This window comes from Aphelocoma coerulescens, chromosome 2 (assembly GCF_041296385.1).
Source record: "Aphelocoma coerulescens isolate FSJ_1873_10779 chromosome 2, UR_Acoe_1.0, whole genome shotgun sequence".
Taxonomy (NCBI): domain Eukaryota; kingdom Metazoa; phylum Chordata; class Aves; order Passeriformes; family Corvidae; genus Aphelocoma; species Aphelocoma coerulescens.
The window spans coordinates 89,228,810-89,731,343 of NC_091015.1; the positions used below are offsets into that span (position 1 = coordinate 89,228,810).

The 502,534-nt window shown below is 40.8% G+C and overlaps 5 protein-coding genes across 6 annotated transcripts; 4 read left to right on the top strand and 1 right to left on the bottom strand.

Moving 5' to 3' along the window:
• Positions 1-15,183: 15,183 nt before the first annotated feature.
• Positions 15,184-66,317, bottom strand: BASP1 (brain abundant membrane attached signal protein 1). The gene is given in 3 exon segments (XM_069005895.1): positions 15,184-16,784; positions 65,834-65,854; positions 65,856-66,317. Coding segments are annotated over 3 exon segments (1,041 nt in total). The 5' UTR covers positions 66,135-66,317; the 3' UTR covers positions 15,184-16,043.
• Positions 66,318-156,731: 90,414 nt separating this feature from the next.
• MYO10 (myosin X) lies at positions 156,732-319,973 on the top strand. Its single transcript, XM_069008309.1, has 41 exons — positions 156,732-157,050; positions 190,290-190,388; positions 229,560-229,718; positions 246,499-246,686; positions 253,612-253,746; positions 254,757-254,881; positions 255,782-255,795; positions 255,920-256,004; positions 256,671-256,774; positions 258,826-258,955; positions 259,888-260,006; positions 260,722-260,868; positions 261,046-261,146; positions 261,369-261,435; positions 262,542-262,634; positions 263,375-263,443; positions 263,622-263,704; positions 265,188-265,296; positions 268,057-268,137; positions 289,771-289,895; positions 290,042-290,156; positions 293,179-293,285; positions 294,238-294,447; positions 294,748-294,787; positions 295,212-296,114; positions 297,353-297,476; positions 298,674-298,917; positions 301,174-301,269; positions 304,613-304,706; positions 305,480-305,535; positions 307,062-307,204; positions 307,652-307,846; positions 308,932-309,089; positions 310,392-310,515; positions 311,912-312,209; positions 312,932-313,139; positions 313,720-313,856; positions 314,672-314,792; positions 317,251-317,703; positions 318,067-318,258; positions 318,540-319,973. The coding sequence occupies exons 1-41, from the start codon at positions 157,030-157,032 to the stop codon at positions 318,648-318,650; spliced, it is 6,183 nt and encodes a 2,060-aa protein (XP_068864410.1). The 5' UTR covers positions 156,732-157,029; the 3' UTR covers positions 318,651-319,973.
• A 13,010-nt stretch (positions 319,974-332,983) lies between these two features.
• On the top strand, positions 332,984-397,395 carry RETREG1 (reticulophagy regulator 1). Of its 2 annotated transcripts, XM_069008310.1 has the most exons (9): positions 332,984-333,270; positions 347,059-347,165; positions 348,906-348,936; positions 383,904-384,030; positions 385,831-385,915; positions 387,094-387,231; positions 389,036-389,100; positions 390,283-390,409; positions 393,195-397,395. In XM_069008310.1, exons 1-9 carry the CDS (start codon positions 333,041-333,043, stop codon positions 393,704-393,706), a joined length of 1,422 nt encoding a protein of 473 aa, XP_068864411.1. In that variant the 5' UTR covers positions 332,984-333,040; the 3' UTR covers positions 393,707-397,395. The 2 variants fall into 2 exon arrangements, with proteins under 2 accessions (XP_068864411.1, XP_068864413.1); XM_069008312.1 differs by lacking the exons at positions 332,984-333,270; positions 347,059-347,165; positions 348,906-348,936 and adding an exon at positions 373,954-374,166.
• A 547-nt stretch (positions 397,396-397,942) lies between these two features.
• Positions 397,943-405,989, top strand: ZNF622 (zinc finger protein 622). The gene is made up of 8 exons (XM_069008313.1): positions 397,943-398,009; positions 398,289-398,496; positions 400,174-400,782; positions 402,207-402,470; positions 403,180-403,342; positions 404,130-404,242; positions 405,029-405,172; positions 405,763-405,989. Exons 3-8 carry the CDS (start codon positions 400,176-400,178, stop codon positions 405,888-405,890), a joined length of 1,419 nt encoding a protein of 472 aa, XP_068864414.1. The 5' UTR covers positions 397,943-398,009; positions 398,289-398,496; positions 400,174-400,175; the 3' UTR covers positions 405,891-405,989.
• Positions 405,990-449,657: 43,668 nt separating this feature from the next.
• Positions 449,658-481,380, top strand: MARCHF11 (membrane associated ring-CH-type finger 11). The gene is made up of 4 exons (XM_069005896.1): positions 449,658-449,927; positions 450,909-451,064; positions 473,684-473,876; positions 480,958-481,380. The coding sequence occupies exons 1-4, from the start codon at positions 449,658-449,660 to the stop codon at positions 481,278-481,280; spliced, it is 942 nt and encodes a 313-aa protein (XP_068861997.1). The 3' UTR covers positions 481,281-481,380.
• Positions 481,381-502,534: the final 21,154 nt, after the last annotated feature.

Consider the following 502,534-nt stretch of genomic DNA (forward strand, 5'->3'; position numbering starts at 1 on the left):
AATGCACTCTGGTCAAAACTGAGGTATTTGAGAAACATTCCTTTCATCCTATGGGAACAATAAAAGTAAATAATTTCAGGTCTAATATATGATATGCAGCTTTAGAATTTTGAGGTTACCTTAGTATTTTTATACTAATACCATATCACATTGCAAATACGATATACATGCATAAACATGTATAGATTATTGTGCATAATCACAATCTTTGAATGGTTTAAATAGTTAACAAAATATTTTTCTTTTTCAGAATTACAACTTTAAGAAGTTTATATTCTGTTGGAAATTTTAAAATAGAAATATTTTCAGTTCAAATTAAAATCAAATTTCTGACTGTTCAATTTTCCATAGAAGAAAAGTTTGTTTTTTTCTGTTGATATCTTCTAGAGCATTTCAGATGATATAGGCTTCTGTATTTACTTCTCACTGTAGCCTTTTACTAGTAAACATGGAAATCCACTATTGAACATCTTCCTTTATTAAAAATACTTCTTCGTTATGTATACAACCAGTACCAGAACACAGAACTCAGCTTGCACAAATGAACCTTCCAAGAGCACAATGCATCAGACATTAATCTTAAATGGGGGCTCACCGTTAATCATAGTGTAGCTCAGACGTGGAGATTTATACTAGGACTATTCTGTTAATTAGTGAGCACAAGTACACGTGGCACTTTCACCTTGGCTTGCCTGTTGGAAGCAACTTAGAAGCACTAATAAATTCCTTCTAAAATAGCCTCTCAAATAAATGTACTTTGTATACAATGTGACAAGCTAAGCTAAATTCAGCAGAGGAGAGCTCTGGTTTCTGGGAACTGTGTTAGTTTTGTAGCAGCTTCATTAAATATAAAAATTGAGGCTAAAATCTTAAGAAGTCTTAAGAGCAATGAATGTCTGAAGTCTAATAAGCTATACTGGTCCAATGCAGCTGCAGAACCAGTCAGTTGAATGTAAAAGTGAATAACAAGAATCTAATAAAAAGAAGCCTCTGCTTTATTAAGATAATACATGCAATTTCTTTTTTGTGGTCCCTGAATTTTCAAAGAGCTTCTTTACTTTCTTGCTATCTTCTCACTGAAGCTGTTGGAAGGGTGCTTGATGGTGCAGACAGGGAGCCTGCCTTCAAGGAGCCCTCAAATACATTGAGTCATAGGTTATACATGCTAGAGGGATCGGGAAAAAAAAATTAAAAACTCAAATTTATCACTTGCACTGCCTTTGCAGAACACATGGCTATGGCAACCAGTATTAGCTGCTAGAGCAGTCCTGGCTTGGTACAAACCTTGGCAGCCAAACGCTGCTTCCTTTGAAGCACCTTGACTTACTAGAGTGCATTCTGTTCTTACCCCACCACTCTCACAGGGGAAGGAGTCAAATATTTATTAGTTATTTGTATGAGAAGTCTTTCCTACATGTTTAGAAATGCAGATGTGAAGGACTGTGTTTATTTTGTGTGACAACTGAGTTATGAAATGCTTTCCACACCTGGAATGCTACATTAACTGAGTAGCAGATGAAAGAAAAGAAAGAAAAGAAAGAAAAGAAAGAAAAGAAAGAAAAGAAAGAAAAGAAAAGAAAGAAAAGAAGAAAGAAAGAAAAGAAAGAAAGAAAGAAAGAAAGAAAGAAAGAAAGAAAGAAAGAAAGAAAGAAAGAAAGAAAGAAAGAAGAAAGAAAGAAAGAAAGAAGAAGAAAGAAAGAAAGAAAGAAAGAAAGAAAGAAAGAAAGAAAGAAAGAAAGAAAGAAAGAAAGAAAGAAAGAAAGAAAGAAAGAAAGAAAGAAAGAAAGAAAGAAAGAAAGAAAGAAGAAGAAAGAAAGAAAGAAAGAAAGAGAAAGAAGAAAGAGAGAAAGAGAAGAAGAAGAGAAGGAAGAAAGGAAGAAAGGAAGAAAGGAAGAAGAAAGGAAGAAAGAGAAGAGAGAAAGAGAGAAGAAAGAGAGAAGAGAGAAGAGAGAAAGAGAGAAAGAGAGAAAGAGAGAAAGAGAGAAGAGAAGAGAGAGAAAGAGAGAAAGAGAGAAAGAGAGAAAGAAGAAAGAGAGAAAGAAAGAAAGAAGAAAGAAAGAAAGAAGAAAGAAAGAAAGAAAGAAAGAAAGAAAGAAAGAAAGAAAGAAAGAAAGAAAGAAAGAAAGAAAGAAAGAAAGAAAGAAAGAAGAAAGAAAGAAAGAAAGAAAGAAAGAAAGAAAGAAAGAAAGAAAGAAAGAAAGAAAGAAAGAAAGAAAGAAAGAAAGAAGAAGAAAGAAAGAAAGAAAGAAAGAAAGAAAGAAAGAAAGAAAGAAAGAAAGAAAGAAAGAAAGAAAGAAAGAAAGAAGAAGAAAGAAAGAAAGAAAGAAAGAAAGAAAGAAAGAAAGAAAGAAAGAAAGAAAGAAAGAAAGAAAGAAAGAAAGAAAGAAAGAAAGAAAGAAAGAAAGAAGAAGAGAGAAGAAAGAAAGGAAGGAAGGAAGGAAGGAAGGAGAAAATCTCTATTTACACTGTATGTGAAAGGTGACTGAATTTTTTTCAAGGGAATTTAAGTCTCTCTCTCTGTGCCTGGGGAGTCACTGTACTGGCTTTGGATTGGCCTTTCACCATAACAGTGATTCAAAGTGTGTTTTTCCTGTAAAGAGAAAAATTAAAATCATTGCCAGTCATCTCCTTCAAACATTTTTCCTCCTCCATCTTCTCTGCCTGCCTGTTATTTATAGCAGTGACTCTTGCAAGTTGAAGAAAAAATCAGAGAAAATGGTAATTTGAAAAATCAGCAGTTGATACTACTTTGAATTTGTCCTCTCCCACACTAAAATCAGGGGTGGTGTAATTAATTCTTGCAGCATTTTGCACAAGCCAATGCTGGTTTTGCAAAGACCTTGTTCTGCAAGGACCTTGTTCTTCAATCATTACTAGTCAAAGCAAAATTTCCCTCAGCTTCATTCAGAACAAGATTAGGATACACATTGTCTTTTCTTTCTTTGTCTTTTAACATGTGAAGCAGTCCTTGCTAGGATAAACATAGATAAAGTAAAGAGGTTATTGGAACAAAAAAGTACAGTGACTTCTTTAACTCAATAACAAAAATTACATTCAAAGTAGTTAAAAAACAACCAACCAACCAAACAAAAAAACAAAACCAAAACCAAAGAGAAATAAGAAAGCCTTTAAAGCAAATAAATCTGATCACTGCTGTAGACACAGGGAAAGTGGGATGCTGGTACATAAGAGAAAAAATGTCGATAATTTTTTTAGAGTATATTTGATAGATTCTTTAGAAGAAACAATGGTCAGGAGAGCTACAGAGTAAAGCAAAACTCCACAACAGAGACTCTATACTTACAATATGTCAGTAGTGTCCACCTGCAGAGAATCATAGAACTATTGCAAAGGGAAAAGTGCCAAAAACTGCTGAGTCTGTAAGTAAAGAGAGAAAATGAATAGGAGAGAGCGGAGGAAGCCTCCACCCTTTGCGCTTTCCTGACCTCTTAAGTTTAGCTAGTGCTTTTAAATCCTCTCACTGACTGTTTCCCTGGTGCTTCTCTGGCAACTTACCCCTCTCATAGACTAGTTAAACCAAGAGACAGTAATTTATACTTCTATAATTCACATAATGACTCTTCATCGTCCCAGGATAATCCGAAACATTTTCTTTCTTAGTGGAGCATTAGCTTGTGTTGTACAGATACCTACATAAAGGCAGCTTACCAAAATACCCAGCTGGAACAGCATTGTACACAGAGGTTTAATAACTCTCTATACTTTTGGATAATTTAATAGAGCTGGTATTATTACAAATACATGAAAATATAAGCTGTTCAGCTTTGCATCTCACCAGCATTATTTCTCCCCCTGTTTTCTCAGCAGCTATACCAGTGATATAGCAGAGCAGCCCCATCACCGTTTTTCCCCTCAGATTTTCCTGACAGTGCTTGGTCAGACTAGAATGCTTGGCTGCAAGTCCCCTGGACTCTGAGAGGAAAGGGAAGTGGGAGGAAAAGTGGGCTACGTGATTAACTAGCACGTGCCTGATTCCAGCAGTTAATAAGGAAAAGCACAGATATCTTCTCCAGGACAAGGCTGCGTTGTTTTCGGTTTGGCTTTCCAAAATCAAAATGAGTTAGGCTGTCATTCTGTAATGCATGCTACTTCTTTACCTGCTGCCTTACTGCTTAGGCACTTGAAGCCCAAACTAGGTGTGACTGTTTTACACTGATTTCAAGCTTTGTTTTAGAGTGAGACCATTTTTTAAACTTTCTGCATTATTTTCCTCTTCATTAAGAGTAGAGAATACATTTCAGAACATTTCAGAATGCTTCAGGCTCTAAAATCTTAAAAATAGAGCTGATCTCCTAAAAATAATATGTATTAGTCAAGAAATTGCTAACTGCTGCACAATAAGAAATCAATAATAATAAAAATATTTTCTCTCCCTGACATCCACTGCCTGCTTCAAGCCTCTAGCACCTCTAGGGAGCTGTTCTGGTTATACTCTTAGGCAGTTGCTTTAAAACTAAGCAAATTGAGGGTACAAAGTTTTGAAAAATTGCTTTGTCTTTGTCCCAAGGTAGAAAAATATGTCATTAAATATAAAGTCATGATAGAGCAGGGATATCTGTGACTGTCTGGGTTACCAGCCATAACATGTGGCTATACTTCACTGTATGAAATGACTGGGCCCACTGCAGCAGCTATAAGTAATGGGTGTATACTCACTGCCATTTTTCTTCCACAGGGAAATCAATATATCAAATATAGCTCGTAGTCCGTGCGTGGAAAACGCCGAAGTACCTGTTCTATAATCCCATTCATTTAATGAATAGAAGTAGCATCACTTCTGAACAGTTAGTACAGATAATGAGCGTTATGAGCCATTGCAATCATTGTAATACCAAATACTTTACACATAGGAGAAATTTGGAATACTTCCCTAAAAGAAAATTATGAGAACTAGAAGTACTGAAATTTTCCAGAGGGGGAAAAAAAAATAATTAAACCACAGTGCTATTTCATCTCTCTTAGATCTTTGTTAACCACATCAGGAAGAGAAAAAGGAGCTGTCTTCTCTTCATTAACCATGTTTAGCTTTGATACAATGGCGCAAGGAACATGGCTCTCCCCTTAGTTATTCAGTAACTTCTCACGACGATTCCAATTGTACACTCTGTAAGAAACTCATGTTTCTTATTTGTAAAAGATAACGCTGTTCAATAAAGATTAGGGACTTCCTGGGAGTATTATAAATAGGGACAGGCAAGTATGAAAGCACTTCATGCCTGCCTGTATCTGCAAAGTGATAAAACAGTGGAGAAAACCTACACGGTAACAGGGTAAGCCATCCACTGTTTCAGATACCAGGTGAGAGGAATCTTTGGGAACCACCCATGTATAAACAGTCCAGATTTGGTGGAAGGGCATGGCTGATTATTCAGCAATTCCAGTTTTTCTTATGGAAAAGATGGATCTTGCTTACATGCAGGTGTGCCTGTTGAACAATTTTAATTTTTTTTATTTCATTCTAATAGCTTTAATGATTATTTTAACAGCATAATTTTCCTGACTAAAATAATGGGAAGTTGAATGTGTAGTCTTGTCCCTAAACTCCCTGAAATTTGGAAGAATTTTGACAAACTAAGGTGGGAGGGGTGGGGGACACATGAAATCTATGGTGGTTTCCAAAAATCCTGATATAAGCCCCAGAAGTTTCTGCAGGTACTTTGCTCTGAAGCTTTGGTGTTGATGGATGCCAGAAGTCAAGACAAAGTTCAGAGGGAGAAGAACCCATGGAGTCTTCAACTGGAAAGAGTTTGAAAGAATCCTCAAAATTGTTAGCTCCTGTGTTTTAAATGGACCTAATTATTCTGACGCATATGGCTGAGTCACTTATGAGCAGCTTCTTGTGCCCAAATGTGGCTGTGTGGAGATGCAGGAGGGCTCAAGAGAGTCTGACCTAGCTTCAGTTTCTAATCTTGTTGCACTCTCCCCACAACAAAAATGAAAGGCTTAGAAAATAATTTTCTCTTAAGGATAAAAAGAGGGAATTTAAAATTTTGTGGTTTCCTCTGTGCCTATCCCAGCTCCGAATTAACTCAGTACTGGTATATCTATGCACAGGCCAGCACAAAAGAAAAAGCACAGAACAGCAATGATTGCTCAGCAGTCAGCACTGTACATGAGGCAGGGATTTTCCAGGTCTTTTTTATCCAGTTCATCACTACAATTTGATGTTCCAATTCTGCCAAATCAGCAGAAGTACTTCTTGAAAGAAAGCCTCACCCAGTTCTGCACAGGCAGCACTCTAAGAGTTCGCTGGGTTACTGGCACTTTTCATCAGAGATCCACTGTGAATTGCACTTTTAAATAAAGCACACAAAGATTAGAAAATTCTCACTCGTGCTGGACATATTCATATGCCCAAGGGGATTTATAACAACTGATGATTTTGCCCAGTAGAAATAGCAATATGGTCCTTGCCTATAGCAGGCTGAGACATGAAGTGAAGAATGTGTGAGGAAGCTTGTGAACAAAACACATGCTGTTGTTTCTCATTTGTGGAGTGATTGATGTACACAGAAGAAAAGTAAACAGTTTTGCCTATTGATGGCCTGGTGGACAAAAGAATGGCTGGAATGAAACCATGTAAGAGGAGGAGGGGAAAGTGAAGTAAAATTGAGAAATATTTAATTGCAGGCACTCAGACAACACTTCAAAAGTCCATGTAAAAGTACCTTGTACTGCCCTTAGTCCTGCTGAAGGCAATGAGGAATGAATTATTATTCCATGAAAGCAGATATAGTCTAACTCTTATTCAGATGAAGGAAAACAGTTGTTACTGGGACAACCTTTGGTAATCACAGAACCATAGAAAACTTGAAAGACTTTGACTTTCAAAGCCTTTTAGGGCTTTCCATTCCCCTGCCCTAAGGGAGAAGCAACCATATCCATGTAAATCCTGTCAAAGAGTTCTTGCCATCCTTAAGCTCCCTCAAGGCAGTTCCATGGCCTCCCCAGATAATTTACTGTCCTCCAAGCCAAGCCCCTTCAGCAGGAGACTGGTGCAGCTACGTCCCAGGTGGAAGGAAGAGCAGCTGGAGGGCAGACAGAGTCAAGGAGTCCTGGTGAGCTGAACTTGGGCAGATCTTCTCACCCTCGTGGTCAGTCCAGGCCTGGCAGCACACAAAACTGCCAGAGAAGCTGCTCATAAAATGACCTCACTGGGCTAACAGGACCATTATTTTTTAAGAAAAATACTAAAACACCATGAATCTGCCTGTATCTTCCTAGTGATAAAGCAGCGGAGAAAATCTACATGGTAACAGGGAAAAGCATGTGGTGGTTTCAGGTACCAGGTGAGCTGGTACATTTTTGTTTTGTACATGGTTCAAAGGGCAAGGTTGCACATGAACCCTTTTCAGAAGCACAGGAGCTCTCTGGAAGGCACATGGTATGTATCATGTTCCTTTTAAATGGGTGCTTTGGCTACTTTAGGAAAATCTGGCCTGTCAACTAAAGCATGTACTGGGGACAATAAAGAGATCCTGAAGAGGAAGGTTAGCCTGAAAGAGGAAGTAAATATCAACATGAGAGAGCTGGAGTGAAAGGAAGATTAAGAGTAGTGTGTGACTTTCTCTGTGCCTTCTCATGCAGGAAAACCCCTCTACTTTCTTTTTGCATGGTGTGGTTAACCTGCAGCCCATGCTATCTAGACCAGACTGCTAGCTTGTGTCTTGTCTCCCCATCCATTTAAAGAATTGCTCTGAAAATCATTGTCTTTGCCTTTCACACAGTCTGCAAACTTCTGCTGACATCCCCCAGCCACTGACTCCTTCCCAAAAGATTCTCTGACCTTGTAATGTCTTTTCAGTCAGCTTCTCTTATCTACACATACCCTGTCACTGACTTGCAACAGATAGATTGATTCTCACTTGCAATGCCATCAAACTAATTCTAGGATTTTAAAACTGGACAGCAAGGTATAAAATCAATGGAAACAGCCATTCACATAAAAGTTGCTCCCTTCAAAAATCCATATCTATGGTGAAGCATTATGACTAAAATTGACTGCAATTGGATCTGATTAATAGTAGCATTGGATATGACAGTATCTCATTATACTGTAACTAAAACAGGAAATTCACTGAAAATTAGCTCTGATCACTGTTGCCACAGCTTCCATCCCAACCTCTCATCTTTATTAGAAACATTGCATGTATTCAGGGTGTTAGTGAGAAACTTGAACTTCACTGACATCATAGTTCATTTCTTTTTACACTCCTATATCCTGCTGTAGAAAGGTTTTATGGTTTTTACGATGCTGAAAAATTTCATGGAGTACACCAAAATGTATTTTATTGCATTTGTAATCTAAAATCAGTCTCAGGAATATAAATATCACACAAGAAACCTCTTTAAAGACATTTCAAATGTGATCTCTTCTATAAATATGATTGCAACAGTGGAAGTGCCTTTCTGGCAAACTAGATGCTCCTCTGATCATTACCAGTTTTGCTTTTGCCTAAAAGTGATATTTATTCTTGCAGTAGCTACATTTCTGTACTCAGCTTCCTCCTCTGCAGTACTATATGTGGTCCCATTCCTAAGGTGCTGCTCTTCTCAGGAAACAGCCTGCATCTTTGTCAACTTAGTTCAACCATGAAGTTAAACACCAGTTTTATGTTTATGCCAGCTCACAGGCTTTCAAACTCTTCCACTCTCTGCTTATCTTGATCAAGGAACTGAATAGCTTTTTTCCAAGTTTTCAGACTTTCAGATGAGAGAAACACCCTCCAGCCCAGGACACTAGAATATATCAGCCACGTTTACTTTTTGAGCATTTGGAAGAGAGGAAACAACACACATAAAAACCCTCTGACATCTTTTCCTTGTCCCTGCCATTGGTACAGACACACCAAAGCCAGAGGTAATGAGCTCAGATGGAACCCAGTAGCACAGAGCTAGTCTGAATGTTGAAGGTTCATCTGATAGTTTGGGTCATCATCTATTTAGATCTCCATTATTGTAGGCATCTTGGTCCTGGCAGATTAAACACGAAAAATTGATATAAAATTGGGTCAGGCTTAGCTAGAAAAAGTGTCAATGCAGTGAAAAGTCTGGTCCAACATGTGTGTGATTCAGCTAAGGTAGAACACCAAGATACAGTGAAAGGCAAAATGCAGGCCCAAGATAAGTGCAGCATGACACACCAGTTTAACACTTACCAGGAAGTACAAACCACTTCTTCCTGTTAGCATTAATTTTTATTTTCATTTAGCTTCCATGTGCATGTGTAGAAATGTGCTAAACCTTATGGTGTCTCCTATGTCTTCCAGAAACACCCTGAATCATTCATAAAAACTGACTACATAAAGTCTTGAATAAATCCTTTAAATGTGCCATTTCAAAACTTGTATTACTTTCCCAATTAGTATTCACACACCGCTTCAATTGAAATCCAAATCTGTCTGTTATTAGCTTATCACTTAGGTTAACAGTTTAATTCACTCATATCAGACCATTCAATGCTACCTAATATAATGTGACATTCTGTTGCTAATCCTTTTTTTTTAGTCTGTATTTAGTAACTGAAATAAAATGATTTTCATAGAGTTCAGTGGACCTAAATCAATAATTTTGCCAGCTGATGATCTGCCCTCCTATGTTCCAGGTTTTCTCAGCCTGCAATGTGTGGCCAGACACCATTAGTTTGTCCATTTACCCTCCATCAACAGTTATACTGTAGAAGTACGATTTTATGAATATGCCCTTGAAAAACTGGCTATCAGAACACTATTTAATATTTATGCTAAATAAAATGGTGGAACAGATTTCTAGGTAGCTTTAGAGCTTCTTTTACTGGGAAACGTTATTCAAGGTTTAATGGGAGTGAAATTTTCTTTTGCAATGTAGTCATGATATTCTGTTGTGTGCCTTTTGAAAAAGAAATGCTAACTTGGGAATGATGTCTTTTATTTAAAAATAAAAAAATGAAGTGTAGCTGACAAAGTTCAGATAATTGGACAGAGCAGCAGAGCTTAAACCAACAATGTATTCAGCATACTGACATGTGATATCTTTTGAAATGTCCATAGGGTCTTTTAGCTTACAGTGAGACATTGCAGAATCCTGGACTGTTGCAGAATAAAGGCTTTGCTTTTTCAGATATGTGCCAATTTCCAGTAACTTAATTATTTTTTCATCTTCTCCTTTCCACCAGATCAATGAATATTCTACTTGGTAAATGTAGAAGGCTTTTCCACCTCAGCCCAGAATCCTGCAAGTAATGCCAGAACTCTATAAAAAAATTCGAAGCCAGAAAAATGTGGTTAGTGGAGCATCAGTCTGTCGTTACTGCATGCTATTCTCATTAAGACATAATAAGCCCAACACTGGTAGAAAGCCAATAAAACGAGGATGGGGAAAATGGGTGCTAAAAATGAGAGCCACTGGAATAGATAGAACAAAAGACCAGCAGCTGGTTTCCTGTCACACAGGGTACCTTCTTAGGGGTCTCTGTAGTCTGTGTAGTGATTAAAACATGTGCTATTCAGCTTTAAGGCTTGAAGTACTAACTGTAAAGTTTTGAAGACCATTTTGTGGCTAGGAAAAAGTCTTGCTGCTATGAGGTTTGCCCCATACCCAAAGTGAAAAGACCAACTAAGGGCACACTTGTTTCACACCGGTTTTCTGAAGAGGATGGAACTGAATAAAGTTTAAAAAATTAATTATATTACTTTCTATCTCCTAATGTGAGCAGCTCTATTTCTGTCCTCGAATTAAGCCCAGTACAATTTGTTTAATTCTCAAGAGAGACTGAATGTCAGACTTTACCAAATGTTAATCTAAAATTACTGGCCAGCTGAACCAGCAGTGATGTTTAGCAGGCTATGCATTTTGCAGCAACCTGATGACATTACAAAAAACAGACTGATGGGACTTGTAGGAAGATTTCGCTGTAACCTCAGCAGGAATATCCTGTAAAGCCTTTGAATTTTTGCTTAGTAAGTGAAACAAATGTGTAACTCCAACAAATCTGCATCTCACTTGACTGAACAGTCTCAAAAAAATCATCTTGATCTAGCCAAGACACCAGGAAATTCAGTCAGCCTCCTGATGCAATAGGAGGCTCAAAGAGATGTCAGATTTACATAGTGGAGGGAAGACAAGCTAGAGACAATACACTTAAACAGCCATGAGAGTAAGAGCTGGAATTAATATTTATTGCCTAGACAAGCAAATATGTTAAAAGAGAAACAAGTATTCTGACAAGTTGGAAAGACTTGATAGCCCTGTGGTGGCCAATTAACATACAATAGTGTTGTCTCCAGGAAACAAAAGGATTGTGTCATATGTGTCCTAACTCCTGTGGCCATGTTTCAAAACATCCACTCCTTTCCTCTCTTCCCCAACAACAACAACAACAGAAAGCAAAAAAACCTCCTTCTGCTTACCTAACTCTATAGCCAGATCTTGACCCCAATATGATAAATGCAGCAAGCAAAGCTCTCTCAGTCCTGGAGAAGACCCTTTCACATCAGTGAAGGAAACCACAGGTACACTGCTGTTCATTTTGCTTGCTGTGTTCTTCCGATGGCTGGAGTGCCATGGTTTCTAAATCTGACCACTTAACAGCTGATATGGATTCATGTTGCATGAATTATGGTGGGGAGGTTAAATATAAAAGAGGATGTAAAAATTTTATACATATAAATAAGTAATTGAAAGAAAGTCAACCAAATCGCAGTCAAGTGTCAAGAGTTTAGTGCAGAAAAAAAATCCCTCAATAAAACCAGCAAACCACGTGATTACTATCTCAAAAATCTTGAAAAAGAGCTTTAAAGACTATGAATTATGTGCAACAACACACAATGAAAGCATAGCAGAAGATGTACTGAAGAAATGTATTGTAGCAAAATGCTTTATTGCAGCAGTGGCAACAAACCTGAGGCATTTCTTTGAGACACTCCCCTGTTTGGTTAAATAAGGATAAATTCACAGAAACGTGATGTAGTGATAAGAAGCTGCTGAAGGGAGACTAATGGCTTGATTCACCCACTGATTCAATAAACTTGCACCAAGCTGGATGGAGTTCATGCTGATCTGGAAAAGGCAATGGTCAGGTGAGACAGAGACCAGACAGACCTAGTTCAGTGCTGAGACAAAGGAAGCACCAGCAAAAATTCAGAAGTCACTGACTTTACAGTACTGGCAGCCACACGGACATGTGCCTGGAAGTGCTGTCACGTAGGACACCAACACATCCTGTAATGTTTTATTGTACTATTTCTTCAAGGAGGTGTCTATCCTGTACAGACACAGAAATTAAGTGTACAGAACCAAGGACAAGTGGTAGGCATTGCTTCTAGGAAGCCATTTCATTATGAATAATTTAACATAACTTTAGGGCTTTTTCCACCTCCAAAATTCATTATAAATATAGTAGCAGGAACACTTCAACCACAGTTAAAAAAAAAAAAAAAGAAAAAGGAAAAAGAAAAGAAAAAAGAAAAGGTAAAGTTGCTGTATATTTAACAGCATCTGAGCTCCTCTTTGCTGTTCAAGTGCAAGCAAAGTATGAGCAAAGTCAATGGCACTGACCTTCCTATTGTTGAAGAGAAAGCAACAGATTCTTGACAGTCTCCAGGGCAAAACAAGGGAGACCTTGCAAACATGTCTCTGTGGGGGCTCTAAACAATAGCAAAGGTTCTTTCCCAGGGTTGTATTTCTCTATTCCTTTGGCACACTTTCACAAAAGGGTTGGGTCCTTTGAGGTTATCTGCAATGTGCTGTGCTTATGCTCAGAGCATTAACATGCCTGTTAGTTCTGTACTGTCAGCATACTTTTACTGTCATTAAAGAATGATTATAACTCAGAAAAAAAGAGTACCTTGGAAGTGAGACACTGGACTGAAGAAAAGCAGGCCTCTAGGCACTTACCTCTTCTCATGGCACTTCAGGCAAGCAACATGCATCACATTCATATTAACCATACACGCTTAGTTCCTGAGCTCTTTGAACAGAGATTATTTCTTTCCCTGAGTATGTAGCTATAGAAGAGCAGCATTTTGGAGCAGTGGCCTTGGCCAGAATGCCTTTTAACCAGCAGTTATACACTAAGAATTTTAGCAACTATGAAAAAACTTTTGTGCAGGCCTCTCTATTAATAAAAATATTTAAAACATCATATGGCAACTTTCCTTTTTTATTTTTTGAGAATACTGGACACTTTTAAGTGCACTGATCTTTGGCTGTGATGCCTCTCAGTTTTCCAAACACAAGTGCATATTTCTTTGACCATGTTATTGATTTCCAGCCTTGTGGGGCACAACATATCTTGGCAGCATTGACACTGTTGGGACGAAACTGGCATCAGCAAGCAGGTTGTGAGAACCTCAGCATGTGTGTTAAGAGTTTGTTGTCCACAGCTGCAGAGGCTGCTGGGTTTGGATACAGCTGTGGAACACAGGGGTATTTCTAATTACCTCAAAGAATTAAAGTAAGACTGCATTCAGCATCTTACCAACTTTGAGTATGCCAAATGAAAAATGCTCAGGGGAAAAAAAAAGGCATGTTTTGATTGTCAAACTACTTCAGTAATAAAGATTAGATGCTACTTTGAACATTATACTGAAAGTGAATCGGTGTGATATTGTTAGTAGGCAAATTCTCATACCATCCCAGTAAACAAGTTACATACCTATTTTCCACTGGCAGCAACTTCCAGCCCAAAGGAGAACATAGGTTTAGTCCCATCAGCTTCAGGGTGATTCAGTGCCACATCACCACAAAGTACCACAGGATTCCTGCACTCCTCCCTTCTATCCCGGACTCATCTCATGCAAATTCATGCTGTGGTTGTGGACAGAGGTTCTCCCTTTCCAGGACACATCTATACTGGGAAACCAGGGCAGAGGGCTGTTACAGGTGTTCAGGAAAGCTGCAAACTTGGCTGTGCAAGGATGCTGTAAATTGTGACACCTAGAGATGCAAAAAGCTTGGTGAATTACTGCAAAAGTGTTATCTGCCTAACCCTGCACAGTGCTTCGGCTGTGCAATATAAAAAATCCTGCCTTGTTTTTAAGCCAGAGTGTTTAGCTGACTTTTCTCTCTGCAAAAAATCCTCTTTGTTTTAACGTGTTATGCATGAAATTGACTCCATCACATTAAGGATGCAAAATCTTGATGGTGGTGCAAGATGCCTGGAGGTGAATGACCTGATCTAAACCCAACAGAATTACCCCTGCCTGTTCCAGTCAGCTTCTCCCGGGTGCACAGCTGCATAAGAGTATTGCCAGCATGGTATAGGAAGCTTCTATTTCTGAAAAAAAATAGGATTACTATTATGCAAGTCTGTAGAGTGAATCATCCTCACTGCATGGAGAGAAAGTATGTGAAATAATTTATACCATTTTAAAACACCATTTTCCTTATTTACTAAATACAAGCCTGCTCATCCCTTTGGTATGTGTACCAGCTGTGTTTCTATTTACCACTGCCCACTTCTATCAGGACTTCTGCTCTGCCTAAAAGTTTACTAATGGGCAGGCTAAATATGCTGCTTTAACCAGTTTTGTGAATCCTGGGCTCTGCACTGAAATCATTGTCCATATCCAGCAATGACACCACTCAGCAGAAACTGCAATTACTCAGCAGTTCTGTTGAATAAAAATGAGGCAAATAGGCAAAAGTAGTGAAAAATGTTAATGCTGGGCTAAACTCTGCTCAGCTACACAAGTTTATCCATATTTGAAATACACAGGACTGGCCTTTTGTGGCAGCTGTGGTTCATCTCCTACACAATAGTAATGGGGAAAAGAACAAAGTGTGTCAGCATTAGAAATATTTTAATAGGACTAGGATTAAATTTAATTGCCTCATTTTAAAAGATCAGTTTATCAAATCTACTGCTTAAGTCCCAGTTAGAACCCAGTCAGCATGCCTGTGGCTCTTTAAAATAGCAAGAGAGCATTGTTTTTTTCACATGTTAATACAGGAAAAGCCATTTCTACTTTGCCTGGGATAAAACATATAGGAGATGCGCTGTTCGTTGGCCACTTCTTCCAACCTCACCTGGGAACACTTCTGGCTGTTGGATAGTGACTATTTATAGGAAAGTAAACAGCCCCAGACATTATACTTCTTCTCTAAGTGTATGAACTCCTTTGCCTAGTTCTCAAGTGGTATAAGTAAAGATTTAATCAGTCTTTACACTTATATATTTTTTAAATTATTTAACTTTTATTACTGTTGCACCATTTATACAATTACATATAATTTCAATGCATCCATTGTACATTTTGTTTTTTCATTTGTTTTCCAATGAGTGTGTGTTGGTGTCTGTGACACAGAATGGAAGAGAAACTGGAACTGCAATGAACGCAGACTTTTTCATTTCCACTGACCAATAAACAGAACTACAGGTGCACCCAACCACGGACATGCATTAACTCGTCATGAGAAATCTAGGTAGGCTAAGTAGGATGAGAATGCTTTTTACTCCCAAAAAATATTTGGAGAGGAAGAATTGGAGGATTGGCATTGAGAAATATGTGGACAGCTAAGTGGGTTTTGTCTGAAAGTTGGCATTCATCCACTGCATAAAAAAAATATCAAAATAAGAAAGGCTGTAAATAAAAAAAAAACACAGAAAATACTGCTTTCATAAAGATCTGATTGCCTTGGCACAAACCTAGTGGGCAGAATCAAACGCATCACTCCCAAACCCCATTACAGAACAAAAAGATTTTGATACACTGGTGGAGTACATTTACAGCAGTTCAGATACAAAATATGTGCTGTACTTTCAGACATCCATTTATTTAATTTTTTTTTTAATCCAGGACTTGTGTCAAGTTGGCAGAAAGTATATTAGATATTTCCCCACAAAAATACTATTTGGATTCTCCCCCCTCCCTCCCTCCCAACTTGATGGGACATCCTTTTCATTTTTTCTCCTTTTTTTTTTTTCTCCTTCTTTTCTGGGCAATACATATTTGCTATTTCAGATCTGAAACGAGTTAGTATAGCTGAAAAAATAAAAAAAAGACACAGGTTGTTTAAGTGGTTGTTTCAACAGGCTGTCCAATTTAATCTTGCACTGCTATGGTTTGATCCGAATTAGTCGCTGGAACTTCAGAAGGTTTCGCTTCCTCTGGAGGGGCTGCAGGGTCCGAGGCCTTAGCAGTCGAACTAGGTGCTGCTGTTGCCGCGGGCTCCTTGGAAGAAGGCGCAGCCTCGTTGCTGCTAGGTTTTGAGTCTGAAGCTGGGGCCACTTCACTTTTAGTTTCTTGGGCTGCAGGTGCTGCGGGAGCCTCAGTCTTTTTGGCTTCCCCTTCCTCTTTGCTCTTGTCATCTGCTTTACTGGGAGCTGTGGCTTCTGAAGGCTGGGAAGCTTTTGCATCGGTGCTAGGCTCAGAGGGTTTGGGTGCTTCGCTACTGGCAGCGGGAGCAGAGGCAGCAGTCGGCTCCTCTTGCTTGGCTGCCTGCTCGGTATTCTTCTGTGGCTCTACTTTTGCATCAACAACAGCCTCCGACTTCTCAGGTTCTGTTTTCTGGGTTTCTTCCTGGGTCACTGTTTTCTCCTTCTCCCCTTCTTTTTCTTCCGTCTTATTGGCAGCGACCTGAGTATCCTTTTCTCCCTTCTCCTCCTTGTTGTTCTCCTTCACTTCTGCAGTCTCTGTGGTTTTCTGGGCATCCTCAGCCTCCTTTGGAGTCTCCTCTTCCTCAGTTGCTGCTCCTTCAGCCTTCTTGTCTTTGTCTTTAGCTTTTTCATCATTGACACTGTATCCCTTCTTCTTCTTGCTCAGTTTGCCTCCCATGTTGGAGTTCTGTAACAGAAAAGAGAAAGAGTTGATTATCCAAAGCCCAGCATTCATCACTGAGAGAATCAAATTGAGATCAACTGAAGTGTAAAGGAAAAATTTATTCTAGCTCCTGAAAAGGAGACCACATGAGGTTTGATAAGATGTTCTTAGCTGAATTACCAATTCTGCAGAGCACCACTGCCACTGATCTTACATCCTGCTCAGCCCTGCAGACTTTCAGTCAGCAAACCCCCTTCTGCCACATCCCTTATGAGCAGTCCTCTGAGCAGCTCTAACCCCTGTTATAGTTCAGCAGGGAGGAAGGGGACGGAGTAGCAAGAAGTAGCAAGATGATGGAGCACTTACATGCAACCACAATCTCTTGTGGCCTGAGAAAGAGTGGAAGTAGAAAAAAACCCACAGGTTTGGGAATATTCAGGTTTGGGAATGAACTGAATTTGACTGCCAATCTTGGCATCCACCACCGGTTAACACAAAGTCCACTATCACTTTAGCAAAGGTTCTGAACCACCTTGTCACTAAGGTCTGGAGAAACCAAAGCAAGCCTTGAGTAAGTGAGAAGGCTAATGCAGAAGACTGCGTCGACTCCCCACATCTCACTGCCTGTTACCCCACAGCCAGTTTCGCTTGTATATACAGCCTTTGGAGAGGGCTGATGGTACCCAGAGGCCAGGAGCATGTGCTTCCCTCACCCAGAGGGATGTGGGCACCCACATCCAGCTGCCCCAGAAGCAGGAACAGCTCCCATGCACAGAGTCCCACCCAGCTTTGCAGCTTCCACAGGGACTGCCCACCCAAAGCCCGACAGGAACTCATCAGGATGGGAAACACGGACCCTGAAGCACAGCAAGACTGTGACCACTCCATAAGACAAAAGAAACAAATACAGGTACTTCTGACCACAAGCTTACATGTGCATGTGACATGATACAACAAAAAATGGGAGAAGAAGGGGGCATATTTGTGGCCTCTGCTCCTGGTTTCCAAGCATGACAAGCAATCAGGTACACTGTTCAGTTATTTAAAAGAAGCTGAGCACATGTGTAACCATATCAGTATTTACATAGCCTTTATGTGGGAGTCTTAACTAAGACTATACAAAATCTTTCATAGTACTTCAAAGCAACTTTGTCTACAAAAACAGGAGATACAGACATATTGGGTCATTAATGAAAACAAAACCCTCTATGAATGGAGAAAAAAATTACAATTCTGGTATAAAAGCAAATATTTAATTCATGCTTAATGAAAGGTTAACAAAAAATATTTCTGTGTTTCCTACTATTTGAAAATAGAAGAAGGTGACTTTTTTCAAAGAACTGTCAAACAAATGTTTAATGTAAGGACTTCTCCAAGGGAGATGAATCATTCTAATTTTCTGTTTTGCACAGGTAGATTTAATTATAGGTTGTATATTTTTCACACACTTACTAAAGCTGTGAATACAAATCAGTAAAAATTCATAGGATTGTTCATAGCAGTCTGAATATAAAGTAATATTACATACAACTAAGAACTAGCTGCCTCTCAGTAGATTTTCTGCTATCACAGATACAAGCCCCAGGCAGAGCCCAACAACCAGATATCCACACGTCTTGGGCAAAAATGAGATATTATGGTCAGCAGAGATCTTTCTGACTTCAGCTTTCAAAAAGAGTAATTTGCAGTCATTTCAAAAACAGTAATTTGCAAATACTGTTGAAACGTTATCACACAGCCCTGTAAAATGGTAATGTGATGTTAGTGAAACACTGCTTTGTTGTCTGAAATTTTACAGGAACAGCAATAAAAGGATTAACTTCCACAGTCACAGTTGAGCAATCTAATCTCTACCTTCATGACAGAGTTATCAGGTTTTTAGGTATTTAAGGCAGGCTATGGACATGAGTTTGTTATCTGACAAATGTATAGTCTTCCTGATTACTCCATAAATATTTCCCTGATTACTGTTTATGTACAGCTACAACCAAATACTTTGAAAGGGCTTTTGCAAGTCAGCAGGATTGGAGATTTATACTGAAGCCTTGTGCATATCCCAGTTTGTAATCCCTAATTAAGCCTTTATTTCCCAGCAAAGCATAAAGTACTGTGAGCCTAATTTCCTTTGTTGCATATTCTGTATTTTTCAAGATTTTGCTATTTCAAGCATAGTAGTAACTCACTACAGTTTATATTTCCTTCCACAACAATCTTTTGACCTCAGATATAGTCGGATACAGAATGTCTATGCCAAAGGACCTTTAAAAAGGAGAGAAGCATGCATATGATAAATGTGCTCCCAAACTAAGAAAAGAAACATGCTCTGTCTTTGCTTGGAGGTACACTGTGAAATCTCTGTGTCTCAGTTTGCATCACAGCCAGCTGGCTCAAGATATGGGAGCAGAAGATGGGGAAGAGGTTGGAGACTATCATTATAGTCTATTAGCAAATATTTACATTTACAAAGGGACTGCCATCTTCCAGCAGAGTTTCAACTACTTTATAACAGAATAAATTCACTCTTTGTGACACTGAATCTCATATCTCCCTGTTAAAAAGCTGCCTAAATCATTGCAATAGCAGCTGTGCCAGGCTATGATGCAAAAGCAGAGCAATCATCAGGGTCATCGCCCAGGTAACAATGCTACCATGTCCCTTTCCCCATATCTGATTTACAAACATTCCTCCTCTCCCCAGACTTCTGATAACACATCTGGGCTCCCCTGTCACCTTTTCCAGGAACAGCCCCATAAGCTCCACAGCTTTAAACAGATGCTGGTCTCATTCCTGTCCCAGCCTGAAGCACACTTCTGAACCATCCAGTGCAGAGTCCCAGGGTGGGGGAGGCACAAAGCAGGCCTTAAAAAGTATATTAAAATTACAACCAGCTATACCCATGAGAAGACCACCATGTGGACCACTACACCTAAACATCTCTGTGACTGTGCTGGATATTGCTGCAAGGCTAATCCTGCCTGGTACCAAACGAAAGTAGGTGCCAGTGAAATGTCTCCCAAGTGAAGCAAAGTGCAAAAAAGTCATTGAGATGTGAATTCATACAGTGTTAAATCCACTCTGTGTTACTGCCTACATGTTAACACTTGAAAGGGCACAGACCTCTTTCCCACCCCCCACCAAAAGACTAAATTATGAAGAAAAAAAAAAGGGGATGCACTCTCTGTCCCAGGGAGACTGGGGGTCCTGGATTCATTGCTCAGCCTCTTCCACTACCCTGCCTCTTCCTAACCCCATAATCATTGCATTCACCTTGTGAATTGACAGACCCAGGACCAAAATTTGCCTACAACTATTAACCATTACTTACAGACTAAGCCCCAGTATATCTTCAGTTATTTGAACTTCCATTGACAGGTACAGGTTTTGAGCTAGCTTCAGCAGCTGCCAAGTGAGCATAATGCTCTTTGTAGCAAGCATGTCCCAAAGGAAGATCCTCAATAATTTTGGTGCTGAGCACCATTCCTATAAAATGGCACAGCATTTGATGGCTGTGCTTTCTTACTGCTGGAAGGAAAAGGGTCTAGAGACAGACAGTCCAGAAGCCAATTTTATATAAGAAGATGAAATATATCAGTAATTTTCAGGGAACTTCGGTGAACAAGTTTGCAGACCAATACTTCAGAAGAGCAAAGTAAAATATAACACTTGGGAGCTACTTTATCTGCTTCCCAGGCCACTCAGTATTCTTTGTATTGCTCTTCTTGTAGAAAAAGAAACAGATCCAGAGGTCGCTGTGACTGACTGTAGAAGAGCTACTCCTTGCAACAGGAGCAAGGGCTTCTTCAGTTTCTAGAGTCAGTTATATGCTTTGCTCATCCTGAAGTTTCCATTCTCCTGCAGGAAGCAGGAACAGATCAAGAGAGCTTGCATAGTTATCTTTCTTACTGCATAGTAGAAATAACTTTCGGAGTGGATTATTTGGATTAAAAAATATCATATGTTCGGGTCACTCGGAGAATGTTAAGCATTTTGAAATTTGCATATTTGTGATAATCAGGACTTAAAGATTCAAGGTCCATAAGACCATAATGCAAGAGGAAGAAGAACTCACAGAACATTTCAAATTTTCGATCTGAAGACTCATAGACATGAGTGCCTGGAACATGGGCAGCATACATCTGTACAGTTTGTAAAAATAATTATTATTTGGATGTTCTATACTTCAAATTGTACTTCGATATTGAAAAAATCCCTAGAATTAGTCTCTTACTATCTCTTTTGTCAGTAAAGATTTGTCTGCCTAATTAGTTTTCTTATGTGCTTGTAAACTTTTAAACACTTATTTTAGCATAGGCTTTCACATGCCATTACAGAGTCTGACTATTTCAAGAATGGACTTGCTATCACCCTCCCTCCCAGTACTGCGAGCAGGGCAACAGGAAAGGACAAACACACAGCTAGCACCTGTATGTTACCTCAGCCTGATTGCCAAAGCTAAACTCCCAAAGCTCCTGTTCGACTGCATGCAAAGCAGTCCATCTCCAGAAAAACCAGTTCAGGAAGACAATAGGTACCTTCTGGAATTCCACTGCCTCCAGCGCAGGGTAGGCACGTGTGGTGGGTCAGGCCAAAATAGCCCTTGCACAAGCCTGTTCCCAGGCATGAGTTATCTCACATTGCCTGCAGACAACTGCTGTAAAATGCACATCCCTTGCAAGGCAGGGTTTCAACACTCCAAATCAAATGAAATACAGATCCCAGAAACTGCCCCACCCCCCAGGTGCTGAAAAGAAATAGAAAGATCTTGGAGAAACCATTACATCTCTGTGCCTCATTGATTCACCCTACCCCTTCACTAAAAATAAATTTTTAAAAACGCAAAAAGTTTTTATTAAGGGACACATAGGGGAACTGAAAGAAACAAGGGGTATGCAAAGACAGTTTTTGAAAGATTTTCTGAAACTTTTCTGAAAGGAAAACACCCAAAACTTACTACTTCTCAAAATATGCAATAGAATTTCATGCTCTCCATTACACCTACATGTACACACCTGCATGCACTCAGAGACATTCCTATCCTCACCAGGTCAATCAGTTTTCCTGCTTAATGTTAGAAAATGTCTGTTAGCATACCCTTAGATAGAATTAGACTTCCTAGCCTTGCCTTTTAGCAACAAAGCCATGTTTTTCTGTTCTCTCTCCATTATCCTCACATGTCTTCCTTTTCATCTGATTTTACTTGGAATTAACAGAACAGAAATGCTAGGTCTTGTTCAGGTTCAAGCCTCTTCAAACCTCAGTATCAGTGACCTCTTCTCCTTTTCTTTTCTTTTTTCTTTTCTTTTCTTTTCTTTTCTTTTCTTTTCTTTTCTTTTCTTTTCTTTTCTTTTCTTTTCTTTTCTTTTCTTTTCTTTTCTTTTCTTTTCTTTTCTTTTTTTTCTTTTCTTTTCTTTTCTTTTCTTTTCTTTTCTTTTCTTTTCTTTTCTTTTCTTTTCTTTTCTTTTCTTTTCTTTCCTTTTCTTTCCTTTTCTTTCCTTTTCTTTCCTTTTCTTTCCTTTTCTTTCCTTTTCTTTCCTTTTCTTTCCTTTTCTTTCCTTTTCTTTCCTTTTCTTTCCTTTTCTTTCCTTTTCTTTCCTTTTCTTTCCTTTTCTTTCCTTTTCTTTCCTTTTCTTTTCTTTTCTTTTCTTTTCTTTTCTTTTCTTTTCTTTTCTTTTCTTTTCTTTTCTTTTCTTTTCTTTTCTTTTCTTTTCTTTTCTTTTCTTTTCTTTTCTTTTCTTTTCTTTTCTTTTCTTTTCTTTTCTTTTCTTTTCTTTTCTTTTCTTTTCTTTTCTTTTCTTTTCTTTTTTCTCTCTTCTCCCTTCCCTTCCCTTCTCCCTTCTCCCTTCTCCCTTCTCCCTTCTCCCTTCTCCCTTCTCCCTTCCCTTCTCCCTTCTCCCTTCTCCCTTCTCCCTTCTCCCTTCTCCCTTCTCCCTTCTCCCTTCTCCCTTCTCCCTTCTCCCTTCCCTTCCCTTCCCTTCCCTTCCCTTCCCTTCCCTTCCCTTCCCTTCCCTTCCCTTCCCTTCCCTTCCCTTCCCTTCCCTTCCCTTCCCTTCCCTTCCCTTCCCTTCCCTTCCCTTCCCTTCCCTTCCCTTCCCTTCCCTTCCCTTCCCTTCTCTTTCTCCTAAATCTTTTCCCCTTAGCAGCTTCCTTCCCTTCCCTACCCCATCCTCTTTTTCTGCACTTCAGAGCAGTGATGGGAACCAGCTCTTCCACAGTCAGGCAGGCTGGCATGAGGGAGGCAGGAGGAAACACACCCTTGGCCACCTCTCCCTTCTGAGGAAATGCTGGGCTGTCTCAAAGCTGTGCCAGGAGAGGCCAAGCACATCGTGGAAATCTGCACCTGCAGGGCAGAGAGCGTCACCTGCACACCTGCACAGACCCCAGAGCAGCAAGGTGCTCGGACATGAGCTGTGCACAACAAAATATGACCTGGCTGTTCCTTAGCACTATACAATTTTGTGTGTTTAGTGCTGTGAGAGACACAATAACAAACTGGGAACATCTCAGCTTGGCACCTGTACTGTTTTCTTCAGGGACCACCAAGAATCTTGAATCTCTCCCTCAGCATGTGCACAGTCCTGTGGCTACTGCACCTCCTTTCCTTCTTCCAAAGTCTTGTGAATCTCAATATTTAGAAAAAGGGTATAGAGTAAAAGAACAGTGAATGCTTAAAACACAGAAATTGTCCTCACTTGATTTCCTAACCTTGATCTTTAAAAGAAGCCAATTCCAGTTTGGGGACCCACCTGTTTTCTTTTAAAACCCAGACAATAAAGGAATTCTAGGAAGTAATATTGCCAAGTTTAGGTGTTTAATTCTCAGCCAGATTTCAGTTCTACTTTTCTCTGGTGAGAAGTGGAATATATTTAATACAAATTTCTTTTTTTTAAAAAAAGGAGAACTTCAATTTTTATATTATGCTTAAATTTCTCAGGGGCATGTACACCACACAAAAATGGGAAGCATGATTTTTAATATAAGCCATTTTTTATTAATATATCTAAATTATTATTGTTGATATTAGACTTCAATTATGAGAGCTATATTAATTTAAGCACACAGCAGGCTGATATAAAATTATCTCTGTCTAAGATCTTGTCCATGAAAAACTGCTTCATTTGAGAAGCATAACTGCTAATAATACAGCAAGTTATCAGAAAAGTTAACAATCACCTGGCAATTTTTTTGAGAGCAAATTAAAAAGTTGTACCTGAGATATTGCTAAGATTTATGTGAAATACTTGAGCTCAGAGGTGTGTATTAATTAATCAATTAGGAACCAAATTTTCCAAGAACAGATGAAGGGTGATTGTCAGCAGTTTAATAACAGGTAAAGGTTTTGTCAGAATTATCAATTCATAGAGCATCAACCTGAAACCACAAGTACTTCACACATATAATCCATTTTTGCACCCATATGTAAAAAAGGTAGCTAGCTAGGCAGAATTCCTGAATAAAAGTAAAATTTGTCCATTATTTGATCAAAGAGTGATGAAGATTTTATGGGTTACATTGAAAGCTGCTGTTGGAGACTCTGGACTTGCATCCTTCTGACTTGGAGGACTCTACAGATGAAGAACCTGGATGCATAACAGTGACTGAAGGTCCACTACTCAGCCTGACTATAGGCAGAGACCTGCACTACCTTTGCTGTAGGAGGGTCTGCAGAAACAGGTACATGACAGCACTGCCTTATGCAGTCTGTGTGTGTGTCACCCCATGTGAAAGCCACTTGAATGAAGTACTGACCCGTGTGCTGCAGAGACACTCTGTAGAAGCATGTTCCAAATGTAATGCACCTCATTCCTACAACACACAAGTAGCCTCTCTGGCTACAGAGCCATCTTGCAGAAAATATAAGCTGAACACAGGTCATTACTGCCTTCCTGAGTCAATGAGCAGCATTGAAGAAATGCTCTGCTGTGTGCGAATTCCCTACTCACCCCAAGCAGGGCTGTGCTTTGTAGGCAGAGATAACATCTTTCATTAGACCACCTAATGGGGATGGAGATAACAGCACCTCTGTCCTTAGACAGTTGCCTACAGCTAACACATTTTTGTGTTAGCTTTCTTCATTATTTTCTTACTGCTGGTTTCAAATCAGAATTGTAGTGTTTTGCCACATGTGGGGTTTTTCTTCAACCTAACACAGTGCTACTTTGCCCAGCAGTGCAGATACATCTGTGAGCATGTTCAGTTTCATCCCTGGCAGGAAATTCAAAGCTGTTTTGCATTGTGTATAACAAAAACAAGTCATATTAAAAACTGAGCAAAACAAAAGCAGCATAAAATATATTATTTTTACAGTGCAGTGTATGTATTGCTCAGCTTTGCATTCAGTTCATCTGATGCTCTGATTGCTTAAATGAAAAATGCTGCCATCAATTTCTATTTATTTGCCTCATCTGCTCCATTCTGTTTACCAGTCTTCTTAGAGACTCAAGACGCAGCTCACATTCAAAGCATTTCTCCTGTATTCAGATTAACTGCATATGTTCTTTTTGTGGAATACTAAAAGCAGCTTGCAGACATGCTCGTGCAGGCACACACATGCAGCCAAAAGTCAGCCTGCCCCAGAGTGAGATCTTAATCACACCATTGTTAGGCACATGGCTGGAAGAGGAAACACTGCTGTAAACACCTGCTTTGCAGAGACTAACATTACAAGAACACCTTTTGTAGAAAAAGCTTGCAGGCTTCAAATAACCTGAAAGACTAAGCCAAAACATATAAGCATATGCCTTCTCCTTCTTGTTTCTAAATTGTCACATCATTTTGGGGTTTGTGCATGTCTCCTCAACAACCAGTTTAATAACTATTTCATACTAGCCAGAGTTTTCTAACCTGTATCCTAGAATTAAGTTCCTAAGTAGGAAATGATGCAAATTTCAGAGGTGGTTATTACCCACATCTTTGAGGCTGTTTAGGTCCCAGGACATGCACCACTGAGGGAGAGGTGAGATTCCACACATATTATTCCAATTATGGCCAGCCACTTTTTGCCTCCCTCAAATACTTAAGACACCACCACCATGTCTAATTACAAAAACACACAAGGTGATAAAACCCTAGGTAATGGGATTATTTCCTTTCAAATTGTATTTTGCTTGAATTCTGTCTCTCCAGTGCAATCCCTGCCATGGATCTCAACACCACAAATATGTTCATGGCTTGTAAGCCCATGAATGGTTCCTCCTTTGGGTGCATCCAAAGGCTACATTAAAAATGTAACAGTCAGAAGCTAGCAAGCAATGAAAACATTCTCCTCCTCCACACTACAGTCCTGCAGAAGAGGAGCGGTGGGAAGACCTCATTCCTGGAGGGACTGCACACTGGAAAAGGGAATCAAGCTTAACACTTATAGCCTGTATTTCTCCAGCCTCCTCCTGAACAAAGAACAAACAGTACAGAGAACATGAAGATAGCTGAAACTCATGCTTTCTATACTAAAAAAAGAAATTAGCATATGGTCCTCATTTACATGTTTTCTTCAATATTAAAAGTTCTTGGCTGCTGTTTGTATAAATAGTAAACTTACCTGTCATTTCATATAATAGGCATGGAGAGCCACATTCACATTTGGAATGAGGCATTTGGGTATTTAACTAGGGAACTGTCACTGGAGACAGTTGTTTATGGGGATCTATATTTACTTTTTAATTGTCTAACATTCTACATTCAAAACCACCTCCATTACTTTAATGCACATTTAAATGGTCGAACTAGTTGTAATCAAACTTGAAAGATTCCTTAGAATATAAATTACAGTATGCTATAAGAAAGAGATGCATTAGTTTTGAAATCTAGGAACTACCAGTTTTGCTTTGAAAACGGATTCTCCAAATCATTGCTAAACTCTTCCTGATTTTTGTTTTCCATCTCATGGTGTTGCTTGTTGAAAACAGCAATGGCTCTAAAAGAGCATTTTACACTCTGGCTTACATTCTTACGTTCTGGCTGTAAGAAAGCATCCTATACCTAGGAACAGAACTTTTAACACACAGCTCAGACCTAGGATAGGTCATGGCAATCTTTAGACTATGTAATTTCCTTCTTCTGTTTGCATGACACCCTCACCAAAAGGAATGAAACCCCATCTACAATTATAAACCAAATCCTGTTCTCAGTTTCATTTTTCATTTTTAAGTACAAGGCACATGGACTGCAACACACCATTTCTGACTGCAGCACATGACTCCACAATTGCACCACTGAAAGGAGGAAAACAGGGAGCCAAGACCAGTCACCATCGACTTAAGGCAGCACTTGCTGCTGCTGTGCATATTGTGGTGTTCGTGAGAGCACTGCAAGCTGCTCCTTCCAAAATACACAGTACTTAATTTACCCAGCAAAACAAATTTAAAAAAAAAAAAAAGGCAATTTAAATGAAGTATTTGTTGTTGTCTCCTTTATTCCATAAAATAAGTATTTTAAGATATAGTATCTAGTTAAAAAATTCTCTATCTGCTTCTACATGTTTTGGTTCTATATTAAGCAGGAATAGCTTTCCTCTGTTTTTCCTCAAAAGGAAATGACTGCACAACTACTTGATGCTCCTGGATGTACCACATTTTTGGGTTTAGACATTAGAAGAGGTTGGCTGATTTTGAAAGAACACTGACAGCTCTTTTCTCCCAAAGAACATGCATCTACTTCAGTCACTTGTGATGTGCCCACCCTCCCGACAGCCTCAGCCCTGAACACAGCAACAACATTCCTCACAAGTTAAGGCATATGCAAGAGTCACAGGATAAAGCCAATTTCATCCTGCAGCTAATACACAATTGTTAATGACAGTTAAATTAGTAATTGAAACATTATTCCAAAAATACCTGTACGTCTAACATGGCATTAGAAAGCTGAGCATGCTTACGTCCTTAGGATAGTGTTACACATCATGCCTCTGGTGGAATTTAACCTCCTGCAAGCAATCAGCACAAAGCCTACTCACCACCTCAGCAGCAGTTAGAGGGTATTTTACACCAGCTCCCTGAAGAGCTGCTGCATTTCTCCTTGGAATAATAACTTCTGACTTTCAGTCCTGTGCACAAAGTTTCATTTTAAACAAAAAATGTTGTACTGAAGTCAAAGTATTCAAGTCAAGTCATGACTTGTGTAACATCAAAACTACCTATAATTAAACCTGTGAGACTTTGGGCTGAATTACAAGTATTTCTCACGTTGCTAAGAAAAAATTCTTCCTCGTGATCACAGTATCAGTGTCAGCAGCTTATCAGCTCTCAGCTTCTCACAGCTCTGTTGTAATAATGTCTTCTAGTAAAAACGTGCTCAAAATAAATCAGGGAAATGGAAGACTGAATGCTCAACACCTTGGAAAACTTTCTATGTTTGTGTGCCTGAGCACTTATTTTTGCCATATACGTCTTCTACCAGACTGCAGCTTGCTCTATTATATTAAGTTTTTCACTTCGGTCTTTCTCACTTCCTGGTTCTCACACTAGCACAATATGTGCGTGTTTGGTTTTTTTTTTAAACCAGCATACATTAAGACAAAAGAAAATCTCATATTCCAGACTTTCTTTTTTGATTTTATTTAGAATGCATGTCTAATACTGCATTTTGACTTTTTTCCTTTCCGCCCTCCTTTTTTAAACAAAACATTACATTGAAACTGGTTTGCCAGTTTCACCTTAGACACTGGGGGAAAAAATAACATGGAATAGGTACTCAAAAATCACTGAAAGAAAAGAGCATTAACCAGCTAATTTTTATTTGTATCCTATCTCTCTCCATCGTTTCCATCACTACTCATTTGCACCCCTCTAATGGCTGTTCAAAATACCAAGACACCTTAGGCAATCTTTTATTAAGACTTGCAGTATTCTCCAAAGCTTGAGAAACGAGAGCTGTATTTCTTTATGCAGCTGGAGAACCCTAGGTCAATGAAGCCTTTTACACTCCTTCGGTGCCACATGATGGTAATAAGGTAACATGTATTCTGAGGGTGCCAGAGGGTTGAAAGAACCACAGATTGTGTTTTGATTTCAGTAGTGCAAGACAACAGTAGGAACTGCAGAACAAAACTAACATCTGTTAGAGAGTTTCACCTCCTGATCCAACAGGATAATGGTCAGCTTTAAAAAATTTTTGTTTGAAAACATAAAGTGTTTCTAATCATCCCAAAGTAAGAGCTGTGCCAGGCAGTAAGATGTACCATGTCACGTTTTAAGCCATTAGATGTCAACTTGGATTTGAAACTGCCAGGCCTAGGGTGATTGCCTAAATTTCTTTCTGAAATCTTCACTGACTGTACTTTCTCTTTTCTTTTTGCTTGTTTTCGTTTGGGTTATATTGGGATGTCTGATCAGCTCTGCTAGAGGGAAGGTTACGTAAGACTGGAGGCTAACAAGTCCATTTGGCAAGATATGAAGTGAGCAGCTAGTGCAATCCATGAATTGCACTATGAGATTTATGTTCAAACCAGGAAAGGCAGAAATCCAATTTAATAATTACTCAGCCAGAATCATTCCAAGCTAGCAGCTACCCAAAAAGGAGAAGAACAAACATTGCAGCTAGAAAGCTAGAAAAAAGGAAAGCTAGAAATCAGGAAAGATGATCAGATGCATACCTCCTCAATAAAATAGCTTGGTTTACTTTTCCATTTAAGTATCAGTAGGAAATCTGTCCATAAGAGCTATGAAATTTAAACTCACTAAATGAAAGCAAAAATAACTTTGATGGATGGCTGTGGAAATGGATGTAGTCCCCTTTCCACCCCTCACCTGAGCACTAACTTGCATTTTATGTCAATAAATTTAGTTAATACCTAATATGGCCACAATTCAATTTTAGCAGTTCAGAACCCATACCAATTGTCTTTGATGATATAGCTCTTAGACAGACTTCCATCAAGGCTGAATGCATGCCAATTTGCAGTTTTGGTCACCTCATACCATATAACAGAAAAAAGCCTACTTTCCAATGCCCATGTGCTATTTATAGAGAACTCTTCCAGTCATTCCTTCATTTTAAGAAGCTTTCAGCCCAGGGCTATGTGAAAAATTATTTATTCTAACCAAAGAAGGTAAGCAGACATCAATATAAAGTATAACTGAGCTATTTCAGGATTTATATGAGAGAAGTCTATCAAAGAAATGGGGACTTAAGAAATATGGAAAATTGGTTTTCATTTTTCAAGACAGAGCTATAAATAAAAAGAAAAATACCACTAGAAAGGTTCTGCTAGCTCTTTCAGCACTAATATATTTTAGTAATAGTCCATGTTTCAAACCAGCACTGGGGTTCCATTTCGCTGTCCCCCATATTAGCACATACATGGAACCCATCTGTGCCCCAGGAAGCCCATGTTGTAGGAGTAAGAGGATATAAATGCATTTTAATTCTATTAACAGAACACAGCTGCTACAACTCCCAACAGTGACTGGCTTTTCCAGACGCTTTTTTTGTAATCAGTTCTCCTGGCTGGTGAGGTAGCAATGGTCAGACTGGCCAACACTTCAATTTGGGTTTTTTTCCCTTTCTCCTCTAGCAGGTGAGCTGGTGGGACAGGGCCCCTGTGTTCCCCTGTGAGATGTCATCAAGAAATGTGAACTGAGTGCCTCTGCCCTGCTGCCTCAGCTCTGGCTCGCAGAGTTTGGCAATTCATTTGCTTGGACGCTGGGGAGAGGGAGCTGCACTTCATAAACTTTAAGATGCTGGCTGTCAGGAGCCAGGAGGCATTTAGCTGTGCAGAAATCATGTTCACAGTTCTGCTCACTGCAGTTTTCTGGGTAATCCCCCCATACGCACAAGCTGAGCACTAAATTCACACATCCCAAACAAGGAGGTTGGGTTGAAATATGATTCAAGTGCATAAAAGTCTCATACCCATATTTGGAAATATTACTTTCAAAGGTCTCATGCTATCTCAGAAAATGCTAAGTGAGCCAGTTTCAAGAAATACATCACAAGAAACACCTAACTATTTCAAGAATATTTGCAGCCCCAAATATATTTATTTAAGTCTCCTACATACCACAACCTCTTACTTTCTGTATTTCTTTTATTTTTAATCACAGGTAACTGGTAAGCAATATCACAGGTAAGCTTATTCTATGATTTACACATAAACCAGAATAAAATCTTTTTTTCTAGAAATAGCCAATTTCCCTGTCCACTCTCAGCTCAGCAATTCTTTACTATAAGTGGACAAATCTTCTATTTATTATTTATTAGATTTGCAACATAGTGATTAAAAAAAAAGTTTTCAAATTCTATTCTGTGTGAAAATATGGGTCTAAAAAGTGGGATTCTTTTATGTTGTTTGCCAACGACTGCAAACTTTGCTCGTGTCACACACTTCTCACAGAATCTGACACAAGCCACTTTATTCCAAAACAGGAGTCAGATACAGAAGGAATTATTCTCCTTACTCAGGACAACTTAGATAACTAATACAAAACTACAACCACACCATCACATTTTCCCTAAAATCACAACACGCTCATTTGGAGTAGGAGGGATGTGATTCTCAAAGCGAAACAGCCATCGTAGAGCAGTGAGACAATATTATTTAGTTTAAGCCTCTGGGACCTGTCATAGAACAAAAGTGTGCCACAGTAAAAATGACAGATGAGATCTTTCCTTTCAAGGCAGACAAAAATCACTGCACTAAAACTGCAGCACATCACAAAATCATGAGACTACCTCTCTCTCTATTTTTAGGGATCCACAGCAGCCTAGGGTCGGAGAAGGCAAGAGCCCAAAACCTACTGAATCTTTTTCCAGTTGCTGTTGTGTGGAAGGCCGTCTAATTTGCAGACCAACTTCCTCATTTGCAAAATGGGATAATATCACTTTTCATCCTCAGAAAAGTTCTGCCTGATGCCAACAGGTCGTATAAAGGCTTGGAGATATCGCTCCTTGTTTTAAAAGCAAGCACATCCCGTATGACTCCTTCACCCCAATTCTCTATTAGAGAAGGCTGTATTTCTGCACATTGGCACAGTATTGAATTGCTCTCTCTGAAGTTTCCCACTGTACACCACACATGAAAACAGCACAATAAGCAAGTCACTCATGGTGATTTTACAGTACTGTGTCAATACTGCAACAGGCAATTGTAAAGCATCTCTGAACAATTTCAGGTATTGCTGAAAAATCCCTCTGGAACCAAGCTCCTTCACATTTATGTCTCTAGGCTGAGAACATCTGTACATGGACATTTTGATTTATGGTTCCAAATATGCACATTTCACTCAGTTTCGGTTGACTTGCTGAGAAGGATTTTTTCTCAAGCTAAGAAAGCTCAGGTGTATCCAGCTGGATGAAGATGAAGCTACTGCTTGGCAGCCATCTTAGCATTTTACTGAAGACAGATGTAAGAAAACAATGTCATTTTTTCTTAAACAGAAAACTTTGAATCCTTAAAAAACAAACAACTTTTTAACCTGCTTTTGTCAGGTTTCTGGGTGTTGGACACATTCTGGTCACTGCTCTATTTACTCTATGTTTATCAATTAGAGGTATGTCTCTGTTAAAATGACATCCCTTTTAGGAGTGATTATTCAAATTTGAACAGACACAAGAGGAAGTTCTAAACTGGTTCACTAACTTTCCAAGACCTTTTTAAAGATTACACAAGTTTGAAAATTCTGAGTTATATTTGTCACATTCTGCAGAAGCTTCCTTTCCTACCTACAGAGCTGAGCTGTAGCGATTACATTATTACAGTCATATAAAGTAATGAAAATTGGAAGTGTCTTCTTTAAAGTGTGATTAAGCATCAAGTAGACATAGCAACACGGCACTGCTGGAGATGATATTCAACAGAGCAGGATATGAAAGGATCATCTGAAAGAAATGGCAGGAATTAGGGATTTGAAGGGTGACAAATTTAGGTACATTCCCCTCAATCACGCCATTTTCGAACTGTCTACTCAAACTAATTTCTATTCTGGAATTTCAGAAGTCTTGGTAAGTAAATTAAGATCAGCAGTACAAATTTGACCAGGTCAGTGTCAGGGGAATGAAGAACAACACCAGTTTTCAGTACCTGCACTGAGGGACAAACAGCTACAAAGGCTGCAGGCCAGGCTCAGAGTCACAGACCGAATTTGTAAACTGCTAACTTTGTACATTTTTATTTCATTGTGGTTTTTTTGATTATGAGTAGATTATGTGGCACTGAGGGACATGGTTTAGTGCTGAACTTTGCAATGCTGGGTTAAGGGTTGGACTCAATGATCTTAGAGGTGTGTTCCAGCCTAAATGTTTCTATGGTTCCATATTTCTGCAGGTTATGTCAGAACATTTACATTACATAAACACAAGTCTTTTGAAAACATACTCTCCATGTAAAAAGTTCAAAAGTTACAGAGGAAGAAAGGAAAGTTTAGGAGGCTTTTTTTCCTTTAAAACTAAAAGAAAACTACTTTCATTGTCAGAGACCAGACAGGAAAAAAATTTATGTGTGCCAAAAAACATTAGAGATTCTAGCCTGAGAAAGAAGAGAGATTAAAGTAAATAAATAATATGGGATCATAACCATATGACACTCGGCTTCAAATTTACTCAGTTTCTATGAACTCTTGTATTTGTAAGTTGCCAGCTCATAATTTATCATAAACTCAAAGCATTTGGATTTTTTTAAAAGCATCAGCTCTAGTACTGATTACAAAAATAATCTAGATTTCATTTCTAATCTTTGATTAAGGAAAAGTCTCAAAAGAGTCCTAAACCAGAAGGCAATTTTTGTCTCATGATTTCTTACATCATTCATTTTAAATGTTTATGCCTGGGAATACTGCATGTTTGCAAGGAGACAAAGCTAAGTGAAACATTCATTTTAAAATGGATGTCAACTTATTTCAATCTTTCATACCTGTTAGGCTGGAATTCAGATAAGTTCAAGAAACACAAGAGTCCTTCAAATTTATTTTTAAATTTGTGTGAGTGTTCTTAGCATGTTCTGACAAGTTAACCCTACATATTCAGAAGCCAAGATATGCAGCACCATTTGAAATAAACCTAATAAAGGACTGTATAACAAGGCCACAGAAAAGACAGAAGAATTCTGGATGGAAAGTAGAGAACTGGGTCTCTAGTGACTAGTATGTCAGGAGTACAGAGATGGCAGTCTGTCAAAGCACAGGTAGAGAAAGGAAGTATCTCTGACATTTCTTCCTTTTCAAACCTACACATAAAATCTAAAATTGTCCTAAAAAAATTAAATTAACTTTATAAAGTCATGAACAATTTTGTCATCTACAAGCTAGATACAGTGAATGAGTGTAAGACAATCGCTGTAAGACAATCTGTATGCTATTAACTCTCCAGCTACTGAGTGTTCTGACATAAGTTCCTTTGCTTGTTTGCACATAACTGATATTTTTATTTTTGATGCTCTTTAGTGCTTTTCCAGCTGGAAAAAATCATTGGGTTTTATTTATATTATTTATAGAATTCAATTAATCCACAAATGAAAACACGGGAATTTTAACTGGCTTCCTATTAGACCATTTCAACTGTTTTGCCTGGATATTTTTGACCATCTTTTTTTGTAACTCATTCCTATTTTTAGAAACTGGAAAATAACTATTTGCTATCAGACAAGATTAAAAGAGGAGTTCTAAAACTTGTTCAGAGTAATGTGGTAATTCCGATACAAATCAGTGTACAATTTCACTCTTGCTGAAGAGATGGGGGTTTCCTCACTTAAGTTCCAGATTTTATTTTCATGAGTTACATTTTCAAAATTTAGTTGAGTGCTCTTGAGAGTTTTTCTTTATGATCTTTTAGATAGATAATAGTGCAAAGCAAGAATTCAGTCTTTACAAAATACCATCATCATTAAGAATAATTTTACAGTTTGACTCAATGGCAAAATAATGCTTAGAAATGCCAAACAAAAGTAATCTGCAAGGACTGTAATTCAGTACTCAAATGGGTATTAAAAAAATAAGTTTTATATCTAGGAAGGTGGAATTTAGCTGGGATCTTTGATCACATCTCCAGCATTTACCAGTACAATTCTCTTTCAGTAAAAAAAACAGTAAGAGACAGAAAGACTCCAGCACTGTTTGCTTGTTCTATGATGGAAGTTAGAAGCTGGAGCAAAGAATACTGAACCAGAGGCTCTGAAGCCAGTTGACTTTGTTGAACCTCACATTCAACATTTTTTTTCAAAAATCAAGTGTTTTATATGCATCCCAACTGTATGATATCTACAGTTACTCAAATGCAATGCTCCGTTGCCAGAAATAGGCTCATACTAGCAAGCAGCAGCTGGAAAACATTAGTCTCAATGGTAAATCTGGGTGGATATCAGTATCTGCAAGCTAATAACCAGAGAAAAGAAATATTGCAGCTATACACGACCACCTGCCTATACAGATTGAAAGCAATTAACTCTCTTCTCAGCTGATCATCACCCTCCTCAGATCACTGTAAGGACTTTCAGACAGTGTCTAGTGTTTGCAAGCTACAACACCATTTCTCCACTGCAAATTGCTGCGATTTTCAGCCTCCCCTTGACTAGCACCTCACCACAATGCTGAGGAGCAGAATGCACCACACGGCCTATGAAGGTTCATCACATGGGATTAAACATGTGGAACAAAAGACTTAATGCTCCGCTGCAAAAACATTTAACAATTAATTAAATATTTAACTGCAGAAGGATGAAATTAAAAGCCTGAGTTTCCATTAGCCCTGTGTAACTCTACCTTGGACTTATGTCTAAGAAAATATAAAGCCCTGTTGTCCCTCATGTGACATGATCAAGCACTTTACAGCTCTGTTAATAAGTAGACAGGAGAAGAGAGCAACAGGAGAACAACTTTGTGCACATACCCATTCTTTGTGTTAAAAAAAGAGAGACATTAGAGCATGATTGCAATTAAATTTGCCAGGAAACAAAGTCTACAGTTTGTGAAGAGGGAATAAGATCTGAGAAAAGAGTGTTCTTTCCCCTTCCCCTTTCCTGTACTGGAAAAGTACAGGGAAAAAAAAATAAAGAAAAAAGAGTAAATGTTACCCCTCTCTATTCCCATTCAGATGTGGGGACTTCATTGAGCTCCTCAGTCTGCGCTTATTTTGAATCCATGGTTACCCATAGAAAATGGGAATGCACCACTGAAATGTTTATTTTCCCTTTAACACCTCACATGGAAATCTTGCAGCTCTCAAAGGGTCCATGCTCCACTGCTGGTCTTGCTAAGGTTTGAGAGACAACCAGCACTCCAGAGCACGGTGCAGATTTACAGGCACGATGGGATAAATAAGCAATCACAGCCTGAAACAATGATATCTACGTGAAGACACTTCCACAGAATTATTGTATTAACACCTCCAAGCCATACTTTTGTTCTTGGAGCATGACATTGCTGGGAGGTTTCTGTAGCACTAAGGAGACAGATTTCTTTCAGATGTTAGCATAAATTTGGTACTATATATTCATGGAGGTTACTATTCCTGTCCACCGAAATCCTCCTAAAGTTTCAACTCTACTTTAAATGCAAAAAGAAAATTAAATATACACTACCCTACCACATTTCTCCTCCTGAGGAGACACAGGGCTTTGTATCTCATCTGTATTTGGTATCATGGGGTCACACTGCATAAGAGACCTAGAAGTGTGAACAACCTATACTTGGATAAAGCATTCCACAGAAATGGGTTATAACAATTGTTAAATAGTCCTTTCATTCCAGGCTGTGTTTTAACTCTTTGCTACAGCAGTGTTTTAGATCTCAAAATTATTGAGGCATTAGGGCACTAATCTGGACATTACAAGCTCCTATGTAGAATCTGCAAGTTAAAGGTACAGAGGAAAATTAAACCCCAGATTTAAACTAAGACTACTAGACAGAACATGAGGTACTGAGGCATGAGTTATTATTGTAATTCAGAAAAGTAAGTTACTCAATGCTATTGTCCATGCTGAGCATGGTCTAATAGGAAATGTTAGCCAGTAGCAAACAATGTCAGGAAAAGGTTACTAAACTGGTCCTTATGCTTTTCTGATCATTCAAATGTTGTGTAAGAATTTGACAAATGGCAGACATCCCTTCAGCCCCCAGGATTAACAGTCATTTTAGGATGCCACTGATTATTTTTGAGGTCACTCTGTGTAAATGTTAAAGAGTGAAATTGCTTTTACATCCAATATAGTTTGCAAAAGAAGGAGAAAGGACAAAAGGATGACCCTTTCCCCTCAGAACATTTCTGAAGAAAGGATGTCTTTTATCTACTTTTAAGTGGATATTGGAAAATGGCAGGTTTTTTCCCTCTCACTGTCTTTCCTCTGATTTTTTACCACGTTCCTCACTGCAGAAATATCCATCAAATTATTCTAGCATGCAAGATAGTGTGGGCCATCACACAGAGAAGGCAAGATGTCTTCTGTTCTAACCAAAAACCCAAATCAACTTGTATACAGGGTCACTATGGTTCATATCAGTCTCTATTACCATGAGAGAGGACCTCAACTCCAAGCTGTCCTATGCATGTTCAGCACAGGATGTGCCCCATTTTCCTTTTCCTGGTGCCATTTAGCATCATCTTATTGCTTCTTCTGCACTGGCACGTAACAAAAGACCCCATGAAAGAAGCTGGAATTGCCAGAAGTAAAACATACACTTTTACTCTGAGAGGGAGTGGAGGAGAAGAAAAGAGAGAATAGAAAGCTGGACAAAAGGATATATAAGAAACCTATCCTTCGCATGTCCAAAAAGAGCAAGAATGCTAACACAAGATGAGCCTTCATCTGTTTTTCCATGGGGTCTTTCCAAACAAAAAGTACTCCCCACCCATAACTGGAAGGTAGATACACCAGCTGTTGTACACCGGTGTAAGAGGACATCCTGGACTAGGTAAGAAAGGTACAGCATTAGCAAAACACCAAAACAAAAAAGTAAACCAGCAAAAAATGAAAGCTCTCTCAGACCAGTAGCAGCAACTCCAGCAATGGATCTCAGCACCTGTTTGAACACAAGGCTGGCTTGCCCAAGTGCCTGGTGTCACTGGAGGAGTGGCACAGTTTGAATGAACAAGGCTAGGCCCAGCAAGGCATCAAGTGAAATCTAACAGCAAAGTGTACAGAGAAAAGTGCTCTATGTAACACATTCTTGGTAAACAGCTGTGCAGTGCACTTGGGTTGAGATGTAGGACTGACCCAGGAACCTAAGCAATCTACCTTTTCCACAGAATTCAGCAAAAAAGGGGCATAAAACTGTTAAATGGGTTGACAAAATCCTCATTTCCAATTTGATCCAGAACAGACAGAAAATAGTAGGGTTACTTAGCAACATAATTCTTTAATTTTTTATTTTAAGAGAGCTGAAATTAGAGGCAATAATCTACATCTCTAAAAGTACTTTTAAATTTTTTTACATTGCTATAGTTGTATAAAATTCATTTATATGCTGGAAGTGATTTCTGTGCATGTCTTCTGCGACAAGCAGGTATAATAAACATGTCTTCTGTTCTTCACCATCACCTTATGCTGCATGTCACATTTTGGTCTGCACAGTACCTTTAGTATAAGTACCCTCCCCTGTAACTTACAATGCCCCTTCACTTTTATAAAACACCGCTGTCAAGAACTTTGGTAACAAAGAAATTCTGAAACTGTCTCACTCTCAAGCATCTTCCTGTCCATTACACTGCTTACAATGTCAGAGGGGTATTCTGTGGAAAAAGAGTTCCACAGGACTTAAGAGTATAGCTGCCGCTATCTATTGACACAGGACACTTTATAATGAGAATGTAGTAAGAGACAGAGTTCAAGAATTGTGCACCCAGTCCAGCTGGAGAACATACAAACATCTTACAACTGTCTCATTTAATGAGTTCAGGGAAAGGGCATTGCTAAAAATGAAAAACAAATGTCTTGATTTACAGATCTACAGAGCATTTGCTGCAGTACATTAAACAGCAACAGAAGTTGTTTTTAATTCAGCCTCTTTCTCTGAGAAGCACATAATGACACCGCAGCACTGCTGCTAAGGAAGAGCCCAGGAACAACAATGTACAGGGTAAGCCATTCATGCTACATGTACTTAAAGCCCATACCAGCAGAAGGTGATGATGGCAGAATGGTTATGTACAAAATACTGATGCAGTTACTAAAATCAGGACCTTCAGTGCTTGCCCTCCCTTTCTGACTACTGTCTGTCAGGCAGCCAGGAGATGCTCTCAGTGACCACCAAGCTGCTCGATACACTGTATATCACCTAGTTTAAGGGACTCAAATTCATGCATATAAGCAATAGGATAGAAGATCAGAGATTTCCCATTCATATTTTCACAGTAGGGACATACAAATCAGAATATTGATTTTACCATTTACCAGCAATAACCAACTGGTCCATAGAAATCATACTGGTTGTTGAATAAAGGCCATTTGCTGTCTGCAGTGTGCACATACCTCTGTGACAGAGCTCTGTGTCAGGGCAATTGCTTCTGAACAGCTACTCCACTCTTCCCAAAGATGCCTAAGCAACTTCCCACACGTTTTATTTCTCTGTTACTGCAAAAGGCCATGCAGAGCAGGGTACATAGCCCAGATCCCACTTGGATGAACGTGAAGCACTGTCAAATGCATCTGCCATGGTGAAACCAGGTCAATATGTCCGCAGTTAATTTAAAAGTGAGCTGCTTGGATTTGGGATTTTGGGATGGAGGCAGCAGCTCACTTCTAGGCACAGCATTAGTTAACTTTCTGCAGCTAAGCAGACAATCAGAAAAAGACTCACAGGATTATAAGGATCATGTATCCATGGTGATTTTAATAAGAAATCTTACTTGCAGTAGAATAGATAGAAGCAAGAAACAGAATCAGGCTTCACGGATGATTTATTTTAGTTCATCTCCTAGGAAGTAGAATGTTACTGGTTTGATATGAAGCCAAAAATTGTAAGCCTGGATCAAGTTCCTGAGGTTCAAACTCAACTGTATTCTGCTCTCAAAAACCAGGACACTGTGGCTGTCTTTATCTTGAATATACCAGTTCTCTTTGGTAAATTGCTTATACTGTACTAAGCCAAGTTTTGACAGAGTCATGCTGTGAACATTAATTTCATCAACATAAGTATCTTACTTTAACTGTGCTGTTTCTTTTCCTGTAGCCTTCTGACAGAGCAATATTTATGGTACTTCTGCTCCTTCCCAAGGCCACCAACATTTAAGAGAGCTCAGGTAAAGTAGCCTAATATAGATATACCTAATTTTGTCAATTCTTCAGCCAGGACAGAGCAGGAATTTTGCTGGATATGTCAGGATGCTGTGTAGAAAAAAAAAAAAAGCACTGAACAGTTGTGACTTCCATTTGTATTTTTATTTAAATTACAGTATTATAACTCCTTGCAGCTGATTGCTACATTTTCTGAGACACAGTAAGTCCATTGCTACTGTATATTTTGACAAGCTTGTCTATCTTTAAATGCTCACCAACACCACATTCCCTGAGATCCAGCGGTACCAGAACATTTAGGCTCGCAATACCCATGGGATTCTGTGACTGAACTGTCCAACTGCAGGTGTGTCCTGAGCAGTGAAGCTATTTGTGATGTTATTCTATGCCCATTTGCTTTCCCCTGTTGTCTACAGCTATATTATACTCAGTGTCCTCGCTCAGTCAACAAAGCAGTATTTGATAGAAAGACTTGTAACACAGAGAGAAGAGACCTGTTTGCATTGAGACTGACTCTGTAGGAGGGAGATGCCACAGTTAGAATTTTAGGCTTGAATGAGCTAATACCGGAATGGAAATTATGTTAAGGCTTCTGAGAAAAGGACTCTGACAAATGGCAAGCCAGCAATGAAATGTTTGCATTCCTTTTGCAAGGTCCAATAGCTCTGTTCCCATAGCTACTGTATGTTGAGATGGATGATGTAGCTACAGAAACAGAGCCAACATCCATGTTCACTGTAAAATTCCTAAGTCATTACTTAATCGTTCTTTTACCTCCCTGCAAACTTCTAAAAGAGGAAAAAAATAGGATTATCTTGTTCTTTGAATGAATTAAAACTTTGCTAAAAATATTAGAATTAAAAGATCCACTGCAGACAAGTGGTGCTAGAACATGCTTCCCTGACAAAAATTGCCTCATCTCATGATTCCCCTCTCCCTGACTGAAGACCATTGCGTTTTTTCTAAAAGAGAACTATCTCTACCTTCCTCTATGGTTGATGTTTGTCAGTCTGCAGCTCCTCCAGGTTCCACTACATTCAAGTGCAGCACACAGTCATTTATAAGCCAATCCTTCCATTTGGTATATTTGGTTGTTTCTTATCTCCCACCACCCACTACAATTATGAAGATAAACTTCTACTCAGAAAATCTTCACTTTTTCATAGCAATTATTTGCCTCCATTTAACAGTGCTAGGTCCTGACATAATAAAAAGGGAAATATTACATCAAGCACAGAAAGTGTTGTTTAAAGCCGTCTTTTAATCTTCAGCATGTTGTTTGCCATGTGATTGCCAACTGGATAAGATTTGGCAAGCCAAGGGCATATTTTGTTATGTGTATGTACAACTAAACAGAAAGTAGTTTAAAGTTTAACCCAGTATAATGATTGCTGCTTCAACACTCCAAGCCTCACCAAAAACAAGGAGTTTCACCTAGAGGGATTTATATTGGGCCCTTAAGTGGAATAGACAGCACAAATCTTGATTTCCTAAGGATCCCACAAAAAATATGCCTTGTCATTGCAAAATACCAATGTGAAAATACCAGCAAGAGCCAGCAACCTGAGCCCTACTTAATTTTGTTTCAAAGTCCTATTTAAAACTGGTTTTTTTCTAAGATACATAATCTTAGTCAAGTGGTCAGTCTTTACTGGAACTCTAAAAGGATGAAGCAACACTTAAGCCCTGATATAGCATAAATTAATCTGTAACTGTTGACTAGAAGAGCACTAAAGCAGTTTTATGTTAAAGCCAAACTTAGAATATTATCAATAAAAAAAAAAAAGCCATCCTCACTGCCAGAAATAATCTCACAAGAGTCCATAAGGCAGCAGACTCTCAGTGTAAATATTTAAACTTTTAATAACAAGATGTTTAGGCAAGCTCATAAATCCATGTGTGGCATAACTACCCAACATCTGCACTGACATTACTAATTTTGGTTTGTGTAGACAGAAGGAAGGCTCAGGTAAATACTGCAGAGCATTTTATTCCATACCCTGTCTTTCTGTCAGGTCAGAATTGTTAAGCCTTGCAGAGACACTCTGTTAATGTCAGAATAACTTTTTTTCTGTCTGAAAAAGTACAGCACAGCATGTATGCAAAGTTATTCCTTCAGCAGGTGTTATTAGTCAACAGTTTTCCATAAAAAGATAAGTGAAAAAATAATACAAACACAGCACAAATTTCAGCATTTTCAGGGCTGAAGATGACCATGCAGGTTCTGAGAAATGACCATTTTGTAGATGAGGCTGGTGTGCTTTTTCCCTCCTCCCCACCATTACAACATATCTTTCCCACAGCCTGGGGCACAGCTTCTGAAAGAGGAAAGTTTCACAACAGACGCCGGCATACCACACACCGGCCCGGGACTGCAGAAATGGTGCAGGAAGTGAAACTACTGCAAGTTCACAAGTTTGCTTATATACAGCTGAATATAGATACCATCTAGCTGAAAGAAAAGAAAAGAAAAGTAGAGTTGATTGGGTTCATGCAATGCAATGAGAGACAGAAAAACTCAGAGCAAAGAATTTATGATTTATAGGGTTTTAAATCACGTCACAGGTAGCCAAACTGGTTGATATTCCATGTGTTTTATATTCTGTAAAGTGAATTTACAAATATTTTATTTTTCCTTTTTCTTTTTTTTCTTTTTCCCCCTAACAAACTCTATGAGCTTTGGGCAATCTAACAAAATGAGAACCTTGTAGGTCACCAGGTCATCACTAACCCTGGTGTTGTAATACCTTTGAAGTACTGCAGCAAAACTCATTTAAACATCTAAGGCCAGCTATCAGGTTGCACTGGCAGAGTTCTCAATATCTACAAATTTAGGATGATTGTAGGCTCTGAACTAATTAACAGCAGAACTGGAGGCAGGCTGCTCCATACAGGATCTGCATACAAGCAGGCACTCAGGCATGATTGGAATTTCAATCAGAACCAGAAAAGGCTTCCTAAGGCACAGAAATGTTTGCCACCACCCTGAAAGTAACAGTTCTGAGGCCAAAAGGGAAGAGTAGGAGATTATCAACATTTTCTTTCAACATTTGAGATTCTACCTGTGTACCAGGGTAATGTGAAACATGTCTGGTACAAGCCTAAGCAAGGAGAAAAGAGGATTCAGAGGGCATTCTGCTCCTTCCAGACCTAAAACACAAACAGGTTTTCACCTCAATTTTAACAACAGATTCTCTAAGGATGCATGATCTGGACAACCAGGACTTCTTTAAGCTGTGTCTATTGTATGAAACCAACAACTGCACAGTATAAAGAACTGGGTCTACCTCATCTGTATTTGACTTTCTTTATTGCATTAAAAAGAATTTGACACAAAGAATCCCCATATGACAGAATGCAAGCCATGGTTCCAGAGAAAGCTGTTTCCTTCCTGCACACCAGCCACTGCAAAGGGATAGGCAGGAACTCCAAATGAATATAACCTTTTCAATATAGTGACAAACCCTGTAAAAGTGAAGTGCAAAGCTGCAAAATGATTTTCTGAGGGATTGCCCTGGACATGCTAAAAGAAAGGAGTGCCACTTCTTTCTGAAGGAGAGATGGAAATAACTTCACTAAACTGGATTTCAATGCCAGAACGTCAGTATGGAGACTAACAATAAGGAATAAATTGTAAACTGTCAGTATCCTCAAAACTCAACACTACCAAGATATTAGTTTTGTGTAATATAAAATAAATTTAGAAAAACAAATCCTCCAAATTAAGAGAACTTTAAGTGGCACTGTCTCATAGAGGCACCAGTCTTATTATTAAAAGCAGTTGTGCTGTTTATTCCACTGTACACAATAAAAATGACTGATCCAGGATTACATTTCTTCTGTTCTTCATTAAATTTATTCCTTACATTTATTCCTTTATTTACACACTGATTCCTGGTATAGTTTGAAGGTGTCCCACCTATCTGAATTACTTATTCTGGTGTGTTCAGTATTAAGCAGGGCTTTCCCACAAGAGTGCAGTGGACTTTTATTGCAGCAACAGAGACTCAGCACAATGATCTGAATGAAAAAGGAAGGAACACCTCACAGACACAGTCAAACCTGTGACTTCCATCCTGCATTTATTTTAAGAAATGCAGTAACTTATTCTAGCCCACCTGTGGTAGGAAAACTCTCCAGTGCCACAGCATTATTCGATAAATATTTTCACAGCTTCTCAAGCAAGCAACTGTCATCCTCTGATCAGTGTGCCAAAAGTGAACCTTACATAAATGGAAATGAAGACTCAAGTATAAACAGCAGGTGATCTGCACTCATCCAGTAAAACTAACGAGAAAATTAATCAGTATTCTGGTGAGGAATCTACAAGTGAGAGAGGCAGTATGGAAGGGCATCCTAGAGACCATCCCAGTAGCTCTAAAAGAGTTTGTGATTTTAAGTGATTCAGCCTTCATGTGTCTTCAATAAAGAAAAGTAAAATTTAAGAAGTACAATAGGGATGTGGACAATATTTAATCAGCTTTATTTTAAAGGAATCAGCCATGTTGTCACGACAAAAAAAAACTTTATTCAGACATCTCCATTTCATATATTCTTCTTTCTGTGTGCACCAACAGATTAGAATAGAAAATCTTTAAAGAGTCAAATGGATGCAAATAGAAGCTGTTTACAGTGAGTGGTCTGAAGTGACAGCAGGAAAACTCATTATTACTCAGTGTTGACAGTGGTAGCCATGAGGTGTTCCAGGAATGGAAAGGAAAAGAATTAGGATTTGCTGATATGGGTGAAGTCAGTCATGTATGAGAAAGTATTCCAAAAGGCAAGATGCAAAAGTGATAGCTGAAATTGTTCAATAGAGAGTGAAAAACATCCTAAGAAATGACAGTGGGAAAAGTTCATAACAGATCTAGAAGCTGTCATGAGATGGCTGGTCTGATATACTTTCTATGCTTAATCAGTATTTGCAAGGTAAAAACTAGAGAGCTTCATGCAGCAGAGCAGGGCTGAGCAAATTCAGGTCTCCCCACAGGCATGTGAAACTCTGTTATGCAAGTTCTTTCCATTTTACATGCCTCAGTTATTCACTACTTCCAACATACCAAGCACACAGGAAATTTTCTCTGTATCCAAACGAATGTAGTTGCCAGCTAAAATTAATTATTTTCTCCAGCAAAGGAAGTAATCCAGAGATAGAGACTTCTGCTTTGAGGTATACATTTGCACCTCCCACTTGTTGGGGGAGGTTGTGGGGGTGTAAACTATCACAGAATTTCTTAACCCATGAGAGGATTTCAGCTCAGTGCGACTGAAGATGTGGCTGATGGTCAAGGAGCTAAAGCAGCTCCTTCCTCACGGATGTGCTGCACTTGGGCATTAAGCGTGTGCCTCCTGGGCTCCACCCATTCCTATAACCCACAATGGAAAAGCTGATGCCATAAAATTTAAGACATGTAAGAGAGGATTTAAAATAAACCATAAGTAAGGATGGACTATTATTTTTTGAGATGCTGCAAATACACAAAGAATCACTGCCAGCTGGCAGGCTGGTGACCATACAGCCTGCCAGGATAAACTATCCTGTGCCCTGGCGCAAGGCTTTGGCAAGCTTTGCAGTGTCTATTGGAAGTATATTTCCCAGGAGCCTTGGCAGCAGCAGGCAGTCTCTCACCTCATCTGTGTCCAGGCAGGAGTGAACACAGGGAGAGGGGATGAAGGAGAACAGATGAGCACAGAGGGAAGGCCATGGTCAGTCAGGGCTCTGGGACTACTTCGCAGCATGTGGGAAGACAAGAAGAACTTGGACGGGAACTGACCGCAAGAAAAGCCCTAAGATCCAAAGACATGCAGGATTTGGGAGAAGGTTGAGGAAATGGCACAAGAGGGATTCTTAATGGTAGAGATTCCTGTGCCAACAGTTCACCAGAGAGGCTTCAGCACAATAAACCAACATACTTGAAAGAAGCTGTTGCTGTGATAAGGAATAGGACAATTGTGAAAAATTGAAAGGGCAATGACCACAGAGCAGACACACAGAAGCCCCAGACGGGAAAATCACCCTGGTACAGACGAGAAGAGATGAAGTTCTGGCCTGAGAGCCCCTGGGTGAGAGCAGTCTTACCTACCTTGTTTTAGTTTGGAAACTGGGGGCTGAAGAGGCTCAAGGGGAAAGAAGATAAAAGAGGGAGTAAACTGTTCAAAGTAGCGAGGCAGTTCTTGAGTCACACAAACAAATTTTCATCTGTGTTCCAAACTCCATAGAGAACAAGAATAAGTGCTTGTGACTGCTTGCTGCCTGGCAAACATTCGGGAGGTCCTGGAAACAGCTAGACTGGGTCTGGTACTGAACAGGAGTTAAAACCACAGAGTTTTGTACTATTGAACTTCTCTCTACCAAGCCTTTCTCATCTGTGTTTTCTTTCTTTCCCATTATCTGAGCTAATGAAGAATTGTCTATTATACTGGTCCAGTCCCAAAGTAGTTGCCTAAGAGGAACAGAGGTGAAACAATCTCCAGTACTTCAAAAAAACACATATATTGGCAGACAGCAATGGATTAAATACAAGCACAGGGTTCATCTGTTTTTCCATTCACTCTAGTATTTAATTCTATTAAAGTTATTTTAAATACAAAGCTATCACTCACTGCCATAGCGGGATATTTTTTGAAGTAATTCCAGAATATTTTCACTGTACTGGTTTTTTGCTTTTTTTCACTTTAATGGGAAAGCCACACACACACACACACACAAATACACATACACATGTCTCAGTTTTAAGAAAACATTTCCATTCTTTTATGCCCTCAAGGACTTGGCAAACAGGCAGATTTTTCAAGCAGAGGAATGGCCAGGCAGCAGCTTTTAGGTTTATGGACACAAAGGCCAATGACATAAGGCACATACACTCTGTATCACAACTGCCTGCTACTGAATTTTCACAGTGGGTCAGTGACTTGATTACATAAATAGTGGAAATAAGAGATCAAACAATTCCCAACACAGCCAATCTATTAATAAAATAAAGTTTTGTTGTGTATGAAAAATCAGGAATGGGCAAAAGATAATCTAGGAAGGTTCTGGGCTTAAAAGACAGCACAAAACCCAGATTTGAAGTTTCTGGCTCCAGTAAAGTTGGCTTAAATCAATTTTCATTATCTACAACTTTTTGAAATATGCCCAGCTTCACTGAACACCTGATATTTAGTATGGTATCTGGCCATACAAAGAGGAAAGGCAGTAACTTAGAAAACGTGTTTCTAACTCACACTTCTCATTTTTACTGTGCTTCAAAGAAATCCTCACATCATTTTCATTGCTGTCATATCTGAGTTATGATAAACATTTCCAGGAACAGCCAGCTAATTATCTTCAGTGGGTAATTAGGAGCACTGACGAACGTGACTTTCTACATCAATGGTAGATGCCAAGGCTTCTAATTTAGGCATTTAAGTTTGCTTCTTAAGATACTTGGCAAGAACTGCAACACTATACTTTCAATATTTGTAAAACCTACAGAACAGAGCAAAATCTTTTATGCAACAGTGATGTGTTTCAGAGCACTGCTAAGCCTTTGGTGCAAGGACCTTCACAGATGATGAGTCAAGGTTTCAAATACCCTCTGATCCAGGCATGTAACTGTAACTGAGTCCAAATAGATGTTAACCACACTAAGTTACAATCCCTTACCAAGGCCCAAGACACACTGAAGGGATAAAAAGAAGCAACAAAAAGGTAGGAGTTAAAACATCTTCTATAACAGTTAGTTGAATATCTGAATCAGATGGTTTGTAATGATTTATTGCTTAGCCTTGGTAATTCAACAAAAGTTGGGGTTTCATTTGCGGTCTAGGAAACAAAATTTCAGGTGTAAATATGTAGCTGTCTTGAGAGGTAATAACATGACACAGTTTTCCTGGAAGCATGGTAAGGGAATTGTAAATTGCCACCACACTGTCAGAGGGAATCCTTAGATAGTACCTGTGAGATACCCTGTGCAGTCTTGAAGTGCTCCACAATCGTTGAGGTAGCAGCCAGATGAAAAACAAAACATACTCTGATCTTTGCTTTATTCTTCATGTGCATGATATCCTTCTTTAGGCTACTTTATGTGTTGTTCTGTGCAAAAATTTGGGCTATTTGTCTGAAACAGAAATACTCTGTAGAGCAAAAAAATGTTTAATTTTTAATTTTCTTTTAAGATGATGTGAGGAAATTATTTCTGAAGCAGTACAAGTTACATGTACAGTTGGAATGGAAAATAGAAACATTGTTCCAAGAGAAAGAGGAAACAGCCTCAAAATACTTAATGAATTTTCCACGCATTGCTCCATCTGACCAGTTGCATTACTCACACCATATAACATGCACTGCACCATCTCACCTCCCAAAACTGGGCATATTTTAGGCAAAAGAAAATCAAACATGTAAAGTTAAGAAATGGCAAGCCCCTGAAAACAGGTGATGAATGAGTCTTATCAATCACGCTTGCAGCAGTGCTAAATTTGGAGAAGATCTTGCTCTTAGCTTAAACAGACGTTAGTGAGTGATTTGTCTTTGACATTCAACATTATTTTATTATTTCACTGCTGGAGTACTTCACAGGAGAAATATCTGTACAAAAATTGTACTTGTTAGCTAGGACAACGCACACAAGCCAGTGGTTGAGGCCAACAACACCCCTGAAGCAATGCTTCAGCGCTAGACTGCAGAAATAGTAGAGCAACCCAAATGAACCCAGAATTTCAAGGGAGCACTCTTTATATCCCTCTAATTGGGTGGACACATCAATCCTTGTTAGAGCACCTCAGTGATTCATTTGTTGTTTACTGAGGCATGTGCTGGAAGAGTCCACTGGCATGCCTTTAAGGGTCACAGAGAAGCTTCCTCCATTGAAATTAAAAATCTAGTTGTCTTTAGCAGATTTTTAATAAACAGGATTTCCATTTGACCCACATTAGAAACTTGCTTTGTTGAGATTTAGAAAGAAATGTTTGTCCTTGCAAAAGAGCAGAGGAAGCTGTTAATATTCAGATTAGATTTTTGCAGTGATTATGTATTGTTAGCACTTGAGTTTCAGATCAAAATTCATATAGTTTCTTCCCTGTCTCAAGCAGTTCTTCTCAAGAACCCACCTTTCTTCCTCTCAGCTTTTATAGCCACTGAAGTCTTTTTTAACAAACAGCTTTTCAATCAGACATGCTAAGGCAGGTAAGGAGTTGGAGTGCTCCAAGGCCTCATCAGGCACAGGCTCGTACAAGACCATGCCAATCATGCTGCCTGGCTTTAACACCAGCTACACCAGGTGGTGGTAGTCATGTGGCTACCCAAAGCACAGCATGAACTAACTTCTTGTAACTAATGTTTGCATCCTGCTTGCATGGTTTCTGCAGATTGCTGGGCTCTGTGCTGTCATGCAGCTCTAGCCTGTACCTTGAGCTAACTCAAAACTACTGGTGCATCACAGAGACATCCCAGAAGCACCAGCAGTTTAGATGTACAAAACCATTCACAGGCAGAAGGAGAAGGAAGCAGGTTTTGATGCAGCAGCACAGTTGTGCAGCTTGCCCAGCAGGACCAGTGAGTAAGCTCTCAGGCACAGTTCCTCACACCCCCAGTGCTGGGAAGCTTTGAAGCCAAGTGGCATCGCCCAGGGGTGGTCAGGTCAGAAAGCTTTGTGAGAACACAACTTCAAGCCAAAAACTGCTTTTTTTCAGTCTGTTCTCCTTGACGGATTTCAGTATTTATATCAGGGATGATATGCTAGCTATACCCTTGTTATCTAAGTTACATCACATTTTATAGAAGCTTCATTCTTTCACTCAATGTGAGTTTGCTTTACAGAAGCAAAACCACTAGAGAACAGGGGTCAGTGTCCTGCTCCCTTTAGCAGAGGGAACACTGGTTTGCTTTAACCTGCGTTTATGCTGATTATCAGTGCTAAAGGAATGACACTGGATCCATTAACACCTGTAGGATTAATTCAGTCCCTGTAGTGCCATTCATTTGTAGAAGTGTGCAAACATAAGGCATCAGAATGTCCATCATTACTGTCATCTCCCATGTCACCATTTGGTAATTACTCAGCTTCCTAAGACTGAAGAGGGCCTGTTAGATTTTACAAGCATTTCTGAAGAGCTGCATGTACAAAAAAAAGTTTTATAATGAAAGATAAAACTGATATGATTAGCACTGATTTTTTTAATATGTTGCTTTTATTCAATTTAATTCAAATGAAAAGAATGGAACTTACTCCAGGTAAAGCAATACTGAAATTGGTACTGAAACATGCAGTTGGAAGGCAGAACCATGGGGCACAGAGCAGTATAACATATTGTGTCCACACTAGTGGAAGGAATAGGGCAAAATGCATGTGAAATTCTACAGGAGGTGGTTAAAATTCACAGAAGGATAAAATTAGCTCCCACAGAGCTTCCTCATGAATGTGGCTATGGCGCTGCTGTAAACAGAGCCAACTCCTGCACTTCTAAAGCTACCGAATGCATGATGGACAGACTCCCACTTTTATGGCTGCAATATAAACAAGTAGAAAGCTGTAGATCTGATGGATGAGGATGGTCCAACTATTCTCCATTTCCAGATAAAATCAGAAAATAAATTTACTTGCAATTGGTTTCTCAAAAATCCCATCAATAGGCCTTTCTTTTTACTGCATTGCCTCAGGACATGGTAAAAAAGACTTCTCTGGGAGTTTCAGTAGGCAGGAAGTATCCAGTGAGTTACTGCATGAAAAGACAATATGATTGCTGGGCTCACCTCATAAAACACAGCTTTACAGAAGAATAGCACACTTACCTTTCTGTCCTGAGAAACTGTCTCATTTTTGGCTAAGAGTGCTAACTTCCCCTCCCTTGAGCAAGTGGTACGGTTTTCCTGCAGCCAAATGGCTGACACAGTAGACATAAATACAAAACCCCTGTACAAAATGAAGTGCAGATTTACAGCTGTTTCATAAATACGCTAAGTGAGAAATCATAAATTATGCTGAGCAGCTTTCCACAGGATAAGACATTTCAGAAAAAGTGCGAAGTTCCTGTTTACGATAAAAAGGATTTCTTAAACAGCACTGGTGTAGCAATTTGTTATGTGCAACACATTTTGATTGCTGCTTTACTGAACTAATTCTATCAAGGAGTACAGCCTGTAGTCTGAACGATCTGTTTTGTAGTGGGAATCAAGAATTACAGATGAAACCATCAAGCTAAAATACCCTTTATCTTTTGAAGCAAACTATAAGTGACTCTTATATTAAAAAAAAAAAAAAAGAAACAAAAATCCCACAACTCCTTTGAAGAGATCATAAATATATATTAGTAATTTAAACATAGGCCCCTTGATTAAAACTGGTGGAAATCCCCCCAAATTCCCTCTAACCAGCATTAAGCAAACACTAAGAAACTTGAAAGTATGAACCCGTTTCCAGTTCAACATAATAGTTTTATAATAGCAACCTACTCACTATTTTAATTATTCAAATCAAAAGGCAACATAAAATAAGAGTTTAGTGAGCCTTCTGCAACTCTGTTGCAGTTCCATGATCACAATATCCCTTGAGAGGTCTGGCTCCTGGCCAAGACACTGAAGAGTCTGATGGTCAGAGGCATCCCTTTACTCACCATACCAATTTACTCACACCTGACTTTTACACATTGATCTTCACTCAGATGTAAACAAAAGGACTGCATGATAAACCATAAGGGTTATAGCTTGCTTTAACAGGAAATTACTTTACAAGACAAAAAAAAAAGAAAATAAATAAAATAAATAAATAAATAAATAAATAAATAAGGAAAGCTTAAGATTTGAGACAGTCTTCATTTACATAAAATAGATGTGGATGTAAGAGATGCAGACGGTCATTAAAGGTCACAGTCTGAGTTAACTCAGTTCTGCTCTCCCACACTGGAATTCCCTTGCTAGACATTCAGTGGTCTTTGGGCATGTTTAGCCTTTCGTGACTGAAGTAATTCACTTACTGTATTTTAAAACCAATGCATTTTATTAGAAGACTTCACAATTGGATTTAAAGTGCAATTATTTTTAAATTTCATAATGTGAAGTTTCCATATTCTAGTCATAAGATGAATCATCTTACAAACATGGGTTTAGATGAATAACATGCTTAGATGAAAAACATTAAAAATCTTTAAAAATCTTGGAATGAAGGTGTGTATAGGTGATAGAGCTAAGACAAATGAAATAGCTTGCTGTCAAGTGGGACAGCCACTGCCAGCTCCTCTTCCCTTGCAGCTGGTCTGGCTCTTAGCTGAGCCTTGTGTGAGGTGATTCAGTCCACTGAGCTGTGAGGAAAGGAGCCCAGCCAGAAGAAAAACAAAACAAGCAGGGGAAAGCATGAAGCCAGCCCACCCTATGGAGCTGCTGATTCAGCTCAGCTGTCCTACCTGCACCCTTGAGGTGGAAGTATCTGACGACATAGATGGGATAAGTTCTCAAATGAGGAAAGAAAACACACACATTGTCATGTAAATTTTAAATGTTCACACTATGTTTTTTGTCTCTAATGTAAAGTAGTGGGACCAGCTCTGTGGGTAAAATTCACGCCAGGCAGTTAATTGGCAGCTGGGGACTTGAACATCTTCCCAGTAACTCCTACAAATAAAATACTGCAAAACAGCATAAAGAGTACATATTTAATTATGAATTCAAACAAATACATTTTCTTTATACTAGAACTACATGGTAAAAACCTGTACAGTCCCCCAAAAGACTGGTATTTATGGCATTTTTATATAAGCTTTCACTGGTGGACAGGCAAAAAATTTGGCCGCCCTTTGCTTAAAGAGGGTCACTTTTTCTATAAAAGAGCATGTTCCAATTCTTCCCTGCCCATTTTAGACTTGAGCCTGAGCTTTCAACACCTCAGTGAGAGCTCAGAGCAGAGACATTCTCTAGCCAGTTGGTAGTTTGTATAGCACGGAGTAGCCAGCTCCATCAGTAGAGGCTGAGCCTGACCCAACCAAACAAGATAATGGTCCGCTGAATGTGTTTTATAGGAGACGAGACTAACACCCCAGTTGAAGTCAGCCAGAGCAAAGGTTTGCATCTTGACTGTCCATGTTATATATGTTTTTCTTTAATTAACACTAATTAGTCCATAGGCTTTGTGAAATATTGCATGGTTTAGGTCTTAAACCTAGAAACTCTTATGAATTGTACTGTTTATTAAGTGGCTAGTTACCTTAAAGTAGAAAATGGAAATGTTTTTACTATCATGGAATGGTTTGAGTTGGAAGAGACCTTAAAGATTATCTAGTTCCAAATCCCCAGCTATGGGCAAGGACACCTTCCACTAGACAAAGTTGCTCAAAGCCTCAACCAACCTGGCCTCAAATATTTACAGGGCTGGGGCATCCACTGCTTTTCTGGGCAGCCTGTTCCAGTGCCTCACTACCCTCACAGCAAAGAATATCTTCCTAATATCTAATCTAAACCAACCCTTTTAGTTTAAAGCCATTCCCCCTTGTCCTATTCCTACAAGCCCTTGTAAAAAGCCCCCTCTCCTGCTTTCTTGTAGGCCACTTCAGGTACTGGAATATGCTCTAAGGTGTCCCCATAGCCTTCTCTTCTCCAGGCTGAACAACCCCAACTCTCTCATCTTGTCCTTACAGGAGAGGGTGTTGCAGATAGGAGTCTCAAAAACATACTCTAATCCTGAAATACGAACTTGAGTGTTGATTTTAAAATTCGTGTTTATTTCTCTTGGCCTGTCTGTTCAGTAGAAAAGGTTTCTGTAAAAGTGACTAATTGTCAGCCATGTCTGACTGATACCTGTGAGATATTTCTCTATGACAAATCAGACCAGCTCTGAGTTTAAGCATCGGCATGCACATAATACTTAAGGACAAAAACTATTTTCTAAGATTTATCAGTCTGTAAATGAAGTTGCAACACATCATTTTTAGCCCTTCATCTTGCTTACCTGTTGCTTGCACTGCAGAGCTCCGTATGGCAGCTGATGAAAGAGGCTTGGTTGAATTACTTGTGAAAAGTTTTTACCAAAACCAGATTGACCACCAAAACACAGCTGAAGGCAGCTCTGAGCAGGATGCTGACTCAAACCCAGGACAAGCAGTGAAACCCCCACCACTACTCTAACCCACAGCCCTCATTCAATAGATCCCACGCAAAGATCTCCTGCAGAGAAGAGGGCCCTGCCTGTGTGCATACACTACTACACACTCCCTACCCACCCCAGTACATGCTACTGCATGGTAGTACACACTTGCAGAACCCAGTGTATCTAGGGCACATCCTTTTCTTCACTGCCATAATTACTAGGTGTGCTCTTTCTCATGTACAGGCCCAGGAACTGAAAAGTAAAAAATCCCATTTTGCACTACTTTGTGCCAGTTTATATGAGCTTATCAATATTAACAGGACTTAATGACAGGGATTTTGCTTTCAACCAAAATAATCCTAACCTAAGGCATATCGTTTTCTGACCTATCTTCTCAATGTGAAAACTGCACTGCTGCACACACTTACCTTACACAGATTAAAGAGATAATGCTTCTTCCTCTTCAGGCAGTAAAAAACTCGCCTTCAACATCGATACTATTCAAATTAACCTACCACTGGTTTCTCAAAAAAGCAAGGAGAAACACAGGAAGAAAAGCATACAGATGACAGAACACTGGGATTTAATGTTCTGGTAAAGGCTTTTGTATTATGATTGCAACCACAAGCAGAGTTTTATATATTTATATATATATATATACCTGAACAGCAATCCCAATCATTGCTGCCCACTCAACCATCCAAATTACAGCGAAATTCTAGTGGCTCACAGCTCTGACTTTATTAGTGCAACTCAAGTAAATTCAAACCTGATACTCACTGATCAACATGAATAAAACCAGAATCAAGCCCACCTCTCTATTTCTGCTGATAAACATGCCTCCCTCTTGGAAAGGATCACTTTAAAAAGTGCCAACACACTGCTGTGCACAACTTGACATCCATACGTTTCTGAATAATCTAACAATTAGCTGCTAAATGAAGGTGAGCATTCCCTCATCTCTAATGATACCAAGATATGGGCAACTAGCCAAGAATCTGGTACATTAAACAGAAAAACACAGGCAAAATCTGCAAGTGCTTCTTGAGAGCACAACACTATTTCCAGTAAGCACATATGGAAACTAAATACCTCTTAGGTTGCCCTCAGGTAGGAAAACATTGATTGATTGATTGATTGATTGATTGATTGATTGATTTCAAACGCATAGTCCAAAGTAGCATGGATAGCCCCTGGTATTGAACCAGGAATTTCAATGGCCCACCTGCACACAAAAGATAGATTGCACAAAGACATTTGTTGAGCTAAACATTATGTTTATTCAAAGCCATTTATGAATACACCAAGGATTTCTTTAGAAATTAGCCTAATTTATATCACCTTCCAAGCTATTGTTATTATACCATTAAGTTTCAGCCACCCGTGTGTTAAAAACGTGAGTAAAGCCTTCTCCACTCATCTGTGGAACAACCCAGCAAACGTTTCTGCAGCCTATAGACTAAGTAACAAAAGATATCCTAGTGTCATATCAATAAGAAGCACAAAACTGTTCTCAGATGCAGTCACAAAATTTCATTCTGGCTTGAAGAGTAAAATTTTCAAACATACACACATGATTACTTATCACTGTCTTAAAATAAAACTTAGGAACTGAAAAGCCTCAATGATTTTTGTAAGCTTTACTCTCCTTCTTGCACACCAGCCCCAATGTGAAGAGTAGCCTCAAACTTACAGCCCATTTAAAGAATTCCATCAAAATTACTATGAGAAATCTCCATTTAACAACCTATGCTATTCAGCATCAATAAATTGAATAGCCTCTTGCCAGCTCTAGAAAAGCCTTGTGTATTTATTTCTAGCATACACCATGTCTATAAAACATCTTAGCAGTGGGTTCATCTTTGGATCTCAGTATTAACAGAGCTCAGACACACTGCAAATAAATCAGTACACAATAAATCAGGAAGGATTTTGTTTCAACTAAACTTACTTCTCTGCATTCAAGAACTAGCTCACTCCAAATGTTCCCCATGTCCCTGATCACACAAACCACAAGACTGAAAGATACCTCAAGAGAAGTTGAGATATTTCCTCCTCTTGCCCCAAGGCAAAATGAATCACATTTAAGTAATCTCTCAGTGGTTATTTCTTACCTAGTTTTAAAATAATCATTTGCTTATTTACACTGCACAAAACCAATGTGTTCATTTCTCCCTTTCATAGGTCCTGTTTGATCACTCTTACTGTTTACATGTGCATCCACTTGAATGGTAGCTCTCTTTTATGTGGCATATGACCCATGCAAGTAGTATCTTCAACTGTTCAAAGCACAATATATAAAAGGGAATTCGATGTCCACTTTAGCATAGTTAAAAGGCAATTTATTCTATTCTGCTTCTAAACACTTAACTATGGAATGGACCTCTGTTATCCTTGTTTTCCCCTTCTCGTCAACAAGATCTTCTTTATGGTAATTCTGACCACATATTCCCAACAACTACCACATACTGTCTTTATTAGAAATGATTCCACAGACAAAGAATTTTTACTATGATTTATTCATTAAAAATTATTTAAATTATTTTAACTCAGCTTACTGACCACCTGTCATCTGTTACAGAGCAAAGAGTAACTATTTTCCTCATACAGTCCAAAGTTATCCACCTGAACAACAGTGGAAATCCCATTGCTTGTGTACAACTCAGTTACTTGCTAGTCCTTAGTGACAGAACACAGAAAGATGACTCCTTGTTTCCATGAAAGGCTTTAATGTGATTGTAAGCTGCGAGGTGTATTGCTAACATAAAAAATATTCCACTGTGTTAGTTAAGATGAACTCTCTGTATTTTTTATTTCATATGAAGGTATTCCTGGCTGTGACTCTGTAACTTTGAAATACAGTCTCTTAGGAACTGTGGGCAGATTTAACCACAAATAGCTAAATGTGCCTAGCTACATGAAGTTATATTTAACTATCTCCCTAGCTAATTAGATCAGGGAACCAAGATCATATGGCTAGGTTAATTAAGATAAAACAGGGCATTTGTAATAATTAAATTAGCTATTTGGTCTTCTTTCCAGAGAAGGGAGTCAATGAACATCACTAGTGCAGCAGAGGATGGACTGACACTTCCAACCGCAGATGCAAACTCACCAAAGCCACTTGTTTTGCAAGACAGCCCAGAAGGCTCTCTTGGACAGTCTGATTTTATTTGTTTGCTTTAAGAAGACCAGAGGAGCTCCTTCCCAGGAGGAATCCCTAAGACTGCTCAGAGGTGAGGTTTCCAGAGACAGCAGGGTGAGACAGGCAAGAGATTCAAGCCAGGAACCTGAAGCTTAGAAAAAAAAACCTTAAAATGCTGAGGACCAGGCAGCAGACCCACAGCCAAATTCCAAGGGTGTTGAAAAGGAAGTTCAGGACTAGGGAGGACCGTGGTTTTCCATTCCAATGCACAAAACTTCTGCGTTCTTGAAACAAACATTAGTATTCAGAACTTGAAAGGGCTTGTGGGGGGAGGTCAGGCTGTGAACAAACCTCATATTTATCAATTATTTTGGTTCTATCAGCACTGTAAGTTTTCTCTCTGTAAGGAGTCAATTAACTGAGATGACTAGCTGTAATTCTAATGAAAATAATGTCCTTTGAGGGGTTTTTTTGGGAGCACAATGTACAGCAGAGGGTCTAAATCAATACCCTTCAATTCCCTCCCCCCCTACCTGGGGACCCTCTACAGCAACCAAAGGCTATTTGGTGTCTTCACTCTGTAGCTACAAACTTGTCCTTCAGAATAAAAGGCATATAAATCTGTCATCATGAACTCACTTGGCCTGAACACGGTCCTCACCTTGATGGCATCATACTCCATGTCCACAGCGATCATGTTGTCATCTCCATCATTTATGGATGTTATGCTTTAGTTAGACACAATTAAAATCTAGAGCAATTAGAAGTGGATCTAAAGAAGGGTTCTCTATAAAAGAAACTCAGGCCAGTATGACTATGACAGCTACTGGCCTTTATGTAATATGCAACCCAGCACAGCCACAGCTTGACAGACAAGCTTTGTCTTTTATAATAGCAAATGTTTCCCCTAAAACTGTGTTCTGGATGGTTTTTCAACTCACTAATGCAGTTTAATTATGAGCTTGCAGCAATTTAATTTTCTACAGGAATCAAACAAATCTAGTTCTTCTTGAAAATAAGACTGACAATTCAAGCTATCACAGAAGGTTTGGGTTTGCTGGTGGATTTTTTTCATTTAGGCAAGAGCCACTTTTGCTTAAAACTAAAACAATGTGTAAAAAGGAAAAATTCTCTCCACTTTCAGTCAGCAGATGAAATCACATTAATATTTCTTCAACTGGTAAGAAGTTTAAAACTGTTGAATGCTTTCAGCTGGCAGAGCTCCAAGCTTTCTATATTGTTACAGGATTTGCATGAAACTTTGTTTAAGACCAAGTTCTCATGTTGATATGATCTCACTTCAGTGAACACCTAGATTTGGGAGCCATATGCATGCAAACCATTGGGGTCTAGTAGCATTAGTTATAGAGTTTAAAATTAAAGTTTTACAAGAAGTGGTTCTGTACTCGGTACCTCCACTCATTACATATGAATGCCAGCATGCAATCAAGCTGATGCCATAGATCTTCCTGTGTTCTGCATGTCTGCTAATGCACACGTGCATGTTACTGTGTGATTATCAAGGTGTTCCCTGACATAGGCTATGTTAGTTCATGGCTGAAAATATGGACTTCTAGAAAGGTCAAGTAAGAGAAATGGCAACATAGCTACTATGATAATTTAATTTAAATACAGATAAGTGAGCTACAGGAACATGGCAAGGAAGGGTACAGAGCCAAAGCTAGATGAAAAATTAGTTTGAAAACAACAAATTTTTTTTAATGGGACACATTTACATATATGGACCAAGAAAATATGGTATATCTAAACAGGTTAGAATACAGTTTCTAACAAGAAGCATTTGAAATAGTTTCTTCAGCCAGGAGAAAATGTGCCAAAGAACTTTTTTTTTTTTTAAGTAGAAAGGAAATAAAAGCTGCTGAGATAAATATTTCTATTCTCAGCCTGTAAATTTACTGTCATTGTTCCACAGAAAACTCCTGGACAGACTTTTTTTCTGAACCACAAATCTGTCAGTGCAGAATTTCCTTCATTCTCTATCACCTCTGTGTTTTAGATGAGGCACTCGGATGTTCCTCACAGGGTCAATGGCTGTGGGAGAGCATGCAACGCCAGCTCATTTCCCTCAACACCATACTCCCTATATCTCAGAACAGACAAGGCAAGTATTTAAAGACACAATATTCACCCTGCTTCAAGCACTTATCATCTGTTAACTGATATGTTTGCTCTTCTCCATAATGTCTTGGTACCAGTGACGTTCCAAGAGATGTTTGCAGGAACACCTGTAGGTGATTTGCAGTCCAGTTTGAACCCTTGGTAACAGAAGGTACCTCAGCACTGAAGGCCACTTTCAATACATTGTGCCCTAGTAGATTGTCACTACAGTGTGTTGTTCAGTCAGGAATGAGACACCATAAGGAGTGCCACATTCCTATTGCTAGCAGCACCAATAATTTCTTCATGAATCTGTCAGTCACTGACTCATCCACAGAAGAGGATGACAGCTGAACTTTCAGTGACCTGATAGTCATTTTAGTGCTTATAAAAAAATACTGTAATATTAGTTTTCTTGAGCTCTGTTGAGGCTTCTACTCACTGTTACACGAACAGGAAAAGAGTGCACTCCGGTGAACTATCATATTTCAGCACACATGGCAGCTCTGACTTTGCTTGGCTCTAAAAGTATTATTCATTAAGGTAATGTCATCCCTTCAAGACGACTGGATGGAAAGCATGGGCCACTATGCAGAAAGCCAAATGTTCCTCTAGATAACACTAGGGAAACTAGCACTGAATAAATCATTAAAATGCACAATACTGGTGGAACATCAGATGGCTACAAGCAGCTTAGAAGGTTTCTGCTGATACCTCTTCACCGTAGGATGGCTTTTTTCCAGATGAAGATCTCCGAGGGTAGGAAATGAGAAAAGGGAACAGCATACAGGAGCAGAGAATGGATAAATCCCTCTTACTAAAATTCTTTCCTGTGAGTAATACCAGATCCTTCAGAAAAAAAATATTTTCCAGGACAACTTGTCACTCTCCTTGAACTCTCACATCCTACATGGAGGATGCTATCAAAAAGCTCTTAGCTGTGATTGCTGGAGTTACGTAGAGCATGTGTGGACTGCAAACACAGAAAGGGTTTCCACATTTCCACATTTGCTTTATTCTGCTAACTTAAGCATTTGAATTACAGGCCTAGGGGCTATTCTGAGCACTCAGGTACCCCACAGATGTCTCACATGCTCCTAGTGAAAGCTCCAAGTGAAATAAAGTTAAAAACCAACAGTACTCTCCTACATCTCAAACAAAGTGTGGAATGGAAGAGCCTGGAAAATCTAGCATGATTTTGAATTTTATGCTCTGGAGAAATTCTGTCTCCCTTGCTTCACATGGCTTGTAGATCTGAAAAGAAAAGCAATAGCCAACACACATCTTTCACCCTCTCCAGTGACCCCAGCAATTCCCAGTGCAGATGATATATTCACTGGTGCAGGGTTTACATGCAGGGCTGAGTGATGCTGCTGGAGGAAAATGAGCCCCACTCCCTCAGCACATCTGGTAAGGAAACATGTTTGTTACAGCAGGTAGCACAGCTCCCCATTTACCTCAGTTTTTCCAGTGACAGCAAGAAACTCAGAAGAACTGTTTTCACCATGCCAGACCTCACTGAATTTGCCTCCTCCCACCAGCTCAGCACAATTAGCAGCAGAAGTCAATCATGCACTTACCAGCACTGGCCAAAATACAGCAACTTTGCATTACTGGAAACTTTGTGTGTGAAAGGGAAATGTAAAAATAATCTGAACACCTCATCTAGTAGTGACAGGTTTCACCCTGTCCTTTTCCAGACTCTTAGTTTTATACCACCTCTAGCCTGTTTTTGTTTTTGTTTTCGTTCTCCGCTAATGAAGCGCTTCACTGCCTTGAGGAAGGATGATTACAGGAAGCTGATGTAGCAATTCTCTGGCTCCAGTCTATCTCGGACAAACACGTACCAAAGCATTTCTCATGGTGTAACTCTTCCATGTTGCTTATGTTTGCAGTTGGGTTTTCACTGTTTTCTACATCCCGATTTGTGCACGTTTTGCATGTGTTTTTCTAAGGTAGGAAGATGAGAGAAACCTGCATCAGTTCTATCATTGTTGGTCCATTCTCTGTTTTTTCTAACTTAGCTCTATTTCTTCTCCATAGTTCAGCAATCATCTTAAATTTGTCTAGCAGATGCACATCTACGGGATCTCGCTATGTGACCATCTACTTCATCCTAAAATAGTTAATCACGTCAAGACCTAATTTTGAATACAAGTCCCTCCATCACCGACCAATCACACAAGGAAAACAGTAACAGCAGAAAATAAGTTCAAAAACTATAACCAGGCTCTGTCCTTCTGCAGGGGTTATATGTTCTACATCCCACTGAGTATTTAAAGACTATTGAAACAGGAGATAGCCAGCAGCCCCCTGATTTTACTACTTGTACAGAACTAGCTTGCATTTGTCATGCAAAGTCATGATGACATAGATTTCTGTCATTAAAATTAATCCTTGAGAAATTTTGTCATTATAACTACTAGGTTTTTGCCTGAAGGAAAAGGTTATGCTTCAACACTGCATTCACATCCTCTTCATGCCAAGGCATCAGTAGTATTACAATCACCATCATGACATTATCCATCAAGTAGCAAAAGGTAGGTAGGTGGCTAAGGCCCAGACTTATTACAGATTTGGTGTTGTATCCTCTGTAAGGACAGTAAGTCTCTAATCAAAATGAAGCTCCTGCCATCAGTCCTACGGTTTACATGAAGTACCAGGTCATGCTGCTCTGAACAACTGCTAGGGCAGTGCACATGAAATAAAATCTTTTGAAAAGAAGTTCAAATTCCTAAAGGTTAAAAAATAAAATCCCTGGATCAGCAGATCATAATCATATGTGGCACCACTTACCAGGCTAAAATCTAAACTATGCAACATGTGACTAAAAAGCATGTGGCTTTCCCAACAGTACCGCACTGGTGGGGTGTTTGGCAGTCTACACCCAACAAGTCAGGCAACTATACAGACTACTTCATTCTTATTCTGCAGAAGACAATAGCAAACACATCAAAAGAGATCAGTGTATGATATATATCCTGAGACAGAAGGTTTTTATTAATAAAACTGTTTCCTCAGAGTTAAATTTCATTAACTGTACTTAAGAGGGAATTACTACACATCTTGCTCCCAGGCAAAACCTGACCATTCCACATGTGTTACAAATCAGTATCTCTTTACATTTACTGGTGTGCAAAAGAAAGTCAAAGGATTTATTTTCATATTCTGGCAAGTCAGGAATCTTTCATGTTTGAGGAATCACATTGCTCTCAATCTATTTTTATTTTAAACTTATGAATTTTCATACCAAATAACCAATAGATACATTTTTATATTAACCACATTTCTCCATCTTGAAATAAGAAGCTTAGGTGGCATCACGCTTTTAGGGAAGAGAACTGTGAGGCACAAGATATTGTAAGGAAGACTTCAAAGTCCTTTCCATTCTGCATGAGGTTTCCCCCCTTCTTCCCCCTGCATATTTTTTTAATCTCGAAAGCATTTCCTACTAATGCATGAAACCCCCATTATGCTGCATATGGTTTCTATTACCAAGTCTATAATGCTTTCAGGAATTTCTTTGATTTCTCTAGTTGTTACCTCATTCTTTTCATTCCTGATTGACACAGAAGCAGCAACCCAAGTCATTACTAAGTATCTTTCTTTAGTTATAAATCGGTCTCTGTACTTCTGTAGCGTACCTCAAAATGGCCTGCCTTTACTACCCTTGTATGAATGAAGGTAAGGCCTTGAATGTTGGTTGATTATTATACTCTTCATTAGATATTTGAAGAGTATCCACTTTTCTTACTTGAAGAACTCCAATTTGAACCATTAAATTTATATTGCATCCCATGGACACTATGCTTACACCTACTCACCTAAATCAAGACCTGGGATTTGTGCACAAATCTGTACAAATGACTGCAGAATACTCTTCATACAGATCACACACAAAAAAAAAAAAAAAAAAAAAAAACACAAAAAACAAACAAAATTCTTGTTTTCAAAATAAGTGCAAGATCAGCTGTTCATGGCAGATCTCCAAATAATTACTAGCTCAATGGTAGCCGAGTGTCTGAAAATGTAGCCACAGAATTCTCCCAAGATTTCATGGGCAGGCCTGCTTCTACCCTGCAACCCGCTTTTGTCCCTCAGTGCATGTCATCGGGCCATGGGTGGGTGCCGGCACAAGGTAAGAGTTTAGCATTGTTCAGACAGAAGCCGTTGTGTACACAGGAGGTTCTGCTGAAGGACTTCATGGTTCACTGCATGGGGCAAAGCTACCAGTGGAACACAGCACAAACAGAAGAAGCTTCACTTGGAAAATACCATTTATTCCACAGAGTTAATTTTGAAAGATCAAACCACAAATACTTAAGGACTAGAGACAGATCTAGATATGGTTCAGAAATTATGGAGGGTGCATACGCTGTAGTCTCAGGGTAAGGGTATGCTCCAAAGGTATGCCACTTTCTGAAATAAATCAACCTTGTAGCACCATGTTGCTTCAGAGGGCGTTGCATTTCACATGCAAAGAAGCATGAAAGCAGTAGCGGGGGGAGAGAAAAAAATTTCACCTGATCATTGCTTCAAGCAATAACTTGAACAGTGATTTTACCGGTTTTACCCTTTTAATGTTAATTTTAACTGGATATGATATACTCAGAGATTCAAATCAACAGAAGAAACTGCTGCATGATTGCATTTTGGCAGCTACATACAATTTCCCTGTATTACACAATCAGCTATTTCATACATGAAATATACAAGAATAGACAGAGCCACCATGGATTTCCCAACGTTTTGTGTTTATTCTGCCCACAGATCAGAGTTGGTGCTCCCTGGCTAAACTGAAACAGCCAGACAAAAAGAAAATACTCACTGCATACAATCCAGTAGCAAGGGAGATCACAAAACAAAGCTTCTCCCTCACGTGAAGTTCTGTGAGACAATGAGTAGACAGCAAGTGCAAAAATCTCTGGCCATGTCCTTGCTTCTTCTTTTTCCCTCACCCCTAAAGGTTGCCCAAAATTCTCAGAAACACCGTGAATACAAAAGGATTGTGCGGGACAAGGTATCTCCCCTGGAGAGAGCAGTAGCAGCAGATGCCGCATCCTCCCTCAGTATGGCACTCCCACCCCACATTCTCCCTTCTTAATGGGGAACATCTACACAGGGAAAAAACCCTCAGTGTTTGAAGCCTGGCCACCAGTCTAGGTGGTGCCTGGCAAGCATCTGGCAAGCAGAGAGGGGACATTTAGACAGACTTTAGGGTTCTGATGGCTTCTTCAGAAGAGACCTTAATTGGAAACACTGGAAATACCAAGTAATTGCTATGCAAGGGGCCTTGGGGTGTATGTTTTCTAGTGAATGTTCATCACCCTCGAGGGGAAGCAACAAAATCCACTGCCATCGCCTGTTTAGGAGCCCGCTGGCAATATTCTTTTGTCAGCTTTAACTCCAGCCTGACTAACACACCAGTTGTCTTCTCTTCAGAAACTGCCATTAGCTTACAAAATTATCCATTTCAAACAGGCTTTAGCATGCTCCCTCTAAAGAGAAATATATACCCGAATTTTGGACAAGAGTCGGGAAAGAAAAGTAGCGAAGAAGGAACCGGCACCAATGCCAGCATCGAGACGCAACAATTCGAACAAAAGAGATTTCAAGATGTCGCACCAACACGCACGCACACAATCTTCCTCTTGATAGATTGCTTCCCCTCGACAGAGGGAGATGCTCCAGGATACCGCCCGCCCGGGCACGCAGAGCACGCGTGTTTCTCCCAGACGGAACCCGGCAGGGAGCACGTCCCTGCGGCGTGGCTGCTCCGCGGGGCTCCTACTGCGGCACGTACGCCGCACCCGCTTCGCCCTCTTTGCTCAAAGGGGCCCACGAACGACCCCGCGCTGCTGCAGAGGGACCCCCTGCCCCCCATCCCCGGTCCCCCCGAGGCCGCTCAGAGGAGCGGGGCCGGGGGAGCTCTGGGGACATCCGCGGCCGCTCGCCTGCCGCCGACCGAAACCCGCTGCGGGCGGGGAGGGGGCGGGCAGCAGGGCCGGCCTTTTCCCCTTCCTAAATGCCAAATATTGTCTCGGTGAGGTGAGGGGGGGACACGGGCGGGGGGGCACGGGTCCGCTCCGCCATCGCGCACAGTAGCAGGCGGCAAAGCTAAGCCGGGCGCAGCGCGGGGCAGGAAGGGTGCCGGGGTACTGCTGGGCCACCCCGATGAAACACGCCGGGGCTGGCGGAGGGCGGGCGGGGGGAAGCGCCCGGGGGTCGCTGCGCAGCGCGGAGCCTTTGTTCCGCCGCCGGCCCCATCCCCGCCGCCGCCTCCGCGCATGCGCCGGGCACAGACAAAGGCGCGGGCAGGGCGGCGGGGCTCCCTGCATCCCCCTCCGCTCCGCATCCCCCTCCGCTCCGCATCCGCCCTTTGCTCCGCATCCCCCTCCGCTCCGCATCCGCCCTTTGCTCCGCATCCCCCTCCACTCCTCATCCCCCTCCGCTCCGCATCCGCCCTTTGCTCCGCATCCCATTCCACTCCGCAACCCCCCGTCACCCCGCATCCCCCCTTTGCTCTGCATCCTCCCTCCACTCCGCATCCTCCCGCAGTCTCGCATCCCCCCCTCTGCTCCGCATCCCCCCGCGCGGCGCCCACTCGGCGTGGCAGGAGGGCGGGGGTGTCCCGGGGGTGTGCGTGTGTCCGCCCCCCCTTCTCCCGCGTGAGCCGCCACGCCCAGCTGAGGCGCGGGGAAAGCGCCCTGCGGGAGCCGCGTTTGAAAGACACGCGTGTGCGTGGGGGAGAGGCGACACGGCGGGTCGAGAGGGGAAAGAAAAAAAAAAGGTCGAGGAGAGGCGTAGCTTGCTTTGGTGGGGGGAAAACGGAAAGCCGGAGGGTTGATGGGGACCTGTGAGAAGCGGGGGACGGCAGTCGGTGAATATTCATAGCATAGGCGCATCGGGGCGTAGCGCGGCGGGCGGCAGCGGCGGTCCCTCTCGTGTTTGACGGCGGGTCCGTAGCCCCTGCTCGGGCAGGCGAGCCCCCCGAGCCCCGGCGTGTGCTGCCCCGCCTGGAGCGGCGCTTCAAACCCGCCGGCGCGTCCACGCGCACGCGTGACCGCGGAGGCAGCACCGCTCCCGCGCCGGGGACAATCGCGTTGTCGCCGGCCACAGTGGGCACGCGCCGCTTCCCCGCGCCTCGCCCGCCCCGACGCCCCCCCCGCCCCGCCGAGCCCCCCGCCCAGCCGCCCTGCCATCTTCCTGGCGCCGTGCGTGCTCTTCTCCCAGCGCTTCCTTTCATGGAGAGCTTGGGGCATCTTCCTTTTTTTTTTCTTTTTTTGTTCTTTTTTTTTTTCTTTTTTAAAAAATTATTATTGTTATTTAAGCAGACTCTCTTTGGAAACAGCCTAAAAGCACCGAAAAGAAATTGTGCATAAACCGCTATTATTCCCACCACACCCACCGCTACCCCCACCCTTCCCCAAGAGAGCCTTCCCGGGCATTTAAATCTCACAGAATCGCCTTCGGTCTGTTGTGTGCCTCGATCCCGCTCCCAGGTGGTCCCCTCTCGAGGAATAGAGCTCCTCGCAGTGATTTCCCTAAAATGTGCCCGGGCAGGCGCCTCCCGGGCTGCTCCTCTCTCTCTGCTCTTACCGATTCACACGCACATCTCCTCTCCCCACAATCGAGACACAACGGAAAGGGGGGAAATTACAGAAATGGCAAAGCTCTCGCGGGCGGCTGTGTTAATGGCATAAGTGAGACACACCGCGTCTTACCTTTATATGTTTTTCCTCTGTCCCTGTCGGTGTGTTTGTGTGCTGGGGTGTCACAAAGAGAGTCCCAGGTAGCCCAGAGCCCCCTCGCCTCGCTCGGAGCGCGGTGGCTCTCGCCCGCTCGCTCGCCGGGACTGAAGTGCCTAGTGCCTGCTGGAGCACTGCCGCCGCTACCGCGGCTGCTGCCTCTGCATTTCTCACTCTCTCCCCCTCCCTCTTTCCCTCCCTCCCCCCTTCCCTGTGACAGTCTGTGGGCAGTTCAAAAGCCACACGCACTTATTTATTTATTTTCCGGGCTCGCGGGGCGGGGGATGCGCTGCGCGGCGCTCGCGCTTAGGGGGCGCACGGACCCCAGGTTTAAATATCAGCCGTGCAGGCGGCGGGGGGGCTGGATCGCGGGTCCGCTAACGCACCTTGCAGCATTACCCCCCCCACAAACCCCTCAAAAAAAGGGAAGGGAGCGGCCAACCTCCCTGCCCCGAGGAGAGCGGACACGGCGCGGGGCCGCACGCTGAGGCGCGGGGCTCTCCGCCACCCTCCGCGCCCGAACCGCGGCGGGTGCGGCTGTGCACCATGGGGCGGAGGGTCCGTCCCTGGCGGAGATGGGATGCTGCGCGGCGGAGGGAGCGGGCAAGCCTGCCTACACCTGCAGCCCTCTCGGGGAGCGGGAAAGCCGCTTGCACGGCGGAGAGGGGCGGCACGGGCGGAAGAGCCTAAAAATTCCCGGGCGTGGATGCTGTTGGCACGCTTAAGGAGACGGTCTGCCCGTTAAACACAAAAGGCAACAAAATAGAGGAAAGCAACACATTTCTCAGGAGAATGGATCTCCCCCGGGCGCTCCTGCAGGTGAAGAGCTGGCCTGAACGTCGCTGGGGCTTCAGGACTGGTATCCCTCCAGCTCTCCCCCTGTTCCAAAGCATCCCTGGGGCCGCCACAGCACAACCGAGGGTGCTGCCCGCACTTTCCCACCGCCCTCTTTTTAAAAGCTGGCTGCGGCGCGGGCCGGGTGCGCCCTGCTCGTCGCTCCGCGCCCGCTCCACGCTGCAAGAGCCCGGCTGCGGCGGGCGATGCGCGGGGCTGGGGCGCCCTCTGCTCCCGAGAGGCGGCCGGGCAGGGGCGACCGGGCTGGCCCGGGCCGGGCTCTGGCTCCGCCGGGTGACCGGCTCCGGGGCCCTGCAGCCCGGGCAGGCCGGTGAGCGGAGCCGCTGGGAGCGGACCGCGGTGGCGGCACGTCTTGGGGGAACCTCTGGCTCAGGGGCGCGATCCGGCTACGCCGGGGCTTCAAAGCCAGCAGCACCATCTTTCAGCGAGAACAATGGAAGCTATTTCCTATTTATCTGGGAACAAGGACTGAGTGAGAGACGCATAGTAGGCTCGTGATAAGGTTAAGTCCGGTTTGCATTTTCGATGGATATGGAGCGAAAAGAGAGCAGGGCATGTGGAGAGGGAAGGCGCGGCGGCCAGGGTGTTCTTCTGAGGGCCGTGATGTGCGGTGTGATGTGCGGTGAGAGGAGTCACGCTTCCCGGACATTTCCCATGAAGGAAAACTATCGGGCAATAAAATGCATTTGAGTTTATGTTTCACACACCGCACCCTGCAACCTGTAGCTGTGCCGATCATCCACCCAGCCGCTGCCGGGGCGGGGAGCTGGTCCGAGACGCCAGAGGAGAGGCTCGGGGACGACAGGAGAGCGAGGCGGGAGCCCCCGTTGTCCCCCCCGCGGTCACACAAAAGCCCCGGGCGTGAAGGAAGGAAGGGAGGGAAGGAGGAGCACGGGTTCACCGGGCAGGAATAATGCCCTGTATTTTCGTGAAAGCGTTCGCAAGCCAGTCTTTTCCTCATATTTTTATTTTACAGGGTTTTATTTTCCTAGTTCTCCTTAGTATCTCCTCGTTTTCCCGGTGGTTTAACCCTCGCTCTGCAGCCGCCGGGGCGCAGAGCTCTCCATGCCACACCTGCCCCGATGCAGCATCCCACCCTCTTGAGGCGCGGTGCGGGGCTGGCTGCGCCCTGCCGCAGCTGGGGGAGGGGAGGGAAGGAGGGAGGGAGGGCAGGAGGGACCCCTTTCCCCCGCTCCCCCAGCCGCGATATCTCTGCGCTCACGATAACAGGCTTGGAGGGGCGGCTGCATCGTACGGGTGAGGCAGGCAGCAGTCAGCGTCACATTGGGTAATCGAGGAAAAAGAGGAATGGGAGGGGGGCACGCCCTGACACGTCCTCGGCCGTCGGAGAAGAGGAAAGCTGCTCCCCACGAGGGCGAGGCGCGTCCCGCCCCTGCGCTGCCTCCGCGTAGCCCGGGGGAGCAGGGGTCCGCCTGCGCCCTTTCCCGGGAGCATCCCTGTCGCGGGAGCAGTAACGCCGGCGCTTGCCCGGCGGTGGCCTGCTGCAAGGTCAAGGGAGAAAACCCCTCTCCTCAGTTTTATTTCTGAGCCAGGAGTATTTGTGAGGCAGGGCTGGAGAGAAGTGAGAGGCAAGGTGGGTCCAACATTTATCCATGGAGTAAGACAGAGGCGGGCAGAACACAGCAGCACATCCGCAGAATGGCTCAGTGAGGGACTGAGGGCTTGGGCTGGGCTGAAATCAGCCCTGGACCATGGGTAGGGCTCAGGGGGAGCCCCAGGTTAGGCTGGGCAGGGACAACAAATGCCCATGTGGCCATGACATTCAGACTGTCGAGACTGTCTTGTAAGATTGCTCAACCACTACAGAATTAGTGTGAAGTAATATTAGAGGGAAAGAAAGAGGCTGTTATTTAACCTTGTGTTTAAATGTGGGCTTAGGCAATGAATGCTCACCTGCACGAAATCGAGCACTATCAGACTGTGTAGCTGAATTAAAAGTTACAGAGGGTTCACAATATATCTCAGAAATAAAATTCCTGAGTGTGTTCTGAGTCATTTGCTTGGAAAAGCCTGTACAACCAAAAACGGCACAGAAATAGTCATTGCTACTGTCACTTTGTGAGGGGTTTTGATCCTTTTACTGTTTTCAGCAGCTAGAGGGCTGAGATGGTAACCACAGTTTATTCTTTTAAATACACCTACATGCTAAATTATGTATCTCAGAGCAGCCAAGTTCAAAATTTGTCAAATGCTCACTTCAGTTACTCAGCTGCATCAAGGTATGATACATACCTGAATGCCTTATTTAATAAAAGTGATACTTTTAGGCAAATGGGTATTCTAAGCAGCCTTTGAATATCTTTGTCTTAACTAAGGGTGTGCAAGGTATCCTCACCTTTTTCTTCTGAAATGAGAAAACGGTATCTGGAAGAAGAAAAAGTGCAGAACATAGACACCTGCAAAAAGATGAGCAACCGGGTGTGTTGTGGAAACACAGGCAGGTCTAGGCCCTTTTGTACAATTAACAGCTGCTTTTCTGAAATCCGCACTGTTACTGTGCTTTGACAAATGCACAAGCTACCTTCGTCTTCTTAGCCAGCTCCTCCTGTCACCTCTTGCCACTTACCATATCTCAGTGTTCTTCCCTCCAGCTTCAACACTTCAGGCCCAGCCTTGTTCAGCCCTCTCTGTCTTCCAGGTGTCACTCGCTGTCATATTTCCATCTTCTCCAGAAGGAAACTAATCCAATCTTACATACACTTTGCTCATCTTTAATTTTTACTGTTAGTTCTTCTGATTAATAAGTCTTTGCTTTCTGATTATATTAGGTCTGACAAGAGCCACAAGCCACGACTCGCAGCCCAGCATTTCCACAACACAAGCCCAAAGTACTCACAAGGCCAATTCCCCTCTCCTTCCACCACTCTGCCTGTATCTCTGTCACCCACAATTCCATTTTTGTGTCCGATTTCTGTTTGAACTTTTTCCTCAGAAGACCCTAGGATCAGTAAGGAGTACCTATGCTGGGGTAGCAGCGACCCTTTCCATTTTATTCCATAGGAAGAGAGAGATGACCAGCAAACAAGAATAAAAGATCAAGTTAAAACCCTCACCTGTGCCCCTCTTTCAGCCTTGCAAATGAAAGACCGCCTTACTCGCACTTAGCATCACAACAGAACAGAAGCAAATCCAGGCTCCTCACAGCTCAGGGCTTCCCAAACCTGCCAGCTACGGCTGCAGCTGCAGGAACAGCCCGGCCCCCACGGCCTCCAGCTGCCGCCCTGTGCTCCCCTATTCCCGAGTTTACACCACAAGAGGGAGCATTCTGTTCAGTTTATTGGCAAAACCTGGTTTTCCCGGTATCCAGGCGAGAAATAACCTCAGTTTCCCGTATGTAGCGATTTTCCCAAGCCCGTTTACCCCATAAGCACTTTCGTAATAATGGGGGTTTTTTTCTTTCTCCATGCTATGCAAATTTTAAGCATTTCGTAAGATTATTGTTCATATAAAGTAAATTTTATAAAGAATATCTAAACTGTAATTACAGTTTAATTTCTTGTTGATCTCTTGGTTATAGATTCATTTATTCTGGGGCAAATGCAAGATGCCAGTGTAAGACATATCTGAAACTTTCTATTTGCAGTGGGTATAATTCTCCTCACTTATATAAATACCAGCTACATAAATTTCAAAAAATGACTGCAATGGCATAGGCAGACATAAGGTATTATTTTATTTGCAGGCAAAGCGCATAAAATAAAGAGCTTTGATCAAATCCCAAAATAACAACTTCGATAAGTCACTACTGGAACACCTCAATCCAAATTTAAGTCCTGACATGGAGACAGATGCAAGCCTCTGATAACAGTTTAAATCTGGACAACCCAAAGTCATATGGTACTAGGAATATCTGAGTCTAGTTTTACTAGACTGGTTCTTTTTATAGCAGAAGAAGTGGTGCTTCATGCCAATAGGCAGGTAGGGATATGTGGGTTGTGAACCCTGCTTTACCCCAACGTTCCTGGCTTCAGCTCAATCTCTAACACAAAGCATGTGTGCCTCCCAGGAGGTCCTGCACTAGCCATCGATTTTAAAAGGCTTCCCTACTCCCCTGAAGTCTGCATGCAAGTTTTTCCAAAGATGGATATATTTGTTGTTCTGACAGTACAATTATCTGGGTTATTTCTGTCTCTTACACCAGTTACCCTAAAGTGTTAGAGTTACTTATGTACAAAAGAAGAAAATGTGCTCAAATACCATAAGCTTCCCTTATGATTTATGCATGCCAGGCTTCTCCATGACCATCTATAGGTTAGATCTCGGACTCTTTGCTCCATTTTCACTGGCAAGTTCCATTGAAGCAACAGCTGAATAAGGTATTCACTGTTCAGCATTTATGGCCACAAAAATGTCTTTCAGTTAACAGCTGGAGTGACCATATCAACATCTTGATAGTGAGCAGAATTGGCTTCTCTTGCAGTATTTTATTCTGTTCTCATTCAGCTACAAGAATGTCAGTAATGCAGGATCAAATGCACACCTGACTGGATGATCAAACTGATGTGACAGCTACCTAGGATGTACCTCCTAAAAGGCCACAGAAGTGAGTACAAAGAAGAGTGTCTAATGCCCTCAGAGAAGAAAAACATAATTCTTTGCTCCAGTGCTTGGTGTTCTGATCTCTGCAATGAAGGATGCTTATATACTTTACTTATTGTACTAAAAAATTATTCTGTCTGAAACACAAGTTTTTGGATTCCTACCTTGAGAGAGAGCTTCTGGTTGTGAACCCCTGAGGTTCACAACCCTGAGGGCACTGTTAGCCCTGACTGCCCCTGCTAAGTCTCCCCTGGGATTTCCCCCACCCCTGCCCATGACCCAGTGCCCCATTCCACCTCAGCCCAAGCCATCAGTCCCTGTCCCAGCTACACCACCCTTGTCCTTGATCCCATCCCTGTCTCTGACTCAGTCTTCTGACTGAAATTTCTGGATGGACCCTGGATCTGGTTTATCTCCTTATCTTGCCCCTCCCTCAGCTCCTGGCTCCTCCTCCCTTGTGGATTAGCCCTGTGCTTGCTGCTCTGCAATATTCTGTTTGTCACAGGGGCCTGCTCACACCTCAGTTAGCTGTGTAAAGACAGCACAACGTGCAGTTCCTTGGGGTAATTCCAGCTTAAGCCATTTGGTTTACCTGGCACACAGCTCAGCTTTTGGATTCAAGCTGGGTCACATGGGGCCACTTGAGGCTCACCTACATCTGTACCTTCGAAAACACAGTCTTAAAACTCTCCTAACAGTGCCAGTGTTACTCCAGAGTCAAAGCAGAGAAAGGACAAGATGGACAAATTTTTCTGACAGGGGTAAATATTCCTGAGACCTAGCTGTTGTTGCCACTATTGACACTACTCCCATCCTGGAATCTGGCTGTGGGAAAGCCTGGGGACTCATTGTAGGAGATAAATTTATAGGATCATGCTTTTCTTTCTACTGTCTTTCTACTGTTTATAAACATACTTTTGTATACCTTGCCTGTCCTTTCCCACCCTCTCACAATGAAGGGTATCTCTAGATCAGGAACTGACTGAAATGAGGTGTTCTGAGGATCTATGGTGATTGAAGTGGGCTTGGAAAAGAGTTTAAATCTGCATAAATGACATCAGCCCTAGTCCTATACCTATACAGCCACCTTTCTCAGTCCCCTTTATTCCTTCAGCTTGGAGGCACTAGATTTAAAACTGTTTCTTTACTGCACTGTTTGTGCTGAGAGCGAGCTGCAAATGACCTGTGAAGAGTCAAATTAAACAAATACAGTTGAGGAGACTAAAGCTAAAAATACTTGTAAATGCTGAGATTGAAGTGGCTCCCCCAGAAAAAGAGTCAGATTGTACTTATGCCTCAAACCCATTATTCCTCAACTAACAACATGTCTGTAGAGCTGTCGAGAACACTCCTATGTGCAAAAACACTCCGCTGCTTCCAATCAAGAGCCAGTTCTGGAGATTTATCTGAAATCAAAATGTTAGCAGTAGATGGTCACACAAAAGACCCAGTGCTTCAGACTACCAAAGCAAGTGTGAGCAGCCCCATGGTAAGTTATGCACCTCACAGCTAGAGGATCTGTCTTTTCATGCCAGAGATGGGTAGATTCTTGGAGCATGGGCCATACATTCAGCCACAGGAGTCTCCATGTTGGAGCAAGACAGGCTGTCTGCTTCCTGAATGCTTCTTTGAAATGCTACACTACACTGATATTTTTATTTTCACATTTTTACGTGCCAAGTTTAGTTATAAGAGAGGATGGGTGAAAGTACTTGAGCTTTAAATAAGCCTTGTGCTGTGCACTACCAGCTGTTTGTAGCTGAATGACAGAGGGTCTGTAGCCAGGCTGTACCTTTTGCCTTTATTGGGTGAATCTTGTGGATGCTACAAATGAAAGAACATATGGGGATTCCTGACATATGGTAGGATCAAGGTTGTCACAGTACATAAATCTAACGCTTACTTACACACACAAAATGGTTCAAGCTTTACTGAAAAACTTCTGAAGGAAAAAGATAAAGGCCAGTGGGATCTGTGGAGATGCAGAAGCTGATAACTGACTGTACTGAGCACAGCAATATCAGACATTGCCTGCTTCATCAGCCACAGTTCATTGACCAGTGTAACTGGACAACTTCATGTAGTAGAAGCAGATGCTGCTTTTGCTTCCCCAGCAGCTCCTATTTGTTTAGGGCCTGATAACAGCCTTGGTGACAGGCACGGCTGCTGTTGCCACCACACTGCCATTCTGTCCTTCACTGAAGATCAGTTAAGTTCAGTAACAACCATTCAGACCATGCAAACAGCATCTCCAGCTTCTATTTAGTGAGTTAAAAAGCTGATAACTTTCCAATGGAACAAGGAGGGCATCATCTTTTCTCATCAAAATCTCTAGAAGAGGCCTCACTGCTGGTAGGTTTGACACAAAAGTCAGACAACAAGCCACCTGTTGGAATGGAAAATTTTAACTTTCTGCAAGTATTTTCCAAGTGTTGTTCCTGGAACACCATCATTTCCAAGATGATAAAAGTCCCAAGTGCCTTCCAGAAGAGCTGTGACCAGCAGTCTGTGTTGTGACCTTCCAGTCTAGACTTCCTCAACATAGGATTTTTGTGAAGATGAATATGGTTTTGCTTCTGGTCAGTCAAGTTCACAGATGCCGGCTTGTATTGACCCCATCTGCTCTTTGGTCTCAAGCAAACTAGTGTGTTTTAATTCATCAGTCAGGATAGCAAGGCTAGTCCCACACCTGGAGGTAAGTGCCAGTTTAGTAAATGTGTTCTGGGTTCCATGAGCTCCATAATCCTGAGGCTGAGCTGTTAATAAGAAAAGGTTACTGGTCAAATCATTTAAAGGGATTTTGCTCCAAATATGGTAGCCACTGCATTAGCAGGAAGTCTTTCAGGCAGCTATTTGTTTGAACTGAGAAAGTGAACTAGGAAATGAGAGAACAAAACAGTGGCCAGTGAACAATGAATTATTTAGAGATTAAGAGATGTTTTAGCTCTTCTTTGTACTCTCCCTCTCCATCCTCTCCCCTTCCTTCCCTTACAAACCAGCACTTTGGCTCCTTGGCAGAGGCAGGGGTTTATACCATTTTTCACCAATGCAAAGGGAATGTAAGGGAGCTTCATGAACTCGTAAGTAAAATCGAGTCAAAATTGATTGAAAATCAGGTCACAGTAATCTTGCTTTTCAGTCTTCCATCTGCACAGTCTGTCCTGTTGCAGTGTGGGGCCATTTTTCCCGGTCATACACACCTGTGTGCAGCAGGTCCTAACCAAGGCCAGTCGAGCAGGAAGGCCATGATGCTGGCTAGGCTGCTCTACAGTGTGAGGATCATAAAAGCCTAAGCATGGGTTGTGGTGATACGATGTTTTTTATTGTGTTTTTATATGTTCTTTGTATATTCTTTGCACCCCAATGATTCATCCCTACCTTCCCTACTTCTTTTCCCAGTTGGTTTGCCCCAGACCTAAGCCGCTCCCCCGGTGCTCCCAATATTGGTTATCCCCACCCCTTGTTCTGGCTCTTTCCCTATCAATCACCCAAACCCCTCCTGTTGGTCCCAAAAGTTCAGTGTCCATCACCTGAGCCCTCCCTAATTACCCTTATGTGGTCTCCGTCAATCCCCCGCAACCCTGCCCCCTCGGATACCTCCCCTAAACCTCGACGCCCCATTGGGGCATGTGACCCCTTTCCCTCCACCCCTCGAGGCTATTGGCCCACGTGGATGTCCATCCCTGTCCACATCCCTCCCCTAAAGATCCCTATTGGTCCCCTGTTAAGCCATCCCCATGGTAATGTCTCCTCTTATAAGGTGTTGCCCAGAGCTGCTTGGGGCTTGTCGTCTGTGGATACCTTCCAATGAAGTTGGATTACTTCCCGTGGCAAGCTTCCCTGCTACTTTTTATCTCTCCCTTCCTCGAGGGCTGCTGACTGCTGCAGTGCCTGGAGCCTTCGCTCCCCTGGGTGGAGCAGAGGCTTCAGAGGAGCAGCCTTAAAGCTCCGTGCCTCCGGCTGCTCCCCTCTCCTGCCACACACCGCTGGAGCTAGCCTGGGCAGTGGGCAGCAGCAGTCACTGCGACAGTGGGTGATACGCCTGTAGTGGGAATAAAAGATCCTAAGAGGCAGCAAGGACAGATTTAGGGGGCTGTATCCCTCTGCTGTATTGGTAGCTAAAGGCGGTGATGTTGGCTCAGTCACCTCCTGCGCTTGTGCCAGCATAGCTAGGTGACTGAAAGTATGCACCAGGGAGGAAATGCTGTTGCCCAAACTGCACCTAGAGCAGATGATTTCCTCCTTGCAGAAGAGAAGAAGGGTATTGGAGGGGTTATCAGATCAGTTCAGGAAGAAGCTAACCTACACACAATTTTTGGTATGAAAGCTGCCAATACTAAGAATAAAAATGCTTACTGTTACACATAGAAAGAAAAGCTGACCAAGGCATTTTGGGCCAGTCATATTCTGAGAGAATACTGGTTTTCCAGAACAGATGTAACAAGCTTACTTTTGAGGATTTCATGGTGAATTTGCAGTGATGTGTAAGGAATGTGTAGGCATGTGCATGGTCTGAAGCTCCAATCTTGTTCAGTCTACAATCTACATCTGGTTTTCTTGTTCTGCCACTTCAACTCAATGTCTGTTTCTTTTTTTGCTGTAGTTGGTCACATAACTTAAAACAAATCCTCTTGCCTTCTTTCTTTACATATTATTTTCTTAAAATCCTGTTTTTAAGAAAAAGTATGTTCTGGCCTGACTAATCAAGCCTCTGAGCACAGATGAAATTCAGTATTAGAGGACAAAATATAAGCTTTTCCCTGTTGCTTTCTCAACTGCTTTCTTCTATCTATAGAAGCAAATACTTGCTAGCTTTTTCTATAGCATTTTGGACATTTTGACATTATTTGCAAAAATTATCAGTTAGAGAGTAGGCCTTTCTCATGGAGGAGCAAGCCTGTAGCCAGCAATTTATTTTACAGCCATGAAGCAGTTTAGTCACAAGAGCCGCAAGATGCCCCAACCAGAGAAAGAAATAGGAAGCTTGAAGGAAGGCTGTCTTCTCCTCCTGTTCCCTGTAACCACTGACATTTGTAAAGTTGCTTTCAGCTCAAAATGCAAAGGCACTTGAAGCTGGTACAGCTCATTCCCAATACCATGCAATGAATGGGAGATGTTGAAGGTTTGCCTCCACTTTCAGCCTTCTGCTGAAGACAGAACAAGATTTACTTTGGTTACTCAGTAAATAGCAGGAATGTTGAGTTCACTACAAGGTAGTTGGCCAGTAAGGATTCATGGGAAGAATATACTGCAAGCTCCTGCACTGTTATGATACAAAGGCTGAACCAGACCATTTTTACCACAGTATGCTAAAGTTAATATTGTAATATTGTAAACAAAAATTACAGCAGTTTGACTACAGGTTGGTTTCCATTTGATTGCTTAATTATCAGTTTCTCGATTTATGTGCAATCCAATTTTGTTGATTACTGAGACCTTTCAAAATAAAGTGCCTGAATATAATATATCCTCTTCTCTCAACAAACAACTCTAAAAAATATCTGCTTTGCGATAAAGGTGGGGGAAAAGCCATAAACTGAAATTAATTCCTTACCAAGAAGTTTTCCCTGATGATCTGAATTGTATATCATTTCCCAATACACAGCACAGAAGCAAAATAAACTCCTTGAAATGCCAGATTTCAAGACTACAGACACATCACAGCATATTACAAGAGCTGTTTTGAGGAGTTATATAGTTCAGTTTTCTGCTTAAATCAGGGCAGTCATTCATTAGGCCTGTCATGGCTTCATCTGGAAAGTCTTGAAAATCTCTAAAGTTCAAGACTCTACAGCATCTCTTATAGCTTCTTCCAGTGCTGCATTACCATCTTGGTGAATAATGTTTTCCTAAAATCTTCTTTGAACCTCCCAAGTCACAAAATGTGTCCCTTATTCTTGTCTGGTTTGTGCTTGCTACTCTAAAAAGAAGTCTGACTTTGTTGTCTTCATAACTTCACTTTGTGTAGTCATAGACTGTTCCATCTCCCTGTTGTCTCTTCCTTACAGGACTAAACAAGCCCAACTCCTTAAGTTTTACTTCACAGATTATGTGTTCTGTGTCCCTGGCCCCCTCGGTAACTTTCTGCAAGACCATCTCCCTCTTGAAGTGTGTCCCAGAGCCAGATACATTAGTCCAACTGTGCCCTCCCAAGCAGCAGCTTAAAGCAAGGAATAACCCCCATTGATCTGCTAGCCATGCTCCCCTAAGATAATCCTTAGCCATTTGCTTTATTCATGATGGGAGCACACAAGGGCAATATGTTGTTGTCACATGTTCGGCCTGGCATCCACTGTCACACCAAGTAACGCCTGTAACCCCCGGTTTTTCCAGTGAGGCTGCTGTACTTCCAGGCAGTTCCCTGCTAGTACTGATACATTGTGTTATTCTGCCTCAGGTGTACTTGTAGTTACTGAGTCCCATTTTCTCAGGTCACTGTGAACCTGTGAAGAGCTATAAAGTTCTGCCATTTGAATAGCTGACCCCCTAATTTAGCATCATCCACAAATTTGTGGGGGGTGTGTGCATCATCAAGGCTGTGGATGAAACGCTGGATAATGTGGGTTGTCGTGTTACCCTCTGAACAACTGCATTAGTTAGCATTCAGACCTCAAGCTATTGATTTCTATCCTTTGAGCCCAAATTTCTACTCAAGTCCAAAGTTCTTGAGCTGCTAGGTGACACTTGGGATACTGTAGGAGGTGATGTCAAGTGCTTTACTAAAGTCAGATATATTGTACCCATCACTCTCCCCCTGCCTTCATAGTCAGTCATTTTGCCAGAGAAGGTAATTGGCTAGTAAAGGATGATTTGCTCTTTGGAACTGTTGACTAGCCCTCTGTCCTGGGTTGCAGTGTATTCTATTACCATCCTCATGAGCTGTGGAAATCAGGTGGGGCAGTGTTTCCTTGCCTCCTCCCCCCAGACTCTCTTTCTGTTAATGGCCCATCATTGTCCTGCTGCATGACTCAGAGATAACTCCCTCCGGACTATCTTCTCTTAATGAGCCTAATCAACACTTGGCCTCATGACTCATTATCCCATTGTGAGATGCTCCACACAGAGGGAGGAACCAAGCATCCCATCGTGGATATAATCTGAGACTCTGAACACCAGAGACAGCCCTTCCACTGGATTTCCAGAGGACAGGAGCTATAGAGCCACCACTGGACTTTCTGAGGAAGAGCAGACCCTTTTTCTACAGGATCACCACTTCAGAGGATTGCAGCCACCATTCTACCAGACTGCTACCACTACCCTGCCTAACAGGGACTCAGGCTGTATCTTGACTGTCAGTTTGAACCAGTGTTTTCTTTTATTTTTTCCTTTTCTTTGATTTCCCTATTAAATTGTTATTCTGACTTGGTGCCTCCCACTGTTTTGTTTTCAAACTAGTACACCCTCATTACCTTCTTGTCCTTTGGTTTGGAAATGTCCAGAGGACACAGTCCTCAGCTACCTCTCCTGATGGTCATTATTTTCCATGGAGAGAGGCACCACAATCACATCATCTGTCTCTGTCAGCAGCCACCTCTTTCCATGAACTGAATATTTCCTCTAATGTGTTGTGCCTCCCTACTCACCACATCTTTTCAAATATATGGAGTACACACAGGGCTCTGGTAACAGGTTTTGTCTGTCAAGCAAGAAGAATTTTATTACTTCAGTACTTCAGTCATTTTCATGTTTGTCACTAGACCATCTCCTCATTCATCTACTGATGTACCTTTTCTTTGAGCTTCCTTTCCCAGGTAATGTTCCTGTAACATTTCGTGTTGCCCTTTCTGCCCATGGCTCCAGACATACCTTCTGTTTTGACCATCCTGATTTTGTCTCTATGACATTTGTCCTAATGCATTGCTCAGCAATATTGTTACACACTTATTTCATTGCCTTTCTTTGTTCCTGCTTCTTGCGCGCTCCTCCTGTGTTTTAGTTCATTGAGAAACTCCTGACTTAGCCAAACAGGCCTTCTGCCAGAATTCCCAGTCTTCCTGTCCAACAGGATGGTTTGTTCCTGAGCTCTCAAGAAGTTTTCTTTAAAAATTAGCCAGCTTTCCTGGGCATCTTTCCCCTTCATGGCTGCTTCCCAGGGCACTCTGCCTAGCAATTCCCTAAAAATAAGCCCCAGTCTGCTCTCCTGAGATACAAAATCCTAACCCTGCTGCTTTCCTTCCCAGCTCTCCTTCAGATCCTGAGCTCAATCATCCTGTGGCTACTGCAGCCCAAGCTGCCAACCATGACTGCATTTTCCACTAGCTCTAAACAGTCTGTGAGCAATAGGTCTGGTACGGCTCAACCTGTGGTTGAGCCTCTAACGTTTGTGTGTTGTGAAATTATCACCAATGGAATTTAGGGTTTTCCTGGAATGTTGCCGTGTTGTTGGCATCTAGAGGGTCGGAAAACATGAGGATGAGAGCATAAACCCAAGAAACCTTTACTAGTCATTTTAGGAAGATTCATCTGCTATGTCCTCTTGGTCAGGTAGTTCTGACGGACTCAGCGTGCCCTCCTCCTGGGCTCCTGACATAGGGTCATGCTCAAGTGAGCGTGTCCTCCAGCTTTATGCTGAAACACTGGACAGTTTGACTCTAAATAAGCCTCCCTTCTCTTCTTCCTTGCTTGTCCCCTCTTTTCCCCTGCTCATCCTTCCAACAAGGTATGACTTTACTCCTGCCTGATCATGGCCTTCAGTTACTACTGTTCGGCAGTGATTTATGCTATACAAATGGGGAATACAGGATCCCCATTCAGGTTGTCTAGCCTTCAAGTGTGTTTCTACCTAGCTTATTGTTTACTTTCACAAGTTATGAAAAACCTGCTGTGTTATATGTTTTGTATTTTGGAGTGAATAGAAGTCTAGGACCTGTCCCTCTTACCCTTCTGCTATCTGGGGTAGATGAAGTTGTGATCCAAAAGGGGACAACACAGTTCTTCCCCGTGACATGTCTCACAAGCACAGACAAGATGTGAAATGAGTCACCAGACAAGCCCCAGCACCCAGATTCAGTTTTCTACCCACACCTGCATTTGCACCCTTGAAAATGCAAGAATGGTTAAAATAACAATGACTTTGCTTACACTGTGATACTACAGTTATGCCGCACATAAGAACATTCAGGCTGAGGAAGAAAGAGAACATTGCTCTCAACTTCAAAGTAGTCAGCACATTCCTTTAACTCAGGAAACTCTCATAAAAATGTAAATATATCCTATTTCCTATTGTATTCAGTAGTGCCTATATACATACAGTGATACAGTTCACAGCAATCTTTTATAGAGCTCCAGCCAAGCTAAATGCTTTTGAAATGCTAATGAACACAGTGAAACAATTCTTCGTAACCCAAAACACTGCCATGTACTCAATAAAAGGAAAGCATCCTTAGGGGCTGTCTGTCCCCCTTCACATGGGAAACACTGTACAGGTTTGGTCTGTAGAATTTTGGGTGAGAATCCAGAGCCACCTTCAAATACTCGTGGATTTTTTTATATGCCTGATTATTTATAAAGCAGCTATTTTTAACTGTGCTTCAGCTACAAATAAGGAGAATTATACTTGCAGTCCATGTAATAAGTTGTAAGTAAGACTGTATGTGGGTGGTGTATGCCTCTTGAATTTGTGATGCCAAACAAATTTCCTTATCAATGGACATAGGAATGCAGCATCCTAATAGGAAAGGTACAAATATATGTGTGAATAAGGAGATACCCCCTGAAGCATTAAGAATCACTAATGTCAATGAAAAGGCATTTCAGATTACTTTGGATTTGTTGTCTCAATCTTAGGGCGAATGCCAGTTGTGAAGAGTTAATGTTTTATGCCTTTGCTATTTGCTGACAAGACAAAGAGCTTTCTGGACTCCAGGTTAGAGGACAGTGTTGACAGTACCACTGTTGCTGTTCTATACGAAACAAGGTATGGTAAATAAAATGTTTGCAAACAGAAATGAAAAAATCTAAACTTCTTCACCCCCTTCCCTTCACAGCTTTGAACCTATCGGGCAGTTTTATCCAACAGTGACAACAGAGATCTCACATGAAAAGCTTGCATATGTGCATTTCTGGAGGGACTCCAGTTTTGCTCCACTTTAGGGAAAGGTTTTAATGTCAACTTGCACCTCAAGAACATCAGAAAGCCTCCTGAATGCCTTGGGTTTAGGAAAAAGTTTGGACACGGCTTTAGACAGAGAATTGAGTCAGGAGGGAAAAGTTATTAAAGGCACATTTAAAAACGTTTCTCTTAAGGCACATGTACATAGCAAGTCAGCATCTCATAAACGAGACCAGATGTGCTGTGCAGATGTTGGATGGTCTGATTTTACTGCACACGTGCTTTGCAGTTGCTGTGTGCACATGCAGCACAACGTGTGTGTGTGTGTGGTAGACACTGGACATCAGCCACAGGGATCTGGAAAACAATCTTCCACTTGTTACAGTAACTTCAATTGCTCACAGAGTTCCTTGTTGCCTTGCACAAAGATGTTTCTCTTGATACTTTAAATCTAGCAAGGCCAGCAGGAGGATCACTTCCTCCTAATGCTGTGAAGCTCCATAGTGCATAATTCTCATAGCTTCCCAATTGGCTCCTGCCTTTTAGAAGGGATCACAGAGCACCACAAACTTGTAACTTGTGTGCTACAAATATCACCCACTGCTGTCAAAGGAGTACAAGGCAATGTAGTTCTAAGTTCAGGATAGTGGGTGGTCTTCCTAGACTCTTGGCTTTCTGCAGTGTGTGAACCCTCTCCAGTAGTGTCTTAAGCAAAATTAATTATTTGTCATGTGTCTGGTCTCTGCTTTGAAAAATCAGGCATAGCTTTCAGACTGCCTCCCTGGGAACAAGGGAGCACGCTTTGGTGCACTAGGGTGTTCTGCTCCATTAGATACTGGAGATCTACCCAGTTGACTTAATGTTGGTGACAAGTACCCTTGGAGAGAGTAGATCAGCACCATTCTATGCAGCAGGCATTTCTAGAAGTGGAATTATCAGAAAGCTTCATGCTTCTGCACATTTACCAATCCAAAAATCAAGCAGAATCCCCTTAAGGCCAGTTTTGATCAGAGGGGAAAGACTCATTTCAACTATTTACAATTTGAATGAACTTTTGAAGGAGTGGAATGTTTAATTTACCCTTCAGTTCTACAGAAACAGCAGATTTAATTAAAATCAGACTGTTGGAGCAAGAAATGGGCCATTTTTTAACAGTTAAAATTATTCAGTCTTTCCTAAAATGATTGCTGGCACTGCTATTGGAAGTGCATTTTATGTTACAGGAACATGGTGTTCATAGTCAGTCCCCTCAACATCATTATAATTTAAACCCAATTAATAGCCCCCAGAACTAAACAAGATCTGAGCAAGGTCATAATAGTACTTTCATTAATAGTACATGAGTCTATTTGAGAAGTACAAAATATTTGAGATTTCTCAATTGTATTTAAAAATTGGAACATAGAGTGTTATTTTTGTTGACACTTGTTGCACTTCTAGAGAACAAATAGGCTGGAAGGATACTAACAGGAAACTCTGTTCACAAGATAAGCAGATGCTAATCCCCAAAGCTTCAAAAGTTCATAAGAGCCAAAAAAAATTTCTTTCTGTGCCTGATTTAATGAATAGTCAGCATTCCACAACAGCCAAAGGAAATGCTTTGGGGACAGTTTTTACAGAGGCAATCAAATCTTGTGTTTGTGTGAAGAAGGACAGAGCTTGCTGTTTGTTTGTGAAATAAGTTTCAAAGGTTATGCTTTCACCACAAAAATCTTGAAGTGTTGTTATTCCAAAATGTTTGAGAACCAGCCTATTCTGTAACTTACGTTTAGTTTCTGAAAACAGTCTTAGTGGAGAACATGTCATTGTTTTCATATTGGAAACCCTCATGATTTTAATGCACTTTTCTTGAAAAGTGTTTTGGTCTGGCTTATAATCATTCACAAAGCAGATAACAGAGAACTGCTTCAGTCTTTTGGTCTTCTGCTTGTAGCCCACAGATGCTACAGCTTTCAAGTAAACCCATAAAGGAAAGGCTAAAAAAGTGCATGAGTAATAAATTGCATGATCCATTAGTAAGGTCTTAAAATGGGTAAGGTCTTCAGCACATTTCTCAGGGCTGTGTAGTAAGACACATCTTCAGCTGATGTAGATCACATAACCTCATTTATTGCTGCTCTGCTTATTTTTGTCAGTCAAAGTTTCAGACCTCTTGAGTCACTGTTAACTCTGGGAAAATTCCATGTTTCTTTGGAAATATTTGCTCTTGGAAAAGTGGTGTTGGATTTTTATACATAAAACATGTTCAAGGACTGTCCTTGATAGCAAAGTGATAAATTTAACTTTAGACAGTATGATTTCGTATGAAATAATGAAATAAAGATGAAATGCAGCAAGTCAATGCAGGCCCTGTATGATCTATTTGTAGATGGGTGGTGACATTTTAGAACCCTGAATTCCTTCCAATGGAAAAAACATGCTGCAAGGAGCTTGGCATTCATGAAATCTTAATCCAAAAGGTAGTAAGCCATGCTCACTGCAGGGAGATTGACATAATAACTTCAAACCTTTCACAAGCCCAATGACAGAAAACATGGTAGGCCTTCAGTCAAATTGCTCTTCAGTTCTTTTCAACATATAAGAAGATAAATTATAACATTTGTGTTCTGCTAAAATTTAGTAATCTGACAATGGGGTCTGGCAGCCTAGACGATAAAAAAATATGTACATAATGCAGCATTGATTGCTTTCACAAACACTATCATTGATAAACTGAGAATTTTCTCAAGGCTTATGGAATGAGGGAGCAGAGCACACACAGCTGCTCTGCCCATGTTGCATTCAAGCTGCTTCTGGGCCATGGCCATTCCAAATTGACAGGCACTTAAGTATTCAGCTGGCTTGGACCAGAATGGATCCAGTAGGTCCAGCCATTTTCTCTGAAAGTAAGCAATAGATATTTTGAACCAAACCACTACACTTCCCTATCAGTAATGCAGCCTCAGAAGGTGCAGGTGTAACTCATTTTGGAAATGGCACTGTGAAAAGGGAATAAGAAATTTTTCAGGACCATCTTGCTTTCAACATGACAAATTATACTTTTTTTTCCTCTGTATGTAACATTTTGTTTTCTTAATAATGCCCAAAGTGCACAGAAGTAGAAACAAGTTGAGACATTCATAAACATTTATTCCTGTCTGCATATTTGAAAATGTACTTTCTGTGGAAAAAGTTGAATATTTAGTTTTTTATTTTCTTCTTCTCTGTTGCTTTTTTTCTTTTTCTTAAATATAAAATGTTTTTTTCAAAACAGAAATAGATGTTTCAGTTTTGTTTGAGCTTGAAAGCTTGAATTTTATTAGAAGGGAGGATGTTCTTTGAATTTTGTTATGTTTATGTGCATATGCATTTCATTATAGTGTATTTATATAGAAAAGCTTATATAAAATTTCACTAATTAAAATACACTGCATTGCTACAGAAATACATTTAAATGTCTAATCTACAGGAAACTTGAATTTCACCTGAATCACATTTTAAATTAGTCATCTATATTTTTGAATAAGCACTCTTCAAGACTGAACCACTGCACTAGATCATACCTCACCGAGCTTGGAGAGAAATGACACCTTTTGCTTCATGCCTTTTTTCCCGACCTGGGATTTTGTGCTGCTTTCACTGCTTTCCTCAGAGTCAGTACTTGGGTAAACTGAAGTTCCTGCCTTCCTGTTGCTAAAAGCAGCCCTCTGGGTTTAGCTGAATGCTAACACACGGCACCTTCTTACAGCACGCTCACTGGATTTAGTCAGTAGGTGCTTGAGCTCTTATTTATAATGTCCTTTTCATTTGTGTCACTACATAAAACATGCTGAGGGGTTTTGTCTGTATTAGTGGAAAAGATGAATTTCCCAAAGGTTCCTGTGGAAGTGATAAGACTCCCACTTTGTTCAATGGGAAAATTCGGTCTGGCCTCTCTCTGGGACCCAAACACAAAGCTGAGCATATCACACTTAGCCGAGGTTCTGTCTGAGGCTGCCTGTCAGTGCTGTTCTAGAAAATGCTCAAATTCAGCTTTCCAAGCTGTCCTTCAAATTCATCCAAACAACTGCCAAGAAGCTTTTTAAAGCAATGGCAAGTCTGAGATTTCCTGAGACAGAAGGGGAAGGCAGCTGGTTTTAGTCATCAGAGATCATTTGAATGTGACCAGGTTTTGCCTGCTAGGTATAGAGAGACAAACCATCACAGGAACAAGGAGCAGCAGCTTTCACAGAGGCATTAGTGCTTGCTTTGCTGTCACTAGGCACAGTTACCTGTGTTCACGCCAACCTTCTTCACACAGGGAATCCAGAATATTTTGAAGTGGCATGCTTCAAGCCTATGCTGAAATACTCAGAAAATAGTTGGCTTTCCCTCCCACTTGGTCATTCCTTCTCAAAAATCCGTATGGCATTTTGTAGGGTAAATTTTCACTTCAGTATGGCATCATCCATGTCACTGCTCCATGGACAGTCACTGAGCTAACCCACGGCATGCCACATCCTCAACCCTTGTTTCTCAGCAGATTTGGTAAATACAGTTATCTAGAGCATACCACTTCCTCCAGCTCATTAATAAACTTTCTGCATATAAACTTTCTGCATCCACTTGTTAAGTCAACCATGTCAAAAGATTTGTTTTTCTCCTTCCCTCCTCCTAAGTGATTGGTTGCACACAAGCAAATGCTGTCTGATGTTTTGATGTTTCAGGCTGCTTTCATTTGCGACTTTGAAAACTCCTTCCTATGTTACCTATACAAATATGTGGTGTCCATTCATGTGGAATTAGAAGAGGACAGCAGTTGTAGCTGTGAGGCTCTTTATGATGTAGTTAGAAATCCAGCTGCTCTCCTGCCTCCCTAACCCTTTTCCCATCGCTCATAATTCAAATTCCTTTTGGCTTCAATTTTCCACACTCAGCCTCAGCCCAAAAGTGATTACATTGGACATCTGAGTAAAATCTGTTGAGATATTTTTGAATGATTCAAGTGTGAAAAACCTCTTGCAAACACTCTGACCAAATATAAATAGAGGGAAAATTTAGAGCCTTTTTTTAATAACTTGTAGAGGTCACTAAAGAAAGTTTCTCTAGCCTTTTCAGAAGGGGAAGTTTAGAATGGGAAATTTTGTCACCTTGTGTACAAAGCAGCAGCAGCTTCCTAACCCAGCCTCTTACCTCTTACTTCTCCCCAGTTCTACAGCTACACACCAGCACTGTACCCATGAGTGCATATGGGCCTACAAGTAAAGGGCTTCATTCTGTCTGTGCTGTCTGTGCTGACAGCAGCATGATTTAGGTTTCCTCTCTGCTTGATGGAAGTTTACCACTGGGCTAAAAAGGGAAACCCAAAGCAACATACTGCTTTCTGTTCCAACTGAACTTTGTTCATCCAAACAAAGTGTCTGAAGGGAACACAGGGCAAGGACACTACCTGGCAAAGCCTCCCTCCCAAGAACTATTTAGAGCTGTACCCCTGGAGATCAAGAGGAGATGCTTGATGTCTAAAGACAGGCAAAAGTCATATGTATCTTAAACACAAGAAAAGCCAAAAAGTCAACCCAAAGAACTACAGGCTAATCTGTCCCGCTTTGATGGTCTCTGGGGGGATAATTAAGCATGGATTTTCTAAGTGTAAATTAGGCCTGGCCCACCTGATTGCCTGCTGTGATGAGAATCTCCATTTCTGGACGAAGGCAGAGCACTGCATGTCATTTATCTTGATTTCACCAAGGCTTTCAGCACAGTCTTGCGTAATATTGTTGTATCCAAGTTAGAATGTTATGGTTTGGATGAACGGACAATCATCCATCTTATCCATCCAACTTATTCATGAGGCTCATAAGTGGGTCATATTTTATCTGGAAGCCAGTAACAAATGGAGTACTCTGGGTCTTTTCTGGCAACCTGTCCTGCTTAACATCTTTATCAATAGCCTGACTGCACTTTCAGTCCAGAAATAACACCAAATTTGGGGGCAATTGTTGATACATTCAGGGTCTAGAATTTAGGGGTGTAATCCATAGGAACCTAGACAGGTTGGAGGAGTGGGACAGGAGGAACCAGCTGAATTTGTCAAGGACCAATACCAAGTGCTGCCCCTGGACAGGAAAGACATCCTGGTGCAAGGACACAGGGTGATGCCTGCCTGACTGGGAGCAGCTCTACAAGAAAGGACCTGGGGCCTTGGCCGGCACAAGCTGGGTCTAAGCCAGCAGTGCGCCCTGGCTGCGTGGACAGCCAGCTTCCCCCTTGGCTGTGCCAATGGCCAGGACATCGAGGGGAGGGTTTGTTCTTCTCTTCTCAGCATGGCTTAGAGCACAGCTCAAATACTGCACCCACTCTTGGCTTCCCAATACAAGAGCAACATGAACAAACTGGAGCAAGTTCAGCCGAGGACCCCAAGCTGCCCAGTCTTGCCTTGTGCAGGAAACTGAGGGTCCAGGGCTTGTTCAGCCTGGAGAAGAGATAGCTTTGGGGAAAAACCAGCAGTAGCCTGCCTGTATCTGCAAGGAGAGTATCAAGCAAGCTCTTCAAAGCAGAGTGTGAGAGGATACGAGCAATGAGTGTCATCTGAAACAAGAGATGTTCAGGATGAAAAAAGGAAAAAAGAACAGGACAAAGGATGGAAAAAATTTTTTTTTCACTCTGAAGACAGTCAAGCACTGAAACAGGTTGCCCAGAGAGGCTATACTGTCTCTGTTCATCCTTGGAGAATTTCAGGACCACACTGAATAAAGCCTTGTACAATTTGGTCTGATCTCACAGATGACCCTGCTTGTAACAGAAGATGGAAATATAGATCTCCTGAGATCCTCCCAGCCTGAATTATCCTATGATCCTGTGTTGCATTAAAGAGTAAATGTAGTCTGTTCTCCTAAATCTGATGGTACAAATCTATTCTGCAGCCTGAGGGTACCAGTACTGTGGCCAATGTTGTGTCAGGAGGCAGAGAAAGAAACCATGAGGACACACTGTCTGCACTGTGGCATGTGCTGAACACCTGCCTTTGTCTGTAGTCCCTCCTACAATCTCAATGCAGGACTTGCAGCATTTTTCAATTTTATGTATGAAAATCATTAAAGAAAACTATTTTGTAATCTGCTAGCAAGCCCTGTTAATTCCATGTGTAGGAGTAAGATCCAGCTACTTGGAACTCGGGGTATACATGTTGATGTTTGTTTCAAGAAGAGTAATTTAAGTCAGAACTGCTTATTTCTAAGACCTCTTCCCCTCAAGATCGGGAGGCCCAAAGAAGATTAATCAAATTCTGTGATACCACTCTCCCTTTTTTCCTGAAGTCAGCAGTAACTATGTTAGTCTAAGAATCAAAATGGGACTTCTAGGATATGAAACATTAAGTATCATACAACATGAGGGCCGCTATTATTCTTATTTGAATAAAACAAATTTTAATATGTGAGAAAATGATCATTTTCCAGACTCATTCAGAAGCTCAGTTAAGTAATTGGGTTTTCCCATCCACTGCCAGCTGGTACTGAATAAATGTGCAGTAGTGGAAGTAAGGCTGGTAGGTTTGAGTCATATTTCAGTCATGACAATAGGTCAGCTTGTGTTGGAGAAGCAGTGGAAAGGTGAATTCCCAGACATAAAAAGTGGAAACAGATAATGAAAGAGTGTAATAATGAAGGGTTTTGAGAGAGTAAAAGGAAACCAAAGTTGCTGGAGGAGTGAGTGAATGTCATATCAGAGACAGTCGGAACCTAATGTGGATGAATGTCTGGAAACAGCAATGTAAGATGGAAAAGCTGTGATCACAAGGTAGCAGGACAAGATCTTTTCCAAGAACTTGAGTCCAAAACTGGAAACTAACTAAGAATTTAGGTGGCTAACCAGGAAGACTAAGTATTTTAGTATTTAAAAATAGTGTTGGATCAATAATGTCACCTTCAAAATGAGGTTTGCAAAACATCATTTCAGCAAGCAGTATATTTGCAAATAGAAGTAACAAAACTTTTGATGTAACACACTCAGCAGAAAGTCATATACATAAAGCATGCAGTAAGTTTTAGTTTCATGCAGTCCAAAACATTACTGCCTCATAATGGTGGTATGTGATGTAATGATTATGAGGTATTAGTCTCACCCACTTTTCCATAACTCAGAAGATCACAGGACAATTAATGGAGTGATAAAATCTCTGTGGCTGGGATAGCAGTTTGTTTTATCTTAGTTCTTTTTGAGTTATCCCATATTTAAACATAAGACTTTTTTATTATAAAAACAAAAAAAGTGAAAAAATTATCTGAATGTACCAGTAAGTGAAATATATGCTTCATTTCTGCATCTGACTATTAAAAGAGGCTTACTCTTAAATGAACTTGCTTTGTCCTTTAGGTCCTCCTCATTATCAGTAGTCATGGTGTATTAACAATTAACACAAAGATATTACAAAATAGTACAACTGTGAGAGCAAAACCCTAACAGGTAATATTATCTTGTTTTGGACTGTGTTCTAGCCAGACCTGTTTAAATACTTTTCAAAAAGGAATTTTGGCTTGGGAAGTGGGACCTACATGCATGATTTGAAGTCTGAAAACCATGACTAGGAATGAGAAGAGTAGATTCAGTCTGTTCAGTGAATTTAAGTCTACAGAACTTTATCACTGTCCTGTGATATATAAATGAACTCCAGAGTAACAGGACTTGCAAACAAAATTGCAAGAAGAGTAATTGGATATATTTTGCTTAGTGTCAGAATACATAGTGATCATTTTCTGATGTTGTTCTTGACCCTGTTTTTGTTATGTTTTCTTCAGTTTTTTAGCAGTGGAATGAGGTTGAGCAAGGAAAAGCTGAACAGAAAATCAGTTTCACCCGAAATTAGCAAAAAACAGTCACTCAACTTGTCAATACATTAGCTTCAGGTACCCCAAAAGGGAACAGGAAGGGAATGAATGCTGCAGAGCTTCTGTACTTTATTGCTTATCTTCATTTAAAGAATTTACTTATCACTCACATAAATGTGATATTAAAAGAAAGATGTTTTCTCCTGGGCGTAAAGCCTTAAGGCATCTTACTGGCAAGCAGAACTAGAACTAAGCATATATTTTTGAAAGAAATATGGCAAGAATTTGGGAAAAAAAAAATAAAAGGAAAGATCTTGTGGATATTACTGGAAATCATGACACTCTATCTAATTCATGTTAAGGCTAATACAGTAGGTATTGATAGATCCAGTGCATAAAAAGGTGTGATTGATGAACGGAATACCTTGTACAAATATTGTAAGGGGGAGGATGACAGTTCATCTCATCTGGATGGATGCAGCATTCCCCAAAAGCTGAAGTATTCCTCTTTAAATTGCTTATGTCCCTTAGCTGTCCCTGCTTTTTTCTGCGTGGCGAAGTTGGTTTTGTCTCTAACACAGAAAGCTGAACTGCCTTGTTCACTAGGAAGGAAAAGTAGCTCTCAGTTCTGACTGAGAAGGGTGGCCTACAGTATAGTCTATGCAGAAAGTGGCTTCAGACAAGGATTTGAGTTTTCAGTTGCCCACAGGTTCTTCAGGAAAGTGATCTGTCAGTGTTTGAGACGCACAGTGATCTAACACAGTGCATTAGCAAGGTCGTTGGGATTGAGCTCATCTTATTCCTGTGCTCCTGACATCCTCTTACACCAGTTTGTTTCCAGATGCAGAGACAGAAGCACAGAGATGCTCAGCCAGGTAAATGTGGAGTTGTCTTAAAGCTAAAGCCATTTTATATGTGAAGGAGTAGGTATCTACGTCCTTATTCACATGTTGATTTACATGAGCAGTTTCTTCAAGTACAGACAAAAATAATGTAAACTTGACAGCAAGTAAGTATATAATTTTGAAGGCCATCAAATGAAAGGATAATTTATACTGAATAAGTGTTTTCCTAGAAAATATGTTTACTTGTCTAGAAGTGTTGTGGGTGCCAAAAACTCATATTTAAAAGACAGATTACTTTGCAGGAAAGAGGAAGGACTGTGCAGGCCATGCACTTCCCTTAAGCTATTACAATGATTGACTCAAATGGTTTGTTAGTTTAAGAGACTTCTAGCAGGAACTGGAGCATGCTGTATACTGTTTATGTTTTAAGAAAACATGGACTATGTTGATTTACAGCTCTCTAGGTTTCTTCTTTAAGCAAAAATACAGACTGCAGATGAATTCCTCAGAAGGAAAAGAAAAAAAAAAGAAACACAAAATAAAAGAACCCAGAAAAAATTCATCATTCTAGAGTTCGAGAACTTTATACTCAAGCAAGTAGCAGCATTCAGTTTCCTAGTTTCACCATCTGCTTTTCAATTTCACTCCCTATGTGCAAAGCTAAAAGTTTTAGAAGGGCAGAGGGTCACCATTACTTCAAATAATTGGTATTTTAAATATGTCAGAAATACCATGAGGGCTGGCAGGAAGCCATTAGCTACAGACAAGGAAGCAAAATTTGTCTTCTCAGATTTATAATGAAAAGTCTCTGCATTACACTAAATCCCCACAAAGGAAGAATCTTTAGAGATCAGTTCAGTTCCTCAGAGTCTCACATTTTCATCAGACTATTCCTCTGCCTTGTGTATTTTAAAGAGCTGCTTGTGCAAAATAATTCATAACATAGAGGAACAGAGCTCACACTGCATGAACTCTGGTTTCATGCTTCTGAGAACATGAACTTAAATCCCTGGTTTCAAATGGCAATTGCATTGGGTTTTCATTTTGTTTTTTCTTTAAATTGTGTTAATCTTGTCATTCTCCCAGTTAGTAGCACAAAAATTTCTTTAGGTTCATGAGCACAAAGGCTTCAATTTTGTTTCATTGTTAAGATACAATCTTAAAACCTTTAGCGACTGTATCAGAGTGTGACTAAGCCTCTGAAGTCGAATATGCCACACCAAGATACTTTTCCACAAAGAGCTTAGAATTCAAAGGGAAATCAAGCTAAGCCTTTCAACATGCAGTGCAGCCCAAGAGAGTCCAGTTAAGGAGAGACATGCACAAGCAACCCAACAGCAGGTCTTGGTTAACAAACATATTTCTTCCCGTAGGCACTTCTGAGTGACATCTAGTATAGCTTGACTGAAGGAAATAGGAACTCCTGCACCCATTTAGTTTGAAGTGAAAATTCTGCACACATGAATGAGACTCATACCCTCTCCACCAAGTCACAAGTCAACATCTCTTTTGTTTTACTCTGGGGAGATCCCATCAAGTCCAGTTGAAGGAAGGGAGAAAATTTAGTAGCACAAACTTTTTAAAATTCAACATGACTTCTACTAGTCATTTTTCATTCACTGCTTGTTTCATGAAAATGGTACTTATTAGGTAAAATTTCATTTACCCCACACAATTAATTTGAACTAATAATGCTTGGACAGTTCTTAGAAATGTGATATTAGTGTTGGCAGAGTTTTCTCTATTGTCTGCCATGTTCTCTAAAATTATGCCAAGCCACAAGCTAGGTCATCACTGCTTAATATAGAGTCAAGAAAAGCTAGCTAGCAATAGTATGCTTTTGGCAATTTTGGAGTTGCTATTTTAAAGCTCCTTTGCCTGGAGCTATCTAGTCTCAAGGGTTGCAAAAGGAATCCTAGACTTTCCAACATAGCATCCCAGACAAGGATGTATCCTGACTTTTCAGTAATTGAAAATAGCCATAGGATTAGACCACCATTTGATACTGTGTTTGGATAAGACCCTCAGTTTAGATGTTATTCATATGAGATGTTTATTTTAAAGTGAGGCATATTTAGGGGTTTAGTAGCTCAAGCCAGATTCCACGTCAACTTTCTCCATGCTATACATAGCCACCATCTGGCACAACTGCACCAGCACAATCCCCAAGGTTCCAAAGGGCAGCTCTCTGTGACACCAGCAGAGCTTAGCACAGTTCCAGGCAGGTGCAAGTTCAACTAGAGCTGCAGCTCAGCCTCTGCAGGACTAGCACTAGAGCAGATCAGAGGTTGCCAGTACCTGGCGTGTGACATTGAGGCTTGCATCAGATGAAGCTCAGATATTTGTTCTCTGTTCACCTGAATTTGTCTAATTATGGACTGAAAAGCTTCAAATGGGCTACCATCTTACTAAAATGAGCCTGCTGGGCCTTTTTTCTAACATCACAGTGCTGAGCCAGCTTACTCATGAGCCGAGACTTGCCCATTAGGTCTCTGGAGAAACAGTCTGGTGTGTATGAGAACTGTATTACAAGAATCCAGATAAGGAGAACAAACTTCATGTAGATAAAATATTTCCTGGTGGGCAACTTAATCTGTATTCATTTTTTTTCACTACTGACATCTCAGATTGATTCAGTGTATCGGCTAAACCCTTTAGGTGAGGTTGTTGATACTTCAAAAGCTCAGACCTTCAGTTCTTATTATCTTTAGACCACTCTTGAATACATCCAGCTGCAGCTCTGACGTGATACCAAATATCTTATGTAACCACTAAAGATTAACTGTATATGCAAAATACACAGCAGTCTGTGCAAATATGCTTGAACTATCATTATATTTCTTTGCAGAAGCTATGATGAACTGCCCTTAAAAAGTATGCATAAACTGTTTCTATTTCACACAGGGGAGCAACTTCTAGCCAAACCCCACAGAACAACGACTTAATTGGGCTATTAGGTAGTCACCCCACATGACCATATTTACCACTTTCTTTCTCTGTTTGCAAGGATAACTAATTAGAAGCATCTCATCCAAACATATTAGGAAAGAGCTGAACACGACACCTGCTGTGCATAGTTTGTGTGCTGCATACACAAACAGCACAGAATTGCACCCTGGAGAAAGCCAACGTGTGGCTGATGAGTGACTCTGCCGCTGCAAGGCAACAAAGCTTTTGGCATTTCACATGTACTGAGGAAAGTGAAGGTTAAGGGTTTTGAAATTATTTTATGCTAAAAGCTAAAACAGTAGCTTTCTTTTTGATTTGTGTTCTGCTCTGCATTGTGATACAAAACTGAAACGAAGGAATTAGAGTGGTAATCCTGTGTGATATCCTTAGAGAAATATTTCTGAGGGGCCAGGCTTCTGCCAGGGCAGAAAATGGTGTAAGAGCTCTGCAGGGTTATACCAAAGGTATGGCCAGCCTGACAGCTAATATCTGGAAAAGAGTGTGGCAGCACACTCATGTGGTGATACATTCCCAGAATACTTTTCCATCCCCCAGCAATTTGCAGTTTGTTGGCTTCCAGTGGCAGGTGTTGCAGGCTTTGTATGTGATGACCTTCAATGGGTACTCTTCTGTGAATGCTTGGCTGCTTTCTGAATGTATGTACACCAGCAGTGTCCACACCACCCCTTGGCAAGGGATTTCTTGCAACCATTTAGCTTTACATTGGAGGAGGAGATACTTTATTTTCCTTTTATTTGAAGCCTTCCTACTTCTAATCTGGCATGCCGACCAATTCTTCTCTTGGGAGAACAGTCAAACAGCCAATACAACCTCATCATCTCCAGGCCACTCATGATTTTTAGGACTCAGTCTCTCTCCAGTTATCCCTTTTCCAAACTGAAGAGTCCTGGTCTTAGTGGGGAAGATCTTCCACACATTGATAGCTTTCTTTAGACCTCTTCTAGTTTTGTTTCATCCTTTTTGAGTTGAAGGAGAAGAAGAGCACACCATGTCTATAAGGGGGCTGTGCCATGGAAGTATTCAGGGACACACTGATACAGTGTGCCTTCTACATCTTTGCTAGTAACTCTCAGCATCATCCTTGCTTTCTGGTCACTATTAAGGTATCCACACATTAATAAGTAATTCTTATTTGTGAGTTATAATAGTTTGTTCAGAATCCATCAGCTAGTATTTAAATTTGGAGTGTGTATTTTTATGAACTCCACTTAATACTGAACTATAGTTGAATTTCAACCCTCATTTGAAATTCCAGTCACTCAGTCCAATAAGGGCTACGTGCAATTCATTCTTCCTATCCTCTAAAAACTGGCACAATTGGTGAATTTTCTCACCTTGCTGCTCGTGCCCTTCAAATTTCTTTATGATTGTGCTGAACAGCCTATCTCATCACATCAGCCTTAACACATTTCACCATAATGTGCTGCTGATGTCCCTCTCCATAACTACAACCAACCTTTTTCTCCTATCCTTTATATTAACTATTTAATTATCTATGGAGTTATCTTCCTTGTATGCAAAGGCTGCCTGCTTTCCTTAAGAGCTTTCTGGAATTCCAGGAAGACTAAATCAGACTGCACCTCCAAAAGTTACAAGAGATTTCTGAGATGTGACTTCCTTTACAAAAACATTGATCCTCTGAAGTGTGTCATTCATGCACGTGTTGGTTATATAAAGTAGCTCTGCAGCCACATCCAACTCACTGATCAAGTTTCCTGAACCTCCCCTGGAATTTCTTTTTGCGAAAGCATCAAGGAAGTTTATCCAGATTATTTTAACAGATTAGGAAGAATCTCCATGCTAGCACAAATATGAAGATATTTATAGGTTTCTTGTTGAAATCATTTACAGATTGTATCAGGAAAGTCATACACTAGCATGCAAAATCTTCTGCATTATGCTTCATTAACTCAGAGCAGTAGTATAAGCAGAAGGGGAGAATTAAGAAAAATCTGATGGAAAGGGGATAAAAGACTCTTAGAGCCCAATCTCGGGTTCAAGGGGGCCTATCTTTATCTATAGCAGTGATTACAGACACACATGTAGTGTAGATATGTGTGTTCCTCCAGAATCAGTGTATTCAAAAAGAGTATATCAGCTGGAGATGATAACTCCTATGTTACCTCACTTTCTCACTGTGAGAAAAAAAATCATTTATGCTTGAGCCACATGGGTATTCTGTGATGCCCCAAGAGGGGATGCAAGGCACCAGAAAGTAGGAACTGAATGATAAAGCAGATATGTTTCATCTCATATTGCAAGTTTAATATTAGAAAACAAAGTATTTAGGACATATTTTCAGAGGTCACAAGATTCCACCACTCTTGATCAAGTGGTATTTCAGATGCTGCCAGTACCCTGTGAATTGGGTTTTGTTAACATTTGCAAAAATGCTGACCACTGTAAGGTCTTTTCTGGGCACTGTGTTTTGAAAACAGAATTATTGAGTCTCTACACTTTTCTTAAAGCGCAGTGATTTGGACATTCTCCTTATTACTTAAATATTTCAATTAGGGTATTATTACTTGTTGTCACTGACAACAACTGGAAATAACTGCAACATAAAATGACACTTCATGTTATCTCAGACTTAGTGCAAACCCATGAAGTGTATTACAATAAGAAAAGAGAGTCATACATTTTGAAATTTGCATTCATCAGAATACTGCTGCAAAAGATGAATGTCAAGTGACTTCAGTGCTGCAGGGGTAGTTGATCAATGGGGCATAACTACATAAACTGTGGTGTGTAACTAATGTGTAACTAACTTTTACCTTCCAGTAGGGATTACAGTGGGAAATGGAAGCTTTAATATTGGCAAGTTCTTTCTATACTCCTCTGATACGTTGGAACAATGAATATATGCCATGGCTCTTCTGGGAATTAATATGGTTAAGGACAAATGCCAAATGTAAAACAACTCCAGGCAATCTAAAGGTATCACCTCACCATTACTGTTACCCACCCGCTTCTTAAGCTCCTGACTGAAACAAACATATTCATCATGTGCATATTCATCTTGCAAATTGCAGTGAAAATGTCAGTAACAAGAAGAAAAATAATTCTTCAGTAGCAGTGATTTTCTAAAACAGGTTTAAAATCTTCCTGAAAAATCTGAAAGCATCTGTGTAGTTACTGCCAAAGAGGACTGGATGATAAACACACAGGGTTTACCGTGCATGTATGCAAAAGCTTCTCTTACTTTGTGTGTGGGCACAGTTCAACTAATTCTGACAAAGCACCTCTTTGGACAAGCAAATGGAAAACAAATCCATCAAATTCCATTAAGTAAAAAGACACGTCTTCCTTCTCAGTGATCCTCTGAGCCACAAAATGCTGGAGGCTGGGAGACCATTTAGAAGATGTGTCATTACATAATGGTCCCACTGTTGTATTTCCCCTGTGTCTGCTGTGGGTTATTGGTTTTCCCATAAACACAGGAGAGAGTCTCCCCAAAATACTAAAGGAGGGTAGAGAAACACCAAAAGGGAGAGGTAGAGGCAGCAAGCTCAGGAAAAACACAAGTGAACTCACAGAAGATGAGTGTTAAAAGGATGGGGTAAAAGATTAAAGAATCAGAAATGCAAAATAGCCAGAGAGGGTGCTTAGCTGGGGTCTCCAACAGTGCCCATTGCTCCATAAAATGTGTAAGGAAGTAGTGGATTCTGCTCAGGGACACAACAGAACAAGGGAACAGAAATAGGATCTACAGTTGCTGAGATCTCCCCTTGTCATGCTGCTTTTTATGACTGCAGTGGGTGGTCAGTTCAGTCTGGACAAGGAGAGCACGAATAGGGATGTCAGGTGCCAAAATCGAGGGGGACAAGTGCAGCCAGAACCTCAGCAACAGGGTTTGCACTCAAAGGAAAGACTACAGCTGAGGCACTCGACAGACTCAGTATACTCCCCTTTCCTAATTGGAGGCACAGCCGTTCCCATCACTCTACAGTTGAGTTTTCAGCTCCTCTGATCTGTAGGAAAACCTACCTCAAATTTATGTCATTATTCTAGCACCCCAAATCACAAATCCAACAATGAGAAAGCTTTGGGTTATAACCTTGAAAAAAATTGTTCTAGCTAATGTTCTTTACTATGTAGTGAACTTTCCAGTCACAGAAAAAAGAAGGAAGCTCTTCTGAAAGCTTGGTTACAGCACATTAAGAAATGCAGAGGGTATATTACTGGTGTGTAAGATGTGACATTTGGGATATTTATGTCAGCTGTGAAGCTATCTTAAGGTTTCTGTGGCTAGGCACCCACTTAAAATAATTTAAATTAAAATTCTTCCTGTAATGGTACTCCTGTGTCTCTCAGGAATGGTGACAGTTGTTTCATTACTATTTTTAGGGCACATCTGGACATCTTGATCAAAAAATTGAAATGCTGGGTACTATTTTATTCCAATTCTTTGTTATTGAATGTGACTATAACACCACAAGACCCAAATACTTTTTACTATACTAGAGAGCTTTCTCTTTCTTATTTGAAAGTGGCAATACTACCATAATTTATTTTTAGAAACAAGACTGCATTTGTTTAATTTTTGTGTGTTTAGCCTCCTTTGTTCTGCCAACGTCTCCACTGTTCTTCCCCTTTTTGGTAAGTATGTGTCTGCATTTACACAGCAACACTGTAAGAAACAATAAAAAGTTGCATCTTGGGAACTGCCATATATGGATGATATTTTAGCTCTGCCCTTGGATGCAAATGATAGAATTAACTGCTTCTTCAGCATGTGGCTGAGAAATGCTTTCAGATAGTTGGTGGCTGAATATCAGTCTTAATTTAGGCCACTGCATTTTAATTTAACATAACCTTTCTGATCAGCTGGAAAGAACAGTTAAAATAATATTGCCTCTCCAACATTACCAAAGGTATCAGTGTCAGGAAATTACATCAAATTGAGAGGAATTAAAATTAAAACTGAATCTGAGTAGCTGCAAACATTGCAAATGCTGAGCATTCAGAATCCAAATTCGGCATCATCACTTACGTTTGACCTGGAACGTATGAGTTGGCATAAATGTGTTGGAGAACCACATCAATTTGAAAATCACCTCTCCTATTTCTCCTTTTGCCCAATCAAGACCTAGTGCCCGTTCCCTCTGCCTTCAAATGGGAATCCTGATGTCCATGTTACCGCAGCTGTGGCGTGTCTCTCACTTGGAAGCCTGGCCCCTGCAGTCCCTATATCCAGGGTGCAGAGGAGCAGATGTGTGAGATGGGAGCTGGACAGGCATTAGACCATATGATCATTCTCAGCCAGTGGCTCATATGAGCTCACTTTCCTTCTCTGCATGAATAGAGTGCTTTGTTTGTGCTGCAGAATCAAAGGCTACATGCAGGCAGTTCCCATGGTATAGTGGGGCTGCAGAAACTTGGCAGGAGGAGAATCCAGTGCCAAATACGCTGTGTGGCTCCAACCAGCCTGCACCCTGGTCTGCATCCTACAAGCACCCACTATTGCAGACCAGGAAAACTAGTGAGAATTTTCTTTCAAAGCAAAAGACCATGGAAAGGAGCCCAAATTTACCTGTCTGCTCTGTGAGAACCTAATCAGCAGGAAAAAAAACAAACTGGAAAGGAGCCCAGCATCCCAAGACAGCCAGCCTTCCTTCTCCAGGCTCTGCCATCCCACTGCTCTCCTCTGTCAGCCATATTGTCCTGCCTTCACATCTATCTTTTGTCTCCTAGGGTCACCACCATTTCTCTTCTCTAAGGCAGGGAATTAAAATCTCTCTTTCTGGCCAGTGTCTGACACGTGCTGCTGTTGCCAAGAGGGAGAAGCCCTTTTCAAACACTGCTCCTTCTTTTCTCTGTGCAAACACAGGACTTAATTGATTTTGCAAACAGTTCAGTCTGCTTTTCTGAGGGTTATAGCAAACTGTAAAGTTTGCACTTTGCACTAAAACTTAGCGGGGGAAAAAAGTAAAAAATTGATCATTCTCAGGCCTTGAAGAGTTTCCACACTGGATGGCAAGAGCTGCCTGTGCTGACAGGAGCAAGCACTGCCAACTGTGTGTGTTGAAAGATGAGGAGTTGTCCCAAGCCAAAGAGCAGGGATTGCTTCTCTTCCCAAGGATGTACTTGTGTGTCAGTAAGTAGCAGCTTCTGTTAAAAGAAAACATATTACCAAAGTACATGATCCTAGCTGGGAGTAGGGACTGTTACCAATCATCCCTAAGAGCATAAACATTGCAAAGTGTTAGATATGAGCTGCCATATGTGGGTAGGACAAGACCATACAGTCTGAAATCATGGACCCATATTTAATGCAGAAGCTTGGGAGTTTTTAGGCTAATGAAATTTTTATAGCAATCCCTTGACAGAGGCTTTGGAGTCTGACTTTCTAAAGATGGAGACACTGTCAGTCATTTTTCAATTCAGAAATTAAAGGCAGGGTACATATTATTTTGAGAGCAGCTTGGATAGCCTAACCCAACCCCCTAGTTCGTTTTTCTGCTTCTCAGCTCCAAATAGAGTTGTATTTCACTGCTGACTTCCACTTGGCTGCATGATGATTCCCACCCAGACTTGGATCCTCTGAGAAGAAGTGCCTAATACCTGTCTTTAAATGAGAAATCAATAAAAAACTTTTGTTGCGCAGAGCTTGCATGGATTATCTTAATCAGGTAAATTCAAAGTTTATAAGCCTTGAGAGGAATTAGAGAATCTTTTATACATATATTTTATTCTGTTTTAGCGAATGTCTTAATACTTTGGATTGCAGATAGGTTTCTTGGTTTTTCTTCTGGATTATTTCATTAAAACTAAGTAAGCAGAGAAGGACAGCTTAATGCAAGTTTTCAGTACTAGAGGGCACTGAAGAAATGACATAAACTGCTTCCCTTTGATGAAAGCTTTAACATATGGCTGAAGTTTAAAGACATAAGAGGCATTAGTGTTTACATTCTTTTCTTTTCTTTCTATAGTTGTCCCTAGTTGGGAATATTAGCTGATGATACATTGAAGTGAAAACAAGCTAGGTTTACAGAAGACCTGTCCCTTGCCCCTCATAACATGTCTTCTCCATCATACATGTCTAGTGTATTTACAAAGTAGATAGTTTTAACAACAAGGCAAACCTTTGTCCAGAAGGCTTATAGCCAGGTTCCCCATCCTTTCCTTTTTAATTTGAATCTGTATTTATTTGTGTATTAGAGACAACAGGATACTGCATCATTACCTTCCCTGAAAGCAGCTTCCATTATTTTTTGGAAGCAGCCATAATTGCTACATCTCAGTAAACTGCTGCAACCAGCTCCTAATTGCCATTCTTTAAAAATAAATATCACATACAATGTCTTTTTAACTTTTAAAGTTGACATAGCCACTGGACTTAACACCACACTATCTGTGTGAGGTTATGAAAATACGGTTAAGGAGATTTGGGTCTGTAAATCTCGGGCTTTTTTTTGTTTAAACTAGCAATGTACCATGCCCATTTTATGAATGGCAAAAAATGGAAATTAACATTGACCACACCAGTATGTTGTTCTTTCCAGCATGGTGCACATTCTGTTCTGACTTTTGGAGGTCCCATCACAAATACTCCTGTACTGCATCAGTGATAGATCCCTACTTCCTCCAAACTTTATATCTTCACATAGGTGAAAAAGAAAAGACACATTATATAGCATTTTCTTGGAATATATGCATAGAGAACCATTTCTTGGCAAATATTCCTAATAGGACCATAATTATAATCCCCAAAGGTTAATGCCAAAATCAGTTATTAATTATATAAAGATCAAAATATAGAAATATTACATTTTTTAAATTAATTCTACTCCAGTATATTGTACCATGGTAACACAATCTATTTTTTAGTGCCCTCCTACTGGGGATGTAATAATTAGTACTCAGCTTGTCATTTTTTAAAGTTGACAAGTCCATGATAGTCAGTGCGTGAGAATTACTAGAAACTAATTAAAATTACATCAAATTGCCTACTGTAGATGGATTCACTGTTTACTTGAAGAGGTAAGAGTTTGATGTCATGCCTGTGGCTGAAACCTCAGTGGCAACTCTTAGGACAAGCAGTGACTAAATAAGCATTTGAGATGGGCACAAGTCCCTGCTAATGTACACGTGGGTTTGGCTGGGTGGGCCAGACCTGGTCTGCAGAAATGTTTGTGCTACAACTGCAAAATCTTAAAATTGGGCACTCTGCTATTCATGTTTGAAACCAGAGATGGATAACATATTTCCTGTGCCCAAACAGGGTTAAAACCTGCAGGGTGAGTGAGTCTAGGTCAGTTTATAAAATACAGAAGAAGAGTCAAAGCTATAATTCCCCCTTCCCTCCACTACTTGGCACAGCTGAGCACTAACAGTTCTGTCACAGCTCATATGGTACTTTTGCAGAGGACTTTACTCTTCCATTCTTAAATCCCAGAAGTCACACATAGCACCACCAAGAACCTCCTCCTGCAGGAGGTGAAGAATTGGTGAAGAATTACTATTGAGCATGACTGAAGAGCAGCATATAATATACAGCTTAGCAAGAGGGATAGTCACACAAAAGCTTAAGAGAAGAGCTTGGCTTTACTGGGGTGCCCAGAGGCAGCAGTTTTACTGAATGTGTATTTGGATGTTGCTGGTTGTCACTGCTGCTCTCTGCCCAGTAAGGCTGTGTTCATGTCCAGATCTCACTTACCTTTCCAAGGGCCAGCTGGCTGAGACCTGGCAACTGAGTGCTCAGCAGGAACCTCTGGAAATCAGGTCTGTTTTCTCTTACACCAGTGCAGCACGAGGAATATCCTTTTTTTCCTCCGGGGTGTAAGCAAAGAACATCTAATTTAATTTTGTTTGATTGCTTTTTAGCTTATAGTTCTACATGGAATCACAGAACCGTAGAATATGCTGAGTTGGAAGGGACCCTCAGGATCACTGAGTCCAACTCTTGACCCTGTGCAGGGCAACCCAAGAATCACAGCATGTGCCTGAAGGTGTTGTCCAAACATATCTTGGACTCAGACAGGCTTGATGCTGTGAACACTTCCCCGGTGAGCCTGTTCCAGTGCCCAAACACCCACTGGATGAAAAGTCTTTTCCTGATATCCAAACTAAACCTCCCCTGAGTCCTGTCACTGGTCACCACAGAGAAGAAATCAGTGTCTGCCCCTCCCCTTCCCCTCATGAGGAAGTAGTTGACTGCAGAGAGGTCTCCCCTCAGTCTCCTCTTCTCTAGGCTGAACAGACCAAGTGACCTCAGCTGCTCCTCATATGGCTTCCCCTCAAAGCCCTTCACCATCCTCGTTGCCCTCCTTTGGATGCTCTCTAGTATCTTTTTATATATATTTTTATAATATATATATTTAGATATTATTTTTATTTTATATATCTCCATATATGTTTTTTTATATTGTGTCACCCAAAACTGCACACAAGACTCAAGGTGAGGCTGCGCCAGTGCAGAGCAGAGCGGGACAATCCCCTCCCTTGCCTGGCTGCTGATGCTGTGCCTGATGCACCCCAGGACAGGGTTGGCCCTCCTGGCTGCCAGGGCACTGCTGACTCAGATTCAGCCACAGACCAGGACCCCCAGGTCCCTTTCCACAGTGCTGCTCTCCATCAGCATTACCCAGTCTATACACTCAATGAGGCTGTCCCCATCCCAGTTGCAGAATCCATCACTTTTCCTCTCTTTAACTTCATATGATTGGTGGTTGCCCATCTCTCTAATTTGTTGAGGTCTCTCTGCAGGGCCTTTCTTCCCCTGAGGGAATCAACAGATCCTCCCAATTCAGTGTCATTGGTAAACTTACTTAGTGTCCCTTCAAGCCCTGTTTCTAAGTGGTTGAAAATGTAGAAGAGAACTGGGCCAAGAACAGAGCCCTGTGGAACCCCACTAGCAAACGGATGCCAGCTGATATCACCCCATTCACTATAACCCTTTGTGCCTGATCCATGATCCAGTTGCTCACCCATCACATGATGTGGTGTTTATCCAGCTGTGTGCTGGACATTTGGTCCAGAAGGATACTGTGAGAGACAGTATCAAAAGCTTTGCTGAAGTCCCAAAAGATTACATCTACTGGCTTCCCTTGATCAGCTAGGTGGGTTACCCTATTGTAAAAGGAAATTTTCTCCCTACAGTGGCCTCCATACTATTAGTCTTCAGAAATCTACTTTTCTGCATCTATAGCACATAGATAATTGAGGGAAAACACCCTCAAGATATGCAAATATCTAACAAAAGTGACCAGGGAATTCTTAAAACTAAAATATTCCCTTTTCAAGTTGAACAAAATGTTTTCTTCAATCTGAAATCACTCTTTTGGAAGAATTCTTGCAACTTCCAGATCTATCAAAGATGTTGCCCCCGAGCACCACAATGAAAAATCCACTGCTCAGAGCAAGATTAAGTAGCTGAAATGGAAGATACACTGAACCACTGTGATAATAAACCAAAATGTCTTGTCTTCCTTCTACCCCAGGAACTATTAATATCATAAATTAGGAATTCCTCTGAAATGATGAGAGAAGTGATTAAACTGACAGTGAATTCGAAAGTATACCTGAACAGCCAGCATGCAAGCAGAATAGATGCAAAAATAGCCATAGGTAGCTCTAGTTTACATTTTCTTACTTTGCTTCTATGTACTTATCTTTTGGTCTGACTGCACCAGCACGCACATGAAATGAGTTCCTAGCCACTGAAATGGAAGCTAAGTGGAACACTAAACACCTGTTTTCATCACTGCTCATCCACACAGAGAGGAGATGAATATTTTCCTAGAGAATGAAATAAAGCAATAAAGTAGAGCAAATCCCCAGAGCTCAGCATCATTTGCCACATCATAAATAACAGCATCGTTACAGATGATCCTGTTGTTAAAGGTGTAAAGACTCTGCATGACATTGTAGCCATAAGAAAACCAAATTTGGGTGCACCAAAATGAACAAAGTGAGATGGAGAAATGGATTTCTTCTCCTTTTTTGAGCAAGTCCCCCATCTGCTTGCTTTTCTGCTTCCAGATCAGGAGAGATTCCCTGCCCTTTTCCTGCCAATTTAGCTGCTGCAGGGAAGCCTGCAGTGTTGTCCTGTTGCCTGTCTATCCCATGTGTGTTGCTCCAGAGAATGAGGGGCCACAGGAGATCAGGAGGCCCACAAAAGTTCCTATGGCATAAGTTCTCCAAGCAGTCCCTACCTCACCAAACAGCAATTTTAATTGCTTTGTACCATTCATCCATCATCCACAGCACATGGAATGTATCATACTTTTCTTGATGAGCAAGACTGGCACTAAGGTAGGTGAGCAGGCTTTACTGGAGGCCCTGGGGTAAGCTCAGCTGGTTAGACCACAGTGCTTATAATGCTGAGGTTGTGGGTTTGATCCCCATTCATTTAAAGGTTGGACTTGATGATCTCTATGGTCCCTTCCAACTCAGAATATTCTGTGATTCTGTGACATCAGAGTAGGTGGGACTTAGTTTATCTTAATACAGACTGTGAAAATAGCTACTGACCATAAATGCAATAGTGGAGATAAAAGAATGTATAAACTGTTTAGTCTGAGAAAATGTGTGAGCTGGGGACTTCCAAGGTCTCTGAGGATGCAACTGTCAGGAAAAAAATTGCCAAACAACTTCAGTTCAAAGGTAGAATAACTTCTGCTTAACAGGATGACTCCTTACTGAGACTCAGGGGAGGCACAGCTGCCTCCCTTTGTACATCCCTGGGAGATGTTACACAGTGGAGTGCTGTGAACAGCAGCTGCACATAGCTAAAGGCTGATGGACTTGTTTACATGGAATGGAAAGGTGATGTTGAAATCAAGTTCAAATTTAAAAAAAAGTTTTAAAGTAATGAAGTATTGTGTTGGCCCTCACATTCGGGATGCCTCAGGTGCTAGACTTGAAGTTCAGGGAGCAGCATAAGAGTTCTGTTTTCCTGCCCACACTTAGTGGTTAGAAAGAAGAGTAAAAAGGTAAGTTTCACTGGAAATTTCTACACTGTGTTTACCCTGTTACCTGGTCTCATGCAGTGGAATAGGAGACGTCTGATTTTCACCTGCTGTTCTGGTGGAAAGTGAGGTCATCCCACAACGTCTGATACCTTTATTAATATGTTGGGAATATGTGCTCCAGCCATAACATTCCTCCAAAAAAATATACAAGTTTCACAGGTATGAATAGAGCCAAACAATGGAAGGACCATTTCTTAGCCATGCTTGTGTGGAAAGAAAGTCATAGGAGAAGTGTAGACAAGCATTATTCCTCTAGTTATCATAAAAGTAAGTTGTGTTTGAGAGAGAATTTGACCTCATTCCAGTACATGGAAACTGGGGAGTTCAAGCAGGTCATAAATTGAATGTTTTGAGTACCTACTGTAGCTCTTGCAAGGGGAAGAAAGCAACATATTTTTCAGTAGCATTTTGTGTTGAATAAGTCCTAGTGTTTGTCCATCAGTTCCTTTGGGTAATTGAGTTGGGCAAGGAATAGCCAATGACCCTGAACTGATTGTTAGCCTGAAATTTGCACTGGGAAATGATGGGAAATGTTTGGAGACATACTGCCCAGAACTGAACAGCTTTAAGGTTACGCCAGGAAAGCCAGCCTTCTAGTATATATTCATTCATGAAGATTTATGTACAGAAACAGGTTCCAAAGCCTTTAATGAAAGGGATGAAAATATTTTACTCTTTAGTTAATAAGTCTCAAACCCTCAGACATATAAAAGATATCCTTAGGCAGAATCAGGTCAGTGCTATGGCCCCAAAGGCACTACCAGTCCTGAATGTCCCTGCCCAGCCTCTCCTGTGGTTACAGCCACACTACCCATAGCTCAGGACCTCATCTTAACCCTTCCTGAGGCACACAGACCTTGTTTGAGCTATGCCAGAGGAGTCCTGGTTTCCAGCCCTGCTTCATGGATGGAAGACCTATGCTGCAGCCTCATGTCCACCCCTGACTGTGTCTTTGTCCCTTTTTGCTCTCAAATGAACCTCCTGGATGGACCCTGAGTTGGCTCATCTGTTGCTTTGCTTGTGGCTGGCAATGGACCCTGACACCAGCCTGATGTGTTCAGACCCTGTGAGGCAGGCATCGAGCAGCCCCACTTTCACTGCTTCCTGGCATTCTTGGATCATGTTTTGAGATTAAACAGCTCTGAGTTTGTACAGAGCAGCCCTTCAGCAATGTAATAACAGCAAGATGTACGAGTGAGCTTCACAGCACTAAGAGCTTTTTTTGCTAAACAGAAAATTACCTACCTTTTCAAAGCACTCTGTTGTGTTCTTTCATAAACAAATTCCTCATTTGAAGGCTTTTTCATAAGTCTTTCATTTTTAGTTACTTATTCCTGACTATGGGATTTTCCCAGTAAATTTATGCACATGCAACAATAACATCCAAAGGTTGTATATCCCACCCTGTCACAACAAAATCATTCTGGATTAAGCTGTCTCTGTTCAACCCATACTTGACACTTCCTACTGTTGCTGGACCAAGCAAATAGCTGAGGTGTTCATGTGTGCAGTTCAGATGCATTGTTCCATTTTTTCCTGTCTCTTGAAACTCGGTATTAAAATTCTCAGGCATGGCTTCTTAACAGAATAAATTTTTCCTATCAAGTTTTCAGGCAAGGATAAGGGAGAGACATTAATAATTCAAAGATTTCTGCTTTCAGAGTTTCAAAAGCCAGGTGTGTTGTCTCATATTTTCCAAAAGGTCAAAGGCATGTTTTTACTGCCAGTGAAAGATTTCATATTTGGGTGTTATGACTGCACTTTACAGCAAGTGAGCAATAAAAATCTGACAGTCAATGCATGATTAGAAAGTTTGTGTCAACTTGAATGGTCCTCCTGCAGATGATTATTTCAGCTGTATATACTAATTATGTGGCCAAGGGAACTTTTTCTCCCAATTGTGAAACAGCTCAGGGAGAAGAGCAGCCTCAGGCTGACCTTTAGCAGTGTTTTCCAAGGACTTCTGCTACAAGAAAAAATATTCCAATACATTTTCAGAGTATCTCTAAGGAAACATAGGTGGGCTTTTGTAGTATGATGGGAGTGTGCAGAACAAGAACCAGGGTTTGGTCTGCTGGTTTTTGTCCTACAAATTTATCTACCTCTAGCAACCATCCAAAAGACAGCCAACTAACTGAAAATTGTTTTTTCTATGGAGACACAGAATATTAGTTTAAAAAAAAATAAAAATGGAATTATTTCTTGCAATCTGTAGCATTTTCTCCATAGCACTAAATTACTGCAAATTGATCACATGCTCAATTTTTTAAAAGAGACGATGCAATTCAAAGATAAAATAATCTTTAATGTGGTATAACCATGATAGCCCATGCACCTAAACATGTAACCTCAGCTCAAAGCCATGAATTTTGGATAATAACGTGGCAGAGAACACAAAAATCTCTGCAGCCGTGGTTGCAGCTGGGTATTAAAAAAACCCCAATAAATTCTCTGCTTAGCAAAAACAGCGAAGAAAGTAAATCCCGACTGTAGGGTTGGGGTAGCTATAGGATGCTGACAAACTGTGGGAGTCAAGATCATTAAAAGTTGGTCTGTTGACTTTATCCAAGTCTAATTATGTTAGAAATCTTGAAAGATTTGGGTTTCTTGAAAGATATTCAGTAATATGTGATTTTTGGCTTGGGAGGAAATACCATGAGAACAGTCTTTTCATGGATATTTAAGTAGAAAACTTTGGTTGGAGCCAACCACACAGAACATGATGAGGTGTTTTCCAAAAGGCAATTGGAAAAGTTTAAAAACTTCAAACATTTTAGGCAGAAAAGTAGTGATGAAATGTAAGCATCAGGGAAAATTCAAACTGGTTTGTATATTACCAAAGGAAGTTTGCTCTCCTCTTAAGGGGATGGCAAGGTTCCTGTTGTCTTTGTTGTGCTTTGAATTGTATCTTTAACATTAGCATGGTTCCAGTACAGTTGTTTATTATTAATACTTTCAGTGAAAATTTTGAGGAAAAATATATTCAGCCCCTGCTTTTCTTCCATAACCCTTTTACATCTTCATCTCCACCTCATGCTTACTTTCTCTAGAGCTGTCTTGAGCATTTGATCACTCACTCATGAGCACAGACATATCCTTAAAGTCATTACCAGGCTTAGCTGCACAACTCTGCCAGAAAATGTCATGGATCTACATCCTAGCTTAGAATGACAGTTTTTGAAGGGAACTGGTAATTCTTTGTAGGGTGGGGATGTGTTGATGACATGTCACGGTGAAGTTTCCCCTGAGCTTCTAGCAAGGCCTCAGATGGACTGCCTTTTCTACTATTATTCTTGTGTGTTAGAAATCTGCTGCTTTATATATGTGATGGGCAAAAAAAGTATTGCTTCCCAGATCTTACTGCTGATCAAAAGTATGAAGTGGCTAAACTAGGTCAACAGAAATAATGGTGCATGGAGGTTCCATCTTTTAGACAGCAGTCCATTTGGCTGAGAGAGCTGAGAATGCAAAACCATAGAACTCTAGGTACAGTTTGCAAATTGTCTTGCAAATAAAGTTATTTTCAGACGAACACTTCTTGTCTCTGTCACAACATACATACATGATAATCTCTGAAAAATGTTATTTGTTATTTTGGCTAAATGAGGGTAACTGTACTTCAGAGTTGTTTGAAATTTTCTTGGAATAAATATCTACCCAGAAAATACTGTAATCTATATAAATTCACTTTATTTTGTTGAACTTTATGCTGTTGAACTAAGGACCATCATTTGCTTCTGTCAGATTATATACATACTCACACCAAGATCTGCTCTTCTGGGTTTCCTTATTCACTAAGGAGAAGACAGTACTTTTAACAGCAAGATGAGATATATTTCCATCCAACCTATTCAGTATAGAAAAAAGAGCATAAAATAGAAATTACATCAAAACTGAATCCCTGGGAAAACTTTTCTGGTTTAGAACAGTATTACAGAGCATCAGCCATGATCAGTTGTTTAAAGCACTGGGGAGATGGTATGTGTGCTTTCATATGGCCAAATAGTTTTCAGCTCCTTTTGTTATCTACTGATACCAGATAATTTTAGATTTTGGCTTATTGTATGAAAATGTTTTATGTTTCAAAGTGCTTGGGGGAAGGAGAGCTCTTTTTTTTTTTTTTTTCTTTTGGCTTATCTTCAGGAGTCTTTCTGTAGTTGTGGAAATCAGATAAAGGTAGGTATTGAAACCAAAAGATTGCCAGCATGACAAGTCGCAAAGTATCATCCTGTGCTTTCTGTCATTCTCTTGCCTCAGGCCTGCCATGACTGCTCAACTCAACAGTGATAATGTATTTCCTCACCTCTTCAAAGGGTGTCCTGTTTGATTCCCTGAGAGACTAAGCCACAGGTCCTTACACTGTCTTCAGACACTAGTGGTCCTATTCACCCTCCAAGTCTTTGAAATATTCCAATCAAATTTACCACAGATGAAAACATCTACAATAATTACTTTAAGCTTCATAAAAAAGAGTGACTTAAGAGTTTCTACTTGGATAACTACTACAATTTCTCTTTTATTATTTCCTTACTAGGTATCAGGAACCCCATCCAGAAGAAATGCTTAGAGCTGAGAGAACTAGGAGCTCTCCTGTAGGAAATCAGACTCCATTAGTACTCACTGCCCCACTGATCCCTAAGGTGCTCTGCAACAGCTAGCAGTGGATTTCCTCTTGGTTTTCTGGGTCATATATATCTCATTACTCCCATAAGGCAAGAAAACAAAGAAACAAGCAGGGGGCAATACCCATTCACTTCTTGAGTAAGATCAGAGCTAGCAAGGAACAAGCAATACAGCTGAGGGGAGTTTCTCATCCTGCCCAGGAGAACCACAGTCATCATTCTGTGCCCTCTTAAATCTATACATAATGTGTAAAAAGGTCTGGATTTTCATAAATTTACCACTTACTTCAAAATAACATGAGCAAAAAGGTGAATTGTACACTCTTCAAGAGTGTAAAATGTTTTTCCTCTCACCAAAACTATTTTCATTTTGTGAGAGGTTACTGGATATGTTAATTCACATAGCCACAGAATTGTCAGGGCAGAAGACTCTGTCTTAACCTTTTCCTTCTTTTTTTTTTTTTTCCAAAGTATGCAAGATTTCTAATTTTGGCTTTAGCAGAATAGCTTCCCCTAATGGCTTTGACACAATCCTAACACAAAAATAGTTTTCATCACTGTGCAGTCCAATATAAACAGCCCTAGAAAACACCTTCCAGATTTCCAGCAGCTACTTGATATCCTCTTTGGATAACTGTTTGGCTGCAGTAGGGGTAAAGGGAACCTATGAATCTATCACTTACTTGTTTGGATTTTGCAATTGTACCTTCATCACTTCAAGTTATATTAGTCCTACTGCAGATGAGGTTAATGGTCTAAACACTACTTAAGCAAGCATGCTTTCCACTCTGCTCCTTTCTTCTAGTGCTATGCAATTTTTACCTAGGGTATCCTAGATTTTTCTTTTAGCTCTCTTAAATTAACTAACCCTTCACTGATGTTATAATCCCAGGGTAAGCATAGATCCAAGCATTCTTGATCTGAGTGGGAATTCATATCCAATTTTTGGTTTTGAACCAAACCAAAATCTTAGACAATTATCCAATTCTCAGGAATAAAGTTAAAATTGGCTAGGCATCAAGCTCACAGATCATTAGACTGCTTTGTATAAGCTTTGTATATGTTACATTGTAAATAGTTATTTTTTTCTTTTTTTCCATCTATTTCCATTCTCATGATGCTTTTTGCAGTGTTGTAGCCGTAATGGCAGTTAATAAAAGGGAAATAAATATTAGTAAGAGAATCTGAAGTAAGTTCCATAGCTCTTAAATCAAATTAACTTCTGTAGTCATGAACTAATCACTTGCCTTTTTCTTTTGTATGATTCAAGCTGGAACTTGTGATTTAAGTTTTCTGTAATTTAGCTTTTTTTTGGTACAAAGCCTTTAGAAAGATATAAAATTAGCACATAATAAAATGAAGTGCTGAATTTATGCCATTGAGAAAAAGATCCATAACACACTCATACATCTCATGTCTTATGCTGAAGAGAAAAAAAAAACCAACTATTCATGTCTAATATTGCTTGTCCATTATTCTTTCCCTGTAAAAAATGAATGCTAAATACCATTATTTCATATAGTTGCGTTAGAGGATTTGGACAAAGATGTTGGAGCTGTAACTATCCTTGGAGGCAAATTATGTTTTAACACAAAACCAGCTAGAAGTCATCACAGGTAAAAATGGTGATGTCTAATCTGGAAATTAGTTGTAATCTGGAAGAAGAGGATGGGCTTTTAATACATACTTTCTCTTGGGTGCTATGTCAAGAAATGCTGATCACCCTTTAGATCATAGGTCTGAAAGCTTATTAGCAAAATATTTCATAGCAGATTTGGTGTTAGCACTGGGAGGGAGAACAAAAGAGATTTAGAAAACTCAGTCAATGTGGAGTTATACTGGGGAAATAAGTCACCTCCAGAACAGCAGTTGGACCAGTGGCTGAGACAGAAACTGCTACCCAGCTCCCATTACACTTGATGTCAGGTTGCTGTAAGGTATGTTTAAATTCAAGAATCTGTCACCTGTCCTCAATTTAACAACTAACATTTCACCTGCTGAGATATTAAGAACAGTCTTTGGTGTTTTTAATTGTCGTATCATTCCCAGCTAGCTAGGCATGCTGTCAGTGACTCCTAGCCTTTCTGTAATATAAAGCGCTTTTTTTCTCCAATATGCACTAGGGAATGGTGGGAGAACAACCATCAAAATGTCAGTGTCTGGTTCTGGGGATATCAGAGAGAAATTTTTTTGACTACCCTAGAACTGGCAGTTGTGCAAACCTGATGATCACAGTTTTATCTGATGGCCAGCAGACACAAGCACTGTCCTACAAAAACTTGAACTAACAAGAAACTTATATTAACACAGGTTCCAATCCTACATTTGAAAGTGTGACTTGTCACGAACTTTGGAAAATAAAGGAATGTAACTACAAGTTACTAAGCTCCACAAGATGAGGCTTCATTTTCACTGGTGCTCTATTATATTCAGAATATTCCTGTTAAAGATGGCTGTATTTTAACCTTGGATGAACATTTATTTGTACCAGGAAGTCAAGCATGCTGCACTCTAAGGAGATCATGTAAGTCCAATATTGTGGACTAGAAGACAGTCTCAGAGTGTCAGAATCTAGATGAATTCGGTTTTTTAACATCTGCATTTTTGTGTGTTTCAGGGAAAATGGTCAACGATGAGATGTGGCAAGGTCTTAATTCTAGATGTCCAGTTTCATGCTGCCAAAACCACAATGCAGAGGGCTCTTCTGTTTTGATGTGGCAGGTGACGTTAATAGGGAGGTGTTAGGCAAAATTGCCAACTGTTGGCAAGTATATCCATGTAGGTTTGAATAAGGTGTATTAAAAAAAAATATAAGAATTACAAAATTTTCAATTTTGGTAATAACATATGTATTGACTTTGATAATCTCACATAGTAGCCCAAAAGAAAAAATTGTCATTCTTGACCTCATTAGTACAGGCAGCAGCCAAACATGGGCTCCAGTTCTTCCAGCGTTTTTTCTTCCTCATACACTGAGATACACTCATCCTCCCAGAAATGCTTTGTTCCTGTGCTTCTGTGACTTAGAAATTTTTTCAGTGGAAAACAGGTCCTGTTCAATCGCATATGTTTTTTGGTCTAAATTATGTTCTTTTGTGTCACAGACCAACACAAATGTTTATGGCCAGAATCATTGGCACTGCTACAAGTCCCTCAGTAGTATTTGGATGGCAAAATCAGTGACACCAAGTGCCATACTGCAGGCCCTGGGCAGCCTGTCAATCACTGTAAGACAAACAAGTTAAAATATTGGAGCTCTGCCAAACACAGTGCTTCAATAAGAATCTCAAATTCCTATGTTCTGGCATGGCAATCACAGCAGTCACTCTCAAACTGTACAAGTCAAAAAAAAAAGTAGTGGAAAGGAATCTTCATCTAAGCTTTAAAGTATAGCACAAGGCAATTTAAGAGTGATCAACTACCATTTATACTGCACTGCTATACTGTGGCGAAACTTAGAAAGAAGCTGTGGAAGACTTGCTACTGTCTGTTTTGCAAGGACTAAGCTGGAACTAGGCTGGGATGTAAGTCACAACATTGTCACCCCCGAGCGAGCTTGCCCACATGAACTTGCCCATCAATAAAGACAGTTCAACCACTTGTTTTCTCTTTCAGCAAATAAAGAAAGTAATAAAGTAGATCTGGGCTGTGGAAGCTCACAGAGTCTCTGTTGCATCATTTGCCAGTTCCTATTGCAGAAATATACAATCATAGAAGAATTGGTTGAGGTCAACACCTGGATGTCAGTCAGTCCATCCTTCTGTTTAAAAAAACACCATTAATTCCTAGTTCATTATATCTATCACCAGGTATCATTGACTTTAAGCAACAGTAGAGCAATGGGTTTGCTTAGTTGAATATTGAAAAGCAGAAAAGTCCACCCTCTCTCTACCTAGCTGCTTTCAGTGTTGCACTGCCCTGCTGGTGAAGGAATTCATCCTAATGTCCCATCTGAAAACTCAAAGTCACAACTCATGTCCCTTGCCCCTTTTAGGTTCTCTGCTACTGTCATGAGAAGTCTGTGTTATCCCTGTAATACCTGTAATATCAAATTTGTGGACAACACTAAGCTGGGTCAGAGTGTTTATCTGCTGGATGGTAGCAAGGCCCTGCACAGGGCCTGGACAGGCTGGATAATGGGCCAAGGCCAACAGCATGACGTTCAGCAAGGCAAAGTGGCAAGTCCTGCATTTTGGTCACAACAACCCCATGCAATGATACAGGCTGGGGATGGAATGGCTGGAAAGCTGCCCTATTGAAAAAGACCTGGGGGTGCTGATTGACAGCAGCTGAACATGATCCAGCTGTGCCCAGGTGGCCAAGAAGGCCAATGGCATCCTGGCCTGTATCAGCAATAGTGGGGCCAGCAGGACCAGGGCAGTGACCATCCCCCTGTATTTGGCACTGGTGATGGCACACCTTTAGTCCTGTGTCCAGTTCTGGGCCCCTCAATTCAGGAAGGTCATTGATGTGCTGGAGCATGTCCAGAGAAGGGCAACAGAGCTCGTGAAGGGTTTGGAGCACAGGTCCTGTGAGGAGCAGAGATTGTTTAGCCTTGAGAAGAGGATTCTATGGGGAGACCTTATAACTCTCTGCAACTCCCTGAAAGGAGGTTGTAGCCAGGTGAGGTTTGGCATCTTCTCCCAAGCAACAAGCAACAGGAGGAAAGGACATAGTCTTAAGATGCACCAGGGGAATTTTAAGTTGGACATCAGGAAAAAATTCTTCACAAAAGTGTGATTAGATATTGGAATGGGCTTCCCAGAGAGGAGATGGAGTCCCTGGAGGTGTTTAAGGAAAGACTGGATGTGTCACTTAATGCCATGGTCTAGTTGATACGGTGGTGTTAGGTCATAGGTTGGATTCAATAATCTCAGAGGTCTTTTCCAACCTCATTGATTCTGTAGTTCTGTGATTCTCTGATCTCTTTGTGTAGTCAGTCTGCTACTCAATCTCCCTTTAGCCCTTCCTTTGCCACACAGAAGAAAGAAGTACAACTCCCTCAGGTTTTCCTTAAAGCTCATGCGATTTATGTCCCTGGCCATCTTTGACAGACACTTCATAGTTCCCAAAAGTGTACACAGTAGACCAGCTATGCCCTGTTCCTCCAGCAGCATATTAAGCACAGAATAAGCTCCCTTTATCTGCTATGTTACCCCTAAGCTCTTAGTGGTTTGCTTTGCTCATGACGGGAGCACATGGTTGGCAGATGTTCAGCCTGGCATCAACTTTACTGATTGTTTAAAGAGAAGTGTTATATCTGAATGCTTAGAGTTGATCCTAAGCTCTGCTCCTGGTTAGCAATGTAAAATACCTCTCCTGAAGGGACTGGACCCTAAGTGAATAATGCTAAGAGAAGAAGGTGACATATAATACTCACCAGATGGCTTCTTCCCACACTGTGTTTTTTAGAGGAGGGCTGTCCTGTGCTGCTTTCTTAAAAGCTGATCTACTTTAGCTGCTCAGAAAACAGCTGTGGTAGTTCTTAAGAACTGTTTACTGATTGAAACCATGTAATATTATTAGAAACATTTATAAGTTATTGAAAACATAACAATGCTGAATGATCTAGCCTCTTCATGGAACAGCTGATATGCTGGTACCATTATCTGAGATGTTTTACAGCTGTAAATTGTGATTAAAAGAGCGGGGGAAAATGAGCACAACAGTGGGAACTGTTCCAAGGGCGGTGATAAAGATCTCATTCCTTGTCTGGAATTGCCCTTTAAGCCCTAGACTCTTAATCAGCAGCAAAAGGAAGTAAAAGCTTCCTTCCCTACTAGACCTGATTTCAACAAAGATGTGAGAGTGTCTTTCACAAAATGCTCCCGTCACAATCTGTGTAAGAGCTGCTTTAAAAATAAAAATTAAAATAGCTTGGTCTTTTGCTTCCTTCAGTTGTTAGACTAAATAATAAGAGACCAGCACCCTTTCTGATGGTCACTTTCATGAATACAAAGCTGCCCCTGTTCCACTGAGATAAAGCATTTCAGCAGTGTGTGTTCTGCTTCGCCAGATACAGTTTATCTTGTTTAGATGATAACATTTATGTAAGTAATCTACATCCAAAAAGTGAAATATAACCATCTTTATAGGAAAAAAAGGTATCTAAAGTTTGCTGGGAGATTATTGTATTCTTCAAATCGTCCCATCAGAAGAAAATTTTTCCAATTCCAGATCTGACAGGGAATTAGGACTGTTGTCGTAAAGTGTATTTCATACCATGTCATGTAAAGAGCATAAATTTCTGTCTTACTAGGTCAGGGCAGGGAAGGAACATGGCACAGACTGAAAAGCAGAGGCACATCTGTACCTCATTACTATGAAAGAGCCTCTGGCCTTTCCAATGCTAACATAGCCCAAAGACACTGAAACCTAATGGAATAATGGTGACTAGGCCTGAAGGATGATGAACCCATATGGAAACAGGTTTCATGAAAGGAGCAAAGGAAGACTGACAGGAACTGGGGTCAGAAATAGCAGCAAAAGGTAGTCAGCTGCTGAGGAAGAATACACTCCATGTTTTGAGTGTGTGGCTTGGCAGGTTGCTTGAATACTCTCCTTTTATTGAACAGAGAAATGGAAAATTTGATAAATGTTTGTATTTAAGTGCCTAAAGAGCATCCACATGTCAATATTGAAGGGAATTTTTATTCCAGACATGGATAAGAATTTGGGTACTTTCGGAAAGTCCCATTAACCAGTTCTGTAAATCCTTAAGTGACAAGTGTCGTAGTAAACCACTGGAGAAAGTCTTCCATTGTATACCCCAAGAGGAAAGCTGTTGTGTTTTATACAGGATAATCATTACTCCAAATATAATGAGTCAGGCTGTAGATCTGTCATGGAGAGCTTTGAACTCATAGCAAAAAGCCATAATTCATAGCAGCTACAGTTTGGAATATTTACTTAGGATTGCACGTGGCCTTGCCTTTACGGAGAATAGGAAATGTCACTAAATTTACTTAGTCAAACTGACTGTATTGTAATAAGTGCTGCTCCCACACTTCTTTTCCTTTTTCCCACCAGTCTCTCAGCTCAGAACTAGAGCCCTGAATCTGCCTTTCCATAGAGGAAAAACATCTTTTCCCTTTGTTTGCCTATCCTTGTTACTTTTATGACCTCTGGCAGCTTCTGAAAACTGCCCCATAGAAGACAAAAGAGCTATAGTTTCTGGTGTATGACTGATGAAGTAGGCATGTAGGCATGTGTGTAAGAGCTGGGGAATGGAGCTGTAACATACTCCAAGTGCTTCTATCTGGGGCACAGTTGAATATTATGCTAAATTAGGTTTGCAGACAAGTACCTCAGACCAGTCTGTGAAACCTCTTTTCCTGTTCAGGTTTACTAGCTTTGATGTTCTTATCTGCAGTACTTTCAAAATGCAAAGGCCACCCAGAGAAGTTCAGCCTCTGAAGTTGTGTGAATTTAAACCAGTATAAATACCTACTTTTTATTTGAACAGTTCCTGTGGTCTTCAGTATAGTTATTTTGATCTTGCAAATATTGGTGAAATTTGCAGATTTGTTTGCACAGTCTGCATTTTTGCTCCTGACAAGTTGTCTTAGTTTACAGCTGATATTCATGTTAAGTGCTGATGAAAACACTTTATTTAAATATTAATTGGAGAGAGTCCAAAAAATACTTTTCAACTAAAAAAAAGTTGACAGTTTAAAATCCTGACCCAATTAAAACTTTCAAATTAAGCATGTTGGTCAGTGTAATATGTTAATTTTCCCTGCCATGTTGTGTAAGATGCTTTAAGCAGGCTGTGCTGTTCAGCCTAGGCAGAGTGTAGACAGAGTATGCCCAACTCCAAGGAAACCTCCCCCATCTGTTTGTGGGGATTTTTTTTTTTGCCCTGCAGTTTTAAGCCAACTCCCAAATGACAGAAATGGGACATTTGACAGGCATTAGGAGTTTGTATGGAAAGAACAGAGAAATAATGAGTGAGTGGGACTGTTTCAGCTGAAAACTAGAAGGTGCAGGGTTTACAGGTGGCTGTGGGATATCCTTTGTTAGCTGGTCTAGCAAATTGGATCAATAGTGTTTTGGTGAGTACAGGAACAGGGCTGACAGTGATGCTTCCTTACACAAGGGTAGTGTTTTTGCTGCAGGTTTTAATCTGAGTTAGATGCATGAATACAGATGTCACTAGGAAAGAATTTGAAATGTTCAGGTTGCCAGAGGTTGTGAAAGAAATTAACAAGGGGTGATAATGTGATTGGTCACATGTTTGTTCTCAAAGTATTTTTTCCCAAGAAAGCTTTAGCCTGGGTCATTAATGCTGCACAGGGTGGAGGGTGCCCATGATGATTTTGACTACCCAATGTTCAATATCATGCAGTGCTCAATTCAGAGTAATAATCATGAATTATGGAGTTTCTTATCATGTATCCAATTACCATTCATTAGCTTCGGATTTGGGAAGAGGTTTATATGAAAATAGAAGCATATAAAAGAGAATGTGTGTCTCCAGGGTGCCACAGTTTGTCCTTGCCTTTTGAAACTTTCAGAAAAAAGTATGAAATTACTACTTTGTCTACAGAAGCTGATGCATTGCACAGCCACCACTGGGTAAAGGCAGAGCCAGGCTGCAGATATGGAAATGAAGGGGAGGGTTAGCTCCTAGATTTAATTTTTAATGATTGGATTCCAAGCTAAATTTAGAGGACCTTCTTTATTACAGGCTCTTCTGACACTGTCAAAGGGTCAGTTAACTGCTACAGACAGCTTGGTAGCAAGGGTTTTATCTAAGCTCCTGTTTACCAAATGCTTGTATTTGTCAAATGCAATTGAGATTGAGCTTCCTTGGGGTATTTGCCTAAGGAGAAGTGGATTTTGAGCACCAACTTAAATACTGAAGTTGTTTCTGTGACCAGTACCACAGAAAAAGACATAGTTCTGTTGATAGAAATTAAGTAAATTGGAGAAGATTAAGGGGACAAGAATAAAGAGGATAGTATGGGGTATCAACAGGGATCAGAGGGGGGAGAGAGGATAGTAAAGAAAAGGACAAGGAGTGGTGAGGATGTGGACAGACAGAAACAGAAAAGGTCTACAGAAGCAGGATAAAAGAAAAGATTCACCTATCTGAAAAGGCTCAGCAAAAGCCACATGTGATTTGCCTGAGCAGAGAGGAGCAGTCTGCTGTGATTACTGTTGCCTCAAATGATAGAGCTCTGTGCCATGATATTAAAAATCCAGCTCTGTTGATAGGCATTGCTAGAATTGTCTTTTATAAGATCTGGAAAAGGGCTTGAAAATTACTGCCTGTGAAAAATATTAAGACTGTAAAATCAAACTCTTGTCAACCACGCCAGAAATAGTTACCCGTACTGTTTAAGTTGATTGTCTGTAACTTGCATTATCATACTTTCTAAATAGAGAATAGTATGAATTTTTCTCCCCTCAGAGTCTTCGTGGTTTTGGCTTACATTAATTATGTCACCTTTCATGACTCTCAGGGGTTTGTTCAATATATTGAGAAGTGTTAATAGTACGTTTTGGAGGCACTGCAAGTATTTTTAGAAGACTACTGATTTCTTATACTGTAACACAAATATGAGCCAAATTTCTTTACTGAATAATGTCTTGAATTGAACCAAGAAGATGTTATCTGTTTGAAATAAACTGGAATTTCTGTGTTTTTCTGAGAGGATTCAGCTTTAAAAAAGGCAAGTCATTCATAAAAAAAGTAAATGTATCTCATGATAATGACTCTTTCAAAAGTTAATTTGGTGTTTTCAAACTACCATGTTCTGCGTATCAAAAGACCTAGAGAGCTTGTAGGGATTTAGTAAAGTACCAGCTTAAAAACGAGCTAAAGAATGCTTAATGTCTCCGCTTTCTCACTGATTAATGTGTATTTTTAGTGGCTCCTCGTCTTCTAACTAATTAAAACAATGTATTAAAGCTGTGTATGGTTGACATACACCAAATAACACATGTAACATATTAAAGCTAATAAAAGGGGAATTGCTGATTAACAGTTTATAAATGACAAAAGGACACTGCTCTCAGTTATATAAATTATTCTTTAACTTGAAGGCTGCTAATGTTGCTAATATAGCCCATTGTTGAATGCCTGCTACGAAGTTTTTAGTACCTCTGAGTTTCATTATTATTACAAAATCCTTGAGTAGTTCTTAATCACGTTGCCAATTTTTAAGCAGCTTTGAGACACCAATAAAAATTACTCCTTTTAAACCCAGTAAGTCCTGATGTGTAGTTCTTAACCTATCCCTTCTTAGACACAAGCAGTGTTTAATGTTTGATGGGTGTGCATGCAAGTTCTGAATTCAGCATCGCTACCGAGAATGGTTTGATCCCCCACCATCAGTCTCACCCCCCACCATCACTACCCCAGAGGTACACAACTTCAAAAAAGGGTAAATATGTGAAAGTTAGGTATTTGTTAAATTGAACCTAAAGTGAGTAAATCCTTGCAGGCTGCAAGAAGGTTAGTGCAGGACTGCATACTGGAAACCCAGCAATGCACCACCTGTTAAGAAGGCTTGAATAAGGGTGAAAAGGAAGTAAGCATGTCTAATCAAAACAATAACCAGATTATTAGAATAAGAAGACATCTTTCAAAAAGATGGAATTGTATCCAAAAAAGAAAAGACAAAGGATTTTAAACCCTGGCAGATTAATTGTATAAATGCAATAGTGCATGTCAAAATGGAGCTCAAGGAACAATGAGCTAAAAGGATCAAATGAATATTAAATTTTTGTGCAGACATGTGAAGAGCAGGAAGCACACTAGAGAGGCTGCAGAGCCAAATGGTGCTCATGGAATTGAAGGAGCACTGAGAGGGCAAGAACACTGCTGAGAAGCCAAATACATTCTTTGCTTCAGTTTTCATTGTGAACTAAATTGGAGATCCATGTTAGATCCCTTTGGAGAGACAAGATGTTCCTCAGAGAGTACGTCTGACACTTAAGTGGCTGAAAGGTCATGGAAACGCTGGCAATGGAAATACTAACTAATGATGGACAGTGGTTATCCATGGGCTTTAGAGAAGTCAAGGATGAAATTGTTGAATTGATAATGGTAATGTGTAGCCAGTTCATTTAAAACTATTTTGGTACATGACGACTGGAACAATGGCAGATATTATACCAGTCTTTAAACCAGGTACCAGGAAGAAGGAAGGAAACTACACATCTGTAGCACAAGATTTAAACCAAACAAGTTAGCAAAACTCTGAGAAATAATTTACTAGATGGATGCGTGAACATATGTGATTTGTGTGGGAAGATGGCTGGGTCATAATAATTAGTCAAGTCAGTTTCCCTCAAAAGCTCTTGGGAATCCAAAGAGCCATGGTGTAAGACATGGTTCAGCTATGAGATGGAATGCAAGAGATGAAGGAAAATATTAATTACACCCTTTCAGAAAAGTCAGAAAAGTCTGTGGGGGTCCATGCTCAAATCCATGCTACCTAAGTGACAGGGGAGGAAGAAGACAAGGAAGACATTGAGTAGGAAGTGAAAGGATTTACAGAGGATTTGTGTTCTTTCGGATAGTAAGGATAAGGAAGAAGAATAGTAGAACTTTTTGAAACTAGTGACTGGACAACAGAATGTTAGATGAAATTCAATGCAGGTAAAAGTAAGGTGGAAAAATTCCTTTTTGTATGGATAATGGATTCTGCACTGACCAGTGACATTCAGGAGTGAAGCCTTTGGATTATGAACAGCAATTCAATGGAAAATGTCAATTCAATGTCTATTCAATAGAGTTCAAAAAAAGGTAAAATTAAAGTTAGGCATGATTTAGAAAGGAACAAAGGGCCAATAAATAGCACTATTTTGCATGCATAAATGCATTGTTCACCCTCAGCATTAATACCGCATGCAGTTCCGCTTCTCTTATCATAAAAAAACAACAATAACAACAGCAACAAACAACCAAAAAAAACCCCAACATGAAATCATAGAACATGCTGAGTTGGAAGGGACCCATCAGGATAATTAAGTCCAACTCCTGTCCCTCTGCAGGACACCACAAGAATCCCACTGTGTGTCCAAGAGCATCGTACAAATGCTTCTTGAACTCTGTCAGGCTTGGTGTCGTGACTTTTCTGGGGAACCTGTTCCAGTGCCAAACCACCCTCTGGGTGAAAAACCTCTTCCTAATATGTAACCTAATCCTCCCTTGACTTAGCTTCATGCTTTTTCCTCAAGTCTGTCACTGGTCATGAGAGTGAAGAAATCGGTGCCTGCTCCTCCTCTTCCCCACAGGAAGTTGCAGACAGCAATGAGATGCCCCCTCAGTCTCCTCCAGGCTCAACAGACCAAGTGACCTCAGTCATTCCTCATATGGCTTCCCCTTAAGGCCCTTCACCACCTCCATTGCCCTCCTTAAGATGCAGTCTTAAGAGCTCAATATCTTTTTTATATTGTGGTGCTCAAAACCTTATACTGTAGTCAGGGTAGGCTGCCAAAAAAAAAAAAAAAGGTTGACTAAAACCGGAAAATCTTATCCAAGAAGACAAACAAGGATGACTGAATACATGCCATAGCCAGTGTAGGATTTCCCAATTTGGAAAATAAAGTGTTTATAAGGCAATGTGATAGAGGTTTCCAGAATCATGCATTGTGCAGACATAATGGTAAAGATGACAAGCTCGCTGTCTCTTGCAGTCTACAACAGGCTTCTAGTAGGAACTGAATGCAAAGGAAATTGAAGAAGACGGGTTTTGGCACAGTAGGTGGCAGACTTGAAGAACTCCTTTACAAAAAATGTTGTGGATATTTAAAATTTGTGTGAGTTGAAAAGGACAGCCACTCGGAAAAAAGATCAGTTTAGGATTTTTAAATGGACAAATCATGTCAGGCCTAGACTGTGTCGATCTGAAAATATGTGGTGGTTAGGATAATATTTGTGATAAGTCTTGTGCCCTATACTTACTCTTCATTGGCATCTGTTCATTGCCATTGTTGAAGAGAGGTTATGAAAAAGGACATCTGGTCTGTATTGGATTCTCAATGAACATGCCTCACTGTAGGCTTTCCACTGGGATTATTCTAGGGGGATAAAATATATCATTGTGATAAACCTCACTTGTTGGGAGACTTGAATGAATGACCTGTGCTGAAACAAATTTAATCTGTGGTTTATGAAGGATAGTCTTAAAATTAGAGAATCATTCAGGCAACATGAGTTATTGGGGTCAAGGCTGCCTAGGGTTTGAAAGAGTTAGATGTGCTTAGTACTCCAAAATATAAATGGTACTCATTATTTAACCCTTGCACACTGCCTACTGTTGCCAAAACAACCATCATTCTCCAACCACAGGTGAAATTGGATCAACTACATGGTGACAGACAGCTTTATTTGATTCAGGATTTGATTGAGAACATAAGGAGAAGCAACACTGATTCGTATGTCCATCTAATATCTTGCCTATGACAGAGGCCAATAGTGAAAGAAGATAATAAAGCATAAGGGATACCTTCCTTAAATATCTAGGTCTGCCCTTAGGCAAGTTCCTCTATGGAAACTGCTGCATGTGTATTCCCTTCTCTACACCTCTTTCAGTTCTCCTGCATATATTTTGAACAATAATGGATCTATATGAAGTATTTTAACTGTATGGGTACATTTAGCAAGAGTATTTAAACATAGGATTTTATATAGTGGCATGATATCTTCTGCCTTGTTTGCCATTCCTTACTTAGAATTTCCTAATATGTGGTTGGTTTTGTGCTTGTTATTGGACACAGAGTCAAAGTTTTCAGGGAAGTATAACCCCTACATCATGTTACTGCATGGAAACATTGATTTCAGATCCTGTAGTAATGGGTATATAAATTTAGGATTGCTCTAAATTTATCTGAATTTCATCTGCTATTTTGCGACCTAGTAAACCTCCTAACATCTTTCAGCTAGACATTTGTCTTCATTGTCCTCAACAAATTACCTCATAATGCGATTTTCTTGTCTTATCCTTTGTGTGTCCCTTCACAGTGACCTGCAATGAAAGGTACCTCCAAAGAGAATACATGTTTAGAGTCCTGCTTTATTTAATTTAGCCCCGGCTTTGCTGTTAATCCCATGCTTTTATAGTGGACTCTGTCAAAGGTATTTCTTCTTTGGACATTATGCTATGAAACAATAAGCACACATGTAATGTAAAACAATGCCATTTATCATTGGTTTCATGCAATGCTTTTCTGCAGCAGACCAGAAAATGCTCTGAAATAGTTTATTTGTGGGAACTCAAGGGCTATGTTACTTAGAGTTATTAAGATTGTGACTGCTGTATTAAGGAAGGAAAAGCTTCAATGGAAGCCTGTGGCATTTTCTACAAAGGGTAAATACATTTTATAACAGCATTGTTGGGCAAATCCCTTCAGGATCACAACACAATCAAAACTAACTGGGTGCTGCTCGATACTGTGTTTCTCACTGCACGATAACATGCCATTGTAGTGAACTATGAGAAGAAAACAGTATTTAATGTGTTTGTGACTCTCCTCCATAGACTTTTATGGTAAATGGCATTTGACACCATCAGAGGAAAATAAGTGTTGGTGCAAAGCAGAATCAAATGGGAATCAGAAGCTAAGACAGTATACAGTTGAAACACTGTCCCATATGGTTGGCATATTAGCCACAGCCTCAAGGCAGCCCAAATTTATTGAAACGAGCACTGATACAATCCCCTACAGCCCCCTCATTGACAATATTGATTAGGTGACTTCTTGGTGAAAAGATTGTAGGGCATGAAACACCAACCTGGTAAAAAAGTTCAAAATTTATTCTCTTTTTACAATGGACTTTTTACTGGCACACCAAACTGGAATAAGTTTGTGTAGGAAGGGGACTGGCAACATGTGGCTGGAGAAGGGGACACCCATAGCAGCTGACATCTCTAAGTTCTCTCCATATATACACTTTCTTTTCTCAACATATTCTTGACATATACTTCATGACTGCAGAAGTATTTTCACTTAGGTACTTCTCTTCCTTCTGCCACTAATTTGAAATCAGCAGGACATAATTTCTTATTTTGTGAATAGATAACAGCACGAAGTCTACTAAATTCATTTTTCTGACAAAGGAGTTTTTCAAATTTGCATGTTAACAAGGGGAAAATACTGTACTTTTCCAATTGTAAATGTTAAAGAACTTCATAAGCCTTGATGTATTTACCTTTTTGCTACTTACTTTTTGTAAGCAATATATAATATGAATTTTAGAGAATAGTAATTCCCAGCAGCCTAGCAGTCCCATTTTGATGGGTTTGCATTGCAGAGGTATCACTTGCAAGTAACAGGAGAGAAATTTCACTTGTGAAACTGCATTCTCAGATCAGTGATGATGTATAAGAAAGAAAAGGACAGGTCTACCTTGGTTAAAAGCCCAGTTTAACTGTAGCCAGAGCTGAAACACAATGCCATCTGTTTGTTTCACTCTTCCTGTTGTTGAACTTTTTGAATTTGTCATAAATACCTGCAAAAAGCATAGGCAAAAATTAATTTAGATGATTCATTATATGGTCACACTGTTTAGCCTCTTTTTTTCCAGAGCTATAGAATTTTGCTTCTCTGTACCTGCTGCCTGGGCTTACATCCTGAGATCATAGGCATTGTGAAATTGTAAAATGGAAGTTTTTCATTAAAGGTGACTGTTTAACTGTTGTGTCATGAGCATTTAAGTAACCCAGGAATAAGATTTGTGTATTAGCTGTGCTGTGAGAAGTTCTGATAGCAAGTAAAGACTGGCTTCTTTCATCAATCCATGGAAGATAAATGTAATCCCTCTTAAAAAAATAATTATTGGCTTGACATAAAAAAGAAAAACTAAAGTAAGTATAGTTTCACAATATAAATATAGTTTCACAGTGAGGGAATTGGAATTTCTATTTATCTTCTGCTTCTGCCAATGGTTTTTGGTATCACATGGGATGAATGGCTCACCGTATAGAGAAGCTATGCATGATTGTGAGACAATGATAGAATAGAGAATAGTAAAATGGTTTGGGTTGGACAGGGCCCTAAAGATCATTTAGTTCCAACCCCACCACCATGGACCTGCACATCTTCTGCTATACCAAATTGCTCAAAGCCTCATCCAGCCTGGATAGTCTTAGTCTCACGTGTTTCTTTACCCTCATTCTTTTCACTTATTGCTCCGTTTTCCCTCTCCTTTGGGTTAGTCTTCAAGTCTTGCTTTGAAAAGTATCTCTTGTTCCTTATCCTTGTCCTCATGCTCTCCATACCCCAAGCAACACTGCCCCAGCCTCCCAGTGTGGCTTCAGCAGCACTCCCTCAGGACTGCCCACCATGCTTTCACCCACAGGAGGAAGTTCCTATGTTGAACTCATTTGTTAAGTACTGGAATGTACTTGCTGGTGAACAAAACATACCTGAGGCAAGCTGTGTTTCACTGACCTGTCTAAAATAAGTTTTCCATAAAGAGCAGAGTCATTTCTAAAGGAGTCCCATGTTCCCTATATCTCACTGATAACAGTGTCCTGGTTTTCTGGACAGAGATCCCTAGAGTGCACCAGGTAGGATGCACTGTGGCCAGCCTGGAGCTACAAAGCTGCTCTCCTGCTTGAAGCTGTCCAGCTGGCAGGAGGGTCAGCCTCAGCTTCTCTCCCTGGGGACTCTATTTTCAATCAGTTGAAAGGCTTGAGGAAAGAAAACATTTATAGAAATCTGTCCACAGATACTGTTTTGAAATGTTATTTTTTAAAAGGGGTACGTTTTCCCTCTTAAAACTCACACACATAAAAGTAAAATTGCTTATTAAAAAAATGTATTTTGGTTCTCTTTTGCCATGTGAGAGTGAATAAGTCTTGGGACTTACTACCTATATCATTCTAGAAGAAATTAAAGATTTTAATTTTCTTCCTATAAAGGATGGTTGATTTCCTACATCATAGGAATGGTGCTAATTACATGGTTTGCAGTGGGGGTGCCACTGTACCAGACATTTTGAACAGAGCCCTTTTTCAGAACTGCTGCCCATCTGATAGGTGCAAAATGAAATGAGGGAAATTATCTCTCCCCCAAGGAGTCTGTGTAGCCTCCTGACTTGGTATCTGAAAATTTCTCATTTGCCATATGTAGTTTTATAGAGGTGAATGTAAGGAATGGGAAGGGACTCAAACAGGTCTGTGTGGATTAAACCTGGTAAGCAAGACAGGACTTTGCCTAGCCAGGATTTACTGTCTTCTGTATTCTCTGTTCAGCAGAGGCCACGCAACTTCCTCACCAAGCAATTTCCATCCAGCATGGTAATTTATGTAAACTGTAACATATTATAAAACATTGCATTCTGAAAGGAAAACAATGTCTCTGTGTAAACATTATGAACAGCCAAACTTACTCTAAAGTTTGTATCTAATTTGTGGTGTGAGCTTAGCCTCTGTGAACTTCATCTCTGAATCTTGGAACTTCTTTCTTTCATGAGCTCGCTAACAAATCTTCACCACAGCATTTGTGACTCTTAACCTTGCTGTAAATAAGCAAACACAGAGCTCATCATTTTATCCCTCTGGCCTCTACTTGTTTGTTTGACCCCTCTTTTTTCATCCTTAGCAGCTTCTTCCAGATCTTATGACTTTTGTGTCATTATTCTTAATTTAGCTCATAAACTCCAATCAGGAATCTTTTTTACCTGTTGCCATGTATTAACACTGCTGTCTAAAATTAGAATAAATTGTGTTGCATAATCCAACAATAATTCTAATACTAGGGTTCTGTTATTAGCCTAAATAAAAATTCTGAGTGGTTTTTCCAAGCTTGCCACAACAGTTTAGGCTTTTTGTTTAGCAGTCGTCTTCTCTGATTTTTAGTCCTGAAGTGCAGGTCTTTTCTATGAACTTTCATAATGCTAAATTAAATATGTATATGAACTTTGTCTCCAAACCTGAAGTCAATGAGGTCGAGGAAGACATTTATTTACATAATACCCAGGAAGTAAAAGAAGAAGCAGTGCTTTCCTATAGTTGTGCTTCTGTCTGACTTGGTCCTTTCCAAAACTGATAAATCATATCTGCTCAAGTTTCGTATTGGAACTACTGATGATGGCAAATTTTTCAGTCTTTCCAGTGAAGCCTTTAGAGGTCAAAGTACATCATCACCTGAGTGTGAGGGAAGTGTGTTCTTAACCATGTATTTTGTAAAATGGTAAAATTGTGTGAAGTTTCTATAAACTGTAATTTGTGCTTGCAGTAGGAAGTTAAGGTTAAAATTACTGATTAGAGCACTTGTTTTACTAAAACTGACAAGAAGTATTTTAGATATGGTAATTTCGACAATGTTAACAGCAGAATATAATCCAGCATTTTTTTCACCTAGTTACTAGATACAGATCCTATAAATCATTTACCAGCTGTTGATAGCATAGGTGAGTTCTTTTTGATAGGAAAGTTAACTCAAATGTCATTAATATCAGAGAATTATTGGGAAGCCACTAACTTCAGATGCTGAGCATGTACCTACATCTAGGTCTATAAAAGTTTATGAGAGTTTTTTCCTCCAGTCCTGTTCTTGTAGTGTTCTTACTCAAATTTTGAATGATAGAAGGAAAAGTACACATCATTTCTGCCTTCTTAGGGCTCCTTTGTGACAGGCTGTCTGTGTTGAAACCAATTCTGTGGAGCCAGTATGATGTAGACCTGACTGAACCACCTATAAACTGGTTGGTATGGCATGTGCATAGCACAGCAGTGTAGAACTGCACTAGGCAGAAAACACATTAAATGTTCCATTACTTGGATAGCTTTACAAGTGCATGTTTCAACACAGGTCAAATCTTATAGTTCCTCTTGACCAGGCTAGCATAGAAGGTTGCAGCAGTATTCCCAGTGAAGATGGGAATCTTCTTCGATTATTGAGTTGAGCAATTCCAAGTCTAAAACTTTTGTGTGTTAAGCGTACTGGTACTGAACACAGGACTAATGTCATCCTCAGGCACTGAAGTATGGTGCAAGGAGCCAGAAAAAACTTGGGCAGACTGGTGTATCCACACAATGCAGTGAAGCATTGTGGAAGCAACGTAACTCCTCTGGAATGGCACTGACAGGAAGAAAAGCAGACCTGCCTCTTGAACATGAAGCCCCTTGGACTTCAAGCATGGAAGTGCTCTGACCCATAAGCACTGCTTCCTTTTTTGGAGACTACTTCTAGGATACACATGCCCTACTCCATCACGCACTTGCACGCCCTAGGAGAGCTTCTGTACAAAATTCCAGTGCCCTCAGTCCATGCCTTGCATTAGCTTAAAGGCATAAAAATCACAAATATAAATTTCTTGCAGATCCTTGTCAAGTATAATAGAAGAACATCTCAACAGACATTTCCCATTTCCCATAGTAAAGGAAATCGGATACAATATGAACCTCTTATCTACCTTCTGCAAAACTTCATTATAAATACTTTTTGTCATGTTGCCCTAATAGTCTTAAATAGTATTAACATTCATTCCTTGAAGTGTTTTTCAGCCTTCCAGTTGTGTAGCATTCTTTTTGAGAGAGGATGACCACGTGAGGCTGCACCCCCAGTTTAAGGAGAGCTGTGTCTCTCTGGCTCTATTTGCCCTGTCCCTTGTCTATCTGACTGCTCTGCCAATAGCTTTTTATCACTGGTCTGTCATCACGGGCTGTCATCATGGTGTCCTTGAAGTACAAGTAGCAGCCAGCTCCCTTTCCTGAAATGATTTACAAAGCTGCAGGCAGGAGTCCAGCTGTGGAAGCTGCATGGGATAGGGACCAGGGCAGTCTCCTGCCCTGCAGGACAGAGATAGCTGAGTTTCAGCTTGAACATTAGAGAGGGAAAACTCTTGTTTCTCAAAACTAGCTCAGGCAGTGGTTTCTGGAGGAAGGGGGGCTGTGGCAGCATCAGGGAGCAAAGTATGCCCTATGAAGTGCTTGAATGACTATTCTTGTGTATCTTGCCCTTGCAGAACCCATAAGGCAGGTGTGACTAGTGTAAACTTTGCCTACCAGTCAGTGCTAAAATTAATTTCTCAGCATGTTGTCCATTCACTTACTGATGCCATCCCAAATTTTCTCACATCTCTTTTCATGACTTTCACGTTACTTGAAAAATGCTGCTATCCTTTCCTTGTTTTCTCCTCTCTGCTTTCACAGTGATACTAAGCACTGGAACAGACTGCCCAGGGAAATTGTGGAGTCACCGTCCCTGAAGGCATTTAAAAGATGTGTAGATGTGGCACTTGGGCACATGGTTTAGTGGTGGGCTTGGCAGTGCTGGGTTAACAGTTGCGCTGGCTGATCTTAAAGGTCTTTTCCAACCTAAATGATTCTATGATTCATGACAGACCTCTATTGCAAAATGGCCACATACAGGAGTCAGAAACAGGGCCAGGCTACAAAAGAGGGCTTTAGAAATATTGGCCAGACATGCAGAGGTAGGGTTAAGAAAGCCAAAGCTCAGCTTGAACTAGCAAGGCCATCAAGGGCAAGACAAAGAGCTTCAGCCTCTGCATGAGCAAAAAAAGGCCAAACAAGGAGATGTGGGCTCACTGCTAAGCAGAGTTCTTGATTTCATGGCTGCAAACATGGAAATTTACTAATTGCTTCTATATCCTGAATTATAAAAACAAATCTTAACCCATTAAATCTCAATAATATACAGAGATGAAGAAGTCCTTTAGGACTGGATAGCTGTATGTTCACTTGCTGGCATTCAGCACACATGTTTTTAGCACATGACTCTTTCCTGACTGGAACTTAAATTCTTAAGGTCACACAGCTTATAGTACTAACATTTGGTTAATCCTGTTTTATTATCAAGGATAGGCAAAGTAATAGGTGTTTTTTAAAGACAACACTAGAAATGAAAGAATATAATATGTTTTCAAATTAAGTATTGCATGTCTTTGTTGCTACAGAAAAAACACTTGAAAAAACTTTTAAAAAAAAGTGACAAGTAGGAGGCTAAAAGAAAAAAGAGTCCAAATTATTACTCAATTCTTGAAAGGTCAGCTCATCACCTGGATTTTGAGGATCAAATGAATATTTTTGATTAATACTTTGAATTGCCTGATACAAAGCTGGATTATATCAATGGACAAGCTCTCATTAGTTGTTGCAACATCTGCTGCCAAAGGAAAATTACAAAGTAAAAGTATCTTTGCTAGGGCACCATTAAGAACTGTTCTGTTGAAATGTTTTCTGATTCCCTTTTGGTATTGGGCAACATGTCATGTTTGTGGTTATGACTTCAACATAATGAAATATAAAATATCTGCATATATGGCAACAAACAGCATAATTTCTTTCTTCATAATGAAGTAGAACTGACAGTTATTGTGAGATGTATGGAAGCTTTAGTTCCTTTTAAATACAAAATAACTGTTTAATGGCACCGTGTCCCAAGGCAAGGTCAGACGTGAATTCAACAGTATTACAGGGAGTGGAAGATAGACCACTGGACCCCCAGTTCTGCATCATAAATACAGTAATCCCTTCTGGGTTGCTTAAAAAAAAGTAGGAGAGTGCTTTGACATTTATAAAGTTGATGTTAGAAGAGTTGATGATCTAAAAAAAGTTATCAGTGATTTATTGCCACAATTCTGTGAAGCGATGAATTCATAATGTGTTGGTTAATGAGAAAGACAGACTTAACCATCCTCTCATCTCCAGCCAGTGTTGCAGGAGGTTAACATCCCCCACCCTTTGATGGTTTACAGCAGCAGTTCATGCAGAATTGGGTGACTAACAGCATGGAGCAGATCCAGACTCAATGGACATGATGCTTATTTCCTTCAGCCACCGCAGCTCTTTGCCAGTACACTTCAATTATGATTTACATCATCACTGCAAGTCCTGCCTTTCATGTTTCCTGAATAAAAACAGTCATTGTTTGACACGTGTACAAAGGGCTGGAAACAAGGCCCCTAATATTATTTTTGATACTGTTCTGTTGAGAATGAGAGTAGCCTTGTTTATTCAGTAAGAGATTTGATTTTAAAAACAAGACTGGAACCTTTCTTCTGACTCACCTGTTTTGTGCTGTGTATCTCCCATCTTAAGTGTTTCCTTTGAGTTCCCTTTACAAATACCATCTGTTCTAAATAAAAAATAAGTCAGGATGCTGTGTTTATATTCAAGTTCTTGAGTGCATGTAGATACTACCATATGGTTTTATTTAATTTCTAAAAGGAAATTCCTTCAAGGTCCACCTGTGCAACAGCTGAATAGGAAACCTGCAGAGCTATTACACTTCCCAAATAAGTTACTTCCTGCCCAGATTTCTACATAGAAGTCTTCCAAACCTGCTGAGAGGGTGTGCTTTTGACCAGTTGCTGATTTTCCACTGTCTCCCAGCTTATCCACTTAAAAAACAAAAACAAAAACAAACAAGCCAAAACCAAACCCCAAAACATAAATGTTGTCATAAGTACTGGTAGATGTTCATGAAGGAGGAAGTTCTTCAGACTGGGACCTTCTTTTCATGGCATCATTGGCTAGGACAGCAGGATTGTACCTGACATCAGAGCTCCTGGACATTACTCCTATACAAATGCAGTAGTGGGCGAAGAAAACCAGTATCAAACGTATAGTTTAAACATTCCCTGAACAGTTTCTTCTGCAGATGCAGAAGAGAACTTATAAAGGGTTAGAACCAATTTATAGTAATCTCTGCACAGGAAAAGGTTTTAAGCTAACTTTATGTTTTCCCAGGTTCAGAGGCCTGGGAGCCAGATGAGCTTTTGGTGCAACTCCATGTAGCCACAGGGCTAGATGGGTGGGAATGTTTTACCTATACCACACTAATTTGTGTGTTAAAAACTGTTTCAAATCCACCAAGATGATGAAGGAAGTTGTCTCAGAACAGCTAATCTTTCTGGGTGATCCTCTAGTTACTCAGGGTAACTCCTTGCTCTGGTGCCTGCATTTATACTGAAATAAGTTACCCCTCGCAGGGTGACTGTTCTTGGAAAGAGTAGAATTGGGCAGGATATTTCCATTTCTCTCTTTGAAGCTTTTCTGTGTTAATCATTAAATATTTTGGCAAGCCCAGCCATGAGGACTGTAACTTGTGTTCGTGGAAACTGAGGTTCCTTGCTCCACAGAACATTATGAAATCCATGAGAAGTGGGCCATTCCAACAGCAGAGACAGGGAAATCTGCTTGGCGTTCACCTGTAGTCTGGTGTCTGTGTTGTGGAGCTGAATCAGAGCAAGGAGTAATTTAAACCTTAGCCTGGCTTATTTGCTATTTTAATGTATATAAGTGGGATCAGGAGTCTCCCCAAATGAAATTTCCATTGATATTAACACATTCCCACAACCTTTTCTTATTCATTGGTATTTTCTGTCAGTTTGGTCAGAGAATTCCCCATCATCTTTACTGGATGTTGACTATGGTGTGGTATAAAAATAGCCAAAGATTCACAGGACCAGCTGAGATTAAGAAGAGCTTGAGGGAATGAGATGTGCTAGTCCTGGACCTGCTGACAGGGAGAACTAGCAGAGGATCACACTGGTAGCTTTCCATCTCTTACAGTATCCCTTTCCTATAAGGTGAACTCAGCACAAGGAAACACAGGAAATACAGTAGCATAAACTTAAGAGAAGGATATGATGGTATGGAGATCAGAAAATGATAGTGTGATAACAGCTTGGTTTATGTGAAAAGTAATTGCAGGACAGCTATGTTCAGAATAATTTCACTTATGCCAACAGATAATAAAATATCTAGAAAGTCACTGCCAAAGAGAACTGATAAATAGAGAGGTTTTTCCAGAGGGAGAAGTCAGAGCTATTTTAATTGTTAATGTATTCAGAATGCATATCAGTGATGTTTATTTACATTATCAGAATATTTTGTGTGGCTCAGGATAGTTTTACATTATTAATAACACATTAAAAGAAGAGATACCTTCCTAGACATTGCTGATCTGTATCTTGACCTGCTACTGCCTTCAAATCTTGTTTGAAAAACAGACTCTGAATTTACATAAGAAAATCTTTCCTATTTTATAGAATGGGTTTGCTACTTGTTTTGTTTAATTATGTTCTAGTTTTTGAGTGAAGTTTCTGTTCACTCAGTTACTAAACTTACACGTGCAGCACTGCTGTAAATCTCTATTAGTATAAATCTCTCACGATACATCATTTTGTATTATTTTTTATCTGATGTGCATATTTGAAAATTTTACTTATCTTTTAAAAAAATATATTGTTATGACAGCTTAAATTTTGGGAGAGGGGTTCACTGAACTCACGAAACATTTGTGGTTTTTCGTTTTATTTATTGTTCATCTGTTCACTATTTACAAAAGACAATTTTTTTTTTTTTGTGAATGGCAAAATATTGGTGGGTGATGTATATACTCTCCTTCATATGGTATCACAATCCAGACACCTTTCCAAGTATTAGAAACTATAGCCATTTTACAGGTCTTACTGGAATATTAAGTCTCTCATTTCATAATCCCATTAATTAGATAATTTTAACAGGGCAGGCTGAATACCTAATCCCAATAGAATTTTTCTCTGACTAAGGCATGAGTCCAGGATGTCTGGGTTGCATGTCCCTTTTTGCCAAATTACTCAGCCTCTTTGTGTGTCACTGTTTCCTTAAAGTGGAAATAGCATATGGAGTATTTAAGCACATTTAATATTAGAAAGGGCCTTGAGATGCTTGCATAAAAGATGCCATAGAAAATTATAAACATTAGACTCCATAGGTTCTTATCCATGAGGACTTTATTTCCAAAACTGATATAAAGTTGCAGTTAACTGTGCATATGAAAGGGTTTCAGTATGTTCTAGAAACTGAAATTAAAAATTCTAAATCTTCTCGAACATATTGGCTTTAGCCAAGCTTATGCCAAATTTGGTTTTGGATTAAAAGGGTTTTGAATTAAAATTATTTTGAATTAAAGGGATTTTTTTTCCCAGATATATGGCTAGAGATGTAGAGATAAGTGAACTGATGTCAGGCACTGGGATGTCCATGTAAATTAGCCCAGACAAAGAGCCCCAGGGATGAGCTCACACAGTTTCCCACAGCTCAGAGTACATTCTTGCAGTGTGCACAGGCAGGTATTTGGTGAGCTGCTCACAGAGGTGATCTCGCTGGGTCACCACTGACATTTAATTCCTGTTATTGCCAGTGGGGCTTTTGGAAATGGGGATGAGTGCTGGCTCTTTCAGTTCCTGCCTTCAAGCCATTGTGTTACACTTAATTTAAAATCCTAGCTGATTTTAGGGGGGATTAGTATCAAAGCTGTTCTGAAAAATGCTGAGATATGTACATCATACCACTGAAAATCACCTTATTTTTACAAGCAGTACTCCAGTATGTTAGTTGTAAACCAATAAAAGTGCCTTATATTACCATTAAGCTTTAATTTAAATTTGGACAATTCTTTAGGGAATAGAAGAGGTATGAAAACAACAATAAGAACTGTAACACCAAGGATAATGGAGACTAAAAAAGGTTGATGACTTCAACTGCTGACCTAGAGAAGAAGCTCAGATCAAGAAACTGAAAGAGCAGGGGAGATGGAAGCCCTATCAAAACCATTTATCAAAATACATTAATGATATAATGCATAAAATATCTAAATTATTGCTACAGTTTTATTTCCCCACGGGCCAAATCCCATTGCTGTTTTCACAATAAAGAAAGAAAAAAAATGTGGTTTTACCTGAATGGGAATAGTAGGATTACTGCATTCTCATGGGGAAATTAGAAGAATGCAGAAACACAAATGCTGGTTATGCATATGGATGTAAATTTGATGGTGAGTATAACTCACTTTCCCATGTTCTTCTTTGCCATTTGGTATCTGGTGAATATTATTCAAGCCCTTATAGCCCTAGAAAAATGTGGGCAGAATTATTAATTGTCAGGAAATAATTTCTCATGGTTTTGAATTGATCTATTTCCAAGCTGGTCAAATCCAAAGTTGGTACCTAATATAAATGTAGATTATCCCCCCCAAACCATCTTTTTTTTCTAGTCTTTTTTATTAACATTATGCACTATAAATAATTCAGACCATTTGCAAGAACATGAAGTGAATTTTGACCTCCCAAGAGTCAATTTAAATTTGCTCCTGGCATGAATAAGAAAACAATTAAATTAATAGCAAGAAAATCACATTCCCTAACTTCAAGTGGGATCTGGACTTTATTATCCCACACAGCAGATGAGCTGCCTTAACCACCAAACTGTTCATTCTTCTGGCATGTCTTCCTCATTTCCAACAATACTTTATTCTGGACTGAAAATACAATTAAATACCTTACACTTTTTCCTTTAGTGAATATTTTAGAAAAAACAATTTGTCCAAACACAATTTTTAAAGCCTCTTGCACGTTTCTAATCTGCTGAATAGAACTATTGAAGTGAATCTCTATTTTAAACCTTTTGGTTGCAACATGCCTGGCTTATGCCCTTGTCCCAAATGCGCGTTTCCTTTCACATTCACTGCTGCTCACCAGTGCCTGGGAGAAAAGCTGGGGGCGTGGAGTAAAAGATGCACAACTTCCCCCGACTTCATTCTGCTCCTGGACGTGGATTGAGTCAGCTGCATCCAACTATCTGCATCTTCCTGAGCAGACCTCAGAAGTAGGGTAGCTGAGGTTTTGGGTGACTTTGGGTACAATCTGATGGTTGCTTGATTTTTTGTGTTTAATGCCAGTTCTCTAGCACTTCTTTGCACTTCGCAAGAAGTGCCAGAAGTACCAGCAGGGGAGCCAAGCCTGAGGAGAAAAGGTGAGCATCTGCAACAGCCCCACTCCTGACACTGTAGGGCAGGAGAAACACTACAAGCAGTGCCAGACCCACCCTGGGGAAACTTGACCAGAGGCTTTTTCCACTCCCTTCCCATCTATGAGCCCCTCATATCATCCCCTCAAGTCAACCCATAGCATAATAGCAAAGGAGAAAAAGTAAAAGCAGAGAGTTGAGAAAGACCTCCATCCTCCCTGTGTTACTGGAAAACTTAGAAACCAACACAGCAAAACCAACACTGCAGCCCCTGTTCCATTGTTTTTATTACATGGATAGAATATCTTTGGACTGGACTGATGTTTTCAGCTGATTTTAAACTCCACACAGAAATTCTTATTTCAAAGCAGCAAGATTTTATGTGCCCTTGGGTACAAAAGCCTTTGGCTCCTGTTGAAATGGAAGAAAAACTAGGAAATAGGGATTGTCATAAATACTTCTCAAATTCTGATTAATAACCTGATTTTCATTTTGAGGCCAGCATGCTACATTTTAAGGAGATCTGTTGCAAGGGATAAGAGACACCAGAAGAAACAAGAGGGATTATTAACAGATGCCCGTGATCTGCTTGCCTTGTTCTTCAGAGGAATTTTCCAGGTGTTGCAGTAGCTGCACATCAGCTTGCAAGGTTCTTAAATTAATTTCATGCTGATTTATTACTACTTCATCTTTTCATGTTTGCTTATTACTGTTGTTTGTGTACTTTTATATTTTCTTTCTACAGAGGATACCCTAGACTCATTTTTCAAATGCAATCCTTTTGCTTGCTTCAACAGTAACAGATCACTTGCCTTTTGAGATAAACACTAATTTCTGCTTTAGAACTTTGGTCCATCTATAACTGAAAAATAGTGAATCTGACACTAGAGCCCTTGTATTCACAAATAAATAATAGGGTGTTTTATTACTCAGCCAGTATCCAGTAAATGCTGCAATTTAAGCAATATGGGTAGTCTGTTTTTAACTCTACTATCTCTACTTCTGTAATTTCATGTGGAAGTATTTATAGTGGATAAATTAATAGCCAATTGGATCTCTCCTACTTAATATTTCATAAATTTTAATGCAGATATTTCTCAATTGTTCTAGAAGCTCTTCTTAGTCTGATTACTAGCTCCACTAGCTAGACAGAAGAGGATTATTATTTATGGTTTTAGTACAGGGGGAAACCCCAGTTGCCAATCTCCTCAACACAAAATCCTAGCATAGCTAATCCAGTGGGGGTGGGGATAACAATCTTACTGCATTTCCAGCTGGGATATCTCTATAAAATTGCAAAATCAGCAACTGTGTTTGTTATAAACAGCCACTATATAAACAGTGTAACAGTTACTGTTCCTCGTTTGCCTTCACATTTGTGAGAGTTCCAGGGAAAGCTTTGCCCAAAAGGGACTTTATGAGAAATTTGATCTTTCAAAATGTTTTATATTGAAAAATATTTTACGGTGTATTGAAAAATAATTTTTTAATATAATGATATTTTTTCCCACTTATGTAAACAAACATTTGTTTGAAAAATAAATTTGATGGCTAGGAAACCTTGAGAAACAGAGCTTGGTAGTGCTCCAAATTGAACTTCTAGCAACATATCTGCTTTTAGAGGTACTGAAGAATTAGATAAACTCTCACCAATATCCTAGAAGTATCATTTCTATGCAAGATGGACTTTTCATGCAGTTTTTTGTACTTCCTTTCCCTTAGTTTTCCCCACTTGTCATACAAGAGAAAACAGAATACATAGAAACTACAGGGGTTTTGTCTGAGCTGAAAGATCCACACATTTCCATGTGGGCTTTACTACTGGTTTTTTGTTATTTTTCCAGCACAGACCATCTAGATATCTTAAACTTGGTGGTTGCTGGTGCTGCTCTAAACATCTGGCAGAGAACTCTGCCGAAGGAGAATTGTTACCGTGTGATGACAAAATTAAAGACTGCACAAATGGAGAAAATTAAGGTTGCCGGGGTTACCTTAAGGCATTTCCTGTCTGCTCCGTGCTTCACCGTGCAGGATCATTGTTTGCTCATTTTGATATGGCATCTGTATGTAAGTAAGCTCCAGGACTTTAAAATTGCAAACAGAACTATGTCCTAAAGTGAAAGGTCCCAAAGATAATTCTCCTGCTCTTTTTCCATGCAACAGTTCCCCAGCTGTTCTCAGCACGGGTGAGGGGCCGGTGCTGCAGAAAACAGCTGCCTGGGGAAACTTGCTCTGTTAAGAAGATTGAAAAAAGGATTAGGGCCTGTTGGTGAAGGAAGTTGCTTTTCTCTGCCTTTCATTGTTTAGGATGAGCTGAAGGAATAGAGGATCTGCTAAAATGTTAGGTCTTATGCTTTTGTCAGAGATACCTTTTCATATAAGGCAATCTTTCCTTTGAGGATCCAGCTATGAAAATGAATGCAGGGACACGGCATTGAAGGCCTAATCCTTCCACAAGTTTACAAAGTCCCACGGGAGTCAAGTGTGCCTGGAAGTGGGCCAGTAGACCTTTTTAGTGAGTTGCCCAAGGTCAAGAGGAAAATCACTGACAAACTCACATGCAGAATTCAGGTGTACATATCCCACATCAGGTAGGCATGTTTCATTTTACTGATGTGGATACACTATTAGGGTTAGGCAGTTCAAAAAGCACAGCAGGTCTCTGATCTTGATAAAAATGGATGCATTATGCTCAATTAGGCATGTTGTAAATTATATTAGAACAATGTATAACATTGAACACAGGCATAAAACCCTGCAGTTTCATAGAAAACTGAAGATTTTAACTGCACACAATTAACAACTTAAATACCTTTCAATACAAATTTTTATCATGACCTGAAGATCACTTTCGCTATTCATGTATATTTTTAAACATCTTTACAATGTTTGAAGTCAGTAAGTGAGAAGAAGGCTTAAAGATTATTTTCCCAACGTGCACATTTTAAAATGTTACCATAATTTGCATTTAGCAGAGTGTCCTGGCACACTGGCCACTCAAATGGATTTTGTCTTGTCTGTGCCAGTGCATGATCCTTTTTTATAGATGCAGTTTGCACATTTTTTTCTCAATTTCTTTCTCTTGAAGAAATAGGATTAGTATTGTATTAGTACTAAAGAAAAAACAAAGTCCCTTTAACAACAACCATTTTGGTAGAAGCTGTATTACTGCATTATCTGATTTGATTTTAGGTGGTTTCTTTAATAATGAGTTAGTCTAGGTTTTGTATATCAGACATCAACAACATCCTTTTAAAGAATCTGAATCTTCAAAATCTCTGAATCTTAAAAAAAACCCAACATTTTTCCTTGTTGCAAATGCTCAACAAAAATTGGACCATGATTCATTTTTACATTTTCTATTGACATAAATGGTATTGTTCATGTGTTTACCACCAAATCTGAAAAATCAAAGATTAAAAATTGATATGGCTTTTTTGGTATTGATTTATTCTCCCCTGACCAATTACACTTCAAAGGAACTAATACACTGAAATTAGGTTGTACTCTCCTGCCAGTTTATGTTCTTTCTCCTAAGAAATCATCTGCAGATAAGGTGGTGGTGAAAAGGTGCTCTGTCAGTATGGGGAAATTATCTGAGCTTTGTTAATCCACTTTGACCAAGGCGCTACATCCAACAAGCCATTTGTTTTATGGATGTTTATAGTCTCAATAAGTGTTTACTATGAAAGGTTAAAATCAGGTCGATCTAGCCTCCATTTTAAAATGGAAGCCTGCAGGTTTTTTAAATACTTTTCCACATCAGACTTCAAAATGGGGTCCCAGATCTTCTGGTCTGCAGAGACTTTCCCCACTGCCTAATTACTGCTAATGACACCAAAACATAGCAGTGCCATGAGCATTATTTCACTCTGAAATCCTGGACTTGCAAGCACAGACTTTGATGATGTGCAGTGTCCCTGCACTAATTGCAAGTGAATTTCAAGAACAATTTTAATTCGGTCCTTGGCTATGATCATACACAGCTGTCATATTTCTGCACCTGTACAATCTGCTTTCTAGTGCCAAATTCTGCAAGTCCTGGCTTTTTGCAGCTCTGAATTCCGGGTTTTATTTGCTAGCTATTAGGCTTCTTTAACCCTTGCTAGCTGTTAGATGTACTTAACCTTTTCAATATCACCTGATCTGCAATGTTTCCAGAAAGCTACAACACCTTAAACTGTGAGCACTGGAGAAGACAAGGTAAGGTGTAGCTCTTCGAGGTGTAAATTATGTAAACCATATCTTTTTATCTTTTAACATTTCAATAAAGCGTGGGCAGGTGTTAGGTGACATGACTGAGTCCCAGTGACAAGGGCTTGGTGGTGCACTGTGCTTTGAAACCATTTGGTGGCTGGCAGTGTGTGTCCTGGAGCCCTGGTGACTCGCTGGCCCTTGGCTGCACCTACCAGTGGACTGGCTGGGGACATGGAAGAGGTTCTTCCTCTGGTTTCCAGGTCCCCTGACTCTACATAAATAAAAAAGGTAGTACATGAAATATCTTTTTCTTTCACTGTTAGAACTGGAATGAACCACATGTCTGTGTTTGTCAAACACAAGCGACTGAGTCGTGCACAGACTGGATGTGAATGTCACAGCCATAACGCAGGTGAACCTGCCAGACTGATACATCCTCACAGAGGTAAAATTCCCTTCTGTACTGTGCCACACATTACAAACTGGGCAGGAAAATGCAAATTGGATCATCAAAAGACCTGCATTTAAGAATGACTTGGCTTGCCTGCTCCTTTAAAGAAGGTGGAAATCCTTACACCCTGGGATGTGCTGACCAAGGTGGGACAGACTGACAGTGTGTTCCAGGCATCTATGTCAATATAAGTACGAGGACAGGGGTTATACCACACCCCAGGTACACCATTTCTCCACCAGGAGGGTAGCATAGACACTTTCACTGATGGATTAAGCTCATTCACTGGCCTGTAGACTTGTGTGCATCATGAATTGTCCCATATTTGCTTCTGCTGACTTTTCTGCAGAGGGCAATCCAGTGTTAATGCAAAGTAGAATAGACAGAGATTAGGACTCATGAGCCTTAAAATTGCAGCTGAGACAATGACTGTAGCTGCCACACAAAGCAACATGGCAATGGATATGAGGAGTCACAAAAACGAGGGAATAATGAAGCAGGAGGAGTTGAGAGAATGGAATCTAGGCAAGGAGGTGTATATGCATCAGTATCTCCTCACTTAGAGTTTGTATGTAAAAATGCAAATAAGATGAAGTTACAGATCTGTATTTCCATTGGAATTTTAGTGAATCAGGCTTCTCTCCTTGGTTTATGACATTACCTGAAGCTTTTGATAGAACTGCAACCTGATAATTCACAGCTGGTTGTAATTCATGCGTTATATAAATCTGTCAAGGGCTTTCAATGATACCACAAATGATGATACCATAAATTTAAAATGTAAGGTAAAAATCTTTATATTGCTTATAATTGGACAAGGTACTGGCATCCATTAATTTTAATAATAGATGAGGAACATGAAAATTTGTATTTAGATGTAAGATGCACATATAAACATCCACGCCCAGTGTATTCCTTTGATGGTGAGTACCTTTTACAAAGATCATTTGTGCTAGAAAAGACAATCTTCAACTTCTTTTTCAGATCTGTATCTGTTCATTTCATTGCACATATTGTTGCTCTTCGTCTGTGCACCATGAGATTCTAAACCATGACATATGTATTCCAGCAAACTAGAAAATTTATATACAACAAACATAAAGCTAGCTGTCATCTAGCAATAAGGAAAAGCAGTAAATATCTGACCTGGGAATGGGTCAGTGGGTATTTCATTGTCCTCGAGACAGATCAATAATAGCTTGTTTGCTGTATCTCTTGTCATCATCCCTGGAGTCGATGGTGTGCTTTATTGACCTTAATAACTACTATAATAAATCCAGTAGAAATGAAAAAACTCTTCTCTGTAATGAAAATCTGATAGCTTATCTGTCAAGCTGTCCTATGCAAAGAGCTATGTCCATTCTGCCCCATCCCCCAGGACATTGCCATTAGATATGTAGCAAGATTATGAACTACCATGGAATTTTACATGAGGTTCATCTTGCAACTTCTCTATACAATGGTATTTCTCCCAATCTCAGTTTTATCTTTGATACATTGAATCCTGTTTCTTTCTGTCTTTTATTCTTATGACTGTTTTAAATGAAGGGATTTATCATCCAGGAAAAGGAGGGTAAGTGAAAGAAAACTAGGCCCATAATGTACATCATCACCTTTCTGTTTAAGTTAAAATAGATTATTAAAAAAGTTGTATTCAGAGACCAAATCCCCCACTCTCATTGCATAACTTTCAGCCCAGGAAGCAGCTCTGAAGTGCAGATTTTCCATCACTGCATAACTAAAGTTCTTAAAACTATTGATTTTGAAAGATCTTTTATAACATAGTTTACCTTCAGACTTATTCAGTCTCCAAGCCATTAGGTATAAGTGTGGTGGTACCAGTTTTGAGATGTGAATGTTTAAGGGCTGTTTCAGAATTTCTGTATTGGCAGTATTTTCTTCATTTAGCTCTAGTTCTGCAGAAACAGAAGCTTTGCTGGTTTTATGTAAAGTCTTTACCTGCAGACTTTAGAGATCTGATGGTGTTCGACTGTCACTAATTGGATGACCTACTCATGCCTGCAGATCTCGCTCTAATTGCCATCCCTGTGGACTGTGATGTTCCTGACCAAGCATAGCTTTAGCACAGCTAAAGAGATACCAGCTGTTTCAAAAGCTACCTATGTGCTTATGTGCTGCTATCAGGAATATTCAGTACTGGTGCTGACCCTTCGTGGCAGGCTTCCAGGCAGAATCAGGACATATTTAGAAGCTGAATTGCACCTGGTTAAGTGAAAAAGATTCATAAATACTTTTATTTTGAAAGATTTCAAAAGCTGAAAACTGCCAGCAGTTAAGAAAACGTTTGCTGATTTTTAATTGTCCACTGCAAAGCATCCAAGTTTGAGTGAGGGCAATTAGACATAATGTGCCCTTTTTGGCTGCTGTTTTGCCATGGTGAGCATAAAGACCAACCACAAAGGATGTCATGAGATTACTGTACCGGGAGCACTGATGCCGTTCTGTCAGCATTTCAAATTTTGCTTGTGAGAAACATATAGATAAGTCTAAAGCTGAGGTCAAAGCAATTTGACAATAAACTTCTACAAAATGAAGACAATATTCTCTTTGTTGGCCTGTTTCTCAAGATGGGAATGCTTCAGTCTCCATTCTGTTTCCTGCTGGCATTATTTTTTGGAATCTCAATTGTGCCTTTGTGAATTTTTTAGGAATAGTGTAAGACGGGAAGAAGAAAATCTCATGAATGGATCTGATGTCTTTTGGACAAAAGATGCTGGGGGAGGACTACAGAGCAAGAAGTGGTCACTGTGAGTGTCCTGATCATGCCACCCATTTTATAGTCTGGGTAATTTAAGGTCACTCAGAAAAAAAATCTCCCACTCCCCCAATACTAAAAAGAAACCCATTTTGACTGACAGCTTTAAAGCAGTAGAGATATCTTAATTAGAAAATACTCTTGATCTGTATGAACTGGGAAGCCTCACATCAAATTTGTGCTCTTACAGACCGACCCAATCCCTTGCTGTGCCAACACTGCATCATGCTTTGCAGTGGCACTGCACTGCCACATGGCACAGGTGAGGGGCAGCTCTCAGAGCTCAGACAAGTGCAGAAGAACACCAGAATACCCACAGGACCCCAGGATGTAGCACAGAGCCTTCCTCTTCAAGGGTTACACTCTGCAGCACAGAGGTCTGGCATGGCTTAGCCACAGGTGGAACACTTACAGATTTGCCCTGTCCATGCAGCAGCATGTGCCAACTGCAGCTGCAGATTGAGGCCTGAGCAGCATTTACTCAACTGAAACTGGAGCTACCTTCTCACTGCATCACTGTTCAGAATGTAGTCCAACCACTTGAATGTTATTTGTCAGTAAATCCCAGCACATTTCCAATAGACCATGGGAGTAACTTGCAATTAGATAAAAATAACATTGGGTGTATTTCATAAGCATTGTTATCGACTGTAAATGTTTAAAACATGAAGGATTTTAAAATTAGCATTTAAAATAGCTCACACATCACTTCAGGTTCCCAGGTTTTGTTGCTGAACAGTATTTGTGTGTTTTAAGGACCACCTTACAAAGAGTACTGTCCCTTGGTGCAGTTCAGTGATGACTGAAGCACAAGCTTGTCTTCACACAGCTGAGACACCGTGGCAAACCTGACATGTAGTTTGAAGGGAGTCTGTGAACTGCTGACTGCTGCCACTTATGCACAGGACTCCCTGCCTTAGCCAGAGCTCCAGGCAGTTCCAAAAGCCCACTCACATGGCAATAATTTGGAAACAAAAGGTACCTAGTAGCAACAGAAACAAACAGGCAGAGGTGAATAGTGAGGAATGAGAACAAAACCCTAGGAGGGCTTCAGCAGGTTCCTAGCTTTGTGAGCATCCTGAAGGCATCTTTTCACTGCATGCATAACTAACTTGCTCAGCAGAACCCTGCCCAGATTTTTCAAACTGTGTTAGCACTTTACATCTAAGTACGGAAATCTTGTTGATTTTAAAGTTTCCTCAGCTTGGGCGCTTCTAAAAAACATAGACTACTAAAAATAATTAACTGTAAAATCATAAATACATTTTCTGTAGGAATAGTTATGGATTGCTATCTTGCTGACTTGTTAGGTCAAGTGTTGGGAAAACATACAATGACAATTCTGCAATTCTGACTGAAATACACTGACAATGAGAATCCTTTATCATCTTACCACTGGGAAGGTCCATTTCTTACATGCCATGTGTTTAGTGAAGCATGACAGCAAAATAGCTGCTCCCTTCAACAGTGGCAGCACCAGAGAGTAGAGGCATTACAATGATTATGACTGCTAGAAGGTCCTGGTAAACAGCTAGTACAGTGGGAGAAGAAGGTGACTTTCTGTATGATGTTTGAATTATTTCTCTCTTTTCCCTAAAAGCAGATGCTTTTCACAGCAGTAATCCTGACACTTGAGTAATAGGAACAGTTGAATTTCTAATCAGGCTAAAACACCCAAGTATAAACACAGTGCTGAGTCAGAGATGTGCAGCCCTTTAATCTATCTCTTCCTGGGAGCAACAGAAAAACAACTGGAAGTGTGTTAGAGTTGTGCAAAGAGAAGGCACGGGAATTTCCATCAGAGAGAGGCTCTGAAGGCAGACTAAATAGATGAGAAGAAATCACCCTGGCTGGGTCCTTAGGTCTCTTCCTCAGACTACAGTTGTGGTCTGTCTGTGTCCATAGCTGGCAAAGCCCTCCTTGCCAGGACATGGTGAATGGATGACTTGCAAAACCAAGCCCTGTTCTGACTGAGTGAGAAAAGAATGGTATTCAAAGGCTGATGAAATCCTGATTGTTCCCTGTTAGAAAACCTCACCAGTAGCTGGGTAACCTCACAAGAAGATAACTTGTTCCCTTTTAGAGAGCCTTACTTGAGTGCTTTGCTGCCTGTATTTCTTGATATTGAAGCACATGACAATTGTATCTGGAAGCTTCCTTACAATAAGAAAAGGGAAGAGCTTCCATAGTTTTAGGATGAGTGGCTCAGGATGGGTCCCAAGCCACAAGCACTTCCGTCATCCAGTGAGTCAGTATCCTCTGAGGATGACATTAATAAAAAGCAAAACATACAACCCTAATTTAGCACACATTTTGTTCTTAATAAAACTCATCTCCATCTTTTGATGTTTATCTTTTAATGCTGACTTTTTCCCTGAGAAGGAATTCACCTATTTTTCTGAAGATAAGGGGAAATCTTCTCCCAATGCTTCTAGGCAAAAGTTGATTCACTAAATGCACCTACAAAGTTGATCTACCTGTCTCTTTCAACTAGTAAAGCTTATTCAGGTCAGTCAGTAGCAAAGGATGCCCTGAATTCAACCAGGGATTTTTATTTTTAGTCAGGACAAAATATTCTTCAGATTTGTTGCCACCAAGAAATTTGGTCTAGGTCAGAATTTAAAGATTCTCTCTCCAGCCTAGACAGAGACCTGCTGCCAGATTAGTCTTCAGTAGATGAACATTGGCTGCATAGTTTTACCTGTGCACACAGCAAGGGCGTGATTTCCTGCAGTTTTTACACTGACAACTGTGACTGGGAGGAATGGCACTATTCTGCTCACCCTCCAGATGATTTCTCTCCATCTGACTTGATTCTGCTGGGATTGTCCCACAAATACATCGGTCTTGGCTTCCTCCCTGAAGAGATTTACACTTGCTTTTGAAGTCTTTAAACTTGAAGGCGAATTTGTGCTAGATGCAGAAGGGATTAGCTGTGTTGCAGGGCTCCTAAAAGGGTTTAGAATGCTTTTGAGCAAAAAAAAAAACTCTAGCAAAGATTCAGTAGTTTTCCAATGGAAAAAATTGCCAGCATAACTGAAGGGCAGATCCCACACACACCACACTGTTGTACTCAAACTTCTGCCCACAAATACAAAAAGAAAAAATATTTCCAGTTGTGGAATTCTGAACCAGTTGGGGGGGAGGGGTAGGGGGAAGAAAAGGGTTCATTGGTCAATATATTCCACTGTATCTTATTTGCAGCAACTGGGCAGAAAAGGCAAAAGGGAATCAAGTTCTGGTAGTGTACACACACAGGTGTTTTCTGTCTCAAGAAAGAATTTGCAAAGATTCAAATGCAAGTTATTTCCCAGTTTCCGGTTGAAAGCCCATTGGAATTAGAAGGCTTGCTACTGTCAGTTTGTTGAAAAATACCATGTCTGCTACCATGTTTGTTACTCAAATGTTAACAACGGTATTTATGGAATTGTTTTCTACTTCATTTTCTGTTTACAGCTTGCTGCTGCATCCTGTGCAAATCCTGTAATTCACTGACTAAGAAAAGAATGAGCATTGCTACAGTTTTATGGGTGTTAGGGGACTGGTATACGGTAAAACAGTTGGGATAAGAATCAAGGGAAACAGAAGATGAAGTCTCATATATCCTTTAACAAGCCTGGTACTAAACATCACTACCATGTCTTTCCAGTCCACTAATTGTCATATGTGGCAAGTAAACAGAAACACCAAGTACTGCTACAGGCAGACTGCATGCCAAAAACGTAGCTAGTACCGGGCTTGCTCACCCCCAACTTCCTCTAACATCTCATGCTGGAGTGCTTAGTGCCTGTGTACACAAAACAAAGGTTTTCCTATTTCTAAATAGGGACCTAAACTACCTCAGCAGCCTTTGATTCTATTCTTGGACAACAAACTGATGTAAGCCAGGAACTTTGCTTTTGCTTATAACAAAGAAATGGCATGTTTATTCACTTGAAAGCGTTCAGTAAATAGGCAAAGCTATATAGTTATAGTTTGACTGAGACCTAAACACATCCTAAAATTATGCACAATAATATACTAAAGCAAAACAAGTGTATTTGGGCAACAATTTAAGCTACCAAAATTGAACTTACCACATTAGAGCAATACCAGAGAAGGTTTTGAGGTAATTTCAGACAAGATTCATTAAGCTGTAAATGTGATTATGAAAAGATACAATCATCACATTTCATTTTTGTATTACTAAATACTGTTTTTAACAAACTTCTAAAGAACATTCTCCTCTATAATGTGTAGGTTCTCAGTATTCTGAGTGTCTCTCTAAGACTGCGTGGTTGTCATTTAAGCCCTCACAGACTTTGTGGGAAACTCTGTCTCCTTTGAAATGAATATTTAGCTCTCCTGTGCTACGATGGGATTTCTTGATTTCAAACACAGGAAGGAATCTAGGGGCAAAGGGGAAGAATATTTCTTACCATAGCAGATGCAGGGAAAGAAACTTCTAACAGAAGAGCACTGACAGAAAGTATCAGTTATCCCTCAGGCTGATAAAGCCATAAATATGCAAAACAGATAAGCTTTCTCTGAAGCACAAGAGACTGCGAAGGTCGTTCCTCCTGGCTCTTTGAAGCTGTGACCTGGTCCGAGAAACAAATGCTAGCAGCAATGCAAAGCACCCTTGTTCTTGTAGTTCTCCACTTTGCAACAATATTTCTTTGCAAGGTATTTATATGAACCTGCTCAGGTAATTGATCAGAACCAAAACTTTTTTCTGGAAAGTTTTTGTTTTAAGAAAACAGACACAAAACCAGAACTCAAACCAAAAGAAAAGTTTGGATCAGTTGTTCCATCCCCCATTTGCTGCACTGACACATAGAGATAAAACAGCTATGCTACACAAGCAAGGAGTGCAGGAAAATATGAGCACATCTGTAGAGTGAAATACCACGCTGGGGGCCCATTGCCCATCCTAGGTGCACTTCAGAGGCTGCACTTCAGACAAGCACTAATCTGGTCCTCTGTCCTGATCCTTATTTACCAAGATTGTTTCCAAAGCATATCTTTTAGCTTGATTTTCCACAGAGGGCATGCAGTTTGCATACTCTGGGACTGCTCCCCAACACGAATCCAAGCATGAGAAGTGGGAGATACCTGGAAAATAATTTGTAAGGTGCCAAGCTACAGCACTGAGGTAGGCTTACCCTTCACACGCCACAGCTGAGGAAACAATAAATGGTGGGGAGAGAGCATGGGCATGGTTTAAACTGGCCTGACACCACAAGTGGGAAGGCAGCCTTTGATTTATATTTGCTGGCTGAACAGTGGCAATTGCTTAAGGTATGACTGGCCCTTACTGGGCTTTGATGCCCTTTTACTGAAAATTTTTCCTTCCACAGCATTGCCAGTGGTAAGGAAAGTGTGGGTGTTGCTTGTTTGCCTCAGCAGAACGAGGATGACCTAGTTTAAACTGCTAGGGGAAGTGTTTTGAACTAACCTGGCTTACACGGCACTGAAGCAGCGAAAGGTGCCCTCGTGGGCTCCCCTCTGGGCCCTGCTCCGTGGGTGGTGACCTTCTGAGAGATGCTGAGAGGTCTGCACAGGTCTGACTACCTGATAAATGAACATGCCATAAACTGTGACTTCAGGGTGTGCAACTACAAGTTGCCTTCATACACGTGTCTTCATACAGGCTTCCTGGGTGAAGGCAAGGAAAATGTGTTCACAATCTGATTGAGAAGAAGATGAGAAAAGCTTTCATTTATTTTTATGTTTTTTCTTATGTTTTACTACTGTCTTTATCCCTCAACTGATTCTAAGCTTTTTGATAGCTTTTGTCTGTCATTTCACTGTTTTTCTTCCAGTGGGTCTCTTCATGTGATAAACCAATGCTCTTGTACCGTACAACTCTCTCTTTGTTGGCAACTTCTGTAAAAACTATACTCCAAGCTGATAAACAGAATTGAAATAAATAGGTTGCAAGTAAGATTATAAGAGAAGACTAGCTGGATTAAAAGATGCTGGTGACAACTAAGTGCAGCAGCAATCTTAAATGAAATGAAGGGTCAATGAAGCTCAGACCACCAGGATGTGACAGAAGCTGCACAGGGGATAGGCTGCCACCATGAGCAGTGGTGCTGCCTGAGGGACCCAGAAGGAAGCAGGTCACTTCGTGATACGAAGGATGGAGGGAAGAGGCAGACAAAGGGTTGTAAGCAATGAGGAGAAAGGCTCTGCTAAGGGGCTGAGTAGAATTCAGGAAACAGGTAAAAACATGGAGAGTTAGACAGCTGTCTGTCTTCCTATGTGTGCTGCCAGATGTTGAATGAGGAGGTGGCTCTGTGTCATTGGGGAAAAAAGTCTGGACTCTGTGAAATCATATGTTGAAATCTCGTTATAGAGAACATCTTCTTATGTGGAAAATAAAACTTAGAATGTCCCAGGGGGAGGTTCTGGTCAGAAACTGAGTACAAAAGCACAAACTTGATGGCCTTCGCCAGACACCAAGCTGGCAGTGAAAAATGCGCTGTCGTGTGACAATCCGCTCCATGGTAAGAGTTTTGGATCTGTATATCCCAAACAAGAAATAGGCATCCTTCAAAACTGGTGTGGTAGAAAATTGTGGTCTTTGCCAGCAGTCTGCCTGTACACTGTCACCCATTACAGAAACATTTGTCAACGCCCAACATCTTGTCTACCAAAAGTTAGTTAGCTAAAACCTGACAGGAGCTCACAAGTGCAATAGCAGTCTCACGGTGGGGGTAAAACTCCCCTTTTGGAGTAAGTTTAAAGAAACATAAATTCTCATCAGAAATGTAGACCATAAGCAAGCCCACTCTAAAAATGATGTGTGCTGTCAACAAAGACACCAAGGGGAAAAGTCTGAGAGCAGAATTTACAGATAACACTGGATGAAACGAGGCCTTGAGCCGTGAACAAAGAAACACACTGCCTCATTTTGGTGAGTAGAGAATGTTAATTTAGGCTCCTTTTAATCAATAAGATTGAATTAACTGAATATATCATTTAATTCTCTGACTGAAATCAATCCACATGCCTTACAGAAAGGATTACAGAAAGCACTGTGGGTAAGGCAGACAACCTACCTCAGTGCCATCAGCAGGGAAAAGAAAACTCCTCCAGACGGTGAAAAAAACTTTTGTGCAATAAACCTGTCAGACATGCAAAAGCTAAAATCACTCAGTTCCATGATACCACTGTGGAAAAATGGCAACTAAAAATAAGATAAGCTAAGAAGGAGCAAAGCATCAGCCTTTCCAAAAAATCATTGAGTATAATGCTTTTAGCATAAAGTTGCCCACCACAGATCTTGTGGTAAGGTTGGGGCAACAGAACAAGTTTTTCTAATTGAAAAGATAGCAGGATTTGTGAAATGCATAGAAACATGACCAGGGACAATCAGACGCAGTGAAGACAAGGACTTGCTACCACCCAACTTGTTTGGTTTCAAACACATTTACTGTTAAAACCCTGAGGGCACTACCAGTCCTGAGCATCTCTGCCCACTCCCAAGGGCTCCCCCTACTTCCCCATGGGCTTGTGCCTTTGGCTGGGGTGGTGGGATGGACCCTGGATGCCAGGCTCTGCCATCACCCACCCAGGATGCCCCCAACACTCCCAGCCCTCGTGTTGCCCTGACAGTTTTGGTAGATGAAAATTGGGAGAAAAATTACTTTTAAAAAGGGGCATCTAGAATTTGACCGAGTGTGCTCAAAGTCCTGAATGAGTTAATGGTTTGTTGGGATGCAATCATGTCTACGAACTTTGTAATATAGGCAATAAATCTTTTAAAAAGGCCCTACAAATCTGGTCTGTGGAAATTCCCTGTGAAGAAACACAGCTCAGGTGAAGCATATGATTTATAGATAAATGGGCTTTAGTCAGTAAGTTGGTTTTGCCTCCAGAGCAGAAATGGAAATCTGCATGCAATGGGATAGAGTTGTTGACAGAAACAGGAGTAATTTAAATCTGTTTTAAGAGTCCAGAGTTTTACAAAAGTTCCAGCTGCTCAGAATACTTTGGGATCTAAGAAAGGAAGAGATGTCTGTTTTAGTCAGACATTTTGGTCAGATAGGGACTTTAGCAACTACTGGGGGAGGGAAGAAAGGTCAGAAAAAGTGGGTGAAGACGAGTCCTGGCCCATGTAATGCAGCGAATATAGCTGAGGGATACTAAAATAGCCTCAGACCAGCTGAGAGCAAAGGCAACCTAGCAAATGCCAAAGCTGTGCTGCATGGAGTGAAAGAGGCTGGGGGAAAGGGGCCCAAGGACCAGCCACCTCACCACCGACCACCCACATGAAGGGGTAAGATCTTCACAGCCTGTGAGTTGTCTCATCAGAGAGGTGGAACCGAGCTTTTGGTCCATTCCTGGTCCTCACCCGAGCTGAAAGCTGAGCCAGCATGCATGTGAGCAGCTTCAAAAGGAAGTAATTTACCTTAGGCGCACAATCAGTGAAGGAATTTCTACTGATTAAAAAAAATTGGAGCTGTTCAGAACTGGCCAAGTCTCCAGATGTTCATGGAGCTTTGTACATTGTGTCTGTGGGGTTTTCCAAATTCCAAAACAATTGCATAAAATGAGTAAGAGACTAGTTTGGGGTCATTTTCAGAGTGGGAAAAGGAAACACCATGTTTCAAACCCCCTTTCCTATGAAACACAGATGCTAGTCCCTACAAACTGTGAGCAGAACTGACAGAAGAAGACATAGAAGGAGAAAAGGAAGAAACTTGTTGGAGTGACTGTTCCCCTCTGCTCCCAAAACCCCTTTTCCTAGATCCTTCCTGCAGCTTTTCAGTTGTTCTAAATCTTAACAAAGTCTTAGGAGTTTTACAACTCTTTTGCAATGCTTCCCCACCACAAGAGAATACCCATTCTTTCTGCAATGTATTTTTAGGCTGCATAAAACTGGTCCTATTCTATTGGTAATGTTTTCTTGTAATTTACTGAGATTCTCATTTTAAAAAACATAGGCTGCTTTTATTGGATGGTTGATTCCAAGTTTTCATGAATTCCTATTTCAGTTGTGTTTCACAGACCTGAGTACAATGCAGTAGCCAGACATGCGCGCTACATTCCAATAACATGGTGTCAAACAAAGTATTCAATCAGAAGTCAAAATAATTTAACAAATATCTCCAATCTGACTCAGCCCTCGCCAAACTAGGGATTGTATGAGAGGGGAAGCTTTTTGGCACAGTGATCGTGGAAAAAAAACTGTTTCCCTGGAGTAACTTTGGAAGTGCAGTAGTATGGAATAGCGTTACAGAGTTTCCACACTGGAATTTATACCTTACAATCTGCAGCAGAGTAATGATTTTGGCTAACTTCTGTGTAAGCTGGAACTGTGTAGACAGGTGCATTCAGGTGAAATCCTTTGCAAATCTTGAGTTTCAGAGCAACTGCAGGAAGGTATAACCTGTTTACCTGGGAGTAGAGATTAGGGCAGTGACAAGAGAAGTGATCCCCCGGCAGCCCCCAGGATGCTGCAGGGCGTCCAGCAGGATGTCTCCCAGCTGGGCTTGGCAAGCTGCCGTCCAAGGGACTCCGGTCTATGCTACAAGCAAGCTGGGAAGTGTTTCTGCTTTTCCTGCCAGAAGCCACGGTTGCTGGCCATGGCAAGGTGAGCTGCAGAGAGATGCTGGTCTCTGGCAGCTGGCCATGTCCAAGGCGGTTGCTCTCTGCCTGAAAACTTCCCGCCACCTTGTTTCTGTGTGATGGGACAGGCAGCCACAGCCCCCATGTAGGCTCTAGCAGGTACCTGTTTGGCAGAAAGTCCCTCTTGCGCTGGTTTGTCCCAGTGCTAACCTGGATGGCAGATCAGTTTTCATGGATGTCACTGTGTGATTCTCCAAGACCAGCACAACCTGATTTTGGACATGACCAAACATATTTTACCTGCTCACCTCCTAATTCAGATAATTTTTTTTTTTTTTTGATGCAAAGGTGAAACTAGAAAGTTTTTCCTTGTGTAGTGTATGTATTCTTAAACTTGCTTTTTTTTAGTGGTCTTTGTGCTCTACGTGTTGGCTGTGACACCTTAAAAATGAGAGTTGCACACTCATGATTATTTCTGCTATCAAGGGCTTGTTATCCCATATCTCTGCTCACGTGCTCAAGGTCCCAAACCAGTATCAGGGTGCTGCCTGCAACTGAAAGGATGAATACTGTATTCTCTTTCTTTATGGCTGTGACATTTTTTTTTTTGGTACATTTCTTTCTGCAATGTGAAGGACATAGGCCAATATCCGTAAGATTTGATTCTCCTTTGCTGCGTTTCTTGTGCTGTTAGCTCCTACAGGGTCAGCACAAAACTATGAACAAGAAGTCTCCAAAACCTGAACACTTTAAATCTGCTTTGCAAGAAGGTAAGGAAGTGAAAAACTATATATAGGAGGGCTATTTTCATTTGCAGTGATGTCTCAGTGAGTGGCTGTTGCAAGATGTGTTTAGCAAAGGAACACGGATACGGCTGAGGAGAGCTGGTACACAAGTTTGCTACACGTTTACCTAAGGGCTGCCTGCAGCGGAACCCTGCAGGTTCGCGTTCTTTAACCACCTCGGGCAGCACCTCTCGCCGGCTGGCGGAGCTTTGCACGGCTGTGTGATGCCGAGCACGGGAGTGGAGCCGCCCCCACACCGGGGCGAGCCTCCGCTCCCCCTCCAGCGCCCGCGCTCCTTTCACTCCGCATTCCAAGGCGCGTTTCCGCGCCCCGAGCAGCCAGACACGCGTCCCCAGGACCCCCGTGGGCGACGCACCGCGGGCAGCAGTAGGACGGGACGGGACGGGACGGGACGGGACGGGACGGGACGGGACGGGACGGGACGGGACGAGCGGAGAGCCCGTGGGGCGCTGCCCGCGCTCCGGCCAGGGCCGGGCGGGGCGGGGCGGGGGCGAGGCTGAGCGCGGCGCAGGGAGCGGCGCGGCCCCGGCTCCGCCTCTGCTCCTGCCCCGCCTGGACGGGACGGGGCGGCCTTGGGCAGGAGCGTGCGGCGGCGGGAGCTTTCCTTGTCCTCCTCCTCCTCCGCGTCACCCTCGCTGCCGGCTCCCCGCGGCGGCTATGCGCTGCCGGGACCGCCCGGCCGAGCGGCGCTGAGGGGGCGGGCGGACGGACAAAGGCTGCGAGCTGGTGCCGGCGCTGGGGCGCGATGGAGCGGCGCGGTGGCTGAGGCGGCTCGGTGGGGCGAGCAGAGCCGAGCCGGGCCGGGCCGGGCCGGACGAGAGCGGCACATGGTGCGCGGCTGGTGCCCGGCGCTGCGCACCCGCGGGCGGGCCGAGGGGCCACCATGGACAACTTCTTGGCGGAGGTGAGCGCGGGCCGGTGGGATCCTCCTCCTTCTCCTCCAACGTGGGGTTGCTTTTGTCGGGCAGGATACCGGCAGCAAAGCGGCGGGAGGCTCGCGGAAAGTGTTCGTTCCCTCGAGTGGTTCGGCTTGCAGGGCGTTCGCAGGAGCAGCACCGGGGGAGTGGGAGGGAGGGAGCTGCGCCCCCCAAATTCCTGGCCTCTGTGGCCGTGACCGGGACGGAACTCGTGGCCGCCGAGCTGGAGCGGTGCTGCCGCGGGCTGTCCGCAGCTGGGTGGGTGCTCGGCGCTGAAATGGGCTCATTAGAGCGGCGGGGGATGGAGGCTCCGGTGCCGCGGCTCTGCCCCCCAGCCCCGCGCCCACCGGCGGCACCTCCCCCGCGGCGGGGACCCTGCGGGACGCGGGCAGCGGCGGGCGCCGGTGCGGACCCTGCCCCGCTTCCTGCTGCCGGCGGCGGGGCAGCCTCTGAAACCGTGCTGAGGTGGGAGTGGGGGTCCTTCCTTGGGGGTTCCGTGCCTGAAAGCCGGGGAGCGCGCTTTGTCCGCCTTGCACGGGCATGAGAGGCTTCAAAACGATGGAGGCTTCAGAGGCAGGGCTGCCGTTGGGCACTCTTTTTGAAAGGTTTGTTTATTAAGTTCATGTTATGAAGTACAGACGAAATCTTTTTGTACAGAATGCAGAGGAGGGGGGCTGAAGTCTTTAAAGTCGTTTGAGCTTTACCGTGGTTTTGTGAATCTTGACAACTTCAGTATGCCGAGTGAGGAAACCAAATCAAAGGTGCTTTGCTACTGACTCAGGGTATTTGATTAAACTCAGAAGCTGGGTCCTCTTCTGGTCCAAGCTAGCTGAATTTTGCACAACAATACTTTACTGGAACAGTTTAGCCCGCCTGGTGTCGACACAACGTTATGAACATACGGTGTGAAGGATCAATGGCACGTGTGTGTTGTGCCTGTAGTTTGCTGGCAAAGCCCGTGACTGGGTTGTGACTTCTGGTGACTGCCTGCACACTTGCTTTAATTGCACCTCTTGCCGAAGCAGTTGCACTGTCAGGGTTGTAAATACAGGCCAGACATCTGTTTTACAGGGCTGTGATTAAACTGCAAAACTGTCCTTTGCCCTCATGAAACAACGTCCCTCATGTTCTTGGTGCTGCTGTTGATGCTTCCACAAGAAAAATAGGTGATCTGTTTACCGAAATAGTAATTAGTCAAATAAAAGAAGGTCATACACTTTATTGCTTGTTGGCTTTTCATTTGTCAGACAACAAAAGTTCTGTCAAGTGCAATAAGAAGGAAGAAATGCAGGATTAGTTTTGATGAAGTCTGAGTTAAGTAGTAATACTGCCTTTTTTTTTTTTTTCCCCTTTAGAGGATGTAGTCCTCACCTCTCAAAAGCTCATAAGCCATGAGCAATATGGTAGTATTAACCTAGCCTTGCAAAATTAGTTTGAAGAGTCATTCTCCCCAACACAAAGTACTGTAGTGTGCCCTACATACAGGTGAAGAAGAGTTTTCATGGTTTTGACTCCCCTATTAGGCAGAATTACTTGCTCCAGGGAAAATACAAATAAATTTTGCCAGTCTGTGTTAGCATTTCAGCATGTATTTATGTTAATCTGTGGTTGCTTCATCTGGACTTTGATCTTTCTTAAGAACTTTGACTCCCTTTCAACATGTTGATATTACTTTAAAAGATCAGTAAATATAGCACCTTGACTTTAATCTGCATCCAAAGTCCCACCCACAAGTATAAACATTTTCCTTCCCTCACTCTGGAGCAGAGCACATGTAAATGGCAATCAGGGAGCTTGAGGCACAATAGCAGAAATGCACTGAGTCTGACCCAGCTACCACAGAAGAATGTCTGTTGAAGGCACTGGATTGAGCCACTAGGTAATTTAATTTGTGCGAGGCAGACATCCTGCAGCTGCTCTTTACAAAAATATTTGCTGACTTATCTAGGGAATTACTGTTCTCGTTAAAATAAGTTATAGTGTGTGGAAGAAGGAGGAAGCTGGATGAAAGGCACAGGTGAAAAGCCCAATCTGCTCTGCTCTTCTTTGTCAGAGACGTAAGCCTGCTGATGTGATTATATTGTGGGAGAAAAGCTGATAGTGGGAAGGGTATCTGCTGGCACTTCACAGGGGTTGTTCATCAGCATTACCAAGCAGCTCCTGTTTGCTGCACTGGAGGCAGAAGTGTCTTCAGTCTGGCTGTTACAGAAAATACTGTACAACTTAAGAGTTAATAGGAAAAAAACCCAACCCTGCATTACTATTTTTCCATAGCTAGATGGTAAATGTAACGTTCTCTCGGTATAGGGTGATGCTTACTGGAACAAAACGAGGCAACTGAGTGAGACACCTCCGGAGGCAGGAGGTGCATTGAAAGGGAGGGACTGCTGCTGGGACTTGCTGCCTTAAGTGAGATGTGGGATAACGCCATGCTCCTGCCAATCACCTGACTCTGCCATCATCTGTGACTTAGCAGCTCTTTGGCTTCTCCATCCTGCTGCCCAGTTTCCTTTCTTTACTATTTCTTAGTATTTTTAGCTCTCATTCTTAAAGGACAACAAGTGGTTGTACTTGTCTCCACGGAAGCCATGATTTCCATCCCTGTCCCAACTTTCTAGCTCAACCAATTAAAAAAACCCCATGGCTTTAAGTAAATAATTAGGCAAGAAGAGTTTGCCCCATAACTTACTCCCCAGTATGCTTTAATTGCTGCAAGGTACTAACATAATAACAAAGTTGCATTCTAAATACAGAGGAAAAGTGTTTTCTGAGGCTTTTTTAAAGGCTATTGATTGGTCTATGCTACCGTACAGTCTTTGGAGGAAGGATGGAGGTTAAAAAATTTTAATTTTTTTTGATATATTTATGTAGTCATATTTACTTATCTATAGTAATAAAACCTGTAGAAATCCTGTATGGATCTGTGCAATAGAGCCATTTGGCTGTGTTTCTTAAAACAGCCTGAAAAAATTGTTCCCATATGTTTTACCGACAGCCACGGTGCTCTCAAGGGAGCAGGCTCCTGTGGTAGCTGAGGTCAGACTTTTTTCCAGTGAGAATGCATCCCTGCAGAAAGGGGATGTATGCTGTAAGGGAAGGAAGAAAGTAATTTCCAGATGAGGCAGAAGACAAGGAAACTTATCACAAAAAAAGGCAGGAGAGTGGAGCTCAAACTGCCTCTTCAGCATGTGAAGTTCCCAAGCAGTGCTTATCAGGGCAGCAGAGGAAGAGGATGCAGAAGTCAGGTTTGTCTTCTTCCTCTTACACGGTAGTCACTTTGTCCAATGCGTACAGGGTGTTGCACTGAACCATGGTTGCTGTCCTTGTCACAGAAGTGTGGCATTTGCTGACCCAACAGAGGTCAGAAAGGGCTTGAGGTTGGGAGGAGCTTCTGTAGGTCATGTCCAAACCTGCCCTCCGAGCTGGTGCTCAGCTCCTGGGGAACTTGCAGCACAGTGTGCACAGTGGTGGCTGCAGGGATTGTTTGGATTTAGCTGTTGCCAACCTTAAAGGATTCCCCCCACCCTTGCAATTGTGGAAATTGAGAAGGGAGGAGAACTGTGTGTCCTGCCTTCTGTGTAGCATGTCTGGGTAAATGATGTTGAAAGAATTCATTATAAAAGCATCACCATCATAGAGGTCCTGCTCATGTTTCTCCAACACTGCACAGGAGTTTATTTGGAACTGCAGGGTACCCTCCCTGTGCCCTTTGAGGCACAGCAGATACTCTGTGTCTACCCTGGTTTTATTTGCAGCAGTACCACTGGTACCTCGAGTTCAGAATGGTTTCCTTCATTTGTGCTCTCCACAGCTGCACATAATTGCCTGTGTACTATGTTTTAAGGAGAGGGCTCCCAGCATGTATTCTGGGGGAGCAAGTGTTGAACCTCCCTCTGTGGGAAGGATATGGGACAGAAATTTAGCTCCAGGAAGCTGTCAGAGGAGGTATCTGCTTGAACCTGGAAGCTCTTAATTCAGTTATGCAGCTTGCAGCAAACTTTTCCTTGGTGCTCCCTTGTTGCAGTGTTTGGCAGATCACAACCTCACAGGACTGAGTCCTTTGAGGAATTCATCATCTCCTGCAAACAAGTGGCCTTGGCACCACCAGGGTTATTTGCCTAAAGAGAAAACCTGGTTATGCAAATAAATACGAGCATCAATATACATGGCTTCTGGCTGTGCTGTGCAGCTCAGCGGATGGGTTTGGGACGACCTTGGAAGTCTCCCAAGTTTTAGTTTACAAGTGTTTTGACGATAACACAAGCATGGGTTTGATGTTCCAGCTTTTGGTATTGGTGTAAGCTGTGTAGCTTACACCAGCAAAGTTGTCTTTTAGGCTGGTAGGGCAAAACCATCATCCCGTGAGTGATGGCATAAAGGTGTATCTGGAGACCTTCTGACTGCCAAAGCCATGCCAAGCAGAAACTGTGCCTCTTTTGGCTGTTGACATTGGCTGCGTTCTCTGAAGTTTCTGAGCTGTGACTTCTCATATTTAGGTTTTTTGAAAGCTGATGATTGTTTTGTCTACAGTTAGGTTAATTAGAGAGCACTGTGTTTTGAATAGGTGATGTTTCAAGGGGACTTAGGACTACCTATCAAGTCAGAAAGACAAAGTTTTTTTCAGGTTTATTTCTCCAAGCTGGAAATCACATTCAGCTCATCAGTATCATGTAATGGTCACTGCCCACCACAGATACTTCACATGTGCCTTTCATAAGACAAATTTGTGCAACTGAAGCATTGTCGTCGCTGGGCTAGAGCCTAGCAACCCTGCTGGCACTGCACATATTGTAAAATGACACAAGAATTCTCTTAAAGCTGCAAAATACGTAAGTTTTGAAGTTGGCAGTGGAGGCTCTACATTCTGCAGGTCTGCTTGTGGTTTTTTTGGTATGTTCAGTCAGACTCCAACCAAAGAAAAGCTGTGAAACCCACTATTACAGAAGACTTGGCTGCTTCTGAGTCTGGGATTTTTTTTACCTTCTGGTGGCACCTCACTGAAACGTTACCTTTTTCTTTTTTTGGTCTTTTCCCTAATTGTATGTTTGTGTTAGCACTTCGTGTGTAAGCTATTTTGCTCTAACAAGATATTCTTCTTTATATGTGTTTTCATTTGGTGAGCACTGTGTATGGGTGATATTGGTGGTTGTGAACCTCTTCAGGTTTTTTTTGTTTCAGAGCTGTCATGCAGCCTGCTGGCTGGTAAAAGGGAATAATGTTTGAAAGCGTGGCTAGTCCCAACTTATTTTTGATGCCAAGTGGGACGGGCTTTTATCAGAAATGTTCCTCATTTTTTTCCATGATAATGTGATGGCAGGAGTGGACCACTTTGGAGGAGAGAGAGAAGCAAAAAGGAAGGGTAGCTTTAGCTTTCAGTGTTGTGTGGGGAGTTTAATGTGCTGGTCCAATGAGTAACCTGAGAAACCTTGCAACCTTTCAGTGCTCTTGTTGCCCCATTGTGCCTCAAAAGATAGAAGGAAAAGTTTAGGGCCCCATATAAATAATTACACATGGTTGTACCACATTTGGCTTCTGTGGTGGTTTCAGTGAATCTTGGGTTTCAGCATGGTAAGACCAATATAGTCTCATGAATCTGTTTTTTGACTTTAGAAAATAGCTGAAGGAAAACTGGTAGGTCCCTGGCTCTGTGTGCTGGTGCATACGTGTATCTCTATATATACAGTGTCACTGTGCTAACCAACCCCTAGCAAGTGAATAATGTGCCTCCCTTTTTTTTTTCTTTCAGTATGAATTGTTAATATTGGTATTACTTTTAAAAAAATTCTAGCAAGACAAATGCCTTTTTCTGTCTCTTGTATGGGTGCAGACCCAGTGGAAGGTGCAGCAGCCTCCAAGAGCAGGAGCAGCAGCTCCACCCCTGGAGCATCCGGCATGTTGACTGCAGTGCTGTCGCAGTTCTGAAGGGAAGCGTGTCCTCTGGGTAGTTCGATCTCACCAACCTTTTTGGCTGCAGGGCCAGTGTTTTTCCTTAGTGAATCACCGTCTCCAGATGTGGTCAGAGACAGGAACATAGTTTTGGGTGGAGTGTGGGTAGAAGGGCAGGAGGTAAAAGTCACTCTGAATTAAGACTTCTGCTGAAGGGACAAAAAAAAAAGAATTATCAGCCTTAAGTCACTAATTGTAACAACTTTACAAGTTTGGATATGACCTCAAAACTTGCTAGATTGAATATGACTTCAGGCTTATATCTGAGGGTCATGGCTTAGGCGTTCTCATTTCTCTTGGTTTTTCCTGCTGTTTATCATTATGCAACATTTTAAACCATTAGTGAGACATAAATGAGGATGATTTGGTGTTGGGACCACAGCTAATGGCAAATTACTGGGTTTTAGGTATTATGGTTCCAATTTTGCATGGTGGTTTTTGTTTTTTTTTTTCCTCTAATTATTTAGGATTATCTAAGATGTCCTATGTCTGAAGTATGAGCATTATCCATTGGCCATATTTACTGTAATGCAACTTTGTTCTGGACAGCCCCTTGATAAAAAAGGTTAAGTGGATTATCCTTTTCTTAAGAAGTCTGTTAAGTAGCTCAAACACTCCATTCTTGAAAAGTTCAAGGCAGAACTTTTCAAAGTTTGGATTCAGAATGGGAACTGATACTGACTATGCTCCAGATCTGCCTTTTGGAGTAAACTACATCCATGCCAAAGAAGAAACTACAGCTTTGCTACATGGAAAAGATGAGCATTATATTGGGAAAATATACTGGGAAAGATTCATTAGGAGAGAAGGAATTAGTAAAGATTGCTTGTATTTCTAAATGTTCCTGTAACAAGAAAGGAGATGTTGGGAGAGAATATACTGTCTACTCCTAGGCCAAGCTGGTGATTAATAATGTGATCTCAGGTAGGTCCAAATGCCATTTATGCTTGTTCCTGCTATCCTCAGCCAGGACAGCCAGCGTAGGGGTGTCTGGCAGCTTTTCTGGAAGGTCTTGTTCCGTGGGCATTGTGACTGGATGGACACTCTCCCACTGCAGACCAGTGACTGACTGGGGAAGGCTGCTGAGCTGATCCAGCTGTAAACACGTCATGCCCATGCTGGTTTTACTCATTAATGTAAATACTTGCTCTGTATTTAGCTGCTGTTTTCCTTTCGGCCAGGTGACCTTTTTTCAGTTCAGCCTGTGAAAGCCTTCTTATTTGGTGGAAAGTTTAGGGAGTTGGGGTTTCTTTTTTATCGAAATTGCAAACATAAGTGATGTTGGAGTAACTTAATAATATATGGGGTTTTTTTGTCGAATCGGTTACTTAGGAACAGACACAATTTTGGTTCACATTGGAAGCATGGCAGAAATTGGGGTGTGTTCGGTTTTGCCAGCCAAAGTTAACATTTCTGTTTTCTGTAGGCTCTTTTGTAGAGGGGTTTAACACACAATTTCTATATGAGATCTTGTAGTTAGAGTGTGTAGTTGTGCTTAGGTATTTTCACCAAGGGGTAGCCACCGTCAGTAACTGGAAAAAAAAAACCACAAGGCACACTTCAGCCTTTTTAAGGCTTTGAGGAACATTGTATCAAACAAGCTCGTACCCTGGTGTATGGAAGGAAGTCTTCAAAAGTGAAAGGTGCTCGTCACTTGTATGGTTTGCTAAACCTGCACTGAAATTTCAGATGCAATACACATGAAGCTGGATTTCTTATGCGTCTCAATGACCCTGTCCCCAGGGGCTAAAAGTAAACATGTTGGAGCAGGGCCTAAATATGGGAGTCAGTGTAACACCTTTTACTCCTTCTAGGATTAATGGCATTCTGAAGGAAAACTTTCTAGAGGACAGACTTTACTCCTGTACAATCCAGTGTCCTGCCAGACTTCAGAGCTGAACAGGGTTCCTGTATTTGTATGTTAATACATTATAGCAGGCACATACATTGTTTCAGGAGGGCATTTTGCCTGGTTTATGGTATCAGACTTTCTTTTCTTTGAGAGTGTGTTGTCATCATCTTGCAGCAAGCCTTGCTAGACTTCTGAGTTAATATTAAGCTGAGGTGAATGTTCAAGAAATCAATATTGTTTCTAATCCATCTCTTAGATGGATTAAATGTTTCTATGACATTTTTGGGAGTTTGGTTTTGTGGGATGAGGGAATGAGGGAAGGAGGAAGAAAGAGAGTGTAGCTCAGCAGCAGACTTCAGGGACCAAGCTGTGCCATCACATGGGATCCTGGCTGATGGCATGCACAGGGTGGAGGGCTGTGTTAGAGGACTCAGGAAGTAAAAGACGAACTGCCCTTTGATGTGTTAGTGTTGCCCTTTCCTATATATTCTTGGGAAACTATTCATAATCCTTTATTATAGGTCAGTGATACAAGAGTGTGTTAATACAAGTCTGTTTCGTTTTGGAGAATGCCCTTAAGGGAGTTGCTGTAAGGACACCTTAGCAGAGGAAAATGTTTGCTTTGTTGCTTTTTCCACTGGGGGAGGGCAAAACTATATTCCCACTCTGAGCAGGTTTACCTAAGGGCATTTTATCATGGCACACCTGGCTCTATACTGGGGTTGTCACTAAAAGTATTGAGGGTCTTCTGGGTTGTGTTCTCTGTTCTTAACTTCTTGTCATGGTAATGCTGGTAGAGTGGCACCCTGCTACCCGAGTCTGCTATCATGGTCTCAAAGTCAGGATTGATTGTGGTGCTTGTAGCATAACCTCAGGTAGAGACCTGAGGCTCAATGGTTGCTGAGTGCCAGCTGTCAGCTGGAATTACAAAGCAGGGTATTACTGAACGTTGTCATCAAAGTTAACACCTCAAATCCCTTGGCCCTCTTTCTCTCACAGACTTTCAGAAGGCTTTAGAAAACTCGTTTTGATGAACTTTCCAGCATCTCGAGGAAACATTTCTGTAGTTCTTGAAATGATTTTCAACTGTGAAAGTGGAGCTATTGGCAAAGCCTTGTGTGGTTTTGGTGTTGTGTGCTGTATGTGTCTGTTGATCTTGCTGAGAGAAGTGCAGGATTTCTCTGAAAGGTTCTCACGCCTTCTCTTTTGCTTTCAGCCAAACTGGCCCTGCTTTTGGGGACAGTAGATAAGAGAAGTTTTTTCCTTGTTTTGAAAAAGTATTGATGTTTATCACATTATCGGAAATGGATTATTTGTTTCTACTTTAGTTGCTGTTGTTTAGAGTGACATTAAAATGTTTTCTCAGATTAAGTTAAATATATTTGTTAAGAGAATGGGATTGTTTTTCTTATGAAGTTGTTTATCTTGAGGAGAAGTCAAATCCTTTTGTTTAATGTACGCATCTGGTTACAGAGCCAGTGGCCATCATTTCTATTTGACCATTTTAGTGGACCAAACCCAGCTTTGTGTCTTGGTTAGGTTATATTTTTATTTGCTTCAGAAAGGAGCCAAGTTGGCAGGACACGAGTCACATCAGGAGTCACACTGGAGTTCATGTCAGGACAAGGAGTAGATGCTCATTCTGTAGGTCAGACTTCTTTCTCTGTTGGTCATTTTCTTGGATCTCTTCCCCTTATTAAGTATAGACTGGGTTTGTGATTAGGTTTATCCCCTCATTACAGCTTTCTGGTGATGGGTATGATGAATAGGTTTGTTTGGTGTGTCCAATCAATTAGTATATTCCCCAGAAGAAAATAAGAGCAACGTTTGCAGCAGGGCTTTGAAGGGTGGCATTTCCTGCTGCCTTTCAGACCGTGTACCAGGAGGAGTGTCCCATGAAGTGAGCTCTTTGTTCTAAAAACTCCACTTGGATTCTACTGTGTGATACTTGATAAGCTATTTAAAGGAATAAAAATACACAGCAAATCTATGCTAGAAAATGTAATTTGTGCAGCAGCCCCTTTTTTTCCTCCTTGCAATAACATTTCTAACAATGTGTGCACCAAATCTGAGAGGTTTTAACAGATGATACATGGGATTTTGGCATAAGGTTTCACAGCACTTAAGGCAAAAGGCTGTTTCTGTTTTCTGTTTTAGGAGTCTCTACTCCAAATTTCTGTTTCTATTTGTTTCTATTTCTGTTTTTCCCATAATTTTGCTCTGGTGATCTAGTACCTTAAATGACTAGGACTCTGGTGCAGTAGTTAACACCCCAAGTTTCTTTTGTACAGAAGCCCATGAATAAACTTAATTGCAATGTGATGAAATAGTTGTATTAAACTTTTACTGTGTAGTTGCACCTCTGTCAGTAGGATGCCTTTGTACCATGTAGTTAAGGTGGAGATGCCGTCAGTTCCTGGTGGAGGACAGAAAGTGGTATGGAAATCTGTGCATTTTCTTATGAGCATCCAGTGGTCCTTTGCTGGTGGCTTGTTCTTAGCAGTCCTTACTGAGTGCAAAAGGAAAACATTGAATCATGGAATCCTTTTCCTTCAGACAGGGATTCAGCAGTTACTGTATTCCAAGTGCTTCTGGACTCAGGCAAATAAAGGCTGTAATTCTGAATTTTGATTTCTTGAACTAGTGTGTCACTTGCAGAAACACTTCTTTATATTGCTTGGAAACCTTTGATTTGAGAAGTGCACAGTCGCTTTATGCGATGAGAAAGGCCATAAAAGCTTTGCTGTTTTCCTGGGTTTGTTTTTTTTTTTTTTCTTTTCCTGCTGGAAGGCATCAGAGGTTTTGGTAGGCAGTATGAGCTGTGACTGTCCAAGAGCACAGGGATGTGCCTCCCGCTCTGCATGTAGACCTTAGGCAAGAAGAGTGGCTGCACATGAATCAGTGGCTAAATTGAAAGGACAAGAAAGGCTTAAGGCAGCAAAGGCCCAGACACCTTCAGCAACAGATCATGGGTCATGCTGCTGCAGGGATGGCCCCAGGGAGTCCTGGGGAGTTGGAGGAGAGGAGCTAGCATCAGGCTCTGAGCAGGAGCAGATGCTTTAGCAGGATGGCTCCTCCAAGGGGGCTCCTTGTTGGATACAATGTCTGATAGCTGTTGCTTTAAAATGCATGAATTAAGCTTTTTTTGCTTTGTAGTTAGTTTAAAATTTGTAGAATAATCTTCTGTTGCTGTCTTCTAACCAGCTGGAGTTTTCCTAACTGTAGGTTTTGAGTGTGTATTTGCTCGTTGGGTCTTTGGTATTATAGAATCATAGAATATCTTAAGTTGGAAGAGGCCCACAAGAATCACTGAAGTCCAACTCCTGGCCCTGCACAGGACAGGCCAAGAATCACACCATGTGCCTGACAGCATTGTCCAAATGCTTCTTGAACTCTGTCAGGCTTGGTGCTGTGACCACTTTCCTGAGGAGCCTGTTGCAGTGTCCAACCACCCTCTGGGTGAAGAGCATTTTCCTTATCCAACCTAAACCTTCCCTGACACAACTTCATGTCATTCCCTCAGCTTCTGTCACTGGTCACCAGAGAGAAGAGATCAGTGTCTGCCCCTCTGCTTCCCCTCAGAAGGAAGTTGTAGACAGTGATGAGGTCTCCTCTTACTCTGCTCTTCTCCAGGCTGAACAGAGCAAGTTACCTCAGCCGCTCCTTGTATGGCTTCCTCCCCAGATTCTTCACTATATTTGTGGCCCTCCTTTGGATGCTCCCTAATGGCTTATACCTTTCTTACATTGTGGCACCCAAAACTGCCCCCAGCACTCGAGGTGAGGCTGCCCCAGTGCAGAGCAGAGCGGGACAATCCCCTCCCTTGTCCAGCTGGCGATGCTGTGCCTGATGCCCCCCAGGACACACTTGAGTCTCCTGGCTGCCAGGACACTGCTGACTCAGATTCAACTTGCCATTCATTGACCAAGACTCTCAGGTCCCTTTCCACAGTGCTGCTCTCCAGCCTCTTGCTTCCAAGCCTGCATATGCATGCAGGGCTCCCCCATCCCAGGTGCAGAATCCAGCACTTTCCCTTGTTGAACTTCATATGATTAATGATTGCCCAGCCCTCTGATTTGTCTAGGTCTCTCTGCAGGGCCTCTCTTCCTTTGAGGGAGTCCTTCCATTACAAAATTTTTCTAAAATTTTGGAAAGTCTTGCATTTTATAGTGGTCTTTTAAAATATCTTTTTTTAAGTGGTATTGAGCAATGATGTGCTTCTGGATAGTGTGGTGTAGGCATATTGGAGGAATCTGGATTTTTCCTCAAGAAAGCTGCAATAAAATATCTTTCAAAAAATAGGACTTTGGCATTTATTAGTAGTGCTTCATGGGTGGCAAAAATTATTTTAGTAAAATTTGCCCTTTGTGGTTTTATTGACACTGAAGTTCCTACTTTTTGTTACCGTGTGATCATCTTTTCCACCCATTTTGTTCCAGACACTCTACTGGAGGAACTAACAGTCAGCAAGCGGCTCTTTCTCTCCAGAAGTCCAGTTGTGGTACTAGCACTTGTTTTTTCAGGAAAGAGATGGATTTTTATCAGATCTTTGTAACTGTTAGGGAAAAATTTCAAGAGATCTCTGTCACCTGGCAGATGCTTTGCTGCTGAGGCTGCTGAAGGTAGTCTGTACTTGAGACCATTGGGATGTTTGCTCTTTACATCTTCACTTGTGGAAGGGTCTGAGACCACTGGGAAGGTCCTTGTATGTACTTTGAAAAAGAAAAGGTTGTGTCAGTAAGCTCAAAGGGTGACTGTATAAGGTGCTGGTTCCTTTGTGGGTGTGTATATTTATTTAGCTGGTGATATTTTATTGTACTCCAGCTGCAGTGCTGTGCTGTTCCTTCCTTTCCCTATGTACCAATGAAGAGGAAAGGTGTGGGGGAAGAGAATACCTTGTATTGTTTGCTGGTGTAGATCTAAAACAGGATATTTGTGCCTTCTGTTAATCTGTTGTTCCTTGCTAATGCTGATGTTACTTACCATTCTTGCATATTGCATGTGTTTTTTCCATTTCTTAAATTGAAGTAAATGATTTGGTGCAGCTGCTGTCTGCACAGGAGGAAATATATGGCAATGAATTGCTTTGAGGTTATTTAGAAGCAAAAAAATGTGATTGGTTTGTGTATCTTCTCCCTCTTTCTGACCTTTGCAGCTGGAATTAACTGAAGCAGTAAAAAAAAAAAAAAATTGCTGTTTGTTTGTTTATTTTTCCCAGTGACCTGGGAAGTTTTTTCACAGCTCAAAAGCCATACTGAGCAAGAATAACAGAAATGACTGAACTGCTGAAAGATTAAATTCCCTGATGGAAAGGTGGTTTGTTAAGGAGAAAAAATAAGGTCAAAAGTAGTAGCCATTAGTGGCTATAAATAAAGTTACTCATTTAGGCCCTCAGATGGCTAAAAGAGAGAGGTTGTTCCAGTTTTTCATCTTTACCATGTGGTAAAAAGTTAAGGTATGTCATGCCCTGCCATTATTTAGATGGCTTTAAAAATAGCTCCACTTGTGCTGTTTTCTGCTCAAAGGAAAGTTTTCAAGCATACTTGCGTAAGTGACGACAGCTGTTTGGCCTCAGTCTGAAATAAATACATGAGTTTATGAATCATTTCACTTTTTAGTAAGTTGTGTTCCCTGCAGTGTCTATTCTGTCAGTACATTTACTGTTCTGATAAAACTCTGAATTTAGTTTTTAACTAAATGGTCATGTGAGCAGTATGGAAATGGTGTAGGGAGTAGCTAATGGGTACCCGTGGGTCAACTGGCCTTGTCTTTTGCAAAATAAAACCTGGTTTGCAACCTCGTGAAGGAGCAGGCTGATTTTCTTCCTTGGGGACAACAGCCATGGAAGTGAGGAGGATGCCACAAACCAGCCTGAAGTAGCAATGCACTGAGACTGCCCTGGGGACCCTGGCAGACTCTTGAAGATTCCAAGGGCTCCCTGCTGAGCTTGGGTGAGACTTCAGACAGAAGGCTGTTTTTTCTAGGCTCCAGATGTTGGGCTTAACCTTGTTCAGAAGTGCACCAAGTACAGTCTGGGTCTTTCTGTGTCTTGTTGCACTGTGTACGGTGCTGATCCCACAAATTACATTTTTAGTGTAAAAGTCTTTGTTTAAAAAGCAGCTCCCTTGTACACTTAGCTGTGTTTTGGCCCAATTAAGTGAAGGATTTGGGGGCTTGCCTGAACAGCCAAGTAATAATTAACCTCTCTTTGACTTAGTGGTGCAGAACTAGAATGTTCATCTTCAGACCTAGGTTTCTTCTGCCTTGGTGTTGGCTGACTGAGCAGTGGCACGTGTCATGTCCTCTTTCCCCTTTAATGGTAAGTGTGTTTGTGGGCATGTTACATTTTTCAGGCTTCTTTGGAAAGTAATAATAAAGATGCAATGCTCTTGGGCTTATCCTGAGTCCAAAGCTTAGCACTGAGTGTCCTACTTGTTGTGGCTCCTAGCTCCCTGTGTGCATTTTGCCCAGCAGCTCTTCTGAGGCTGAGGGGACTGTTATTAAGGTCTCTCCTGAGCCATGGGGGGATGCAGGTGAGTAGCCTGTTCCCAGTCTGTGAGTTTTGCTTCTCTTATCAGCAGATGTCGGCAGTTCCCAAACAAGCAGCTGCAATAGTGGATTCTGACTGGGCAGGAGCGGGAAGTTGCTGGCTAAGCAAAGGCTTGTGGGTGGGTAGGTTTAAAGGCATAGAGGAGTTCTAGGGTTTTGGTGATCTGTAGCTAAGCTATGTGATCATGTCTAAAGGTTACAAACCCAAAACAAGCAGTGGGAGTTAGTGTTGAGGCTTGGGTTTCTAAAATTTGGCGCCTTGACCTGCACAGTACTGGATTGTGTAATTTTTTCCATGGAAATTTAGCACCTGATGTTGCTCTACTTAAAATAAGTAAAGACATGGTAATCCCAGGATGAATATGGGAGACAGTTCCACCTGAGTAAGAGTAGGGTCATAATGTGTTTAAAATCAAGCATTTTCTGAAATGCCTCCTGGTTTTCATTTCTAGCTGGGTGCAAGTGGCTTCATACACGTCACAGTCCAAGCTTGCTGGAGTTAATGAACATTTAGGGAAAGATGTCCCTAACTGTGACAGGGAAGGTTGAGCTAGATAATCTTTAAAGGTCCCTTCCAACATAAACCTGTCTGTGACTCCGTGAACACTGTATCTGTTGGAACTCAGGAAACTCCCAAAAATCCACTTAACAGTAACCAGGAAAAAATGATTAAAATCCATGAGGTAACTACTGCTGGTCTTGGTACAAGTTATATTCAAGTAGCAGGGACCATGGTCCGAGCACAGCTTTGCAAATCTGCTGCCTCACTCGCTGCAGTGCACACTGTGGGGCCCCTGTGCATTGCTGCCATAGCTCCCAGGTGGGCAGCAGTGGGTGGTGTGGCCTCTGCAACCATGTCCATCCTGTCAGGGATGAGGGCAGGAAGCCTCTGCCACAATCATGTCTTTGTGCTCTGCACACAGACATGGCTTTGTTAGCAGGTGACTTGTCTAACTTACCGCTGCTTTTTAACCCATCTCAGGATCATTGTTGCATTGATTTGTACATTGACTGTAGAGCTGCTTTTATTGCAGACATGTCCTTGGAAAGACAGAAATCAGTTTTTTATTTCTACTTTATTTCTTTTAATGAAGCTGCCAAGCTGTCTTCTAACTGATACAGGGCATGGCATCTACTGATGGAAAAACATTTACTTGTGGTGCCTTTTGTAGGGAAGATGTTCAAAACTGACCTACAGGACCCAGAGGAGATTTTCTGGCTTTTTAGGAAACTGTCCAAAAGAGTACAAATACTGCTACCATACTGGCACAGAGAAGACCGAGTTCAATTATGTTTCCTTTAATTTATTGGAGAGGGAGCAGAGTAGTGTATGAAGTTGGGAGTAAAGGAGAGGGTGCCATGTAGTTCGTACCTCTACCAATGAAATAGAATTGCCTCAGGGCTGGATAGGAGTAATTACACATCAGCCTTTGTCCTTCAGGGACCAGATGGTACCATGAGAGCTGCTGTTAGGAGTAAAAATCCCAAGCTGGAAACATGGTATAGAAAATAGACTTAAAAAAGAATTGGACATTGCTCTTTCCTCCAAATGAGCAGGAAGAAGTTGCATGTGACATTATACATTACTGTGTAAAGCAGTAACTGTGTTTTACAGGGCAAGCAGTGTTCCACACCTGTGGTGCAGCACGGTCTGTGCTACTCATGCAGCTGCCTCGGGAGCAGCAGGTGTGGATGTGTGTGCACTCAGGATGATCCATCACCAGCCCATGCTCAGTCTTGAGTATTTGAGAATCAACTTGCTGGGGAAAACTCCTGCTGGGAGCTTTTTTTTCGCAAGAGAAGAACCACTGAATGATTCACATCTTCTATTTTTGTAAACGTGTCCATAAATCATTTTTAGACAAAAAGTTTTATCTGAGGGAAAGACTTCTACAGCGTATTAGGCTAAAAATCCCCAAACAAGCTTCTTCCAAATTGTCTGAAGTTGTGTGTTACCTCTGGAAGTTGGATATGTTTGAGGTGGGTCTTAATGTGATCTGGAGGAATGAAAATGGAGCATGTATCTCTTCATACTTCTAGCTATGGACCTAGATCCTGTAGTTATCCTGTACAAATGGGATCTTGCTTATGTGAACATGAGGTGTGGATTTAACTCCTACGAGAAAAGAACATCATAAAACCATATGTATATCTGAAAATATACACAGAGATTCTGAAGGTCACATTTATGCATAAACAAATACTCTCGTGTCTGTCTGAAGATGAAAGGGAGCTGAAAATGTGAGCAAAACAATGTTGTGTCGGTGCTCTCTTCAAAAGACACATGTTCAGTGATAAAGATGCTGCCAGAATTGAGCTGTGCTCATCTTACTAGTAAGCAGCTAGAATTATGATGAAATTATATTGATTTCTTCAAAATGAAGACAAGTTGGTACTTGGAACAACAGTGAAATTGTAGGAAGAGTGACTTGTGAGCAAGGGGGGGGAGGTGACATCATGTGAATGCTGTCGTGGGATTTGAGTGATTTAAACTGCGTTGCTGCACGTGCCAAAGTCCTGCGGCCCTCGACAAAAGCTTTTGTCGTGGTTGTCCAGTCACTACAGCATTTTCCATTTCCAATATGTTTTTTGCCTTTCACTGGGTGGAGAGGTGTAGTGTATAAATCAGGCTCTTGCCCTCCCTGGGAGTTTGCACCCATGCAAATAAAACCAGATCTACCGCCTGTGCTAAGCAGGGGGCCAAGTTCTGGGTGACTGGCTTGGAGGAGGAGCAGGCACATAGTCCCTGCGGCTTGCAGTATTTTCCACTGCGCACATGAGAATGGCATGGAGCTCCGAGCACTCAAAATTAATTTCCTTAGAGGTGAGGAAATCACTGTTCCTGTCTGCAGAATGAAGTATTTCATATGCTGCATCTCAGGTTAGAGGTAGTATGTGCGGTAAGCGGAAAGTTATTGCTCCACTTTGAGATGATGATTTATGACTTCTTTGAAAAGAAGATTGGTTCTGTTTAAGGCCAAGTCTCTTTGACCAGCCAAGTAAAAGCTTGGAGGAAGCTAATACTGAGCTGGCAGTGGAGGAATGGAATGCATTGCTACTGCAACATTTATTTGGAATAAAGCCTAAGCGGCTTTTGGTGTTTCCTATTTCATAGAGTTCAGGAGTGCTTGAGCCACCAGCTTCAGCAGAACTGTCTTGTGAGGTTGGGTTTTTTGGTAATCATGAGCAAGATGCTTCTCAGTTGTTTTGCAGCTGAGATTAGTGGTAACAGACTGTTGTGTTTATTTTTTGAAGAGTAAAAATAAAATTTTGGCTAAAGCAGTATGAATAATTAGTAACATGCTTGAAAATACTCACGTTTTTTTGAAATTACATTTCTGAGAGTAATTCAGTAGGGATGAGTGCCCCTCCAGGTGACCAAATTGGAGCATTTTTCCCAGAGGAGGTCTGGGCTGAAGAAGCAATCATTCATTCTTGGGTGTATGTCACATTCACATCAGCTGAAATAAAGCATGTGCTCTTTCTGACCAAGGAGGTTTTCCTGAATTCTTTTCTGTTCTATGCTAATTAGCCAAAAATGCTTTTCTTTGCACAATTCCATGCTTCAGCATTTGTGGGAAAGTTGGTTTTTTTAGTAGTGTTTAGGTCACTTTACCTTAGAGTTATTAAAAAATCCCAACAAAACAAGACAAAAACCCACCACCCAAAGAGAACAAATAGCTGGTTGTTTTTTTTGTTCACAGCATAGTAATATGAGGAGTGACTTTATTATTAGCATGAAAAGTAGTAAAAGATAGTGCTTGTGTATAGGCAGAGGAAGGCATTTATATTTGTTTTAGACTTGCATTCTTTTGTGCCATAAAAATCTGATTATGAGTATGTACAACTAAATACATTTTTATAGCACTGTGTAAAGCAGTCATGGAAAATTCCCAGTTTGAGCTTCTGCAGGCATACGATGAAGCTCATTTGCTTAGAGTTTTGTTTGGGTTATTTCTTCTGCTTTTAGGGTTTGGGGTTATTTTTGGTTTGGTTTTTGGTTTTCGTTTGTTTTTTTTGTTGTTGTGTGTTGTTTTTTTTCTTTTGGTGGATTTTTTTGCTTTGGCTTTGGGTTTTTTGTTTGGTTTTTTTTAAATTTTAAACTTTATTTTATTTTTATGTTAGAAAAAGCACCTCTCTGGGCAGGGAAGAATCAGTAATACTGCATTTTGAGTGCTGCACTTACTCTTTAATTTAGGCACACTGATAATTTGACTTGAAATTATTGTGCAGTCAGCTTCTTTATAGATAATTTAAAGCATCATCTTTGTGATGGAAAGCTTGCAAAGTCCTCCCAGGTCTCACAGACTTGGGGAACTGCACCATGCTGTGAGAAGCAGATATTTATTGAATTGTCTAGGCTGATGCTTACAGAGAAGTTGGTTGATGTAATTCATTGCAAAGTAAAATGAATTGCCACGTAAAGGTTTGTGCTGCTGAGTAGACACACTTTCAGAGGTAACTAAAGAGAAAAGTCATGGTTCCCTGAGATTTAGGGCCAATGAGGATTGCTCATGAGAGCCTGCTGTCCGGTGTGTTGACTCATAGCTTCCAGCGTACCTTTTGGGTGGCAGGGTGAGAGGGGAAGCTGGGAGAGGTAGAGCAAGGATATGTAAATCTACTGGACCAGTTACCTTGTAGGAGAAAATGATGCTTTTGTCAGACTGAAAGTTGCTCTGTGATCTGTGTGTGTTTTCTGTCTGTTGCCTGATAGAGGTATCTCTCTACAGCTACCCATGAGGAGGTGGTAGCTGGGTAGGGTTGGTCTCTCCTCACAAGTAACAAATTATGGGACAAGAGGACAGAGCCTCAAGTTGCATGTGGGAAGGTCTAGATTGGAAATTAGCAAAAACTTCTTCACCAAGAGTGTTGTCAAGCTTTGGGTCAGGATGCCAAGGGAGGTGATGGAATCACCATCCCTGGAGGTATTTAAAATATGTGTAGACGTGACACTTAGGGATGTGCTTGAGTGATCAATGATCTCAGAGGTCTTTCCCAAGGTAAATGATTCTGTAATTTTATGTTAGTCTGTGGGTAGTCTGAGGTATTGGATAATGTATATTGAAATACAACTACTTCTTGAAGACAAGATGTCTAGAGTGGAAAGAGAAGCTTGCTCTTGGCTATGTTCTTGCTAGCTCTTGCCAGCAGCTCGATCCCGTGCCTGTTGGTACATGCTGGGCTCACCAGAAAGATACTTCTGCTTCATATGCAAATGTGTCACACCCCCTACATCTCTGCTTTCGTTTCGTTACTTTCACCAGCCTTAAAGACTGCTGAATTTCAGTTTTGAATATCAAAGAGTCATAGAATTTTCTGGGATGGAATGGACCTCAAAAATCATTTAATTCCCACCATCCTCTGCATGTGCCATTCCCTTCCCCAGGCAGGGACACCTTTCACTAGAGCAGGTTGCTTGGAGTCCCATCCAACCCATCCTTGAACACCTCCAGGCAGGGGGCATCCACAGGTTCTCCGGACAACCTCACAGTAAAGAATTCCTTCCTTATATTTAATGTAAACATGCCCTCTCAGTTTAAAGCCATTCCTCCTTGTGCTTACACTACATGCTCTTTTAAAAAGTCTTTTTCCATCTTTCTTGTAGGCCCCCTTTGTGTACTGGAAGACCATAGAAAGGTCTTCCTGGAGCCTTCTCTTCTCCAGCCTAAACAACCCCAACTCTCTGTCTTCATAGGAGAGTTGCTCCATACCCCCAGTCATCTTCATGGCCGTTCTTTGTCTCATATATCTCTGTCTCAAAGCAGCTGTGTTCTTGCCAGCCCTTCCTCTGGTCTTGCATCAGTTTTTCTAATCTGGGGAAGCACAGCTTTCCACAGCTGGCACTTGCAGACTATTCCAGGCTGGGCAAAATGGGACTGTCAGTCACAGCTGGCAGGTGTTTGTGTGAAGGGAGTGGGATCTCCTCCCTGCTTGAGTTTGGTGTCTTGACCCAAGTAGGTCACATCTGTTAGTAAAGGGTGCGATCTTATTTCAGGCCTGATCCTGGAGAAATGGGGGGAGAAAATTCTTCCTCTCTGTTGCAGCAATCCTTCACTGCTTGCTTGAGCTAATCCCCTTGGCTAATGGGAAGAGCTTAGCTGCAAAGGGTTCCCACCTTGATGTATGAATGGTGCATCTTTAGGAGATTACAGTGTATAGTCAAAATCATTTGGCTAAGGAGGTCCTTTGCCTGCGGACAGGCATGTAGCTGTTCAGCCCTGGGTTTTTTATGCTTTTGAGTGCTGGATGTAGTAAACTAGAAGAGAGTCTGGACCCAGATGCATTTCCTTACTCCTGGTTATCTCTGAGATAAATGCCTATTTTGTCAGGGGGTAATGCTTTAAATCACTTCTGTTTGGTTAAGCTCTTTTAATTGCTTTGTGGTTTAGTTTTGGATTAAATCTTCTGCAACCTGCTGCACAGGAAAACACACATGTGAGCAAAAAAAATTACAGAAGCAACTTCTCTGTTTCTGCTTCTCCTGCTCCTGACACAAGCACTAGGTTGAGGTAGTAATTTTTCCTTTAGACAATTACCAGCTTTTGTAAACATGCATTGAAGAAAGAAAGAAAAAAAAACCATTCAAATACCAGAGTCATACAGTAGATGTCTGTCCCTGTCATGGAAACAAGGATGCAGAATGGGAATGCGTCAGATCTCTAGGTGTGCCTGCAAATGAGGAAACGTGCCGCACCTTTCTGTTGAAAGGTGGGGTGTACAGTTCAAGCTTCTTTGGAAAGGTGCTGCAAGCCATGAGGAAAGGTGTGTCACTGCACATCCAAGGAACCTGTGAGCTGCTTTGTATGACCTGCCTTGGGGGTTTGTCTATGGATGAGACAGAACAATAGGCAATTACAGGGTTCTGTCCAGCGTGTGATGTGCAAGTGTCTATGACAGGAGGAAAGAAGGTTTGCTCATATAAAATACATGCTCTGTTTCTGTGTTTCCTACTAAAGGTGTTCCCTTCTGACAGTTCAGTAGTGAATGAGCTTCAAAGGAGTAATTTTTTTTTTAATTACTATGTAGGAAAAATGCCAGTAAAAGCAATAATGACTTGCCATAGTGACTCTGCTGACTTGCCCTGTAGATGTTTCATTTTATAGTTGCAGAAGGGCAGAAGAGTCTAAACAGATACCCTAATAAGGGTAGTATTACTGCAAGGAAATGTATCTGGTCAGGGAGAAGTGGAGTAAGCAAAAAAGCAGGAGATTGCTTTTCAGAGGGTTGTGACCTTGAGCGGCTGACTATAATGAATGCAGTGTTCCAGGCTGCCTTTTTACCTTGCAACTGCTGCATACCATTGGTATTCATCAGCAGTGACCAGGCTCTGCAGTGGGAAGCTTTGCAAAGCATCATCTTGTTTCTGAGAGAAGTTTAAAGTTGATAAAATGCGGAAGTGTTCAAAGTGCATGCAGGAAATGCTGCCTTTTATCTGAACTTCATGAATTTCTAACTTTACCCACTATATGAACTTTATTGCTAAATTTTCCTTCAATATGGATCCCAAACTCTCTTTTATACTAAGTTGCACCTTCTGCTTGTATTACAGTGGTGTGAAATGCCACCTGTGCAGCCTGCTTTGGTATCACATTGCCTCTGGGAAAGTGGAGATTAGCCCTGATTGACAGTCTTCTACTCAATACTGTGCAACAGCTGAGAAAGAGACTGGGCTGGTATTAAATTTCTCTTCCACTACTGCCACCTAATTTTCCTTTTCCTGTGTGTTGGTGAAGTGAATTAGGTGTTTTTAACTGCCTGTTGCAATTTATTTTTGTTTAAAAACACATGACCATAGGTTTGAGAAGTAATTCATAAGAAGCTATTTCATATTTACTCACATCTTTGTGTTTGTTTTAGGGTCAGTAGGGTAGATCCTATTTATAAACTACTTAGAAATAAGGAATTTTGAATTGAGTAGCAAGTTATTTAAGGTTATAGGCTTGTGTCTTTTGCAATTTGACACGTTCTCTTCATATTTCAAGAGAAAATTGAAATACATTGAAAGACAACAGTAATCAAATCTTACGTGTTTTACATCTCTGTTCGTGGCTGGGTTCTAAAATTTGTTGGGAGTCTTTTTTTGGGTTCCTGACCTGGGAAGGAAGGGAAGGAGGTAATCATTGGAGAAGGAGGAGATGGGAAGAGCTAGCAGTTCTCCTGTCTGCTCCAGGCCCAACAGAAGTGTCCACCAAAGTCTCAAGGGAGTGTTTCCTCCCAGGCATCCCAAAATGCTGATCAGGATAGGCAGGAGAAAACAAAAGATGATTTAGGTAAGTGGAAGAAAGGACACTCTTCAGGACTGTAGGTAGGTGCAATAATTTCAGAGAGTCCTCTTAGCATCTTTTTTCCAGATGCTGGAAGTGTGAATTAATTCTAAAATAAATGGAAAGTGGAATAAACTTTCTTTTGCATATGTGTGTAGACTTGTGTGTCTCCTCACAGGTGTGCTGGGGAGTCTAAGTGAGGGTCACCCTTCAACTCGTTTCCCCCCACTCCCTCTCTTCTAAAAACAGATAAAATCTATTTAAACAGTGTTTCCCAGATTACTCTTTTACTGAGGTACCTAGTTCTGTTCTGTTGACAAAAGCTTCCATAACTCTCCAGCAAACAATCTTGCCCTTTTCTGTGTAGAAATACAATACCCATTAGTTAGTGTGTTGTGAACGCTTTCATAAACTGCTGGGATTTCATTGAAACACCGTTGCCTGCTTGCTTTTGGTTTTTAAGATGTGCATTTCATTGCTACATGCAAGGCAGTGAGCTCCAGAAAGTCAGAGGGAAAGAGGCATCAGATATTACGCACCATAAAAAGTGCACACGTCCGTGTGAGTTACAAAACCTTTCCCACAGTGAGGCTGGTCACCCATGTTCTGTGTGAGGAGCCAGGCCGAGCTCAGGCAGCGCTCAGCACGCACGGCAATGCACCTCTGCATCCCCCGTGAGCGTGCGCTGCGCTCGCCAGCCTTTCTGCCTCGGGTGCATGGGAATAAGCCAGTGCTCTGCCCTCTAATGATAGTGTGCCATTATGTTTGGCTTAATTGGTTGTGTTTTCATCAGGTGATCTCCAGGCAGGCAATTTGGAGTTCCTCAGTGATTATTGTGGTTTGCAGTGTACAAATTAGTGTGGGAAGTTGCTAACATTAGCCTTCCAGCTTAGGACTTTGGTGGCAGTGTTGGCTCTTTCAGTGTTCATCTGGAGCGTGAAAGGCAAGCAGGGAGAGCACAGAGAACACTGTGTTGCCTGCCGTTCACTGGGACATCCATGCCCTGACAAAGGTGTCATCCTATTTTCCAAACCTGCTTCTAGAAGTCAGGCAGCACAGTGGGCTTCAGATGTAGAGGAGTGTGATTCCCCTCCTGCTTACCTGCTGGATTTTTAGCTTTTTAATTTATTTAATTTTTAAGGATGATTAGGTCCTGGGAATGTGGTCCTGGTTCCCCACCACCTCAAGTTGTTTCATGTCCCATGTTGGACCCGTTCTGTATGATGCTGCAAGCCTGATAATGTCTACCCAAGGCTTGATAATGTCTGCCCAAGCTTCCCAAATGAGCCTCAGTAGTGCTGCTACCCACTTTCTGCAGGCCAGAAACCCACATTTTCCTGGCTAGGTGTAGACATGACATGTTTAATCTTCAGCAAGCTTCCCTGGGCTGCTGATCGTGCCTTTGAGCTGTGGTGCGCTGCCTTGTGCCTGCCCTGAGGGACCACACGTGTGTGGGGCAGGCTGCTGCGCTGCCCAAGTGTCTCACCTGTTGTTGTGAAGAGGTGCTTGTCCTGAATCCTGCCCCTGGTTTGTAGCAGGGTGTATAAACAGGATGGAGCAGGAAGCTGCTCGGTGAGTCGCTGTGGCTCGTGGGAATGGAGGACCTGAGCTCCGACTGCTGAGGTCTGAGCAGCCCAAACCTCTCAACTGCCTGCGGTCAAAGTGAAGCTGGGATTTGTTCCGCAGGGAGGGGTCAGAGCGGTCACATGGGCTTCAGAAAGGCAAGGCTGAAATGCTTGTTGAAAAGGCTACTGTACAGGTCCAACAGCACATCCTAATTTACCAACTGTGTTTTTCATCTGTTTCTCCTGGTTTCTGTACTCTATTGGGTATTAACCATAGTAAGTCCTTGTTCTACAGATGTTTGCCTATATTCAGGGTCCTATTGACATCTGAAGGACATCACAGGTGGGCAAAGTTAACAAAGGGTTCTTGTTTTTGTAGGGCAAACTCCATATAGATTGCCAAAATTTGATTTAAAAAAAACCAAAAAAAACCAAACAACAACAACAAAATAAACTCAACAACAACAACAAAACAAAAAACCCTACCAAACAAAAAAAAAAAAAACAAACAAAACCCCACCCAAACTGAAGCATGAACTACCAATGTAAAGAAATAATTCAGTGTAAATACATACTTTTAATACTTGTCTCCCTGTGGCAAGAGATATGTAGTGATCATATTGTGAAAGCAAAGCTGCCAAGTGAAATGAAGCATACTGAATCATCAATTGTAAATTCAATGTAGGGGATCAATACAACTTTGCAAAAAAACTTACGACCTGACATTTAAGATTCTCCCGTTTTCAATAATCAGTGTTTCTATTAATAAAAGAATGAAAGAACTGTGGTCCATTATTCTCTTTTCTCACTCCTTTTCACACTTACTTTCTTAGTCTTGGAATAAAGTTTTGCTAAGTCTTATCACACCAAAGTGTGAACTGTGTCTCTCCAAAATTCCTGAGTTTTAATTTCAAGCAAATATGGAGCTTGGAAGAAGAGAGCGGGGAAAATACCCGAACCCACTTACAAAGAATGTGGGCTGGGTGGGTCAGTTTGCTTTTGTCTTATGGCTCAGATCTTACAGCTGTTTTTTGCAACAGTTGAGTCTGGAAATACTTTCCTTGCTTGCCCATCCCTACTTCAACCCACAAAAATTATTCATGTGTAAACTGATATTTTTGAGTTACAGGGAGACATAAACAAACTACAAAAAATCCCTCTAATGTTTTCAGACCTGTAAAAGGATCATGAAAACTGTCAATATGGAATATAAAACTAAAGTGGAACCTTTTGTGCTTCTATGACAGTAAATTGAAAGCTGTGGTATTATTCTTGGGAATAATTTTTAAGTATGCTTGTTACTTTACACAGTCTGCTGTTTAATATGGATTAGCTTTTTCACACCAGAATCCCACTTGAGTAAAGGTATACTTTCCTGGAATTGGCTGCTTCTCTGGCATGAGAAAAGAAAAAGGGAACACTGAGCTTCCTAGAAGCCAGGAATAGTCCTTGCCTTGCTAAATGCAATTCCTCCTGCTTGCTTTTAGGTGCAACACTGGTGTTGTATCAGTGATGCTTCTTGATGCAAGAAGCCTTTGATAAATACTACCAGAATAAAATCAGATAATTGACAAAGAGTGTTCAAAGGTAGAAAATGTATATTGATCAGAAACTTCATCTGCTTTGCAAATTCAAATCAGGCTGAATCACAATACCGCCCTCCTAGACAAGGGCATGCCCATGCTTGTGTAGCACAACGAGCATCTGTGCAAGAGCTAGTACTACTCTATAGTTGTTTCGTACTGGATCTTCTTCTAAAATTTCCATATCCAGGTACATAGAGAACAGTGTTAGGAACTGAACAGTGCTTGACCAATGAACCTAATGAAAATCCTAATGTCTCATGAAGGTAAATGGTAAATGCTTCTCTTCAGAACAAATGTGCCAAAACGATTTTTTTTCTTTTTCCACTTAATCAGCTTTGAAGTACTCAGTTAGGATGTTCCTCCTGGACAAAATGTTTTGAAATCAGGCTGAACATGTACGTTTGGAAGCAGAAGCTTGCATTTTGCAGACAAGGCTCTACTTGGGCTTTACAGACAGTCAATGAGAAACATCTCTCAAGTTCAGTCTCAAACTAAACTTTGTTTCAGAGTGGTTGGTCTCTCCCATGCCCTGTGGCTGGTACTTGTGAGTCGCCTTGCCTGGCCTTTGCTCTGTGTCCAGACAGGAGGGGTGAGAGGAAGGTGGAAAAAATTGCTTGGGTGTTTTACAAAACTTGTGAAAAGTGGTTTTGAGACGGTTAGCAACCTGTGGCAGATGACAATGTGGTACCTGGGAGATTTTAAGGGCAAAGTTTCTGAGGAAGAGTGAAGCTGTGTGGCTGAGCCCCAACAAAGAGGGTAGTGAAGAAATTTCTACCATTGCTTTGCCTCATCGCTCTTTGAAACCCCATACCCAGGAGGGCAGCTTAAGCAGGGAAGAAGAGAGTGATAGCATGCATGACTTCTCACATATGTGGACTTAAAAATCCTTCTTCCCCTTGATGTGAGTTTATAAGCATGTCATTAGCATAAGAAAAACATTGCCAAGCTGGCAACTTTTGGACTGAGGACTGCCAGGCACAACCAGGCATGGTGGATGAGCTACAGGCATTTTGGCAGACTCTTCTCCTTTTCCCTGAGTCACTGGTAGAGCTGCACAGCTGTGTAAGAGCTGACTAGATGATGTGGCAAAGAGTGTGTAAGCAGAAGCTAGTGGTGATTGAAATTGGCTTGTTTGGGCAGTCGTGCTGGGACAACTACTCCTGCATTGCTGTAGGCTTTGGTGAGCAGTTCTTAGCGGAGAGTCTCTCTTCCCCTGCTGCTTTCCTGCGCGCTGCCCTTCCTCAGTGCTGTGTTCCTTAAAATACCTGTTGGAATTCTTGTGTTTGGCTTTGTTGTTGGTTTTTTTTTGTTGCTGTTGTTTTGTTCATGTGTTTTTGCATTTGTGGTCATGACTGCAATTAATTAAAAGATGACTCTGAAAAAAATGTTTCTAAAAAAAATATGAGTGCTTGACAAAACCATGCTGTCAACAAAGATGGAACTGCAACTCCTATTGAAATCTGTGGAGGCAGAGTTAGAGCTGGTTTGATTCTCAGGATAAATGTTAAGGGGTTTTTGAGTGTATTGTATATTCCTCTTCAAGAACTCAAATAAGGAGAGAGAATGATGTGCTACTTTTAAGATGAACATGAATACGCCAGGATGTCTGTCATTTGCCTGCCCACTCCTACCCCCTGCCCTGATGCAGATCCTGAGGGAAAGGTATACAGTGGCCCCAAGCTCTTTTCACCATGTGCTCCCTATATCTCACTGATGTCATCAGTAGCTGTCTCCTCTTACTTCTCACCTACATGTTGTCTTTTTGAATTACTTATCTTCCTTACTGAGTTTTAACAGATTAAAATCCTGCCTCCTCCTTCCAAGCTAAAGTGGAGCAAGGAGAGCGGTGGAGGCAGTGCTTTAAGCCAAGAAAGTCTGTGATACTCGATGATGATGATGTAAAGTGGGACCTGAAACTGTAGATCCAGTAGATAGAGAAAAGTTGCTGTATGTGTTTCCTTGCTTCCTCATTTTTGCAGTTCTATTCATGGTCAGTTGCCAAGTAATACTTAGAGCAATGATTTTTAATTTCAGAATTAATCAGAATGCCATTGTTTTGACTGCACAGAAAGTGTTATTTCTTCACCTACATTTGCAGGCATGAGAAGACGCTGTTGTCTGCTAGCAGCCTAACTTGACCACAACCAATAATGGCAATAGGCTTTCCAAACTCCTGCACTGTCATGTTTCTGCAGCCATGATGCCAGGGTATGGGTTAGGCAATCTTGAAAGTGAAAAAAGGTATTTTGCTAAACTTGTCAAAACAGGTTTGCTGAATCTCTCATGAAAGTCCTAACTCAGACTGTCGCAATCCTAGTAACTCTTCCAAAAAGACTTGATGGTATCTTCTTGTTGGGTTTGCTTTTGAGTGCGTGGTAAAGTTCCTGCTTCCTAACCTTGCAGAAATCTGTTGGCCTCAAGAACTGGCAACCGCATCTTCAGAGCTCTAGCAGAGAAGTGCAGTTGCTTTTTGATGGAATTGCCTTTTGGCTTTTGAGTGAGGTCTATTAGTGATGGGTGTCTTCACACTCAACAGCAGCAGAAGATGAAGAGGAACATGCTTATCACCTGTGTATATTGAGGGTAGTGTCTGTGTGCTGTTTGTGTTGGGCATAACTGGAAGATAAAAATTTTGGTGCTATTGTTTATGGTTTTGTTGTTTTTTTTTTTTTAATTTATATAAAAAATACTATCTTATATGAAGCAGTGGTCTTATAAGAGGTGCTAGTGCCTTCAAAGGGCTGCGGAAGGTACAAATTTATTCTGGCTCCCTTTCAAGTCAGTAATAATATATATTTTAATCCAGTTTCTTGTTTTTAAAGTAGTATACCATCACTACGTCTGTGCTATCTTCAGTTACTGAAACACAAGGAGATGGAGCCTGTTCAAGGTTAATCGGCAGCTGTTGCACAGACTGCAGGAGCAGGAGCGCTGGTGCTTTGATCTGACATGGGGGATTGACAGATAACAGAAACATCTCATTTTCAAGGACATTTTGTTCTGTAGGAAACTAACCCCCCAGAACTGGCCTTATATCCCATGGAAACATCTTCATGGCTTTGTTCTGCTTTAAAACAGGAAAGCAAAACAGTATTGTTCAAGAGGCAGAACCAAATTTGTTGAGAGGAAGGTGTTAGTATTTTACCCCGAGTGTTTTCTGAGGAAATTGTGAATACTACTGTAAGGGTTTGAAAAGTAATTTTACCCCATTAGGCTGGATTAAGTATACGCCTTGATATATGCAGATAATCAGTTCATGAAGTTGAGTTTAAGGAACTGAAATTTAGATTGCATTTTCAAATAAACTTACAAAGTTGTGCTTTCTCTCACTATGTACAGGGTTCAACTAGTCCTTCACTGTGACTCTGTCCATCCCTTCCCACCCTATCATCCCTGAATAAACACTGCTGATTCTGACTGTTGGCAGGGAGGGATAGCCTGGCTGTTGAGAAGTGGAGCCTGTTGGTGGCACTGCCTTGGAGCAATTTCTGGAGTGTTCATTTATTTCCCTTTTGTACTTCACAGACCTTTATAGTAGTTCCCATACTCAGCCACCACTGATGACCAGCTCTTCTTGAAGCCTTTTGTTGACGGAAAGCAGCACCAGGGAAGCCAGGCAGTGCAAAGGAGGGCATCTAGACCTACATTCTGAATTAAAGAGCAATACACCAGACAAATGGCCATTACTGCTTGTTTCCCTGGACTTAGATACGGAAGAACAGGTCTGGTTTTCTGCTCAAGAGGCTGAATGGTTCATATAGGAACTGAAGTCAATGAGGGATATTCAGCTTCCAATGAACTTTCCACTGAGTAGTCTGGCCAGGCACTTAATATGTTAAGGTTTTTGGGTACCTAAATTTAAGAGTTTTCAGTAGCCAAGGTCAACAGGGAAGGGTGAGTTTTCAGAACAATAACTGACTATTAATATGAAACTAGCAAAGTTGTGGTCTTTTTCTTGATGACTTCTTTCTTTTTGTGGCCCCTCCTTAATAATCATTGGTTTGTGACTTAGGAAAGAGAAGGAATGAAGATGAATGTGGTTTTGGTTATCTTTTGCATTAAAAAGCTATGTCCTGCTTGACCTAGTTAAAAACATATCTTCCTGTCTCTCAGACTTTGTATCCGGAGCCAAGCTGCTGAGGTGCATAAACAAAAGGTTCTCTAAATACATATTGACTATTGTTCCTTTTTGCTTTGCCAAGCCTTAATAGTGATGTGCTTTTTGAATGCAGATGCAGCATAACCTACATTCATGGCTCTTAATTTAAAGCAGTTTTAACTGTTTTGAATCAACTGCATTGATGTGTCGACTGGATTTCACATTATAAGGTGTGAATGAATAGCATTTGCACTGAGATGAGAACACAGTTGTTACGCAGTATCTGCTTTTTCATATGTAGACATATATATGATATATATGTATATAAAATGTAATTAATGTGCAGTTATTTTATTCAGCATACAAAATCTAACTTGTTAGTTTTGTAAAGAATGCTACACCATTTTACTTAATTGAGGTAAAGTTCTTCATTAATTTTGTGATTTTCAGCATACATATCCAACAGAAAGTAAAAAAATAATGGATTTTTGTCATCTCCAAGAACAGAATAATGAGGAAGACAGGAAATAGTGTTTTCATTTTCAGCAGCAAAATCTGTGAGGTAGGAGGACCCAGGACTTCTCCAGGTGGTCTTGCAGCTGTGAGATCTGCAAAGCTATTTCCTTTCAGTTTTGCAGTCAGGAGAAATTTATTTGCTACGGGAATGATGGCATATGGCTGTTCTTCTACAAACACTATTCCAAGTATTTTTACAGCCTTACTTCATGGAAATAAAAAAACACTGGGCTGTAGTTAGTGCTCCATGGCTTTCTTTGCCCTCTTACCACAGAAGGCTGGCTTGTCCAGGAGCTTGGGAGTAACCCAAGACACCAGGCTTCTCCGTGAGAAAGAGGTTGAGGTCAATGTAGCCACCATGTGCATTGAGAGGGGTCCTTCCTCAGGTGGATCCTGTATGCCAAGTCTTGTCCATAAATTAAGCACTGGTGAAGATTTTGTCATTGGTGCATGGCTAATGCATCGCAGAGGGATGGCAGCTGGATCAGTGGCTGGAGCTCACACAGTTGGCAAGGTATCTCTTGCCGAGAGCTTTGTGTTTTGCCCCCACCCAGAGGGAAAGGCCCATGGACAGACACTTCATTGTAGAGCTACCTTGCCAGGGAACATATTGTATTTGCATTCCAGATGCCTCTGGCTTTGTGAACTGCATTGTTCTAGCCTCCTTTGAATAGGAGCTATTGACCCCTAACAATGTACATTTGTTTAAATCAACCCCTTTCCCTGCTTTAAAAATCTTATTATACAGCACTATTCCAATCAAGTGAAGGCTTCTGTGCAGGCCCCTTCTTTTCCCCTTCATAGCCAGAAAAAAAATTTGTAGCGTTAATTATTTAATTCCAAGATGGAAAACATTCTCCTCCTTCTGAGAGGCTATTTTCAATGCTGAGGTTTTGGCAAATTTTGTTGCGGCTTAATGTTTATAAGCTTTTCATTGCTCTTGAAAGCATAAACTTCACATTACTCGAGCTTCTGAGATGCTGGCAAATAATGAACCAGTTGAGTAACAGGGGTTTGGTTGTCCTGAAGCACTTGAAGTACTTGACTGCGTTTTGACAGATAGGTTTTTTTTACTGTTTATGTCTGTATTTAGGTGGATTGGGCTCCTGTAGAAGGAGACAGGTGGTGGAGACTGACCAGTACAGACCCTTAATGCCCAGCAGCAGTCTGGCGAAAGTATTTCTCTGTGTGGGGGAAGGCTGGCACCAAATTCCCTTTGCTACTTCAAGTGATGGTAGCACATGCATCCACCCCTCAAGCCATCAGGTCTCCAGAGTTTGATGGTGACAGTAACCACCATGATTAAATCCCTTGCAATTTGTGAACCAAACTATGACTCTTTGCTGTGCCTTGCTTCTGTGGGATTATTAGGTTGAGGCAGAAAAGACCAGTGAAGTAAAAATTTTCTGGGAGCTGGGCAACCTTGTAGTTGTGAAAAGATGCAGTGGGAAAAAAATAAAGATGAATGCTCTTGCCTCGTCCTCAGTGTCCAGGTGAGCTCTTCCCATTTAGAGAAACCAAACAGCAAGAGTTTTTAAATTCTCCATGAGTACTATTTTGTCTCAGTGCTGGGCTATTGTCCCATCACAGAAAGAAGAATAATGTTTATTCAACATTATCTAAAGCATATATAACTTGTAATGGGCTGAAGTCCATGGTAAGCTCACAGGCCACTCACCTTAAATATGCAACAGAATAAAAATCTGTATTTCTCTTGGTTATTAATCAGGACTGCACCCCCTCCATCTTAGAAAGAGTCTTTGTCTGGTTTCTCTGTGTGGAAATTCAGGCAAGGACAGCCTTTGGATGCTAGCATTCAAAATTATTTTAATTGTTTTTTTTTTTTTCTGTGATTGCACACCCAAACCTTATGATTGTCAGGGTATATCCCAGCACTTTCCTACCAGCTCTTTACTTTTTCTTTAGGAGGATATTTGACTGTTCTGGTGGTGAAAAAATCTCTGTTGAATGTCACTCTAAAATACTGTTGCTCTGATATGGAGCCAGATGTCTGAAGAGAGCAGGAGTATAATTTGGGTTGGAAGTTAGGCCATGGGTCGCTGCTGCTCAGTGTTTTCATGACAGCTAAAGTCTTCTCCTATGCAGGAGCAACTCGGTGGCTCTCACTCAGGATGGCTTTTCCTGCAGCTGCAGCATCAGCTGTGGTCCTCCTCCCTTGTTTTCAGTGCTGGATACTTCTGTTTTCTTAATGCTGCATCTACCAGCCAGGTGGTAGATGCATCATAAAGCTCTACCTGCTCTACTAGACTGACTTAGGTGTCTGACTCCAATGCCTTCATAGCTGATATCAGTTCTTTATAACCTTGCTTGCTACTAGTTGCTTTTTTTATTTTAATCCTCTGCATTGTTGTCCAGTCAAGAGAGGAGAACCATATAAAGGGCAAAGTAATTTAGAAAAAAGGTGAAAGATAGAAGTGCTGGGAGTGTCTGACTGAGGTTGAAAATAAACAGGTAGGGAGCCAGCTGGCTTTGGGGCGTATCTTTTAAACTGTGTGTAAATTCAAACACCGCTCTATAATTTTACTTGTGCTAACATGAGGCACATGACTCTGAGAATCAGAGCATTGGCTCCAGCTGCTCTTGCCAGCATTTAGGAACTTGTTAAAAAAAAAAGGCACTTCTGTGTAGTTCTCCTGTGTTTACTGATCGAGTAGGCACCAACAAATACTTGCTAAGAGATTATTTTATTTTCTTTCATTTGTTTATTTGGATTTCGCTTTCGCTTTCTCTCCTATTACTTGTAAGTATTTCCAGAGAAAAATAGTGAGTGAAATTCTTTTTTCGGTTTTTCTGTTATGCCATCTATAACTCTGTTTCTCTTATTGCAGGGGTCTCGGGTCTGGCTGCGAGAAAATAATCAGCATTATCCCAGCACTGTTCATTCCTGTGCGGAAGGAGTTGTCGTATTCAGGACAGACTATGGTCAGGTATGGGCATTGCTCCTCTGTGTTTTGTCTTTTGCACAGCTCTGTAAAAAATAAGTTTTCACAGAATCACAGAATGGATTAGGTTGGAAGGGACCACATGGGTCATCTGGTCCAACCTCCCTGCTCAAGTAAGGTCATCCTAGAACATGTGGCACAGGATTGTGTCCAGATGGTTCTTGAATATCTCCAGTGAGGGAGACTCCACAACCTCTCTGGGCAATCTGGTCCAGTGCATGGTCACCCTCTCAGTAAAGAAGTTTTTGCTTGTGTTTAGGTGGAACTTCCTGTGCATCAATTTCTGCTGGTAGCCTCTTTTCCTGTTGCTTGGCACCACCAAGCAGAGGCTGGCTCCATCCTCTTGACATCCTCCCTTCAGATATTTATACAGATTAATGAGGTCATCTCATAGTTGCATCTTCTTGAGGCTGAATAGGCCCAGCTTCCTCAGCCTTTCTTAAGGCTCAGAATAAGAGAGATTCTCCAGACTCTTGACCAACTTCTGCTGGACCTGCTCCAGAAGCTCCGTGTCTCTCTTGTACTGTGGACTCCAGAACTGCACACAATATTTCAGATGTGGCCTCACCAGGGCTGAGCAGAGGGGCAGGATCACTTCCCTTGACCTGCTGGCAGTGCTCTTCTTTATGTATCCCAAGATACCATTGGCCTTCTTGGCTTACTGTTGGCTCATAGACAGCTTGTTGTCCACCAGGATCCCCAGTTCTTTCTGTGCAGGACCCTGCACTTGCCTTTGTTGAATTTCAGTAGATTCTTCTCTGCCCAGCTCTCCAACCTGTCCAGGTCCCTCTGAAAGGCTGCACAATCTGAAGTATCAGCCTCTCCTCCCAGCATTGTGTCAGCAGTGAACTTGCTGAGAAGGGACTCTATCCCCTCATCCAAGCCATTGGTGAACAAATTAAATAACACTGGGCCCAGTATAGAACCCTGGGGGACACCACAAGTGACAGACCTCCAACCAGACTCTGTACCACTGATCACAACCCTCTGGGATCTGCCACTCAGCCAGTTCTGAATTCATTCCACTGTCCACTCACCCAACTTACACTTCTTGAGTTTGCCTATGAGGATTTCCTTAGAGACCGTGTCAAAAGCCTTGCTGACGTCAAGGTAGAAAATATCCACTGCTCTCCCTTCATCCATCCAGGTAGTTGTTTCTGCACAGAAGGCAATCAGCCTGGTCAAACATGAGTTACTTTTAGTGAGCCCATGCTGACTACTCCTGATCACCTTCTTGTCTCCCATGTGGGTAGAGATGGCCTACAGAATGAGACACTCCATCAGCTTTCCAGGGATTGAGGTGAGGCTGCCTGGCTGGTAGTTTCCTGTGTCTTCCTTCTTGTTCTTTTTGAAGACTGGAGTGAATTTTGCTTTCTTCCAGCCTTCAGGTGCCTCTCCTGATCTCCATGACCTTCCAAAAGGGATCATGAGCAGCCTTGCTGTGGTGTTCACCAGCTCTCTCAGCAGTCCGTGGATGCATCCTGTCAGGGCCCATGGACTTGTGGATGTCAAGTAGGCCTAAGTGTCCCCTGACATTCATTTGCCCTGGTCTCCTGAGATCCCTGAGGGCTGGTGTTGTCAGTGAAGATTGATGCAAAGAAGGCATTCAGCAACTCTGGCTTCTCTGTGTCCTCTGTTACCAGGATCCCCCCTCCATTTAGTAACAGTCCCACGTTATCCTTTGTTTTCCTCTTGTTATTGATGTTTTTGAAGAAGCCCTTTTAATTGTCTTTTCCATGCTTGGCCAGATTTAATTCTAGATGGGCCTTGCCCTTTTAGTCTCACTTCTATTTAACCTGACCACCTCACTAAACTCACTCCAAGGGGCCTGACCTTACTTTCATCTGCTGTGCACTTCTTGCTTATTCTTGAGCAATGGCAGTTCTTTATTCATTCACAGAGGTTTCTTGTGCCTTTGGCCTGACTTGTTTCTCAGTGGGATGCATTGTTCTTGAGCCTGAAGGAAGTGAGCCTTGATTATTGACTAACTCCCCTGGATCCCTCTTCCCTGCAAGGCCTGCTCCCATGGAATCCTTCCAAGAATATCTCTAAAGAGGCCAAAGTTAGCTGATCTGAAGTCCATGGTCATAATCTTCTTCACTGCTCTACTACCTCTTTGTTCTATACTGAACCCTACAATCTCATGATCACTACAGCCAAGGCTGCACCCAACCTTCATCTCCAATAAGGCCTTCCTTGTTGGTTACTGTAAGGTCAAGCAGCACGACATTCCTTGTGGGATCCTCCACTGTCTGTGACCAGAACTTGTCATCAGTGATTCCCAGGAACCTCCTGGCCTGTTTGTGCTTTGCTGTGTAGCTTTCCAGCAGATGTCAGGATGCACAAGCCAGGGCCTGTGACTTTGAGGCTGCTTTAGTTGCCTGTAGGAGGCCTCACCCACTTCATCCTCCTGGTCAGGCAGCCTGGAGCAAGCACCTACAGAATGTCACCCTTCCTAGTCTCCCCTTTTGTCCTGACCCATGAGCTCTTGACTTGCTCATCATCCACCCTGAGACAGAGCTTGATACATTCCAAGTGTTGCCTCACAGAGAGAGCAACTCCACCACTGTGCCTTCCTGGGCTGTTTCTCCTGAACAGCACGTAGCCCTTCATGGCAACATTCCACTATGGGAACTATCCCACCAGATCTTCATAATCACCATGAGACTGAAGTCTCACTAAGAAGGCTGAGTCCCATCTGTGCCAGTGTGCCTGGCACTGCATTGGCCATTCTGTTGCCAAAACCCCCAAAATTATGACAGTGACACCAGCTGTGGGAGCAATGTATTTTCTCCTTGCGTGGAGGGCATAGTGTGACACTAAAAGGCTTGTGAATAAAACAGTCATTTTGTATGACCTGAATGTGCAACTTGGTTTTAATAGTTCTTTCTGTTGCCTCTCTGGTCAGTTGCTGTGATTGTGTCTGACAAAGCTGAAGTAATGCTGTTGAGTGTGAGAGCCTTGTTCCACATAGGTCGGTGATTAAGTAGTTTACTAGAGGAAGGTGGCCCCTCCAAGGTTATATTCCCTTACAGTAACAGAAAGTGGGGGCTGGCACATGGCCAAAAAAATAAAAGCATGTTTTTCAGAGACAGGGTACCCTTGCTTTCTTTACATGCCTTTCTCCAGGCAGGAAAGGAACCAGACAGAATTGTAGAGTGGCTTTTGATGGGGAAGGTGTAACGTAGTCATGATTAAATTGCTGCTGTGCTGGCAGTGAGGGATGAAAATAATGGAGTGACCACATCAGTGAACAAGGGAAGGGCTGCGCATGTCATCTGTCTGGACTTCTCTAAAGCATTTGACACGGTCTCCCACAACATCCTTCTCTCTAAATTGGAGAGATGAATTTGATGGATGAACTGTTTGGTGAATGAGGAATTGGTTGGATGGTTGCATTCAGACAGTAGTGTTCAAGAGCTCAATTGGCGATAAGGATGTCCTTCGGGGTTCTGGACTGGAACGAGAACTGTTTAGTGCCTTCATCAATGGCATTAGCAGTGGGATACAGCATGGCCTCAGCAAGTTTGCAGATGACACCAAGCTGAATGATGCAGCTGACAAGCCTGAAGGATGGAATGCCATCCAGAGGGACCTGGACAAGCTTGAGAAGTAGGCACATGCATATACTTCATGAAGTTCAATGAGGTCAAGTACAAGGTCCATGGGTTGGGGCAACCCCTGGTATCCACACAGACTGAGAACAGCTGAGAGGGATTTCAGGGTGCTGGTGGATGAGAAGCTGGACATGAGCTGGCAATGTGTGGACAGCCCAGGAAACCATCTGTATCCTGGGTTGCATCAAAAGCAGCATGACCAGTAGGTCAGGGTAGGGAATTCTGCCCCTCTGCTCCACTCTCATGAGACCTCACCTGGAGTGCTGTATTCAGCTCTGAGACCCCGAGCACAGAAAGGTCATTGACCTGTTGGAGCCATGGAGAAAAGCCATGGAAATGATCAAAGGGATGGAACATATCTCTTATGAGGTCAGGCTGAGAGACTTGAGGTTGTTCAGCCTGGAGGAGAGAAGGCTCCAGGGAGACGTTATAGCACCTTGCAGTACCAAAAGGGGGCTTACAAGAAAGCTGGGGACAAACCTTTTGCAGGGCCTGTTGCAGTAGGACAAGGGGTAGTGATTTTAAACTAAAAGAGGGTAGATCTCTTAGAGGAGATTAAGAAAGAAATTCTTTATTTTAAGGATGGTGAGGCACTGGAACAGATTGCCCAGAGAAGTTGTGTGTACCTCATCCCTGAAAATCTTCAAGGTCAGGTTGAATGGGATTTTGAGCAACCTGGTCTAGTGGAAGGTACCCCCCCTTGCGGCAGGGGTGTTTGGCTAGATGACCTTTACAGGTCTCTTCCAATCCAAGGCATTCTATGACTGTATCATCCTTTTCTCTTGCACCAAGTTGTTGGTGACCCAGGCACACATGGTGTGGGGGAAGACACCCACAAAATTAGGCTGAGAAGAACAACTACCACTGGGTACAAAGCCTCCTCTCAGAGAAACAAGAAAGCCACCTATGTGCTGGTGTGTTTTCTGTGGGTTGCATATTAAATTGTGCCTTTAAGGTTCTCAGAATTGGGGAGTTGCATATTTTGACTTTTCTTACTGAAATTTGAGGTCCAGTTAAGTGGAAAGGCTGAGACTGTCTCCTCTGTCAGCTTTTTCAAGCTAAAAAAAGAAGGCTCCATCACATTAAAGCATCACCACTATATTTGAACTGCAGTGTAGAAAGGCTGCTCTGTGTGTTGTTACGCTAACATCCTCCAGGAAATGTCTAGCATTGGGCTTTTCATCTTAAACACAAGCCCTCTCCAGCTCCTAGTAGGAGTGACCCACATGCTTACATGGGAGACTAACTGTAATTTTCACAGGATTTTGTAACTGGATGGGTAGCCGTAAAGAGTTTTAGAAGTGTTTTGAGCTGCAAAATCCTTACACTTAAGGGAATTCCAGATGCCACTGTAAAAGGGACAATTTGCTTTGGTGCCCTAGAAAAGAATGGCAGAGCTAGTGCTAGCATCCACCAGCAGATAAGTTGCTTGTTAATGGTGTTCTGTGTGTGTATTGTGTGTGATGTTACTGCCTTTCCGTGGTGTACATAATGTGAGCTGAAACTTCAGGTGATGTGGAAAAAGTCTCAAGTCTTTACCGTGATGTCATCTGATTGATTAAATTTGCTTAGAAAACCCTGGTGTTATAAACATCACTGGGAAAAAAGTTACCTCCTTTGTTTTGGTGTACATGTGTTAAAACCAGGCAGTGCGAAATGGGAAGGATGTAGGGATCAACCTTCAGACCTGTGATGTGGCATTCCACCTCCTCAGTGGGTCTGAGCTGGCAGCTACACAGCCAAAGGCATAGTAGAAATTCACTGCATTTGATAACTTTAATAATTTTCAGGGCTTATAGTTTCAGGAATGGACTTTGTGTGTAAAAGGACTGTGCCAGCTGACATTGATCAGATAATATATTTTCTCCCACTGCTTTTCCTGATGTTCTTTTAGACCATCCTGCCCTTGCTGTTTGGTTACCTATGGGCTGCAGAAGGTTGCAAGCTGGTGAAATGTAACTGAGATAATGTTTGACTATTACCTGTGACTGTTTGGCAATCCCCACAATGCTGGATATCACTTTGAAGAACGAGAGAGGGGAAGCAAGGGGTGAGGTTGCAGAAATATGGGGCCGATGATGCTTTTTGAAGCATGTTGGTGTATTGATTCCCACATCATTTTGACAGCTGGAGCTCGTGTTTAAGTTTAATGACAAACTGATGAAAGCATTGGGACCTTATCAAAGCACAGCGTTGTTACTCATCTTCTCTGATTCCGTAGCTTCTACTAGACTTCGCAGTTCTCACCTTTCCACTGAGCACTCTGCATGTCTTCTGAAGATGTGATTGGCAGGGCAGTGGGACTGGGAAGGTGTGTTTCTGGAGTTGGTTTCGGATTTTACTTTTATGCGTTTGGACTTCAGGTCTTTGCCAATGTCAGTTTGCAGAATAACTAAAATTTCATAGCACAATACATTACTTCTTAGTTTCTTCTTTCTGTTCTATTGTGAGTGGCAGAAATTAATTTGCCACAAAAACCTGTTGCAGCATGCAGTTGTATGCTGAAGGGCTGATTGTAGGGAATCCTACCCAGTGTGAAGGTAGGATTATATAATGATATTTTAACAAGCTGCATGGAAATTTCTTGATTATCACATGGTGATGTAATTCCTCCTCGAGTGTTCTTGTATTTATTGTCTGTTACAGTTAAACAGTTCATTGGCTAATTATCATTACAGACATCTGTGATACTTTCTTCTGCTGTTGTCATTGTCTGTGTGAGATGGTTATAAAACTAGCTGGTTTGGTGGTCTGTGGGGAATATCTGATACATGAGATATGGTTTACTAAAATGGGGAATATCAGGTTGTAAGTTTGGATTTCTCTGAGCAAATAGCTATGAAAAATTCTTAGCTCTTTATGAAAAGAAGAAAAATGTGGCACTGTATGGGGGTAGATGAAAGCCTCATTAAATACAAGGAGGGGAAGAGTACTTCAGGCCTGTGTTCCAGCACCCTGGCCCACGATAAAGTAGTGGGAGATGAAAGGTGTGACCTCTGTCTTAGCACACGTTCATGATGCTGGGCTGTAGCTGGCTCTGGAGTAGCTCCTCAAAGCTTCCTGCAGGCTGGCCTTCAAAACAGAGAGTCTGCAGTGACTGGAAAAGGTACGACATGCAGACAATTCTTATTGTAAAATATGTTTCCCTTTATAAGCACAAACCTAGTGCTTTCCAGAAGAGAAGATGCTGTACTCATTTGCTAGTTGGTGGGTGAGATGCCTGTTTTGTTTGGTTTTTTGTTCCATTGGTGTGCAGAGAGCTGGTGAAGGGCTCTGTCCCAGATGTTTTGGAAACACCATGTCTATGGCTATACTGTATTAATATAGTATATTCATACTTAGTATGAATATATGAAGTATGTCAATGAAATCTGTGAACACTTAGAATTATAAAAGTAGGTCCTAATCTTTCCTTGTGTGTTTAGATACATATTCATGTATAAGATGGCATTACAGTTACTGTAATGTCATTTTTGTTTTCATGTTTGAGGATATTTTTGCTACATCTCTTTTTAGGGTTAAAATGATTTCTTCCTTAAAGGTTTTGTTTACAGTAAAGCAGGCATTTCCTCAGTGTCTTAATGTATTTTTAATGAAGTTGTGTGAGCTTATAAAGTACTCAAGTGAATGTTTAAATAAAATCCTAAAAGCCCTGCTGTCATTCTATGCTTTGTTTGAAATTACTTACTTGGGTATGTTTAGTAATCAATGGTTCCATTGAGAAAAAACTGCTTTCCAGTTTCTCTGCTTTTTCTTTTTTTTTTCTGAATACTGTGAACTTTATTTCAGATCAAAAGAGGACTGCATTGTGCTCTTGACTTGTACGGACACACATGAAAACTGTCTGCAGTGAAAGCATAGATAGCAAATACAAAAAGCTTGGGGGGAGTGAAATCTTTCAGAAGAGCTGTGTTGTGTTGCATGGCATTGATTTCAGGAACATTTTTCTAGTCTTCTAAGTAGGACTCTACTTTCTCTTCCATTTGTACATCCAGGTATATATAAAAGTAATGCCAATAAATATATAGTCAGCCTGTCTGTGTCCCTCTTTTTTTTTTTTTTTTTTTTTTTTAATGCAGTCATGGCTGTTGATGTAAGTAGCACTATGTTTAAGCCTTTGAGAATTGAGGACTTCCAGAACAGCAACTAAGAACACACATTTTTAATAACATCCATTCCCTTGCAAGGAAAGAATTGTATATATGTAAGACATAATGTATGTGTGTGTGTGTGTGTAGGGGAAATCTTATCTGAACAAACTCATCCAGGGAGAAGTAAAAGTTGAATCAATTGCTGCAAACTGTCCTCAGTCTGACACTAAAATTTCAGGATACTTAATTGCATACCTACTTAGCTGACTGAGAGAAACTTTTACATCAAATGTTATAAATAGAAGCAGCTGAGTGATAATATCCAAAAAATGTGGGCTCTTTAAAACACAGATGTCATATTTCACCAGTAAAGACTTTTGTCAGTTAAACCAGCTTTCTGTGAATTTTCTTCACAGAGAAGTCCTTCACAGCATGGTGTTATGTCAGCAAACAGAGTAGAGCTTGGTATCCTTAGCTTCAAATCAGAGGCACCTGTAAATGGTTTGGGCAGTAACAAAAGTATTTTTTCCTGTGTGTTTAACTTATTGTGGCCCTCCTGCGGCATTTCTGCATCTCAGGAATTGGAAGGCTACAGATGTTCCCTGTTAAACACAGCTCAAGCATGTTTTCCATGGAGGTTTTCACTTTTTTTTTTTTTTTTTTTTTCTTTCTGGTTTGAAGGCTGGGAGAGTTTCTCATCATGACCTCATTCAGGAGTTGTAGACCTGGGCTTTGTTTGAGGTTTGGGGTTTGTTCTTTCTGTTTTGGTTAGTTTATTGGGGGGGGGGGGGGGGCAGGCATTCCTTTTGTTTGATTCTTGAGTTACCTATAGGATTATGTTGAAGTTACTGTGTGGCTATACCAGGAGAGCTCATGTTTTCCTCACTTTCAGTTTAAAATTAAAAAGAAAGCCCCAAACCTGCAGGTAATGGCTAAGCATTTCTCATAAGAACTCTTTTCTTCGCCTTGTGTCCTTTCTCACCCTCACTTGGGACTCTCTTGTGCTAGCCTTTGCTGTTGTGAGGAGCCCTTTTAAACAAGAGTCTTCCGTTCATATTCACAGGGCATGAATAACACCACTGAAGTTACTTGGCTTAAGTTACTGAAGTCAGTAGGACTGTTTATCAGTAAATGCTGTGTTTGGCTGCATCCATAGTTCATAGGATCAGGCATCAGAGAAGTAAATCCTTCTGGACAAGGATTTTCTTAGCTAGCATTGAAAAGCGTCATGCTTGCTTCTAGCTCTTCCACGTGAAGACCCGAAAATATTTCCAAGCAATGTTTTTTTAGACATTTCCCTGAATTCAATATCTATTACCCTTCAAATGCACATTTACAAGGGAGCATTTTAAAGAAGCCCTTTGTGAGCTCCCTTGTATGTGCAGCCTCTTAAGAAAATACACAAATATATGCAGTGGGCTTTGGTCTTGGCTGCTCTTAGCATTAAATGAATCCATCTCTTTTTGCAAACTTTATTTATGAAGATGTCCATGCTTTTTAATTTAATGGTGCATATGAAGGGTAGTGACTGCTGATTCCGGACATTGGGTAGCTCGTGTGTGTTTTGGGCAGCAGATCCCCTGCCTTTGGGGCTCAGGGTCAATGCCAAATTCAGCAGCTTTACAGCAGGAAATCAGATTCCATCTGTCTAAACACTGTAAAGTTCATTTTATTCTCCAGTTAGTTATATTTGACTTACTTGTAATAATTCTACTGATTAGCATACTTTAAAAAGCTTGGTGCTGTGCCTATTTGTCTGTTGATTTCTTGGGGGTTTTTTTGGTGCTTTGGGTCTTTTTTATTGTTGTTGTTTTTAAGGGATATGTGCAGGAGTTTTGGGTTTGGTGGATAGTGTGGGGTTAGGAGGGCCAGAAGTCAGCCAGAGCGCCTTTTAGTACTCAGGATTTATCTTCTGTGGAGAAGTGTTTACATCTTTATGTTGGATGTCAAAGTTCAGCGACTCTCGCTGCAAGCATCTGTTGGCGTGCCTGTAAACAGAGTTCGTGACAGATGTGAGCCAGCAGCTTCCTCCAGGAGCATCCACAGGGAGTCTGGCCTCCCCGTCTTGCACAGCTGCCCTTGGCGTTCCCAGGGGCCTTTTGCCTGTGGGGCATCTCCTAGAAGGAGCTGCAAGGAGGGGTGGCTGTGCCCCACTTGCCTGTGCTTTTTCCATCCCGTGCTCTTTGGAGAAGGGTGCCAGTGAAGCAAGCAATGCTGCAGAGGCTGCACGTGCCCTGCAAGCCCATGTGTCCCACAGGCCCAGTGAGCTGTGTCACCCCAGCCCTCCTGGGAAGCGTTTAATGGAGTGTAACTGCAATGCACAAAAGCCTCCCCGTGCCTGGTAAGGATTTAATGCAACTGCAGCAAACGTTTTCCTTAATGGAAATGCTGCTTCTAAACCCCAAGCGTTACTTGTCAGTGCCGCGTTTGAGCACTGGTTCAAGTGGAAGCACTCACAAATTGAACAAGTGTTTTGGGTTTTTGCCATGTGTGCCATCTTCTTGCACTTTTTAAGTACTTGCTATTCAGAATAATCATTATTTTCTCTTGAATTCTCCAACACGGAAATATTAAAAAGGTATTTAATTGTGCTAAAGGAAGCAATATCTGTATCAGAGAACTTTTTTCTGCCCCTAATTCAGGAGCTAATTTAGCTTGTCTTTTTATCGCTGTATATCAAGGGTGCTATTTTTACATGACTACGATTCTTTGAATATTTGTTAAAGGGTAATAGGGAAAAGCCTTGTTTTGTGTGCTTTTCCCTGAACTATGTATCTATTACATAAAAAAATACAGAGCAAGTTATGAATTACTTCTTGGACATGTTGCACATGTTCTGTCCTTACTTTTTTCCTGTTACTTGCCTTTCTGCCAAAACCACTATCAGTTTGATTGATTTCAGGAAGGGGAAAGTTTTAATCCTGAAGTGAGATATTTTAAAAGAAAGGTTGAATTGTAAAAAAACCACCAAAGCAAAATAAAACAAAAACCTAAAAGCAAAACCCAAAAACCCATCCCAACTGCCAGGCCAAGGTGATTGTATTATCCCTGCATAATGAACTTTCTGGCTATCAATGCATGGCCAGTTTTTGACTGAAGCCAGGGAGTTTGCAAGTGAGCAGTCAGGAGATTTCTAATGCACAAATGGTGGGGGCAGGAGGGCTGAGCAATGACCATAAATAACTCCTTTAATGTTGGATTTTCAAGGGTTTTGTTCTGTGCTGCCTAAACATAATGGTAGTGTTTGCTCTAGCTTTACTGAAATTAATTTGTTTGGCATTAGTGTGGCCGTTGTTAAGTGTTTTCCTAACAATATAAATTAAATCTGTATGAACAAAAGCATTTATCTGTGAGCAGAGTTGTTTTATGCTCTTTATAAGACCTGACTGAAAGCAGTCAGCATCTGAGACACTGACAAAGAGGTACTTTCTGCATCCCCCCTTGGTTTGCTGCGGCCACGTAATGGGTTGTGGCTACATAAACAGTTGAGATGTCAGTCTTCTCTCTTGCTTTCTGCAAAGAAAATCCAAACCATCTGTCTTTTTTGGTGCCTTTATTATGCTTGTACTAAAGATAGCAAAACTGCTTTGTTTTAAGATTAAAGCAGATGTACACAGGCTGCCATATTAATTTCTTTTGTAAGGGAACACAGTTCAGCTGTTCACAAAACATGGGAAGGAATTTAGGCAGCATCGTGCCAAAAAAACAACGACAACAATGAATCTGTAGCTCTGTGGTGAACAAGCTTGTCACTTCAGTTGTTCCCCTGTTCCTAAATTCCCTTGGATGTGAGGCTGGTCTCATTGTTCAGCATTGTTGGTGTTTTTAGTGACATATGGTTTAGGTTAAGCACAATTATATGCTGGGATACTTTGCTCTGCAACAGGGCACTGCTCAGTTTTGCTCTGGTGAGGCTTTGTACCTTACAGTGCAGATAAATGGTGGATGGACACAGAGATTTTTACTTGGAGAGGATGAGTTGAGCAAAATACAAGTGGCCTAGAGTGCCCTATTTTTTATTATATCAATCTTTTAATTTTAATACTATTTTTTTTTAAATTAAGAAGTCAAATGACTGGATAATTCTGGACAGGATTTTGCACAATGAGGGCTTCTGGGAAAATGCTAGTGCATGTGTAAGCACCATTTTAAAAAGTATTGGGAGTAGTAAGCAGAGGCCACTCACTCTCTACTTTACAGTCAGCCACCTGGGAGCCACTGTTTGGCAGAGCCATGTCCCATCCCCACCCCACTTCTCTGTCAGGGACTGAGGACTGCACGGAAGGGTGTGAGCTGTGAAAAACCTATTAAAGTCATTCGAATAGTTTAAAAAGTGTAGCCATTGGGCAGGTGTGTGGGGTACTGCATTAGGTGTGCTGGTGATCTCAGCCCGTGGCAGGCATGGTGATGTGGCGTGGTGAATCTGTAGGAAAGGAGACTGTCCACTGGTGTCAGTCCTGGTGGCTCCTTTGGGGAAGGCTGCAGTGCCTCTGGCTGCATAGTGCTGGTTCTGCAGATGGAAAGCTCATTTGATCTTTGCCCTATCCTGTGGTTACTCAAGTAGTTCCTGAAATCTATGTTGCCTCTGTGTACCAGAGAAATACAGAAACAAAGGGGGATCTTCTGCAGCTCCAGGTACCCTTCACTATACAAGTTAACTTTAAACAAACTACATCTGGGCATCCAGAGTGGTGTGTCAGTGCCAGATCACTTTCAAGGCTTGATATCTGAAATAGTGTTTGAAAGATGCAGAGCTTCAGGTTCTTTTAGCAGGTAGCACAGGAGCTTCCCATTGGAATAAGATGTATCATTGCACCTTTGGGAGCCTCATGACATTTGTATTCTTGGAACATTTCAAAGTGACTTGTTTGAAAATGTCAAGTGTTCTCATGAGAACACTATCAGAGCAAGATTTCCCCTAAAGCATTTCTGCAGTGTGATAATAAACTCTTTCAATGTTAGCTGCAAAAGGAACTTCAAGCGCTCTTTCATAGTGGTGCTTTTATTTATGCTAAACCAGGGGAAGAAAATGTTAGTGTAGGTCATGTGCCTCCTCCTCATCCAGCAGTCTTTATTTTGTAAAACAAGCCAGGTCCTGTTTAGCATACACATGGTGAAGCTGAGAGACGATTTAAGGAGATTTATCTACCCAAGCTGACTTAACCAAGGACAATCACAAAATGTACATGGAGAAAACCCCTCTGTGTTGCAAAGTCATACCCTGGAGAGTTCAGAAATGCTGCTGGGCCTCTTTTTGCACTGTAGAAAAAGCAGTGTGCTGCCCCCCTGCAGGTGGGTGGTTGTGGCACACCCTGGAAAGGAGAGGGACCTGTATCAGGGGGAACAGTATAAGTCGTCTGTAAGTAGCTTCTGGATGTTCTGGAGTTACAAGGATGTGTACATATGAGAAGTAAAGGGTGCTTCCTCAAAGTGCCCTAGGAATCTTCCTTGTTCATTTTTTTGTTTGTTTGAGGGGTATTTTTTGTGCCTTCTTCCTGCCCTTTGTTCTGTCTTCCATGCATGGGCTCCTTTGCTTTTACTTGTTTGGTCTCTGCAAGCTTCTGCTTCAGACTCAGTTCCCATTTATCCTTCACCCTGCTCATTCATCCATGCAGCCTTGCTCCCTGCTTTTCTCTCTGACACACGAGTACACGTGTGCATGTCGGGGCACAGGGCGGGCAGTAGTTCCTGGGGGCTGGGAGCAGGGGGTCTCTCCGGGTGGATCATGGCCAGGCCCTCTGCACTGCCCAGTCAGGAGCAGGGCAGTGGGGGGACCTCACTGTAAACCCAGCAAACTTCAACAAAGCACAAAGCCTCACACAGCCTCCTTCAGCTCACAAGGAGCACAAGGGTCAGGTGACCTTCTCGTCCTCCGTTCGCAGGCTTTGGTCAGGGATAGCATGAGTGGTGACATGTTGGAGTTGCCAAGGGAAGCTCCAGGAGGTCTTGCTCAGCAGCATCTAGAGCATGCCAAGGGCAGGAGGCCTTTCCCAAGGTTTTTGGCTGCTAAATGTCTGAGGCTCTACTGAAGGCTTGCTGTGCGATTTTTCTCCAGTGAACTTTGTAGAGCTGATGACTTTAACAGGAAAGATAAAATCTTGCCTCTTGGAAACAGTTGTTCCCTTTTTAAATTAATATTGCCTCTCCAAAGAATGGCTTGGTAGAATGTTCATGTATCAAATCACCAGAGTTATTGTAGGCCTGAATGACTCAAAAGTACTGTTTTGCCTATGGTGATAAAATAAGCTACTTTCAAAAAATATGCATTTACTAGTAAGATGTGTACCTGCCAGTGAATGCTTTGTCCAAAGCTTTCCACATGTAGCAGAACTGGGAAACTGATTTGGGAAGGGAGCAATCTTAATAGGTAGAAGTAGCATAAGCCTATAATAAAAATAATTACTTGTATGTTACTACTGATTATTTCTCTCTTGAAAGTGTGTTTTTTCACTAGCATCAGCAAGGAGTTCTAATTGGAAGTAAATAATAAAATGCATTCCATTATTAATGCTCCTTTCAGGCAGGCATTTAATATACATTGTAATCTGATGGTCAGACTTCATTGGCATTATCAGTGCGTCATTACTGGGTTAAATGCAATTACAGAGAGTTTCTGTCGCCACAAGATTTGCCCAGGAAATGTAAAGTTCTGACAAGGATACTTCAAGGTCTGCTAGGCATTTGAGATATGTTAATGTTTTTCACATGTCCTCAGTGGGGGGGAAGAGAGGGCAGTATTACTGCGTGATCAGGAAAGCAACAGGAGCATGACAAAGGCTCGGTAAGTCCAGCACACGAGCATGTACTTCTAGGAAGAATGTGATCACTGCACCGAGTTTGTACATGAACAAAACCCTTGATGTGGGTATGGGCTGCAGCCAGCAAAGACTGCAGAAGGTGAAGGGGAGGCCAAGAAGCAGAAGGCTGCTAGGGATCCATGTTTTCTTAAGCAGTACCCTTGGTTTTCTTCTGGGTTGTTTTTCTGGGCATTTTTAAAAATGCTTGCCCTACATTCCCTGTGTGTGACTGTGTTAACAGATCAGACCAGACGCTGCTGTGAATATTCAATTACTCTAAATTGGTTGCTGATCTCTGTTAATCCTGCTTGCATGCTGACAGTGTACATATCAAATGCATTTGTTCACATTTCTGAAATGAGCAGGGCTGTTGCAATGCAGTGCAGTAACTTAATGCCCCTAGGAGGCTGATACAGCTCTTCTGTAAAGTATTGTCGTGTACATATGTTGTATAGATGATGAAATGGGGAAACGTGTGTGTAGGTGCTCACGCAGATATATGTGTACTGTTTCTTAAAAACACTGGACTGAAAATGTGTTTACTCTGCGTCACATGCAGGTCCATATCTGTAGAAGAAACAGTGGACAACAGTAGCCTACAGAAGTTTTCTAAGTAAGGCTTGATTTTTCAGTTATAGCGTCATGCTGATGCTAGATTAAAGCAAAACCCGAGGCCTTGGCTAAAGAAAACACAGTCAGGTACACTAATATGCAACTTGCAGTATTGATAAGCTCCACAGATGCACTTTGAAAAGTCCTTGAACATCGCTACTTAAGTCAGTGCTGTTTGAATATGAAATCCTTAAATCTGACTTTCCACAAGCTGAACAAACAGCTTACTGTACCTTATGTCCTTAGAGCAGATTAGGCAGCTTGAAGTCCACAAAGATTCAGACACCACAGAGATTAAGAGTTGCGGAAGCTGCTCTCAAGTCATGCATTTTTTGCATAACTTTTAACCTGTGCACAACGTGATGTACTTAACAGTTTTAGTGTGGATGTTGTGCAAATACTAAGCATATTATCACATGTGGTTCAAGGTTGCAGTTACAAGCAGTGCTTCTTCTATTTATGTATGAAAATGGAAAGAAATATCTTATTAAAAGCGGGTGATTGAACAGCAAACCAGGGACAACCATTGCCACACTTATGCTTGTAAAACTCATCTTTGAAGTGATAGCAATGGGAAACAGTAGACACTTCTCTTTTGTCAAGAAATTTCTAAAAGGACAGACTAATTTTTATAATGGAAGACAAAATTAATTTATAAGGAAGCTGTTGGAACCTGGTTCCAGGTTTTCTCAACACTGGTAAGTGGTATCTTAAGCTGTTAGCAGTCATGAATTAATGGTGCCAGATTTTGCCATGTGGAAGGGAGTCCAGTCAGTCTCTTTCCCTTACATAGCCCAGGTGAAGTGTTACTCTGAAAACATTGTCCTGTCACCTCCATAGTAGCTCAAGTGTGGAGGGATGTAAAGTAGCAGGTCCTGCATTTGCAGCAGGACACAACGGAAGCAGGTGAGTTGCTGGCTGAGGGGACCCTTCTCCTCCCAATCTTATCATTAACTTTTCTTCTTGGTAGGCATAAGGGGCAATTGAACACAAGTTGTATAGGGAGAAGTAGCTACCCTCTGTATTTTTAGACTTACTTACTGCTCCAAAATACACTTGCTTTTTGGAAGAGTCTGTGAGATGATGGAAAAGTGGAAAAAAAATCTGGATGCTAAGTTAGTAGTTTCATCTATTCCTGTAATTAAGCTCTGAGCACTTGTAGCTTTGTTGAATCTCTGTTTTATCTGAAGCTAATTTAGTTCCCAATCTGGCAGGAACTGTCTCCTTAATGTCAGTTTTTTCCTTACTCTCCTTGGCACAGTCCATGCTTTCCAGAGACCAGCGTGTAATTTCTGTCTGGTGAAGGCACCCTACTATCCTGATGTAGTTCTTGAATTATACAGCTACCAGCATGCACATCCCTAGGGTGAGTAACAGCTCTTTGCAGTTACATGTGTAAATATTTACATCCATTTCCCTCCCACTTGGTAAAGCACTCCATTTTTGTACAGTACAAAGTGCTTTGTATACAGAAAAAAACACATTGTTTAGTTGGTCGGGTTTGTTTTGAGGGGGCGTTATGTTTATTTAACAGCAGGCCATACGAGTTGCAGCATGCATTTTGTGGGGTAGTCCTGCTTTCATCCAGTTTCACAGCTGGGCTCGCAGATTTATGACGATGTGATGGACTTCTTCAAGGTCAGACACTGAATCAGTGGTTGGGTAGAACCTCGGGTCCTGCTGACTCCAGCACTTTGTTTAAAAGTTCCAGCACACAGCTCTGGCTTTGCAAATTAATGCAGCAAATAAACCAAACTTATCCTTAGCTCTGTAGTTAATTTCAATAAACAAATTTTGTGGTGGCTCTTATGCTTATTTAAAATGAGCTTGATTTGTACTGATAGGCTCAGACCTGTCCTTGCAGTAGAGGGGAATTCTGGAAATTATTGTGGTGATTTTTTTTCACTCGTTTGAAAGGTTTGAGTGCTTAAACCCACAAATTTAATACAAGTAAATGTGTGCATCAGCTCCTGCTGTTTTATCTTTGTTGCAGAGCAGTAACACGTGAAGATTCTCATCCATTTGTTACACCACTGTACCAAGTAAGGCATAAAAGCAAAAAGGACAAACTCATGGTGCCAGAACAATTGGAACACTCATGAAAGGTTTAGGCTGGCTTCTCACCGTGTTGCAGTCAGGTAGGGTGAGCTGCAGCAGTGAGGATGGCTGGGGCTTCTGCAGCCAGCCCAGGCAGCATCTGTACTTGTAAGGGCCAAGTGCCTCCCTGGCATTTTGCTTTACAGGAACATGCAGCATGGCCATACATGTCATCAGAGGGGCTGGCTCTTGCTCCCCTGGACTTGCAGGTGAGAGATTCCTTAGGTTCAGAGCTCTCTCCAGGTTTTTTGTGCTTGTGATTTTAACTGTTTCCAGCATTTATATAGATGGCAGGTTGCGGCTGTTGCCTTCAGCCTAGGGCACCACAGGATGCTGGGTGACTGAGGTGAGTTTGGGAATACTATTTGCTAATTTCCAGTTATAAAACTTAAGAAGCGATCTGCATTTCTGTTAGACAAAAGAATTACGAGTTTACCACAGGAAAAACAGTTAGTGTCTGTGTCAGCACAGGATTGCCAACAGCAGAGCATCTTGCTACGTTGTTCTGACATGTCTGCCGAGTTTGGAGTCACCCAGAGAGGACTTCCATGACTTGTCAGCATCAATTCTGACTTCTTCCTTTATGCTACTTCATCTGAATTCACGCCTGGCTATCCATACCTGAATGTGCAAGGCCTCATGAATAAATGGAAAATGTAGTAATGAAATGAAATTATTTTTTAACTGGTTTTGTTTGGATTTTTTTTTTTTTTTTTTTACTTTCTCAGTAAGCTGTATTTTGAACAGGCATGTGGTTTAATTTAATTTTCTCATCAAAATGTGCTGTTGCCAACTTCAGGTCTTAAAACTTTTCTTTTGTTATGTATTGACTGCAGTATTCCTGGAGCACTTCTTTGTGATTTTATTTCTTGTCTTCTACGTATGGATGCAAATGGATATATTCAATTCAGTTCTTTTATGATAACTGGGTTTTAATTTGAATTCCTCTTATCACTTGTGTCTGCATACAAAAGTTGGAGCATGTCAGGAAAGTAAGGTACATTCTCACTATCTGTCAGATGCAAGGCAAAAATAAAATCTCCAGCTTTATGCATTTAGTAGTGAATTAATAGAGATCTTATCATTTGTTAGAGATGTATGTTACTAACCTCAGCTAAAAACTTGATGTGTGGTAGGAAATCAAGCTAATACTCGCTCCATCCATTAAAAGGAGCAAGCACAGCAAGAGGCCAGGATAATGAGATGAGTATAAAGGGAGCAATGAATTTTACTATAGTTTTGAAGGCTCATTATTGAACAACAGGTTTGTGAAGAGGCTTGGAAGAAAAGACAGCTCTTGCTGTTGGAGTACAAATTGAGTTTGAACTTTCTTTTAAAAGATCTTGAGTCCGTTACAAGTGTATTGAACTACATGGTAGTGGTAAGTGTCTGAGTTTTGGTCTCTGAACTCATGGAAAACAGTTTCTGGGCATATAAATTTAGTATTAAAAGGCCTGTTATTCACTTTTTGGTTTGTATTTGAAAATAGGTCTGTGGGTCTAAAAGAAAAACAAACCCAAGCCATCCCCAAACTGCTCTGTTTTTCTATTTTGTTTGAGAAGAATTGCAACTTTTTTTATTGTAAATAGTCTGAAACAGGTCTGTAACCATGGGAACATAAGCATTTTTCATAATAGGAAATACTAACGAATGCACCCCATTACACTTTTCAGCTCCTGGTAGGTTTAGCAGCCATATGTGTAGCAGTTCTCTGGGCAGTACCTGCACTGATTGTCACGTGTGTGTGTGTGTTGGGTTTAGCCAGAGATCCTCTTGCCATCCCTGCAGGGTGGATGCAGCCTGAGGTTGGCGAGGTGAGCATGCAGCGGGGTGAAAGCTGTCTATCTGATGTGAGCTCAGTGTGTGGTCGCTGGAGTAACCAGTATCTGCACTCCTGGCAGCCTCTTCCCACTGGAATTAAACATTTGCTGGTTGCTGATGTGAATGCATTTCTTTGCCCAGTGATCTAGCAGGAGTGGTTGCCTGAGCTTGTCTCAGCAGTGTTCTCTTCTGAAACCTTTAGACAAAAGTGGTAGCGTCTTACTAACATTTAAAACTCCTTTGTATTTCCAGAGCGTGTCCTGTGCCCTTCCTACGTGGCATATTTTGTGCCTCGACAGCTTGAATTGTGGAATCTCTGTTTCCTGTGGTCAGTATCCCATTCAGAGCATCTGCCTGTAGTGTTGTGCTCCAAGGGCATGTCTCTCCACTGGTTCAAAATATCTTTCAGAGATCACTGAGTTGACAAGGCTTTGCATGCTGACTCACATTTTGCACCATTGTTTAGAAATGAGATTATCTTTCACCCCTCCTTTTCTTCCCAGTACTTCCATCTTTCACTTTCTAGGAAGTGGGCAAAATAAAAATCTCTGTGTGGGCAACTGCTACCACTGTAACTTCAACTGGTGTAGCAGAGTGGTTTCACTGCAGTGGTGCAGTTGTATGAGAGGAAGGACATGCATGCAGTTAAGTGCTGATTTTCTGGGGACAAAGTTGTTCTCAGTTTCTTCGTAACTGGGCAGAAAAATTTCCTTTACAGCCAAGGACCCCAGGCCAGTCAGCATGGTTTGTGTCTCAAATGCACATGGAAAAGGGTCAAGTGATTTCAGAAACAGCTGATATAACTCTGTTGGAAGGGGTTTGAATTCAAGTTGCTGGCACTATAGTAGAAGGAAAGACCTTTGGACTCCTGGAGCCCACAGCACCAAGGGAATAATTTTTTGAGTTTTATTGCTTTTGTGTGTGTTTTAATTGGATTGAACTGTGCCCCAAGGGGCCTGGAAAAACATTTTGGCAGATGTGCTAGCACTTCCCTGACTGTGTGGACAGTCTGCTAGCCCTGGAACTAGTAACCCCATGAGCAAATGAAAATTCACTGAAAAAGCACCATCAGTGTAATCATGGCAAGGTCAAGGGCCTTGGCTGGGAAAACCTTCTATCTGTGATTCACAGGATGCATCAGCAGGATCTGGTGTAGACCTGTCTTAATGGGAGAAGCCTCTGGTGATGAGAAGTGAATTTGTGTGGAGACCAGCAGTTGCTTGCTCTCAGTCAGCAGCCCCACATATCTGGGTGCTTGAGTTACTGAGCAGGAGCAGACGGAGGGGATCAAAATGAGTGCTGTTTCAACTTCATTATTGACTTAATCCCTTTGATGAGTTGTGTGCCTGGCATGTGCTCTCTTTGGCTTGTCCTCTCCAGAAGTGCATCCTGGTAGTCCAGGTTAAACCTTGCCTCACCAACAGGCTTCCTCTGCCAGTACCTGGGCTGCAAGTACTGCTTCTCTGCCCAGGAACATGAAGCAGTCTTTATGGACAGTCTCGTGGTAGGGTGGAGATGCTGTCTTTTTATGCAACATCTGATAAGGGGACCTATTTTGGTCTTGGTCAGATCAGTTAAATCAAACCCTATAAAAAATGATAATTGAAGGCAGGTGCTCTAATTTAGATTGTGGTGGGAACCTGTATAGCTTGCTTTTAGGGATGCTAAATTTCTTCCCAGCAGCTGTTGAATATCTGATGTTAAGATTTTGTGCTTAGGCACCTGAGTTTGAGCCTTCTTTCCCTTTTATGACCCATTTCCTTCTCTGAAAATTTCAGCTACAAAGAAACTCCATTTTGGTGCTTTGGAAACTCACATTTATGCCTGTGTGCTTTTTGCAAGTCGTCATTCTCCAGGTATGCTCTCCTGTGGGGTGTTTTTTCTTCCCACAGCATATTTTTGCAGAGAAGCACAAGACTGTGTATTTTCTGTTCAATCTGCAAAGCATGCAAGGCCTTGTAAAGTATCAGCAAATTTGTTGGGTTGACTAGGCTTTTTCAGATGAGTGACGCCCATAATTGAGAACTTCCAATTTAGCTGTAGTTTTATATTCTTTATAATACAGGGATGTTGTAAGCATAACTTAATTTTTAAATTTTAAGTTAAGATTAATTTAAGATTAATTTTTAAACCATACTGGAAAAAAACATAAGATTTTCTTTTACCTACCTATCTTGGACTAAATGAAGCATTGGGTGATTCCTCACTGATGCCTCTGTGGATAAAACTCACTGTTGGAGGTCTTTGTGGGCTTTGCCTTGTTAGCTGTGTCTTGTTTGTCAGAGTGTATGCTAACAAAAAAGTGTATGAAGATACTAGTGTAAAGATTTCTACTTGAAGCCATGGTAACACAGAATGACAAATAATGGATCTTTATTGGGATCGTTGTTAACAGTTATAGTTCTCTGAAGGAAGGGTAATTGTATAACTCAGTGGACTCTTCTAGGAAATAATCTCTTTTACATATTAAATACTTTCTATACATTTGTGTTACAGGGTAAGAAGACTACTTTTACAGCTGGTGATGCTGTGTGTTTTGCCAATGAAGGAGCTTGCAATACAAATGTTAAGGGATTTTTTTTGTAGGATCACACATTTTTCATGTTTTGCAGTTGACTTAGAATCATTAAGTCACTAGTTATGTGTCACCTGGTGGTGAGTGAGCTCCATATTGCATGACCGATTTGTCATAGAATGATGAAATGGCTTGGGTTGGAAGGGACCTTAAAGATCCTGTAGTTCCATTTTCCAGGCCATGGCAAGGAACACCTTCCACTAGACCAGGTTGCTCAGGGCCCCAACCAATCTGGTCTTGAACACTTGCAGGGATGGGGCATCCACAGCTTCTCTGGACAACCTGTCACTTCAGCTTACTTTTTTTTATAATCAGTGGAGATGATAGCTGGGACAGCAACTCTGAAATCACTGATTGCTATGGCTTTCCTATTAGTGGGACACATGACCATCTCTTGAGTGGGCTCAGTTCCCTACCTTTAGGAGTGTTTGTGGCAATAAAATGACTCCAAATAAAATGCTTGTTGGCGATGTTTGTGTGTAGAAGTCCTACTAAAGGAATGCAGTTCTTTCCCCTTCACTTCTGTGTTCTAACTGTGGCAAGCATAAACAGTTACTCAAAGGCCCAAGTCTGGCCTTCAATTCAGAGCAGTTAACTTTTGACAAGGTATAATGTGTTTTTTGGAGTCCACCTGTGCTGCACATGGTGGTGCAATAGGAACCCTGCTGTGTCCGCAGATGCACTTTGCTCATTTGCCGCTTTATGAAACATCTTTCTTCATTGCTGAGGATGAGTTTCCATGATTGCCTTGGTATTAAGCAGAACTACAACCACACTTGAGCTTGGGTTTTAGGTAGTACCTCTGTCCCACCTTCAAGGAACTGCCCAGATGTGTCCGTTCTATGGTCTTTACTATCCACACCACTGAGAGTGGATTTCCCTGCATGATGTAAAATGTGATGGTACCTGATTGAAGCCATGAGCTTCATGGCTCTTGCACGAGGGCATTTGAAGTTGGGTATCACAGAACATCACTAAACTCAGGCTTTAAAGATCAGTTGAGCAGGAGTTGGGAGCCATTAATCTTGCACAAGAAGTGCCTGTAGAGAAGTTTTCTTACTAGTTTAAGTTAATATTGTGAATAGCAAAAAGCAATGTCCAAATGAATGGTAGTAAATGCAAGATACTTTAGGGGGAAGGAAAGAGATTTGCAGCATTTCAGGGCTCAGACTCTGCCAAATAGAAACCGAATTTAGGTATTTCTGGTTTTTTCTTTGTTACACAGCTGCTCAGATCAAAAGATCATGATGGTTTCTTTACGTTCATGGTCTTTGGCTGTAGGATTGAAACATGCTCTTGTTTTTAGAAACTTCTGATTTAATCTGCCAGGCTGATGCTATTAGCAAAAAAATCGTGGCATTGTCGGAGCAGGAGAGAGCTTATGTGTGGAACTAAATCACTGGATTTTGCTAGTTAGCATAAGTCCAGGACTCACTTCTGAAGCATACACAGGGGAAATGGAACAGGCGAGAAAAATAATGAAATAATAGAATAATTTTGTTTGGAAAGGACCACTAAGATCATTGAGTCCAGCTGTTAACCCAGCACTGCCATTGCTTGAATCCTGTTAGGTCAGTACTCTCAGGGTGAGGTGACATTAGCTCAGACCCTGGGTAGCTAAATTAAATGGTTCATTAAGGCATCCCTTGTCTTCTGATCTGATGCTGTTTGCTCTGTAGGAGGATTTTTCAGTGTTATAGCTTGTATTCTGTACTGCAGTAGGTTCTGGCAAATATATTCACCAGCTTGTAAGTTACATGGATAAAACCACTCAGACCAACTCTGCATTTTTTTTTTTCTTCTACATCCCTTGTAGCAGAACTTGCTTTCTTTCTATTGAGAAAGAGGAAAACAAACTAGAAAATGAGAAAAATTAAAGTCCTTGCTCATTTTGCCTTCCACCAGAAATCATAATGAGCAACTTAAGGAACTATGCAGACTATTGGAAATTTATGGTGAATAATTCTAGCATTTAGAGGAATAGGGACCGGGATGTAAAAAGCCAGGCAACCCATACAATCCCCAGTGTCCTTCAGTGCAGGGCATTAGGACTCACACCTGCCTGGGTTTATCTGCCATCAGGTCAGCTCTGTCCTGGGTGGACGTGCAGCTTCATTCCCTGTTCTCCAAGCCTGTTTCATGTTCAGGCCTATGCCCTGAAAGTGTCTGCTACAAAAAGAACTGTTTGGTGTCCTAACAGGGAGATTGCACCCTCAACAAGATTGTGTATTTATAAGCTGAACCTGTCTTGGGAGGTGAGAGGAGTCAAATCTTTCGGGGAAGAGAACATTGAAAAGACAGCCTTTTGTAGCTAGCAGGGGGATTTCCTGCATTGATTTCTAAAGCTGAATTCTAAGATGTGTATTTATCAGAAAACACAGTAAAATATATTTCTTTGGGTAGCTGAGAGGAGCCTGGGAAGGTAAGTAGAGGGAACACTATTCACTACTACATGAGATTGCCACGTCCATGTATCTCTCTCACAACCTTTCCTCCAATGCAAGCAATCAGAAAAGTTGGTCCAGTTTTAATCTGTTTCTTCTAATTGGTTTTCACTAACATGTTAAGGTAATCTCACAGTATTTCATGTTCTGGCTAACCCCCATTTTAAAGAATATAAACTGGAGCTTTTACAGCTTCATGTGCTTGAGGTTTGTCAAAGTAAATTCAAAAACAAACAGCATTATCCTTACAAAGACAGAAAAACACTGGTGTGTTTTTATTTGCAGCAGCAGTTTGGGTTTTTCTTTCCAGAGCTATAAACATTATGGTTATGTGTAAAGCTACCAAGTAATTCTCTGAATATAAGACATCTTTGTTGTCTGTCTCCATCATTCTGACACAACTACTGAAGTAGTGCTGTCCTTATTTGGGGTGGAAAAAATAGTGCTGTGAATTACTCTTTGCTGGTATCATGGGAACCAGTTGTAATTGGGCTTCTCCAACATACACATACATGCTCTCTGGTATGTGATACAACTGTGGTTTTCAAATAGGCACAGGCAAGCTACAGAAAATAAAATTGCACACACACCTTTTAATAAGCAGAGCCACCTTCATGTGTGTTCAGTTTGCCCTTTTGCTTCTTCCAGGGCTGGAGTTTTGTAGTTCAAATGCAAACCAGCCAGTTTATATGCAGATTTTATGGGAGTAACATATAGAACAGTCTCTCAAACTTTTACAGCCAAGAGCGAACTTCTTTCCCTTATCTGTATATGGTGCATGTTCTCACGTAAAGCAATAGCTGTGTCATGCAATAAGACTTATGACATGGCTTTGAAAAGTATTGCATCTCTTGACCACTCTATCTGCCCCTATCTGTGCATTCATGCCCTGCAGTGACCAGTTGGTGCTCCTGTCTCCTCAGCCCGTTCTAGCAGTGCTACTTACTTGTCCTTTTCTTCAAAGAAGCCTACCACAGGAGTGTGACAAGACAACCTATATTCAAATCTTCTATCATTCCTTTTTTAAGAAAAATGTAAGATTTTGTATTTAACATCCACAGGCTTTTCACAAGTGCAATGAAAGGAGATTCTTACCTGCACAATAACAAAAAATGAACAGTATTATATGGAATATTATCTCTAAGGATGTAAGAAAGGGGAACTTGTAGAGGCTCTTAGGACAGACAAAAGAAAAGTTTTTTTAAGCTGTTCTGTGAATTCTTAGGCTCCTGGGCCTGGTATATTTGTTCACAGTCCTTGTAATAGTACCAAGCAAAAGAATATAATATTGCTTTTTCCCCAAACTAGACATATTAAAATTTAGTAGTGTTTTCATATTCATACTTAAAAAATCTCCAAGAGGTCTTTGTACCAGACACTGTAAAACTTTATAGCAAAGATGTAGGGTTTTTTTCCTAAAAAGGTTTCAGTCAAAGAAAGAGCTCACTCTGGCATTCCTAACAATATATGCTTTGTTTGAGTAATAGTCAAATTTACTAGTATGCATTTGAGAGAGCCTAAATAATTAGTACCTATGCAATCAGACTGAGTAATGCTCCTGCAGCGGTGCAGGAGTGTACTGTGCAACTTCAGTGTAAGTTAGAAGGTGACTGTGCTGCTTGTGAATAAGCAATTTCTCTTTTTCACAGTCTAAACTTAAAGATTTTGAGCTTGAGAATAAATACGCATTCATGCCCTTTCCCTTACTGCACCTTTTCAAAACAAGATACAGTAGGGTTTATTTTTTTTTTTTTAATGAATGTGTTGCCTTTTTTTTTTCTTTTCACTCCACTGCTTTTATTTCTCTTAACTGTGGTTTCATGATGATTGAACCATTGTGAAATATTCAGCTTGTTTTGTTGATCTTAAATCAGAGCAGTTGTTGGGCAGGGGAGGCCTGGAAAACTTCAGTCGTGCAGTGTTTCCCTCTAAAAAGTAAATGAAAATATCATAAATGACCTGTCAGGGGCATTCTGGCCCCTCTGACTCAGTGAAGGCTGGCATGTGGCTGCAGGAGCCCTCCAGCTCCAGCTGCACATGGGTCTGAGGGATCTCGGTTGACAGGGGCCAGTTGGACTCTCGGGGTGTGGATCTGGGTTTCACATTTGTAATGAAAAGGGCTTAACTGCCTTGGCTGCTATCTTAAGATACGTGCAGCTTGGTTTCGTGCTTGTTCAAACCTGTTTTCTTCCTGGCAGCAGGCTCTCATGTTGCTGCAGCTAACAGTGCTAGGAAGGTGGGGGGATGGAGAGCCAGTCCCCATTACGCGGTTTGGGAAGTTTCAGAGTTCCTTGCTGAGCGCTGTTGGGGCTCTCCAAGACAGTTCAGCCTAACACGTTGGTGGGCACCTTGTTGTGAGGATAACATGCAGGTATGAGAGCCCTGAGAGTCTTGAAGCTTTAAGTTTTGCTGTGTGGCACAGCTAGCAAAGGGCCTGGGTAGCTTTTTAGGAGGAATTCCTGGTTCAAGAGAGCGAAACAAGGCCTTAGTGCAACATGCTGGCTGACCAGTAGCAGTGCTGACTGACCCACAGCTCTTCTCCAGGAGCTGTCAGTGGTCATCTGCTGGAGACTGCTGCTGTTGTCTAAGCACGCTGGTCCTGGAGAAAAGTAAGATTCCAAGGGCAGAATATGCTCTGTAGAGCTGTAAAATAAGATGGCTTTGTGCATTTTTGAAAATAATGTTTATGGTGATTTTTGATGCTGCAATCTCCTTGATTAGTTAACCTATCAGAATATATTATTAAGAAAAGCCCAAGTTTTTGCTTACTGCATAGAAATTCAGAATTATTCCAGCTTCTTTCTCCTTTCTCCCACCTTTCACCTGTCAGTTACTATTTTTGCCAAGTCGCCTGAGCAGCGGTAGGAGCAGAGGGACCCCCTGCCCTCTGCAGTGACCCGTGGTTGTCTGCTGGTAGGGAGGCAAGGTCCCTTGCTCCTTCCCTCTGCAGACACAGAGTCCTTTGTCATAGTCCTGCTAGCAGGGCATGCGAAAGCAATGCCTCTCGGGAGGGATTATTGCATATTATTATTGCAGACTTGGGCAGCCAACCTGCAGTAATCATGCACTGGCAGGTTCCTGTCCAGCATGTGGAAGCTGGGATGTCTATTTTTTTAATTCTGGACTGAAGCTGACAATCTGGTGTGCAGCCATCCCCCTGTCTTCTGGGAGAAACAGGAGTGTGAGGCACCCCGAGTTGGTGCAGGATGTCCTGGGAAGAGCAGCATAGCCCTGCTTAGCCACAGAAACAGCACTGTGGACCAGGTTGTTGAGGTTCAGTGTCTCAGCCTCTGAGAAGAGGGGTTCACCGGGGTGCAGAGCTGAAGCTGATCTTCTCTGTATCTGCGGTAAAGCCAGTAAATCCATGCCTGCTGCATGAAGCTTTCTGTTGTGGCCTTTTACCCCTTTTGGCCCTGCTTTGGATTGTGGTGAGCTTCATTACTGGGCCCAGGGAGATCAACAAGGAAGCTGAGGGAATGATGAATCCCTTCCTAGACCCAGGCTAGTTCTGCACATGGACTGTCACATGCCGCTGGACCACACGTCCTGGGATCCTTGTTAACACACACTGGTAGGAGGAAACTACTCATGCTGTGTGAAGCCAGCTGAGATTCAGTTCCAGCCTAGACTATGAAATAGGGCTAAAGCCTCTTCTGTCCCAAGAAAGTGCTGCTCCGTCCAATGGTTATAAATGGCACTGGCTAATTCTGAGTGTGGATAAACCACCTGCACTTATTTTTTTTTTAATTTGACCGTGCTTCCATGCTAGCAAAAAATAATCTGTTGATGTTTAGGGTGCCTTCTCAGGCAGGGGAAACTATGCTGTTTCAACAACTATGCTGTTGTGGGACCCAACACTAACTTTGGTAGGTTAAAAGGCAGCTTTGGACACCTGCTGAGAGCTGGTCTGTTGCTGCCTACAGAGTAATTACAATTAACTCTGCGTGTCAGAACCAGGCACATAAGTAAGAATTGGTCACCTCCTCCCACGGTTGTCTAAGGTCACCTTCCAGTTATCTTAGGTCAGACCTGGAAAAAATCCCAGCTGCTGTTCAGCTGAATTAATGGCTGTAGTGACAGAGGGAGTGGCCTTACTGTTTCTCCTCAGATAGCATTTCCTGAAAGCCTGATGAATTGTTTTCAGATCAGCACGCATGGTAAAAGTTAACTTTGAAATGGCATAGGCCTGTTGACTAGGCTGCTGTAGAAACTGTACTGTGTGCTTAGGTTTGGGGGAAATGCCCAGTGTTTCATGTTCACCTGCCCATAATTCTGCTTTGGGCATTCTCCATTGTGTGTGATGGGTCATCATGTCCATATTTGTTTTCATGGGTAGACGTCCTTAGGAGCTTACTGTATTCAGGGCTTCAGTTCCTCCCTTTTCCACATCTTGCCCTCTCTCTGCTCCCCAAAGTGTGAGTTACCATTGTACACCTGCAAGTTTTGGGGGAAGGCAAGTTGAGTAGACAGTTGCATCGTTTAAAGGACCGCTTTGAGCCGTAGATAAGATATGCCCTTGGCTGTCTTCCTAGCAGTGTACAGTAAACCTCTCACCGCAGGCAACCTGCAGGAACAGCAGGCTTAATGCTGGCTTAATGAAAAGCCCCTCTGATCCTTTAAAGATGAGAAAAGAGTGAGTGAGGGCTGATGTTCAAGCTGGGGTTGTACCAGTTCCTATTTTCTGGGCTTGAGCAACAGTAAGTAGTGCCAGGGGTGTGGGTGGGAGTGTGGTGTGCCAGTAAAGGGGAGGGGTTGGATTGTCATTACAAGGCAATTAGGGATACAGTAGAAATGCCATTTTGTAATATTGTAGAAAAAAAGATTAAAAGTTAACTTTAATAAGAAATATAAAAGGGCTTTTGCTGTCTTCTAAAACAAATAATGCTTCAATTTGGACCTAGGCTTTCACAAGTGGGAATTACATGAAGGTTAGGTCAGATATTAGGGGTAGAATCTTCACACAGAGGGTGGTTGGGCACTTGAACAGGCTTCCCAGGGAAATGGTCATGGCACCAAGCCTGACACAGTTCAAGGAGCATCTGGACAATGCTGTTAGTCACATGGTTTAGTTTTAGGTAGTTCTGCAAGGAACAGGGAGCTCGATTCCATGATCCCTAAGGGTCCGTCTCAGCTTGAAATAGTCTGTGATCTCTGCAAACTGATACAGAGCTTTGTACTGTCTCTCATTTAGCTTTTTTATTCTTGTAACATAAAGGTAAAAAAACCTTAAAACTAATTATTTTTTTAAACAAGCAAGTATGAGAGTAGACCCTTATCTACACTTCACTGGAGTGGGTTCAAAAAAACTTGAAAATTAATCCTTCAAAGATAATTTCAAGCTCCCCCAGTTCACTCTCATGTCAATCTCTTGCCTATTCTGTTTCTCTGAAAACATGTCAATACATAAAGATCCCAAAGGTGTTTCTTTAAATTACAGCAGGAAGGTCCTACAGGAGCAGGCACATTGCTCTTGTGAACAAAGGGTTGTTTGATTAAAAAGCTGAATACAATCAAATATTGTTGCTGTGAGGCATACAGTACTTACACTAGCAAAAATCAAGCCAAGTTTTGGAGAAATTAAAAAAAATAACCAAGGGAAACATAAATTGAGAAGTCTATAGTTAGAAGTTGTCAGGAGATCTGAAAAGTGAGATTGTGTGTTTATGAACTTCTTTATGCATATGCAAGTTGCCATGTCTTTAATTCACAGTACAGCTTTAAAAATAGTCAGTGCAGAGGGTTTTTTTGCCCTCAGCACTGGATTCATGACTAATGCCTGCCAGTATCCTATATTATTCTATTGCCCCAATATATTTAGGGCGTCTCACAGAACATTTACACTCCTGTTTCAAGTACAAGCATTAATTTGTTGTTTGACAACCCTTTTGTGTTACCTGTGACATTTGGTACTCCCTTGGGTGTGGGCAGAACAGCTAGGGAACCACTTGACTGACAGACAGACTGAGGTGCTCCTCTGTTGGTGTTTCAGGGACTGGACACTTTAAATTCCAAATGAAATGCTTATGTGGGTTGGAAAGCAAGTTCTTACCTTGCTAGCTGGGACAAGGTGGTTCCAAAGGGACAGATCTCCCTATGGGGAGGTGGTGGGCAGGAGAGGGCACCAGGAGGGAAACTGGGACCATCATGGCAAGGGGAAGAGGTGTGGGGGAGGGAGGAGAAATGACTGGAAATAGGGGAGATTTTGCAAGAGGAATGCAGAGGTGGAGTTGGTGGTGGAAAGCCCTGGAGGAGAAGCATGCTTTGCTCTGTTTCCAGAGGTGTAAGACCTGCAGGAGAAGGTGTGAGCGAATTGGGTCTGGGAGGTTACTGCTTGAGCCTCTGTGGGGTGATGTCTTTCAGGATGGAGGTGGTTGAGGGCTGTAAGACCTTGCAGTCCTGCCTGGTGCATTGCTGTGGGAGCACACTGGGTCATGCTGCCAGTAGCCAAGTGCTGTCTGAGCTGGCTCTTCTCCAGCCTGGCTCCTGGCCAGGTCAGTTGTCTCACGGCTGGCGTGAGGGTGGCCCTGGCGCTGGAGCCTGCTGGGGTGCTCCTGCAGGTCTGCCAGCTCTTGACACCCAGCCAGTACCGAGTGAGTGAGCCACGAGCTGGAGCACAACCTCTGGTGTCTGGCTGCATCTAACCAGAGCTGAGGCATTGGTTGCTCCCTGGTAGGAGGGGTGAAGGAAACCTAAGCCCTAAATTGTCTCAATACATGGAAATTTGCTGTGAAGACCATCCATTTCCATGCAAAACCCTTTCTTCTGGGGCTGTTTGCTTTTTATTCCCTCCCAGCCCTCTGCAGCAGCAGCCTTGTAGGGGAAGCACCCCAGCCCAGTGGCTATGGTCCTCCTGTGTGGGGGCACCAGCTTGCGCTGGATTGATGCCAGAACCTTTCATCCATTACAGCTCATGTTGTGGCAGAGCCTCCTTGTTTTGGCAATAATACAGTGGTGACAAGTGCCACAAACTTTCCTACCAGGCAACTGTGCCTGGCAGCAGCTCCCTAGGTATCTCCTGGTCCCCTTGTGCATGACTTCATGCAGGACAATTCCTACAGAGTTTGGGCACCACTGGCACCCGCAGGCGGTGGGGGCTACACCGGCAGCCCAGGCAGGGTCAGTTCGTGCTAAGTATTGGGGTGAGAGGAATGTAGAGGGATGAGGCCAAAAGGCTCTCAATGGCATTGCTCACATTTTGTTTGGAATCCTGGAGAGCATCACTGGAGTATCATTTTCTCTAGCGAGCCTTTGTTTGGGACAAGGCTTGCTCTACAGGGATGGTCCTTCAGAGCTCCCATAGAAACATTGCCTCTGATTTCACTGCTGCAGAGTTGCACACAGGCTGCTCCTATTCTAGTCTTGGAGACAGCCCAGTCAGCTATCTGCAGGGCTCTTTCCTTTTTTTTTTTTTTGTTTTTAGAAAAAAAGACCTATTGAGATTAATTGCTTTGTGTCTCAAAAAAGCTGGTATAATTTGTAGGCTGCTTATTGACCGTAGTTGTTCCACTTCTTGATAGTGGGGCATATTATTCAAATTTGGCTTTGTTCATTCAATTGCAAGTAGTCATTGTTTACTTCTATGAATCACGAAATAAATACAAATTGGAAACTGAGAGTTTCACTTGAGTTGTAAGTAACACTGAGAGGAAAGTTAATGCTTTCAGTGCCTGGCATTATCCATAGACACGCTTTTCCATTGTGTGGAAAATGATGGATAAGGGGTGAGAGTTTTTAGTGTTCTGGTCTTCCTCCTGAGGAGACCATCAGTTTTCACCCTCTTGTCCTTTGAGCTTGTTAAGGTGATGTGCAGTGAAAGCAAAAGGAGTTACTGCCATTACATCTGTTTACTGGGTTCTCCTTACAGTAATACTGATTTGGGAGTGCCTTTGGTGGGGTGTTCTGAAACAGATGGAGGATTGGGAACATGGGCCTAGACCTTCTGTTTCTCTGCTACAAGACAGGATCTGCTCCCTGTCTCATCTTGCAGTGATGTGTGGGTCAGAGCCTCCTCCCTGGGTTGCTGTGTGGCCAGAGCTGCTCAGACCTCGCTGCTGACTGGCTGCACGTCAGGGAGCTGAAGACACGTGCTGAGGTACGTGTGCTGTGTCCTGCCCTTGGACTGCTTCACTTGGTCCAGCATTCTGGGAAAGCAGCTGCAATTCTCCCACTTCCTTGTCCACAGACAGAAAGGAGCACTTCTGCATGGTGAAGAAGATGCTGCTGACATGTGAGGAGTGTTGCACATTTTCTGTAGTACTGCAGTTGCAGTATTTCTAGGTGGGCTTCTTAAACTTCGAGCTTTGGGATATCTGCAGGTGCTGTAAGTTAGACAATGTCACTTAGAAAGAAAGTTTAATTAAAGATGCACCTTTTTGTTTTTTTCTTGTAAGAATTACAGGGACTGCCTAGAGGCTTATCTTACAGTAGTATGATCTTGGTAAAACGGATGTGTTTAGTTCTAATTAAATTTCTTAATTGTCTGTGTAGGGAAGCCCAATTGAAGGGTCATAAGTGCTGAACCTGTAATTAGAAGCTTGTTTGTACTTGATAACAGAGCTTGTCTATGAGTGAAAATGGTTTAGAGAATGGAGTAAACTTGAAATACCTCTTGTGGAATGGGCATTAGGTGGGAAGTGTTGATCAGACAAGATTGTTGACAGTGGTCAGCACGTAGGGGAACAACAAAGAGGCACAATTGAGTGGGTTGCTGAGCTCTGCTGTGGCACTGATCAGGGCTGTCATCCTGGCAGCATGCTTCCCCACACTGTGGAGCCTGGGAGCAAAAAGGGATATTCTGCATGGGTGTGAGAACCTGAAAGTTGTAGTAGGAAAGACATTCGGGGAGGTGCTGCAAACCATTGGTGGTGCTGTCGCTGCTGGAGGCTGGGGAGAGGGTGAGGAAGGCTTCAGGACAGGCTCCCAGCACTTGATCCTGGGAGCAGCTACTGACACAGATGTCCCAGGCCCCGATGAGTCTGAGAAGTGATATGAAATGGAGACTGAGAGGAAGGGTTTGGAAGGGGGTTGATTGATAGGAGGAAGAACGAAGACTGAAAACGGCAGGAACCAAAGTGAGCAGAGGGTAAGGATAAAGTGTAGGATTACCACAATTTACAGGCTGTGTGCTACTCAACTGATTGGGTAGGTACAGTCATGTGCAGAGTGGGCATTTACAGATTTTCCATTAGAGATGCAGATTAACATCTAACAGGTAAGGGGGGCCAGGCAGTGCAATAGTTCCCAACATAAAAGGGGGAGAATTTTACAAAACAGGTGGGAAATAGGCTGATTCTCAGTTAATGTGTGTATGGGATAGTTGCTTGAGGAAAAGGCCAGTTAGTCACAGATAGCAGATTGGTAATATTTTTTCCTGACATAAATACTTTACATAAAATTATTTCATTTTCTTTCATAGTTTCATAGGTAAGAAACTTCATTGTGGAGTTTTCTGGTTACTTTGATAGAGATTAAATTACATTACATCAAAGCAAGCCTTGGGCCCTGGTACATCTTGTGGCCTGAAAGATTATTTTGGAACAATGCAGTGAGTGTCTAAGGTCAACTGTTACAGAAAAATAGTAAATTATTGGACAAAAACATTATTTGGGTCACCCTCTTGTCATGATTAACTGTAGAATTTTAAAATGTCGATAGTTCTTCTGCTTTACATTTGATCTTAAATTACTTCAGATTTTATCAAGAGAGCATCCTTCTCCTGTATTTTAAGTATCTAATTAGACAGTAGTTCTCTCCAGGAAAAAAAAAGAGTAAAATACTACGTTTTTATTTTTGTTTTTAATCTCTGGGTCCTTGGGCTTGTCATGATTTATTTTGCTCCCTGGAACACCGCATTCCACAGCTTGTAATGGCCTCCTTTTTCTGCTTGGACTCATCTATAAAGACATTTTGTAAGATTTATTGCATTCTTTTAACTTCTAAACATGAGGGAAACACAAATAATGATCCTCAGTTCAGACCAACAGCAGAGAATAAAAAAAAGAATTGATATTTTAAAGTGGGTGTTTGTCTGTACAGTCCTGTATGTTTTGCTGGGCTATGCTCATCTCTGCTGTGGGGTAGGTGACAAGAAGCAAAAAGATGCCTGAGAAAACAAAGAGCACTGATGTCGTGAACATATGGGCCAAGTCCTCTGGAGCTGCTCTTGAATCACGGATTTTCGTGGCCATCACAGTAACCACTGCGATTAACCCTGTGAAGAGTTCGCGTAGGGCAGTCCATGGGACAGCAACAGGAAGGCTGTGGGCTTTACTTTTTGGGTCAATTAGTTTTGCTTTCTGGTTCTTGTGGGCTGCCCAGATGCTGTAGCAGTTGGTTTACTAATATCATAGGAATTATTGAAAAAATTGTGGTTGTTTGGCTGTGTATTTTTAGTTTGTAAACCTGTCTCTCAGATGACTTCTGTACGATAGATCTTGTCTTTGCTTTCCCTGTCCTACTGAATTTAATGTTTTCCATATTTTACGTTTTCCCTCTGGTTATATGGATTTGAGCAACTTAAATTGAGTGTGTGACAAGACTTTAATATTTCTGGTTCATGTGTTTGCATATCAGGATTATCTTCTGTAAGACCCTGCACCTATACTACACCTAGGATTGATAAAAGCATTTTCTTGTGCAGAAACGGGCAGCAGAGGGAGCTTGGTTGCTTTGTGTCTGTTACCCCTACCAAGAAACCCTCTTGATTTATTGGAACACTGGCAACAGGGACATGCTAAGCTGCATAACCATTCCCAAGCAGGCAGTACTTGGCATCCTGAAGTCAGGCAGTAGCACGTTCAGCATGTGCTACTAATGGCAAAGCTATGGCAGGTGACCGACCGGCACGGTTGCTGCCCACGTGGTGGGTAATGGGTCAACTGTGTAGAAGGGGCTGTTTCAAAATGCTTGCAGTATGTGAACCCTTCAGTAGATGACCTTGCACATTTTCAGAGAGCAGTTTCAATAGTGATCTAGCTCTCATCAGGGCTTCCAAGGTGCATATGAGCCTACTTCTGCCTTTAAATAAAAATCTCACAGAAATCTCAGTAAAACAACAAGGGTTGTAATTGAAATACCGACTTGTTGATCAGGAAACCTTTGGAGTACCTTCTGCCTTCCTCCCATCCAATGTGGGTCATCAGCACCAGACTGAAACCCCATCTCCATGTGAAAAACACCCTGAGAGATTCAGTTTGTGTATGGGCTCCATGCAGGCTGGAAATCCTGAGTGCAACTTGTAGCTTTTGCAAGAAGTGGGGATTGTGTGGGTTTTTTGATGTACATAAGCACTTAATTCAGCATTCTCTTAAACTCATTTGACTCAGCTGTTGTGAAATGCCTTGATGCCATTTAATTAACTGATCCGAGCAGGGATTTTTTAAATTTGGCATCGTGTCACAAAATGGCACCATAAGAGAGAAAGCATGTGTACTCCTGTTGTTGAGAGCCTATTTTGGCATACTTTGCTCATGTTAATAAATTGTATTACAAATTACATCTTTTGTTAAAACATAATTTCCATTAGATCTTGAGCTTGGGGTATTTATTTTGTGCAGAAAGTTAATTTTATATTGTTTTGTGGTATTTCCCTTAAATGGAAGGCTTGAAAGACAACTTTTTTTTCCCTCATGTGCCAGATTAATTGTGCAAGAGTTGTCCCCTGGCTTTCTAGGCCGCTTCCTCATTTGAGTCTCTTTTTGGCATGTTCATCACATCACTAGTAAGCCATGGTAGGGACAGCAGAGCAGTTTTGAAGGGTTCTCCTTTCCCAGTGAAATGCACTTGACTGTTGTTAGGCTCAGTTTGCTGTTTTGTCCTATATTTCTTGAGCTTGTTCTTTTTGTTCTTGTTCTTTGAGTTGGTCCATCCTATCTCAACCTCAAATTTTCATTTCCATAATAACATTGAGAGTTCTTATTTTGCTTGCTGTCTCTTTAAGGTTTAATTTAGAGTTTTCCATGCATTCAGCATGTTTGTTATCTTGAACCATTTATATCTAGAAAGGAAAGAAGTTTCTGCTGAATTCTCATTTAGGCTTGTCTTAAATCTTGTTCTAGTTTCCTGCATATTTCACTTGACCTTCCAGAAATGCTGGGAGGGGTCCTTGAGGATGGATGTTCCTGCACTCTGCCAACAGGGTCCTCTTGAAGTTCAGAAGCCAACTTGGTCGTCTTCCTGTTCTTCATGCTGACCCTGCAGAATGGCTCTGGGTTCCTATTTCCTGAGGATATCAAGTGCTGTAATATTTCATAACATGATCTTCTAGTTAGTAATGGTAAAGTTCAAGGTAGTTTTTCCACGTCCTTATCCTAATAAAGGCCTGATTCAAGATGAAATAAAACAAAGCAGGCCTTTCAGAGCTTGAGCAACAGGGCTCTAAAAGAAGCTGTTTTAAGGAGATGAGGTCTATACATGTGATCCCTCTCTCATGACTTTGATCTTGTTAGATGATTTTGATCAAGTTTTGTGGAGGGTTTAAGAAATATAAGGGATGCATGGTTCTGGCAAAAATTAAAAATAAAGGAAAAGTAGCTACCCAGTGTTGAAGAAAAGGTCCTCCTTCTTTCTAATTTGGGTGACAGCCATTATTAGAAGTTGGTGTGTCTTCTAGCTGAGTGATGCACAGTCCTGTCTCTGAGTCAGCTCACAGAACAATTTCCTCACCCAAACAAGAAGGCAGTGTGTGGGAGAGATGGAAGTATGTGAACAACTAGGCTGAAGAAGAGAAAATAATGAGTTTGAGCGGGAAGGATGAATCTGCAGAGACCATCTTCAGTAGTGCTGCCACGTGTAACTCATTTGTCGTGTTGTTTTTCTTGGTGTTTGTGAATTCTTTACATTAATAAATGTGCTGAGTGATGTATGGAGTGGTCTGCCTACCCTACTACCTGTGCATCACTTATCAAAGAATAGACATCACAAGTGATGTTTTGCTTCCTTTCCATGTTCACATGAGATGTACTCACGGATATGTGTCATCCCCTTTTGGTTTCCTAATTTTCTCACTGAGTTTGTTTTTCTGTATCCAGGATGATACATAACCTCTGTTAAGTTGTCTGCTTTTCTAACATTTGCTCTCCTTAAATCCCTTTTATTTCCAAATCCTTCAACTTGTGGTATTTTTGTTCTACAGTAGGACCTTTCCATTATGGTTCTTCTGACTAGGAACTGCAGTTTATAATTTTGAGATGTAATTATCTCTAATTCCACTTACACTTTGTGTGGTTAGTCTTGGGACTGGTAACACAGTTTTCAGCCCCAAAAGTTATGCAATGAGTTGATACTCTTCACATCTGTTCTGTCTATTAGATGTCTGGACCACATGTTCCTACAAGTGGCTGCTTTCTCCCTCTTGGCAGGATCCCTCTGCCCTCTACAAATCCTTGTCCTGTCATCTTTATGGTTCTCTACTGCAAAATAAGTCTCTGATCTCTCCATGTCTTTTTCCCTCAGCCAGGGATTATGCTTAGGATGCTCTGAATCTATTGGAACTTCCTGATGGTTTGCTCACATACCCTGTTGATGTCTGGGATGCCTCCCATCTCCTTTCAGAAGTTTCTTCCTCAGATCTCCTTTCTTCCTCAGCCTTCCTTCAGTATGCTTTGTGCTGGTGCAAATGACATCTCTAATGGTCTGATGTCCTGTGCCAGCATTTGTTATGCGTAGAGTACTATTATAATGAAGAAATATCTTCAGGCAGTACTCCTCTGTCAGCTGTTAGGGTATCCAAGTACAGAGCTCTGGTGTTCAGTCTGATCTGCCTTCAGCCTCTTGCTTCTTCAGCCTCTCTTTCTCACTTGTCTCAGCAGGACAGACAACATCACTGTTTTTCTGGATGGCCTCCTAGGATGACACTTGTTCAGTCTTTTATTGCCAGGAACATACATAAGGTTTTATGCTGAAAAACCTCTGAGGGGTTTCCTCCTGCTGTGCAGAGGTGGCCCCTTAGGCAGGGCTGCACAGCATGACCCCCAGCCTGCAGCAGCATTCCCACAGTGCTTGCTGGTGCTTGGCTGACAGTTATGGCTCTGCTTCCGTCTGCTTCATAAATATTATTTTAAAGGATTTTGGAAGGGTTTGCGTTTTTCCTAAATGTTCCACGTTAGTACTTCCACAAAGTATTTGCATTAATTCCACACTTTGACTTTTTAACACTGAAATGACGCCATTAGCAGGGACAACTGTTGCCTGAGGAGCATTGGCTATGAGATGTGGGCATGTGTCTATAAGGATGAGGTGCCAAGATGTAAATTTGCAGGAAATAGGATGCTGAATTCAAAATCAATTGCTTTATAGTCTTTCTTGGTGTTATTAGTATTCATAAAAGCTCAACTGGATTGAGGATGTGTACATCTTCTTAGCACATTTGTGATAGTTTTACAGAAGATATGTAGAAGTGTTTTCCAACCAAGTATTTAAATGGTGTCTTTTTTAGAGTTTTTATTGTTTGTTAAGAACTGGCTTCAGAAATTAGTCCCAAAAGTCAATTAAGAAATCTGTTGGCTTATTGATTTCTAAATATCTGCTGCACACAGAACTTAGAATGCAACTTGCATTAGGAGTAATGACTGTTTCCTGACTGGAGAATTGAATGGAAACATTTAAGTGGATTTCAGATCAAGCATATGAACACTTGCAGCCTATTAGAGCATTAATTTTAATTTGCTGTTTTGCACGGTCAAACCTTTCCTCCCAGAATAATTTGAATGTAAGTGGGTTTTACTGTAAGAGGTGTTTTTTTGTTTGTCTGGTTTGGTATTTTTGGGAATGGTTATTGCTTGGTTTGTTTTTCTCTTGATAAAGTCCAGCAGTAGTCCAGTGTGAAACAAGGTTTCATTTGCCCTTGAACAGGAAAAGTCCTTACAGTCCTCAAGTGCACTGTCAGTATGTGCTAGTTTCTTATGACCCATGTAGGTGTTTGGGGCTTCAGACAGTGTCAGAGAAGCTTTAGAGGAAGGTATCCCTGCCAGGCTATTGTATTTTGCAAGTCTGCACACTGATAAGTTGGATAGGGGATATGAATGGGTATGAAAGCTCCATTCTCAGACAGGAGTTCTTGAATGTGTGCTCTGATCAATATTGGTTTTGTTTCCTCTCTTTCAGGTATTCACTTACAAACAGAGCACGATCACACACCAAAAAGTAACACCTATGCATCAAACAAGCACAGAGAGCGTGGAAGACATGGCAGCACTCATAGATCTCCATGAAGGCTCCATTATGCACAACTTATTCCAGCGATATCAGCAAGATAAAATCTATGTAAGTTTTTTCTAAAATTAAGAAAAATATCCAGAGGGAATGTTTTTGTATGTGTAAGTGCTGTGTGTGTTTTGCTGTTCTGTGCTATCTCCTCTCCAAATGCTTTCCAGTTCCTTGTGTATCCACATAGAGCTGAAGCAGACCTCATGTAGTGACTTCTCACGCACAGTGATGGAAGGAGAAAGTAGCTCAGGCTGGACATGGAATCCCTTGGAAATCTTGAGAAACTGGCATGCTACATACACGTCTACGCTTTCCGTGACAGGGTTGTGTAAAGGACTTTTGTTTTCCTCTTCTTCTTTAGACTCTCTGCCCCAGCAACATGTGCTGTGTATGTCACCAGAGAGGATGTGGTGGAACTTAGTCTGTCACTGCCGTTTGAGATCATGTTAGGCCAAGAACCAGTTCTGATCAGCTTCCCCTCTTGTGTTGTAGTAGAAAGATTATTATGAAAGAAGCATACGATTGTCAAGCTGAGCATTTGTGCTGTTAAATACAGACAGTTGGAGTTGGGGGTCTATGAGAACAGATAGCTGTTTATCAGTTTCCAAAACTAGGAATTAGTCCACACAGAATTCCTTGTCTTAACTCTGTAATGAAGACTTCTATGATTAGATTTACCTGCTCCTTCAATGTTTTCATTAATCTTGAACTAACTAGATACAAGTCTTTCCTGAGTCTGGAACTGCACTAAACATGAGAAAGGTACAAGGAATATTAGCAGCTGCTACAGATTGCAAAATAGCACTTTTCTGTGAATCAATGGTTGGTCATTTTGATTTGTCTTTTTTTACTAATAATTGCAGAACACTATTTTTGTTTCATCATTATGTCTGGGCCCTTGATTTGACCATATACATGCTTTATTTCAAGCTTCTTCTACTGAGTTTGGCTTCTTATTTTTAAATATAAACATATCTAAGTGAAAAATTAAACTTTCCCCATATTTAAGATTTGATAAAAATCAAAAAAGAGCACAAGGAAATAATACTCCTTTGTACATTACCCTAAAAGTGGCTTTTTAAAAGTGGTAAAAGCACAGGGAATCCTCAATACTGAGGCAGTTCTCTTTGCATAGGTCTTTATATATATTTTTTTTCTCAAAACAAATGAACTGTTTTACATTTCAGAAAAATCAGCAAACAAACAAAAAAATAGCATAAATGAACAATCCAGCATGTGCAAGGAAAAAAACATGTACTTGATAAAAGTTTAGTTTTCTACCGGTGTTGTTAGATGAGTACATGGTACTCAGTGTGAGTCAAAAGAAAAAAAAATGATTTCATGATGTGCATTCACATAGAGGTCACGCCCCCTTTTTGAAAAGCATGAGGGTGATTCTTTTGATGAGGCATAGAACAGCTTGGTTCTGAAGAGGCATGTCCTAGCTTCTTTCTTAGCTTGTCAAGGCAAGTTTAGGGAGTTCTGATCCTTGGTGCTTCGTGTGATGTACGTTTTTCTAGACAAACAGGTTTGTGTGCTGTTAATGATGACAGATCTTCAGTTGCTACTGAGTATGCATTGTCCCTTCAGTGTTGCTAATTTAACTGCTTAATCGTTTGAATCCACCTGAAAAATTATGGAAAAGGTGGTTGGAAAAAAAGCTGTGTTTTGAAATGCTTGTGAAAGCCTCTCTGTTGCCCTGTATGTGTAACCAGGACCTGACTGAAGAAGCATCTTCTTCATCCTCGTTGGTACCCCACTCCTACTGCATCAATAGTAGTGTTTTAGCAGGAAAGGGCTTCAGGAACAAAAATCTCCCAAAAAGCTGATTGAATGTCTTGAATAATTTTATGAAAGTTCATAAATATAGGAGCATGTATTTTAAAGGGGATGTTGTCATTGCAAAATGAGCTCTGTCATTTTAAGCCAAAATTTCTTCACTGTGTTGAGCAATTGAATGGTATTTTAATGTTAAAAAAGAAGAAAAGACCGAAGGTGCATTGTTTACCTTTGTTGAAGGTAACTTTGCAGCTGATTATTCAAACTTGCTTGATCATTTTGCTTTGGGACCAGACTAGTTCTAGTACAGGACAGTAGAAGCCATTGAAATTTATGCCAAGATCAACCAAAATTTTCCACATTATACATTTGCCTTCTCCCTTGACCAGGAATTGCTTCATTATTGTAGTTCACACATTGTGTCTTGTATCTGCATCATCACCTTGGTGTACCTGGTGCATTAGGGATAAATTGGGAAGGCATGTGTCACTCTCCACTGCGGGCTCAGGGGCTGATCATCCCATTGAAAGACTTCTTGCCATCCCCCAATACAAACCACCATACAATTGCTGTGTTGTCACTTTTAGCTTACAGATCCCTTTTTACCTCAGTTCTGTGCACCTCCTTGTCCATATCCTGAGTAGGGGGAAGAGATATGAGAAGGTTTATGCTGTCATTTTTTGAGTTCTATGCTTGTAGTATTACAAATGTATTAGTGTGGTTCTTGAGCATGGTAGCCTTTTGTCAGTGGCATTGAGACCAGGAAGCACCTTTTTACCTTAATAAAGAATACACTTAGTTGGGGGTTTAAGTTTTGGGGCTTGCTTGTTCACACACATAAAAATTATATCAAGTGCAATGTACTTAATTGTAGTGTAAAGCAGATATAATTTCAAAAGAAGTTGAACAGAAGAAACAATTAAAGGGAAATTTAAAGTTACTTTCTCAGAAAGACAATTATTTATGCAGATCTTCCACTATTAATTTGTGTGTTTTTCTGTATTTGAAGATCTGTTTCTCCAGCAATAAGCATTTAAATAAATATATGCAGATGTTTGAGCTCAGTTTAATCTTCCGTTACTTATTGACATTTTTGTCTCACATACTCATGCCCGTGCTCCTAAACTTTTTACTACTTCCTAATTCATACTACAACGTTACTTGCTATGGATGCCAAGTTTTGTCAAACGTGTCAGTGACTTTATTTGCTGCTGCCAACAACTGCAGCTATAAAGGGTCTGTAGAGGATTTTCTATATTGCTTGATATCTCTTGGGGAGGGAAGGATATTGATTTAGATTACAGGTTATGTTTGTAGTGGGAATGATGCCTGGCTCTGAACATAATGAGTTGAGGCTCTCAGCTGAATCTGTGCTGTTTGCAAGAAGGTGAATGACAAAACGTTTTTCTTGTCTATATGCAACCATCTTTTTGTATCAGTGTCAAGTCTGTTGACATCTGCTTGTGATACTTTTTGTCTGAAGTCCCATAAAATAGTGTGTGCTTTCCCTTTTTGGCCTGTGAGAAGCATAGGATATGCAAGTCCTTTTCTGATTCTTCCAGGCAGGCTACTGTCTGGTATTTTTTTCAGTCTTTGTGCTTAATACTGCATTTATCTGAAAGTTTGGTTCCAGGCTATCACAACTTTTGTTGTCCAGAAAAGGACAAAACTTAGGATGACAGTGATCATGTGGTGCATGGGCTTTCATTGTTACTTCGTCTCCTATTTTGTTCCTATTGGGAACAACAGTGGGTGATTCAGCTGTGGACATCAGCATGCAAGTTTTCATTCTCATCTTTGAATGCTCTGGTTAGCTTGCATGCTAGACTGGTATGTGGCAAAATATGGAAAGATAAACACTAGTGCTAAAAATGGAAGGTGCCTGCATTTGGAAACAGAGCCTTTTGGGAAGGCATTTGGGGGATTTGGTCACCCCTGAAGCAAGGCCATCACAGGGCACGTGGTGTGGAGAGGGGAAGTGCTGCAGCAGTCACTCTTGTTGACGTTAAAAGGCAAATTGTTCCCAAGCTGTTGATTCTGGTTTACTTTTAGTTAAGTACACACTGCAGAGCAGACTGGCTTAGCCTTGGAGAGAATGCCATAAACCACACAGCATGGATTGTGCTGTGATTTGCACAAATTATGGTGTTTGGGCTGGCTCTGGGATGAGCTGCAGTTGTCTTGTCTCTGGCCAGTGGTTGGTTACTGATGCAGGTAATCAAATTTCCAAGGGCAGAGCAGAGGATGAGAGAGCAGCTTCTGCTGAGGTGAGAGGCAGGTTGGAAATAACTGCAGTATATATTGTGCAGGTCAGTGCAGAGGCTTTCAGTGTCGTATCTGCCCTCATTTGCATGAGTTCAAGCAATAAACAAGTTTCAAAGCACTTTTCATTAGACTTTTCCTTTTGAATTAAGAAATGCTAGGTAGGCACATTCCCCTTTGAAGCGATGATGATTTGACATGTGCCTGTCTTGTTTAGGTGGAGGATGTGCACCATGCCCAGAGCAGCATTCTGCTTGGGCTGCAGGGTGGCGGTCCCTCGCCACCCTCCCCTGATGGGGGGAGAGTGACCTCCAAGTTGTCCAGCAGTTGGGTGTGGTGGCCAGGAAGGGTGAGGGACAACACAACCTATTTTTGCTCACTCTCAAATTAGGACTGCAGCTTGCCCACTGATAATTATAACCATCTGTTATGCTTGTGTGCATATGTATGAAAAGTTCTGTACCAGCCACGTCGACATACACTGCTGTACCAGCCACATCCACATCAGAGGGAGGATGATGGTAATTAGGAGCTCAGTTTTCATGGCTGGCTTCCCTTCAGCTGAAGCAACAAACATATAATAACTTGAATGAAAAAGCAACATTTATCTGTTTTTTAAAAAGGTGTTAAACTGGAAAAGTTGTCCCTTCCCTGAGAAGGTTGTTGCAGAGCTCCTAGCCACTTCATTGTACAGAATGCTCAGTTCTATCGGTTCTTAAAAGGTATTTTCAGTTATTCATGCATTGATTTTTAAATCTATTAGTGTTTATTTACTTAAGCAGCGTGTTCAGTTGTAGTTTTTTAAGCTTGCAGTAATTAGATAATTTATCTCCCTCGAAGTCATGAGGGCTCCCAGAGGCAACTAGTTGATGTTTGTGCAGTATTAATCAATAATCACCAGAGGGGTTTTTTCAAATTCTGTTTGCAGACACAGACACTTTAGTATCTAGGTCAGTTGCTCTCTGTGACTTGTTTTTCTAGGTTTTTGCCTATTTGGTTTTTTTTCTGAGCACAGTAAAACTCCTTTTGGATCCAGTGCAGTTGCTCTGTACCATGTTGAGATGGTCAGCAGGAAGTGGATGTTGCTGCAGGTTACAGTGAAAAAATAGCGGGGCACACTAAAGTCCTGGTTGATTAAATGCAGACAGACATAATTCATACACTTTGGTAGTATTCCTGCTCAGGTGTCCTCTAACATTGACACAAGTTGTAGGTGAAGGCAGAGAAACAAAGGAAGATCAGTAGAAGCTAATAGAATCATAGAATCACTGATGTTGGAAAGGACCTCCAATGTCTTCAAGGCTAACCTTTGACTGAATACTGCTTCCATAAATATCACTAAGCCATAGTCCCAAAGTGTTTACTAATAAAGTCAAAACCTCATGACTGGTTTCTTAAATGAAAAAAGTTGGACACTGTGTAGAAACTGAACCTAAAAAGAATGTATAACATGGACCCCTACAATGTCCTGGACAGCTCAACAGCCTTGGTCTTCAGCTTGTCATGTGCCTTGTTATAAATTAATGTGGGCCATGGACTTAAAAAACCCCAGACAATGGTACACAGAAACTGTGTCAGTAATTAGTACCATAAAACATGTATATAAATGTAGTACACATCCATTTAAACTAAGCCCTTAGTTATTACACTAGCCCCTAGAACCACATTTATCCTGGTCTCATCTGCAATCCAACTGTGGTTGCATGGTTCCTCTCCAGAGGCATCCAGTGCTGTAGAGCAGTCCCAGGTTTGCAGGATCTGCTCTGTGGTCACTGAGGAAACTGCTGTTTATTTAATTGCTCCACTTTTACAGTAAAGAAATCTTAAAAGTGTGCTGATGAATCACAGTGGTTTTCACACCTTCCCGTGCTACTGGGCAGATGGGGAAAATTCTTGCCACCAGCTCTTTCCATGGAAGTGTGGAGAGCAGAGAGCACTGTTGCTAAGAATGCATGACAAATATCTATACATAGCTACTTACCTCCATAATTAGAATGTTATGCTTGCACACATCAGATAATGTTTTCAAAATGCAGTTCAAAGTGAGTTCCTGTCTCCAAGCATTAATTACAGCTTCCATTTCACATCTGTTACTAGAGAGCAGCAGACAAAGATCTATAAAAACACAGCAGGCTTTTAATTGGAAATCTAGTGAAATTTATTTCTGGTGATTGTTATTTCTAAAGGTTGGTCAGTTATATAGATCAACAATTGTCTACCAAAGGAAAATTATCATTGTTTTTTATTTGGTTTTCTTTTTTTTAAATATGCGTTAGTGGAAAAACATAGCTGTAATGACATGAGAAGTAAACAAATGCCATCAGTTGGTTAACCAACCTTGCTTCTGACTTCCTCCATACTGCATGACTTGTGGAACTGCTAATAGTTATAATAACAACAACAATAAAGAGTGCTTGTCTGAACTTCGTCCTCACAACTGAAAATACTGGGGTTTTAAAGGTGCATGTTTTCAGATCTTAGGAAGTATTTCAGCCTGGGGTGTTGTGATCAATGTGATACCATTAGAAGGGGAGCTTCTCAGAAAGGTGTGTGTTGCTGAATGCACTATGATGCATGCCACAGCTACACAAACACTTTGCAGTGTGTGCAGTGGCTGCTACATGTGCGCAACCCCTACACAAACACATTTATATTACGGGTTGTAGCACATTAGGTGTTCTTGGTAACCTGCTGGGTGTACACACTGCAGTGAGGATCCTACCTGCTAGCATCTGTGGGCTGCTTTAGTGAGATGGAGAGGGTGAAGAGGTCAAAGTTTTATTAAAACATGAAAGCTTGCTCTTTCTATTCTGCTCTGTACCAGTATTTTTTTTCCTCGGTTGGTTGTGGAATAAATAATAGATGCACTGACAACAGGGTCAATTCCTGTTGACTTCCATGAGTTTTCTATTTGTAATACAAAAGATCTAAGCTATATTTAATGGTAACTTCATATCAAAAGCTGTGAAGTAAAAATCCTATCATCATGTGCAGATTTTGTCATTGGTGATGGTATATATTGCTAATGTCTTCCCAGGTTTGAAGGCTACTATTCATGTTGTTTTCTCCACACCTGTATTGCATGTCACTTCTAACTCTATGAGCTGAAAACAGAAAGCAGACCAACATGCAAAATCTTAAGAAAAATTATCAGTCATTTGCACAAATGCCACCAGCAGCTTAGTGCTGTTCAGTCAGAGCTTTTGCAAACGGTGCTGAATGCTTCTGCATGCACCACTGCCTCACTTGGAGGTAAGCTTTGGCTCCTTTCTGCAAGGTCTATTGTTCCCAGTCCAGCAAAATCATTGAAAGGAGGGCAGGAATTTGGGCTCCAAAACTTAGGGCATTTACCTGACACCAGCATACGTTTCCTTTACATGAGTTAGGCTTTGACTGTAAAGTGAACTGAGCAAAATTTACTGTTTGTACTGCACTGTCCAACTGTCTTATATACATATTCCAGCAGTTTAATACTAGAAAGGCTACAAACAACCCATTTAAGTTGGGAATTAATTAACTTACTTTCATTGCTATTGTTCATCTGTGTAAGTGGACTATTCATAGCCACGCTGTTATTTTTATTTGAAAAGAGGTGGTCCCTTTCTCACAAGCAGTTTCAGCTTTTTCCCTTTGATGTTTGTCCGTCTCTCCTTTCACAAGCAAGTGGAATCCAAAAGTCCCATTTAGCAGATTTTTGACAGTTAATTCCATTTGCCATCTTAGTCCTGATTTCTCAACTGACGGCTGTCTGGCAGCAGTTCAGCGCCATCCAAGTAAGTACCTGGCACAGACTTAGATTTCAGTTATGCTGGCTTTTGAGTTCTCTTTTCATGCTCTGTTAAAGAGTAATTCCTGCTCTTCCTGCTTTCCTCCTAAAAAAAGCCCTTTCTATAGAAAAGGTCTTCAAACATTAAAGAGACAAAGAAGTTATGGAAATCTGGATATCAGTATGTAAAACACTTGCAGGCAGAATTAAATGGATCTGCGAAGCTTTAGATAAAAACATTTCTCCAATGTTCTAGAGAGACTGCTCTTTGGTTCATGGTTTTACCAGCATTTTTGTTTTCCTTTGTGTGCATTTTCTCTGAAAAGCCCCTTCATCTCTCCAGTATGAATCCATAGGAAGGAAGAAGACCATTTTTTTTCTTTTCCTTGCTGGAGGGTAAATTAGACCTTCAGACAGTTTTGAAAGACTCATTTGAGCATTGTGCAATAACAAAGCAGGAGGAAGAACTAGTGTGTGGCCACAGGCCATTTGAAATGAAATGATGAGCCATGGGGTCTCTGCTCTTTGTGGGGCCTTTTTTGATTTGAGCTAGAGCTCGCCTGGTTAAAATTGTGCGCACAGATTGCTACAGTCTGATGTGCACACTTACTTTCACATGCTGTATTGCAGCCCATGAAAATAACAAAAATCAATGTCTCGTTCTGATCAATCATGTTTGTGTTCAGGAGGTCACCGCCTCTATCTGCTTGGCAATGGTGAAGAGGGAAATTCTTCCGTAGTTGTATATATGAAAACTGCACAAAAGATCATTATTCTGACCCAGTAGATAGGACCTGCTGCATGGTAGAGATTGCATTGTATTAGTCAGCGAAAAAGTGCAGTAAAAACAAGGAGACTCGGTGCTTTTTATACGGGAGAAAAACTGCCAGAAACCTGTCAATATCTTGAAGAAGGAAAAATGTCTATCTGACATTAGTATTACTATCTGCTGTGTTGGTTTTTACCTTTGGCTGTAACAGTGCTCTTTTATCAACTTTTCTTTATATTGGTTTCATAATTCCCAACTGGATTGGTTTTTGTGTGGATTCAGGATAACATTTGTAAGGTTCCCTTGAGTAATCCTCATCCAAATGGAACAATCTGTTCAGTAGGAGAAAATGAAGAGAAAAATAAGATGAGATTAAGCTGTGGGTGTATCTCTTAACCAGTGGAGAGTTCTTCACCATCTCTGAACCTTCTGTGGAGTTAAGCAGAAAGGTGTCTGCCTCCATGCAGTTTTGGGTATTTGCATTGGCAGCTATGGTGACCAAAACCCAGTTTTTAACCCTTAAGAAATAGACCTAGACAGTTTCATTTAGCTTCCTAGGACAAGGACTCAATGAATGTGCCAGATTGAAGCTGTTGGGAGTGGAAGGAATCTCTTAGTTTAGAAGTTAAGGTAGCTGGGTTACAAAGTACAAGTTTTTCATGAAGAGGTAGCATAGCCTTCGCCCTTGGAGTGGCTTGGGAACAGGATGGTGTTGCCTAATGCTGTTGCACCAAGGGAAGCTTTAAGGTCACATTAGCTGGGTTGAAGGGTCAACATAAAAGACAAAGCTGCATCTAAGAGGGTGTCCTGTTGCCCAACAGTTGCCTGTAATCATCTGAAATCACATGTTTTAAAATAATCCAAAACTATTCCAAAATCTTCTTGAGAACTGTGCAAGTGGAAATAAGCATAAAGCCTGGCTTTGAAAAGACCTTGGTCTGTTATGCCTTGCTCAGCACAGAAGGCAAAAAGGCCAGCAGGAAGGTGGTTGGTAGGAGAGGCTGCTGCGGTTTCCATCGTGGACTGGAGGACATGAAAAAGTGCGGCTGAGCAGTGTGAACATGCCTGAGAAGACTTTTCAAAAGAAAATACACTTTTCAAAAGCATTGACAAGGAGAACATGTAGTAGGTGGATCTTGGCTGTAGGTAGCTGCCTGTTGACACTTGATCCTCTTAGTGAAATTCCATGCCATGTTCTGGTTCCCTTCTAAAGGTCCTCTCCTATGGGTGCTAACTCTTGTATTTGTAGTGTGGCCAGTGTGTTTACAAACAGCTCATCAATCATACAGCTGACCTTAAGATGAAAAAAGGACACTTTAAGGGTCATAATGTTGAGTGCATTGACAAGGGACACAGAGATGGAGAAAAGCAAAGCTAACGTAAATTTGTGTGGTTGGAAGCTCACCATGAGTCACCAGACATGGTGAGGACTGCAGGAGCCCAAGCGTGTAAAGATGATTATAGAGTATGGCATTTCCATCTTAGAAATGGCTTGACTGATTGAAAACATTTAAAATATGTAGTTTTAAAAAACATTGAAAATTGTAGTTTAGTGCTTCACTTTGATTATGGTTTTTAAGAAAGAAGCTTGGCTTCAGACATGAGACAACTGGATTCTGTCCCACTGAAATTAGCATGGGACTAGCTGAAGGACGGGGTATACTTACCACAGTGAGGATAAATCGAGGACCTACCATGAATGAGGGCATTAATTACCATCCTCTTTATGGCATACTGTCGCCCCTTCTGCCTCCCCTAAAAAGCACACCAAAATGTGGCCCAGTCATCTTTCTCCTTTTTCTGCTGATGTGTATGTGGTAGATGTTTGGCTGTCTTTGCCTCAGGATAAACTCAGCCTTGATTACCATTAATCCCTTCACCTAAGAGAGCTGGGAACCACGAAGGCCATACCTGCAGTGTGGAGCAAACCCTTCTGTTCCCAGGTTTTTCATCCTGACGCTGTAAAATTTGGTGTTGAAAATGTAACGAAGCTTGATGGCTATTTTGTAGTCTTTTAAAAGTTGCCTGCCACTGCACGTTCTGTGAAAACACTGGTTTTGTTATTTGGTAATGTTACTGTAGCCGTGATGATTTAAAGGTAAGTGAGACGCAGAGGTTGTGTGGAATGGTGATAAAAATCTTTTCCCATGCCTTGTGTAAAAGTTACATAGAAGTATCTTTGAGGTGAGCTGGTTGTACTGCAGTTTTATTTGAAGTTTCCTATATATTAAGGGTAAGCCCAGAAAGTAATACTTGTGGAATAAATTGGCAGGTTGATACCAATACCCCCTTTTTTAAACAATACTTTTACTTTTCAGACACAGAATCAGTTCCTTAAGAGACTCCAGGAGAATCAGGAGTTTTTCAAAAATTATCCAGAAACATATTTTTTGAGGCATCTGTAACCATGCTTTTCTTTCTGTAATAACATAGATTTTTCATCTAAAGCAGAAAGGCTTGAAAGTGCTCTTAAGAGAGTTGGACAAAGTCCTCTTTCTCAATGTTAATGTATATATCTGTAACAAAACATCTTAATTTCTGTATTTTATCTATTCCATCATTTCTGGTTCCAAGTTATGAAGAATATTTTGATTTCTGTTGGCAGTAAAGAAACACAATGATAAAAAGAAATAGAGTAAGGCAGTCTTCTTATGCCTGTTTTAATAGTGCAAGCAGTTTTGGTTTTGGTTATCATTGTGGATCAAAGATTTAGTTCAGGAGCAGCACATAATGCCCTTTAACAGGGTCCTTCAGTCTGCTTCTGCCTTGTCTCTCCTACTCTCCCTGCAGCATGAAATATGGAAAGCCTAAAAAAGTGTGTGTCCTTCCCTGCTTCCCTCTTTTTATTTATTTATTTATGAAAGAAGGAAGACTGGGATGTCTCAGATGCTGGAAGTCTGTGAACTACAGAGAGGGACACCTTGATGTAGAAGGTGAAAGGTCATGAGAAAAGCAGTGTAGAATAGGTTTAATGACCTTACATGGGAAAAGCGAGCTTGGGTAAAATACAGATGTCATAAAGGATCCTCAGAAACAGGAAAGTTATTGTGGAGAAGTTTTGATATGAAAGGGAAGAAGTAGAAGGTGGATGGTTGCTGGATATGGAGCAAACCTGAAAGGATATACCCCAAAATTCTAAAAAGTGTCTGTGAAGGAGAAAAGATGAAAAGCAGGGTGACCCTGGTGTATTTATTTATTTATAGGACTAATGAATTGGTCTTCCATTAGGGCAGTTTTCTTTTTTATTGCTTTTTCATTATAGAGAGTCTGAAAAGAAATTTGAGGAGGAAATTTCTTACTCTACTTCTTTTCTTTTTTTCTGAAAGCCTTTTGTACATGGGAAAGAAAGACATTTCAAATTTTATTTTGTTCATCCATTGCAAACTTGTTTCTTGTAATTTTAAGCTAACTTAAAAAAGTGTATTTTGATCAATAAAACTTTTTACATAATTTAGATTTGTTTGGCATAAAACTAAAGTAAATTTATTGTGTCTTCATTAAAAAAAAAAAAAAAACAAACACCCTCTCGTGTTAGACAGGACTACACTGACCATGTTAAGTTTTGCTAGAGTATTTCTGTGGGTATCAGCAGTCTTTGTGAGCTCTTGAACCTTGTTAAAGAACAAATTGTTTTTCAGTGTTTGAAGAACTGTGGGATGATTTCAAGACACAGGCTCAAAGCTAATCGCTATCAGAAGGCAACAAGTGAAACAGAAAACATTCAAAGAACTGATGAAAAATCGCTTCCTTTCTGAAGTACATCTTTCATTTTGTCTTGCCTTACTGAATGTCTAGCTGAGAAGATAGGATTTGAACTTCTAGTTTTGAAAGTCCTTGTAGAGGATCAGCAAACCATTGTTTTTCCTTTCTGCTGACGGGGGAGCAGGACTGTCTGTGGCTTGTGAGCGAAAGTGTTTTAGGAGATGAATTAACAATGTAAAATTTCAGTAAAAATTTGAAAGTGTAAAAGGAACCCAACCTTTAATATGGCAGTCAAAGTGCTGCATTGGGATTCAGGCTGAGTAACTCAACTTTCATTTATTCTTTGGCTTAAATAAATATATTCGTGGTGATCTGATAACAAGTTGTTGCTGGTTTAGTCTGTACCAAAGTAGTTCAAGAGTTTGTGTGTGGTTCTGTCTGAAGTGTTGACTCAGTCATGTAACAGGGAATAGTAAACTGCCCTGTTCAATGCCATGGATTTAACGGGTCAGGCTTGTAACAGGAGTTCTCACAGTATATCACTGTAAAAGCTCTCCAACGATTTCAACTGGAAATCTTCAGAACTCCTGTGTCCACTTGCCAGTGCTCTGGCAGCATTTCTCATATTCATAATTGCTTTGGAATGCTTTCATTAAAATAAGTAATTATTGACTTCCAGAATCAGATTAGAAACTGCAAAAAACAAAAAGAAAATTTAGGTTACTGTCTTATAAGCAAAGTGGAAGTGTCATTCTTATGTGAAAATACCTTTTCTGAAATTTCACCTGCTTTGTGATGTTGCCATAATATAGTAATTTAGAGATTCTGCTTCTGACTGTTAACCCATGTAATGTGCCATATGATGATGTCTGGTGCAGAAGTAGCATTCAGGAGACAACACACGTCCACTGAGCAGTCCTGCATTTTTTGTGTATTTTTACACTGGTTTAATCTGCTGCTAAGGTGCTTGCGTTTGCCAAACCTGAAGGTCTGCCCTACAAGAAAGGGGTTGTGTCGTGTGGCTGCTCAGAGTCCCCAAGGGAAAAGCAAGTGGAGGAGCCTACAAGAAAGATTGAGAGGGACTTTTTACAGAGGCATGTAGTGACAGGATGAGGGGGAATGGCTTCAAACTGAAAGAGAGTATGTTTAGGTTAGATATTAGGAAGAAATTCTTCACTGTGAGGGTGGGGAGACACTGGAACTGTTTACCTAGAGAAGTTGTGGATGTCTCATCCCCGGAAGTGTTAAAGGCCATGTTGGATGGGGCATTGAGCAGCCTGTTCTAGTGGAAGGTGTCCCTGCCCACGACGGGGGTGTTGGAACTAGATGATCTTTGCTGTCCTTCCAACCCAGGCCATTCTGTGATTCTATGAAATTGGGAGGTGGCAGCATTCTTCTTCATGGGAGTACATGTGCCCTTCTCCCCTCCCCCAAGTCCCTAACTTTGGGGCTCTTAGAGGTGCCAGGGTAGAGTCTAGGATCTACTGCTTATAAAATATTGCTACTTGTAAGGCCCTGTGTTAGGTATTGGATGGGATAAGTAGTAAGCCTGGAAGTGATGTAAGAAATTATTCTTGCAGCAGCAGATCTTGCTGCAGTTGAGTATCCCAGAGGCAATTTACAAAGACTTCTGGAAGATTTGTCTTTTAATGAGAACTTTTAAAATAATTGGAATAGTTTTTAATAACAGTGCTGCTTCAGCCCATTGATACTTTGCTGAACTACCATGGGTAAAGGCAGAACTTTTGCTTGGGCCAGCTAACTCCTTAGTCCATGCAGATACCTGTTCGTGGGTGCTCCTGGGTTGGACTGTGACACCCGGTAGGTGATAAATGTGATACACTGTGTCGGTGAAGAATATACTTTTTTTGTGATACTGCCTTGGGATGAGGAGGTTGTTTTCTGAAGTCCTGAGTTTGTTCTCTCTTGTGCCATTATAATTTGGTGGCAGTGTGTGCATGCATTTAACTTGTCCTGCAAAGAGGTAGTACATACTCAAAGCACCAGAAAACTGGAACCACAATGCTGCACCTTTGTTAGTAGAGGTTGTGGTGGTTCACATTTTTGTTGAAAGAAAAAGACAGAGAGAAGGAATTTTTAAAATAGTGGCATGTCCTAAGCATTATTCCATGAGGTGATTTAGAAATTGTTTTCACCAGTATCATTTCTGCTGTTCACCAGGTTTCTTTTATTGCCTTAACACACCGCCTGTTTCTCTATTATACCTTACTGAATTACAAGGCAATGAAGGCAGCTCTCTTTATTTAATAAACTTTTATTATTCACAGTAATGACTCATGTTCTGGAAGTCTTTCTGTCACTTTAAAAAAATTGTGCTTAAGTCATGTGAAAGACTGCCCATTGTAAATGAATGCATGATGAAGTGGGCTGCTGTCACCTCTTCTGGTATTTACTATTTAGAAGAGGAGAAGCAGGAAAAGTCACCACGTGTAGCCCATGGTGATGCAGTTTTGCCAGTGCTTTATCATGGAGATACTGTTCTGTCAGGTGTTAATCATGCAGAAACTATAGAGTGGTTATTTAGTTGTGAAATTAGATGGTATCATATTTCATGGGGTTTTTTTAATTTACGCCTTTGTCATGGCATCTGTTGTGTGTGCCTCAAGTTACTCTTTTCAGACGACTTTAGCCAGATTTTGATAAGGTAAAGAGGAAGATCTGTAGCAGTCTGTTTTATTGGTCATACTTGCACTGTAGTCATGTAATTAAAAAAAAGAAGCCTTTTAAAATTTTGCCTGTGCAAGCTGTGCTGAAATATGTATCAAACAGAGGAAGTTTTCAGAGCTTTCCTTGTTACTTATTACTTATTTAAGAACCCAAGAGGGGATGATCCCAGGGAATTAACCTGTTGTCTCAGTGCTGTAATTGCCCTGCGATACGATCTTATGTTGAAATGGTATCTCTCCTGTAGATGAAATCTTCTGAGCTGTTGCACAGCATGAGGGGGGGGGTGGTGCTATAAAAGACACAGATTGAAAGCTCACCACTCTGTAAAAGGTACTGGAGTTGCAGTGAGGAGGGATATTCCCCTTACTGCTAATAAAATCGTCATGATTTCAAGGACACCACTGCAGTTCCCTTAGCAAAAGCTCTAAGCTGCAATTTGTGTCGGGCCTGATGGAAGGTGAACAGGTGGATAATGGGGACTGGAATAGCAGGATAACAGTGAGACAGGAGAGCTGATACACAGCGATAATTGCATGCTAATTAAGGAGAAAAAGAGGGAGGCAGGTAGATGCGGGCTGTAAATGCTGCAAAACAGACTGATAGAGGGGAAAGGAAAGTCTGGGGGAACTGATGGTCCCTGTGTCTTAGTGAATGCCCTGTGGTGGCCTGTACAGAGAAGAGAGAGGCTGCAGGAGGAGCATGTGGGGCTGCCTTTCTCCGGTGTGCAAGATGCTGCTCCCCTTATCCATCCCTCTCTGGTTAGGGTGCTGTGGAGATGAAGAGAGCCCCAGTCCTGCTGTCAGTTTCACAGCTGGTTTCTGTCGGCGACTAGAGGGTTGACTGCTGGTGAGGCATCTCTCTGTGCATGGGGGCTGTGTTACTGGGCTGGAGGCTGCACAGCCTGGCTCTTCACCAGTCCAGAGCAGGGCTGTTGAAGCCAGGTGTTAGCTTCCCTCCTGTAACTGCAGAAAGGGCGTTTAACAAACTGAAATTGGTATCGCAGCAGTAACACTGCACACGCCATACGATATATCAGTTAATTTCACATGCCCCAGAAACTCTGGAGATAGCATGCTTAATGTTATCTCCTACCTCACTTAATCTGATTTTATTTGAAAAATACATTGAAGTGGATAGAGGGTGAGAGAGAAATTGAACACATTGTGAACAGACTGTTGGAAATGATCAGGTTACCACAGCCTAATGAGTTAAGGCAATGGGAGAGGGCATAAGCTTCTACCTGGGTGGTTTGAACCAATGTGCTCTCTAATTGCAGTGGGATAGAAATTAATGACTTGCCAGCTGCTGTTCTGCATCAAACTAATAATAAAAAAGTTGCTGAAACCCACTGGTTTTGGAGCATCTGCCGGTTCACACGCTTTTCTTGGAGCCTGCTATTCTAAACATAATGGTCCCAGTGTCTACCATAATGCCTGATACTTCTATTTTAAAAGTGAGTAGCAGAGAAGGACTTGGATACTCTACATGGAAATGCAGACTTTTCTACCATTACTTCGGGCACAGTCAGGTTTTTAGTTAGTTCAGCAGTCCCATGAGAAGCAGCTGTAAGCCAGCACTGACAGGCATTACCGTGCAGCTGTAAGCAGCATTAAGGCAGGGATTTGTACAGTCAATAAGCTCAGTGTTATAGGTGGGGTAAGCCTGAGAACATGACAGAGGTGGGAACAGCTTTCACCCTTTTGTTGCTTTTCTCGGAAAGGAAGAAATCGGGGAAAATTGCTGGCCACCTTTATCCGAAGGATTGTTACGGTTTTGCAAATGCGTATTTTTTTGTCTATCATTTGAGAAGAGTGTTGATCTGTTCCACCCCACATGTGATAACAGCTCTGGGGGGTGCTGTGTGCTTGCAGACCTACATTGGTTCGATAGTTGCCTCCGTGAACCCCTACAAGAGCATCCCGGGCCTGTACGACTGCGCCGCCATGGAGCGATACAGCAGGCACCACATGGGAGAGATTGCACCTCACCTCTTCGCCGTGGCCAACGAGTGCTACCGCTGCCTCTGGAAGCGCCACGACAACCAGTGTATCCTCATCAGGTGAGTGGTGGCTGCTGCTGCTTTGGGTACCCCTCATGGTGAGCCTTTCAAGGCGATTTGGGAGCATGGCTATGGGCCACATGGGGAGAACTCCAAAAGATAGCAGGCTCTTAAAACAGCACAGTTTCAAGAGAGTTCTGAGCTGGCTCTGTATCATTCTGTGGACCTCTAACAAAACGTTGTTTTTTCTTACACATCTTCCAATTTCACTTAGTGGAAAAAATCTATTGTAATTTTGCGCATTTTTTGGTCTTCCCACATCAAATGTTACTTTAAGTGTTTTTCCACCATTTAAACATCTCTATGCAGCTCAGTAGTTTGTCACCACTAGACCCTGATTCCTGTATGGAGAGGAAAAGAAAAACGTAACCCACCAGCCTTGAGAAATGCAGTAAATAAGAATAGCAAAATAGAAACCCCTCCACATTTCAGCCACTTATTTCTGCCTGATTAATCTTCCTTGCTTAATCTTGTTGTGCTTTAATTTAATGGTGATTTAATAGCTTCCCGTTTGAACCACTGTTTCACTGGTATTCGGGATCTGGCTGTGGCTGAGTGTGCGTTAGGGAGCAGTTGGCATTTCAATAGCTTTTCACTGCCTTCAGCTCCTCCTTCCTTCTGGCTCCAGAAGAGCTGAAAACGCAGCCAGCTCTTTTCCCATTCCCTAGCCTGCCAGCTCAGCTGCGTTGGCTCACACACAGGCAGGGAGACCAAAGCCTTGCCTGCCAGATCAGGAGGAGCAGCTTGCTGGTGATGGCACCAGTGACCGGCCTCTGGGCAGGGGGTGATGCTCAGGGGGGTGAGAGAGCTTCTGTTTCTGCTTCCTATCCTCTCTTGCCTTCACAACATTTCTGTGATTAGGCCTACTTGGCATCACCTTCCTGCACTATGAGGTTACATGTGTAGAGCTCTTCAAGCACAAGTCGACATGATTTTGGCTGTCTCCCGACCTCCCTAGGAGTGGTGGCTGTAGGACTGACACACATGGGGCAGACGGTGGGACAGAGAGGGGATGAGGCAGAGTGAGAGCAGCACCTTTTCCCATAGGCAGTTTCTACTGACATTTCAGCTTATAGGCCAGGTTGCAAGGCTTCCTGGATAAGAGGGGGATTTGGTGCATGTAGTTCAGCACCCAAGCCATTGTCAGAAATGTGGATTAGCTGCAACACAGCCAGGCCTGCATGCAACTTTCTGCAGGCTCTCCAGTCTCAGTGCCCACCTGCCCTTGCCACTAGGCAGATTCTGCCTGGCAGTGAGACAAAGCTGAAGAGTGTGTTTTTTCAGCTTTCTTTATTTCTCATTATTTAATACATAGTTCTATACATATAAAGATGGGTCCAGGTAAGAGTCCAAGCAAAATGAAATGCCCAGAGATCTTTTTCATGTGACAATAGCTAGCCTGGAGTCATGGTTTTGTGTTTTATTGCCAGACAGTTACTTGTGAACAGCCTGTGTACACAAATTTAGGGAACCAAAACAATTTCTGGTGGCCATTGGTATTTTTGCCATTCTGTATGAGCCTCAGTATTTTACCTTTCATTCCAGTTCCTCACAAGCTGCCAAGAGGAAAGCAGGTTATGTCCTAAAATGGACATAAGCCGAATGTGATGTTCCAAGGGAGTCTTCAGCAGTCTCTGCTCTGTAAACCATGTGCTTTGGTACAGATAAGCCATAATATGGAGAAGTTTTGTATTAGGAATCCCTTTTAAAATTGTTTACTGTGGTCATGGATTGAAACACTGATTTGTATAAGTTCTGTGTTTCAGATAAGTGGCACACAACCTTAGAAGGGTATCTTGATACTGCAGAAATTGAGGAAATGTACAATTTTAATTAAAAAAAGTCAAATCTGCTTTCCTAAAGGACTATTATCTGTTCTGTCTGTGAAGGACTCAGAATAGGATTTTTTTTAATTACTGAAGGTTTCCCTGGCCCTTCATATGGTTTAGGAAAGTCCCTGTGGTCACATACGTAGTTTAGGGCATAGAAAGTGGAGGTTTAACAGTGTGCTTGGTAAGTTCAGCATCCTGGTCATTCCTGCCTCTTTTACTGGCTTAGAATTAGACACTGCAACAAGTCACTGTACTGTCACTGTAATTTCCTTGGTTACTACTGGCATTTAAAAAAGAAAATAGCCAAGTGGAGCTCTTTAGTGTCTGAATTCAGACAAACATTCTGGTCTTGCATTTAATGTAAGAGATGATAAAGAGGAAAATTCTGTTGCATCGCGAAAACACAGTAGTTAAAACGAGGGAATTATTCGGGTAGGTCTCACGTTCTGATTGGCAGTTTGAGCTGCTCCTGACCTTGGGATCTCAGCACTCCGCAGCAACGGAGTAAACAGCCCCACAGAGGACGGCGCTTGGAATGCTTTCTGATGATCCTCTGGACTTGAAGTGCCCCCTGCTGGACCCCAGAATTAGCTGTGGTTTGGAGCTGCTTTCTTCAGGCTTTGGGTTCAAAAACCTGTGAAAAAGCTTCTAGTGTTTTGAAATATTAATATTGGGATATTTTTCTGACTGGGGTAGGGTGAGAGGGTGAATTTCAGAACACGAATTAAAAACTGTCATCATAAAGACTCAGAATATGATATAAATGTGAGACCATTTTTCTCTAGTATTACCACCCAGGTCAGAGGTGAAAAGGAAGGAAATACAGAAGAGATGATAATAAGCAGAATCACCCAAAGATGCTTATTTATTGGTTTGTGTAACATGTACAATTTCTGTAATTTTAATTCAGGATAATGCTGCATAAAAAGGACTTAGCAGCCTAAAATGTCAACAAAACGGCACACTGAAGAAGCTGTACACAACTGGTGCATTAGAATATATACACAGTTGTGAAATGGTGTTTTAACTCTCCCAGGCTAAAAAACTAGAGTTTTTCTATAGAAAAAAAACATCTGCATCAATGAATTCTCAGTTTCATGTTGGTCTGAACCCTTATCACAGGGTCCAGGTTTTTTTAAAACAGGAAAAGAAAAAAGCCCACCACCATGTTAAAAAAATCCTCTGATTTTTCAGCTGAGTGCCTCAGGAACATGAAGGAAGCCCATCTTATTTGAGCAATAGCCAAACAGCTTGTCCTGATGTAGGAAAGGGGCTGGGCTCCCCCATGATTAGCTGAAGTTCATAAGTTGGGACCAAGTTCAAACCTCCATTTCTTTATTACACAAAGAGTAAAATATCTTTAGGTTTGTTTTTTTAAGGTGGTTTAGTCTGTGCAGAAGCAAACACATGCTCTTCTCTCAGATAAAATAGCAGCTGATCCACTTCAGAGCACTCCCAAAGAAGTGTAAAGCAGTTGAGGGAGCAGCAACAGTTGCTTTGTATGACATTCAAGTCAGTGCTGTGAGTGGGAAATCACTGTCTGATACCAATTTGTTCTCTCTGTTATCATCTGATGGCCTGAAAGTTTTTGTTGTTGTTTTTCAGCTTGAAAATCAATGTGAACCAAACTCTTTATTTGGGACCCAGACCTGTGATGGATGTGATGTCCTGACACACCAAAGTTCAGATGTGCATTTGACAAACTGTATTTGCTGTTTGGCTATTGCTCAAATAAGGCAGACTTCCTTCACGAAGGGCCTATTTTATCTGTGTGTGTCTGTCTTGGGGTTTTAAAGCCCCAAAAACCTCACTTGATGAGACTTTTAAAAGGACTTACAGTTGTTCACGTACTCAGATGCATGGGAAAAATACTGACAAGATATTCTCAAGAGGTCAAAACAATAAAAAACTTTACTGGCAACTGCAGAAAGTCAGAGAACTTTTGCAAAAGTTTAGAGCAGGATTCCATCAACATAAAACAGTTGTCAAAGCATTAACTTAGCCCATTAACTTAGCAAACTCTAAGCTCATCCAATTTTAAGTTGCACAAAACTCCAAGAAGAGGGAATTAGAGGAAGAAAGAGAAAGAGAGAAAGGCAGAAAAGATACAGAAAAGAACAAGTATAGCTACCACTCCTGCTTCCAGCAGTGTTCAGCTGATAGGAATTCCAAGAGGAGGTGGGGTCAAGACATGTGCTGGCCTCCTGTCTCAGTTCAAGTACACTTTGGCCTTCCTGGGACCTTCCCCCAGGTGGGGCTTCTGGTTGTTTGGCCACTCAGGAGCTGGGTTAGGGGTTCCAGAGGTGGACATGGACCAGTGCCTTTGGTGTGCCAGTGATTAGCAACCACTAAAGACAGTTCTGTCTCTTACCCAGACAGAACAGGGAAATGGTTTAGTGCTATGTCCTTCAGAATGAGGAGTCTCTCTCAGTGACCCCTTTTTACGCTGTGGCAGTCATGAGTCCAGGCTGCTGTGCCCTTAGCACGATGCCCTGCATAAAACAAGTCATGGAGAAAGTCTAAACATCTTCTAAGTGGGGGCCTTTGGGGCTGCTGTCAGACTTGATATGTTCACAATCCTGAATGTAGTGATGTGGAACAAGCTGGGTACTTTAACTCATGGGCTGGAAAGGTTGCACTAAAAAATTCACCCTTTTACTGACCTTGTAGGTGAAAGCTTTCTAAGGACCCCGCATAACTGTAAAAGTGGATAGAATGGAGTGGTTACTACTAAATGAGTAGAGAACAGTAGAGAGCATTGACTAAATCCTTTGGATGGATCCAGACTTTGTGTAACTGAAGGTGGTTCAGAGGAAAATTTAAAAAGCAATCAGAAGTATAACATGGGAAATGGCTAACAGAGACAGGCACCTTGAATTTGGGGCACTATCCATCAAGTCATGCACAGCAGAAAGAGCACCAGGATGAATTGTTGGTTTCCCCTTCCAACATGAGAACTTAGAGGTATCACATGAAGCTAATAGGAGGTGAATCTGAAAAAACAAGACTTGTTCCTTTGCTTTTTAAGGGAGTATGGCTAGAAACTCATAGAAGATAAATCCATTCAGGATTACGAGACACATAAAAAACAGGTTCAGATCAGGAAGCCTCGGAGCAGGGAATAACTGGAAGCTGGAAGAACACAGAAGAGAAGTATCAAATGTCTTCCATGGCATCTCCAATTAGCAGCTGTGAGAATAGGACACTGGGCAGCTTCAGAACCAAACCAGTTCTGAGTCCCTCCTGTTCCAAGAAAAAATCAAGAGCATGTAATTGTGTGTAATGCCAACTGTACCAGAGAGAGGTGCAGGAGATATTTTTCCACTGGCTTTGTGTATCTCACTTGTTTTATGGCTCTCAGGTACAGTGGGGTAACTTTCAGCTTCCATAGAACTACACATTCTCCAAAGCAAGGGACTGTGGGTGGGGGCAGAGGAAAGATGGTGTTAATGAAAGAGGTGATGTCCTCTTAGGTGTCACCCTGTGCCTGCTGTTGAGCTATAGATGTGGCTCAGAGGGAGAGAGAATTTAGGCAGGAAGAGGTGCGTATCACTGGATGATGTATTGCACTAGACAAGAATAATGCAAGGGTTTGTGAAACTCTCTCAAAACTACTAGCAGAAATGTTTTTTATGGTGAGTATTAAATGCAAGAATATTAAATATTTGCTTCTGGGGCAGAGGAGATGAGTGAGGGCCTGCAAAGAGAAAAGGAAGGAATACTGAAAAGGCCAGACGTCAAGGGTAAAATTACATTAAAAATGCTACAGAATTTTTTTTATGTGGTTTAAATATAATGGATGAATCACACTTGCTGGAACATACTGGCGGTAATGAAGATGTCTCATTATGTTTCCTGAGTGTCTCTTCCCTAATTTTATTGTTGACATTCATTTGCAGGAAAATGTCATGCTGTTTTCTTGGGTGATACCTTTGTTCTTTGTTTTTTACTAGACAGCATCATTATACTTTGGTATAACCTAAAATCAGTGGGGTCATTACTCAGCAATGGCACAACATAGAACTGTCAAATTGTCTAAGTTTGCTCCGTTGTGCTCCATCAAAGTCAGTGACAAAATTTCCACTTGCTACAATGGAAAACGTGAAGTAAGACCAAAATATACCCTCTCTCTTTGGGAATAAACTGAAATTATGTACAGCTTAATTAAGAACTAGGCCACAGCTTAGGATACAGTGCTATGTCTCAAGATGAAGAGTGAGAAAACTAGACAAACTTTACCCACAAATTGTATTTCTTAATGGCTCATAGTGTGTGTTTAGGCTACATAATTGAAGAGAAAGGATATTGGGGAAATGAGCCAAATTTATACTTTCCCTTTTTAGAGAGTTGGTTTTGAAGAGAAACTGAGTTTATTGCCTTCTGTTTGTACCAGCAGGGTTGCTTATTAACAGTTTGTTTTAAGAATGTCAATTTAGCATTATCAAATTTCTTTGTTCTCCTGTGGGTGGTGATGAGAGGTTTTACATCTCTGATGGTAATGAGAGGTGAAAATTGTATATTTTGAACTCACATGAATCTGGTTTGTTTCAATAGGTATATAGAAAGTTTGTTTAAAGAGTATGTAGTTCTCTAAGAATTTCAGTATTAATTATGCAAGTAGCCTTTATGTGTTAGAATGTGCATTGGTGTCCTTAACTTCCTCCTCCTCGCAGCAGGGCTCCTTCATTAGCTAGATTGCTGCAACGTATCCTAAACTTTCCCATCTTAATTTGTAGTTTGGTCTTTATCTCTGACCACTGCCATGCCGTTGTTGTGACTTCAACATGACGGTGGGAAGTGTTGGATAATTGTTTGCATTCAGAGAGCTCTTTGTTGCCTCCTAGGTGTGTGTACATTTGCAGTCAGTGCCTCGAAATGCTGTCTGAGCAGTGGTATGAAGCCTAAGGACAGCTTGTGTTTTTCCCTGGATGTCATATTCAGGAAATTAACAGGGTGTTCTGTCTCCATCTGACCATCACTTCTAATCACCCCGGTCTTCCTGACCTCCAGTAATGTAGAGTGTGGCTGGCCAGCCAGAGGGCTTCTTCACTGGCTACTGGGACTGTGCAAACCATTTCCTCCTCTTCTTTCAGTGGCGAAAGTGGTGCTGGTAAGACGGAGAGCACTAAGCTGATTCTCAAGTTCTTGTCTGCAATGAGCCAGCATTCACTGGAGCTGTCCTCCAGAGAGAAGACCTCCTGCGTGGAGCAAGCTATTCTTGAGAGCAGGTACTGGATCTTTCAGTACACGGGTATTTTTTTCAGAAGACATGAGCCTTGACATTGAAATAAGGGCTTGAAGTGTAATCAAATATGTGTGTGTGTGTATTTACTGAACAATAAAATGAATACTGGAGAGAGGGAAATATTCCATTAAACAAAATTACCTGGCTCTTCTAGAGAGTTGTGAGCATGGTGGTATCTCTTAGTGAAGCAAAAATATGCAGAGTTTTGAAATGGATGAAGCTTTAATGGTGGCTTTCATTTTTGTGTAGAGCTGAATTCAGATAATCAGAGTGAGGGAAATGGGTGATGGGAGGGAGAAACCTTTGGTTCAGTTTGTGTAGCCTGAGGATGCGTTAGAACAAGATACAGCACGGTGAGGATGAAGTGCTCAAGCGGTAAAAGCATGCTGAGGAGAGGGAGGATAAGGAGAACTGATAACACAGATGAGTAAATGCATCAGATAAATTGGACACAATCTACGCAAGCAAAAAAGAAATCTTGGTGTTCACATGAAATGACACGGTTCTAAACTATTTAAAAACAAAGGCAATTTAAGATGCTATTACTTTTGTTTATCGTGCTTCATCTCTGCTGTACGTGCTGTATCTTGATGTAGTTATTTTTTTTAATTGCCTTAGGACAAGGACTCCTTACATCTGTCTAGCAGTTTGCATGTGCTGAGATTTCTTATTTCTGTCATTTGAGTACTGCAGTGAGAATTGCGTGTATCTTTTGAGCGATTGCAAAAGAAGCAGCAAGTAGCAGTAACTACTCTGCAGCTGCAGAGTAGTTCAGCATGATTTATCTTCCTGTTGCATGAATACTTGCATCTTCTGATGGGAAGCTGAGATGCCCATTGCTAATAAATGGAGGGTAATGCTGGGATGTAGGCTGCTGCTGAGGAGAGTGTCAGAGGGGAGCTTGTCAGAGTGCTGTTCCTTTCCCCAGCCCCATGTGAAGCTGTTGGCATGCTGGTCACATGTTAACACTCCTGTCGTTTTTTATTTTCACAGTCCAATTATGGAAGCTTTTGGCAATGCGAAGACTGTTTACAACAACAACTCAAGTCGCTTTGGGAAGTTTATTCAGCTGAACATCTGTCAGAAAGGAAACATTCAGGGAGGAAGAATTATGGATTGTATCCTCGTTTAGTGATTTCATGCCTGTTTGTGGGAAGCCCCCATGTACCTCCTTGATGGAGGACTGAGGGAGAACTGTCTTGCCTTTGTCCTTTCACCCCTTCCTGAAATATATGCAGTTAAACTGAGCTGATGTAGGTGGGAAGGGGAGGCAGCAACACCAAATTCACACATGCACACGTGCTTTTGTGGCAGCGTGGGGTGTATGTACTCTTGGAGGACCAGCATTTTGTATTGCTACTGCTAGCATGGCATGGCTCATGTGCATGTTCCCATTTAGTGAGCTAAAACAGCCTGAGTCCTTGGGAGTAACTTCAGTTGTCAGCCATTTCCCTCATTACTGTATCCAAAGATAAGCTGCTTAGTTCTCTGGAAAAGTACTTGAAGGAGCAGAGCTGCTCAGTTTCTGCAGTGTGAGTCTGGGTGGGTTAAATCCTCGGACTTGTCCTGCATTTAGCAAAATCAGACTATGAGCCAGCTCTACTAGAGCACCAGAGCAGTGGGGATGAGGAATATTCCAAGGGGATCCTACCTGCTTTTTTAAACTTAAGCTGCTTTTGCAGTGGGACAGATTTAGTTCTTGAAGTTGTTTCCAACCTTTAGGGAAAGGAAAAAGCAAAAGAAAACAGATGTCATTTAAAATGCAGAATCTGCCAAGTCCAGTTTTGATGCTATGGAAGAGAAGGTGTTGATACATTGATATTAGAACTGCTACAATATTGCCATTGTTGCTACTTTATTTATCTTGTTGTAGGTGTATTGTATGAAGCATGCTTAGCATGTTGTGAGAAAACAATGATAGTCTTCCTATTATCTCAAATGAAAGAAGCAAGATTATAAAAAACTTCTGCATTAATTGCTTTTTATTCCTTGACTGAAGCTGTTCTTGCTGGCTCCAGATTTATTGGAAAAAGTAAGATCACATTTGCTTTTGCTTAGTTAATTGTGTTTGATTTAATGTTTTCTCTGAAACTGTGGATAAAAAATTTGTCCTTAAAAATGATCACTTAAGTGGAAACTATTTTTTACTTTGACAGAATCGTGTAGTAAGACAAAACCCCGGGGAAAGAAATTATCATATATTCTATGCTCTGCTGGCAGGGATGGAAGAGAGAGAGAAAGGTGAGTGGCAAAGCACAAGTCACACAGCTGTAGTGGTTTTCTGCTAGCAGTCAGCAGTGGTGACAGCAGTGGAGAATTTAACTGCAGAAACCCACTAACCCAAGCAGAGAAATAGGTTATTTATTCAGATGGGATTCAGTGAATGTGAATTTGAGCTCAGTTTGATAAAGGAACCTACTTAGCTGAAGAATGTCACTGAGCTGATGGTAGTTTTTTCTCCCAGCTTCTGCTGTGGCCTTGGGAAAATTACTTGGGGACAAACATGCCTCATTCTGTTCAAACTGAATATTTTTGCTGGTACTAAATAACTCCACAGCAACAAAGATAAATAATTCTGGTTGTTCTAGTCCTTTCTCATAAAGAATAAATCCACTGAACAAAAGAAATGACATTTGTTTATGTGCAAAATCGCCTAAAGCTGTCTCAGCATCTCCCTGTGGGCCTGCTGTCTTTGCATGCTAAAAAGTAGAGTTAACTCTATTATGCAGCTAAATAAAATCCAGCAAAATAACCCCCCCATCTGATTTTAATATAAAACTTTGTCTTGTGCATTATTATAATTTCTGAGCAAATGAATTGTGACCTGTTTAACTCTGACACAGTAGTTTGTGGAGTACTTTTGTTTTGGTATTTCTTTTCACTCACCCTGCTTTCTCTCCTCATTAGATGCTTTTTACTTGTCTGTACCTGAGAACTACCACTACCTGAACCAGTCTGGATGTATAGCGGATAAGACAATCAGCGACAAAGATTCTTTCAAGGAAGTCATTGTGAGTTGCTTCCCTAGTTCTTTTGCTTTAAAAATGCTGGAAGTTCAGGTGTGTGGAGTCCATTGACAGCAGGGTACAAAGGCTTCCTGTGCCTTCCTACATGTGCAGCTGTTTCATTGAGGCATTAGTCTTACAGGGACTTACATTTTCTCAAAATGCTTCAATCTCATTTTGAGCATGCCTTTACCTTTCCTCCAGTATTTCATTTAATCTGTTGTTTCAAAGTGTGCTGTAATTTAGCAAAATGCTTACATTTTGAAATGAAAATAGTATCTGTTGGGAAGTCAGTAAGACTTTTACATGCATTTGCCTTTCCCGGCATTGTTTTATGGTACAGATTTTTTTTTTTTTTAAATTTTTTTTCTCACTGTTTTTCAATCTGAAAGCTTTGCCCAAATCATGTGGCATCTACTGGGTGGAGTCTGCAGTGCAGTGCACAGGGAGTGAAGCACCTGTGACTCTAAGTTGCAGCTGGGAAATCCAATTGTATGGAGTAACTTACACAACAGAGTTATGAAAACATAAGCACAGATTAAAAACCGAGTCCTGATGGAATCGCTCTGAATATCTTTATATCTTACATCCACAGCAATTAGTCTATACTGATCACATTAATTGGGTATTGTAGCACTGAGGTGATGTGTGTTAGATTTTAAAAATCAGGTCAAATGCTTGGTTTTATGCCCTTCACCAAACTGTTTTTTTTAGCTATGGTAGTCTTTTTGCTAAATTGACAAATCAATGTGTAGTGGATGCAGCAGGTTTTTTTAGAGCAAAAATCTCTCATCTTGTGTGGCGGAAGGAAGTGTTGGAAAAGTTGGTAACCTGTCTATATTGTAGTCACATGCTGAAGTTAATTAGCAGGACATTTAATTTGTGCTAATCATCCCAGGGTAGGCAGGGCATGAAATCAGCTGGGCAGGTGACGTTTGCCTGCTGCCTGCAGCAGGGGCTGCCAGGCTGCACTCCCAGAGCAGGAGGTGGGCAGAAACCCCTGCAGCTCACCCTCACCTGTCTTTCCCTGTTGTAGTCATCTCCTCTGCCTGCTTTTATTGCAATCTAAGTCTTGGAAATGTTACTTAAGGGAAACTTTTTTTTGTCGGAGACAGGGAGGAACAGCACAGTGAGCAGGGAGATGAACTCGTAATGCTGCTGCCCTTTTGTTGTTTGAGGTCTTCTTTACAAATTAAACCTTCAACCATTATCACTACTCTGCTTTGAATTGTGGGATGAGTCTGAGGCTTTTCCATTTGTAGTGGATGATTTATGAAAGATAAAATGTGTCCTCTGTCAAACACCTGCATTGACTATACCATAATGAGTCTGACTGTAAGAGTACAAAACTGTGATCTGGTCTCATACAGGCTCGAGCATGTGACACCCAAATTTGGAAAGTTTGGTCATTTCAAGAGGCATCCAATTACCCCTTCTGTGTCAAAGGAAAGCACGTGTTCCTCTTGTTTTAGTACTTCTTTTAGTGTTTTATTATTTGCTCTTCTCCTCATTTATGTAGTGGAGCCTTGATTGTTGCCATACTGTTTATTCATAAATTCAGCACTTTTTATATAGATACCTTTCCTCCTCAGTTTTACTGGAAGTTGTCAGACCACATTGGAAAGGTGCATGTTTGGGCACAAAAATGATCAAATCTTACATGCTGCTGTGTTTCCTCCCCCATGCCTTGTTACCTACAAGGCCAGTAGGCAAATTTTGGTAAAAACATGCAGGAGGTAATCAATTAATAATTCAAATTAGAGTAATTGCATCTGATGCACAGCTCAGTAGGTCGTTCCAATATTTATATGATTTTAAAGATGAATTTGAAAGCAAATTACAACATCATTACAGCATCAAAATGAAATTTCTTAAAAGCAGAGCGATACTTACATGTTCCAAGATGTCCCAGTGATGCCTTCGAGTGTATCCAATTTGGGATGAAACCAAAGGAATGGACTTGAGCCAGCTTTCTTTTAGTCCTGACTTGCTTTTCCAAGGCCTCCTATTTTTGAGTCTGTGTACATGTTATTGAAGAAGCTCACATGTCATTCCAGACTGCAATGGAAGTGATGGAGTTCAGCAGGGAGGAAGTACGAGAAGTTCTGAGGCTGTTGGCTGGCATTTTGCATCTGGGAAACATTGAGTTCATCACTGCTGGCGGGGCACAAGTGTCCTTTAAAACAGGTGAGAAGGCTGTGCATCCAAATCTGAAGGTTTCTTGGGGTTCTGAAAGCCTTATTCGTTGTTAGTATATCTGAACACAGCAAGGACAGGCAGTGAAAGGGTTTTACTGCTTTTTAACATCTGTAAATGTCGATTAAAATGTTACTTTGGGAGGATGGGGTTTGACAAATAAGGCACAGTAGTCTGCTGCTGGATACTGGATCTTCATTTGGGAAGACCTTGAGCACATTTATTCCATTAACAGTAATGAAATGCTATTTGAATTTAATTCCTTCTTTGAAATATTCTCAAGTTGATAAAACTTAAGTGCTCAAATACCCTAACCAAGACCTCCACTGAAAGTATCTTTTTTTAAAGCTTTCAATATTTCAGTTACATATCTGAAAGAATGTATGTCTAAATGTATGTCTAAAGATGGAGCTGGTGGGCATTTAAAATGTTTGTTTAAATATGGCATTAGAAAGTAGCATTCTGTACTACTTTATATACTACATTATAGCAAAACTGAAAATTAAAGTATGCATGGAAGAAAAATTTCATTGGTTTATCTTCATCATCCCAAGCCAAGTGGAAACACATTCATGTGGACAAAGAGTCAATTACTGTTTGTGTTTGGAAAAATGTGTTAGGGCAAGTAGTGAATTCTTTGAATTATTGACATGTAACATTAGGGGAAAAATAAATATTTGTGACTTACCTGTGATGTATTTCTACTGCTAATTTTCCTCAGATGTACATATTTATGCCTTTTCATGAGCAGCAAAACAGTATCCTAGAATTTCTAGTTGTGTTTTCATCTCTAAACCCTGTCATTTCAGGAGCATCTAAAATGGTGGTGGTAGTAGTAGTAATAATAATGGTAGAAAACAAAACTGGTTTCATAACTTTATACATTGAAGGACATATTTGTATTTTGCTTTCTCCTTTTCCAGCCCTGGGTAGATCTGCTGAGTTACTGGGGTTGGACTCCACACAGCTAACAGAAGCATTGACACAGAGGTCAATGATACTCAGGGGAGAAGAAATCCTAACACCTCTTAGTATACAACAGGTAAAGGCATCTCAGTTTTGACATGTTTTTAGAGTCTTTGAAAGATGTCTCAGTCTTCAAGTCCAGAGATGTCATTGATCACTCAAGAACAGAAGCTTAGCTCAGGCATCAGAGTTGTAATCAAAAGCACTACAAGAGTTTTTTTGGGAAGGGTATAATCTCTCTAGATCCCATCTATTATTCTGGCCAGGGCTTGTAGCTTGTCTCCTGTTACTTTTATGAAGCCTGATTACTTACCATTTTTTTCAAATTCTAAACATGTAGGCTGATATTCTTTTCATTTTGGAGACTTGTGTCAGGGGGGTGTTTTTTCAAAATTTTCAGGAGAAATATTTTTATAATTTACAAGGGAATTAGAAATAGGTATGCATAACATTATGCTTCCCTCTGGAAAAGGGTGAGTTAAGGTATTATTTCCTACACTTCTCCTTCCTTCCTCTGCAACTTAAGTTTATAATTTCCTAGTTTTTTGAATGCTTTAGCCTTGAAATGTAATTTTAAAGCCACATAGGTGTACAGCTGTTTTGAGCTAAACTGTTAAATCTCAAATCATGATGCCTTGTAAGTGTTAGTATAATTGCTGTCAAGCTACGTAGGAATAGGAAGCTTCTTGCATTATACATTGCTTTGTGCTGTGCTAAGGACACTGACCAGCAGAGTCTGGTCATTTCTCAGTCACGGGGTGGTTGATGTGTTGTGTATTTCTTTAATGCAGGCAATAGACAGCAGAGATTCTATGGCTATGGCACTTTATTCTCAGTGTTTTGCTTGGGTCATTAAGAAAATCAATAGCAGAATCAGGAGCAAGGAAGACTTCAAGACTATTGGAATTTTGGACATATTTGGATTTGAAAACTTTGAGGTAGGTTTCAAAAGCTTATTCAAATGGCTTGTCTGATATTTATGCTTTATTGCTTTACATGTTTTTATCCTCTTCTCTGGAACTTGATTGTTAAACATGTTATGGCAACCCATTCCCTTGTTTGCAAATTAAAATACTTGAAGTGTATGCATTTTTGAAAATTTCTTGTCTCTTTAGGTAAACCGTTTTGAGCAGTTCAATATTAACTATGCAAATGAGAAGCTTCAGGAGTATTTCAACAAACACATCTTTTCCTTGGAGCAACTGGAATACAGCAGGTAAGAGAGAGAGGACAAATTTGAAAGAATTTCGACAATATTGTATTCATTTGAAATCTTAGTTTGCAGCTACCTTAGCTTCCTTTGAAAATCTCTGTCTGGAGCTGTGTACTTTATAAAAACAAGCTGATTTTGCTGTGGTTTGCAAGATAAATACACCAGCTTCTCCTATTTCTACAACTAAAATAATTTCAATTAAAAGGCCTGCTTTATTTTCCTTAGGGAAGGACTAATTTGGGAAGATATTGATTGGACAGACAATGGAGAGTGCTTGGATCTTATTGAAAAGGTAAGAAAGAATTTGATACTGTTACCTATTGTTTGCTTTTCTTCTGCGGTAATGTGTCTTTAAAATATTTGTCAATACAAAGAACAAGTGAAGAGACTGGTGGAGCTTGCATGTTTAAATAGCAAACTTTTAATCAGATCATTTTCATGTATGTTTATATTGAGGATTATATTGTGAGCTCTTTTCCTTGTAGCAACTTTTCTCTCTGTGTGATTATATACAAAAGCAGTATTTGGAGATGGTTAAAAGGAGTAATTTGATCCATGCTCACTCTTGCCACAGGCGGGCTGTGTGAGCTTATCTCCATGGCAGGGTGTGTGACTGCAAGAGTTCAGCCGAGCACAGAAGCGAGTGGCAGCGGGCAGGAGATCCAGCTGGCAGGACGTGACTGCAGTCAGGGCAGTGTGGCTTTTCAGGAGCTGCTCTGGGCCCTTGGGACATGGCTTATTAAAATGTGCACCTGGAGAACTGTGTTTTTCTGAGAGGCTGTATCAACCTGGAGCTTGCTGGACACATTAATTAATTGTGGGGCAGCTTGCTTTGTTTACCACCTTCTAGTATGAGAAGTAGGGAACATCAAAGGAAATTACACAGGGGTATATGCAAAGCAAAGGGAGGTTGTGCTTCACACAGGGCAAAGTTAAACTGTGTATCTTTTGCTCTGCCCCTGGGCACTGTGGGTGCTAAAAGTTTGCATTGGTTCAACAACTGGGTAGATAATTATATGGAAGAAACTTTTTGGAAAGGCTGTTTTACAAACTCCTCTGACTCCTGATCGTTGGAGATCTTGGAGGCTGGGGATATGTTCTGGGGCAGTGTCATTGCATGCATCTAAAAACTGCCTATATCCGGAGAACTGTGGTTTCTTCCAGTAGCTCGTTTTTCTTTATTTTGCCCACAGATCATGTGCTCTGTATTTCAAAAGGAATGTTGCCAGAAAAATAGGATTGCAGTCACCTTCAAGACTGGTGTTTTAGTAGTATATGACTTTTTTGTGCCTCTCTGCACACAGCAACTTCAAGGACTTTGTGATTTTTCCAAACTGGGGAAAACAGCTGTGTCCATCTGTGCACTAATTCATCTTCTCCCTCTTCTTGCTATTCTAGAAACTGGGACTACTGGCACTCATCAATGAGGAGAGCCATTTTCCTCAAGCTACTGACTCCACCTTACTGGAGAAGTTGAATGCCCAGCATGCTGTATGTGATGTTTTTCTGATATTTTCTGTGCAAACTATGTAGGATCTCTTTGCTTCTGTAGAAATTCATGGTTCAAACATATGGGCGCATAGTTCTAGAGGCTTTTTTGGATGTGATCCTACTTCCATGGCAATCCATATAATTTGCTGTCAAGGCTGAGTTGGTTACTGGAAGAACATATCCTTGTTGCTGTTCAGTTAAAGCTTTCCATTGTGGTGAATCAGTCAAATTCTACTCTTAATTAGAACTCTGTCAACCTGCAGTAGGTCAGATTATTTAGATCTTCAATTCCCTTGATTTAATGAAGCATTCACATCATTCAGTAAATTACATCATTCACTGGAAGTTTGCTGTTCCCTCTGTCCGGGTTAGTGTTCCCTTTATTTGGGATCCTTGAATTATTTTTCACGATTTCTGGGATGCAAGCATATCCACCAATCTTCATAACTGCCAGCTTAAGATAGAACCTTCTCTTTCAAAGTGCCTTTTGTAGATGGTTCTGACAGATGGGGTTCAGGTTTAGTGTAATGCCTTTTTATATACTATAAATCTGTTATTACTGCATGTGAAGCAGCCCAGACTAACAAATCCTATTATCATTATGAATTGCTTGTTTGCTTTTGGAGCACTAATCTTCCAGGGAGTTCACTGGAAGACAATGGTCTATTTAGGTATGGGTTGAGAGGATAATGTGACAACCCCCTCCAAATATTTTTCTCTTTTTTTTCCCCTCCAATTAGAACAATCCTTTTTATGTAAAACCAAGGGTTGCCGTTCACAACTTTGGAGTGAAGCACTACGCTGGGGAGGTAATTTTTATTTGCTGAAATTATTCCAAGCCGAATTTTCATTAGCTTAATTTTCCCCCAAGGCTGTTCAAAATTAACTAAAGCACTCTGTTCCCTCTGCACTTTTTACAGTACCGCTCTTGTGAGAGGTGCCTGACTGTTTGGCTTTGTTGTTTGAACCAGCTCTGTTTCCTTCTAGGTCCAGTATGATGTCAGGGGGATCTTGGAGAAGAACAGAGATACTTTCAGAGATGATCTCCTGAACTTGTTACGTGAAAGCAGGTGAGTTTCTGTGGGTTTTGTTAAGGAAAAAGGGATGTTGTATCAACTAATTCTGCCAGGATTGTTAAGGAAAAAGGGGTGTTGTATCAACTTATTCTGCCAGGATTGATCACCTAATTCTGCTGAGGTCTGAGTATGTTAGATGTTGCATAGCATCAGACCTTGACAGACCTGAAATGAGCATAGAATGAAATAGTGATGAGTATATCATATCACAGAAATGAGCATATCAGAGTTGCCTGTAAGCAGATCTGACTGTAACAGGTTCTCACAAAGTCGAGTTTACCTGTATTGTAGAGTACCTTGTTGCTGTTCAGTCCAGGGCATTCCTAGGGAACTCGCTACTCTGTAATGAGTAAGGATTGTGGAAGCTGTTAGTGGCTTTTAACTGTTTCAGAGTGTCTCATAGGCAGTGTGCATATGTGGGTTTTTACTTCACTTTTGTATTTCTGGTATTCCCTAATTTGGTTGAACAGTTACTGTTGGGGACTACCACAGTGCAAGCTGCCATACAGTAATTGCTTCAAGGGGAGAACTTCTGTTAAGATTTATCTGACTGAAAGCCTGAGCTTGGATGCCTTTGGTACCTATATGTCTCATGTCGTTCTGCTGTGTAAGGTTTTAGGGTCCTTACAGTGGTACCCTGTGAGCTGGGGCAGTACCACATCCCTTTTGGTAGGTATTTGGTTGAGGCTTCAGGACACACAGAGGAACAGTAGAAGAAGAGGGAGCTGAGCCTGGGTGTTGCTGTCTCATCTACTGCCCTCCCCTATCCCATCCAGTCACCCTGCCTTGCTGTGCGAGTTGCTTGCTTGTAAATCCCTTAAGCCCTTCTGTGGAGGCGAAACAGTTAATAAGCATTTCCCTCTCTGTGTTATTTGTTCTGGATTTATGACATTTTGGCTATAACATCTGTCAATTGAAGCATCTAGGTAAAAAGAATAAATGAGTTAAACTTGGCTGGGCCTAGTTTTGCTTTTGCACCAACATCTGTGTGGAGCTTGAATTAAAATGTCTGTGTTTCTGTAGAAATGGTAAGAGGAGGGTACCTAACTGATAGAGCAGAATACAGCATGCACAGCTGGCATCTAAAGTGAGGCTTACATGGATGGCTATTTTGTGTTACATCCCTAACCAGTCTTAGTTCAGGTACAATTCCAGTTGCCGTCTGCTGGAGTTTTGGTTGAGTGAGTGGAGTAAAATGCAGTAAAGCCTCTAGGACTTCACACTTCATTTCCCTAATGATGTGTTTGGAGTGGAGAAGAAAGAACCTCCTTGTTTTGTTTTTATTTTTAATCCCCTGCATAAGTTCTGCAAAGTCAAAATCTATTGTTTATTAAAGATTGTGGAGAAAATCAATAAGTGAGTTTTTGATGGAGGAGCTTCTTGCTAAGAGATAGTGCTTTCTTTGCATTCTACAATGGTGAACCTCATAGTCTGTTAAGATCCACTTCAGAAATACTGTTTTTCTTTTCCATTTCAGTCTTGATTTCATCTATGATCTATTTGAACATGTTTCAAGTCGCAACAATCAGGACACTCTTAAATGTGGAAGCAAGCACCGAAAACCCACTGTCAGTCTCCAGTTCAAGGTTAGTTAAAGTGTCATCTCTGCTCTGTAGCTAATCAGTGATAGACAAACCCTGGTCAGTAAAGAACAGGTGCAGGTTGAAAGAGGCCAAACTTGAGCATGAACACATTTCTGTCTCTTCTATGACACTGCTAATTAACCGATTGACCATCCTGGCTAGTTTCAAGTAGACACTAACCTTTGCATCACACCATCCCCACAAAACTGTTGCATTCACCACTTGCTTATTTGTCCTTATTTTAAAGCTCATCTATGAAGTTGTCCTGGTTTGTCTTTATAACCTAGATCCAACCACAAAATCCCACAAAGCCTTACAGCAGTGCCTGTATGCTAAGAAAAATAAGTGCTGAATAAATACCTCATTAAGGTGTTGCCTTGCTTTAACTTAAAGTTTGGAAGGCATTCTTGTTAAACACCTTTTTATGAGGTTTTATAGCCTCTCATCAGAAATGGCACCAAATTGAAATCTAGCATAAAGTCTATCTGCAAATTATTTAAAAGAGAAAGATTGGCATGAAACATCTCCTAAATTGCATGAGTACAAGTCTGGATTAGTTGCCTTTCATTGTGCTTGAATTAATATACATTTGCAGAGTTCATTCACTTTTTTAAAAAAAAGAGCAGACTCAAACCCCTTAAGGGCAGATGTTATCCTAATAGACTATTGGTAAGTGTTGGACAGAACAGCAAGGAGTGTATGCTGGGGCACACACAATGTCTTTTATTAAAAAACACTAATGTATTTTCGGGACAGCTTGCTTTGTTCTACCATAACTCACCTGAGAAGTACGCATTTCTTGTCACGAGATGGTGTTATTTGCTAGTTCTCTGGGGTAGCAGAACATACTGTGTTCTCTTAGTCATTTGTATATGTGCAAAGTAGACCTTTAAGATGTTAACCTTACAAAAACAGACCATATTTTTGCACCCATTTAGCAAGGTAGAACAAAGTGTAGTATTCCTTCTGTTCTCTGTCAGGGGCCCTGGAAAACATAAGGGTGATAAAACATGAAATCAAAACATTATTGCCTCTTATCTCATGCTGCAGTAACTGACCATTAACCAGCTGGGCTGCTTTACAAGAGGTTGACCTTCACATCATGCCTTCCCCAGAGAATTAGGTTGGGTATTTTTTACATGTTTTAAAGCCTTACAAGGATTAGTCCATCTAATTTCAACTGAAGATAAGAACTTTGCCTTCACAGTTTTTCATTCTCATGATAAATTGGTTGACTCTTCTTTTCATTTGATGACCTGCCTAATGCAGGCCTGGGGGTGCATGCAGAATAGCAGAGTTTAGATACCATCTGTTTCAGCCTGTTGATTACAGCAGGGCAAACTCCAAATGAGCTCATCACCTGACAGTGACTTAGAGGCTTGCAGCACTGTGCAGAATCTGGCTGGCTGTACCACAGGTGAAAGTGAAAATAGTTTAAATCATCTTTGTTTAGACTGACCAACTTTTCCAATATCTGTAAGTAGGAGCCTGGAATGAGAGAATTGTCCATGGGTGTAATGTTCACACGGGTTTAATACGGATGAAGCCTTTACTTTTCAAAGCTGTAAATATTTGTCTTTACACAAAGATTTTTGTCTTTGTATGTTCTGTTTAACATTTGCTGCCCGACTCCCTGGTCCATAGGCTGGCAAAGGCAAGTGAACCAAGAACTATCATTTATGTTCCCAGTCATTTCACCGTTTGCTCCCTTTGCCCTGCTCCAGCTCCTGTGCACAGCCATAACTCTGCCTGCTGCCTTTATCACTGCATGCTCAATCACCACGTAAGTGCTTGGTCTGCAGATTAAAGCAAGAATTTGTTATAACAGACTGACATTGACAGTTTTGCTCCAAGACATATGGCAGGACACACAGTGTTGCTTCTTTAAAGGTGCACTTTCTGTCTCCTTGGCAGCCTGCTCTGTATTCTCTCTGCTGCCTGGCACAAAGTGCCACCTTTGAGGGATGTAACATTACCATTGCTGACTTTGTGAGCTCTTCAGAGCCTGAGCTCCTCTCCTGGACAATCATTTGTATCTCTGCAAAGTAAATGCAAGACTTCAGTTTTAAAAGGTTCATCATACTTAATGATACAGAATGAGGCAAGTTGGAATAAGATATGGAATGATGGCTCAGGCGGAAAAGGGGCGGATGTGTAATTAAAGTAATAATCATAAAAGGACTGAGGGATTTTGTGATTTTTATCTTCAGGCTGAGGTTCAGACAACTGATAGTCTAATGTGCATTGGATCATTCAGAGTTCTAAAGCTAAGAAAAAACCTGTTTTTTTCAGGGAAGATGGAAAATGAGTGGGTTTGGGGTGGTTGAAATGAAAAGAGGAGAAATCTGAGTTGGTGGGTTTTGCCATAGACCTCTTATCCTTCCTTTTGACTTGCTCAAGTATAGCAGTTTGGGAATGTGGATCCTAAGTCTTAAGCAGTCATTTGAAAGATCCCTGAAACAGCAACTTGGTGTTTCCTTGTGAACAGTTTTCTTTGTATCAATCTGTGAATCTTGTTCATTGTAAAACAATGATGCCAGTGTTGATCAGAAGAGCCAGTGGAAGAAACAAACACACAGATACTGACCCCGTCTGTTTGGATGCAAGAGCTTCCACGGTGCAGTAACTTCTGGTGTGCACCACTAGGTGCTGCAGTTAGATGCTCTCTGCAGTGCTGAGCTGCAGGAGCTCTTGTCTAGGGTTATGTTACTTGTACAAAAATCCAGCTTGTGAAGTGCTCTCTTCTCTCTACCTGTATTTCAGGAGTCACTTCATTCTTTAATGGCAACGCTGAGTTCTTCAAATCCTTTTTTTGTTCGGTGCATCAAACCCAACGGGCAGAAGGTAAGATTTTAAATAGTGTCCATCTTTTCTGTACATCTCAGGCCTAATCTTTTGCTGCCTGTCTGGTTATTTATCACTGTGTGAAGGAGACTGTTCTTCACTGACTTTGTAGAAGGCTCTGCAAGGGGAAGGCACTGGGAAGGGGTTTAGTATTTATTTTGTTTTGCACGTGGCCTATGTACCTCTTTAATAGTCATTGCTCACAACTCTGATAAATGACTGGTTCTAAGGATGGTTATAAACAGAAGGTAGAAGGCTGCACTTCTCGTGTGACAGCTCTGTGAGACCCTTTTCAGGAAGAAAATATCAAAATTTCAAAGTTTGTTTTAAGTCACTAGAGGCAGTGATTCACATGCATATAGCAAAACTGGTGTGAATGACTCTGTCATCAGACTCTTAGTCTTTCAATTTATGAAGATACCTAGATTTGTATATACTGGATGTTTTGTTCGGTTACAGAATTTTGTTTTTAAAATAGACTTGGGGACTAAGGCTTACAATATCAATTTGCCTTTTGAGTTACAGGTAATGAAAGGCAGTGTCAAGATTTGCCTAAGTATGTTGGAGGGCTCTCTAGAAATGAAGTGGTAATGGTACAGTAGTCATTGAAATTAATATTGTTAGCCTGGTTCTGATATCCTGGTGTTTTGCACATCTGTTTTGGGCATAACAGATTGTTATTCAGGCATGGTCTGCTTTTGTCAAAAATACAACAGGCAGAGGCGCTGGAGAATCTGATTTATGGTTTTCACGTGGCAACTCAGGGATTGGTGACTTAACTATAAATCTATATTACCATGTTCCATTTTTCTGGGCTGTCTGGTTAATCAGAACACTAGCAAAACAAACGTGTGGATTTCATTGTAGGTTTTAGTGCTCCCTGGACAGTACATCCTTGGCTTTACATGTTCTCAGTTGCTGACTGATAACTCTACTTTTGCACTGCTATTTGTGATATGCTAAATAACATGCAGCTTTTGGGCACCTTAACAAGAGGGAGAAGCCTGGAAGCAAATAAGAACTACTTTCTGTGTCTTGAGGTGTTTGGTGCTCTGAGATGTGAAGCCACCAGGCAGCTGAACCCACGTGGATGACAGAGCCTTGGCTAGTAGGTGAAGTTTGTGAGCTTGTGTGTTTAACAAAGTCCCTGATCATGGAAGGAGGGCAGTTTTAAAAAGCTTGTTTGTTTCCCTGCTCCTGTTTCTGTCTAGAATCCCCATGACCGTTATAAAGCCTTCCTGGTGCCACTGGAGTAGAAGGATTTCAGTAAGAAACTCACACGTTTTCCTTATCTGTCATTTTCTACCTGACTAATAAGGCTCATCTCCACAGTAGAAAAGTTACAAGGATATGCCATGATTGATGCAAGAAGCAGGCACTTGTTGCATTTCCATAGCAAGGAAAACACTGAGTTCACACTCCTATGTTCCTTGTTCTTCCAGTCTTTTCCCAGTAAAATGTTTCATCCCTGTCAAACTTAGCATGTGTTACTGTATCTCTGCATATATTTCACTGCCATTGAAACAAAGTTCTCACAGAATTAGCAGCTGTGCAAGGAGAAGAAGCTTGAGACAGCCTCAGTCTCAGGGGACCACCTCTAATTGCAGGAGTGCATGGAGGAACAGATAGGGAAATTTCTGTAGAAAATCCCTTTCAATGTACGTATAAAATCTCTCTAAAATCTTACACAAAAATGTACTTGTTTTCCATTTGCCTTTATTTGATTGCAAATCTGGCTTGAGTCAGTGGCTTTACTAAATATGAAATACTGTTTGAAGAACAAGAGTCATGTGTCAGTTTCTCTGCTGTAGCTGACTCAGTTGAAGACTTGACTGGAAATGAGAAGGAAAGCCATATATAATGCTTGTCAATGGCATTCTTCATCCAGGGAATTGTTATCAAAATGTACTTTTGGGATTCACTGTTGGTAGTTTTGCCTGCTGTACACTGCTCTCTGTCCCTCACTCCACATTGTACAGACACAGCGATTTTTAGTGCTGACCTTGTGATGTTGTTGGTGTCTCTCCTTTTGCAGCAGTGCAGGTGCTGGAGCAGGCACAAGAACAACATTTCACTGCTGTGTACCTTTGCTGGATTCTGTAGGTGCCCATCACACTGAGCAGTTTGTAGTTTATCCTCTCATACAACTTTTTGCTTCTTTTCAGTTAGACAGAGGAAAATAAGGTCACTCAGTTTGCACAGCAGTGAACCAGCACGGCTCAGAGACACATGAGCTGTGCATGGACTACCAGGGATCACCACATACGTGACTCACTGTGCAGGGCTGGTTAGAAAAAAAACTGCTTGAAACATTCAGATGAGCCTCTGAAGTGGACTTACTCAGATGGAATGACAGTAAAGGTCTCCACTAAGCAGTTTCCTCTGTGTTTTCCATCTGCAGTCATGGTGATATGGAATGATAAATGTCACTCAGAAAGTACTTAAACAGTGCTTGCCAAATACCTAACCATGTGGAAGAAAGGGGTGTTTTATTGCTTTTTTGAAATACACGGCATTAAAGGAGAGCTGGACCAGAGAGGTTCATCAGGGAGAGAGCTGAAGTTGTGTTGTTGGGAGCAAAGCCTCTCCATGTGCTTGTTCCTCTCTGGATTGGGTACAAGTAGGGGACACACCTATTGGTGAACATCCCTTGTAACTGGAGGGGAGGAGCTGGGGGACTTAAGAAGTGTGTTTGAATTCTGTAGGTGAATGAAGCTAAGCAAATAGAAGTCAAATTCAAGCCTTTGAAAAGCAGAATGTATAGCAGACTACTTTCTCTGCTGTTCTAGATATTGAAGTGTATTCATGTTGGTAGCAGATGTGATAATTTACAGTAATTATTTGATTGTTTTAATTTTTCAAAAGTTCGGTTTTTAAATATGTTGCAGTGGCAGGCAAAAACAATTCAGCATAAGCAGTAAACCATTGAACATTTACATATGAAAGCAGGTTCTACACTCATTAGTGCAATTTCCTAAAGGGAGTGCACAGAGTATGTGACCTTTTGTCACAAGACATTTCAGCAGACAGGCCTCAGACAGAAGGACAGAGGACCCATTAATCTTTGGGAGACCCCCAAACAATCAGGGTATCTGTTTTCACAATTTCCAATCTGTTCTGAACTATCCATAACATGGAAACTTTTCCACTTGGTATGCTTAATGAGTATTTTCTGCTAATGAAGTGTCTTTCTCCTCAGCTCCCCTTATCTTCACTGCAGCTGGCAGAACTATTTATCATTTCATCCCTTTAAACTTTAGCACATCTTTCTCTGTTTCTTGGTTTCATGTTTCTTTTCCTGTCTCCTGTTCTATTTAATAATGATTCCTCCCTGCAACCTTGCCTTTTCTGATCTCTGTCTCCTTTTCTTCATGTACCTTAAATTAAAAAGTAAACATCATGACAAAAAAACCCAACAACAACAAAACCAAACCAACAACAAAAAAAAAGCCTGTCTTTTTAAAACAAGCTGCAGCCATTGCTACAATCACCAGCTGAATGTTTCTTCCAGCTTGCTGCTATTAATAAAGTTGCTAAGCCTTGGTGCCATTCAGGAGACGGATCAGAGTAAATTTAAGATCTAAACTCCTATTCAAGCTGTTTCAGAGGCAGAAATTTTCCTGTTGCCCAGAAGCAGCCAGCCTTGGGCATCTTGGCTCAAGTGCTTTCTCAAGTTCCTTTTCCATTTAGGATATTTCTTGAAAATATATTGGCATAATTTCCAGTGACACAGTACTGGTATAATCATAGCAAGTGGCCCCACCTCAAGCCTCTGCAGGGCCTCAGCTGTGCTGGTCTCTCAAAACCTCAGTTATTACAGCCTGTTTTTGTAATTCCCTGTTCTTGAGACTTCAACAGGTTCAGATGTGGCTGTTCTCTCCTGCACATAAATAGGTGCATGCACTTCTCTTTGGTTACAGATCTAAGGCCAGTTTGGCCCTGACAGACAAAATCCTGGCTTAATTAGAGTTCTCATGAAGTATTTGATGTAGACAAAAATTTCACTTTTTACATTGTTTTGATAGGAAACTTGTGTTGGTGTGTGCTATTGGGAAAGAGGGTTGCAGGGTCTCCCCTTACCTCCTTGTCCACTCATTTATTGTCTGTCTCATTCCTCTGTTGTAGTGATAGTCTTGTCACTGTCAAGATAAAAGCTGCCTTCTCTCAGAGCTTGTAATAATCTCTAAAAGGGCAATTGTGTTTTTTATCTTCAGGTTTTTATATTAACTTTTTTTTAATCTTAAAATTTAATTAGGCCAGGTAAATAAGTGAGACAAAATTAAACCTGTATTTTAAACCTACTGCAGGGTAGGGGCTACAGGGAGCAACAGGAAAAATGAAACTGGTAATAACTTTCCAGTTCAAAGGAAGACTGGTAGAAAAAAAGTCTGTAATAGATTCTGTGAGGTCTACTGCTGCTTAGAGTCCTGTCATGCCCCATATTCATTCTGAGACAATTAGTATCAAGGCAATAAGATTGTTAACATTGCTTTTGGGGACAGAGCCATTTGAAGGCATCAAGGTATAGCTATTGGCACCTGCAGTGTACTTGGAGGCATAGGTCATTAATAGCCACGAGACACCCTGGAATAGCAAGCAGTTTGTCCTCTAATATGAAATAAGATACAAACCTATTTTGCTTGGCACCTGAATTGAAGCTATGTTATTAAAATAGCTCTGAATCATTACAAATGTAAGTATAGCATGATACCAACCTAAACACCAGGTAGAAGTACAGCTCAGGAATGCAGAGCAAAGGAACAGTGATAGCAGAGCTTGACCCCATCTGCAGGGTGATTGTGTGCAGGGTGATTGTGTGCAGGGTGTGGAGCAGGTACAAGTGCAGGGAGTGCAGTAGGTGAGCTGGTTGTCAAGCTGGAATTTCAGTTTTGTCATATTGAGACTTGACTGTATGAATTACTGGGTTTGCCTTCTAGGGAGATTTTTTTTTTTTTCAGAAATACAGATAAGAAGAGTGAAAGTCTAATGGTACTGCATTGAGAGCAGCATTGACACATAACTTTGGAAGATTCAGGGAGAGAAACTCTGAACTTCAGGGATATTCTGCCGTACATGAGGCACAGGATTGCTAAGCATCTGCATAACTTTACTTTCAGAAGTCTTTATTTTAAAAAAATTATCCATGATAAGGTGGTGTAGTTCCAAACTTCTATGCCCATCCTACTGGAGTTGTATACCAAGCATTTGCTTTATAGAGTAACATTCAGCAGGCTCTGGGCCTCCTTACAGGGGAGCAGATGCCTTTGTGAGTTTTTAAAGATGCTGAGCCCAGCAGTTAAAAGCTAAAAAGTGTTAGGCCCTAAATGGAGGTGTCTCTATGGTTTAGTCAGTGGCTGAGCCCTGGGGTAGCTCTTCCTCAGCAGAGCTGCAGTGGTGTCTGGTACTGGGAGCTAGCAGATCACAGGGTAAATTTGACTTGCTGTCCCTAAGAAAAAGGTAATAGATAGCCTGATCATGTTAATAGTTACTCTGTCATAATTTGAAAGTAAAGGGAATAGATAATATAGCCCAGGTGGAGCTGCTGAGGATGTGTGGGGCTATCTGTAGAAAGTTATGGTCTAGCAATATTTATTTACAGCTGTATAAGCAGCTCATATATTAGAGATCCTTATTGCCTTTTTTAAAAATCTCTCTTTAATCTCAGTTGTTCTCAATAAATACTTGGTTTAAGAAGACTTTCTGGCTGCCAATTACTGCAGCCATTGCTTCTGGAGGAAACAGAGCCACAGACTCTGAGCACAGATTGGTCTTGTTCAGGCAGCTCGGGTCAGACTCAGGGAACTGCTGCTCAGGCTCATCATTTGGGAGAAAAGCAACCATTTCCCAAAAACACAGCATGCTGGCCTGGTCTCACAGGTTAACAAGTGCATGGGGCCAGTTGCAAACTATTTATCCCTAGCCCTTTAACTAATCCATAAGGCTTTATTATTCATAACCAGGAAGGCACAGTCGAAGGTGTGGCATCGTGCCTGGCCAACGCCACTTAATTCAGCTACCTGGATCTTGTCGCCTTGGGTTTTGCAGAATTACACAGCTTCAAATCAAGACTTGTGGAGTATGTCCCAGCTGCATCATTTTCTGACACATCACTTGAGTAATTAGGTCAGGCACTGGAAGACTCACTCCTTAGGTAAAAGTGATAAGGAGAGTGGGTGTGAGGAAAGCAATCTCTCCTGCTCGCAGAGTGCTGGCAGTAATGTTACGTGTGAATCTGAATCCCTGTCTGAAAGAACAAGATGATTCCTGCAAGGTGTTCTGTGCTACGTGTAAGCCATGCCTCTCTTCAGTGTCCTCTCTGAAAGATCACTCCCATCACTGCCGTGGTGCAGGCTGTTTATGCTGCCTGACAGAGCCACTGGGTTGTCCCTTTGTCCCCATCTCAGAGTGTCCCCGCTTGCTGGGCTGAAGTAGGTCATTCCACTCTCCGGGCAGTCACCCAGACAGGCATGTTCTTCTTCCTCATCAAGGTTTGTTGTTTGCTAAGCAGGGCTGACGAGGCATTCCTTTGCTAAGTGTATTAGGGTTTGTCTTTCAGTGACCATGGTTAAGGAGTTTAAAATTGAGCTGTTTAAGGCTAGGGACTGAGAGCTGAGATGGGATGCTGCAGGCGAGGGAGCAGACACTTTGCTGTAAAGGTTGCATCCGACTCCGGGCAGGGCAGGCAAACAGAGTTTTGCGTGTTTTGCAGCACGTACCATTTGGTAAGACTGTGTCCACAAGTGGTAGGAGCAATTTTTGGATCTTGGAGAGTAACTGTGGCAGTATGTAAGCAGGATGGAGGGACACATGAGGAGCAATTGCTGCTTCGGGAGGGACTTGGAAGGAGGTGGTCAGAGTACCAGAACAATTCTGTGGAAGAATCAAATGCCCAGGGATGGGATATTTTTAATATGCAACATTTGCTGTGTAGTTCAATGTAATATCTAGAAGTGAGAAAGATTTTGACTGCTGCAGCAACTGCTGCCAGCACCAGAGGATCTTACTGCCTGCAGCTGACTTCAAACACTAAAATAATTCTGCATGTTGTGCCACCTGATGGATTTTTTGTGGTTTATGAAATCCTTTATCTGTGACTGTGTGGTGTGGATAGGCATTTGTGGAACTGCAACTACTGATCCCAAGTCTGAAGTATTTGCTTTTTTATATACCAGCAAAGAACTTGGCTTTTATTCCTTCTTGTGGGCTCTACCAAGCATTTGAATTGCAAACATTGTCATGCAAATGTATGCGTTGAAAAACTGTGTACTTCATCAAGCTCTGGAAGTTTTCTTCTTTAACTACTACTACAAAAAAAAAGTCCCCCCATCTCTAGATGGCAATTTACATTCAAACCCTGTTTGCTGTGTTCTCATGGTAACTACTCCAAGGGAACATGCACAGTCCATGATAAATAGACATCCTCAGAGCTCCAAAAGCATCGCTGGGGTACAGAGTATTGTTCTTTAGCAAAAACTTTAAAGTTCACAAGTCTCTTCCTTGCTAAACTGTCTTAAGGCATTCTGTGCATTTTATCTCTTAAGATTTAGGAATTTGTTGGCTGTGAAATATATTTACATTCTTCCTGCCTATAAGGTGAGATTAGCCCTCGTGTCCTGTTAGTCAGGAATATCTTCAGTGATTGCTGTAGAGCCAGCCCTCGCTAGGCTTGACTTCCTTTGAGTAGCAGCAGGAATGAATTAAGCAAGTACAGCCAAAGATATCACATGAAAGACTTGAAATACCAGTGAGCTGAAGAAAGCTCTGTTCTGTGTGTGTCTGTGTGTGTGTGTGCATAGCTGCAACTGCTAAAGATTCAGTTTTTCACAATGGACGAACGCTGAAGGGGGAAAACATCTTAAGAGGTAAGGGGTTTAATTCATGCAGGTTTTTAAATTATTTTAATCTTGCATACTTGAAGCTGCAGTGGACTTGTAGAAAAAGGATAGAAAGTGCCTGGAGTTTGGCTGAGCAAGCCATACTGGAAATGTTTCTGGGGTTGTATTTTCTTTTAAAGAGGGTAAATGCATGCAGAATCAAGTTTATTAAAAAAGAACTAAATTTACTGGTCTAATCATATTTTCAAACGCCAGGAGAGCTTTGCTGCCAAGCAGTCTGCTTTAATAAATCACACTTTGTTTGAAAGGTAAAGGGGTGATTGTTTGCAGAGCTGGGAAAAAGTCAGCAGAAGTAGAGCTGTGTGTGCAGAGGGGGGAAGACCTGTGTTGTAATGATGGGCTGCTTTCTGTTGATCAGACTATAGTGTAGATTCAGGAAAACCAGCTATGAAAAGTTAAGGATTATACTATTCCTGCCATTTATTAAGGCATAAGGCATGTATATTTGCATTGATTACGTAGGAAAGTGATACTGGGGACAAGTGTATTCAGGGTGGGGGGAGTCCAGCAAGGTATCTTCAGAACCCAGAAGTCTAAATTAATTTTGTAGTTTTACTGAAGAAACTTGATGGGGCACATTTGAAACAGTAATTTTTTGCCATAGAAATACAGGAAATTGAATGTGCCTGGAAAAAAATTGATTGCGGTAGTAATGGAAAGGACAGCATAGTAGTTGGTATATTTTGAATTTCTTTGCTCTGTCAGCTCTCCCTCCTGCCCCCAATGAAATAACCCTCTAACACAGCAGGTAAAATAGTGCTGTTCACTGCTGATTGTCTTTGCTTCTGAGATCTGCACTTTGTGCCTTGCTTTCCCACTTAAGGTGCTTGTCTGCAAACATTAGAATTCAGCCACAGGGTAGAAAATTAGGATAAAATTGCTTGAGAGAACCTGTTATGAAGAGAATGGGTTTGATCCTGCATCATTGAAGTCTATGGGAGTTTTATTCTGGTCTCAAGAACTGCAGCCGTAGATTTGCCTTGCAAATCTAGATGGAGGATATATGATCTGATAAAGTGCCTATGGGACCAGGAAACAGAGTTGCCATAACTTGTAGTTGTTCTTCTCTCATTGATATTAAAGTATGTCCTTTTAAACTCCAAGTGGTAGCAGTGGTGGTAGGTCAAAATGTAGCTGGTTTTGTGGTGTTCACATTGATGATATCTATTCAGTATTTTTTTTGCTAAATCTGCTTAATTTCAGAAAAGGTAAGATTTATTTTGTTTCTCATTTGTTGGCTTATTCAAAAAAATGTATTTACAACCTGTAACAGAAATGAAAGCATAACAGATAGATAGATTACTGATAGGAATTATCTGAAAGTTAGAGTGCTGTCCCAACTAATCACATATCTTTGTCAAAGCTACACTCTGAACACAAAATCTGTGTCAAGAGCAGAAGTTAATGTTGTTTAGGAGTAGAACTTGGATCAGTCACTAAACCTTTTTCTCTTGGACTGTATCTATCTGTTTATGTACATACATATATATGACTTTTCTTAATTTAGTCACAGGATGCAGCGAAGACTTCAGGAGGGAAACCTCACTGTGAGGCATTTGTAAGGACTAAGTACACTTCAGAACATCTGGTGTCACCTCAGCAGATAAAACATTAAACATGCAATGCTTACTGAAAGCCCATCAAAGTGCTTTATGTTTGTTGTCAGAATTTACTATTTCTGGTGGATTTAGGCAGTTCATAAATCTCAGCAGCAAGGCAGGTTCATTCTTAAAGCTGTCCTTAGAAGTCAGGTTGTGGTTTCAGTTGTATGAGGTGGAATGTAGCAGCTGTAAAATCCGTGTTTGAGGACATCAGCTGAGCCGCACGGGTGGTCAGTCTAAGCTACAGGAAGGTTTTGGCTGACACATGGTGAGGTTTGAGGTTGCTGTCGTTGGTTTGTCTCCTCTCCACATTCCTGATGTGTATTCTCTGTTCAGGCAACAGCAAGCTGGGCAGCTGGTGCTGCTTCCAGGAGCTTTGCTGGAGAGGTGATAGCAGCACAGTTCCTCAGGCTTTGTGGGCAGTATTTGTTTTGTTGCTTGGTCCCAAGCACCAGGCAAGCGTGCACACTGTTCAGGTCTGTGAAGTTACCAAGAAGCTCATTGCACCATGTAAATCATTTGGGACACTGGTAAATTTTTTGGTTTGGCAGCCACCTTGGACTGTGGCACACACCCATGAGCATTATACAATATCTAGTGCAGAGAAGGCAAGTGTGTCACCAAACTCATACTGCTATCTTCTATTTCCACTGTTTACATGATGAGATCAATCATGGCATTTTTGAAGCTCACTCTCTATAGATCTAGAAATCTTAAAGTATGTGGCAAGTAGGTGCTTTGGAGGGGTCTCCAAACCTTTAGTAGTGAAGCAGAGACAATGCAAATGGTTTGAGAGAAGACATCTACTTTCAGAAAGCCAGATGAATGTCTGTGATACTGGCTTTCTCAAATGAATGGCTTCCCCAGATTCAGCTTGATGAAGATGAGCTTGTCCACCTGCAGCTTGCCAAATACACCATTTGTGCATATTTAGCCAAAAATGTGATCAGCCTCATCAATTAAAAGTAGTATTTCAAAGGGAGAAATGATGATTTTTATTAGAAGTGGTGTAGCACTTAAATTAGCTTCAAGGAAGTTTTTAATGTAGGCAAACAATTCACATGTCAAACAAAATTGCATTTAGGAAAGCTGATTTTATCTCGTGTCTCCTTCTGAGTCAAACATTAAGGGTTATGTTGGGTTGTATACTTAAGCCAGCCTCGGAGTTTCTCAGGGAAGAAATGACTGTTCAGACATCTAGAACTGCCATTTCCCTGTGACCCCTGGCATGTACAGCACAGCACCTCTCAAATCAGCCTGGTTCTTACAGGACATGCACATCTCATTGGCCTCAATGAGCTCTAAGCACACATGTAAATGCTTTGCTTAAGTTATTACTGCCAGCATGTAACAGAGTGCCTGGAGCCACAGTACCTCTTGTCACACAGCTGTGAAGAGGAGAGACATTTGTGCAGCTCCCTTATGGTGCTTGCCCAGCCTAAAGTCACAAATCATCTGCATAGAGAAAACAAGACTTGTTACATCCATTGCTTCCAGTTGTGTGTGCTCCATGCAGCTGACCAGTCTCGGGAGAAAGAGTGCTGGTAGGCAGCAGTGAAAATGCACTTAACCAGTCATGGAGTCTCAACAGTCTGTTTTCATCATGGTCAGAAATTATGGAAGAGGGGTGGAAAAAAGCCCACTTCTAGGGCAAGAAGAGCCATATTCTTACTTGAATATGATGCAACAGCTTGTAAGGCCATAAGTAAGGGCAGGTCTTTTCTCCACATGTTCATCTTAAAAATGGATCGAGTCAACCAAATGTGTGGTTCATGTAACTAAGTGAAGGTGGAACAAAACCTTACTGAAACAAAGGGCTGTTGACCAGCATCCATGGCTGTGAATTCTGCAGGCTTGGAGGAGATGAGCAGTGGCATCACAATTAAATCGTGCAGAAGGCAGTTGAATGTTAAATTAGTTAGATTCCAATGTACTGTTACCATCTATTATAACTCATTCTTCCTCTTGCTCTTCAGATATGTATTTGTAGATAAATCAGTTAATAGTTACTTCGATAACCATATTGATGTTAAGAAAGTTTATTGCCATTCATTTTGGATAACCCTCCACCTATTTGCTAATAAAGCAAAGTGAATTTACTCTCTAGTTAACTCTTACTTCACAGTTGTATAGGAATTGGAATAAAAAAGTCATATTAATGCTTGTCAATGCATAACCTGTCGCAATGAGGTGACAGTGGTGGGGTTTTTTCTCTACTGAATGCAATTAGTATCAATGCAGAAGACACAGAAGCTTCCTGCTCTTCTGGCCCAAGGTGATGTCGACTCACCTGTGTGTGGCCTCTGTGGCAGCACGGAGAGCTATGATCCACACAGCTCCTCCATCTCATGTTTATATAAAATATGAAGAAATCAGTAAAGGACCTTTTTGTTTGACTTATACTGGGAATTTCAGAATTACCAGAAATATCTAATTTGATTTTGATGCGGTTCTCAGAAACATCAAAGAGCTCAAGGATAAGACTTTCCAACTCTCAGTGGGAGGATGGGACAGGACTGTTGTGTTATAACAAAGCTGCCCAATGAGAACCTATTTCTTGCCTTTTCCTGTGAAATTAATGTACAAAAGAACGAACAACTGCCTTCCTTTTCTGCCCCTGCCCTGCAAACACCTACATACACACATTTCACTGGTCTTGTCTAGTCAGTTGCAGTTCTGCAAAGCAAGTCCTGAGTATGTAATGTAAAAACGTATAGGAATATAAGAACAGCAGCTCAGAGGACCAAATTCTAAGAAAAATGCCAAAATTAGAGTGATACTTTCTGAGTTGTACTGAGATGTAACGTAGTAGTAATTAACACACCAGTTACATGGGTTGAGCTGGGCCGTTCATGTGGGCCATCACACAAATCTTGCTGTAAGCTAGGTGGGTATCTGTGCTGGTCACAGGAATCTCCATCACGTCTGTAAACTTGAATTTCCCCTCTCTAGACTTAAAATTGGTCTTAAATGCAGTGTTACGGGGTTCCTGATACTTAAAGGAGATCTCCAGACCACACACTGCAAATCTGCTGCAGCGCAGCTCTGGAGCAGCCCCCCCGCCCCAGCACCCGGGGCTCCCTTAGGTTGAAGTGAGCCTTTGGAAATGATCCAAATCAGCCAGAGCCACGTGCAGCCCACTGGGGCATTTTTGGTGCAGAGGGGCTTGCACGCTGGGCACTGTGGCAAGGGCCAGTGCAGGGAGTTGGGAGGCAGGGATGCTCCGGGAGGGCTGGGTAGGAGAGCCCAGAGGCAGCTGTGAATGGAGCCCTGTGCCGGGTGGGAATAATCTGCCCTTTCAGTGCTGCCCGACCTCCGGTGTCCTAGCAACACAAAGCTGCTCGGCTGAATATTTCGTGGCGTTCCTCATTTGCACATGTCAGATACTGGCTGTGATTTAAGCCTGGCTGATTGCCCATTACGGCTTTCGAACAACAGGCTCATTACAGGAAGGAGAGGAGAAAGGGCTACTCAGGAGATAATTTTATAAAACCACATACTTTTTTTCGGCAGAAGAACGGCTCTGAAACGTTGCCTTGCTTGAGAAAGCACAGAGCAGCAAGTCTGAGCATTACGTCAGCCTTGTGCTTTGTAGGCATCTTATATGGAGAGAATGGACTGCGTGCAGGGGCAAAATGCATTGGAGAAGCTGCTGGTGGCCTCAGTATTGAAAAGGGGGTGTGACCAAGTGCTAACTTTTTAATGTTTCTTGAATCTGATTTTGATTTTTGTTTCTGTGAAGTCGCTGGCCCTTGGGGCCATATAGTAAGTGAGGACATTCCACATTTAAATCAGCTAGAGACAACTGACACTTTTATTATTCTGAATCTTGTAGTTTGCAGAGGTGTGATTCATGATTGTTGTGTCGAACAGCTGGGCAGCACAGGTTAGCTCACAAATGACTAAACTGACTTCTGAAATAGCAGCGTATTTTAAGTATCCTCTTTAAAGTGATGCCTCGAAATGGAAGAATATAGAGATGTAAATGGTATTTGGGCATGGGGTCCTAAAGAGATAGGGTGTGATGAGATCTAGAGAAGCAGCAGGTGGGTACCCAGGACTGAAGCTGGGAATAAAGTGAGATTTGGAATTAGAATCCTCTTCTACTTTTCTTGTGCTCTAGAGTTGGTGTCCCTTGTCCCTCTGTGGAACGCAGTGGTAGTGCCCTCCACCCGTGAGCTGGAAGTGAGATTCTTCCACCTCCTCCTTTTTACTTAACCTGCACTAGAGAAGAGGAGGCAATAATCCTTTATCCTCTCTTCCTCTGCAGGCAGCTGCAGTCTGAAAAAAGGTTGCTCAGTTTTGTGTCACCAGGGAGAGCAAAGAAAATTGTGATAATGTGGATCAAAGTTATCTGCACTACCATTTGAGGATGCACTGCTGAAGTGATCCTGTGTTAGCATTTCAGTGAGAACTGGCTTCTTGGAGGGTTTCAAGGGTGAGATTAGTTGTAGTAGCAGTACACCGGCTACTAGAAACACGCAGGATTAGGTTCTTACATGGATTTACAGCCATGTCAGGCTTTGGCTCTGCAAGATGAAATTCATCTTAAACATGTTCTCTCAAGTGTTTCCATCCTAGTTTTCTGTACTCTGATGAAACTTTGTACCTTTCGGGAATAAGCTTAATACCAAGCACCATTACCTGAAGAAACCATGTTAGAGGGACCATGGTAACACATGTTTTTACTGCTTTTAAGCATTTAGTAGTGTATTGATATGCCCAGCCTGCCAGTAAATTGTCAAATGACAAAAAAATCTTGTAAGGTGTTGATAAAAAAGTCTGGCATGGAGGAGTGACAGTACAGTGGAAAAATTAAAAATTAAAAAAAATTAAAAAAATAAAAAGGGTGAGGTCTCAGTCTGTGTAAGTTATTTGATGACATGGAGGGTCAGGGTTTCTCCCTGCAGCTGGTCTGTGTGTAGCCTCAGCAGATGTGGAGTGGTGTGTGCACAAGTTTTCTTAACCCATAATGAACCATGGTAGTGTTGGTGTTGGTTGTCTTGACATGGGGTTGGTAAGGAAGGGTTAGCTGTCCCTGCAATTAGTACTTCACAGCATGTTTCTTCATGGTAGGCCTGTGGCTCAGGCAGCCTGATTGATTTTCTTCAGAAGAAGCCTGCTGACTACTCACAATGTGGGGAGAATGAGGCCAGATTGGGGTTTAGTCTGCAGGGACTGGAAGCTTTAGTGAGGATGACCTCAGATGAAATGGCAACAGATTCCTCACAGGTGGAAAGGAGGGTCCATGAAAAGTTCCAGCTGGGGTCCATGCTGCGAGTCACACCTTCTGTCAGTGTGCTAAGACCCTGCCAGCAAGGCTTCAAACCTTAAATTCCTGTTTCCCAAATGCTTTTAATTGCCTGTCTCACATGGATGGTCCTGCAGTTCTGGGACAAACAGCCCATGGGACTTGTTGTGCATTTCAATGGAGTCCCTGAATAATGTATTCAAACAGCAAGGGCTCACTTCAGCTGAAAGTTTAGGCAATCACTTACAGAGCTCTAAATGTGCCCTTAGAAAACTTTGGTATCTCCAGCATTTAAGCCTGTGCCTTTAACAGTCTGTTCCTATTCCATGAAATTGTAACCAGTGTGTAAGAAATAGCAGTCATTCTGAGTAGCTGGCATTCCTCTGGGCTCTTACGAGAGAGGCAGCAAATCCTGGCTTCCTTTAGAAGAAATCATGGATACCTTTAAAAAGGAAGGTTCACAAAGAGGCTGTTGTGTATTTACTCAGGGATAGCATTTAGTCCATACAAACCCATCAAAAAGATTACTCTGAAGTGCAAGAGTACAAAGACAGTAACTAATAAAAAGTAGATTAAATAGCCCTGCAGTTGTGATTTTATTGTTGTTGATGAAAGCATGAAATCTCGGTGAGCCAGTCTGAATAATTTGAGCATCTTTTTCCCAACAAAGCAGTGGGGAGCTAGTTTCAGCTATTCTCTTTGCTGAATATAGTCAAGCAGGACCTGAAAAATGACCACAGCATCTTTGTGGATGGATCCCATTCAGCAGTGTCTTGACCAGGTTGAAATCTTTAAACACTAGTGCAAATGTGTAACAATGTACAGCCTCACAGCTCTTAAATGGACTGCAGTCTTAAAAATGTCCTTGGGATGCCCTTGCTTGTAAAGTAAGCTGGGTGACAGGCTGAATATAAATACAGAAGCATTTTCACATTCAGTTATTGAGTCTCCTGCTTTGACTGTTTTGGTAGAGTAGAAGACCGCTAAAATTACAGTGCTACTTGTATTCAGTACTATTTTTAGCACAGGAAACTTTAACCAGTGGCATGAGAGTAGCTAATTTTGCAGTCTATCTCTTATCTGAAATACTCAGGGCTGGAAGATGAGTGATGCAGGTCAGATGCAGTAGCAGGAGTTGATCAGCTAATGGTGTAAATGATTGCTGCTGGTAAATGCAGTGCTTTCACTTCAGACCTGCAGACTGTAAAAAGAGCCAGCATGTCATTACCGAGCTTGCAGTGAAATCTGGCATGGAGTTTGCAGCAGAACTTTTCTGAGTTGCAATATACCCATGTTCTTTTTCTAGCAAGCTACCACCAGCAGCCTTTTTAAAGGCTTTTTATGGGGTTTTGGGGTGGGTATGTGGAAAAAGGCCAGGAGAATTTAGGCCATGTGAAATGCTTACTGTTATTTTAGGTTTATTCAAATATTCCTTGACTTGCCAGCACCATACAGTAGAAATCCCAAATAAATGTTAGTTGTGGCATGTTCTTTGTTTTTATTGTCCTGTATTTTATGCTGTTTATCTGGAAACAAGTACTCTGCTACAGTAAGGGAATGCCTTTCAAAACAAAGCAGGTGTCAAACTTGTCTGTGTTTCAACCCAAACCTATTCCAGTTAGAGCTGGCTGCATGCTGGAGAAAAATGTAGAGGGTTTCTTCCTTTGAAACAGGCTTTTAGTGAGTGGGACCTGATGCTCCAGGTCCGTGGGCAGGGCATGCACAGATTTTAATGCTCCTTTTGCTGGAAGCACATCAATTCTGAGGTCAAAAATCTGTTGAATAAACTGTTATTACCAAAGCTGATGGTGCAAATGAATGAAGAAATGATGGCTAGAAAAGCAGGGGGTGAAATGATTTGTTGTAGGCAGGGGTATGACACACACAGCAGTGCAGCTGCAGTCTCCAGGTTTGACAGGCCTCATCTCTGCCTGTCCTGGTGTCACAGAGCATTTTCCTATTGCGGGCAAGGGCGTTTCCCTTTCACTTCTTTCAGGTTCCTGGCTTGAATCCTTGACTCCCAGTACAGGCTGCCAAGCAGTACATTTGGATGAGAATCACTGAGCATAATTTGGTTTAAAAAAGCAAACAATGGGCATGCAGCATTCTTCAAATCAGTTCAGCTAAATTATAAATATTAGAAATTAAATTAGTCACATTTTTCAAACTTATCTGTGAGGAAAGCCTGGCATTTGTTTTACTTGTGGAGCTGATGACTGAAATCAGAAGACCATGGGGACCGTTTCAGAAACATCTAGCTTAGTAAGTCCTGCTATTTCTGACAAAATATACACATTTATATGTGAAAACTAGTTCATAACCCCCTATAAAACAGAGAACGACTGATCTCTTTTTAATTTCTGATTATTTTCTCCAGAGTAAAACCGAGGATTTCATTTTTGGAGTAAAAGACCAGATATAAAGAAACTAAGACATTGGAAAAAGTTACTGGTGTTTAAATTAAAAAATTACTTTTTTACATCTTCTTATCTGTTTCATCATTTCTTTCTTTGCACGTATCTTCCACAAAAGGCTTTTCTAAGCCAGGAAAATCAACACTTTTGAGCCACAGTAGCAAAGCTGACATAGTTCTGCTCAAGTTCTTACAGAGAAATCTAGAAACAGGGGAGTGGGATTTTTTCACTTTCACCCCCACCCCTCTGGCCAGTCTCTCTGTGAACTCCCTCCTGCCTACACAAAGTCTGTGAGGCTGCTGCAATTCGTCATTATTGTGCCTGTACTCTGGTAAGGCAGCCAGGAGTTCAGGGAGGAAGAAGGATTTCCACAGGATGAAGTCAGGTATCGTCTGTGTTTCAGCAGATGATTGATTTCCGTGCAATGAAAAAGTGTGAGAAAGTGTTGTGTTCTCTGTGTTATCCAGACCTTGGAGTCTTCACTAAGGGTACTGTCCAAGGAAAGGGGATGGTGTTTTTTCTTAAAGCTCAGTCAGGCTGTAATCTACAGAACTATTTTATCATTAAAATTATGTGTAGGTGTTAGATGTCTGTCCTAATGGCTGCTTCTAATTGTGATTTCAGGCAGAAGCTTTGCCCTTTAGGAGACTCACTACAGATCAGAGCAAGCATTTAGCAGCCTAAGGAACCAAAGTCTCGCCAGCAGAGACTCCAGGTCATATTAAAGTCTTGGCTTTGGTGCTGTCTGGCACAAATTCAGTGGGGACTTTTGGATCCAGGAAATCATGAATTACAAGTTGTGTCTGCACCACAAAAGTAAAGCACCCTTATCATGTGGAACAGACCTGGTTTGTAGCTATTAATTTCACAATGATATTGCTCAGTGCCCTAATACGACTTGACTGATGTGATTCTAGCTGTTGTCCGGTGATTTCATGTGCTGGAGTGGGTCAGTGCTGCCATTCCATGATAAAAGTGAAATATCTATTGAAAATTTAGTTGATTGTATCTCAGAGACAATTTTGGAAGCTATCTGTTGACATCTGCTGTTGCCTTATCTTTTGTAAATTTGATCTTACTTTTCAGGAGTCTTAGTTTTAGGAATTCTTTCAAATTTTTACTGTGGAAGATGTATTGTTTTAAAATCAGTCATGGTTCTGTTGCCTATCTGAAATTTTCCTAGAGAGTACAATTGCTTCCCAACTGTTCATTTGTGAAACAAGTCAAGCTTTAACAGCAATACTGGTAGAAATTTAGCAGACCCCAGAGATGAGTCCTGTCCTGTATTACTTTGGTATCAATCAAAAAGTTAGCTTGCTTACCACAGGAAGTCTGAAGGAGCACCAGTAAAGAGGGAAGGCTCATCATCAGCTGCACAGATAACCCTTTGCCTGGAGATTTGATGCTGTTGCAGGTTTAACTCATTGCTGCTGTTAGAGTAGAGATGGTTGTCATTCTCTCTTAGAGGGTCTGCAGTTCAGTAGTGGGATATGTGCAGTTCTTGCACTCCGGTTGATTTTTTTTAATTGTGAGGAGTCCTGCTGGAAGTTATGCTTAAGGTTATCCCTGCCAGCAAGCATTTATGTGATTGAGGCTGAAATCCTCTTCCTCCACAGAGTAAAACCACCTGAGGCAGTAATACCACCCTGTGTATGGTGGATATGCTGGATGCTGTGGCAGTTTGCATGGGACTGCACTTGCTGCTTCTGGTTGGTTTGTTTTTATTAGATGTGGGAAACCCTGTGCGCATCTTTGGCATTTAGGGTTTCAGCTCCCTCTTTGACCAGCTGCAGCTCTTCTCCACAGTGAGGACTGAAGGGCTGCTGTGGTGGGGGTTCAGTCAAAAACCCCAAAGCAATGGTGGCAGAGGGGGTATCTTTTAGTATTTCATATTGAAAAGTATAACTGATGAATCCAGCACATCTCTTACCACCAACCCTCAGTTTGCCCAAAGCAGCCACACTTGTTGCAGATGTAATTCCATTGATATGCCAGGAGGATTTGACGCTTCAATTTAATGTCTCATGTGTCTGTGAGTAATTAAAAATAGCGAGTAATGTAAAGTGATAGAGTGATTGAAGTATGTGATTAAACTTGCAGTGGTCTCTGTGTTGTCCTGTGTTGATACCATACTAACGTCTCTTGCAATGTTTCGTGCTTTTTTTTAAAAATGCCAGTGTTTGAAGTTAGGTGTGACATCTGTGTGACAATCCTACCTTCTGGTGACAGAGCAGGGCTGTTGCAAACTTTTGTAATTGCAGGGAAAATGTTACCAAAATGTTGCTTCTTCCTCTGTGTTTCAAGTTTTTTAGAACAGTAACATGAGCTTTCAAGCCAGGTGTGGTGCTGACTTTTGACTTGTTAAGTGCCTGGAGGTGGCAATAAAAGGGTTAGATGGTACAGCAGCCATCTGTCTCTCAAAGCAGGAGCTACTCCCTTGCAGAGGGAGAGGCTGCCTAGTGAGAGAGACATCTGTCATGTCACTGGCATTTTGCCTGGCTGTGGTGTATCCCCACTCCCATCCATGCATCTGCCCCCCATTCTCAACACACCAAAAATGCTGCTGTGTTTGCAAGTCTTGTGAAAAATGCCACCTTTTGAGCCAGCAAGTTTGGGTGGGGTAAAAGGACTAAAAATAATTTTAGTCTTAAAGAAAAAAGAAGAGCTGTGTGTGCTTGTGGCAAGCATCAGCTTTGAGTTATACGGGGTGAAAAGCGAAAGCTTTTCCTTACAACTTTTGTGTGTACATCTGTGTCCATTCCTTGCCTTTCCCATCGGGCATCATCAGCCACCTTCACAGGAGGAAGGCAGGTGTGTGCATGGACATGCAAAGAGCAGCTTTGCCAGGCTGGTTCCCTGACACTTGGGTGCCATACCGTGGGCACGTAGAGGAAGCCCTGTTGGCAATACCAGCCGTGACAATGTCGATATCCTCACTGAGAGCATTCATGCTGCATGTTCTCTGAAATACAGGGATTTTACTCGTGGTGGCCAAATCCAAATGAAACTCGTTGTTGAGAAAGATGAGTTTGTTCTCACCTTTCACAGAGGTGTTTTCTCCCTCTGGTGTCGCCACTAGCACACAGTGTTTTGTTTTGGTTTGTGAGTAAAGGCACTGATGGAAAAGGTTATACTGGATAGTTAAAATGAACTTCTGAGTCTGTGCTTTCCTGAAGGTACTTTTTATAAAAAGTTAAAATATGGGGGTGTAATTTATTTGTTAAGTTGAATTTATTTGTCAAGTTAAAATTTGGAGGAGTAATTTGTTTGCTAAGTTGAACAAGAGGCATGATTAAAGCCAGTTAATAAATGCCAAGACAGTCGTCTGATTGACAGTTTCCCAGGACTTGATCTTGCTGTCATTTCTGTCAGCTGAAGAACTTCAGATCTTTATGTGAACCATATCTGTGGTATCTGTGAGATCCCACTCCTGAACTACTTCCTGCAAAATACTAAACACTACTCCAGCTCTGCAAATGGCTGCAGAGGAGGGTCAGCTGATGGGTTAAAGTGGATGATGATAATTCATGCTGATGAATTAAATTGGGTGTTTGCATGTGGTGGCATTTCCTTATGGGGGTTGCCTGTGTTTTGCCATGCAACAATTAGTGCTATCTTGAGCAGCTTTGCATGGCTCTGTCTGGGTTACCTCAAACCATGGGGAAAACACCGGTGACTTGGGGGGTTCTCAGATGGGATGAGAGCATTCCTGAGGCTCCCAATGGCAGAACCATACTGATCAGTATTCACAGGTTTTCACAACTGAGTGGCTGTGGGGTTTATCTGTTTTCAAAATGGAAAACAATGCTGTAAGAACTTCAGGCAAACTAAGGGAAACTTCAGATAAGCAGGGTGGGGTTCTGTTTACAGAAGAGAATAGTTCTACTGTTCAGAATAGCAGTAAATGGAAACTCTTTTAAATACAACTTATTTAAGATTTGAGGTACCACTGGCAAACTCTCATCGCTATCCATAGCAGATAATTGTCAGTACACTAAAAACTGAATATTATCTGTCCTTCTGGTTTTGTTTTTTATTAAATCCATATCAAACCAATGCATTTATGTATCTTCAACATTCAGAATCATCTACAGGGACTTTAAATTCAATTGCTGAAGAAGCAAAATAGTTGCGCTTATAGCTGTTGACCTGTTAGCTGCCTGTGCTTCTTTCTGTTGTTTCTTCCTGCACAGCAATGGCCTGAAAATGTACATGAAATGGAAAGAGACAGTTGATTAGATTAAATGATTATAAATGCTCTGTCTGTGGGAATGATATTCTGTAATTACCCTGTGATTTCCATTCTGAAGATATTTTTATATGCTCAGAACTGCTAGTATCCTTTAAGACATTGTGTAGCCAGTTATTAGCCTTTGTGCATTTCAGATTCATACAATGTGCCCTTTCTTTATTTCCCCTGACATCTCTAACCATTGCTATTAAAATTGTTGTTTTGTACCTGCTCATTCCAGATGCCAGACCAGTTTGATCAGACAGTGGTGCTTAACCAGCTGCGCTATTCTGGGATGTTGGAGACAGTCAGGATTCGGAGGGCTGGTTTCCCAGTCCGGAGGCCCTTTCAAGACTTTTATAAAAGGTAAACACACTGACTTGTGGACTTCAAATGGAAGTCACAGGTACAAGTCAATATTCCTGTGTTGAGGAATAGAAGTAAAAATAATCATGTTGCAAAAATAGAACTTAATTTCTTAAGTGAAGCAATAAATACTTTTTGGTTGCCAGGTATAAAGTCCTCATGAGAAACTTAACTCTCCCTGAAGATTTAAATGAGAAATGTGCCGTCCTACTTCGTCTGTATGACAACACAAGCACTGAATGGCAGCTTGGTAAAAATAAGGTAAAATAACCTGAATGTGCATATTGTGGTGCTGATGCATGTACAAAGCTGAGGGGACAGGATTTAGACTGCACAGCTGCAGAGATGTAGTTCCAATGGCAATTATTTCTGGCCTTAAAAGAAGCTGTGCATGCCTGTTGGTGCTCTTGAAACTCTTATAGCAACAATTAATGGTTGTGCTGAGCAATTTGCTGTGTAAGGGACTTAGAAACTGACTGGTGATTTCAGTCACAGAGAAAGGGTCCACCTGAATTTTCTGTACTGCTCACAAGTGGCAGCACTGGTGAGGATATGAACCTAAAATGTGGTATTTGGATTTTTCATTTTTAGAAGTATGGAGCATCTGGGGTAACACTTTTGTTCTGCAGGGAGCTCCACTCATACTGGTAAACCGACCTAACCAATACCTCTTCAGTGGCAGAAATCAGGGAGAAGAATTTTAGCTAGTGTTCATGTGGCAGAATTGAGCTCCAAGTGTGTTTATCATCCTAGTCTGACAGTCTTTTCCAGAGGTATATTAGGCCTTGATATGTGTTCTACCAGACAACCTGAGCTTTGCCCACAGTGTTTTTTTTCTTAAAAAAAAAATCAGATTATTTTAGAATAAATTAAAGAATCAAATTTTAACTTGAGAAATAAAGCAATCCAGGCGTTTTTGTGTGCTCATTTTGCAAGTTTGATTGTAGGCAACAGCTTGCAATTTGTGCTCTTGGATTTCAGCAAATGATGTGAAAGCGTTGCAGACTCGGGAGAAGATTCCCCATTTCACAATTTGAGATTTCCTAAATATTAAAAAGATTTAAAAAAACTTTTTAGTGCCATAAGGTAGCAACAATATTTTGTAAAATCTGATAGATTTCTGTAGGAAATGCTCCTCCTCTCACCCTATTCTCCCCACAGCTGGATGGTTTAGAAGGGTTTCTTCCATTCCTCTCTATGCTTAAGGGGTCTTAGATTTGTATTGGGAAAGTTGTTTTAATCATCTTACAGTTACTGTAAGAAAGAAGAAAGAATCTGAAATACTCTGATGGCAGTTGATGCCATCTTCCATCCCATTTTTGTATCCAAAGGCTTGGACACTGGAGAGTGCTTTAGCATCTTAGGGATATATGTTTATCAGAAATTGTTTTAATCAGCTGCTCATCGGGACCTTGGCAGGAGCCAGAGCTCTGTTTTAACTTCCCTTACTGTGGCCTGGGCTCATCCTCCCCCAGGAGCTACCTGCGCATTTGTGAGACTTCATAAACAGGAGAAGAGCACAAGAGGACACTGGTTTCAGACTGAACATGGGATTAGGCACTATCCTGCCCCTATATTATTTAAAAGGGATAATGATGACAATGCCATGATTTGGCTTCAGAAGGATTTTTTTTTTCTTGTCTTTTACATCTCAAGCTGCAATGCACCTGGTCAGGAAAAGGCTTGTAACATCTACTTAGCATCCATTTTTGTTCCAGAAGTAGCTGAACACTTTTCTGAAGAATTTTGTTGTGTTTTTGAAAGCCTGTGTGCAGAGCAAAGAAAAATTGCCCACTGAGTGAAAGAAAAAGCTTTTTCCATGAGGGAAAACTTCATATAGAAAGAGCTGCCCAGTGCAGCTTGGACACTGGGGCTTTGAGACTTTCTGTGGGACTTTTTCTGTTCCTGTTTCTTGGGTAATTCATGCTAGAGAGTCTCTTTCTAGCTTTGTTCAAAACTCACAACTGTGCCTGTCCTTGAGTGTGCTTTGAGAGTGCTGCTTTGGCTTTGATGATGGGCTTTATTTTCACATAAACTCAGAGGAAAAACCAGCTGCTTTTGCATTTAAACACCCCTAAAAGTCCACTGGGGTTAGTTTTTTTGGGGGGGAGGGGCAAGGGGGTTGTGGGATTTTTTGGCTGGATTTTTGGGGTTTTTTTTCACATCAAGAGAAAGCACCCAGCACTTCAAGATGCATTCCTGCTTTTAGATGTCTTTGCAGCCCTCCTTCCTCAGCAGAGCCCACCCTGTCCCTGAGCTTTCTCATGGCTGTGTTGTGGTGTGCAGCCTGGCTCTCATCCCACATAATCAAAGTGTCACTGAACTGGCTATTTCCAGCTGCCCATGTGTTAGGCAGCAGCATGCCAGGCTGTTGTCACCTATAGCTGACACCAGCATACTTGGCCTTTAAAAAAGAAAAGTTGAGAAGAGCTGGAAAAAGCGCTGACAGCAGATAGCTCACCAGCATGTGAGTGTGTGGCAAAGAGCAGATGTCAAGGCAGGTGGAAGAGGGAAGCTGCCTCCCCCATGCCCCTGCTTGACTGGAGAAGCAGTTTTACTCATTTAAGGCAAAATAGGCCGTGTTAGCTCAGTTTATGTCAATGCTGTGTGCTAAAGCTGCCTCTGAAAGGCACTAGGCAGTGCAGGTGAATGATGCAGGTTAGTGCTTGGAAGAGAGCCTGGGAAGCATTCTGTCTGTGAGAGGATGGCTGGCTGTGCTGGGGTGTCTGTCTGGCCCTGGCAGCCCTCTCCCATGTAATGGCAGAAAAACACAGTGAGTCGATGTGAACATGAAGGCAGTCTCATTTCTGCTTACTTCTGCAGTGCTGCAGCAATGTCTTTGGAAGCAGCAAGCCTTGTAAGGGGTTGTGGAGCCTGATGTGGCTGTGAAAAAAGTAAATTATTGGGGTGGTATTTCTGCCCTTCTGATTGGAAAGTTCATGTGTAGTCCTGCAGCTTCTTTGGCCTGTGTTATTCTGGTGGGAAAGGCTGTTTAATGAATCCAGTAATTACGTTGCATTTGGAAAAACCCTGTTCCTAATTAAAAGTTGAAATAAAGTAATTTAACTCTTCCCACTGAAATCCAGAGTTAGAGGATCGTCTGCAGGGGTTTTCTTTTAGGAGGACCACATTTTGTTGTTCTCTTTTCTGCTGAGGAAATAGTACATTTTTCTCTGAATTCAAAGCTGAGGCTTGCTGCTTGGAATGACATTGGTAGCACCCTGGCTCTCCTTCAAATATGATGCTCGCCAAAATTTGTTAAGCCAGAAGTTTTCTTCTGTAGGTGTTTCTCCGGGAGTCCTTGGAACACAAGTTGGAGAAACAGCGAGAAGTGGAAGTCACCAAGGCAGCAATGATTATCCGAGCTCACATCTTAGGTTACGCGGCCCGGTAAGTGACTAGATGAGAATGTTAATAGTAAGGATTTGAAATAAATGGATGAGTTGTCAAGAAGTTAAATCCTTCTGATACAATTCTCAACTTTTCTTAGGGGCCAGGCATTCAAATCCTGTAAGTGGCTTTTGAAAATAGCAGCTGAAAATATCCATGAATAATGCAAAGTTTGAATTGTTTTAATATAATGAATAGGACAATACAGAAATGTGGAGGTCAGCCAGTATCCATCTGATTGTATCATGGCATGTAGCATGGTAGGAACTCCAGCTGGATGGCACCTAGTGGGGCTGCCCCAAGTTACCAGCTGAGATCCTGATTTATCTTTGCTTCCTCATGGTAAGAAAACAAAAGGAAAATAAAACTAATCCATTTGGTTCTTGGAGAACCAAGACATTATGTTACTGATTAATGTTTCACTTGTTTACCTGGCTTCATGCATTATCTGTTAGGTGGACTTGTTCATCCCCTCTGTTTATTTCTCTGCTTTTTCTACAAGTCAGTTGAGGACAGTTTAAGGAAGCTTGTTTGCATAATGAGGTAATTTCTTTTCATGTGCGTATTAGTCCTGTTCTTATGTTCTGACCAGTATGTTACTTAAAAACTATATCCCTTTTTTAATGACGCCTATCCTGCTATCTATGGTCTTTCTTTTCAGAGATGTGGGATGACTATATGTGTTTTTTCACACACAAACAGAGAACTGTCTTTTTAGCATCTCCTTGGCAGGGGCATAAGAACATGTAAGATGTGCATTTCTTTAATGAAGACACACACAGTGCTGTCAAGAAATGAGAGAATCTTGCTTCTCAAAGGGAGAAGAAAGTGAACAACAGTGGGGAAACTATCTCAGAGCTATAATTATCATGGGCTCGTTATTGCAGGTTACCACGGCAAGATCCCTCACAACTGTTTCACTAGAAATTTGCTTCTTTTTTTCTCCCCCCAGAAAACGGTATAGAAAGGTTCTCTACTGTGTGGTTGTGGTACAGAAGAACTACAGAGCATTCAGTGGTAGGAAGAAGTTCCTGTGCCTGAAGAAAGCAGCCATGGTCCTTCAGAAGCAGTGGCGAGGCCAGCTTGCTCGGCGTCTTTACAGGGAGCGACTGGAGGAGAAGCGGAGACAAGAGGAGGAAAGAAGAAAAGAGGAGGAAGAAAGGTGCAGTCTCTGTCTTACATCACTCTCCTGCGTGTGCCGTATTAGGTGGTGGTCTGAAAGCCTTTATTTCAGGCTATTCTTGAACAAGTGATTTTAGAAACCTTGCTGATTTTGCTGAAAGACGCACATAACTATCATGGTAGTTTCATACTCACAAACATATTCGTGGTGATCTTATTTTTGGCTGTCTTTTCCAGGTGGCAGATGATCTCTGTAAGATGAGCTATTGCCCTAGCAAAGGAATGTGATGAGCTTATGTTGAGCTTAATTGACTGACTTCTTTTCTTCACTCACTTTTAGGGAAAGACAAAGGCAAGAAGCAGAGCGTCTTTCCCAGCAGGTAAATTATATTCTTAATGCTTTCAGCCACCCTGTTTATTTGAGTATCTCAACCCAGCAATTAAAAAAATAAAAAGTACCTGTAGCATTAAAACTAAACTAATTGCAGGAGCTGGCAGATAAAGCCAAAGGAAACTCAGTATAGTTGTTTGCATGGAAATTTCTTTCACCTGATGCTTCATTTAATTTCCAGCAAAGTTTGAATTTTCTGCACATATTTGGACTTCTCAGCTATCTCTGAGCAAATGTAATCATGCTTTAATTTTTTTTTCTTTTTCTTTCTTTTTCATTTCTTGCTGATATGAAGGTAGGGCTCCTTTTAAATTAATGAGCATGGTGGAGTATAGTGCTTTAGAAATAAATTTTTTAAAAGAATCTTGCATTTAGGGGCCCAGTTTATTCTGTTTCATTTTGTTTTTATGCAGGCTGAAGAAGAGAGAAAGAAGCAGGAACTGGCTGCCATTCAGAAAGCCCAGAAGGAGGCAGAGCTGAAGCAGGAGGTGGAGAAGCAGAAAGAAAGCAGACAGGTGGAAGAAATCCTGCGTCTGGAAAAAGAAATCGAAGACCTGCAGCGTGTGAAGAAGCAGCAGGAGCTGTCCTTGACAGAGGCCTCGTTACAGAGGCTGCAGCAGCGTCGAGATGAGGAGCTCCGGCGGCTTGAGGATGAAGCGTGTCGAGCAGCCCAGGAGTTCCTGGAATCTCTGAACTTTGATGAGATTGACGAATGTGTCCGAAACATTGAGAGGTCTCTCTCTGTGGGCAGTGGGTATCCTGCTGAGCTGGCTGAACAGACTGGAAATGCCTGCGGTGAAAAGCCCAATTTTAACTTCAGCCAGCCATATCCTGAGGAGGAGGTAGATGAGGGCTTTGAAGCTGATGATGATGCATTTAAGGATTCGCCCAACCCAAGTGAGCATGGCCATTCTGATCAAAGGACCAGTGGCATCAGAACAAGCGATGATTCCTCAGAAGAGGATCCTTACATGAATGATACCGTGGTGCCAACAATTCCTGCTGCTAGCGACGCCATGGTCATACCTCCTGCCCATGACACAGTGAGTCTCCACAACTCTTCAAGTGGCGAATCCACGTACTGCATGCCAGAAAATGTATCCTGCAGACCCCCAAATTCTGTGGAACTTATTTCTCCCGATGGAGACTATGATTACGACCAAGACGATTACGAAGATGGTGCTATCACTTCTGGCAGCAGTGTGACCTTCTCTAACTCGCACAGTAGCCAGTGGTCACCGGACTACCGCTGCTCCGTGGGGACATACAATAGCTCTGGAGCATACCGGTTCAGCTCTGAGGGAGCTCAGTCTTCTGTAAGTAGCGTTGTTTTTATTACCTAATAATTGATAGGTGCTTTCTGATTATTTTTTTCCCTGCTGTTCAGCTGTAGACTCACTGTAGCTGTTCTTAGAAAACATTGTGTAGCGTGATAGGCTCAGAGAGCCTATGGAAATAGTGGTCTGTTGCCATCTAGATGCCACTGCGATGAGTGCATTAGAGGCAGCTCAGATGCTGTTTGCAGTCCTGGGCTTCTGCACAGATGTGGTTTTAACTGCTTTAATGCAGCACTGTGTGTTACTTGGTGAGGAGCTCAGTGCACAGCAAAGTTCTTCTCTGTGTATGAGTTTGGAGTTGGGGTACCAGGTAGCATGTTGGGGAATTGATTTCAGGAAAACCAAATTTATTTATATGTGCAAGTTGCAAGAGTATTGAACAATGAGATGCTTGCAGAAGTCCCTGACATCCAGGTGTTATTTTGAGATTATTTGGAGAGTAAAGTTCACACAATGGCAAATGCTTAAATTATTGAGGCAGACACACATGCTGCAGAGCTATTTTTCAGTCCTGTTTACTGAGTATATAGTGGGGTTTCCTTCTACAAATATTTTTGAAAGAATATTGTTTCTTCTACCACTCATCCAGTGCTTCTGTGAGAGTGTCTGATTGGGAAAGTGAAAAGGTATTTCAGCAACACTGACTTGTTTAGAAGGAAAACTTTAACAACAGAATATCTACTGTATTTGAGGCAGTGATAAGCAGTCAAAGAGCCGCCGTGGGTGTTGGGACAAGTTGACAGTTCTTGCCTGAGAAAAAAGCACTTTTAGTGTTTTCTGTTGAGGATGCCTTCCTGCTGCATGACTCTGGATGTGTGTCAGATACAGAACAGAAATTCTGACTTTCTGGGGTGAGGGTGGAGGAAAGCTAATACCATAGCTTGTGCAAAGTTTCTTTTTCAATACTTCTGTAAGCTGTTCCCCACAGCACTTCAGTGATCGGGGCAGGTAGCACAAGGTAACGTATCCTGACCATATTGTTGCAAAGGGATAACTTTCCTGAGCATCTACAAAGCTTTTTCATGGATTGCTGTGTAATCAAACAGCTTAAGCTGCAACTTACTACAGTGTACTCCTTCCTTTGTTAGCTGGGTGAAAACTAATGAGGAATCATGTCCTTCCAATACATGATAACTGTTTTAGCTAGAGACTTCTAAACTAACTTTGTCTAAACTCTTTCCTGAGAAATTATGACCTTTCTTTCCTTTCTTGTGTAGTTTGAAGACAGTGAAGAAGATTTTGACTCCAGGTTTGATACAGATGATGAACTTTCCTACCGGAGGGATTCCGTCTATAGCTGTGTCAGCCTGCCCTACTTTCACAGTTTTCTGTACATGAAAGGTACTGAATCAGAATTTGCTAAACAGACAAAATAACCAGACATATTTATTGTATATTACACTCCAGTTCCTGTAGAGTTACGCTATTTTCTTATTTTTCAAAGGGTGGTGGAAAAGTGACTTTATTTAATTTGAGCTGTTCTCAAGTTAAGTTACTTGCAGTGGCTTACATCTAGCAGTTTTTCCCCTCTGCAAAAGTATAAATACAAAAAAATAAGTCACAAAGTGAAATTGTACCTAATCTTGAGGAAAGGTGATTCCTGCTCTCAAAACCTTGTAACACGGACAGCATTCTACATTGCAGACCAATTTTACTGACCTTAGTAGAATTTTGCTTTGGATCTGGAAGGCATGATGAAGGTTCCATGTAGCAAAGGGGTGTGAGAGACTGAAAGAACATACACAGGAATTCTCTGGTTAAAATTCTTGGATTTGTCTTCTGATTGATAGTAAATTATAATCTAGATGAATCCTTCTATGATTTCATATAGTATACCTTATTTTCCTGGAGTAGGAACAGTCATGAGTGTACACACCACAATGTTCGTGTGAAAAATAATGCATTCCACAGTAGCATGGCTTTTACTTTCTGACATAGCTGGCAGTCACTTTTTGTGGTATGACAGGAGCATATTGGTTTGGTTAAGGTTTTTATGACTGTGATGTAACTCCAGTGCAAGATGCATTGCCTACTCTATGGCCACACTTTGTTATGACCGAGCCCACACTGGTGTATTTCCTACTCTAAACACATCTTTGTTGGGTTTTGTGGTTTTGAGTTAAACATTATTACCTCCTAATAACTTGGTGAGAGGAAAGAGCTTAATGCTAAATTTTTTTTAGATTATCACTGAAACACATTGAAAACTGTCTTAAAAGATCAGATAGTCATGTGCAGCACGACTTTTCAGTAATTTATTATTACAGATATGTATACGTACATGTAATATATGTTACATTTATTTTTGTAATACAGAGACTTACTGCAATTTATAATTTAAGGGTGTTTAGATTGACAACGATATTGGTGGCCATAAGGATATGCAAAAATGAGGTTTTGTGGCTTACAGCAGAGAGTCATTTTAACTGCAGTGTTGTTGGTCAGCACCTTCCAGTTTTGGTGGGGTCACAGCTTCTATTTTGTAATACAGTTGTTTGTTTTAACTGCATATAAACCCACATTTGTCTCTCTTGCCAGGTGGCTTAATCAACACATGGAAGCGACGCTGGTGTGTCCTGAAAGATGAGACCTTCCTGTGGTTTCGTTCTAAGCAGGAAGCCCTTAAGCAGGGTTGGCTTCACAAAAAGGGGGGTGGATCATCTACGCTTTCCAGAAGGAACTGGAAGAAAAGATGGTTTGTTCTCAGACAGTCCAGGCTGATGTACTTTGAAAATGACAGTGAAGAAAAGCTAAAGGGTGCCATGGATGTCCGAACTGCCAAGTAGGTTTATATGGTTTTACGTTAGCTGTGGTTCCTTCTGAGTACTTCTTGGGGCTCAGTCTGGGAAGATATTGAGTGCCCTGCCTACAAATTGTGTGAATGCAAGCATGAGAGAGTGTGTGGTGAAGTTAGTGAAAGCAAGTGTTGTCCTTAGTTGGCTCTCTCTTAAGTCTAGAGAGTGCTCCAGAGCTAAGCCAGTGCCAAATACTTCAGAAAACTGCTGCTGTAATGAACCCATCTATGCTTTCTCCCAGACTAGAGGCCCTACTTAGTCTGTAATGATTCCCAAGGCAATTTGGGGCATGTTGCCAAGTCTGTAGCTGCAGGCAAACCCAGAATGAAGAGGGTGGAATTAATGGGCCCCAAATATATTGAAGTTCGCATGGGTCAAAGCTGAATCTTCTGAATCTTTTTTTCATGCTTTAAATAATTATGGTAGCATAGGAAAGTCTTTAAAATGCATATATTCATTAAAAAAACCAAAATTACTAAACCTAATAACTTATGTCTTGTTACCTGAAGTTCCTTGTGCCTAAGAATTTTATGCTTCCTGAAGCATGCATAAAAGCAGTTTTCTACTGGATGGTATTTGTCCTTATAAACAATCTAGGATTATCTACCTAATTTAAAAATTAGGGTGTGCTAACATTAGTAGTCTCTACCTAAGCTTTCATCCAAAGCAGAGAAAAACAGAAATGGTTTCTAACACTCAATTCCACTCTGTGCCTTGTAATCTGCAACTACCCAATTTATTCTTTTACTTTAAGGGAGCTTAAACTAAATTGAAATCTTAGATTAATCTTTTCTTTGGCAGTCCTGGCTTGAGCCTGATTTCAAATAGTACAGAAAATAGTTTCAGTGAGAATTCAGTGAGAAAAACCAATGGCCTCGTGGCTTTCAAGTAAATCTCTGAATAAAAGCTGAAGATCCTACCATATTTTTTTTGTTAAAACTGGATTTGACTCTGTCTCATGTACCATAGCATTTATTTAGCATATTTTTATCGTATGTTCAATCAGTCATTTTTTTGTCGTCGTTACCTCATTGCTTCATTGGCTGTGTCCTGTAGAAGTTCTTTGCTGCATAAAAAATTAAAAATAAAAAAAAAATTAAAATTAAAATTGTCAGACAAAGGTTGTTGAACCTAGTTTGAGCTGTAGGTTCAGTCAATGACTATTTGTGTATAAACTAGGTAGAAGAAAGGGTACATGTATATAAAGAACTGTGTGTCATAAGAAATAAACAATAGCTTTTCTAGATAATGTTAATATTTACTGAATGCATTCCTAACCTATAATGCAACTCACATGTTTCACCACTCTCTACTAGGGACCCTGTTCAATTTTTAAAATCTCAAGCTGAGTCACTTAAAACACAGAATGGGGAGGTATTCTATTGGACACTGTTACTGGGAGGGAAGGAATCCAAAATGAAGAAAACAGTATAGAATTACAGCTTTTTCTTTTGATAGCAGATAGATCATCCTCCTGAGTCTGACAAGCAGAGCTTGCATATATTGTTAGTAGGACAGAGATTTATGAGAATAGTAAGGCTGATAAGGAACTATAGCCAGATAAGGAAATAATGAACTTCAGACAAATACAGAAAAACAGCAAAAAGGAAATTAAGTTTATTTCTTAAGCCGCAGGAAAATCTAATACAATACTTTAATTATTGCTTAAAATCTTCACAGTTGTTTTTATATCAATACTTAAATTTCCAAACTAAAAATTAGAAATATGTAATTTTTCAGCAGATGAGTGCTTAACTTTTTCTGGAAGTCATGTTTGGAATTGTCTTTATGCTGACTCACAACCACACAGATTCACTAATCCAGGTTTTGTTTGCTTTCAGTTTTCAATCTTCAAGAGCTTTCTTTTTACCACTCCAAAAAACACTTGGTTATGCAGTCAGTTCAAAAATATATCCATTTCTCAACTCAGTTATCTTTGCCTCTCGAGGTTTGATGATGCTTTGCTTTTTCTTTAGTTCTTCGTAAAATGGTATCAGAATAGTCAATTTGGTATAGTGACATTCACAGTAGTTTGAATATTTGTACTGTGTAGGCAGAAAACACAGCTGTAGTTCACTGAACTAATACTATGATAAATCACGTTGTGAGTCTTGCAAATGAACCTGATGAAGACTGACTGCTGTTTTAAGTATCAGTAGTTTGTGAGCTTCTCAGCAGGACAGAGTTTTTTCAAAATGTTGACAATCTGTAGTGCTCAATCTTGGTGTTTTCCTTTTTTTCAGAGAGATTGTTGATAATACAGGCAAAGAAAATGGTATTGATCTAATAATGAGTGATAGGACCTACCACTTAATTGCTGAATCTCCTGAGGATGCAAGGTATGAAAATCATCAGGCCTATCTTCTTTTCCTTATCTTTTCCTTTTTAACCTCTATGCCATTCTGACTTTGGCTTGTCACTAATATGTTTGACCACTGTCAGAAAATATTCAGGCTGTCTTAAACATGTTACATTTAACATAGTTTTTGAAAGGCCTGCTGAGGAGAAAACCTTGTGGCAGACAGCTACTGGGAAGAGTCAGATTGCCAGTGAAAATTTGCCCAGAATTTTTCTGTTATCCATGAACACTAGCAACTTTCTGAAACAGAGCTTGTCTGTAGAGAGGCAGTCGTTAGCCACTGATGCTTGGCTTGTGGATTACCCTCCTGTGTTTAGCTGCATCGATCAAATCAATATTTCAGACCTTGTAGTCTGGCTGAAATGAAGCACTTTGTTCTCAGGGGTGGGATCTGTTTGTCTAAGCAGAGCCTAAAATTTTTTCAGATGGAAGTTGTAATGCAGTCGCTGTATTTTAGAGCAGAAGCATATTCATGTCAGAGGAGTGTGTAAGAGAATGCTTCCCTTTCTGCATATCTAAAAGGGTCTTGCTTTTGTTGCTATAGGATCCATATCTAACCATAGGGGGGAGGCAGTAGGTGAGGAGCAAGTCTGACTTGTCAGATCAGTGGTAGAGCATCTTTAAAAAAAAAAAAAATCCCTGTGCTACAGTTCATGCAAGATAATTAAATGCTTGCCTATAAAAATCAAGCATTTAAATAAAGTTAACTTAGTAATCAGAGCTTATTACCCATTGCCTTGCTGCCCCAAGGCCAGAATACAGGATGCCTTTGTCAACATCACTTGAGCTACTTTGCTCAGAAGCCTCAAAAGTTGTTTGGTATTCTGTTCTTTGTAAAGGTAGAACACCTTCCTGTGTCACAGGACCCTGAGTACAGATGTAGATGTAGCAATGCAAAATCTTTTCTCCTTTTTTAGGCATCCTTAAAGTTATCCTTCAAATAACTTAGGACCTTTCTAGCAGTTACTATTAAGATTCTTGTGGGATGTAAGCATGTTTTAAAACTAAGGCATAGCTAAAGTCTCTTCCACCAGATGTGTACATGCCCTAGGGACCAATAAGCAATTATCAGCACACAGACTTGTCTGTTGCCATGCATCTCCTTCATTTCTTTCTTAAAGATGGAGGAGGAGACACTGCACACTTTTGTTGTGTATAGTAGGAATAACAAACCAGCCAGATTAAATTACCTTTTACCAGTGTATTTCATATTTCTTTTTTCTCACTCAGTGCAGAGACTTAATGAGGGAGATGTGTAAGTATTTGCAGACAGGCTTAAGTCAAAGCCTTGTTAACAAAGCCTTGTGAAGTATGAATCATTGGGCTGTGTTTGGTCTGCATCTGCAATTGAAAAAATATTTTGTACCTGGGCTAGATCAGGATCTGGGGTTGCTTTTTGTTCAAATGAAAGGAAAAACCAAGAAAAACACGGCACAGGCCCCCAGAAGATGAATTACTATTTTTGATTGTGGAAATGTATTTGAAGAAAGAAGTAATGCTTCAGTGGGCAGGCATTGCTGAGGATTTGTTCCTTTGAAATCCCTAGCATGTCTTTTTCCCTACTTGTGTGTCCTGGGACTCAGCTGAAAGACAAAGGAGGTCCCAGGAGGGAAGAAAGCAAAAGTAAAGTCTGCCTTTGTCATTTGCAAAGTGCCATGATTCATTTCATTTTCATTGTTTACACAAAGATTAAATGAAATCAGGAAAACTCTGAATTGTTCTTTAAAATCCATCCATAAATTATCACTAAATGTGCATACAGTGCTATGAAGTCTTTTTTTTAAAATTGAAATAGAAGTTTCACATTTAAATACATTTGCAATTCCTGAGCCCAGAAAGGAAAGCTGAATTTAATTTATGGGAATTTTTTAGTAGATGAGGCTTAGTTTTCTTCAGTTTCTTTACTTTCTTCAGCTGGTGGTTCTTCCTCTCTAGATGACAGCTTCCCTCCTTTTTTAGTGGCATTGCCTTACATCCAGCAAAGTGTTAAGCACAGCCTCTCTGTGGGTGTCTCTGAGTCTTAAAAAAAGAATCAGAACTAAATACGTTCTCATCTGCTTTATGGTCTGGCACTCTCAATCTTTGTTTCTCTTCGTTGCTTGCACTGTTTTAATAAAATCATAAGCCAATAAAATGGATTTAGGATATGGCAGCGATGGTACTGTTTGACAGTCTACACAGTTTTTCTCAAGCTATTTTCGGAGCTCCAGAAATGTACATTTTGGGGAACAGTTGGCTTCTGAATGCTGGAGTTAAGGAGGCAGCTCTTCAGTGTCCTAGGCATAAATTCCATGACTAAAAGCAATTGCAGGAAAGATAACTCCATATTTAAGTCCAGTAGTTTTGCATGTGTTTCCTCAGCCCCGTGGTGGCCAAGGAGCCTCTGCTGGAAAGTGAGGAGTCTGTTTTAAAGGCTGGGCTTTTGAGCCCTTTGAAAACTTGGCCCCAGGTGGTTTTCATTACAATGGCAAATTCATATCTCAAAGAATGGCATTCAGGAACCTGTTGAACAGGCCAAGATCTGCCCTAAGATTTCAGTGGGATTCCTTCAAGCAGTTGAGCTTTATCATATACAAGTGCCAGAAGGATAGAGGTTTCCCAGAAGCAGAAGGTGTGGTTGGAATTAAATCCATCTGCAATTGCTGCTCAGGACTAGGGGCTGAAGCACTGGAAACCTCTCTGCCACTTTCCCATTGTGGATATACACACTACCACTGGAGTGGCACAGATTTGCTCGTCCTTCCAGCAGCCGGATTTTTCAGTGCTCCATAGACAACAAAAACTATAGAGCTATTTGCTTGGGGGTTTTATTCTTTTTTCCCTCTCAGTTGTGCTTCTACAGAGAGCTCAGTGGACTTGGGTGGTCTTTGCAGAATTATCACTGTAAGAAATTACTACCAGTCACGCTATCAGTGCAGCACAATTTATCTGAAGGTTGGGATTCCCATTAAAGGCTCTGTGAGTAGCTAGTAATGTATTTTATTCCAGATGAAATATGTGAATGTGTTACAAAGACTCTCCAAGCACTCAGATGCTTCAGTATGCTTAGAGCAGTTTTTCAGAGGTGCCACTTAGTGTACAAGGTACTTGTTGCCAGGAAGAAGGGAATGACACACGCTTGGACAGGAGATCTGGAGGGGCTTGCTTGCACCCAGTGTTACTTGAACTGACATAAAGCCTTGCTGCTTTTCTGCCTGTTGACAAAAGGAATTTTAAGCAATTTCAAAAACCTGCAGAACCTGCTAGATCTCTGCAGAACAAAGGTGACAGAAGGCTTGTGCAGAGCCAAAATTTTACTTACACTGCTGCCTTTCTCTCCCCAGCCAGTGGTTCAGTGTACTGAGTCAAGTCCATGCGTCCACAGAGCAGGAGATCCGGGAGATGCATGATGAGCAGGCAAATCCACAGAATGCTGTGGTAAGTATACATCTGAAGAACTTTTCAAACCAAATATTTTTAGAAAACAGGGGCACTGTGGTGTCCACAGCTTCTGAGTCACAGCCTAGTTTCTGTAAATGTGGTGGTAGCTGTGACACTGGCTAGAGCTTCCATGTCCTTGGTCCTGTAGCTGTACAAGGAGAGAGTGTGGCTTCTGATTCCTCTCCCGTCATTCACCTTGATGAAAAATGACTGTTGGTTTTGGGAGTGTTTTGTTCTGGTCCACTTCCCTATCACATCACAGTGCATACTTGATTTTGAAATTTTGCAAAGATACTGTTAATGAGTAAATTAAAACCCAGGAGTTAAAAATTTGAGATTTCTCTGATCCTGCATTTATCATTCTGTACAACATACATTGGTAATTAATGGAATACATTTGGAACCTAATATCAAGCAAAGGAAAACAAAAACTTCTGCTTAATAGCTTTACAAGTTTGTTTTGAGAGGGTGCCATTTATATTGGGATGCAGTGTTCAGTGAAAAATTCAAGAATGTTGGGAAGTATAGAAAAGAGCAGTTTTTGAGCTGCCTCCATTCTAACTACAAATAATCTTTTACTGGTTCTGTTCATCCAAGTCTCTTAGTTTTCCCCTCAGCAGTTTTAATGACTAAGAGAAACTGATGCCCAGACCTGCAGTTCATTTTTTTGGTCAAAGCTGCTTTTTCTTTCATGTGTCTCTCAGAAGAGTACCGTGAGTAATGTAATAGTGAATGTCTTCCTCATTTTCTGTTTGGATATTTGTTTATAGGGTACACTCGATGTAGGACTAATTGATTCTGTCTGTGCTGCTGACAATCCAGATAGGTAAGTCAGAACCATGCCTGGTGACTTTCTTTTTGTCATTTCTCTAGCCAAAATCAGACACTTTATGCTTTAGTCTCTATATTCTACTGGCCAACCATGTATTAAAATGATTCATTATTGCCACTCTTTTCATAGTACTAAATACCCCATGTTAAAAGATGGAATAGGATGGTGCATTTTGTGGGGGCTTCAATAACTTCCATGACACTGCTTCATACATGAGCTCTTCAGCTCCTAAAGTGATCCAAAACTGGAAGATTAAATATTTCTTTCATTTCTACAAGTAATGCTCCTGAAAAAAAGAACAGCTGATTTTTGAGTTCTTTAGTAATGTAGAAGGTAGAAAAATTAATTTTAATTTTTTTTTCTGTTCTGCTTCTCATTCATGAATGTCGTATTCTTCAGGGATGAAAATTATTTCCCCAGAATAAAAACGTGTTGTAACAAAGAAGAGAGTGCAGCATAAAAACAACAAAAATGTCAGGATATTCTTAGTTCTTGAACTACTAATGGTGTTTTGGGAAATAAAAAGTAAACTGGGTTCAGACCATGACTGGTTTATAAGGCTACTGGGTGTGAGGTGTTATTTGAACTGTAGGGCTTATTTCAGTTTCTCCTCGTTGTGTACATGTGTAAAACAGCTGGTTTTAAGTTAGTGCTTTGTCCTTGGCCTGCCAAAACACTGATACCAGAAGTTACACTGAATTTACAAGCCAACATTTCATAAACAATACAACACAAATGTCCAGAGCTTTCACAGTTTTAAGTTAGCATTTCTCCTGCATTAAGCTAATGCAAGAAGTTAAGCATTTCTCTTATATGCATTTTTCACGTGGATTTTTTAGTCTTGTGGGGGAATTTTATGTTTTGTTTTGGGGGTTTGCTCCAGGATGAAAAATTAATGATAAAGGGTTAAAGAAAGCGTTGTAGGCTGAGGAACCTGCCTGTCTGATCCACAGAGCCATCAGCACACTTCACTTGGGCTAGTTCTTCATGCTTCAGTGAATCCTGGTGTAGGACTGGGTAAAAGCCAGCCTCTCATTAAAAATAGATTGTATTCTCTGTGAATTGGGTTGCACTGCATTAAAAATAAAAGAATCCGTGTTCACATGCTGCTTTACTATAGACCTTTGTATACTGTAGTTTGTTTTAGCTAATGTAGCTACTGAAGCAGACACTCTAAATAGATCTGACCCTGAAACAGTTCTGATTCACATCCAAGGCTGATTAAAGATTGGAAGTTCTTTTCACTGCAGATTTATTTTGAGATATGAAAAGTTGCAATTTAATGTAAACTTTCCCACCATTCATAGCCCTCTCATTTTGGTGTGAATGTAACATAACTGAGTTTTTTCAAACGCTTAATAATTTTCTTTAGGTGATAAATAAATAATGCATTAGAGGTGGACAGTATTTGTCTGAATAGAAAATGCAAACAATGAACAGTTTTTATGGTTATGGGGAGTGAGATAAACAGTGTGTATATTGGTTATAAAGGCTGTTTCAATTGTCATTTATTTTCATAGACCAAATTCATTTGTGATCATCACTGCTAATCGTGTTCTTCACTGTAATGCTGACACTCCTGAAGAGATGCATCACTGGATAACCCTGCTCCAGAGGTCAAAGGGGGACACTAGAGTGGAGGGACAAGAATTCATTGTGAGGGGTAAGAACTGACTGGGTAGTAAAAAGTAAATAACATCCATTATGCTTTGAAGAGATTGTTCCCACAATACAATGTGGGTAATATGCCACCATGGTTAGTGTTGCAGCCTCATCTTTGTGTGGTGGAGTTTACTCACAAATTAATACAGCTGAAATTATATTCTTGGTGTGCCATGTAAGAAAACACTGTAATGATGACAAAAGTGTTTTTGTAAGATGACAGAATAATTCTTCTAGTGAAACATCAAAATTGAAAGGTTCTCATATTAATTTTATCTTTATAATTTCATTGTTTGGGAATTTTACTTGATGTTGTTTAATATGTGAGCTTATCAATTCACGCAATGTTTTTGTTGCTGTTGAAAGTATACAACCAACTTTTAGCAACCTACTTTTGTCCAACTCTGTTCAAGAAAAAGAAGTGTGATTCAAATTGTGTCCTTAACAGGATGGCTACACAAGGAAGTAAAGAACAACCCAAAGATGTCCTCATTAAAACTAAAGAAGCGTTGGTTTGTTTTGACGCACAACTCTTTGGACTACTACAAGAGTTCAGAGAAAAATGCTTTGAAATTGGGTACACTGGTCCTGAACAGCCTCTGCTCAGTGGTCCCACCTGATGAAAAAATCTTCAAAGAAACAGGTAATTGTTTGCTCTCGTTCAAGTATGCCTTCTGTCCTTGTAGCTAGTAATGCAAGAAACAATGTATAAGAATATTTTAAATGGATTATTATGGGTGCAGTTCCATGAACAAATGGGTTCCAAGTCACTGAAGTTTTCTACAGGGTGTTACTGGGTGAAAAACAAAAGTAGTGTATAGAAGAGTAAAATTTGTTCTCACCAACATTCAAATTATCACAGACAGACACTGCTACCAACTTGGTGTGAACACTTATGCTTGGGAGACCTGGGGAGAGACATGGGTAGCACTCTCCTCGTACCTTATTTTTTGTGCTGAGAAACTCTTGAGGGCCAACATTGGTGGAGCAGGTATAGGGAGATCCAGAATAAGAGTCCAGTTTGTGGTAACCTACATATTACACCTGAGTCAGCTCCACCGTGCACTTTCAAAACTGGTTTTCAACTCGGAAGCGTCTGTTTGCAAATGAGAAGTGACTGGTGACAGTCCTGTATTATCTCATTGGGGTCACTGACACTTCAAAGAGGCTTTCACTAGTGAAAGATGAAACACATTTCCTTTTATTGGATCTGTTTCATAAAAAGCCTATACAATGATGCAGAGAGAGAATTTGAACTGAAATGCTCTTCCTATCATAGTTTCCACTTCATTGGTATAAAATTAATGATGGACGAGGTAGTTTGTGCTTTGTACCTGTTTGTACGTATGCCACAGGCTATGAAAGACTCCTGAGTAAAAAGCAAGTCTGTCTCAGATTTTCCTGTTACACACAGGACTGGAGAAGTAGGGCCCACAAGCTACAGTGGAGCTAACAGTATTCTACAGTATTAACAGTGTTGTCTTGCAGTCATTTTTACTAAGATTACTGGGTAAAACAGGAGGCTGCATGATGCATAGTTGTAGTCTGAGGCTACTCCTAGGCTTCTTTAAAGGAGAAAATCTCCTTTAATACCACAGTATCTGTATTATGATACTTAATAACTCGTACAACTATAGTTCCTGAAAGACTGCCAGCATGATCTGGGATGCAGCAGTGGGTGTGTGCTGGGCTGCAGCTTGCATGATGACCAGTTTTGTGTTGTGCCAGGTTACTGGAACGTGACTGTGTACGGACGCAAACACTGTTACCGTCTCTATACGAAATTGCTTAATGAGGCGACCCGCTGGTCAAGTGCCATCCAGAACGTGATTGACACAAAGGCACCCATTGATACTCCAACTCAGCAGCTTATTCAGGATATTAAGGTGGGCACAAGCAGGATGGCGTGGGGTGAGAAAGAACGGCTGCTTAAATCTTTATTTTGGCTTTGCCATATTGGGTAATAAAGCAGAAAATTATGTTTTAATTACACAGTGACATGGACTAAAATTGTGAAACCTGAATGTATTCTCTGACCTGATAAAGGAATTTCTGTCTAAACAGTAGAAGAGCAAACTTTGAAGTGCAGCTTGGAGGGCAAGAGGGATAACTTTTTTCCATTAAAACAGTAACAAGTTTTACTGGTTTGTGTAACTTGACAGACATGGCTACACCTGGCAGTAGAGCACAGTGTGCAGGTTCATGAGTTAGCAGACGTGTTTGGCTCTGTCCACAGTGAGCAGCACACCAGGATGTGGACTAGACAGCTCTTCTGATTTTTTTTTGTCATTTTGGTTCTTTTCTTTTTTTATGATATCATGGGTTAAGCACCTCATACCTCTGTGTGATGAGAAAAATACTCATTTCATGCTTACTGTTTATGGTCTCATTGGAGACAGTGCATGCACAGCCAGAGAATGTCCTTCTGCAGCTTTTTGCTAATGTGCATTTAGGAGAGAGGATGATGATTTTCACAAGAGATCAAAGAAATAGGCAAGAGGGGAGAACTGTTACTGACCTTCTCCCTTAGAGTGCCACCCCTTCTCTCATGGAAAAGACATATTAAGTCCTTGGTTCCAAGACTATGAATGCTGTTTCTCAGAGCAGGAGAAGTATATGGAAGTTCAGGACTGCTGGAAGACAGTGGTCACACATCTGTCAAACTTGGCCTAAGAGGAACAGTAAGAGCAGTATTTGGATGTTGGACTGGGTGCATCAGGTTTACAGCAGCACTTTTTCTGGACTATTTTGTTTGGTAGCTCCTGCAATTTCTAACTGAAAGGCCAATTAGTTATGCTGGAGAAGTACTTTTAAATAAAACTTGAATACAGATGTCATAATTCCCATTATGAATTATTGGAGTAAAAATGAAGATAAAATGAAAACACACTTCAAAAATTGTTATGATACTTCACACTACTTATGATTTTGGTGTCCTGCAGCTCTGCTGTAGTTTGTTTTTTTATGGCACAGATAAAACAAGCCCATCCAAGGCCTGAGGTTGGCAGGTACTAAGCATTCATAGCCCACAGCATGCCATGGCAGCCACAGCACCCACAAGTGCATTTAGCACCAAATAGTGTTGGTAACACCGATTGCACAGTTTTTTACAACCAACCTAAGGGCACAAAGCATTGCATTATTCTAAAGCTGGACCCCAAATCCTGTTTTTTTTCTTATCCCAATAGGAAAACTGCCTGAATGCTGATGTGGTTGAACAGATTTATAAGAGGAATCCTATTCTCCGTTACACTCATCATCCATTGCACTCACCATTACTGCCACTGCCATATGGGGACATCAATCTAAACTGTAAGTTTTCCAGTAATAGAACCACTTTTCCTTATGAAAGACTAAACCAGGGGATGGAATTTTTAAGTCTACAGTGAAGTAATGGTAGGCAAAATACATGTTTATAATACAAATAGACAAGTTTCCCCATGCTCTTTTGAGAATAGCAGTTTGCCTAGCATAGAGCCATGGGCTTGTGGTGTCCCTGCAAGAGCGTTACAGAAGGGAAGGTTGCTATTGCTTTCAGCAACACAGCTAAGAAGACTGAGTTTGAAAAGTCTTGCACTGAAATAAGCAACTAAACCTGATTCATTCAGTCTCCTTGAATCATGTTCTCCTCCTCCAATTATTGTTGCGTCCTACCCCATGTGGGAAGCTGCAGCAGCCACAGCTTCCAATTAACAGATGTATGTTTTATCAGATGTGATAGGAATCCTTATTTATGGGAAATAACATTTATGAGTGTACATGGTTTTAAAAAGTAATGCTTGTTTAGTCCTGAAATGGATGTAATCATCTCTTTTAATATTCTTGATTCAAGCACTAATTCAGAAGTCTCTTTTGAATGAATGGTTCAGAACTATTGATGATTGTGAACTTGGTGTTCTTAAAAAGGATTTGGTTAATTTAGTTTGCAACTGCATATTAAACAAAATATTACTCAGACCACAAGTTTCATCCGTGGGAGGAGGGTGGGAGATTAATTTGGAGTGTGATATGGCACTTCAGCAGTGTGACTTGCTCTGGAAGAAAGACTATCCATCACAAAAAATTGTTGAGGCCGACAGCAGGTCTGGAGGCTTCGCAGACCTTAATTTGGACATGGTTAACTTCTATTCGTGAGAAAAGCCCGTGAGAAGAGAAGCAATTTGTTTTTACCCATGAGAATGTAGTATCAACAGAAGCAAGAAAGTTAAACAATAGAAGGAGAAAAACAGCAACATACCTGCACCTGTTATTTTTCTGAATGCTTGAACGCTTATGCCATAGGTAGCCAATGACAATATCTTATAGTTAATAATGGCCAATGAGTCTATTGTAGTAGTTTAGCAGCCAGTGAATCTGTAACACAAATGATAACATACAAAAGGTGTATAAAACAGGCTGCTTTGTTTAATAAATGGCTTTTTGCCCTTTGTCCGAGGCACTGTCTGTGTGTGCTGTGACCACCCCAAGAGTGACAAAAAATGGTCCATCAAGATACACCTTTTCAGTTATTAAATTTGGAACAAATCTCAATAGCAAAATAGCTCATAAAACGAGTTTGCATCATACATTTGAAGTGGAAAATAGAGATTCTAATATCCTGCATAACAAGGGTGGCAGAGTAGCATTAGGCAATTTCCACATTAAGCCCTGAGTGCTTTTTCTTTCATATCTCAATCTAAGCTCGTTTCTCCTAATATTTCTTTTGCAGTGCTGAAAGACAAAGGCTACACAACTCTGCAGGATGAAGCCATCAAGATATTTAATTCTTTACAGCAGCTGGAGTCTATGTCTGATCCCATCCCTATAATCCAAGGTATCCTCCAAACAGGACATGATTTACGACCTCTCCGAGATGAGCTCTACTGTCAGCTCATCAAGCAAACCAATAAAGTGCCTAACCCTGGGAGCGTGGGGAACCTCTATAGCTGGCAAATACTCACCTGCATGAGTTGCACATTTCTGCCTAGTCGCAGCATCCTCAAATATCTCAAGTTTCATCTCAAAAGGTAAGAACCTTTGAACTATTAAAGCACCACAACTTGTACCAGTATTTAGACATCTAGAAGTGAGACTTGAAGATGTATTCCCTTAGCAAACTGGCTATACCACTACACTGTGCCAAATAGTGAATCTAAAAAGAAAATGTTGTAGGAATAGTGTGTATGAGTTGGTCTAGATGGAATTACACTCATTTGAAGAATCAAGCAAAATGCCACAAAGTTGAATGCACAATTGGTTAATATTGGCAAAAGGGGCACTTCCTGTAACTTGTATAAACTTAAATGACTTGCAGCCTATACCCCCATTCTCAACGGTCCAAACCAACCTGTTAAAAACTCTTCATCCCACTTACCTTAATTTTACGGGTATGCATCATGCACATAAAAGAACAGTATCATATTTAAAGATGTATTTGAGGTACAAACTTATGATCACAAATCTAATGTTAAAGTATTAGTGAACATTAAATAATAATAAATCATTGTTGGCAGTTCAGCATTAACCAGAATGTGGAGTTCCTTTTGCTGTGATGCAATGGAAGAATGCAGAGTGTGTCATTAGGAAAGTTAGTCCACCAACAAACTCAGTAATTTAAAAGCTTTGTCTGTACTTGGAGCATGTCAATTAAAGAGTGTACTGGATACAGAAATAGTCCCAGGGGAAAAAAATTCTCAAATAAGCAAGCTTCACAGACTGGCAGCTTAAAGTAATAAACTTTGTCTCACAGGGTTCGTGACCAGTTTCCAGGAACTGAAATGGAGAAATACGCACTTTTTACTTATGAATCTCTGAAGAAAACCAAATGCAGAGAGTTTGTGCCATCGCGGGATGAAATAGAAGCACTGATTGGCAGGCAGGAGATGACATCCACAGTTTATTGCCATGGTGGGGGCTCCTGTAAGATTACAATCAACTCACACACTACAGCTGGAGAGGTGAGAGGTGGTGACAAAATGTCTCTGGAACAAGATCAGTGTGCCCCTTTATGTGCCAGTCCCAGGCAGCAGTAGTGTTACACTTTGGAAGTATTGGGGCTTTCTCTGCCAGTCTCTCCTTTCCGGGAAGGAAAGGCTTGCAGTGCTGTCCCTCCCTGCAGTATGTTCTGGAGAAGTCCCTGCTATAAAAACTGTCTTTGTGCTGCAGAGGATTACCCAACTGTAGTTCCTTCTTACAGGAGGAATTACAGGAAAGACTAAGCAATTAGGCAGAGGGCATTATTGGAGTAACTTCAGTAGACATTGGTGTGTTTGAGAGCCAAGCTGCTTCCTGAAACTGGAAGACTCTTGCTGAGTTGGCAAAATACAGGTGTTTTATCTGGCCACGAGATAGCACATACATATTCTGAAAGAATAAAAATTACAGTGGAATTTGACAATTAATAGGGCTGATGAGGACAAGTTAATAACATTTTTAGCCTAATGCAAAACCTGGCTCTAATTTTTTTCTAAGTATCTGTCTTACTCTGTGATACTGCTTTTCCATGCTATGGTTTTTTCATGTGCTGTTTTTCATTAGGTGGTTGAAAAGTTAATTCGGGGCTTGGCCATGGAGGATAGCAGAAATATGTTTGCTTTGTTTGAATACAATGGAACTACTGATAAAGCAATTGAAAGCAGAACCATTGTAGCTGATGTCTTGGCAAAGTTTGAAAAGTGAGTGTACCTCTCAGTCTCTCTTCACTCTAATAAGTAGCAATTAAATAAATTTCCAATGTCAATAATGCTGAATTTTCTCTTTCACTTGCTTGTTTGTGATGATGCAGCTGAATTACGCACGTGGCATTTCTGGAACAAAAGGATCTTTTTTTTTTTTCTTAAAAGACTTAATAGCCACCTATACACTTGTGTTGGTTTTCCTCTGTCCTGACACCAGTAGAGTAATATTTCTCATCATTATTTCCACATTTTCTTTTCCACTATTACAAATTTTTCCACCATTACTGGCATTGTGGCTGTGAGAACTGACCTCCAGGCAGTCACTGCCATTCCAACTGTTATCTAAGTTCACATGGAAATCACCACAATACAGCTCACAATATTTCTCTTACCAGTAAAATTGAAACCATCCATAGCACTGTAGTAAGAAAATGTAATACAAGCCTAAATACCTGTTTATCATCCTTATGTTGTATGCATGGCAATCAGCCCCCTTTTTCCAGAAATGGGGAAAAAATGAATGTTTTAAGTGTTGTGCAGTTATGTTTTATAACAGGACTTAATAATGTTGCTCCATTAACACCTGGCTTACCTAAAAATCAAAGTTTACTAAGAGAATATGAGTTAAAAACAATTGACTTGAGAACTGAGTCAACATTTGTAAGTCCTTGATTTTGCTGTAGGCTCCAAATACACAGACACACATAGAGCAAAATTCAGCTGATGCCTTGCTTAGATTCTGCAGGTGGCAATTTAGAAAATAGTTTGATTTCACAGATCTGATCTCTCTCCCTCTTTACACAACCATGTAGGCTTGCTGCCACTGCTGAAGTTGGGGAGATGCACTGGAAGTTCTACTTCAAGCTCTACTGCTTCCTGGACACGGAAAACGTCCCAAAAGATAGTGTGGAATTTGCCTTTATGTTTGAGCAGGTAAAGGATAAAGGTTCTCTTTTGAGGCACTTCTAAGAGGAGGAAAAAAAGCAAGAGATCTAGGCAGCACAGAGATAGTTTTGATTTTGCTTCTGTTCAACTAAATGCACTACTACTCAAGCATCAAGAGCAAAGGAAGCAGTTCAGTGGTCAAAATAGGCCTATCCTGATATAAGTGAAGCACATACAGTTTCTCTAGTGTTATGTTTCTTACTTCTGCATTACTTGTCAATTGCTTTCTGTACAGTGGTAGAAAAATGGATAACTGGGTCTAAGCTGCATAAGCAAGAATAATACTTGCTTTTAATTTTCCTCTTCTTAAACCATTTTCTGAAGAAATTGTAAGAAATAAAGTGAAAAAAAGTATAACTGGCAACAAATTAATTAGTAAAAGACTCATGCTGGCAACTGTACAGAACTAATTGAGCAATAGCCTTTTATCTTTCCAAAAACTGATCGTTTCATAGGTACCATAGTATAATCAGTCCAGTCTCAGCAGTTACTCTAAGACATCTCTGATGAACAGAAATCCACTTAATGGACATGCTGAGCTCAGAATGAAGCTACATTACAAAACATAAAACAAGTTAAATTGATATATAATGAAAATTAAATGCATCAGCAGCTGGATTTCCATGATAACAATCCCTGTAGTTACTCAGAAACTCACTGATGGCACTTATTACTGTTGATTGACCTCCTCCTGTTCTACTATATTGCAAATGATTAAAAATTCTTCCAGCAGTCACCTTCTTTCAGGTGGGCACTAGACACAGATAAAGATTTCTGTATAAGGTTAAGATTTCTGTTTTCTGGCTCTTTACAATGCCAAGACACTGACATTCTGTTGGTGAGCAAGACGGATGCAATCAAGAACTGAAGTACCTCAATTTTTGTACATATGAAGGGTTTTCCCCTTCTACATCTTCCCTGCAATGGAGTATTTCTTCCTTGTTCAGTTTAGGCTTTAAGGCACCCTATTCCATCACGAGTCTACCAAAAGTCTCCTTCCAGAGCCTACTACTGTAGCTAGGCCCAGAACTGCTTATTGCTGGCTGAAGGATCTGGGCAGTAGGTTGCCTTAGAAACAAAGCCATTCTGTCTGTCTGTTGTTACCTCTAGAAGAGTCATCCAGTGCCTCTCTCTGGGATGAAGTTCAAACAGCAAGAAGAAAATCTATGAGAACTCTGCATCCAATCTGCTACGTTACATTATTGGCTTAAGAGGCAGATTCAGGCAGTTTTCTGTGAGCAGCTACAACAAGCACATTTGCTGAAACAGATTGTTTTCACACAGCATTCTGTGCTGACTAGTGTTTAGCTAAATACTTTAAATCTTGCCAAAACCAGTAGTATTTGTTATAAAGCATGACATTCAATCTCTACCAGCAATATTACAGCAATACCTTGAAGAGGTAACATTACATTCTAACATCAATTCTGTTCTATTTTTTCTAATTATCTGCTTTTGATGTCAGTCATCAACTTTTTTCAGACAATTATGAAAATTCCCTTTTGTCATCAATTTTAATTCTGCAGTCTCCATTATTTTAAACTCTCAATCCTTTAATAATCATAAGGCACTGAAGAAAATCTTTTAGTTCTTCTTCCTCATTAAAATATTGGCCTTCCATTTCTAAAAGACAGCTCTTTCTTCTGCACGTGTACAATCTCAGGTAAACCATTTTGTGTGTCTAAAGGCACATTTTGTACACCTAAATGAACTAGTTGTTACTTAACTGTGAATTATCTCTGTGTGTTTACTAAACTTGCAATTCCTGGATCTCCAGACACGATGTGTGTTTGTTTCCTCTACTGTCATATGAAAGAAAACACCTAGCTGCTGCACATTTCCACAGGTTGGAATGCGTGTGCAGAGAGCTGGGATTTTGGAGAATCTTCTTGGTTCAGAATCTCATCCCTGATGGTACAGAGCACTGTAATACGTAGACATTGTACTAACTTGATTTGGGATCCATTGAAGATTTATTGTTTCTCCTCAATAAAATTACAAAGCTGTCCTAGAGCTTGGCTTGTTTGGCCGGAAACATCATTTTCACAGCTAGATTACTGATAGCAGTAAGCAAAACTAGAGACCCGTTTCTTCCTAATGCTCTTGAACACAGTTTCTCCTCAATCAGATGTTTAGATCCCGTTTTATCCCCTTTACATTTTATTTTCCTTTTTCATAGTTCAGTCACTCTTACAGGAGCTCACAAAAAGCTGTCCTAGTAAAAGTAATTCCCATTTAGCAGGCTCCTCAGTTGCCTTGCAGTTCTTCTGGTAAACCCAGTCTTATCCAGCTTAAATTTGCCAAGAGATTTACCCCATTTGATTTATTTAATGGATCATTTATTTCAGGTCCTGAGTTTGCCTGAGAGTAAATCTACTCCCCTTGTTTTCTCATATTTCTTTCAAAAGCTGCTTTATAAAAAGCTACCTTTTTTTCCCCTTGGCAGGCTCACGAAGCAGTGATTAAAGGACATTATCCTGCTCCTGAGGAAACCCTCCAGGTCCTTGCAGCTTTGCGCCTTCAGTACCTTCAGGGAGATTACAGTGTGCACACCACCATACCAGAATTGGAGGAAGTCTATCCCTTGCAAAAGCTGAAGTCTAGGATTACACAGTCTACAAAAACATTTACTGTGTCAGAGAAGGCCGAGAAGAAACGAGCCAGCTTTCTTGAAGGAACACTGCGGAGGAGTTTCCGCAGTGGCTCTGTCAGCAAACAGAAGGTTGAGGAGGATCAGATGTTAGACATGTGGGTCAAAGAGGAAATCTCAGCTTCCAGGACTAGTATTATTGACAAATGGAAAAAACTCCAGAGGATGAATCAGGAGCAGGCCATGGCAAAGTACATGGCTTTGATTAAGGAATGGCCTGGCTATGGTTCAACACTCTTTGACGTAGAGGTAAGACCGTATGAACATTCAAACTACTTACACTGTATAGGTGATGATTTCACCCCAGAGCAGTGAAACCATAAATACATTATCACAATGCTCAGACAGCTGATGTAATAAACTTTGAGCTATTAAAAGCCTACTCCCATTAGCAAGCACTGTAGCTATTTAAATCCACCAGTTAACCATAAAATAGAGGGACAGAATGCTGTCCTGACGGGTTGCAAACAAGTATACGAAGTGTAAAAGGCTACATTCAAAAAGGGACAAGCAATATGCACTTTTTAACAAATGGTTACAGACAACACCAACAGTAAGTGTTGTGTGACTCCTGCTGTTTCCCTTGCTGTTAATTTACATTTTTTTCTCTAGTGTAAAGAAGGGGGATTCCCACAGGAGTTGTGGCTTGGAGTCAGCGCTGATGCAGTTTCTGTCTACAAGCGTGGGGAAGGAAGGCCTCTGGAGGTGTTTCAGTATGAACATATCTTGTCATTTGGTGCTCCGCTTGCCAACACCTACAAGATTGTGGTGGATGAAAGAGAACTGCTTTTTGAAACTAGTGAGGTAAGAGCCAAGGTAGTTTTGTTATTGTGGCCTTCCTGTTCTGATAGCCAGGCCACTTAGTAATTCAAGTAATGGCTGCAAATGTCAGAGATTTGTTCAAGATACTTGTAAAGCTAAAGGGAAGACAGAATGCCATGGGTAGAAGTGCTGAGTTATTTTTATTTGTTTAACTGCAGAAGGGTTTCGTTGAAAGCTTGACAGTTTTATATTGTTAGTGTCCAAAGAAATTCATTCACATACTGTTACCTTACTAAGAACTGTGCTCTTCATGCTCTTGGCAGGTGGTTGACATTGCAAAGCTGATGAAAGCTTACATCAGTATGATCGTGAAAAAACGCTACAGCACCTCTCGATCTGTGAGTAGTCATGGAAGTCAGGGCAGCTCCAGGTGAAAACAAAACCAGTTCTACTGCACCCTAAATGGAATCTATCGCTCCTTGGCCTCAGAACAACCTGGGGACATTGATCACCTTTGTTGACAAGCTAACCAAGAACCAGAGTTTCAATGAAGAATATCTTCAAACAATGTTTTAGAGAGACCACAGGGGGGGCAGGGGAAAATCAGCTGAAATAGTCACATACTAGAACTGATGGCTCATTCAAAACTTTCCAAAGCATTATTACCTTCAGTTGATATAACAAATGCCTTAAGACTCGATCCACTGCAATACAAGCAGTAATAAGTGCCTTACAATATTAAGCCTAACTTGTATTGTCCTAAAATTGCTGATAAAAGTCAAGAGGATTTCCTTTGTCCTTTCAGAACACTGAAAACAAAGTTATATTCATCCATTCTGCACTAATCTACTGGCCTGTATACAGGTGGGAAGGGGGAGGGAAGGAAGAGCAAGGTATATTTTTTTGGAGCGCTGCTGGCAGCCTTCCTGATGGACACCAACACTTTGTTTCCCCTTGCTTCCATGGATGTGCACATTGTGCATGCATATTTGAGCTGTCAGTAAAACTTGACAAATTTTATTCTGTATTTCACGAGTCTTTTGAAGCAAAGGGAATAAGTATGTGCAATGGTGTAAACAGTCTTTCTGTACATTTTAATAGTTCAGAGTTATAGTTGTTACAGTTGTATGGTTACTTTATAAGCAGTTTTATTAACAAGTAAATTCCAAAATTTTTCATACATTGATTTTACTATTGCAAATATGTATTACTGTATACGTAGCAGAAGTCTGCATTCTGTGTCTGCTGTATGATAAAGAGAGATGTAGCTGAGAATATTTATAGACTACCCTAATATGGAAATACAGTTATCAGTTCAATTCTCCATAATGTCAGCTTAAGTTTTTAATATTAATTTTTTCTTTGAAAGACATCACTGTTTTATACTTCTGGCTGGACTCTTCAACCCAGACTGACTGCCAAAGGCCAGAGCCCTTCAGAGATGACTAGAGAACACAACATTATGCAATGCAACTGCTTTAATTACAGTTCTCTATTTTACCTGGTTGCCTGATGAAGGTTCTTGACAGTACCCTGTAAATAAATTGGGGAATATCAGCTAATAATAATTTGATTTTGGACTTTTATTTTTGTACAGAAATACTGTAATATAAGGCAAAACTTTGTTCAAAGGTATCTTTTTGTCCACAGCAAAAAAAAAAAAGAAAAAAAGAAACCTGAAAAACCTTACTGTTGTTAAAAACCTCAGCCTTTAAGGAATCATGCCTACTTACTGGGAAAAAAAGTCCAGCAATAAAGAAAATATATGTAATGTGCTCTGTTTCTATTTCATACTGAGTCAAACTTGCAACAAAACTCTAATTTCATCTGTCTTCTCAGGAGTCAAGCCTACAGCACGGGCTACATAGACGTGTGTGTGTGTGTGTGCTTTTGCTTGGAAAGGTGCATGTGCTGCGTGTTGTCCTGGGGCAGGTGCCCCTGTCCATGCAGTGTGTCTCTATATGACACAGAGGGAAGGACTGCTGAGCAATGCCATGCCACAGGGAATGTGCAAGTAAAGCTTTTGCTATTTAGCCCTGGTGAAAGATGGCTTGTTTTTATTAGCCAGCCACATCATGGCAGTGCAGCATGCACTGCCCCCATAGTGTACATAGCCTTTGTAAACTACAAGGCTTGCTCTGAGAAATCCTCCACCCTCCTCCTACTGCCAGATAACTTTCAGTCACTCCATCTGTGACACCACCCCTCAGTCCCTAAAGGCTGGCTAAATCACACTACTAATTTCATATCCCCACTCTCCCAGAAAAGGTGAACTTAATTAAGGAAGACAAGAATGAAAGAAACTATAACTTCAGTATGCATAGTTACACACAGAGTATTTGAGACTGACTTTTTTTTTTTTTTATTTTTCCCATATGCAAGTTGTTTAGAAAGAATTTAGCTGCTCCTAGCAGGGCATCCTTGGAATGAAACAATTTATACATTTCAGCCAGCACAGCAAAGAAGTTCAATTTTGCCTATGTGTAAGCATGCTCAGAGAAGTCCCTGCACATCATCATAATCAGTAACTGGTAAGAAACCCCTCGTGACAGTCTTGTACAGGGTCACTGTCTTGAGAAGCAGACACCACTACCTGATTCATTTGTGTGCTGACTGACTTCTGGATGCTCTCAACCATTAGGAGGGATGTTTGATCTTGGTCAGTACACAGAAGTGCCTGTCACTACATCACTGTAATTAAGAGCTTCTCTTTGTTCTTGCCAAGTCTATCAAACTGCCATGCAAATCTTAGTCCAATTACCGCTACTCAGGCAAAGAAAAAAAAAAGATAACTGTTGATACTCAACAGAAAGAACCCACAGATTACCAAAATAAATACAACATAATAGACACACCTGGGTTTGGAAGTGAGAATGCCTGTCCCTGCACTTGGAGCTGGCCCCAGTTGTGTACTGTCACTCATTCCCCTCTGGAAGATCTGCCACCCCCAGGTGGTTGCACCAACTCTGTCAAAAACCCTCCAGGGAGCACACACTGGGTTCCTGCACCCTTGGACTGCACCTGCTGGAATACAGCCACACCGAGGAGAGCCCAGGAGCTAGCCAGGCACCCTGCAAGAGCACAAGGCTGGGCAGAAACCGTGCAGTCAGGCCTGGGAACAGTGTCAGCTTCAATGGAAATAAAATTGTATAGCTTCATCTTAGTATGCCCTTAAATCATAAAATTGCAGAATGGTTTGGGTTGGAAGGAGTCTTAAAGATCATTTCGTTCCAACCCCCTTGCTGTGGGCAGGGACACCTTCCACTAGACCAGGTTGCTCAGAGCTCTATCCAGTCTGGCCTTGAACACTTCCAGATATGGGGCATCCACAGCTTCTCTGGGCAGCCTGTTCCAGTGCCTCACCACCCCCACAGTAAATTCCTAATATCTAATCTAAGCCTGCCCTCTCTCAGTTTGAAGCAATTCCCCCTTGTTCTATCATTACATGGCCTTATAAAAACTCCTGCTCCAGCTCTCTTGTAGTCCCCTTTAGGTACTGGAAGGCTGCCCTAAAGCCTCCCTGGAGCCTTTACCAGGTGGAACAACCACAACTCTCCCAGCCTGTCTTCATAAAAGAGGTGCTCCATCCCTCTAATCATCTTTGTGGCCCTCCTCTGGACTTAGCTGGCCATGTCTTAATTCCTCCTACATCTTCAGGCTTCTGTCTAGCACTTTCCCTGTGCCTCATAATACAATACATCCATTTGTCAGGGTGCCAGAATTCTTAATAAACTTAATTACAGAAGCTATGCAGAGGAAATTGCTTCACCCCAGAAGTGTTGCATCAGAAAGCTGGGTTTCAAGCCCCACATTTCTGAGGCATTACACGTACTCACAGGTCTGCACCAGCACAAATGCCCAACACAGGCATGCTATGGCACTGCCAGTCATGCTGGCTCAGGTCCATTTTACAGAAACATGGCCAGAACAGTGTCAGCTTTTTCAATGCTGACAGACTATTTCTCAGAACACATGCACTCCACATCATTTACGGCTCTGTGAAGTAATAACAAAAGGGTACCAACCACATATGACAGCACTGTCCTGAATAAAACTAATTCTTTGTGGAGTCCAGTCCTGGAAAGTCACTGCATTTCACTCCACAACCTGCCATAACATCACAACAGACACGAGGCCTTTGGTGCAATACAAGAACTCCCCGTGCCACAGCAGCCCTGAGAAGCCAGCAGAAGAGGGCAGCAGCGATCCAAGGAAGTGAACTATACAGCGAGTGGTTCCACCTGTAGTATGAATTTACCTGGTCTTTATCAAGAGGTTGGGGTAGGAGAAGGAACAGGGAGGAATCTTCTCATTATTCTTGCTCTCCACCTGTGATAAAAAACTGTCTCAGGTAGCTCAAAGAATCACCAGCTAAAAAGTACCAGCAAAAGCAGGTTTAATATTAAAGTATGACAAAATTTGTTTAAAGGTTTGCCCTACTGTCGCGGGTTGGGTTTGTAACGGGGCAGAAACACCAATTTAGTGTAGTGGTTTGGTCTAAAATACTCATTACTGTTTATCTTCTGTGAGATAAGAATTAGGAGAAATGCAAAGCAGGCACCAACTTGAATGAATATAAAGAAGTTTATTAACAGACCTAAAAGAAGAAAAGAAAAATTATACCACCTTTAGAACTCTCCTCCTCCCCCCACCTTCCTCCCTTCTCCCACTGACAATATAAAGACAACCCTTAAGATGTTCAGTCTGTTTACCACTTTCATAATAACCTTGTTCAGTCCATTAGAAAGAGAAGTCTCTTTTTGCTCATGCTATGAAAACAGTATCACACCGAGACAGCCGCCCACTTCCAAATATTGTTCAGTCCATTTAGGAAGAGGAGTCTCTCTGCTTGCGATGTGAGTCCCTTCCCCCGACTTGCAGCTTTTCCCGCAACTGCTTTCGAGGGTCCACTCTTGAAAGTTTTCTGGGGTACAATTTTAAGGTTGAGCTGTTCAGAAACAAAAAAAACAGAGGCCCTTCTCCTTCCCTGGGAGCAAAGGGTCATCTTCATCTTTAAGACTATCACTGGAAGCATCTCTAGGAATTGAGGTATTTCTCCTTTCCTCTTTGGAGCAAAAGTCCTCATCTGGTTCATCTGGTTCATCTCTCTCTGTCCAAACTTCTCATGAAATTACAGCTGCGTCAGCATCTGCCTATCTCAGCGCAGGTGCTTCTGCTTATGAGTTGAACACTCCACCCCCCATATCTTCATGAAATTACAACAGGATACTCTGATATATCATAGCTTCACAACAGAATTTCAGCTTTAAGCATCTCCTCTCTCTCTTCCCTCAGGTTTTCAGCTCTTCACAGCAATAAAAGGGTTAATCTCACCTCGGCCTTGCAGCTGGAATGTGGCTTATCGCTGTTGGTCACCTGACCTCTGCCGGACAGAGGTGCCGCTTTGCTGAATCTCGGCCGCAGTGGAGGGGGGGGTTCCGAGCCGCTCCGGCTGCCCACGGCAAGGCAGTGGGGGGGGGTTCCATGGCTGGGACAGGCCCATGGCTCCAGGCTGGCCGTGGCCCGGCCCGGCCTGGCCCAAGCAGGGCCTGGCTGGGCCCACTGGCCCCTGCACGGGGCCTGCAGCCACCTGTGCCAGCGCCGGAAACGAGAGAGAGCCTGGGGGGGGAGTTTGTCTATTCTTAAGTGTGGATCACAGAGGCGGTCACAACTTTAAGTGGCTTAAAGAATTGTCCATATTCAAACTGGCCAGCTGATAGGTTCTATCAGGTCCCAGAGGAAACTGTAAGCACCCCTTAGCAAGGATATCCCTTCCGGGACTATGCTTGCTAACCTATGACACCTACTAACTATGTGGTTAAAGCACACAGAGAAAAATCGAACTAAAATATTAAATCAATCAATCTAAACCTAAAATCAACCAAAAGTAATCTGTATGGAGGCTGGGGATGGAAAAAGGGTAAAAATGAGAAAGGGTAAGGATAAAAAGGAATGAGAGAGACCTACCCATTGAGTCATAAGGTTCACAGTGGACCCCTTTGCCAAGTTTAGTCTCAGATGTGACCAGTGGTTTTGTCCTAAAGGTTTAAACAGCATTTAAACGTAACAGCACTTAACTGATAACCTAATTTAAACAATTTAACAAAAGATTCTACATTATTTACTACAGGCATGGCAGTAACTCACTTACAGGCCTAACTTACTTACTAATCTAACATATTTAAGAATCCAGGAGACCAACGTAACATTGCGCCCATGTGTCCTTTCCACAGATTACCTTTCACCCTCAAATGAAATTACCACTTTAGTACCCTTGCCAAACCACAGATACATAATCTGCCCTCATCTAGCCTTTGCTGTGGAGACCACTGTTTGTAGCACTCTCCCTGGAAGCAGGTGGGGGTGCACTTCTGGCTACTTAGACAGCAAACATTCTCCATGCTCAACTGCTGTCAGTTTTCCATGTCCCACACTTCTTCCCACTTGGAGAATCTTGATCTCTTGAACTACAGCTTCTAAACCATGCACAATGCCAAACTTCAACTCCTGACAGATAACTCACATAGCTGCATCTAAAAAGTAAGTTCATAAAGTCAATAATCAAATGCATCTAATTCCTTTCCACAATATTTAAGGGCTCATACAGTTTCACAACAGTACTAATGTTTTCACTTAGATCACTGTCCTGGGTTGAGGTGTATTCTATTACCATCCTCATGAGCTGTGGAAATCAGGTGGGGCAGTGTTTCCTTGCCTCCTCCCCCCAGACTATCTTGCTGTTAATGGCCCATCATTGTCCTGCTGCATGACTCAGAGATAACTCCCTCCAGACTATCTTCTGTTAATGAGCCTAATCAACACTTGGCCTCATGACTCATTACCCCATTGTGAGATGCTCCACCCAGAGGGAGGAACCAAGCATCCCATCGTGGATATAATCTGAGACTCTGAACACCAGAGACACTCTTTCCACTGGATTTCCAGAGGACAGGAGCTACATAGACACCACTGGACTTTCTGAGGAAGAGCAGACTCCTTCTACTACAGGATCACCACTTCAGAGGACTGCAGCCACCATTCCACCAGACTGCTACCACTACCCTGCCTAATAGGGACTCAGGTTGTATCTTGACTTTGTCAGTGTTTTCTTTTACTTTCTTTTCCTTTTCTTTAATTTCCATTTAATTGTTATTCTGACTTGGTGACTCCCACTGGTTTGTTTTCAAACTAGCACAATCACTCTTTCTACAAATAAGGCCAAAATGTCCAAACTTGCTGATTAACAGTGATTTTGATTCTTCCTTGCCAATGGCAACTCCTATATGAGCTTACCCGTTTCATAAATTCTAAACAATTGCAAGATTCAAAAAGGTTGCTGGCCTGCTTGGCCTGCTCTCAGGCAAAGTTGACCGAAGAGGGGAACTAAACCTATAAAGTCATTATCGACTCTCCACCACATACAATCAAACAGGTAATGCCACCTAAGAGATTACAGTAATTAGGTCCAAAATTAGATCCTTGAAAATCAATTATTCTTACTGATCTTTTACATGGCATGATTATACTGACAAGAAGATCAGCATAGTTTGGTGTTCAACATAGTTTGGTGTTAAACACCTGTAAATTGTTGCATAAATATTTTATGAGATTGCTGTACAGTGATATTTCTGGGCTAAAAACACTTGTTTTAAGTGGCTTAACTGGCTTTGACCATAGCTGGTGAGCCATACATTTTCTTCTTTAAGCTCCCTTGTCCCAAGTCCTAAACAGTTGTATCGGAAATACTATTCTTTCCAATTACTCATATAAATGTTTATAATTGCTAAAATAAGTGTATATAATTGCTACATTAGCTCAATTCTATAAAACCTGGATTCAACACTGCATTTGAGCATGGAATATTTACTACTGTCCTCACACACTTTTACCAAACAAAAAGGAATATCTGATGTGGGAGATATCAGAGCTTCCTGATCATGATCTCTATTACAGAAAATATAAAATTGAAGCATTATTCTTCCATACATTGCTTCATTGTTGAGTTCTGCTCTTAAAGCTTTGAGTTCATGGGCATTAAGCAGCGTAACCTCTAGCAGTGAGGAAAAAGAATCCCAAATACTGTCATTTCTGAATAAGAAGCAGCATCAACACTCATATGTTTTTGCCACTTGTGTTAAATTTTTCATCTTATACCACCTGGTATGATGCATCTTGTATGAGGTTTGCAATCGCAAGGTTCTGGTAGTGGTGGGGGGAGGAAGGAGAGGAACTACAGGGGTGTCTAATGTGAAAAGCTGCCAGGAGCTTTCCCTGTGTCTGCAGAGCCAATGCCTGCCAGCTCCAAGAAAGATCTGCTGCTGGCCAAAGCCAAGCACATCAGTAATGGTGGTAGCACATCTGGGATAACATATTTAAGAAGGGGAAAAAACCTGCTGTGCAACAGCAGGTGGGAGACAGCAATGAGAACGTGTGGGAGAAACAACACTGCTGGCACCAAGGTCAGTGAAGAAGGAAGAGAGGACGTGCTCCGGTCACTGCAGCAGAGATTCCCCTGCAGCCCGTGGTGCAGCCCATGGTGGGGTAGCTGTCCCTCTGCAGCCCATGGTGCAGCCCATGGTGGGGTAGCTGTCCCTCTGCAGCCCGTGGAGGAGGTCCATGGCAGAGCAGAGATCCACCTGCAGGCAATGGAGGGCCCCATGCTGCAGCAGGAGGATACCCAAATGAAGCTGTGACCTTGTGGGAAACCCAGACTAGCGCAGCTTTAGTGACAGGACTTGTGACCCCACAGGGATCCACACTGGAGCAGTCTGTTTCTGAAGGACTGCAGCACATGGAAGGGACCCTATGCTGGAGCAGGGGAGGAATGTGAGGAGTCCTCCCCCTGAGGAGGAAGGAGCAGCAGAGACAACGTGTGATGACATCACTGCAGCCCCCATTCCCTGTTCCCCTGCACCACTGTGGGGACGAGGGGGATGAGAAGTCAGGACTAAAGTTAAGCCTGGGAAGAAGGGAGGCGTGGGTGGAAGGTGTTTGGAGGGCAGTTTTAAGATTTGGTTTTATTTCTCATGATTTGATTGGTAATTAAACTAATTTCCCAGCATTGAGTCTGTTTTGCCTATGACAGTAACTGGTGAGTGAACTCTCCCTGTCCTTATCTTGACTGCTGAGCCTTTCATTATATTTTTCTCTCCTCTTCCCAGTTAAGGAGGGGAGTTATGGAGTGGCTGTGTGGGCATCTGGCACACAGCCACAGTCAAGCTACCACATAGTTTTAGCTTACAAGGTCAATCAGGTCCCATGTATTCCAACTGCCCAACAGATAAATATTTCGGTGGAACACAAGAGCATTTTGAAATGCACAGACTTGTACATAAAATACTTTAAAGACGCGTCACAGTCCTAATTGTATTTTGCATATCACAGGACAACATTTAATGAGCTCCTGCTCCATAGTTAAATATTATGATATATTACAGTTAAATAAAAGAACAAAGAGCTTGGGATGTAGTTTCAAACATATTCCTCAATAGAGACCTCAGGGATGCTGCAAAGGTTAAGAGAGTGTGCATCAAAGGAGAAAACTGTTTGCCAATTATTAATTGGAAAGTTATTCTACACTTAAATGGTAACTAGAAAAGACATCAGAGTTTAGTGAAAAGACACAGGAGAAATTCCACAAAAGCATGCATGAAGCTTCAGGACAAAATAGGATTAACTAAAAGTGCATGGTATGTATGTCACCTATGACACCAGCCTTTAAAGAGTTTTAAGGGATCTAGGCAACTAAAGACTTCTAATGTTAGCTACTCAATATTATAATAAAGCATATCCTTAGTGGACACCTGAAGAAATATGATCTATTGGGAAGAGGCAGCACAGGTTCTGGTTAATAAAGCTCTGCCCTAGGAAGTCTGCTGAAGTTCTTTGACAGATCTCTGAATGAGGGCAGTCTGGTTTACCTGGATTTCAAAAAGGGTTTTGGCAAAATTCATCACCTAAGGCTTAAAAGAAGCTATGTATCCACATAAGAAGTCCTGATGTGGATAAATAATTGGCTAGAAGATAGGGAACAGACAGTAAGAGCAAACAATCCATCCCAAACAAAGGAAGGAGATCATTCCTGAGGTTCGGGAAAGGCTCTAAGATCTTCAACCTACTGAACAGTGAACTGGAAAAATGATGAAGAGCAAGCTTAGAGTTTAGTGATGACATCAAGTTACTCAGGCAAGTCAGGATAAGGGCAGACTAAAAAAACCTGCATGACTTTATGAAACTGAATAATTGTCCAATGAAATGGCAAATAAATTCCAAGTAGATGAAGTGGGGCAGATGAGGTGAGGGGGGAAGGCCAGTACCAGAATGAGCTGTATGGCAGGCTGCAAAGTGAACATTAGCACTTAGGAAAAAATGGTGATGTTTCAAGAGTTACAGAAAAATAAATGAAAAATAAAAATAAAGGACAGCAGTCCTTAGAAATTATTACAAAAGCAAACTACAGTGCAGTGTTATGAAACAATTCAAATCTATGATATGTTCCTCCTTCAAACGCAGAGATGATGTGACTAGAACCACATACGAAAGTTATTTCTTATTGAGAAATCTTATTTCAGTTATAGAACTGAAAAAATTTCAGGAAAAGGGATGATGGATGTTCAAAGTCATGCCTTATAAAGAATGACTAAGACACAATTCTTCAGCCACAAAGCAGAGACAAGTTAGAAAGTGCCATGGGGATGACTGGACACAGAGTCAATAATCGTGCACTAATTATGGGTCATTACCAGGACAAGGGAAGCAATTTTTCCCCTCCTTCTACCATTTGTGAGACCACATATGGAATACTTTGTCCAGTTTGGGACAACCCAAGACAAGACAGACACTGACATACTGGAAGGAGTCCAGAGGGCCCCTGGAAGGTCAGTGGCACACAGCTGATGACACAGAAGGAAAGGCTGAGTGAGCTGGGTTTGCTCACTCTGGATGACAGAGGCTAACAGGGATCTGTTGCAGAATACCTGATGTGTGGTTACAGAATGGATGGGGACAGAGCCCTCCCTTATGAGGTGCAGAACTAAATTAGAGGAAATGGGTGAAACAAGAAATTTTGAATAAATAATAAGAAAATATTCTTCACAATGAATGTGGCCAAATGTACAAACAGGTTGCTCAGAGTGCATTGCAGAATCTCCAGCCCTCAGAGGTGTTCAGAGCTAATCTGGGCATGACACAGAGCAAAATGTCACAGCCAAGTAACAGGGGTGCTGAGTGTTTATGTGGGGAGAAAGGTCAGACCCAATGTCTTAAAGGTGTTAGTTCCAAACTAACCTAGTGTGTGATCCTGTGGTGAAATGAAGCTAATGGAAAACAAGCTTAAACAGAAAAGAAGAAGGAGGGAAAATCATTCCATTTTGAGCTGGAATCCTCAGCTGAATTCAATAGTTCCTCTATGATGACATCAGCATTTTCAAACATATTTCAGAACCATTAGAATGCTTTGATATTTGTAAGCTCCTTTGAAACAACCACTTACAAAGCCTTCTCCTTGGTTTTCATCCATCATTTACACTGTAGTCCCTGGCACCAGACCCGCAGTCCCTAACCTAATTCTGTGCATTACACCTCACGCATGCAACTGTGCACTGGTTGCTAGTCCTAGTTTTTCCCATCCCAAACTCAAACTGCACACAAACCCTTTAAACTCTGGCAGGCAAAACATCAAAGAACAGGAAGATCAAAGCCAGCCAACCTATTTACTGCTATTTTTTTCTGAAAAAGACATCTGAACCTTCAATGGCTGGGAATGAAGCATCCATTTCTTCTCTCACACTAATGTTTATACCAGAGTGTTTTCAATAAAATCATTCATATAAACCAAGCCCAAGAAAAATCAACAGTGAAAACAGAACTGCCATCCATCAAGCATTCTTTTTTTCCATTAGCTAAATTACAAAACCTATTCTGGAAGAGCTTTTCACTGATTTCTGTTCATATCCTTCAGGATCAGGAAAGCAGAGGCCAGTAATCTAGAATGGATGCAAGTTTAATCAAAATCCAAAAGAGTTTCCTTCCATATCTGTAGTCTACCCTTTCCACTGAAACCTCACCTTATCCTCCCCCCCCATATTCCATCCCCCCCATTTCTGAGGAGAGGGGGAATTTTTGAACTCCAGTGACTGAAGGGAGCGTCACAGAGAGTAAAAATTGGGAGCAGGGAGAATCAATCATACGATCATCCTCAAATGTTTAAAAAAAGACGTGGAATATTGGTAAGGGAGGATTGCCTCAAACCTGCCATGGTTATAATCCTTGGGGCAGTGGGATTATGTTGCCATTATTTTACCACTGGTTAAACCCAGATTTTCACATTTTAACCCCAGAGTGCTTTCTGAGTCTAAGTGCATGAGGAACATCTGAGCCCTTTCCAGGCTTACCTAATAACTGTTTGGAGTAAGCTAGATTTGGAAGCTGGCTAGGACCGCCCACATTACTGAAATAACTGAATGCTAGCAAGGGAAAGCAATTTGCCGCTGGCTAAACTGGGGATGGTTTTTGCAAGTTACAGGCAGCATTCACTAGAGCAGCAGCTTGGCATCCAGCAGTGACCTGAAAAAAGGGTAAGTATAGGAGAAAATCCCTTTTTTGTGCCCAACTCTCTACCTCCCTTTCCTTGCAAGAAGACTGTTTTTACTCCTGTGGACTGTTAAGATTCCCTGCTAAGATTCCCTCTGCTCCCACTCTCAAAACGAGGGAAGCAAACAACTACTACTCAGCCTAGGAAAGCATGAGATGCCCAAGTGACAGCGGTAAGTATGAGTAGCTGCTTGCACACATAGGAGACAGCTGCCTGCTTTCCAGCACAGGGACAACACCCTGTTTTGACAGTGTCTTTTTAGGACAAAGTTTTATTCATCAGCACAAAAGAAGAGAAGCAACAGAAAAAAGTGTTTCTCCCGCCTTGCTGCAACTACTTCCCTTTCTTGTCGATGTGTGTTTTAGATTACTAGAGGAGCCTGTCTCTTTCCTTTTGCCCTCCTTCACAGACAACACTTAATCACATTTTAGCTGGGCTTAATTATTCAGGTAGGTCTGCCTGGCTCCGGGTTCTTAGACATCAGAGCATAGAAGTATAACCAATTAGCATAAAACTCAAATGTCCTTTAGAAAAATGTTAATTGCCTATGTAGAATAACATTCTTTTTGTTTCCTCTCAGGTGCAACTCATACGCTATAGAGAGCATGTGGAATAAGAAAAATAGAGTAACTCCTTTCCAAGGCTATTTGGTGAAAAACACACGGTACACTTGCAATCCAGTACACAGTCAATGTTACAACTTCATGTTGTAATTTAAATTGTCTTCTTTTGCCTCAGAGAAAAAAAAAGACACGTTGACCTTCAAGTGAGTAGGACTCCTTTTCCCATTAAAAAAACATTCTAACAGGGAGTAACTCAAGCTAGAAACAGGTGTCAACTCCCAATCTAAAATTATTCTTCTTGCTCTTGTAGTAAGAATCATTTTATTTTACACAGTTTATCCTGTGAAACACCTTCAACAATTCCAGTTTTTGGCTCTTCTTATTCAGCAACAGATGCTCGAGTGACAATTCTCACCAGGCATGCTCCCCAGAATTCAGCTTCCCAGCAGTCACATCAGCTATTACGCACATCACCAGCTTGCACATAGTGCCATGCTTCCATCCGGAGCCTGGGGCTGGCCAGAAAGGTAGTAGTGCAGGTGACAGGACAGCAGGGTATAGATTTTGAGTATGTTTCTTGGATATTTAAGATGCAGATACAAGCCATCACACTCCCATAGGCTCCTTTGTGGTCTTAGAAGCTCCCAGCATTATGACAATAGCAACTTACTTCCTTTGTGGTTTTTTTTTTTGTTTGTTTTTTTTTGTTTTTTGTTTTTTTTGTTTGTTTTTTTTTTGTTTTGTTTTTGGTTTTTTTTGGTTTTTTTTTTTTTTTAGTATTTTGGGGACTGTTATCATAGAATCATGGAATCACAGAATGCCAAGGGGTTGGAATGGACCTTAAAGATCATCTAGTCTCACCTCCCCTGCCACGGGCAGGGACACCTCCCACTAGACCAAGCTGCTCAAGGCCTTATCCAGCCCGGCCTTGAATGCTGCCAGGGATGGGGCATCCACAACATCCCTGGGCAGCCTGTTCCAGTGTCTCATCACCCTCACAGTAAAGAATTTCTTCTTAATGTCCAACCTAAATTTCCCATCTTTCAATTTGAACCCATTACTCCTTGTCCTATCGCTGTAGCTCCTGACAAAGAGTCCGTCTCCAGCTTCCCTGTAGGCCTCCTTCAGATACAGGAAGGTTGCTATGAGATCTGCACATAATCTCCTCTTCTCCAGGCTGAACAGCCCCAACTTCCTCAGCCTGTCTTCGCAGGGGAGGTCTCCAGCCCTCTTATCCACTGAGTGGCCCTCCTCTGGATGTGCTGCAACTGCTGCTTGGCTGTGGCATACATACAGGAGAAGGAGATGAAGGACAAGTCTCACTGGTAACACTTTGCGGTGGGCTTCACCCTCCCAAATCTAGAAAGCAGCTGGGTAGCCCAGCCTTCCCGCAGCAGGGAAGCGGAACGCTGAACCCAGCCTCTCCTGCGGCCGGGAGAATCCCGCCAGGGGCGGCAGCCTCGGGCCCGCCCGCTCCCAGAGCCTCCCCCCGCCCGCCAACGCGGAGGCGCCGGCACCGCCCCCGCGGCACCTGCGCGGAGGCGGGTGCGGGGTAACGCGGGGCCAGCGCCGCGCTCCGCCCCGGGCCCGCCTCCGCCGCCCCGGCCCGGCCCCAGCCCCAGCCCCAGCCCCGCCAGGCCGAGCCGCAGCCCGGCGGTCGCACCGAGCCATGGCGAGCGCGGCGGTGCCCGCGCAGCCCCGCGAACCGGAGGCCCCGCAGGAGCGGGGCGCGGCGGCGCCCGGGGAGACGGAGCCGACGGAGGTGTCAGGCGGGGCCGGGGCGCCGGCGGTGCTGGGGGAGACGGGGCTGGCCGTGGGCTGCTGCATCGCGGCGGCGCTGAGCTGGGAGCGGCCCCTCCGCAGCCTGGGCGGCTTCGTCTGCGCCAACCTGCTCTTCTGGTGAGCCAGCCGGGCCGGGGTGGGCGCCGGGGCCGGGGCTGCCCCCCGGGATGGGAAAGCGCCCGCCCGGCCCGCGCCGCCCCGCCTGACACGGGCGTCTCCCCCGCCCCGCGCTCCTCTCGGCCCCCGGGAGGGGCGTTCGCCCCCCTGCCCTCCTCTCCCGAGCGCCCTTCGTGGGAAGCTGGCCCGCGCTCCCAGTCCTCCATGCGAAGGAAGGTCCTGCTTTTCGCTTCACCTGCGCCACGGCATTCCCTGCCCCCAGCCGCCGCTCCGGGTCTGGCCGTGGCCCTCGCGCTGAGTGCATCTCCTTGGTCGGGTTCCTTCACCCTCGGTGTCTGCCCCAGCCCCGCACACACGCGCGTTCTGCCCCCATTTCCCACAGCATGATGTGTGATGATGATGAGGAGGAGGAGGATAGGATTCTTCTCAGATAGAAGCTGAGCAGGGCGGATGCAGGACGCCTCGCCGAGAACTCGCATTTGTCACAGCCGACATGAGCTGCGGGCCCGCATTTTTGTGCAGAGTTTTGAAACCCACTGAAATCAGGCCCCGAACCCACCGGTAGTGCTGTGCTGATGTCCCGGTCCAGTACTTTAGAGTTCACTTTGGGTATATGCACTTTTCCAAATTGGTGGCCTACTTAGTGGAGTCTTTGTGGAGACAGCTGGAATGTTACTGCAGTGCACCAGTTCTCTTTTTGGGCTAAGCTTTTTGTAGTCGGAGACAGTTTTGTCGAATAAACCCCAGAGATTGGCATAGGGCTGTGTTCATTGTTGTGTTTGTCATGTCTCTCCTGTTAATTTCTATAGGAAAAAACTTGCCTTTCTATATGAAACTTCTTCAGGGCTTTCCCCCGATCTTAGGTTTTGTCAATGCCTATGTTTTTTGCTTTCTGATCTAAAACGTTTCTGTATGCCTGCTTGATCATGTAGAGTGATTTAGAAATTAGTGCTCTGTCTAATAATATTGTGGAGGCTCTTAAACCCTAACAGTGTGATGTTTAAACATGAGATCCAAGTCATAAAAAGAAAACTTTCTGAAGCTTTGTGCTGCACAAGAAAATCTCTGCAAATATTTTCAAAAACATTTTATCTTCTTTGATCCCAGGACCAGAATGTGCGTGATGTCTAATTTAGTTTGACTTTTATTATCCATCTTGCTCTTAGGTATCTGTGATAAATCCTTTCATTGAGAAAGTTACATGGTTTTGCTCTCATTTTCTGCATACTTCAGAAGTCACCTGTTCTTTCAGCCATTTCAAAGAGTCATAGTGCTTTATGTTTCTTTTCAAGGTGGCCCTGATAAAATTTTCGGGGACAACATCTAGCAGAATAAATTTCCATGTCTCAAGAAATAGTAGCTGCTGAGCAACCTGATGGCTATTATTTTGCCAAATTTGATCAAAAGCAAGCTATAAAATGCCTGCATTATTCAATGCCTGTAGGAAGTCTCCTTTGGTAGTCTTTACTGGCAACTTTTTATGTGACCAGTATTTGAAGTTATTTTATCAAAATTCATTGTTCACTCTACCTTGTTACTTTCAAGATTAGTCAGAATAGCAAAAGTCAGGGCATGGATTGCTCACTTTGGGGGTATTGTACCTCAGAAGGAAGCTCACTATCCTAGTGCCAGGGAGTTTTGAGAGGTGTAGATGAACTAGGAAATGTGTAGAAGCAGGAATGATGACCAGTAAACTTCTGTGGTTTGAGAACATTGGGAAAGATGTCATTAGCAAACGCATGAAATCTGACACTTTGAAAATTAAACAGTCTTTTAAATCTAAGGTCACATTTCCCTGCTTTGGTGTTGGCATAGTGAGTGTTTGCAGCACAGTGTGTTTGCTGCTTCTCCAGCTTGAGATCCAGCTGGTCAGCCTGGTTAGTGATGACTCAGACAGTCGCTGCTGCTTCAGGACTGGGAACAAGTGTCCACCCCTGCTGCCTGTGAAGTCTCTCCTAGCAGGGCTTTGTGCCAGCTGGAGCCTGTAGGTAGAAAGAACATTTCTTAGTTGCCGTTTCATGTGTCTCCTCTTTCTTTGTCGTGTGCCTGCAAGTATCCCTTCCCCCCAGGGGGATGCCCAGTGCGTATGGCCTCTAATCAGGATTTCTTGGAGTTGAGAAGTCTGTATTGCTGGATGGGAGACTTCTCCCACTATAGCAGCAACAACCGTGGTGGAAGAGGGAGAAAGGGGAGGTGAGGTTTAATTTTACAGTTTTCTGAATTTTGGGAAAGTAACACCAGTTCTTCCTCCCAACCATTTAATTCTCTTGGGACTGTTTTCCTCACAGTTAGTTTAGTTCTTATATGTACACCCATCAAAATACTTCATGTGTAAACTGTTGCAGTTGGAGCTGCTGAGAGTGAACTGTTTCTCTGGTGTCACCGTTTTTTTGGATTTTTAAAAATATATTCCATTGTAGTCTCTTTTGTGGGAAAAATCTCTCAACTGTTGTACTGTGTATAAATGCATTTTTGATGGTTACTACTAAAATACTGTTCTTGTAGGTACAAGAAATTTAGTAACTTAATTTCATTCTGATTTCCTTTATTTTTTTACTAATCTGAACAAATTATTGTAAACTCTTTAACAAGAGAGTAGTAAAAGTAGACACAAATCTGGCTACTGGAAAAGCATTTTTCAGTTAACCACCTCCATTATTTATTCACCGTGAACAACTTGAAGCCTCTTGCCCCAAATGAACCCGACTGAAAATCTTGAAAATGAGCAAGGGTTAAATATATATATTATTTTGCACCTAACCATCTGAAATATGATATAGATTCTTGTGCTGTACATAGTTTGCAGACTGAAGTCAAAATAACACAGGAAAACAAGGTTGGGTTTTTTCCCCTATTTTATACCCATTGTACTGAAAAAGTGAGTGATTGGCACAAGAACAGAGAAACTCTGTGCTGGTGCCAAAAGTTCACTCCAGGTGTTCTAAGTGTTAGGCTGTTGACTGATAACTTTCAGTCTTGGGTTTAATCTTAGCCAAATATTAACATTCAGTCCTAAATTTTTAAGCTAGCATTCTATCCTAATTATTATTCTCTGTGTGTATGGAATAGAGGGGATAGTGGCAGCTTTTTGTTCTCCCAATCAGTAATTTTAAATATTTCTATAAGGTCAGGAGGACAAGGTTTTTTTCAGTAATTCTGTGCTGTTCCATATATTTTGTAGTTTGCAGATATTTATTTCAAATAAGTGTTTTCTATCTGCAGATAAATGTTTCAAACCTAAGTACATTGATGTCTGCAAGGTCAACCCTATATGCACCAGTTGCCCAGTTTCCTGATTTCTCTAGGATTTCTCAGGAAGGGAGGTGGCAGAAAGACTAAGATGTAATAGATCTTTTTTCTTTTCCTGTCTCCTTATGAAATGAATTTATTGCATTACTCTCTTTGCTATTCTCTTCACCAGCCCAAATCCCCATTGTTCTTTGAGGATTTTAATATGCCTTCTGAGGCACCAATTTGCATGTTTCTGCAGGTCTCTTTTTAACAATGTTACATGATGTTATTGTACTGGCTCAACAAAGTAACTGCTAACTGTGTAAAATACAAGTATCATTCTTGATTTAGACAGGTGTGCAGGCCTAATTTACCATTAAAAATAGTCTTTTGTCACCATCCATACCCTTTTGTTTGTTTGGTTGGTCTCAGTCCTAGTGAATATTTCCATTGTATGAGAGAAACGAGAGAAAACAATATTGCTTATATCTGAATTGGCTATGTGCATTGCATCAGGTAAAGATTGTGTTTTTTCCAGACAGAAAATCTAATTGCTATTTAAATGTTAAAAACTCATTCAGAGTTTAGAGGCTTGGTGTGTTTTGTTTTTAAGTGTCCAATTTGTTTTAGGAGTTGTTACTGAAGTGTTTGTTTTGTTTTAAAGTATCCAGTTCACTTTAAGATTTGTTCTTAAAGTGTTTCTTACTTGAAATCTCTGCTTGGCAATGATAAAATTTACCACGAAGAGATCTCAAAGTACTTTTCATTCATTAATTTATTCTTTCAGTATAAGAAAACAGCACTAAGCTAAGCATTTCTTTCGTGTATTTGCACACAGCTTGTAAATGCTGCCACTACTGTACCTCGATGGACAGCTTGCCTATAAAGCAAGATTTCTGCACATTTAGAGAGCAGTGTGCAGTTATAGTGTATGCTTGCATTTTTATTCTTTGTTACAAGAAAGAAACTGACCTTTAAAACATGCAGCAGCCCTTTTTTATATGTGCACTGTACATTTTTGTCCGCTGTTGGCTCTGGCTGTGGCTACCACTGGAAGTGTAGTCTAGGGGAGCTACTCAGGACATTCTTGGTGACAAAATATAAAATAAAGTGAGAAGTGGAATAAAAGAAATCTTTGAAATCAAAACAGAAAGAAAAATACGTGAAAATTAAGTGAGGTGGAGCAAGGTAGGGTATTGACATTCTCAGGCCAGTTTGTAGTATGCTGGTCCTCAGATCACTTAATTAAATTTGTAATATTTTCAAAGTCAGGAGAACACACATGGATTTTTCCTTATAGCACCTGGATGCTAAATATGGTTTTGAATGTGGGAAATTCCAGTCTGACTGTCTTTGTTACAGGAAATCGTAGAGTTACATTCTTAATTGTTTTGAGATTACTTTCCCGAAATCCAAACTATCAGGATAGCACACAAGTGAATACTCTTGCCTCAGATTCTAATAAGAGTTTATGTCTGTGATCCCTTAAGTAGGAGTAGTAGAGCAGGTTAGATATTGACATTATTCTATTTTTAATGATAATACATTCATTATCAGGAAAGAGAAGAAAAATTTCTGGCATAGGCAGTTTTGAAATTCACTGTGCATTCATGTGAATGGCTTTCTCATATGGTTGCTAGTTTGTTTCTTCTAGTGGATAGTCCTAACTTATTTCATTTGCTGCCTTTTGCTAAATCTTTGTAACTTATTGGTATTGAGATTTATTTTATTACACCTATAGTACAGTAAATTGCTGATATTTCTTCAAGCTTAAAAAAAGTTTATGGTTTGTTGTTTTTGCTTCCTAAAAGGTGATACTCCAGAATACTCTTCCTCAAGTAAAGCTAAAATTCCAACGTCAGCACAAGTTGTGTTATAATTTTAGGGTCTACTTGTTTTCACTCAGGCAGTTTTAGGCTTATGTTCACTTTTCCAATACAAATTCTGAAAACTTTGGAAGGCTTTAGTGGTAGAAAAGTGGGACAGAAAGTTAAATTCATTTGATTTAGTTAGTAAAAATAATTAAAAGCCATTAACAGCTTTTTAGTGACAGTTTGCATACTTTTGGCTGAGAGATTAGTTTACAGGAATGAAAATTGACATTGTTTAAGAGCCAGATGGTGTTACATAAAAACCTGGACAGATGACAGCATTTTTCAACCAATAAGATGAAATCAGGGTAGGTCAGAAAAGAAATCAAGTGGGGTAGTTGAGGAAAAGCTAGCATTACTGAACAGTTTAGGACCAAATCTGGGATGAGGATTTTATGGAAGATGGAAATCCAAAACAAAGGAGAATAGAGGAATTGCAGCATGGGTTGTGTTTATTCTGTCTTGCTGAAACTTACGTACGCTGTGTCTAAAGCAGTTGTCTCAAGAGAGAAATTATAATTTCTTTGTGTATTGCCTCAAAATAATGAGACCATTCAAATAGTAAGTAGAATTCTGAGAACAATGGACGTTTTAGGGGATATGCTATGCTCCATGGTAGATGTTACAGGACTAATGAGAGCATTAAAGAAAAGGAGATTTAGGGCAGCACGGTAGAGGTGCTACTGCTCAAACTGCTGCTACTGTATGAGAAAATGGGATTAAGATTTCTTCTGTACTTTGCCAGAGTACAGGTTAATTAAGGTCATCTGGGCATTTGTCTGCGAAAACAAAGGAAGCAACAAGGTTATTTGATGTTAAGTGTTTAAATCAAAATAATGTTAACTTCCATGGAAATATCATCCCTGGTTTTCATGATGAAAGCAGTAGAATTTGGTGTCATGGTAGACTCAGAAGGTATGTCATTTAGGTTATTTAAACTTTCTCCTTCTCAATTGTTTTTATATGCCTATGTGAATGCAACAGGTTGCAGTAAATCTGATCCAAAAGCCACAAATATTGAAACATGATAACTGCTGCATTCCTCAAGAGGTTTCCTTGCAAACAGTGTGAGATAATTTTGCAATGTGACATTATTAACTTAATCCTCTTTCCCAAACCACCAGTATACTTCCAAATGTACCAGTTCATAAGCACATTTATCTTTGGTGATTAAATGCAAAGCATTGAAACGATTCTTCTAATGTTTTTTTCTTAGAGACTTATACTAGTTTTTGTTTTATTTAGACTTATTTTAAAGTTTAAGAGCTGGTTTCTTGGGGTAGAGAAAATACACAATTTGAATTCCTATCCTGTGTGTTAAGTTAGCATTGTCAGTCGTCCTTGCTTTTGCCCAGAAACCTGTGCGCAGACCTTCCAGAGAACTACCCCTTCTACTGATGGCTGTCAGAGTAACAGTAGTTTAGATTTCTGGGTGTCTGTTTCTTAGGACAAGAGATTTATTTATTATTCAAAAATCTTTTTTTTCTAGTAAATTCTAGAAGGTTTTCTAAAGAAAAACTGATTTGATCTGTGCTTTCTGGCTGAACAAATACGATTCTAATCTTTTCAATGAAACCTGACAAATAAGCTCTTTGAATAAAAGGTTGATGGCTGAGTTTTCTTTGTCTTCACAATGAAAGAATTTTTAAAAAATGATGCTAGTTTTAGCATAATAAGCATGCCTTTTCTGCTTGAGGGTTTTGTGTTTTTTTAATTATTTGTTTATTTTTATGTACCCAGTGATAGAATTTTCGTATTTCTGGGTGGTATCCAATGGAACACTTTTTCCTACTTGGCACATAGGTTGCAAATCAACTGCTTTTCAGTGCTTCATTTTACTCTGAAATATCTCAGATACCTGTTTTTGGATGGAACTCTTATTTAGAGAAAAACTTGAAGTGAAAGACAGTGCTTCTTTCTAATTTAAGTTTTTACGGAAGCTTACATTTTTCTCCACTAAATTAGATGTCATCTAAAACATTTTTAATGTACATATTTTTAAGAAGCATTCTATTACAGCCTTTCACAGGTTTTCAGCTAAACAGATAAACAGCTTTCTAAGTTAAAGCTGCCAGGCAACCCAGAGTGGTGGTGTGCATATTATAAAATTTAATTAGCATAAGATATAGAGTAAATGCTTTTGAAATTATTTTATTCAACAAATTATACTTTTTGGAGGGGTAAGGAGGTTTTTTAGACAGAATTTAGGTCTTCATTCCTTCTAAAATTTTTGACAGCACATATACAGATGTGGTTTTGTACATGTAATTCCTTCTCTTCAACACAGAATCTGCTGTACCACAGTTTTTGTGTATTTTTCAGACATGCAGGTTCACAGTTAAATACCATATAATAATATTGTACCAAACTCTATTCTGTAAATAGATTCTACCAAAAAAGTGTGCATAACTTACTCCACCTTAAGGGAAAATCTACACTTCTTGTGTAGGTATGGGGAAGGGATTTTTGCACTGTGATTCTTGAACAGGTATCTAAATACTTTGGCTCAGACCAGGTGTCTTGGTTTTGGCTGGGATGGAATTAATTTTCTCCCTGGTACAGTGGTGCAGTGCTGTGTTTTAGATTCAGTATGAGAACAATGTTGATAACACACAGATGCTTTATTTATTGCTGAGCAGTGTTTACCTAAGTCAAGGACTTCCCAGTTTCCCGTGCTCTGCCAGTGAGCAGGTGCATAAGCAGCCAGGAGGGAGCACAGCAAGGACAGCTGACCTGAACTGGCCAGAGGGATATTCCATACCACAGTGTGTCATGCCCAATACACAACCTGGGAGGAGTTGGCCATCACTGATCAGGTCAGGCTGAGCATTGGTCAGTGGCTGATGAGCAGTTGTATTGTGCATCACTGGATTTTATTCCTCTCTCTTCTTGTTGTATCACATTTCATTTATTATTATTCTTACTCTTACAAACTTTATTTCAATTATTAAATTGTTCGTAAGCCACGGCTTTTACTTCTTTCTATTCTCCATCCCATCTCACCAGGGCAGGAGAAAAGTGAGCAACCTTAATTGCCAGCTAGTGTTACACCACAACACTTAGATGTACTAAAGGAACAATAAGAAAAATACTGGATTATTGAGTTCTGGACTTCCAGGGTTTTGAATACTCGAGGCTTGGATTTCCATATTTGTAGGTACTGCATTTTGATATTTAGAGAGGCTTAGTATGAAAATCATTTATATAGAAGAGCAATTCACATAGAAGTTGTAAATTTAATAGATGTAAAAAGCAGGATTCGCAAACCTGGTTTGGGATGGCTTTTCAGTCAGGAGAGTTGAAGTGTTAAATAAAATAGAGTTGAATAGATATTTTTTCTTCTTGATTCACAGGAGGGCAAACAAAACAATTGACCCAGTGATCAGTAAGGGCACAAGCTTTCTGATACTACCTTTACCATGTATTTCAAAAATGTTGTTCAGGCAGTGCATTTCATGCTGCAATTACAAGAAAACAAGCCCTCTTCCTCTTCCCCAGACCTCTTGCTTGAGACAGTCATCAGAATTTACTGCAACCAGACAGGTGTTGATTGCTCCAGCAGTAAGTGTGGAAGAATGGTCTACATTCGGCTCCAAGCAGGAAACAGTTACCACCAGGAAACAGTTATTACCACATCTTTTCCTTACCCAAATGCCTTCACTGTAGATGTTTGTCTGAGAGAGTGTTGGGTGGTCCCATGTAAGAGCAAAGTACTTTTGAAAGTAGCAGTTTGATGTTCTCAAAATGCACTAGAAATACTTTCTCTCTACAGGGGAGAGCCATTCTCTATGTGGTTTATGTCACAGGCCATGCTTGCTTACCTGTGTCTGATTGGAAGAAGATCAGTGCTATGGAAAACTCTGGCTGAAAGGTGTCAGTCGATTTTCACCTTAGCTTTTTATGAGGAAACAGTTATACACCAACCTGTGCTCTTCAGAACTCCACAGAATTATTCTGAAGAGTTTGGGCTCTGGTTTTAAGATGTAAATAGGAGTTTGTGGAACACAGAACTGAAGTTCACAAACTACTCATGCAGCCAATAAATGTGTCATAAAAGCTGATGGTGAAGCAAAGCTCCATGCTCGTATCTGTGTTATCAACAGTTTTCATTTATGTGATTATCTCTGGAATTAATCTAAGGATAGATGATTATTAAAAATGTACCTGCTAAGGCTTTTCAGAAATAACTAGCACTGGCTGCTGATAGTCTAAATAATTTAATTTTGATTAAATGATTTTAATGTTTTGTGTTTACAAAGTGCAACTCATTAATAGTTCTAGAATGTGTTGTAAAAAAACCCAAAATCTTAACAGCTGAAATTAAATAATCAAATTGATTTATTTAGCATTTAAAACAATTTGGTAGGCCTGTGCCTTCCCTTTATCTCATGATACAATTAAAAAGAGCTTTTGTCATGCCCTATAAGTTTTTATTATGTTTACTGACTGCAATATTGTATAATAATTGTTAGCCTTTAAAATTTCTTAGCTGGCTCGTGCCACTTGAGTAACTTTGTACAATCTGGCTTGTGCAGTTAGATGTCCCAGGTGCTCTGCACTGTGAGATAGCTGCCTTTTGATACAACATATTGACAGTATTGACATATGACCATCCCATACTATAAGGAGCTGGAGAAAAGACAAGAAGGAGAAGGTACCTTAGGCTTCTTTTTTATCTTTAGTTTCACCATCATGCAGTTGAAGAATTTCCACTTTCAGTTGTGGAAGTTGTCAAGTTTTGATTCTTAATTGTGCAGTTTAGAATAATTTCAGTACAGCTGCAGTATAACCAGGCCTAGAAACAGAAACTGTTGTGCCTGTAAGTTCTAAGGTCAGCCTCTTACTGAAAAATATTTGCCAACCACTTCTAATATACTAAAATAGTCACAGAATGATGATACCATTCAGGTTGGTAGGGGCTTCATGAGGTCTCTAGTATGACTTGCAGCTCAAAATAAGGTCAGTACTTAATTCAGGTCAGATTGCTGAGAGTTTTGTCTTCACAGCTCTCAAGGTTGGAAATTCCACAACCTCTGTGGACAACCACTACTTCATTATCCATTGATACCGCTCCTGTTTCATTTCACAAAAATGGTTTCTCAATCTTCCTCAGTGGAGTTGAGTAGCAGGCTTGGTTCCATCACATGTACATTCTTCCTACATAGAAGAATGTATGTTGGAAGGACAGCAGGAGGTCAGCTAGTCTGACTTGCTCAAATGAGCTCCAGCTGGAACACATTGCTCGGGTTCTTACACAATTAACCTTTTCAAAGGCCTACTCCATAGTGGTCTGCCACCTGCTTAGCACCTCCAGTAGCTCTTTCAGTTGAGTGCTCTGGACCAGAGGACATCCTTCACAGTGAGGCCACTGTTGCCATCAGTGCAGGGGACAGGCATTTCTTGCAGCCTCAAAGGCAGGTGGCTGTATCCCACTCCTGGGGCTGTGTCTGAGTGAGGGCCGTTCCTGTGTGGGGAGTGCCTGTTTCAGCCAGTGACAGGGACTGAGTCCTGGGCACCTCATGACTGGTTTTTCTTTTTGGGAGTCCTGCACTGCCTACAGGAGAATTTCTTGTCCCCTTGTTTTGCAAGCTGTCCTGTTAACTGCTGAAGTAGTTATCTGGAATGCATCTATATGTTGTTTTAACGTTTACTTTCTTAAACTGCCCCCGACCTCCCCAAATAAAAAATTCCCCAAATACTGAAAAATTCCAGGGGGAACACATCTTGGTTATGTCTATAGTAATGGTTTTTATTTCCACACTACTTGTAGAGGAAATTAAACAATTTAAACTTCAGTCTGTTCTGTTTATTGCTTAAAAAAAAGAGAGCTTGTTGAGTAAGCTTCTCTTAATAGCATTATTCTACAAAACAGAAGGAGTGCAGTATATAAAGATGTCATTCTGGAGCCTTTCATTTTTGTCAGATGAGTGTGTTAGAAATGCTTAAGACTAAAATCTTCTTTTCTTAAAAAAAAGAAGGGGGAAAAATGCCCTAACTTTTATTAATAAGCAAAAGTACCACAGAAACTGTTAGTCTGGTTGCTATGCATCATGTTGATAATTCCTAGAAGAATTTTGAATCCTGACAGTGGTAGCGTAATGAGTAGTTTTCAGATCCCAGCATGTTGAAATAACCTTTTGATAAGCTTATGATAGATATATGCCAAAAAAGTACAAGGGGACCTTATCAGCTTTTCACCAGGAAGGGCTTCAAGGACACAGATCTCTGACATATGGCTCGCAAACAGTTTTTCTAATCTATATTGCTCTGGCACCTGAGGGCTGCCACAAGCTGGCTGTGAGTGAATTCACAAGGGATGGTCTTTCATGCAAACATCACAGTCTAGGTAAAGAGCTAATAATGTTAAGACACTGGAAGTTCAGTCAGAACAATTCAAAGCTCTCCAAATAAGTGAGGAGTCCTTGTTTGGTGACTACATTAGCTGCTTCAACTAGATTACAGTTTTTTCCTCAAACACTGGAGCAGAGAGACTGCAGGGTCGAGAAGGTGGAATGACATGACTTGGAAGCACCTTTCAGAGAGGATGCTGCCTTGTTAATCCTTGCTTGCTAATCCTGGTCCGCTTTAGTGCAATTGTTTTTAACAGCAGGTGACAGCTGTGATTGCAGTGAAACTAGCAGTATGGTTTAGTTGTGAGCATAAAGTAGGTCAAACATGTTCTGTGCATTTTTTGAAAGATGCACTAAGCCATCTCAGTAAGAATCTGATCTTACCTTGAAAATCTAGTAGGGTATCTATGTGTGTACACATGTGCATGCACTCGTGTATTAATTTTGGTATTGCTGTATGTATTTGAGACCATCAAAGAGTGGCCAGTGCTAATGGCTAAGTCAGGGCATTCTGTGTGATTCTATAAACATTCATGCAAAAGTGCCATGAAGACCCTATAGAACAAACATGGTGTTAAGCCTAAACAATTTAAAGGTCTTTATTTGTTATAAACTTCTGCTGCCTAGAAGTTGAATGAAAAATTCTTCACTTGATTTTTCTATACAGCATCACATCTCTCCCCCCAGCCCATTATCAATAAGTTAAGTAAGTAGGCTAAACAAAGTCTTCTGTGCAGTTGAACTTAACCCTTAAACACAATCAAAGATTTTTAATGCTGAATAATACTACCAAGAGCAATAGTAGGACAACATGATGCAAAGCTGTTATGAGTTTTGATTTATTGAATTATGATTGGGCCGTTTTGAGAGAGGTTGCCTTGTAATAATTTTTCTCTACACTTCTCTGTTGGTTTTTTTGAGCTGGCTGAATTATATGAAGGTGCTGATTTTATACATTTATTTTGTAGAATAGTCTTATAATTCAAATTCTCTACAGACATAAAATCCCTTTATATTTGGATAAAACCTTCAGAGTGAGCTTATGTGTTTGTATTGGAATTCATATCCTGGTCTTCTCAGGGTGATTGGGTATTATGAATTTGTGTTAAATGTGAAAATTAGTGGCATGGACATTTTCTTTAATGCAGTCTTTCTTTTTGAGGTTTTCAAGAAATACTGGAGCAGTTTGCTGCAACAGGAGTGTGTCCTGAGCTTGTTAGAAATATTGTGAAGTCAATTTTCTTTCCAAAAAAATCCAAGTGTGCTCAAAGGATGCCTCTTGGCTTCCTGTAGTGGCCATGTTTGCTACTCTTTTTCACTCCCCTTCCCCGTCTTTCTTGTAGAAAAGCTCTGCAGCAGCAACTCATTGGGTGGCCAGTTGCCCTGTTTTCAAATCTGAGAGGTTTCTTGGAAACATCCCAGCTTTGTATGATTTTGTTTCTGTTGGTATTCTCGTTTGATCCAGTGCCTTGGACAGTGGCTTCTTCCTGGTTTTGGCTAACCTCAAGTTTTTTAAGTTAATTGCTTTTACTTTGAAAAAGGTATTAATTTTTTCACTATTTCTGTTCAGATCTCTGACTTAAAGTGCTTGAAACCAGCTATTAAAATACCTAACCATTTTTTATTTATTTAATTGAATTTTAATTCTTTTTACTTCACACCCTTTTTTTGTGTTAGGATATTTGACAGTAAAACAGATAGAAGAGCTAATCTCCAAATACAGCTGGATAACAAAGTCAGCAGTGCATGAGATTGTAATTCATACTTTCTGCGTCTAGGTCTCTTTGACTTGACTAGACATGTTCTAAAAAATTATGTAATTAAAAACAAAATTCATGAAAGCTTGTTATGAAGACAAGTTTTAGTATTATGCTGTGATATAAATTTATCTCATCTTTGTGTTTGAAAGAATAAAAGTTTGTATAAAAGTCTTGCTTAAACATAGGTTCTGTAGGAAACACAAGAAAAATTTTAACCTTTTTTTGTGCATTGTGCCAAGAAAATTATTTTAATGAAACCACAGTTAATTTAAAAGTAGTATTTTCTATGCAATAATTAAAATATTTTATTTTCTTTAGTTTCTCTGTGTGTAAATAAAAGTATGGACAAAAATCTACTACAAACCCAGTGTTTAATCTGTGTGTCTTTAAATGTCATGCTTGGAGCTCTCAATATTTGCTTCCCATGGAAAGGTTGTGGGGAGGCACTGAATTCAATTAAAGCAATCTGAGTCTATTTCTTCCTATTTATTTTCAGTATTAGTAGCAGCTGTCAGTTGTTGCATGCTTCCAATGAGTTGAAAAGTATTCAACATTTATTTGTTCTTAACATTCTAGGTTTGTTGCATTGACCCCTTGGAGAGTGTATCATCTGACTTCCCTTATAGTACTTGGAGTGTTAATTCTTCAGATAATGAAGGATTTGGTATTCTCAAAGATAAAAGGTAAGTGTACTGATAGAGTTGTGTGCTTAAACACCTGCAATTTGGAGCATGCTAATTCATTACTAAAGCCAGGTCAATATTATGATTATTGTAAAAGTATCAGCTAATTTTAGAGAGTGATAGTAGATCTGTGATGGTCTATTGCCATTTTCAATGAAGCTTTGCTATATTTTATAGGAAGGGCATTAGGAGATTTGTTTTAGCATTTAGATGAGTGTAATTGTTATGAGTGGACAGTCATTCTTGTTTCTTAACTTCTAGGTCTGAAAATGCATTCTTTTCTAAAATACAAAATTTTCCTAAACATTCATACTTCTTCCAACATTAATCATGTAATTGTTGGAAATTTTGGGACAGCCAATATAAGTCGTTGAAATTTGTAAAAAGATAAATTACCTATCTTAGCACAGTTCAAATAAGTAAGCAGTATTTTCTTTTTACTTTGTGTACCATTGAGTTTGTATAAAGTCTTATACACCATTGAGTGTGTATAAAGTCTTATACAACCAATTTTGGAAGAGATTTTGAGTTTGTTGGCTGGTCCCGTGTTTTGGGGTTTTTTTTTCAATTCCTGTCCTGTACTTCATTACCATCTTGAAAATTCTTTGACAAAATATTCATCATAAGTTTTTAATTTTCGTTGCCATGAAGATTTCTTTTTCAAGATTCTTATTTTGCCTTTTGTTTGTTGTTAAATCCCATGCAAAGTGTTTGAAAAACCATCTGAACATAGTACGAAAACAGGAAATAGGTGTCAGAAAAGGATGGTATTCCTCTTTGATGTACTAACACATCATTTCTGACTGCCAAAGCCCATTGTTCCCTGCTGAGTTACAGCAGGTATTTGCTACCTTTTCTGAAGTGTGATCTCCTGTCATTTCCTTTTCTGGGAGTCTTGGTTACCATTCTGTTTCCTCCTTGAGTATTACAAGCCCAGAGGCCAACTTATAACTCTAAGCAGAATTTGATTTTTTAAGCTCTGTGCTGTATAAATCGCCACAAACATTGAATACCTTGCAAGCTGGAAGGCAATGATTTAGGTAAATTCAGTCATACCTGCAATTAATATTTTTGTAGTGACCAAATCCAAGATGTACCACTCCTGTGTTTGTGTGATTATTTAACCATTCATTTTAGACATGAGGCTAGGAAGACCTCTGTTTCCCAGCTTAGAGAATAATTATTTATGGTAGTAAACTCATTTATTTTACTATTGCTGTTGATGCCATTGTAGACAGAGTTCAAGAAAAATCAGGCTCTTGAAGTAATACTGTAGAAGTCTTGTGGTAATGAATTGAAATCAATGAAGTGCCACTCCAAAAAGCAGTAAAATTCTTCCCAGTATAACATATCTGTGTAGCTGCTTCACACTTCCAGCCAACCACTAGATGGCAAGACTATTACAGATTCATGAGGAATGTAGTGGTTGTCAGTGTATAGATGTAAAGGGTGTGTTGATGTAAAAGTTATGTTGATTATTGTCTTCATGACATCCTTCCATGTGGAAATGTAGCCATAGAAGATCCTTACTTGTTCCATTTATGAATTTAACTAGACGTTAAGTTTACAGAAAGCAATTCAAGAACAGTTACTGTAAGATAATATAACTTTCCTGTTTAACTGATACAAGGAGTTCCTTGTTCATTTTGTCCCAATTCTGAACATATTCTATAAATAAGAAAAGAAAAATTCTTTCTGGTTTGGTGCATTATGTTTCATCTTAAATTCCTACAATTGCAGGTGCGCAGCTTTGGAGGACCATCACTGGCAAGTAGGTATATTATTTTTAATGCATGGTTAATTATTACTTTATTTTTTATGGTTGGCCTGTATGTTTTTTTTTAAAGTCTGTTTTCCATCTAATAAATTGCTGAACTATTTTGATCTTAGGATATTTTCTAAGTTTATTACTGCTTGTTCATAATTTTTAATGAATTCTGTTTTCTTCTGATTTGAGTTATATTAAAGTATATAGTAATATATCAGACTACTTCTAGAAATGCTTTTTCTTACACTGGGATTATCATGCTTTGTGTTTTCTGGGAATTAGTGTTTTCTTTGAAAAGCGGAATAATACTGTGTTGTTCAAGGAGGTAACTTTTAGAACTTCATTATACCAGTGCTGCCTAGAAGGAGGTAAGCTTGATGGGGTTTCCCTTTAAGTCAACACAAGTAATTGATCATTACAATTGCAAATAAATATTAAGTAATATCCATATGAATAGAGATTAATAATTCTGAAGTCTGTTGACTTGCCATTAACCTGTTTTAGGCAAATGTTTATGTCATGTTAGTATAGAGTATATAATTTATATAATTAGTTGGCAGTTGTCCTGGTTGCAGCCAGGACAGGGTTATTTTCTGCAGTAGCCAGAAGGGGCATGGCCAGGACCCAGAGGTTCTTCTCTACCCCCTCACCTCATCTTGCAAGGGTGGGGGAAGGAGTCCCCTGCGGGTCGCATACTGTGGCACTGGGGTTGGGTGTAGTCGGGGTTTACGCATGCGGAGCTCTCCCATGTGAATCGTTCACCTCCCATCTACACTATGATATGTTGCTGTTACTGTTTGTTGCTCTTTCTCTTTGCTGTTTCCCATAAATTGTTCTTATTTCAACCCATGATCTTTACTTTCTGTGTCTCCAATTCTCCTGTCCAGCCCTCCACAGGGAAAGGGGTGATGGAGGAGTGAGTGAGCAGCACATGGTTTGGAGTGTTTCACTGGGAACGCTGAATTGGGGAACACCATTCCTTAACCACAACAGCAGTGTAATCAGTGTCTAAATGATTTGCAGACAATCCATTTTCAGAATAAAAGGTTGCATATTTAAAGCATTATTCTTCTAAACAGACCACCAGGATTTATTATATATCTGACATAATTTGAAAAGATATCCATTAGTACACTATTGTATTATAGCCTGACACTGAAGAAACAGTAATGCAGAGTTGAAAAAGGGGAGATGCAGGGTTTTGTTCTCTGTCTAGAGACAGACACCAGTGTCATGGCAATTACAGAAAGCAGTTCATATGTACAGCTCCTGTTCAGTTTCATACCTCTAAACTTCCACAGTCTCTTCAGACTTTCCTATAAATGTGAAATGGAGCTATATGGAATTAATGACAACTTAGTTCATGAACTAAGCAGAGTAAAATGCTGCTTTTACCATAGCCAGATTTACTTTGTGTGTCTGTGTAGAGCGGCAGTGCTTCAAAAATTTTAATTGAGAAGCCATTGCTGTGGCACAGTAGATTAGTGTGATTTATGTTTCATTTCTTCCTCCTATTCTTTGTGAGTGAAATTTACATAAAATTTACTGTCTTTTGGGGTTTTGAATCTGACTTCACTTTGTCTGTTTACATTCGAGAAGAGGAAGGCAACAAAAACCAAATTGCTTGTGAAGTGAAAGGAAACACAGGTTTCTCAAATGCCTTTTGTTTCCATGAAAAATAATTCTACAGTCTGATACAATTTTTTCCTCTTACTCCCCTGTTCATCAGGTCCCCAAACCAGAATAGTCGATTTTAATGAATAGACTATAAATAGTACTTTAAATATCTTGAATTCAAGTTTTCAGGTGTTCAGAATCCCAGACTTGATTTGCTGTTCTGTGGGGAGACAATGCAGAGTGGAGAAGAGAATTTGATGAGCTCACCACAGCTCATGCCCCTGGGTAATATAATACAAGCATTGTATGTGTCCATCTAGCCCAGTATCTGCTGTCTGAAGGGATCCAGCCAGGAGAAGCATGACCTTGGGTAGTGCATTAAAGCAGGACAAGCTTGCACAGTACTTCTGGTGTACTTTCCCTGCAGCTTCCAGTTAAACCTTCTCCCCACCCCAAGCTGTTCTAGGTGGACCTTCCGTGAGTTTGTCTCGTTGCTTTTGTTCTTACAGACCTGCTGTTGGCAGCATCCTGTAGCACAGAGATCCACAGCTGAACCACGTGCTTTGTGAACAGTCTTCTGTTTGTTTACTGCTATATAATAGTTTCGTAAGCTCTTCCTAGATTTTTTTCTTGTTGGAAGAAATACCAAGCAATCACTCTCTATTAGAATTCTCCAGCAAGCTGTGACTTTATAAACTTCTGTCCTGTTCAGTTCATGAGTGCTTAATTGTTCCTAAAATAGAGGTTCTCTGACTTTTGATATCTTCGTTGTGCTTTTCTGCATTTTTCTTCCATTTCTGTTCTCCTTTTTGTTGGGGGGAAAGAATTACAAATAACATTCAGCATTCAGAGAGATCCTTGGAATATACATTGGCCCTCTCTTCTTTTCATGATAAATGCCAACACGTGATTGGGTATTTTTTAAACCTCTACCGAGCTCTGAGATGATGTTTTCATGGATATTAATTACTTCAAAGTAATGTCCTGAGTAGTAAAGATCAGCTTAAAGCTCATGTGACTTTGTTTTTGGAGATTTTTCTCTTTGAATTTCTCCACTTTCATCTGCCTCTTTGCAAGAAATCACATGATACTTGATTAAAGTTCTGCTGTTCCTTGCAACCGGTCTCTACCAGAATAATCCCTTTCATGTCCCATGGCTTCTCAGGCTTCATAAAAGCATTTGCTGAGAGACCTTGGTGAAAGCCTTCTAAGAAATCCAGGTGAACTTTTATGGACATCAGTGTTCATCTACAAGCAGGTTCACTTTTTGAAGGGACAGAAGGTTTGTGATATGATGTCCTTTGCAGCTTACATTAGGACAGGCATGCATGTCCTTTGTTAGTTTTCCTGACAGTTTGCACAGAGCAGAGATGAGTGTTTAGTGGTTTGCAGTTCTCTGGCTCTTGTGTATCCTCCCTAAAAATAGATACTGCTTTGGACACTTCACAGTCCTCTGCTTTAAGGCAGCTTCAAAGGACACTATTTAACATAAATTTCAACTGTAGCACCCAGCCTTTCATTTATAGCTTTTATAAGTTCACATAAAGACTTTGCATTTGTTTGCACTGTGGGTGGATGTTTGGGTTTTTCTTTTTCTGAATGCTGCTATAAATGTGCCTGTTGATTGTGTTGAATTTGAAAGAACTGCTGTAAGATGTTGAGGTTGGGTGCATGGTTCCTTTCCATTTTACTCAAAATTGGATATGAAAAATTGTTTTCAAGTTATTATATAAGCAAGGGGTGCCTAGTATATCCCCATATCCAGCAGAGAATCACCTGCTCTTAAGTAACATGCAGAGAAAAACTTTAGTAGATTTGTGATACTTTCAGTGAGAGACAACACCTATTCTAATAAATGTCTATTCTAGTAAATTAAATGTGCACATGATTTTTCTTTGGCATCATGGCCCTACAGCCCTGCATCCATAGTAGGTAACTGCCTTAAGGTCCATGCAGAATGGCTGTGGGCAGGCAGGAAAGGAGTTCTTCTCTGTGCCAGCTTTGAAACTACTTTGGCTTGTTTTGGCAAGTGCTAGTGGGCATGTGCCAAAAATGTGCTAAGAGCTGTTTTAATGGTTTAACTGCAGAACTGACCGATTCTAGTGCCTGGACAGAATTGCCACACACAGTGTGGTTTATTTAAGCAGATGTAGATAGAATGCAACAAAAATTATCTGAACAGACTCATTTCCTGCCCTACCTTTTTGTTAATGTGATTCTGGTTTTGAAAATTATTATTGGTCAGTCACTATCACAGTAGGATGTTTCATAAATGGTGGCACTGATTTTTCATGAGTTTTTTTCGTGAAATGGTAAATTTTTGGTAGTTGGAGGGTGAATGATTATGGCTGTTCTGAAACTTGCATTTTTTCAGCATTCATGTGCATTGTGTATTTCTTCTGCTGCATGTACATTCTAAGTATCAGAGACTGAAATACTTCAGTGAAGATTCTGTTAATTTGTGGCACTTGGTTTTGGTCCTCCTTCATCTTTGTTGAGCACTGCTGCCAAGTCAAAGCAAGCATACCCTCCCTTCTTTTTCATTACCATAACTCAAATGCAGAATGCTTGTTGTCTCACATGTAAAATGTGTCTATGTAAGAAGACCTGTGACTGTATTTGTAATGGAGTCATTTAGTACTATTTTAAGTTTAAAATTTTCAAACTGAAGCAAGATAAGCTGAACCTTCCTCAGGGAAGCACTGAAGCACTTTTTTTTTTTTTTTCCTGAATCTGGTTCTGTTTCTGAGAAACTGCTGTACTGGTATTTTTCCTTCTTAAAAAATGGGTGGCAGCTATTAAAGGAGCACTGGAAAAGGTCACTTGCTGAATTACTCTTCCTCATTATAAAGCTGTTTTATTTCTTCCTATCCTACGGAGATGTCTTTGAAACCAGACGCTTCTCTAGTCAGTAGATGTATTAGAATATGCACAGGAATTGTGGCACACCTTCATTGCTTGAGTGTTCAAACTTAAGAAGGTCCAATTAATATAAAAGCAAAATTTTTCTTGTATAGTAAGCCTAAAAATAAACTGGTTTCAGCCTGAGAAGGGACTAAGCAACAGTGCTTTAAAATGGCCATCAGAGAGTGGCTGAAGAGAATAAGCCAGAAAGAAAGGAGTTAATGCTGTGAAGACCAGCAGCTCTGCATAGCTCATTTTCAGTCCCCTGTTGTGTTTCATCATTTTCTCAAATCAAAGCTCCTGGCTTCTGGGAAGAGCCTTGCCTGACCACTCCTGGTGTTAAGCTCCCTACTGCACTAATGGCTGCATCAGCCACACAGACTGCAGTAGGTGTGTAGTACTTACAGTATTATTATACATTGAATGTTTTGGATACAGTTCTTTAGGTTATGAAAATAAATCCTGAAAGGGTTCTCCAGGCCTAGTAGTTTGAAAGAAAGAGGTTATTTATTCCCAAAGGTAGACTGGCCTCTGCTGCCAAGATGAGGAAAAAATAAGGAAGTGCAGCACCATGAGCAGCATGTCTCATCCACTGCTGCTCATATGATCTGATCAATGAAAATTTAGACTTCTGTAAGGAGGAACAGTAACATTACAAGAGAAAAAGGACACTTTTTGGTCAAGCTCTTAACTGGCAGCTGCCTTTATTGAAGCACTTTAGGACTTGATGCTGAAAATCATGGGTTAATATTGAAGCACTCTTGAAGCTCAGTAGTTAGCCAACCAGGATGTTTCTGAAATAACAGCCTTCACTGATAGAAGATTACAAACAGACACACAGAGGTTATTTTCCAAGCCCAGGGCATTCCTGTTCCTCACTACCTTCCTCCTCCAGTCCCTTCTTTGTAGATTCCTTTTATGAGAGTTAGCTGTGGTGATACTTGTGGGCTCCCAGAGCCATCAAAGTTGCTGCCCCCTTCCAGGTGAGCGTTACTGTTTGGTAGGTAACAACATCCATTACTGGGTCAGCTGTTGTGACAGATCAGCTTCAAATTCAGGTCATAGCTTCTCCAGACCTGAATTCATCTTTTGAGCTACACTGATTTCACATTTGCATCAGCCCAGCTCATAGACATTTGTATGCATTACAATGGTCAGTGTGTTCTGAAGAACAATATCTGTGCTAGCACCATTCAGAGCTTGACATTCTTCATGTAATGTGTAGCTATTGGGCTTTTTTCCAAGAAGAAAAAAAAATAATCTTTTGAATCTAATCATAACTCCATAATGCACTTGTGCAAAATTATTCCTAATATGTCACTGAGAGCAATGAAAAAACTCTTCTTGTTGTCCCTAAATATAAATGAGACAGTTGCCCCTTTCATCTAATTACCATGCTTTGTTATGTCAGAGGATTAACACACCTCTGATTTGCATATATTTTGCCTGCCGGGTTTGCTTAAGACAATCTGCCAGTCACGTGCCTAAATATTTCTGATGTAGTCTGCTTAGTCTTATGATCAATGGAGAAAGATTTGAAATACTTCATGAGATATATATCCTGATCTATCTCTTCCCAGACAAATGTCTGTAGGCTGGTCAGGTATAGTGTGCCTTAATGGTGACTGTTTGGTTCCCTTGAATATATACAGGAAGCCTAGGGTGGTGAGACAAGAGAGAGCATTTACAACCCTTGTGTCATTGTTCCCTGTCCATCTGAAGGCCTGTCTGTTTTAGAGATGCTATTGACTGCTGCTTGTGGCTACAATAACAAGCTGACTCTTGCCACAACATGCAGGAATACCAATCCATAGCAGTAACAACAGGGCACAGGGACTAGATTTACATACCTCTTAGTGTATGTGAAGTTTCTCTGAAATGAGTCTCAGGGCACAGTATGATTGTGTATTCCGATCACTCTTGAGACACCAAGGATATGCTGCTTCACTGTATCTCAAAATAAAAGTTCTGTCCTTCAGGGTGTTGCAAAGAGATTTCAGATGAGTGGATTAGGAAATAAGAGGTATTTTCCATTAGGAATTCCAACAAGATTAAGGCTGTAGCAGAAGTGTTCCTGTTTTACACTTGTTAATTCATTTCCTTGATGTTAGAGATAGGAACCAAGGTAATGTCAGCCAAGGCCAGTCAGTCATGTGGGCCAGTCAGTACCAAAACACGGTACCATCAATTCCAGTTCCTGTTGCGCAGTCTCTTTGTCTTGTTTTGGTCATCCCGACGAGATCCATTCCTCACACGGCCCTACACAACTGCATCAAATCTGGTAACAGACTGAAGGAAATAAAATACTTCCTGTGCACCTACGGCAAGGCAGAGGGCAGGATATAGTCTAACAGATAAACAGATACAAATATGCTCCTGAGAGCAAATATTTGCTTCTTCAGTTATTTCAATGTAACCTGAAGGCATCTAGTGTACTCAAAGGCTTCCAGCCTTGGTATTTCGTAGTGGTTGCTGTTCTGTTCATTTTGGCCCATATATTGATGTGAGTTTGTGTTGGAAGATATATAAGGCTGAATAACATACCTCAAACAATTCTGCTCTAAAATATGTTTCCCCCAAATGTTTTTAATATATAAAAGTGGTTGCAGTCCTTCAGGAAAAGGCTGCATATTTGTGGAAACCAAATGGAAATTGAGTTTTATTTGCAGCTTAAGCCTGTACTTTTTCTGTAGCCACTGTACTGTTCAAATACCAGATTGTAATTGTCCCTTGTTTTATATAATGTGTTGCCACAACTCAAATAGGCAGCAGTATGCATGATGGGGTTTTTTCTAAAGGTGCTTTTTATGTAAATGATCAAACCTTCTGCAGATTGCAGAAAGAACTGTCTATGTTGCTTCTCTAGATGCTTCAATTTTTCTTTTTTTTTTAATATTGCGCGACCTTATTCCTGCTTTCTGGCTAGTTATTTCCCAATTGTTAGCTACTGTCTCAAGTAATGTATTCTGCTGGGCTTGGTTTTTTTTATATTGATAAATTATAAAGTCAGCATTCTGGTAAAGTTTTTTGTATTCATTTTCTCCCAGGAGCAAAAACCAGTACTTGAGTAGAAATGGTGTAACTTTGCCAAAAGCGTCACACTTAGTCTGAAAACTATTTAGTACATTTTCCTATACAATTACAGGAAAAGGTTAGTGGTTGGTAGGTTCTTTTTTCTTTAAGAGGAGGGAAAATGATGAGATGGCACAGCCTTTGTAGGTGTCATATATCTCACTGGTAAAAATAGTTGGCTTGTTTGGTTTGTTATTTTTCTTATATTTGCCAGAAATAATATGTAGTGCATATAATCAAATTCATCTCACATGGAGTAGTTTGTAAACTTTTGAAGTCAGGCCTACTGTCTGTGGTTCTCTGGTAATTTGGTTATAGTTCAGTTCTGCCTAAGCCATCACAAGGCATTTTCCTCTCTTCCTTGTCCCCAGAAGCTCAAGTCACCGTTCATTGTGGAGGGTGCACAGAAGAGATGAGGAGAAAATGTTGGAATCGTCCCATTTCTTTAGTTACCAAACAAATATTGCAGTCCTCTTTCTGTAAGCCTTGTCTTCTGTCCCTATTAGTTAAATATAAAGGTTAAACATTATCTTGTGTGCAAGAAGAGCAACTTCTGAAGAAGTAAGGGCAGAAACAAAGGACCAGCAGAATTGTGCTGGGGCTGCTTTAACTGTTTTTATACAAGGATATATTCTAACCCGGTTACGTTTTCAGAAACTGTCATCATTCGTGTGTGAGTACCTGTATTGCTCTGAGTATGATGCTCTCTCAAACTGAACAATGAACACTTATCAGTATCACGTAAAAGACATGACTTGTGCTGTATATGCTTGTAAATGAATCTCAGGCATAGGGGTTTTTTTCTAAGTCTTTTAAATAACTCAAGTAGAAACATTCTCCTTTTCCACTGCCCTGCTTGTTTAATAAGTTGTTTCCCATGTTGCATTTATGCACTTGGCTTTTCAAATATAGTATGTTCCTGATGAGTTTGGGCAGTTGATTTTGTGCCATTTCCCAGGCTGAGCTCCACTTTGAACCCTGATTCTGTCCTTTGCAGTGTCTGCCACTCCTCCTGGGGTATTGCAGCTCACTCATCTGAAGGATTAAGGCAAATATTGAATGAAAATGCTAAGGATATATCAGTCTCCTGTAACAAGGCACTTCTAATACCCTGCCCTTGCCCTTTGGTATAGCTTTTCAATTAAATGTGAAGTTATGGGGATTACTGCATATATGTGGTATTTTTGCAGTTTGCTTTTAAGTGTCAAATAGCAGAATTTCAAAAGCATTGTAGCAGTTAAGATACACGCTTTCATCTTTTCTTCAGGACAGGCTGTGTACTTTTTAAAAAGAAATATGCCTTCTTTTTAAGTTTTTTGGATACTGAATAATCCTCCTCGACTGCTTTAACAGCTTCTTAGCTGTGTTAGTAACTTGCTCAGTATCTTTCCAATATCCAAGTGGGAGCAGTTGATCTGAAATTGCTTGGATAGCACTATTTTTTCTAGTTTTACTTAATAAACTGTGACTCCTAGACAAATGTATTACTCTACTTATTTGTCCCACAATCCTGTCCTTTCCTCTACCCTCCTGGCTAGTTGTTATCAAAATTATTCGGAATTAATTTAAACTTTTAGTTCTACTTAGAGAGCTCTGAAAGCATTCCATATTGTTTATTTTGAGGTTGCAGTACTGAGATACTAAGGAATCATTCAGAAGGCTGCTGATGTGTACCTCTGGAAAATTTTTTTCTTCTGTTCTGGTAACAGAAATATTCTTATACAAATATTTAATTAAAATTTTAAGATGCAAAAGAACACCTTGCATAGTCTGATTTGACAGTTGTTTTTTGGTGTTTCTAATCTCACAGATGATTTCAGTAATAATTTCTAAGCATATTTTTGAAAGTTTTTGTGTGTGTGCGTGTGTGTTATGTTTGTATCTGCTCAGGGTTAAACAAATTTTATTCCTCTGTTAAGCCAGAAGGAGTAATTTTGTGAAAGAACTCAAGGCAATTTCATGTGGAGGCTTCAAAAGATCCTTAACCTAGCATTGTGGTTGGACTTGATGATCTTAAAAGCCTTTTCCAACCTAAATGATTCTGTGATTTTACCAGTTTGCCTCCATGCTGGGAAAAAAGTTCATCTGGGTACTGTGAGATGTGTATTTTTACTATACTTAAATAAATGAAGAGTGAAATACTTCTTTTAAATTTTTTAATACTTTGTTCAAGTGAAGTCACTGCATCCATGATTAAATATGTGAAGTAAATACCTGACATAAATGCAGTCTGTGCAAACTGCAGGGTGTGCTGCATCCTGTGCATAAGTGGCTCAGTAATTAATTTCCTTTGTTACACATTGGTAAAAATTAAATGCTACACTCAGTTGGAAAATGTGGTGATAGTCTGTGGTGATGGGAGGGTGGAAATACAACCTTTGTTTGTCTTTTTTTTTTTTAAACATAAGGCATTTTTTCTTCAGCAGTCTTCAACATAAAGTGAAGCCAGCTGTATTCCATGTTTAATATTTTGAAGTATGGAGCTGCAGTCACCATTCAGTTATTTGTGAGAGTTTTGCTTCTGGATCTACTTTGTCTAAAATGCAGTTCTGTTAAAGGTGTCTGTGAGCACAGGCAGGTGGATTTGCCCGTTGTGAACAACCCAAGAGCTCCTAATTCTGAGCTGACCCAGTTCTGGCATGCTCACTGGCATGTCACGTGCCACCCGTAATGTCATCACTGACGAAAAAATGCAACCTCCCAATGCTGCCTGCCATCATCTCAGCTGTCTCACGTCCTTTTTCTGTCACTATCTTTATTGTTATGGTAGAATTTTTATTTTGATCACAGCACTAACCAAGCCAAGTAGAAGATATGTAGAATTGAAAGTATTTAGGGTTTTTTTTTTTTAGTTCAGCTTGTTTCTAGCACTTAGAAAATAAAAGAACTTCTGAAAGCTGATGAAAAGAAAGTTATAAAGCATATGCAGGAAATTGCACAGAGGAGGTGAGTGGAGAAATGAACCAGGGATTCACGAGAAAATTGCTAAAACAGTGTTACTCTGAAGCTCTCCTGTGCCACTCATCCCTTTCTCAATTTTGCACTTTCTCAGTAAGAAGTGCTGAGATGTACTGTTGCATTTTAGACAAGAGTGAGTATGGGAGGTGCTGCATTTGAATTTACAGACTTGTACGATGTGGTTGCCTGCTGTTTGCCAAGTTTTCCCAGCTTTCAGCAAGGGAGTGTGGAGGTGTCCTTCACTTTTTAATACTTTCATATTTCTTACTGATACAGCAGTATTGACTCCAGTATTTTTTACCAACTGAGCTAAAGCTTTAAAAATCTTAATTACAGGGAAAACAAACCATACTCTCTTCTTTGTTGAGATGTGGGCCACACTTTGGTCATACAATTAAAGCTACAAGCTTCTCTTAAAATACTTGCCTATCCCATCTTCATGGGTTGACTTCTTAAGTCTGTGAACATCTCTGTAGAGAAAAATCTATCTGAAAAACTGCAGAGGAATTGTGCTGGTACCATCCATCTCAGATTACTTTTTCTGTCTTCAGGGACCCTTTGTGAAGCAAGTAATTAATCTTGTTGTGGAGTGCAGCACCCCCACAGAGAGTATCAAATGAATTAAAAGGGGCAATATTTGGTTACCTCCTCAATCTAATGAAATGTTGTTTTCTCTCTGTTCTTGAGCAGGTCAGCTTTTTCATGCTAACCATAGCATCTGTTATTCTTTCCCTATTTATTTTTCAAAGCTGCTTGGAAATTGTCGATACTGGCAGGCACACTTACATATTGTTGTCAGTTCTGAATATTACTGCACTTTCAGTATAAATCCTTTGCTTTGGGGTTTGTTTTTGTTTTCTTTGTTTTTTTTAAATTGTTCTATTTACACATTGTTATAATTATAAATAGAATGCTTCAGCAGCAGCGTATAGAAGGGTACACTCTTAATTTGGCTGCCAGCCTAAATAGCATTACAGGAAAACCTGTCTAGGGATGTGATTGACAGGTATTTTGTCAATAAGAAAGTGAAACTTGGAATTGAGTGTATGAGGTAGAATGTGACAAAGACCCCTCATATCTTAAATAAAGATCCTTCCAGTTGAAGGATCCAAGAGGCTTGGACATAGTCTTACAAAATGTCAGCCAAAAAGTAATATCATGTACTTCAACTCATGTTGAACCTACTAGGTTCAAGTTACAAGAACTGCCTCTTGAAGGGTGGCAACAGCCTTCCCATCCGGCTCAGACTGGGAAAGGAGATGACTTGGATTCAGTCACATCATTTTGAACACTACAACTGGTCACTGCCTCTGTCAGGTCTCACCCTGAATACTTATCCCTAATCCTTAAAGGTTTATGGACGAGTATTCCATATTCTGGGATTTTCTAATTTTTGGTGGGAATCCATGTGTCTTGCAGTGTGTAGTTGTGACTATGCAGAAGCAGCTTCATATCACAATACAGTAGAACTGACACTAAGTTACTGATTGGAGTGCAATCTTCAATTCCCTGTTTTCAAGTGGAGATACTGTATTCCAAGGCTTTGCACACAGCACAAACTTGAAAAAATCAGTTCCTTGTGAAGAACATCTGTTTTCTAGGGCAATTCTCTGAGTTAGCAAGGCTATCTTTTAGTTCAAAGACTTCAAAGAGCTTAGGCAGACATAGTAAGGTGTCTAGACAGTCAGACCTTCGCTGCACATTGTTGTAAGTTTGAATTGGTTAGCAAGCAGTAGTACTTTCTTTAGAGTACCAAGGTACCAGGCCTTGCTAAAGAGAACAGAAACCTCACATACAGTTGAAACATCCTTTTTCTAACTCTTTGTAGGTTTACACCATAAAACAAATGTAACTACTGCCTAGTCCAGAAGCAGACTGTCTGCTTGCCACAGAGCTGTTGGATATGTTTGCCTGCCTCAGAGATTTGTTCTGCTTCCAAATGTAATGTTGCTATTTTCCATCCTTTTTATATATTTTAAAATGTTCCTTATTATGGAATTAGGTGAGTTGCATGAAATTAGTGCCTAAACTAGCAGAATATCATTGCAACAAGTACCAGACAGATCATAAGTAAAGGATGACTGCATTTCTGATGAGTAAACAGTCTCAGTGGAGTGACAAACCTCAAATTGCTCATCAGGAGAGAAATTCAAAAAGCTGACCTTTTCAAAGGGTAGAGAGTAAATGTGAGCGAAAAGAGTAATGTTAAAATGGTCATGTCCTGTGTGCTATGTTTGTTCCATTGCACATGTAATATTTTTGCCATCGGTGTTTTTATTCTATTCTTACCACTTTCCATTTTAACAGTTGAACAACTGTGAGAGATAACTTGCAATCCTGAAGTCATTTGACTTGTCATCTTAAAGGGTATTTATAAACTATAGCATTCAGGGAGCCCCCAGTGTTACCTTAAATAGAGAGATTCCTTTTAGGACTAAGAAGAAAATTGGACTATTTCATTTTGGAATGGCTTTTCTTAAATGTAAGTCTAATGATGGTTGATTAAAAACTCCATAAAAATGGGTAGCAAGCTTAACCATATTCTGTATTTTTATATTATCAGTAAAGACTGCATGAAAAGCAAATGGTATGGCTTATGCTAAACATGTGAAAAAGATGTTTTTCTCCTGCAAGTACAAGTAGCTTTTATTGTCGTTTAATATTGGTCTACCTTAACTGCTTCCTGTAGACAGAAATACTGCTTTTGCTATTTTATTTTTTTGAGAAGAATAGGGTTTGTTCTGCACAAACAAACAAAAACCAAACAAACAAAAAAACCAAACCAAAACAAAAAAGTGCTGGTGTCCCAACAGCCTAATGAGTTAATTTCTGTCAAGTTTTCAAATTCTAAGCAATTTATAAATGATAATGGAAATCTAAGGGTAATACAAAAGAAAAAGAAGCAAGCAATTTTGATTAATTTGATAACTTGATAAAAGAAGCAAGAAGTATTTGTGATCAATGAAACAACGTATTTGGAAATATATACTAGTTATTGGCATGGAAGGAAGAGGACATCCTTGCTTAGAATCTTTAGAACAGTGATAGTCAAGAGAAAGAGCAGATGTAGAGTAGACAGGTACTTTCTATAGTAGTCCGGTTTTGTACCTTTAAGAGCATCTGGCTTGCCACATTCAAGCATTAGATTACAAAATGCACGATGGAAATTATTTATAGGGGGCACACAAACATATAGTTGTAGTTGGGTCTGGTGTTTTTTTTAATGCTGCAGATGTCTGGGTGGTTGTAACACGTGAGGGTGTGCTTCCCAGCCCAACATCTGATTAGTCACTAATTTAGTAAGGAATGTCCTGGCACAGTTTTGTTGAAGCATGTGATCTTATCAGCAGAATAACATTATATTTTTTAATGTGTTTCAACATACAGTTGAGTAAAATAGCTCAGCTGTTTTGAAACAAACTTCATGGTACTCCTTCCAAGTCTCCTTCTCTTATTTCTTATTGACAGAAGAGATACTGCATGTTTACTTACTAAAATATATTTCATGCCTTAAACATTTTTTAATTAATATTCCAAATGTTTTAGAGTCTAAATAACACTGATGATCAATTCCAGACAGCTGTAAGTATCTTATTTTTACACTAAGGGAAACAGAAAATAACATATGCTCATATTCTGTGTGTTCTGCAAGTTTCCACACTCAATGAATACAGATGATCAGACATATTAAGGTAGCCAGTTTAATCAAAATTTTCAGAGATAAATATTTGCTGTAGCGCAGAACCGTGAAAGTTCTCCCAAGTCCACATGTATATTATGGCCACAGCACCACATGACACACACTTCCTTTCCCTAGCTTAGATTTTCCCTAGCTCCTCTCTCAGAAGTTCAGCCTTTTTTTACCTGATGCTTGGATTAGTAGTATGATTAATAGATCACTGATGCAGTTGTGGCCATTGAGGTTACTGTAGGTCAGTTAATAGCGAAAGGTAATGCTTAAGAGAATTTCACAGTGAATATAAAAATATCTGCTATTTGTGCTGGAATTACTCTGACAAATGTACTCATAAGGGATTTGAAAAGGCAGTGAATAGTGGGATGGCCAGGTACCAAATTATTTAAGAAAATTAAGACAAGGACCAACTATGAAGCATTTCAGAAGATCCTGACAGGATTCTTTCTCAGTAAAATAGTGTCTGAAATTCAGTGTAGGTAACTGTGAAGTTATGCAGAAATACCAGTACTAAATTCACATATAAAATAATAGTGTCTGAAGGTGGCTGTAACAACTCATGAATAAGATGTGGTCTCACAAAACCAGCATTGATCAAGAGACTAAATCTACTGTTAAGGAACAGTAAAAAAGACATGCAGGGAAAAAGCAATGACAGTCACATTCCACTCTTGTAAATCTATTGTACGTCAAAATCTTGAATACTGTGTATGGGTCTGATCTGCTACCTTCCAGAAAAAGGTACAGGAGAAAAAAAATCCAGAGCACAGCAACAAGGTAAATCAAATATACAGGACTATTTCCTTATAAAGAGCAAGTAAATGAGGTAGGACTTTTCAAAACAGAAAAGGAATAATTAAAGAGAAATACAATAGAGATCTCTCAAAATACCACAAGGAACATGCCTTCTCTCACACACTTTTAGAATGAGGAGGCATCAAAATAGCAGGCAGCAAGCTGAGGAAAAATAAAAATATGTAATAAGTTTCAGAAATCCTTGGCACATGATTGTTGTAAATATTAGAACTATAGATGGTTTTTAAATATTAATTACAAGACAGTTTTTAAAAGAAAATTAACTGAAGACTTTTAAATAAAAAATCACCACCTCTGGCTTTGAAAGTCCCCAAGCTGCAGGTTGTTGGAAGCTTGGTTGTATTTTATGGAGCTATCATTATGTATTTTCCCATTTTTTTATTCTTTTGTTTAGGTATCCCCAAGTATTCTGTTTTGGCAAGCATTAAAGATAGGACACAGGGCTATATGGGCCTTTGGCAGACCCAGTCTAGCTGGTCTTGTTCATACAAGCTTTGAGTTTTTATTTTGTGAAGTGACACAGTAAGACTGAAATAAATATATCTATTTATATCTACATTTGTATATAGATTTTATATAAATGTTAAAGTCTGAGAAATCCAAGAAGGGCACGTGAGATAGCCATTGCTCAATTTTAGATGGAGTGTCTGTTGCTACCAGCGCATTCCAAGGAAGTTGCAAGGTCAGCGTGTACCTTAACATCACGCTTTTATGCATTGAGGCATGAGATCAGAGTAATATAATTAATCAGAGCAAGAATATCTGATGTTTGCATGTCTGATCTTTAAAAATGTACTGTTCTAAACATGTTAGCTTGCCTTAGAACACAAACTGAGATGTATCTGAACAATCACTGTACAAAGTTCTCGTGTCAAGGCTGTACAGGAACAAACTGTTTCCATTGTGTTCACCATAAGCAGGCAATTTTCTTAGAATGTGGACCTTGACAACTTCTGTCCTAACTGGTTAGCTGAATCAGATATTTCTTTATTATAATCAAAATCTCAAAGTGTGGGGATTCAGCTGGAAACTCAATACAATATGATGATAAACAGAAATAAAAGTTTCTGAAAAAGAATTTTTTTGTAAAAGTTTCAAATACTTTGCTAAAACTCCTTCCAGATATACCTTGGAAAATACTTAGTTCTTCAATCAGTAATCAAACTCAAAACATACTGAAGAGGCTTTTTTTTTTGTAAAGAATAATTTTAGCAGATGGAAATTAGTCTTTTGGGGATTTCTTAGTCACTGAAAGGAGGTGAAAAGCACTGCAGGTTACCTGAAAAGCAGTTGAAAAATTATATGTTTAAAGTGCTCTGACAGTTTCCCAAATAAATTATTTTGGGGGTTGGGAGTTTTTTGTGGGTTTGGTTTGTTTTGTTTTTGGTTTTTTTTTTTTTTTTTGTGGTTTGTTTGTTGGGTTTTTTAATAAGAAAAACCCACCTCACTGAATTAAAGTCTGAGTAGAGAGTTATTTTTTCCACCCTTCTACTTCCCTTCTCTACAGGAATACCTATAGGAACATTCAGGGAGTTGGGCTCAATGATCTTTATTCAAGATTCTAAAGGAAACAGCAAAAGCTGTGATAAAATATTGTGCATTTTACAGATTTATATAGATATGTATGTATTTATATATAACTTCTAAATTGAAAGCTTAATTTTTCAGTCTTCTAGCAAATTGGACTTTTAAAATATATTTCCTACAGCTTAACCAAAAGGATTCTTTAGAAATCTTTTGATGCCCATAAAAAAATGAGGGAAAAGGAAGTTCTAGCAATGATAGGAGAGGCTGTTGTGCTGTGCAATACAAATGGTCTATACGTGTGTTTTAAACCACCTTATGAAATGGATTGAATTTAAACAAAATTAATAGTAAAGAGGTAGGGAATGGCAAATTTGTCTTTGGGACAAAAGCCTAGCTAACTGAAGTTAGCTTTGTCTTCCCAGCAGTTCTGTCAGCCCTCAGCAGAATGTTGTGCATCCTGTCATCCTCTCCAGTCAGGGTGAAGGTTATCGGGTGCTCTGCACTTCTGGCTGAGTGTTCTGGCAGTGCTCGCCTGGCCAGCTCAGGGGATTCCTCTCAGTCACAACTCAGCAGGTGTCCTTGCTGACAAACGGGTTAAGCTGTAGGTCTTCCTTGATCATCATCCCTCACCTGAACCCTTCTTGACTTCTACTGGCCCAGGAGCCATTTGATTGTAGTTTTTTGGGGGCAGGTGTGGTTGCTGGAGAGTGCTGAGTTCTCGCTTGGCCTCCCACTGCTTTGAATTGCAGATGTTTCACAGAGGGCTAGATATTAAAAGAGGAGAAGGGTCAGGTTTGACAAGTATTCACTTTAGAGAAACTCGGTGAAGAAATTGGTTTACCCTGTCACTTTGGGATGGTTTTGTTTTAATCAGTGCACTCAGAAGTAACCATCTTACCCAGCTTGTAATTGTGTATGTGTATGAATTGCCATTGTGTGAAACATACTGTTGCTTTGTATAGTGTATTTCTTGCTTCTGTTTCTCATTATTACCTATCTTACCCTTCTATTTTGTCACAAGTGACACTATGTAGAACTATTTTCTTTAGGTTTTGATGTTAGCATTTAAGAAGTTTATGTCTGCTTTCTCTCTCCAGCTATGGCAGAGCTATAATGTGAGGTCAAAATGTAATATGAACTGTGGTGACAGGTTCCTGTATTTTTTTTAAACCAGCTGGTTGATCAGCATACACAAATACGTGCCTTCTAAAGTGGCATGCATGCTGATATTTTCTCCGTGATTTTAGTTTGTAAATACTTTAAACTTTGATTATATAAATATACATGTTACTATTTTTTCTTGTAATATATCAGATTTGCTAACTTGCTGTTACAAGTGTTGGAGTTGGAAAGTACTGACATAGAGATTACCAGTTGCTCCATCACATGAAAATATGGCCTTGAAACTGAGTCATGTTAGTGACAATTTAATAATCTTTTCTTTTGTCACAGCTGCACAGTTTTATAAACTACCACAGTGAGACTGAATAAAAACAATTCTAATGAAAAAAGCTCTCTTCAAAGGGAGAGAATATGATTGTAATTTTACCATCAGACATGTTAAACACTGGAGAGTTCATCTCTTGTCACACAGTAAACAAATAGATACGTTCATGTTAATAAGTTGATAAATTAGCAGTCATTTAGTCATCTGTCTCACTTTCACTATGCAGGCATTGAAAAAGGCTGTGGACCTTAGGGAATCAAAATGAATCATACCTACATGCAAATGAAAATGTTTGGCTAGCAATTCTGAATATTAATCAAAACATTGGCTCTTTGTGCAGGGACATAAGAATAGGGTTGGTGTCAGTGAAAATGATGAATGATATATAACTGTGTGCTGTGCTTACATTATAATGTAGTTGAAGTCCTGCAGTTATTCATCCTTAAGCTTCTAAAGTCTAATTCAGAACTGGTGACCTGTACTTGGATCTAGTTACGGCTTGCAATTGCGCTAATCCCTCTCTGGAGAGATTTTCTTACATTGCACCAAAGAATAAATTACATGATTAGGTGGAAAACTGGCTCCTATCCTCATGTTCAGGATGATTGCAGCATTGAAGTAATGGTGGGTCATCTGAGCAAACTGTGAGCATACCAGCAAAATCTTTTAGACATAGGTGCTCTCAGTATGTCGTCTGAGTATCTTGCTGTATGGTCCTGCCTTTCATATCATTTGTCTTCTTGTGAGTAGGAAAAGTTCATTGGTGAGAAGAAACAGATTCAGATTGCTACAAACCAAGAGACAGGGAGGTGGGCAGGTTTCAGAATCTTAAGTCACATGTGTGCCTAGGGAAAAAAAAAGCGCATTTTAATGTGACTTGACTGAATTACAGATCATGAGATGAGCTAGTACATAAATACCTTTGTAGAAATGTAGTATAAGAAATAATTTCATGAAATAGTATGTAAAAGATTTCTTGAAAATGTTGTAAAAATAGTTATCTTTAGAAATGGTTCAGATCATTGCTAGGTGGGTTTGGATTTTTTGTTTAGTCTTTTTTTTTTCCCCCTCCAAATATTTGTTTCTTTTATAGCTGATTCCATGGCCAAAAAGTCACAGAGCAGTTGAGATTTTCACCCTTAGTGGTAAGATCTACCTTCCTGTCTCCAGCTCCTCTCTGTTTGTCACACAAATCCAGCATGATCTGTCATATTGTAAAGAGCAAGATTTGCTATCTTCGTGTGACTAAAATGTAGTAATCTGCTTTTTAAACTGCAGTTGAAATGTTTCTTACTTCCTTTAACTCCTCTTTTTGCTTGTGTTTGAAACTTGGAAATACTGTCATGCACCATGGAGCATTATTATGCGTGCTTTGTGAGAAACACTAAAACCTCACAGTGACAATTCACTGTTGCTGATACAAATCAGGTTTTGGTGTCTGTTGATAGTCAGTTTGCTTTCATACTCAATTTTTAATGATTCTCTAAAAATACATATTCATGTGCTTTGTTCTACCCAGTGAATATTTCTTGCATGTGGTATCTTGTTTAGCTTTTTGAATGTTGCACTACTTTTTTTGTCAAAATGGAATGCTGTTTGTTTGGGGTGTTTTTTCTGAATATGCAGATTGTGATCTTAAAAATGTTTAACAATTAATTATTTCATCCAGGTACAAATAAGAATACTGCATAATATGCAGAATTCCATGAAGAGAGAAAAATTTTCCTGAGCTCTTTTTTTGTTTGCTTTTATTGGTCGTCGACCACTGAAAGATATAATTTTTTCTATTTATTTTTTTGTCCAGTCCTGAACCTTGGTACAGCTAAGTACCAGACTATGTTTTGTGTGTAATAGGTGTCTTCATCTTTTTTAGCTTTCTTACTGCCTGTGGTGACACCTGGTATATACCCCAGCAAAGAACTGAGCATGTTCAGCAGGTCCAGTTTGAGGATTTTTCATTTATGCTTGTATGAAAGGTTTCCTCTCTTTTAAAACCAGCCTCCTCTGTATATCTCACAGTGTGTGGAGAGACCTCAAAGTTAAGTAGATACAATAAGCATTTGCAGTTTGAAGTCAGCTTTACATAGAAAGAATCGGGACAGGAAACATTCAGCAAATTTTGGCTGAAAATATGGGAAACTTGGCATGCCCTTCAAGTTGATGAAATATGGTAAAACATATACTTTCATATGCGTGTGCTTATAAATATATAATTGTACACATGCCTGCACACACACACGAATGTGATCAGTTTATTCAGTTTCCCATATTGAAAAAGAGGGGAAATAGTCCATTTGGGGGGGCTTCACGTATGTTATTAATACGATTTTTTTTCAATAGCATTAAAAGGCATTTCATATTAGTTTTCATCCTAAACATGTCTTTGATAATTATGGTAGTTTTTAAACCCATGCTTTTGCTGAAAATAACACCAGTACAAACCATCTACCATAAATGAAATGCTAGAATTTTCTATTAGTTCTGGAAATAAAAACTAAAGTAGATGTTCTTTTGGGAGAGTGAGATATATATATATATATATATATATATATATATATATATATATATATATATATATATATATATATAATTTTTTTTTTTTAAATAATGTCAGCCGAGGATTTTTAGGATGTCTTTAAGTTTACAGTAGGGAGTTCATTATTTTTGCATTCACATTATTGGAAGTAAGACTCATTCATATCTGAATAATTATCACAGGGTTATACATTGAAAGCACAGTGTTTCCTTTTAGGTGAGGAAAAACACAGAAGGCAGCAGTGGTTGTGAGTAGTTCTGGAGCTGGTTGTCCAGCTAAAGCATGCCACAGGCTGACTAAAATCTTTGAAAGCTTGCAGCCTGGGTGGGACACACCACCTACCTCCTAAAACCCTCGAGCATCGTCAGTATCTATCTGAGTGTGTAAAACAGTGTATGTGACACTATTTCCAATCCTTTTAGCTGTGAGGTTGCTTCCTTGTCTCTGGCAAGAACATAGGTTTAATTTCCCTTCTTTTTCTGAAGACTTCCAGAGTCTTTAGTGCCTGCCTGTAAAAGAAAAATTTTGCATAGATGTCCATACCATTTGGGGGAAAGGCCATTCATTTGATAATTACGATCCATATGCAGTCCAAGTTTGTATTCGGCAAGAGCAAAACTGGTAAGATTCCCTGATCGAGCAGTATGTCAGACTGGCATCTGATCTGCATGCCAGCACATCTTTTGGGATGTTTTCATACCTGACAGCAAAGAGCTGTTACTCAACAGCTCTCAAGGAAGTTTTCAGAAAGATCTAGAGGAGGTCAGCTTAGTTGAAACCAGGGTAATGGATAAAAGCAGAAGTAAGAAGAATTGTTCTTAAAGTTGCCCAAATAACATAAAGAAGATCAGGTACTCTGGAAAGCTCTGTGTAAAAATGTCATAATGATGGCCAACAGACCCTGAGGAAAAGCTTAGAAAAGAGGTCAAAATGTGTAAATAATAGTATGCTCTCACTGGGAATAACTATATTTCTGGTCTCTCCCACCTTAAATTGGTTATGGTAAACCCAGGAAGGGTTTGCAGAAGAACAGTGAAGATGTTTGAGGGCATGCAAGAGCTTACATGCGTGAAACAGGTGAGCAAAATGGGGCTTTTAAAGCTGAATGAGCTGACCAATAGGAGGACATTGTAGATAGAATCTTTCCTCTTGATTACAAAACCAAGGGCTTCCATGTTCCTTTCAGAAGTAATAGCACAAGGGGGGAGGCATTCACTGTGAGGTAGAAGGGGCTGTTCTTTCTGTTGAATAAGCAACAGAGCCAATGGGAGGGAAAATTTCAGACAACACTGCATGTGAGAAGTGAGAGAGGCATGGCAAGGCTGGAATGTAGCAGCTCAAACAAAGAAGTTGCTCAGAGAAACACAGATTAGTCATGTGAGTTGAGGCCTCAAAAGTGGCAAGAAGGAACTTAGAAGGACAGAGGAGAGTGACTCAAGTCCAGTGCAGTTAATGCAGTGCTTAGCTGCAACTAAGCAAGGAAATAAGAATCTCCTTGAAAAGTAACATGGGTAGGAAAAGACTTTCCTTCCTCAGTTCTGTCATTTCTAGTCACTTTGAGTTTTTCATATTGGAAAAATTTAAAACTAATTTTTAGCAATCTTAAAAAATGGAAACCTCTTTTCTAAAAAGCTTCATCTTTCAATTTTGCAGTCCTATCAAAAAAAACCAAACAATAATGGTCTGCAGAAACAATAAATCACTGTGAAAAGCTAAAGAGAGTTAACTGTCATCTGCCTGTTCCAGTATAAGACTTCCTGGAAACCAGTTGAAGTGGCTAGATCAGAGCAAACAATATTGGGTGGGGGTAGGCTGGATTTTTGTTCCCAAACATTATGCAGTTAAGCTGCAGATGTCCTTGCCACAGGATGTTATAGGTGTTATCATAGGATGGAAATCCACTCAGAGCTAAAAAATAGGCATCACTGCTGGCTCAAATCTCCACAAGTTGGAGTCTGGAGGACTATATGTAGAAGGCAGCAATGTGGTTTTTTCCTTGGCTGTTCCTTTTGGACACAGGAGAAGATGCCAAAGCCCTTTGGCCTGATTCAGTACAGTACTTGGTTCACCTGCTGCTGTTCCACCAAAGTGTTCTTGGAGAGGTCATTCCATCTCATGCAGCTATGAAATAATCTGGAACCTGATCTGCTGGAAACCTCCAGATGGGCCAATACAAATTCTAATTCCCTTGGGCGCAGAAGAATTTAGAATTATCAAAAAAATGAGACGGAATTTTCTAGATAGTCTTCTTTGTGATACCAAGCAAAATACCTCAGTGTAATTGCAGTTCCACTAATTATGCACTCATGCTGTTCTCAAGTATGATTTTCAGAAGTGGTGAGCAGTGATACCAGTAGAAACTAGTCTTTGAGTACTGAAGTGTTTTATAAATGCTCTAATTCCAAGCTAACAGGTCCTTGACATTTTAGATAGGTACTCATTTAGTAGACAGTTTTGAACCTAATCTTTTCAGGTCTTGCTTATGAATAAGTAAATAAGGTGATATTATCCTCCTTACCTCAGTGAGGGCTGGGAAGAGTTGTAAGGAATTGTAAACAGTTTTTCTGCTGTAGCAATAAGCTCTGTGTAGAGTGTGACAAAGAAAGGAACAGTCCAAAGCTGCACCTGAAGAGTTTGGAATGCATCAAGTTCCAAGGCTGAAATACAGGGACAGACATGACACTGAAAGCTTTTCAGCTTCTGAGTGTGATCCTCAAATGCTTTAAAATGGAATATTTTGTAAAAAGGCGTTTTACATAGTAAATGTATGTGGTTGTGTAAGAGTATTGCATTGCAGTGCATGGAAACTAAAGCAGCCCAAGTTGCATAAGGGGTTCAATTTTGTTTGCTTTCATTTTTGATGCTACATTTTAATTTTGAATGATGCTCCTACATGTTTGCAGATTTCAGTTATTTCTTTTGCTTCTTTTCCTAATTAGAAGACATCACACCTTTGATCTGAAGATGAAACTGTTACACAGAGTCATTTCATTAATTAAGATTTTTGAATTTAGCAGCTCTGTTGTTTCAGGGTAAGCTTGAAGAAATTAAACTCTTAATTATTTCACCTCTAACTATCAGAAGTAAGAAAAGAAAAAAGAAAAGGAAAGAAAAGAAAAAGATGACTACATTGGAATATGCCAGTATTGGTGACCACGGAAAGTCTCAGTTGTAGGCGGGACACTTATTAATGCCTAGTTATATATTGTATTGCATAATTTAGTCAGAGGACTTTACTCCCATTTTTTTAGATCTTACTAGTCCTTTCGAAGAAATTTATACAAAGAAAAGAAGAAAGGGTAGAATCCTTTGTCATTCTGAAATTTAAGCAGCTTTCCAAGAAATTATGTATTACTCACAATGCACCACAAAAATACATGGCATACCTGTTCTCCTGCTCTGCTTATTATTTTTTTTAAATTTATTTTTAACATGTAACATCCCCAGGACAATTCTCACTGTCTCATGCAGGACAGGCAGGTATAAATCTTGCTCGGTTCCTTCCTAGAAAAAGAGATTTCTTATGTGATGATCTCTGGATGTAATGTGGATTTGAAAATATTTTAAGAACAACAGGTCAGCCTGTTCAGTGACTGAAGGAAACCATGTGAAGGAGCAGTGCTGAGCACTGTGCTGAACGACACACAGACGGGATCCTTGGAGTCTTGGACTGTGTGACAAAGCTTCACCAGCACAGATAAGGTTGCAGGGGTGTTGAAAATTAATAGAGACGTAGCTGGTGTAACTGGAGTGGCAGAATCCTTGTCATGCATGCAGCAGTAGGAAGAAAAGCCATAGGAGGAAATCCATATTCAATTCACCTTCACAGAGGCAATCAAAGTATTTTGGCAGAAAGCCTCCTCCTGCCAGCATATTTTAGTTTTTGAGGACTCTGCCAGCACAGTGTTCTGGTATTCCTATTTAAGATTGTTTATGGCAGATGAGCTTGGAATCAGAACTTAAAAGCTATTCAGTTAATCATTATTGAAAACTTGTCTTCCTAGTCCTTATTTAAAAGAATTGCTAAGTTTGTGTGGATTTTTTTTCATCTGTAAATTTCATCATTGGAAAATAATTTGGCTTCTGGCAGCTTGTGGCTGACGCTTTGTAAGGAGGAAAAAAGGATTTGTTGTAGTTAAGAGTAAACTCTTTGCTCTCACATTTTCAAGCCTGTCACTTTATTAAAGTTATTTAGCTTCTCATCGTTTTTGTTGCTGCTTACACCTGAGAAAAATGGGAGATGTTGAGGAAGATTTTCAGTGGAAACAGAAAAATAAAATGTACTAAGTGGGTGGTGATTCTCCCTCACATGACCAGAAGGAAAACAAACTGTTTGGCTTTTGACTGTGCTTGCTACTAAACACCCTGTCATAGTGTGTGAGGTGAGTCACGACTTGTTTATTTATAGCCACGGCCAATCAAAGCCGACCGCTCTGAACTTCATTCAAGACCAGCAGCACTTAGGATGTCTTGTAAACATTTGCTCTCTGAGCAAGGAGCATTCTTCCTGGCAGTGAGCAGCACAGGTGCCTGGCTGGTGGCTCCTAAAACACAAAACAGACTAGAAGATCGTGTCCTGGATTATCTAGATTGGTAGAGAGAGAGAGAATTCCCTTTCACATCTGAAATGCCAGACAGTGAGGATCTGGGACAAGATGACAGGTACTGTGCTTTGCTTATGCTGGCCCTCCTGTGCAGTGCAGGAAGGACTGAGGCTTCGTGTAATTAATCTGTGTGTGCTCCTGTGTGCTCAGCCTGAGATCAGTTTTCTCTGCATTGTAACCAATCTTCTGCTTCTTGAGGGCTTTGCCTCTAATGCTAACCTTCTCAGGAGGGAAGTGTGAGTCTTAATCTCTGATAGAGGGTAAATAGAACAGCTCTGAGGTACTTGTTAAACTGAAGCAGAAGGAAAGAAAATACTGTGTGGTTTCTACCTGGTCACTTTTCCTTTCAAAGCCTCAAAATGTCAGGCATGGAAATAGTTGAGTTGGAGCCATGTTACTGAGAAAAGCCTAACTCATTTCTGGGAGATAGGGCACTGTGTCCCTTTGCGGTATGCCTGTCTTTCTGAAGTTCAGCTTTTATTTTAATTAGCTGATATAACCAACAGTCAGGACAAAAAAAAAAAGTAATTAGATCTAAAACTTGGTAACAATTTAAAAAATACTATTTTCTCAAGTATGATCCAGCACATCCTATGAAATAAATGCACTAATTAAATTTAGCCAAATAGTTTTTAAAATAGGTATTTGAAAAGGAGATATTATTGATGTTTGACTATGACAGAGTTTATAATCTAGATTTTTTAAAGTCCACATGGTTTTTCCATAGTCTTGATGCTAATCAAAATGTTGGCTCCAAAATGGTGTTAATTAAATACTTGATGTTGTAAAAGGAGCATTTGTCATGTATATAGAAGTAGATTCTTTTTTTTCTTTTTAGAAGTTAGTGAACAAAATGCCAGAATATAGAGACAAATTCAAGAAATTAAGCAATTACAAGGATCAGGAGTGAGCATTTCATTATGGCTTTGGATTTGATTTCTTCTAGTTAAATCTGAACATTTATGTGGATGTTTTTCCAGTATGTTTGAGGTGAAATACAGGAGATAATTCTGGTTGTCTGTTGTAGAGCAGCACATTCAAGCACTGCCCCCTAACTGGATGGGCGTGGGTGAATGGATCCCCAGGGGCATAATTGGGTCTTTGCAGGGGTGGGGTCACCTACACATTTCCGTTTGCAAGGATATCTAGGTTGTGCCCTATATATATGGCATAGATTGCAATTAATTGTAGTTGCAGGGAGCATTTTTTCTTCTCTTAAGGAAATGCTGACTCATTGCTGATAACCACCAAAGTGTTAATAGCTATTCTTTAAGAAATGTTTAGTGAGGTTTCCACTTGGTTCAGTTCTTTATTTTTCAATAAAGAAAACTGAAATGTGTGACTCCTTCAAAAAAGTTTTCAGCTTTGTAATAATACCTAATTTATTTTGTTCACAATTCTTTCTCTACAAAGGCTTGCAGCAGACTTTGGCAGCTAAACAGAAGAAACGACGCCTAAGGCTCTAAGACCTCTTTTTCTATCAAATTTGGGGGCTTTTGTTTTGGTTTTGGAAGAAAAAGGATGAGCTTTTCTAAAGCAGTAACCTGGAAAAGCATAACAGAGCCTGCTCTGCCCATTTATCATTTTTGAAGCTACCATTAAATTAACTGACCCTGATGCTCATCCCTCATCCCTTTATGTCTTTGCTATTGAGCAAAAAGGTTTGAGAAAGTAGTTTAATCAAAAGGTTCCAGTTTTTTTCCTGAAATTAATTTGCCTTTTTGTCTTGGTCATAACAAATAGGATGTAACTGGAGAACATTACTAAAGGAGTGCTAATGAGGTTTGGTGGAGGTCAGAATATTTTGGTCCAAGTTAAACAAGAGGGAGTAGAAGGAGGAACTATGGGAGCTGTACAGGAGCAATTAATCTTAGAATTGCAAAAGAAGAAATTGAAATGTAAATGCACAGATAATGGTGTAATTTTAAGGGCACACTGATCAAAGCTAAGCCTTGTATGTATTTAAAAAAGGAGAGCAGTAGTATTTTTGTAGAAGGTGTAGAATAAGCTTTGATCCGTGATTGGTTTCAGTGCAGTGCCCTCCTTGTAGGCCCTTCTCAGATGCATATACTTCTTGCATCCTCTCTCCTCTTGAGTTCGTGTCCTACTTCAGAAAAGATGTAATATAGTGTCACAAGTGTATTTCATGAACGTTGTTGCCTCACAATTAAATATGTGGCATTGGTCAATAGTGTGTTAGTCATACTGTGAATTTAAATAAAGAATAAGTGAAGGAAGGGATGCACAAATACATCTTAGTAAGGCTAGCCAACAAGCTAAGAGAAGAGCACGTACCCACTCGTATCTTCTGTTTTGTTTTGGCACGTGATCATGGATGGTAACAGATGAAGAACAGTGAGGAAACGTGTGGCCACAGGTAGAGGACTGAAAACAATTTAGCATAAGGAGATACTTTCCCTCAGTAATTCTTTATCATCAGGTCCACTACAGGTTTGGTGTAACACAGTATAATCTATTTTTTTTTTTAATTGACAATTTGTGAGGGATCTCATACTAGTCAATGTATAAAAGTTACTGTGAATATCAGTCCTGAAGTGGTGGAAGCACATGGCTGTAGGAATTCTAAGTAATGCATCAGAGTAGTAAGTGAAAACCTACCTGTACAAAATACATTAAAATTCATGGAAAAGAGTCAAAATGAAGTTTTGCAAAGAAAGCTACACCCATCTTGTTAGGTAACACAGAAAGTAATTTTTAAAAAATACTCTTTTTGAAAATCCAGTTGAAAATCCAGTTTTCCTTTTTTTTTTTTTTTGTGCAGCTGCTCTGCACTTCAGGGAATACTCAGCTCATCTTTCCTAGCTGTTTGACTTTGAAAGGCCTTGAACTAGGAATATCCCAGCTGAAGAATGTGGAGGCTGTGAAGGAGGAAAATTAATTGATTTTGTGAAAAAGGACTAAAAGAGTTGTCATTGCAAGAGAAAAATAAATCCAAAAGACTTTCTTCCAAAAGGTGGGCAGATCTGTTTAAAGTTCTGCAAATGGAACTTTATGGTCTTGTTGCTTAGGAAGGAGTTTCCTTACTTTTCTGAACAAAAATGTCTCTTTTGTGTAACCAGTGTCTGTTAACATGGGAACCTGACCTGAAAGATCCCAGGCCTTGTACCGTCTTGGTAAAAGAACAACAGCACATTGTAAATAGCATTATAGTCTTTGCTGAATAGAAAGCAAGTCAATGATAGTATTTACATGGCATTGAAACACTCTGGTTTCATGTAAATAGATGTTTTTAAAAATCTACACTTAATGACTAAGTCATGAGTTTGGACTAATGGCACTTGACTGTCAGATTGTGCTTTGAATGACCTGGAACTGCAGTAGTAGCTGGTGTTCTCCTCAGGGGAGCTGGGAGAAGGAGTGCAGGTCAGAGGAGGGGTTTCCTGTGGCAGCTGGCCTACCAGTCTGCTCACCAGAGTCTGTCAAGAGGAGTTCAACAATGAAATGCCCCAATTTAAGTGGAGTGTATTTTGTTTGTTTTAGCAGGATATTCAGCAAAAAGTGACATCTAATACTATCTGCTGTGTTGAGGCACTTGTACACTGGAATCACCTTCAAAAAAAGCAGGAATTAACCAGTTTGTGTTTGGTCAGCTAAAGAAATACAGTGCAGCTCCTTATTAAGACTTCATAAGATGACTGATGGATTGTACATGAATAGAAGAGGTGAACACATGCTCTCCAGAATAAAATCCTGTTAGTAATGGGTCATTTTCTTTTTTTTAAGTAATCTGTTGGACAAGATGAATTCCCCTATCTCTTTGCAGAACCCTTCAGTGTATCTTTAAAAGAATAGGTTTGCTTTCATTTTCAGAAAACTTTGTTCTTGACTAGTAATATAAGCAAAAACACTACCTTCATTTATAGGATTGATACTGTTTAGCAGGACGCCAGTGATAAAATGTTCCCATCAGTTGAAGAGAAGAAATACAACTATGGCTTTAGTTCAACACACTGTGCAAGGAGTATATAGAGTCAGGGATGAAAGGTTGCTTATACGATGTTTTGTTGAAAGTCCTGACCAGTCTGCTGTGCAGTCCATTGAAAAAGGCACATCCAGCCTCAACAAATGCTGATGACTTAAACGTATTTCTTGTACAGTAATATTAAAAAAAAAAAAATCATCTTGGTCAGGAAATAAAAGGGGGGATGCATGTTACTGAAAGCTGTGAAGTAAGATCTTTTTTCAGCTTTTTATTCCACACCTTCCCTTGGGAAAAAAACCAAAACAAAACAGGAACAGCAAATAGGACTGAACGACTGTTAATAAAAAGCACAAAATTGAAGTGTCAGATGAGGATAGATGAGGCCAGGAAGAAAACACTTTAAAAGTTTGAGAAGCAATGTTGCATAGCATTAATTCATTTCACTCTTACAAACAATGTATTTGAACTATTGGAGGTATGGTAATTAAAGGAGATTTTTGGATTGGGAAGTGTTAGCTACTCTTTAAGGCTGATAGCTACATTCTCCAGCTTTATTTTAAAAACAAGATCTGTCTGTATATCTTAGAGATTCCAAGGGTGCCAAAGTCTCGGCATTGAAGGGATGGTCAAATGTGATCAGTTAAAGGATGTTAGCCACAGTACTACATGTTAGTGAGCCTAAATCTGTGCAGCTCATGTGGATTAGCAATGGGAAATAAGGTGCATATGGATATCTACAAGCTGGAGATATTTCTGTTCAAAAAACTTTATAATATTTGTAGCAAAAAGGTTGTAGATGAAGATTCTCCCTGAAGTCTAAGAATGGAATGTATTTGTGGATGCTTCCTGGTTTTGCTTTTTCTTTCAGTGACACAGCATTTTTTTGCGGAAGTCTTTGAAGCGAGGAGGATTTTACATGGTGTCCCAGTGATTCATTTAAATAGCAGGTCTTGTTGACTTGCTCATGGCCACATGACACACATATAATTATTTTAGTATACTTAACCATTGCATATAATCCAAAAGTGGCACAGGATAGAGCACAGTGCTACATAGTCACCTTTAAAATTAGCCACATAGGTCATTAAGATGCTGTGCTGTGAGTTTAGTGGTGCTGCCCATTCTGTCTTTCCACATAGTGCACATAACATTCACAAATGTGTTACATTGTGTTTTCGTAAGGCTGATCAATAGTGCATTGTGTTCCACCACAGTTCAATAGTAGATTTTAGAGGTTTTGCCATTAATGCACTTAACTGTAAAATGTCCTTTTAACACTATTTTATATTTTGGAAAGAGAAAGGGGTGTTTATTTTCCTTTTCAGTATATGCCCTCCTGAAATTTATATGTAAAAAAAATTTTTTTTACACAAACCTTTTTAGTCTAGATACTATTTTAAATCCTTTATCTCTGTACCTTAACAATTTAGAAGAAATATTTCAAAACCTACATTTTTGTATAGGTCTTCAGGTATAAAATATTTGCTTCAGAGAGAAACTGTATCATTGTAATCACTCCCTTCTGCACTGTGGTGACTTCTTTCTTACAGCAGAAACCTGTGAAAGCTCTGAAAAGGTAGACCTGCTCGATTGGGGTGTGGTGACAGTTTACACACTGCATTTCATTTGGTTAAGTTTCATGATGAACTCCTGGTTGCTTGTTTGTCCTTTGATATCCAGATCCCTTACAGTTGCACCATTCTATAAGTTCTAGATATTAAAACAAAATAGCCATATTACCAAAAGTTATTATTACCACAAAATATTACCTATATTTTGATTTACACATCTTCGGGAATGTAACTTTCAGTTCTTCCAGCTTGGCTATTACATTCTAAGTTACCCTGAAAATTACAGAGGGCACAGGCTTCAAATGTGTGTGGTTACAGCTGAGAAGAGGGTTTAGAAGTTCTATAATTACTAACTCTATGTTTATGTGGGTGCAGTCCTTCCGATCCTTCCGATCCACCACATCATGGTGTTCTCTGTCAGTGCTGCAGTTCTGAGTAGCCTGTCTGCATGAAGATACAGAGAAAACTGTGTACACATAATTAAAAAAAATCCAGCACATCACGCAGAGATCTTTAAACCAGTAACATGAGATCTGCTGACCTTTCTGAGAGAAATGTGATGGGGCTTTGCTTGAACAGATGTCTAGCTACAAAAATGAGAGCATGACAGCATCAGTCATTTTTAGCGAATGTAATGCCACTGACTCTTCTGGCCAGAGTTTGTGACTGTGATCAGTGGAAGCGTCTGGGTGGTAGAGTGTTTTGGGTAGGTTTTTTTTTGCAATTACTAGGCAACAGTTTATATATTTGCTCAGTTATAGAAATGATGCAATAGGCAGTCAGAAGGATGTGAGTAATTTATTTTTTCTGAACACCCTCAACCTTATTGAGAGTAGTTTTAGAATGGAAGTGTAGCACTGTATATCAAACTAAGGATAAGTGATGGGAGCATAAAATGTTATTCTTTCTAAATTATCCACAAAAGCCTTTGAAAGTATTCAGAGAGAGTTGGCCGCTTATCCCCAAAGGAGCACCTGTACAGCAGTCCCTAAAGCTGTTTTGGCAGGAAGTGTAGGTTCACATTTAAGTCATGTATTAAGGTATTGTGAGTAACCCCACTAATATTATGCTAAAATACTTTTTGTGTTCTTGGTTGATTTATGTCATAGTCAGGCACTCCACTCTCATCACCTACATCACGTATCTTCTTTTTCCCTTTTTATCTTTAAATGTGATCATTGGAAAATTAATTTCTCTGGAGTATGGATCATTGTGTGCCTGTTTCCTTTTGATCTAATGCAGGCGTAATAGTTATCTCTGTTTTTACAGGACCATGACATAACCTCTCTGTGTTTGTGTACATACATTATATGTTGTACATACAACTATATGATGTACCTCCTTTCTTTCTCACTCCCCCTTCACCAAGATCTGTTGCTTCTCCCTTGTTCCAATTCTCTGGACTGTGGGTAACACTACCATTAAAGTGGGCTCAGGGTAAAAAGACAGGAAGAATAGACATCACCACGGCTGGTAGTTGTTGGGAGGTGTGAACAAGAAGACGCAGCATGTGCATCTGGTTGTCACGCTGAAGGTCAGCAAGCTGACTTTGTTACACCTCTAATTGCCTAAGATCAGAATAAGGCTTCAAAATAGTCCCTGGTGTTCCTGGTAAAATAGAAAATTGTAGCTATTGTAGAACTGACAAAGGTGTCTTACGATTTCCTGTGGCCTAGAAGCAACTGCCAAGTATTCTTTTGTGGATCTCAGTAGTGGGTTTGCAAGGTTTTGAAGGAAATTTCACCTGTACCATTCACTCTTCTTGCTTCTTGTCCATACACCACATGTGGACCACAGGGCCAAAGCATATAGCAATATATTTTATTTTGCACTGCAGCTCATGCTTTCAACAGCTTGGCTAAAGAAAGCATCACTAGCAAATCAAAGCAACTCCAGAGAACTTTCCCTGCAAATGTGCACTTCTTCATAATATGCATTTTATTTTGAATTGTTAGTGGCTATCCCATTGTGCCTTGTTACATCTCCTCTTAATCCATATTGTCTCTATATTAGTGGTTAGCATATGTGAAAATAGTTTGCATTTTTATTGTACTTTATGCTTTCATCTTTACTCCCCTCTCTGTTTTTGCTATTAGCTTAAAATTGTTAAAGTGAGTATCTACAATTGTCCTAGGTATTTCAGAGCTCTAATTTAGGCATCAGGCCTGTTCATTTTTGCTTTGTGTTTCTACAAAGTTCTACTTTGATTGTCAACAATTTTAAATAAAGGGTAGGAATAAAAGTCTGTAAAAGGATTTTGTTATTCAGAACACTGTCATGATAGTAGTTTTCAGTACTGGAATAATTGGGCAGCTCTTAAAGTGCTTATTATTAGTGCTGTAGAATGGTTTACAAAACCTGGAAGCAGTGTTTCTTTAGGGGGAGTAGCCTATCCATAAAAATTGCAGTTCCCATAGGCCAAAACCCTTGTGTAATACTTTTCTGAAGCCACTAATTATCAGATATGATGGAAATTGAAATCTTTATTGTGGGTGGTATGCAGACGGAAAGTTCTGTGTAACATTGCTCATCCCTCCAGCTGGGTCCCTGCCGTGATCTCTGTGAGTTATGGTTTTATTTACATCCTCTGTCAGGGGCAAATATCTGCATTCAGTGCCTTGCATGGCTGGGAAATTGCAAAAGTCACCCAGCCCAAGACAGAGGACTCTTATCCTATGTATTTCAGGTGCACTGTTTTAAATAGTTTATTTTTTTTTTTTTTTTTTTTTTTCAACTGACTGTGTTGTAATGTAAGAGGAAATGACACCACTGTAACACTATAAATCCTATAATGCAGTCAGGAACAGGGCACCAGTTCTGGGGTTTGGACTTCAATGAGCCCTACCCCGTGGCTGATGCCGCCGTTTCCTGCGGGTCGCGGTCCCCTCCGGGCAGTGTGGCTGTGTCCCCTCCGGGCAGTGTGGCTGTGTCCCCTCCGGGCAGTGTGGCTGTGTCCCCCGCACCCCTCCCGTCCCTGGCTGGTCCCCGCAGGGCTGTGCCACCACCTCGTGGCGGACGAGGAGAGCCGGGAGGCAGGCAAGGGTCTCCGCGGAGCATATTTGACCGAAATTGTGCCTTTTTACATAAATGAGGCAGCGGAGACGGTGTAACTGATAGGAGTCAGGAGTTTGATGTGACCGTCTGTGTGTCCCCTTATGGCAGAGCACCGACCCTTGTACAGTCATTTTTTCATAATGTAATTTTTATTTATCTTGTAATTCAATCCACCTGGGACAAAATGTTGACTATTAAGGCAGTGATGGATTAGACATGCAGTGGGTTATACATGTCGGTAAAATGACCAGAGTTGCTCATGGCTGGCTTGCATTCACTGCGATCGACGCTGTCTGTACTCAGCAGAGCATTATGTGAAAGTTAATTCACTAAAGCTGGGGTGGAATTTACTTCAGATTCTCAGCGTTTGCACGGGGGTTCGTCCATTCTTTGTACCAGTTTGATTTGATATTGACTGGCCTGTGTATGTCTTTATTATTATTTGTTGTTTCATAAAACAGCTTCCTTGTAGACGTTTTGTTTTGTCCACAAAGGTATATGATGTGACCATTTAAGCTCAGTATTGGATACACTGATCAGCCCCAAATGTGATAGACACATATGCTTTCTCATGGTTGTCAGCAAAGTCTTTGGTACAGGTTCTTTTTGGAGGGTATTATTTTATTAAAATTACTGAACAGTCATAAGATAAGCTTTAGAAACAGTCCTTTCAATACAACAGAAAAACTAAAATTCAGTAGGAAAATGAATGTAAACAGCAAGACTTCAAGAGGAATTTCTTTTTTTCTAGGTTGGGTAGCAATTTCATCATCATAGTTTGCAGAACAAGATAAAAAATAGAAAAGAAAAAGAACAAGGATTATATGCATAAAATGAAATGTGTTAATATGTATGGCCATCTGGTGGCAATGAAAAGTACTGTGTTATATTTTTTAAAGAAAAAATAATATTAAAAAACAAATTTGAGGTCAGTTGCTTGATTTAGATGACAGCTGTGCCTTGAAGTCAATGTCTTCATATGACCAGAATGAATAAGCAGTAATTTTTGTATGGACTGAAAATTGCTACTACTGAACAGATTTTTTTTAGGTAAAAATATCAAATTAGCTTAGTATAAAATACACAGAAACAAGCACATGTGTCTCTAGCATATCAGCAGCCATTGCATTGCCAGAGGCTATGGCTTTACAACATGGTGTTTTCAACCAGTTTCAAATTTCATATGAGCTGTAAACAAAGTTGGGTATTTTTGTTTGTTTTACTCAGCTGGAAGGTCACCGATTCCAGTCAAGACTACAGACCCAGAATAAATCAGTGCATTTCAGACGCACTGATGAATTTATTTGTATTCCTTCAAGAAATGTCCCACTTTAAGGAACAAAACCCTGGCAAGGTAAGCACTCCCCAGTAAGATTAACAGTTCTATATGATTTAATAAAAAGGTGAGATATATTTATAAAACAACACGTGAGCAAGCAAAAAAAAAAGAAAAGAAAATGTGCATTCTGATACCTTCAGTCATGAATTTCTGCTAACTTTTTTTTTTTGCTTTGAAGAATATGGGTAGGTAGTCAGTGAGAAAAGCTGTTCACAATGAAGTTTGTAGCAATACAGTCCATCCCCTTACAGCTGTTGGAGCTTCACAAGTTATTCCATGGACTTTTTAAAGGAAATCTAAAACATCACAATTTAATAAAAACTTGAAAAAGCAAAGAAGTAAATAGGCATGTTCCTAGACATAAACATGGTGTTTTTTCACAAATAACTAGTTTTCAGGAATGGCTGCATGAACAGAGTTCCTCATACTTGATTGTGATAATTTTTCTTCTATACACTTATAGTTGGTGATTTTCCCTTTTTTTACTGGAAAGACTGGAGAACCCAGTTCATGAAGAAGCAAGCAAGACTAGGGCTTTTTTTCCTCCAACTAGGAAGAATATTATTATTTACTTCTAGTCAAAAGTGAAGCAGATTTTTTTTTCCAAGAAAAATATAAATAATATGAAGTATATGATGATAATAGATTACATTTTTATATTTGTATTGCTAAATACAAGTTGAAGACTACGAGTCTTTTTCTCCTCTTTTAATCTCTTTTCATTTTGCCAGAAAATCTTTCCTGAAAACAGGCCATTCAGAATTAGGAAATAGAAAGTATGTAGTACCACACTCAAATATTAGCAGTTTAGACTGAAAATACGGATGAGCAAGAGGATTAAATACCTCTAGAAAAAAAAAAGAATAAATTATATAAAAAGTAGTGGTATGTTTGGAAAGTAAAGTTATAGTTAAAAGAAGTAAGTTTATAGTGAAGTAAGGAAATGCAGTATCAGTAATGTGGTAACATAACAGTAACTGTATGTTAAGAGATACCTAATACTGGTTTAGAAAAGCTAATTTTGGTAGCATGTCTTCCCTTCTTTTCCCTGACCTCATTTTCTAAGCTGTGTCATTATTTTACTTCAATAATTAGAAGCAAATTAGGCAATAATGCTGTGTGCAAAATTTCTTCAAATTAACCATTTTATTGCAATTCAGCTCCAAAAGCAAATGGATCTTTTCTGCAAACTTTGAACAGCTCTGTTGTGTACTCAGCACTGTGCAGTTGTGAAAGATGCACTGTTATGTCTCAGTCACCACAGAGGCCAAATCTCAAATTTTTTATTGAAAATTCGGCTCAGTCTTGTCATTAACAGAGGTGCTAGAGTAGCCAACAAGCATCATGAGATTGCTTGCCAGCATATGAGAAAAAGCAGTTTCACAAAGCAACACAACAGGGGGGAGAGCTGTAGGTAGGGGAAGGATGTTTTCCTTTGGTAAGCATACAGCAAGTATGCATTGTAATATTGCAATTAGTGAGTTGGGTTTTTTCCTGCATGTAAACTGTTAAGTCTTTTTTCATGCAATGAGGGTGTAATTTTAGCAGTAAACATGAGCTCGTTAAAGCTTTACAGTAAATGAATAAAAGTAGCAGGTTTTTATGATAGAAGAGGGGATGCATCCTAATTATCCAAAATGGACTGTTTGATGCTTATTTTCACCAGAAGTGTTAGAAGTATTTCCCAGTTTTAAAAAACAAACTTCAATTTTGCCCTGCATTCTAGATTTCATTAGCATGCAACATCTTTCTTTTGCAAAATGATCTAATCATTTAAGTGGAAGTGTTAATGGTGAATTTTAATGTTTTTGCCAGTTTTGCCTACTAGTCTGCAGCATATGTACGTTTTTCACTGTCTTGGGAAGTTACATTCCTGGAGTTGTCCTCTCCTATGTCTTGTGTAAGTATGGTCTCTTTTTCAGTCATGATTAGTGTATGTATGTATTGTTCATTATTTGGTCTCTGTATAGCGAGTATTTATTTATTTGTTTATGTATCTGTTTACACACACATTCAAGTTTGCAGAGGACACCAATCTCTGTGGTGCAGTTGACAAGTCTGAGGGACAGGATGCCATCCAGAGGGACCTGGACAAGCTCAAAAAGTGGTTTCCTGGGAATCTCATGAGGTTTAACAAGACCAAGAGCAAGGTGCTCTACCCGGGTCAGGGCAACCCCCAGAACGAACACAGGTTGGGGGATGAACAAATCAGAGCAGCCCTGCCCAGAAGGACTTGGGCATGCTGGTGGGTGAGAGGCTGGACATGACCCAGCACTGTGCACTCACAGCCCAGAAAGCCAAATGTGTCCTGGGCAGCATCCAAAGCAGCGTGGGCAGCAGGGGAGGGAGGGGATTCTGCCCCTCTGCTCTGCTCTGGTGAGACCCTACCTGGAGTCCTGGGGGTCCCCAGCACAGGAATGACAGTTGAGGGACATGGAGGTGATCACAGGGCCAGAGCACCTCTCCTGTGAAGACAGGCTGAGTGAGTTGGGGATGTTCAGCCTGGAGAGGAGAACACTCTGGGGAGAGGCCTTTCAGTTCCTGGAGAGGGCTTCTAAGAAAGCTGGGGACAAACATTTGAGCAGTGCCTGTTGCAATAGCACAAGAAGTAATGGCTTTAAACTGAAGGAGAATCAATTTAGATTAGATATAAGGAAGAAATTTTTTACATTTTTTTGTCATTTGGAAGTCAGCTTACAAGTTTTTTCAGTGTGTTGATTCTGGCACAATATTGCATAGTCATGTTTGTCAGGTCGAGATACCAAAATCAGGCTAAGTCAAGGTAATGATAAATGTTGTAATGACCACAAATCATGTCTTACTGATAGTAAAAAAGATGTCAATTGATATGAATATAATGGTATTTTCCTGATGAGTGGGAATGGCTCCTGAAAACTGGATTTGACCTTAGAAGTGTCTGACATCAGCATTTCACAGTGCATTTTTATGTAAAACTAACTGTATTATGTAAAATTAGTAGTTATCTTATGCAAAGGCATTGTTTAAGCTTTATTGAGTGACTTCTTGTACAGCAATATTTCAATACAATTTTTTTCTTTGTCTTCATTTTTATCACAGTATTGTGTGCCTTTTTATGTCCCTTCCTTAAGTGCAATGAATTTGGACAGAAACTGTGCAGCAAAATAAAGGCTGTTCTGATGAAACTAGATTTTGGAATAGTGGAATATATCAATCAGAAGAAAAAAGAGAGATCTGGTGAGTAATTAATTATGTTCCAAGTAATGTATTTCTTTATGCAGAGCATTTTATTCACCTTGCAGACAGTTTGGTTTGTCCTGAGAAGCCAACTGTAGAGATACTTCTTGCTTTGAACCTGGCTACTGTTATTAGCTTTATAAGGAGTGACAACGTGTGTCAAATATCTGGGTATGATGATAAAAAAATTACTTCTTCATGGAAAGAAACAAGGCAAGATCTTTGTGTGTGATTAGATGTACTGCTTATAAATTTTCAGAAAAAGACTACTTGCTGTAAGCTTGCAATGCTTATCTCTGTTTAGATAAGGCAAACTTGCCCAGGAGAGAGACTCACTCAAGAGTCTCAAAATAAGTACATAACAGAATTTTCAGTAAGAGACCAAACTCTGTTCCTGTATCTAAATCCACCTTGGTTTCACTCCCTCCAGCAAAAAGAGTTTGTCTTCTCCAAATACTCAATAAGCATACAAGAATTGCCACAGGATAGCAGCTACAAATTAATCAAAGTTTATAGGTGGAAAGGGAAGAAACCAATTTAAAACAAAATTTCATGTATCTCACCTGAAATCTTTCTCATACTGCAAACTTTTCGATTTTAAGCAATAAAGCTATTTCAAGAAAAATATGTATATGAGCAGTGTTATCTTTAATTTGTTCTTTGTGCATGCTCCAGTTTTGGTAATTAAACCTTTGTAGTGTAGTCCCACTATTTACAGGTAGCCTACACTTTTTAATTAGTGCTATGTCAGTAGACTTAATATCTGCTTTGAAACACGCATTTCTTGTAACCATTCATCATACAATGTGTTATTCCTAGACCCAAGGAGAACCACCCTGTGTCTTTTCCCCTTCCCTTACATGTAATGTGATAGTTATTGGAAATAAGTAATAATGCATTGGAAATTTTCTTTCATGCATTATTCTACTTGTTCAGTTTTTAAGTGAAACTGGCAGAGGAAAAGATCAGACTATTGTTTAATAAAATTCACAAGCCAGCACTGGGAAAATGCTTGAGGTCGGATGCATTCTTTCCTGCGTCTCATCCTCCAGTTTAATTTAGCCCAGACAAGTTCCCTACCTTGCTTTGCCCCTTGGGTTCACCACATAGATTCACAAAACCTTGTGGTGACACAAGAGAGAAAAGAGCATGTTGCAAGAAGCAGCAACCAGGAACACTATGACTGTGTTTTTCATTTTATATTGGTTTAAAAGATTCTCAGACAGAGGAGGCAAAATTTGTATCTCTGCTTATCTGTAAAGAGCAACATTGTACCAGACTTCAGAGGATGCTTTGTAGGCATATTTGCATATGACTGTGGATGCAGGGTAACTGGGTGCTGGTAGAAGAAGGGGTTTGTGAATGAAGATTACATGTAATTATCAAGAAAATTGCATGTTCTCCTGTAAAAGTAATGTGGTGGGATAGCTACACAGCCTGTTCTAAAACCAATTACACCTGTGCATTGTACCAGCAGTGTAGTCTAAAAGAGAGATGTAAATTGCCAAGGCAGACGATATTATGGTGAGCAACAGAGACTCCTGAAGGAAGTACAATGGAGGTAAATAGATCTATTGGAATGTACTCAGAATAACATTCTCTCTGCCACTTTGGTTGCTGTATTTTGATAAGCAGCCAGTCTTTGAGTCAGGCTTGTTTTCCTGGTAGCATAGTACATAAATGATGCACTGTGTCAGCAGGTGGAAGGTTATTGTGCTACACAAGCTGTGTGACAGAGAACACACACTGAACCTGGAAATCCATTGGCATGAGTAGGATAAAAAATATATCTTTTTTCTTTCAGAAACAGCAAAAACAAAACCCACAGAAGATGACAGTGAATTAGACATATCAGCTCTGTGTCCCAAGGTGACTTTTTTTCAGTCAGCCCTGTCTTGCTTTTAAAATCTATATAGATAATGGGAGACTATCTAGATTGCTGTCTGTTCTTCTGTGGAAGACTTTAAGCTCCCCAGGAGGCTGTGGTCCTGAACTAAGCAGTATGCTTTAGACATGATTAATTGTCTCCACCTTTAGCCTTATACTAATTAAACTACTGTATTTGTGACTTCTGGCCTTCAAGGTAATGGTTTCTTTGGCCTACTGAGCTAAGAATGTGTTTATTTTGTATTGGCTGTAGAATGATTACATTAGAATTTAATAGCAAAGGTGGTTACTTTCATTTGCAATAGTGAAATTGCAGTTGATTTTTATCAATTTAAAATACAAAAGGGAAACAATAATAGAAGACCTGTGTAATTCATCAGATATTTTTGTAAACGCTTGTCTAATAATTTTCAGTGACAGTGCAAATAGGTATATTATCTATAAAATCCTTCTAGATATGTATGAGAACACTCAAATATCTCATTTTTCTCCTAGTATTCTAAATGACTGTATGGCAAAGGTTTTTCTGTTATAATCAGAATACCGGTTGATATAAAAAAATTCATCTTAATAGGAATTGCAGTAGTTGATCAGTAGTGTATAAAGCCTGACTTTGACAGTGATTGTTTTGAAGGTGGTTTTCTGCTGTGGAAAAAAAACCACCAAAAAAAAAAATCCCATGGGATAAAAATTCATAGCTGACATACCTGGATATTGTTGAATAAATTGGTAAAGGATAATGGTTTTTTTGTTCAGCTAATTTTTGATGGTCTTATAGATATTGGGCTGTTTTTCTGGTCCCAGTTTACTCATTTCGTTACATTATGCATATTTTGTATTTGCAGGCTTATCCTGCTTTCATGACAGTAGGATTTCTTTCAGAATGAATAACTGGAATTTTCTATGCTTCTTTAGTATAATTGTGGTGGTCAACCAGCATCAAACCTCCACATTATTACAGCTTTTGGTTATTACAAAGAGGGATGCTTCACTTCTAAGGATTGTATACTATTTTCATATTTCTACAATTAAAGCTTAAATAGGAGGTGATTTATGTTGCTATGTCATACAAGAGGGACTTTTTTCAGTCTGTAAGCATTGGCTTTCTGTAGTGTGATTTTTTTGAGTATAAGAATACCCTGTATGGGACTGTTTTCTGTGTAGGTTAGCCCTGCAATTGTTGCCAAAGAGCTGTCAGTGTCTGACACAGATGTCTCAGAAGTATCCTGGACCGATAATGGGACCTTTAACCTATCCGAGGGGTATTCTCCACAGACAGACACATCTGATGGTATGTAACAGCCTCATCTCTATCATCTGTGGATTCCAGTCATGCAGATTACCTCAAAATGATTAGACAGTTTGAAGGCAGAAGGTTTCGGGGTTGTTGTTTTTCCCTCTGAAATGAATTTAATGTTCATCGTAGTGTTTTGTATAGTTTTGGATACATCTTGTGTAACAACTGTCCTCGTCTTAAAAATGCTTTTGTGGGTAAGCTAAGCAAGGAAAAGCTGAGGAAGAAACAGTGAATACTCTTGACTTGTTAAACAGCCAATTAAAGAAAGAATTACTAGGTTTTACTACTAGAAATGAAGACAGCCAGCAATTGAGCCTATGAAGACTTAGACTAGGAAAAGATTCTCAAGCACTTGGCTTGATCTGGACCATAAAAAAGTTTTTACTTTTTACAGACTAAACTATCAGTAAACACTTTGCAGGAATAAAGATTAAGGACAGCAGTAGTTTGGTGTAGTCTCACCTGTGGATCTGTTGCTCTGCTCATCTTGCATTTCTCCTAGGAAAAGTTCACTGTAAATGGCAAGCAGGATGATACTACAGGCCAAATCAATAATTTAAATTATTTTTCTAGTATTTCAAGTTGTAAATAGACAGCACTGCATGATCACAGACCGTAACTTGTAAAGAGCAATTGCCATTCATCTCATCTATCTTCCTATCCAAAGCAGGTTCAAAGCTGTTCATTGAAACTTTATGAAGTTTCTCAGGGCTGCGACCATTTGAATTCTGATCACCTCCAGTTGTAGAGATTCCACAACTTCCCTGGAATGTCTTTTTCAGTATTTGCTTACCCTCAGGTTGAAAAGGTTTTTTTCTTGTAGTGAATCAAAGTTTCCCATGTTCCAGTTTGTGTCAGTTTACTCTGATCTTTTCACTGTGCACTGTCTAGAAGAGTCAGGCCCATCTTCTCTCTACCTTCCTATTCAGTAGTTAAACTGATTCCCACCTTTGCCACCTTCTCTTGGGGCTGAACAAGGCCCATTCTCTCAGCATCTACATACGTCCTGTTCTCTAGCCCCCTAAATAATCATGCTGGCCCTCCAGGGGACTCAGTCCTGTATGCCATTGTCTGTCTAGAACTGGAGAGGTCCAAACTGGGCAAAATACTTCAGTGTGCGCTGTCAGTTGCTGAATAGAGGAAAATCCCTTCCACTGACTTTCTGCCTTCAATTTTGCTATTACAGCTCAGTGTGTGATCAGCCTTCCTTGCTGCAAGGGCATACAACTGACTTGCTGCCCACAGCTCTTCTGGAAAGCTGCTTTCTGTCTTGTTGCCCCAAGCATGTACTGCTGCACAGGTTATTCCATCTCAGATGGAGGATTTCACGTCTGCTTTTGTTGAATGTCACAGTGTTCCTTTTCAGCCTGTTCCTTTATACAGCCTGTTGAGGTCCCTCTGAAGGCATCCTGACATCCAGAATATCAAATACACCTGCTCCACAGCAGTTCCTTTCTGCCCATGAACTTGCAGAGTGCACTCCATCCTGTCATCCAAGTCATTAATAAAAACCTTGAGCAGTGCTGGTTTCAGTCCCTGTGGCAGACACCAATAACCAGCCTCCAGCTGCACCTTGTGTTGCTGATGAAGCCTTTGACCCTGGCAGTCCGGCCACTTTTCCACCCACCTTACGGTTCCCTTGCCCTGTTCGCTCACCAGCTTGGCTGTAAGGATCATGTGAGAAACTTGTATTTAAAGCCTTGCTAAGTGAAAAATAAACAAGATAACTCTTCTTCCCCATGGAGCATTTCAGCAAATGGGACATACACAAAAGTGCAAGACCAAATGGGATCTATCTGAGGACTGGCTCATCTGTCAAAGCTCTGTGCATTCGAGCCACCACTCTGCATAAAACACAACCCTTCCTCCTCATCTTCCCAGCCTGTCTTTCCTAAAGAAAATGGAGAAAATTACATATGAGTCATTTTTAGGATTTATTTCCTTAACCCTTATGAATGCTCCTACAGCAAGCTCCTATTGCTTGTTTTCATAGAAAGTAAGTTCAAACTGATTTTTTTTTACCCTCTCATTCAAATACTTGATGAAAGTATTCCCTTGTGCTTATTTAGGCCTCTTCCACAGGCCATGTACTCCACGGTATGTTTCACACATTTCTAATAACAAATATTGTCTCGTTCATTAATGCAGCCGTTAAAATGTAATGTTTTATTTGATTACATCCTGCTTTTTATCCTCTTGAAAACATGAAACAATTCTGATCATCTGTAGAGTTTCCATTGCTTGTTTCCTTTTTAATGCAAGCATTGGCCAAGAAAGGAAAAAGAAATTAAGTTTTTACATTGGTTTTATATATTTATTTAAAAAGATAAACATTCTTTTTTATTATTCCATATGCATGTTAAAAGCTTGTAACACATCCTTACATGCTTACATACTTGTAGTTTATATATATAGTGAAGAAAAATAAATATTATAAATTTTCGGGCTTTATGTGGTTAGTATATTTAGAAATAGCTGTGCTGAAGATTTGCATGGGTTTTTTCATTACAGATAGATACTAGAAAAAAATAGCTTTAAGAAGTTACTTTGTTTAAATAGTTGGGTTGATACCAGTTGATTTGTGGTGCTAGATTTATGACCTTAAAACCATTTTGTTTTAGATTTCACATAATGCTCTTTCTAGTTGAGACCTACTAGAGTATGGATTAGTAAATGTATTCAAAGGAACACTTACTAATTGCATTTTTACATGTGGCTGTCTTTTTGGGAAACCTTTTGTGAGTGCTAACACTGTTTTCTTCTGTTAACCCTGTAACAGATTTTGACCGACCTAGTGATCATGAAGAAGCTTTCGCTAGAGATCTTTTAGAGTTTCCCTCTTTAGAAAATGGTGCTGGCACAAATGATGACGATGACTCAAGCATCGGTTTGCCCACCCAGCAAAAACGAAGGAAAGAGCAAACAGGTGTCAAGGTGGATCACGCTTCCAGACAGAGTAAAGAGAGACCATCCACTGCAGGGTTGTCCTTGCCTTTGACCAGTGACCAAACCTTTAATTTAATGAGTGGAATTGCTGGCGATGTCATCACAGCTGCGGTGTCTGCTGCCATCAAAGACCAGCTGCAGTCCCTACAGCAAGCTCCCTCACAGGCAGCGCCCAGTTTGAGCGAGGAGACAGACACAGAGGAGGCTGATGATTTCGAACTGCTTGATCAGTCTGAGCTAGAGCAGATTGAGAAAGAATTGGGACTTTCACAAGGCCAAGAAGCAGAATCCCAGGAAAAGAAAAAGTCTTCAGGCTTCCTTTCAAATCTGCTTGGAAGTCATTAACCTGGAAGCTATAGCTGGTTACACAGAAGAAATTAAACATAAAACAGAAAAAAATACCATCAAATGCAAAAAAAAAAAAAAAAAAAAAAAGAGAGAGAAGAAAATTCTGAGCTGTGTAAGCTTTAACTATCCCTTTAGATGTGTTGTAATAATTTCCCTTACGCAGAGTGAATTAACTGGATAAATATCAGCTAATACTGATAGTTTAATGTTTCTGGTAGTTATACCTCAATGTAATAGCATGGAAATGAATTATCTATCCACTGTTTGGTTGCAGATGCGTGGCGGAAGTCAGTTGTTCAAAACAGTTTGGGGGAGAGGTTTCTTTTATCTTTTTGCCAACTATTTATTTTGGGGTCCTGAGCCAAATTCTCGATATCGACAGTTTATTTATTGTAGTTTTCCAATCATGTAACACAATTAATGACTCACATTGTGAGGGCAAGTTATCACAGGACTGCAGTGAGATTATAACTGCATCTCACCTCCTTCAGTCCTACCAAAGAGTATGGATCCCTGCAGTTAGCATTATGTGTAGTTCATCTACTGTATATGAAACACATTAACGGGCACAACTCGAGTTTAAATATGTGTGCAACACTATAAAAACCCCTTGATTTCATACTTAAAACCTTTGAATTATTTTGGATATGGTGATGCATTTCCAAGTTTTTTGCTGTTATAGGCCTGTAGAGTTGTAAAGTGGCATGTTATATGACTGACCACCTGCTGTGTTCCTTGATGGAGTCTGGTCCTTGGCAGTATTGCCCATGTGAAGTCAGCCAATGAATTTTATGTTTAAAGTTAATATTGTGTAAACTGAACAACCTTTTTGGGAGCAGGTGAGGGTAGTTATTGTTTGGAGTAGAGATTAGAGATTAAAAAAAAGCATAAAGGCTTTTTAGGTGCCACTTCCTTAATTTGAGATTCTGTAGGTTTTGGTTTGGCTTTTTTTCCCCATGATAGCTGCTTCCACTTGCAACAAAAGTTGTGTTGCAAGCTGAATACGTTAAGATACTTAAAAGTATTTGGTGAGGTCAGTTGCTGGAGAAGACACTCAGAATCTTCTTCTTGGCATGTAATTTAAAACAAAGAAGAACTTGTTTAAATTATTTGCTGGTTTAAAGTCCACCTATGCTGAGTGAGTGGCATGGGATCTCAAGCAGATAACTTATTTTTCTAGGGCTTTTTTGTTCACCTGTGACGAAACTGCACTGCAATACCAAGCAATAGTAATCCAAGAAATAGGAAGAAGTAAAGCTAGTTTTTCTAATGTGATGTAAACCATTAGCCAAGTTGAGGGACCATGTCAGCTGCTACTACTGCTCAAGTAAATTTCCATTTGCTGGCATTTGAAGAGGTGAATACTGTTATCTTGGACCCTCAAAAAGTACAGCAACAGATGATAAAAATCTTCCACTAACATATATGTGTAGGTAAACCTTTGTTTGAAATTAACTTCATTTTGTATTTTTTTCCTTTTGAGGTGAAAAAATAGGCAGATGGCCAAAACGAGTATAGCAAAAGAAAGGATGCTGAGATTTTTTGACACTAGCTTTATTGTTGCATGTGCTTTTTGTGTCAGTAATGCATATTGACCGTGTTTGCTGTCCTTTACCAGTAAAAAGGTAAGCCTGTGCCTTCATTATCAAACACATTATGAAATAAGTGGATGCTGGATATAGATCCCACAAGATGCAGCTTTCAAAATTACAATATCTCAACACCTGAGTTTCTGGAAATCATTAGAAAACATGGCCCACATCACTTCCACAGCATTGGTTGCAAAGTTTCTTCTTTAGCTTTCACCAGCCTGTCCTTCTCATTTGGAAAAAACAACAAAAAAACCAAACACCCAACCAATATTAAAATAAGCTTTTGTTGGAACATCAGTGAGTTTAAAAAGTTCTCAGATGACTTAGAAGCCTCATTTTCTTGCTGCATGTTTAGGACAATCTGTACAGTTAAAAAGAGTACAAATCCAAGTTGCTGATGAAACTTTGTAGGACACCCAAACAACTATGTGCTTCCTTGTCCAGGAGTACTGGTGCCAGAAGGGGAAAACAGGCTGTAGGACAGGGAGAGGCAGGAGGGAGGGAGGGAGCAGTCCTTCACAGGCTTTTCTGGAGCAGATTTGCAGGACAGACTAGCTGGCTGTCAATGGTGGCATTGTAACAGCGTGCACTTTATTATTGTTTTATGAAGAATACTTGTGGTTATAAGAGTATGTAACACAGGGGCACTCTTCTAGAATAATAGATTAGATCAGAAGGAAATGCAGTTGGAGGAGTTTCTCAGACTTTTTGTGAATTACCCATTTTCTGGTTTCAAGATAGGTAAATAGATTGATTTTTCCCCAGTACGAGTCACATTTCTTTTTTTCCAGAAAGAAAAAAACAACCAAAACTTGAACAAGTAAATCATTAAAGTTAGGGACATAGTTGCTTAGCTGAGTGTCTTTAGAATTTTTTTTCTGCTGTCATGGTAGTCAGTTGCATTCAAGCCCCTAAATACTGTGTAATGGGAAGGATATAATTCTGTAACATTTAATATTCTTCCTCAGGTAGTGAAAAGATGTCTAATTTTCTGCAGGAAATAATCCCTTCCCTCCCACACAACCACATGAAAGAAGCACTTTGCTTGGATACAATACATTCCACTGCCAGCAGTTCGCCAGCAAAACACAAAGAAAATGTTTCTCTCCTTTGTGGATCCTTTCCACACTGCCTTCAGTTGGAAATCCCTTGAGAAAACTTCACTTTGCTATATTATAGCAGAAGCCACAAAATAGCAGTTCCTTAAAAATTCCTGTCACAATGGTCCACAGCGTCTTTCTTCCCGAGAACGGTCGTCACTTTCCAATCCTTCAAATTGGATGCATGGGCAGGAAGACAGGGTATAAGGCAGTACATAGCTCTGAAACATGCAGTTTTTCCATGGAAAGCCTGCTTGCCTGCGATTTCCAGTCAAAAGGCACACGGGCAGCGTAGGGGGCACAGTGTGAGGCAGTGCCGTGGGGTAACAGCGTGTGATCCTGCCCTGGGATCAGTACTGCTTGTGTTGTGTGTGTGCTCTTACCTGGCAGTAAAGGGCTCACCCTCCTGTGCCTTGCAGTGGCTTCTTCACGCATCCTGATGGAAGAAAACTACCTATGTCAGGGCAGGGATGCGGGTCACTCTTCTGTGCTCGGAAAATTCCCCCTTGTGTCAGTACATGTGAGTGACAGGATCACCATCTGATTGGTGGCCTTAGGTGTCAAATCTAGTGCAAAACCGCCCGTTTCCAGCACATAGGGTTTCCATGTGTATGTACCACACACCTACTGACCATTCTTCTGTTTGTTAGTGGAAAAAATGTACTATTCTATGCAGAGGAGTTTAAATAATTGTAACCCAAAGTAACAGGATCTGAAAAGATACTCGTTCTACTTGTTCCATGTTTGTTCTGCACTTTTTCCAGGCTGTCCCAGCCTTCTGAACAAAGTCCCTGTAGTCTCCATGTCTGTTCTCAGCACATGAGCGGCGTCGCGGTCTGTGAGTAACCCCCACCCGGGCAACCAGAAACTGGAGAATTACAAAATGTCCGTATTTAAGTATTCTGCAGCACTTTACCTGCCCGATCACTGTTTTGTAAACATGGAACTATTATATTGATTGTTTTAATAAATATGTGTTAGTTTTTATCTTTCATCATCTCATCGTGTGTTTTCTCCCAGAAGTGGAAAAACCCTCTAACAACAAACGGGGTGACCTTATCGCTCTCTACAGCTACCTGAAAGGAGGTCGTAGCCAGGTGGGGGGTCAGCCTCTTCTCCCAGATAACCAGTGACAGGACAAGAAGACAGTCTTAAGCTGCAACAGGGAAGGTTTAGGGTAGGGCATTAGGAAGAATTTCTTCACAGAAAGGGTGCTTAGACACTGGAATGGGCTGCCCAGGGAGGTGGTGGAGTCACCGTCCCTGGAGGTGTTTCAGGAAAGACTGGGCGTGTTGACAAGGTGGTGTTAGGTCATACGCTGGACTCGATCATCTCAGACATCTTTTCCAACCTACCTGATTCTGTGAAAACAAACAAACAAACAAACAAACAAACCAAAACCCCAAACCCAACGAAGCGAACACAAAGGCCCAGCCCAGCCCCTGGCCGGAGCGCCCGCCCCTCCCGTATCCCTTCCCGGGCGCCGCCCGTGCCCGCGCCCTCCGGCCGCCAGGGGGCAGGCGCGGCCCGCTCCCGCCGGACGCCGCGCGGCCGCTTCCGGCCGCGTGCCCCGCCCCATCAGGGCACCCCGCGCGCCGCCGGCCGCAGGTGCGTGTCCCGGGGCTGCGGGCCGGGATGGCCTGGGATGGCCTGGGATGGGATGGCACGGCATGGGATGGCATGGGATGCGATGGCATGGGGCGGCCCGGCCGAGCCGGCTGCGCTCCCTTGGGATGCAGGCTTCCTGTGAGCCCGGCCTGGGCCACGCCTGGCCTGGAGGCTCTCGGCTGCTGCTTGCGTCCCGTCTTATCTCTTGTTTTGTTTTATTTTATTTTATTTTATTTTATTTTATTTTATTTTATTTTATTTTATTTTATTTATCTATAGGTTTTGCCCGAATCTTTGTTGTCCATGTAGTAAACGCCTGCCTCGTCCCAACATTAGGGACACGGACGCATTTTAAATCCAACCGAAGGCAGCTAAAAATCAGCTGTAAAAAAGAGCCTCAGGGGAGATCGCGATTTGCCTGGAAGGGCTTGGCTGTGCTGCGGGCTTGTGAGTGCCTGGGATTTCGCTTTCCTGAGCCCCACACAAGGTAGGACTTGGGGCTTCGATCCTGTGGCTTAAATTGGGAGGGGAGAATGCAGGCGGGTTGTGGGAACGTGTTGTGTAACTACACAGGATTTCTCTGCTTTATGCTGTTTGAGTTGTAAACGCGTCTCCGCGTCGTAGTCAGAGGGGAAGGTTTGTGGCTTTAGATTCTCCTGGTTCCTCGCCTCTTCTGAGCTGCTTTCTTTTGGGTGGGGCGGAGCGGGGGGAGGTTGGGTGTTTTTACATTCCCCCATGTTAAGGTAGCGTGTAGCCTGTCTGCCCGTCACAGACCAGAACAGAGTGTTCTGCCGCGGGTTCCCGCAAGGAGTTCGTCACTAGCAGCCAGCGTGGCTCTGCGTCAGTGGTTTATGGCAGCAGGATTTGTGCTTGGGCGGGGAGAGGCGCAGGGAGCGCCTCAGGGAATACTCGGGATCCCTCAGTGGGCAGAGAATATGTTTTTCTCTGAACCACAAAAAGCATCTGTTACAGTGAAGAGATGCTTATAGTACTTCAGATAAAATAATACGGCCTTTATTTTCTGCATCCCCCCTGTCACTGTAGCACTGCAGATAGTACAAGTAGTAATAAGTAAGGAGCCCGGTGGTTCCAGGGAATGAGCGTTTTATAACGTGTGTTTTGACTCTTTATGCTTATGACTTCTGCCACTGCCTCTCCCTTTTAGTACCTTTTGGGAGGGGCTGCTCTTCCTCTACCTGCTTTCAGACCCCCTCATCCTGATGTATTATTTCTTTTCTCTCCATCTTAAGCCATAGTTTTTCTAAATCAGTTAAAAGATGAGGGTGTTTTCTGTGATCTCCAGATCATGCTTTTTTTGCTCTTTGCTTTTGGAGCATTCAAGAGATTCCATCAACTTTGTTTAAAAAAAAAAGAAAAAAAGCTAAGTTTCATTAAGCACTGAGAAGGAAGGAGATGTATGGGTTTGGAAGGGACAGCTTCACTGACAGGTCACTGCTCTGCAGTTGTCCTCTCGCAGCCCCAGTAACACGGCTCGGCTGGGCGGTGGGAAGTGGAGGGAGACCAGGATTAGCAGTGGCTTCGAGTGCTAGATCTAGGCATGACTGACTGCATCTCCAGATGAACAGCTCTGCAGGGTAAAGTGCTGTCAACACTACATGCACTGGTCCAAAAGAGCTAACAAGGCTTTATTTTTAAATGCAGTAACTTTTTTTTTTCTATTTAATAAGGCTGTGGAAAATAGAAAATAGGCCAGTAAGCAGGTTTTCCCTTTTTACCCTTATTTCAGCAATCACTGGTCTCAAAATCTTAGAGTTGGCAGAACATGAGCTTGTTAAGACCCTTTAGTCACTGATCTTCAGTGAAAAGTGTAGAGCTTTTGAAATACTGTTGCTCTGGCTAGGAGCCCTCTCCTGCATTGCAATCCCAACAGGCCCAGTGGGTTCTGCATCCAGAGCTGGGATGCTCAACTGTTGCTGTGGTCCAAGTAACCTCAAAGTCTTTTATTTTTAAGTTTCTTCTCTTGCTCCTACCCTTGCATACCACACTCATTGCTGTTGCTGGTGTTTAATAAATTTAATTCTGTGCAAGAACTGTGTTTCTGACACTGCCTTACAAGAACGTTGTCAGGACGTTGTGTTGGGACTTTTTTTTGTGTCTGTTACTTAATTTTTTTAGTATGATTTTATTTTTTCCCACTTTCTAGTAATGGCCACCTACACTTGCATCACTTGCCGTGTGGCTTTCAAGGATGGTGACATTCAGCGTGCCCACTACAAAACCGACTGGCACAGGTACAACCTGAAGCGTAAAGTTGCTGACATGCCTCCTGTCACTGCTGAGAATTTCCAGGAGAGAGTCCTGGCACAGAGAGCAGTAGCAGAGGAGCAGAACAAAATCACTGCCACTTACTGCACAGTGTGCAGCAAGAGGTTCTCCACCTTCAATGCCTACGAGAATCACCTGAAGTCCAAGAAGCACCTGGAGCTGGAGAAGAAAGCTGTTCAAGCTGTCAGCAAGAAGGTGAAAATATTAAATGAGAAAAACCTGGAAAAGGGGCTGGCCCCAGAGAGCATAAATAAAGATGAAATGAACACAGCTATTCAGCAAGCCATCAGAGCCCAGCCATCTTCGTCTCCAAAGAAGACACCTCTACCTGCTAGTAATGCGAGTAGCTCTCCAGTTTCCAGGGAAAGCACCAGCTTGTCCCAGAGCAGAGAACGACCAGAAATACCTCCACGACTGCAGTGGTTTGAACAGCAAGCTAGGAAGCTGGCCAAGCAACAAGCAGAGGAAGAAGAGGATAATGAAGAAGGTAAGGCAGTAAACACACTGACAGAAGATGGCTTAGGGTAAGCTATGGTTTGAGCAAAAGCTTTCTCCTACTTCTGTAGCAATGTGGCATTTTCCATGGCAAAAGGTCTTGCTGTTGATTAAATTTTCAGTTTAACAAAGGAATTAAGGTTGGCCTATGTTTGCAGTCAAGGACTCTGTGTTATGTCTGAGCTGCCAGCTGTTCAGCTTATAGACAGACACTAATGCATGTAAAGGTTGAATATAAATAGTCACTAATATGAGCACTATTTCCCACATAAAATGTCAAAGTTTCCTTTAAAGAAGGCTAATGTAACAGGTTGCCCTAAAACTACTTCTGAAAAATAAATGAACAAAAATCCAGTTACGATAATTTGCCATTGTCCCAACTCATTTGGTGATCTGTTGAAGGGAGGGGGGACTGTGGTTGTTTTTGTTTCCCTCTGCCCACCAAGACCAGGGGAGAAAGTTTTTACTCTTTAGCCTGACCGCGTGGCATCGCTTCTTAGCATGTTGACGTCCGTGTTGAAATCTGTTCAAGAGTTGCCACCCCAGTGGTCTGTTCTTGTGAATACAGCTCTGTGTTGGAGGTCAGCCTGGAAAGCAGAAAGCTGAAAAGATCAGAGGTTCAGAATTTCCAGAAAAAGGTTATTTTTAACCTGGGTGCTTTCAGTGCCGTAGTTGACAGTGCCGCTCCAAACGCATCTATTGGAGCAGTTGAATGGGGTGATTGAGCTGTAGCAAAGGGACAGGTATGAATGAGGTGGAACCTCATTCCAGCTTCGGAAACCCCTGTGTCACGTTACTGCATCTGTTGCAGCAGTTCTCTGCTCTTGAAATTTCAGTTGCAGTTCAGAGAACTTGTTCTACATGAGAAGAAACATTTACCTCTGAACATACATCTTAACACCTGAAGAAGAAGCCAACTTGCACCTGTCTAGTAATAATGTGTTAGTCATAAATTGTATTGCAAAAATCTCAGTAGGTTTCTGGATTTTAATTTTCCTTTTAAGTGTGTGAGCAGCAGTGTGTTTTCCCTCACTGGTGGAAGTAAGTATTTTCCTGATGTTGCCAGAGTTGTCTTGTTTTCAATGAGCCATGCTTGTGTTCTTGTGCTGTGGTGAATTAAATTTAAGGCCTGGAAACAGCAGAAAAGTGTTAATAGTTGAGAAAATGGAGGGGGAAAAGTATCAGATCTGCCATTTATGAGCAGCCTTGTGTTTAGCTGTGCACCTTAACAAGAAATGTCTTCTACTGGCAATGGTAAATTCTTGCACCTGGGAGTGGCTGTGTTGCACTTAGCAGTAAGAACAGAAAATGCAGTATTTTCTATGATGACTTTCTCTAACTTAATTGGGACTTAATTTGTTTGGGAAAAGTAATCATATAAAATAAATATTTTTTTTTTTTAACTTCCTTTAAAAGACTGGGAAGATATGGATTCTGATGAAGACGTTGGCTCCGACGAAGAGATGGAAAGTATGGAAGAAGAAGAAGAGGAGGAGGAGGAACAGGCAGAGGCCAAAAGCATTCCTGCTGTTGGGGCCATACCAGTCACAGACTGCTTGTTCTGTCCCCATCACTCAAGATCTCTCACAAAAAATGTGGCACATATGACAAAAATCCACAGCTTCTTTATTCCAGACATAGAGTACCTTGTGGATCTCAGAGGACTAATCAAGTATCTTGGTATGGCTAAATGTTCTCAAATTTTTTTCTCAGGATAATTATATTCTGATAGTGCTTATTTTCATTTGGATATGACATCAAATGGTTTGGTTTGTGTTGCTTTTTTTTTTGTCTGGGTGCTGTCAGTATTTTGATCATGAGCAGGACCACAGGCTTTCCAGGGAGAATGAGAGTAAGCTTGGCTGAGCAAACATGGTCATGTACCCTGTAAGTCTCACATAGTTTTCTGATGTTGAGAAAGTTGTTCAGATAATGTGAAATTTGGGACAAAATTCTCTTGCTGAAGAGTGCATATGAACTGTGTTGTCCTGCTAGTGAGTCACAAGTATTTGTCTCTGGTTTACAGAGCTTTTGGGAGAGCTAAAAGCTAGGAAGAAAAATGTGTCTTCCTTCAAGTCTAAAAGTAATGATGAGAATAAAATAATTTTGGAGTATTGGATAGAAAAATGTATTGAAAGTGCAAAATGTATTATTGAGAATACTGAATGACCCATACCTTGTCACAAGACATCTTTAAATGCACAGACATGTCCCTGATGGGGCCATATGGTCAAGGCATAGGAACAGCAGGGCTATCCTGGAAATTAAAGGCTCAAGGTTCCTCTTCAGTCTCTCTGCCTGCAAGCTGGGAAGGCCTTGTCACAGAAATGTTAATTACTGACCAGGGAGATTTTGTTCAGACCAATAGAAGTGCCAATGTTTTCTGCAGGAGAGAAAGTTGGCATTGGAAAAATCTGCATTTGGTGCAATGAAAAGGGGAAATCCTTCTACTCTACAGAAGCAGTCCAGGCTCACATGAATGATAAAAGCCACTGCAAACTCTTCACAGATGGAGATGCTGCCCTGGAATTTGCAGATTTCTATGATTTTAGGTGAGGACATTTCTCTTTGAGTGAGACACAGGTGGGGACAGACAAAAGGACAGTTAAATAGTATATCAGAAACTACTATTCATTCTTAAATTTAGTGGTGTTTTGTGTTCCAGTACTTACTTTGCATTGCTGGTTCCCCACTCTTTTAGGTAAGCGTAACAACATGATTGGTTGTCTTCTGTGACCATTATTACCAATCCTACATCAAAGTATATTTTGATTACCTGTTCTGTAGGTTTGCTGTTACTGAATTTAGATTTCAGTGCACCAGCAAAGGCCATAAAAGGGCATAACTGTCTTTCCCATTACCTTTTAGGCAAACTGTGGACTTAACACCTACTGTGGGTTTCTTACATAAGTTTTGTTGGGTAGCTGGAGTTGAGCAGGACTGCTGTTACTTAGAGGCCTCTTGTTGAACTTCTTACAGCTTATCCTAAGCTGTGTTCATTTTGGTTAGAAAAACCTCCTATTATGGTGACAGGTGGAGCTTCTGGGAGCGCTTGTTTAGTAGCTGTGCAGAGCTGGTGACCTGCACTGTGGTAGCTTTTCACCATAAGTCACTGTTAAGAGTGCAGCAGCAGAGCTGTGCTGAGTTGCAGAACAGGGTGGAGGAAAGGGGTTCCTTGTCTCCAGGCTCTCCTCAGGGCTGGGCGCTGCTGGGAGGAAGTCTCAGACCAAGGCAGGTGAAACATGACAGTGTTTGTACCTTGCTGTAGCTGTGCCTGGTGTGTCTGGATAGCTGTGGTTGCTCTCTGTGTACAAACCATGTACTGCTGCTCTTCCACAGGAGCAGTTACCCTGATCATGAGGATGGGAAAGATATAGAGGGTCCTGGAAAGCGCCCAGCAGAGAAAGAGTTGGATTATGATGATGACACCATGGAGCTGATCCTGCCTTCAGGTAGGCACGGGGCTTGTGTTACAACATATTTTCTCTGCACTTCCATATCTGCCTCCAGTATGTGCAGCACAGGCCATTGTTGTGTTTTCCTTTGGGAAGGGAGAAGGTAGTTTTGCATTTAAGTGTCTTTGGGGTTATGTCCTCACCTTCTATTATTGTCACTGCCAAGTAGTTCAGCTTCTTCAGCATTGGTGGATATGTGGACTGGGGCAGTGGGTTGCTTTGCCCATTTTACCTCTTTCTTGTCATGTGACTCTCATGGTATACTCCAAGAGTTTCCATATTTGTTTGAGTGCAACTTGGAGAGGCTGTAATTTAGGTTATCTGGTGTTGGGGTTTTTTTGTAGAGCCAGCTCCTACCTAACTCAGTAAACTAATTCAGTAAATTAATTTATTTAAATGTCCTTTTTCTAGTTTAGCATTTGAGACTCTCACTTGCTTTTTTTTGTTTGTTTGGTGGTTTTGTATGAGGGGGACCTCAGCCCTTTCATTGAAACAGCATTGCCTCTCTTCTCATTCCACTAATTAAAATTTTATTTTCTGATAACTGCCTGTTTGTTATCTGAGCGAAGGCCCTCTTGAACAACAGCACATTTTGTGTTTTTTCTTCAAGTAGCTCTTACAGTAATTACATTGAGTTCCTAATAGTCCTAAAATTTTTAAGGTTCTGGACCATTTAAAAGCATTTCTCAGCATAGGGGTTTCCATAGTTCTCACAACTTGCTTGAGTACTCCATTTCAGAAGCTGTTTCATGATGGTCCTAAGCTGTCCCCTCCTGTGAGCAGGTGCCAGAGTGGGTCACCGGTCCTTGATGAGGTACTACAAGCAGCGCTTTGGTGCGACGAGGGCCGTGGCTGTTGCCAAGAACAAGAAAGCCGTGGGCCGGGTGCTGCAGCAGTACCGAGCCTTGGGCTGGACGGGGCAGGCAGGTGAGTGACAACAGGAGGGCTTTGCAGAGGAGAGGGCTCTGGGATGTCAGCACTCTACAGTTCCAGAGGTCGACTTTGCTTTACACGTGGGGTTTATGCAGTAGTTTGTCTTCCACTTGGTTCATTTTAATTCCTGACATCCCAGCAGATACAGGAAGCTTGTTTCTAAAATGCAGTGCAGCTTCTGTGCAAGCTTTTCATTCCATTGTTTGTGATATTTGGTGACTTCCTGAGATTTCTTGGATTCTGCCTGTCTAAGCCACTACTCTTGCTATTTAATAATGTAACATAAGTCATGCTTTGACAGAATACTTTTCTGGTTGGGGAACAATGGTGTGATCCATATCCACTTTAAAAATATAAGAATCACGCTTGGAATGCAAAACAACCTTTTGCTTTAATCACAGTCATGGGTATTGGTAGAGGGAACTGGCCTTTCCCCAGAGAAAAGTGGAAAGAAGAGTGCTAGTATGGCAAGGAAAACCTACAGGTACTTGCTGAAGTATGTGGGCAGATCAGCTGGTTTGCATACAAGTTGTAAGTAAGGTGACAGACACTGATCCCTCTCTCTTCCTTCTCTCTCCCTGCAGGGGCCATCTCTGCTCAGCAGCGTGACATGCAGTACCTGCAGAGGATGAAGTCAAAGTGGATGCTCAAGACAGGAATGAGCAACAATGCTACAAAGCAGATGCATTTCCGGATGCAAGTCAGATTCTGAGCTCCCAAGAGAGCTGCCTACAACTGGTTATGGGAAGGGGGATTTAATGATTTCTGGGTTGCAGATGATCTTATTAAAATGGACTTGGTACCTGTCAAAGGCTGATGTGTTTGCTGGTGTGCCTTTGTCTGTAAAAAGAAGAACAGGAGGAAGCTTGTCTCTTCTGAAAGAATGGTGGGCCTAACTTAAAAATAAAATATCGTCAGTGGAATGTGTGGCAGAGTAGTCATGGCTGTGACTGAAGGTACCTGTAGAGTCGTGCAGCCCATTTCTGGGGGGCAGTTCACATCTACAAACTGGTTGAGGCCAAGAGAAGACCCTAGATTTAAGTGCTTCAGATGGAGTGTATTGGATGTTTTCAGTTGTGGTGCCAGACATATTAGCTGGGTGTTTTGGAGTTCTAGCTGGCACTAGTGAGGTGAAAATTTGAGAGCAGAGATTCATGGAAGGTTAAGTAATTGTTTGAAGAAATGCACTGATGGAAAACATAACTCCAGGATTACTACTGTCCTCAGAAGCTGACTGTACTTGCCTAATGCTCCAGCTCGGGGCTGGATTAATAATTTGCAGTGTAGTTGTTTTACATTGAACTTAATAAATTCTCATTTTCTAAAAAGTGCTCAAAATTACCATAACATTTAGATGAGTGTCAAATCAAAATTTCACATTTCCTGCTTAAAACTCGGAAGATGACAGCTTTTGTTGTTCCCACTGAGTACTGGTGTTTGGTTACCATCGTGCAGTGACCCAAGACAGGTGTTGGCTAGAACAGGCTGGTGCAGAGAAAAGCTGTGTGTTAAAGAGCTGAGGAAGGAGTGCTGTGTTGGTCCTGCTGGTGTAGACATTAAAGGTTTCCATGTCTTTACCAGTTCTGACCTTCCTGTAAGGAGGTGGGCACTTCCACACAGAGCTGTGGGCTGGTTTGTGATGCCCCAAGTTGCAGTGTGCTGGACGCTGAGCATGTGCCACAGGAACATGGCTGTTTCCTTGCCTGACAGTTCATTGGGAAGGCGGCTGGCTACAGCCAGGTTTCACTTCTGCATTTAGGATTGCTGGATTCCTGAGTAGTGGCTTTCACTGGCATGACTTTGATACAAGTTTTCTTTCTTGTGAATGGCGTGTGCGTGATATCACTGAGGATAGTAGGGAGAGACTTTGTCTGTTAACACTGTATTTTGATTTTGATACCTTGAGGTGGCCACCTAAAAACAGAGACTAGACAAGAATAAGAGAATAAAAGGAGGAATTTATTTGAAGAGCCTTCAAAGGTTCATGCTGGGCAGTCAAAAGGCTACACCTGAGACGGACCCTGGGTCACAGGTTCTTCACACTTTTATAAGTTTGGTCCATTTGCATATCAGGGCTAATTCTCCAATTATAACTTTGGTTAATGATGTAATTACCCCAAGTCTGCCCCCCTTCTCTAGGCTTTAGTTTACACATTTTGGGGCCTGGTGTCTTTGAAAAGCAAACCTAGAGAGGCTTGTTACGTCTAACCAGCATGAGAGAACAGCAGCTAACAGGCCACATGAAACTTCAGAGTTACACACTAGGCAGTACAGGATTTGAAAAATATAAAAGTTAAAACCTAGGGCATCAACTTCTTGAAACAGTTCTCTAGTCTCCCTAAGAGGTAAGTTCAGAAAAAGCAGCCCCTTTGTCATGTCAACACTTCCAAGAGAGCAGTGTGTTTATGGGACTTGTATGAAAGTGATAATTTCACAGTGGAGGTGCACGCTGTGTGGGGGTTTTTGTTTTGTGGATTTGTCTCTGGAGTTTTGCATATTAGTGGTTTTTGGTTTTTTTTGTTCTACTGCCTTGGAAGTTTTTTTGCTGTTCATGCTTTTTCTGAGAAGGAGCAAGCTTGAGCAGTAATGGAGGCTACAGGTTTGGCACAGCATTTAATAAGTAAACTGGCTAATACATTTAAGAAAGGTGCAGGTTTGAGTAAAGGGAAAACCGGAGCAGAGAGAATTTTCAAGAAAGGCTGTGTTCACATCCAAAACCTTAAATTAAAGCTGGGTAAATTAATGAGTACCTCCTTTTTCCTGACAAGGTGGAGTTACTGCCATTTTATATCCCTAGCTGGATCTTGCGCACATAATTTGAATTTATTCTAGAGGGTTCACTCTGGGTTATTCACTCTCAAAGTTGGGAGTGAGATACCTGGTATCAGCTATGTGACTCAAGCTATGATTCTTTAGATGCCATATCCCTTATTCCAGTTGTGACCTGGCCCAGCCTGTGATTATGGTATGGATTTCTAGCACTGAGGGTATACCCTTCCTGCTTGTATTTGACAAGTCTTAACATCTGGCCATGGGGAACTGCTCATACAGTTTTCTTTGAAATTAGAGAATACTGTTAAAGGTCTTATGTTTATGGATAAGTTAGATTGCCTTTACACATAGGGCAATATAAAATGCCACAAAAATGCAGAAATAGAAGGGTTAAGGCTTACTAACCTGAATATTGAAACCTGCAGAACTGGCTTTGAATACCAGAATATGTCACCAGTGAGCATCAGAGCAGTATGCAGTCTTGAGCTTTTGGAAGACACTCATGGAATATACAAAACTTACATTAAGGACTAAAGAATTATTCTGGAAGAGTCTTGGGAATAACCTAGTACAATTGCTAAAATCTTAGTGGTGTGTAAGGAGTCTTGGCAGTGAAGGCAGAAATACAAGGATGTAATTGATCCACTGACAAATTACTTTGGGGCCATAAGGTTCAGGCTGAAGGTGCATGGAGTTTGCCACTCTCCTCAACACGAAAGGGAACCAAAGGAAACTCCTGTTCTCGCTGCAGACTTGCTCAAAGAGGCCTGCAGTTTATGAAAAGATGGGGATTGCCTGAATTTCCTGAACGGTCTAGTTCAGACAGGATACCAGAAAGTAAACATGAAAATCGGAAGTCATTTTTCAGGTCACAGGGAAGCAGAAGGAAGTAACGTGTGTAATTTGCACCTGTGATTCTGTCCTATATATCTTGCTTCAGTTCAGTCAGAAGGAAATGGAAGAGAGTATGCGAACCTACTGGTATTTTACCGGAAGTTGTAATACTCGGGTGAAAATGGGTGCCTTGGAAAACCAGCAGAGGGCGCAGGAAAGCTTGTCCCAGAATTGTGTTAACTATGAAAATAAATAAAGCCTGGCAAGAGCGCATTCATGGCGAATAGAGGTAGGGTGAGACTGCAAAGCTCACCACTACCATGAGTTAAGATTAACACCAGGCTTCTGTGAGATGAATTGCTATTAATATCTTCATGTAGGTCCTGGGAGAGCATTGCTAGCTCAGGATGGCTGGAACAAGTATGGGGATTGTCAGCAGGGTTCAGCGACAGTGCTACAGTATGCACAGCTTGTAGGTAATTCCAGCTATGTCGAAGTATTTGAGAGTATTTTAATTGGACACACTTCTCAGCATTTAGTCTTTTACATCCCTGTACAAAGGATAGCTGAAGGCAATTTTTTGTTTCCTGAGGCAATGTTTTGTTTTCTAGTTGCTCCTATCAGGGAGCTATGTTTCCAGCTGTAATCCAGCCTTGCACTTGTGCTCCCCTCCTCTAACCTTGTATTTTCTGGCTCTTATGATGAGAAGAAAGTAAAGTTTAGAGACAATCAAGTAGATTTGAGACTGTCTCTGGGTATAGTGGGTACTCTGGAGCAAGAATTTCCTGGTATGATTGTAATTCAGTGGGCATGCTGTTCCCAGAGCAGATGATCCCTTCTCAAGCGGTGCATTCATTGTAGGAAAGGCTGGCAGGAAGCATAGTAAAGGTACCTCATTTTGGTCAAGGCTGGGGTTCTGCCTGCCTGTCCATCCATTAACAGCTGGGTATTGAAGTGGTCCCAGTGCTGCATCAGGCACTGCAGAAAGAAGCAGCAGAATGAAAGAACGGGTGAAGCTGGTGGAGCACATCGGTACCTCTACCATCTCCTTTTGGAAGTAGTTCTTCTGTTTTGTACACTTAAGTTACCTAAAATCAACCCAAATGCTACTAGAGGGAAAAGCATGTACCTGTTATCTTGCTCAGAAAGAGAGATTAGCATGTGGGATGTAGCATGGCAGAGACACAGGAGACTCAGAAATGTAAAACAAATGAACAGCTAATTATGCTGAAACTGCAAGTCAAGAAGTATTTAAAGTAAGCAGCGCCTTTAGGAGTCCACTATTAATCCCTAATTGGTTTCTTCAAGGCAAACATGACATGTAAAGGTGACATGTAAAGGTGTTGGACTGCTGCCCAGCTAACATCTGATGCTTGAGGGGCATCTCAGGGAGATTCTCCACTGCAACTCTTAAGAGTTACTTTTGACCTATTAAAACTGAGGCATCCTGTGCTAATGGGCTTCATCTGCTCAGGGCTTTGGGCATCTTCCTCCCCTCTGTTGGCTTAGTGCTGCTGGTGGGACACTGCAGGGATTCAAGTGGGTTTATACTATCATGACCTACAATGGATGGGAGGCAATAGATAAGCTTTAGGACACATCTGACTGATAACTAAAAATACATCTTAAACACCTTGAATCTTAATGTTTAATTACTTTAATCCAGCAGTCTATCGTGCTGCAGCTGCAGAATAGCAGTCACCAGAGTATCATCAAATCCTCAGCAGCTGGCAGAGCCTGGATAGTTAAGATGACCATCTAAAGGCACTTCTGACCCAGAGGAAATTTCTCTTGTCTCCCACTGCATCCTAAACTGTGTAAGATGTAGCAGCCAGGCACTTCAGGAGTGATAGAAGTGGTGACAGGACACCTGTAACTGGTTTTATATTAAGGATTTCTGCACATTTAGTGTACCAGACTGAAAGGCAGAGCAATAAATCCTAGCTGGGCCAGGAAGGGAGTCAGAATCACTCTGAAAGTACTTCCTGGTGTTGACTCTTCCCAAAAGCAAAAAGCGATCAGTAAGCAAGTTTTTTAGTAATGGCATTACCAAGCATGTATGTCTTCATACAGTTCTCTGATGCAAGGAAAAGGGCCATCTAACATTGAGACATATTTTCTGTCATTCCTTGCACTTGTTATGTTGGTATCTTATTTGTTTTTCACTTTACTGTATTTATGTATTCAACTTTATTTTTGCCAGCAATTTACAGTGATAAATTCCATAACCTTTCATGTGAAAGTAAGAGGCTTGCTCCTCCTCATCATGTTAATAGGCAAAGGGGAGCGTGTACCAGGACTCAGAAGAACTGCATGTTCACAGCATCAAATAACCTCATATCTTAATATTCCTTTCCTGAAGGATCTTCAGGAAACAGGTCCAGGTAGGAATGACTGGCAATCAATAACCTGAATAACGGACTTAGCAGCAGCAACTGCTATTGATTACAGAAGGGGAAAAGGAAAATCTTTACATTTTGTATGAGCTCTAGAGGCCACAAAGATGGCCTGATGTTTTACAAAATGAAATTTGTAGCAAGATACACTTCTCCTTGGAACACTTCTTTGTTTATTCTGCCAGCTCAATGAGAACTTTATTTAATAATTAAAGGATGCCAGGAGGACCCAGCTAGAAGTTTACAAAACTGAGTGGCTCAGTAAATAGTCACAAGACCAACAGAGGTTGCATTTCAATAACAAATGGGTAAACTGAGCACGTCAGATTCATAAGAGCAGTGCACCAGGATAACCTATTCTTCAGCTCTGGGGACATTTTCCAGCAAGCTGGAGTGGAAGGAGTTTTCCTGAGCATACTCCCTGTGTCACATGGGCAGCAGTGCTCCAGAGCTTTCGGCCTCTGCAGCACACTCACATCAGGCTCTGCAACACAGGGAGGTGCAGCCCTCAACACCAGCTGAAGCCCAAGTGTGCTGTCCATGCCTCAGCTTCCTCTGTTATTTGTGGTTCTTTTAAGCTAGAAAAGAAGGCATGTTTGTAAACCTCAGGGCCAATTTGCCTTGCATTGCTCCACCTCAACCAAATCCCCCCATGCAAAAACAATTTCACATTTCCTACCCCTGCCAATGCTGTTAATGGTTTGCAAGGTTTATACAGTCATCCACAGATACATTGGCTTCTCTTTTTCTGGCTTGGGTAGCTTTACACCCTTGAATTTCTGCACTTTTCAGACATGAAAGCAGCCTGGCTTTCCTAGGCAAGATCTGCATTTGGCCTTTCACTGTTCTGCTGCACTAACAGTAATGCCTTAACAGGTAGGGCAGCTGTGTGTTTGCTCACCATATATGCGCTGAAAATCTTGTTAAAATATTCGCTGAAGTGTTCCAAAATCCAGATATTTTCTGACATCTTTCATAGGAGCAGTCATATCTAGTTTACTTAATTCCTTGCCATCACAGTGTATCAGTATATCCTGCCATTCAGGTTGCCATATTTTAACTAAACTATACTGTGCAGGCTTTCAAAATGCGGCATTTCAAACTGAAGAATTGTTCCAAGGGTTTTTTTCCCACTAAGTGCTAAGAATCACCAACTGATACTGCCTTAAACTGGCCATAGGCCAACAATAAACCCAGACTATTACTTTTACTCTAATAATGCGTTATGTTGATCCCACATCCAAGTAAATTACTGGTAAATGGCATTGTCTTTCTTCCTCTTCAGTACAGGACGTGTGGCAGTTGCCTCTGCTTTCCAGCCAGTGGAAGGTTCATTGTCCCACAGAGAGGGGAAGAGTGACCTGTGAGGTGCGGAGCTGTGTCCATCACCCCCGGATATTTTAGCGTTTGGCCAACAGGTGTCGGTAGAAGCCCCATAATTCATTGTAGAGTCTGTCTTGGTTTCCTTCCTTGTCCGCTGCACTGAACCATGCCTGACATAGCTGCATGAGAGAGCACGTTAGGCTTAGGCTTGTCCTTGACTCTTTGCCACCTAAAGCCATCGTGGTTCTTTCTGCAACACAGTTCCTGACAGAAAAATGGCCTTTTATAGGAGAGGGCAGGAGCAGTACAATCATGGCACAGTCCCATGGCCATTTACAGAGCACAGGATTAGGTGGCTCTGCTGTGCCCACACAGTTCTCTAGCAAGGGCTATCAGAAATTAATCAGCAGGATCCAATGCAACATCTCTCCTTGCCCAGGATCTGGGCACTTCTATCGAGTTGTAATCTGAAGCAGAGACTCGTCTCCTGAGGGCAGATGCTTTTCAGATAGCTGACCAGAACTGACTTGAAGGTTTAAGTGCTTGCAGGAGGGTGCCCTTTTCTTAATTAATAGGCCAGCTGTTCAAATTCTTGTTACAAGGCAGCTAAATATAGAAATCAGCCAGATGCCTTTGAAGTTTTATTTTAAATGACTTGGTCTTTTGGCCCCATGAATCATCCATTTTTTTCTGTACTGTGGCATAGCTCCAATAAGCGATCCCAGCACTGCCATTAAGAACAGCTGAGGTACTTTGGGCAGGATTACAGCCAAAGCTGTACATGCATTCTGAAATTACTCAGGGTCAGGAATCAGTGCCAGAAACTGCAGTCAGCCCACCTTGAACATTTATCATGTCCCAGCAGCAAGATCACCCAGACTCAGAAGGCCACAAAGCATTGAATCATTTGGAAATCCACCTGTTCTTTCCATGGTTAGATACTCTTGCACTGTGTCCTTGTTTTTCTGCTGTTCCTCTTGTTTCTGGGTCATCTCAAGCTGGCTAGGAGCTCTCAGAGTTCAGTAGAGTAGCCCCAAATCTGTGCTTTGTTCCTTGACACCAGCCCTCAATCAGGAATTTGAGCTCTGAAAAAAGCAAAAGAAGCCCCTTGGTAACTCTAGCAAAACAACCAAAGGAACTCTGATAGAAAAATGACTTTTTACACATTTTTCTTCCTGGAGTTTGTGTCAGCAGGAGCAGATCACAGCTCCCATGCTCACCTAAGTGAGGCATTCCAGCATGAAGGCTCCTGAACTTCCAAGTTATATATATGCCTATCTGTGACAGCAGCAGGTATTAACAGCAAATCAGCCAAGCAGAGAGAATAAATAAATCCTCTGTTATTCTGTGTAATATTTTCCTGGCTCAGTGACTGTGGGGAAATAATCCCCTTCTGACTGGCTAGGTTGGTTGATGTCCAGTGGCAAGTGCAAGAAATGGCCGTGCCTAGGACTGAAGGTCATACAAATGCATTAAATCATGTCTCAGGAGCATCCAGGTAAACTGTGCCCCACCTGCCCACATGATCAGCAGCTCTTATGAACAGTTTTACCACAGGTCTTTCAAACATTCACACCAAAAAAAAATGTTTTAAGTAGTTGCCTTGATGTACTTAATCAGATCCCTCTTATTGTTTTTGTGTAAAAACAACATTATGAGAGCATTTTATGGGCTTTCTTCCCTCCTTAGCATTCCATTCCTGCTAAGACCTTTCATGCACCTTTAATAAATCTTTGCTTCTCAGGGTTTTACTGTGTACCAGTTGTATCTTAAATGCTTGTGGGGTCTGCTTGTGTGACCAAGGCATTCATTCCTATTAGATACTATCTCAGAGGGAATCTCTTGAGAGTTCTGAATATATACATCTTTATCTTCCCTGTTATAATTCATTAGTCACCTAAGAGCACCTCTCAAGGTTATCAGAGCAAAAAATGAAGTCTGCTGCAGCACAGCTTAAAGGGTTTGGAGGAAAAGAGTAAAGTAGTGTGATAAGGGGAAAAGGTTTTGTGCAGTCCAAGACCTCTGCATACTGAATGTGTAAAATTTGCAGACTGCAATAAAGGAATCTCAATGGACTTTTAGAGGATAGTATTTACAGAGTAGTTACTTAACGTTTTAGAAGTCCATTGAAGAAGCAGGTGAGCTGAGCTATTCTTATAAACTAACCAAATGCTTCAGAAAAATATGAAATATAGCCACTTCAGCATTTTCCAGATATGGAATTGGTGACTGGTTCTCAAGTGGGTGTAATTTATTTAATTCAGTTCCATTTTATCTTCTTTGCTTCTCTTATTTTTTTGGTCATGTACACAGGGTTTTTGCTTTTTTCTCTGTACTGTGCTACAATTAATGATTTTTTGAAGCCGTTGAAGACTTAACTGGAATTTGTTCATTAATGCAACAGCATCAATTTATGAATGAGTACCCAGCAGGTTTTGAAAGACTGTCTTCCTCCTTGGCAAAAAGCCTCAGCATTCCTGCACATCTGTTCATCTTCCTCTCTGATGTGCCCTATCTGGAGTACAAATACAGATCAAGGTTACAGCAAGAAAGAGGTAAATATATCCAGACAGAAGGAAAAGGAAATCTTGCAGTAGGGACCAGGGTCTCTTCCATAGCCTGGAGAGACACACAACATTGGGGATATTCTCCCACAAAACTTAGCTTTTTGTAAGGGCTCTGATTCCAGCTGATGTTTTGGCATAACATAATTTGCATTATTTACAAACAGAATTTCAGTTGTTCAGTTTCTTTGGATAACATGGGTTGTGTTATCACCTGATTGCTTTCCTCTTCCTGCTGTCTGATGTCTGCATGTCCTGAATTTTGAGACTAAAATACAGGGAAACCCTGCTTTTTCAGTTATCGGATCAGCCCCCCGGGCAGTGATCTCTAAGCTTCCTTCCAGCAATGTCTTCTATCCAGTCACTTGTGGAAGAGACTCATCTTTGCGAGGACCCAGCACATTCAGAATGGCTTCAAACAGGACAAACCATTGGATGGGGTTTTTTCTGTAGTTGGAGACAGAACTTGCTTTCTTACATCCAGAAGTTTGTTCCAGTTTTGACCAGAGGAGTAGAACTTTATAGATAGTACAGCAGCCTGATTGGAAATGCAAACTATTATCCACATCCAACAGCAAACACACAAATTGCCTCGGAGTCAAAAATGGCCCACACCAGTGACAAGAGGAGAGGGCAGGCCATTACTTCTTGTGATACAGTTGCTGTAGTGCCTCTATTAAATAGCAAAACCATTTCTGATGCAGGGATAAGTTGCCTCCAGAAGGAAACCACCGCAATGTGAACCTCAGCCAGCTGACTGGAAGCAATTCACTCCAGCTACCGGGAGTGTAAGAGCTCCTGTGCTGCACCTTGACAGCTTTCACCACAATCCAGCTTTTATCACAGCCCATTACACTGCAGTGCCTGCCTGAGAGGGGAAATGCTGTCTCCTGCAGCCCTAGGGAATACCTGATGCATCCTGTGGAGTTAAGGACATCCTACCTCTGCTTCCAACCCGGCATGTGCACTGACAGTCCAGTGGAGGCTGTGGCCTGGTGCTCAGTCTGTTTGGTCTCAGTTCTTTGTTCTGAAAGGAGAAAAGAACAGAACTGACTTCCCTGAACCTGTGCTTGGAAACAGCACCAAGTCATGAGCAAATGTTTTGAGAAGGGAAATTTTTCCCTCAGAGCCCTGAGGTAAGCAGGTAAAAAAAAAAAAGACAGTGGGGCAAAAGATGCAAAGAAAGACTCACAGCTGGAAAATAGTCTGTGCACTGTGGTAAAGACCACTTCATCTTTATTCATCCAAGGCAATTGCATTTCTGCCAAGAAGATGTACACAGCCAAGATTTCTGGCCATTCACATTGCCTGTTGTAGCTCCACTTACAGACCAAACTATTTGCCACCATAACAGAAAACCAATCTTTGATAAATAGTGTCACTATGGGTGTTTCAGAAAACATGGACACCATGGCAAATGTGGACAGTCTGGCAAACAGTCTCCCCTCTGTTCCCTCTGCTTTCACAAGGCTATTCACCCTAGAACTTCTTCCAGCTTCCCCTTGCATGGGTGATGAACTGGGCAGATGGCATGTGGGGGCATGTGGATAAAGAGTTTCACATTTGTTAGGAGCAGCCTTGCCTTTCCCTGAGCTGGTACTTCACTCAAGCTGAATGCTTCTAATGTTAGCTCAGGCACCATATGGGTGGGAAGCATCGAGTCTTCCTGCAGGGACCTGGAGGAACATGCCTTAGGTGGCTCATGTGTTCCCTCTGGCACCTGCTCTGTGGGACTCTCCACAGCCATGAAGCTCTCTCCCCACTGCTGCCCCTGCACTCTCCTCTGCTTTCACACACCATGTCTCCATCTGCTCCACTCCACTTCTGCTCCCACAGCCCATCCACAGCCACACTTCTGCTCCAGCTCAGTGGCAAGCCCCCAGGATTTTCAGCCAAGAAAAGAAAGGTTGGCCTTTGCATTCCAAGCAGAGCTGTGTGCAAGGTCAGAGAAATAACAAACTGAACCCCATAGTTCAAATTCAGTAGTCATAAATTCTGTGTAATCTTAAAGGAAATGGCAGCCTCTGTCCAGCACACCTTCCCAGCCTCCCAGCTGAAATGCAACAGCTTCTAAATTTGATGCCAGCTCACAGCTGCCCTTTTTAGTTTTTTATCTCCTTTCAGTAGTCATCTTCTCTGATTAAATAGGAGTCAATAGCGTCACTGTGGGAGATGTAGATAGCTCAGTAGTACAGCATATGCTGATTCACCTAGGCCTGTGTTTATTTGGCTCCTAATGGCAGAAGCCCAACTCATCAGCATGCAGAGCTCTATTTACAGTATTCACGACCTGGAGTTTTTATCTCACTTGGAGCCACATTCTGTAAGTTAACATGAACCTTAAAATGGTCTGTATTGAGAAGATAGCCCTGTAAATCAAAACCTTTTTTGCATATTATTAGCTTGGTTAAACAACCTTAAAGGCTTTAATGACTTAATGGAATATGCAGAACATCAACAGTGATGCTGATCCAGCTGATCAGCATGAATTATTTTTGAATGGGAATTGTGCTAAATACTTGATCAGAATTGGCAGAGTATTGTGGACTGAGTGCTTAGGTGTCCCCTTTTGCCAGTGCCATTTCATTTGTACTGCACTTGAGATTCTTGACAGTATCTTCTGTTATCTGGGCAGATAAGAAGGCTCCATACTTAGCTGTAGAGCTTTATCCACTACCTAAACTTTGCATCATTTCTAGAGATGTAGGACAGTATGGGGACTTTTTTTGGGAAGCGGAAACCAAGAAGTACTGGAGAAATTACTCCATCCAGCATAAGACTTGGTTGTCCTTAAGATCTACAGGAAGTCCCCTCAACCCCATTGAAAAGTTTCCTCCTCTGTGGTCTGGGCTGAAGTTAAGAACAAAAGCCCAAGACATTTTGCAGCACTTCAGCAGTATTTTGCTTCCTGATGTCTACTTTGGCAGGTAAACATCCCTGGGAGAGTAACAGATAATGAGGAATGGCAAGAGAGATGACCATTGATCAATAGGGCTAAGTTAATCAGAAGATTCAGCCTCCCGTAGTGAATTACATGGGATGTGCATTTATGTGGAAAGTCTGCTTTTTACAAGCCCATCAGCTTAATATGCAATTGGAGGTGTGCCACAACAAAGGAGAGGAATGTTATTTTTCTTGCTGTAGTCTGCTTTAAACTGCATTGGTAATGCATCTTGAATAATGAGTCCAAACTTTAGGTTTTGATTGTTTTCCTTTTTAATGGGAAGAACTCCATGCTCTTGTATTAATGTACTAATTCATCCTGTTGAACTTTGTACGTTTTGAAAAACATCACTGCAGTACTGGAAGAGATTCAATCCTTTCAAAAGAGAGACTACAAAAGATTGCTTTCATCTTTCTCACATCACTGTAGAGGCTAATAAAAGTTGCTATTGCACAGACCAAAGAAGTACCTGGTGCAGTTCCCTGTCTTGGTGGCACTGGGTTTGAGGTGTGTACTGGCAATAGCAGCTCTGTGGCACCTTCTCCAGTCCGCAAATCATATTTTTTAAATTAGGAGAAAAGAGGAATATGGCAAAAAAGTTGCAAGAGCCCTTTAAAATATTCTCATGCATAGTTGGATTAACTTATTTTATTTTACAGGACACGAAAAAAAGAGCCATGAAGAACAGAAGAGGCTCCAGTGCCACAGAAGCAGGTTTTCATAGGAATTATGAGTCTTACCTCAGTCCCTGCTTTATGGAGTAACAAACTCTCCCCTCCAGCAAAAGGTGGCAAACCCAACCATCATCTGCTTCCTCCAGTAGGGACCTCTAGGGTGCATAGGAATTGTATTTTTGAGATTCTCTACAGAGAAGGAAGCAAGAGCTTTTATTAACTGTCCCTCACTCCCTGCTGCCCCAAAGATAATAAGTTTCTTACTACAGTCTACTTGAAAGTGCTTTGGTATTGCAGCTTGAATGATGCATCCAAAATTCAGGTTTTGATTGTTTTTATTTTTAGTGGGAAGAACTCCATGCTCTCATCTTAATGGACTAATCTTGTCTGCACACATAACTGCAGTGCTGGACTTGCAGGTTACCCAAGTGACCTCCTCTATTGATGTGGAGTGAGTGGTGCACATTGTCTACCTGGATTTTTCCAAGGTTTTCAGTATGGTTTCCCACAGCTGCCTCCTGTGGTGGGCCGTGTGGTGGGTGGGGAACCCTCTGATGGGCTGCACACAGAGCGGGGTGGGAAAGGGCTTCTTTTCAGACTGGCAGCCTGTCACACATGCTCACATCCCCCCAGGGATCAATACTGGGCCCAGCACTGTTTAATATCTTCAAAAGCTATCTAGAAGATGGGGTCAAGTGTATTCTGATGAAGTCTGACAATGAAATCAAACTGAGAGGGGAAGTGGACACTTCCAGAGAGCCAGATTGCAGGAAGGCCTGGATAGGCTGAAAGAGTGGCCTGATAAGAGCCTTATGAAATTCAACTAGGACAAGAGTAAGATCTTGCACCTGGGAGAACGTAATCCTGGAGTGCAGCACAGGCTGGGATCTACCTGGCTAGGGAGCAGCTCAGTGGAAATGAATGCGGGGGTCCTGCGAACAAGTTCAGCATGAGTAAGCAGCGTGCTGCTGAAGCAAAGCAAGCCCCTGGGATCCTGGGTTGCATCAACAAGGACACCACCAGCAGAGATAAAGAAGTCATTGTCCTGCTCTACTCAGCGCTTATCAGGCCACACTTGGAATCCTGTGTTTGGTTTTGGTCCTCGCTATGCAAGAAGGAGTGGACAGGATGGAAAGGGTCCTGAGAAGGGCCACGTGTGCCATGTGAGGAAAGGCTGAGAGTCGGGTTTGTTCAGCCTTGAGGAAAGAAGGCTCAGGGGAGACTTTATCACCATGTTCCAGGATTTACAGTGTGGCTACAAAGAAGATGGAGATTCTCTTTTTACAAGGAGTCATATGGAAAACACAAGAGGTAATGGGTGCAAGTCACTTCTGGGGAGATTCCAGTTGGACACAAAAGGAACATTTTTCACAGTGAGAACAATCAACCATTGGAATAATCCCCTCAAGAAAGCAGTGGATTCCCCAAAACTGGACACTTCTAACGTCCAGCTGGACAGGGTGCTGGGCTGTCTTGTCTAGACTGCTTTTGCCAAGAAAGTTTGGACCAGATGATCCTTGAGGTCCCTTCCAACGTGGTATTTTATGATTCTGTGAAGATACTGATGTTTTCCTGGAGCTGAAACAGTCCATGAATCTTTGGATTTAAGGAGCAGTGAAGGAGAGGCCCCCGCTCTCTTGCATGCCCTCCCAAAGCTCTAAGAGCTGACTTCATTGGTTTTACCATCTTTCCTCCTCAGTCCTAAAGTTTGTAACTGAAAATGGCATCATCTCTAAGGTAAGGACAGACTCCACAAGACATTGAAAGAGAGAACAGAATTAATGGAAAACCTTTTAAAAGCCTCAAGGCTTTAAACTTTGGCAGCACTGCTCTGTGGGTACCACAAAAAAGCTGAGGAGTTGTTTGTATAAACAACATGCAATTTTTGTATATACCTTTGGTTCATTTTTCCTTATCCTATTCCCAAACTAGCATTGCCAGATTCTCACTAGCCTTCCTTCCCTAGTGTCCTGCAAGCCTTGAGCATCACTACACTCTGGTTGTCTTTGACTTCAGCTTCTTAAGTGTACTTCCTTCATACACTTTTCTTGTTTTCTTTTCGAGAAAGTGAGTTCCCCTATAGTTGCTCAGCACAGATTTCCTTTCCCCCAGCCCAGTAGTTTAGGCTGTATCCTACAAACAGGTCACATCTCCGAGGACAATTTTTTGGAGGTTTCTAAGGCTACTTTTCTAAGGCCAACCACTTGTGCTAGACTACAGCACCCATGTTTCTCCCTGCTGTGTCCTGTTTTAGACTCCTGCTCACTAAGGCAAGGACAGTCTGTATTTAGATCATGCCCCGTAGTGTAGACCAGACCTGTAAGTCTGGTTCCTCCTTCCCTTCTCAGTACCTTATCTCGGTGTCCAAAGTCTGTATTAGAAGCAGCTGAGTAATGGTGATGGCCTAAGGCAGGGGACTCAGGTGTTACCTCCTCCCTCATCTGACTGTGGTCAGGTTGAGTTTGACTCTTTGCAGGCTCCTTCATAAACCTGGGGCAATTGTTCTCATCCACTGCTCTGTTTTCTGAGTCTGCCCTCCAGCCTGGCCTCACCCAATGAGGTTGGCTGTAGAATTAGTGTCTCACAAGCAAACAGTGCATATTCTCCTCTGCTGAGTTTTTCTTCAGCTCCCCATCACCTCAGAGCAGTAAGTCACAGCATTTCTTTCTGGGGGTCCTCAGAAAGGAACAATTGGATCTATTCAGATCTGTCTTGCCTGGACAAGGGCTTTTACATGTTTTTTCTTGATTTTCCAGCTCTCTAGGAACATGAGAATATCTGTACTGGGTCTTATGAAAAGGCACTTAGTCTAATATCCTGTTTCCAATAGCAGCCACAATGCTGTGAAAAATCCACTTGAACAAATGGCCCATAGAGCCAGCAAAGGCAAAAGGAGACACTCTCAGGAGTCTGTGAACCTGGCCATTTTCAATTATTTCTTCTTGTGTATCCTCAGCAGTCATGCCTCTTTTAATAGCAGTGCTGAAGATCCATTCCTGCTTATTTCCTTTAGCATCTCTCCCTGGTCAATGAGTTTGGCCTTGAGCCTACTGATACAGTGTGCTTCCAAAAGCTGCCTGTACTAAGTTCCAGAGGTTACCTGGCAGTAACCTCCACATCTCCAAACTGAAGGTCCAGCCTCTTACAAAGGCAGGTGCTTATTCACTTGATTTTTGCTACACCTTCTCCAGCTTTACTCCCTCTCTTTAGATGCAGTGAACAGGACTGTAGAGAGTACTTAAGATCATTGTGGTTGTGCAAAGTCTTTATTAGGGCCAGAAGTCTTGTTCTTTCATGATGATTCCCCACATTTTTTTGGCTAAATGTGCAGCAGTCAGTGAAAAACAGTTTCAGTGAGCTGCCAGTGGTAACTCCAAGACCCCTCTTGAGTTATAACTGCAGGTTCAAAGTTCAGCATCATGTACATGTAGGATTAGATTATTTTTCCCTCTGAAATGCATAACATATATTTCCTGATCCTGAAGCTCACGTATCCCCACTTCCACCACACAGACACACATTTTTACAAGTTCCTTGTCATCAAGAGGGCATTTTGTTGCTGGAAAGATTCCAACTACCTCCACCATTGTGGATATTTCAGTGTTCCTTTTCCAGGGAATTGATGAAGACATTGAAAATGACTGATCTCAGGACTGGTTGTTAGGTGAGCCCTTCAGCAGTCCACATCCTAAGAAGTCACCATTAAGCCAACCCTCTGCTTTCTATCCTTTAAATCCAAAGGAGTTTTCTTCAAGACACCCTTAATAGCATCCACATGGAACATTATAAAACAATTTTTGAAAATCCAGGTGAATGAGGTTGACTGGATCTCCTGTATTCGTGTGCTTATTGACACCCCCACAGAGGTCCAGAAGGCTTTCCATTATGGAAGCTTTGCTGGTTCTTTCCCAGTTGGTTGTGCTCATCCTGTACTCTGAGAACCTATTTTATAAAGAAGAGTCCCTCCTCTTTATAGAGGGTGGGAGGGAGGCTCACAAGTCTGTGGTTCCCAGAACATCCTCTGAGCTGTACTTTGGGATGGGACAAACCCTGGCAGACAGCACTGTGTATGTGGCCCTGTGGTGTTGCAGCATTACTGGCCAAGCTATGGGATATGTTGCACAGCCACATTCCCACTGGGTTGGGAGCAGGTGTCTCCCCACCATATTCATCAGCAAAAAGAAAAGAAAAGATTTAATTGAGCTTCTCTGCCAGGACTTTTTTATCCTTGAATGTCCTTTCTACACCTTGGTCATCCAATCATCTCACAATTCCTACTGCTTCCTGCCTTTGAGTATTTACTTAACATTCTTGCTGTCAGCATAAGCATCCATTCTGAAGTGCTCCTCTAGTTCTTATTTTGCCCTCTTAATTTCCTGTTTACAGTTGGCCCGAGTTGCTTTATGGCCATTCTCGTTCTCATTTGAGCATTACCATTTTTAAGTATTGGCTTCTGTTAACATAGAGCGCATTGGTTCTTCACGGGTTATTCCTGTCTCCTGGTCTTAACAGGTGTAAATCCCTCCTTTCTACTCCAAGACTCATCCACACACTGGCACTCAGGACATCTACTTGCCCCCATGGTTTCTCACAAGAAACCAGAAGTATTCTGAAAAAGTCAGGATAGAGGTCTTGCACTACAGTCTTGTTCTTAACAGCAGACCTTATCCTAAGCTTACCGTCCTACCCTTCCCTACCCTTTGGTGCCAGCATTCCTGCACACCTGGGGGCTCATTCCTGTACCCTTAAGTACCCTCCCTGGGCATCAACTTCACTGCCTTGGTGCCCAGCAAGCAAGTGTCCATGCTGCCCTCTCAGCCACCACAAACCCAGCTGCTTGTTTTGAGTCATAAACCCACTACCACCACCGTCTTCTTCCTGTCCTTGAAGGTCCCCTTTACTGATGGATTGTATTTGGTGCAAGAGGACAGTAATATGAGCTGGAAGCCAAATCTCATCAGAGACAGTAGAGCTTTCCTTCCACCACTACACTGGTCTTCCTGGAAAAATTGCTAAAAAGCCTGACCAGACTAGAGGTGTGCAGGGGAGAGAAGAGAGAGCATCTTTATCCATCCTACAATTAACAAACAACCAGTGCAGACCACCCATGGTCTTTCACGTCCGTGTGAAGAGAGCTGACTCTTCAAATAAAGGGCTTGGTGTGCAGGCTTTCTGGTTTGGATGGAAACACAGTGGTGGTTCTTTCCACTGTGAGGTGTTCCTAACATGCACAGCTCAACAGCACGTGGGGCCTACCCCAGAGGAGGTTGTGTTTCACTGACACAGTACAAAGTGCTGTTTGACTGATACTTTATTAAATACTTTTCCTGTGATCGTTGTCCTTGACATCCTGCTATTGCAGAGGAGTCTTGGCAGGGGTTTGGGGGGGTTTTAAATGCAGCTATGGATTTTACAGAAGTTAATCTGGCAAATAAAACAAGGACTAATAGTAAATGGGCTTCATAGTCAGATTGCGCAATGAAAAGATGTTCTTGCACTTTATAAATGTTTTAATAGTATGGAACTTTTTATTTTCCTTTCTTTAAAGAATTCTGATTTCTCATCTGATAACAAAACAATGTTTGATCCTCTCTGTGCATTCATCATCTTGATACCAAAGTGCCTTACAGAGAAATAAGGCAGGTGGTTGGCAGTCTTTTCCTTGAGACTTTCAACAGAAGTGGCCCTTGAAGGATTTTGACAGCCTGCCCGTGTCAACCTATTAGTATTATTAGTATTACATTGGCATATATGCATCAATGAAACAAACCCAAGATTTCTGAGCTGCCTGGATGCCATTGGAACAGATGGCTGGGAATAGGAAAGTAGCCCAGAAAGCATTTCTGCATGCAGTAGTGCTGCTAGTTGAAACAAACCTGAAAGCGTTCGTTCACCCTGAAGACATTATCAGATGCTTTAGAGGATGGAACTATCACTGATAATGTGGCCAAGTTAGTGAAGCACTAAATTCTTGGCAAATTCAGAGATAGGCTTCAAATGTCTTGGGCTGAGGTCATTACTTACTGAAGAGATCAGCACAGATCTCTTGCAGTCTCCATGAGACTGCCCATCATCCTCAAGGGAACGAGTTCCTTTGGGCTGACAGACAGGACGCTCAGCAACATGGGAAAGTACACATCTACATACATGGAAGTCAATAACAACAGGCCAGAAATGGAGTCTCCAACAACAAATAGGAGCACTTTTTAATCAAAATAACTTTTCTAGTTCTTCTCCTTTGCCACACCCCACCCTCCACCCACACCCCCTGCCAGCTTTTCCAGTGGCTTCTGGGGTGCTGTGCAATCAGTACACAGAATTTATGTTACTCTTCCCATTCTGCTAATTCCAGTTGATGGCAGATACATATAAGCACTGCACTCAAAGAGAGGACTCTGTAATTTATTTTCTGAAAGAAGACCACTTTCTTTCTGCTTTGTGCTCGTCTGGCTGAAGGTGGACCTTGAGCTTATAAGTATTTTTATTCATCCTCCCCTTCCCAATTTACAGCAGTTTCTTTCCTCCCAGAAGCCACAGTGCAGATAAAGTGCCACAAGATTAAATCTAATGACAGTCCAGTTTCCAAAAGGTGGAAACAGTTCAGTTTCCAGAAGAAGGTAGATATACTGCTATGGAGGAAACAACAATTAGTCAGAGGAGAAATATGCACATGTTCATCTGCAAGGTACCTTTTTAAGTTAAGCAGCACTAATACAGATGTAAGCAGACGCAAGGGAGCAAATACTGTGGATAAAGAAAATATCTGGCATGAAAATTACCCTTTCAAGTAAAAACACCAAATAATCAGATGTTTGGACAGCAGATTGTATTACTCCCTCACCATTAACATGCATTAACACAGTAGAAAACCATTTTTACCTGATCTGCTATGAAACATGGTGAGAAAAGAATTAGGAAAAGAGAAAAGCATTGCCTTAAATTTTCAGAGGATTCTTTAAAACCTTGACACCATGTCAGGCAGTATGTGGTATATTGCAGAAATCTCAATTGCATCTCACAAACATGTCTTAAGGTTTCATTTTCCACATGTCATTTCTCAACAGCTGGCATGTTGGATTTTTTATTTTTTTTCTCCCTTACTAATACAAAATCCTTGAGTGGGTTGGCTGTGAATTCCCATCTTTCTAAGCAGAAAGCATCCAATTCTGCTTTTTTTTCCACATTTTGAAGATCTAGACATGAGACACAATGGGGAACTGAGCTGAGAGAATTAATTTCTGCATCTGACAGGGATCTGAGTTACAGTGAATCTGGGTGGTCCTGTGCAGACATGAACATCAACAATATCCCTTCATTAAACGGTGCTTCTCCTTTTGTGGAAGGAAAGAAAACCCTATATTCATGGACACAAAATGTACTCTGGATCTCAGGACACTGAGAATCAGGCATTTCCATTCTCCCCATGCCTATCAACAAGGAGGGTGACCCAGGAGCTGGTCAGAAGAACAGTGGGAAAGTAGACAGGTTCCTAGCAGAATTCCTAACAAATTCCAGTGAAATCATGTAATCTACAGGAATTATTTCTACCATAAATATAAATATAAATATAAATATAAATATAAATATAAATATAAATATAAATATAAATATAAATATAAATATATCTGAAATATACAAATCTGATAAAGCATGTCTGTCTCTGAGCACACCTAGCTGGATTTGTTTATGCTCTAGCAGCTCTTAATTGTCTCCCATCCCTGCAACTATCTTGCACATATCAGCATATCTCCTCCTTTTATTAATTTGTCAGTAATTTTGTTGTTCTTGTTTTAGCTCTGTGGGCACTGTGCAAATGATGGAAATCAGACTGGGTATCCCAACCTTAGCTGAATAAAGACTTACAGGGGAAAAGTGAAGACAGTAAATTGGCTTCAGTGAGGGCATGCAAGCTTGGCACCACCTCAGGTAGAGCAATTGTAAAAATCAGCATTCCAGATCCTGAGGAAGAAGTTAACAAATAGATTGATTGATCCAAAATACTAAGGAATGAAACCAATACTTGAAAATGATGGGCTGGGGAGAAGAAGGGAGCCTGCTCCAGTACCCAAACTAGGTTCACATTGACAAGTGCTAATCTGGTGAATAGTAAACACAATCATATTTCTAAAGAAGAATTTTAAAAGATCAATGAACATCACAGAAATGTAAGCTTCTTGGTTACTTAGAAACAGAGCTCAGTGATTCAGAGTCATTTCTTAAACCTATCTTTGCTTTATGCAGGCCCTCCAATGCAGGTAATAGAAGAGTGATTCAGTCTGTCTGACACACACTATCAAGGTCTGTACTTAACCCCATTCCTTCCCATCTCCTTCATTTCCTTCTCTGAAGCAATGTATTTGTGAATCCTGGCTTGGATCCCAGCCAGGAATATCTGAAAATGCAGTCTCATACTGCCTAAATCCATAAAGAGGAAACTATTCAGACAACTGATGCACCTTCAGGGCAGAACATTAAATTGATCCTTTGGCAAGGAACACCATGTGTAACTTTACACAGCAATTCTCATAAATACTACTAAGATTATCAGCCAAAGCATAGATTATCTTGAGCTGTGGTTGTCTTTTAGGAGCAGCTATGAGAACAGCTTGTACTGTGTGCAGGTACTTGTCCAGTCTATGCTCCCCAGCCCAACACCCTGAAATCTGTGCCTTGAGAAGAGCTGGTGACAATGCCTCATTGTGCATATCCAAGGTGACTGCCTTACTGGAACATGGCAAATCACCCAGTGGAAATGGCACCGTTGGGTAGTCAGAAAGGAATGGCTCAGATATTCTCCTGCCATAATTGACTGGAAGGGAAGTAGCTGTTGCTTCCTACATCTCCCATTATTTTCTTCTAAATGTTGAAAGACCTCAGGGTAAGTTGTGCAGGGTCTTTCTGGAGCAGCCTGAGCCTTGATGTCCTTCCTTCGTTTTCTCAGCCGAGGAAGTGGCCTCCACTGGAGCACTGTGTGTTCCATCTCCCCCTTTTCAGTCCCTAGAGGCTTTCAGCCAGCCTGCATCTCTGGGTCAGCACTATATGCAGCTGTGTGTACATGCAGAGTTGCATATGTGTTCACACACACATCCCAGGTCTGAGTTACGGTTTGAACTACAGACTGAACTAAGCCATTTCCTGAGTTGCCTCCATCTCTCTGCAGAAAGTTCCTAGGAATTTAAATGCAGTGTATACAAGCTTTGAAAAGAGCATTTTCCATAGTTTTTTAAAGAAGGTCTTAAAACATTAGCATATATTATTAGTACCTTTTCCTGTGAACCTTTCTGGCTGCCACAATGCGCGATTTCATGGAATGAGAGTTTTCGTCTCTGAGAAACATGAAAAAGACTCTTCAGGTTTTTCAGCATAATATTTGTGACTCTTTATTCTAATGCACATTTTTACCTTTTGGATCCTCTTTGGTAACTGGTTACCTGTTAAGCCATAGAGTAGCCTTAAGAAATCCCTCTGATGAAACATTCTTTGTGGTCAGGACAAGTTAAGTGTTTGTTTTAACTCTGGATGCAGGGTATGTTTTTGTATATGCTTGGTTATTTTTTCACTTGTCTTTAAGTTATTTACCAGGCAACAGTGGCACGCAACGTCATCCTCCACATCAACATCTGCTGGTATTGAAACAGTCCTCTCAGCAGATGTCTCCAAACTGGTATATGGTGGCATAGCTGCAGTGGAATTCTTAAGACTCAATGATTTGAGAAAGAAGTTAGATAGGTTTCCTCAGTTCATGTGCATCTCTCTAGGGATGCATAAACCCCAAGAGATTTGGATCAAATTCAGTGTGGCAGCTGAAGTTCTCGTGATCAGGAATCTAGCTGGCACATTATAAAATCTTTCAACACAGGCTTTCAGTTTTGAGTGGGCTGGTGATATCTGCATTTTCAAATTCCTGCTAGCATTTGAAATCAGGAATAACATCACTCTGAAATTCCACCTCCAGAGAGCTACCAGATTTCTCCACAAGTACAGCATGAAGGATGAGGATGCCTTTCCTATTCAGACTGATTCATCCTTCCTTAACACAAGGCTCTGAAGGAGTTAAATCCTCAGTCTAGTGAAGATTGTGGTCTTGCCAATCTTCTTTTTTTCATTTTTTTTTTTAAGGTGCCAGACATAAAAATAAAGAAGATGTATCAGCACACTTCCTTAGAAGCTGAGCTTCCTCATAAAGAATAAATGCAGGATATACAGTGTATTTCATGCTGAAATGCATTCCCTTTTAGAATGTCATGAATACAATTAGCCATTAGCAAGATCTCCACACACACACAGGACTCAGATCAGGAAATAATAGAAACAGCCACACACTGTTAAAATGTGAGAGGGAGAAAACTACAAAACAAGAGCCAACTGTTGTGTTAGTATTGTCCTGATCCTATTCCATGTTGGTCTCCAGTCAGGCTGAGAAGAGGCAATGAGTGATCATGTTGTAAAATGCCCAGTCGGAGCTACGGTGCAGTGTGTTTGTGCTCTTCACCACTGTGCAGCGGTGATGGCTGATCCTGGAATGCTGCATTTCACCAGCAGTACCTCAAGCATCCATGAATTAGAGTGATTTCAGTGACAGGAAATTCTTTCATCTTTTTGATGTCCAAGTACTAAAAATACCAGTGACAAACCTGAGCATTCAAGTGTGAAAATTAATTTGAAAGTTCCCTACATTTGGTGCTGCTTGGGGCCGTCTCAGTGTACAGGAACCGGTTCTGGCTTTTTCTTTTGTGACTTCTTTTCCCCTGCAACTTTTTCCTTGTTGGGTGAGGGAAGGACTTCTATTGGATTGGCAGGTGCAGCATGTACACGAGTGCCTGATTCTTCTCTCCGCATCTTTACACCTGGGGTGTATAGAGAACCTGGCTGCTACCAGATTTAAGGTATTTTTCAGTGCTTGGGGTTAGCTTGGACTTAGCACCTAAATCTGGTGCTTTGAGGAAAGTCCCTCTATGTACTTTTTACATTCTATTGAGTGAATTGCAGTGGTTTCCATTTTAATGTGTTATACAAATAATCATTATATCTTCCAGCAGTACCTTGCAGATACTTCCGACACCCTGGTGAGGAGACAGGTTCTATGGTGTCAGGGCTAAAATGAGCAGATACATGTTGGATTTGTGACTCTGGAGGTAGCATCATACCTTGGACCTGAGTATTGTAAAAGGAAAGATACAGATTGCCCAGAACGTGATGTGAAGCATCCACGCTGCTTATTTCAGGTTCAAAGTGGATAGTTTAAGAGGAGTTCCTGATATAAAAAAGAAATATGTACAACTCTCCCTTCCTGAATGACAAAGAAACATCTTCCCACATAATTCAGGGCTTTTTTTAAAAGCAGGATTTCATTTTATTGTCTGTGTTTTAGTGCTACAGCTGGTTCTTCTGGCTGAGGGTTTTTTCTTTGCTCACTGAGTCTAATTTCCTCAAAACTGAAAGAAATCATATAACTCTCTCCATCATTATGCTGCAATGATGTTGTCATATTTATTTTTATCTTCTCTTGTACAAGCCATATTAAATAGTGGCTATTATAAGGTTTTTCAATTTAGACTTAATTGGCAATCTGAAGCCTACCATTTCTTTGCCATTCATCATAATGACTTTAAAGTTTACTTTGCCTAAATTCTGGATCCAGTAAATCAGGAACAGACTATATCTGTAGGAAAAGAAAGAAGCCTAAGGAGGAAAGTAAAACATCTAGGTAGAACCTTCTTGAGATCCAGCCATGTTCCTGTGTTGAGGCAAGGGTGGGAAGTTTGTTCCTCAGTAAAAAATTGCAATGCTCAGTTCTAAAGAAAATCTCTGGTGGACAGATGAGCTGAAGTCACATCGTAAACGTCTGGAATAGTTTGTGGCATGTATTGAGAATGGACACAGAAACACGTTGCTGAGCAGGACCTTAAAGTAACCATGTGTTTTCAATGTGTCTTTTCATTCTGCTTTCCTTGGTGAATGGGATTATCTGTTCTCACATCCTAGTTACACTCAAGAGAGTATTTGTGCCAGCTGAGCTAGGAAGGCTGTATATAGGCTAGTAGTGCCATGCCAATACTCACTAGAAAAAGCATCAAACAGGATGCAAATTCCTCTCTGGAATACCTGTTTCTGAACTGGGCTTGAGCCTTTTTTCCCCCCCAGAATTGCCCCTTCCTTACTTCCCATACTAGTTCCTACTTGGATCACAAGCCTTTCACTCTTGATTTTCATTCTGATGCTCCCTCCATAAAATTAAATGCAGAGCTCAAGGCCACTGTGTAAAGAAATCGCATTTGCATCTTGAACGGGCACATCTTCTTTAAATGTTCATGATGTTGTATAAACATGCATAGCACTAAAATTGCCTGCCTCTCCCCTACCTCTCAAGATCAATACATACCAGACCAGAGAAAGATACAGTTTTTCTAAAATTTACAGTTATAACTGAAGTTTACTTCAATACCTTAGTTGTCCTGATCTCAACTTGGTTTATTTAAATGATCCTAACATCAGCTCTCTTTGAGGATTTCCGGAAAAAAAAAAAAAATATATATATATATATATGTAATTTTTTTTTTATGTTTTACTGTATGACCTTAAGGCTCAGACCCTTATTTACAGACTCTTTTTTCACACTTTTTGGCAAGCAGATTTTGCATTAGTTCACTCAAAACCTGAAAGCAGCATAAAGGATTAGAGAAATCTAAAATTCATCATCTACAGCTCCTCAAGTGTGAATTTAATATGAGAGAAAGCTGACAGTATTATTGCTGCCAGCGTATATGGCTCTGAAACTATTCAGCAGGGCCAGAATGAATTAGGTTTCTATCTGAAAAGGATGCCTATTAACAAAAATGCAACAGCCCATTTCTCAAGGGAAAATCAAACCCATTCTTCTCCAGGATTCACATACAGAGCTTTGGAAAGCATTTACTTTACAAACAAAACCAGGCATATTTCTTCCTCTCTGTGCTGCGCTCAACTCAGTATTCTAATGGATCTAACAAGAGGCACCAGTAAAACCACAGTTTGACCAGAGCAAATTATTTATAATAAATACTTACAAACTAGATTAATTTAGTCTCATTCATCTCAAAGTGACTGGTTTCCCTATGGGAGTGTTTCATCCATTGCTAACCATGAAAAAGCCACCTTTGAGGATGGCTTTGAGTGACCAGCTCCATCAGAGTCACATCCAGACAGAGTTGTCCATCACACTGCTTCCTACTTCCTCCTATGCCTCTTGGAGTAGTTGCAGTAAAGTACTTGAGATTTTATTATCTGAACTATGGGATCAGTTATAATTAACATGAAATTGTTTGTTTCCTGGCAGGATGATGCCACGTCTTGGGATGTGGGTAAACTGATCATGATGATGGTCTCTCCCTTAGGGTGAAGAAAACTTGGAAAAAAAGCTGAGGAAGCCACACATGCTTTTATTTCTTCAGTAAATTGTGGCAATTTAAAGCCAGGTTGCGGAGAGAGCAACAGATCTTAAACTAATAATATTGATTTTCCTTTCTGGAACACACAGCCCCTCTACAAAACACTGCTCTGAGAAAAATATTAGACATCTGCTAAGCTGTGCTTAACGGAAGTATTCATGTTACTCTTAGACTGAATTAAACAGGGTGATATACAGCAAATACATAGGAATAGTCATATGATTTATTAATTTTCACCATCACTGCAGTTATTCTTGTAATCTTACATACTGAAATTGCAGAGCTTTAGCAGAGGCCCTAACATTGTCTCTTAAGCTTTTAGAAGTTACTCTTGTATGTTTCAGAGAGCATGTTTACAGAATGAGTTTTTAGACAGATACATAGATATAGATTCCTGTCTGTACTTTTATAGATAAAAGTATTTTTTGCATTTTAAAGAAACAGCTTGGGAAAAAAAGAATTTAATAAAAGAGGACCCAATCTCTTTCTCCATTTGAGTAAACATGGTCAGGATCTAATGAGCTGTAATATGGGGAAGGATAACTACTGATCAAAGCAGGTGTAAAATTACATGTAAGCCAGGGAACACAGTTTCAAGGACTCTGATATCTTTCATCTTCTTTTATCATCTCTGGATAAGCTGAGGAGTATCCAGAAGGGCACACTCTCAAGAGTGTACCCTCAGCCAGTCTGCTGATGACACAAACTGGGAAGAGTGGCTGACACACCAGGGGGTTGTGTTGCCATCCAGAGGGATCTCGGCAGGCTGGAGAAATGGGCTGATGGGAACATCACTAAGTTCAACAAGGGGAAGTGTAAAGTCCTGCACCTGGGAAGGAGCAGCCACAGGCACCAATATATGCTGGGGGTGCCCAGCTGAAAAGGTGCTTTGCAGAACAGGACCTGGGTCAAACACAAGCCAGCAGTGCATCCTTGCCCCCGAGGTAGCTAATGGTTTCCTGGGCTGCATCAGGAAAAGTGCTGCCAGCAGATCCAGGGAAGTGATCCTCCCCCTCTTCTTAGCACTGGGGATGCCTCACCTTGTGTGCTCTGTCCAGGTCCGGGGATCCTCACTAAAAGAAGCCCTAAGGGAGACTGGGGAGAATCTAATGAAGGACCACAATTATGACAAAGGGACTGGACTATCTCTCTATAACGAAAAGCTGAGAGAGCTGTGACTGTTCAGCCTGGAAAAGAGAAGGTTCAGGGGGATTTATTAATGAGGTGAGTATCCACAGGGAGGGTGCAAAGAGGACAGAGCCAGGCTCTCTTCAGTGGTGTCCAGTGAGAGAACCAGAGGTAGTGGGCACATACTAAAATACAGGAGATTCCCTCTGAACATCAAAAAACACTGTTGCACTGTGAGGGTGACCAAGCACTGGCAATGACTGTCCAGGGGGTTTGTAGAGTCTCCATCCTTGGAGATATAGTCCTGGACAATCAGCTCTGGGTGTCCCTTGCTTGAGTAGCAGGAATTTGACCAAATGACCTCCAGAGGACCCTTCCAACCTCAGCCATTCAGTGATTCTGTGAGAATCACAGGCCAGGCTGATATAGTTAGGACTCCAAAACAGTCCCTTGGTTTCCACCTCATTTGAGCAAGTGAATTCTGCCTGAGGGCCCATCGAGGGAGGCAGAATGGGAGGAAGGAGGAGATCTAAGACTGCATGAACATCTATGTGTTCTAGACACCTGGTTCTTGGAGTGAGAATGAAACCTGTGAGAGGTCAAAATTACTGCCAATAGCTCTAAAGGGAGACAAAAAGTACCGGGTAGAGCCTACCCAAAAGGACTACTGAGAAATACTTTCTCATGTGGGTGGTTCCATGAGATCAGATACCACTTCTCTACACCTTCCCAAAGCAGCACTGTCTGAATGCTTGACTGATCTCCTGGGGCTCACTGCCTTCAGACTGGCCATTTCTTCATTATATTGACTATGAAAGCATATTAAAGGAAGCAGCAAGTGCCAGAGAAAAGAAAGACTTGTGGGTTATGCTGTAGAAGCAGCACCAGAGAAGGTGGCAGCAGCTCATAGAAATTAAACAAAAGATGAGGGAGATACAAGGGGTTTTTTTTATTTTAAAAAAACCCAGTGTTTGCCCAGGCAAACAGCTGAAACCATATTTAACAACAACAGATTTCAAAGGGTCAGTGGTACAGGGGTTTACCGAAAAAGATCCTGCAAACATGAGAAGACCTTTTTCAGTGAGATGATTAAGAGGAGTAAATGGAGGACAAAAAGAAGTTTTTTAATTTTGCTACAGATTTCCACTGCTCTGCACCTTGTTCTGCTTAGTTTGGGCTTAGATGTCTGATTTGGACTTCATTTCCATACTAATTTCCAGTTATCCTACAACTGGGAGAAAACTTCCCAGGTGAAAGACTTATTAATGCAGAGTACAAACCAAGCTTACCTCACTCCTTGCTGCCTGTGTAAAGTGTTGCCAGGTCAGAATGGGAGCTTTTATATCCAAGTCTTTTGATATAAATGTGTCAAATGGGAAGAACTCACCCTTGCACTTTGACATATCAAGATCTATAGTTCAATTAGGACAAAATTTGACAGTAGAACATTCTTCTAGCATTAATAACTGTTGTACCTCTGGTGTAACATGAGATGATATTGCTAGTCATAACATGAAAGTTCCACAAGTCTTTCTCTAAGTGGCAGAAGAGAAAGCATGCCAGGTTTTGCAGCCCATGAATTTTGGGAGAGGAGTGAAGAGCATTGGAGAGGGCCTATGAACTGCCTTCGGCAATGACAAGATTAAATGGAGACACGTGTCTTAGTTCTAGATAGATTTTATCAGTGTACAGAATAGCCCATCAGACTGCATTTTCCACATTTCCACCAATTTTACACATCTTTTTGCAATTAACACATGGTTCAAAGACTGGAATAAAAAATCATTGATACTTTATGTTTATGTCATCTGGCGTTCATCCATAATTTCTCCCTGAATTATTCCATGTTGTCTGGGAACAGCATTTGACAACAGCGGTCTTCAAAGAGTTAGTCCTGCAGGAGCTGTGTAAAGCAGATTCTGCAAACTCTTACATGGATAGTCCTGGTTTAGTCAGATGGTGATTAACAAGGAGAGCTGATCCAAAACAATTGGAGTAATGTAATGTCTTTGTAATTATTTCATGCTGCTAGGCTGAAATACATGAGTTTGTGGAACTCAGTGGTGTAATGCCTAAGAGTTGTGTGTCCATCCAACACCACAGGATGTTCAGCACTCCACCCAGCAATGTTACATGAGTGCAGGGAAACCTCTCCTGCTTATAAGGGACCCTTCCACAAAAGTAGCATTTCAGGACTAAGGAACAATGAAAGCTGCAATTTTTCTAAATGTCAGTAACACTGAGTGTTTTCAGTGCATATTAGCTTTAGAGAAATTCTGTATTGATACCAAATCTTGATTTATAATTTTTCTAATGAACTTAGCTTTCTTACAAATTACAGTGATATAGGTGACCTGATAGTCCTAAGCCTGTTGAGTCATATTTTTTCTGTCAGTATTAACAAAAAAAATCACAAAAATTAAGCCAAAGAGAACCATTCTTAAAAAAAATCTACTAGTTTTAGTAGATATGCCAAAATAGTGACAAAATTTAGCTTTTAAAAAAGAAATAAAGATTATTTATGCATTATTGAATATTGTTATAGCTATAATAACACCGTAGTCCTACTAGCAGGAATGAATTTCTGGAATGTAAAATTTTGATATTATGATGGTGATTTGTTAGCACTTTCGCTAAAAGTTATGGCAAATATAAACAGGACCAATCCTACATCTGCCACGTACTGTCAAAATTCAAGGTTTATGAAAGTACATTGAGTGATATCAGCCACTGGCAGAGCATTACTGATGTGAATGTCTGCCTCACATAGTCTGGCACAGCATCAAAACACTGGGCTGAGGCTCAGCCCAAAGTCCATTGTACAGCCCTGCTGAAATTACTTGCAAGAAATGACAATGTGCAGCTGCACAGTCACTCTTTTGTACACCAGCTTAGCATTGTGAAACAGGGCATTCCCAAGGGATGTACAGAAGTATTTGTGCAGTTGTAAGACACATTGCTTAGGTTTAATCTACATGTACAATAAAGCCAGGGTATAAAACATGCAAAGAGATCCTTATAGATGTGGCAAACCTATGTTTTGTGAGCAAAAGCTATGGCTCTATACTGCAGGTACTGCACTCTGAGCTGATGGAAGATTTCTAGCCATATAGACTGTGCTGTCTCGTGGCAAGCAGTGTTTACATCACCTCACAAAGACTGGTTCTGACAATGTGGGGCAGGTATACAAGGTGACCTCCTCAGGATGAACCTGATTCCCTATCAGGATGAGCCATGGGTGATATCTTTGCTGTCCTGTATGTCAGGTTTCCAGGAGTGCAGGCAGGAAGGCAGATGCAGCACAGAACAGCAACAGCTCGATCTGAACAAACACTGGACCAAGAACTGTGACACACAAGAGCAAGAAATGCAAACAGTGAGACTGAAAAATTAGAGCTAATTTTAGCTGATAATAAGACATTTTCCATCAGGTGTGTGCTTAGGTTTCTTGAAAGGTTGAACAAAAACAACACAAAGGATGTTCTCTCTTTGCCAGTTTGGGGTAAGTAACTCCAGTGCCTCTGCCTGAGGTAAGTCATGCCTCTATTACTCACTGTGTATGAGAAGGTTTAAATTACTTCAGTGAAAGTATTGGGCAGAAGGTTTAAAATTAAACAAAAAGAAATGCTTTTTTACACATGACTACACTGTAGATTTCAACAATGCTGCTTGGTGTCAGCTCAAAACTACAAGCAGGTTGATGACAGCCTTGGAAAACCCATGAGTGCATTAGAAGCTGTCAGCTCTAGAAACCCTTAAACAGACCTTAAACAGGTCACAGAAACTGAGAAACTGCAACAGAGGCATATGCAGGGACTTTGGATTAGTTTATATTTGTCTTGTTTTTACAGTTAGAGCATTGAGCTAAGTGAGCCTCTAAGGGTGTCTGAGATGTATTTGTTCACATGTGTGAGGACCAAAGCAGACACGTAAAATGGATGTTGAGAGGTTACCACAGTCAGCTTCTTTCTTACCTTTATATTTTCAGCATGCTTTTTTCCTAGTTTGCTATTTAAAAAGGAGAATGTCACTTGCCTGAGAGACATTTAGAATCTTTAGTCTTACTCTTACCAGGAAAGATTTCCCAGAGAACTGATTTGCAGTACCTTGCTGCAGAATGCCACTTGAATACTGCTGGACCTTCACAGAACCCATTCAAAACAAACACCCACACTGACTGTGCACCTCAGTAGTCTCTCCATCTCTCTTTCCAATGTGGGTTGTGTCTGTTCTGTTCTAGACTCATCTACATCATGATTTCTAATTTGCTAAGATGAATGTCATGACCACCACCATTGAAAGCCTTTCTAAAGTAAAATGATACAATAGCAATTGCTTTTCCTTTGTCTGCAGCATCTGTTACCCATCATAGAAGTGGATTATTCTGATATAATCTATTCTCAAACACACACAGAAAAAATTGTATTGTTTTTTAGTCTCTGCATGTTATCCTCCAGGAAGTCTGATAGTTCCTTGTTCCATTACTTCTGTTTCCAGAAACAGAAGCTTTGGTAATTGGTTGCATTTTCTTCCTGTCTTTTTAAAGCTCTCAACATGTTTACTCTTCCTATTGGATGAAATGTGATCTATTATCCATAAATTGTCAAAAGTGATTTTTAATAGCTCTGAAATTTCATCAGCCAGATCAGGATGTGTCCTAGGACACAGAGGTGCCATCCTTGCCTTGGCACTGACCACTCCACTAACCAAGCTAATTAATAGTAGTAAGTCAATCAACTGTCTGATGATGGAGGAGGTCCATGGAGCCACACTGAGGTTCATTTATCCATAGACTGGGGCATAGCAAACAGAGGGTACTTTGGAAACGCCACCATTGCACCTTTAACTTTCAAAGTGTGCACTCTGCTGTTCTGATTATCTGTGCTCTGTGCAACATCTGTAGTTATAAGTGATTCTTTCCATATGGTGAAAGTTCTGGAAATTGATAGGTTAATCTGTACAACCAGAATGTACTCAGATAAATAAGATTACACTAGGATCTTGGGGGCAAGGGGAATTTGCAATGCCATATGTGTTAATTTCTGTACCAGATACAATGATTTTAATCCACCGCAATTGTATGTGCTTTGCCCAAGAAAATGATACCCTTGATATCTTATTCCCTCTGCTGCATTTCTGAACTTTTCAGATGATGAGAATGCTTGTCTGTACTTGAATCAAATCTCATATATTGTGTTAGTCTCCATCCTTGCTTGCTTGATTACTTAGCATGCCACAAAACCAGCTCTGGTAGTGTTTGCTCCTTACCGATATTTTCCAAAGAGGACAATGCCAATTTCAAAATTGGGGTGATTTTTCGTATAATTTTTTGGTGGAAGACAAGCATAGTTTTGTGTCTCCTAAATAATTTCTGTAAGGAAAGGAAAAAAAAAACCGAGAGACAAGTCAGCTGTCTGCAAACAGTATCTGAGTTACAATAATGAATTGTGAAGGCACAAGCTAGGGATTGAGAGACTGGACTGAGCATGTTAGATATAGGAGGACAATTCTTTGATTCCATCGAGTTCTCCCTGTAAGCCCCCTCCTGGTAGCTGAGCAGATGTATGCAGATATGCAACTCTTAGGTTTGACAGGAAAGGGAATACAAACTGACTACAGAACTCTAAAAGTACTGAGCATAGTATAATTTTGGACACTGTCAGTGTCCGTATTAAAAATCTGAAAGTATTGTTGAAGTCAATGTAGGATTTGTGCTTTATTTTCCATAAAACATGCAGGTGAAGAAGTCTTCACAAAGTCAGTTTTGACACTGAATGTAAAAGCATCTGAAGTGAAGACTGTCAAGATGACTGAAACCTCCTGTAAATCACTTCTTTGGACACCTTTCTCTCCAGCTGGACACCTTCAGAAACTCCTCAGCTTGAAAAAATTATTTGCTCAACTTTTTTCCAAACCCTATTTCTTTTTTTCTGTGTAGCTGCAAATACAATAAAGTCAAGCAGAATGAAATGAACTGGCAGTTCAGATTAATGTCAACATCTGCATGAAAATACTTCCCATCACTGGATAGCACTATTAGCTATATCTAGTTTATTTGGATAGCTGCATTTAGTACTGCAGACTTCTCTTCATTGCAGCTGCAGGCTATTAACCTAGAACATGACCTCTTTTAGTTATTACTTAAGGCAGTAATAGTAGTGATACAGATTACAATGAAGATCCCTTGAGAAAAAGTACAGTAATTAAACTCTATGTCACTAGAATTTTTCATGTCCTATAATGAAGCCAGTATATTAACAATAAATAAATAAATAAATATGGGGAAATAATGTGGAAACACTTAGCTAAACGAATCTCGTTTTTTTGGATTGACTTCTCTCCTAAGTATCAAAGATGAGATTAAAGGAGCAGTGCGTGGGGGCAATAAGAAGAGCAAACTCATACTAGAATGACTTGGGAAAGCCAATCTAATGCTTTAGGGCACAAGCTGAACACCTCTGCAACTAGGATTTGAACATAAATTTCAGGTAGGTTTGACCCAGTATGGAAATAGGCCATGTGAACTTTCTTTGAAAGATAATTACAGACCATTGCCAGAGGCAGGACATTTCATCATTTAGACTCTTGATCTTTTTGGGCTTGTTGAAACCTATGTTCCTGTGAACATCTGAAGTTACCACAGGCTTCTGTTCATTTACTTGCCTCAGAATCCCACAGGGATTTTTATGCTGCAGTTTCACCTTTATTCAGAATGCAATATCAAATCTGATAAAAATTCAATAATGGCATTCAATTGGACAAGAATGTATGCATGATTTTTTTTTTTTTGTTTGATATCAAAGTTACTAGTGAATGTATATGGGCATGAGAAGATAAAGCACATAAACAGAAAAGATCAGTTAGAAAGATCAGTTAGCTGGACTGCTGAACTTTGTTCCCAGGACCTACAGCTTTAAAGTGCTAATTAAGGTCAGCCGGTAACTTCTCATATGTGCAATCAGCTGTGTAACATTGCAAATTGGGTATGCTTTGCAAGGGAACATTTCTGATTAAAGATGGTAAAACTCCTTTTCCCTGTGATTCAGAGGAACATGATCCAGACATAAAAAGATAAAAATCACTGAATATTACTTTTTACTTTGAGCAAAATCATCTAACTCACCCAACTCTCTGAATGATTCATTGCAATACTATCAAGAGAGAGCTGGGAATGCGTATTATAAATAAAGGACAGACCAATTTCAAAAGAGGTGATGCTATCAGGAGAAGCATCTATGAGAAGAAAATAGATACAGGGATGAAATTTAAGGTAATGTATTCAAGTATCTTTCTTCAGATTTTAATTAAACACCCAGGCTTATCTTTCAAGTAGTGCTATGCTTCCAGCACTTGGCTGAAAAGAGCTAGGAGACTCTGGGACATGTAGAATCTGAAAAGCTCACAGCCAGTCATGGTAACTTTTTATAAAGGCTGCCCTATTTCACCTGAAGACAGACACAGCTGTCCATGCATATTCATGCATTTTAATTCAATAGAAGGTAGCAATTAGTTTATGGTATGCACAATTTTTAAGCATGCTCCCCTTCCTCTCCTGAGTGTAAAAGGCACATCTTTACTGGAAATGATTAAAAAAGCCTTTTAGTTAATCCTAAGGCATCCTACAGACTGATTGCTTTGTAAGTATCCCTCATCTACTACAGCAGGTGAAAAAAACCCAAACAGCCATTTAAGGTATAATACTTCCATCCCACGTCATGCCTCCATAAATATATAACACAGCCAGAGCAGCCCATGGCAGCCTTTCAAACCAGAGAGGGTACCCATTTCTTTAGTGGATGCTGGCCAAAAGCCACTTTCTTTCCTGCAACGCAGAAACTTGGAAAAAGAACACTTTTCTAGTTAATTCTGCACCTTTCACATCACAACATGGTTTGCTACTTTCCTAATAGTTAGGATGGCTCCCTGAGAAGAGATGCCCTGCAGGGTCCTTTTACCCTTGGCAGCACAGCTCTTCAAGATGCCATGCTGCTATTTGTGGCTTCCTACCACAGCTGCACATCAAATATACAAAGCAGCAGCCAGGCACGCTTTAGCAGCAGGAATAAAATGTGAGGACTGGAAGAGAAGTTACTTGTTTTTTATTGTTCTGGTAAGAAATTAGTAATCAAATGTACAGAAGAAAGTAATTGCTTGCTGTTCTAAGCAATTGTTCCAGAAAGAAGTGTTTGTTACTGGGAGAACAAGGGTCAAGTTCACTAATTGTACATTCATGATTAGCAATAGGCTTAATCTAGGAACATTTTGAGGTTGAATCCAGGATCTCTTCATCCAATTTAGCATTTCCCTTGTATCTGTTTCTCCACCATCACCACCGCAAATGACAGAGGGAGAAAAGAAACTGTGACAAAACAGAAGTGGAAGTGGTAATGCTTTAGTTCTTGAGAAGTCTAGAGAAACAGTGAGAGGCTGAGATGCACTTAAATGCAATCTGACTTCGCCCCACTCCTATTTTTGAGGTGATCGATTAAGCTTTTATGTAATTGCATGCACATTTGGTGCCATTTTGAATGCCCTTAGGTATCCTGCCTGATCTCCAGACCTCCAGATGCTACCCTAGAAAGGCATGGATTTCCTACAGGTCCTATGGCATATCTGCAACCTCGGTGTGAATGCGATGATAGCTTGCACCCAGAGGACACCGATTTCAGATGAGCACACTTAAAGTTTTCACTGAAGTGTCTGCCACTGAAGCTGAAGCCACTCCCGTCCCAGTGCCTCCACAATGTCCAGTATAACTCAGGCAAGTTATATTTTGCAGCTTCAGCAGTTGGGGACTGTTTGAACTGGTTGCAGGACGAACCTGCAGTCTGTTATTTTCCTGGAGCCATTCTTCAAAAGGGTCACATGTCACTAGCACATGCCTTCATCTCTGCAGGAGATTTTATTCAGTTGAGTGTTCAGGTTCAAGTCTGCACTAAGCTCAGTGGCCTTGCCAACTCTAAGTATGAAGCTACATCTGTTAATGAGAATACTCATCCCTTTTCCTCCTGTAGTGAACACAGTGTGCAGTGAAGGAAGCAGGTATCCCACAGATTTGTGCTCCACCCTTTGTGTACTTGGTGTGTTGGGATGTCATGTCAGTGAAAGACAGTGACCCTTGCCACAGGCCAGCCCTGGCTTTTACTGCACTGTTGGCCTTTCCGTGGTTCCCTTTTCTGATCCTGCCCTGCCCTACCTTGCTTGCAAAGTATCACAAAGCCATAAATAAAGAATCTTTCCTAAAAACTATCCTGCACTTTGCATAAACCCCTACTCATCACCCACCTCCAGGAATCACCTCCTAGCAAGGTACAGAAAATCCTACATCTCATTTACTATAGATTTCAGACCTTAATTAAACACTCACCAACCATTTTCTTTTCCTTTCCCACACCAGATAACGTGGTCCTGCATTACCTCGCATTTTTTGCACGGGTCTTCAGAGGAAGAAAATGAACCAAAATAGCAGACTTAGCCAACATCTCAGTCATCTGCCAGGGATCTGGGATCAGCGAGAATGGAGTATTTACTCTTTCCCCTTTAAGAAGCACAGAAAATGTCATTTCTGGTTTATATAACTTTCTCAAACAAGTCTTTCTGAAACAAGATTATTTAATTAGCTAATACAGTAGATTTTGTAAGAACTGGAAGACCCTCTTCAGTGATGTAACACCTTCCTAATCTAATCCAGTGTGCTCTGTAGTGACTTTTATATCTTTTCCTACAAATTTATCAAAAGAAGGAGAATTTTGGCTCCCAAAACACATAGGCAATCCCATGAGATAGTATTTTCCTTTTTTTTTTTTTTAATTCATTTTTGGGAGGGGTGGGGGGTAGAAAGATAAAGAGGATGAGAGATTATTTCACAGAAAAGCACACTCAAGCTGCACCTTGAAATGATAAAGTCTATCTCCAGCTCTTCTTCTGAATCACACTAATGTTCTGGAACTTTTAGGAAGAAAAGTCTCATATCTGCAGGAGCTGGTCTCTTTTTTTAGGAGCTAAATAACAGATAACTGGCTACTTCCACAGGTCACTTCTGGCAGAGCTGCCAAACTCTCAGTCCCACCAGAGGAAAACCTGGCAGCTTGCATTTTTTCTGCCACAGTTTCTCAGAAAATACTTACTAGATTAGGTAATTCTGTAAGTTATGCTGATTCATCTTAGCTGTGACACGTTCGATGGCTGAGAGCACACAGGCTGCAACAACTGCTGCTGCATCAAGGGTGGAGGATTTGGTCTTTTGTTCAAAGAACAGGGGCTTGTATTTTTAATTTTTAATTGAGACTGATCCCTTGAAGACAAAACAGTCAAGGCCTGCCTGTGGTGTGAGAAATAACCAGAGCAATGCTTCTTCAGCCAGGAATGAACATCTCAGATCTGGGTGGATGTCCTTTTCCTTTCACCACATAAATAGTATATCAGCAAAATACCTACTTAGTTGCCCTTTGTGGTTTGGTTCATCAAGAAAAACTTTCATTCTCACTTAATGGGTATCTGACTTTAGTTTTGACATCATGGTATGACAAGACAGTTCCCACCATCACAAAGTCTCTGTTGTGAAGTCCTCACCCTGCTCTGTGTGTACTGAGGAGCTGAGCACACCAGGGGTCAGCTCCTGGTGCGATCTCCCCCACAGGTGTTTCCATAGAAGAGGTTGCATTTCACTGCCTTGCCACAAACATTGGACAGCTTGCAGTTTTAAATTTGTCAGACGTACTGCAGGCATACAGAATGGACTAAAGGACAACTGTAAGGATTTGGGAAGCTGTTACATTATTTTTGATGTCTCACCACTACTTCTCAAGGTTTGATGTTGCCTATACTGCATATTGCAGTCATTCTGATGCTTAGACAAGAAAATCCAGGGGAAAATGCCTTTTTTTAAAGAAAAATGGTTATTTTTCCTTTTTTTTAACCATATAAAAAAGAATCCACACAGTTGATACTAAACTAAATTCACTGTGGTCTTGTACAGTAGCTTTTGCTCATATAACATCTAATGGAAAAGCTAATTGACATTCTGTCATTTCTGTTTCAATTAGCTGAACTCACTGATGCCGCCCTCTAGAATTCGTGACAGCTGATCTATTTCCAAAATAAACTAAGGAACTAAATTTATTTGCAAACAAAGATTACCTCATTCTGGAATCCGTGCTAAGCCTTTTTTCTGTCCTCATCAACTGGTACAAGGGAAAATGTTAAGAAAATACTTTCAAACAGTTAAAGATCAAAAGGGAGATTATATTTCACAGGAATATAAAGGTTGAGAAAAATTAATCATAGGTAGTTTCAAATGTTTAAAAAATAATTCAGCACCTTTGATAAAAACCAGCATACTAGCACTTTAAACAGGAATTCCAGCAGAAAAATATAGTAATTATGGATAATATGATAGCATTTCAGTAAGAAAAATATATTACAATAAAAATTCAGAACTTTTATATCATCATCCATGTAAGCATCTGAAAGCATGCTGAAATAATTAGTGAAGGAAAGAATGCCAACCACCATTTCTTGGACAATGCAAACAAAAAGCCCTACAGAGATCTGTCAGGGCACCACAGACTCCTGTTCCAGGAGTGCTGAGAGCTCCCTAAGTGGATGATGGTAGGATCTGGCAGCCAGGGCATCCCTGGGGCACTGGGGCAGCCACAGCCCCAGGGTGAGGCCAGCACCAGCCAGGCATGGTGGGAGCTGTGGCTCAGGTCAGGGCCAAACAGCAGAGCCTCAACTTAAAAGCAGCTCCCACAAGCAGGGGCTGTGGCTTCCCCAGCATCCCCAGCTACAGAAGGAAGGGGATGTTTTCATATTTCCAAAAATTTCCGTGTTTCCTCCATGATGGGGAAATGCACTCAGAGCCCCAACATGTATGGGAAATCTCTGTGGAAGTTCAAGAAACATCTCCGTTTTCTGCTGAGACTGGACATTTCTACCTATGTAGGGATGTATCAGTGTTGAGCAATACTGGGTTGGATAGGAAACTAGGTATGCATTTCCAAAAAATGCAAGAGAGCAGTGTGAAAATAAAGATTTTCATTGGACAGCTGGTTTCTGCCTGCATGAGATTTGAATTGGTTGACATAACTGTAGAAGCTTCCACCGCAGGATGACTGTGTGTGTTCATAACAAAAATCAGGCACGCTCAGTGAACCAGCAAATAATCCACTGCCACTAGCATGGCTATTAACCATCTGCAGGGATCTTAGAGTGCTATAAAGTTGGACATGGAAATGTGACAAATGGCCTTATTACTCAGGAGCACGTTTTATGTTGCATTAAACATGCAAAATGTATTTAAAATTAAACATCTGTTTACAGCCAAAATGCCTTAAATTTGTTTACAGGTGATCTCTACCAACCTGAGTTTTATTGTGAAAGGAGCATATACGTTGTATTCAGCAAACAGAATGATGTGCATTCAGCAAACAGAATGATGTGCATGTATTATTATTTAAGTAGATTTAAGTTTCTACTATCTCATTAGTATTTTGTTTGGAATGTAATACGCTGGCAATTACTTCCTTTGCTCCCTTATTAATATCTTAGAACGATATCATCTTGATTTCCTCAGAGGTACAGGAAGCAGCAAAAAGGAAGAAACTCATCACTGAGCTGTTTTGTTCTTCTATTTATGGTACAGGTCAATGTATTACGGAAACTTCTTGAGAAAAAAAAGAAGAGCAGTGTTTGGCTTTTCAATGTACAGTAACACAGTGCTTCCATTCCTATAATGCCCTGAGCAGTTTGTTTCCTGCACACCATATTCCTGTGCAACATCTTCTGTACATAAAGATTTGCATAAAGTGTTTATCTTGATATAGAATTAAAAAAAAAAAAAAACAAAACAACCAACCAAACAAAAAAACCTATTCTGTCTACTCCCTGAACATTTCTCCTTCATTCATTCAAACACCTTCCTCTTTTTTTGTTGTTCCTGGATGTTCTACCTACAGCTGATTCTCCTCAGGTAAAAAAAAAATGGTATGAGTTTCCATTATTTTATTTGGAGGAAAATATTACGCAGTGCTGAGCTGGTGTAGTGCAGAAAAAAATGTACCTGGATCAGAACAGAGGAAAATAGAGGAGCAACAAGTTCTGTTCCCTCTGGGGTTGTCCTTCTGCCTTTCCCATTGCCTGCTGAAAATGCAATTCATTTCACTGTCCCACACTCCTATTACTTCAGTGTTATTTTTATCCGTATCACTGTTCCTTATTGTTTGTCTTGTTATAATGCCTAGGTATGTCTGCCAAGATCAAGACTGTACAAATATGGCCTGAATCTGCCAGTAAAATGTCACATATTATAATGGAAGAGGTAGGAACAAGAGCACAGCAAGTGAACATTATTGTTTCAGTTTTATGTAGAGAATAAGCCAAACTAAGGGAGATGTTCTCCCATCTGGGAGTCTAGTGCTACTGTTCCCGAAAGAGATGGCAGATGTGACAGCCACAGTCCTCTGGAGGCTGTTGGACACACATCTGGGAGTGTAAAGAGCTGCCTGTGTTTAGGCAACCAGACCCCTCTGTTCAGCCCACTTGAGGTCACTTGCTCAAGGTTGCCAAAGAAGTGCATAGCAAAGCCGTGCTTCAATATAAATCCCACAAGCTCCAGTTCCCTGTCTAAATCACAAATTAATTCTTCCTGGTTTCAGCTTCTCTTTTTTTCTTTCTCCCAACCACCTACACGACTGCTGTTATGAAGTGAATTATCCTTTCTTGCTTTAAATTTTTCTTCTTTCTGTTTCGATCTTTGATTTTGGCTCCAGTCCTTCTCTCTCCCTCAGCAGAAGGCTGAATGCTGCTTCAGTTGGAGGCTGTGTTACAGAATGTTCTCCACCCCTTCTGCTCTTTTGTTGGCATCTCCTTCCACCCCCAGCATGCAGAGCAATTCCAATGCTCTCTGAAGCACAGGGATCGATAGCCTTTGCAATCCCATTTTAGCCAGTGTGCCAGTAGCTGCTGGTAGACAGGCAAACAGGTGATGCATTGAAAAACTCATGTCTGTGAAATACCCACTCACAATCAGCTCTCCAAGTTAATTACATATGTGTGAAAAAAAAAATGCTTCTGATTCATGTCAGATGTGTTTCCTTTTAAGTCATGTTATACATTTATTTTGGGCAAGATTTGGTAGAAAAGACTGACCTTCTTAATGCACTCTATTATTCTCTATAGTCACATTTTTCTTTCTTTTACTGTCACTAAGAAGTCATTCCATTTCTGTGCTGACATTTTTATCTTCTTTTTATAGCCTTTCCAAAAGCCATGTCACTTACTGAACTTTTGCTGACAAACAAAAGCAAGAGAAAGAAAAATGGCATAAACTTCCACATACAGCAAATGGCAAGGGCATGCTGTATTATTCAGATATGGTTGAGTAAATTTTAACATTAATTTCTCACTTCACTCCTTTAGTTTCACTGTCTTTTCCTTCTGGTTTTGCTTTAGTTCTCTTCTACCCAGTATTTTTGACTCTTCTGTTTGTTCTGACATTTCCTCTTTTTTTCCTGTTATTTTTTTGTGATTACCTCTTCTTTCCTTAGAATTCATCTATTTGATTAGTTCTGTCTTCACTTTTGTTTAGCCTCTCTGGGTACTCCTTCAGGTATTACATTTCTACAAAAAAAATTACATGTAGAGAATTTCCTAACTCCACAGCATCTGCTGTTCATCAAAATGTCACTGTCAATGGGCCATTTTTTGCTTTACATTATCAAATCTGGAAAAATCCCTGTTATTTACCTACTTAACAACCACCTTGTGAACAAATGTAATTTTAGGGCTGGAGCATCTTGTTCTAATGCCAAGCTAAATGGCCAGCACTGGCTTAGCTAAGGTAGAGCTGCCAGAAAAACAGATTTTCATGAGAATGGGAATTTAGCTGATGAGAAAAGTTATGATACTTCTTATTCCACTATAAGAAGTCAACCTCCAAATATACTTTTTTAGAGCAATACTGAAAATAGCATTGGTGTTCTTTGTCCTTAATGTATGTGTTGCATCCATAATAGACACAGACTCTAGGGGGACTGAAATGGCTTTACCAGCACCTTGCCCCAATTGGTTTGAATGTCACTCTCCTGCAATATGGGTCTGATGGTTTTCTGCCAACAGCACATTGCTGAGCTGATCTCCAGCCAGCCTGAAAGGTCGGACCAGGTGTTTGGAATATACTCTGGAAGCCTCTCAGGAGAGCTTGAGAGCCACACAATGCTGTGAGATCATGGGCTGAGGAGTGCTGCTTTGGTTCTGTGTACTGCTTTGGTCTTCTGATAAAATGTCCACACCAAGAAAGCCACTACTATCACAACACAGCCAGTGAAGGCACTGGCTGAGCTCATTAGGTACTCCCTCATCTTGAGACTACATATAAGCAGCCAATGAGGAAGACGTGTGATTTCATCACACTTTGGATCTAAATGTGGCTATGGAAAAGCATATGGCTTTGCAATTGTTTTTGGTTTTTTTTTAGATTTTATTTCTTTCTCCTTCCCTGCACAGACAGTTGCTGTCATCTTCACGAGATCAAATGTGCATTGGTGTCATACTTGATGCTGAAATTCACACCTACTTTCCTTCAGCAGCCCCAGCCAAACTTTAAAGATTTTCTAACTGCTGAGGATTTTTTTTTTAGAAGATATTTGATCATGATGCTTTTAGCAGATTTAATTTTGAAAACGAGGTGATGTAATGAATTAAAGAAAAAAAAAAAAAAAGGCCAGCCACAGAAGACTGGGAGAGCTACTGTTTCACACCCAAAGAACAACTGTTGAATATTCGTTCTGCAACGTCCTGCAGCCAAAACCACGATAAAGTAGAAAGATCTGTAGGCGTCCCCTGAAGAGCCGCGTCCTCCGGCGCTGGGGGGCCGTGGTTGAGGAGCCCCCTGAGCACTGAGCGCCGGGAGCAGGGCCAGGAGGTGGCCACGAAGGGAAGGAAAGGCAGTGCCCCCGGGGCGGGGCAGGGCCCGCGGCCGCCGGGGTGCGGGGGAAGCCGCTGCTGAGGGCAGGAGCGCCGGGGGGGCGGGCGGGAGAGCAGGCAGGGATTTTCGTCCCGGAAAGGGGCAGGGGTTTCGCCCGGCTGGGCAGGCGCCAGGGCGGCGGCTCTCCCGGAGCGGGGCTGTGGCGGCGGCGGTGCGGGGGCGGCGGTGCCCGGTGCCGGACCCGCGCCTCCCTCCCTCTCTCCCTCCGTCCGTCCCTCCGTCCGTCCCTCCGCGCGTGCCGCCCGCCCCGCCCCGCCCCGCCGCCCGCGGCCCCGCGCGCCGCTCCTCGCACAGCGCCGGGCCGTGAGGGAGCGGCCGCGCCGGGTCACCTTCCCGGCCGCCGGCAGCCGACAGCCGCCCCCGCCGCCCCCTCCCCGCCGCCATCCGCCGCTTCGGGCCGTCCCCGCCCCGGGGAAGCGGGTGCCCCGGGGCATGAGCTGCGCCGCGGGGAGCGTCGTGCTCCCTGCCGGGGAGCCGCCGCGAGCCGCCGCCGCCCCGCTGGAGCTGCCGGCCGGGGCGGGGGAGGCGAGCGGGGACAGCCCCGAGGAGGGCGAGAGCCGGAGGGGCGGCTCGGAGAGCGGGGCCGCCGGCGGCGACAAGCCCGAGACGCGCTCGGTGTGCAGCAGCAGCGAGAGCGGCAGCGGCGGCCACGCCGGCGGGGCCGGCCCCATCTGCAAGATCTGCTTCCAGGGCCCCGAGCAGGTGAGGAGAGGCGCCGGGGGCGGGCGGGCCGGCACCCCGCACACCTTCCGCACCCTCCCGCTCCTGGGGCCGGGCCCTGTCCCTGGTGCTGATCTCGGAGTCGCTCCCGGCAGGAATCGCCCTCTCCGGCGGCGGCGGCTGTGCGAGCCCCGGCTGCCGCTGTGCGAGATGGATGTGGCAAACGCCTGGGGCAAACCTGAGCCGGCGCAGAGCTTTGGGAGAAGTCAGGGATTTTGCTGTGTCTGGCTTGCACGCTGGGTGTCCTCTGGCCCTCGCGCTCCCCTGTTCACCTCTGAGGGACTCTGCACAATACGAATTTCTCAGGTTTCTGTTAGACTTTAAAATGACAGTGTTAGCTTACAGGTAATGCTGAGAAGACCTCCAAGTATCATTTCTGTCGTGACTTTACTGGGCACAATATCAGCAATGGATCTGTAACTAGCATTTTATAGCTTGTCTTGGAGTTGGAAAGAAGAGAATAGCTGATTTGTATAATACTGAAACTACTGGGGGAAGTGCTTAGTTACATTATTTAAGGTCCTGCCTGACAGCTGGCTAGTTGGACAGCACAGAGCCGTTCTGCAAGAGCAAGGTTCTCTTGGAATTGTGACGTCACACATTTATTTCCAAGTGATGACTGCAAATAGCTGTTGGAGAAATTTATCCAAGCACTTTTGGTATCTTTTGAGGTATTTCAAAGGGCTAATGGTACTGTCGTTTAACACATGGTAATATTTCAGTTGTTTCACATAGGTACATGCACATGTGTAGGCAGCTTTCTGGCTTTTTTTCTCAGTAGAAGCAGCTAGATATTTTTAAGACAGTTACATTTTTGAGTATTTCATAGCCAAAAATACATGCTTTTTCACATACTGAAATTGAGACCAGGTCATTGTTACAGACCCCTAAATATTTCAGTATTTAGTGTACATGTACATGAAAGGTTCCTTTAAAGTTGATGTTTCTGTATTGCCTTTCCAGGGTGAATTGTTAAACCCTTGCCGCTGCGATGGCTCAGTACGATACACGCATCAGCTTTGCCTGTTAAAGTGGATAAGTGAAAGAGGGTCATGGACCTGTGAACTCTGCTGTTACAGATACCATGTTATAGCCATTAAAATGAAAAAGCCTTGCCAGGTAATTTGTTCTTTTAAAAAAATGTATGTGTTTTCAGTCATTTTTTAAAACAAAATGGTTCTTACTTTTACGTCCAAGGTTTGTGGAAAATACTGCAGAAGATCCTATATGCCTCACCAGCTAGCACTTGTACCCACTTGAAGTTGGTTTTTAAGACCAGTTACATATTAAAATGTGTGGTGATTTGGTTCTGTTATGTTTTTCTAGTTTTTGGCTTGCTGTAGAAATGGTCTTTAGAGGTTGGTAAATTCTGTAAGTAGTTAAATCATGCTGAGTTGTGACAGAAAACTGGGATCTCCCAAATTCACTTTCTGAACTTTAAACATGTCTTTATTGTTTGTTAAAGACTCACTCAGAAGTTGATTTCGTTCCTTCTTCAAGCCTGGGGTCCAGAGGGGAGAGGTGAAGAAAGCTTCTGTTGTCAGTGTATTCATCTACTGTAGAAATGTAAAAGGAGGTGACTTTTCAGTCTTGGCACAGTTCAGAATAGTAGAACAGTCTTAAAGTTCTGTCCACCTGCAGCTGTTTCAGAAGCTGAAATGTGCAGTAACATTTTCCACAGCTCTGTTTCAGCAGCATCAGAACATTCAGCTGGAAGTTAGAGCATTGTAGTGGTAGCATGTTCAGGGAGAGGCGGGAGAGAAACTTAAAGCTCCAGCAGATCTCTTAGGGAAGCCTTAATACCACTTTGCATATCAGAATCCTTTAGAGGCTTTAAATTCCATCCTGGAAATTGTATTTTATAACATCTGAGGAACACATTTAGTAAGATAATTGTATCTTTTTTTAGTTTTGATCCTAAGAGCTCAGAGATGATGGAGCTCTCAAAGGCCAGAGCACTTGGGTCATTTTTCTGTGCCTGCATTTGATTGGAGTTTTATAGAAAAGACATGGTTGGATGGTAATGGCAGTTGTGTGAACGTGATAAGCATTCCTTGGATACAGGATATCTGGAGTATTTGCTTATGGCTGTTCAGATTAGGGGCAAGTACTTTCAGAGCCAGTGGACGTCAATTTTTTTCCTTTATAAATCCTCAAAGGAAAGTTTTTGGTAAACTTTCCTAGATAGAATCTTTATGATGTAAAACAGTAAAGGATTTGTAAAACACTCCAGATAATGAAGGTGGTAGATTCTGTTTCTACAGAGACATGGTTTGGCATGGGGTTTGATCCTTTTGGTTTTTTTAACCTTTTAAAAATCTTTATTTCTTGCATAGCCACAGCAATCTCATCCTTTTCCTAGCAAAGATGATAGCAATAGTTTGCAGTTATAGTTTCTGAAAATAGTTGTTAGACAGCAAAGACATGACACAGTTGTCTGCAGAGAGGCATCTAGTACTATTTGAGATGTCCTAAGGTAGCCAAAATATGTACACAGAATAGCAGATATGACAGAACTTATGAAGGACTCTAGAACTGCAACTGGAGGCCAAGTGGGTAATAAAGGTCATCTGAAATGTCATTAGATATCTATGTGTGGACAGCAGAATCAAGCTCAGTTCTGAAGAACAACTATTCAGATTCTGTGGAAAAGAGAAGCAAACAAGAGTCAATAGATGACACAGCAGGCAACAAAGTTTTGCCAAGCTTAAAAGGGAAGTTAAAAGAAACTGAAGAGACAAAAGTTAAATGCCATTCACTGCATGAGTTGTCACCTTTTTTTTTGTTTTTTCTGGGGGAGAGGAGGGAAAAAAACAGATTCATGTTTCTCGTTCAATAGCTAAATATTTGATTTATTCTTAGCCCTGTCTTTCATTTTTTAGGTAAGTCATTTAAGTCTGTCCTTTCTTTTTCTTGAAAAAATAGCATACAAAGAGATTTCATAGAGTTGAAACTCAAATAATAAGTTAGACATGGAATCCTGAGGTCAAATTCCTGAAACCGAAAAGATGACCCATCTCTTTGAAGGAACACAGTAGTACCTTTCTCAGTCTCCTACACAGAATATTCCTCTTGTAGTTGCAGAATCTAAAAGGAAGTCTCAAAATGAAGTCATCTGTGTAATTTTATAAGGGGAATCAGGCTTAAAATGTTCTCCCTCCTCCCCCATATTCTTGACTGTAATAGTATTGGCCGTTTTTAACAGCTGTCTTGGCTTAAACTTTTGGATGGGTTCTGAGTCGTTTTCTACACTACACAAAAGCTCATTTTAAGGTAACTTTCTGGTTAGTTTTGGCAACAAGCTAAGGGTGAGACCATTTCAATACAGAAGGAATTTAAAACATCTTCAGCTGAAGCAGTGAATGTACTTAAAAGTTCCCAAAAAAGGAGGACTTCCTGCATAACGTTAGATACAATATTTGGACAAGAGTAGTTTACTCTTTCAACAACCAGTAGTCTGCCTCAGTCCATCTTCCCAGAATTGTCTCTACCACTCTTACTTATTAGAACTTTGTAGGCAGTATCATAGGAGAGAAAACTGGTGCTATTAACAAAAACAGCTTTTTCTCAGGTGAATGCAGATTTACACCAGGTCTATGCAAACTTGGTCTATTTACACTCAGGTTTATGCAGGTTTACACCAGCTCTTCAGGTTTGCTTTCACCTCATGTATATAAGGAATGTAAAAATGTGTAGGGACTTCAGAAGTAAGAAATTTTTCTATGTTTTCATTCAGAACATTGGAATAGATGTGGATATTCCATTTAATATCTAACATGTTCTATGGTTTCCTTTGCTCCATGGAAGGCAAAGTAATCCCCAAGGAGTGCCTCTTTTTGGGCAGTGCATTCAAGAAACAAAATATTTCTATTCCAATAGAAATTTTTCCAGATTCACTGTTCCAGTTTCAGCAGCTGCTACATAATTTACTTTTAAGAATCCAACCCCGAAAATGCATAGATTTTATTGTAGGAATAAACCTTAAAACACTAAAAAAACCCAAATTAACCCATGGGCTAACAGTGAAAGATGAGCACACAAACAAGTTGATGGTGTTTGATATGATGTATAACAGAGAAATGCAGATTTGGAATTCTTTAATATCCTTAGGATCATATCAGAAAGACGTATTTAACCTTTACCTAGTCCATTAACAAAAGCACACGTTCTTGCTCCTTTTGGCAGGGTGGAATTTAATCCAATAATAGGCAGGGCTGTGTTAATAACTAGAAACTTCACTCCCTCCCTCCCCCTCAAACGATAATGAGGGGAGCTGGAACAAATACTGCTCTGGGCAGGGAGTTTTGGAAGGGCTTTTTGAAAAGACATAAAAAGGAGAGAGAAACTTCAAATGTATGACTTGGAAATTAAATCCACTTAGAATTAAATTTTAGATTAACAAAAAGAAAGAAAGCGCAAAAACAAATATTTTTTATTAGTTTGTTAAGCTTATAATTTGTACAGATTTCCTTCCTAGAGGAAATTCCTAAAAGAAATATAAACACATTGTTTTGTTTTTATTGGTGCTGTCTAATTTTTAAGCTGTTAGGAGATTAGTTCACTAGACTTGCACTTAAGTATGAATATGTATTGAAGAATGTCAGTGCTCTCATAAGATTCAGAAATAATGTTTAAAAGTGGAATAGAATCTTGCAAATGTTGAGAATATATACTTTTGTGCTAAAACCTGTCATTTCTATAAGTGAGTAGTAAAGATATTTAGAGACTTGCCTTTTCTGGACTGTTGCTAGTAGTAGTCTATCATAAAATCATATTACATTAGATGTTTAATAAATCCCGTTCATTAAAACATTATATTCTGGTACTTTGGTGGAATGGACCTATTCCAAAAGTGATACAACAGATGGATGTGCTAATTTAAAACATAATTGTGTGGCAATTCAGCACCTTTTCTGACACCAGAAAAATCACAAAACTTGTTTTAAAAAGTAAGTGCTTACTTGTTAGGCCTGATTTCTTAAAACAGAAAAAATTAAGGTGGTACATTTCAAAAGGTAAGGTTTCACTTTTCCAAATTTTCTTAATGTGCATAATCCTCACTCATTTGAGTAAGCTCACTGGCATCAACTAGGTAAGCATGAGCAAAACTCTGCAGCAGACTGCAGGTATGTGAATGCATGTTACATTAAAAAGTGCAAAAGTCCAGTTCTTCGGATGCTTCAGAATGGAGGCCAGTGTCCAGAAAAAATTCTGTAGTAAATGTTTAGTAAAAGTTTTGCTAATGACTATGCTCAGCTGGATGACAGCATTGAGTTCTTCTAGGCATAACTAAGAAGGAGAAAGGGGCAGGGCTGAAATCTCCAATTATACATCCTAACTGTGCAGTGTACTAAGAACAATTAATGTCACTCCCCGTACTGAAGATCCGGAAGGATACATTGTGCTATTCCATATGTCAGTGGACAAAAAAGAACAAAAAGGATTGTTCCAATACTAGACAATTTACAAAGAAGTTTGAAGAAGAGATAAGGGACAAATCCATGGTACACTAGCCTTGGTACCGAGATTCCTGGTACACTAACCATTTCTAAATATAATTGAGTTTTTGGCATCTCAAATGGGATGTGTTTTAAGAGGCCTCTTGAAAAGAGAATAGTGAAGCTTTGCAGGAACCCTTTGAATGTGAAGGCACTGTATAAGGGCTATTGGAAAATAGAATACTTGGCTCAGATAGGTATCTTGAACTGAATGGAAATGAGATTCAATGCCTGAGTAATCATTAGAAAGTAATTAATATGTCAATAAATGCCTAAAAGGACTTAAAAAAATCAAATCAAGTCTTTTTAATTTCATGTGATGGAGAAGAGAGTCCATCATAGTGGAGAAAGAAGGCCAGTAACATGGTCAAAGTAGTGGACTAAAAGGAAGTGTATTTGAAACAGTTTTGTACTTGCTGAGAAAATTACTTTTGTCATGAGCTTAAAAGATGTGTTACAGTAATTGAGACTTAAGATAAAAGTGATGATGAGAAATCAATTTTTTATGTTTGAATAGTCTTAGATATGCTGCATAGATAGCACATGCAAGTTTTAGAAATACTGGGAACAGGAGGATCCAAATATATATTTAAATTTAAGATAATTCCTGGGTTACGAACAAATTTGTGTATTGGAGGGACAGATCTATACTGCTTGAGGAAGGGTGGGACATGAAAATCCTAGAGATTTTGATGAACCTAATAGAATGGTGAGATCTGTACAAAAAGTGGTAGAAACAGACTAATGCTTTAGTTTTGACAGGAGAGAGAAATCTGAAACAGAAAACTAGATGTCAGTCATTAGCATAGCTAAGTAGCTGTACTTCTCACACTCATTTCTTTTGTAAGCATCTGCTTTTGGTCACTTCTAGGGAGAATTTACTAGACAAGATAGACCTTTTAATCTGATACACTCAGAGTCATCTCAGTGACTGCACTGGGTAGATGGTGATTCTGATGTTATAAGTAACGTGCTTAATGAGTTTAAAAACAAGAGGTTAGCAGAGCTGTTGGAGAGGGCGTTTGAGGGTCTTTTCTGTGGTGGGAAAGGCAAAATACATATTCTGCTTACTTTCTGTGAAAGATCTGAAGGTAAATGAGAGACTGAAAGAGAGAATTGGGTAAGCAATCGTCAGTGGTGCAGAGTACAGAGAGTATAGAAGAGAGGACAGTAAAAATGTCACCACCGACTTAAAAACAGAAATGCAAAAAATAGAAGGCATCAAAGAGAAAATTCTGATGGGATAATGAATTTCATGTTGTGTTTTCTTGTAATTAATGCATAGAGAGACTTGGAAATAAAAGGAGTAGAGGACTGGCAAATAAAGGCAGCAAAAAGTTGTGGAGACAAAAGTCATTTTAGCTTGAGAAAAACGTTTGGTTGGCCATTCAGATGAGAGAGCACATTTTTCACAGAGCAAGTGAGCAGGCCACTGGTGCACTGCTAGCGCACTAGAGCTGAATATTTGGCTGTTAGCTTACGGAGCTGAAGGAGTGCAAGGTGGACGTTACAGTGGAAAGGAGGAACAAAGCTTTAGAAACTTTAGAAAAAATGATAGATTTGATAACTAATGACAAGTGACAGAGAACAGGGGATGGAAGAATATTGTAAGTACCAATGATCAGAAAGTCATGAAATAATGAAGAATAATAGGTGAACAAAGGAACTGATTCTGTCATCATGGTGAGAGTTGGGTAGGGATAGAGAAGAACTAATAACAAAAGACTAGATCCTGACTTACAAGTACTGAAGCATATTTGTATGTGATGAGGAGAAACTAAATTCATCTGAAGAGGTCAGAGCAGACATCAAATAGGAGCTGAAGCCATCAGGAAGGAATATGGGGGCTTACAGAAAAAGTCAAACAGTTTAGCAGTTCTGTCAGACTTCTAAGTATATACTAAGGTAATCAAGTAGAATACAAAACTAAAAAAGCAGAGCATACTTAAAAAAAATAATAGTATTGAAAGCATGTGGGTGTGTGCCCCTGATATGTTACTCTTTTCTGTAGCTTATTAAAAAAGCAATTTCTTTCTGTTTTTATTTTGTGAGATGTGTAAATTGTGCTCAAGGCAGTTTGACTGCTAGAATAGTGTGAAAAAACAGTGCAATGTAAACTGTGAATGGTACTTGGAAATAATTTTTTAATTACAAGTGTCATCCTGATCTAGTGGTAAGACATATAATACAGATTTAAAGAGTGGCATTATCTTGGTGTATTAAATAATGAGTTAACTACTTCAAGGAAAAAAAAAGTGGATTCCTTCAGCCTAAGATTTTCATGGGGCAGAATGACTGGTGTGAGATACAGTGCCAGGTTGTTTTTCAGAGGAAATGCATCAAATAACAGTTATTGCTGGAAATATAAGCATAAATTACATATTTGCAACAGACTTCATTATAAAAAAACCCAAAAGTAAAAGACAGTGTGAATGGGAATCAAGGTTGCTACATATAGGTGCTTATAGGTGCTGCCATTGGAAATGCTAAGAATATCTAACAATGCAAGGCCTAAGACATGGTGTCAGACCTGCATGTAGGAACCTTTGTGTTCCTGGTTTTATGTCATTTTCTGTTTGCTTGGGTGTTTTCCCAATAGCTTGATCTGCTTGAAATTTGTTTAGTGATCAAGGATTTCTTAGTTTTCACAATAGAAATTTCAGTCTTCTTGTCATATGTCAAAAATCCCGATTATTCAAGTCTTTAATTCCTGTCAACAGAGATTAGTGAAAAATACTGAAACCAAGAGGTGGTTGTTCCAGCAGGCTTCTTTGATTTCTTAATATGAAAAATTGTTCATACACGATGGTGTACTGCTTTCATACAGCATGTCTATGATTCCTTAGCTTATACTGGTTTGGCAATGTAAGTAACCTGCTTTGAGCACCAAATACTGTCACAACATCATGACTTCTCTACCAGTCTGTGTTAACTCTGAGGTGTCCCTGTAGTTTAATCTACAAATGAAATTTTTCAAAGAAAGTTTTATTAAATTAATTTTGTGACTTCCTTTTAATACTTCTTGGGTTTGAATGTTGGTCCATTCTCCCTGAAGTCTTCAGCACTTCATCCCAATGACTGGCAGTCATGTCAACTCACTTCTTTCTTAATTTGCTATATTGGGGAGACAGCTTTTGCACCTCTTGCACTTGGATTTTTAAAATTTTTTGTCCCATATGTAGATTCAAAATGGATGTTTGCTATTCATTCTGAAGATTCTTTCTTGTTGCTTCAGCAGTGTGCAGAGAATAGCCCCTGCCTGCTTTCGTGCCTACAGCGCAACAGTGACGGAACACTTTGACCCCAGTTCCTTTGAAGTGTCTGAGTCAGAGCACCCTCATTGTGCATTCTGCCTGTATGACTCTTTTCCCATGGGGTTCTATGCTTCTTGTTTTAATTTATTTCAACTTTACTTTTTATTTCATTTCTTCAGTTCTTATTTTTTTTCTCCTCCTTTTGTTTACATTTCAGCGAAGCTCATGGAGAATGAGTATTCTTATCCTTGGCCACATGCTGTTTCCTTACCCACTACTCTGTGTGTATGTGTCCCATTTTTGCATATTTTTCTGGCAGTATCTTCCCTCCAGGGCAGCACTGAGTTTTGTTACAAGCATTCCCAGTACTGGAACGCACCATACTGTTACCCACACAAACCATATTAGTGGATGGAGGCTATTTCCTAAGCTAAGGCTCATTTTTCTCACCTTTTATGGCCAAAGAACAGATATAATAAGATAATTCCTTAGTAGTTTCACAAAATCATGACCCTTACCATCAAGACAAAATACTAGCTAGTTTTACATGTGTTTAACTACTCTCCTAACACTGGAAGCACATTATTCCAGGCGCTACAAGGATTTTGGAAAAGGCAAACTCCATAAAACTGGCAGCCAGGAAACTGCTTCTGAAGAAAATGAGAGGAAACTTCAGTATGCCTTCTTTTCTTTCATGCTAAGGAGACTCCCTCTGGTCCCTGGGCAAGAGCAGACAGACAGAAAGTCTACATCTTAATGGAACACTTTATGTATCTCTCATTGCTTTATCTGAGCAATCTGCAGTTTACAATCTACTAGAGCTTGTGGTTACTCCCAGCACTTTATGTTCCTCTTTGAATGGCTAAATTCTGCATCTGTTTCAGGGCTGCTCTTCCATAGGAGGAGAGCAATATGACAAATTTTACTTGAAGGAATGGGCATAACAGCTGATGTGAGCTGATTGAGTCACATCAGAATAACACAAATAGAATATGGGAGACTTACACTTTCAGCCTTTTCCTGCACCTGCAGCACTGTTCATCCACATACAGTGACCACAAGAATCATTGTAAGCTCGAATCATTTTATGTCACCTTCCAAAAATGACACTTTGCTGGTATTTGAATGTGCAAGCTGACTTAAAATCCTCCTGAGGGTCACCTCCTCCTCACCCACCATTTACAAAGTATTGCATATCATCTCATTGTCTTCTGGATGCTTGCACCAAATAGAAATTTGATTAATAACTGATGCTTTTCTGGTATCTGTCAAACTTAGGGAAAGATCTTCCTATCCTCCACTTATATCCCCAGTATAAGCAGAGGGACCTTCAAATACATCTTGTAGAAATGCATTCATGGGTGCATCATCGCTCTCTACAACTACCTGAAAGGAGTTTGTAGTGAGGTGGGTTTGACCTCTTCTCCCAAGTGAGGAACAAGCAATAGGACAAGAGGAAATGGCCTTAAGTTGTGCCCAGGGAGGTTTTGATTGGAGATTAGCAAAAACTGGCTCATCGAAAGGGTGATCAGGCATGGAAACAGGCTTCCCAGGGAAGTGGTGAAATCACCGTCTCTGGAAATGTTCAAAAGGCATGTGGATGTGGCATTTGGGAATATGGTTTAGTGCTGGCTGCAGTGATGATAGGTCAATGGTTGGACTTGATGATCTTAGGCATCTTCTGCGACTTTAAGATTCTGTGATCCTATAATCTCTGGGATTTCAAAATCCTCTACTTCAGCCTGTCCTTTCCTTCCTATAGCCTTGGTTAAAAATCTAGAAAATAGGTGAAATTTATTTTTATTCTAGGGAAATGTGCCTACTTCAGAGTTTCTCCACTGAGAATGGATATCATGTACTTGACTGTGTTCAGAAATTGTGGAAAATATGTTGTGCGTTCAGTGGGAAGAGTTTATGGCTGTTGGAATTTTAAAAGGCCTTTCCCTCCTGCTTTTGTAGATCTCACTGATACAATTGCTGTGAATCGAGCCCCAGCAATTAAACCTACAAGATCTAAGGACTTCAGCCTTCTAGTCTAGACCGTTTCAGTATAGAAAGCAGTTTCAGTAGTTTAAATACTCCCAGATGTCCTGGTGTTCATCATGTGACACAAGTGAACCTTTGTCTTCATTGTACAACTGTCCTGCGTCAGGTCTTCATGATAACCTTCAAAACTCTTCCTTCCTTGTTTGGGTTCAGAGATACAGCCTTCCGACCTGTTTACTTAAAAATCATCTAGAATTTCTGCAGCTCTATGTCCTGCAATCCTGTGTTAGTACATCTGAAGTGTGGATAAGAAGCCATGTCTTTGTCCCAGTGTCTCTCTCTGTTTTCATCACCACTTCTCTGGGCAACCTGTTACAGGGTCTCACCACCCTCACTGCAAAGATTTTTTTCCTAATGTCTAATCTAAACCTACTCTCTTTTAGTTTAAAGTTGCTAAACCTCATCTGACCACTACACTCCCTAATAAAGCCTCCCTCCCTGTCTTTCCTGTTGTTCCCTCCTGTAGAGGAAGAGAGTTTGGTAGAATATGTTTTATGACAAGAAAAAGAAAATTACTTTAGAAAGCTAACTTTTATTTACAAACTCAAATTCATGTGGGAATTTGCATGCCTCCAAAGGGGTGGTTAATTTGTACATCTCATGTTTATTTTCATTACTAAAGGAAAAGCACTTTCAGAAAACTCCTGTATGTGCTGGAAGACAGCAATCCAACTGTTCAGACTGTCCATAGCAGTCAGCATCTCTGGAGGTTGTGGGTCCGAAGTCACAGCTGCTTAGCTGCCTGCTGGAGGATTCCACCACTGGACTTGCTTATTGTGTTGGTTGAGAGTCTGGGCTGCTTCACTTTGGTGGACCGTGAGCAGGCACTCACAAAGTGCCATTTTAAAAGCTGTTCTATTGGAAAGGTGCTGAAGCTTGTTTTCACAGTCACAAGAAAATGCCAACCTTTTCCTGTCAAAACCTCATTCCAAGTTCCCAGCATAGCAAAAACCTGTTTGGTGTCAGTATACTGGCCATTTTAATGATTTTTTTGCATACAGTTTTCTATGATTGTGATTCACAATCATGTAATTCAGAGTTGGATGCTGGATAAGTTACTAAGTCATCCAGGACTGACTGGGCAAACCTACCTGAAGAAGAGTATTAGGTCATCTCTTTACCAGGTGTCTGAGCCAGTTACCTCTTTGAGTGCTTTGAGCCGTGAGCTCTTACACCACCTGTTTCACAGTCCTGAGATGTTCCATTAGCTCAGTCTGCAGTCACCAGTCTTAGATGCTCTGCACTTTCTCAGCTCACAGGCTTGATGTTTCCCAGAGTCTAATGAGGAAGTGAGAATTCCATCTGAGATGGAGAAACCTTCCCTCCTTTTTCATTAGACATCACCCATATAAGGATGAGTTGCCCACAAACTTTGGATATCAAGAAATTTTTGTCTGACTACAGTGGCAGAACCAGGGCCTTTTGAAGATCTGTTTTCCTGTTTCTGTCCATTCAGAGAGGTGAAAAAGAATCATAGGATCACAGAACGGTTTGGGTTGGAAGGGACCTTAAAGACACTGGAGTTCCAATGCCCCCTGCCATGGGCAGGGATGCTGCTTTGTAGATGAGGTTGCTTAGGGTCCCATCTAACCTGGCCTTCAACACTTCCCAGCGATGGGACATCCACAAGCCCTCTGGGCAACCTGTTGCACTGCTTCACCACCCTCTGAGTAAAGAATTTCTTAGTTGGTTTTTTTTTTTCATTTTTTTCAAGTGGGTAGCAAGTATTTCAGGGCTTATATCCTACAGGACCACTAAGGTGTTTTTCTAAGAGTGTCCTAAACTAGTTTCATCAGAGCTCAAGTGTTACTGTTAGTATTGGTAAGGAATCCAGAAACAGTGCTGACTGTAGGGTAGAACAATCTTATGAGCTTCTGTTCTGAAAAGAAGACCAGTAGCTCCATCATATGTAGTCAGTGAATGTAAAGAGGGGACTATTGTGTAGAAACAACAATACGTGATGGTGTTTATAGTCATGAATTTTAAAAATGACAGTTGCAGAACAGTAAGTGGTTCTTCCTTAAGTGTGCTTTCCCTATGGACAGCATGTACATACCTCTCATTCTTTTTTGGTGCTTTTGGTATTTGAGAGAAACTGATGGTATATGTATTTTATGTCTGTATTTGTACTGCAAGAGAAGGTACATAGGTTATGTGTAAGTCATATACATGCCATTAAGCCAAGAACAATTTATAGTTTAGGAATTTTCAAACACAGTGATATGAATGGATATTGAAGTATTTGGTATTGCAACCATTGCTCCTTGCAGCACTATGATTGGTGATCCACAATGTAACAAGTCAGAAAGCTGGGAATTTTCAGTGTTCAAAAGCATATTGTGCAATTTAATTTAATTACACCAAGGGATTTCAGACATATTCATGATATGGTTAGAGAAAAATAGAGTTTCTGGTATAGTGTACACTATAAAGGCAGCTATTCTATTTTTTTATAGATAGAGCTGTAATTTTAGATGATATGTATTATCTAAATTGCCATGCTCTGTAATTAAGCACTACAGCTTATATGTTTTATAAAAATGGACTCTTATAAGTAACTGAGTGATCAAAACCATGGCTACCCAAACGATTAGAAAAAATTCAGTGCTGATTCAAACAACAGCACATATTAGTGTATAGTTGTGATTATTTAGCAGTACCTGAAAAAACAAATGCAATTGAATTTTAAAATTTTGCTGTTTAATATATACTTAAGTAACAATAATAAAATATTTATTAATAATAATTTTAACATTAATACATTATACTAATTCTTGTAAATGTCTTATGCATATTTTTAAAGCCTTCTAGTTATTATAAATAATATATGTGATATATAAAACATATAATTAATATTATTAATAAATTATAATTAATAAATAACTTAATTCTAACACTAGGCCAAATTTTCAAGCAGCGTATTATTTACCATACTCATTTGCACTGTCTAAAATTTTATAATTATGACTAACTTCTCTTTAAGTGAAGATTTATTGCTGATTTAATTGACTATAGAATCAATCTAATTGATTTGCTTATCTAATAAATTACATTCAAATTGACTTTTAAAGCAGACTCTGGCAGGCTGCATACAACCCAGAACCCAGGATTGTCTTCTTCATGATTACATGCTAGCATATAATAGCTTGGTATTCTTACTGTCCTGCCTTCTAACCATAGTCCAAGATACATGTTATCTTACTTAGGGATGAGACAAGGCAACAACCTGAACTCAGGATATATTTCTTGAGTCTTTGTTTCCCTTAAAATCTGAAGTACTCTTTGTTTCACATCTTAAAAAAAACCCACATGAAATCAGTATTGCTTCTTCCCTCATGAGCATCTTCCAGATTTTTGTATGAAAATTCTGATTGCAGTCTGTCAATTAGTTTTTGCTCAGGGCCAAAAGGAGTAGAGGCCAGTATTCGTACTCAGTTGATTTCTGGTGAGGTTGTACCCTTTGCTGCTGAAACACATCATTGCCATACAGCAACAGGAAGAAGACTGAACAGGGAAGGTGCAGCTCCCTAACTAAAGGTGGGGAGTTGCTTTGTTCCAGAACTATTGTTCAACTATTGTGAATAATGTTGCTGCAGGATGCAGGGAAATCCAGTGACAATACATGGTGATGTTACTTGATTGCATGTCTTTGGATTCAGAGAGTGTCTAGAAGCAGATAGTGGAAAGATGTAATTATTATGTACTTCAGACAAAACAATGCTTTGCAACTAAACTGTGCTTATCCAATCAAATATGTTTGTGCCTCTGCATTCTTAGGGTCCTCTTTCAGTCTTCTTTCAGTGAACTGGAAACTTTGAACTCTAAAATTCCAATTACATGGCATTTCTTTCACTTTCACGTGATTTCTATGGTTCTTTTCCATTAAAACCTTTCCATGGCTTCTTTTTCTGCATTCAGAGCCCATTGAAATATGCCAGTGACAGAAATAGTTCCTGATGCTTTCTTTGTACCATACTAAAATAATTTCCCTACTTACCCCTATGGAGATGCTGTGAACAGAGTAATCAATTTCATTTGCTTTCCCTTTGGTTCAGTGAACATCTATGTATTGTATGGAAGTGTTCCAATAAATTACTTGGAAGAAGTTCTACTATTGAATATCCTGAATAACACAGAAATCTCAGTTATTAAAATAGTATCCCTAGAGGTGAAAGTTTAAAACCTTGCTTTAACTCAGGTGAACAATGGGTTTGAGGCAAGGTTCTCACAAGGGAATGGACCAACCATTAAGGTATAGAATATTCTCATGTAAACTCCCTGTGTTTCCTTTTGCACAAGTTGTAAAAGTTTTTTAATTATTCACGGAGTCAAAAAGACAGAGAAAGAGTAGCCAGCACTTTTAGAAAGTCAAGCTAGCAGATGAAATGGGAGTTTCAGTAAAGGGACCAGAATTAATACTTGAATGCTTTCAACATGATAGACAAGAAGGCATCAACAGAAATGATCAAGAACAGATGATCCCTGTGTATAGTGACTAGTGTCCAGGGTATTTTTGTAGAAGATGCATGTTCTGGCCCTCCATGCTGAGCAATTTTTTACATACATTTGGTGAGTGCATCAATATCATCATGAACTGCGCAATCTGAGCCTCATGCTCAGCATTTTTTTAGCTAGAATTTAAAAACAGTTCTTTTCCCAGGAGAGAAGGAAAAAGTAACTCCAGAAACCTTTCTCATACTGTCTGTGTTCAAAAAGCAAAATACAGAGTTGTATAGGCAAAATGTGGTTAACCATCCTAAGTGACTACATGGCATGAAAATTGTTAGTACCTGCCTCATATTGCTCATTTATGATCTTGCTGAGGTTTACTTCCTCAGTGCAATTTGAATGAATGTTTTTTCTCTCAGTTCTTCCAGGAATGTGGACCTGACCATAACAGGACAGCCTATGTTTGAGCTAAGCTTTCAGTTTAATTTTGCAGGTCATGTTTGAGTTGCAGAGAATGCAACAGCCATGGCAAGCTTTAATTTCCTCCAGTCATTAATATTTAATTTTCAGATAATGCTATCAAAAGTACAGGAGGTTGCAATGAAATTCAGTATTCCCAATAAAGCTGCAACAGAAATTGAACACATCCTACTTTACAGTAAGAATAGCATTTATTCACATAGAATGGTAATTTCATTTTCACCAAATATACACATCCATGGAATGTGCAAAATGCTGATGAGCTAAGCTACTACGCTAAACGTAGTTAGTTTGAGTCTCATAGGAGTTAAAAGTTAACTTGAGAATAATTTACTTAACCTTACATGTTTTTTAGTTCCTCCAGGAACCTTTCTAGACTATCTCCTCTCCGCTCTGTTGTGTACCAGCAGACATCTGTTCTTGTTTGTTGAAGTCCCCCATGAGAGCCAGGGCTAGCAAGCATGAGACTTCTCCCAGCTTCCTATGGAATACTTCATCTGTATCTTCATCCTACTTGGGTGGCCTGTAACAAACTCCCACCAGGATGTCTGCCTTGTTGCTCTTCCCCCTGAATCTTTACCTGTAAACATTCAACTCTATCCCCGCACCATCATTAAGCTCTAGACAACCATAACACTGATAACATTCAGGACTATCTTGCCAACTGTCCTTCCTTGCTTATCTCTTCCGAAGATTTTGCAGCCATCCATCACAGCACCCCAGTTGTCCAAATCATCCCACCATGTTTCCATGATGTCACAGCTTTCCTGCTGCCCAATGGCTTCCAGCTCCTCCTGTTTGTTGCCCATGCCATGTGCATTGGTGTAGATGCACTTCAGTTGGGTGATTGATCCCATCACCTTTATGGTGGGGGGGAGGCCCTAATTCCTTCATGACCATTCTCAGGTGTTTTCTCTGCTTTCTAATGTATCAGTAGCTCTTGTGCCTTTGCTGCCACATGGATCTCCATTCCTGCCTCCACTGAGATGGCAGACCAAAGGACCTTTGTAGCACTCTGTCCCTCCAACACTGGTGTGCTACCTCCAGGCTGATCTTTAGTGAGCATAGCTTTATCCCTTTTCCCTTCAAGTTTAATTTAAAGCTCTTTCAGTGAGCCCTGACAACTCCTGTGCAATGATCCTTTTCCTGCTTTGCAACAGATGCACCCTGTCTGTCACCAGCAGGCTCAATGTCATGTAAATTGATCCATGATTAAAAAGACCAAAATTCTGCAGGGAGGGAGTTGCGGAGGAGATTTGCCTGCTGTGCTGGGCAGGAACTTGTCACCATTGTCCCCTGTCGTTTAGGTCACTGCATTCTGTTGGGCAGAGAGAGGATAGGGAATCCTCCATATCATGCATTCTGTCTGCCTTTTTGGGCCTGTCCCGGGGAAGGTAGTTGAGCTGTCTCTTGACTCCGATATTCCTCAACCTACTTGCCTGCTCCTGGAGCTCTGTCACTAAGTGGAGTAACTCCTATTCCCTGGCAAACTTTCCACAGGGACGCTCACTGCTGCTGGCCCCTACTGGCACAAGAGCAGGGCACACTCTGCAGCCCGGCACCAGGGTGTCAGCATATTCCCACTGCAGCCCTGCCTGGTCAGCTGCCTCAGCTGGTCACACAGTCCTGCAGTCTTGCCTAATTCCTTTCAATTTTTGGCCATCAGCAAAAAAATAGGTAGTGATAACTTCTCAGAGAAAGAATAATGTAAGACTAATGTAGTTGGCATCACAGCTCAGCTTGTGGTCTCAGATCCTAATGTCATTTAAAAAATCATAAAAGATAAAAGGTTAAACTGTTCTGCTTTGTAAGTAGTAAGATTTTGAAAGGTGAATGTAATAGAATGTGAAGATTTTGTACATTAACTAGGATGTCCAGGCTTCTGGACAGCCAGAAATCCAGATGTACCCACTGTAGGTATAGATGTTCAATCAGTTGTGTACATGCCGTAAGCCAACACTTCCAGGAACTGTCAACCAAATTGCTTGTGTGGTGCACAGATGGACAGGATTTGCACAGTAAATGTTATGTTTTCAGAATGTCCCAAGTAAAATACTGGTGCAGCATTCCAAGATGACTGAAATTACAGAAATTACATACAGCCCAAATTATCTGTATTAATGAGCTCTCTGCCTGATGAAAAGAAAATGGGCATCATGACTCCAGGCACTCTATGTGTTAATAATGTATCAAAATAGACAGCCATTAATGGTGGGCTGCAATTTTTGTGGCATAGATTCTTTTAAGAAAAAGTCATAAAAAGAGAAGCCTGTAGCTAAAAATGACATTTCAAATGTCTGTGTGTGTGTGTGTCTGTGTGTGTGTGTGTGTGTGTGTTTGTACTCATAACTTTGCGTTTTCTGTCTAGCCTGGTCAGTAAGTTAACTATCATTGCATACTGAGTCTTGTAGTCAACATGTGCTTACTGCAAAACATTTCAGAAACCCTAATTATCTAATCTCATAGACTACCAACAAGATAAAGTAAGGAACAGCTATTTCAAAAGTAATTCATTGGACTTAAATCAGTGTGTTCTTTTGCTTCTGAGTGAGTTTTATTCATATGTACAGAGATTACAAATCCTGTAATGCATAATGAACAACAGTAGGGAAGAACTTTTTCTTGTGAGAGTTGATTCTAGCAATTAGAGCAATCCAACAAAAGGTTTTTGAGGTTGTATATTTGGTATATCTTCAGGTTATTCATGTTATATTACAATAGGTCACAGCCAGGCATTATTGTTGCTGTAATGTAAAATACTCATTCGAGAATGAGTGAAGGGAATGAGAGGTCTCAGTCAGCATCGCCCATAATAAGCTGTGTTTCTGAGAGAACAGAGTGGGGTAACCCCATAACAGCTCTTTGGTTTAAGGAGTTTTGGTGGATTATAATTGGTACAGTTGAAGCTGGTATGCATTTGGGTAGCCATAAGGAAATTTCGTATGTTCTTTATTGAGGATGTAGGAAAACCTGTCGTTTCTTTGCAGACATTTTTAATGCAATGTATTCTAAGTACAAGCACAGTCTAGATACTTCTTCGATCCCTTTTCTGCCATGTATTATACATGTACAATAATCAATGGGCTTTTACAAGGCATTATTAAAACAAAATCAAGTTAATATTGATTTATCTCAGAGATGACAGACCTTTGAAAATTTTTCCATCTTTATGTTAGTAAGGACATGTACATAACTGTATTAACTTTATTCTTTAACAATTAGTCCATCAAAGCAATATGTTTCCTTCAACTTCTGAAAGTCTCGACCTCCAAAATAAGGCATTATTTCCTTATACTTGTATTTTTGTTTGACAGAAACCTTAGAAGAAAAGAGATGCAATGTTTCTGGGGTCAGAATTTGAACTCTAGAGTACCATTAATGTACTATACTCCCAAATGATTTATCAGAGGAAGACCAGTGGTAAATAAAAGTTTAAAAGAACCAAACATAATGAAGTGTCAGTAGAAGTAAAAGTCTAGGAAGTTTTCAGGGGCAGACAGTATTGCATTAAAACAGAAGCATTAATTATACTTTGTTTATAACACCATTTTCAAAGGAAGTTTTTGCCATGATTGTATAGTAAAATAAAATGTTTTTTTTTCATGGGCAACTGAGATGGCAGGGTACATCATAACACTACAAATAGGATGGGAAGGAATATGAAATGGGATCTTATTTCATAGAAATTTAAATGAGGTTTTTTAAATTATTATATCTGAAACCTACAGTATTATAGTTATCTAGATACAAAATATCTCACATTTTCTTCCCATTTCTAGTTATTGGGCAAAAATTACAATCTTTCTCATAATATTTATTTTTTAGGGTCATTTGCTTTACAGAAGCTGACACTAAAATCCTGTCTAGATCTTTTCTAACTTGGCAAAATACTTAGCTAAAATAACTGTTACTGATTATTAAATGTATAGTAAGTAAATAGCAAAAACAAATTAGAAAGTCATAATATTATTCATAATCATGAGCAATTAAAATTTTTGAGGCAAGTTATATGAAGAAAATGAGAAAAACACTAGTCGAAATAATGGATTTAAATCATGACACACTAATAATGTGATCATTCAATTTACAATGTTAAATAATTCAGTCTGTTATATTCTAAATGCAATTTCTCAACATTAACTATCACTGAATTATTTTTACTATATTATTTTTGTGACCTCTATTGTAAGCCATTAATTTGACATTAACAGATAAAGTGATTATAACAACATAACAGTGAATACAATAAGGAAAACAATTGTGAGAAATCAAAGAAAGTTTAACTTCTGATGCTATAAAAAGAATCTTACTCTTAGAAAGAATTTTCTGTTCCTGGGTGTCCTTCAGTTGTATTCTCACACATTAGCCATGCTGTGAGTGAGACTTCAGGCAGAAGCAAATGGTGTGACCACAACTCCAGTTCCTCTTCACAAGCCTTGTTATGAAATGCAAAGCAACCAAACAATGCAGTCCTGTGCAGTTCATCTCACTGTCTAATGGCGAATGCTGGCCCTGTCTAAGAGAGGGACTGAGCATTCCAAACCTATCCACATGTGAATAACATCGTAACTACAGAATGCCACCTGCATTATGTGAAAAATATACCTGTCTCAGTAACACCTACTCACTTTTTCATAATTTGTACCCAAACTCAGTCAAATTTATGGGAAAAATAATTAAGGCACTCATTTCCCAGGAGGCAATCTCAGACTGTTACAAATCAAAACTGATTGGAGAGGGGCAAGGAGGAGGAAATTTCAGCTGGGGTAAGTTAACCATCGGGAACATCCACAGTCTTTTTGCCATTTGCACTATGGACTGACATAGACAGAAGATGAGGTCCCCAAGCCCATCACATGGTAGAGCTGAACACCAATCCATCCCACCCCATCACTCCTGGGGTGCTGGATTCTTATGGTAGGCTGCCGACCACAAGAAGGCGAGTTAGCAGTTTCACATAAAACTTTCTAGGCCACTAAAATGTCTTCTGTCTTACACACACAGTGCTTCCTCATCCATCTACTTTGGAATATCATCAATTAGTTTAACTTACAGATTAAAAGGAATGGAGAGGAAAATTCCCTAAAATTTTGTAATTTCTTTGTTATTGCTGACCTTCATACTGAAGAAGGTGGAGGACTAAAATTTCTTTCATAGAACAAAGACAGTGAACATCACAAAGATTAAAGTAGTTGGGTAATATAAGAAAATATCCAACCCTATTTTGGGGTTCTTGGGTTTTTTTAAATTTTGATGGGGTTTTTGGTTTGTTGGTTTGGGGTTGTTTTTGGAACTGTTGTTTGATTTTTAAAGAAGAGTTAGGAACTACAACCTCTGGAATGCTTGTGCTATTTCTCATTAATTGTAGTAATTTTATAGCATGCTAATATGCTGAATCTCTGGAATTACTGACTTTATTGAGGTTGAGAGATTCAATTGATTGCATTCTTGACAGACAATTAGCTGATCAGGAGAAGAGCAGAATAACAACAATACATTCTTTAGAAGAGGCTAGGAAGAGGTTGAGGATCATATATATGTTTCTTAGAACTTTTCAAGGTCAAGTTTTTCTAGAAATAAAGAATTGGGAAAATACAACAAAAAGCCCTCATGAAATGGTTAAAGGTGTTAGGGGTGGTTGACTCTGAGGAAGAGCTATTGGTTTTCAGACAACACCAGAACAGGGATAAGCTTTGTATCTAGACTGCATGCTACATTACTTATCCCAAATGTTTGGATTACCTTTCCTTTTGTTTATTATTGTCTTTCCAAAATAACTATGAGCAATCTAAGTTAAAAAAAAAAAAAAGAAGAAGAAAATAAAATCAACATACACTGAAGTGAGTTTAGGAACTTCTGCATTGCTGAAATTGCACTGTGACAGATCTGCTGTTTATTTCAGTTATCTAATAGTTTTTTCAATTTATTGCCAGCTTCTGTGAATTTGACAGTGTAATATTTTGTGACAGTTAAAGCTTTACTTCATGTAAATGGACTTTGATTTAAGCAATTCCAAAGAAATTTCATACAGGTCTGTCTCACACTGATAAAGAAAGAAGATAGACATACATAACCAACAGCATTTTTGACAGTTTTCTGCCAAGTCACACTATGTACCTTCAGCTGAGAAACGAAAAATAATTTTGTTTAACATTAACCTATGGAGTCTAAAGAGAGTTCACTGAATTTCAGTCCTGAACTTCTAAGCCTGTATACAAGTAATATCTGAGTCATGAAAAGCTCACACCATTCTGTCATCCATCACTTGTTAATGACCTCTTTGACCTTATAAAAAGATGTAACAAAGGAAATGAGTATCCACAGTTGTTCTACCATAAAAACGTAGTGTTTAGTATGAATAGCCCCATTCCAAACCCTCAAGTTCCATGAAAAAGCTAGTCTGCATTTCATGAGTTCATTATAAAAGAGTAGTATTTCAAGATAGACAATTTAGAAATTGTTATACATCTGTCATTTTGAATTACTATATTCAGAACGTTGCAAGAAGAGAAAGAATGCAGCACCACGTGCAAATCAGGCTACTGTAGAAAAGTGAATGGAAAAAGCTGAAAGAGAAGAAAGGGACAGAGAACCCATTGCTCACCCAGGCTCTTCACAGTGGTACTTGATGGGAGGAAGAGAGTGTAAGTGGGACAAAAGAGGATCAGACTGAATGTAAGAAAAAATGTTTTCGAAGAAAAGCTTTTTCCAACCTGAGTACAGTCAAGAAGTGGTGCAGGTTGCACAGAGAGGCTGAACAGCCTCCATACTTGGAAGTTTTCAAGGTGTTACTGAATAAACCCCTGAGCAACCTGGTCTGATCTCATCACTGATCATGTTTTGAGCAGGAAGTTGAACTAGAGGGCTCCCACAGGCCCTTGCAACCTGAATTAAAATTTTATCCTATGATTATATGGTACTGGTTACCCAACAGCTGTAAAAAAGAGAAGGCTTTAGTAAAATAATAGGAAAAAGGAAAAAAATATTGTCAGATGGGAAAAGAGGTAAGAAAACCCATATTGCAACAGCTTTCTCCACTTGTTCTCTATTGCAACTTTAGAAGGAGGCAGGTACATCCAAAATTAGGAACAGGAAAGATGGCTGTCTACAAAGTCTTCACACCACCCCTGGAATGAGTGATGGGGCTGGAGTGGGGAGTCTGCCAAGGTAATTTAGATAATTATGGCCAAGAAAAACCATATATGTTAAGGGTAATCTAGAACAATTTGTTCCTTATGCTGTGTTTTGCTTTTGTGACACTTATAACAGAATTGTATTTCTCGTCTTATCTTGACAGAAGTCAGTACACATACTCAATTATATTTAAATCTTGTCACACCATAAACCAGAGTCATATCACATATGGAAGATACAGCCTTCTCTGGAAAGATGGACATAATTGGGGTGCACTGAAAAGAAATGTTTGTGCTATCTATATTCAGGGCTCCTCCTGAGTTTTCATGTTGCTTCCACACTAGGTTGCAGGTGTCTTTTTGTGCTGTTAACATTGGTTTATGCAGAGAAAGACAACTTCCTTGGTATGTCTGGAACTTCTTTGATGAGAAACCTCAAAGTGGAAAATGGCTTCACACTTCAGGAGGGAGGGATGGAAAGGAAACCTGTCACTCTAGCATAAGACATACTTGAAAAGTATTCTTCCTTTTTTATTCTGTTCATTGCACTCCAAAGAAGAAAGACTGAGTTCCATTCCTAAGACTTAATATTTTTTTTGCCTACATATTCAAAACAGAAATAAAACTATTAACTCTTCAGAAGTTCACAGCTAGATGCTATTGATAGTGACACTGGAGGAAATGGGGAAGCAACTGTTAGCTTCACTTTAAAGTGAAATAGGAGATAGTATATTTAAAATGTCAAGGATATTAGTAAATATCTGTGAAGATATGTGTAAATATTAAAATAATTTCTGATTTCAGGAAAAAAGGTGGAGTTGAATGTGCAACCATGGACAATAACACTTTTATCTTATACAACTTTGTTTCTCTTTTAGTGGCAAAGCATTACTATAACACTGGTTGAGAAAGTGCAGATGGTTGCTGTAATCCTAGGATCTCTGTTCTTAGTAGCAAGTGTGACTTGGCTTCTATGGTCAGCCTTCAGCCCTTATGCAGTATGGCAAAGAAAGGACATCCTTTTTCAAATCTGCTATGGAATGTATGGTTTTATGGATCTAGTGTGCATAGGTAAGCTCAAAATCTTTAAACAGCACAGACTGTGGTTTAAGACTGTGACTATTTCTATTTTTCTAATTGGTCACTCTAATTTATCACTCAGTTCTTTGCAGATTTATTCTCAGCTGATACCTTTTGCAAGTGCTGCTTTTTACAATGTTCCAAGTACTGCAGAGAGAAAAGAATCAAAGAAACTTTGCTCTCAGATTCATTAGTGTCTTCCCAAAATCTTAGTGGTGAGAACAGGATCAGTTTAAATTTCTTCATAAAACAGATGGCTAGCAAAGTTCAGGAAGTTAAACAGATGAAAATATGAAAGGCATTATTAAAATAATTAGTAAAATTACACACTGTCAAGTCATCTTCTGATGCCAGTTTGAATTAGATTGTATCATCGTGAAGTGCAGAAGAAGCCCTTGAAGGTGTCATCACACTGCACACCCAGAATTTGGTTGCACAGATTTATATAGGTCACTGTGCTAGAAATGGAGGAGAACAGAGAAGTCAGGCATAAGTTCTTTGCACATCATAAACAGTTATGAAACACTTACACAGTGCTAACTATAGTAACTTGCTTTACTATTAAAAAGTCCCAAGTCATTGAGCTGAAATTTTGTAAGAGAAAATACATTTTACTGCAACACTGTATTGACCACTTCTGAAATTTCTGAAAGTACACTGGACTTGGGAATATTTAAATAGAAATCCCTTTAGTAGTACCTGGTAAAACAACCTTGATTTGATTGTTAGAATAGTTATGGTTATTTGCGGAGAAAATTTACATTAAATATTACCTAATTATATAATTTGGAGAATTAAATTCACATAATTAGTAATATTAAACCACATTAAAGCACATTAATGAAATTTAAATGGCAAGAAAATGCAGAAGTGAAATGCCATCTGATGTTTGCATTGACATTTTTGAGAGATAAATGTTATCTGAATCTTATATATGGGAATTAGAAGGACAGTGCTAAATTGTGCTCCATAAGGAACAAAGAAACAGAGTGATTCCTAATATCAAGGGTTTGGCTTCAAATGTAAAGCCACATTGTCTTTTATTGAAACCATCCCATGGCTGTACAAGTATTTATATTTCGGCTACATCAGCAGTTCTGTTCATTTTGTAATTTTTGTTAGAGAAGCTGCTCTGGAATGTTTTGTAACACAGGCTTTCTTCTGTGAACCCAAATCTCAGACAGAAAATCAAGCAGGATCTCATACTTTGGAGAAGTGCTTATCTTTTAAATGAATAAAAGAGCTCAGCTACACGTCCTCTTAGATGCTGATTTCTGAATATCACCTCTTCCAGCTTAACACTCAATATTGAGGGCTTTGCTTTTGTTAAAAAATACGCTAAATGAAGATAATATGTGCTTCAGGCATTCTAAAAATTTCATTTATATGGAATTCTGGCTTGTTTGGGTTTTTTGTCCCAGTAAAAAAATTACTTTGGTAAGCATCAGCCAGTTGAAATAACCAGTTACTTCAAATCATTTTAATTTTTCCCATTTGTTTTACTGTTAAAACACCCAAACCAGATTAAACTCCAAGTCAGTCAAGAATGTCTATGGGTGATCAGAAATATTACTGTGTTTATCCATAGAAGTAAACATTTGGAAGGTGACCTTCCATAAATTGGTACATGCAGTTCTGTAGCTGCCTTTCAAGCCAGCCAGGCTCAAGCCACCACTGAAGTGGAAGCTGCTGAACTATCGTGTACCTCACATGGAGCTGGCTCAGCTACACCCTGCAGGAGCAAAGCAAACACACAGCTGTCTTCCCCCACAAGGTAGCTTGACTTTCCTGTCATTTAATAAATGCATATTTTATAGTCCTATCATAAATAATACATGGAAAGTTAAATGTAAAACTGACTACAATTAAACATATTTGGACACTGTTTTGTGGTTATAAAGTTCACTGCAGATATGACTTAACAGTTTACTAGACTGTACTGGAAATTCAGAAGGCCGTATAAAGGAGGTTTGGCGATTGAGGAATTTTGATAATCCAGATTCATTCAGACCCACTTATTCTGCATATAATTTCAAGTAATTTGCATTCTCTTAGCTTGTAAGATCAGAACTTCTTGTAACTCTTAAAAATAGTCAGTAATATAGTCAACCTTATTTGATTTTATCTTATTCTTTCATGATAAAGTGAGGGGGTTTAGATTGATAGTTTTAATTTCAAACTTTCAAATAAAATTCTCTAATAGATGTATGTAATTATTACTTACAAATGATTTCAAAAACCCCAAACACTTTTCATTATGCTGGTGACTTCCCAAGGCATTAACTTATGATTTTACCATTATTATGTATAATCTCTTATATCATAAAGCTTGTAATGCTTACAACCAGCTACAGTTCTCACGTAGTATCTCCTCTCCTTCCATTTGCGTTTAGTCATCCGTGGCATTCTCTTAGTTTTCAACAGGATTTACAGTGAGTGAATACCTCTACTCACACTGTAATTTCTCTTTATGTCAATGAAAAATCTATGCAGACATACAGGTTTTCCTGTGCACCACATATTTCAAGATAATGCTTGAGATACTGGTGGTATGACCAAGATTTATTCCATCTGCTTTCATCTATGCCTCCCTACACCTTTGCAGAAACAATACAAATATTCCTGGTTATTTGTGAAGTGTGATTATCTTCAGACAAAAAGTGTGAAGCACTTTTTGAAATGTTTTGCTATAATTTTAAAAGCAGTTTGCCTAAAGGTACTGATGTATTTTTGTGCCATCTTTGAAAATGGGCACTTAACAATTCATTTAGCCAGCGATTGACTTATACATAGCACACCAGTCACTTTCTTATTAAGTAATTTACATGTAACTTGTATTTTACTTATTTGTTTTGTTTTACATTTCAACAAAAGAAAAATCCCAAACATTATAGATCACCAGTATAATATGTTCAGTTCATTCCAGCATACATGCTTTATTGGTATCCACTGTTCTCTTTCTTCTAGTCTGAATTTTTCCAGAATTCTTCCTGACAAACCGGATTGTTTTTACTTATCAGTGTTGGTTTTAACCCTACAAGTCATTACCTTGTACTTTTTTGCATCAAAGCTGAGTGTAAAGCTGTTGTCTTTGAAATTTGCTATTGGTAGAAGTTTTCCTAAAGCAAACCTTGAACATTGATCAAGTAGAACTACAGCCTGTGAAACCCAGAGCTATTCCAGTGATAGGGCTAGGATCAGACCATCCATGTAGGGATTACCAAAGGGAGTGAGTTCATGAAAGGAATGAATAATATAAATCCCTTATCTAGCCACTGAAGTACAGTATATCAAGCCTTTGCCATTTTACTTTCTAGACCTAGCAATTATTTTGCATAACAGAAAATTAATAGAATTTTATATATTTTTTCACTGGAAGATAGTTGTAACTACTGGTCATAAATGGTTCTGACATGAACAAAACCTCTCACAAATAATAACAACTGACTTGCAATCCCAGAACAATAGTGCTGCTCCTTTTCCAACAGTGAAAAGCAGTTGTAACATTGCACTAGAAATATGATTGGTGCCAGTAGTACTGTGGCAAGGGAGTAAGAGAGGGGAGCCAGTGTGAGGTGTGAATTGCCCTCTGAAAGCCTCTTTCTTCCCTGCTAAGGAACTTGATGCCTTGCAATATTCCTGTAACTCCTTGGTTCTAAAAATGAACAGGCTGAAGTTACTTACAGTGAACACATCTAGCTGCATTTTATATGTCTTTACTCAGAAAGCCTTTTTTTTCCTCCCACACTAGATCTGATTCTAAATAGTTTATAAAGAATTATATTACTATTTATAGCTTGAACATGTTTCACTTTATTGCTGTGAGCAATTGATTTCCTTTTTTTTTTTTTTACATCTGTGGGCCCTAGAATAGTTTTAAGACATGGCACTTTGTCCAGAAGTAAAAATAATCTTTTATTCCTGGATAAAATCTTGTGATGATTCTAGGAGGTCCATTCCTAAATGATTATATATAAGATTAGTGTGATAAATAAGATAAAGTTGTAACCTAATACCACCACATCTGAATGATATAAGACAAGTTGACTGCTTGTAATGACATTCAGTAGTAAAAATTTGTAAAAAAAAGTATCTTGTGAGTCAGGATAAGAAAACTTTTGAATACAGTGAAAGAATATAATAGTACTTGGCAAAAATATAAGAAAAAAAATAAAATTAAGATTCTCCATAATCCTGTTGGCTGAATCCCACAGCAATCCCTCCATCTTAGAGATAAAACCTAAAGGTAAAATCTTCTTAGAACCAGAGGACATTTAGAAGGGTCCATCATCCTAAAACTCTGGTCCTTGTAGATGTTAATTGGACAGAAATCTGAACAGCTAACAGTAGTGAATTCTAAAACTTCTTGGGATCATCTGAGTCAAACAAATAATTTTTTTTCCCCTACAAGAGTTCAGCTGTGTCCTCTATGCTTTTGAAATCACGGTGTTTGGAACAAATCAATATTCTTCAGGGATTTATTCTTGTTTTCTCTATCTACATTCATTGCCGTGGAACCCTTAAGAGAAAGGAGATTTTTGCCATTTTCATACAGCTCCACGTCAGTGACTAACTACTTATCTTTTGAGCATCAGAAGTCCACTGGACCTTGAAAATCTCCAGCATTTCAACCTTACCCAGAGTTCCTCTTGTTTGTGGTCTTGGAGCTGTTGGTGCTAAGAACTTTGCCCCCCCACTCCCCCCAGTTCTTTTGCCTCTTCTACATGGGTCTTTTTCAATCTGTAGCTCTATCAAGGAGAAAGCCAAAACTTTTTATGAGAGGAATTATGAAAGTGCTCCTTTTCTCCTTCAGCACTGCCAAATCTGACAACTTTATTCCAAAGCTTGCAATATTTGATCCTTTGTTTTGCAGCTCTTTTAAAGTATCTATGACTGACAGCTTCCACTGTAAAGAAAATTTCTTATCCTCGCCAATGTTTAAAAACTTTGAAAACATAATTTCAATAAATCCTGAAAGCCCCAAGACAGTAAAAAAGAGTTCCCTGAAAGAAGTCATCCTACGACTTCTTCTGTTGTAATTTTAGGAAGATACTTTGACTGTTTAAATGTACTTCATGTACCTCAATGATCCTTTCTCAAATACTTCCTTCTCTATTCTGAAATACGTTGTTCAGGTTCTAGTGGAGTGCAGATACGTATCTTTACTTTGGAGTAAATAGTTTCTTTTAATTTTGCTTCACCACAGCCTGGAGAGAAGTTGGACCAAATAATGCTGTGTTCCAGGGAGAGGTTGAGGAAGATTATTCTTATCTCCTTTATCACTTTATAGGAAATCCAACAGAACACAAAAAGGGTGGATCTTTGTCACAGCAGTAAAATCATGGCTAATTTGGTTTGTAGATTCTATATATGATCAAACGCATTTATTCTTTTTAATACAATCAAGCCAGTCTTGAAGGTACATTTATGTATTGACTATTATTATTGATTATTATCATTATGCTAAATTTTAAGGACAGGTTGCTTTATCTGTATCTGAGAAGATGAAGATAGAAATCTTGCAATCAAGAAAACCTTCCACTAAAATGCTTTGCTGTTACAAAATACATTTAGAATGTTTACTATTGAATTAAGTTTATTTTGTGTTACTTTTGCTGTATTGGATGCTTCAATGAATTGTAGGCAATTTGAAAGCCTTACATAGGTGCTGCATTCACTATCATGTCCTTCTGAAAGAAATCTTTGTGTTTCTCCATCTTTCAGTGTACTGATCTTAAAAAATGTGTTAGAGTAGGCGTTGCTATCTGCAAGTCATTGCACTTGAATCTCAGGTTTGCTGTTCATTGTAAATATTTTTATCATCCTTTCTCCTTGTGTCATCTTTCTGTGAGCATCTCCTTTCTGGTATCAGTTAATCATGCTAAAGGACCTCAGACTCTTAAATCACAATTTTGTTGTGTAGAAACAGATGATACACAATCTCTTCAGCTGAAGGACACCCCAGATCACATTATAGATGTGGCCATGTATAGGAGAATATTAGCCAAGAAGCACATTGGGCAAAAGATTTATAAATGTTTTTGGCTAGGTAGATTGCTCTCCTCCCAAAGCAGGGAGCCAGAGAAAACAGGTGGTGTTGCTCAGAACCAAGTCAGTGTCCTCAACCAGGCTCACTGAGGAAAAAACTAGTAAGAAGGCAGAAGCCCCACATGTCTCCCCAAAAAATCCATATTTGAAATACTCACACACAAAGAGTGTAAGCATAAACATATATGTACATACAACAAGTTAGGAGCTTCATTTCTTTAAATAAGTTTCTTCAATGCATACAATAGGCATAAATATTAGCTACATGGAAATTCATAAGCAGATTGGTCTGTTGAGGACTCCAGAAATTTCGTATCTTCCTTGAAGGACCTTTTAAAAGATTTCCTGCCTCTCAACAAAAAGATGATTTGCAACTTTTTCCTATTGAATACTGAAGAGAAAGAAGAAAGTCTGTCATCCTTACCATGCTCATTGTAGCTAATAGTAACATTTAATTTCTTCTTGTTCTAAAGAAGCAAGGCAGGAAAGTCATTGTACTTACAGCTGTTTCAGGTTTTCATAAATCTTCTGTGCTCCTAAGTTGAACTAGGAATCTGAAAGCAGTTAAATTTGTCTGTATCTGTATTGAATTCTACAAAACACTCTTAAACAAATTTAGGTCTATCCTGTCTACTACAGAAGGTCTAACCTACTTAAAGGTCTACTTAAACCAGTACAAATCTCAGTAAATAAATAGTAATTACCATGAACAAGGGCAGCACTAGCATAAACAGTCAATATCCAAATCTGCCAGTTTTGCATTGGTTTACTTAAATCTAAATAATTCATTTAGTTAGGCATGCACAGATTATTCCAGTATTGGTTATGCTGAGTTTTCATTCAGAACAACTTTATTTCCTCTGCATGTTCCTGCCTCCCAAACACATGAATAAGCAGTTACATTGCATATGTACAATGAGTAATTTAATTGTATCTGGAAATTGCCAGAGTCATTACAATGTGTTAAATCTCTATTTGCTCTCAAAATATTTTGTATAAACGATTTTTTTTCTCTTACTTTCAGGACTGATAGTACACGAAGGTGCATCTGTTTATCGAGTGTTTAAGCGCTGGAGGGCTGTGAATCTGCACTGGGATGTGTTAAATTATGATAAAGCCACGGATATAGAAGAGAGCAATCGAGGAGAATCCTCAGCAGGGAGGACATTGTGGCTGCCACTGACTGCATTTAGAAACAGAAGTTTAGTTCATCCAACACAGTTAACCTCACCGAGATTTCAGTGTGGCTATGTGTTGTTACACCTGTTCAACCGCATGAGACCTCAGGAAGATTCATCAGAGGATAACTGCTCTGGGGAAGTAGTGATGAGAGTGACCTCAGTGTAAAGATTGTGCTCACTGTGCTACACAGATAAGGATAATGTGCCCTGGTGTTACAGGACTTCGGAATGTAGTTATGATGAATGATGAAACCATTAACACTTGAAAAAATATATACACTTTTTTTTTAAATTTAATGTTTTTTATATGATCAGATAAAACACAAATACATTTTTCTGAGGGAAAAAAAGTCTCTTGCTTTTTATATAGTCTGATTTATTGAATCTTTTCTCAATTTGTACCTGAGGTGTATGTAACATAGCTTAACTCTTAGGTCTTTGAATGATGAGGGAACTCATTTTTAAGTAAAAATATATATTTAAATGTATTTTCTTAAACTCTGGCTTTAATCCACTACTGTTATTTTTTTTCCACTTTCATGAGGATTAAACTGGACAACATTCTTCCAAAAAGAGTAAGAATGTTGACACAAGTCAAATATTCTTCCTTTTCTGTCTTTATTTTGCTGTTGTTTGTAGCTCAGTTCAGGTGTGTGAAAGCAAGTAAGGAATATATTGTCCTTTGCCTTTAAGCAGGAAGTCCAGTGGGTGTTCTACAAAACCTAAAGGAAGATGGGAAGTCTTTTCTTTTAGCTCTCCCAGATGTCCGTGCAAGATACCAGACACAAGTATGACACAGACAAGGGAAGAGTCTTGCACTGCCTCTCAGTCTCTAAGATCTGCAGAGTGCTGGTGCTGTGCCTGTGCACAGAAGTGACGTTACCTTCTGAGCAGTGCTGCTGGAATTAGCAACCTGTGAATTTTTAGTACAATTCTAATTATAGATCACTGACGTCCCTTTTTTGTGTTAAAAAAAAAAAAAAAAGAAAAAAAGAAGAAATGTGCATTACCACTTCTGGAATAATAATAAGTCCTGATAGAAACTGAAGTATAAATAATGCAGAACCTTAGTTTTTCCAGGGAAGAAATCATCATATTAAAAATCATCATAATAAAAATCATATTAAAATTTTAATATGAAAATATTAAAAAGCCACTATCATGATAGATAATGCTATGAGGTTTGCTTCTCTTGTTTCTGTTTCATGGCAAAAATTCTAATAGAATTTAATCAAATGGAAATGGAAATAATTTTCAAGTTAAAAATTAGCCTGTTAAAGATTGAGGTAGAAAAGTAAAGCTGAAATGACTCTGAGAGCACTAGCTTACTCAAACAGTTTTGCTGGAATCATAGAATATACTGAATTGGAAGGGACCCATCAGGAGCATCGAGTCCGACTCCTGGCCCTGCACAGGACACCCCAAGAGTCACAGCATGTGCCTGAGAGCATTGTCCAAACTCTTCTTGCACTCTGTCAGGCTTGGTGCTGTGACCACTGCCCTGGGGAGCCTGTTGCAGTGCTCAATTCACCTCTGATGAAAAATCTGTTCCCAATATGCAGTCTGAACCTCCCCTGACTCAGCTTCAGGCCATTTCCTCGAGTCCTGTCTCTGGTCATGTCAGTGAAGAGGTTGGTATCTGCCTGTCATGGTTTAACCCCAGCCAGCAGCCAAGCCCCAGACAGCCACTTGCTCAGTCCCCCACCAGTGGGACATGGGAAAGAATCAGAAGGGTAAAAGCCAGAAAACTCATGGGTTGAGATAAAGGCAGTTTATGAGGGAAAGCAAAAGCCACACATACAAACCAATTAAAACAGGGAATTCATTCATCACTTCCTGTGGGCAGACAGGTGTTCTGCCACCTCCAGGAGAGCTGGGCCTCATCACACATGGTGATAAATTGGAAAGACAAATGCCATCACTCCAAACATCCATTCTTTTCATCCTTCTTCCCCCCACTTTATATACTGTGCATGAGGTCACATGGTCTGGAATATCCCTTTGCTCAGATTGGGTCACCTGTTCTGGCTGTCTCTCCTCCCAAACTCCTGAGCACTCAGCTTCCTCACCAGCAGGAAATGGAAAGCAGGAAAGGCCTTGGCTCGGTGTAAGCCCTGCTCAGCAACAACAAAAACATCTCTGTATTATCAACCCTGTGTTCAGCACAAATCCAAAAGACAGCCCGTATCAGCCACTGTGAAGACAATTAATTCTACTCCATCCAAACCCAGCACATTCCACCCCTGGAATGCTTATTCCATAGCATTTACATAATGTCAGGTGCCCCACTATTCAATACAATCACAGTAACCACCACCTTAACCAGCACACTGCCCCTCTGCTTCCCTTCATGAGGATGTTGAAGGCAACAGTGAGGTCTCCCCTCAGTCTCTTCTCCAGGCTGAACAGACCAAATGAGCTCAGTTGCTCCTCCTACGCCTTCCCCTCCAGACCCTTCACCATCCTCCTTGCCCTCCTTTGGACACTCTCTAATAGTTTTATGTCTTTCTTATATTGTGGAATCAAAAACTGCCCCCAGCACTCGAGGTGAGGCTGCCCCAGTGCAGAGCAGAGCGGGACAATCCCCTCCCTTGCCTGGCTGCTGATGCTGTGCCTGATGCCCCCCAGGACAGGGCTGGCCCTCCTGGCTGCCAGGGCACTGCTGACTCATGTTCAACTTGCCATCAGCCAGGACCCCCAGGTGCCTTTCCACAGCGCTGCTCTTCAGCATCTCATTCCCCCTTCCATACACATATCCCGGCTTGCCCAACTAAAGTGCAGAATCCAGCACCTGATCTTGTTGAATGTCATATGGTTGATGATTGCCCACCTCTCTAAGTTGTCAAGGTCTCTCTGCAGGGTCTCTCTGCCCTTGAGAGGGCCAACAGCTCCTCCCAATTTAGTGTCATCAGCAAATATATTCAGTGTTCCTTTGAGTCTTGTGCCCAAGTCATGAATGAAGGTGTTGAAGAGAACTGGGTCAAGGATGGAGTGTTGGGTTGATGTTGTGTGGGTCAAGGATGGAGTGTTGGGTTGATGTTGTGTGGCTGTCATATCCCCACCCAGCTTCTCTCTCACCCTCCTCAACAGAAGAGAGGGGAAAAATAGGATGAAAAACCTTGTGAGTCAAGACAAAGACAGATACTGGCTCAAGCAAAAGAAGAGACAGCACAGGGAAAATTATTTTAGTTTATTCCCAATTAAAATCAAAACATAAACCACCTTCCTTCCACCCACCCCTTCGCTTTGCAGGCTCAGCTTCAACCTTTCACTCCCAACTCTTCTACCTTCTGCCCACAGGGCAGTGCAGGGAGATGAGGAATGGGAGTCAGCTCCTGTCTGCTGCTCCTTTCTCCTCCTCGCACTTCTCTGCTCCAGCCTTGGGCCTCTCCATGAGTCTTTCAGTATAAACCTGCTCCAGCATGGGCTCTCCATGGCTACAGTTCCTTCAGGACATGTCTGCTAGGGGCTGCAGTGTGGGTGTCTGCTCCACCATGGTCTCTCCAGGGTCTACAGGGAAATACCTGCTCCACCAGGACCTCTCCAGGGTCACAGGGCAATCTCTGCTTGGGACTGACTCTGTTTGGCATGGGGTAGTCCCAGCCTCTCCTCACAGAGGTCACCTCTGCAGCTCCCATCTTCACCTGCCCCCCGGGCACCTGTACCCAGTACACAGACAAATGTTTTTCTGTTTCAAAATAAGTTTATCCAGTGGCTGAAAAATTTTATTTTGTGCAAGAGATGGAGTTCTGGGGCTGGAAAATTCCCTCTCATGAATCAACAGGATGGTGCTGCAATCAGTGCATGCCTTCCTTTTATAAGAGGCTTACGTGCCATGACCAGACACAGGAGGCCTCTGTAAACTACACTTGGAAGGGAGATAGAAATAATTTAAGCATTGGTGCTTAAAAGCTCCTTCTATATTCATAAACATTTATCCAATGAGCTCTACACAGGGCCCAGCATTCTGTGCTACAGTCTCACAAGCTCAAAGTTACTAAATCTACAGATGCCTTACTGCTCTTTAACAAATTCATGTGAAAAGCAGTACATAAGCCATGAACAATGAAATGCCATCTCAGAAAAGCCAGTTTGTCTCCTGCATGGCAAGTTACCAGCATACCACAGGCAATTTCCTTGAGAAAGTATGAGAATTCACCTCTAGGTTATCTTTAAACAATTTCCCAAAGGAAGAATTTGGGGAGAAATAAAAGATGAAACTGACTTAGGATCACTGGGAAATACTTGTTCTTAATTACTACTTAAATGAAGGCTGCTTTCCCAGAAGGACCACACCTCCACTTGACCAAAGTGAGATCACAGTTAGTATCTCAAAAACCAGCATAATAAAGTATGCTCTGATCAATATACTTATGTTTTACTTTTAGGTACTTGTGTTCTCTGAGATTTAAAGAATATTTAAATGGTCTTTTACAGGATCCTAAAAATGAAATTAAGAACTATATGAAAACATTTTATTGTAAAGATATCTTTTTTATTCTCATCCAAATAAGTAAGGAGCTGGGGGGAAAAATACTCACCAGCAAAAAAACAATAGATGTAATTAAAGAGAGGACAATATTTCTGTGTACAAATATTTGAAAAACATCTGGGTCTAGAAGACTTTAACAACTTCTGAGTGAAAAAAATGGTCCAACTAAGAGAAATGAAAATTGCTAGTAAGAGAAATGTTTATGGCAAATATCACAAAGCCTTTTTAATGGTAGGGTAACTCAATATTAATTTCTATGGCACAATAATTTTTCATATGACTGCATTTATGTACTTCCATATGTAGAAAACAAGATCAGGAAATCATAAACAGAAACAGGATTAGTATAGGCAGGATGCAGTTGTTAAAAAATAATGAAATTTTGTTGTCCTGCAAAATATTTTCAGTAGTAAGAGTGCTTAGTGCAGGATATGAACATTTTTTCATTGACCTTGTATTTGGATTTGTGCAGGACTGGCAGTGCTGTAATCACCTCCATGCCAGAAGATGAATTAAAATGAGAACAGGTGCATAGAGAGGATATTAGGATGAGAAAGGAGCAGGGACTCTATTCCAGTCACTACAGAGAGGGGAGGAGGGGTGTGCACAGAATTAGAAGAGCATGGCTTGTTCTGCTTAACAGAAGTCGAGAGGGGATGGTATTGTTCTCCATTAATACATTGCAGAATAAAATTTATTTTAGGCAAAGGACAAGCCTAAGATGGCAGAAGAACTCAAGGACACAAATAGATCAGAAATAAATTTAGCTAGAAGTTCAAGGTAGTTTTAAAATATTCATGGAATGAATCACAGACAACAATTCAAGTTGGAAGGACCCACGGGAGGACATCTAATCCAAGCTGCAGAGTCAGCTCTGAGGTCAGACCAGGTTACTTAGGGCTTTAAGCCACCAGGTCTTAAAAATCTTCAAGGATGGAAATTGCACAACCTGTACGGACAACCTGCTCCAGCTCTTCACTGTTCCCAGAGACGTATTTCCTTCTATCCCACCTTTTCTCCTGTTACAGCTTACACCCACTCTCTCTCATTCTCCCATAAAGCCCCACTGGGAAATGGGTGGCTCTGCCTTCTTGATAACCCCTCGCTGGGCCCTGGCAGGCTGCATTGGGCCTCCTCTGAAGCCATCCCTTCTCAAGGCTGAACAAGACCTGATTCCTCAGCCTCCCACACAGGGCAAGTGCGTCTGCTGAATTTGTTCAGTTGCTTCATGTCTTTCCTGTACTGGGTTGCCCAGGGCTGTGCAAAGCACTAAAAGATGAAAGAACTTGGTGGTGAAGACAAAGACAAAGAAGGCATTGTTCTTCTTGCTGTCCACTGCCACAAAATCACTCTCCCCACTGAGCACTGAGCACACAGTTCCTTGTTTGGCCTTCCACTGCTCACACAGAGGATGATCTTTGTCTTGCCCTTGACATCCCTACCAGATCCCACTGAGCTTGGCTTTCCTAACCCCACCCTTGAAAGCCTGGGCAATATTTCTAAAGCCCTCCTCTGTAGCCTGGCCCTGTTTCCGCCTCCTTTATGTGGCCATTTTCGAGAGGAGTTCTGTCATGAGTTCTTGGCTTAGCTGAGCGGGGCTGCTGATACACCTACTTGTTTTCCCAGGTATCAGGATGAGCTGTTCTCATGTGGTCCATATAGTCATGGCAGCTCCCCTCATCTCTTTCACCCTTCAGAGCTGCTCCTCTGTGATCTCAGCTGCCTACGCTACACAAGATGCCAGCTGCTCACCTGGCGCCCCACGTTTGGGCTCTGCAATGCTCCTCCCTTCCTCCCCTCAGGATCTTCATCTCCTCTCTTTAACACTCACCATAGCTAAGGCTCCCACGGGTCACTACCTCCCCTGCTGGTGTCTCCTTGAAAGGGACAGCAGATCCATCAGTGTGATCCCATGGGGTGGCCGAACCAAGAAGTTGTCCCTAGCACAATCCAGAAACATACTCCTGCATGTGTCCTGACATGCTGCCCCTCCAGCAGTGATAGGGAGGTTCATGGCCCCAAGGAATGCCAGGCTCTGCCCTCCCCAGACTCCCCTGAAGGTTTTAAGTAGGTGCCCTCCCTCAGTCTGACCCCGTGGTAACACAGTAACATGGCCGCCCCCCATGCTGCTGTCCTTCTTTCTCTTGCCTCAGTTCTGCTCATGTGCTCTCACCTCAGCTGTCCCACAGGAGAACTCCAAACATCCCACCTGCTCCTTTAAGCCTTGGGCATCCCTCCTTCTTTTCCTCCCTGCCTGACTTTCCTGCTTGTCTTTCCTGAGTGTGCCACAGTGAATTACTGGAAGAGCCTCCCAAGAAAAGCAGTGACAAAAAATCCAGCCTGAATCAGAGGGGTTTTGATGACTTTATGGAAGTAATTGGCATGTCATTACTAGTGGTGGCAGAAGTCTGCGATTAATACCCTTCTGTCCTGGTTCCAACCAGGATGGGCCTAATTTTTGCATACTGGGAGAGGCATGGCCAGGACCTGGAGGTTATTCTGTACCACCTCAGCTTCCTCTCTCTTCCAGGGAGGAGTGATTCCTCCTGGTCAAGTAAGTGTGGTGGAGGGAGATGTCCGGAATTGTCTATTGTCAGGAGGGGGCTCCATGTGGATAATTTCTTTTCTTGTACCCTCTGGCTTTAGTATTGTAGCTGTTACTGCTTGTTTCTTATCTCATTGCTGTTTCCAGTAAATTATTGTGATCTCAGCCCATGATCTTTACCTATTTTTCCTTCAATTTTCCTCTCCAGAGCAGTGCATGGTTTGGAGAGTCCCAGTGGAGGCAGTGAGTTGGGGAGAACCATTCCTAATCCATGACACCTTTCCTCTCCGTGCTCATTTCTATGGACATAAAATGCATACATCTCCTCTTCTGAAGAATTTCATGTCTCCTCCAAACAACTAAACTTTTTTTCTAATTAATCTAGTTAAGTGAGAAGCATGCATTTAAAGGACACCAGAAAAATCACCATTTACTCAACACCCAGGACCAGATTGCAATATGAAGTGAGGTCTTGCCTGAAGTTCCAGACAGAGGAAAAACACTGGAAATCAGACCTCATGTCAAACCTGCATTTCAGTCACCATCCTGTTCGGGTATTAAAACCACAAGCAAGACAGAATCAAGGTGTTGCACAAGGTAAAGGTTTGCACCACCACCTCTGGGAAGTCACATTTTTTCCATTTTCCTTTCATTAATCACCACTGACAGTAAAACTGCAGAACCACAGGCAGAATAAGGGCAACTTTTGAGTTTCTCTTTTGGGACACAGTTAAAATAGCAAGAATTTTGCAGGGAACAGCCCTCACATTCATATGACAGAAAGCAAGGAAGAATCAGATTTTGCTCATGCAAGAATAGCAATGTTGGCTCTTAAACCAAAGACCACTATCCCAAAACTGTAAATGGTGAAACACAACAAGAGTCACAATGAAAAGTTATTTTCACTCACTATTGTATATATAAAGTTTTAAAATATTTAAAGTAAAAAAAACCAAACAACCCAGCCCATAACAAATAGATTACTATTAGAGGCATATAGTTTAGGGAGTCAAACTGAGCACAACTTCCTAGACTGCACAGACTCAATAATTGTTCTGAATATCAATAAGAAAACCAATAGAAACCAAAAAAATATGCTTCATAAAGAGTTTCTTGACCACAGAAAGCTAATATGAAGGGAGCTCTGTGAAGTAACTCCCTGGATTCTCATTTCTTTCCTTTGGAATTATATTAAAATTCAACTTATCGTTAAAACAAATCATGTAATATTTAAAGTAAAATTTTCCACTCCTCTTGCAGCTGGGTATCATCAGTATTAACCTGCTCTGGTGTGTAAATCAAATTCAGTGATTCAAAGAGCGCTGCAAAGAAACAGGTAGCACATTTACTGAGCTCTGCCTGCCTGATGACACCGCAGACAAAGCCACAGCGGTTTGACAGGAATTTTTTTACTCCATTCATAAGGTTCCATGGAACCCATCCTGAATGCAAAGCAAACTGCTTGTTGGCTCCTCAGAATTAATTTGCAACTTGGACTCCACTGCAACAGAAACTTTGAGGAAAGGGTATATTTGATTTTGTTGTTGACTTTTCATATTAGTTGCTTCATAATATTTGGGGTTTTTTTTAACTACAGAAGGTCTTAGTTTATTGTGTCTCTATTCTGTAAATGACATATCCAGAATGCTTACCAGCACTGAAATCTAACTCCAGTCTACGTACAGCAGAGTACAAGACAATACAAGTGGGTGCTACCATAGTGCAAAGCATAGCTCTCCCTCTGAAAACTTTACTGGTGTTTTAAGATTTCTACTGGATTGAATTTGAAAAGAATTTATTATCTGTCAGATCTGCAAGTCTGTTAATTATCTCCTGAAGAATATGAATATTTTTTTAATGATTTAAAAATAGGAACTGTTAGCAGGTTTTCTGAAAAGAAAGGAAGATGCTCTTTAAAGCATTTTATTTTTCTTGTTTGCTTTAAATAAAAAAGTAATTTTAATAAGCCTCACAACACTTTCAAAAAACCCTAGTGAATTATCAGTTCCTAGAAATACCTGTTGTATAAGAGGAGATAAATTAGTGTTCAGGACTGAATTGACTACCTTAAAGAGGACACCAAAAATAAATTTAAAAACCAGTACTAGTTGTATTTTATGTATTAAAATTAGAGAAGAGGTTTTGGTTCTTTCCACATTCAGAAATTTGTCAGGTGGATACTGACATTCCTCCTGGATTTAAGAAGAGATACTTATAATGCACTGTAGAGTGCAACCACAGTCAGTATTAAAGGTGATGCATACATTAAAACCAGTCACATGGCAAAAAAAATAAAAAGGAAACACTAGGAAACAGGCCTATGAGAAGCAAAACACCTTTCAAAGATCACCTGCAGATAACAGAAAAAAAGCAACTATTACCATAACTTCCTCCTGCTGTGGCCAGTCAGCTATCCTGGAGGCTTGTAGAAACCCATGGACATCCTCCTACTTAATGAATTCTCCCCTGACAGATCGAAGCTATCCCTTCCCCTGGAGCCTCCTCAGGTACAAACTCTAGCTGAATTTGACCCCAACTTGTCACTATTTGCTCCCTTACTTTAGAAGCAGTGAGTGGGCTTGAGGGGCTGTCCTCTGAACTACAGAAGACATCTCAGCTGGCCAAAAATTTGTAAAAGCCTCATAAAATGACATTTTCAGCAGGAAGCAGCTGACTGGAGCCCAACACAGAACTTGTTTTAACACCAGACCAAGCAAACCATACTGAATCAGATCCATGCTGGCAAGTCCATCCAAATGACAGGATTTGGGATCAGCTGTGGGCAGAGACCAGAAATGGCACCAAGGTCACCACAGGAGGAAGAGCTTAAGGTGAATGAAAGAGACTCAGATGATGATGGCATAGTGACCCAAGAAACTTTCTTCAGTGTCCACTGCTCCTTCCAAGCCTGAAACCTTGCTTTGTCTTACACATGAAGCTGGAAAAGGAACAGCCAAACTTCTGAAAGCAAAATTTATGTTTAATAATTTATTCAAAGGTCCTATTTTTTAGGCCTGATAGCACTAGCTCTTGAGGAAAGAGTACTTCTCCCGTGGTATGACCTGCCACCAAAAGGCAAGAGTAACTCAGGTTTTTGTTAATAGATCCCTAAGGGGAGATTTGTGTGACGTGGCACTGAGTGGTCAGTGTTTATAAATGTACATATATATATATATATATGTGTGTGTGTGTGTGTGTGTGTGTATGTTTATTTTAGAACAATTTGGTTGCAATGGAAAGCAGGTATGTAGCCCTTTTGGTTGTTATTATCTATGGTAATATAGCATATAAAAACATAAAAATAACACTTAAGAAAATATGTAAGGAAAAGACAGAAAGAAAAAGAAAGGATAAGAGTAGAAAGATATCAGCTCCTGTGGATCCAGTGAGAAGACTTGATTATTGCAATTTCAGTGTTCATCAGTCAAAGTGATGGTCACAGTTTTGACCCATCAGGGATGGGGGAAGCCCACAAAACATAGGGTTTAATGGGTTATTAATATTCCAGTCTTTCACATCCCCTCCCTTATTTTAAACTTTTGTCCTGCCAGTTTTGAAAACATTTCAAATTAATTGGTTTAATTTGAGTTAATTAATTTCCCCCATTTGAAAAAAATGAGGGGAAAAAATGCAACCCAGAGCAGGGAACCTTGTTTTCCTAAGGGAGCGTATCAGTCACCACACGCGCCTCACCCAGATTATGCCAGGATTCTAAATGTTGAACGGGAGCAGCTAGGTCTGTAAGGAGTGGAAAGCTGACCTCCATGGGAGGAGACGAACTGAATGTGGGTGATGCTCCCACCTTGCCATGCCCCTGCAGCAAGGCCTCACCTGCAGCAGCACTCACTGCCTCTCAGCTGCCTGGGAACTGACCCAGGCTGTGGAAGCCTTGGAAGCCTCAGCAGCCACTGTCATTCCTGAGGCTGGCTCTGTCTCTGCTCTCTGCTGCAGGCAGGGGCCTCTGGTAAGTCCACGAGGCCTCAGCCCCTCTTTACCTTTCTGCTCCATTTCAGAAATCCTTGTCAGCAGAGCTGCTGCTGAGGAAGGTGTCTCTTCCTTCCCCCAGTGGCAGCTGAGCTGGAGAGCTGTGGTCAGGGCTTGACAAACAGGCAGTCATCCTCCCTCCTGCCCAACCCTGCCCAGCCCTGCCACCACACAGGGACCTGAGTAAGACAGATAGTTTTTACCATTGGGCACAAACAAACAAACTCCTCTGTGTAGGTGCAGAGACACACTTGGATTTGTTTTTTCTAATGCATCTGGTCAAAACAAATAGTAGCTTGAGTGTGGTGCAGGGACAGACATTCAGTGTCAGCTGCATTTCTCCTATCTGGAAGCATCCCTGAATAAAACTCTTTCATGTCTCTTATAAAGAAAGCAATTAAATCCAGAAAAGGCACAAATAATTTTAGTGTAATATGTTTTGTGCAATATGTCCCTGATGGACAAGGACATCTATCATGCCGGCACAGACTGACTCCATCTGGGTTGTGTTACTTGTTAAACTTTGCTATCTCTTGTCTCAGGCAGATTCAGCTTGTATTCATGAACTTCTGAATGAGTTTTTGAAATGGAAGGTCTTCTGTATGTGGGCTGATGTTAGCAATACATTTCAAACTACATTCAGTGCACACTGGGGTGGGACATTTGTTCCCACTAAACACATCTGGGCTATCACTCACTCCCAGACATTAAGGTAATCTATCCACATCCCACCTTGCCACTGATGACAACTTGGCACTTGTCCATGAAATGAGTTACTGAGAGGCCTGTTCAATATTTATCCTCACATCAAGTGTTTATCACCTTTGTAGGATATTAATTTGGGTGTTACATATTTAATAAATGCCCCATTTACTCCAGTGGAGAAAAGTGTGCTTCATTTTGTTTATCAATTAAAACACTGTTTAAAAATGCAAACGTGGTCTCTGTAAGTAACAGCCCCTAATGACCTATCCACCATTTCCAGTAATTCATAAGGATAAATTAATTTTCCTGTCCTCTTCCCAAATTCTCATGCTTTCTGTGGAGGTTTCTTACCTATCACTCAAGCGAACTCCCAGACACCTCATGGCTCACATACTGAAAGGTGTATTCTTCACATGCCAGGACAGCCCTAAACTCACCATTTGGGTACAACCAGCCTTCAGCTCTGCTCTGTCACCCTGTCAGTGGAAGTTGTAGGGGTCAATCCCTTCCCAAGCACCCCCTAGATGGGCTAAGTGCTGTAGTTAGGGAGCTGTGTGTCAGCATTTGCCCGCTTCCCCAGCTGAAATGGACTCAGCTCATGCCACAGCAACCTCAAGAGCTGAGACACATCATACTCTACAAAATCCATCAGAGGCCAGCAGCTGTCCCCTCACATACAGTGAAAACACAACCACACACTGCACAATTCAGCTGAACAAGCTTCATTCTTTTGCTACATCTCTCTGTTCTGCATTTACCTTCTCATCAGCACACCTTGTTCATCTTGCCCCAGGCATGGACAAATGTAGTGGCCCCACCAGAAGGAAAAAGGAAAGTTACTTGTAACCAGATCTCTGGGAGATAGAAGTTGTACTCTCCCTTGCCCAGGCCCATTGTTGTGCTGCCCTTCAGCAGCAGCAGCAGCAGCAGCAGCAGCAGCAGCAGCAGCGCTGCATCCTTTCACTGCTGCACTCCGTGAACCCAAAACCAGCCTGTGAGGATGATGCTCCTCAGAAGTGGGACTGCATGCAAAGCCCAGTCCTCAGGGTGCTGCTGGATCTGACTGGGCCACTGCCACCAGCCAGAGACAGGCATGCTCTGCAAGGAGGGACATACTGAGCTCCCTGGCAGTAGACAGACTGCTATCTTACCCCATCAGTGACTTCAAGCCTGAGGATGCCCAAATATTCTCTCACTCCCTCCATGCACAGGCCAGCAAGCTGACAGTGTGAATCAGCCAGTTGAAGAAATCACAGGTAAGGGCCCAGGTCTCTTCAGCTGAGTTGGTCAGTGGCCAAGGTAGCACAGAAAAGACAGTTATTGATGGAAAGGGACAGAGGCAAACAGGAACCTAGGCTTTCACCCTGGCTTTAGTGAGGACTTTTCACTCACTTTGCTCCTCTGTACCGGGATTCCCCTCACCCTTTAATGTACTTAGAGTTTAGATTCTTAGATCGTTTTCTTTACATATACAGCTTCCTCTCTCTGCTTATATAACATATCACAAGGAGCCTCTGCTCTTCAGCAGGGCCTTTTAAAGCCTACCTAAAAGTAACATAATTTAATGTAATATAGCGGCATCCTCACTCAAAACCTTCAGGATAATATTAAACTTGTACTAAATACAAAGCCAGAATTTTATCCTGGCTTGAATACAATTAATTTGAGAAATAAAGATACAGTGTAGAAAAATATATGCAGATTCAGTAATACAGAATTTCAGTAATACAGATTTACTGTTTTGAGGAAAACATTTACAGTAACACATGGGTGTATTGAAGCTCTGGTTCTAATGCACACATTCAACGGCCATCATCTCGATTGAGAGGGAATTTTAAAAGGAAATAAAAAAGCCAGTGATTAAGATGTTGGGGATTGATTTGGTAAGGACAAAACCACAGACATTTTTATAGAGCCTTTCTTTATAAAAGAAAGATATATTTCTGAAAAAATGATCATCCAGATCTTACAAAGAAACTTTAGACCCTATAGCATTTTAGCTTTGGCCTCTCTGTTTACATGAAGTCTTTTTCAAACTGAGCTGCCATTTGCTCTTTCTGGTTTTTGTTTTTTCCTTTCATCCTGTTCAATTCAAATTCTCAAGTGGTTTCACAATGACGGAACAGTTCTACTCAGCCAAAGTGGAAGTCAGCCAAGATACCCAGATGAAGAGATTTTCAGATGAGCTGGGGGAAATTCATTATGCTGAAGGAACATCATTATTTTCAGTAGCATTTGGTAAAGTGGAACAGGCAGTAGGTGATTATTAATCATAGAAACATTAGCACTTTGGCTCCTCTATGCAACCTTTCCTCCTCTGCTTCAGTTTCTCTGAAGTCACACTTGCTCTGGGCTATTAGTCTTGGACTTATGTTGCACCTACTCAGCATCAGCAGTGATGGAGAAAATTCCTCTGCAAAATTAAAACTGGAGATGCTGCTGTTATACAAAAGCAATCAATAATGCTACTTGACCCAGAACACTGAGAATGCTACGCAGCACACAGCAAAAGCATGCCATGATTACATATTTTTTCCACTCATATTAAAAAAAAAAAAAAAAATCATGGACTAGCTTGGGCTGGAAGGGACCTTAAAGGTTCCAACCCCACTGCCATGGACAGGGACACCTTTCACTAGGTTGCTCAGAGCCCCATCCAACCTGGCCTTGAACACTCTCAGGGATGGGGCATCCACAGTTTTTCTGGCAAATCCATTGACACTTACAGTCTAACCTTTCCTTGGTCTCATCTGCAAGTTAGATTAATCAACCTTGATAGTACCTGGAAAAGGAAATACAGAGACCCACATCTAGGACCCTGAGCTCAGAGCCAGACCCTGATTATGAGAAAAGAACAAAAGCATCTTGTGAAAATTTCCCAAGTGTTCACACTGCAGATCCACCAGCTGGCTATTGTTTTGAAGGAAGCTAAAAGATTGAAAACCCTAAATGGCGGCATGTACCAAAAAAGGGAAAAAGTGAATTTCAGTAGTGACAGGGCACAACTCTGGCTTATTTAACCCAGAAAAGGCTCCCATGAGTCTTACTTAGTAAGAAGCATGTAAATGTCAGAGAGAGCAACACTTGACCTTGTTGCAATGAACTCGTATCTTAACAACATTTACCAAGAAACAACTGGAAAAATCCAAGCACCTGTGTACCAGCTATTTTGGGACAAGTGAAATACTTGTGCTACATCAACTATGCTATGCTTTTTAGGCTGTTTGAACTTACCTACATTGAATCTCTAGAAGTCAAAATTATTAGACATAGACTGTAATGGCTGTTCTGGTACTGGAAGTCTATTCTTTTTTCTTGCAGAGTGGTCAGAGACTGATATGTCCCAATAGACCTCACATTTCAGTAGAGGAAGAGACAAACTAGTAGGCAGCAATGGATGGCAATATGATAAGAGATGGGCTGTCGTCTTCCTTCCCTGTTGCCATGATCCAGCTGTTTCAAAGAGACATGTGAACTCTAGATAATGTAAATAGGAGTTTTGCCACAGATGACAGGAGAATGACAGGAGCATAAAGGAGCTCCATTCAGTAATGTTATTTCTGAATCAAAGCTCAAGCTTTGCAGTCTGCAAGCAGATCAAGTTACCTGATGACTAAGGGGGTCCTCATGAAATCTGGACTGGGTTCCCAGTGTACATGCCCACATTTGTTTATCCCTGAATCTGAAAAAGAATCTAACCTAAATAAATCATATCTTTCCACAATCATTTTGCCTGAAAAGAAGAATTCTACCATTATTGACACTGGCAAACCCCATAAAGCCAACATAGAGAAACAGCACCAGGTGAGGTGGTCCATAAAGTAAAGGAAAGCATATGTGTGCCAAGCTGCTGCATAATAGAGGGGCTGGAACCTAATGTGGATTTAGACTTTCTCGAATCACAGCAGGATTATCTCAGTTAAGACAAAGAATTCATTTCTCATCATCAAGAAGAGGGAAGGCTAAGTTTTACTTTTCTTCCAAATGATGCTTCTGGATGGCAGCAGTATCAGCTCTCTCCATTGTGAGTGAAGTAATAAATAATGATGCAAAGACCTTCCCCTCTCCCCTGCATTCCCAATTCCTGTTGCATTTCAGAAGTAGGCAAAGTGATATCCAATTTGTCCAATAGGTGTTTCCTCCTCTAGAGTGAGACATAATTGAATATTGGATGCACAAGCAAGCCCACTGTCTAAATTGCATACCACTTTTTATTTAAAAAACAAAAAGTTGTTCAATTCTGTTGTGCAATGCCCTCTTCACATTAGGTTAATTAAGCCAGTACCATTAGTTGCATGGGTGATGAGATATTTTGTGCCCTGAATAAGCAGGGCTGGAAGACTTGGGCCTTATATCTTCTTGGGATGATCAGTTAGAGATGAAAAATCACAAAGGCAATGAGTGCTTGTCTGCTGTGACTGAGCTTAGCTTGACAGCTGGCCAGCCTAATGCTAAATGTGCTAATCCCGATAAAAGCAGGGCAATTAGTCAGAGCACAGCAAGGACATGCCCGTTAACGGTGCTGAAAGCAAGCAAAGGAAACCTTCCCACGTTACAATACATACTTTCCTTCCCTAGAGGGCTTTCGGGATACCTATTATGGAAATGTTTACTTCGGTAACACTGAGGGGGAAATGGTGCAGTGACGCTGATGATGGTGATAGCCTTGACGTTGTACAAGGGAAGCCAGCAGTCATCTGTACAGAGGGACACCAGCAAAAGGATTTCCTACCTTCTCTGTGATGAGTCTCATAAGAAAACTCAAACCAGGAAAGAATACACAGTATAATTCAGAAACTGACCTGCTCTAGCAAGGAAAGACCTTCTCCTATTACAGTCAGAGTGAATTGCATGTGGTTAATAATTAGGAGACATCTTTTGGTTAGATGCAATAATCCATGGAGTTAAAGGGATTGCTGTTAAGGCACAAGAGATTCCTGCTAATACTTCAGGTAAAAAGCTACCACTTATTTTACATTGACCATGGCTGCTTACCAAGATTTCATTTAAATTTTTCGTAGAATTACATTATCCACTTTAAGGAATAAAAATCCCGTTGAAGCAAAGGCCTGGAAATCCTCTCTTCAGTACCTGTCTCTCGAGTAAGTCACCAAATGCACTCAGAGGAATATCTGGATGGAAACTCAAGATGTGCTGCAGCCCTTCACACAACCCCCACAGCAAACCCTGGCTTGGTGCCTCCATGTACTTGTGGAACCCTGCCCCACGAACTGGATGAGGAGGAGGAGGAGCGGCATAGCCTCCTAGGAAAGGGGCAGGGGCAGGGAGTCTGCTGGGTGTTGAGGGCTGGCTCCACTCAGCTGGCACAGCACTGGCTACAAGAGGATGTGGTTTGAAAACTGGACATTCTGTGTGTACTCAGTTGTGCTAGCTCTGGATTTTGTTGCCTGTTGCTGTATGGACACCGACCTGATAGGTTTGTTGTTTTTACGACAAAAAGGTTACACAGACTGAGACAGAGCAAATTACAGGACTGCTTCATGTTTCAGCCAGAGTCAATGGACCTTGGGCTCCTACTAAACGGTTTGCCAAGCTATAGGAGGATTTCCATGTGAAGAGATCACTGGATTCATAGCCTCTAAGGCTCAAAGGAATCATTTTTGCAAGCCAGCTGGGTATCCTGTAAAGCCTGTAAAGACTGCAAAATGCAGGACGTGTGGGGATCTTGAACAAAATGTTCTCTCTTTTATCAACAAGGAACTGATCTTGGATCTTCTACAGAAAAAAAATAAATCCCATTGAGACCATCCAACAATAACAGTAATGGATGGGACTCTTCACTAGCTGAGGAGAGAAATAACAGACAGCAGCTATGGAATGGAAGTCTCTGTCCCCAGAAACAAAACAACATTGTTTTCATAATGGCAGAAGGTACCCCAGCTACCAGGGAGCTACATTTCTCCTTTTCTGAACAGAGGGTTTGCATATAGCCATATGTTAACTCAGAAGATGACAGCTCACAGAAAAAACACATGAGGTAGTAAAAAAAAAAAAAAAGCAACAGGGAGCTGCCTGCTGGATTGTTATGAAGAATTGCTGTGAGAAAATGTTCATCCTGCTAGGCATTTCCAGGAGCATTGACATTCAGCTGCTCTCCCAGTTTTACTGTCCAGGAATGACAGCTGCCACCTTTGCTAAGTGGTGTTGGAACAGATTCAGCTATGGCAGGGGTCATGTACAGAAAGCATGTTCCTTCTCACAGGTACCACACCAAATGCCCATGCTTTGCATATATGGCTACAGCAAACTTTAAAAAACAGAAAAGAAGAGTGGGAATGCAGATGGAAAGAAAGAACAAGAACAGAAGCATTCCTAGTTTACTCTCACACATGAAATGCTCAGATAACCTGTATAGGTACTGGTTCCAGGCAAGCCCTAGAGATGCCGTAACTTGACATCACAGAAAAGAAAGTCCTTACCCCACCAGCGTCACTGGTGCAGTCAGGCTTGCTCTGCTCACTGCTGGAGCATGCACTCAGAAGTTAGTTTTCCTGCGTGGGCTTTGTAGGCAATACGTCTTAGCCCAGTAGTAATTCACAGTGCATTTGGACAAGGACAAACCCTGAGGGCTTTCCTCTTTGTGCAAGAAGGTAAGATCCCCTGGGCAGGGATGCATGTGGGTCCTTTCCCGCAGATGGAGCCCTTGCCCCAGCGAGCAGCCGCTCCTTGGCTGAGCCCCGGCCCGGAGAATTCCGGGCTGCGGCACAAGCGGGTTTCAGCTGCTCCTTCTCTCGGTTTTATCCGACTGGGATTTTATTTTCACTCCGGGACATTTGCATTAAACGAGCTGGTTTTATTAGCCAATTTCAGGACAAGCCAGGAGGGTGGGGAATTATAGAGAGGGTAGCTCAGTACTAGCCTAACAGGGGGTCAGGAACACAGAGGGAATTGGAAAGAAGTATGAAAGCAGAGTTGTCATGTAACTCTCTTTGTTGGGGTTTTTTTGTTTGGTTGTTTTTCGTTTCTTTTTTTCCAGGAAAAAATCCCATTCTGCAGGAACCTGTAAAATCTGATGGTGGTTTGATCCCCTTTCCTATCGTTGCCTATCGTAGTTAGCCCCTGGCAATCATGCAAGACTCATTTATGGATAACTCTGTGCTTGCCCAGGTGAGAGGAGTGGGGTGTTTATGCCATTCATGCAAGAGGGAAAACCGAGTGGCTGGGCCCAGAAAGCCATGATTGCTGGAAAAAGCCAACACAAATCTGCAAATGACATTTTTCCCTAAAAAACTCTAAGTTTCAAATTTTGTTTTATCCTCAATTAGGAAAAAACCAATTTTTAAAAGTGCTCACAGAGTAGAGCTATACATCCAAATAAATCACACTAAACCCTGTAAAGTGATACATGCTGATGATCTCCAATGTTTTACTTGGAAGCTGACATAATTTCATTGAATTGTTTTTAAGTGGTTTTGTTCAAAGAGTGAATGGAGACATTTTTGGAGGGAAGCTGGTCAGGCTGGTCAGGAGACAGGTCAGACTTGGAAGGAAGGAAACACAACGCAGGTTTTATCCAAGCCAAAATGAAAACTTCAGCATTTAAAAAAAGTTTCAAAATCATTTTGAAAATATTTTGGTTCTGTGTCAGTGAAACTGACCTAATTTCACAATTCATGGGGAATTAAATAGTTTCATCTGAAAAAAAAATTTTCAAGAACAAACCCAGCAATATTTTTGATCCCGAAACACCACATTTCTTGGCTGCCAGTGCAGCAGAGAACTAGATTATAGTACTGAGACAGATGTTATCAATAATGGTAGGCCAAGAAGTAACTACATGTCTCAGTACAAGAGAGTCCTCAGTATTCTGAATCTTGTCAGGCTATGAGGGAACACAAGAACATTCCAGGAAAATCCAGAGTGGTGACATTAGGTAATGTCACTACTCAGAAACCATGATGAAGATAAATGCATGTACTGAATGCGCTGCTTTCACGCTGGGTGAGCAATGAAGTATGAGCCCCCACAACTGTAAAACTTTATGTGATACTTCAAAAATGTTTAGTTATTTATGTTACAGATCCACAAACTTTATCAGTTTGGAATTAACCCTCCCAGGTTCTCACTCAAACCTTGTCTTGAGCGAATCTGACAAAACCCAGGTAGTCCTTTCCTTGAAAAGCTGAAGAATTCCAGTAAACCACTGTATGCCATCTGCAGCAGAGGAACGGTTGTTCAGACTTCAAGGATCTGCTCAAGGACCAATCTCCAGACAGAAGGTCTTTGGAAGAAGCCTTCCTTGCCCTCAGAGGCACTGCCTTTCTCAGCAAGACACAGGCAGCAGAAGGTCCTCAGATCAATTTTGCAAGATAAAAGAAATATGAAGAATCGACTCTAATTGTCAAAATTACCATAAACACTTAGGAGCCACGCAACCAGAATTCGTTTTATATCCATTATATTTCCTATTTGGCACTTGTATAATTCAGTATTTTGAATATAAAGTATCTTTTCATAACTATTATTTTTCCTAGTGACTTAAACTTCCCAGTATGAGAATGGACTCATATATGTACCACAGCTTTTAACCTAACACTGTTGTGACAATATGGGGCTTTATTTAGGGTAATATCTACTACTTCAGCAAAATATAAATTTAACCACTTTGTTCATTAAGAGAATTTAATCTTATTAGAAAGGATGAAGAAGGAGAGATGGGAAATTTTCTCTGCAGAATAAACCCATTAACACCTTCTTCTTACAAAATAAACCAGGACAATCTTTCTGCCTGGTATGAAGATAGAAAAGGCATTCCTGCCTCTTATTTAATAGGCAGTGTTGGTTAGCAAGGAGAGCTGATACTGCCTTCAACTGGTATCCCAAGCACTGCAAGTCAGCAGAAACATTTATCATTTTCACATGAATTGTTCAACTTGGGTAATGATCCAGGATGACTCTTCTGCAGTAAAACATTCATGCACAAAAGTAAATTAAGTTCATGCTGTCATCAGCTGCCAGATTTTTCCACACAAACCAGCCTTACTTGCACAGGATTTCTCAACTGTTTTAGCTACCAGAAAAAAAAAAAAAATCATGTGGGGGATAACATTTGGGGGATAGCTTTCAGCATTTAATAGTCTGAAATCATGGAAAGCAAGGCTCTAGTTCCTCTTTTATACATGCAGTTAATTCTTTACAGTAAAATCTTCCTAGTTGGGCCTGTTGAGTCAAAAATTTAAAAGAAAAAAAAAAAGAAAAATTGAAGGATTTCTGAGAGGCTTTCAGGGCATCTCCTAGGTGGAGAGAAAATATTTTGATTTTAAATCAAAATGAAGCAGGTAGGGTGTAAAAGCCACCACAGAATCTGGGAAAATGAGGTAGGGAAAAAACCAACAACGCAAAAACATCTAGAGAACAAACAACAGAGAGAACAAAGAGACTACTTAATAGCAAATTATTTAGTACTGAAAGACAGGCAGCAGTGTAAATTGCCATCACCTCGTAGAACATCATGCAGGAAAAGAAACCCAGGATAACACTTGCAACCCCTTAAAGGTATGAGCGTGCTGCAAACAGATGTTATGCAGCTGCTGGAATCTGCACTGCAGTCCCTGCTTCTAGAACTCAGCTGGGCTTCAGGTCTTCATCCCTCCCTCCTCTGATCGCCACTCACCTGGGATGTGCAAGGGAGGAAAGGGAAGAAGGAGGGGACAGGCAGTTCACCATGTGGAGG

Excerpts from the sequence above, each read along its gene's own strand:
- RETREG1 (XM_069008310.1), top strand. The coding sequence starts at position 333,041 with ATGGCGAGCGCGGCGGTGCCCGCGCAGCCCCGCGAACCGGAGGCCCCG. Across the intron at positions 384,031-385,830 it reads AGGAACAAAACCCTGGCAAG|TTTTGCCTACTAGTCTGCAG; the intron begins GTAAGCACTCCC and ends TGTTTTTGCCAG. Across the intron at positions 387,232-389,035 it reads GAAGAAAAAAGAGAGATCTG|AAACAGCAAAAACAAAACCC; the intron begins GTGAGTAATTAA and ends TTTTTCTTTCAG.
- MYO10 (XM_069008309.1), top strand. The coding sequence starts at position 157,030 with ATGGACAACTTCTTGGCGGAG. Across the intron at positions 261,147-261,368 it reads GAGCAACTGGAATACAGCAG|GGAAGGACTAATTTGGGAAG; the intron begins GTAAGAGAGAGA and ends TATTTTCCTTAG. Across the intron at positions 290,157-293,178 it reads GGCAGCTTGGTAAAAATAAG|GTGTTTCTCCGGGAGTCCTT; the intron begins GTAAAATAACCT and ends TTTCTTCTGTAG.
- MARCHF11 (XM_069005896.1), top strand. The coding sequence starts at position 449,658 with ATGAGCTGCGCCGCGGGGAGCGTCGTGCTCCCTGCCGGGGAGCCGCCG. Across the intron at positions 451,065-473,683 it reads AAATGAAAAAGCCTTGCCAG|TGGCAAAGCATTACTATAAC; the intron begins GTAATTTGTTCT and ends TTTCTCTTTTAG. Across the intron at positions 473,877-480,957 it reads TATGGATCTAGTGTGCATAG|GACTGATAGTACACGAAGGT; the intron begins GTAAGCTCAAAA and ends TCTTACTTTCAG.
- ZNF622 (XM_069008313.1), top strand. The coding sequence starts at position 400,176 with ATGGCCACCTACACTTGCATCACTTGCCGTGTGGCTTTCAAGGATGGT. Across the intron at positions 402,471-403,179 it reads AGGACTAATCAAGTATCTTG|GAGAGAAAGTTGGCATTGGA; the intron begins GTATGGCTAAAT and ends TGTTTTCTGCAG. Across the intron at positions 405,173-405,762 it reads GGGCTGGACGGGGCAGGCAG|GGGCCATCTCTGCTCAGCAG; the intron begins GTGAGTGACAAC and ends CTCTCCCTGCAG.